At 38.0% G+C, this 536,178-nt stretch overlaps 38 protein-coding genes across 68 annotated transcripts; 21 read left to right on the forward strand and 17 right to left on the reverse strand.

Moving 5' to 3' along the window:
* Nucleotides 1-1,038: 1,038 nt before the first annotated feature.
* On the reverse strand, nucleotides 1,039-10,641 carry LOC110154239 (elongation of very long chain fatty acids protein 6-like). The gene is made up of 4 exons (XM_020918212.2): nucleotides 10,367-10,641; nucleotides 6,673-6,804; nucleotides 6,019-6,170; nucleotides 1,039-3,610 (listed from the first exon to the last, which is right to left on the reverse strand). Exons 1-4 carry the CDS (start codon nucleotides 10,447-10,449, stop codon nucleotides 3,180-3,182), a joined length of 798 nt encoding a protein of 265 aa, XP_020773871.1. The 5' UTR covers nucleotides 10,450-10,641; the 3' UTR covers nucleotides 1,039-3,179.
* A 17,402-nt stretch (nucleotides 10,642-28,043) lies between these two features.
* Nucleotides 28,044-88,708, forward strand: LOC110154356 (PH and SEC7 domain-containing protein 1-like). The gene is made up of 18 exons (XM_055150284.1): nucleotides 28,044-28,173; nucleotides 39,375-41,406; nucleotides 42,122-42,239; nucleotides 42,781-43,104; nucleotides 44,031-44,265; nucleotides 45,032-45,505; nucleotides 52,219-52,413; nucleotides 53,540-53,620; nucleotides 54,149-54,261; nucleotides 54,409-54,467; nucleotides 55,932-56,021; nucleotides 77,091-77,134; nucleotides 82,742-82,935; nucleotides 83,487-83,557; nucleotides 83,802-83,959; nucleotides 84,777-84,921; nucleotides 85,353-85,499; nucleotides 85,581-88,708. The coding sequence occupies exons 2-18, from the start codon at nucleotides 39,649-39,651 to the stop codon at nucleotides 85,842-85,844; spliced, it is 4,470 nt and encodes a 1,489-aa protein (XP_055006259.1). The 5' UTR covers nucleotides 28,044-28,173; nucleotides 39,375-39,648; the 3' UTR covers nucleotides 85,845-88,708.
* Nucleotides 88,709-89,339: 631 nt separating this feature from the next.
* On the forward strand, nucleotides 89,340-98,553 carry LOC110154188 (inhibitor of nuclear factor kappa-B kinase subunit alpha-like). 3 transcript variants are annotated; one of them, XM_055149891.1, is made up of 23 exons: nucleotides 89,340-89,490; nucleotides 89,891-90,009; nucleotides 90,200-90,294; nucleotides 90,639-90,756; nucleotides 91,245-91,314; nucleotides 91,380-91,468; nucleotides 91,577-91,666; nucleotides 91,746-91,870; nucleotides 91,956-92,063; nucleotides 92,175-92,310; nucleotides 92,819-93,013; nucleotides 93,362-93,451; nucleotides 93,723-93,825; nucleotides 93,913-94,036; nucleotides 94,111-94,262; nucleotides 94,339-94,400; nucleotides 94,478-94,587; nucleotides 94,748-94,797; nucleotides 94,882-94,987; nucleotides 95,069-95,216; nucleotides 95,555-95,697; nucleotides 96,472-96,620; nucleotides 96,785-98,553. In XM_055149891.1, the coding sequence occupies exons 2-22, from the start codon at nucleotides 89,905-89,907 to the stop codon at nucleotides 96,611-96,613; spliced, it is 2,361 nt and encodes a 786-aa protein (XP_055005866.1). In that variant the 5' UTR covers nucleotides 89,340-89,490; nucleotides 89,891-89,904; the 3' UTR covers nucleotides 96,614-96,620; nucleotides 96,785-98,553. The 3 variants fall into 3 exon arrangements, with proteins under 3 accessions (XP_055005866.1, XP_055005865.1, XP_020773803.1); XM_055149890.1 differs by having other exon boundaries at nucleotides 96,472-96,571; XM_020918144.2 differs by lacking the exon at nucleotides 93,362-93,451 and having other exon boundaries at nucleotides 96,472-96,571.
* Nucleotides 98,554-101,350: 2,797 nt separating this feature from the next.
* adam8b (ADAM metallopeptidase domain 8b) lies at nucleotides 101,351-118,916 on the reverse strand. Its single transcript, XM_020918184.2, has 23 exons — nucleotides 118,764-118,916; nucleotides 117,264-117,370; nucleotides 117,116-117,189; nucleotides 116,765-116,840; nucleotides 114,029-114,105; nucleotides 112,727-112,910; nucleotides 111,898-111,963; nucleotides 111,751-111,813; nucleotides 111,499-111,668; nucleotides 110,923-111,004; nucleotides 110,709-110,848; nucleotides 109,757-109,943; nucleotides 108,672-108,761; nucleotides 106,212-106,410; nucleotides 105,516-105,618; nucleotides 105,278-105,446; nucleotides 104,820-104,900; nucleotides 104,346-104,430; nucleotides 103,461-103,587; nucleotides 102,815-102,968; nucleotides 102,350-102,397; nucleotides 102,228-102,278; nucleotides 101,351-102,021 (listed from the first exon to the last, which is right to left on the reverse strand). The coding sequence occupies exons 1-23, from the start codon at nucleotides 118,798-118,800 to the stop codon at nucleotides 101,905-101,907; spliced, it is 2,487 nt and encodes an 828-aa protein (XP_020773843.2). The 5' UTR covers nucleotides 118,801-118,916; the 3' UTR covers nucleotides 101,351-101,904.
* Nucleotides 118,917-119,502: 586 nt separating this feature from the next.
* Nucleotides 119,503-126,593, reverse strand: tubgcp2 (tubulin, gamma complex associated protein 2). The gene is made up of 18 exons (XM_020918243.2): nucleotides 126,441-126,593; nucleotides 125,958-126,109; nucleotides 125,753-125,881; nucleotides 125,485-125,661; nucleotides 125,244-125,403; nucleotides 124,901-125,108; nucleotides 124,634-124,833; nucleotides 123,705-123,894; nucleotides 123,494-123,639; nucleotides 123,239-123,419; nucleotides 122,964-123,144; nucleotides 122,353-122,525; nucleotides 121,552-121,680; nucleotides 121,098-121,218; nucleotides 120,498-120,641; nucleotides 120,286-120,399; nucleotides 119,896-120,059; nucleotides 119,503-119,824 (listed from the first exon to the last, which is right to left on the reverse strand). Exons 2-18 carry the CDS (start codon nucleotides 126,105-126,107, stop codon nucleotides 119,749-119,751), a joined length of 2,643 nt encoding a protein of 880 aa, XP_020773902.1. The 5' UTR covers nucleotides 126,108-126,109; nucleotides 126,441-126,593; the 3' UTR covers nucleotides 119,503-119,748.
* A 202-nt stretch (nucleotides 126,594-126,795) lies between these two features.
* kctd2 (potassium channel tetramerization domain containing 2) lies at nucleotides 126,796-132,416 on the forward strand. The gene is made up of 7 exons (XM_055150153.1): nucleotides 126,796-126,976; nucleotides 127,066-127,456; nucleotides 127,614-127,722; nucleotides 127,817-127,908; nucleotides 128,049-128,144; nucleotides 128,362-128,487; nucleotides 128,958-132,416. The coding sequence occupies exons 2-7, from the start codon at nucleotides 127,103-127,105 to the stop codon at nucleotides 128,985-128,987; spliced, it is 807 nt and encodes a 268-aa protein (XP_055006128.1). The 5' UTR covers nucleotides 126,796-126,976; nucleotides 127,066-127,102; the 3' UTR covers nucleotides 128,988-132,416.
* Nucleotides 132,417-133,661: 1,245 nt separating this feature from the next.
* On the forward strand, nucleotides 133,662-145,561 carry slc16a5a (solute carrier family 16 member 5a). Of its 2 annotated transcripts, XM_020918231.2 has the most exons (6): nucleotides 133,662-133,805; nucleotides 135,670-136,131; nucleotides 139,393-139,536; nucleotides 140,394-141,233; nucleotides 142,887-143,164; nucleotides 143,700-145,561. In XM_020918231.2, exons 2-5 carry the CDS (start codon nucleotides 135,780-135,782, stop codon nucleotides 143,135-143,137), a joined length of 1,587 nt encoding a protein of 528 aa, XP_020773890.2. In that variant the 5' UTR covers nucleotides 133,662-133,805; nucleotides 135,670-135,779; the 3' UTR covers nucleotides 143,138-143,164; nucleotides 143,700-145,561. The 2 variants fall into 2 exon arrangements, with proteins under 2 accessions (XP_020773890.2, XP_020773888.2); XM_020918229.2 differs by having other exon boundaries at nucleotides 142,887-145,561.
* Nucleotides 145,562-146,738: 1,177 nt separating this feature from the next.
* tap2t (transporter associated with antigen processing, subunit type t, teleost specific) lies at nucleotides 146,739-156,284 on the forward strand. The gene is made up of 11 exons (XM_020918166.2): nucleotides 146,739-147,588; nucleotides 148,455-148,569; nucleotides 148,667-148,797; nucleotides 149,583-149,788; nucleotides 150,215-150,412; nucleotides 150,494-150,622; nucleotides 151,309-151,509; nucleotides 152,769-152,942; nucleotides 153,251-153,410; nucleotides 153,849-153,985; nucleotides 155,816-156,284. Exons 1-11 carry the CDS (start codon nucleotides 147,081-147,083, stop codon nucleotides 156,002-156,004), a joined length of 2,148 nt encoding a protein of 715 aa, XP_020773825.1. The 5' UTR covers nucleotides 146,739-147,080; the 3' UTR covers nucleotides 156,005-156,284.
* A 119-nt stretch (nucleotides 156,285-156,403) lies between these two features.
* Nucleotides 156,404-182,846, forward strand: acsf2 (acyl-CoA synthetase family member 2). Its single transcript, XM_020918200.2, has 16 exons — nucleotides 156,404-156,867; nucleotides 158,257-158,452; nucleotides 162,876-163,004; nucleotides 163,759-163,812; nucleotides 163,891-164,009; nucleotides 165,646-165,808; nucleotides 167,419-167,514; nucleotides 168,498-168,649; nucleotides 170,116-170,207; nucleotides 170,291-170,367; nucleotides 180,320-180,427; nucleotides 180,500-180,651; nucleotides 181,035-181,176; nucleotides 181,271-181,381; nucleotides 181,468-181,536; nucleotides 182,754-182,846. Exons 1-16 carry the CDS (start codon nucleotides 156,746-156,748, stop codon nucleotides 182,805-182,807), a joined length of 1,836 nt encoding a protein of 611 aa, XP_020773859.1. The 5' UTR covers nucleotides 156,404-156,745; the 3' UTR covers nucleotides 182,808-182,846.
* Nucleotides 172,615-177,019, reverse strand: chad (chondroadherin). The gene is made up of 4 exons (XM_020918201.2): nucleotides 176,234-177,019; nucleotides 174,344-174,507; nucleotides 173,586-173,743; nucleotides 172,615-172,951 (listed from the first exon to the last, which is right to left on the reverse strand). The coding sequence occupies exons 1-3, from the start codon at nucleotides 177,017-177,019 to the stop codon at nucleotides 173,605-173,607; spliced, it is 1,089 nt and encodes a 362-aa protein (XP_020773860.1). The 3' UTR covers nucleotides 172,615-172,951; nucleotides 173,586-173,604.
* A 343-nt stretch (nucleotides 182,847-183,189) lies between the features above and the next one.
* armc7 (armadillo repeat containing 7) lies at nucleotides 183,190-185,580 on the reverse strand. Its single transcript, XM_020918397.2, has 3 exons — nucleotides 185,402-185,580; nucleotides 184,976-185,119; nucleotides 183,190-184,898 (listed from the first exon to the last, which is right to left on the reverse strand). The coding sequence occupies exons 1-3, from the start codon at nucleotides 185,487-185,489 to the stop codon at nucleotides 184,552-184,554; spliced, it is 579 nt and encodes a 192-aa protein (XP_020774056.1). The 5' UTR covers nucleotides 185,490-185,580; the 3' UTR covers nucleotides 183,190-184,551.
* Nucleotides 185,581-187,087: 1,507 nt separating this feature from the next.
* On the reverse strand, nucleotides 187,088-199,855 carry ndel1a (nudE neurodevelopment protein 1-like 1a). 3 transcript variants are annotated; one of them, XM_055149977.1, is made up of 10 exons: nucleotides 199,630-199,855; nucleotides 197,348-197,444; nucleotides 195,442-195,595; nucleotides 192,863-193,011; nucleotides 191,920-192,056; nucleotides 191,322-191,492; nucleotides 190,393-190,487; nucleotides 190,158-190,300; nucleotides 189,615-189,665; nucleotides 187,088-187,892 (listed from the first exon to the last, which is right to left on the reverse strand). In XM_055149977.1, the coding sequence occupies exons 2-10, from the start codon at nucleotides 197,440-197,442 to the stop codon at nucleotides 187,802-187,804; spliced, it is 1,086 nt and encodes a 361-aa protein (XP_055005952.1). In that variant the 5' UTR covers nucleotides 197,443-197,444; nucleotides 199,630-199,855; the 3' UTR covers nucleotides 187,088-187,801. The 3 variants fall into 3 exon arrangements, with proteins under 3 accessions (XP_055005952.1, XP_020773934.1, XP_020773935.1); XM_020918275.2 differs by having other exon boundaries at nucleotides 199,619-199,847; XM_020918276.2 differs by lacking the exon at nucleotides 189,615-189,665 and having other exon boundaries at nucleotides 199,619-199,828.
* Nucleotides 199,856-200,973: 1,118 nt separating this feature from the next.
* LOC110154355 (testis-expressed protein 47) lies at nucleotides 200,974-203,862 on the forward strand. Its single transcript, XM_055149978.1, has 9 exons — nucleotides 200,974-201,098; nucleotides 201,236-201,308; nucleotides 201,663-201,766; nucleotides 201,843-201,907; nucleotides 202,104-202,182; nucleotides 202,267-202,395; nucleotides 202,550-202,688; nucleotides 203,328-203,403; nucleotides 203,579-203,862. Exons 1-8 carry the CDS (start codon nucleotides 200,991-200,993, stop codon nucleotides 203,363-203,365), a joined length of 735 nt encoding a protein of 244 aa, XP_055005953.1. The 5' UTR covers nucleotides 200,974-200,990; the 3' UTR covers nucleotides 203,366-203,403; nucleotides 203,579-203,862.
* LOC110154283 (rho GTPase-activating protein 44-like) lies at nucleotides 203,841-281,212 on the reverse strand. The gene is given in 23 exon segments (XM_055149976.1): nucleotides 203,841-206,817; nucleotides 208,753-209,136; nucleotides 209,492-209,607; nucleotides 211,600-212,094; nucleotides 213,015-213,066; nucleotides 213,069-213,172; nucleotides 214,279-214,296; nucleotides 217,770-217,950; nucleotides 218,033-218,124; nucleotides 219,993-220,106; nucleotides 221,729-221,809; nucleotides 221,894-221,975; nucleotides 225,525-225,636; nucleotides 226,109-226,236; nucleotides 226,767-226,848; nucleotides 226,926-226,994; nucleotides 227,869-227,986; nucleotides 230,410-230,486; nucleotides 232,122-232,233; nucleotides 233,744-233,820; nucleotides 235,761-235,880; nucleotides 236,966-237,005; nucleotides 280,907-281,212. Coding segments are annotated over 23 exon segments (2,865 nt in total). The 5' UTR covers nucleotides 280,960-281,212; the 3' UTR covers nucleotides 203,841-206,659.
* Nucleotides 281,213-281,708: 496 nt separating this feature from the next.
* Nucleotides 281,709-285,847, forward strand: stx4 (syntaxin 4). The gene is made up of 10 exons (XM_020918222.2): nucleotides 281,709-281,894; nucleotides 282,228-282,332; nucleotides 283,034-283,133; nucleotides 283,239-283,313; nucleotides 283,393-283,466; nucleotides 283,555-283,663; nucleotides 283,869-283,942; nucleotides 284,222-284,359; nucleotides 284,436-284,546; nucleotides 284,634-285,847. Exons 1-10 carry the CDS (start codon nucleotides 281,865-281,867, stop codon nucleotides 284,709-284,711), a joined length of 894 nt encoding a protein of 297 aa, XP_020773881.1. The 5' UTR covers nucleotides 281,709-281,864; the 3' UTR covers nucleotides 284,712-285,847.
* Nucleotides 285,848-286,774: 927 nt separating this feature from the next.
* On the forward strand, nucleotides 286,775-290,028 carry LOC110160753 (syntaxin-4-like). Its single transcript, XM_055150586.1, has 9 exons — nucleotides 286,775-286,923; nucleotides 287,216-287,315; nucleotides 287,421-287,495; nucleotides 287,575-287,648; nucleotides 287,737-287,845; nucleotides 288,051-288,124; nucleotides 288,401-288,538; nucleotides 288,615-288,725; nucleotides 288,813-290,028. Exons 1-9 carry the CDS (start codon nucleotides 286,906-286,908, stop codon nucleotides 288,888-288,890), a joined length of 777 nt encoding a protein of 258 aa, XP_055006561.1. The 5' UTR covers nucleotides 286,775-286,905; the 3' UTR covers nucleotides 288,891-290,028.
* A 49-nt stretch (nucleotides 290,029-290,077) lies between these two features.
* srcap (Snf2-related CREBBP activator protein) lies at nucleotides 290,078-320,124 on the reverse strand. 4 transcript variants are annotated; one of them, XM_020918285.2, is made up of 34 exons: nucleotides 319,906-320,124; nucleotides 318,355-318,431; nucleotides 315,629-318,255; nucleotides 315,143-315,184; nucleotides 314,660-314,875; nucleotides 313,917-314,102; nucleotides 313,364-313,504; nucleotides 313,092-313,287; nucleotides 310,957-311,126; nucleotides 310,637-310,730; nucleotides 310,374-310,463; nucleotides 309,907-310,080; nucleotides 309,229-309,437; nucleotides 308,676-308,853; nucleotides 308,470-308,606; nucleotides 307,119-307,288; nucleotides 305,952-306,281; nucleotides 304,137-304,323; nucleotides 303,887-304,056; nucleotides 303,631-303,791; nucleotides 303,045-303,248; nucleotides 302,584-302,733; nucleotides 302,148-302,306; nucleotides 301,314-301,673; nucleotides 300,645-300,823; nucleotides 300,250-300,557; nucleotides 299,295-299,497; nucleotides 298,762-298,931; nucleotides 298,455-298,651; nucleotides 296,302-296,416; nucleotides 296,072-296,197; nucleotides 295,798-295,974; nucleotides 295,628-295,711; nucleotides 290,078-295,506 (listed from the first exon to the last, which is right to left on the reverse strand). In XM_020918285.2, exons 3-34 carry the CDS (start codon nucleotides 317,945-317,947, stop codon nucleotides 291,430-291,432), a joined length of 11,679 nt encoding a protein of 3,892 aa, XP_020773944.2. In that variant the 5' UTR covers nucleotides 317,948-318,255; nucleotides 318,355-318,431; nucleotides 319,906-320,124; the 3' UTR covers nucleotides 290,078-291,429. The 4 variants fall into 4 exon arrangements, with proteins under 4 accessions (XP_020773944.2, XP_055006560.1, XP_055006559.1 ...); XM_055150585.1 differs by having other exon boundaries at nucleotides 301,614-301,673; nucleotides 315,629-318,261; XM_055150584.1 differs by having other exon boundaries at nucleotides 315,629-318,261.
* Nucleotides 320,125-320,464: 340 nt separating this feature from the next.
* Nucleotides 320,465-329,555, reverse strand: fbrs (fibrosin). 5 transcript variants are annotated; one of them, XM_055150114.1, is made up of 18 exons: nucleotides 327,850-329,555; nucleotides 327,266-327,427; nucleotides 327,144-327,170; nucleotides 327,003-327,032; nucleotides 326,884-326,932; nucleotides 326,472-326,799; nucleotides 326,164-326,393; nucleotides 325,738-325,955; nucleotides 325,618-325,659; nucleotides 325,424-325,519; nucleotides 325,179-325,247; nucleotides 324,976-325,014; nucleotides 324,550-324,621; nucleotides 324,332-324,485; nucleotides 324,162-324,239; nucleotides 323,879-323,962; nucleotides 323,364-323,568; nucleotides 320,465-323,285 (listed from the first exon to the last, which is right to left on the reverse strand). In XM_055150114.1, exons 1-18 carry the CDS (start codon nucleotides 328,150-328,152, stop codon nucleotides 321,734-321,736), a joined length of 3,738 nt encoding a protein of 1,245 aa, XP_055006089.1. In that variant the 5' UTR covers nucleotides 328,153-329,555; the 3' UTR covers nucleotides 320,465-321,733. The 5 variants fall into 5 exon arrangements, with proteins under 5 accessions (XP_055006089.1, XP_055006088.1, XP_055006092.1 ...); XM_055150113.1 differs by having other exon boundaries at nucleotides 325,179-325,262; nucleotides 327,850-329,554; XM_055150117.1 differs by lacking the exon at nucleotides 324,976-325,014.
* Nucleotides 329,556-330,090: 535 nt separating this feature from the next.
* On the reverse strand, nucleotides 330,091-331,528 carry mrm1 (mitochondrial rRNA methyltransferase 1 homolog (S. cerevisiae)). The gene has a single exon (XM_020918343.2). The coding sequence runs from the start codon at nucleotides 331,408-331,410 to the stop codon at nucleotides 330,298-330,300; it is 1,113 nt and encodes a 370-aa protein (XP_020774002.1). The 5' UTR covers nucleotides 331,411-331,528; the 3' UTR covers nucleotides 330,091-330,297.
* A 234-nt stretch (nucleotides 331,529-331,762) lies between these two features.
* On the forward strand, nucleotides 331,763-334,000 carry chmp2a (charged multivesicular body protein 2A). The gene is made up of 6 exons (XM_020918239.2): nucleotides 331,763-331,922; nucleotides 332,362-332,529; nucleotides 332,623-332,802; nucleotides 332,890-333,020; nucleotides 333,101-333,162; nucleotides 333,358-334,000. The coding sequence occupies exons 2-6, from the start codon at nucleotides 332,362-332,364 to the stop codon at nucleotides 333,474-333,476; spliced, it is 660 nt and encodes a 219-aa protein (XP_020773898.1). The 5' UTR covers nucleotides 331,763-331,922; the 3' UTR covers nucleotides 333,477-334,000.
* Nucleotides 334,001-334,089: 89 nt separating this feature from the next.
* On the reverse strand, nucleotides 334,090-338,339 carry msl1b (MSL complex subunit 1b). 5 transcript variants are annotated; one of them, XM_020918220.2, is made up of 9 exons: nucleotides 338,223-338,339; nucleotides 337,012-337,715; nucleotides 336,733-336,929; nucleotides 336,328-336,635; nucleotides 336,127-336,191; nucleotides 335,976-336,043; nucleotides 335,777-335,898; nucleotides 335,618-335,690; nucleotides 334,090-335,532 (listed from the first exon to the last, which is right to left on the reverse strand). In XM_020918220.2, the coding sequence occupies exons 2-9, from the start codon at nucleotides 337,624-337,626 to the stop codon at nucleotides 335,442-335,444; spliced, it is 1,539 nt and encodes a 512-aa protein (XP_020773879.1). In that variant the 5' UTR covers nucleotides 337,627-337,715; nucleotides 338,223-338,339; the 3' UTR covers nucleotides 334,090-335,441. The 5 variants fall into 5 exon arrangements, with proteins under 5 accessions (XP_020773879.1, XP_020773875.1, XP_020773878.1 ...); XM_020918216.2 differs by having other exon boundaries at nucleotides 336,286-336,635; XM_020918219.2 differs by having other exon boundaries at nucleotides 336,286-336,635; nucleotides 337,012-337,707; nucleotides 338,223-338,325.
* A 532-nt stretch (nucleotides 338,340-338,871) lies between these two features.
* snf8 (SNF8 subunit of ESCRT-II) lies at nucleotides 338,872-341,720 on the forward strand. The gene is made up of 8 exons (XM_020918151.2): nucleotides 338,872-339,163; nucleotides 339,247-339,297; nucleotides 339,375-339,513; nucleotides 339,705-339,809; nucleotides 339,925-339,997; nucleotides 340,088-340,229; nucleotides 340,678-340,752; nucleotides 341,084-341,720. The coding sequence occupies exons 1-8, from the start codon at nucleotides 339,113-339,115 to the stop codon at nucleotides 341,219-341,221; spliced, it is 774 nt and encodes a 257-aa protein (XP_020773810.1). The 5' UTR covers nucleotides 338,872-339,112; the 3' UTR covers nucleotides 341,222-341,720.
* Nucleotides 341,721-341,795: 75 nt separating this feature from the next.
* calcoco2 (calcium binding and coiled-coil domain 2) lies at nucleotides 341,796-348,085 on the reverse strand. Of its 3 annotated transcripts, none has more exons than XM_020918149.2 (15): nucleotides 347,931-348,085; nucleotides 347,048-347,221; nucleotides 346,858-346,960; nucleotides 346,306-346,463; nucleotides 345,620-345,745; nucleotides 345,388-345,513; nucleotides 345,252-345,320; nucleotides 345,084-345,181; nucleotides 344,914-344,971; nucleotides 344,682-344,840; nucleotides 344,044-344,232; nucleotides 343,486-343,602; nucleotides 343,209-343,410; nucleotides 342,871-342,896; nucleotides 341,796-342,507 (listed from the first exon to the last, which is right to left on the reverse strand). In XM_020918149.2, the coding sequence occupies exons 2-15, from the start codon at nucleotides 347,216-347,218 to the stop codon at nucleotides 342,343-342,345; spliced, it is 1,767 nt and encodes a 588-aa protein (XP_020773808.1). In that variant the 5' UTR covers nucleotides 347,219-347,221; nucleotides 347,931-348,085; the 3' UTR covers nucleotides 341,796-342,342. The 3 variants fall into 3 exon arrangements, with proteins under 3 accessions (XP_020773808.1, XP_020773809.1, XP_020773807.1); XM_020918150.2 differs by having other exon boundaries at nucleotides 342,871-342,893; nucleotides 347,048-347,229; nucleotides 347,931-348,056; XM_020918148.2 differs by having other exon boundaries at nucleotides 347,048-347,229; nucleotides 347,931-348,056.
* Nucleotides 347,612-365,037, forward strand: ttll6 (tubulin tyrosine ligase-like family, member 6). Its single transcript, XM_055150534.1, has 18 exons — nucleotides 347,612-347,667; nucleotides 349,444-349,604; nucleotides 351,329-351,480; nucleotides 354,631-354,790; nucleotides 355,202-355,237; nucleotides 355,305-355,423; nucleotides 355,671-355,801; nucleotides 355,876-356,032; nucleotides 356,105-356,248; nucleotides 356,625-356,710; nucleotides 357,074-357,299; nucleotides 358,026-358,204; nucleotides 358,789-358,977; nucleotides 360,871-361,027; nucleotides 361,967-362,221; nucleotides 363,111-363,170; nucleotides 363,549-363,684; nucleotides 364,388-365,037. Exons 4-18 carry the CDS (start codon nucleotides 354,631-354,633, stop codon nucleotides 364,660-364,662), a joined length of 2,310 nt encoding a protein of 769 aa, XP_055006509.1. The 5' UTR covers nucleotides 347,612-347,667; nucleotides 349,444-349,604; nucleotides 351,329-351,480; the 3' UTR covers nucleotides 364,663-365,037.
* A 4,354-nt stretch (nucleotides 365,038-369,391) lies between these two features.
* hoxb6b (homeobox B6b) lies at nucleotides 369,392-371,079 on the forward strand. The gene is made up of 2 exons (XM_020918228.2): nucleotides 369,392-369,815; nucleotides 370,817-371,079. Exons 1-2 carry the CDS (start codon nucleotides 369,392-369,394, stop codon nucleotides 371,077-371,079), a joined length of 687 nt encoding a protein of 228 aa, XP_020773887.2.
* A 1,021-nt stretch (nucleotides 371,080-372,100) lies between these two features.
* hoxb5b (homeobox B5b) lies at nucleotides 372,101-373,260 on the forward strand. The gene is made up of 2 exons (XM_055150533.1): nucleotides 372,101-372,692; nucleotides 373,013-373,260. Exons 1-2 carry the CDS (start codon nucleotides 372,101-372,103, stop codon nucleotides 373,258-373,260), a joined length of 840 nt encoding a protein of 279 aa, XP_055006508.1.
* A 4,508-nt stretch (nucleotides 373,261-377,768) lies between these two features.
* LOC110154350 (homeobox protein Hox-D3) lies at nucleotides 377,769-385,546 on the forward strand. Its single transcript, XM_020918341.2, has 3 exons — nucleotides 377,769-377,878; nucleotides 384,052-384,393; nucleotides 384,990-385,546. The coding sequence occupies exons 2-3, from the start codon at nucleotides 384,147-384,149 to the stop codon at nucleotides 385,544-385,546; spliced, it is 804 nt and encodes a 267-aa protein (XP_020774000.1). The 5' UTR covers nucleotides 377,769-377,878; nucleotides 384,052-384,146.
* Nucleotides 385,547-386,799: 1,253 nt separating this feature from the next.
* On the forward strand, nucleotides 386,800-388,183 carry hoxb1b (homeobox B1b). The gene is made up of 2 exons (XM_020918396.2): nucleotides 386,800-387,722; nucleotides 387,879-388,183. The coding sequence occupies exons 1-2, from the start codon at nucleotides 387,176-387,178 to the stop codon at nucleotides 388,181-388,183; spliced, it is 852 nt and encodes a 283-aa protein (XP_020774055.1). The 5' UTR covers nucleotides 386,800-387,175.
* A 9,412-nt stretch (nucleotides 388,184-397,595) lies between these two features.
* Nucleotides 397,596-431,930, forward strand: skap1 (src kinase associated phosphoprotein 1). 2 transcript variants are annotated; one of them, XM_020918112.2, is made up of 13 exons: nucleotides 397,596-397,844; nucleotides 398,423-398,528; nucleotides 398,850-398,881; nucleotides 399,698-399,811; nucleotides 412,584-412,661; nucleotides 412,800-412,883; nucleotides 412,947-413,071; nucleotides 413,225-413,288; nucleotides 414,420-414,644; nucleotides 417,836-417,871; nucleotides 417,953-418,062; nucleotides 425,985-426,087; nucleotides 430,528-431,930. In XM_020918112.2, the coding sequence occupies exons 1-12, from the start codon at nucleotides 397,805-397,807 to the stop codon at nucleotides 426,075-426,077; spliced, it is 1,107 nt and encodes a 368-aa protein (XP_020773771.1). In that variant the 5' UTR covers nucleotides 397,596-397,804; the 3' UTR covers nucleotides 426,078-426,087; nucleotides 430,528-431,930. The 2 variants fall into 2 exon arrangements, with proteins under 2 accessions (XP_020773771.1, XP_055006120.1); XM_055150145.1 differs by lacking the exon at nucleotides 425,985-426,087.
* On the reverse strand, nucleotides 427,046-442,973 carry snx11 (sorting nexin 11). 3 transcript variants are annotated; one of them, XM_055150143.1, is made up of 7 exons: nucleotides 433,728-442,973; nucleotides 431,662-431,713; nucleotides 431,382-431,468; nucleotides 430,748-430,848; nucleotides 430,545-430,640; nucleotides 429,809-430,033; nucleotides 427,046-429,117 (listed from the first exon to the last, which is right to left on the reverse strand). In XM_055150143.1, exons 1-7 carry the CDS (start codon nucleotides 433,793-433,795, stop codon nucleotides 427,788-427,790), a joined length of 1,959 nt encoding a protein of 652 aa, XP_055006118.1. In that variant the 5' UTR covers nucleotides 433,796-442,973; the 3' UTR covers nucleotides 427,046-427,787. The 3 variants fall into 3 exon arrangements, with proteins under 3 accessions (XP_055006118.1, XP_055006119.1, XP_020773768.2); XM_055150144.1 differs by lacking the exon at nucleotides 433,728-442,973 and adding an exon at nucleotides 433,606-433,679; XM_020918109.2 differs by lacking the exon at nucleotides 433,728-442,973 and adding an exon at nucleotides 432,466-432,585.
* On the forward strand, nucleotides 432,080-438,339 carry cbx1b (chromobox homolog 1b (HP1 beta homolog Drosophila)). 3 transcript variants are annotated; one of them, XM_055150147.1, is made up of 6 exons: nucleotides 432,080-432,131; nucleotides 435,030-435,102; nucleotides 435,333-435,504; nucleotides 435,908-436,055; nucleotides 436,322-436,416; nucleotides 437,647-438,339. In XM_055150147.1, exons 2-6 carry the CDS (start codon nucleotides 435,048-435,050, stop codon nucleotides 437,786-437,788), a joined length of 612 nt encoding a protein of 203 aa, XP_055006122.1. In that variant the 5' UTR covers nucleotides 432,080-432,131; nucleotides 435,030-435,047; the 3' UTR covers nucleotides 437,789-438,339. The 3 variants fall into 3 exon arrangements, with proteins under 3 accessions (XP_055006122.1, XP_020773776.1, XP_055006121.1); XM_020918117.2 differs by lacking the exon at nucleotides 432,080-432,131 and adding an exon at nucleotides 433,834-433,974; XM_055150146.1 differs by lacking the exon at nucleotides 432,080-432,131 and having other exon boundaries at nucleotides 434,769-435,102.
* Nucleotides 433,728-447,861, reverse strand: nfe2l1b (nfe2 like bZIP transcription factor 1b). 6 transcript variants are annotated; one of them, XR_008631733.1, is made up of 7 exons: nucleotides 447,641-447,861; nucleotides 445,871-446,679; nucleotides 444,953-445,171; nucleotides 444,696-444,785; nucleotides 444,450-444,602; nucleotides 442,918-444,365; nucleotides 433,728-433,812 (listed from the first exon to the last, which is right to left on the reverse strand). XR_008631733.1 is itself a non-coding variant. In XM_020918114.2 (6 exons), the coding sequence occupies exons 2-6, from the start codon at nucleotides 446,423-446,425 to the stop codon at nucleotides 443,004-443,006; spliced, it is 2,379 nt and encodes a 792-aa protein (XP_020773773.1). In that variant the 5' UTR covers nucleotides 446,426-446,679; nucleotides 447,647-447,861; the 3' UTR covers nucleotides 441,255-443,003. The 6 variants fall into 6 exon arrangements, 5 of the variants coding, with proteins under 5 accessions (XP_020773773.1, XP_020773774.1, XP_020773775.1 ...); XM_020918114.2 differs by lacking the exon at nucleotides 433,728-433,812 and having other exon boundaries at nucleotides 441,255-444,365; nucleotides 447,647-447,861; XM_020918115.2 differs by lacking the exon at nucleotides 433,728-433,812 and having other exon boundaries at nucleotides 441,255-444,365; nucleotides 444,953-445,138.
* A 221-nt stretch (nucleotides 447,862-448,082) lies between these two features.
* cdk5rap3 (CDK5 regulatory subunit associated protein 3) lies at nucleotides 448,083-451,259 on the reverse strand. Of its 2 annotated transcripts, none has more exons than XM_020918270.2 (14): nucleotides 451,127-451,259; nucleotides 450,870-450,918; nucleotides 450,638-450,769; nucleotides 450,452-450,552; nucleotides 450,329-450,377; nucleotides 449,923-450,101; nucleotides 449,712-449,848; nucleotides 449,388-449,532; nucleotides 449,212-449,313; nucleotides 449,050-449,131; nucleotides 448,881-448,969; nucleotides 448,518-448,723; nucleotides 448,280-448,451; nucleotides 448,083-448,209 (listed from the first exon to the last, which is right to left on the reverse strand). In XM_020918270.2, the coding sequence occupies exons 1-14, from the start codon at nucleotides 451,130-451,132 to the stop codon at nucleotides 448,144-448,146; spliced, it is 1,515 nt and encodes a 504-aa protein (XP_020773929.1). In that variant the 5' UTR covers nucleotides 451,133-451,259; the 3' UTR covers nucleotides 448,083-448,143. The 2 variants fall into 2 exon arrangements, with proteins under 2 accessions (XP_020773929.1, XP_020773930.1); XM_020918271.2 differs by having other exon boundaries at nucleotides 450,870-450,915; nucleotides 451,127-451,243.
* Nucleotides 451,213-455,647, forward strand: prr15lb (proline rich 15 like b). 2 transcript variants are annotated; one of them, XM_055150148.1, is made up of 2 exons: nucleotides 451,213-451,331; nucleotides 454,858-455,647. In XM_055150148.1, the coding sequence occupies exon 2, from the start codon at nucleotides 454,881-454,883 to the stop codon at nucleotides 455,217-455,219; it is 339 nt and encodes a 112-aa protein (XP_055006123.1). In that variant the 5' UTR covers nucleotides 451,213-451,331; nucleotides 454,858-454,880; the 3' UTR covers nucleotides 455,220-455,647. The 2 variants fall into 2 exon arrangements, with proteins under 2 accessions (XP_055006123.1, XP_020774061.1); XM_020918402.2 differs by lacking the exon at nucleotides 451,213-451,331 and adding an exon at nucleotides 452,247-452,384 and having other exon boundaries at nucleotides 454,858-455,646.
* A 1,089-nt stretch (nucleotides 455,648-456,736) lies between these two features.
* On the reverse strand, nucleotides 456,737-459,615 carry pnpo (pyridoxamine 5'-phosphate oxidase). The gene is given in 9 exon segments (XM_020918308.2): nucleotides 456,737-457,430; nucleotides 457,884-457,954; nucleotides 458,036-458,164; nucleotides 458,481-458,512; nucleotides 458,515-458,530; nucleotides 458,599-458,698; nucleotides 458,781-458,905; nucleotides 459,295-459,375; nucleotides 459,523-459,615. Coding segments are annotated over 9 exon segments (795 nt in total). The 5' UTR covers nucleotides 459,601-459,615; the 3' UTR covers nucleotides 456,737-457,267.
* Nucleotides 459,616-459,631: 16 nt separating this feature from the next.
* Nucleotides 459,632-461,765, forward strand: mrpl10 (mitochondrial ribosomal protein L10). The gene is made up of 5 exons (XM_020918313.2): nucleotides 459,632-459,754; nucleotides 460,123-460,292; nucleotides 460,367-460,531; nucleotides 460,629-460,773; nucleotides 461,350-461,765. Exons 1-5 carry the CDS (start codon nucleotides 459,715-459,717, stop codon nucleotides 461,580-461,582), a joined length of 753 nt encoding a protein of 250 aa, XP_020773972.1. The 5' UTR covers nucleotides 459,632-459,714; the 3' UTR covers nucleotides 461,583-461,765.
* A 2,999-nt stretch (nucleotides 461,766-464,764) lies between these two features.
* On the forward strand, nucleotides 464,765-474,603 carry osbpl7 (oxysterol binding protein-like 7). The gene is given in 21 exon segments (XM_055150388.1): nucleotides 464,765-464,896; nucleotides 465,396-465,539; nucleotides 465,839-465,892; nucleotides 465,964-466,077; nucleotides 466,176-466,313; nucleotides 466,848-466,965; nucleotides 467,368-467,486; nucleotides 467,564-467,653; nucleotides 467,831-467,854; nucleotides 468,386-468,536; nucleotides 468,806-469,147; nucleotides 469,315-469,461; nucleotides 469,545-469,681; nucleotides 470,173-470,310; nucleotides 470,837-470,900; nucleotides 470,988-471,066; nucleotides 471,605-471,749; nucleotides 472,323-472,473; nucleotides 473,026-473,152; nucleotides 473,760-473,882; nucleotides 474,004-474,603. Coding segments are annotated over 21 exon segments (2,646 nt in total). The 3' UTR covers nucleotides 474,113-474,603.
* Nucleotides 474,604-474,808: 205 nt separating this feature from the next.
* On the reverse strand, nucleotides 474,809-495,098 carry tbx21 (T-box transcription factor 21). Its single transcript, XM_055150372.1, has 6 exons — nucleotides 494,332-495,098; nucleotides 485,050-485,204; nucleotides 483,170-483,291; nucleotides 481,614-481,782; nucleotides 480,053-480,104; nucleotides 474,809-478,618 (listed from the first exon to the last, which is right to left on the reverse strand). The coding sequence occupies exons 1-6, from the start codon at nucleotides 494,880-494,882 to the stop codon at nucleotides 477,820-477,822; spliced, it is 1,848 nt and encodes a 615-aa protein (XP_055006347.1). The 5' UTR covers nucleotides 494,883-495,098; the 3' UTR covers nucleotides 474,809-477,819.
* Nucleotides 495,099-536,178: the final 41,080 nt, after the last annotated feature.

A 536,178-nucleotide genomic window follows, 5' to 3' on the forward strand; every position in this document is an offset into this window, starting at 1 on the left:
ACTCAAATTCACAGAGGGACGAAATTAAAAACTGGGACTAAGTCGTGGGCCAAACTAAATATTTATAAAAAATTTCAACAACATCTGCATGTTTTCTCTTCTTTCGAGATATGTAATGTTAAACATTTTCTTATTAAAATAAATGTTCAATAATAGTTTTGCTTAAACACTGAATCCAGAACAAGTATAATGTAAAAAAATAACAACATTTTAAATAAATAATGTCTCTGTAGTCTATCTGTAGCCAGCTCTAATACATATTTGACCTGGTCTCGTGGACCAAATTTAGCCCCGGACCTGAGTTTGACATGTCTGCTATAGTGGCACTATAGTTGAAAATATATAAATCCTATTATAGATTATTCAATTATTTTATTTCATTTGGGAAACTCAAAGTCAGAAAGATGAGCTAAGATATACTATTACTATATTTTTATGTTGTTGTTTTTTTTATTTACGATACATTTATATGATTTTGACTTATTTGACATCAGTCTTTTGTATCAGTATTTTTGCTACTTATTTACTTATTTTGAATTTATTATCACCATTTATATATGTATTTTTTCTTTGTTATTATGGTTTTTTTTTATTTGTGAGCTACTATGTCCAAATAATTTCCCTTGTTGATCAATAGTTTGTTTAAGTCGAAGATAAATACACTGATACCGAAAAGGAGTGGATGGAAAAAGAACTACCAAAAATCTTGCATTAACTTACTGAGAAAGTGATAACTGTAATAGCAATAATGTAAATATTATTATAGCCATAGTGACAGTGGTATATTCTCCTTACATCCACAAGAGGGCGCCAAATATAATCAAATGTAAATACTACACCTGTATATGACGTTTGTGTGTCACGTGTACCAGATAATTCTGAGTCATTGACATCTGAAGTATGTCTTAACAGGAGATCAGGTTATGTTTCACTGTAATCCTTTCTGCAACTGCAATTTCTAAACTGTAAAGCTTTGATGAGAAAAGACTGGGAGGGTGTGTTTCTTAAAACAACTTAGTAATAATCAGCAATAATCAGTTATTGTCAGTTATTTGTAATTATTTTATTGTAACATTTCAAATTATGCAAAGCCCTTTTTAACAGGTTCCCTTTGAATGGACTTCAACCACAGAAAGAACTATTTTATTTCACATTTTAAGTGGCTAATAGCAAAAGACAGCACAGATGACAAGAAAAAAAATGCATTGTTTGGCACAAAGGACTTCAAGTTAGACCACTTTAAAGATAAGGGATGTTCAGACGTTCACTGATAAAATGAATGAAAGTAATCTTTAAGGTTTTGTGCGTCAGAAAAAAATACGTATAGATTACAATGGCATAGCCTATAGGAAGACAAATATCTGTCAACGCTTCACAATACAACAGATATATTTAATACTGGCCACTGCAGTCAGTACATTCTCCAGAAGACATGCAGCTAACCCACTATTCACCTGTAACCAGCATAAAAACATTTGTCCTTCAGTTTCTCTTGTCAAGTTTATCTGAAACTGTAGTAAAATAGGTAACATTAAAATATGCTGCCAAAGATTACAAATAAATCATTACATCAAAGTGTTTTTTAACAAAGTAATAATACGCATCTTCATCACAAACCCTTTCAACCCCAAACTCTGGAACTGGGCATAAACTAGAACAAAAAGTCAAACTGAATGGACAGATAGTTCATATATTGTGGAATGGTTTGGTGTAACTGATTCATTAAGGCTACTTTGCTGTATGTTTGCTATATTCAGCAAGAACAGGTTACAACAAAACTAGGAATGTAAAAATTAAGGAAAGAAATTACACTAGTTTTAGATATTAACAACTGACCATACATTAACATTAACATTATATTAAGAAAATAAATATATATATACACATAGGACACAACTTCCCTTATAATACTCTCTCTTTAGCAGCTTGTTGCAGACAGCACAAAGATGCCATTCATATTTTTGGACGCAAGTTCTATTTTTATCTATTATTAATTCATTTTCTGTATGTAAATGCCCAATTTTACTATATTTATGAAGTCCTGTTCATTAAAGGTACACTAACCTTTCTGGAATGGAGTCTGCCACCTGCCCTTCCTAACGGCAGTGTTTTTCCATTGGCTTGCATGTTACACAGTATGACATTACAGTTAAGTAGCTATGCCAGGGAAAGTTACAGGTCAGATTTGTGGAGAGGTAAACCCGCTCACAAATATAATATTGAGCAATATAACCATATACATGTTTAATGTCATACTGTGGAACCTTCGAAGCAAAGCAAAACAAGCAGATAGAAGCCCCCCCCATTAGAAAAGTGACATGGTGAAGCTTTAAATGACAGTCTATATTTATCAAATTTCATGCATTTTTCTATATTCTAATTCACTGAGACGGACCAGAATCCCTCTTTCACAGTTGAGTGAATATTAAACACTCGCGCAGTATGGGGCATTATTATTCAGTGCATATCATGGACTGGAAGGCATATGTTGTGTAAACATATTTTTAACATAAAAAACAAGGGTAAATTAAGGACAAGTAAAAACACAAGATCTTCTGACGCTACCAAGAAGTAACTACACACTGTCACAGGAATGCCTTTAAGATCTTATCCCCACAGCTAAGGTTAAGGGCAGTACCTTTAGTTCTTTCTTTCAAGCACAAAATCAACTTGGATGGGTTGAAAACAATGTAATTTAGTGTCCTTCCCCCCCCCCCTTTCTATGGCTTACAGGTATCAGTCAAGACTATAGGAACTGGGAATAACAATAAAAATGCATTAAATTAATTAATATTGTATGGCACTATTGTAGCAATTAAATATTACCAATTCCACAAAGAATGCAATTTCTTAAATAATTTTCAAGATAAAATCTTTAAAATAGGGGTTTTTGGTATAAAGTTAAAATAAATTAGAGTGCTCACAATTATATCTAAATCTACTCAGTGTTTTTTTTTAATTCCCTTGTAATCCATACCATGCATCTTTACCTGTTAGTCTTAAATAACCTTATCATATCATTATAATTTTCATCATTGGAAATTGTGCTACATGCAGATTAGCTCACTAAAACTGCTTTAAAGGTCAGTTGATGTTGAAACACTAGGAAAATCTGTTAGTTAGTTTGTTTTTAAATGTCCAAAAATCCATCTGTTTTTATGGCACAGTCTGTTCATACTTTACTCTTTCTTTGACTTGCTGCTACTGTGGGATCCCTTGAGGTAGGACTCATAGAAAAACATGCCAAACAGGATCAAATAGCTGAGATACATTAGAGACCCCCATGTTATGTTGTGCATGTTGGATGGACAGTGGACTTCATTTAACCAATTATAAACAAAAATGAGCACCGTTAGCCCCATCACCATCTGTAGAATCTGCATGGTAGTGATGAACATGGCACAGAATCGTGGTATACGGATCCCGGCAGCCCTAGCCGCGTAGTACGTGTACATGAGGGAGTGGACGAAGTAGTTCATGGTCATAAACCAGCCCCCTCCAGCCACCTGGTCCTTGTACGAGAACCAAGAGTAAAGCAGGACGGTGATGTGGTGGTACCAGTGCAGGAAGATCAGACGCTGCTTTCTGAGAACTATGAAGACTGTGTCACCTGGAGAAGAAAGTTAGAAAGTAAATGTAAGTGAGCGTGAGGATAAATAATTTCACAGTAGGCAAAGGCAAAGTTATATAGTAAAATATTGTTGCAAGCAGTCAAATAATCCAAAATTGGTGAGTAATTTCTTGCAATATGTTACTTATCATTCAATAATCTAAAAATCAACTAAAAGGGGACTACACTCATACCATACAACATACAACTCACCCTTATGTAATAGATAACACTACGTCACGTCAATCACTATTTCATTTTTGCACTGTTTCACCATACCCACCCTTTGTATATAGCCGAGATATAATTACATTACTAGATGTGTAATTTTTATTTTTATTTGATAGAGGTTTTGTAGGAAAAATAATGCACTCTCACTTGAATGAAGTACAGTGAAACTACATTTTTACTTGCTAGTGAAGGCCAAAGCTTTGTTGTGGTCTGTGTCACCGTCTACGGAGTTCTATTACTCTACTATTTCTACTTCTACTACGATCTGTGACGATGATGTTTAGTTATTACAAAACATTTATGTTGTTACTCAAGGTATTGAAAAGATCACAACAGATAAGCTATACAGTCCTTTTGTTACAGCTTGTGCTTACAGTTGTGTTTACAGCTATGATTTATATGTTCATTTGCGTCAGTCTCTTGCCTCATTTAAAGCACCTAAAGCCTGTCTAACAAGGGCAATAGGACGTACTGGCCCACAGCACAGGAGCCTGTATCAGTCATGACTCATGCTTTAATAGTAAATAGTTGCCATCTCAGCATCTGGCTCTGATGCACTTCGTCCTCTGTCTGACCGAGATCATGACGAGATTACTCCACAGACAAAGACAGCATCTCCACACCCTCAGAAAGCTTTTAAGATATTTGTCTGCTGATAAACCTACAGAAATCTTTACAATGCCAAGTTAAAATCTGAGTGGCTTCCTATATTGGGACCCTAAATTCTCTGTATTTCATCCGGGGGTGGGGCTTAGCATTCCATGTAAATCAAAGGTTATTAACTGTGTGCTGTATTTTCCAAGAAGGAAGTTAATTCATAATCAGCAGATGTAATGCAATAGATATTAAGGTTCAGAGACATTCCAAATATCTAACCATGAGTCCCAGGTTCAGAATGCAACCGGTCTAGCAGCAGCTCAGTGTTGGGCCGGTCTTATGACTGTGACACTCACACAAGGACCGGAACTCTGCTGTACTGTTGCATTTTATTTATTAAGGGCTGCGGAGGGCACCAGCTTGTTACTTTTAATAATACTTGGGACCACTGTACCAGAGATGCATCACGTACAGTCTGAGCCCGGAGTAACCTTGACCTTAACCTGACTGTGAAAAAATATTGTCAAAAATCAAGATTTATGAGCATAACCACTGATACTACTGTCTGTTTGGCATAACTGTGTTTGGGGGGAAAAGTGCTTCCTGAAACATCAACAGAAAGTAAATGAAAATGTATTGGTTATAATTTTAGGTCTAAAAAAAAAAGTTTGTTTTTAGACATGGCAGCTCAGGTGAATAGGAAAACACTGTTTAAAAGGGGGTTGCCATGGTTGCAATAGAATGTGCCCCTGGATGAAATGCCAAGTGTTTAGGGAGTCCCTTGTGTTGATGAGTATAGCACGGACATTGAGCTATCCACAGCCTCTCCTGTTTTCTTTTCAAAAACAGGAGTGGTCTGAAACTGTCCTCTCGGCAAATCCTTAAGATCACTCAAGATGATCAAAGTAGAAATCACACCCCATTAATCATTCAGCAACATGACAGTGAGTCGATCATTTACTACGAGTTGAAATCTCAAAGGCTGCTATTAAAATGTCCTCTGCAAAGCAATTTGTGTTAATCTTATAGTTTAAACAAGCTTTCTACAAACATGTTATGAAATAGATTCTTGTATCATTTCAAGACATGTATCAGTCTTCCCTCAAATGATAATGCTCCTGGTTTAAAATCTACACTCTTACTTTAAAAGCAAATCTAATCACAACCACCATACTTATCAGAAAAATCATAGTATTTTTTTTGCCCAAATTATTCATTTCCAACCATAGACTATGTATAAGTGGTCAAAGCTAACCTGCTAGCCGCTGCGTTTTCAAATAGTAAGTGTGGGCTTTTCTGGCTTCATCGACTCCAATTGACTTGACATTAAAAAAATAGTCACCCTCTCTCTGCCTCGCCATTTTTTTTAGTTCTTTTTTGCTATTTTGTACGAAAATAAAATTCGTATTCCTAATACAAACCCAGCTCCAAATTCACTACTATAACCGCCAGCATTGATGAGCTTCATTTGACTGGAGCTGAACACAAAGGGTGACGTCACATTCCCTAAGTTCACTTATTATTACAGTCTATGGTCCCATTTTTATGCAACAAAAATGATCATTGCTGAATTATCTTACCGAGCTCAGGAGCCTTGGACAGAACAAAAGCCCAGGCCCAGAATTTGGTGAGGGGCGCGTGGTAGAAGCCGATGTCACACACGGACTGCCTGAACCCGCTGGTGGTGAGGACGTGCATCATGTAGAGTCCTGTCCGAACCACTCCAACAATACTGTGGACCCAAACAACAGTGGACATTTTCAACTTGTCCCATTTTAAAACCAGCTCAACAGATAACAACAGTGCTTTGCTCTCACTAATCCCAAACCAACATTGGATTTCTGAGTTACATTTGCGTGCAGTGTGGGTTTTTCAACACTGCATCTGTTGAATATCACCAAATGAAGCCAAAGAAGACATTTTGGTGTAAACTATATTTGTATCGCCTTGTTTAACCCTTTACTGGTGGCTAGCAAATTATTAAATTATTATGTGAATGAGTTAAAAATATTGAGCAATTCCACCAGGGAGGGCTTCATTTAGGCTGTACATGTGGTTTATGTTAAAAGGCAATTTTACGTTACAGATGTTTTTCAGGGATTCAGTATTGAAATAAGACTAAATAAAATGTAATTGAAAGCCTTAAATGATCAATACGCAGGAAAAAACTTTGGTGATTATATGTGACCTGGCGTTCACTTGAACAAAAATAGCACAAACTGACCAATCTTTACCTGAAAATGGCAAGGCTGAGTGACCACAGTGCCAGTGGGCGGCGCAGGTTCAACTTTGGCCTCTCCCTCATGAAGTGCTGCCCGGCGAAAACGAAAGCAGCATACAGGCCACAGAACATAAAGGAGTTGGTCCTGTGGGGGAATAAAAACAGACAAGGTCAAATACATTTAGGTGACGCCATAGTGAGTCACCAAAGAACAGTTTTCCATTTCATCTCAGCCCATTTCATTTATATTCATGTTCAGATAGAAATGGGAAATACATATAGAACAATGAATAATGTTCATACTTTGCAGCTGATGTCAGCAATATTTCCTGGGGGTGTGATGCTAACTGTAGGCTCTACGCTGTCTAAAGCTCTGTTATTGAAGTTAGACTTTTGTGATCAAAATAAAGCCCAGATTAAACAGGTATTCAATAAAGCATGAAAATTCATATTGATTACAGGCTCCTGAAAATAAGTTGTTTAAATCAGTTTTGGATATTTTCTTGAGATATAAAAACTTTTTTTGACAGCACTTGCTAATGTGTGCATTGTCACCATGGTAACTACTGAACATTCCACCAACAGAAACACATGTAGAGCACACCCAGCATGACTGAAATTGATAATTTTATACTGTTGATTGTCTAAAATATAAAGCTATAAAACTTGCAAAACAACACAGGGGGAAAAGTCTGTTGTGCAATTTATGTAATCTTTGGACCTCAATCAAGACATTCGCAGACATGTTTTAACACATTTTTTATGCATCGCAATTATCTCCCATTCCTATGTGTGATACTGCATCAACTCCTCTTTGTAAAGAGACAATATATTGTTGTACTTTCTAGTTCTACTACTACAAAAAAGTAGTTCTTTCATCATAGGAATGATAGGCACCAAAATAGTCTAAATACCATTATGCTCCATGTGCCCCACGTGCAATTTGAACTTAAGTGACAGACCAGACACCAGTGCCTGCTTGTCTCGATTGCAACACCTCTGAAATATGGAACAAATTTGACATAACTGATTTCATCTTATTTCATTATTTGCATCTCTCTTAGCTTTCACTTGTAGACCTTGATGACCCGATAGCTGCTTTATCAAAGAGTATGATAAGCAACTGGATCATTACTCTTCTGCTGTTGCATAACAATCTTACACAATTAGACTGAATAGACAAGGCAGTTAAAAGGTGCACTGTGTAACATTTCTAGTAGAGGGTCTGCCACCTGCTTGTCTCCATGGAAATGTTATTGCTTTGTTTAGAATGTTCCACAGTACAGATTAAACCCATCCTACATTAAACCTCTCTGTCAAAAGGGGGACAAAAATGTTACAGCATCACATTACATTACAATTCAGATCTGTTTAGAGTCACCCCTGTTCACAGAAGGAATTAATTTTGAAAGTACTTTTGTGCAATAGAAACACCTGTAATAAATAAATGCTAGATGGATATGTTTAAAGTCATACCATGAAACATTCCAGGCAAAGCAATGACACCCTCATCTCTATATCGACGTATCATTCAAGATATGAAAGCAGAAACAATATTTTTTGGGGGTCCGTATTTACTGTGTGTACATTTTCTTTGCATTACTGGGAGATTTTCGGTTATTTTGTGTATGTGATCTGTAAAAGGTTGAATTCAATCTGCTCTTGGGTTAATGTATCAGTGGCAAAAATTTGTTTCAATATTATAATTTATTGTCTATATTTACTTAGATAATCACACTTGACAGGCCTAAAGATAATTATAAATAAATATTACGGGTTGGTCTGCTTAATGGCAAGAATAAAATGCAGATTACTCAGATTAAATTGTAATTTGTGTAATCATTCATCCTCATTGATACTCATCGGAAGGGATTTACAGAGATTAGTGACACAGTGACCATTTACAGGGCCAGCAGGGCGATGGTGCAACGTCACTACGGGGAACAGTTCTACTCGACAACCTTTACCACAATTACGTCAAAGAGATAGTACGCCAATGCAAACATCCCTGTAAAAGAATAGTACAAATGCTCAACGTGAACAACCTCATTCCAAGTTTAACATCAAAAAAAAAGAAAGGAAACTGGCTGAGTTTCTGAACGCTTTGTCCCAATCTGCTTCCAAAGAATCAATAAAAATATGTGATGCCAACAAGGTCATAGTTCATTGGTGGGGCTGTAGCGTGTGAGAGGGGTGGTTTGGGCGCAGACCAGATGACTAATCCAGATTGGCAGAATACATATTAGGATGAGAGTGGATGCTTGACCCAGTTCAGTGTATATAGGATTGTGGTGTTTGCTCCCAGTGTATCCTGATGAAAAGCAGGAAAAAGGGCTCCAGGGCAGTTCTTTTTCATAATTGGACAAATAGGACAAACATTTTCTTGGGTTTAGCTTCCTGTTATAGGCAACATTTTGTTGTTATATAAAATTTTGTTGGACATCTTTGCTATGGCATTGGTTCTAATTTTTTAATCAATCTGAAACCCATTTATAGGAGATATAAATGATTGATTGTATTTAATTGAATTAACTGCATTTAATTTAACTAACCTTCATCAGCTATTCTTCCTGGAGATCTATGTAACATGTTGTGGGTTGAAATGAGCTGTGAGGGGTACAGCCAAGCAAAATAAGATCAACTGATGGTTATTTAATGATTACATTAAAAATAAAAATACTATATCCAAAGTTGATAGAGTACACCAAAATAGTAAAACCTCAGATCTAATATTTTTTGTTACTATTATATACTAGTGTTCCAGAGACTGAGCTTGAGAATCAGTTCAATGAAGAGCAAGTTTGCCACTCTGGTATGTTGAAGAGTTTGGCTGATAGGATAATATCACTATATATCACAGACTAGATGGGATTAAGAATCACACCAATTGACATTGTGGGAACAGCCTCATAAAACTGAAAGCTAAAACAGAGAGGAGACTGGAGAGAGACTTGCAGGTTGCGAGGATGAACAGAGCAGCGTCACAGCACAATTTTAGCCGTTTGCAGCATCAGTTCATGAACACTCAGCAAAAGGAATGCTGCTGAGGTGCAGAGGTCCAACATTATGCAAAACCCAACCCAATTTTCCTGTTTCATTATTGCAGGTGTTGTTCACGCAATGAGGGTATGTCCAATTATCTACATAACTGTACTGATCTACAAGATACAGTCAAGGGGAAAAGGTCATGTTGAACTTGGCATTTATAGTTGAACAGTTTTAGGAACAAAACTGACTGTTAGTTTCAGTCTGAGCCATATGATGAAGCAGCAAAAATGTAGTCGTACCAGGTTTTACACTGGAGACTCACTCCCTGCTGGGACTGTACAATAGGAAAGGAATGTGTTTACAGTGCCATAGAATTCAAAATACTGTGGATTTAATAGTCAAACATTAAAACAAGGATATAATAGTATCTTCTACAATCTGCACCCTAAACAAGAAATGCATTTAAAAATAAATATAATATGAGTTACACTGAGAATACTGAAATCTTAGTGTGTTCTGCATACAATAACTTCATATTTTGAATTGCAAGGTTTATATAACGTGATACATATTAAGTAGGCTATGATACCCCACATGGTGACGGGAGGGGGCAAGCGAAAGTCAGACCAGTGTAAGTCCTTGAGAGGAGGCTGCAACAAACCTGCACAAATCAATTTTTTTCTAGAAAGTAACATTATATGTAGCGTAGGCTAAGTTACCAGTTTTCCTGCATCCATTCAAAAGCCCTTCTCTCGTCGAAGCGTCGCTCAAAGTCGTACGCGTTCAGCTCGGTCTCGTTCATCTTTGTCGGATTCTTCTTCTGCGCTCACCGCTGGAACCGTTGGAAGTTTCTGGACAGAACTACGGATCGATAACTCCAACCCGAAGCAGCACAGGGAGACAGCGGCGTGGATGGTAGTTTTATATCACCGGTCTGTCTCAAGAAAAGAAGAGGGAGGATGCGGCACCAGACGCACTTCCCCACAGGCACACGTTTTTACCGGCGGTAAAGAGCAAATGCTAAACATGCTCCAATTTTTATCTGGCCCTTCAAAATAAACGTCATCAGATATAATGTCGTTTAATTAGACTTCAGAAACGTTCTATCCTGTCTGTATGTGTACAAAACATTTTCTATAAACTACTATAGCCAGGAGTAAGTGCAATTTTGCCTTTACGCACCATGAAATCAGGACGCAAATGTGCAGTTTTATTATGAAAAACAACAGAACTTCCTGTATTTGTGTGGCTGTTGGTGAAAAACTTGACGATGTGAGGGCACTTTCCTCCCGTGGCCCCGGCGATGGAGACCAGGGGGGAGGAGATTGTCTCATGACGTAGAATCGTCCAGGAAATCCATTAACGTCATTGGTTAAAACTTTCGTAATAGCACAACCCAAGCCCCTCCTATCATAAAATTTATGTTCTCGGGAAGAGTAGCCAATTGCAGTTGATTGGACATCATGATTACAACTGAAGCCTACACTCTTTGTAAATTATTCTTAAATACACTTCACCTTCAAATGGCTGCTAAAGGAAAACTTGAATCCAATATTTTTATTACCTATGCCTGCCGATTCTATTATGCTCACATGGTCTTATTGGTTTTATTCACAGTCCTTAGTCCTTATCATTACGCCAGTCGTTCGACAACAATATTACATGTGGGGTTGCTTATGAAATCGCGTGTTCCTTCTGTATTACATAGCAAGTGCAAAGGGGATTTAGTCATAAAATAGTTAGGTGTGCTCTTATGTAATAGCCCTAAGATACTGACCGTCGTAGGCGTGATTTGTAGTGAGAGACAATGGAAAAGAATGAGGAAACGCTTCCTCTTATGCGTCAATAGTTCAGGTGCATAACAGAGACATTTCAGCCTATTATAGAGACAAAAACTATCATTGAGTTGTAAAATTAAACTTTAAGTGTTTGAGTGGATAAGAGCAGCACAATGTATAAAAGTGTCTTTCAGGAGGTCAGGCTGACACGGAGTGCTTTGAAGAGCTCCTCCCCGGGCACAGCTGCTGCCCTCATCGCTCTCGAACATCTCAATAGCCCTCTCGTGCCCCTTGATTCACTTCTCCATGAAACGTAATCTGTGTTCTGACCACGAGAGGGCACTCTACAACAGCGTTTCATTTTTTTTTTTTTTTTTTACAATCAGCTAAAAAGTTCATAGGGTTTATGAGTGAGAAAGTAGTTTTGAGCTTAGAAATAAAGTTGACATTAAGCTGAAATTTTCATGGTTGTTTATAAATTTTTAAAAAGTAAAAATCAAATGTAGATCAATTGGTAGATGATCAAACACATGCAACTGTGAAAGCAATGATAATGCCAAATGCAACAATAAGCAATATTATTTAGCTGAGACAACATTTGCAAGTTCATTTGTTACACAAGATGAAAGCTGCAGGCCCAGGGGAACAATCAGAGGAAACACTGGGGCATATTAATGTGGACATGACTTTAATCATGCAGTAAATATTATCCCGGGGGGCATTGATATCGTCATTGCCAGGAAACACATGAATAAAACTGACAGATTATGCTTTACAATATACAATCAGGTAGAATAGCCAGGGTCATGACTCCCCTGAAAATCAGACTCCAAATCTAAGTGACTATTCTGGTAAAATTAATAATACAATATACACAAATGGGCTCTATGTCCAAATCATATGCTCGGCTGCATCTCCAGTGGCACAAGCTACTGTAGTACAAGGCCTTGAACAAGAGAATAGGGCTTAAAGGTGCACTGTGTAACTTTTTTGGTGGAGGGTCCGTCAAATGCTTTTGTCCATGGAGAATGAATCTTCATGGAGAACAAACCAGACTAAGTTACAGGTCAAATCTGTAGAGAGGCAACCCTGCTCACAGTCAGAATGTCTGTATTTCTTTTTTAAGTTATAAAACCATCTGTAATTGAATAAATATAAGGTAAAGCTGTTTAATGTCATACTGTTAAATATTCCAGGCCGAGCAATGACATATCCATAGAAACAAGGAGATGATGGACCCCCAATCAAAAAGTTACATAGTGCACCTATAAAAGTATCTCTTTGAAATTAAGTATTTTTGTCTGTAAATCCTATGCTAGGTTATAGTCTATCCTACTGCTTATACTTCTGTTGCTGTTTGATTTGCACCCTGCTATAGACCCATGAATCACAGACCAGGACAAGACTTGCTGCATTAACATTGGCTCATTTCATTATGTTTATATGAGTACTTTTGGTCTCTGATAACAACTCTGCTTGTTGTGATTTAAATAATTTGAGTAGATGAGATGTTATGAATTCTGAAAATATGCCAGAGGTGTTTAAAACCAAATGAACAATTTTATCAGACAGTTTTGGTCAATTGCATAAAATTTGTAATTAACTTTCAACAATAACAGGCTCATTGGGCAGTGAGGGCATTGACAACTGGCAAATGTTAAATAGGCCTATGTTTTGTTGAAAATATAACATATATGTATACAGGCTCTATATGTTCACTCATTTGTGTTGACTTCATTTCCACGCGGCCCTTGACGCACATGTTTATCTATTACCATATTAAAGATGAGTGTAAGAAAGTGTCTCAATGGCATTCCTCCCTCCTCTTGTTGAATAACTTACCTTAGTGTTTATGAGGAGGGTCGGACTGGGCATGCTCACAAAATGGGGAGGGCGCGAGGAGAAGACGGCTGCCTGGGAGAGGAGAGAGAGTGAAGCAGGAGTTGTGATATATCTCTCTGACTCTGTGAAAAAACACCGGTGAGGAGCTGTCCATTTCAGAACTGTTAAGCATCACGTTCGGCACAACCTGACGGTTTTACACGCCGCTCATTTTCACAGAAAAGAGAGGAAAGCTCACGGGTGGAAGACGCGGACGTACGTGGACCGCAGTGCCGCTGGAGTGCTCGCTACCTGCAGCACACGCCGATGCAACAGTATCTTATCATGTGCATTTATCACCAGCAACAAGACGCCACACTGCGATGCCATCACGCTGTTTGGTAAGTGGACACCTGTGCTTTTAATATCTTGTACGCAGTGATACCTCTGTATTAAGCTATGTTGATGAAGGAGATTCAAGTGCAAAACAACTTGAGCCATGTAATGACCTGGCAGACAGGCGGTCCAATCTACTGCATCACAGCGTCAGACCACTGAGATACTCGCGCAAAGGTCATTTTCTGCGCAGACGCCAGTGTCATTGACGCATCTGTGCGGGCCATTCTCAGGCAGAAATGCGTGAACAAGTTTTGCCCTTGACTGGAAAAGTTGGCGTCGGGCTGCTTTGTCAGAGCGATGAAATACGTGAGGGGAATTAGGATGCCTTACCTGAACTACAACAGCTGGGTATATGTAGTCTACCCAGTGGATTCGTCGGTTCGTTTTAAGATTTGTCTGAAAATATATCCAGTGTTTTACAAATGAGGAAAGTATGTTTTGTTTGTTCATAATTGCTTCATGACTTTTTGATGAGACTTGATGATGCAGTTACATCACTCATTAACAATGCTTTTCTTTATCTCTGTACATTACATCAGTTAATTCAGTTCATTGTACATTTAAAACAAGAAATATTTTCAACCAACAGAAACCTGGATTATGGTTTATATTTGATCAAATAGGGTAAGAACTATGCCCAGTTTTAGTTCAATGAGATTCATTTCTGATATTTTATGTTATTAGGTTCTTTTTACAGACCAAGAGTTTATTTTCATACCTGATCGTTTCGACTGCTCACTAGCACTCTTGCTCAGAGTGGTCAGCTGATGTTGCTGTGATGTGTCCGGTCAGCTGATTTAAACTATAAACTGGACTATAAACCAGGACGAGGGGGCTTTTTTACTCTCACACACCTGGGATACTGTCCCGAGGAAGTCGGGACAGTATCCCGACTTGATTGGTAGGAACAAAACGCCAAAACCTGTATAAATCAGCTGACCAGACACGTCACAACAACATCACGTGATCACTCTGATTAAGACTGCTCACTAGTGGTATGAAAGGTATGAAAACAAACTCTTGGTCTGAAAAAAGAGCCTAATAACATATGCTTAGTTTTGCTAATCTAGCATATCTAAAGTAAATTAGGTTTATAATTCAGAAACATAATCAAATACAGAATCTATCTGAACTACATCTTGACCATAGTTAGCACTAAACACCAGAACCCAACTCCCAATTTGGTGGTTTGGTTTCATTTTCTACAAAAACACCAGTAGCTCTGACACATTTGAGAACAACCGCCCTTCACTTTTTGGGACAGGACTCCTGTCACTGAAGACTGGCCTATTCACAGCCGTCATGCGCAGCTGGAAACATTTTGTCTTCATTTTCTCGCAGTTATAAATCCCCCCACTCCACTCTCACTTTCGGGGGGTTCGGTCTAGACATTACCCCTGGGTTGTTCAGGCAGCGGAGGTGGGGGTAGTAGAGCAGAAAGACTACGTACCTTTCACTGGTTATAAACACTCAGTCACACAGGGAGCCAGTGGATGTCTCACAGGAAATAGCAAGCTCCACAACAAGTATAATTGCTGTAATGTCTTCACCTTAGGATCAATGTCAGCTTTGCAAATTGGGCACGAGGCTAGGACCGCAGCGGCTTGTAATTAGTGGATAAATGCTCCATTGAGTGCATGCTGAAGTGAAGTCTTGATTTCCTGATAGCACAACATAGCACCACTGGGATCCTATCAAGTCTTATTGAAGCATTGCTATGGCTAACCTCACCTCTAGTCAATGCTGCAAGAAAACACTATTAGCGACTGAGCTGTTCTTCTGTCTATATCTGATTCGTCACTCGCCTTCTTTGAGCCTTTTCAATTTAAAGGGCCCATATTGCACCATTTCGGATCTATGTTATTAAGCTGTTTTCTCATTAAAACATACCTGGAGTTGTGTTTTGCTTTCATTCACACATGTTTAACACACAAATCATGGTCATAATTCATGGTCATAATCACACATATTTAGGCTCTCTGTTCCACCTTGTGATGTCATGTGGTAATATAAGAAGTACGCCAATGTGTTTTTAAACTCCTTCACTAGTATCATTTGGATGATTTCAGCCCTGGAATTGCCAGTCTCTATTAAACTAAAGATAAAAGGAGCTGTTATCTTGAAAATTACCGCTTCATGGCATTGCAAGGTGGAACCACATTTTGAGCTTTGGAAATGTAGACCATGTTTCTGAAAGACTGGGTGGGTCTCAAGAGATTTTTTTGGGTCGCCTTGTCACGATCTGCATGTAGACATGCTATGTATAATTTCTAATCTTTTTGTAATTATTTTATGGACTATTTTGTTCAAATATTGCTGGATTCAATTGAATGTTGAAAAGAAATGGGCTACATTTAATGTCTAAATATTCGACTTATGGATCCTTTTATTGCTGCTTCAATGACTGTTTTTCATTGCTTAAAACTTGAGTAATACTAATTGTTCAGAGAGACACAATCACTCAGTCAACAATAAAATGTTCAGTAATGGTCAAATCCACCTTTATTTTGTGATTTGCCAATAATGTCTATTGACTTGGGTCGTGAAGGTTTGTGACTTTTAAAATATGGGTCCTCAGAGAAAAAAGTTTGGGAAACACTGATGTAGACTGACTAATAATAAAGGATTACTCAAATATGTGTGAATGAACCAAAACACAACTCTGGGTATGTTTTTGATGAATTAACAGCATTTTAACGCCTTAAAGCTCACAAGAGTCAGTTCTTTGTAATATAGGACCTTTAAAAACGTCAGTGGAGACCTATCTAGACTAGAGCATGTATGGCAGGCCTATATTTTCTCCCTTCATAGCAAATGTTGTGTTGGAAGCCAAGTTTTGGAGGTGTGGTGGTGGGTGGTGAAGAGGTGAGAGCGCTGGCAATGAAAAGGGCCTTGTAGCGTTTGGATAGGAGTGAGCTTGTGTGATCATGGCTGCGTATTAGCATTTACAATCTGCCGGTGTGTGTATGTGCCACGCATTCTCCCCTTATTTTAAATGAGAGTCCTGCTACAGCTATATCCAATCTGTGTTTTTTCACTCTATGTTGGCTGAGATGCAGATGGAGCGTTTGCAGTGGCCTGGTTCGTTGTGTGATTAATGAAATCTGTTGGACAATTCTTGCTTGCTTTCTTGTTTTATGCGTAACAAGTTTGGTCATACAGTAGCTAGGGCTGTAAGCAGTGCTGGAAGGTAATGAAGTACAAAAGTAAAAGTACTATACTTAAGTAGAATTTTTCAGTATCTGTAAGAAATTTTTACAGTGGATACTTTACTTCAGTACTTCAGTACAGTTGAGTTGAGAGCAGGTATTTGTATTTTCTACTCCACTATGTTTTAAATCTGGACTAAAAAGTAAAAAGTACTTTTCTTTGTGGTTATAGACTTGCTGAAATGGCTTATTTTTAGCACATCTTATTTGAATTAATGTCCCAACTTTGAGCAAACTGAATACACAAATACACAAAACCAGCAAGAAAATTAAGAAATCAATTGAAACACTTAAAATCTTTATTAAAATCACAATATTTGATGCTTTGATAGTTCTAAAAGTCTTTGCAAAATACGTCTTTTTTCTTAAAGTACAAGTTTAAACAGGTACTATATTACTAGTAGATTTTTTTTAAGGGAATTGTCAGTTGTCTCTCTATTTTTACAAATATCTAATGTACGAGAACTTCTCTGTATAAATATCTTTTTGGGGTCAGATATGTTGAGAGATACTTAATAGTTTTGAGAATGTTTTGTCTTTATTACAACACTTCAAAAACTAAAATCTAACCAATTAAAATGGCTTGAATTAAAGAAGTTTTATCATGATGTGAGTCAGTTTCACTTAACAAGTAAAATGATCTACCAGTGGAACAAGACTTTTTGTACTTAAAATACACCATATTTATACTAGTACATTTTGCAAGATAAAAAAAATAACTCTTTGCTCTTAAAATAAGAAACAAAATCCAATGTTGCTTGGATTAAGAAATACAAAGCCCATTTATTTATTTATTGGTGGATAATTTTACTTGTTTAATTTGAATCTACTCAAGTGAAATGTTCTTTATTTGAGTCACTTTAATGTACCTTGATATTGCTTTTCGCAGTGAACTAGAGTTTCCTTAGTCAGTTACATCCATGTTCAGACCCTGTGCAGAGGTTCATCTGCTGTTTGGACACAATGCTTTGCCAGTGATTGATTTTTTGTTTTGCTTCATGTCCTGTTAAAGTGGCAACAGTAATGGATACCTCACTCATCAGATTATGAGATGTTACAATTTCTATTTGACCTTGGGGCAGTTTCTCTATGACCCATCAAAGCTTGTGGGCAAACTGACAGAGACCCTTCTGTAATTCTTGAGCTGAGAACTTGGTCCTAACTGGAGTATTAGAATCCGTTTTACAGTGGGGGTTTTGGGCCAAAGTTTTGTTGCAGAAATTTGTTATAAATATCAATTTTTGTTCAAATTTCCAATGAATGTCTATATTTGGAAGAAAGACCAAACCAATCTAGTCCCCTAAAGAGTCCCCAATCTTATAATAAGCGTAATTTCACCGGAAAACATATATTATAAAAACAAAACAAAAACAAATAACATATATCTCAACACATCTCAACAAAGGTACACAAAAGACAACAATTAAGAAATTTACAGCTTATACCAAGGATGTCCAGGATGCTATAATTTCACCCAGTTCACACAATTCATTTTCAACACAACATGCATGAATCATTTTTAGCTTGATATATTATTTAATATGCCCATTTTCAATTTGTCAGTGGCTAAAAAGATTTTGAAAGAATAAGCTCTGAAACCAAGTCTTAACCACATGAAAACGTTTATTTTTAAATTCCCATTGATCAAAGCGTGTCATTGTCTGCCCCTGTAGTGCTCTCAAATTAAGAGCGCGCTGGTGAAGGCCATTAACCAAACATAATCAGATTGTGCCTAATGTTATTTGTCTGAAATAGACCTGAGAGTTTCCATGCTGTGGTGGCGGAGAGTGGGTCTGCCCTTGGGTCTGTCCCTCTGCTTCAGGACTGCTGACTCTGAAGAGGAGGAGAGGAAAAGCTGGCATCATGCGTTTGGTGCAGTGTGGAGAAAGTCACCTGTTTCACCTTAAAAGTCCAACAGCCTAACCACAACCATGCTACTAAATATCTGGTATGGACAAACAAATGGCCACATTATGCTATTTTCTCATCTATGTTATAATGTTGTTTCCCCTTCAAAAACATACCTGGAGTTGTGTTTTGTTTCATTCACACATATTTAACACACAGAGCCTGCATATTTACTCTGAGCTCTTCTTTCACACAGAAAACACTGTTCAGCCTTGTGATGTCATGTGGTAATACAAGAAGTGCTCCACTGTGCTTTTAAACTCCATACACCTTCACTAGAATCATTTGGATAATTTAATTTACTATCATAATACTCAAATTTTAAACTGGATTTTAACACTAAGGAATAGACTCGATAGCCTGATTCATCAGCCAGTCTCACTTTGTGGAAACCGTCTGACCTCAAAGCATTACATTTAGTTTGCTCAATGGTATGCAGGTACTTTTTTATTCAACCAATTGCTGCTATTTGGTCGTGACGTATGTAATGCACCAAATCCCGTAGGAAGAAGGGCAATAACATCTTTCCCCTTGACAAAATTCACCATACATTCTCTGTGTTCCGGCTTTAAATCCTTGATTTCGAGAATCGTTGCCAACACAGAATGTATGGCTTCCTCTACATCCATCTCGACTGCTTTGTTTACTGTTGTGCTGAACCACAAAAGTGACCCAGACAGGTGCTTAACAGCTCTTCACTGATTGGCCGGTGTACAGTCTACAACTTCCAGGGTTCTTGCAAACCGTCTAGTGTTTTCCGATTCCTGACTTAGTCACTGGAGAGAGCAGAGGCACTAGGTGGCGCCAGCCTGGCTATAGACTTGATACTTCGATGATAATAAAAAAATTATTTGGACAATCCTTTGAAAATTCTTGTTCTTATATCTATGTAATCCCTCAGTCATTCAGGTAGGTTCCACAGTGGTCCATGGGTCTATACTTGTCTATGTGGTCTTAGACTTGTTCTGATACAGCTCAAGATCATTCTAAAGCTATTTCTAAATGGTTAAATTCTGTCCTGTGATCGAGACTTTTTTGGTATCAATACCTGCTCAAATCTAGTTCTGATACTGGCTTTAGTATCAATTAGTATTTGATTTTCAATACTTTTGACAACCTTAGTCCCATATATGCTTACTGACTGATACTGATCATATCTTGTACATACGTATACAGGACTGCTGTCTTCAAGTGTTAATGGTAATTTGCTTTCAAAAGATCAATGCTCTTCACATTCAAGGGCTTCTGTCTTCTCCGCTGGGGCATGTTGCAAAAAGACTGGAAATGAACTTGAGTTGATCTCTTTAAGTGCTTGTAAATTCAATCTGAAAGTACTAAGAGACTGTCTCATCTCATTAACTCTGCACTTGTTTTACATGGCCTGTGCTTCCTTCTTATTGTTCTTTATGTAACTATAGGTTGTACTTGCTGCTGCTGGAGTTTCTGGAGAGTTTCTGCCTTTTCACTTATGAAGCTGCTCCTCTCTCTTCTCTGTATATCAAGTTGTTTTTGCTCAATATTAACAATTTTCAAAGATATTGCAACGCATTACTTTTGTGCCGTTTAAAGTTTTAAAATTGCACTTTTCAAAAGCCCTGGAGCAGGTCAGAATCTGCCTAAGTTGCATTACAGTGAATGAGATGGGAATTCCATTGGACCCAGAAGCAAAGAATGAGTGATGACATTATCCTTAACTCTCGCAGAGCGTCTGCATGGAGAGAAGTAGTTTCATAGTTCATCTTTAATTTAAAGGTTGTAAGGAGATGTATGTTTGGATTTTTTTTTGTTTCAAATTGTCCATGATAGCATTATAGAAATGCAGCAGTTTTGTAATTATGATGACCAAAAAAAGAGAATGAAAATCCATTAATTGTAGATGTGGTGGGGCCAGCTAAACATTAGTCAGTGGATAAAGAGGCTACCTCGTTATCTATTGGCTGCTAGGTTATCAATCAAACTCCCTACGTTTCTAGAGTAACTGACTTGCTTGTGCACTGGCATTACGTGGTTTACATACATTTCTCACGCATTCCACAGATGCAAGATGCTGTTAAATCGCCCAACGCAGCAGTTCTTAGTAGCTTTTTGGAACTGTAGCTTCCTTGCAGTTAGCATAAAGTTTGTTGCAATGTAAGACAATAATCTAGGAGCAATTTGCCGCAAAAGAAAGTCAGTTTTTGAGGTTGCTGAAAGAAGAAGAGAAGGGGAAAAGGAGCAAAGCCAAACTGAGGTGATCCTTGGAGATTCTTTCCAGTGATGGTGTGCACTGAAGCAGACGAGTTATGACAAACATGGCAACATCTCTAGCTTTAAAATGTTGGTATTTACTACAATTGTTCAAGCCACAATGAGCAGATTTAATTCAATAAGTTAAGTAATCGAATGTATATGTTTCAATGGTCTAATTCATTGTTATGTTTTCATCTGTCTGTTGTGGTGTTTGCGATTTGGCGAGTGCTGTTTAGGGTGAGAGAGGAGAAAGTGAAGGCCGTGGTTTATCTGCTGTTGTAAATCGGATGAGGATCAGCACCTCTCAGACACTGGGGCCAAACTCACTCAGACAAACTGCTGCTCCGCACACGATTTGTGGCGATTAAAGAAAGTCCTGACGTGTCCCGGGATCATGCTCATAAATCAGGATCTGTTTAGGAAAAGTGACATAATCTGGCACATATTATAGGTGTTTAGTTTGGGAGTGAAAATAATCCCGCTACAAAGGATGAGCAAGTGTTATTTTTATACTAGTCCAATGCACGGATTAATTTAAAAGTTTGTAGGGTTGGTTTTGTTTTCATTATATCATTCACAATTTTCAGTTGTATTTTATTTATTTGTTTTTGTTAACAAATAAAAAGGCTACTATTAATTTCGTGAGTGTAAATGGGGTATTCTTTTAATCAATTAAAAACTGAAATTTGTCCAATTTATTCCTCCAAAATCTGAACTCTGCTCCAAACCACATGCTTCTTTGGATGGGCATCTGACTTAAATCCCTTGCCCAATAAAGTGTGCACAAATTATAACTTGTACATGTGCTGTATTGATGTTTGACAGTCAATTTTTACTCAAATTTCAATGATGGTATTGATGCATTTCACCTTAGGCTATGAGGGAATTAAATCCAATATATGCAGGTTTCTCATTAATATTTTAATCTAATCCTCACATAATGGGAATCTTTTTTTCTACATCTGTGACCCTCGAGACAACAAGGTGAATAATTTTAGCTCCATCTGCTCTGGTAAACGAGAGGGGTTCAGCTCATGACAATGCACCAAATATTCATCATATACAGTACAATACGAAGCCAGGAAATAAAATACCCATTAGACAACATGCAATACTGTTTAGCTCTGATTCACTAGTCTTTATTCAAACATGCAAGGGGTATAGTTATTTTAGGTGTGAATAATTTTGAGGTTCTGTAGCACTAAAACAACCATTTGCTTTGCTTTTGTTACTGTTGTATAAACCATCACTATCTTTCTATCTGTTTACGTCTGTGAGGATTTGACCTTTGACCTCTCAAGATGTTCAGTCTGAATTCTTTCACTTTTTTATAATTTCACTATACACTCGGGGAGCGATTTTGTATGTTAATTTGTATTTTCTACTCATATGTTAATTTGTATTTTCTACTCAATAAAAACGGTTTACTTTTAAATGTGCTAAATATTTAATTTGAGAGGGAGCTTTTCCTTTCCCTCCCCTCTCATGTTTCCACATATAAAGGTCATATACAATATACATCAAACACTTTTCTTGTATCCTCAAATGCCCGGTCACAATACAAGAAACGCATATTTTAAAATCTCTATATAATTTAAAACATTAAAATAAGTGAGTGAAACATTACTTGCCACATACAGTATTCTGTGAGATCAGACTAAATTGGATTAAACATACAGTACATTAGCTATACAGTGTCTGGCTTGGGGCTGTGTTTCTTCATATAACAGTGCTATTAGCTAATGACTTGATGTTTTTTTATTAAGGCGAGTGCATTAGAGGCAGGAAACCGGAGAGACGGACAGATTAAGAGAAATGTCAAGGATGTTGAACAAGGTCTGCAGACTTGAATTACATCCTGCACATCGACAGGTCAGCTTCTGTTCACATGTGAAATATTACAGCTCAGCATATCTGTAAACATGATTTAACTTTAAAGGGCCCATATTACGATATTTTCTGATCTATGTTGTAATGTTGTTTCCTCAACATTAACATATCTGGAGTTGTGCTTTGTTTCAATCACACAAACCCTGCATATTTAGGCTGAGTTCTTCACTCACACAGAAAAAATGTGCAATGTGATAATACAGGAAGTGTGCACTGTGTTTTGAAACTCCATACATATTCACTAGAATCATTTGGATAATTTCAGCCCTGGAATTGCCAATCTTTACTGAACAAAAGGTAAAATGTAGCTGTTAACTTGAAAACTAATGCTTCACAACACCACAAGGTAGAACAGTACATTTTGAGCTTTGGAAATATAGACAGAATAATAATGCGGGTTTACTCAAACATGTGTGAATAAAACAAAACACAACTCCAGGTCTGTTTTTAAGCAGTAACAAGATTCTAACATGGCTTAAAGCTCACAAGAGGAAAAAAAAAGTGTAATATAGGACCTTTAACTGATATTCAATTGTGATTAGATTTTGATGAAATAAGAAAAGACAGAAAGAAGAACTGCATGCATCTCAGAAGATGTTTGGGGTCAAAAATACATTAGGCCTCATGGGGACCGGATATTAGCCTGATTCATCAGCTGGTTTCACTTTGTGAAAACTGTCTGACCTCGCAGCTAAGGATTTGTTTGCTTGGCGGTAGGCGGGTACTTTCTTTAACCAATCATTGCTATTTGGTCGTGACATATGTAATGCGTCACTAATAGGGCTAACTGGTATATTAAGCTTTTCCCAAATCCCGTAGGAAGAAGGGCATTAATGTCTTTCCCCATGATAAAATTCAACAAGCATTCTCTTTGTTGCTTTAAATCCTCAATCTTGGGAATCGTTGCCAACTCAGAATATACAGCTCTTCACTGATTGGCTGGTGCCCGGACTCGCACTTCCGGGGGTTTTGCAAACAGTCTATTGTATTTAGATTCCTGACATAATCACTGGAGAGAAATGAAATGGAGGCACTAGTGGTGCCAGCCTGGCTAACCAGATATTTCCTGCAGACAACATTGTATTACCTAATTTCAGACACTGCAACTACAATGATGATTGTAGGCATTTTTAATTTGACTGCAGTTAATTTGCAGCTCTATCAAATATACAAATCACACTAATCCAATGGCAATTTATTATAAGCCTGATATTGCCTAAAGATGCATTATGCAACTTGTTTGAGTGTCCATCATCTGCTTGTTTCTATGGACACGTCACACTCTGCCTGAAATGATCCATAGTATGACATTAAACAGCTCTAATTTACATTTATTTAATTATATTTTGTATCTTGGTCTGGTGTCCATAAAGATAGAAATGTTAATTATCATGGGGTGAAACATTCCCAAGAAAGCAATAATATCTCCGTGAAGACAAACATTTGACGGACCCTCCACCAGAAAAGTTTTGCATTGCACCTTTAAGTTATTGTCTCTGTTTATTTCGTGCATTCTGTTTGTCTAATATAAGTACTGTCCTCATGCTCTATTAAGCAGCAGAGTTATGCAGGGGCTGACTTTTATTGACAAGCCTCTGTGCTCGTCTGTGGGGGCGAGCCATTCTATCGAACTTTATATTCACCAAGCCTGCCTCACTCATAATCATGCCACTGTAATATGATGCACTGGGAGGGGTCTTATAAGTGATAGTTCATACTAAGTTACGAAAGGGTTACAGACTTAAAAGAAACTGTACCATGACTGAAATCTTGCACACAAATGAGAAGGTAATTTTCCATTGAAATATATAGAAATGTTATAAAGAGGGCGTAAAGCTGCCTGTACATAGAGATCAAGTTGTTCTACATCAGGGATCTGCAACCCCCAGGCCGGGGACCAGTACTGGGCCGTGGATCATTTGGAACCTGTACCCCATGTGGACTGTCCCCCCTACCGTATGTTATTGCGGGCCGCACCTCAAAACCAGAACGAAACCAGGACTAAACCAGGACTAAAACAGGTGTAAAACAGGTTTAAACCAGGACTTAACCAGGACTAAACCAGGTCTAAACCAGGTCTAAACCAGGACTTAACCAGGACTAAAACATGTCTAAAACAGGTGTAAAACAGGACTAAACCAGGTCTAAACCTGGTCTAAACCAGGACTAAACCAGGTCTAAACCAGGTTTAAACCAGGACTTAACCAGGACTAAACCAGGTCTAAACCAGGTCTAAACCAGGACTAAAACATGTCTAAAACAGGTGTAAAACAGGACTAAACCAGGTCTAAACCAGGACTAAACCAGGTCTAAACCAGGTCTAAACCAGGTCTAAACCAGGACTAAAACATGTCTAAAACAGGTGTAAAACAGAACTAAACCAGGTCTAAACCAGGACTTAACCAGTACTAAAACATGTCTAAAACAGGTGTAAAACAGGACTAAACCAGGTCTAAACCAGGACTAAAACATATCTAAAACAGGTGTAAAACAGGACTAAACCAGGTCTAAACCTGGATTAAACCAAGACTAATAACAGGTCTAAAACAGGACTAAAACAGGGTCTAAAACAGGGTCTAAAACAGGGTCTAAAACAGGGTCTAAAACAGGTCTAAAACAACCCCGTCCTGTCCGCACAATATTGTCAGATATAAGACCGGTACGTGGTGGATAAAAGGTTGGAGACCACTGCTACACTGTTGGTGTAGGTCACTGATGGTTCATACTAAATTACTAAGGCTAAAGACTGAAAAGAAGTTGTGGTTGAATTCTTCTATAAATGAGAAGGTATTTTGCCATTGAAATATGCAAAAATATTATGGAGAGGATGTAAACCTGCCTGTACTTTGAGAACAAGTTGTTCTACATTGTTTCATTTCAAGGATCTTATAAATGATGGTTCATACTAAATTACTAAGGCTACAATTTGAAAAGAAATTGTACGGGTGAACTCTTACAAATAAATGTGTAGGTATTTTGCGATTGAAATATGCAGAAATATTATGGAGATGATGAAAAGCTGTCTGTACTTTGAGATCAAGTTGCTCTACGTTGTTTCATTTCAGTAAGTAAGGGGTAATGGTGCACTTCACAGGAAATTCTTCGTCACCTATATAACAATAGAAAAGTTACAGAACTGGATTTGAAGCAGTGGCTCATCTTATTCATGAGTGGCACTTCCAAGCATTAGCAACAAAAACAATCCACAATATTTAAAACAGGTACAATAAAACAAAATGTGAGTCTATATTGGAGATGTTTCTTTGTTGTAGCGGGAATGTACAAGAAGAACAAATGCTAAAACTGTATCAGATATATTATAGATAGGGATCTAACAATAACCATAACATTGTGATATCGTATAGTCAAAGTTCACACAATGATATCGTGGACCATCACAATATATCGAATTACAAGTCTCTGCTTAAATGAAGAGTTACAGTGCAGCAATTGCTAAAAAAAGACAGAGGGAACTACATAGACCATGATCCTTTGCATCATTTCAGTGTCGACTACATGAAGAAATAACAGTTCTAAGCATTTTTAACTCTTAGTTGTTTGGATTAAGTCTTGTCGAGGTATTTTAAGAGGAAAAAGTAGCATATTAACAGTTTTGATAGCCTTCACAAAATATTGCAATAAATATCATACCATGAGACGTATATTGTGAAAATATCGTACTGAGAGATTTGGATATTGTTACATCCCTAATTGGAAGCCTCCTCGCCATATCGGGAGCTTTCCCATGATATTGCAATAAATATCGTACTGTGAGGTTCATACCCTGGCAATATCGTATCATGACTTGGATATTGTTACACCCCTAATTATAGATCTCGCATATTGTTATTGGCCTTTGACTCATTCTACTAATACAAAAGAATGACTACTTTGTTGATCCACCCTGACCTTTTCCAACAAGTTTATTTAAAGGTCCTATATTACACAAAATGTATTCTGATGAGCTTTAAGCCATGTTGCAATCATGTTACCTCATTAAAAACATGCTCAAACAGGTTTATTAGTCTGTCTACATCTCCAGATCTCAACATGTCATGTAGTTAACCTTTTGTATTTAGTTTTAGTAGAGATGGTCAATTCCAGGATTCTAGTGAAGGTGTATACAGTTTAAAAACACAGTTGAGCACTTCCTGTATTACCACATGACATCATAAGGTGGAACAGAGTCACTTTGAGAGAGTAACTCACCCTAAATATGCATGGTTTCTGTATTAAACATGTGTGAATGAAACAAACATCTCCAGTGATGGTTTTAATAAGAAATGAACATTATAGCGCACACAAGAAAAGAGCATAATATGAACCCTTTAATTTAGTTTTCCTTTATTGTCTTTAGTATTGATTAGGGGTGTAATGATATCCAAGTCTCATGATATCGTCATGTTATGAACCTCATGGTACGATATTTATTGCGATATTTTGCGGACGCAGAACTGTGAATATGCTACTTTTCCTCTTAAAATGCCTTGACAAGACTTAATCCAAAGAACTAAGACTTAAAAGTGCTTAGAACTGTTATTTCTTCATGTAGTCTGCACTGAAATAGAGCAAAGGATCATGGTCTATGTAGTTCCCTCTGTCTTTTTTTAGCTGTTGCTGCACCATAACTCTTCATTTAAGCAAAGAGACTTATAATTCGATATATAGTGATGGTCCACGATATCATTGTGAGAACTTTGACGATACGATTTCACAATATTTCGGTTACTGTTACATCCTTAGCATTGATATTTCCTTATTTAAAGCCAAACTTCACTTTCTTGTGAAGCCAGCACATTTAGCCTTTGAATTTGCATAATACTGTACTGTTTGGGGGGTGTGGTTCGCACATGCCTGACATTTAGTATCACAACCTCACAAAGTCCAGCTCCCGTGTCAACTCTCATTCACTGTTTTCAGTATAAACACTAGGCAATGTACCAGCACCAGGCGCATTAAAGCAATACCCTATTAAAGCTGCCTGCCTGTCCCTCACTACTCCACTACACTGACTCAGCAGCATGTGCAGGAGGCAGGAGGTGAGGGGGGGCAGGGGGGCGGGGCTTCAGAGGACGCTTGTGTGATAAGTGGCTGCTGTGGTAGAAAAGGGAGGGCCTTGCAGGCTGGGTGCACTGGTCGGACAGGTCTGCGAAGAGAGGGAGCAGCACTGCGTATAGCTCCTTCACTGGGGAGCAGGGAGCGAAGGATGAGAGAAAGTAGGAAAGACATGAAAAGAGAACGAGTGGGAGGTGTGAATGGTGTATGGATTTGGCAGCAGCGAAGGGAGGAGAGGTAAGTGCAGAAACATTTAGATATAAAGTGTGAAAAATGCTATAGGTGTTTTCAGCATTGACAACTATGATCAAGGTCTAGCGTGAATGTACAATGGGTTGGTATGAATGTAACGTAGTAGTTTCATCCAACACTATTGCAGGTGCCTTATCCATCTATTTTTAGCTGTTGTACATCTGATACAAAAGCTAATAGGTCCATGTGCTTCTGTACTGGTCTGGAGCAGGTTGCACAGTGAAGGCAGGGATGAAAATGTGTTTTTTGCATCCTATTTCATTGATTTATAGTGTATGGATAGGTGGGACATAGTACATAGGTCTATATTACACTGATGACAAATGACGACTTAAGCTTAATTTTCATATTTTACTGTTTGTTGGTTCAAACTGTGTAATGTTTTAGCATTTATTACTGTTGAAATGTATTCTTACATGATATTATTATGTTCATATTATTATTTTGAGTTGTTTAGTATTTATTTTGCAAGCTAAAGTTATGGCTGAATTTTAATAAGAATGTATAAAAAAATGCTATGATTGATGACACATGGAGGGTTATATTTAACTGTAATTTAATCAAGACAATAGCGTGTTGTGGTGAAGCAACACTATGAGGTAATGTGTACAATTTTGAATGGGAATATGATTGCACAAGTGTATTAGAAAATGTATCTCTGTGGATATTGTGGGGGGGAATGTCGGCACATGTAGAACCCAGTTTTATATGTGTCATCTGCAGTAAACAAAGTCATGTGACCAGTTTTAAAGCAGATCTACAGCTTCAGATAGAGCAGAGGTAATAAGAAGAGTGGAGTGTTGTATAGGTGGCTTGTAATGTAGTTACCACTGATTGATTGTTACTGGCAAAACTGGTTTGAAATTGTAAAATATGCAACGGATACTATAGAAGTGATTGACTGTCTGACTGAGAACAGTAAATGAGAATTGAAATTATTCTTCAGTTTTTTAAATAGTAACGGTGCAGAATATGAGGAAGCAGGACAAATGTGTAGCTAAATACAGTGGAGTGTCCTACATATGCGTGTACTTTGCTCTGTCAGCACACAGATGTGATAAGAATATGGTGTAAAATGTCATTATAATTAATTTATTGAACAGCAATAATGGCTCTGATTAAAATGATCCTATCTGATATTATCCTACCTTTCAAACTTGATTTTATGTGTGCTTTAATATGCCCCATTAAAAAGCTCAAAATGTATTGCCATGACATTTTGTAGCTGTTTTTTTTCATTTTAGCAATCCAACAGAAATTTACTAGCCAGGCTGGTGCCACCTAGTGACTCCGCTCAATTTCATTTCTCTCCAGCGATTAGGTCAGGAATCTGAATGCACTAGACGGTTTGCAAGAACCCCAGAAGTGTGAGTCCGGGCACCAGCCAATCAGTGAAGAGCCATACATTCTGTGTTGGCAACGATTTCTGAGATCGAGGATTTAAAGCCAGAATAGAGAGAAAGTTTGATGAATTGTATCAAGGGGAAAGACGTTATTGCCCTTCTTCCTACAGAATTTGGGAAAAGCATTACATACATCACAACCAAAAAGCAGCGATTGGTTAAATGAAAAAAGTACCTGCCTACCATCAAGAGAACAAATTCCAATGCTGTGAGGTCAAACAGTTTCTATGAAGTGAAACCAGCTGATGAATCAGGCTAGAAATCTACCAAAACATACTACATATGTGAAAAGACAACAACAACAACAACAATAACAACAACAACAACAACAACAGCTTGTTCCAGTTAAATTTTAGTCATCATTGGCAGCATTTTAAGAATTCATTATGAATGACACTAGGCCTGTCATAATTACTATATCAACAAAAAATTGAACTATATATTTTTAAGATCAATATTTATCTTTGCACTTCTTGGGAATTTGTGGCTATTATTTGGTAATATGACAAGACATAAGCCATAAAAGTTTGAATGAGTCACTTCTGACTCATTACAGATGCAAAACTGTTTCATTCTGCTGTTTAATATTGTGCATTTAGAATAATTTTTTGTGGTTTAAATCTGCTCTTGGGTTTTTGTGTCAGTGGAATAAATGAGTTTCAGTATTATTGTTTATCGTATAACTTCAAGATAAACCTGACATTCAGATTTATCATCTTCAAAACATTTATAATTTTCTGTAATTTTACATATCATTTCTAGCCGATAATATAATAATACACAAGCTCAGGACTAGTCTTAAATCCACTTTCATATGATTGGATCCTCCTGATATCTTTATGTCTTTATGGGCCATTCTCAATCACTCATGCACCAAATGTAGGAAACTCGAAAGAGGAGGAGGGCGGGGGCATCCCATCTTTTCATGAGCATCCTTTGGTCTCACTGTGTCTCTCTATGAGTCAGACTGCTCTCCTCTTTTGTCTAATCACTGTGAAAAGTAAAAGCTTTTTTTTCCCTCCTGATCAAATGTGTTTTTTTTTTAACAGCAAAATATCACTTTGACACTAGCTCTTTTGTTCCTTCCTCTATTTCTTGGTGGTTAATGATAAGGTACAGTGGAAGTGAGTGAGGGCATAGCGGGTTTTAACTGTGTGTGTATTACATCATCTGGTGCTCGCTGTGTGATGTGTATTAGCCATAGGAAATCAATAATTACTATGATCAATAAGGAAGTAACGCAGCGAGGGACAGCTCATGTTACAAAGTGTCCATCCCTCGTCCCTCATTAAAGATGCCTTGTGTAACTTTTCTGGTGAAGGGTCCATCAGATGTTTTTTTCCATGGAGATGTTATTGCTACATCTGGAATGTTTCACCGTATAGTATTAAACCTTTCTATCTGCATGGAGATCAAACCAACCCAAGTTACAGGTGAAATCTGTGGAGAGGCAAGCCCACTCACAGTTAGAATGTCTGTTTTAGTGTGGAGCTCCACTCTAGACTGAAAACACTTGACCTCCACTTTTATAGATGAGGAAGTACGTCACCTCCACTTTTATCCAAACCGGACCAGAGAGTTTTTTCTTTTTTTAGTGCAGCTCCTCTCTAGAACAGAAAATATTGATTAAATAAGATTGTGTGTAGTGTAGTTTATAAAATGTTTTAACGTTCTGGAATTAGTTCGCACGTATATTTGGAGTCCGATTTATAGGGTCTTTTGCTAAATTATTAACTATTATCTGGTGGGGACAAGGACCTCATAACGAATAATGCAACTCCACTGATATTGCTTAGACTCTTATAAAATAACCTCCCTCTGGTTTTTCGGCAAATCACATCCTGTAGCCTACAGGCCATGGGTAACAAATTATTTGTCAGAAAATACTTCACTTTCTGGTCAAACAAACTTTTTTTTTTTTTTTAATTCTCATGTTTATTCTCCCAATGATTAACATCATTATACACTTGAATAGTCCCACTAAGATGAATAAATACCCCTTTTACAAGTGGGATCCATAGATCTATTAAAATAGATATAATATAATAGGTTGGATCTAGCTGGCCAAGACGGCAGTATCCGTTGGAGACATTTTTTTTAGAGACAGCACCTTATAAAAGTAAACAGTTCACATGAAAATAAAAATAAATGTATTAAAAACTCAACATAAAAACATATTCACATATAAAAGGGGCAATTTCACAGCTCTAATATATAGGAATAAATTAACTAATAAACTAATAAATAAACAAATAAAAATATATATATATATGCCCAATGCGCTGGGAAAAATTTCAGGTCATTCTTCAAGTGTGTTATGTTTTGTTTTAGCTTAAAAGAGACAACATTAGTCCGTTCAAGACATATGTACTTCCTCATTTATAAAAGTGGCGGTCACGTATTTCCGGTCTAGAGTAGAGCTCCACTCGCCTCATACTTCTGCAGCCAGACCCTTCTCCTTTTTCTAGGCATTTTTGAGCTATAAAGCCACCTGTAAATAGATAAAAGTAAAGTTTAATGTCATACTGTGGAACATTGCAGCCAGAGCAGTGACATCTCCATAGAAACAAGCAGGTGGCGGATCCCAAACAGAAAAAGCTACACAGTGCATCTTTTAGATAATACTTCTTCTCAATGTGTTACTTACTACCTTAGCTTAGCACGCTCTGAAATTATTGCTGTACCAAGCAGGAGCTAATATTAGCCTCTCACACTCCAGTTGAACGGAGAAAAGAGAGCTAAGATTAGAGCTGCTCCATAGACAGGATTTAATTACCTATGTGATGTGCCCGCCCCCTCCGTGTGCGCGGGGTTATCTGTGCACGCCTGTCACATTCACCTGTTTATAAAGCTCACGTTTAGGACGGGTCTATCACCTGGAACACGTCCACAGGCTGAGTCATCCTGGACGAGCAGCTGTGCTCTGGTAGTGATGATGAAGAGGCTCAGTGTTGGCTCTTCAAAACGTGTCAGGAAACTTCGAGCCGCTTCTTTTTGTGGATTAGGCACAACAATGACGTACTCTAGTGTCTAGTGTTATGGTAAACCTCTCACCTATTTGAGTTTATAGGGTTTTTATAGTTTTTGATCAAAATTTGCATAGATGTGAAAACCTAGATTTATGTTTTTGATTAATGAGTAGGTAATTAACTGGATTGATGTGGACATAAACATCTTTAATTAGATTTGCAGATCAAGAAGGCTAAAAGGTTGTACAACTGTTGTGTCCTTGGACATTTTTTTGAGTGTTTGATAATATATATTTGGGATATAGTGTGCCAAATTCCACAGAGGCAGTTTATCACCACTGGCAGATATGTAAGAAAAATGAAAATGATCTAAACCAGTGTTTCCTAAACTTTTTTTCTGGGGATCCATATTTTAAAAGTCACAAACCTTTGCGACCCAAGTCAATAGACATTATTCATAAATCACAAAATAAAAGTGGATTTGACCATTATTGAACATTAATGAGGATATTTTACTGTTGACTGAGTGATCGTGTCTCTGAACAATTAGTATTACTCAAGTTTTAAATGAAAAACAGTAACTGAACCAGCAATAAATGGATCCATAAGTCGCCTGTTTGGACGTTAAATATAGCCCATTTCTTTTTCTTTTCAACATTCATATGAACCAGCAATATTGGAACAAAATTGTCAATAAAATAATTACAAAAAGATTAGAAATTATACAAAACATTTCTAATGAGATAGGTGGGCCTGTCTGTGTTTTTTTTAGCTTGTTCCAGTCCGGAGTGCAGGAGGAGAGTGCAGGAGCAGATCAGGTTACCCCCCCCAAAAAAAAAGTCTCTTGTGACCCACCTGAGGGCCGCGACCCTGTCTTTGGGAAACATTGATCTAAACAATCACCATGAGGTTACAGTAGTAGTTACTGTTGTGGTGTCAACTACTGTATAAATTGTTTGTTAGAAAAACCTCTGAGGGCAGAAGGACTGCTGACACATGTGCTTTAGTCTGTTTGATCACTGGAGCAAACATGGACGGCTGCTGGTGTAGATCAAACTGTGATGGCTCTTTAAAAGTGCAATGCTCACTACTTGTCTCCAAGGAGATGTTATTGCTTTGCCTGGAATGTTCCATGGTACGACATTTAACATTCATATAGCATTTCTTCATTACAGGTGTTGTTATTGCTCATGAATTCAATAATTCTCTTTGTGAATAGGGGTGACTCTCCACAGATCTGAACTGTAATGTAACGTTGTGCTGTAACCTGCTTGTCTCCCTTGTGAGAGATTTTTAATCTATGCTGTGGAACATTCATTTCCATGGAGACAAGTAGGTGACGACCCTCCACTAAAAATGTCACGCAGTGCACCTTTAAAGCCCCAAAGCAATATGTCTCCAGTAAAAACAGCATAAAATTATAGTCATGGTGAGACACAAAAGTTTATTTATTTAACATTTCACAACAACAAGCGATTAGTAATTGAACATGAATATGCAGCTCATATAAGATGACATTATGCGACCGCTGCAGTGTAAGTCAGGGTGGCAGCTGGTGAGTGGTAATTGTTTGCATTGTTTTTTCTGGCACAACAGTGAGCTCCACCTGAAAATTGGCCAAGTTGGATGTATTTACAGCCCATGGGCTTGAAGACAGTCGTAGGATTGTAGAGAAAAGCTCCATTTAACACTAGTACTGTTAACAAGTGAGTTAATTGAGGTGTAATGAGGGGGTAATGAGGTTTCCAATCATCATACCTTGATTATGATTGCTCTGTTAAGTCTGTCTATGTCTGAAGAAGTTGACTGGCAATGTCTGAAGTAAAGACTATTCCATTATTGTATTATTTTGAATACATTTTTAAACATATGTTTTATTTACTTTTATTTTATTTTCCTAAACACTAACAATATAACAACATTTAGTGCCTTTCCTTTAGATGGTGACCGCATTTTTGGGGGTTTAAAAATGTCAAAATCTGAAACCACCCTCCAGAGTGGAAAAGTTGAATACACTCCGCCCTAGCATTTCTGTCTACACTGCCCAAGACGCAAAACTCTGGTCAGAGCTGCTCACATTGTGTACGCGTTTACGTCACATACATCATCACCTAGCCACCTGGCATGCATACCCAATCGAATTCCACACAGTTTTGTGTCACCGTATGCACGCAGATTTCCTCCCGAAAATGCTCATCTAAACGTGTATTAAAAAGTGAAGATGTGACACCAATTTTGCGTCAGTCCGTCATCATATAAATGTAGCTTTAAAGGGCCCATATATTACTCTATTTTCTGATATAATGTTGTTTTCTCATCAGAAACAAACCTGGAGTTGTGTTTTGTTTCATTTGCACACATTTAACACATAAACCCTGTGTATTTAGGCTGAGTTCTTCTCTCAAACTGAAAACAATCTGTTCCACCTTGTGATGTCATTTGGTATACAGAAAGTGCTCCTCTGTGTTTTTAAACTCCACACACCTTCACTAGAATCATTTGGTTGATTTCAGCCCGAGGACTGCCAGTCTCTACTGAAATTAACTTGAAAACTACCACATCGTGACATCACAAGGTTGAACAGAGCATCTTGAGCTTTGGAGATGTGGACAGACTAATAATAATGGATTACTCAGACGTGTGAATGAAACAAAACAAAATTCCAGATTTTTTTTTTTTTCATAAGGGTCAATTTTGCATAATATAGGACCATAGAACTATAATCAAATCTGGAAGATGGAAGACGATGGAAGATGAAGATGATAGAAGATGAGGTTGACGGAAGATGAAGATGATGGAAGATGAATTACTTCCTGAATCCTGGCCTTGCGCTGGAAAACGTGTGACGTCAGAAATGTGCAGTTCTGACCAGTCAGAGCGCTCGCTGTGAGAGCAGAGATAGCGCAAGCTCAGAGTGGGGCTATGCTATTTCTTACAAAGCTGACTTTTATGAAAGCTGTCGATGCCCTGTCAGTCGAACATGGGCTATTCTTTCTGGGCTGGAGCTCCCGGGAGCTGCAGGACCTATGGAGCAGCCACTAAGTGATCTCACTCGCAGACCGAGGGGACGTTTCTTATCCAGTTCTCATTATAGATCCATGTATAGGATCTTTAATCATTGCTGTTCACTACAAAAATAGTAAATTTTCTCCTCTAAAGTCTGAAGTCCAAACCACATGCTTTCACTGTCACTGAGGACTGTCTGAAAAAAACAAACAAAGCATATCATTGACAACTGAAATGACTGATTCTCCCTCTCTTGATTAAAATTCCATTAACTACACAGTGATACTTTGAACTTTCTCTTCAGCGCTCAGTATTTTCCACAACAGACAGAATTTGTTTTGGTTTTCTGCTGGTCTGTTACCGCATTGTGTTTCTAGCAGCAGTCTGGCCCTTTGCCAACTCCTCTCTGTCCTTCACATACTCTACACATCTCCCTCCTGCTCCTCCATCTCCTCCAGTCTTATCTAACACTTTCTCGACATGCTTCAATCTCTCACTCTCACTGTCCTGCCAAGCTGTCGTGGCATCATGTATTATCCCATACAGGCGTCTTCTCTATGTACAATCAATGCAGTGTTGTCGTACAGAGCCATTTTTGATACATGATCTCTTTTTTTTTTTCATAATTTTTTACGCTTTAACTTGTAACTTGTCCAGGTGGCTTAGAAAAGTTACACTGCACCAAAATAAACCATACAGAAAGTCATACACAATATAAAAAAATAACAAAAATAGATTATATACATATACTCACACAAACATTCTTCTTTCTCTTTCTTTTTCTTTTTTGTCCATAAACTCTTGACACATGATCTTGGTCAGATCTTTGTCTCTAGTCTGATTGAGGATGGTGCCAAGTACTATAGTCGTCATACAGTAGTCATTGTGGCCATTCTCACACTCTTTAGACAAAAGGAGTCTGTGGAGTAACAACTAGTGAGAAAGGCCTATTTTGTAAAAGGTGCAGCCGCGGGAATCAAATGTGTGAAAATAACAATAAAAGTGTGAATGGGAAGGTATGAGCAAATTTGAGTGTTACTACGAAAATCAGAAGAGTTTGACAGGCTCATGACAACTGGGGATGTCAAGATTATTCCATTAATCTATATCTGTAAAAGTAATAATATCTGTAAGAAATAAAAAAAAACCCATAATTGCGACAAATTGGAAAACAAAATTTAGTTATTTCAGTTCAGGAAGAAAACACTTCACATTTAAATTAAAGACACATTGTGTAACATTTCTGGTGGAGGGTCTGTCACCAGCTTGTTTCTATGGAGATGTTATTGCTAGGGCTGGGTATCATTAAGAAGCTGCCGATACGATACATACCTCGATACATAGGCCATGATACGATACATATCGCGATACAGTGCACTTTCATTTCGATATGATATATTTCAAAATGATTCAATATGACTCAATAAAAAATAAAGGCCAAATCATGGCTATTATACCAAAAGTCTTTGTTAAACCACCTTTTGTGCAAAGTTTATATGAAACAGAAACATTTTAATAATCAAAACAGTGAAAATGTCAAATATGTTGCATAAAAGAGTTTCCTTCCATTAAACAAGCAACGAAATGTAGCACTGTAACAAAGCAATTGAGTAAAATATACCAAAAAAGACAGCAGCCCATGATATCGATACTGTATCATCACATTAAACGATACGATATATTGATATTTTGATATTTTTGCGCACCCCTAGTCATTGCTCTGCCTGGAATGTTCCACAGAATGACATTAAACAGCTCTAATTTACATTTATTCAGTTACAGGTGGTTTCATGGCTCAAAAATACATAGAAAAACAGGCATTCTGACTGTGAGCGGGAGTCGCCTCTCCACAAATCTTACCTGTAACTTAAGTCTTGTTTGGTCTCAGTGCAGATAGAAAGGGTTAATACCACATGAAACATTTCAGACAAAGTAATAATATTTTACACACAGTTACACAATGTACCTTTAACTTAAAAGTCAAGTGTTGGCTTCCTTAGCTGATTAGGTCACATTAATGTTACTATATCATGTACAATGTTTGATTTTATAATGCTAGTAAAGTAATGATAATATACAGAAGATCACAGGAGTGAAAGAGAATTTAAGATTTCCCTGTTATTTGGTCATGGTGTGAATAATCATGAATAATCACGATGCTGCTGCTACAATTATTGGAAAATACTTGGAAACAAAAATGTATATAGTGACATGATTACAGTAAAACAAAAAAATAAAATACTGCTAAGATGAAGTCTCAAACAAAATCACAACATCAGAGTCAAAAAGGCAAAATACTTCACCATTTCCAGCCTGGTCTCTCTCAAGTTCTCTTTGTCCTGTCAACTTTGATTTTCAGCAAGCGTTTCTCCCTGTCACCATACGGCACCTGCAATCTGCTGCTGTTGGCAACCGTCACAAGTTTAGCATCCTCGGTCTGGTCTCTTCACTGCAGCTTTGTTTGTGTGGGGAATCTACAACAAGACAGTTACATTATTCCTCTAGTTATTAGAATGTGTGCAATTATAATGGGATTGGTTTAGGAATTCTATCTTGGCAGGAATTTTATCACAGTTTTAAGCGAGACAGTTACATTATTATTGTTCATATTACAACATATGGTTTAAAGTATAGATTGATAGGAATTTCATTCCACTTGATTATTGTATTTATTAGTATTTTACAGTCATGTGGTATAACACTGTGACCACAAATTTTTTTAGGGTAAAACATTTTTTGACATGATTGAGACAGTTTGATGTAACTTGAAGAAGACCATCAAAGTTGCAAATATTCAACAAAACATTTAAGATATTTGCCTAAGACAGACTAAGATAGAAAACAAATCTATACATAAGCGAAAACGCATACAAAAAATACATATATATGAGAAACATGAACAAATGAACAAATAGTCGACCATATAATCTGTATCAACATTTTGTGTAGCTCATACCAGGCTATTGTGAAAGATTATTTACATGTACGTACCGTGAAGAAGATAAGATCTGTAATAATATCTGTCTAAATTATATGCCTTATTATCAAATTATTGCGTATTTTATCCTGCTTCCCACATTTGTTTATTTACATGTGTTGTACCACTGTTAAAAATACCATTATTATTTCCACTGGATAATTTCACTTCTCCCTTGTAGCCCAGGCAAATCAATTTTTAATTACTTCACTAAATCCTCTTTGGGCTGACGAATGGACTCAGAATTGTTGTCATTCTTGCTCTGTCATCACTTTGTTTCAGTCGGAGAAGAGGAAGTGAGGGGTAGTTTCCTGTGTCCTTACTCTCCGTGATGAGCTCATGTGACAGACAGCTACACAGTGAAACATGACGAGATGTACAAGGGATGAACAAGCAGCCAGGTTGTTTACAATGCTCCGCTGTGCAGGGTGTATATTTAGCCAATTGATCCATGCTTTAAAGATGTACTATGGGACTTTTCTATTGCAGGTGCATAGAGATGTTACTGCTTTGCCTTAGATCTATCACAGTGTAATGTATAAATATGTATCTGATATTTATTTAGTTCCAGGAGACAAGCAGATGGCATAAGATGCTCTAAAAAAGTTATACAGTGTCTCCTACTAACATTTAGATGGCTAAATGCTTTTTCCAACACTATTTTAAGATTCTATTTTTAGCAGGACAAATTGGATTACGGTTCTACCCGGAGATGCCAAAAGAAAGGAGCAAGCTCGAGTAGGATGAATCAGCATAGTAAAAATAGGACTGCTCCAGGTCAAACGCCCCATCTGCTAAGAGTAGATAACAGTTTGTCTCTCTTATTCACAGGTATGAAGAGGAGTAGACATCTGCAGGTGTCCCAGGGCGATTCTGTCCTCTGGCCGTTCCTCCGATGTGTCTCCGAATGCACTCACCCCCCCCCCAGGACAGCTATAAAGGATGATCTGAAAATACACTGACACAACACTGAGCCCCAGAAGTACTGTCACAAAAAATCCAAAATTGCTGTTTGTTTTGGTTGGTCTCCAAGTCTCTACTCTGCTCCACTTTTTCTTGCACTTTAATCTCGTCTGCGTTCCCATTTCTCTGCTCAGAGGAGGTCATGTCCCAGTCTGGAAAAGTCCTTCATCTGTATGTGGAAGTGAGATCTGCCCCAGATCAGAAAGCAGAGAGAACTGAGGAGGACAATCCCGCTGAACTACTTTCCAAGTTAACAAACTCAACCAAAACGTCAACTAGCCACTGCTTAGCCCAAGAGCGTACTCAAAAGCAATCTCCTTCAAAACATTCAGTCAGTTTTCAGCTCCAAAATTCACCAAAAGTCACAAAATCCTGGACCTCACCTTGCCATAACATCCAGTCTCCACCATGCTACGCCTCACCAAAGTGTTTAAAAAAAGAAGATGTCAGTGATAGAAAACGATCTGTTGTTACGTTCAGTTATGTTGAGAAATCAAATGTTAAGACGATAGAAAGTCCAATAAGAGACCAAAGTCATTTTCGTAAAAGATTAAGTGATCCGGTTTATTTCGGCAGCCCTACTTCTACTTGCAGCTCGAGTCCCTACAGATCTCCAGGTCACCAGCACTATCTTCCCAGACAAGCACCTGTTTTTGACCCCATTGGGAGGGCAGCTACACAAAGAGCAGTGGAGGAGTTTGGTTCTCCTTTATTGCGAATCAAACTAGCTCACGCACTTGAAAACAGTGACTATTTATATAACCGAAAACCGCGTTGTCAATCCTGGGCCGGTTCGCCTCTTTTCAAAAAACAACCAATGCACTCACACGTGGAATCGCAAAGCCCTCGTCACCTCTTACAAAGCAGTCCTGCTACTCAAAGACAATTTGATGACTCTCCGATGTGTGGCACTGACAAAGTAGAAGGAATGAACCAGTTAAGTGAAAGAAAATCGCCGGCGAATAGTCCGGAGGTTGCGCGAAAGCTAGTAGAAGAGGTCATCAAAGTTTCTGCTAGTTTAGTGGCAGGAAATCATTCGCCGTTGCACAATCCAGCGTCCAGTGCACAGCAGTGTAAAATGAACATCCCTTTAACAGAGCAGCTTACCCCAACCAACTCAAACCAGCCTGAAAACTCACAAGAAGCAAATAATGACACTAAGCCCATCGACTGCCACCAAAAATACCAGCATCCAAGCTCGATCCACTCTTCACCTGCCATTCCTTCTCGCCTGGTACGTCCCGTTAACCCTCCCGCCGAAACTAGTTCACCTGTAAGGGACCCAAGACTAAGCCAGGGGGAACTCCGCGCCCCTGACACCCCAACATTACACCGCTACCAACCTCCGCAGTACATGGGCGATGTCTGGACTCCTCGTTTGGATTTGAGAGACGATTTCGAAAAGGGAGACTGTACAGAGATAGCGCGCAGACTGTATATCAATGAAAATGTCGAGGAAGCGCCTGTCAGTTGGACGTCCAGGCAGCAGTGGGGGAGCGATGAGGTGACAAGCCCAAGACCGAGCCCTGAGTCTGGGTTTGTGTCGAATAGTGATACCTCCACAACTCCACCACCTCAACCAGACAAGAAGGGAAAATACCTTAGCCCCAAAACTAGACAAAAACGAGCAGAGCAAAGACGAAGGGAGATTTTGCTTTTGGGACCTGTGGCGTTGGACTCGCCCGATGAGGACGAAGGGTGTGATGAAGATGTAGCAGGACAGGGGCAGAGTGGAGATAAAGAAAGTCCAGGGGAAAATGGAGGAGGAGTAGGAGGGTCGTCTTCGCGCAGCTCCAGTGGCGTGACAGGTAGCCTTGGCGACCGGGACTGTGTGTCGCCCGAGTCCAGCCAGTCGAGTCGCCATAGCAACGAGACGGGGGCAGTGACCTCAGGAATACAGGTATGCAAGTTTTAATCATCACGAAAGCAATCTCAGAACTTTACTCACCCATATGCATGCAATGTAGTAAGCGACAATAATGGTGATTTTAGGAGTAACCGTAATATAATATATAGTATAATATAATATAATATAATAAGTTGTTGATGACATTAGGATTGGCACACAATAGCTAGTGTGTGGTATTTATTTATTTATTTCATAAAGTATAAAAAGACATCAACAGTCTCACAACATCAAACATACAAGAAATGAATGAAAAGGAGCAGAAAGAAGACAATACATCAACATTGATAGTCACTTTAAAATATTTCTAAACAATCAATTGCAAACAGAAATCTTTACTATTATGCACAAGAACTTAGTTTTCTTTTTCATACAAACACATTGCTTTCAATTTTATGTGTTTTTAAAATGCCATCATTGCACTTGATTTTTCAATATATGTCATGCAGTTTACATTTCCTTTTTGTCACGGTAGTTTTACTTTACACCACCACTCTTCAATAAAATTCAAATGTCATGGATAATATAGCGTTGTGAATGTAAATTAGTCTTCTATCACCAACAGTACTTGACTACACCTCTAGTTGCACTTTCAAATGGTAAGCTTTTGTTGCTTATTATTCTGATAAAATATAAAGGGACCTGTACAGAGCTTTTGTTACTGTTTTCAAATACATGTTGAATATTTGTGTGTACTTTAATTCTCCAGACAGACAGTGGCAGTGCAGCTCCTGTGCCCTCTCTCCACTGTCAGAAGATCGCCCGTGCCAAGTGGGAGTTTCTGTTCGGGACCCCCGCTGAGGAGGCTGCTGGCAGGAGGGAGAAGAGTGAGAATATTTAACACAGTTTTCTGTCATCTATGCAGATCAGCGCTCTTATGTTATCAAAGCTAAACCTGAGCCATACTGTTCCAGAAGAGCTCCCATGGGCAAGACTTAGAAATAATTCTTTGTTATTTGACAGACCGCCACAACCAATCATCTTACATCGTCTCTTTTCTTTCTATTCCCTTTGTTCGTATTGATTAACTTTAATGAATTAGTTTGCTTACTGCTGCATTTAGTAAGGATAACATATGTGATTATTTATATGCAGAATGTCCCACTACATGAAATAATACACCTAGAAAAATCTGTTGCAACTTTGAAAATATTTTTACATAACAGTTATTTTCATCTCAATTTATACTACAAATGTTGATCGCAGAATATCATGGCATTAGATGCACTATACCTTAGCTTTATATCAACAGTCACATCTGAATGCAAGCTCTACTACACCTTCTAGACAGGAATACACACAATTTCCTGTAGTATATTACATTACATCCAACCCATAACAATAAATCTTGTATTCCTTTCTGTCCAGATGGCGTTGAAACCTCCACAGCCCCTCCTAGTGGTAACTCCAGTGAATCACCCACTCCCACCCCTCCCTCGTCCCTGCCTCTGCTCTCAGCCAATCACGAGGTGCAGCACGTGGAGGTAGAGCTGGTGACTCCTCCCCCCGCTGTAGTCGGGACATCCCCCAAAACAGGCATCATCCGCCGGACCTTGAAGTACTCTGAAACAGACCTGGATGCTGTCCCCCTGAGATGCTACAGAGAGACAGACATAGATGAGGTGCTCATGGGCGAGCAGGAGGATGCTGACTCTGCATTTGGGAGCAACCGCAGTGTGCAGGGAAACTCAGGTGAAGAGAACTTAAGATTTGCTAAAACACTGGTAGAATATAAAATGTGATGTTGAAGGAATTCAGATGATAGAAAGGGATCATTATCTCTGGAGCAAAGTATAGTTCAAAATTGGCAGGTGCTCTTGGGGAGGGCTTTTTTAAACTTGAAAATATTAGTTGTTAGAAGGGTAAAATCTCAAAAATGTGTCTAGAAAATCAGGCAAAGCAAATGTAAACAAAAGCCTTTATTGCACTTTGGCTGTTAAGCATAAAACATACATACCAATGCATTTTTGGCCAACATAGCCTTCATCAGACAAAAACTAATTTCTATACACATTTTTGAGCTTTCACTACTTAAATATTTTCAAGATGATTTTTGACCTGATGTTTTAACAAGCAAAGCATACTACCATCACTTTTTACATGGCAGGATAACTTTTTATTTTTTTATTATGTCATATTCCCAGATAGGAGCAAGAGCAACTAGATTTCCCTAACATCACTAATGCTGAACTTTTATAACTAATAATCAATTTAAAATATTATTCAATATTTTAAAAAATATCCAAATGAACAAAGAAATTACGCACAGTTTGTCTTCTCACCAAAGAGTGATGAATGAAGTATGAAATGTTACATAATGCATCAAGTGTCTCCAACTCTAGACAGCTATTATAATGTATTTTATTCAAGCAGGAGTCAAATCATAGCTACATTATAATAACAACTATAATAACAATGACTAGAGTGATTTACAGAGACTAAATATGTTATAGAAGTAATGATCAGACTTAAATTGTACTTTAGAAAATTGAATGGCATGTTTAGGTGTTATCAAACCATTTGCAATCATTTAAACAAGTCCATATGCAAAAGTAGAAATAAAAAAAAGATGAAACATGATTTCACAAACTTTTGTAATTTGTTACTTTTAAATATAGGTATTGGCAGTAGTCCTCTAGGGGGCGATAATCCTAGGACAGATGGGGAAGATGGAGAAGACAAAGAACAAGAGGATGAAGAGGAGGAGGATGAAGATGAGAGTGAAGAGGAGGAGGAGGAGGAGGAGGAGGAAGAGGAGGAGATGGTGAGCTGGGCCAGTGTCCGGATGCAAGGGGATGAGCGGAGGAGACTGCACGGGTCGAGGGATGATCCTGAGGTGTTTGAACCCAACAGGTGATCAGTGCAAAACATACTTACACAACACATGAACAAGTCAAGTCACATTGTGTAAAGACAGAACGCAGCACGGAAATGTAATTACTGTTTAGACATCTGTAGTTAGACAATATACAGGTTTGCTCACATTCAATAATATGACACAACTGCTAAAACGTCAAGGGTGAAGTAAGCTGTTTAATTTTTTTTGTTATTCATCCTTATTTATATTGGTTAGCCTCTTTAGACGTATTGCCTAATTTTCAAAAGGGACCAATATATTCTGAAAACTAGAAACAGGACCTAATTTAAAAAAAAAACAATGTAATGGTTTATAGGACAATATAGGACCATTCTAGGAGCATTTTCTTTTTTAAAGTCTGTGGTAAATTCTTTATAAACAAAATTGTCCCTACTGAGTTATAGTGAACAAAAAATGTTGTAGGAAAAATCATACAAAAATACTATACTTGAACTAGTAAAATTGCATCTTACCACATACATAATTTCGTGCTTGAGATCAAATAGCATTTCAGAGTTGTGTCTTCACCATTATAGGATTGCTGGAGGAGTGAACTTTGAATGTATAATCATGCTTTCTTTAATTAGATAGAACTATATATGTACTGACAGAAGAGAACAGTGTAAATTTTAAATGTCCACTTTTAACATGACCACAGAGGCCTCTCCCATTCCCACTCTTTATTAGAAATGCAGTGGGTGGTTTGAGGCACATACAGCAATGCTTTTGGTATGCGTCAAAGTCTCTCCTCCCTTTGCTTAGGCCAGAGGAAACTTTTTTTGACAACCACCACCCAGCCCTGAAATCCCCAATCCTGGTCTCTGGTCCGCGGCTCTCAGCAGAAGACACTTTCAGTCGCCACTTTGAGAGCATCATGGAGTCGCACCGAGCTAAAGGGACCTCCTACAACAGCCTGGACAGTGAGGAGATCCTGACTTCAACCACTCAGACTGTTTTGACCTTTGACCTTCCAACTCTGACCCCTGCCATCCATGGGCCGGTGTGCCAGAGTGCCAGGCAGATTGTGCAGCTCAGTTTTGCCCCGTTGGCGCATGATGAGAGGCCTAGTTTGTCAGACTCTATCTTCACCATGGGAGGGGGCGGTGATTCGGATGCCACCAGGGCACCCTCCAGTGAGAGACTGAGCAGTGGGTCTGAGGGGACCCCGCCACGCAGACGGGAGACGGAGCACATAGGGAGCCCCTGGTACAGCAACTCGTCTTTCCCAATGATTAAGTGAGTAAAGACACAATATACACACAAAGTCACACAGTTATATTTTATTGTTATATTTTGTAAACAAAATACAAGCGTCAGCTTCCTATGCAGTATTTTTTCCTCTGGATGTGTTTCCTGCTACGGCCCTTCTCCATTTATAATTTATATTTATAACTTAGGAATGGTTCAATGGTTCCTAGATTTATGGATTTATGCAAAATAATATAAACCCTGCATTGGCCCACTACTCCATCTTGTGGTACACAGTATTATAACAGGTTGGAAAGAGTACATGACAGTATAAATTTAAGAACATGTTATAGTAAATTAGTCCTTAAAGGAGCAGTGGTCACTGAGGTTGCCATAGTAACATGAGCCATAGTTGCCTCTAGGCAGTTGTGGCTAGAGGCCTTAGCCATAGTTGTGAAGAAATTAGGTACTTGTACTACATAACTTCTCTTGTAGAGGATCTGCTGTCATGGAGCTATGGTATCTTTGCTTGGAATGTTCCACAATATGGTATTCAACTTGTATATCTTGCATTTATTCAATTACAGGTGCTTTTATTGCTCAAAAAATACTTTTAAAACATGCATTCTTAACATAAGTGGGGTTACAACTCCACAGGTCTGACCTGTTACATAGTACACCTTTAGTAGCTTTGTTGAAGTAGAAGTTGTACATTAGTAGTTGTAAATCCATTTTAAAGTAACTGTATCTCCACACTGTATGATAATCACTAGATTTTCAGTGTATTCTGATGAACTAAAAGACTGCAATAACCTTATTCCCACAAAGTCCTTTAAGTAGTTTTTGTTCATTGTTGCATTAATTGAGTTTAAAGGCTACTAAGAAACACACAAACATTTCTAGAGGCAATGAGTTGTGGAAATTGATGCTATTTTAATGTTTGGTTGGCTTTTCGGTCACTACCTCCCTAATGGGCTGCTGTCATTGCCGGATAAGTCTGCCTCTGTCTGTGTCATTATCCTTGCATAGAGAAGTGGTGCAGTGCTATTACAGACCTGAGCTGAGACAGTGAAGGTCGCTCACAAGGCTGTCCCTGCTGTCTACCACCACCACCACTCACACATGTGCTTCATGCGGGATAATGGTGTGCATGCACATCAGTGGGTTTCTAATATTGCCTTATTAACATGCAGAATATTCGTGTGAAGATCATGTAGCACAGGTGGGCTTTCTGACAGAGCTGCAGTGAAGAGGGATCACCTTGACTGTTGCAAACTCATTGTGCACTTTGAATCAACTTCTCTTTTACTCAAGCCATGTTTTTATTATTATTTATACTATTATTATTTATGTTCACTTAGTTCTTCTCACTCAATTTATTATGTGTCTTTAATAGTAAAATACAGTAATTAGGGTGACCACCTCAAAATAAAGAAAAAGAGGGACATGTTCAGTGTAGTGAGACATGGACATGGACAGACTGGGGAATTTTAAGATTATATAGATAATAACTGCAATAACACCATATGATTTGGTGATGAGCTGTTTTTTCATTAATTGTAATGCACAGAGAGAGATTAGAATAGATACCGGCATATTTTCATCCCTGAAAACCAATACAAACAAAAATGATTTCTTAATGAAAAAGTGTGACGAGGACAGTAATTGTAATTTTCTTTTATGTAATGCTTTGTGTATTGGGCTCTATCCACTAATAACAATACAATTATTTGATTCTGTATGTTGTACTTGGTATGTTTACTGTAATGGTCTGCTCACTGGTCTCTCCAAACGAGCTGTGAGACAACTGCAGAACATCCAGAACGCTGCAGCTCGGGTCCTTACTCGAACTAGGAAGTACGAGCACATAAGTCCTGTGCTCAGGTCTCTGCACTGGCTTCCTGTGCCTCAGAGAATAGACTTTAAAGCAGCTCTACTTGTGTACAAGTCTCTCCATGGCCGAGCACCAAAGTACATTTGTGACATGTTAGTGTCATATGAACCATCTCGCACTCTGAGGAGCTCTGGGACCGGCCTCCTGCTGGTGCCCAGAGTCACGACTAAACAAGGGGAGTCAGCGTTTCAGGCTCATGCAGCTAAAACCTGGAACAGTCTTCCTGAACATGTGAGACAGGCCTCTTCTGTGACGCTGTTTAAATCCAGACTCAAAACATTTCTGTTTAACTGTGCATATAACTGAAAGGTTTTCATTCCGCACTCTTCTCTCCAATTTATGTCTCTCTTTTTTAAAATTTTAATCTTCATGATTATTTATGTTTTGATTTGTTTTTATTATGATTTTAATGTATTTCTTATTCTGTAAAGCACTTTGAATTACTTTGTGTACGAATTGTGCTATACAAATAAACTTGTCTTGCCTTGCCTTGCCTTTAAAGGGCCTATATTACCGGACTTTCTGATCTGTTATAATGTTGTTTCCTTATCACAAACAGACCTGGAGTTGTGTTTTGTTTCATTTACACATATTTAGTACACAAACCCTGCATATTTAGTTCATCTCTCAAATGAAAAACACCTTGTTCCAGTTTGTGATGTCGTGTGGTACGTACATCAAGCGCTCCACTGTGTTTTTAAACTCCACACACCTTCACTAGGATTATCAAAAGGTAGCTGTTAACTTGAAAACTACCACTTCATGACAGCACAAGGAGGAACACAATATTTTGAGCTTTGGAGATATAGACAGACTAATAATAAAGGAATATTCAAACACATGTGAATGAAACAAAACACAACTCTGGGTATGTTTTTGATAAGGTTACAACATTCTAAGATGTTTTAAAGCTCACAAGAGTCAATGTTACATAATATAGGATCTTTAAATATTTACCATTATCTTTATTATTATTAAAATGGGGCTGTATCCATTTGCCTAACACTATAGTCAATACTGTTTTGAAATGACCTCTTCCCTGGGCTTTAGCTTCCCTAATGAAAGTGCAGCTTCTTTTGTTTCTGAATGTCATTGGAGTTAAACAGCACTGCAGAGGAGCAGGCTGTGTCAGTTTGCAGCTGTGGCCACTAGAGGGCAGAAGAACACAGCAGCCCTGGTTTAATGCACTACAGCTGCCATTATTTTCTTGACTTTGATTTCACTTGGATTAAAATTACCAAAATAATATATGTACATTTTTCTTCTTCCTCTTTTATCTTTTTTTTTGTCATTTATCTCTAGTAAATTTAAATATATTGCATCATTAAGTGGGGTCATTTGTTTAATGTTAGTTTGAGTGTCAACATTTGGTAATAGTAATAAAAACTTTCTTTATTTCTTTTATTACCCCAGTAATACTATCATGAAATCACAAAAATCAAGCCCCCACGGCAGTATCAGGAGGAATGTGTATGTTTTTATTTCGTCTTGGCTCTCTGTTCTGTACAGTTAAAATCCTCAGGAAATAAAAGGGCATGCGGTATTCCCCCTGAAATATTTAATTTCGCTGCGCACGGTCCACCTTCACTACATTGCACCATGATAAGACTCGCCGTATGAGAAACTAATCAGACTACTTATCCTTCAAGGCCATATGTATTTTTGTTCTTCTTATCTCACATTTTTTTGACCTGGCAACCCTGTAGCAAAACCTCCAAGAAACGAACGCATATTTTTGAAGCCTAGTTTGATGAAAGTAGGAATTTCAGTGGTGCGCCCCTCCCCTCTGCCTCTCCCCTTTCATAAAGTCTGGCCCGTTGGACAGTAGCTCATTGTGCAAAGTTAGGAGAGGAGGGGGTTAGCATTTTGGCTAAAACTGACACTGGGTTTTCTCTCAGGACCTTTGATTATTAAACTAACAATGATAACAGGTGGCTAATTTACCCCCCCCCCCCCCCGAGTAAACAGGCAGTGGGAGCTGATAGGACGCTGGGATGAAAAACTCACACCCTTTGCTTCAAGTTAAAACCTGATATCTTTAATATTTATTTTTCTCTGCGGACACCAAAACAAGACCAACCAGAACCGGTAAAACTCCCAGCTGGGGTGGTTATATAGACTACTGACTGTGTGTAATTGGAGATGCAAAGAGAACAGGAATGAATGAAGGAAATAGGAAGAAGGAGGCCGGACTATACGCTGGTTAGTTTTGGGGTAGTGGACAAGCCAAGTTTCATGCCAAGCTTTGGAGACAAGGTCAGTAGGGGACAGAGGGAGTTTACTCAGCGGAGAAGGGAGAGAGGGAGGAGTAGAAAACTGCATTCTGGGAAGAAAATGTGCTTTTTTACTTCAAGGGGAAAAGAAGGCATGCTGTGAAGATCGGATGACAGCAAACACAGGCAGAGACAGGAGGGATTTTCACATAGGTTTGCCATAGTTCAGTGACTGATATGCATTGAGGTGGGAATTGCGGGATAGGGATGAGGTCCGGATATGGGCTAAGGAGGAGAAGTGGTAGTGGAGGGGCCAGACCAGTTTTAGTCCAAACATCTGGATATAGGAGAGAGATGAGGACCACGTCGGTAATAAGCTGTCAAAGGGAGATGGCTCGTGCAGAGGAGCGAAACTTGCAGGTCAAACGCTCATTTCGCAGGTGAGACCCCGCCCACAAACTTTTTAATTGCCATTATAGATTTGAATAATCAGCATGGTGGAAAAAAAAAAAAAAAAAAAGTGTATGTAGCGTGCTTTTTAAAATGTTATCACTGTCTGGATATCTAAGTCCAAGTTGCTGAGTAAGTTGACCCATTTGTTACATCTCACTGGAAACAGAAATATTGTAAAGAAATTTAAGCACATGTATTCAATGACTACTACATTTTATTGAAAACTTAGTTTTTTAATCAGTTACTTTTGAAAAGACTCAATAACATTCTAGCAAAATAGACCATTCCAAATATGATAGCATTTTTTTCTTGCAAATTAAGAAATGCATATCAAAAAGTCAGATGTACTCTTGGGGGGGTCATTGAAGACTTTCAAGAAAACGTGGGTTTCATTTTTTCAGTTTGTTGAGTCTGTTAATTTTCCCTTTGTTCCAGAATGATGTTTTCCTCTCTTGTCTTTGATTGATTCTTATCTCACTCTCTCTTTTCATTTCAATCTGTTACATGTTTTTTGTGAGTATAGGTGACCTGGTAGTTGTTTATTATTTTGTTTTGTTTTGTTTTTTTCTATTTTAGATTTAGATTTTTCTGTTTTGAGTGTGTGTGTTTTACTCAGCTTTCTTCGTCTCTAAAAAATAGAAATAGAAAATAGAAATGTTTATCAGTATTATCTTAGTGGCCCATGCATGCCAAATAAAATAGGCCAAAACGTATATCAACAACATCAAACAAATATAGTATGGGATGAAGGAGCAGTACACACATTTAAAATGGTTTAATATGCTATTTTTTTTTAAGTTATCATGACATTTTTGTATTGTTTTATGTAAAAAAAAAAAAAAAAAAAAAACAAACACTTTGCAATTTCCCTTCCCTTCATTTCTGCCTATTAAATATATTGCCGTGGATGTATTTTTAGGCCATGTTATTGTAATTCTAAGTGAAGAGTTCAATTGCAAAACAGAAACAGATAACTGTAAACATGCCAAAATTGTTCTTTTTGTTATCATCTTCTGCATAAATGATCACTGTCTAGTGGATATTTAGCTTTTGAAAACATTTCCATACAAAGAGTAAACTGCAAGCTTTCAATTACTTTTTAAAATGCCATTTATCTGTTTTTGCAAATAAACTCTTCCAGTACACTGCTTTTGCTTTGTTACCGTTGACGTGGAGACTGGTTTGTGTTTACTCCGTAGTTACCCATTGATAATCCCTGGTTACTTTTTTAACCAGACAGCTTGTGCCGTTAGTGACTGTTGCTTGGTGCCATTGACTTGAGTTGATTCACTTGATAATAGCAGCGTTATTGAATGTGAGCCCTGAAGACTGTTGGTTTTCTTGACTTGTCGGTGGCGCTGTGAAACCCTCTCTCTCTCAGGAAGTGTGGACTCTTGGCAGTTTCTGTATTCAGCTGCTGGGCTGTCATTGTCACTGGCTGGTGTGACTGGAATGGCTAGTAGATGCTTTATATTAGGCTCCGTTTTAACCAAACAAATCATGAACAAGTTAAATAGACTTAGATTTGCACAGATTATCTCTTCATATTACACCTGTTAGTGGGTGTGCTGTATGAATCAGAATATTTTGGCAAGTTGATGTGCTAGAAACTAGATGCATATTATATTTTCACTATAAAATACATTAAACACATAATTTTTAGAATTTGTGGTGGTGCAATTTTTAAAGTTTTAACAGAGAATTCAGTTTATTTCTAATTGTCGACGATGAACTTTGGTCTTTCTAATCGAAATATCAGCTGATCCTCTGTCAGTAGAAGCATGTGGTTTGCAGCAGAGTTCAGACTTTGGAGGATGAAATTGGATCATATAATTTTGGCAATGGCAATGATTTAAAGTCTAAACATAAGGTTGCTTTATGTTTTATTTTTTTTGTAATTTGTAATCAATCAGTCAAGTCAATCAGAAATCATCAATGATCAATTCAAAGAGAAACATCTTTATTAACTGTCATATCTCCCAGTATTACCCTGAGTATGTACATGTAGTACCTGAATTCCATATCTGCCTTTAAATTGCTTTTGCTATTTCTGTCCTGAAACATTTAGTCCAGCAGAAATGTCTAGTTCTTCTACATTATTAACATAGTGAAGTATTAGTGTTATATTACCATTATTCTGAGCTCCTCTTTTTAACATTTGACCTTGAATTATTGATGTTTTTCCCTGATGTGTTCTGGAGCAGGGAGAAGGCCCGTTTGGCCACAGACTCGGAGCTGGACCAGGACCTGAGCGAGCGCCTGGGCCTGAGCAGCAGTGACACTCTGACCAACGGCAGCCACAGAGCTGATCTCGCCGCCGCACGGAGGCTCGCCAAACGTCTCTTCAACCTCGATGGATTCAGGAAGTCCGACGTGGCGCGACATCTGAGTAAGAAGTGAGTGGAGGAAATGAACTGACATTATACAAGTTGTTCCCTTAGAATTATAAGGTTCTGTCTGTGTTCTGGGAACTTCTGAGGTATTGAGGTTTAAAGATCTGACATAGAGCATAATGGGCATGCTCCAAACCCCACAAAATGTTATATTCAGGAACAAAAATGTCAACAGAACCTTATAATTCTAACGGGATGAAGTATTTTAGAGTTTTAGAGATGCATTAGTCCAGCTCAATATTAACACAAATACTTGGCTTTTCAGATACCCCTTCAAAGGTTAACACATAGTAAGTGATCCAATTACAAGAAAAAAACAAAACAAAACAAAAAAACTGCTGGTTAAAGGGACAGTTCGGAATTTTGGACATAGGGCCTCATTTCATAGTGAGCCAGAGATGTGTGAAGACACTTTTTAAAATATTCCATCCAGTCCTTGTATTTGCAGAGGTCGCTGGTGTTAGGCTAGTGCATGTCGATGGCCATAGTTAGCCTGCCACTAAAAACAGTCTTACCCACTCCACAAAGCATTCGAAGGAAATTTATTATCATGCCAGACTGTTGATTTGAATGTCTGTGTCGATAGAATAATTTTAGAAGTAAAACTAATCTTGCATTTGAAGGATTTATGTCTGAGCAGCAGCGGCGAGTTGTACTTCCTGATGGAAAGCTTGGCAGCGGTGGACTGATATATGAGAAAATAGTCCCTCAACATGTGACAATTCACACGATGCACCAGTAACCTCTGCAAGTACAAGGACTGGATGGAATATTTAAAAAAGTGTCTCCACACATCTCCAACACTCTGGCTCACTAGGAAATGAGGCTCTATGTCCAGAATTCTGAACTGTCCCTTTAACCAGTAAATTATTTATGATGCATTATCATTATAAAAACCCATTTGCAAAAGTTATGAGAAGTTCACTGTCAACTTTGGGCCAAGAAATAGCTTTTCAATACATTAAAAGTTGCCTTACACTAAATTCAAATCCTGAGATGATATCTTGTAGCAGTATTGACAACAGGATAGTTAGTTAGTTGGGTTAGTTAGACATGTACAGTAACTAAAATCCTGAAAATATCCACCCGAATTATAAACTGTTTATATATTTCTATGTGTTTTTTTCAGTAATGACTTCAGTCGGATGGTTGCAGAAGAATATCTGAGTTTCTTCAACTTCACAGGACTCACACTTGACCAGGCTTTACGGTAAGATGGTGCCAGAAACTACTCCCTTTCTCTTGGCTCTTTCCCAACAATCCCATAGACATTACATTTAATCTCTTCTGACTTGAGTTAATACAGCAAGTTTAGATAGCTGTTTTATTTATGATATGTTCACTGTACACAATCAAGACAAAAGAATAAGCAATAGAATGCAGAAAATGTGGCTATTGGGGCTTGGGGCGTTTACATGGCACGTAATAAGCAGATAACTAGAATATTGGTGTTTACATGGACAAGAAACGTGACACCTTGAAAACGCATTATGACAATTCAAAATAATTGAATCTGTAACATTTTCTTGTTCATTTTTTGTCTTTGTCACATTAATTTGCCCTTTTTTTTGGCATAATTCTCTCACAATAATTAGATTTTTGGTGTGCATGTAAACATAGCAACTGTCCACTAGATGGTGCTATTGTGGTTGCATTTTACCAAGTCCTCAAATCACCATAAGCAAGTTATTTAGCATCAACTGAAGGATTATCATATGGTTTACCTTGTGTGTCCCAGAGCATTCCTGAGGCAGTTTGCGCTAGTGGGGGAGACTCAGGAGAGAGAGAGGGTCCTGTCCCACTTCTCCAGACGATATTTTGACTGCAACCCCAAAGTCGTTCCATCAGAGGGTAAGTTCACCTAAATACACCTCCTCTTATACCACTGCTTTGTGCTTCTTCCCATAGTGTTCAGTGCTTAAGCTCAGTATTTCTTATTTCTTTCTTCACTTTTGAAACTTATTTTTTTACGTTTACATATTTTTGTTTTACTAACAGATGCAGTCCACACGCTCACCTGTGCCCTAATGCTGCTTAACACTGATCTGCACGGCCAAGTGAGTAGTTTCAATACTGACACAGCTCTAGCAAATATAAACAAGTGTATTCAGAAGTATTACATCAATACTACACCACTGAAGTACAGTATAATGCAATATAAGCGCACTGCAGAAAATCTTAAATCATGATTATTAATTTTGGGGCCCTTAGTCTATCAAACAAGAAATAAGTAAGTTGTAAGAAATGGGGAAATGTTAATGCCTAGGGAATCCAGTGGGGAAAAAAATGCTTTTATTTTCATTTTGATTATTATTTTAATTTCCTTTCATTCAAAATGCTTAATACAAAATCATGAATACATTTAATAAAAATACTCATTTCTTAGTTATCTGATCCACAGGTGCCCACAAATATATACAGCTTCACTCAAAAAAACAATATCATCTTTAAATCTTCCTATCATTCATCATTTTTAATCGAATTTTATAAGTAATATGTTCAAAGTTAGATGATTAGTCATTTTCAGGCTAATCTGATCCACAGGTTTCAGAGCTTTTTGAATGTGAACTTCTGTATCTCCACTTTTGTGCGTAAATCTGGGCCAGTGTCGATAGTACATCTCTGCGGATGAATGATTCATTAAAGTGTCTTCAGAGGCGACAAGATCCTCAGTCTTCTTCTTTTATAGAGCGTCTCAACAAGTGGGACCGCACCGCTTTTGACTTGTCATCTGTTAGATCATTAAGATCACAGGAAGACCACAAACAACACCGTGATGTGACAAAATGTTTCACCCACAGTGTAATGTGAAAATTAAGCACAACATTCTGTACCTAAGGATGAGTGATACAGCAGATTTTGTTAAAGGTGCATTGTGTAACTTTCCATTTAGGGTCCGTCACCTTCTTGTTTGTATGGATATGTCATTGCTTGGCTTCAAATGTTCCACAATATGACATTAAATAGCTCTACCTTACATTTACTCAGTTACAGGTGGCTTTATTGCTCAAAAATACTTGGAAAAATAGGTGTGTTCTCACTGTGAGCGGAGTTGCCTCTCCAGAGATCTGAGCTGTCACTTGGCCTGGTTTGGTCTCCATGGTGATAAAAAGGTTTAAAGACACACTCTGGAGAAAAGTATGGACAGACCCTCCACAAGAAAAGCTACACAATGCATTTTTCTTCAAATCATTATTAATCAAAAATATATAATGTAAGGAGTTTAGTAATGTAAATCTAAAACTAGGGCTGCTTTGCTCTAAAATTTTAAGTTCTGGCTACTAAGCTATTCAAATTCACAAGGTAGAGTAAGATAGATTATCATATTGAAATCTTAATATAAGCATGCCAAACCTTTTCACCCCTATTACATTGCACTTCTTTTGTATTTAGCTCTGGCTGATTAGAACATCTCATATACACAGATAAATACTACATTCAGACTTTGAATTTAAATGCACATAGTAAAAAGACAAGCAATAGTGAGTGCCAATGTACAATCGTTTTATTTCATTTTGCAGAACATTGGCAAGAGGATGTCATGCACGCAGTTCATTTCCAACCTGGAGGGTCTGAACGACGGCCAAGACTTTCCCAGGGATCAACTCAAAGTAAGCAAAACGTCAGAAATAGCACCGCACACAGATACTCCTCCCAAATGGCATCTATGTGTGCCAGTATTGTCATTCAAATCCACCAGCTGGCATTTCTCCTATCTCCAGAGGCGTCCAATCAGAAGCCTGTGTGGTCTTTTTCACTTCCTGGTTGTCTTTAGTGGAAGTGAATAATATGCAAAATTAATGATTTAAAGGTGCATTATGTAACTTTTTGGTTGGGAGCCTTATAATGTTCTAGTCTGATTCATCAGCCGGTTTCAATTCGTGGAAACTCAAAGTTCGTCTGACCTTGCAGCATTAGAATTTGTTCGCTCAACGGTGGGCGGGTACTTTTTTAATTTAACCAGTCGCTGCTATTTGGTCGTGACGTATGTAATGCGCTGCTAATGGGGCTAACTGTTATATTAAACGTTTCCCAAATCCTGTAGGAAGAAGGGCAATAACATCTTTCCCCTGGATAAAATTCACCAAACATTCTCTTTGTTCCGGCTTTAAATCCTTGACCCGGGGAATCGTTGCCAACACAGAATGTATGTCTTCGTCTACATCCATCTCAACCACTTTGTTTACTGTTGTGCTGTACCACAAAAGAGACCCAGCTTCACAGCTCTTCGCTGATTGGCCGGTGCACAGTCTACAACTTCCTGAGTTCATGCAAACCATTTAGTGTATTCTGATTCCTGATTTAGTTTCTGGAGGGAAATTAAATTGAGTGGAGGCACTAGGTGGCACCAGCCTGGCTAATAATGTTATTTAATTGCAGTTGGTTTTATAGATCAAAAATACCAACAAAAACAGACATTCTGACTGTGAGCAGGGTTGCCTCTTCACAGATCTGACCTCTAACTTGTTCTGGTTTGGTCTCCATGAAGGTAGAAAAGTTTAATACCATGCTAAGAAACATTCCAATGAAACAAAGCAATGACATCTTCATGGAGAAAAGCATTTGAGGGACCCCCACCAGAAAAGTTACACAATGCAACTTTAAAGATGTGATGGAAAAATATCCCCACAATAAATCCCCAAATAATTGATAATGTTCAGAAACTTGATGTCTAATTTTTCAAACAAATTTTGCATTTTACACTTTATTTTATGAACATCCACCAAGAATTTTCTTGAAATATATTAACCAGGAAAGTTCTATTGAGACATATATACAACATGGTAAAATGACATCAATGATAAGTCACGGATTGCATTTACAGGTCTCTCAGAAACATATCAAACTGAGCCATATGTACCAGATTGTGTAGTTATAATTTTCTGTAAATATACTGTCATATTTTGCACATTTCTGATGGATTGCAAATAATAATACTGTTAAAATTTTGAAAGTAAACGCCCAATATATTGGGTTTTTCCATTTTGTTAATATTACCCTTCCTACTCCACCCTAGAGCTGCCTTTAAGACTGATTGTTATGTGATCTAAAGCTCGCCCCTATAGGCATGTTTGATTATAATAGCATTAGATTAGCCTGTTAGCTTCATTGTGGTGGACCATTGCTGCTTGACCATCAGATAGGCTTTAAAGCAGGCCTGGGGACACGTGATGACACCACATAACCCAATTATGGAGCTCTGACTTTTCTCCTAATGACGATGCTGTCGATTAGTTTTGTTGCTAAGTGGATTCGTCACCGGCCATCGAGTCGACAAGTTGTTATGGCAATATCGTGGACAAGAGCCCCCAGAAATAATAGAGATGGATAGATCGTGTTCAAGTCATAACATGGGCTGTAGTGCTTTCCATTAATACAGGAGACTATGATGTCCCCTATAGTCTAAAAAGTCCCCAATAGTATAAAATAAAGTGGACTATATTTTCTCGTAACAAAATTAGACTTTGTTACTCATGAATTTATAAAAGACACATACTATTTGCTTAAAGATCCCATATTACATTATTTTCTGATCTATGCTAAATGTAGAACGTGACATTTATACTCCACAAATTGAATGAGATGAAACTATCCAAATAATAATAATAATTTGTCTCGTCATCATTTTAAAATCTATGTGAAACAGTGTTGCTGTAATGTGCGATTGTGAGATCGAGGAGGAGAAACTTTCTGTGGAAGAAGTTGCTGCCAGAGCGTCCCTAAGCAGATGTTATGAAATGGTTTATGCATAAAAGGGATGCGCTAGTGCCCTGAAAACAAATGATTAATACATGATTTCGATTTAATTTTTTTAAAGGTGAACTTTGTAACTTGGAGAATTGGCTTGTTTCCATGGAGATGTTGTTACCTTGCCTAGAATGTTTCACAATGTCACTGTTATTAGCATTTCAGGTGTTAATGAATCTTTATTGTATACAGCAATAATACAAAGAGCACAAAAATAGCATTCAGGAAGCATAGAAAATGACACAATGAACACACAATCAGAGATCAGTTAACAACAGACAAGCCAAACTCAGGCCCGGGGGCCAAATTTGGCCAGCGATATAATTATATTTGAGCTGCGAGGTCATATCAAATATGTATAGCTACAGATAGGCTATAGAAACATTATTTATTTAAAAAATGTTTTTATTATTGTATTTTATGTTTTTTCTGGATTCAACATTTAAGCAAAACTATTATTCAACATTTATATCTCGAAAGAAGAGAAAACATGCAGATGTTGTTGAAATTTTTCAATAAATATTTAGTTTGGCCCACAACTTAGTCCCCTCTGTGAATTTGAGTTTGACACCCCTGAATGAACAGAATAATCAAAATAGGATCAGACAATAAATAAAATAAATCTGGTTAAAACCAATTAAGAAAAGGCTGTTTGATAAAAATGAAGTTTAAGAAGTGATTTAAAAGATTATATTGATGGGAGAATCATTTTGAGAACCAAAATCTCCAAATTATAACAATAACAATGTGACCATCATGTCTAATGTTTCTAATAAAGTATAAACAACATTACAATTGTTATCAATAAGCTATATTTGATTTGAATTTGATTTGTCTACCTCATATCTGGAGACACAGAGTGGCCATGTGTAATTAATTGAATCAAAATCTTGCATATAGTTTTAGTACTTTTTGTTTTTTGGTCTGTCACCTGCTTGTTTCTATGGATATGCCATTGCTCTGCCTGGAATGTTCCACAGTATGACATTAAAACACTCTACCTTACAGATATTAAATTACAGGTGGTTTTATGGCACACAAATATCTAGAAAAACAGACATTCTGACTGTGAAGATAGAAAGGTTTAACACCATACTGTGAAATATTCCAGACAAAGCAAGAATATCTCCATGGAGAAAAGCATTTGACAGACCCTCCACCAGAAAAATAACACAATGCACCTTTAATACAGAGATTTAGGACCTCACTGCTGATAAAACTACCCATATTGGAAATGTAATGGGTCACTTATTCATGTAATGCATTCATGTAAGTAAATTGCAGTGTCAGATATTATCCAGATTATTCAGAGAAGAGAACCCCCCTTTACTCACTGCTGTTATATTAATGCATTTTCTTTTTAATCATGCATTGCACCTTTTCTAAATTCTTTTATGCTGCATTCTCATTGTGACTGTTTCACCCTGCAGCTAAACTCCCCTCTGGATTCTTTCTTTTCCTATTGCTCCTGAATGCCTTGCTCTCTCCTCGCTGTTTGGCTCCTATGCTCTTTAATCTCTCATATGAAGTTATCTTTCTTCACACGTCTCACCTCCACACTTTTGATTACTATTTATACCCCGTAAAGCTTTTTTGCTCTGCTGTTTTTGTGCATCTGCAGCATAATTTCCGGGCTCCAAATAAGCTCCTATCCCAGGCCTCCTCCGGTCATTTACACATTTCCCCTCAGTGCCTGTTATCTGCTCGTGTGTGCTGTATAAGTGCATTAGAGATGACTCAGGCAAATCCTTCTTGTTTTTTTCGTCGTCAAAGCAACATCACAAAAACAGGTCCCATTTATTGTACATAGCATGTTATTGTAGCATGGTTTGGGCCTATGGAGGGTGGGGCTGTCACGTGATTAACGGGGCAATAGCTTCCTCTAGAATGGCCAATTTTCCCCCATAGCTCCCCCAAAGATTTTAGCTCCATTTTCATTTTCATTCTCAAAACATTTCTGTTTGACTGTGCATATAACTGAAAGGTTTTCATTCCGCACTCTTCTCTCCAATTTATGTCTCTCTTTTTTAATTTTAATCTTTATGATTATTTATGTTTTGATTTGTTTTTATTATGATTTTAATGTATTTCTTATTCTGTAAAGCACTTTGAATTACTTTGTGTATTGTGCTATACAAATAAACTTGCCTTGCCTTGCTTTGCCTTCATAAGACATTCAATCTTAAGTAAAAGTGTTCAAAATAAAACAATAATTAAATTTTAGCTTTTTATACATCACAACACAGGGGCTAACTACATTTAAGGTGTGTTAAACACCAAAGCAAACATGGTAGGGGTGAGGGTGCGTTCACATCCATAAACAATTGTAACTTGCACCCCAACTGAAGAACTTAACACCCCATAACTCCTCCAACCAAAAATGTCTGGCACCACCCTTGATTTGGAGTGTAAGACCCCGTTTACACGTGCATGGGTATTTTTAAAATGAGACATTTACCTTTGTTTGTACCCGTCTTTTACACAGGCATTTAAGGTGAATTCGCTTCAGAAAATGAATCTTTTCAAAAACTCCAGCTAGACTGAAGATTCTGGAAAACTGTGGTTTGGCATTTGCGTGTAAAGTGAGATAAACAGAGTTTTAGACAACTGACGCGCTAAAAGTGCGACCGATGTTTTTCTTTCGCTATGATAATGATCATGGAGCATTCAGAGCAGCAGTCGCATTTCTTCTAGTGCAAACTCTTTTCATGACATCATGACATGACATATTCATGACCATAGACCAATGAGGCTCAGAGGTTAGCAATTTTGCCACTTCTATAACAGATCTGTGGAGAGGCGAGCCTGCTCAATAATGCACATTTTTCAAGGTATTTTTGAGTAATACTTAAAACAGTAATGAAATAAATGTTACAGGTTTGAATCTAATCCATGTGTTGCCCATAGGCTTGGCGTAGTTATGATGGAGCTTGATAGTGTTTTTATGCGGGTGATGTAAACTAAAACCTTTTTGAAAACGATGCTATGTGCACAATGTTATTTTGGAATAAGAAGAGAGGGAAATATTTGATTCTCAACATACCCAGCTATGTGTAAACATTGCCTAAATTTATTTAGATTTGGCTGTTTAATTTATTATGTCTTTTTCATAATGTAAACATTTCTAAATGACATCAAATGGCATTTATACAATTTACACAAATGTGATTTTGGCTTTCCAATAGCTGCACATTTGACAAATATAAGCAAAGCAGGCTGTAAAGACTCATGTTTAAATCCAAATGGATTTACTATCAAAATATGTAAACTCAGCTATTGTTAAGAAAACACCAAGACCACAAACAACAAAACCATAGCTTATTAAAAGTGATTATATGCCACTGTACTTCCTTTGGAACAAGAAACATTTAAAGTGCGTATGACACATTTTCATGATTCTCTCATTTTGACTCGACTGAATTTGTTGGGATAATACCTGCTGTAAATATAAATGATAGTCTTACCCCAATCAAGAAGCAATTTGCAAAGAAAGATTGAAAAATATGTAGAAAATTACAGGAAGTAGAGCGTTCTAAAACACACTGATGATATCACACTGGGGACAATTCCATCCCTATTCTATCCCAAAGCACAATTTACACAGTTTTTCTGATATTTTAGACATTGTCAGTAAAACAACAGTGTTTTCTTATATTTGTACTTGTCATATGATCATTGTTAGATATCATGTGTACATTAGAGCAGTTTTATTAGTTAACAGTTATTGAATTGCCTAGTGTAATGTCAAGATTTCCAACCTAAAAAAAACGCCAAACTGGGACAATGAATATGAATGTTTTATGCAGAAATCTTAAACATAATGATCTTAAATGTGTTGATTAAAACGAGTAGAGGCACTTAAAAAAATCCCCTGCTAATACTATTATGTCTGATTTTGCTTGTATGAGTATTCTAGACCTGGAGGTGTCTTGTCATAGTGCAGGTCATTTGTCTGAACCCACTCAGTTGTGACTCTGGTTATAATGGCTGTGGGGCTGTGGGCTCTTGTAATGTTGATTGAGCGAACAATGGGTACTTTAAAAAGAAAGATTTATTGATCAGATCCAAGTGGTAATCGAGCATATAGACAGGCGCAATTTGTGTTTTATAATGCATACTGTATTAGTGGAGTCTTCTATGTGTTTGTGTATTTTCCGTGGTGTTCCTGTGAGTGTGTTTCATGGCCGTGTGTTTACAGTGTATGAAATGTGTTGAAACGTGTCAAAATGGCCGCTGACACATTTGAACCTCTGCGTCCAGGAGCTGGTGCTTAGTCGACTGGAAAATAATGAGAGCATCCCCACGACGCTTTTTACTACCCCATCACATACAAACACATTTTTATCCTCTACATACTTCTCTTTCTCTCTCCTCCTCCCTCCTCCCTCCCTCCCTCCCTCCCTCCTGTTTTACCCCTCTCCTTCTCTTCTCCTATCTTTGTCTATTCCTCTGCTCTCTCTCTTTCTCTCTCCCTCTCTCCTGTTTTACCCCTCGGTTTCTCTTTTCAATCTTTGTCTATTACTCTCTCTCTTTCTCTCTCTCTCTTTTTCTCTCTCTCTCTCCTTCCCTTCTGTTTTACCTCTCTCTTTCACTTCTCCTATCTCTATCTGTCTATTCATTCCTCTCTTCTCTCTCTGACTCTCTCTCTCTTTTGTCTCTCTCTGTTTCCTGTACAGCTCCTGTTCTTCCCCCTCTCTTTTCTTCCTTTCTATCTTTGTCCACCTCTTCCACTGTCTTTTCTCCTCTCTCTCTCTCTCTCTCTCTCTCTCTCCCTCTCTCCTGTTTTACCTCTCTCTTTCTCTTCTCCTATCTCTGTCTATTCCTCTCTTCTCTGTCTTTCTCTCTCTCTCTCTCTCTCTTTCTTGTACAGCCCCTGTTCATCCCCCTCTCTTTCCTTCTATCTTTGTCCACCTCTTCCACTGTCTCTCTCTCTCTCTCTCTCTCCTTCCCTCCTTTTTACTTCTCTCTTTCTCTTCTCCTATCTCTCCATCTTCTCCTCTTTCTTTCCCTCTCTCCCTCTCCCTCCATTATTTCTCCTTCTCTTTTTACCTCTTTCTTCTCTGTCCCTCTCTCCCTCTCTCTCTCTCTGTCTCTCTCTCTATCTATCTATCTATCTATTTATCTTTCTCTCCCTCCCTCTCCCCCTCTAGGCCTATCCCTCTCTCTCTCTCTCCCCCTCTCTCTTTTTCTCTTATCCACAAATAGTTTCCTTATACTTTCATTTTCTTATCCCTTTGTATTATTTTTTCTCCTTAAATCTTAACAGCTTGCCCTCATTGCTGCTCATTATTTCATGCTGGATTTTCTCTCCCTGTCTCCCTCTCTTCCTCTTTCACCAGTTCAGCCAGTGTTGATTAAATCTTGTGATATGTTTCCTATTACTACCACAATAGAGAAAAAAAGAAGCAATCAACTGAAGTCAGAGTCTCTCACACCCAGCTAATACCTGCACACACACAATCTTTTGGATCTTTAAAATTATGAGCCAAAAGTGACCAATGATGTTACTTTTTAAAATAATGTTTGTCCCCAGAGCACTGTGAAATCAGAAAGTAGTATTAGTAAAAAAAAAAAGAAAAAAGAATGATGGAAAAAACGAATAACGTTTCCCCTTTCCGTGACTTAAACTGCGATGCCGGATTTTTGCGCCGTATATGGACTGAACCAGGACTGAACCAGGAGTGTCAGGATGGGCCCAGAGGTGCGCCCGCGTAGACTGGCTGGGACCAAACCGGGACCAGGCCGGGACTGAGACTGGGACTGAGACCAGGACCAGACAGGGACCAGGACTCGGACTGAACTAGGACTGAACCCAGGACTAAAACAGGACTAAACCAGGACTGAATGAGGACTAAACTAGATCCCAGTCTCAGTCCCGGTCTGGTCCCGGTCTGGTCCTGCTCTGGTCCTGCTCTGGTCCCAGTCTCAATGTCCTGGATTAGTTCCTGGTTCAGTCCGTATTTGGCGCAAAGATCCGGCATCACAGTTTAAATCACAGAAACGGGAAACAGTCGTTATCCGTTTTTTTCCATTATTCATTTAAACACAAAATCAAAAACTGAAAAACAAATCATTATCTGTTTTTTCATTTTGATTTTGGAGACAAATAATGAAGAAAATTGTTGTTTTTTCGTTTTCTTATTTTTGGTTTTATTTTGAAACACGAATGAACGAATGATACATGGATTCAGTTGGGTTCTACCATAGACTGCATATTTGGGTTCTACTGGTAAATGTAATATACTCAACTTTGCAAGAAATTTGATTTACTATTATACTTGAGAAATACTATTCAGTTCGACAATTACACAAATATATTGTGTAAATTTAGTTCACATTTTGAGTTGTTTATCTCCTAGACTAGATCAGTTTGTTTATCCAAATGTGCAGCCGGTTTTCATTTTGGCGGTCGTAATGAGGCCATAAACTATCCTAATGTATTCCTGTGGACATTTCCTTTCCCGATTATCAAAGCAGACGATCAGTCACAGCAGATCACTGATAGAACATGACAGTTATATCCAACTGCAGCCTGCTCCTCTCTTACTCACAATTATATCAAACAGTACACTCAAGCCTGTCTCAATATTTGATTCTCCACTAGTTTTTGCTTTGTGTAATTTTTCTGTTGGAGGGTCCATTACAGTTCTTTTCTCCATGGAAATGTTATTGCTTTGTCTGGAAAGTTTCACAGTGTGGTATGAAACCTTTCTATTTTCATGGAGATCAAACCAGACCAAGTTACAGGTCAGATCTGTGGAGAGGTAACCCTGACTGTTTTTCCATAGGTATTTTTGAGCTATAAAACCACCTGTAATTTAATACATGTAATTTAGAGATGTTTAATGTCATACTATGGAACATTCTACGGGTCAGTCCACCTCAGTTCAATAAGTTAAACCCTACTTTGTCAATTTTGATGAAACATGGTATATAGGTAAATCATAGCCAGAAAAGCCAAAATTTCAAATTTCATCAGACCAACAGTTTCCAAGATATTGCATATTTTTTAACTTTTTTGCGTGGGCGCTGAATTTCAAATTGCATTTATTTAGCAACTACTGGTCCAATTTCAAAAACCAAGATATCGCTGGAAAGGGGAAATCATAAGAAATTTGTTTCTGTTTGCATTTGAGAACTTTTGAGATCAGTTAGCCTTTGACCTTTATTTTGACCTTGAGATTGATAATAAGGGACACACCCGACCTCAATGACACCAATAGAAAAAATGTAGCCCTATGTATCTACTACAACATATAGACATACAGATTTGGAATCCTTATGATGTCTCCTTTCCAGAGATACCTTGGGTTTTGATATCAGACCTGTAGTTGCTGATTAAATGCAATTCAAAATTCAGCGACCACGCAAAAAAGTGAAAAAATTTAATTGCGAGATTTCAGCAACCGTTACTCCGATCATGCTAAAATTTGAGATTTTGGCTTTCCTGGCTATGACTTACCCATACACCAATTTCTTTTGCAGTTGGACAGTGTGAGGGTTCAAATTGCAATTTTTGAGGGTGAACTGAGGTGGAAAGACCCCGAGGCAGAGGTAATGACATATCCAAGAAACAAGCAGGTGATGGTCCCCTAACCAAAAAGGTAGAGCAGCATTAAGTTTTGAAGTACTTTCCATTTTAGCTATGGATTAATAAGTAATTATCAAAATGGGAATACCTTTTTAACTCATTTTATATGGTTATCATCTAATAAGTAGCAGATCAGTTGTTTTTCTATTTTCTATTAAATACAGAGGATGAATTTCCCTACGGAGACAATAAAGTGGACCTTACCTGACCTTACCTTATTATATAACAGAAAAAATGGGTTTCTTCACCAGTATTCTAATGTATATTCATTTGCATATAGTGTTAATATTTTATTTCTAACAAACCCCATGACTATTCTACTTAAAGGTTAGAATTTAGTATTTCGTATTGCCACCTCCTTAAACATTATCTGTACTTCTATGTATAGGCCTGCTATGTAATCTTTGGTGACATTTAGTGATGAAACTGCTGGTAACGTTGCAAACATAAAAATTGCATGGTGTCACTAAGCAGGTATGGTGGCTCTGCAGGGACATGCTGCTACAAAATAAGTCAAATTATAAGTTTGTAAAATATACCTGCCACAATTCCAGCAGTTATCCTGTACCCAATTTGTAACATTTGCCACTCTTATAATATTAGGATATACAGTGCTCTATAATAACCACATGTCATTTCATTATTTTAAGCATTACATAGTCAAAAGTTGATGTTTTACATGGCAACACTGAAAATATAGCATCTGTTTTTGCTAGCACAGCTCCCTACAGACCCCCTGGCCGTTTGCCAAAGATTTTGTGAAAACTTTTATCAGTTTTTTGTGAATCTGTGAGATGCTCGTGCTCCTCTACTGCAGTGCTTTGGGTGAGAGCTTGGAGCACCATAATGACAGCCTGAAGTAGGTTAGCAGCAGAAGCCCGCACTGAAGCAAAGAAATGAAAATGCATACAGCTCAATCAGGCACAGTCCTCAAACTGTAATTAGGAGCAGTGATGTGATCGACCAAGCGCCACAATCAATACAGAATGGAGAGATAAATCACTTATTTGGTTTTTGGTAATGAAGGAGAAGAAATCATTTGGTCAGTACTTGTGAAATACTAAGAATGGATTTGGAACGTGGTCCAAGTCATCTCTGTGCCTGTATAATGCAGATAAAAGGAGAGTGTGGGGAATGGCATCCAATATAATTCAGAGCTATCTTTAGAATTAAAAATGTTTGTATTCTCACATAACACTACTAAATGCTTTCTATGCAGTGGTGGAAGAAGTATTCAGTTTTGTTACTTAAGTAAAAGTACAGATAAAGGAGCAAAGAAATAAAAGTAAAAGTATCACATGAAAAAATCTAAAATTTTAAATCTAAAATTGACATAAAGACTTAAAAGTAAAAGCATTTTGCAGAGATTTTAAGTATTGTAGATCACATCACGTTTACATTACCAAATCAGCTCACATTGTTTACATTACCAAATCAGCTCACATTGTTTACATTACCAAATCAGCTCACATTGTTTACATTACCAAATCAGCTCACATTGTTTACATTACCAAATCAGCCCACATTGTTTACATTACCAAATCAGCTCACATTGTTTACATTACCAAATCAGCTCACATTGTTTACATTACCAAATCAGACCACATTATTTACATTACCAAATCTTGAGGCAAGTCCGTCATTGACATATCTGGTTTGCCATGGTGCTCCTGTACGCAAATACGGGAAGGACTTGAAATTGTACTAGTAGCCATTCAATTCAGTTTCAGTGTTTTGAGTTTTATTCAGTGTACATGTTGTTGCAATACATGTATAGGCTACGCAATACTGCATATCACATCATACAAGGCAATTCACCTAGAAGATAAGCCCATTTCCTATACAAGAATAACGCTGGTGTATTGCTTAGTGTCTGGCTTCGGTAGAGAAACCATCGATCTGATTTAGATACTACAAAGAGACGACTCCCTTAGGCCCCTGTGTCTGCCTCTGTCGTCATGGTGCAGGTGCTGGGGTCAGAGGTCGGCGCCGCGGCGATAGTCTTTTCGTCTCCGCAGTGATGGAGACACCAGAGAGACACTCAGATCAGAGCCATCACAGACACACACAGGGAACAGGACTCTAGTCTCTATGGATAGAACCAAAATACAGTCATTCAATATAGATGGTACAATTCAAATGGGTAACATGGTAATAACAATGAAGACATACTTGTTATAAACTACATGTCCATTAAAAAAATTAAAGGACCGATTTTACAGTATTTTCTGAGCTATATTATAAAGTTATTTCCTCATCAAAACATAGCACCTGTTTTGTGTTTTGTGTCCTTCTCTCAAACCGATACACTCTGTCCCACCTTGTGATGTCATGTGGTAATTTGCTCCACTGTGTTTTTAAACTCTCTACACCTTCACTAGATTTATGGGGATAATTTCAGCCCTGGAATTGCCCCTCTCTACTGAGCAAAAGGGAAAAGGTAGCTGTTAACTTGAAAATTACCACTTCATGACATTACAACTTGGAACAAAACATAATAAAGGGTCACTCAGACATGTGTGAATGAAACAAAACACAACTCCAGGTATGTTTTTAATGAGGTAGCTGCGTTATAACATAGCTAACATAGGGTCAATTTAGCATTTTATAGGACCTCTAACCAAATGAATGAACCAACAGTGGTCAAAGACTTCACTCATTTTAAGCGCAAGCATATTTAAAGAGCTTTTTAAAAATTTTTTACAATATAACAAGAACACAATATGCAAAAACTGCTGATATTATTTTGAAATGATTCTCTTGATAGCTTGTAACCGTAAAGTTTATACTATCAACAGAACATTTGTAGCTGAGGTTGGAGCATGTAGTGCGGAGATCTTGATCAATAGCTGTGATCTATGAGTGGCACAGTCATTAAAGCTACTGTCGCCGTGGTGATCCTGTTACTTTCACAGAGTCAATAATTCACTTTGACAAATTTCTCATGAGCAAAGTTCTCCTCCATTTGTCTGAGGCTCTGCCAAATACTCTTTTACCCTCTCCCTGACTCTGCTTAGCCCTTTATTCATCTGTAAGAGTATAGATTAACTGTTTTCATTATAATCAACTCCTCAACGCAGTAATCAATCATTCAAAGCGAACTAGGTCTTTGCCAAGTTCTTTCATTAAAGTTTTATGAAAATCTACATCTTCATCTCCTCTTTGAGGCTATCAGGTACATGATGTCCACCTTACAACATGTACAGGATAAGATTCTTGGATCAGATATGGCTGGGTGGATTGGGAAAAACATGGGGTGACAGTAGCTCAGCTGAGTGTTTGTCCACTGATCTGAAGGTTGGTGGTTCAATCCCTCTCTACATAAACAGTATTGGTAGAGCGGTCAGATTCACTGACCCACAGGTTGGCAGTGCAAGTCCACTTCCCACAGAGGAATGATGTCAAGACACTTAACCGACCTCGCCCCCAGTGTTTGCGTACACTGGGTGAGTGGTCCCTTGATGTAAAGTGCTTTGAGAGCCTTGAAGGAGGAAAAGCGCTATCAAAAATGTTACCATGTGACCCTATCACTGTTTCTTTCCTCATATTAACCGATCTCGATTTTCAATTAAATTTTTCTTTATTATTTTCAAAACCAAAATTAAAACAGCTCTTAGTATGAATTTCAACAACATAATAATAATTAATAAATAATAATACATTTTTCTTTTTTTCTTCCAGAGTTTGAACTCCAAACCACATGCTTTTACTGATTGGCTGTGGACCTCTCAATTCAGAACATATCATTGACAATTAGACATGACTGATTCACAATTTTGCAATGTTTCGATTAATTGCCCAGTCTTAGATCAGTTGTAATATACAAACATACAATTTAATATATATACATACAAAAACAGCCTTTTTTTGTAGCAAAGTCTAATGCTATAAACTCAAACAAACCATTGCTCTGTGGACTTATGAAGTAATTTATCATTTTTGAACCATGGCTGTCTTTGGTGAGCTAGTTTGGCATAGCTGTTTTCTTTCGGTAACCCATAAATCTGTCTTTTCTGTTCATGTCCATATATAGTCCAGGCATTCTCAAAGTCAAACTTGATTACTGGATTATTATTTCTTACTTTGCCTCATTTGTTTTCTTCAATGCCACTGAATCCCTAAACTGTGCAAAGGCAAGGAGTGTCTTTATGTCTTGCAGCCTTTCTCCCATTCTTCAGCTCTTATGAATATAAATGATCCCGCATAAAAGATTATTGCAACTCAAGGTTAATAAAGAGACTAAAAATTAAAAGCGTAAGGGCCAGCGTTATATCTATAAATAGAAAATCATTAGTCAATCAAGTAGCTTTAAACGGTCACATCTGACCCCGTTTTGTTCCATTAAATTCTCAGACACCTCACACGCGTCTCCCAGGAGATCATGCAATGAATACTAATTAGCGGTACAAAAACATGCTCAAAACGCATACATGAATTCATTTCCCAAAACCTTGATACTGAATGTGCGCTGGAGACCGTGCGATTCGCTGGCACAGACTTTCAGAAGGGAGGGGGGCGTGTGCGCATTGACGAAGCGCTCCCAGAAAGAAAGAGAGACGGAGAAGACAGGAGAGGAGAGGAGCTTTTTTGCCTTCACTGCCCGCGATCCAGACAGCCAGCGACCACAAGGACCAGAGCCACAGCGGAGGTATTGAGGAGGATGTCATTATAGCATGTATTGAAAATTTTGCCACGACCTGTTAAGATGATTGATGGGAATGAACGAGACTACACGGAGGAGAGCTGCGTTTTTCTCTCTCCTACACCCACACCCGCCAAATGTGCGGTGGGACTGCGCGCGCTGCTAAAAAAGACAGACTGAAAAAAGAAGTGGACTACATTTTTATGGAGACAGGATAGCACTGAAGCCCAAGCGAAAGGAAGATTGTCCAAAAAGAAATTAGCTCTTAATGCTCGGTGTGTATTTTGAATTATAGGAGCAACAGGATTCTCTATTCTTTTTTTACGCACTGTTAACATCTGAGGACTTAATAACGTATGTTGATTTGTTTGTGTCCGTGGGTTTGTGACGAAATTCAGGGTGCTATTTGGAATCCCTCTTGTCCAGTCTGGGGGCGGCTCACTCCCCCTTCTCGCTCCAGTACCGTTATTCGAAGTTATTCCTTACGCCTGCCTGCTTTTTGTGCCCATTTCCGCGTTTTTTTTTTTCTCCTTCGCACCCAATCTACTTCACACTTTTTGGCACAGTTTCCAGCAGCGTCTCGTGCCATCTGTGACAGCGCGAGTTCCCGGTGTGAGCTTGTTTGTCTTGTTACTAAAAGGTGGACAGGTGTTCGCTTTTGCATAACTTGGCACAAGCGCGTAGCCATGGAGTGACGGACTGTTGACCCCTTTGAAGCCTTTTGCTGGAGCTTTTTGCCTCTTACCGTTGTGACAGCGAGCGCCTGTGAAGTTATCCATCTTTAATATATGTATCTCCTATCAATAATTCACACTTAGGTGGGCCCCCGATGCAGCCGGCCTTGATTAAGACTCAGTAGGACGGTTTGATGCTGACGGATCGCGTCACTCCAGACTGACAAATGATATTCCGCCTGTGCGCTCGTAACAGCTGAGCCCTCTTCCAGCTGCAGCTCGTTACATCAACTTCAAATCATTTCACTTTTGGATTTCTCCTCCGAGGCTCGTTAAGGGTCGACTGTATCCAGTGTTTGACCATGATCGGTGTTAACAGCCTGCACTCCGCGGGGCGCCTACGCTCGCGCTCCCTCTGCACTGTGCGCTACGGAAGAGACTTTCGGATGATGGACCCTTTCCGGTACCCCAGGACCCCGCGCTCTCGCTCCCTCAAACCGCTCGTGTTTCCGGATCTCCTCGGCAAAGCTCAGGATGGCCAGAACCACCCACAGGCCAGGAAGAGAAGAAAGGTATGCTGTTGTCAGACTGCTTTTAATAACACACAGGCCCTTCTTGTCATTTCTTCAGTCTACTTTTCCCATGTAACTTTATTCTTTCATCATAGGCTTATCATTTAGCCCAGCTGTAGGCATATACTATACATATGGCCTCTTTAAGTGCTGAACCTTATCACAAGGCAGTCCAAAGCCTTTGTTTGGTCAGGATTGGTATGTTAAATATTAGTAAATTAGCAAAATCACTCAATAATGTACAATATATTTTCTGTTAACCCCAAACTTTTAAAAACGTATTAAACCCATCGCAACGCGGAGGACCTAACTGTGAAATAAAGTCAAACAGAACTAATAAATGTTAATTGGAAGATTGCAGCCAAGCTAATTGTGGCATTAATCCTTTACAACTGACCCCATTTTGTTCAGTTAATTTCATTGCCATCCACTTCACAAATGTTGGATAGAAACCAATGAATACTAATGAGCAAATCCTTTTAGACTTCAAAGTTGTCACAAGTTTGAGGGACAACATGCATTCACTGTAGTTCCATTGACATTTAGCTGGGAGTGGCCCCACAGAGCCTGCATAATGAACACATAACATATTGTGTAAGGCCACGGTTCAGTCCAAGGCTGAGCAGATGAGGTTGATGAGGCAGAAGACGAGCCAGTAAACAGATTCTCAGTGTCTGGCTTAGTGAGGCTTTCTGACTGTTGTAAATGGATCAGACAACAAACTAAATATTTAACAATTACTGTGTGTTATTTGACAAATCATGTTTCCTCTGCGTGTATGCGGAGCTGGATTGAAGTTTTGACAGAGCTTTTGGCTAAATTTATTTCTGTAAATGTTTGATGTTTATTAGTTTATTGCTACAGTTGCAGTTTCTGTCACTTCAGATTGGGCAGACGAGTTTTTTCTGATGTACAGCAGCCAGTGTATTTAAATATCTGCTATAGTGCATGACCTGCGTTTAGTGCATGACCTGCGTGGGGACACAGGGGTGACCTAATTTTGAAGGAGCTCTTACAAAATACGGTAAATGTTGTCATGGAGAAAACGAGATGATTTACCAAAGATTGCACAATGGCAATTAGTATAATTACAATATAAACTGGAGGAGATTATGTAAATGTAATTGAGTTAGAGAGAAGTCAATAGAGTTACTTCATCACAGTTGGGTCATGCACATTGGACTTCACATAATGTCTGTGCTAACCCTGCGCTTGCCTAATATTAAGATGGAAAGTATATGTAACTTTGATGTTTTGTTTTTAGGTCTAATAAAGATAGCAGTATATTCTAAATGTTACACAATGAAGATTATTAGAAATTATTTCAACTTGAAAATGGTGAAAATTTAAAACGGGCATAGAAAAATAAATAATACATAAATAATAGGGGGAAAATGTTCAGCATCCACAGTAGAGTTGTAATTATTAATTTCTGTAATTTTTTAACTTTTATATTCAAATTAGCCGTACACATTGGGCATAGATCCCAACAGATAAAGGTGCCTGCAATACAGTAATATCTATGCTAGGGATCTCCAACCCTTTGCTTCCACTGAGCTACCTTTACAAAATGAAAATGACAGAGAGTTACTCATTTTAGCAGTTGCAAGAAATTGAGTCAATATAAGAGGGCAAGCCTTAGATGTTGTACAGTTAGATGTCTATAAACCATTATCCATTTATTAGTGCACGATGTTCAAAGTAACACATTTACAGTGGTAATTAATCAAATTTGAGTTATTCAGTACGTTACATATAATTCAAAAATCCTTTGAGCTACTTGCAAAGGGTTGGACAGCTACTGGTAACTCCTGAGATATAGTTTGGAGACTCCTGATCTTAACTGATATGTCTTGGAAATACCTCCTCTTCATGGACCTTTACTGAAGGTGAAGATGGAGAGACTAAGGTGGCTGAGGATATTGCTGCAGAAGAGATGATGTGGAGTGTGTTTTTTTGTTGTTTTTGTCCTGTTTGGTTTGGTTATTGTTTATCTGTCGTCCCCCAAAACATTTTTAACAATGATGGTACAATAGCCTATGTATAACACTGATCATCTTTGTTTTCTCTTGAGGTTTTTCTAACAGGTATAGTATCAGCGTTGTATGATTTGTTTGGTTTCAGCGTGGAGTATTTGACACTTTCAGTCATAGTAGGGCCACATACTGTATCTGTCCATAGGGAAAGCAGCAGTGATGGAGTGAATGACAAACAGCCCTTGAGCGTCCTCTCCATCACCTCCACTGTCACAGCTGTCCATCCGTCTATGTCTTCACAACACTACACAGCTCTGATGGCTGTATGCTCCTTCTCCTCTCCCTTCGCTCTTCTTTTCTGCCTCATTTCCTCTCCTCTTTCCTCTTCTCCCATCTCTCACCCCTTCTCTTGCTTTTTCTCTAACCCTTCTTTCACCATCTCTCGCTCTCTCCCCTCTTTCCTCCCCCTTTCTCTCTACCGCCTGTCCCCCTCTTTATATCTCCTGACTCTCCTCTCCTCTTTTCCCTTCCTCTCCTATCTTTCCTCCTTTCTGGGTCCTCTCCTCCCATCTTTTTTCACCTCTCCTCTCCGTTTCTTTATGTTCTCTCCTTTTCTGTCAACTGCACAACCCATCTCCCCTCTACCCCTTTCCTCCTCCTCTCTCCCCCTCACTTCCCTTCTCTCCTCCTTTCGTCTCTCTTCCTCTCCTCCTACCATCTCCTCTCTCTCCCTCCTCACCTCCCCTCTCTCACCGTATCCCCTCTTCTTCTCCCCTCTCCCCCTGTCTTCTTTCTTTTGGCCTCTGTCCCCCTCTCCCCCTACTTCCCCCTCTCCTCCTCTTCCTCTCCTCTCACTGTCCTCATGTCCCTATCACTGCAGATCGGCTGTGAAACTGCCACCACACCATCACATTCAGTCTCTAATGTCACTCTGCAGCCCACAAGTGTCTAAAGGTCTCGATTGTCACAGGTTTATAATGCCAAATGTGCACTGTTCCCTGAGTTTTTCAATGACATTTTCTTAAAAAAAAAAGAAAGAAAAAAAAATCTTGCAAATCTGCCGTGCTGTGCAAAAGTTTTAGGCAGGCATGTCAAACTTACAGTGTGGATCCAGATTATTGTTTTGATCCAGGACTGTACTATTTTAAGATATGGACCAAGTTACTTCATGCAGTAACAAAATCATTATTTTTTCAGTAGTTTTGCCAGTATAAGATTTAAAGATAATGTGGATTTACCCCTAAACAATTAAAGGTTGAGTTTGAGTCTTGCATTGTCAAAAATCCATACCTATGCTTATATTATACTCTGTAGTCAATACTCAGTAATGAATGAATCCGCTAAACTAGTTTTTAAACTAGATGAAATTTAAATTACTTAAAATTGACAGACCTATTATATATGTTTGTTTTATTGAAACTACTATAATTTTGTGTTGAAAAATACATTGTATATAGTCTCTTAATATCCTAGTTAAATGATGGAATTCAAATAGTAGCTAAGCTCAAGACCAAATGTATATATATATTTTTTGTTATAATTATTTTGTATATTGATTCACATTTTCTCATAGCAATTCTTTAGAGTTTGTCCCATTCTTTAAAAAAAACAACCTTTACAAAGCAGATAGTGTGATAATAATAAATCCCAAATCGTGTAAACACTGATACAATCTAATTATTCACAATGTGCTCCAGATTGCAGTGAACCCAATAAACAAAAGACAATTAAGCTATTTCTTTCTTTTTTTTTCTTCTTTTTTTCCAAACATAATCCCATTTTTCTCAATGAAAACATCTCTCGTTGTAACTTAATTGTGCCCTATGTGGATCAGTATGTCGATGTTGTGGTTTAAATTATTTATTGATCTCTGCATCTGTCCATCGACGTTTGGTGGCTCTCAGGATAACAGATCTCTAACTGAAGGACGGGGGCTGGACTGACTGACTGATTGATGGATGGGGTTGCTGTAAAGACAACTGTTCAACTAAAAGCAACTGGGAGCACAGACAATGACATTAGAGTTCACATAGAGACAGTATAAAGAAGTGGACTGAGGGAGTGTGACGTCACCCATAGCGTTTGGCTCCAGTCAAGTGAGGCTTACAGAGGCTTGCAGTTATTGGAGTGAATTTGGGGCCACATCCATATTACGAATAGGAATTTAATTACATTCAAAATAGCAAAATAAAGACTCAAGGATCATGTACAGTGGGTTAATACTAGGGATTTAATGATATCCAAATCTCTCTGTACGATATTATCACGATATGCATCTCACAGTATGATATTTATTGGCTATATTTTGGAGAGGCTGATGATTTTTGCTTTAAAAATACCCTGACAAGATTTTGATTTGAATTACTTTCATAATCCCAAGAATTTAAGTAAAAACATATTTCTTTATGTTGTCTGTGCTGAAATGAATCATGGGATGTGTAGTTTCCGATGTTTATAAGCTACTGGTACTAGAAAACCATGCATTTAAGCAAAGGAACTTGTAATTTGATATATTGTGACAGCCCACGATATTATTGTGAGACTTTAAACGATGTCCGTTATTATTACATCCCTAGTTAATACTAATGTAAGGTCAATTGGAGCCAGAGTTCATGGAGCTGGAAGTGCACCCATGCTCACTTCTTATCTGAAACACAGCAGCTACTGAGTTAACTATGTCCATTTATATATACAGTTTATGAGACCAAAACAAGATGAAAGGTATTATATAGAACCAGGAACAACTGCATAAGAACTATATTAATTTGCAAACTGATGGCATAAAACATTACTCTCATAGCAACACTAATATGCACTAATAGACAAATCATTACAACGATTATGACAGTGGGGATGTTCACAACAATCTGGTCATTATTTGATTTTAGATGATTGAAACGTCATGTAAACAAACAGTTACATTAAATCCAACCTGATTTCTTTCTGGTTGTTCACACCTCTGCAGGTTTTGACAAGGACAATTATGACTGGCAAACTAATGATACAAAGAGAAAGAGAAGATATTACGAGTTATTTTTAAATTCATTGTACTTTGTCTTCCAAACAGTTACTCTGAAAATCCACTGATTAACTGGCACATGCCACAAGGTGTTTTGATGAGTAGATTTCTTTAGTCCATGTAAACACACCAAAAATCAGATCTAATTTTTGGGTTATCTCATGATTGTGTAGTTGTCAGATTTTCACTAAGTTTACACAAACATGTCTAATAACAAACTGTATTCATAAAAGTTAAAATTCTTGTGTACATTGGCAATAATCTTGAAATTTGAAATGAAATAATTCTATACCTAGACAAAACTAAGTAAAGTTTTTATAATTTAAAAAGTGAATACAAATACTAGTAATTAATGTTGCTAAAAACAGATCTGTGTCATCCGTGCCCACACTCAAAACCTGAAATGACCCATCTGTCTTGTATTGAATCTCACAATTGTCTCTTTTGGTCCTTTTCAGGCACTGTACAACTCAATCAAGAACCAGAAGCTCCAATGGACGCTGTAAGTTCTTTAACATTGACTTTCTGCTTTGTGCACTAGTTCCATTTTTGTAGCCTAGCCTTGCCTCCGTGTGCTAATTGTTGCTTTCAGTTGTCCATAAATAGCCACACACACACACACACACACACACACACACACACACACACACAAGGACACACGCTGACACTGTCCTGAAGGGTAAAAGAAAAAAAACAAAAACAAAAGGGGTATATTGATTAAGTTGCTAGCTTCCTCATTAATGACGTGAGCGTTGTCTGGCATGTGAAGGCAACATTAGTGTGTCAAGGGTTGCTATTCTCGCGCACCCATCCAGAGTGCGCCTCCGAGATGCCAATTAAGTCACTCGTTTTTCCAAGCCTCTGTTTCTATGGCAACGGCACCATGGATACGACTCCATGGCTACGGCATCACTCTCCTCTCCATCTCGTGCGCTATACTTAATAAATAAACTTTAACAATATATAAGTTGCAAGTAAATATTAATAAAATAATAATACATTTTATTTATATAGTGCTTTTCAGGACACACAAGGACGCTTTACAGAACACTTATTACAACAATCAGCAGAGCAATAAACAAATACAGGAAAGTTACTGATGCAAAAACAAGTAACTCAGGTATAGATTAAAACTAAAGTAAAATCAGATAGTAATATAAATACTTTTAGATTTAAGATTTTAAGATGAAATGATAAAAGAGTACGCAAAAGTGCAAGCAGCCAATCAACTAGACTATTTAACGCTGGTCAAGCAAGCCTTTACTCAATAATAAGATAGATAAGATAATGCTTTCACATACAAACAGCAAAATTATATAGGCTAATAGATCATATGCATTTGTTTTAGTATTAAAAGCTTTTATCCTTATTGTAGTGGAATACTGGTAAAAGTAATGGAACTTTAAAACAATGGGCTGTTACTTATTAATATCATTTTAACTTTTATTTCACTATTAATGAACTTCAGTTACATTTTAGTTTTATCTTTTTTAGTGTCTATTAATTACTGTTTATAGCACTGTCCCCTTTGTGTTTCAGAAAATTCTGCTCTTGCACAGTAACGGTTATAGAACAAAAGTTGCCAGTAACAATACATAATGTACAATGGAAAAGGGAAAGCTCGGTCCATTTACCTGTGTGTCCTATACAAAGTCGCCCACTAGCTTTCCAAAAATATCTCCCACCCGGAGCAGGAATAAAAGTGGACAGAGGCGGAGAGCCACAGCGAAGCTAGACATATACGTCCATAGTTCAATATCCCATAGGCTGGGCTGGGATAAACTGTTGTACATTCAATCATTCACATGTTTAAAATACATTCCTAGTGATTTCTTCTACTTTGAAAAATAATAATTTGCAAAAGTGCAGTGCACTTTTTCTCAGTGAATCTATTTCGCACCCTCGCTGGCTTATCTTAAGAATGATAATTTATTTCACCCATTGACTGCAACTCAAAGCCAGCATTTCCTGTGATGGCTTAGTCCCTATCTTGTAAATACACATTTGTTTGCTTTGCGTACAGGCTATATATAGTTTATTTACTCTTGAATGTGAAAATTATGTGTGATTTTAAGCTACACAAACACTGCATGTATGAAAGCTGGCTTTGCTTATAACAGGTGTGCTTTCGTGTGGGTGTGCTGTGAGTTTTTGCGCTCTCAAATAAAAAATTAAAAACCCAGAAAAAAAAAAAAAAAAACACACCCAAATAAGCAAAACAAAACAGCAATGGCCGCTACTTCACACCCCCACAGAGAAATACACACATATGGACATTCGCAGTAATGCAGTTGGAGGCCCCCACATGTTCTCATCTCCAAAAGGATACACTGTATATTTACACATCCTGGTTTGGAGGCGTAGGCTGGAGCAGAAGGTACAAGGGAAAGAGAGGCGGGTTAAAGGGGAAGCAACAAGTTGGAGGTAATTTTGCTAAACTGGCAACAAAACACAAACAAATGCAAATGTCTTATTATTATTATTATGATGGTGATGGTGGTGCTGATACATAGAACAGCTAGCCCCATCTGCTAATCCCCTCATAATATTGTACAGTAAGAAGCACAGTGGGAAGGAGACCGTGTGCCAGGTCTTGCATCATCATACATTCATCAATGACATTTTTTGACATCTTTTGCAAAGCGAAACGTCAGCCATTTCAATTAATGATGTAATTTTTTACCTTGGCAAACCATATTAAAGGTATATGAATGAGGTACCGTACTGCTAAGGTTCTGGGGAGCACATGTCAAAGTAGCACAAATACCACCCCTGCTTTGCTTGTATTCCTCATGACACCTTCTCTTGCATACTTCCTATCTCGTATTTTGTTGTTAGCACTATCTTTTTTTTCTTTTTTTTGTTCTTTCGTCTCCCTCCATCCCCCCTCTTCTTCTCCTCCACTTGTTTCTGTGTAGAATGGGACCCAGTTACCAGGCAACAGGCTGCGTGCTCATTGGTGCAGCCTCTCTTTCTCTCTCTCTCGGCTCCTGCATGGGGTTAACTGCTGTTATGTTACTGTTGGTTACTCATAGTGTGGTCTCCAGGGAGGGGGGCTCAGGCATACAGCCATTCCTGCTATTTTCAGGCTGAACTTTTGCAATAACGTGTGATGTAACAAGTGGAATTGCCATTTTACTTGATTTGGTTTTGTTTAAAGAGCCCATATTACGTTACATCTTCTGATCTTATAATGTTGTTTCCTCTTCAAAAACATATCTGAAGTTGAGTTTTTCTTTCAGTCACACAAGTTTAAGACACAAACCCTGCATATTTAGGGAGGCTGAGTTCTTCTCTCAAACAAACAACACTCTGTTCCACCTTGTGATGTCACGTGGTAATACAGGAAGAGCTCCACTGTGTTTTTAAACTCCATACATTTTCACTACAATCATTTGGATGATTTCAGCCCTGGAATTGCCAGTCTACTGAACTAAAGGTAAAAGGTAGCTGTTAACTTTAAAACTATGTCTACATGACATCACAGTGTGGAACAGAGCATTTTGAGCTTTGGAGATGTAGACAAACTAAATAATAAATAATATCAAATAACATAAAGAGTTACTCAAGCATGTGTGAATGAAACAAAACACAACTCCAGGTATGTTTTTAATGAGGTAACAATGTTTTAAAATGGCTTAAAGCTTTAAAGGATTGATCCTGAAATAATAGATCTAATAATTCTAATAAAAGCAGTACAATGTGAGAAAAAACACACATATTAGATTCTTTTTACAGACCAAGAGTTTGTTTTCATACCTGACTGTCAGGTATGAAAACAAACTCTTGGTCTGTAAAAAGAACCTAATAACATAAAATATCAGAAGACCAAATGAATCTCTTTGAACACATTTTCTACAGTTAAAAAGAACAGTTTTCTTATTAAGACATTGTCTATGGCATACTAACCTAATGTGCATAGTTGTTGCCCGTCTGGTTTATAACAGGAGATTTTCCATGCACTGACGTACCAAGGACACCGCTAACTTGGTCTTTGTTGACATTTCTTTATGGACAGCTCCATCTCTCACCTATGTCATCAAATGTTATAATACTCCCTACAATAGAAACATAGCCAGTCTTGAATGAACAGTGCTACCACAATATCTCTTTGGACCATAGACTCAGGACTCTTTGCAACTCTTGGGTTACTTGGATTATTAAGGCTTATATATCACCTTCACTGAACTATCTAAACATAACTAAACTTGGAGTAACTGTTTGAATCTTTAATAAAACCAAAATTAAACAAGTACTAACCCTCAACAATCTTTACCCTGGCAAAACTAGTTCTATAACATATGTCTAAGCCAGTTATGACAATTGAACAATTGAAACAATATATTAAAGGCCTGCTTGTTTCTATGAATATGTCATTGGTCTGCCTAGTTTCATGGTAAGACATAAAACAGCTCTACCTTACATTTATTTAATTGCAGGTGGTTTTATAGCTCCAAAATTCCGAGAAAAACAGGCATTCTAACGGTAAGCGAGGTTGCCTCTCCACAGATATGACCTGTCTGGTCTAGTTTGGTCTCCATGAAGATAGAAAGGTTTAATATCATACTAGTGTGAAACATTCCAGACAAAACGATAACATCTCCATGGAGAAAAGCATTTGACAGACCCCCTACCAGAAAAGTTACACAACACACCTGAAAATTATGAAATTAGACAAAAGTACATTTCTACATATTAGTGAATTAACATTTTCGACAGACAGTTACTTGAGCACAAAAATGGAAGGCAATTAATCAAAATTCTCATTTAAAAACATGGCTCCTTGACAGTTTCTAATGAGCGTTGTGCACCCTGCAGGAGATGATCTGCGATGAGAAATTATGCTTAGCAAACACTTTTGGAGAGTGCTTGAGTTTGACTTGTTCAGGCCGTGAGGAGGAAGTACCAGAGCCCCCTGGGTAAAGATGGCCCTGTTACACTCACCTCAAATCCTCAAATCAGGTTAAGAGTCATTCTACTGCTCAGGTACTTTTTGATCTAGTCCTGGACAGGAACAAAAACTTACAGTGAGTACGGATGCGACTTTGAGTGCACTGGTCCAGCACCTCCCTTGACTTCCGTGCTTTGTAAAGATTGACTTAGTTCAAAGGTCAGTCAAGTTCAAATCACTGCTCAACTGTTCTCAGTTATGTTTGTAGTGACGTGTATCTGTCACTGATGTACAGTAATATGTGAAAAGGTCATTCTATTTTAGCAAGGTTGGGTTTGAGTTGACTGAATTTACTAACAGATTGGTAAAATAAAATAAAACAATACAAAATTGAATTATAAAAAGCCATGTTATAACAGTGCTCCCTTATCATAAACTCACTAAAATTTGCATTTTGATGTGCCTGTTTGAATAATCCTGTATCGTTCTGCATTCAAGGCTTGAGGACTCTTTCTTTTTCACCTGACCCCTATCCCTGCCTTCTGCTCTTACTTATTTATTTTATTTACTTATTGTGCTGTGATTATTAAAAAATTCAACACATTTCTTTAAAAATGCCGTTTGCTGTGGTGAAACATCAACAATAAGGATGGCAACGTGGTAGAGTGGTTAACCCTTCTGCCTTCTTGCGAGAGAGTTGCTGCTTTTATTCTCCATAGTAGAGACATACACTGCAAGTCTAAATTTGAGGCATATTTGTATTCTCAAATATCCTGTTGCCATAAATATATGTATTTCACTCCCATTTTACACACTTCACCAATCACCTAACCCAATTACTTTCTTTACACAGCAAGTTCAGATTACTAAAGTGAAACATTATATTCAGTAAGTAAAAATAAAATCTCAACTCCATACCAAATATCTATCAGCTTACACACAGCTACAGCTAATGTAATGTCATTACACTAAATGCTTTTCCTGATATCATTGCTTTGTAAATAGTGCTTTCCCAAAGTTCTTCTGACCCGCTGGTATTACTCATGTGTACTGTATGAAGTTTTCGGTGTGAAGTCCTGTCGTGGACCTCTTGTGCTGTAGTTGAGAGCGAGCGAATGGACAGGATGAACGCCGATGATGATGTGTTTGGTGCGTCGCTAACGAGACGTGACACACAAGTGCTAATCTCCCGCCGAATCTGTGCCTTTGTCTCCATAGCGACGAGGAGGAGCTGCGGAAGTCATTTTCGGAGCTCGGGGACAGTCTGTGTGAGTCGGACGCCTCCAGGCCCATACGGCGCGTGGACAGCAGCGGGAAGCCCCTGGAGGACGGGACACAGCCCTCCGGAACGCTGCTGTACAAGAACGGCTTCCTGGTCCGAAAAGTGCACGCCGATTCAGATGGAAAGAGAAGTACGATCTTACGTTTCCTGGTTCTAAAATGTTAAATTCAAGTTTTATCGCTACTGTCAGTAAATAAAATTCACAAACTATATGCGATAGAGTGCAACATAAAACTATTAACATTAGATATTTTTGTCTTCTATTGCATATAAATACTAGGCCTGAAGAATGTTAGAAATTCATCTGAAATGCTGGGAGTTTTGAGATAATATTGTTCACACATTATCCATAATTTTAAAAGAGTGTATATACATCAGTGTTTCCCATTAACAGAATACACTGATATAAATGGCCCTCTCCCATAGTTTAAAAAGAACATGGGCTATAACAAAATATCACTTTGTTGCTCAATACATAAAATTTACTACACTGTTAAAAATTCCTGCTAAAATTTGAAATACAGGCAATAAGTGGCATTTAAACTCCACAAATTGTATGAAAGAAATGTATTAATATAAAAAGTATTTGTGACATCATAGTCTAAATAAAATCTATGGGAAACATTGTATATTGTTAGTGTTAAATGATGCATCCAATGACCAGTTTGTTTTTGTTGACAGCTCCAAGAGGAAAAAGAGGCTGGAAGACTTTTTATGCGATCTTAAAAGGGCTAATCCTCTACCTGCAAAAAGTAAGTGCATAAGTATTTCAGTACGTACTAAAGCTGTGATATACTGTAAATCACTTATTCAACTTTTTCTGTGACGCAATTGGGTAATTTTACTAGAAATGTACAGAAAGATCTTATCCCTCTTTTAATTACATTTTAATCATTGTTACCCCAGGAAATAACAGTTTTGTTAACCCACCAAATTTAGGGCTATTATAAAATAAGTCAATTAGAATCAAAGTCATTATGTTAATGTGTGTTTCAGGGGGAGTACAGGCCTGATAAGCAGCTCTCTGATGAGGACCTTAAAAATGCAGTGTCCATCCATCACTCTTTGGCCATGAAGGCTTCAGACTACAGCAAACGACCCAATGTCTTCTACCTCCGCACTGCAGACTGGAGGGTCTATCTCTTCCAAGCACCGTAAGTGAATCCACACTTAAATTATACATTCACAATTACCCAGGCAAAAAAATATAAAAAGCAGTCTAACATCTGCAGCAGACTGTGAAAAGTAGATCAAGGGGAAAAAATCCTTTATCACATGAAGCAGAGATGAACCCTTGTCCCAAAGTGACACTGCAAGGTGACTGCTCCAGCAGAGTCTGTCCTTAGGCCCCGTCTGTGCGGAGAGAGCAAGATCATGCAACACAATCTGTCACACACAGAGCCACACAACGCAGGCCGATCACATAAATAAACATGATGTACATATGTGAACATGCATAGTACATGTTATGATATGTCTGTATGACTCGATGTCTGCAGTAGAAAATGACATGACAGGGAAGTGGCCACATGTTCAGGCCCCAGGAGGACACTCTCTCTGCTCTAGTTGCAGCTTGCATTTGTCCCACATACTGTACCCCTCTCCTCCCGCCTCCCTCTCTCTCTCTCTCTCTCTCTCTCTTTCCTCATGCCTCCCTTGCTCTCTTTCTCTCGCTGCTCTAGCCTCCCTCTCTCTCTCGTCTCCCTCCCTCTCTTGGGCTTTAAACAGGGTTGTTTGGTTCACACTGATATTTCTCATGGACCCCTAATGGTTTTGTTGTTTAAAATCGGCCGTTTCTCCTCTGCATTAATTGGTTTCAAAATAATTCCTTTGTCAACTGTGAGGCTGTGCTCTCCGATAATTATCCCTTTGATGTAGAGGGCTGATGTGTGCACAGGCTACATGGAGCTAACTGATAAGAGGGTTTGTTTGCTAACTTGTTTTGTGTTGTTTGTGTGTGGGCGTGTGCAGAAACGCAGAGCAGATGCAGTCCTGGATCACTCGGATCAACACGGTGGCGGCCATGTTCTCGTCTCCACCGTTCCCCGCGGCCATCGGCTCCCAGAAGAAGTTCAGCCGCCCCCTGCTGCCCGGAACCATGTCCAGACAGACCGAGGTACATGAGTGTTTGCACACTACAGTAAAGACTGAAAGGAAAATAATCACAAATTATTGATCTCCACTGCACAACTACTTGAGGCTGGCACGTGCTTCATCAAAAAGTGCTTATAATTAAATATTCATAACAAAACACTGCGCCCAACACCTTTGCCATACATAACTATTGGCAGCTGTGCTACGGCCTATGCATATTTTATTATTCATGTAATTGTTTGGAAGTTTGAAATGCCACTGAGTTCAAACACCCATTATTTTAAATAATAAATACAAAATTTATTATAGCGTCATTTTTAATACTTTTTTAATATACAAAGCGCAAGGGACACATATCATTAAAACATTACAGTTGTGAGTTTGACAACTTAAACAAATTACTGTAACAAATGCAGTCATGACCTTAATGACCTCTGTTGTTGTCTGATCCAGGAGGAGCAGGTGCGCTCCCATGAGGCCAGATTTCGGGCCGTCTCCACTGAACTGGCTGAAGTACGCTCTTGCCCCCCTCCAGATCGAAAGGTCAAAGGTCGGGAGCTGGACGAGTATCGCCAAAGAGATGAATATCTGGAGTTTGAGGTGAGCTACAGTCCAGTACTGTGTTTGTCTAAATTTTTCACGTCTTTTTGACCATTATTATTATATTTGCCTGTACTTTAGAAAACCCGATATGGAACTTATATCATGCTGTTGAGGGCCAAACTTCGCACGGGTGAGGAGGACTTGTCTGTGTTCGAGTCCCTGATCCTGGAGGAGAACGGCCTGCAGAGGGTGCACTCCAGCCCCACACTTGGGGACAGCAGCCTGGCCTCTCAAGCCAGCAGCGCCAAGGACGGTCCCAACAGCAGCAAGGCATCCTGCTGCAGCACGAAGCCGCGTCAGGAGGCCCAGAGACACAGCTACAGACAGGCCGTGAAGAAGTGAGGGGCCCACAGCATGTACTGCTGTGACAGGCCCTCCTGCACAGGCTTCATTTAACCAGAAAGGCTCTGAGCTCTGCTTGAAGGGGGGCCGGGTGGGTCCTAATACTGATGCCCTAATGGCACCCCACCCTCCTGTAGAGGAGCCTGACAGTGGCTGTCCAGAGGCGGAGACGAAGGAACAGGAGAGGGATCATGGTGCTTAAGACTGGACCAGGCACCAACAGGGAACTACATCTGACATCTTTGCTTCTCTCCAGCCTCACTCTCTCTCATTGCTGTTGCCAAGTTTTCTCCTTTTCACCTTTTTCTTGATCTTTCACTCAGTTCTGGGACCAAATATGTTTACACATAAAGAGCGTTATATTTTAGACAACTGATTGTTTGAATTGCCACCACTGCTCTGATTTGAAGTGCTGTTTTAGAGTCTAGACTCATGAGTTTCACTGGAGCTATGACATTCTAGCTCCACATCCTCATGGTGTGTTCACATTCCACAGAAGAGTGGGACATTTCAGCATTTCACTCTCTGTCACTGAAGAAGATGGATACTGAAGTCTTTATTATGGTGATGCCCTGGTGGCCTGTTAGACGTGTTTTCTCAGTGCTTACAACATCTCGACCAGACAGGCTCCAGTTTTGCTCTACTTGAAAAGACAATCTTCTACCAGTTGCTTTAGCTTGCGTCCTGTGGTGTGCTACTGTTCTTTCTTCTTATTGGCCGAATGTTGTTTTCTCCTGTGATTCGCATGCCTGCATCCAGCTCCATGATTTTTAGGGCTTTTACGTCTATGAGGGCGAACACTGAACGCAGCAAAAATGATTTATCCTGAAATCATTTAGTCTTTTTTCTTCATGTTGGTGCCATACCCCCTGTGTGTGACCACCTCTACACTCACCGCGCAGACCCTGAATGTCTCTGATATTTTTTACTGTCATATGTTACTGTTGAACCTTCTCCTCCTGTGTAATGTATGTCATGTGTAAGTTGAGATGCTATTGACAATGTAACAGGAAATGTATAATATTATTTGTAAACATCTGGGATATGTTTGTATATAATGCAACCTCTGCTGTATGCGTGCAGTATAATGTAGGATATATATCAGTATATATTTACAATATAGTCAACACAATATTGTGGAAATTATTTAGGTACAACGCATTGTACTCAGAGTCTCAGAAGCACTAAACAATAATCCTATTTTTGTTATTTTTTTGGAAAGTAAGTAACACAGCAACAGCACAATATGAGTATCATAATAATGCCAATTTATCAGAGATTAGTAATTTCAGATGGTCTTTGTGAAGTGAATAAGTCTTACATTAGGAAATACTAACCATCTGCTTTAGGATTAGGAATAGAACAGGAAATACTCCAAAGAAGGTGCTTGGTAGAAAAAACAAAGGCATGACTTCTAATAAAAATAATATTAGATGAATACAGTTGAACAGAGGAACAGAAGGTATAATGGATATGGATCATTTTGGTAGCCATTCACACCTCATTACAGTTTCTTTATTGAAGTATAGCCATTTTTAACTCAGGCTTTAAAAATTACACTCGGAGCAGCTGCAGTGCCAGTTTCTACCAGCAGGGAGCGCTGTGGACGCTCAGTTGTATTGTAACTCAGCCATAATCACTCCTGCTGCACTTGCAGTGAATATGCATGGCATCTCCCACCCAGTCCATGATCCGCAGGGCTATTAGATCAAACCAATGTACATGAAGCTTTGTGAGTGTCTGTCCACTGTGGTGCAGTTTGAATTAGTCTCATGTCAGTGTATTTTATTTACACATTCATCTGTTTTCTACAAATACTAAATGAAAACTCACTCCATTTTATTTTGATTTTAGAAACCATTTTGTATTTTCTAAACGTCAAGTTGTTCTTTTTTATTTAAGTTATTGTGCACTTTATGCTCGTATTTCAGTGTTTGGTCAAGTCTACATGCCTGAGTTCTTAACATTTAGGATGGTACATGGCTCCATTTATGCCAATGTTTTTATTTTATGGAAATTATGAAGAAAATTGCAAAGAGGTGCATTGGGCAAAGTCAAGTGCCATTCACAATGCTTTCAAACTGCTCACAAATGAGAATTTATTGTGCTTTTGTTTTTGCCTGTAGTAATCTATAACACACATACATAGATTATTTAAAAGTCAATCAATTTCAGTAGTTCAATTTAAGTTGAACTCATGCATACTGTTTAACAATATTATTTCCCATATGACCATGTCAGTAATTAATGAATCATGTGCTAAGTAATATAGCGTTGCACACATAAATTGCACTACTGAAATAAATTGCCTTTTTAAATAAAATTGTAGGCCTGTGCAACCATATTAGGCCTTAACATAACTATCAGGTTTTAGCTTCACATCAAATCCAAAATTAGTACTTTGTTGTAGATTTTTAGGAGCACTTTTTTACCCTTTCCCATGCCTTTCTGTTGTCATCTCACCATAGCACTGGTCAACATTGGCTGTATTGTTTTTGTTGATGTTTTGGTTGGCCTGCGCCAGCCCCCATCTCTGAATGTGACATGTAAATAAAGCATGAGATATTAAGGCCTGCTTTTATTTATATTAAAGAGTATTCAAATGAAGGGTTTAGAGTAGGTCAACATGAGCTCACATCTTCTTTTTGTCAATATGAATGGAGATTATGACTGTATTTGGAGCTGTTGTATGCTGTGTTTTGGGGAAATCTTTTACATGTAAAGGTCTGGCTCCATCTCAGTGTTTTAAATGATAATGTTCATTTGATGCTACATACAGCAAGCTACATGTGTCACTGCCTTGTTTAAAACACACCAAGGAAGTATTGTATGTGAACCTCCTTTGGGAGACAGAGACATTGAAAATAAACATGATTTGAAAGGTTACTGTTTGTCAAAATTATTCTGTTTTATAGTTAGTAAAATTAGCCAAATTATGCTTATGTAGAAATTAATGGCATATTCGAAATTCTAATTAATTGCATATTATGATATGAGTAATCAGCATAATTAAAAGTGCAAGTCTTTTTTTTATATATACAGACTGAAAACTGACTTAAGATGTAGGCCTGTAAATGAGCCCCTGTCACAGGTTATTAGAAAAACAACAGCAAAAACATTTTAATATCACAATGCTTTTTTGTCTAAATACTTTTAAAATACATTTCTGATGCCCTCATTGTTAATTCTATGGCTAGAATTCTAGTGTACGATTGGTGTTATGCAATACAGAAAAAAAATAAATAAATAAAATAAACATTTTTTTTAGTTTTTTGTTTTTGTTTGTTTGTTTGTTTGTTTTTTTGTTTCTGTGTTTTTTTTTTCTTATTATTATCACAAAGTTATATAATACAGAGGGCAAAGGCTGTAATGCAACATGATGCAATACATACACAATGAGCAGACATACGAATTCAGACAATGGTAAAGAATAAACACGGCAACATAAACAATAAATAATAATAAAATAAAGTATAAAACATAGAAAAACAAACTTTTGCACAGCCCGGTTTGGTGGTGATGTCACACCGGAAGTACACATCTGACGGCGCTGCACTGACCTGAAAACAACACGGGACCGACACAAACCATCACCCCGACAAACCACCACGGACCACGGCTCATGACATCTGCGTAGGGGCACGGCGTGAGTCAAAAACTTCTTTAATCTGATACATATCCAGTTCAATTTATCCATTAGACAAGGACAATAACACTGGATCTGCTACAACAAAGCTAGTGGCGGGAGCTGTCTATTTCCTGGGTCACACATAGACAAGAGACGTAAAGACGCAAAGCTGTTATTTTTTATATAGCGTGCTACCTTTGTTGCGATAGTGCAATACGGGTTTATTTGTGATCATTCGTTCTAAATTGCTTATTTAGCCTCTATTTTGCCATAGAGGTCAGGATTTGAAGAGGGTCTTGCTAGGCTTCTTTATGCTACTGGTCGTGTGATCACCAATGCGAAAGTGAAAGCTCGTGGGTCTCTTTATCAACACATTTCGTTGTTGGTCATTTATTTCTGTGTTTGCATTTTGTTTTAGCTTTTGTCTGAACAATGGAGAAACCTCCCTTTAGGCAAAACCAGTACTGCGGAGACTGGGAGTTCAAAGAAAGGCTTGGCATGGGAGGGTTTGCCCATGTATACCTCTACCAGCATGTTGTAAGTGTCCACAATAACATGATTTGTGTCATACATACAGTTTCAGCTCTAACAGTATACAGATTCTCTTATTACATAACCATTGTAAAATATACACTGGTGCATAAAGGAAATTGCTGCTAGGTCTATATTCTGGTATTTATTTGGGTGTGTGTCCTTCTTACAAAGTTACTGTCTTCCTGGTTGGCAGGTGACTAATGAAAAACTAGCTGTCAAAATGTGTCGTCTAGAGTTAACACCACGGAACGGTGAGAGATGGGGAAGAGAAATACAGATAATGAAAAAGTGAGTATTCAATTTTTGTATTTCATGTGTAATGCATGTCCTTGTGAGTCATTCAACACATTAAAATGTAAAAAGTATGCTAAATTAGGTTATTGTTTATATATATATATCTATCTCTCTCTCTCTCTCTCTCTAGATAGATAGATAGATAGATCTATCTATCTATCATATGCATCTTTTCTGTGTTTATCATTTAGTTTGTGGATACCTATATAACGTGAACATGTGACCCAGACAACACCAAAATTATGTTAATATTGCACTTTGACAGAATGTAATAAATGTTAATTATTTAATTGCTGATGACGTTGATGGTATTTGCTTTTCCTTCTGTTTTCACCCAGGTTAAATCATATAAACGTGGTGACAGCCCGGGATGTTCCTGAAGAAATTACACATATAGCCTTAAATGATCTTCCACTGCTGGCCATGGAGTACTGTTCAAGAGGAGACCTAAGAAAGGTGAGAAAGCTTTGTTTGACTTCTGTCAATTTTAGTTTTGTGCCAAGGTCATGAAAAAGTTGCATTGTGCTGATCAACATAGACACAATGTTATGTTGGTACACTGGGGTTTCTGTACACAGGTCCACCGTCTACATGTGTCCATTGACAAGTTATTACTTTGTCTGGAATATTTTACAGTATGGCATTAATGGTTCTATCTTGATTCATCCAATTACAGGTGTTTTTATTACTAAAGCACCTTGAGTCCTGTGAGCCTCTTGGAATTTGACCTCGTGGCATCACTTGCTCATCTCCATGGAGATAGATAATACTGTGTGATATTCAAGACAAAGCAGATAAACTCCACCAAAAAGATACATAGTGCAGCTTTAGGGGAAATTGTCAAAAAAGTATTGGAATATATTTATCTGGAAAATTACAGAAATATTACCACATACATGCTGTTTGTATTGTGAGTGTGAGTGCGATGTCTTATTCTTGGACAGGTGCTGAGCAGGCCCGAAAACTGCTGTGGTTTAAAAGAAAGTGAAGTGCTTTCATTACTCAGCGATGTTGGTATGTTTCAGTCAATTTATCAAGTTGTCATAATCTATTGAGACCCATAATAATTTCTGTTGCAGGGTCTGGTATCCAGTATCTCCATGAAAACAAGATTATACACAGAGACCTTAAACCTGAAAACATAGTTCTACAAGATATTAACGGGAAGGTATAATATCATATAAATTAACTATATTTGTTGTAATAGTTATACTGTTGTGTTGTGTGTATTAACATTATGATTTGTGTGATTGTGTATGATTGTGTATTTGTGTAGCTGGTTCATAAAATCATTGACCTGGGCTATGCAAAAGATTTGGACCAAGGCAGTCTTTGTACATCTTTTGTCGGCACTCTACAGTATTTGGTAATCACAATTATACGATGTAAATCCTACTGTATGTCATATTTATTATTTTAAAATTAAGGAGACTTTTTTTTTCTAGGCACCAGAACTTTTTGAGAATAAACCATACACTGTTACTGTGGACTACTGGAGTTTTGGTACAATGGTTTTTGAATGTAGCTGTGGGTTTCGTCCATTTTTTCATAATCTTCAACCTGTGCAGTGGTAAGTATTCTGCAGTTTATTTACCCTACTGTTATTATGTGTATTATGTATCTTTTGGTTTGTCTAATAAACTTTTCATCCAAAGGGTAAGCAAAGTACGAAATAAAGGACCTAAAGATATCATGGCAGTGGAGGAACCAACTGGAGAAGTCAAGTTTTCCAAACACCTGCCGAACCCCAATAACCTTAGCAGGTAAGAAATATCTTGTTTGACCATTTTTTTGTAGTTTTGTTTATTTTGGTAGAAGACACGATGTATTTCCACTTTTCTATTTGTTTAAATATGATTTCTCTTCAAATCAAGACCATTATTGGAACCAATGGAGGAGTTACTTCAACTCATGTTAAAATGGGATCCTGTTCATAGAGGAGGCAAAGTCAACATGGAAAATAAAAAGCCCCAGTGCTTCGAAGTCCTGGAGCAGATACTTAGTATGAGGGTAAGCAAAGACTGCAGACATACATATGTAATGTCAGTACTACCCACCTAGACGATAAAGAGTTTCATATTGACTTTGACAAAAAGCAGACCATTTTGTTTCATCATCAACTACTGCTATGTTTACATATTTTAGAGTAATTACCTTTTCTACCCTTCTACCATAATGCTGGTGCTAAGATAACATATATATTTAAAAACATAACAGATCCTTGCTATTTATCAGCTTCAGGTACAAAGCTTGTTTTTGGGAAACAGAGTAGTACTGTATTTGGTCCCTCTGTTTGGTCCACTGTTGGTTCTCTCTCAGCCAGAACAGATGTATTACTTAAAAAAATGCTGAAAAAGAAAGCTAAATATTTGGTTTAACAGCTTGTAAAGATTGCTAACAACAAACATGACAAAATATCTGTATTGTTAACTTCATCTGTCAGTGGTCATGAGTTTCTTCTTCTTTGTTGTATTTTTTGTGACATTTTAACAGCACATTTCACCTCCTCTCTCAACAGGTGGTCCATATTCTCAACATGGTGACGGCGTCAGTCCATTCGTTTCAGTTGACTCCAGACGAAACGCTCTACAGTCTCCAGAAACGTATTGAGGCTGAGACCAAGATCGAAGTCGTGAACCAAGAGCTGCTTCAAGAGACCGGAGTGTCCCTGGACCCACGCAAACCAGCCGCCCAGTGTGTCCTGGATGGAGTGGTAAGAGACCACTGTAGACTAGGGGTGGGCAGTATTGTGTTACATTATATTATGTTGTCAATATGTCAGTGTAATCCTTCAGTAATCTAGACATGTTCCATTGTGATTTTCAACAAGATTAAGATTAACACCAATTTCCAATCAGAAAACATGTTCATTTTTAATCCAGTCCCGTCTTATTTGTAGTTCTTAATTTCACCCCCACTGACTAGGTCCTCTTGTGACCTTAAAGTAGCATTGTAGCTTTTTCTGTCTTGTTACACGCTTCATTTATGTAGCATATAAACCTGACCGTTTCCAAAGTGCTGCACAGAAAAATGATGACAATTTCTGTGCCTCTCCTGGTAGGTGAGGGAATATGATGGAAAGAAGGAAGGAGGACAATTCAATCAAGTAGTTTACTGCCTAAAGGATTCAGGAGATGATACAATTTCAAATGTTAGTGTTATGATGTTATTGTGAAAAAGAAACATCACAATTTTTGCAAACATTCACGATTACTAATACCATGAACAGACATAAACAGGATAGAAATGACTGATTTTTGCTTTTAAAATTGTCAAGATTATGATTTATATTGTTACATAAATAACCATAATTAAACCCTTAACTTTGACATAGTATTTTAACAACATGTTGCCCACTGCTATGATAGACAGTATTTGTTGTTTTTTGTAATGAGATTCTGTATTTTTCATCACCCATGTAGCGGGGCTGGGATAGCTACATCGTTTACTTGTTTGACAAAAGCATGACCAAGTACACTGGCCCTCTCAGTGCCAGACAGCTGCCTGAAAAAGTCAACACTATTGGTGAGTTTTTGTTTGATTAATGTTCTGTGCAGTATATTCTCACGTGTAAATGATGTATGCGATTTTATATTATTTTTATTTTTGCAGTTCAAGAACCCAAAACCCAAGTATCGTTAGTGGTGCTAAAGAAGATTTGGGGGCAGGCAGTTAGTTATATCTGTGGTTTAAAGGACGACTACAGCAGACTTTTCCAGGGACAGAGAGCTGCTATGTGAGTCAATATTTCAGGACAATATGTAAAGTACAATTATGATGTTCTGTGCATCTAACACCTGCATCCCTCAGGTTAAGTCTTCTGAGATACAACACCAACCTGACCAGATGTAAAAACAGCATGTTTGGATTTTCTCAGCAATTGAAAGCCAAACTCGATTTTTTTAAAAGCAGTATTCAGTACGATCTGGAGAAGTACAGTGACCAGATGCATTATGGCATATGTAAGTGTTCACTTGATTTACCAACATGACGTTAGGTTGAAGATGTCATATAAAAATAATTTTTCTCTCTTCCCAGCCTCTGAAAAGATGCTGAAGGCCTGGCAGGAGAATGAAGAAAGAGCAGCTGCTTTTGCACAGGTAAATTATGCAAAACATTTCCTACAGCATTTTTAATGATTAGTATTAGGAGTGTGTGACCGTGTTTTGTCCTGCAGGTGGCAGAAGTGGGCCATTTAGATGATGAGATCATGGCTCTTCACTCTGAAATAGTGGAGCTACAGAGAAGCCCCTATGCTCGTCGCCAAGGAGACAAGATTGAGCAGCTGTGAGTGGTTTCTGTATTTGTGAATGAGTGTGTCTGTGGGCTATGACAGTTGCTGTACTGTGTAGTTTATTATGTCGGTCTAGTCTTGAGTTCTGCTCTGCACTTAGAAACATGGTTCTTAAAGAGCACTTAATCACTATGTACATTTATTTCACTGCAGGGAAGAAAAGGCAATTGACCTTTACAAACAACTGAAGATGAAATGCAAAAGTAAGCCTCTTCACTTCTTCTTTTATACTTTTTTATTTTATTATATGGAAATGAGTAATTGCTGTAATTCCTCTGTGTCACCAGTCCCTGAGTCAGATGTGAGCTCAGACAGCTCTGAGATGGTGAAGGCCATTATTCAGACAGTTCAAAACCAGGACAAGGTCCTCAAAGACTTGTACACACATCTCAGGTATAGCCCCATACAGCTGAAGACCAAGGCCCAAAGTTAATGTCTTGAAGTATTAACAGTTTATCCTCTGCACTGTTACAGTAAAATCCTGATCAGCAAACAGAAGATCATTGACTTGTTTCCACGGATAGAAAAAACGCTAGAAAACATCAAAGAAGCTGACAACACAGTGATGCAGATGCAGATTAAGAGGCAGAGGGAGTTCTGGCATTTGTTAAAAATTGCATGTGTAAGTATTTGGTTATTAAAGAAAAAGTCTAACAAAATAATGTATTTTATACCATTTCAGCATGCAGTGCATTTCTACAGCCCTTTACAAACATGCATGGATAGTCAGATGGACTCCAGCCTGCTCATTTTCAGAGCACTGGGATATTTGTAAGCAAGATATACCACAGAAACTGAAATGTACTGCACAGAGCCAGGGACAGCACCCAGAGATCACTTATGTGTGCTGTTTGTAAAGGGCTCACTGGTTGGCATTTTAATGAGCCATTACTTTCCTCAGACATGTAAATCTCAATGTTCATAAATGCTTGATGTGGTGGTGTTCTCTTTCTGCCTCAGGCTCAGAACTCGTCGAGAAACTCAATCGCGGTGAGTCCAGAGTCATCCAATCTGCTGCAGGTATCCCAGTGGTCACAGGCACAATCTGCCCAACCAGTCAGCTCCCCTCACCCCCTCACCTCTCTGCCTGGACCCAATGACAGGTACACACTACAAAATCAGGGAGAGCTTTAGAGAGGGAGAAATACTACTATCTTTACTGATCTTAAGGGAAATTAAAGTTTTACTGCTACAACATTTTCACTGCGCTTCTCAGTGGTCTTTGTGTCTCAGTCAAAGGTTTCAGTGCAGTTTAACAGGAGGACTGGTCTGGTAGGGTTAGCAGTTCTATGTCAGGGCAGTTTGAGGAGAGGAAGAGTCAAATAGAAATGACCATAGACAAGACGTGTGAATTAAAATTCTTGTAACTGTGTTTTTAGTTGGTGTCTTTTATGCGTTGTCTTTTGGTTTGTAAGAAAGGGAGTCATTATTTGCAAAGATCTTTCAGCCAGGACTTGCCAGGACTTGCAAAGTTGATAACAATTGTCTCCATTATGTAAAGCATATTGGCAACTTGGATCCTCTATGTTGATGATGGAAAAACTTAAGAAAGAAGTCTCTCACACACTTTCTGTCTTGGAGCATCAGTGATTTTATTTACAAAGTAGCAACATTTCACCCCTTACCCTTCATTAGACAAATCATGATGGAAAATTGATGAATGAAAAACGGAAAACGGGTCGTAGATAGAGGAGTTAATGATTTCTATTAGGCATTTGTAGATTACAGTTCACTTATATTTTATATTGGTAATATTTATATGACTATTGATGTTTCATACAGCTTTTTTGAAGGTTCCTGTGAAACTGTATTTTTAAATGTTCATAAAAAAGATGATCAATTGAATGTGAATCAATATCTTTTTGTCTTGCCCTTAGTGACGCAGCCCCACGCCTGCTCCAGGAGAACCAGAAGTACCTCAGTCAGCTGACCAGCCTCATGCAGGAAGCTGCTGATGACCAGGCCAAGAGTATAGTGGTGAGTCCTCTCTTTCACGCTGTCATGGGTTCAAAAATGTGAGACAAAGGTATTAATATTTTCTTTATTATTATTTATTTTATATGTATGTGTGTATGTAGTTTTTAAAATATTTTTATTATTATTATTTATGTTATTATTTTAATTTATTTATTTTATTGCCAAGCTTACCTTATATGTTTTTAACTATATTTTTCCACCTCTTTTTTCAAGGACCAAGACTGGAGCTGGACAAAGTATGAAACATTAACTACAAAATTAAAAAAGCGAAATGCGTAAGACCCTCGGGTGCGTGGGTCCTGGCCTGCGCTCCCAGTAACACTAAGGACTAAAGCTGTCAACTCTGTGGATGGAGTCTTTATACAGTTGGACTTTGGATTATCTCAGCTCTTGAACCTAAAAAACAGATCTGATATAGACCTTATTATGGCGTATCGTTGGGACTGTTTTAAAGGAGAAAACACTGAATCTTTGTAACATAAGCGGTTTCCACTACGTGTGTACATATTGTAACGCACTGTTTTTTCTTTTCTGAACAGTTTTAATCCTCGCTCATGGTATGGATTAAGTCGATTTACTATTTACTGCTGTTGAACATTGAGCCGCCTGTAGCACGTGTAGAAGTGGACACAACAGAAATAAAAAGAACAGGGTCAGTGCGGGACAATCAGTTAAGCCCAAAATAATTTATACATAAACTTACTCAATTATTCAGACAATGACTGGACAACATTGTGGTACTAAGATAGTATTTTAAAAGTATTGCCTTATTTTTCATTTTCACTCAATGCACTGCAGCTTTCCTTTGAACCACATGGGGTCACACTTTTTAATAAAACAGAAAAAGGACATTTTTCGCAATTGTTAAATAACTTAATATCTATAATAATAATATTTATTTTCTCTTCTACTGTTGATCTCTTCATATATATGTACGAAGAGATAATGTTTGGTATGGGTTGGTACAATACCTACTTTACCATTAAAGAACAATACTATTTGTCCATTTTTGGCCTGTTACTTAATATAGGCTTAGTTTTCTACAAGGTATAAAAACATGAAAAGAAAAAAAAACAAAACAGTTTTTTGGTACACATTTTTAGTACCTAGTCACAGATCCACATTAACATCAGTTCTTTGTCTTAGTTTTTTCCAGAAACTCACAAAAGGAACTGAATGATATGGACATGAGTTGGCAAGATTTCTCTTTCTTCTTTACCAGTTATTTCTGTACCAGTTAATGTGTGTGCTGGGTTTGTATGAATCATTTTGGGCATAACTGTTCAGCGTAAACAGGGGAAGTTGGGTGGAGCTTTGGAGGAAATGGCAATCAAGCAAGCAGCACTTTGATAACATCTCTTATATCTTCTGTAAAGAGATGCTCAAATAAAACCCTAGCTGTCAAACAAGCCTGGAATTACAAGACAAAAACTGTTATTCGGTTCCCATTGATATTTTTTTACACTTTGTGGGTGTTAGGAATATATGTAAATGTTGATTTTTAAACCTAGTGTTACTCATAGGCAGAAGTGTCTGTTTATTTCTGTGACAAAGTGGCTGGCCATTATGTTATATACGGTCTATTCTCCATCTTTATAATGTCTCACAGGGTTTTATTGTCTTATGTGCACATTTTGTTTGGATAATGGTTCATTTGTGTGGCTCTGTATCATTGGTATACGGGTCACGAGAATGAATTGTCACTTTCTAAGGCAATGAATAGGTGCAGTGATGGCTGTAGACAGTGCAAGGAAAATAAAACGAGAAAATGCCTCAAGAAGGTTACTATGAGCCACTGAAATTGACCTTGTGGGTTGTATTTATGAAGTCTAAGTGCAATGGAAAAATATCTATATTTTGTATTTAATTCTCTTTCCATTTGACAGTTGGTTTACATCTGTTTGGTTTTATTTGTAGAAAATGTTCATTGTATAAAGATCCAATGTTTGCTTGGTATTAAAATAAAATCAGTTTGGCATGAGTGTGACATTGTTTTTCTGCATAACCTCAAACCCAAAAACATGTTTAAAAAATGCTTGTTTTTTAAAAAAAATTTTTTATACAATTTAGTTTACTTTAACACATACATTTATATAATTATGCTTTATTTGACACCAGTCTATCTGCTAGTTTTGCTACTTATTTTAAATTAATTATTACCATTTATATTTTTGCACTTATAATTTCCCTTGTGGATCAATAAAGATTGTCTTAGTCTAAAAGTGAAATCTTCCATCCATCCATCCATTTTCTTCCGCTTATCTGGGCCAGGTCGCGGGATCAGCAGTCTAAGCAGGGACTCCCAGACTTCCCTCACCCCAGACACTTCCTCCAGCTCTTCCAAGGGGACCCTGAGGCATTCCCAGGCCAGCCCAGAGACATGGCGGTACATGCTCGGAACATCTCCCGAGGGAGAGGGACATCTGGAACAGATGCCAGAGCCACCTCAACTGGCTCCTGTCAACGTGGAGGAGCAGTGGCTCTACTCTGAGTTTCTCACTTGTGACTGAGCTCCTCACCCTATCTCTAGCGCCTCCAGCAGAGGAAACTCATTTTGGCCACTTGTATCTGCGATCTTGCCCTTTCAGTCATTACCCAGAGTTCATGACCATAGGTTAGGGGAAGAATGTAGACTGAGTGGTAAATCAAGAGCTTCACCTTTCAGCACAGCTCTTTCTTCAACTGCAGACACTGCACAGATCTGCCTGTCAATCCCCTGCTCCTTCCTCCCCTCACTCATGAACAAGACTCCGAGATACTTGAACTCCTCCACTTGAGGCAAAAGTAAAATCTTTTCATGTGGAAAAACAATCTGCTTGTCTCCAAGAAGATGACTTTTTCTACCAATAATCCCACTGCCTTTTACTGAACAGTTTAAAAGCTGGGAACTGGTGTTTTTACAAATTAGCCTTGCACCTGTATCAGATCACTGAATTGTTAATCTATGTTTGTTGTATCTGTTCCTATCCAAATAAACTATGAATAAATTAATTAATTTGCCTGAAATGTTCCACAGTATGGCATTGAACTAAATCCTCAATAATGTTCAGGTGGAGGTATTCAAGTTACATTGTGGATTTTAAAGGCTAAATATGAAATGGACAGCAGTGACTTTTAGAAAACTGTGACCAGAAGTGACAAAAAGCCATTACTGTGATTGGCTTTTTTCAGTGTAATTCCTGGTTGCAACAGAAACTTATACACTGCACTCAATATTCTTACTACTGAATATCAGTTGTATGTCTACCAAAGGACACTGCTATTTGCTGCTCCAGTTTCAACCTCTGAGCTGTGGTGAATAAATAAATAAATAAATAAATAAATGGTCCAAATAATCTTCCTTGTGGAACAGTAAAGCTTGTCTAAGTCTAAATGCACATTGACATCAAAAGGCAAATAATTACAACACAGTCAGAGTAGGTTATCCAATTATATACTAACTATGGTCACATTCCTGTTATAGAGTTGGATAGATTTCAGTCTGACCCATGTAAATCTGGAAACAATTACATTTGTGAGTCTGTTGTGGTCATTACTCAGAGTTTAGGTCATCCACGGCACTTTCTTTCCAAATTCGTTTTTAGCACACACTTTTCATCTGTTTTTTTTTGTCTTTGAACATCTGCAAATACCCTCATGTGAAGACCCATGTGAACTGTGTGGAGCCATTCTGGGTCACACCAAAGTTCCTATAACATTACAAAGAGTCTAGTCACTTAAAATCTGGTCTGGAATTTTTTGACCCCAAGTTGTATGCTTTGACTCAAAACTGGGTCACCCGCCTCAAGACAGTAAAGTATAAATAGTACATGCCCTATGGATTAAATTATAGCATACATCCTACTGGTGCACAGTGGACATTGGGAAGTCTTGTGGTTTAGTACCCCATTTTATTTTCAGAGGAAAATGTCATCACCTCATATAATTGCACTAAACAAGCAGAGACAGCCACTGCCATAAACCGGTTGGTTGGAAAGCAGTTTGGCTTGTGAATCATAATAAATCAGCCCCACTGTGAGACAAAGGCCCACTCCTTCATTCCTCAAATACACAACTCCCACTGCAGCTATCGGATATGCATCTAGTTTTCTCCCAGACACACTCGTGAACTGGAATGTCTTGCTTCAGCAGTGATTTGATAATGCGTTAAAGACATATCACAAATGAGTTCCTTTGAGTTGTTTAAAACAATCTTTTTGCAGTTTGTGTGTTGTGTGCTTTGTGAAGTCGTAAACTAACTCTGGCTATGGTTTTGCTTAGGTTTTGTGGTTGGCTTGGTTTATGTTAATCCTGTTTATTCATAGTTTAATCTTGGAATCTTGGGCAGTTTAATGTTGATATAAACAAAGATTTGGTTCCATAGTTGTGCATTTTGACCTATTTTAATTATCTGCTGAGGTGAAGGAGATGTTCTATCTTTTTGTATTTTCATCTTGATTTCCACTTTCTTCAATGTGCAATAGACAGAGACAAATACAGTTTGAACTGATAGTAATCGTTACAGCTCATTCTCAAAATGTTCTACCTACATTTCCTTTTTCTCCACTCAGAGATTAATATTAAGATTTGTAGCTACAGTGGACCCAGATGAGGGAGGGCAAAGCTCTGACTCACTTCCTCAGCCTCTCTTCAGGCATCTGTAAATATTGATGAACTGTGGAGTGAACTGGGCTCAAATCAGATAAATGTTCTTAAATGCTGATTACACAATATCCATCAGATACATGTTTCCTCAGTGAAATCCTGTTAGCTGCAACATGACCATTTCTGTAGTACGGGTCAGAAATAAAGTGCACTTTATTTGTTGAGACAAAGGCCCTCTCATGGGGCTTCATTAGGTTTAAAATAACCTTTAAACAGAGAATGTATTCAGTCATATGTAACACATGACCACTGCAGCGGGACCGTCCCAAACAAATAGCACCCATCACTGAGACTCACTAAGTGATTAGGAAGTTTTAAAGATCCTCCTCCCAGGTCTGGACCCTGTGACTGATTTTACACAAAATGAATCGCAATAAAAACACAGCTCCCCTGAGGGCTCACATGTCAGGGCTGGAAAATGAACAGAACATACACAGTCCATACAACTATGTACCATTCACACTCTTCAAGTAGACTGCCAAGTAATACAAAATACCCCTAAGAAGGCACAAACTGGCTTTAACACAACAAAACTACTTAATAAATATTTAAAAGACTAAAAAAATAGAAACAAGCAATGTTATGCTCTACGTCGTACAAAGTGCAAACAAAATTTGATCCTAACAAATGTTAACACAATCTGCATCAGCAGCTTTGATAAGAGTCCTTTTCCCCACAGACCGCGAGGATCAGTGCTGGGTTTGTGCTGCTACAGAACCATCACAGTTTTCTTTAGGCTTCTTCTGGACAACTGGAGGTCGAGGTTTTACTGGAGGCACTGGAGGGGGACTTGGCTTCATTTTGAACTGAAAAACAGGAGTTTATCACTAGAAAGAAATTATTTAACCAGATCAAACTACAGTAAAATCATAGAAAAACATTTCAGAAGTATGCTCATATACCTCTTTCTACATTCTTTAAACCTGGCCTTATACTGCAAACATCCAGTAAAACTAAAGCCATGCCAAAAACATAACAAAAGTGCCATTATATATTCATACACAACACTCACCTCTGTTTTACTCATAGGGGGCAAAGGCTTCACTGGAGGTAGAGGTTTGGTCTGTGAGACAGAGAGCTTTATTAGTTTGATTTTCTGTTAAAAATCCACATTTCATCTGTTCAGAAACTCACCGCCTCACTGTGAGAGGTAGGGGGCTCTGGAGGGGATTTCTTTGGAGGCTGAACACAACATACAACAGTAAAATGTTAACATGATCCATTTTCTAACATTTTTATGGCTGTATTGGTGTTTTTCAGATTTTAGAATGTGTTAATGTCATACTCCCATTGATATCATCCTATTTCACTATGAAATATCTAAAATGTAAACTCACAAATGTTGAACCTCATCATTTTTGTTAGAGACTAGACCCCAGAACTCAACACAACAACAAAATCTAAATAATAATAATACATCAGACTTATATAGCGCTTTTTTGGACACTCAAAGACGTAATATGACAACATGAATTTTAACTGCTTCCTTTTGTATTAAATATTACTGGCCTACAGGATGCTGCGATGTCATCTGAAACCCACCAATCCAGTAAAAGTAATAGTAGACATGATAGTAAACATGATAGAAGTGTAACTGACCAGAGGGGCCGGTCGGCATGGAGGCGTGGACACAAAATGAGGGTTACAAACTTGAGCAGCAGTGGACTCCATCAGGGTGGGCTGGCTGATCTCAGGTCTGGGTTTGGGTTTTTCAAACATGGGAGTCTGCTTCTCCAATGCAGAGTGCACTTTCCTGTCCAAAAACACATTATGTTTAGTTCAAGGCAAATGGCTTGTACAACATTATGATTTATATTATTTGTGTGTTTTATAATTATTGGAAATGTGCTGAAATTGTCCAAGTTAGAAGCAGGTTATGTGATGCAAATTGTGCACCACTGTCAAAAGAATGTCACAGAATAAAAGTCTGGCTCAGATTCTCTTCGAAGCACACTCTTTTTCTCTCTCACACTCTACATATTCTCTCTCTCTTTCTAAACTCTCTTTCTTAATTTCTCTCCAAACACACACACACACTCTCTCTCTCTCTGTCTTTCTCTTTCTCACTCTCTATCTCTCAATGTGTAGGACAGTGAAGACAGATAATTCAAACTAATTCTAACTGTCATTCCTTGATCAAAATGTAATTCAGCTTTTTGGTAGGCTGTTGTTTTGTTGTCTTGAAAACTAAAACTAAAACTGACCTAACAAAAATTATGTAGGCTATTGCTTTAGACAGTTTTACCTCTTGCTTTTGGAGATGTAGTTTTTGGGCCTGTCTCTTTTGCAGCAGATGAGCCCGGCCACGAGAGCAATGATGAGGAGGATGATGAAGACCGCTGCGCACACTCCAGCAATCACAGCTGTCTGACCTACAGGCACAGACAGAGGGAATGAGACCATAGAAACACATGTTAGACACTCCTTTGTGCATTCAGGCTATATGTAGTCTGCATTTTTGTCCACAAATTACATACATCTGCAACATGGTATTTGTGGGTTTCAGTTTTCTGTGACATCCTCATGTGACATTTCGAGGATTTTTCCCATTTAAAATATACAATATATTTTTTCAAATTGTTGATTGCTACAGCAACAGTCCTAATTTTTTATTATTCTGAATCCCATGGATGGATAATTTAGTAAGTATCTCCATTTGTTAGTTACCCTTTGGACATTAAAAAGAGGAAGAAATTGGGGTTGCAAGTCTCAAACTCATTATCTTAAGTTGTATCATGATTTACTTATAGACATTATTGGTGCAAATGACTTCACTTCACTAAAACTTGCAACTTTTTCCACTAAATATCACAGTAGATGTGAAACTATGAAAATTATTTACCACATATACTATCCTACCAAATCAAACAGTTTGAAAAAACCTGAAAACCTGTAATATACACTTTAAGTTATATGAGAGGTTTGCAGTAACACAAAGTACTGTATGTCACTGATGATTCATGTTAACTTGGTTACTGCGTCTATTGTTCATTACTGGGAAAGCAGCTATTAGGATACATGACTATAACATCTTACTGGAAACAGACAAAAAAATGAATTGACATGACGCTGACTTTATTTTAACATTTTCCTGCATTATGATCACACATAGCACCCATTGAAGTAATACCTTGAGGTAAGTCTGCATACTGAACCTTGCAGAGCGGAGGAGCCCAGCCCGGGTCACAGTGGCACTCTCTTTTGTGATTACACACCTATAATAACAGATAAGGTCATTTAGTCACATTTAAAGGTCCCGTATTACGCAAAATTGACTCTTGTGTGCTTTAAGACACGTTATAATGGTGGTCAATCAAAAACATATCTGAAGTTGTGTTTTGTTTCATTCATCTCCACAGCTCAAAATGCTCTGTTCCATCTTGTGATATCAAAAAGCAGTAGTTTACAGGTTAAGTTGAGAGAAGAATTCAGCCTAAATATGCAGGGTTTGCGTGTTAAACATGTGAGAATAAAACAAAACACAACTACAGGTATGTTTTTGATGAGGAAACAACATTATAACATAGATCATAAAATAGTATAATATAGTCCCTTTAAAACTTTCAAAAAATGTTGGAGTCACATTTAAATCAAGTGAACTCACCCCATGGTTGTTACATTTCTTGGAGCAATCATCAGAGTTGCCGTAGACTGCTACATCTTGGCATTTGTTGTCTAAGCAAACCTGTGAAAAAAATAGATTTTACAGAAATATTAAAAATAGATATAGAAATATCTTTGATTCTACAGATGCACATGAATACTGGTACTGATACTGATGGATTTGGTATTGATTCCCTATCTTCTGATACTAATCCAATACTTCAATCAGCCATTTTAAGAAGACAAACACATTTTTTACCAACTTCAACCCAGTAAAATCTAATACCTAATTTTAAAGCTCAGAACCTATAGAATTTTTAAGTCTTTATTTATTTATATATTTTAATAAGTAGTTTTAAGAAAAGTAACCTGGATGAATCTAAAATCAGCATCGCAGCTGAAATATCATCCCTATTTGATTCAAAGAATAATTTTTCATAATGCCAGATGAGATTTTACCTTATTTGATCCACATTTGGTGCCATTTGGGACCATGTCTATATTTCTGGACTTGTCATCCTCCACCGCGATGGTGCATTTAATATGATAACGCACAGTAAACACTGCTCTTTTCCCAGTAATGGAGTCGCCTCCTTCTTCGCAAAATATAGATCCACATTTTATATTGCTGCAAAAGTTTGAAATATAGTTAGTGGTAAACAAATACAATTACAAAGAGCATAATAACTATACTTACTTTAAGGTACAACGGGTGTACCCATTCGTGCTATTACCACAGTTAGCCCCCTCTTGACCCTGCATGTTCAGACTAAAACAATCTTCACTGGCAACTTTAGCACCTGGAAAGCAAAACAGATTGTTTTTCTCTGAAACAGATAAATATAAGGCTAAAGTACAGGCTTGTTCAAAAGACATTTCCGGCTTAAGTAAAAAGCCTATTAATTTAATTCCTGGAAACGCATCTCAGTCAAGAAAACTGGACAGTGATTGTGTGTGAGCTGCTACACTATAAAGGGTACACTTTCTAAAACACTGAAAAAGAAAAGAAAGACCCTCTTCAGACCTTAATAACAGATTCATCTACTACTGCCTTTATTATTAGTTCAAATTTTTTAATTAAGATACAAGTTAAAAGTTAGAAGTAAGGTTAGAGTTATAGTTTACATTAAGGTTCGACAAGAAACTACAGTTAGTGTCAGGATTTGTCTTCAGGAAATGAATTAAAGTCAGTGTAATGTTGTCAAAAAGCATGGAAACCCAAAATAAGTGTTTGTGTGTACTACTGGTCTATACATACTGGACAGACTAATAAAAAAAAATTGTATACTTAGCCCAGTTGTTACATTTACTTAAGCATTAATATCTTGATAAATGATGTAATTGTAATATACTGTATCTTTGGTGTATTATTTCTAAGCATGTTTTGGAGTACCTTTTCCAAACAGCCTCCAGCAGTGCTGCTGGTGTGTGGGGCACTGGCCATCGTGGCAGTATCCGGGACCCAGGTCAGAGCAGGGTTTTCCGTTCATGACAAAACTGTCATCAGGACATGCTGCTGTTGTCCCTGTGCAGTACTCTGGCAGGTCACACTCACTAGCAGGTCTCCTACACACGGTCCCCGCTGGTTTAAACTGTAATGAAAACAAAGAATAATAAATACATCAGTGAAGATATAAATACAAAAGGTAAAGCTTGAATGTGGTTTATGAATGAAACCCCTTCTGTCAATGAGAAGATTAACATGTAAACAAAACACTGTATTAAATAACCTGACTTAGATGTCTAGTTTAGCCATATTTTCTGTTTACAGTCAACTAAAATATGTCATATAATGTGAGTGGCTGAGGTCTATGGTGGGGGAGAGGTCAAAAGTTGTACTCAAAAAAGAGTACTGTTACTACATTTCCAGAGGAAAATTCAAGTTTAGCTACAGTAACATTTACACTGTGCTTCTCAGTCGCCTTTGTGTCTCAGTCAAAGGTCTCAGTGCAGTTTAACTGGTCAGGTAGAGTTAGCAGATCTGTGTCAGGACAGTCTGAGGAGAGGAAGAGCCAAGAGTGTCCATAGTCTGTGTCCTGCAACATCACAGCAGTGTCCAGGTAAATACAGCAGGTAAGACCTCACTCTTATTGTGCTCTGTCATTTCGGTTGGGGATGAAATGGTCCATTACATAACCAAGTACAAACCAAGTACAAGTAGTGCTAGTTCAAAGAAATCCTTCAGTGGTAAATGGTCACATTTATATAGTGCTTTTCTACCTTGGAGGCACTCAAAGATTTTTACATTAAGAAATCACTCACCCATTTACACACATTCATACAACTGAGGATGCAGACACTAGAGGTGAGGCAAGTGAAATGTATTACTGCCCCCTTCTACTTACCACCTATACCAGTGAACAAAAATAAGAATAATACTCAGTATTTTGCCCTTTCAGTGAGCATCTGAACACCTTAATCCTGTATCAAAGCAGTAATCTGAATGTGCACATAAACTCATATGTTTCTGTCTCTGTCACTCACCACTGAGTCTGTCATTCTTAGGAAGGATGTGGTCAATTTCAAAGAAACATCAGGATATTCCTGCATTTCCTGTTATTATTGAACGTAGCGCTCTAGCAGTTACACCATTTTAACTGCTCTTTGACTGCTTTCACAACCTTCACTAGGCTCTATTTTAACATCAGGGAGTGTCTATAGTAAATTATGACCTTTCTCTATACAGTCCACTGACAATGACCCCAACTGGCATTTAACTAGGGAATCTTATGGGGAGAAGGTTAACATTTAATAACATGGGTGGGTTTCCAGAGAAAATATACAGAAGAATACAAAAAGACAATGCAATGCTTTAGAACACAGAGAACAGAAACAAAATGTATCAAGAAATAAATTTAAAGGTGCACTATGTAACTTTTTCTCATTTTTCCTTTCAAGGTATGTCCCCTGCTCATCTCCATGTTATTGCTTTGCCTGGAATTTATGTCTTTATGTTTTTCATTTACAGATACAATAATTATTGCTGAAAAAACATGCAAACATGCACATGCAAAATAACATGTCCATAGAGACTGCAGGCCTTCCACCAGATAAGTTACATAGTACATCTTCAAATATTATTTTTAGGAAGTGTCAGTGATAGATCAAAACAATTTTTCTAGGTATTTCTTCATTCCATAGAAATGTACTAACTCAACTACTACGCAAAGAACTTTAGATCATCACTAAAACTACACTGATGCAAGATATTCAGCCTTTGTGTGAAAAATAAGCTCTCCAAAGTTTCTGTCTAGGTCTGGTAATATGAAAGATGTTTACATTGTAGAATATGGAAAAGGTAAATGTATGTAAATTGTGCATTGGATATTGCAGATAGCCCAAGTAGGCCCGTCATGATAATTGCTATACCAACTTATCGTTTAATATATTAAGACCAGAACAATATATTTTGGGACTCAATATTAATCACGTGCACATTTTCTTTGCAATAATGAAACAATTTTTGTTATTTTTGTTGTAATACGTTCAGATTTGAGCTGTAGAGAAATTAATAAATAACTTCTTTAGATAGCTATAGTTAATTCTGGCATTTATTTTTGCAACACATGCCTAAATGATACTCTGTATTTAAAAATAATTTACTGGGATTATCTTGCTTTATTGCTTTTGTGTCAATGGCATAAAGTAGTTTCAATATTATTGTTTAGCTTTATATTTCTCTGTAGCAATATATAGTGCTTCAAAATTTGTTATTATGATGGGCCTAAAACCCAAGTCTTTCTTTGTTCATAATCTTTCTGCATAAACCTGTTACTCCCCTTTCAATTCATCATAAAACTTTATTGTTTGACACTGATGTATTGTATTGGATTGTGTGTGTAAGTGACTGTACCTGGCAGTTTTCACAGCAGCGTCCGTGAGCGCACTGGGATCCATACGTCAGGCGGCACGTAGATGGGTCACAACATGGATTCTTACATTCCTGCAACAAAAACAAAAACATGCTGTGTTTAGTTTCATCTTGATCTCAGAGCGCAGGGGCAGTGCAGATCGCTGCCAAGATGTTATGTCCATGATAAGGAATGTGAGCTGAATAGGATTGTGAAATCTCTAAGTGAAACTCCAAGGCAAAAAGAGCAGTGAAAAGTGTACTCAAATTGTAAGACCACTGTAGCTTCATGTTTATGATGCAGCATTATTATCTATGTAACATTTCTGCAGGGAGTGCAAGCTGTTAATCTCCATGAAGATGTTATTGCATTTCCTAGAATGCAATATGGAGCTAAAATTATGATTTTTATTCAATTAACAATGTTTTTCTTGTACAAAAATACCCCTTGTCACCTGCTTGTTTTCATGAAGATGTTATTGATCATATCATCATGAAAAGCAAATGACAAGACAATGCCATGTTGCAAATCAGATTATAAGAGGCGAATACACACACCTATGGTGTGTTTTAGTAGATGTGATTATGTTATAAGTACTGTGTGGTGATCTTGTAGGTAAAAGAAGAGCCCTTTAGCTAATTCTCTACTTTTTTCAGTCATTATGATTAATATATATCATCACCATATACGTCCTTGAAACAAATAAATGCCTAAAAAATAAATGAACACTAACCAATGGTATTACAATAATCAGGAAAACCTAACCTACTAAAATTTTTGCAACAATGTAAGACACATAAACACATTTAACTCAATACATAGGTTCATAAACTGTACAGAGGAGCTGAGGGTAAAAATTTGAAAATGTACTCAGTGTAGATTGTTGTTGAACATAAAATTACAAAAATTTCAAGTCAAAAGGGTCAAGTTTCATATCCTGTCTCTAGATTTCACAGTATGTTTCAGAGATAAAAAAAAAAAAAAGACAAGCCATATGTTGTGAAATCACTTACAAAGAAAGCCTCCCTAGAATCTCCATATGAAACCTTATATCTTTCCTGTCCCGCAGCCCCAGACCAGCTGTTACCTGCACCGTCCCACAATCGCACTCCTCCCCAGGGTCCAGCAGGGCGTTTCCGCAGCGTGGGCCTGTCTCTATGCTCCGAGTGAGGGCTGGTTTGTGTAAACAGTTGGGACGAGCTCTGACCAAAAACTCGGCCAGCTGAGCCTCACTGCAGCTGCTGAACAACTCGGGGAATGACTGACTTCCTGTTCTGATAAAAGAGATTGAGAACAGATTTGTACAAAGATGACATCAACTTAAACAAGATTCACAGAGATGCTTCATATTGGAGGACTTCCTGTGAGAACTTCTTGAAGATATAAACTGTGTGTCCAAGTTGGATAAATGGAGAGAAAAGTATTAGGTAGGCCATCTGGCATAAAAGCTTCCTTACAAAAGCTTTGGATTGAGAAAGTTTTAAGACACATGCCCTACCTAATACTTTTCTCTCATTTATCCAAATTGGACACACAGATTGTACATTGATTCTGGTTAGATTGCATGGGTCAAATGATTTAAAAAAATACAATATCAGTATAGTGTGTAATAGAGAAGCTGTGGTTGGAAAATTCCTCAATCTAAAGGATGGTCAGATGGCGCAGATTGGCAGCCTTGCTTCTGTCAATCTAATTTAGGGCAGCTGTGGCTGGAGAAGTAGCTTATAGTCACCAGATAGTGAGTGACTAAATGTAATGTAAAGCCGTTTGAAGTGCACGCTATCAATATCAGTCAATACTTTTTATTACTATTAATGATTATGTTTTAGTTGCACAGCCTATAACTCAGTCCATCACAAAAGTCCAACTTGCTACAAATTAAGCACTGGATTCACAAGACCATTACAAGAGAATTTTACAAGAGCCAGTACCAACACCAAGTACAGGTTGTATCAGGTAGGGCGTCTGGTACAGAGTGAGCTATACAGAAGGTATCCTGGGATCTGATAACTTCTAAGTTGGTATTTTGTGGTGAATACCTGAGCTTGTCTGTCATCACACAGTTAGTGCTTAGAGAAGGACCACACACGCAGCCAGGACTATCGTGAGACAGGCCAAAGTTATGCCCCATCTCATGAGCAATGGTGGAGGCCAAGCCAATCGGGTCTCTGTGGTGATCCTGAGGAGATAAAACATAATTGAGTAAAAGCAATGAAATAACAATTATCTATTCTAAATAAATGAAGTAGTTACCTGATTCACACCTCCTGAGTTTTCTGTGCACATAGCAAACTTATTTGCCAGTCCGACAGTATCACCTTCAAAGTCTGTGCCTCTGTAAAGCACATTTATAATTTTACCACAAAATTATACATAAAATGACAGTCTGCAATCATTTCCAAGATTTTAGTGATGTCAGAATTTCAGATGGAGGGCAGGGGACTTTATTTTTTTCATGGGTGATACAATTGTGATGCAAAGTTTGAAAGAAATATTCAAACAAAGATTAAATATTGAACTATTGAAGGATTTGGTACACACTTGCTATTATAATTTTATGGTTTAAAACTATGGTTTAAACTGATTACAATCATGACTATCTGACTGAATTATAGAACCACTTTTTGGCACAGAAAAATCTTAGCTTACGTTGACAAAAAAAATGTTCCAGTTTCTATTTCATGTAGGTCAATATCTGTAATATTAACTAAAAACCTAAAAACATCTGCATTTTAAAGGAAAATTCTATCATAAAATTCTGACTTCCTTCTCAAGACTCTCAACCCAACGCAATATCATATAAAAGCAATGTTTCTAATAGATTCTCACGTTACAAACTGTGCGTTATCGTGCTTGACCCTCTTCAGCAGATGTGTTTGTCTCCAAATAAGAAAATGGTCGAGAGTAACTTCAGAACTCCTGTCGACATCCATCAAGTCTTCATTTGTCCAAATCTCCAGCCCCACGAGAACGATGCGCGTGTTTATAGATCGATAAACCTACAAAAACAGACAGAGCAATACGTCATTCGAAAATATTGGCCGCGCAAATCTAATTCACAATCATAAATCATCATTATACCTTGTCAACGTGATTCACAACATTGAGAATGCGAGACTTGGTGTGGTCGCCATATCGAAGGTACTAAAACATGAAAGAAATATAAATTGTTTGGGGGGGAAAGGGGTCCGTTAGCAGATGTGAAACAAGGAAAGTTAAGATGTTTACCTCAGCTTTGTCAACAACCACAAACAGTTCAACAAAACGGTCTGGTTCTGAAGTCGGCTTTGATTTCTAAACAAGAACCAAAAATGGAGAAATTAAAATCAAATGTGAAAAAGAAAAGAAAATAGATAAGGGACAGGAAAAGGAGGCACAAGTTTGAAAAGGAGATCAGCAGGTTAAACATTGTAATAATTTATGCAAAACCAAAACTCAACTTGTATTCCACTGAACACTTTAAATCGAGTGATACGCTATTAGCCAAACCACCGTGACTATTTTAATGACCAAATTTTCAGTTACTATAGTGAGAAGTGGCACTGCAGATGTTTATATTAAATAGAAATTAGGTTATCTGAGCATCAGAGGAGTTTTCATAGAGGATATACAGTATTTATTATACTTATTTGATAACATTAACATAAAATTACTTCCTTGTTACAGCAAAATAGTATGTATGAAATAAAATACAATTTAATTCTAAGTTGTAGTGATTTAATGGTTTTGAGGGTGTGGACAAATATTATCTACTCATGGGTTTCAGAATGACAAAAATAGGACCAATGCCACAGCAACAATTGCAACAATTTAAAGCTAAACGTTGATCTTTTCAATGGGGAAAAGTCCTAAAACACTGTAGTTGCATCTAACGGGAAACTGAAGCCATGAATAATAATCTGTTCTTTGTCTATGTTAATTTTGAAAATAGGCAAAATCTTGGCGGCACTGCTTGTTGCATCTGTATACATAAATATATCTTATTTTATCTTGTAAAGAATCAAAGAATCTAATAACTTAACTTCATCTATTCCTGTCTGGAGAGTATCAAACATACCCAGGACTTGGATCTGAAGAGTCCGGCCAGTTTGGGTCCTAAGTCCTGATCCACATCGTACCGCTCTGTGGTACTGTTAGTGGCATCAGGTGGGTCTAAGTGACGGTACACAGCGTGATCGTCCTCATCAGTGTCCCCCAGAGGCTCAATCAGATACAACTTCTGCTGCGCTCTCACAAAACCACTACAAAACAAAACATAGAAAATGCTATTTAACTATATCGTACAATAACAGACATTTTTATAAATGCACATCACAGATTAGAAATACAAAGGTAATTATGCATTTTCTCCACTGAAGTGAAAAACAGGCAGTAAGGTAAAGAATTAACTAACATCTATGCAGTGGTTTGCACATTAACTTTTAAGCCATTAATGAGGCACCCTGTCCACATCTATGCTTCAAGCTGGTACAAAGTTTACATTGGTTGAAACGTTATAGCCACTCCTAGAGATGTATAGAAAAGCAATAAAACCACTAGGATTCAAAAACTGTTTATACAAGCAGCATTCAGGCTTTGAAATAAACTCAGTTATAATCAGTCAAGCTTATAGAGCTAAAGAAGATCAAAATAAATACTTTTAAATGTCCTATATTACACACAATTTACTCTGATTACTAAGCTTTAAGCCATGTTAGAATGTTATCTCGATTGCAATCATGGACCAAAAAAATTAGATTAGGATTTGCACCCAATGGATCAGCCATAAAGAAAACAAGCTATAGTATACAATTACAATCTCTGCAGTGTACAAGAGTGAACAGAGCATGAAATCTGTATTTGGTGACAAAATATCACAATAAAAATGGCACTGTGGAGTGTGGTGTTAAGGCTTTAAAGGTGTGCTATGCAACTTTTGGGTTGGAGGTCCGTCACATGTTTGTTATCTATGAATATGTCAGTGCTCTGCCTGGAATGTTCCACATTATGACATAAAAAAAACTCTACCTTACATTTATTCAATTACAGGTGGTTTTACTGCTAAAAATGCCTAGAAAAACATGTATTCTGACTGTGAGCGAATTGCCTTTCCACAGATCTGACCTGTAACTAGTCTGGTTTGGTCTCCACAATGATAGAAAGCTTTAATATCAACATTCCAGACAAAGCAATAACATTTCCTTGAAGAAAAGCATTTGATGGACCCTCCACTAGAAACATTACACACTGCACCATGAATAAAAACAGATGTTAGCCAATTCAAATGTACTAAGAATTTCTCAAGCATGACTTAACCAGAAATAAAAAATACCAAATGAGGAAGTGAGTGGCCTGTATAAGTAGAGTGCAGTAAACTCACCTTATCCCTGAGCAGGTCCCCACACTCACAGAGGAGTCTGGCATCCCCTCAATCCGGCCATGATAGTAACAGTGCTCCTACACAAAAGTAATGCTGAGTTTTATATGACATCACAACCTTCTACAGACCAATAATATTTAATAAAGATGAGGGGGCAGCAAATTTTATATTGTAAAAATGCTTATTTTTGTTGTGATGCTGGGAGTTCTTGGGTCTAATCATTAATAGAAATGATCATGTTCAACATTTGTGCATTTTTGGATATTTAAAGGTAAAATACAATATAATCAACAGGAAAAAACTGTTTCTTGCTGAAAGCTACCAATAGAGCCTTTAAAAGTGAAAAACGTGAAGAGGAACATAATGTGGTTTCATACTGGGATTAACCTCAGAATATCACAAAATATGAAAAATCAAGGGAAATTTGTCAAATGAAACCCACTCAGATACATGTGAGAGAGATCAGAGCCTGATTTAAAAACATTTATAATTGTGTTTTAGACTATTTGTTTATTTAACAGAAGATTATGATAGACACAACATTCTTGATGATGAAAAATGTAGATTTTTAGGTTTTAGTGGTCAAAGTTGAGCTCACTATAGTTTACCACTTCCTCCACAGATATATATTACACATTTCATCAAATAAATTATGCTTTTTGTGAAGCTCAAATGCAATTTGAGGGAAGAACATTTTATTTTTCCATCCTTTTTAACAGAGAAGCAAATTAACTATAAGTGTAACTTGGAAAAATAGTTGTTTATTTTTTGTTATAATGGTGCAAAACCATTAGCATTTAGTTTATCAGTTAATCATTGAAAATAAATTATTTTCAATGATTGTTTCACACTCCAGAATTTTGAACTTTCTGATGACATTGGATTTTAAAGGGTCTATAGATTAGTTAGAGAAAACATTCTTTAAATCGGCTACAGCCAAGGCCACAAACACTCTCTTTGTGTCAAATCTTAATGTATTTGTGAGTCAGAGGTCAGGAATGGCATTTCTGAGACTAAGACTGCACAATAAGGGAGGACAAATATGTGTTGAAATCATTTTGATTTAGTGACTTTAATCTAGCATAAAATATACACAGACTTATAGTGTGTATAACTGTCATACTCATTTTATGTTTCTGGTTTGGGGAAAATTAACTACAAAGAGAGTGTTGATATGAATCTTGGAAGAATTTGTGATTCAAAGCCAAGCGGATAATAATCTGTAGTCGTTATCTAATGTAATATTATTTAATCAACATTTCATTGAACAAGAATTTATCCAGCCACAAGGAGTTTAGACACAGACCTAGATAAACAAAGATTGTATTGCCAATTATTAGGGAGGGCATCTGACATAAATCATGCCAAATCTGTATTGAAATGAATGGAAATTAAACATGATGCAACAGCTTATTGATTAAATTTTGTTTTGTTTTGTTTTGTAGTACTTGATTATCCATGTAGGGAAATTGTTTTGTGCATTTCCTTTCAGGAGCAGTGGGCAGCACATGGGGCACCTGGAGACCCATCTCCATGATTTTGTTGCTATGCTTGGTCAGGACTGCCTTAGCTGGAGGATTTTCCCTATGGTACATGTTTTGGGTTGTGATAAATCAAGTTCATAGGCCTAGTTATTGAAATGAATGATCAGAATCAGCATTTGTGGATTCTATTTGGAGTATTTCTCATGATATATTTAGGAATAATAATTAGGAAAAACTCTCTTGTCTCAACCATATTGCCCAGTATAGCTCATGTTTCATTTCCTGCTACCAACAATGTATACTGCAAATGTGTCCATGTGTGTCCATGGTCAAGACACTATCTAAACTACTATCATCTATACATGTTCTGACAAGAGGGACCGTCCAAAAATCCAGACTCAAAAACATAAAGATCCTATAATATGAAAAACTGTGACCTTATATCCATGTTAGAATGTTGTTTCCTGTGATTTGTTTCATTCATACATATGTGGTGTGGAGTTTAAAAACACAATGGAGCACTTCATTTAGTATCACATGATATCACAAGGTGGAACAGAGTGTTTTCTGTTTGAGAGAAGAACTCAGCCTAAATATGCACTTGCAGGGTTTGTGTGTTAAGCATGTGTGAATGAAAAAGAACACAACTCCAGCATGTCTGTGATGAGGAAACAACATTATAACATAGAATAGTGTAACATGGGCCCTTTAAGTTGCCCTTTTTGACCCTTTTCTGGATGTAGGCCGACAGAACAGCTTTGGGGGCTGAACTCACTCAAAACTAGAGGTGTGCAAAAATACTGAAATATCGATATATCTTATTTTTTAATGTGATGATACAGTATCGATATCGTGGGCTGAGTATTTTTTGGTATATTATACTAAATTATTTTGTTACAGCGCTAGAGTTTTGTGGCTTGTTCAGAGGAAGGAAACTTGTTTAGGCAACACATTTTACACATTCACTGTTTTCACAAGTAAAATGGGCGAGTTTCATATTCACACAAGAAGTAGTTTAATGAAGACTTACATTATCACAGACATGATTTAAGCTTTATTTTTTACTGAACCGTATCGAATAGATTTGAAATATACTGTATCGAATCAAACTCATGGTATCAAGATATGTATCGTATCGTGGCCTGTGTATCGACATACTGGCAACTTCTTAATGATACCCAGTGCTACTTAAAACTATAAATGAATAACTTTTATTGCTATGACATAGTGCAGAGGCGTCTAAGAATCTTACCTCATGTGTGGATATCGTCACCCGTTTTCCATCTTTGGTATAACGTGTTTCAGTGAAGTCTCTCCCAATAAGATCCCTACAGCAATGACATATATTAGTGTTGAATGATAATGGAGAAATGTGTCATGCAATTTTATGACAAATATTGCAAGATTTTATATTTCTGTTTTTGTTGTTTTCATATTGTAAACATGTCTGAGAATTAACTGTAACTGAACTAGTACAAGAATGACGTGCATTCCAGAGGCCAAACGTTAAGGCCTAAATGACTGTGTTACTGAAGCATTTGCAGTGTTCCAGTTGACACCAATATAGTGAATCAAATAACAAAAAATACTTATTCACATTCACCTGTTTTTCTCCAAATGTATTGTGTGGTTTTGTCCTTCAATTGCTAGTTGATATTGTACCTCATCTGGATGAACCTGAGACAAAGCAAGAAATATTAAGCTCTTGTACATTATAGAAAAATGCATACATTAAAAAGTGTATAGATTACCTGTGTGACAGATAGACTTCTTTTTGTTCTGAGTTGGAGTTTCTGTGGTTTGACAATCTCATAATTCTTCACGTGAGGCAGTGACCACAAGCTCTGTACTAGAAAAACTATTAACAAACAAAAACAATACTATGGTAAATGGTCACATTTTTCTATAGCGCTTTTCCACCTTCAAGGCACTCAAAGCGCATACTATGAAACCCTGTAGATTAAAAACAGAATGCACAGTGACGTGATTGATAATGGATTCAATCTTAGTCATACACAGTCTTTTCTGCAACTTATTTTGAATTTATTATTACCATTTATATTTTTGCTCGTTATTATTATATTTATTGTGATGTCTGAGCTGCTGTGTCCATATAATTTCCCTTGTGTATCAATAAAGACTAAGTAAAATCTTAATTTAATTCCATGCTCATTATTGGTTAGATTGTCAAGACAAAGCTAAAAGAACAAAAAGGGCTTTAGGGTGACGTTTCTGTGGCATTGTCATTGGGCAAAGACAAAAGGTAAGGAAACAGACCAGTTACAAATCTGCAGTTTTAGTCATGGGTGTAAGCTTTGTGTTATAAGACGTTTTCCATTCAAAAGCTACAATGATTTGTATCAAATTGTTAACTGATATTGAACCCCATGCGTAGACACCCCCCACAGCTTTTTCGTCCAGTCAGAAAATTTCAAACACACATTTTCAATTCCCCCTCGAAGTAAGGCAAAACAGACCACAGATCAAGAAGCAAGCCAATATTTCAGATGACAACCTTACAGTGAAAACAAAAGGATGCCTTTCTCAATTTACAGAGACTATTTCAAAGAAAAAGCACAACAGGCTGAAGAGTATCCCTATGGTGAAAACATCTGCTCCATTCAAAAGCTTAAACTGTTGAACTGCATTACACCATGAGTCTGGCATTCACACCAGTGCAGATGATTTGAGAGAAGAGGAACCAGATCAATGCCAGAAAGTAGATACCAAGAAAAATCTGCATTGGTTTAATTAAAGTAAAGTATAAGCTTAATTAAAGTACTTTGATGAAGTCTACCAATAAAATACCAAAATATCTTCAATGCATATAGTACTTGCAATATCAGTCGAAGGAGTAATAGTTTAATAATCTGGGGTAGGATAGAGGTGGAGCAGAAGCTGTTTTGGACGCAGAAACAGTAAATGTGATATTAATAATAGGTAACTGACCAAAAAAAAAAAAACTGATCAAAAGTATTGAAAATCCTTTTAGCCTATAGTGTAGTAATAATGTTAAGATTTTTAATTTATAGCAGTTTAAGCAACCATTTACTAAAACTGGTTGTAATAACCTTTAGTGCACAGTATGGAAGCAGTGAGACAAAGTATGCATCCAGTGTCTCTTCTCTGCAGGGGGGTGGTCAAGTTTACAGCAAGTAAAAACGTGATTATAAAACAAATTCATGTAACTAAAGATAGATACAATACTGACCGCTAGATAAGCCATGTTTAAATACGTAAATCTGACTTACCAAACGTTAGCAGCAGAGAGATGAAGTTAGATCCCATTCTGGAGCGCCTTGTACGGCCACTGAAGCGGCTCTGACTGCGCCTTGAGTCAGCGCGAGCGTTTCCCTTAAAGCCACGCCCCTTCTGTGACGTCTTATCTCAGTCTCACAGAAATACCAGAGTAATGAGTGAGCAATTAATAAACAAACATTAAAGCATGAAATCATTTTACCACTTTTAAAACCGGCTACTCATCACCATGCGCTTCTGCTTTGATCATATTACAACAACAAGGAGGATTGATGTAAGTGTTGAGTTTTAGTGAGAAGTTAGTTCAAAGAAACAAAAAACATCTTTCCTGTGCAATTTCACACATAAATTGTAGATTATAAATATAGACGTCATGTATTAGACACTACTGGACTAAGTTTGATATCAATGTATTTAATTTTTAGAAAATAAAAAAATAAAAAATAATGCCATCCCCCACAAGATCCCTTACACAAACACACACAAATCCAAGTAATAATGCCTATAATTATAAAGGAAAAAAGATAATAGACAAAAATATAAAATACTAGGACACTAGTAAGATACTTGGACAGCTAACCTTAAAATTACTTAGAAGAGCTGACATGTACATAGGCCCACCAAGGTTTGTACCCAAGGACCAGAATTGCCATTATTACATTTTTGCATCATTTATAAATTTATAAGTTTATATATATATATATATAAGTATACAAAATGCTTGAGAACAAATTCATATTCAGTCTTTTAATGAAGTGTCATACAAACTTACATAATTCTTTGTACAACAATTTACCCATAAAGAGCAAGAGAACAGAGTCAGCAGAGCCATTCACTTTTAAAATGTGTTCACAAAATCTTTTAAAACATAACACTATAGTCTACATATTTTACAAAATGCAATACCATCTTTTTTTTATAACAGCTATTATGTTAAGAGGGCAAACTGATGAAATACACAACAAGATTTTCAACATGCTATGCTGCTGACTTTTGACTTCGCTCCACTGCCATCCTTTCCAAACGTTCAGTGTAGAATCCATTGAAATCAAGTCTGTGAAATCCCAAAAAATATTAGTTGATTCAACTATTTTACAGTATCCATGTAAAAATTTAACTACAAACCTGTAAATGATGCTGATCATGCTGTGTTCACAATCATTGGTGCTGTAGATGCTAAGTTTGTCCAATAGATCGAGCAGAAGCAGGCTGAAGTTATTGTCAAACTTGTTTATTGTTGCCTCAAAACTGGCATCAGACTGGATGGTGTCTGCGTGTTCTGCTAGAAACTGAAAAAAACAAAAAACAAAAAAAACAAAAAAGTACAAAAAAAAGTACAAAATTATTACTATCAAATAATAACACATAGCTTCTTTCCATCTGTTCATTGGGAGGTGTCACATGCTTCCTAATGTGTAGTCATTTGCCCTTTCAGTTTTGAAAGAAATTATGCTTTTCTTTACATATATAGGGTCAGCACTAGCATATTTTCCTTGTATTTATTCAAATATTCACCTTGGTTGTGAGCTTTTTCTTCTCATCATCGGTATGATCACTCTGAAAGGCTGCACCGTCAATAGATCCTTGCTCCAAAGAGATACGCTCCATCCTTTTGCTTTGAGTGAATCTCTACAATAAATCACAAATTATGTTTTTCAATGTCTCAGTATCTCATAAGAAATATAATCTAATGTAAATAAGATATAAAAAAAGTGTATGATACAAACCTGCATACAGTTTGTGAACATGACACAGACAGACATGAGTTTAGAAAAGATTCGGAGCAGCTCTGGGTTGGTCAACATGCAGTCCTTCAGACAGTTGTCCAAGAAGCTGGTGTGATGGTGAAGAACGTCATCAATGTTTGACGCCTTGAAAACAAAAATATACAATTCAAACATTTATAACAATGGCCATGAACAAACAGAGGAATGATAGTACAAAAAATATATATACAGTAATTAAAGTATTTAATTTGGCATTCACTTTTATACATTTGAATTTCTTGGAAGTATAGAATTTGCAACCAAAAGCAACTTGTTCATTTTAATATACTCATTCTGAATGTTGAACTCTAAACCACTTACAAACCTAACCCATAGAAATACTAAGCGTGGGTATTCATAATTAAAACCTGTATTTGTTTAGCGGTATATTTTTGCACATTACACAATTATGATGTGAAGTTTTGCCTAACTGAACATACACAATTCAGACTTGTCAATGTGATGCTTGTCAGCTGCTTTTACTCCCATTAGATAAGTCACCATTAACTCAATAAAATGTTACAGAAAAGAACAGAAACACTTATGGAGGAAATACATCACCGTTTTGAGGTTTTTCTCCATCACGTGCCACGTTGGCTCCATGACCTCAAACATCATGTAGTACTGAATGTTCTGCACAAAGTTTAGCATCCGCTGTCGGAGGGCAAATGACGCAGCAAACCTAGACACAGAATGGTCCATCTATTACTGCTGCCTGAGACTATGGTGCTCAAACTATCCTTATTGAATCATTTGTTAACATTTAATTAATGATATTTATTACTTTTTGTGATAAAGAAAGAAAGAGGGAACATCTAGCCTCTTAATCCACAAACATTCCTTTTTGACCAGTCTAGTTATTTTAAAAGGTTTATGATAGCATATTGTATAAATCAAAAGGCACAATTTCTTTTAATATATTATTAAGTCTCTATAGCCTCTGAGGGAAAGTGGGGGGAGCTTTGTCTTTTCATTTAATCATCTACAGGGTGATTATTTATGTCACATGCCTTACCATTTGCCACAATGAAGGGAATACTGCTTGAAATCTTTGTTGCAGATCCAAACATTACAGAGCAGCCTCTCCACATGTTTACAATAAAACATGTGTCGAAACAGCATCTGGTATCTGGTCAGGGCTTTTCTAGAAGACAATATCATGCACCACATTTATACCAGGCATGCATGACTTTAAGGGTTATAAAATGGTCTATAATAAGATATAATAAGATAAGAAAACCATTATTTCTCCCAAAGAGAAGAACTAGCAGAATATACTGTACTGTAATGGTCAAAGTGCATTAAAGAGCCCATATTATTCTATTTTCTGATCTTTGTTGTTTCATTCACACACGTTTAATACATACAAACCCTGTATGTTTAGGCTGAGTTCTCCTCAATAGGGAAACACTCTGTTCCACCATGTGATGTCATGTGGTAATACAGGAAGTGCTCCACTGTGTTTTATAAACTTCATACACTTTGGAATTGCTACTTCTGAACAAAAGATATAAAGGTAGCTGTTAACTGGAGAACAACTGCTCCACAACATCACAAGGTGGAACAGAGCATTTAGAGCTTTGGAGATGTAGACAGACCAATAATAAAGGGTTACTCAAACATGTGTGAATGAAACAAAACATAACTCAACTCCAGATATGTTTTGATAAGGTATCAGCATTTTCAAATAATCCTTAATAGTTCTGCAAGTACTTGGTGTTTGGTGCTTGGGAAAATTATAATTGAGCTTTACTACTATACTATACAAAGTTTCTGTAGCTGATAGTATAAAGTATAAGTGCTGATGAAATCCAACCTGTTAATGATGAGTGAGAGGGGCCATTTCACAATATAATCGAATGAGAAAGCCTCTAGTCCACTTAGCGTTGTATCCGTTGGCTCTGCATTGATAATAGCTTTCTCCTGCTTCGTCTCGATGGCCAGCACTCTCAGGAGCTGTGTGATGACGTCATTTGGCATTAAGTCAATCTGCAGGGAGAAGAGGGTAACAGAATGAATCACCAACTCTTAGATCAATAATGGATACAAAAGTACAATGTTTTATTCATCCCTGACTCATATTAATGGTCATAATGTTTAATTTACAGCAACTATGATGCACTGTTATTTGAGACCAGCAAATTTTACAATTTACACAGGTTAATTTATGCTTTAATCCATATTAGAGCTTTATTAATAAATTACAGATTTTGTTGAACAGCGCAGACCCCAAATAAATGTGTAACATAGTGCACCTTTATAAGGCATTTTTTCATTTTCTTGACTTCTAGTCATCAGCCTATTACTTCACAAAATAATTACTTGCTATATGATTCAGAGTATAACTGATATGATCCATAATGAAGAGACATTGTATGTAACTGAATTCATAAAATTATACAGATTTATTTGTTCAAAACTACCAACTTTCAGGTCATCTTTGAAAGGGTCTGTGTTTGCGGTGCTCATCCTCAAAGCCAGCTCCAGAAGAGCCTCGAGTCTCGGAGGAACAATGTCGTCCACAGGTTTCTTCAGCTCCTCCTCAGTCAGGTCCATAAAGTGCACAAAGAAGTCTCCTTTATCCATCAAGAAGTAGTGCTTGATTGACCTACAAAACAATATAGCAAACATAATTTTAAAAACAATTCCTGCAGTAAAAAAAATTGTACATGAATATAGTACCGTAATTGAAATATATTTACCTAAGGCGTGATACCAGCTCCTTTTCTTCCATCAAGAAGTCTAAGAGAACTTTGCTGGCATAGTTAAAGGCCTTCTCTATCTGCTCTACATAGGCCCTCTCTTTTAGGGTATACAAGACCTCTTTTGCATCTGGGCAGGTCACATCGCGCCCACACTCCCGTACAACATTGAGGTACTTTCCTATAAGATACATTTATTTAGAACAAATATTTCAGCGTGTAGAATTTGCTTTTAAACCTGTTATTTTTGATTACCTGTACTTAATATTTTGTCAGCCATTTTCTGTAAATATGATGGTATTCGATGCTGTACAATTGTGTATCTCTGATCCCAGTATTTGTCATTGTAGTCTTCTTGGATTTTTTCTTTCTGCAGTTCATGCTCTTCAACCATAAACTCACTACAAGCACAATAAATACAACTTTACCATCCTTGCCAGTATTAATTATATAAGATCATATCTACCTGTATGGATCCTTGATAATACCCCTATAAATCCACTTCTCTAATATCTCAAAGTACGGGACACTGGCTGCTTTGGTGAGGTACAGACACAGTTCTTGAGCCTGGCTGTCCCCAGTGTAGTTAAATGTTCTATCGTGAAGCAGGGTCAATGTGGATCCACCCATACACTCTCCTTTGTCCACAGAGGAGGCTAGAGAAAGAAAAACAAAAATAAAAAAAATAATTTAACAAATAATAATTAAAATGTGTTTGTAAGTAACACATGACACAGCTATTAAAGCATTATATTTTAAACTAGAAAAGCACTCAGAGAGCGCAGACCTCCGCCAAGGACTACCCCCATTTTTTATATAAATTGCGATAAAATCAGTTTTCTGGATCAGATCCGGGTCAGCCTTTGGAATATGAAGGAGGATCCCATTGTCCATCCCCGAGTCAAATTTCATGGGGTTTGGTCAATAATTAACTGAGATATTGAGAAACAAGATTTTTGGCCCCATTTACCACAATGTTAACTAAAATTTCAAAGTGATCCAGAATCCAGGATTTCTTCCAGATCACCCCCAAAATGAAATCAGTTCTTCCTTTTCACATTTCCAACAAATCCTGAAAATTTCATCAAAATCGGTCCATAACTTTTTGAGTTATGTTGCTAACAGACAAACAAACAAACAAACAAACAAACAGACAAACAAACAAACAGACAAACGCCAGCAAAAACATAACCTCCTTGGCGGAGGTAATAAAGCTACTGTCACTATATATCATATTTGAATTCTTAAGTCATGTTCCATTTTGAAGTGGTTTGCAGTTACTTGAGGGGTTAACTCTTCAGTGCCCTCTAGCGGTTGCAAGTAGAAATTACATAACATTCCAATTAAAAACAGCAAACAAATGTACATACATATTTTCTGCATGTGCAACCCTACCTATAGAGGCCAGTATCTCCATTGTTCTCATTGTAGGCTGGATGTAGAACCAGAGTTTCTGTAGAGAAAGTAGGCCTTGGCGCAAGAGGTGCTCCAATTGAGTGACCAGGATCAGATATTCCTTCATCAGAGTCCTCATTGCTGCAGTCAGAGCGTGATTCACCTGTCCATACTCAAATGATGACTTTTCTTCAATGAATCTATTAAAAAATACAGTTACAAAAATATATATTCACAGACACATACTAATTTAAAGAATTGCCATACCTTGTTACAGTTGAATAATAAGATGCCACTGGTAATATTCTGTTGACTAGCTCTTTGACAGACATGTCCAGAGTTGGATCTACAATAAATGAGCGGTTTTGTCGTCCCAGGACAGGCTGAGCGGTGATGTCTCTGCCATCAACTCCACTCAGCACAAAGAGCAGATCTTCTACTAGGGCTTGCTCTTGAGCCGCCAGAGGCAATGTTCCTGAAATAATAATAATGTGGTGACATCAACAAAAGTAATAGAACCTCAAAATAAATGACTTGCTTTACAATATTTTCTCTATATCACAATGAAATAAACAAAAATGGACAAAAACAGAATTTAAAGAAAACCTACCTACTGCTACAGGGGGCTCTCCTGTGGAGGTGGCGCCTGTAATGAAGTCTCCAATCAGAGCAGGGCGATCATAAACCCAATTAGGAAAAACTGGGTTGGGCTGTGTGGGATTCTTTTTGTTATGTCTGTCTCTGAGCATTTTCCGTGTTACTTCAGCAGGCTGTAGAAGTACATAGAGAATATTTTTTTAAATAGAAATACTTAATTTAACTGCATGACACTAAAGAGGTGTTTTTCTCACCATTGGAGCATTAGCGCTGGCTGTCACATTACCAAGTTTTTTACGTAGCTCATCCAGCTCCTGCATGGACATCTTTGTGCTCGTCTGAGGCAACGTGAAACTGGTGGTTGTAGTGGAAGTTGTGTTTGCAGAGGACTCTGTTCTGTCTTTAGCATTCTGCTGCAGGGCCTGAAGTGTCTGTGATGATAATAATAAATATTTCAATGTAATAACATCGCAATATAAATATTAATAGCAATATGTCTGAACAGTATGTCCAAAATCTAACCTCTGTGTCCTCTGACAGCTTAGAAAGGAGATAGACTAATGGGTCAAGGTTCCGAACATTTTTGGATTTCAGCTCCTCATATTTTTTCAGAAAGTCTTCAGGTGTTTTAGAAAACTCTGCCAGCTTAACCTGCATAAAACAAATATATATTTATAGTATCCATCATTCTAAGCAGATTGTGATGGATCTATACTATGTCACTTACCTTGGCACTGTGGGCAGAGACTGTGGTGGTGACATATGGAGTTCTGTGCTTCTGCAGTAAGTCACTGTAGCCCTCAGCTCCATCACCACCGCGGACATGCAGCAGGCTGAGCAGCTGACTCACGTCATGGTGAATCCTGAATTCACTCATGGCTATTGTGCCAGGAATATACAAATAGCAGAAACAAATGAAAACACTGCATCAGCGGTGCACCGCACTAGAGAGCATAACGCAATAAACTCTATGTAAAATCAAAGTTGCACAAACGTCTTTAAACAACTTTACTAGGCACACATTTATAGGTTTATATCTAGGGCTTCAGCTACACAGCATCATCCACTCCAGCGATGATACCACTGCAGCTGACGAGCCAAAGCTAACTAGCATGATAGCCAGCTAAAAGGTAGGGAGAAGTGCAGCTTTAAAGGAAATGCTACTTAAATTACTCCACAGCCATCTTAAATCAGGACAACTTTTGTCTACCTGCCAAACGGTTTCACTCCCAAATACAGCGCCTTGCACCGACACAGCCACACCACAGAATCAAAAACAAGCCTGGCCACCGCGCCAGCGCTGAAAATCTTCTTCTACTAAAGCGGAGCTGTCACTGCCGAGACGCTATGGCGCTCTCTTCAGATGAGGTGAAATCATGGATAAATAATTATATCTTTCAACTGGACACATTTTTTATGTGAATAACTGCTTTTATATTAAAGTATATATATAGGCAATTAAACGGCTATAGGTTCAATGTGCCTTAGTGACTTCGTTGTGTTTTCTTAATTTGTTTTAAAATTCACTTTGTGCTCTTATTTTGAAGAGTCATGACATAGCGGAAGTAAACATTAATCACGTTACAACCCGGAAGAATTGCCTTTCTCTGATTAACGTTTGAATAGACAAAAATGGGCAATTTATCTTTAAAATAAACGAATAACCACGATGCTGCCTACCTCGTAGAGGCTCATTAGTTATATTGCTATCCAAGTATTTGGGGTAAAAGGCGAAGGCAATCGACTGTGAGTAGCAACGCCCTGATGCCAGCCTCCCGTCCGCGAAAAATAGCCTCGTTCTGTTTACAAATCTGATATAAATTGTTTCCCTGCAGCGAATCGTTAGCTAATCGCATTTTACACGAAGGAAACATGGCTGAGCTACATGTAGTGGAGCCGAGTGCCACGGGTACCATAGAGCAGAACGAGCACCGGGACGTCAGGGGCTCTATGCGCTTGGCTTCGCCCACACTGATGGTTCCCCAGCGGACGAGCCAGCTCAGCCCCGGTGTGTCCAGCAGCAGCAGCGGCCGCTCCGTGTTCGGATTCCCGGTAAAAAGCAACCCCAGCTCACCGTCTGAACCCGCGGAAAAGCCAGGATTCCGCTGGGTTCGCCTCAATGTTGGTGGTACATACTTTATTACGACCAAGCAAACGCTGTGCCGAGACCCCAAGTCATTTCTTTATCGACTTTGTCAAGATGATCCTGATCTAGACTCTGACAAAGTAAGTATCGGCCACATTTGTTTTATCTAACCTAAATAGTTCAAGGCTTTTGGTCCTAATCTTTGGCATCTTTAGTGTTATTAGTGCTTTTAGTATTGTTACTGTTACAGTTATACACACATGCTATACTTTACAATTTACATATTTATTTCTGCAGGATGAGACAGGGGCTTACCTGATTGACAGAGATCCCACATATTTTGGACCCATACTAAATTATCTTCGACATGGGAAGTTGATTATGGACAAAAATTTGGCAGAAGAAGGTAATGCAATATATCAAATTGCAATGTCTGCAGTCAGTCACATTTACCTTCTTATATCATCTTATATGATTTTTGCCCCTTCATACTGTTATAGGTGTTCTAGAGGAAGCAGAGTTTTATAACATAGCCTCTCTGGTAAGGATGGTTAAGGAAAGAATACGTGACAACGAGAATCGGACATCTCAGGTAACCAAAAGTCCACTAACTACACATTAAATGATGGTGTATTTCCTTAACAAAACACATACTTCATTATTATAATGTAGATAATGAATGCCATGGTCCCTCCATAACATAACACTGTGTGCTTTGCTGGTGTCCCCCAGGGCCCTGTGAAGCATGTTTATCGAGTGCTGCAGTGCCAAGAAGAGGAACTCACACAGATGGTCTCCACCATGTCGGACGGCTGGAAGTTTGAGCAGGTGCACAGCGCCAAGCCTTTTCATGATGTCATCCTGTTTATTTCACTGGTTATGAAAACATATTGTGTTTAGTCTTTGTTAACTTACTCTAACTCTACTCAGTTCTTGTATTCTTTTTCTCAGTCCTTATTATTTGTATTCCCTATCTGCATTTTTAACTTTTAACGTTTCCTTGAAGTTTAATTCTGTACTTTTTGCTGTCTATCTCCTCCCTCAGCTTATAAGTATTGGCTCCTCATATAACTATGGCAACGAGGACCAGGCGGAGTTTTTATGTGTAGTTTCCAGGGAACTCAACAACTCCACCAATGGCATTGTCATTGAGCCCACTGAGAAGGCTAAGGTAAGAATCCTCTCCCATCTCAAAAACCTTACAGTAAAAACAAATGTTGTCAAATTATTTTATTCTCAGTTTCTCCCTTTATACATCAAACAAACTACTATTATAGAATATGTGTCATATGTCATAAGAAAAAAAATTAAACAGCAGTTTGAAACAACAGCCAAGGGAAAGTAAACAAATGTGAATTATGTCCTGAAAACAAACAGTATTCAAAACTAGTTGCTACACTATGCTGAACTAGTCCATGTGGTCCAGGGCAGGCTCAGGTGTCTTTATTATTACTTGTAAGTACTCTCTGTTTAAATTAAGTGGAGTAGTGAATGCGTAAATAACTCAGATGTTTTGTGATTTATTTATCATTATTTGTAACAGTTGTACAACACAACTGCAGTCCTGAACAACTGTTGCCCACTTGACCTACATATTTTACAAAGACAAATTATTTATTACTTCTTTTGTATCTCATCCAGATCCTTCAAGAACGTGGCTCGCGGATGTAAAGAGACCAGACCCTGAGCTAAATAACACTTTATCAACACAACAACATCATGGACATCTTCTCAATGAGTTTACTTACCCCCTTCGATTGCCACCCACATTGTCCACACCACCCCTACCCTTCTCTGGTGTGCCTTTCCACAGCGGGATGCAACACAAACCATTACCTGTGTATGGTTAGCTGTGAGGACCACTCTGGAGGGACTTTCAAGGAGACGGAGCAGTTTTTCTTGTTGCAGCTTTTACGGTCAGTGTCTTTGGCAAATCCAGGCTACGGTGCTAGATGTAGCCCCTTTGTTTGTGTCGGTGGAAGCACACACACAGAGCTACTATTATCATTATTCGTATCATTATTATTATCACTGCACTTTGAACTGAACGGATGCCTCTCTCATATGTTTGGCAATGATAACTTAGCAGACTTCTCCTCAGGATTTAAAATGGACATTAAGGAATGAAGACAACTCCACTGACTGAGCCGTTTTGTGTTTTGAATAAAATTATGGGATGAGCAGTAGATGATAAAATTTCACTGTTTAGCACGGTATGTTCTCACAAGATGTCCCTGGCTTAGTTCAATTCCTGTTAAAGATAATTCGGTTGGGAGCTCTTTTTATTGAGACATGCAAGAAATAATTGTTTTCAACTCCCACAGTTGTAATGTTTTAACACAAATGAAAACAACTGACACAAAAAGACAAAAAACCTGTGTACAATTTGTCAAGGCATGCGAGGAATCTATATAAATCTATATAGTCGACACACAATGGAATTATATGAAAACATGAATGCAAAGGTGTTTGTTGATTTCTGTATCATAGTCATATTATTGCATATAATGGTGAGAAAGTTTATTTATGACTGAACTATCAGTTTCCTAATCGTTTCCCATGTGGTGATGAGATTTTGTATGCAGTACCTCTCTGCTTTTCAAAATGTCAACATCTGCACGTTTCTATAGCAACACCCCAAAAATCATTGAAAGTGCATGTGACAGGTTTCTAAGTTTTTCTAATTATTACCTCATTTGAATTTTGAAATATGTACTCTTTATCACCCATCTGCAACTACTGTAGATGAAGGATTTTATCTATTCATTCCTTCAGTCAGTCAGTCAGTCTAGTGGCATTTTGTGAAGAAAAGCTGAAAACAATTGAAAATTACAGGAAGTCGAGTTCTAAAAAGGAACGCTTCTGTCTATGTCATCAATGCTGAAACGTGTGTCCAAAATACAGAGAAAATGTGCACAGAAGATTAAATTACAATAATGTATGAAATTGATTACAAGAAGTTGTGATACGATTATTTATGAAAAAATTTCTATTGTATAAATCTGACAAACTTTGGTCCTTGTTTGCGGTATGGTTACTCAATAATAGAATAATAGGAATAAGAATATCTTTATTTATGTCATATCTGTTGCCTATAATGGTCAAAGTAAGGAATACTAGATAACTGAGAAAGTGGTCTAACCTGTCATATGCATTTTAATACCATATCCCTAACTGACATTTTTCATAACTTAAAATTGTAAATCGAAATGTCACGGTTCACTGTTGGTCCAGGGATGTTGTCTGACTGTGCAGTTCGTTTGCAGCCTCAAAACCTGAAAAGCACTTGTTCTCCCTGGCCTTGTGCTAATCTAACATCCTCGTTTTTACATTATGTTCGTTTTGCAGCACTTGTAGCAACATAACTATGATCTAAACTGTGCTCCTCATGCATAAGCTCTAATATATCTAAAAATAAGTCACTAAAGTTACGTTTTGCAAGGCTAAAGCTCACATAAACTCTTGTTTCTTTCTTTTTCTGCCATCAGACATTACCTGTTGTGAAAGACGTTACTTTGCTTTTTATTGCACATTACATTACATTTACAGCAACATTAATACACATGTTTTCCATCATTATAATCTATACATGCAAAAACCTAAACCAATCAGCAGCAATAGACATTTTTACCATCTTTTGTGTATCATTGCTTATAATGTTGTTCTAAATGTAATAACTTTTGAGTCAAGCTATACTCATACATATCATTGTGTACACTTGACTGCGGCAGTGAAAATCTGTGCTCCTGAAATCAAGAGAGGAGCGTGTAATCTTTATGTGATATCATATATACATACACTAGCATTGAACACTTGGGTAAATCATTCTTTGTATTAAAAAGTCACATTATTTAAGCATGAACAAAAATACTACTAACCCTTAGCTTTGCTGTTGTCATGCTCCCAGTTTCAGTCCCATGTTTAGTTTTCTGATGTTTTTGCCTTTGACTGTAGTGTTTATTTCCCTGATCATTATTTTCCCCTTTTTCCTGCATCTCTGTCCAGTGTTGTGCCTTTTGAGCGGTGTTGTGCACAGTTTGTCCCCACTTATGATTTGGTGTCTCCTTACACAAAGGCCCATCAAAAGGTGTATACAGTCACCAATATCATGTCTAACTACATCAGGCCATATCACCTGTAGATCTTTTCATTTTCTTTTTAATAATACACTAAACAAAAATCTTCCATGTGCCAATACGTTTTTGACTGAACTCAACACTTAAATTCTTGGAAATTTCAATGATCTTAGTAATAATCCAACTGTTTTGATTGCTTTGGTATATTTTCTTGAGTTGCATGTTTGTCATTGCTATTTTAATGTTGACTTTCAAAGCACTTATTGTGAATCCCATATTTGATCGTCTAAACTTTGTAGTGATGACAAAACCCAACCTTGTGTGTGAACTTTTTAGTCGACAAAAATGTGCAATGTTATTAACCAACCTGCAAAAAATATCTCGTTTTGGCACGTGAAAAACATGAGAGCATGCATTGTTCAACCAATTATGGAGTTTTGTACTGGAATCTGTCCGACTTCGGTGTTAGTAAAGCCAAGTTAATGTGATGCATGGTGGGAAAGGGGAGGCATGGCTCTGCGGTAGGTGTAGATTTTAATGTGATGGTCTACAACTATTCCTCAATCACAAGGTCTGTGTTGTTTTGTAGCTTGAAAATGGCTAAGTATACCATTTCAGATCCCCTTAAGTTGTTTATTTTTAAGCGTTAACCCACTAAAAGATTTTGGATCCATGGATCATTTTGCCAGTTAATCTATACACACCTGCATGCGTTTGTGGACATGCACACTTCTAGTACACTCATTTAGATGTATTGAAAAGAAATGTCATCATTATTAACAGTTGCTTTGTCTTCATTTATCAACAGTATTGATGTCAAATGTGAATATTGTTAATGGAGATTGTGGAGAAATGTTCGGAAGCTGACCAGAAAAAAACAACAAAACATTTCGTCTAATTGTTCGTTCATTTTTATTTATTTTATATTGTTTGAATTTGTCTATCAAACATTGTTTCTTTACATGTAACAGTTTTAACAGAACTCATGTCTGGTTTTTAATCATAAAGTGTGTCTGTGTTTAAATTGTTGTTGGGTGTCTTTTATCCTTACAATTGTTACAGATCATATCTTGCTTATCTAAATTGCTACTACTTACTCTAAACTCTTCTTATCTAATCTATCTGGACTTACCTGTTTAAGTATAGTTAAATGAATCAACACAATTGGTTTGGTTTCCTCATTAGTATGCAGGTGTTTACTTTATGTAACATTAGTCTAATACCTCTATACATAGCCATTAACCTAAATACCACAACTGAGAGCTTTAAAGAAGTAATATGTAACTTTTCTGGTGTAGAGTCCACTCACTACTTGTCTCCAAGGATTGTTTGCCTGGAATGTTTCACAGTATGGCATCTAATTTATCTTTCTCCAAGGTAACAAGCAGGTGACACTGGCAGGTCAAGTTACAGGTCAGATGAAGGACAGCCCACTCACAGTAAGAATATAGTCTGTTTGTAGTATCATTAAGTGTTTTAGAGCAATAAAATCAGCTTAAATTGAATAATGGGAGATAAAATGTAATGCCATATCATGGAGCTTTCGAGGTAAAGCAATAACAGAGACAAGAAGCTCCCCACCAGAAATGTTACACAGTGTAGCCTACTTTGTTAAAAGCAAACAATATCAGGAACAAGCATAGAGAGAAAATATTGTCTTAAGGTTTAAGGCAGCGACAAATAGAAAGTCAATATTAAAAATAGATAAATTGTTGTTATTTGGTTGCCTACACCACAAGTCAGCACTTATTTTGAACGGTTTGTCCAAGATTATTCAAAAACTTCAACAAAAAACTATCAATAAATCACATCTTTTAGAAATACAGAAAAGGCCTATATTATTATATTCATTCATACTCAAACAGAAAACTGTTCCTTTTGGATTCTTTCAGCACCGATCTCTCCTGACCTAAAGGTATAATTAAGACGTTAACCTGAAAACTACCACTACATGACATCACAATGTGCAACAGATCTGCATTTTGAGCTCTGAAGATGCAGACAGACTAATAATAAAGGGTTATTCAAACATATGTGAATGAAAAAATACGGAAATCCGGGTTTGTTTTTGATGGGGTAACAACATGATAACATGGCTAAAAGCTCACAAGAATCAATTTAGTGTAATAGAGCGTTTAACTTAGATGACGCTTTGACTGGCAGACGCCTGAAGCGCCTCTTGACTTGGCTGCGTTTGTCAGCTGTAAAGGGGCTGGACACCGGGGCTTGTTGTGACTGTGAGCCCGTAACCCCCCCTCCTCCCCTCGGGCTCGGCAGTCTCCTCCTACCGCCGCCTTGACACCAGCTCTCAGCCCGAGTAGCAGCAGCTCTCGCGGCGGTCATCGATGGACCACAGACCGCGCCTCTGTCCAGACCGTGAGGGGAGGACGCACCGTACCGACCCCAATGAGAGGTGAGATTAAGAAATACATTTGCGACGCTTTCTTTTTCAGTGATGGACGACGATTCTCAAAGCAGCTAAGTACAGTGGCATTGAATGGAAAAGAATGGCAGCGGTTCCGTTTCGTTCAAAAGATGGATATTTATGTAATTAACCTGTTTATGAGAATTTAACTGTAAAATGCCACCTAAGCACTGTCCAAGAGAGGTTTACTACTGGAAAAACTTGAAATTCCATATGATTGCCACGTGGGGAATGTGAATATGAGACAAACAGCCTTTACGCACGACTCCATATACTGTAGCTATTCAATGTGCTTTTTGGAGCCTGTTTATTTTGGCTGAGGAACACCGTCAAATATTTATTATACAAGTGCTTAGTTATCAGTTAGAAATAGCCTGGAGTTTTACAGCAGTTTCTTTCTGTACAGTATAATCAATTAAATGGTAGAGACATATAGGTTGTGTAACTACAATGCTCGTTCTTGACATAAAGCCTACTTCCCTGGGCAAAAATAATGCGGACGTGTTTCCACTTCCCAGTAACGTAATCTCTAAATCTCTTGCTGTGAGTTGAAGTTGTTTCTTATGTATTTAGGAGAAAATTGTGAAAAAACACTTGGTACATTTCACAGTGGGCTGCATTTATCCAGGATGTTATAATGTCATAATATCCAGACTGACTCAAGTGACAGTGTGCTCTGCTCTCTGCCAGGTCAGATAAATAGAATGGGTTTCTTGTTTCCACAGTTGTTTTCTAAGCCTAAAAAGCTGCAACTGATTTAGAGATAGTTTCACAAGAAGTCAGTTTACAATTTATGCCAATTCATTGCCTGTCCGAATGTTGTATTCCCAGCCTCTCAGAATACTACCTCTCTAAATAAGCTCAGTGCTGATAACACCATGTTGATTTGGAACTGGCTCCTTTATCCACGTATTACTAAAGGAGTGGGCAGCAAATACCTTATATCCCAAAACAATACAGGAAGTTTGTTCCAAGTATGACTAAAGCTGCACTGTGTAACCTTTCTATTGGATCTGCTTCAAATTTCTCTCAGTAGATGTTCATCGACTTCAATACATGACAGATGGAACAATAATTTATGGGGGTTAATATTTATCGAGGGGACTTTTTCTTAGTATTATTGAAGAATTTTTTGTTATTTTTCCTGCTCTATGATTAGATTTGAGATGTGAGGGGTTGGATAAATACAGACATACTTCTTCTCTTTATAAATACAAACTAATTACTTAAGTGCATCATTCTCTTGTTTATGAATTGCAGTTTGTGTGTTAAACCATATTATGCATTTACAAAAGTTTTTTGGGGATAATTCTATGGTAAGAATGAATAAATGAATTGTGTTGGTGGTACAAATTTGTTTCAGTTTGTTGTTTTTTTCTATATTTTCTGCCTATGTCTATATGTTATTGCTATGGTAATAAAGTTTAGTGTGATACTGTGGACAAAACAAACAATAACAGGCAAAACAATACAAGCTCAGCAAGGGCCCCCTCCAGAAAAGTTACATAGTGTGACTTTAATCAATCAATCAAACTCTATTTATAGAGTGCTTTTAATACAAAAATGCAACACAAAAGCTCATAAAGAATTTTCCAGATAGTTGTACCCTTTGTCCTTAGTTGCACTGATAAGCAGAACAAAGGCATCAACTTAAAACTGTATCAATTTAGTTTTTTCCACTTGCTTTGGTTATGATGGATGGATAAGAAAGGTAGTGCAATAACAGAAGCCTTGTGCATGTACAAATATGAGTGAAAATGTTTGGAGAAGCATAGTCAAGATGCCAGTACCATGCCAGTTTTTTATGAATGTAAAATACATAATTTTTAACTCTTTTATTTATTTATTTTAGGTCCTCTCTGTGGTGCCCAAAGCCACTGCTGTGTCATGGAAAGCCAAGTATATTTATTACACAACCTACATAGCTAACGGTGGGGTTTTACCAGGACTGTTGAGCTAAAAATGACCCAAAGAAATGGAGTGGGTGGGGTCCGAGAACGCTACCTACAGACTGAAGCGTGTGCCAGCGGCTTGGACACTGACAAGCATCAAGAAGCTAACAACCATGGAGAAGTAGAACCAGGAAGTGAGCACCAGCAGCCCCACGCTACTGCAGCTGTAACCGGAGATGGGGCTCCTGATGGGGGGTGGGGTTGGGTGGTCCTTACAGCTACCATCCTGGTGTTGGCCTTAACCCTCGCTTTCCCATCCTGTGTGGGGATCTTTTACACTGACCTGCAAATGGAGTTCCATGCAACCAACAGCGAAACGTCCTGGGTCCCCTCCATCATGACGTCAGTGCTGCACGCAGGAGGTACAATGTGAATTTACTACATGTGATCACACAAACATGCAAATGTACACACAGACAACACACGAACAAGACGATCTATCTATCTGTCTCTCTGTCTGTCTGTCTATCTATTCAGTCCACTTTATTTCTACAGCACATTTTATGACAAACAAAGACTGTTTCCAAAACACTGCACATAGAGATTTTATAAATAAAAAGTCTACAATTTAAAACAGTAAAAATATAATAAATAAAACATATCTATAGAAATACATAAATAAATAAAATCTAAAACAATAAAACAATAACAATAAAAGACAACAGAGGACCAGACAACTTACGTGGTGTTAAAAGCCAGAGAGTAAAAGTGGGTCTTAAGACGAGATTTAAAATTGGACCCTAAGGACCTCAGAGTACGCAGGGGATGGTAAATTTGAATGAGGCCTGAGAGTATTGTGAGGCATGTCTGTTCAAAGCCTTAAAAACAGATCAAGTCTTAAAATCAATTCTAAAATTAATAGGAAGCCAGAATTGGAGTTATGTGCTCTGTCTATGTATTTATCTATCTATCAGTCAATCTATCTAGCTATGGATTTATCTGTCTGTCTATTTATGTTTTCAAAATATAATTGTGTTAAATTACCATGTGTTTCTTAGCAGGCAGTATATAGAAGATTTGACCTAGAGAATTACTTGGATACTTGCAAATTACTTTTATACTTTTGTTCATTCCTATCCAAAGTCTCGTTGTTGAAAAAACAGCTTGTTCCTAAAAAAAAATATATATAGATATTTTGATATAATATAATATAATGTAGTACTATTTATTCACTGTATATGTTGGCAGACATATTATCCCCAAAAACATTACTAAATGTTAGAAATGTACAAAACTGAGGAAAAACTAAATCAGGATGTCTGGAAATTAGAACTGGTTTATCCTGACTTTGATAGGCACAATGTTGTTTTTATCCTAAACAAAGTTTGGCCCTATTTCATTCGTGATCTTCACTTTGATTGTGGTCTTCTTGTTGAGTTTTTACATTGTCAGTGTGGTTAGGAAAGCTGTTTCTCAAACCACTTGTTGATTTTACAATTTTCAGTGTACCTCATCGGGTCTGCATTTGTCTTGGTAACTGAAAAGGCATTAGAGTCTCTATGGTGCTCATTCACCTTAGTCCAATGTTGACTTTACCAAACCCCTCTTGCATGACTCACTCACTTCTTCCTGGTTTGATGTGGATTATATAACATCTGTCTCTCAGGAGGGGCTTTGCAAAGTCAACAGTGGACCAAGGTGAATGAGTGGCCACCTGCTGATTTATTATAGCCCTATTTTAACAACAGTAAAATATATTCAATAATTGGATTGACAGATGCTGTATTATTAAAGGAGATGGTGGAGCAATTAAAAAGTATAGTCTAATGTCTAAATACACCAAGAATTTACTATTTGCACTGTCTTACTTAAAGGTGCACTGCGTAACCTTTCAGATAGAGGGTCTGCAGATTTTATTGCTTTGCCTCGAATGTTCCACAGTATAGCACTAAAAATCTATAGCTTTTGCATTTATTTGTTTTAGGTTAGGTTTTAGGTTGCACTGGTACTGTGCTTGGGCTTGTCTTTCCATAGATCTGACTTGTGACTTGGCCTGGTTGTGCCATCTTTTAGGCCAGTTTGCTAAATTTGAATATGCTGTGAAATATTCTAGGCAAAGTAATGCGGACTAGCACGTGATTTACCCTCCACCAGAAAAGTTGCACAGTGCACCTTTAAATTTGCCTACTTTGTTAAAACAGGTGATTAATTTGATCAAGTCTATTTTGCCAAATTAATTTATTTACTTGCCTTGCTTTTTGTTTTTGCTCATTGTGTTTGGTATATCTTTTCTGATGGAGGGCCTGTCAAATAATTTTCTCCATGGAGATGTTATTGTTTTGTTTGGAAAGTTTCACACCATTTTTCACACTACGATATTAAATCTTCATGGAGGGCAAACCAGACCAAGTTACATGCAACACTGCTCACAGTCACAATGCCTGTTTTAGTATTTTTGGACTATAAAACCACCTCTGATTTATCAAATGTAACGTAGACCAGTTTAATGTGGAACATTCCAGGCAAAGCAATGACATATCCATAGCAACGAGCAGGTGATAGACCCCAAACCAAAAAGTTACATAGTGCGCCTTTAAGTTGAAGATTTAACATATGATTTAAATGTGCTTCCTGTAAAGGTCAAACAGTGATCATATTTCACACCTGACGATATGGAGCTCTCCCTGTTCCCAGAGATTTGCAAAACAGGAATGCAACAACAAACTCACTGCTCTTTAATTTAAGATGAGGTGACCTCAAATAAAGCTCTTATATTCGTAATCTTTCATAGGAAGAGTTACTGTTATAATAGATTCAGACTTATTCTACTGTTAGTGGAAAATTCAAAGGAAAATGACTAAACTGAATATATAAAATGAGTACCATTATTCACAGATGTTGAGGAAATGTCTTTTACTTCAAATTGTGTACGTCAAGTATTTAAGTTGATGCAAAGAGCAAAAGTAGAAAGTACCTTCAAAGTCTTTAGTCGTATGATTGATGTATGGCTTTGGCACTGCTTGAATATTATAGTCTATAGTCTACTTAATTCAGCTCAGTCTTTATTAAGAACCCATAATATCTGGTTCATAGTTTCTAAAATAAGTAGTAAAATAAAATATACATGGCATGATATAATGTACAAGTATACAGACTGGCTCTCCAATGTCTCAATAGCTGAGAGGTGAATCTGAGTCCTCACAGTACACACTAGAGCTTGAATGATCTGATTGTTTAAGTTCATGACTCTACACATAAATTTATAAATAGAATATGTAACTGTCACAGCATATGATCTCACACCACAGTTTAGAACATTTCACTGATGCTACAAACCCTCACCACTTTTAGTAATATTCTCAAAGAGTCATTATAGGTCACTGTCAAACTCTGCAAACTCTTTAAACTTGAGACTCTAGCACTTTTGATCTTATTTCCTTTCTTTCTCGCACAACAACTACTTCTATTACTCTTAATTTCAAATACCTTACCAGTGCTTATGTCACATTTTGATCATTCCAAAGATTTAAGATGAATTAGTAGAGGTACTGCTTTTGGTAAGTTGGTGGGAAAATACCTGCTAACCTCCTGTTCTAGATTAAAATGTCATTGCAGAGAGGTCCTGTAAAACTTCCAGGATTAAGGCACATTTTTAACTAAGAGCATTACCCTTTCACCCACAGGGCCGTTCTGCAGCGTGCTGGTGGAGAGGCTGGGTTGCCGGGCGACCATAATGTTGGGTGGAGTCTTGAGCGGAGTGGGAATGGCCGCCAGTTCATTTACTCAGTCCATCATCGAGCTGTACATCACCGCAGGGGTCATTACAGGTCAGGAAATGTCATACTAGTGTCAATACTGTGGAAACGTTTAGAGAAGAGAGGTGGAAAGGTCAATACTAAATTTATCTCTGTCCAATAAAACTACAAACTAAACAAAACAAAAAAATTACTTCAGTCCAATTATTATAGAATATAGGTGTTCTGTTTACTAAATCAAAAAGCATATATTTACATCTGAATAAGAGTTAGATCTTAGTTTTAGTCCTTGTCTGGCAATTATAATTGCAAGAATAGGACCAGTGCCTTGATAGCGGTAGGTCATTTTGAATGTAATTTAGCTTTTTTTTTTTTTTTTTTACATTGATGCAATTTGTTTATTTAGAAATTTGGTTTGGCTAAACTTGATAAAGTTACTATAGAGTTAAACATTTTCCTAAAAAAGAAAACATCCAAAATATTCATGGAAGTTTTTTGTGTGTGTAAGTAGTCAGTGAAAGTGCTCATTGGTGGTTGGGAACTAGAATTTCCCAAGAAAAACAAAAGCTTTTCGGGTCTTCATACCATTTACCATCTTTTCTTCAAGGAGAGTTATCGTTTGCCTGTATGTACAGTGAGTGATTAGACATATCTAGCTTTTTTCCCATTATTGGTGTTTCTATTGATCAAAAATGCCTTAAAAACATGCATTTTTACTGTGTGGGCCTGCTCTCCACAGATCTGACCAATAATAACTTGTCCCCATGGAGACGTAATGTTTTAATGTTATACTGTGGGGCTTTCTGGGCAAAGCGATAATTTCTTTAGGGAGACAAGTAGGTGGCAGAACCTCCACCTTAAAAGTCATTCAGTGTACCTGTTGCAGTGTAAAATTCACATTACTGATCTCTTACTTTGGCTGTTTTCAGGTTTGGGGTTTTGCTTTAGCTTCCAGCCTGCTGTCACCATCCTGGGACACTATTTCGTCCGCCGTCGTGCTTTCGCCAACGCCATGTCCTCCACGGGCACTGCTCTGGGCCTCTGTGTTCTCCCTTTTCTGGGCAACTACCTCCACATTGAGTACGGCTGGAGGGGCAGCTTCCTGATTTTAGGCGCTGTTCTGCTCAACTGCTGCGCATGTGGGGCAGTGATGAGACCCCTCAAACCACAGAGGCCGAGAGGACCACCCCTTATAAACCATCAGCCATCTTTGTCCCAAGAGGGGAATGATAAGAAGACCAAAGGGTTTTTAAAGACGGTATCAAACTATGTGTTGTCTGCAATCAAAAAACATATGGCTTTTGACCAGTTTTGCAACAACCCAAAATACTGCGTGTACTCAATAGGGATTACATGGATGATGCTGGGGTTTGTGGTACCCTTGATATATCTTGTTCCCTATGCCACAGCTCACGACATGGAGCCAAGTCAAGCTGCAATGCTCCTCTCCATCCTTGGTGTAGTTAACATTGTAATACGGCCTCCCATTGGGCTAATCTTCAGCATGCCATGGTTCAAAGGACGCCATATTTACGTATTTGCCTCTGCACTACTCGTGAATGGGCTGAGTAATAGTATTTGCTGCATTGGAGCAACTTTTCCTGTGTTGGTGTCCTATGTGATCATCTATGGGCTGTCAATGAGCCTGGTGGGGTCCTTAATGTTCACTGTGCTGATGGATATAGTGGAAATGAGCAGGTTCCCCTCTGCTCTGGGACTCCTCGCTATCATGGAGAGTGTCACCCTCCTCATCGGACCTCCACTGGCGGGTAAGGAAGCATATTTTAAAATAGTTTTGTCTCATAGGCTTTAGAAAGGACAGACAACTGTGTAAAATGGAGGTGAAGATTGTGGAGAGACATTTCAGCAAATCAGAATAAATCTACTTTGAGGCGTAGCTTTGGTGTTTGGGTGTTACTGCTAAATCCCTTGGCCATAGTGCACCAGCATAGTTTAAAAGAAACCTATTGTGTTGAAGTTTGTGAAATCCCTTAGTCGTCCAGGTAGGATCCATAGCAAAGGAGAATTCTGTCAACTGGACACTCTACTCTAGTTTCAGTGTAGTTTCAGTGTAGTAGTTAGCTTTTTCCTTCAGGCAGATATAAGACAGTGTCCACCAGCAATCTGACCAGAACTGAAGAACCAGTTTGGATGAGCTGCAAAACGTATTTGATTAAAAAAGGTTTATCTAGTTGACAGAATAAAATTTTTCCTCTGCTGTATTGTGGTAAATAATATTTTTCTACACCAAATTACCATAACATTATGGACCCAGGACACGCTGGAGGGACTGTGTCTCAGTTGGTCTGCAAATGCCTTGGGGTGAGAAGCTGGAGGAAGTGTCCAGGGTAAGGAAGTCTAGGAGTCCTTGCTTAGACTGCTGCCTCCACGGCCCGGCCCCTGATAAGCGGAAGAAAAAGGATGGAAATATCATTATGAACCCCGACATAGAAAGGATTTGACTTGTTATTTAGTTAGTATCATCAAGTAGTGAGTGAGATATACAGTATTTGACCAGTAAATGAACAATTTTGTTTCTGCTCATTTATTGGCAACAATAAATGACAAAGCTAGCACTAATATGTCTACTGTCAGTTTATATCAAAAACCCAGTATATGTCATTGAATAGAATATACTAAAACACTAAACACAAATTAGTTTTAACATGGATAGTGCTGTGCTGTCCTCCTACATCTATCTGTTAATAACTTATATACATTTAAAAGCCTACATGTCATATTTCTTTTTATTTAATGACTTTACTCAACTTTTATGTTTTAATTAAATAATAATGAAGTCTTATACTTGTGGAAGCCTCTCAAAGCACTACACTGAAGTCATTATTCATTCATTCAATACACTACACTCCTCAGTATTGTAGCCACAGCTGTCCTGGTGCAGACTGACCAGTCTGTGTCATTGACCTCTACAACCACCAATCATTCGCACACACTCCCCTTTCATACTAGGTAAATGTGGGTGAAGTGTCTTGTTTAGGGACACAATGACAGAACTTGGTCCGATCATGGGGTTGGGGGACCACTGTTTTAACAACTGAGACACCGTTGCCCCATCTCCTTGTGTATCAACTTTACGGTATTAATTCAAAACTGTATTCATTGAGCTTAGTCATGTTGATTCTGCTGGTTTTATATCGCCTTTACCTATTTAGATAAGCCTAGCACTTTGTTTGTTTTAAGAGTCCAGTTTGAGCAATTGTTCAATATAGTATTTCAATAGCCATTACAATAGTAAAGAGGTTGTGCTGTACAAATGGATTTTGCAGTACTGAATTACATGTTTTTCTGCTTCTTTTGTTTACACTAACCAACCACACTTACTTGAGGCATGGACATGTGACTTCCTGCTTCACTGGAGCTGTGAGAAATATTGATTATTTTGCTTCTGTTTGTTGTTGCAGGGATTTTGGTGGACAGGTCAGGCCAGTACTCCCCCGTATTCTATGCCTGCAGCGCCGTTGTTGCCTCTTCTGCCGTTTTTCTCATGGCATCATTTTACTACCTGGACAAAAGGGAGAAAAAACAGCCTTCACTGCCCGATCCAGCCACTTACACTGATGAAATGGTTGTGTGTCCATACAGAGATGAGCCCAAAGAGGAAGACCAGATTAAGGCTTCAGCCAATGGGGCAGACCATGTGACTGATGTTTGAATGAGTGATTATTGGAGTAGTCAAAGGGTAGGCGATATGGCAATATAAAATCTATATACTGTATTATTTATGAAACTGTGATCTCCTGATTATTGATTTTGTACTTCTCTGTTCAGTGCAGCTCTGTAATCAAACACAAATACCTCTACTCTACCACCCTCTCCCCCATTTGGTCAACCACTGTTATACTCTGAGTAGGGCTACAACATTTATAGTGAATTATAGTGATTAATCAAAATTACAATTTGAATGGATGCATTTAGTAAATCATAAAGGCTGCAAGTACTATAATTTCCTTAACAAACAACAAAGTAACAAAAAAAATCAGTTTTATTCTTCATAAATCTGCTAAGACAGTTTAGATCTGTATAAATATGTTCTGAATTGTGACCCTTGTATTATTGTGTTAGTTCACATATCAGTCATTTTGTCAGTTTTCCTGAATGTGAAATGTGAACTTTGAACAGAATTCTATTATTAAAACAAATTGCAAGTCTTATCACAATCCTAATGCTTGACCGAAAAAAAAACAACAAATTGATATTTTTCCCAAATCCCGCAGCTCTTGGTCTACGTGAATGACAGGAGGATCAACCAATCACACTGAAGTATGAAGTCTTAGAAGACAGATTGTCATCTGATTTCAACTGCCATATCGCCTAAGCCTTAAGTGAGATTGAATTTATATTGATTACAAATACAGACTGTCCCTGTAAAGAACCAGTCACTTTTGCCCTCCCTAAAGAAAAGCCTGGTCCGTATTAGCTGCAGTATGATTTGATGTTTGTTAAGGAAAGTCATCGAAACTGAGTTGGCCCATCAGTTGCTGCCAACATCTTTCAGGGCTCATCTCAGTCAATAATTTGTCTGCTTGTTATTACAAAACTGCAGTATATTTAAACGTTTATTAATGGAAAAACTCAATTATTTATCTGTGGATTTAAAAAGTAATCTGTGGATCAAAAACCAAAAAAATCCACTTATATGGTTGATGTAAAAAAATATCCCCAGAACTTTACACCTTTAAAGGTGCACTGTGCAACTTTTCTGGTGGATGGTCCGTCATCTGCATGTCTTTGTGGAGATGTTAGTGCTTTGTCTAGAATGTTCCATGGTAGAAATTAAAGCTATCTATCTCAAGGGAGACAACTACTGACTACATTACAGGTCAGATTTGTGGAGAGGTAACCCTAATCACAGAGAGAATTATTGTATTTTTGAGCAATAGAAACACCTGTAATTCATAAATGCTAGATAGAAGTGTTCAGTGTCATACCATGGAGCATTCCAGGCAAAGCAATAACATCTCCATGGAGACAAGCAAGTGAGAAACCCTCCAACAGAAAAGTTGCACAATGCGCCTTTAAAGAAGACACAAATAAACATAATATTTACTGGTAACAAGCTGACAGGTTCTTCGGAGGGACATTGCCACAAAAATAACAAGCATTACACTACACAACACTACGCTCTGGGTCACACTGCCCCGACTGAAGTGGTCTCATGTTCAAAATCCAAATTTAGAACCACAAAGTTTACTTTTATATGAGGTGGAGCACAATGTTTTCTCTGACCTCTGAACTTTGAATCAGGTACACCATTTAAAAAATATATCACCATCTTTACTGTTTGGTCGATACCAAAACCAGAGGTGCACTTATAGAACCACACTGATTGTATTTTATCTTGCTGCTGTCACTGAATCTTGTACAAAACCAAGTAATACACATTGTTATATTTGTAAGCACATTATTATAACTACTCTGTCTGTAATTCAGAATTGCCATTAACTTTGTGGTAGTCTGTTTGTTGACTGAAGACATCTTAGAGAATACACCATTCAGATTTAGTTTAACTACTTCTAAAATGGTGCTAGATAGGAGATGGCAAAATGAAAATGTTATTCATGGACTGTAAGAGAAGTGTGAAGTTATGATGCTTTTTGTGCATTTTTTGCTCAGATGAATAGTGCCTTTAAAAATGATTGCTGTTTTGTACAATACATATGTTTAGTACAGTACAATCAAGCCCTTCCAGACAGACTGAAGATATAAGCTGGTCATTTTACATGTTCTCCATCTTGTCTTAACATATTTAAATGATCAGTAACTTTTTTTACTGACTGTATAAATATCCAGAGCGAGGATATTTACTTTGTGGTAGAAATGCATAGAAAATGTTACAGCCATTTTATTGACTAAATGTGCCACTCTTTGTGTGACAATATATATTTCAAAAATATTCTGTTAATCTAAATGACTTCAAACTGTTTTCCATATTATAAATGAGAATGGCCTGATTGCCTGAATTGACACATGACTGTAAAGCACTGAACAAGTTTGAAATTGAAGTAATTTTTGGGCCAAACTATTAAATATTTATTTGTCATAATCAGGGACAATAAATACAAACTTTTAACTGTAATAGTTGTTATTTTTTAATAAGTGCAAAAATAGACCTTATTCCTTAAAGATGTATTGTATAACTTTTTGGTAGAGGATCTATCTGCTTGACTCCATGTAGATGTTATTGTTTTCTCTTAAAATGTTTGCAGTTTGCCATTTAATTTATGGAGGCAAGCAGGTCACAACACCAGCCCAAGTTACAGATCAGATCTCTGGAGAAGTGGACCTGCTCCGAGTATGCATGCGTTTGCTGTAGTTTTGAGAAATAAAAACACCTGTAATTTAACAAATAGAAGATGTATTTGTTTAAAGCTGGACTGGTGTTTGGGTGACACCAGGAGAAGAAATCGGTTAAGTATCACATTTAAGTGCTGTCTTGTGCATGCTGGGATGGGAGGGAAAAAATGAGACATTTAGTGCTCGTCTGGGTCCAGTGCGTACCCAGTGTCAGAAAGAATAGGTTTTAATATTTTCACGTGCCACTGACCATGGAGTTAGCAGACCCTCTATCACACAGGTTTCAAACATGCGGCCCAGGAGCCAGATCCGGCCCTCCAAGACCTTTAATCTGGCCCTCGGCTGATTTTCTACTAAAATATTTCAATTATATTTTCTATTAAAATATTGGTAATTTGGTCTCCAGCGTCTCTGTATGTGGCCCCTCCTACCAGAGCAGCACAAATGAAGACTTGTCTCTTTCCAAACGCTCTTAAAGGACGATCGTTTTGACTGTTGACCGTGACACCCTCATCAGAAAAATGTCCAAAATGAGAAAAGTGGAGCCAAGTGCAGGATTTTCCAAGAAAAATTGACTTATTCCTATTTACATACATGTTCATGTTAAAACATTGTGTTGAAATAGCATTTTTCTTAAAGTTTCAGGTTGTTCATAATATTATAATATTTTGTAAAAGAAAGAGTTCATCAATTAAAAAAGATTTCTGTAATAGATTTGTGTTTCTCTGCACAAATATTTGAATTTATTTTTATTTTTGGGGTTTATATGACATGTGTTTTCTGATCCGGCCCCTTTGGGATCAAAGTAGGTTGGGTACGGCTCCCGGACCAAAATGAGTTTGACACCCCTGCTCTATCAGAAAAAGTACAATGCCCTCCTTGACCCTACTGGTGAAACTTGGCCTGTAAACAAAAACATATGATTTGTCGCCATCTAGTGGACTTTACGGTTATTACACTTCTTAAAAGAAAGTGAAACTGAAAGTACGTGCGAAGTAAAAGCTAGGAAAACGGCGCACACATTCAATACGTTTCCTAAAAATCTAAGTCGAAAGGATAGAGCTTGGATTTTGATCACAAGGAGGATTTCCTGCATTCGACTTGTTATTTTAGATTGTTTTATTAAGGTGAACTGGGGACTGAAGTAGCTAGCTTGATATGGATACTTACCAAGCTAAAAACAAAACATATGAACTACTGAACATGGACTAAAGGCGTGAGCACATACTGAAAACGAGGAACAACGTAATCTTAGTCATTTTTACTTTACTTGTTTTGTTACAGTGGGATTATCGAGCGCAATGATGAAGGGTTTTACCTCATGTGCAATATTCGTCCTTCTTTTGGATTTAGTTTTGGGGTGGGCATATTGGATAACTTTACTCCTGCTACAGTGCCCAAATTGTGGAGGACTGATGGGACTGTGTGTTCTTGGAGTAGTCAAGTACATAAGTTTGTATCATTTATCAACTTTATTGTCGGATCGTGGGAAGCCAGAGCCCGTACTGCACAAGCTGGTGTGTCTCCTCTGCCTCCTCTGTCCAGTTTTTGAAAGTGGACGAATGCTTTTGTCTAAACCTGATCGCCCGTATTTGGGACCGCCACCTGACCTCACACAAGTCCCCCTGAGTGCCCTGGCCTCCCTGCTGGTCTGTATTATCTGGGAGAAAGGACTCCGCATAGAACCTGCCAAAAGAAAGCCTAAAATTCACGGAGCAGGACAGCTGTTTAAGAGGCTGCTGCAGTTCTTCAAACCAGATGTGTTTTATCTCATCACAGCCTTTAGTGCACTCATTGTGGCTGTAATCTGTGAGTATAAGATTCAGTTTGATTAAAGGTCCTATGTTAAACAAAACTGAGCCTTTATCCATGTTAGAATGTTGATTCCTCATCAAAAACACACCTGTAGTTTTGTTTCTTTCACACGTGTTTGTCTAATCCTTTATTATGATTCAGTCTGCATCTCCAAAGCTCAAAATGCTCTGTTCCACCTTGCGATGTCATGTAGTGGTAGTTTTCAAGTTGGTATACTTTTTACCTTTAGTTCAATAGAGATTGCCTGAAATCGTCAGCAACAGTGGAGTCATTCCTTTATAACCACATGACATCACAAGGTGGAAGAGAACTGATTATGCAGGATTTACGTGTGAAACATGTCTGAATTAAACAAAACACAACTCCAGGTATGTTTGTGATGATGAAGCAACATAGATCAGAAAATAGTGTAATATGGGACATTTATGCATACATAAATCATGATATATGACTTATTCCTATTAGAAATTGCTTATTCACCATTCTCATAATAAGATGTATTGTAGAAACACGAAGCTTTATCTTAAAACATAAACGTCTTTATGTAGCTTTTGTAGTAGAAATGTAGTTGCAGCAGGCAGTACATTTTGGTCAAAAATTAGCAATACGTCTTATAAAACAGCCTTGTTAAACATTCAAGGTTTTTATCTTACAAACAAGACATACAATGAAATTTAAAAAAAATTCATATACTACAGAGGAGGGATAACAGTATCACACTTCAATAAAGATAGTATAGGTGGGTGCTTTTGTTTTGGGAAGCTAAGGTGCTGCTGCTTGTTTAAATGTTTAAATTCTTTGTATTTGATTTGTGTATGTTTTTTTCTTACATATATATATATATTTCAATGTCTTTGCAGGTGATACATTCATTCCTCTGTACCAGGGGGAAGTCATAGACATGCTCCAAGTCTCAATGGTTGAAAATGATTTAGGCTATGCCATTGCGAAGCTGGCAGTTGTCTCTTTTGGCAGGTAAATCACCCAAACATTTTAAAAAATATTATTCTCTTATGTTCTTCTTCAATGATTATATTTTTTAAAATAAATGTTATTTTGACTTTTTGCCCAGTGCCATGTTTTCCGGGGCCAGAGGAGGGTTGTTCATGTTCAGCTTGGCGAGACTGAACAGGAGACTTAAGCACCTCCTGTTCCACAGACTTCTACAGCAAGAAATACAGTTCTTTGAAGAGAACAACCCTGGTAAATGTCACAAAATATTGTACTCTGAATATACTGCAATGTAATGACCGAAAGGACGAGATCGTGGATACAAGCGCTCGAAATGAGTTTCCTCCGCAGGGTGACTGGGCGCTCCCTTAGAGATAGGGTGAGGAGCTCAGTCACACGGGAGGAGCTCGGAGTAGAGCCGCTGCTCCTCCACGTCAAGAGGAGCCAGTTGAGGTCGCTTGGGCATCTGTTCTGGATGCCTCCTGGGCGCCTCCCTCGGGAGGTGTTCCGGGCATGTCCCACCGGAAGGAGGCCCTGGGGAAGACCCAGGACACGCTGGAGGGACTATGTCTCTCGGCTGGCCTGGGAACGCCTCGTGTTACCCCGGAGGAGCATGTATCTGGGGTGAAAAAGTCTGGGAGTCCCTGTTTAGACTGGATAAGTGGAAGAAAAATGGATGGATGAATATAATGCTACATTATATGTCATTAATAAAGACACTGTATTAACCTTCAACAAACAAGCATTGACAGATGACTATCTATTTGTGCATGTTTAGCCTTTACACTTGAGATTTAAAGAATACTCACTACCTTATGTCTTGTCTCAAATAATACAATCAAATCTCAAATAAACAAAGTAGATTCTGTCAGGGGAAAAAGAAGAAAAAGCTCTCATCATTGTTGCATTGTTTCTGAAAAAAAAAAAAGTCAATTAATTGGTTAATAGTTGTTTATTGATAGGTTTCAGGCATTGTACAGGCCAGTAGTACAATTTTATTCATTTGTGAAGGTTTTCATCCTGTTTTTGTCCTATAGGCAAACTGTCTTCTCGGCTGCATTCGGATGTGGACCGGATGGGGCGCACTGTGGCCTTGAATGCAAATGCTTTGGTGCGGAGCACAGTTAAAACCTGCCTGATGTTGGCGGTCATGGTTCGACTATCCTGGGAGCTCACTGTCCTTACTGTTTTAGAGATGCCCCTTTTAGGCCTAGTTCAGGACAAATACACCACACTGTCCACGGTGAGATGTCTTATATTATGTTATTGTTATTATTGAATATATAAAATATAATTGAAATGGCAATGCTAAAGCTATAACAATAACATTAGAATATTTCAGTTTATGCTTATACTGTTTAAACCACCTTACACTTAATATTGTATAAAATTGTTGTGTGTAGTTTTACACATAAATGTATCACTTAGAAAGAAGGAGGTATGTTTGGTTGTAGTTTATGTTGCTCAACCCAAAAGTATATCTTATCATTAGACAGTTAAGGGTTCCTTTATCTTAACTTAAAAACATGATAACCTGATAACATCTAGATTGTGTCATTGCGTTGCCGATTTCATTTAAATTGCTGTATTACAATGCTGTTTAAATTTTTTATTTCATCTTTTTTCTGCAGTTGCTTCTCTACTTTAATTTGTGTATATCTGTCACCAGGAGCTGAAGGAGCAGATTCAGTCTCACCAGGCACAGATCAGTGAGTTGGTTCTGCAGACAGTGAGTGGCATTGAGACTGTTCGGAGTTATAACGCTGAAAATGTAGAAATAAAGAGGTACAACGCCGCCCTAGAGCAGCTCCGTATAGTGAAAAGACAGTATGGTATCTACAGTTCAGCCTTTACTTTCATCAGAAGGGTAAGTATAGGTTTAGCTTTGCAATGTTTATAATAGTTTATGTTTTTATTATTTTAATGTCTTTGTGTTTCCCTCTCTTAGATGGTCAGTTTTGTGATAAGGATCCTTTTTTTTGTGTTGGCAAGGAGACTTATATTGTCTGATCAGCTCAGCATTGGTAATTTGGTCACTTTTCTGCTGTATCAAAAGCCAATGTCATACAATTTGAGGGTAAGACAAATAATTTTCATTTTTAAATAGTCCTAAAATACCTTCTTATATCTAAAATAATACACTTTCACACAAGTACTGTTTACCACACTCAATTCGCAACCTAACTATTTCTGGAGTAGGGTATGCCACCGAATTACTGGTCAAATTTGTGGTGAAGTGATCTGAGAAAAAAGAAAAAATATGCAAGAGAAACATATAATTTAAGAAATGCTAAATAGGTTAGTTTAATGCCATACTGTGGAACATTATAAGCAAAGCCATAAGATCACCTTGAAGAACAGCAGGTGGCTGACCCTCCACCAGAAAAGTTAGACAGTGCACTGTTAATCAAAGACCAAACAAATAATACAGTGTACTAATTTGTATTAAACTTATGTGAATTAGTATTAAGTAATGACCTCAAATTGCGACTAATCTAACTCTAGACACATGTTCGAAACCTCAAATGCAAGCTCCAGATAAAGAAACAAAACACTGATAATAAAACTGCCTTTGATTATACTGACTATACCTCAAGTGCCCTTACTAAAGACTGACTAAAAATGACTAAAAATCCCCAAACTCTGCACATATTTTAAAATATCTTTATACCACAGCTCATGACCTTTCCACACATTGAGATACACTCCTCTATGTTTGATTATATTAATGGTATATTTATAAATAATTGCATCTTCCCACAGGAGATCATGTACGGTTATGGAGATACAAAGAGCACTGTTGGGGTCATATCTACAGTGTTCAGTTACCTTGACCGAAAACCAAAGTGTCAAACAGCAGGAGACTTGGCTCCTGAGAAACTGGAGGGAAGAATTGTGTTTGAAAATGTCTCCTTCACTTACCCCTCAGCATCATCGGAAAAAACAGCACCGACTGCACTCAAGGTAACTCAGTGGTTTCAGAAAGTTGATTTATAATTGTTTTTTCCTTATTTAATTGTTATGTGGAGGGTAGGCACTTCAAACCTCAACCAAAGAGAGGGCAAGAGAAAGGTACACTGTGTAACTTTTCTGGTGGAGTATCAGTCGCCTGCTTTTCTCCACTGAGATATTTCCTGGAATTTTCCACAGTATGGCATTACACTTATTTATCTCTACGGAGACAGCAGGTGACGCCACAGTGCGTTGTGTGACGAGGCGGGCCCACTCACATTAAAAATGCAAGTTTTTAGGTCAATAAAAACAAGTTATTGAGGAAATGCAAGATGGATGCGTTTAATGCGGGCAAAACAATATCATCCCCATGGAGACAAGCAGGTGGCAGACCCTTGTGATAGAAATTTAGATTGTGGAAAGATTTCTCTCAATCTGTCTTGTGTAAATTAATGTCATTTCTACCTGAAACCCAGACCAGTCATTAACATGTGTAAAGGTTCATCAGGCACAACTGTCTCCGCCTTCAGGAAGCCTTTTGTTATCATCAACTGTATGTTAATTTAGCACCAGCCTCTGAAACCAAAGTCACTCTGCATTGATATGTATGTAACTTGTATTTCTGTATAAATACTGAAAGCTCAGATGCTCTGGGAGGGACATGGGGAGAGACATGAGAGATGGGGGCAGACATGGGAGACATGTGAGATACTGCTGGGGGTGAGAGGCTGTTTTGGCTTTGGCCGGAACAGGCCTAGGCCCTGTCCATATCTGCTGTAATATAATATATAATTTTTTCCACAACACTTTCACCAGAAAAGTTACACAGCGCACTCTTTGAGTATCTGGCATAAAAGCTGTCAAAATAATACATACATACAGTTATACAGTTATACATAATAATGTATAACTGATTTGAATTGAACTTGTGAAACAGAAACTGAGAAGTTTATAATAATGTGTGTTTTGTTGTTTGTATTAAAATACAAATGAGATGTAGATATAATCAGTAAGACCTTTCTGTGAGATGAGCGAGTGCTGCTAACCAGTTTTTCCTGTTCAGCTGCATGTGTTGCTTTGCTTTGGCTTTAGACAGAGGTGACAGTGGTTGATACCTATGAAAACAGATTTGCTACAGTCCCTTTATACAAGAAAAGTTTGAAAAGTTTATACATCCTCACGCCCCATCCTTCTAAGTGCGATACAAATTATACATAGTTTTGTTACTCTCAATTCAAGAAGTAAAATATTTGTAATGTTTATCTCTGTAGTCTGTTTCCATGGAGCTGCGTCCAGGACAGATGACAGCTCTAGTGGGTCCATCTGGGAGCGGAAAAACAACATGTGTCAGTCTTTTAAAGAGACTTTATGAACCACAACAGGGACAGATCCTGCTTGACGGACAACCACTGCATAAATATGAACTGAAATATCTCCATAACAAGGTAGAGCATAGATGTATATACATTTACTACTTTACAATTTTACATTTTCTTGTAAAATTTCACTGTTGCATGCAGCAGATTAGCTCTGTTGTATTTCTGAACCCTATACTTATGACAGAGTCTGATTTTTTTTTTTTAATTTAAAAAAAAGCAAAGACACTGAGCAATCACACACAAGATTACTCCAAGATGCATGACTCAATCAAAATACAACTATACAATTGAGTAAACTATTGAGTTATAACAGGGTTCAAAGTTCATAAAAGTCTATTTGACATGTCATCTAACCTAACTATCTATATTTTAAGATGGCAGTTGTGTCCCAGAATCCAGTGCTGTTTTGTGGCTCTCTGAAGTACAACATTGAGTACGGACTTAAGGAGAGCAACATTGAGAAAGTCCAAGAAACTGCAAGAAAGATCAATGCAGAGTCTTTTTTCTCAGATCTGGATGATGGATATGACACAGGTAAAAAATTAAAATGCCTTCTGAACAAATTACTTAAGAGAGAGAGAAAACTTAACTTATCTTTGAATAAAAACTACCCCCACATACACCTTGATTCACGCCCCACTCACACCCACACATGTTTGGTCAATGCACCATTTTCATTTACAATTTGCAAATAAAGTGCTGTGTTTCAGCCCTGGAAGTACCAGTCTCTACTGAACTAAAGGTAAAAGGTAGCCGTTAACTTGAAAACAACAGCTTCATGACATCACAAGTTGGAGCAGAGCATTTTGAGCTTTTAAGTTGTAGACAGACTTAATAATAAAGAGTTACTCAAACATGTTTTTGATGTGGCAACTGCATTTTAACATGGCTTAAAGGTCACAAGAGTCAATTTTGTGAAATATGGGACCTTTAAATATAAAAGGTAAAATATTCCTGTGACTGTCTTCTCAGATGTGGGTGAGTCTGGGGGCAAACTGTCAGAGGGGCTGAAGCAGAGCGTTGCCATCCTCAGAGCTTTGGTCCGAGATCCACGGGTCATTATTCTGGATGAAGCCACCAGCAAACTGGACATCCGCGCACAACACGCTGTGAGTTTAATACAAATAGGATTTTAACATTAACCTGGCTCTTAGTTACATAATGTATTTAATAACTCAATGTTAGAGTTTGTGTGTGCTCATTGCCTAATATGTGAAGGGTGAAGCTTGTTTGAATAAAGCCAATAATCAGTGACTTTAGTACACAGAGATCTGGCTATTGCCTTATGCTCAAATATTAAATTTAACAACATCTGTTGTTTATCAAGGAATTAAAATGGATTAATTTGGTACATGTATTATTTATAACACAACTTACTAATACAGCATTTATTTTAGTACATGCCACTATTTATATGATTCTATTTTTGTAATTTTTCTGCTATTCTCAAAGAAATTTACTTCAAGGTGCACTGTGTAACCTTTCTAATGGAGGGTTCATCACCAGCTTCTCTCCATGCAGATATGGCCTGGATGACTATGGCATTACTGTGGAGAGGCTTGCCTACTCACAATAATGGAATAATGTTTTTTTAACCCTTGAACCCTGTAAAATAGTTATATCTGTGGTCCTTCGTGACAAAAATTTACATTGAAAAAAAATACCATAATACTATATATACATATATATATAGTTTACAAGACGGATCCACTCCTGAAACATCCTGGACAGTTTTTGTTTAGAAGGTGCAGTCTGTGTAGGATAAATAATGGATTTTTACAGGTTTTTCCTGTTAATAAAAGGTCTGACCCTAATCCTAACCCAGCTCACACCATTGTACCTTCTGTAGTAGGAGAAAAACAAGTATCAAGTGAAACAAAATTGCAATTACAGAGTAATTTTCAAAAGTACATTTGCAGTGTTTATCAATAGAGGCATAAACAATGACAGGTACATACACCTGAAAATTTACACACATACACAGGCACACACCAACTCTCACACACTCCCAAGCAAACATATTCAGTGCACTCTGGGACTCGTCTACAACACATCCATACCATTTTCACCTCAAATCTCTGTCTCTGGCCTTCAGTGTGGACTAATATGTACAAATGTCTTTCTATTGATATAACCTTTCAATGGAAGATACACAGTAAAAAGAAAAATATAAAAAAAAAAAATTCTAAACTTAAAATGCTGAAGGGTTTTCAACACCACAGAATGAAAAATAAATCAAAACGTAAAAATACACTGGCAAAATTATCCCAGTAAAAAAGACATTTTGAATGGAAGTCAAAGGGTCAAAAATGTACCTAAGGACTACGGGTGTGAGTATTTTGATTATAGATTGTTCAATTAATGTGATCTTGAAAAAAAAACACAAAGTCAAAGCCAAAGTAATGCAAAAAAAACAAAGTGAATGCAAAACAGAAAAGTTACGATATACAAAAATGTACCTAGGGGTGTAGGAGGGTTAATTCAATAAAAACATGTTACTGACTAAATGTAAGGTAATGGACCAGATGGACCCTCCACCAGAAGTGAACTTTAAGCTTCTTATAATTATTTTCTATTTATCACATTAAGCCCACATACTGTAGAATATAATCTTCCTGGTCCGTAAGACTGCGACTAATGATTATTTTAGTGGTTGAGTGATCAGCAATATTTTTTTTATATGGTGATGGAGTACTTCTAGAGAAAAAATTCTATTAAGTGTATAGAAGAACTCACAGGAACATTTTGATGTGTAACATTTTCATTTAATTATGACAGTCTTTGTTATAAAAAAGTACTTTGGCATGAGTAGCCTAGTTAACAGTTGTGAAATTTTGACTGATAGAAGACAAGAGTGTTATGGCAAAACAAACCATCTTCTCAGGCACCAAACTGAATCTTTATCTAAATATATGACATTGAAACAATGTTTGTCTCAGGTCCTGGGGGAGATCTGGTCTGGGGGGCGGACCGTGCTGGTGATCGCCCATCAGCTGAAGACTGTGGAGAAAGCTGACCACATCATCTTTTTAGAAAATGGAGAAATTGTTGAAGAGGGGACACACCAAGAGCTGATGGACAAGAAAGGACGGTACTATAGTTTAAAAGAAGAACTGTTCAAGACATAAAGACTCAGGAGGGACTGGGGCTGTGAACCTAAATGGTTGGGTGTTGTGATTTGACTGTGTTAGTAGGGTATGTATGATTGTTTCGAGTTTAGGCCTAATAATAATTATAATTAAAATTATAAATTTTAAATCTGCAGTTATGACCTTCATGTGTTTCACAAAGCTAAACATTGCAATTAAAAGAGAAAAAAAAAGTATTTACACTGATGTCATTTATCAACATGTTTTACTTGTGAACTTGTGTACTTTTTTGTATTAAAACCACATTTATACTTACACATATGTTCATTAACAGTGAGTGGCAGTCTTTGCTAATACTCAATAACTATAAAGAAGATAATGTAATCATACTATTAAGAAGAGATCAGAAATAATGTGTTACTCAAGTAACTCAATTACATAGGCCAACAGTGTGCATGAACATCTATATTAAATCTTATCTGATGTGAATGGGCTTTGCAAAACAATGATATAACCCTAATGAGATGCTTCTTTCTTAACGACGCCCCCTTCAGGCTCAAGGAGAGATTGCACTTTTAAACGCGTGCCAAGAAATTGTTTGTTATAGATCAAGGTCCGAGCCCAGACGGGAGTAGCTGTTGTGCACCTCAACAGTCGTAGTAGTGAGCCCTCCCCGCGGCGAAATCCAGTTTCTTGTTGCAGGCTGCAGAGGCGCGCGAAGCGGCCGAGAGTTCTCCGACTGGGCGCGGTGTTTTCTTCATCCACAGCTTTCCATTCACCATGATGCCTAAATTTGCACTATCTTCCCAATCTCTTCGCAATCTTTCACCCCTTTCCAAGAATCTAAAATTCTTCTGGAGGCAGTGGACTCGTCATCCCGCCGCGCTTCCTGCAGCGAGTCGGTGAGTCAACAATGGGGAAACGATGAGATTTAGTTTAAAAAGCGAAAGTTAACAGGGTAGCATTTTTCTGAGCGAGTATCAAACGTGGTTACGCAACATCAAAAAGTAGATCAATACCCAGATTGTGAGACAAATTCGCTATCAATAAGATTTGTAGCACGTGTAAGGCGCTGCACATTTTAGACTACTTGCACAAAACTTGCAGGTTTGCGCATTGCACCGGCGTTTCTGTTTTAGAGAATGAAATTGGTGGAGACAAAGAGATCCCAGGGTTTCTTCTGGGGCCATTTGAGGACTCTGCATCTGTTTTCCATATGTATCACAAATATAAGCAATGAATAAAGACGAAACGTTGCATTAAAGGGCCCATATTATTGTTTTCTGATCTATGTTATATATATATATAATGTTATTTCCTCATCAAAAGCATATCCGGAGTTGTGTTTTGTTTCTTTCACACATGTTTAAGACACTAAACTGTATGTTTAAGCTGAGTTCCTCTCTCAAACAGAAAACACTCTGTACCACCTTGTGATTTTGAGACTATTAATAAAGGATTACTCAAACATGTATGAATGAAACAAAACACAAACTCATTTATGTTTTTTAGGAGGTAACAACATGGTTTAAAGCTCACAAGTTTCTGTTTTTCGCAATATAGAATCTTTAAATATAGTCTAAATTGTTTGCAAAAATAGTTCTCTCTTCTTCACCCCATCACCCCCTGAGTACAGAAAGTGGAATGTGGGCTGTTCATTTCAGCTGACTACATACATTCTTTTGTCTTTTTTAAAGTTAAATAAAAATGACTTTTCACCTACTAAGCATTTAATGTAAACACAATGTGATGTAATTGTGGTAAGATTGTAGTTTGTGTTGGCTATGTGTCAATGCATGTGTGGCCAATGTGCATAGTCCATTGAATTATACTGTGGAAAGTGTAACTTGCTGCCATGACTGTACATAATGATTTCAAGTACCCGGTAGTCCTGCCAAACCCGTTTCTATTCAAAGGAGTATAGCTGTACAGCACATTTTTTTCAAGGAACTATAAAAGCTAGGATTGAGACATTTTTACAGATGCAACACATTTGGTCAAGTGAAAGTCCATCTCTGTCTACATTCAGTCTATTTAAAACATTCAAACAATTTAAGGTACAATTGTGGATGACGGAAAACCAAGTCTGTGAACATTTTTATCTGGCCTTTTACTCTGTGTTATGTCTGTTTATAATTGTTTTGCATTTTGTACTATTTTCTCTGTCGCCTGCCTAGGGACAACAGCTATAATGCTATAATCAGGCATATTTAAACTACAATTACACTTAATATGCACTGTGCCAAATAATTAATAAATAAATAATTTGAACTTCTGTCTCTCTCTGATAGATGCATTCACGTTGACAGCCCACCCCTCATTCCAACCCTAACGACCAGTTATGCCCACGGGACGTCAAGTGTTTCTCTTTTACATGCAACTATCCCAGAGCTCCTGCTGAGCACAGTGGAGCGGGTGCCAGACCGAGAGGCCGTGATTTTTCTCAAGGATGGTATCAGAAAAACCTTTGCACAGTTTCAAGAAGATGTAAGTAATTAAGACACTAGAATCTTAGAAAACTGCAATTTTATGGGGTGTCCTTTTAATCCTTTGCTTAAACAAGAAACATATATATTACAGCAGAATGACAATGGATTTGTCACAAAGGACAAATCACAACTCACCCAATGCTGCACTCTCCAAGTTGAGTAAGACAACAGTGAGAGAGGTTTAAGTAACAGCAAGGAGACAGCTGTTCCATTTGATACGAGCACATGGTATCATAAGATCTGTGATTAAGGAGGTTTTAAAGGAGTCAAGCATTTTAATAGATTTTCATGATGTAGGGAGATTATTCCAATTGTCAGAGGCTCTATAACAAAAAGCCTTTTCCCAAAATCTATTTGTTTGTTTTTTCCTTGGTGTGGTCAGTGAGGGGTATATCTTAAATATCTTAAATGAGGAGGTAGACGTTATCAGATATTCATGCAGACAGTGATGACATTGACTAATGCGAACAGTTACACAGTGCTTCTGTAAGGAAAATGTTGAGAAAATTGTAACTGTTATAACTGAGTACACTACCTGCTTGTCTCCATGGAGATGTTATTGCTTTTGCTTTGCTTTTTCACAGTACAGTATTCAATATATCAGTCTAGTCTTTACTCAGTTGCAGGTGTTTTTGTTGTTCAAAAATACCTAGAAAGACATGCATTCTTACAGACTGGTAACATCACAAGAAATGTCTCCATGCATATAGATAAGTTTAATGGCAAACTGTGGAACATTCAAGACAAAGATTAACGTCTCCATAAAGGAAAGCCGGTGGCAGACCCTCCTCCAGAAAAGTTACATAGTTACACTTTCAAACTTTAGTTTTAAAAAGCGATATTATCAGAGGCCAGTATTAGAATTTTGTGTTACATGCGCATTATTTCTTCAGTTTTTAATTAATAATTAAATTCAGATTTTCTGGATATATGTTGACCTCATCATTAAGTTAAACATATACACAAACTGTATCAGATTTGATGTTGTGTAATGTTGTTTCTTGTGTGAATCTCATTTCTGTCAATGAGTTCTGTTGGAAGAGTACCTTAATATTTGGACCTTGTACCTCACATAAGCTTTAAATTTGTGTAACACGGGCTCAAAGGTATTCTTTTCTTCTACAACAGTTTACAACAGTTTAATCACAAAGCCATGCAAGCAATTATAACATTAAGTTGGTCATAGATACAGAAGATGATTGATTGCATTAGGCTATAAAATATATATTATTATTATTTTTTTTTTTCATCAATAGCTGTCACATTTGTAAAACTTTATTTTGCACCTTGTAATATTAATGCGGCATATTATGTTATTTTCTGATCTGTGTTATAATGTTGTTTCTTCATCACAAACATACCTGGAGGCATAAAGACCATTCTCAGTATCACTACTATTTTGTGTTGATAGTTGCTAGCTGATTACGGAGAAATCCACATGTAAAATTTGTAATGAGTTTGTACTCATTCAGTTTGTATTACTGTTACTGTTGCTGGCAGACACATGTGAACGCGCACACTACCACTATCAACAGAAACACTTGTGATGTCTGTGTGCTAAATGAGGACTTAAGCTGAGCCCATAAACGGTGAGAAAATAGTCATTTACTTTCTGTAACTTGGACTATAATGAAAAGAAGTACAAGAGGAGAGAAACTGAGGAGAAAAGGTGAGGAGTCTGGATCAGAGAGGGCAGGGAAAGCGAAGCAAATGGCACCGCGCACACACACAGGCAGAGGTAAAGAGACTGGACTTTTTAGTAAGATTGCAGATTTAAGTCAAAACTTGTGAACATGTGCGTAGACGTAAAGAAACACTCCATGGCTCATGCTACTTTTCCTAAACATAAGAGCATAAATAATTGCCAGCACCATGTGCTCTTACAACCACATGATTGGCTGTAGACCTGCTGATTAAAATGTGCTTGCCTTATCATCGAGATGTTCTAAATAGAGATCGCAATTATTGATTTTTTGATCACAACTCCAATCCTACCTGTAGTTGTGTTTTGTTTTATTCACACATGTTTAACACACAAACTGTGCATAGCTGTGTTCTTCTCTTAAACAGAAAACCCATTGTACCACCTTGTGATGTCATGTTGTAATACAGGAAGTGCTCCACTGTGTTTTTAAACTCCACACACGTTCACTAGAATCATTTGGATGATTTGAGCCCTGGAAGGTGGCTCTTAACTACCACTACATGACATCACACGGTGGAACAGAGAATTTTGAGCTGAGAGATGTAGTTACTCAAACATGTGTGAATGAAACAAACTCCAGGACCTTTTAATAATGTTATAATGTTCAAGTTAGTCACTGAAAATCCCAAAACTGATACACTGTGACCTTTCCCCCAGTGACCTAAATTGTCTTTGCAGCTTGAATACATCCGACCGCAGTTTAGACATGCTCATATCTCAGGTTGTAAGGCTACCCACCACTGAAATAAAAATTCCCAGATGTCAACCAGGGCCATGTCTAAAGACTGAACTTATGTAAGGCTTTTTAAACATGTTATATATGAAATCACTATTATGATTTGTTGACTTGCAAGAAGAGATATCATTAGTCAGAAATAGTGGCTTTACATCAGATTTAGAAAAACAGGAGAGACACCTATATCTTTTTGATTACACAGTTTTTATAATTGATGGGAGCAAAAATACATTTACAGCTATCTACTACTAGCTACCTGCAAAAAACGAATGAGCCAAAAATCAGCCAAAAGTAATTTATGTAAGAATATAATTGCCAGTTTAATAACCAGAACATCCTGCATTAACCACTTCAATCCAGTTCTTCAGCAGCTCCACAGGCTTCTGGGTCAGTTCCGAATTCAGTTCAAGATTCTATTACTCACCCCTAAATCTATTCATGTTCTGGCCCCCACCTACAGTATGCCTGATCTCCTCCATATTACCACACACTCCTGCTTTGTCTGCTCCTCCTTTTTTCTCCTCTCTGCAGCTCTCTGTCCCCTCTGCCCCCTCTAACCAGCTCTGGAATTTATTCCAACCCAACCTTCGTAACCTTGATTCACCTCCAACATTCAAATGGAATACAATAAGATATTTATTGATGGTGGATAGATGTGATGGCTGGAGGGAGACTTTGGGTGGGAGCTCAGGGAGCCCCCCCCTTAAAAATGATGTCTGAGGATAGGAGGATGGAAAAGAGACATGGGGTGGGAGAGAGGGGGTCGAGAGAGCTGACACAGCAGTGATGTTGGGATGGTCCTATAAATAGGGCTTCTGGGTAATTGAAGGCGTGGTTGAGATAAGCTGTGGTTGACTTGAGAGAAGGCGTGGTCCAGCTTCTGAATCTCAGTTAATCATATTAACTACAATTATTTAAATTGGCCTAACCCCATTAAAGCACCAGTGTTTTATAACTTGTCCTGTATTGTTTGATGTTTGTTGATGTGTCCTTGAGTGCCCAGAAAGGTGCATTTTTAAATAAAATGTGTTAAAAAAAATCTAATACATGTAACATCCAGTTTCTGCCCTCCAGCAAAAAAGTTACATCATGCACCTTTACCTGATTTATCAAGTGGTAACGTTTATGTCTGTCCTATACTGCTATTTTCATTATTCCACTTAACAGGACCCATATTACAATATTTTCTGGTCTATGCTACAATGTTGTGTCTAGCATCACAAACATATTTGGAGTTGTCATTTGTTTTATTCACACACAAATCTTGCATATTTAGCCTGAGTTCTTCTCTCAAACAGAATGTGCTCTTGTGATACTGGAGAGCTCATACTCAGAATGCCTATTTTTTTTATTTGTTTTAGATTTTTTAGCTATAATTCCACCTGTAATTGAATAAATGTAAGGTAAGTAAGTAAGTTTTTATTTATATAGCGCTTTTCACAGACATTTGTCACAAAGAGGCTTTATAGAGCATTATTCATTCACTCCATACCCGGTGGTGGTGAACTCCTATTGTAGCCACAGCTGCCCTGAGGCAGACTGACTGAAGCGCAGCTGCCATGTCAATCCGCACCATCGGTCCCTCCGACCACCACCATCACTCGCGCACACACCACTTTCACACTAGGCAATGTGGGTGAAGTGCCTTGCCTAAGAATACAACAACAATTTTTTTTTTTTTTTTTTTTTTTTTTGTGACTGGCGCCCCACTTTGGCACCTGATTTTCCCAGTGCTTTCCCATCCAAGTACTGCCCAGGCCCGGCATTGCTTTTCTTCTGAGAGCTGATGGGATCAGGCTTGGTATGGCCACACATTTAGGGTAAAGCTGTTTAATGTCATACTGTGGAACATTCCAGGCAGAGCAATGACATGTCCATAGAAACATGGTGATGGAGCCCCAACAACAAAGTTACACAGTACACCTTTAAGACTTATTTTATGCTATTTATCAACACCCTTATCCTGTGTTGTTAATACAGGTAGACCAGGCTGCAGCGGGTCTGCTCGCCATCGGGCTCAAGAAGGGAGACCGCCTGGGCATGTGGGGACCCAATCTTTATGAATGGGTGCTGTTCCAGTTTGCCACGGCAAAAGCTGGCATCATACTGGTGCGTAAGATCATTTATGACAGTGACTTTCTGACAGGTGATAGTGCGGTTAAACACCTTCTTACTGTTTTACTTTTATTATTATTGTATTTTAGAACCATATTGACAAGTGAATTCTCCATTGTGAAACAAATATAGTTCTATCTTGTGTGAAGTTACGTTATAGACTAGGCCTGTCACGATCATTACTATATTGACTTATTGTTCAATATACGAAAGCTGGAACAATATATTTTGGTGCTCAGTATTTATCGTGTGTACAATTTCTTTGTAAGAATTGGGAGAGTTTTGTCATTTTTATGTAAGACATGCAAGATTTGAGCCAGAGAGTAAGGTAAATAACTTCTATGGTTAATTATTGGTTCATTCTGACATTTATTGATTACAAAACGTGCCTATTACTGTCTGTTGAAAAATTGCTTTACTGGCAATATCTTGCTTTGTGTCTGTGGCATAAAGTAGTTTCAGTATTATAGTTTATGGCAATATTTCTCTGTAGCAATATATCTTGCTTCAAAATTTGTTATTGTTACAGGCCTATTATGGACACCTGATATAAATATATTGCTGCTTTTAATGTAAATAAAATGTGATTTATTTATTTTATTTTTGATTATACCTAATGACCAAAGAAATAAACTTTAAATAAATTGAAATTATAATTGTGTTTAATATGCATACTGGACTTGTACTGAATGTTTGTTAATGAATTAAATATATTTTCTATAAATTGTAAATGGTTTCTTTGCTGCAGGTGTCTGTGAACCCAGCGTACCAGGTCAAAGAGGTGGAATACGCCTTGAAGAAGGTTAGTGAATTTACATTATATTAAATTTACTTGTCTGAACTTATTTGTAATAGAAATCCTTTACTCCTCTCTGACCAGGTCAACTGTAATGCTGTAGTTTGCCCCACTCAGTTTGCCACTCAAAAGTACTGTGGGATGCTCCGAGAGATCTGCCCTGAATTAGACACCTGTGCCCCTGGAGCCCTCAAGAGTAAACGGTACTGACACATTCACATTCACATTCAGCTTGTATTACAAATGATATTATTTTCTTCACTATTTAACAGGAAATAAGGTGAGTTCATATTTTCATCATTTCACCTTGGTTCAAATCCCAGGCTTTCCAACTTTAGTGAAATTTCAGACAAAAATATGTCAAAGAAAGTGGTGATAATAATATGCATTACACTTATTTTTGGAGAATAAAAATAAAAATAAATACAGCTGCAAGCAGCAATGTGGAGGCCTTGCACTATAGCTGCAGAATAGGCAAGAGCAGGAACAGTAACACATGCACAATGAAATTTTGTTTTTAATCCAAGCAGATCAATAGATGTTCCATAATACATGCCAATTTGGTCAATTAAAACACTCCCTAGAGGTAAAAGGTCACAAAACATTTTGAGAGTCCAGGGCAAGTCACCACAGGACCATTTATGCAGTTTGGTGTCAATACGTCAGTGTCCACTTCCTATTTGTCCAACTTTGACCAGCTGGTAGCGCTATAGCTCTCGAGGTAGAGACTTGAAAATGACTGAAAGTGCTTATGGGCCTGGCCTGAATCAACATGCCAAATTTCCTAGTTTTATTCCAAGACATTCTATGGGATACCCAAAAAAGACAGCATTTTTACAAAATTCAACATGGCCGCCAAATGCAAAAGGTTACGTGATAAACCTTTTACGACGTGTATTGTCGAGTCAAATAGCATCAGCAGGCACAGGAATTTTCTTGTAAATCCAAACAGATCAAGAGATATCACTTAAAACACCTTTTTGCTAATTAAAGCACCCCCTGAAGATTGTGTGTGCCAAGTTTCAAGAAGATTATAGAAAATTTGAGAGGAGATACATTTTGAAGGTTTTTTATAAAATCCAAAAGGGCGGAAAATCCAATATGGTGGAAAATGTCATAGGGTGCAATTAACTTGGCTTGGCCCAAGGATTCCAACAACACCTCATTTGTGAAAATTGGACAAACAGGTCAATAGTTATAAGCATGAATGCATGTCCAACTTTGACCTGTTGGTGGCGCTATATTTCTTGACCTATTGACCCCAAATTGGCTGTGAGGGACCATGAGCCTGTGCTGAACCAGTGTGCCAAATTTCACTAATAATAAGATCGAATACTAAGGCGCTGAAAGGCCTCCAATAAAATGATTTAGTGAAGTTATAGACCTATTCGCTAAGAAACAATTGTCAGATGCAACATAGATTTTCTTTTTGAAGACTCTGCCTCAATAAAAACAGTGATTAAGACCCCTGCCCTCATGCCTGGTGGTGGTGTAGTGGTTTTGCACAGATGTGATTGTTACCGTCTTAATGTTGTAGGTTTGCCTCTGAATGTCTCTACCCCCCCCTTCATACTGCTTCTGTAATGTCCAATAAAGCTTTCCGGCCTGAAAATTATATTTAACAAAATGAAAGACCCCTATCCTACTTGTGATATATTGACAAAAAAAATCAAATCTACAATGTCTCTGTAGTCCCTCAGTCGTCCAGATAGGCTTCAAATCAAAAGAAAGATTCAATTCTGCCAACTGGACAAATGTTTTACAGGGAAAAATACAAAAATATTCTATCCACTTTGCTTCAGTGAAAGGTTAAACTGAACGGTCCCTGTGTATTTGCAGGTTGCCAGATCTGCAGTCAGTGATAGTCCTGGACAGTCGCCAGCCGGGCATGTTTCATTTTGATGACATCATGCAGGCGGGAGACAGCAGACATAAACAGGAGCTCCAGGACCTTCAGAAGAAACTCTGCTTTGACGACCCCATTAATATCCAGTTCACATCGGTGAGACTACAGGCTCATTTTTAATAATATAGTAATATCTTTATTCTGATTGTTTGATAGATAGATGATATATGGCATATACATAGCATACCATGGCATAGTATACAATATTGACACTTAGCCCTTGAACCTTGTTAAGGAAAATTTGTGTATCTGAAGGTACATTTATCGTGATAACTTTAACTGTGGTTGTTCAATTGCCATGAAAATTCACACAGGTGTGCATTTTTACAGGATTATAGACGTGTGTTTCATCCTGATCTGATCAATTTTGGCAATGTGAGAAGTTTTGTATACATGTTTCAGAAATTTGTGTATCCATTGACATCCATTATAAACTCATTATTTGACACCCCCTCTCAAAATCATTGATTTCATTGTATTTCTCTGCAGTAAACCAAATGAATTTTAGAAAAAAAAAAAGCCCCCCCATGACCTTCACTGTCACTCTATACAAAACATAGATACATTTGGACAGATGAAAATAAAGTCACTACAAATTGATTGGATGTGTTGGTAGTGAATATATCTTTGAGACTGAATGTTTGGAGTAAAAAACATAATTTCAAGGAGTGCTATGTCCCTATGTTAAAACAGCCTATTTGTAAACAAAGCAATAAAAACAGAAAATATGGGATCCTTGATCTGGGATCTCCAAAATCATGAAGATATGCATTCATTTTAAAGCTAAGGCTTCAGATCATCCACATTATGGGGAAAAAAGATATTAATTTAGTGCAGTTTTGAAAATCTCTACGACTTCTGCTAGAAAATGTGCATTAAATTTTTTTTTCCCTCCATAAGTTATTGGTGAGAAAAAACTATGCATTTACAATCGAAGTCTATGGGAGAAATCAACGTGGCGAAACCCTTTTTGTTCAAACTCACAGTAAACCAAAACAAAAAATGCAACAAGCTTAATCCTCCTACTGATTGTTCATTTGGGTGAACCAGTCACAAGGATATTAGGAAAAGGCACATTTCATTTTAATTCATGGAGTTACAGTATATCCCACTATATGACAATATAGTAATAACAGAGAGATGGATTTAAGGGCTCATGGAAAATGGGGTCATTTGGTGAAAAAATCAAAAAACCTTACATTTTGCATAATTGTATGCGGTTTTCATCAGGAAAACATAAAATAAAAGAACAAACACATTTTTAGGCTATTAATAAAAGGGGATTATCAAAATGGGCATTTTAAAATGTGAGTCTATGGAGCACAATGCAACAAACTGGCTTTATGCAAACACAAAAAATGCACCAAGTCAATCTTCTCACTAATTATTCAGATCAATAGGCCAGTCACACTAATAATAGCCTGGATAAAAAAATATATACATTATTATTGAATTATTGCATATAATTTCAATTTGCTGTTTGTAACATATGATCTAGTTTCTTATTTTAAGTACGAACAGTTGTTGTTTTTTTATCTTCAGTGTAACTAGGTATATTTTGCTATTTTGACTACTACTACATGTTGTTAATTCAAGTCATTTTAACTTGACAAGATTTTAGTTTTTGTAGTGTGCACCATAGCCAGACATCGTGGGGTGGGTTCTCCCACTCTTGTTTTCACACTGCAGTCTATATCTGTTACTAGGGCACAACTGGATTTCCCAAGGGTGCCACTTTGTCACACCACAACATCATAAATGATGCTTATTATGTCGGCCGGCGGTTTGGATACCACTGGAAGGTAAGTCAAGTTTGGGCCTTTGATACTGAGGCCAATTATGTTTTATGCTTTAGACTCCAGACTCAGTAATAAAGAGGCAGTCGTGAGAGTAATTCATTTTTATATGACGCATGTCACAACAACACTCTTATCTATTTGCACTGCTGTCCACACTGTATATATTGTATCTAAGTCTATTTTATTCTAAGACCTTATTTTATGCATTTTATATTTTATACTGCACCATATAATTAAGTAATTTGGCAGGCTGCTCATATTTTGTCAATATTTTCCAGATTTTATTGAGTTTGAAATATAGAGACAAGGCATATGACCAACAAAAAGTTCATAGGTGATTAAAGATTTGAAAAGATAGCCAAGAAAACCAACTACCATCAATTCTGACAAGAAGCTGGTATAATTGTTTGTTGCAAATGATAGACAATTGCAAAGCAGAAAAACTATTTGCCACATTTTTTTAAAGGGCCCATATTACGCTATTTTCTGTTTTGTTATAATGTTGTTTCCTTCTCAAAAAAATATCTGAGGTTTGTGTTGAGTTTCATTCACTAATGTTTAACACACAAACTCTGCAAATTTATGCTGAGGACATTTCTGAAACAGAAAACACTCCACCTTGTGATGTCATGTGGTAATACAGGAAGTGACCCACTTTTATACTCCATACACCTCGAGTAGGATCATTTGGACAATTTCAACACTGGAGTTGCCTATTTCTACTAAAAGATAAACAGTAGCTGATAACTTGAAAACTACCGCTTCATGACATTATAAGGTCACAGAGCTTAATAAATAGAGACTTTTGAGCCTTGGTGTAGACAGCCTAATAATGCAGGACTACTTAAACATGTGTGAATGAAACATAACACAACTCCAGTTATGCTTTTGAGGAGATAACAACATGATAACATTGTTAGAAGCTCAGAAGAGTTAGTTTTGCGTAATATAGGACCTTTAAGTAATTTACTATATTGTTCTTGTAGCCCCACACTCGGATCTGCCTCCCTGTGCCACTGTACCACTGTTTCGGCTCAGTGGGGGGTGGGATGTGTGTGGCTGTACATGGGACGACTCTTGTGTTTCCATCTCCTGGGTATAATTCAAAGGCCAATCTAGCAGCAATGGAGAGTGAAAGGTATCGACATCAATATTACAGTCTTGAAGTGTTTAACGTGTTAGGATGGAAAATTGCTTTTATACACAACACAAAATATAAATGAATAAGACACAAGGATGAATAAGAATTAATGGATTTTCTAAGTTTTCATTGAAAAAAATGTATAAAATATTAGTCATTACATATTTTTACTTAACCTTAGGCCATAAGTTGTCAGACCAAACTCAAAAACATGTAAACCATTGCATTGATAACTTTGTATTTACTATGTTGTAAACCTTTCATTGATTTCTGAATGCTGTGGTGAATGGAGCATGGAGACACTTTGTTTGATGATATCTACATGTGAACTAAAACTAGGTCAGTAAGTAGTGAACTATGGCCTACATTATTTCCATGAAGTGAAAGTTTTGAATGTCATGTGAAGAGAGTGCCTTGAAATAACATATGAATAACTTGGGTGTGAAGTCTGTGGAAAATTAAAGTAAAAAAAATTTAAAAATCAAAGCTCACCCTTGGATGTTTTCAAGCACAATAAAAAAATAATGTTGCAAATTCTGATCATCTGATTAGTATTTATTGTATTTTTATGTTAATAGATTTTATTGTTTATAGTACCACATTATTCCTGGCTTAGAAAAAGTCTAATGGCCCTGTTTGAAATTCTGATCACAGAATTGTTGAAGGCAAGACAAGTTTATTTGTATAGCACAATCCATACACAAAGTAATTCCAAGTGCTTTACAGAATTAAAATATCAATATACATACAAGACAAAACATAAATAATCATAACAACATTAAGTCTAAGTCTAAAACTAAAAGAGAAGAGAGAAGAAGGAAGCTTAGTGCCAACCAATTCTCCCTGTCTCTGGAGCATTTTACAATTGCATGTAAAATAAATGACTGTATAATGTTAAACAAGGCTGCTGGAACATTTACTCTCCTCTAAATGTAGTCACTGTAAATGTCTCTGACTCTTTAAGGGGTTCTCATATCAGTAGCACACTTCCTGACTAAAATCCTGTTTCAGATTTGTTTTCTTTTTCCTGTGGGGAATTTTAAAGGACAATGCCAGCTTTTTCTCAGACTGCCGCAACACAAAGGGCATTTGTTACAGAGAAAACTGGAAAGACAAGACCTGAAGTACAATGGGTTTATTTTATTCTTTCAGAAAAGTTTCAGAAAAGTGCTTGCTTTTTATATCCACAAAAATGGAGTCAGGGAGTTTATTGATGTTCACAATTGTTATTGCCATTACTATTACAGCTATTACCACTGTCACTACTACTTCAGCTATTGCTGCTGCTTCTACTTATTTACTTCCTTTTTCTAATATTAGTTATCTATTATTGTTTATCTATTGATAGGTTGATATTATCACAATCCAATGTCACAGTGATCCTTGCGCTTTCTCCCACTAAATTGTTCCCTTAGTATTGTATTATTACAGATGTTTTTTGTTTTGTTTATCTCCTCCATCAGATGTACTATTATCTATGGGACACCCACTATGTACGTGGACATGGTCAACCAGCCGGACGTCCATAAATATGACCTGTCATCAGTGGAAGATGGTGAGTCTATATGTTCTGAATTTATGTTCTGTGCAACTATTATTCCTAGGTTGAAATGCGTTTCCATCTTTCCCTTTTTGTAGGGATCATGGCTGGCTCTCCATGTCCTCCAGAACTAGTGAAAAAAGTGATATCTGTAATGGGCGTAAAAGGAATGACCGTGAGTAATTTATTCAATATAACAGTGTTTCCCAAAGACTGCGGTCAAGTGGGTCACCTTGTCACAATCTGCATGTAGGTCTGCAATATACAGACACTTGAGAGAGTGAGTGAGTGAGTCAGTGAATCTTATCTGCCTGCCCTGAACGAGTTTTCCTGCAGCTAAAGTTGAGAAATACTTGCTTGGTTGTCCAAAAAGAAGAGTGTTAAATCAGCAAAGGTCAGTGCACTTCAGGCATGTCCAGATAGGCTACTTATGGATCCCTTTTATTGCTGGTTCAATTACTGCTTTTCATTGTTTAAAACTTGAGTAATACTAATTGTTCAGAGATATTTGGATTAGTGCTGTCATGCGATTAAAAAAATTGAGAGATTAATTAATTATGATCTGTAATTAATTAATCTAATTAATCTCATTTTAATCTCACCTAAAAATTTCTGAGAAAAGCCTTCAATTTGAGGTATTTTCATTTAAATTCATTATTACATTATTGTGGCAGATCAAAAGACTGATATAGATTTTAAAAAGTGACTTTATAAAGTAATTTATTGTTTAACAAATCTCTCCAAATTGTCTGTTGAGCCTAAGTCTCCATAAATAAGAAACTATTTGCTGTAAAGTAGCAAAGACGAGGAAATCTGAACATAATAACCTTTGTTTACTTAAAGACAATAAAAAGTCCAGTCTTTCCTTAACCATATTAAAAATATTATTGATAGAGAAATGCTTTATATATGAGATCACTGGTTTTAGTCCTTGTTTTAGTCCTGGTTTAGACCTGCTTTAGTCCTACTTTAGTCCTAGTTTAGTTCTGGAATGGATTAATCCTGGTTTTAGTCCTGGTGTTAGTTCTGGTTTAGTCCTGGTTTAGACCTGGTTTTAGTTCTGGTTTTAGTTCTGGTTTAGTTCTGGTTTTAGTTCTGGTTTAGTCCTGGTTTAGTCCTGGACTGGATTAGTCCTGGTTTTAGTCTTGGTGTTAGTTCTGGTTTAGAGGCGCACAGGAGGAAGCGCGGTTTACGCAGCGTACGCGAGAAAACACGATCCACACGCGGCGCACGGGAGCACGTCGGTGTCCGTGCAGTAACTACGGAAGGAAACGTGGTCAGCGTGTTCTCAGGTTAATGACGATGATGAAGGTGTGTGTTTGTGTGTGTTTGTTTGTGTGTGTTTGTTTGTGTGTGTTTGTGTTGTTGTGTGTTTGTGTGTGTGCGTCCCCTCATGTGGCAGGTCACTATAGGACAGTAGTGCAGACATCATGAGCCTATGCAGGTTGTTTTCACCAGTGACATTTAAGTTGTAGGCGATATTATATTTGTTATTTTCTTTTATATTTCACGTTGGGAGAATAATTTCCAAGACACGAATGTGTTTTTACCTGTACGATGCTGCCTCTGTTCTACTGGCTCTGCGACCTCGTCCATTGTGCAACTGACGCCGCCAACGTTAACATGACGTTTACGTCGCTCTTACTGCGCGCGTTTTGTGTGGGTTTCCGGCAATGAGTGGAATTACCGAAATAAAAAAATGTATAAATGTGTTTTTTGTGTGTGTGTTGTTGTCCCAACAACACATAAAAACAGATTTTATAATAAAGCAACTCGCATACAGAAACAGTAAAGTTAGAGATTAAAAATGAGATTAACACGATTAAAAAACATAACGCGCTAAATATGACTGTAATTAATTAATCGCAATTAACACGATAATTTGACACTCCTAATTTGGATAATAAAATATCCTCATTAATGTTCAATAATGATCAAATCCACCTTTATTTTGTGATTTACGAATATGTCTATTGACTTGGGTTGCAAACGTTTGTGACTTTTAAAATATGGTTTCCCCAAAAAAAAGTTTGGGAAACATTGCAATATAATACATGAAAAAATAAATAAATAAATAAATAAACTTGCAATGTTAAGTCATTGGCCACAAGAGGGCGACATTTTCTTATGTAATACTAAAGGAGATTTTAATCCAAGAAATGCAAAAATAATAATTTGGTTTATAAACAAGTAATGTCAAATGGATATGGATAGTATGGATACATCAGGCAGGATGTGTCTTTTGTAGAGGTTTATTGGTAGTGAATTTGTTAACACTCCATTGTCCAGATAATTACAGATTAAACATGAGTAAGCATGATATCTATAAGATATTGCATTTAGACATTTACAGAAAAATTCACTGCAGAGAATTATTGTACATGTATACAGAGGATTACATGTAATGTTATTTACACACTTCTGACATTTTTCTTTCTAAATGTATATTGCAATAATAGCAGATTCATTATGCAACAGAAGAAAAATATTATGTTTTATTTATTTATTTCAGACATAAGTTAAATTTAATTTAAATGGGGGAATCGTGGAAATTGGTCAATACATTATGCATTCAATTGTCTCCATTTCACATCATACCTGTCCAACCAGCTTCAATATACACAAAATACAGGTGATATGAATGCCCTTCTTATATTTAATCTGTGCCATGTGTAGTTTTACCTAGATTTTACAAATGCTTATTGTCTTAAAGGATGAGTTAGGCTTTTCCGTTTTGCTGCTGGTCGTGTCAATAGGTCCTGTGAAAAGGCACAAAATGAGCAGCCAATTTCAGCACCAAGAAAAACAGGAGCAGTATAGTTGAATGAAAAGTTTGTGACAGGTTTTTTTTGACCAGGACAGACCAAATGTAGGGGATGTGGTTCAGGAAATGACAAGTGTTTTGAAGTAAATTACAGAGCATCATTTATTTGGAAAAAACAACAGTGCTAGTGCAGCCCCAGGAGCCTAGTGAATTCTGAAGGTTATGAGCTTTCACATGAAACCTTAGTATGTATCTATATATACCAAGGCCAAGAATGAGAAAAACTTGGATGTGGCCTCTGTCTGCCGGTACAGACCAGGTTCAGCTGTGATTATAGTTTCTCATCTAAAGCAAGAGGCATAAGAGCAACATATCGACTTCATAATACCATTCAGTACCATAGTTAAAAATAACTATTTTTACTTTTCTACTGATCTATGACCTTACATTAATTAAAAAGATACATTTTCGTTTGTTTGACTTTTTTGGCAATATGATGAGAGAGAGAGAGAAAGAGAGAAAGACGGAGAGAGAGACAGAGACAGAGAGATTTTATTTATCCCAAAGGAAGAAATTCAAGAAGAGTTGGAAGTTTTCAAGTCAATAGTACATTTTCTCTCCTGTAGTACCTGATATTCTCATGTTTTATTAGCGTGTGCCCTTCTTGGCTCTCTTCTGTTTGACTTTGCAGCTGTTGAAGGCAGAGCTGTCCCGTATCTGCCTGCCCCTCTGCTGAGCCGGAGAGGCACACTGGGCATCAGGGCGGATACGGCTCGAGTCCATCCACCTATGAGGCAATAAGAAAATAAATAAGGAGTGTTATTATGACACTTCTTCTGACAATAATCTTAACAGTTACTGCAATTATTCCCATTGTCTAATATATTCTTCATGTGCCCAGCTTTATTAACTCAAGTTGTCTGAATGAACATATTTCCTCACAGTTCTGGATTTGACTTGTGGGAATTTGCATGTTTCTACCTGTGTCCAGTGCAGTGATTCTTAATCATAGGGCCACAAGTACCTCCTTGAGGGTCCATCAATCAGTAGAATATAATATGAGATTGGGCCCCAGGTTACTTTGTACAGAAAAAGATCAAAAAGGTTATGAACCCCTGGTCTAGTGGGCTCTCTCCCATCACTCTGGTTGACCCTTCGACCCAAAACATGCATGATAGGCAAGGTAGTGCTTCAGCTAAAGTCATCCTAACCAAGCATAGCTCAAGATTTAGAGATGAGTGCCCACATCAACACCACATTAGAATTATACTGTGACCGGAAAAATCACAATTATTGATTACTGAATAATCTTGACTTCTCAATAAGACACACACACAGCCAGGTTAATTTGATTGAAAATATCAGTATAGATATCATCAGGAGATACCTCCTGAGTGGAGAGAGTGAGCAGTTGCAGGTCCAGGGGTTGTTGTTCAGGGTCATATTGGTCAGAGTTCCATACTCCAGACTTTTGGGGAGGGTCTTGAGTCTGTTGTTGTCCAGGTAAAGAGACTTGATGGCAGTGACACCTGTGAATGCTCCATCTGAGAACTGGAGATAAAAAATAAAGAAAAAATCTCTTCAGTAACTTGTACTTCAGTAGAATATTTATTGACATTTTCTTCACCTATTTGGTAATCATTTTCAGTAATCACATGACCATATCATCTACTAGTAGTCATTTTTCTGGCTTCTGATACCAGTTATATTCAGTTGTTCTGGTTTGGTTCTGGTTTGGTCTGGTTTGGTCCTGGTTTGGTCCTGGTTTGGTCCTGGTTTGGTCCTGGTTTTGTCCAGGTTTAGCCCTGGTTTAATCCTGGTTTCGTCCTGGTTTAATCATTGTTTAGTCCTGGTTTGGTCCTTGTTTAATGCTGATTTAATCCTGGTTTAGTCTACTCCTACTTACTAACAGATTGTATAATTCAAATAAATTGTGCCACTAACTTTACCTGTCTATGCTGTGGCCATAATGTTTTGGTTGATTGGTGTATATGGCAGATTTAGTACCACACCCTCAGCCTGACCCTGTGTCCCGTCTGTGAGATGCAGGGGAATCTCTCTAGTTGCAGTCTGTAATGAAAGCCCTCTCTCATCCTTCTCTATGCAAACATGGATTTTCTCTGGGCTCCTTTTCCACTTCAAGGGTGCTAAAAACTTCAGAGAGGTGCTAGCTGGTCCAAGTGCGTCGTGTCAAGTTTGAGAGACAACCCTTTGAAATAGTTTTGGATGAAGGATGAGGAGTGTGTTCACTTTTGGAAATTTCCACTGTGAACCTGCACACGGCATGGCATTTTAAAGCAATGGAAGATGGAGGACTTCCAAAATGTCTAAGATGTTTTTTGAAGTCTCTCTGTAGTGTCTCTCTCTGCAAGTCTCTTCTCTGCCAGGAAAGGCTCGCAAAGGACCTAATTGTTCATTCAAGTTTGGAGATGGCTAGCTAAAAATACAGCAGTTCATAGCCCCAAGGAACACCTCTGTTTACTGGTGTAGGTCCTAACCCCTCCTGAACTGTTTACTAGACCTGGCCAAAGCACGAGGAGAAAACACATGAACTGAAAATAACTGCTGTGTAATAATTAGACTCTTGGACACGCTTGGAAGGAGTCCAGCAAACAAAAACATGCTAAAAATACCTATATCCACACCGCTCCTAGATGGTTTGTTAGTTTACCATTTGCTCTGTAATGCCTTCATACTTAAGCATTTAAGAGCTAATATAAAAGGAAGTACAACTAATATTAATATTTTATGACTTGTTTATTGTAATTGTAGTCATATTACCATATAATAAATACCCAAGTCTCAGTTAATTGCAGTCATCACCCTCTTTGAAGTTACTGGAGAAATGGCCCTCTATGATTTTAAAAATCCTTGTATATCACTTAATAGCAGTTTATGGTATATATACATTTTTACACTTAATACTGATCCACTGAGACTTTAGTTATCTTATGATTAACTGTGAATGGATGCACAGGTATAAGCATGCAGTGTACTCACTACAAAGTAAAAGAAGTGATATAAGACCACAACTATAAAAACATATTATCGGATCACTATTAATAGATATATTGGATACATAGATAAATGATTAACTAAATTTACCCTGACGAATCACTTACTTTGTAGCAGTGTAAATTAATTTCCCCCAAGTGTTATGTCAGATGCCCTCACGCAACCTTTGTCATTTTTATGGGCTTAGGATCAATGCAAAACTACAGACTATATATAAAGATACCTGCCTGTTTAGTTACACATCTTGATACAGCAAACTTACCCTCTCCAGCCCCATATTGTCTAAGTGCAGTCTCTCCATGTATCGTCCGAAGCTCTGGAACGCCAGGTCTGGGATGGTCTTCATGGGGTTCCTGCCAAGGGTTAGCTCCTCCACCACTCTCAGTTTACTCATGGCTGCAATGGGATAGGTCGCCATCCTGTTCCCATCCAAATGCAGGATCGCCAGGTTCTCCACTTCATCCAGGGATCCAGGCTGCAGTGTGGTCAGAGTATTGTTGGCCATGTGAAGCCAACGCAAGACTTTGGCACCTGCAAATGTCCCAGGTCGAAGCTCTCTTAGTCTGTTGTTGTTTAGTTGTAATATGAACAGGTTTATCATTGGAGCGAATAGTCCCTTTGCCAATTCTGTGATCTGGTTTCCATCTAGATGCAGATATGTCAGTTCTGTCAAATCTTCGAACGCGCCCGGTTTGATGGTAGTGATCTCATTGTTGGATAAATAGAGATAAACGAGCTTTGTTAGCCCTTTAAACGCCTGGGAGCCAATTTCTCTGAGGTGGCAATTTTGCATATGTAGCGAAACCAGTCCTTTACTCTCACTGAAAGCGCCAGTGGGAATGTTACCCAGATTATTCCTTTGTAAATTGAGCAGACGCGTAGCTTCGGAAACTCTTGGTATCTTCTTCAGTCCCACGTCGTAGCAGATCACGTGCTGTAGGTCGCCGTGGCAATGGCATAGGTTCGGACATTGCCCCGGGGCGCCTGTGACCGCTGGACCCAAAACCAGGAGAGAGGTCCCCAACAGCAGCCAACTTACACAACGCATGCTGGAGATGATGTGGAGCTGTGTACACTACCCTTACATAAAGTAGAAAAGAAAACGCGTGGTCAGGTTTGTTATGGTGCCTGAAAGGTGAGTGAGCAAAGGTGGGCTGAGCTGAGAAATTCACTTTGAGTGGAGGAGGATGGCCAGTCACTGCACACTGCACTATTTATAACATTTACTTTGAGAAAAAAAGAGAAAAAACTGGAGGGCATGTCGCGTGTTGGGCTGAGAGGAGAGCAAGTGTCTGAGAGTTTAACCCCAAATGAGCTTCAATAGGATTTATGCATATGTATTCACATTATCTTGCTCTGCTCTTTGGCGTGAACTTCACATATTTGGTTTTACTCCTATTTTATTTTCAATGTATATAAATGTACATGTACTAGTCAATTATTTTTTCAGTATATACATATTTTTTCAGCCACTACATTTTATATTTAGTTTTTAGATTTTACATTGTTAGACAATGTTAACATCAGTCCAGGGACAATATATGAAAAATATACTTTTGACTAATTCTGGTACATTTACAGTCATCTTTTTAATGTACACTGCTCCTGAAAATTAAATAAATAATAATGGAATTTTATATTTTAAAATAATAATCATCATCATCATCAAACTTTATTACAGACTCTTTGTCCAGAGTTAAAAAAAAAGACACACAACAAACAAACACACTCAATATATTACAGATTTATATATTTATTAAAACTGTGACATCAATGTGAATTCCAATAATCAGAGATGCTTTGTAAATGGTATTTTCTTCTATCATATGTGTTTTTCATACTTGCATGCTTATAGAGGTCTGTCACCAGCTTTTCTCCATAGGTACTGTATGTTTAGAATGTTCTGCAGTATGGCATTGTGCTTATTTTTCTTTATAGAGACAGCAGGTGACACCACAGGGCCATGTTACATGTCAGATATGTTGTGGGGCAAGCCCACTCAGAGTAAAAATGCAAGTAGTATTGAGTAAATGCAAGATGGATAATGTTTAATGCCATACTGGGACATTCCAGACAAAGCAATACCATTTCCATGGAGACAAGCAGGTGACGAACTCGCCGCAAGAAAAGCTATGCAGTTTACCTTTAATCTTACGTTGATTGTTAATTTCCTCACCTTTGCACTTTGGCTGTAGATAATGTAGGCCTCATTGTCTTACATTTGGATGATCTACAGGTGTACATGAACTAACGTGGCATAAGGTCAAACCTGAGCCCAGACTCCTGTATTGTTTCTTCAGTCTGCGGTTTGGTGAAAAAGAGCCGCTCGTGTGCGGTCGTTTTATAACCTGTAATTGGCTCCAGATGTTTGGCCAGAGGTGTTTAAAATCATAACAATGGCAAAGGATACTTCCATCATCCCAGGAATGCAACCTCAACATGGCGCTTTACGTTCCTGCCTGCATATTTCCTCTCTCTGTAGTGTAGTTATGTAATAGCCACGATCACATTTTTATGACCAAAAGACTATCTTGTTTCAACGGTGGGCTTCATTAGTTTGTAAGTTATTTTTCAAAGCGTGTTCCTGGCAGCACGAGGAAATATAAAAACAGATTTGAAGCCATAATTAGCCCATAAGCAATTGCATTTCAATCCACAGCTTTATGCTTTCCCAAAACACAGGTCCAGAGTTTGGCTTCAGATTGGTTCAGGTAGGTTCAGGTAAATGACAGATGGACCTGGCTATGTTAAAAAAATCTAGAGTTTACTTACCAAATTTAGCATTTTATTGGGAATATCATCACTTACCGTTTCCAGATGAATCTTCTCATTCGCTATAAGTTCAGTTTCCTGTGTTAGTCGCATACATACACTACCAGTCAAAAGTTTGGACTCACCTTCTCATATTTATACAAGATATGTCTATATGTATATACAAGATATGTCAAGATATGTCTATATATGTTTACTACTTTCTCTACATTTTATATATATGCAGAAGACTTTTTAATTATTTTTTATTTTTGCATTTTGAGAAACTACTTCAGTAATTGGATTTATACAATTAGTTTCTGGACATAAAAGTACTTTACATTAGTTCAGCATTCATTTACAGTCATTTTCAACCACTGTGATAGATTAAAACAGGCATGCCCAAACTATGGCCTGAGTACCAAATGTGGCCCTCAGACAATTTTTTCTTGGCCCTCAGGCTTCCAGGTGAATTGGCTCAAATTACATCAATCAATTCAATTAGAAATTAACTTTTTACAGCAAGTTTTTTTGAAAATGTACCTTGATAAAGCTAATATTTAATATTTAGTGTGCTGTTTTAAGGATCTTAGAAAGATAAAGACTGATGGCTCATTCTAAAGTGTTAAACATGCATATATTAAAAATTTTCACCGTATTGAGCACCCTAACCCTAACCCAGGGTCTACGGCCCTCGATCAACCCGCTGCTTCATCTGTGTTTAGATATGTGGCCCTTGATGAAAAAAGTTGGACACCCCTGGATTAAAGGCATTGTTTAATTTTTCTAGTGGAGAGTCTGTCAACATTTCTACAGAGAAAAGCATTTATCGCTTTATCTGGAATGTTTCACAGTATGGCCAGATCTGTGGAGAGGTGACCCTGCTCAATCAGAATTTCTGTTGTTCTAGCTATAAAACCACATGTAATTGAACATTTCAGGCAGAGCAGTCACACATCCATAGAAACAAGCTGGTCACGGAGCCTCGACCAAAAAGTTATGTAGTGCACCTTTATCTTTATAACCACAGCTTCTTGGGACAGACTAATAGCGGGAATGTAGCAGGAACATATTAAACTATAATAATTACACATTCAGTCCTGTTGGCCACTCAAGACACAATGTCACTTGATGCCAGTATAAAGAGCTTTACTCCCCTAACCTTAAGCTATCTTGTCTACTTTATAAAAAATGTGAGGATAAAACATGAGCATTTATTAGACTTTAAATTTAATGACAAGGAAAATTATTTGAACACAGTGCCTCACTCATTACAGTATAATATGGTGACAGTAGCTTAGTTGGTGTGTTTGTGCACTGACTCGAAGGTTGGTGATTCAGATCACCCTGCCTCGAGTGTCTGTGCACATTGGTCTATGAGAATGTGTGTGAATGGGTGAGTGCTTCCTTGATGTATAGCACTTTGAAGGTGCGAAAGTGCTATATAAAAATTTGAATAATTTTGTTTGATTATGCTATATTACCTTATTTAAAAAAAAAACATTACTCTGGTCCTTCTTTCTCATTGTGGTCCTTCTTTCTTTGTTCTTTTTATATAAAATGTGCTCTGCAAATAAAGATGCCTTGTCTTTTTCAGATTGGCTATGGCACCACAGAAAACAGCCCAGTGACATTTTGTGGAACTCCTTTTGACAGCATGGAGAGAAAGTGTGATACCGTAGGGTACATCATTGATCATATTGAGGTACAAGATCAAAATTCTGTAATTTCAGTGTCTCAATATTCAAAATGTTAATCATAGTACTTGTGTCCACAGGCTAAAATAGTGAACCCCAGTACAGGGCAGATAGTGCCTCTGGGGGAGCTGGGGGAGGTCATGGTCAGGGGCTTCTGTGTGATGCTGGGTTACTGGGGTGATGAGGCCAAAACTGAAGAGACCATCACCAAAGAGGGCTGGTACAAAACTGGGTGAGTGCCTTCTAGATATTACTTCATATGTATCATTTTTATATTATGTTATTACATTGAAAATATGCTGAAACTGAAATTTTCTATTGCTTAATAGGCATATCAAAAGTATAGAAATACTGATCACAAAATTTGACCTTTCCTGAGCAGTTTTAAATTGACCTAATGAAAACTAGTATTAGACCACATGGTAACGTATCAAAAGTACAATTATTTTCTGTCAAAAATGTCATTCTATCTAAGTATTCTCTATCTATTCTGAGTATTCTATATCTATATTCTATCTAAGTATTGAGTCTGTTCATTAGTATTTAAATCAATTCTGAAATTTTAGTATTATGACAGTACTATTCCTTAATGAATTTACACCTTTTGCTTCTCAGGGACATTGGCAAAATGGATGCATACAGCTACCTGAAAATTGAAGGCAGAATGAAAGACATGATCATCAGAGGAGGAGAGAATATTTATCCTGCTGAGATTGAGCAGTTTCTTCACACACACCCAAAAGTCAAAGAGGCTCAGGTAAAAACAGGCTGATAAATACAAACCAGGTACACTGTATTTGCCAAGCTTATACTTTATACTGTGTACTATAGTGGTATGTAACTGTGTGCAGGTGGTTGGAGTGAAGGACGAGCGAATGGGTGAGGAGGTCTGTGCTTGTATAAAGGTTGTTGATGGACAGGAATGCACAAAAGAAGAAATCAAAGCTTTCTGTAAAAATAATGTAAGAATGTTATAAATTATATTTTTAACAATAACATTTTATGTTTATTCATGACAAACCTCACTCTAAATTTGTGTGTTTGACAGATTGCTCACTTTAAAATTCCTCGCTACATTCTTTTTGTCACAAGCTACCCCCTTACCGTTACTGGGAAGGTAATCCATCTTCATTTTTAAACCTCATCATTACACAATGGGAAATATAGTGTGTGTGTTATATTTTTACCAAATGTATATTATGAAATGGATTTTAGATCTTTGTTAGATCAAAGTTATTATTAGTGGCTTCCTTGTTAAGGCGTTCCCAAAAACTGACAGATTACATTTCTACTTTTATGTTTCTTTCATGATATGCTGGCTAAAATAAGTTATTGTAGACATGTGGTTGTGTTTGAATGGTCCTGCCCTGGACGCCCAGACAGAAGGAAAAAGAGCTATTAGTTAGTCTGCACGCAAACCATGTCCTGCTAGATTAATCGAGTCGACCCACCTCGTCCCATCAGGGACCACCCTTCAGACAGTCTATGGGCTCGGGCTATTGTAGTTACAAGGTTTGATTTTTAGAAACAGACTCATTTATAGGTTGGTGGCGTTTGTTTCTAGTAAAGCAATGTTCAATTCATGTTCTCATCATTGGTGTCCATTTCAAACCCAAAAGGTCTTTATAATACGTAATTACAGACACAAATGTGAGCAGGTGAAGAGCAGGGTGTGCATGATGCGTACACTGGTACAGTGTGTCTATGGATAGGAGAGTTTGACTGGGAATTTTGAATAATTCATTAACGCTGCATTGGGGTTATTTACATGGATGGTTTTCCAAACTTCTGCACCAGACTATTATTGATGAGGTGAGAATGGCTGTGTAGAACTGAAGGGTGTTGTGTAACTTTTGTGTCTGAGAATAAATAAGCTTTTTTATAGATTTAATCAAAATTCTGCTTCCACCTTAGTGAATTATTACTGAGGAATTTGAAAGAGCATGAGTTGGTTTAGTATTCGAGACTAAAGCAGTTGCAGTTTTTGCTTGAGCGTGAGGATGTATCTGAGTTGTAATTTTGGCACCAAGGGATTATTTGGGACACCTGCTCATAATATGATTTCCATTATGATCAGTTAATATTGTTTTTTCTGCATATTTGAGGATGGAAACTGAGTAGACATTTACATAAATTATTTTTAAATTATATGTGTGATAAAGGTCACATTTCTGCAGAAAATCTGCATCATTTTTGCTTTTCTGACTGATGTAATCTCAGAGTATTGGGTTGTTGATGTAGATTTATTGGTGTATTCTTTTGGAATAGTTATAGTACCATGTTAAGAAATGCTTTCAGACATTTGTGTATTTTGCCTTTTATTTTTCTCACCAGATCCAGAAAATTGAACTACGCAAGATGGCAGAAGAAGAACTCGGACTGAAGTGACATCTGTTATGATTCTTTTACATTAAATATTCTCAAACACTCATTATTCTGATTGAAGTACCCTTTGCATATGAAGCAGTGGTGGTGAGAGAATAATATTATTCAAATTAAATCCTGCAGGTATTGTACAAATCGTGTGGAACAAGTGAACCAAACCACTCTTTTGAATTTTTTAAGATCCAGAAACCCATACAATAATTTTTACGACATGAAATAAAGTTTTATTAAAACCAGGCATGGGCGTTTCTCTTTTTACGGGAAGAGCAGGGCTTTTTATTGATCTCAGTGGCAGGTGCTTACCTTTGAGCCACTGGAATGTGATTCAGACTCACGCACACTTAGACAAACACTGTGAGAACATGAGAACATAGTGCAGTTTGAAATGGACAAGTGTTACAGAGTCGACTTTAACCCAAAACTGTAAAGAATTTCCTCCTGGTCCCGTCCTGGTCCATGTGCCGTCCACCTGACGCTGAGCTTAAGGATAGGATGTCGTTTTCTGTCTAGACCTGAAGGACTCAACCCAGAAATAGCTCTTTAAAAGCCTGGGCAAAAACAAATAGTGCTCTCAACACTAATGGAGAACCCCAAGTTTATTTAAGATTTTTTATTTTGCATATTTTTGGGCTTGAACAAAATCCTTCAGGATGTGGTATGCTCATAGCAAGTGCCAGGTATAAGGGCCAGCCAATTAAAATTAACCTGCGCAGTGGCATTTGCCTGGTATGTTGTAAATCTGAGCCAGAAGAATGTACTGTACAAATGGTCTGAAAACAAAGAGTCCCGAGTAAATTTAGTTATCCATCTTTTCAATACTATATTTTTAGTGTCAAGTGATGTTTTTGTACTACTTGCTATATTTTAAACATGTACTATAAAAATATTGAAACTATTTTTGTTTAAACTGTTTCTATCTTTGTATAAAATACTGACTGCATACCAACTGTTAAACTGCAGTACAACTTCTAAAAATACCAACATGTGGACTGAAGGCCAAAAATATATGTGAATGGTAATAATTCAAGCTTGTCTTTTAAATCAGTATCAATAAATTTTTAAATCTGATTAAAATGTCATCAATTAGTCAATAATACAAGCTTGCACAGTTGTGTGGAAACAATAATCGGAATATACAAGTTCTACGGACTTGGCAATAACCTGTTTAGTCCTGATTTATCACTTCTAACAAACCTTTCGTAAATCCAGTCCCATAATGCATAGATTCGGCACACAACATACTACATGTTTGAAAGCATAATTGGCTACTGGTGGTTTTCAGATTATATAAACATTATGTGAAGATGAAGACTGGGTGATTTGGTAATAAAGAATAAATTATGAAGTTATCCCTTTATATAATAAAGTTGTACCCCTATAATATTGTAATATTTTGATACAAGCATGCCTATAGTGCAGCTCCATGCTCAAACACCCATTTTTCACACCCACTTCTCCTATTGGTCAGCTTCTGTCATGGTCAGAGTGAATGACAGGCCCATTTAACCAATCACAGTGAAGTATGACTCAAGAATCAACTGGCTTTTGTAAACTCTTGGCTACATAAAGACACTACATGAATCAAGATGCATTGTGATCTTGACTCAATATTAAAAGATCTATATAAAATGAGGGTAGGCAAAATTGATCACTCACTATAGTCTGAAAGGAACCAGTGTATCCTTAAAAACACTGTAGGGCTCCTGATTCACAGTATCAAATAATAAAATGTTTAAGTATTATAAATTTAGTCCTTAGGCAGTGGAATCCCAAGTGCAGTCTGCTGCTGTCCTTGCATCTGCTGTTCAGCCTGGGTCACCTGCTCCTCGCTGCAACAGTCCTGAAGAAAAACTGAAGCTAAGTTCCTGAGACGAGGGCTTTCGGACAGAGAGAAGCGCAGCATACAGTGCAGTATCCCTGGCTGTGTGACTTCAGAGCGAGAGTTAGCTGTGATGAGGTTCATAAGGGTGGTGATGGCCGACAAAATAGTCTCTTCATTCCGACTTGATAAGCAATTTGTTATCAAGTTTAGTCCATCATTTTGTAGAATAAAGTCTCGGAATTCAGGCACCATGCTCAGGTTACACAATCCCCCTACAAAAGCAATTAAATAAAATAAATTTGTGTGTATGTATGTGGGTGTGTTTTTGTATGTTTTTTTTTTCCCTTACCCATGCCAAACTCTACAAAGTTCTCATTCTCTTCAGTCAGCATGTCTAGGAAGAGGTCAATAACTTGTAGATCCTTCAAATAGTCATAGTTCTTTGGATCATATGAGAAATTTGCCAGATTTGCCAGCACTTGTTCCTTAGCATCTGAGAAACAGATGTCAAATAAAAGAACAGACTGAAAAATCTCTTGAACAATTAAAGGATCAAAGAGTAAATTAACACAAGTTTACCAAATACTCTATAAAAAGGGCAAGTAAGAGCTTTACAGCATATGTAAGACTGTAATAACAATACAGTTGTGCTGTCTGTGTGTAATTATAAATTTTACAGAACTGAACAGACAAATAAAATAATCCAGTAAGACCAGCAATAATACTACAATTCAAAGTTCAGCTATTCGCTTTTCCAGGTATCTTTAATCTTTACCTTCACTGTCCGTATCCTGAAATTCAGTGACCAAGGTCTGTAAATATTCAAAGCGATCAGATCCTTCAGCGGAACCTTTCCTGGCCATTTCAACGCTACACGAGAGAATTTAGTTTAACAAATAATGTAAATACAATAATGTAAACAGTACTCGTTTGAGATTCATTTCCGTCGTTAAATTGCTCCCCCCGAAACATCAACTCACTTGATAATGGTTCCACACAACTATTAAATCACGTTTGCAATTTATATAGTATTACTTATGTATTATCTTTGTAAACGCACGTCTGACTTACTTTAACACATAATTTCATAAATCTGCCTGGTTAATATTATTCTTGTAAATGGTATATTTATAAACCGGAAGTGGCTGTACGTGACTTACAGACGTCTTATCGAGGAGGTCACCACTTATCATGCTTATAGTTATGCGCAAGAGTTATCTTATGGTAACTTAAATTTTACTGTGCAAATCCAACATTTTGGGAACTTGGACACTACGGAACATTATAAAATGAAGCAGTCCCAGTTGTCAGCTCGAAAACGTTTTGCCAAACCCTTCCTTTTTGGGACTTTGTTGTTAGGACTGGCCACAGCTTTTATTAACAGGTGAGGCTATGGTGGTTCTCCAGCACCTGACAGGGTTTTGTGGGATTTGCCTGTCCTGCCGTGCAAAAGCTACATACGTTTCAGTTTTACTGTCATCTACATTTTTAAAGCATATAGTCTCATCTGTCTTACAACTTTTAGTTATGTCCTAGTTATGTCACCATGCCTTTATTGTATACTCACAAATAATAAATGCAATAATAATCCAATGCACATCAAAATAATACTGTTCAAGTAAGCCTGCAAGTTTCTTTTAGTGGGTAGGCTATAAACTTAAAGGGATGAAGATATTGTGTTGTTTGTGATGTTGTATGTTTAATTGTATCTGTTACATCTTATTAATATAATGAAAGGGGTGGAGCTCTGTAATAATAAATGATTTATGTCTTTGTGCAGGCACTGGTTCTTTCAGGACGTGGACGAGCTGAGGGCCCAGGAACAGGCCAAATACAATGCCAAATGGCTAGAGGTGATGGAGCAGAGACAGAGGCAGCTGGCTGAAGTACTGGAGAAGAAGAAAGGAGGCTCTTAACAGGACTGAAATCTACTTTTTCTATGTTTCACATGAGTGTCAGAAGGGAACCATTATAATATAAATTAAAGGACTGTGTGTAGTTAAAAGTTGTCCACACTGTGTTAACAACTTGACAGGCCTTAACTGTGTGTTATGTGTTTTTTGTTTTGAATGAGTAGGCCTTTCAAGCCTTTACAAGCTGTGCCAGTGGTCAATTCTTAATCTTTTCAATTGCCTCCCATTCAGTCTCTTCCATGGCAATTCCCCATATTACACACAGCAATGTGCAGTATACACCCTTGTAATCACTTCATTGAGTGTAATCGACTTGTTATGCTTTAAATCATTTGCAAATTATGTTTTGTTTTTTATATGCGTGCAGCATTTCCATATGTGTTATGACAGTGGTGGAAATCTTTTTGTTTTTTTCAGTTTTTCAGTTTTGTTGAGTTTACTAGAACAAGTATTTTTTTCTGACCAGTAGAGGGGAGTGTACACTATCAAATCTGCGATACAAAATAGAAAAAAACTATGTAAATCAGCAGAGTATACAAAACAGCAAGTACAAACTTACATATTTTTATTAAAACATGCCAATAATATCTCCAGTTTGTTATAAATTAACATTGGACAATAAAAAATAAAATATTGCACATGAATAAAAATAATATAAAGTGTAACAAATGAGTTTTGTGGTTCAAACACCAGTCTCTATAAAGACTAGGGACAACAAACACTCAGTTTGTACTAGTAAATAATGATCAATATGACCAGGACCATGGCATCAAGGAGGCTTACTTGTGTATTTAAATATTTTCCCAATTAAATTCAAGGTTGTTTTATTTTCAAAAGGCCAAATTTCTGATTTAAGAACATTTTGGCAATCGTTGAGTACATATGGGAAATTTAGCACTGATTATGTGGCACAATATAAATACCAAAAACAACCATTAAGTCTTAACAGCTGTTGAAAGTAGCAATACTATGATAGTGACTTCTTAATATTACCCCACAGTACAGCCTTTTAAACTTGGCCATAGTCCAATATATACGTGAATATCATAGGCAAATACTTCACCATATATAAAATATTTAGACAGGAAAATACAGTTACAGAAATGACAAAGCACATGTGTCGAGACAATAACAAGTGATCCCAACAACAGTACATTTAATTTGTAAAGATTTGTTTTCTGGGATTAAGTGCTCCACGCCTGGACTTGAGTGTTATCTTTTACTGAATTGGGACAAAGGTGGTCTTTTCTGGGGGGATGCTGTCAGACAGTGAGAGGCACAAGGCCAGAGGCAGTGGCTGCAGGTGGAGCAGTGCTGGCTGGGTTGTTTTCAGAATCTACTCCATTCACAGCCCTGTGTGAGAGAGTGTGATGTTAGTTACAAGACACATACAATTAAATTCCCATGACCCAATATTAGTGTCTAATAAAGAAATACCACATGGAGAAGAGCACTAGCCTCTGTTTTTCAGCAAACTTTATAGTTAAAATGTAACTTTATGCAATACAGAAGTGAAACAACACATGCATAGTCACAAGTTAAAATTTCTCTTATATACAAGTTCAGGAAAGTACCCAAAATGTCAAACTCCCCCTAGTGTTTTAAATGCATGTGACTGAGGAACAATTGTCAAGCTACTTTGACATTTGATGTACACAGTTAAAAGACCCCATTTCAATATATTCAGCACTCCCTAATTACATCTATTTATTAGAGAGACAACGACTGAAGTCATTTTTTGAAGTCAGTTTTTGTTGGAACTAAACAATTTAAATTTCCATCTTTATGGACATTGTAGTGTATCATGAGTAGACAGCAGATCCTGTTTTAATAAAGGGGCTCTAAAAAGCATTAGTAACACTATAACTCAGTGAGGCGTGTGAGGGCTAACCCTAATTTTGAGGACACTGGGATTAGCACATTAGAAATGGAGGTCGGCAAAGACAGTCGTTCAGCATAACCTTAATCCCAAAGCGGACACAAAACTGCATAATAATTATAAATGTTACCCAGATGAGGTCATTTACAACAGCTGCTGCCGACGCTGCAAAGGTAACTGACCCTGGTGTGTGATTTGTCCTCATTGTTTTTAATTGAACTAGATCATGGGCAAAAGAGACATTGTATGTGCTAGGATCAGTTTCCGTGTTTGAATGAATAAAATACTTTTGTAGGTGAAAATAAATACTGGTGAAATCACGTGGAGTCTGGGAATGAGCAAACCTGCTGAACTGCTTTCTCTTAGTCAACATGTAACAATTACAAACATGTTAAGTGATTAGATCTGAGTAAGGCTTGTGAGAAAAACTGTGGCCAGAGTCAAGAAAGCTCTGAAATGCAAGATTCTGCCAGTAATTCATCTGCAGGTAATAAATAAAGTGGACAAAATAAATATAATCATAGCTAAAATATTAGCAAAATAGAAAATTGATTTGTGTTACATAAAACTGGATTAGATTTGATACTCCAGAGTCATGATATGCAATATTAGCATACAAATCACATTGTTAACACTACTGCAATAGGGCATATGACCTGACTCACTTTTTATGTTGAAAGAGTGTGACACTCATAAAAAGTAACAGAACAATGACTTTAAAACTAGATGTCACACCGACTTCCCTTTTTTAATTGCATTGAAATCCAGAATTTTCCAGGCAACCTTTCTGCTGCTATACTTTCCCAGGTCCTTGTTTTCTAACCATACACTAAAAAGTTAAGGAGAACTACTGTAAAGAGGATTACACCAATATCTAAAAGTGGTGTTGCTGTTGTGTCTGATAATCGATTATTGCTGACTCCAATAACAGGCTTTCAACATCAATAACAAGCCCACAAACTGTAGTAAAGTTGCTGTAAAGTTCCCAAATTAAAGGTGCACTATGTAACATTCTAGTGGGGAGTACAGTATTCTAAAAAGGGAAAGACACCATCACGTAGTATCTATAACCATCACCAGTCATGTTAGTGGCTACAGGCTAGGGTATTATTTCTACAGCTAGAACTAGAAGAACTAGAAGAGGTTAAAATGAGAAACTACATGCAGCACCCAAATACAGAGGGAACACTGAGGACCTGTGGTTGTGAGTGAGCAAAATCAAATCCGGGAACGTGACCATCTCTGTCCTGCTGGGAAAAGGCAATAACAGCTCAGGTCGGGCAATCAAATACAATATAAACACTAATTATCTGATATAGCTATGTTGGTAGTGCCTATGTAACAAATGCAATGTTAGTGTAGTCTGTTCTCGTTGTGTTATGTTGTCATTCTAGTATAGCTTTATTCAATTAAATGTATGTAATAAAAACAGAAAAAGCCGCATAATTATAACATACAACATGGGCAGCATAATTGTAACATAATTTTGCTATGAAGTCAGATCACTGCTTAAATCATTGCTCTAAGGGGCTACCATTTTGAACTGAGCATTTACCCTTTGATTAGAAAATCGTTAGAGTCTAAGTTCATGTCTGGTCACTTTATTTCTACCACAATCATGTGTCTGTGCTTATGCATTATTGTACATTTCTATATGCTTTGACTGTTAGTTACCATTCTATATGAAGCAATAACATAATGGTAAAATGTTTTATGCAAATGTTGAAATTTGAACTCACGCTTTGTCAAAATATGACGTATGAAGAGATTGTGCAAAGTTGTTGTTGGCGTTGAGAGCATTGCTGTTGTCAAGAGCGTACGCCTTCCTCGCCTTCTGGTCCTTGGCAAAGTTCCTACATGCAGCCAGTTTGGACTCCAGCGCCTGAAGGAAACAGAACAGCATGATGCCCCATTACAGACTTGAGTACTACAAAGAGATATGTTTTTTGAATCATAAGTGTGAATGTGACTAACCCCGACTTTGCGTAGGAGATCACTGACGATGTTGAGTGCAGATATTCGGGCGGAGGGGGTCAGTGGAGAGTTGCTGCCGTAGCCGTTAGATAGAGCTGCATGGGGAGAGAAGAGGAAATAAAACAGACATTAAAGAGTGGGCGCATTCAAAAGGGACATGTTGAGATACAATTACAGGCTAATATGCTGCTAGTTGTTTCTATGATGAATTACTTGTCAGAGTTTTTAAATAATGCTGAAGAAGTAGCTTGAATATTAAAAGCAGTAGTAATTTACATGATTACTCAGTTCATGTTGTTTAAATCTGTCTTCTCAGAGACAGTATGTGGATTAATATCTACAGTTTACTATAGTGATGTATGGTAACACAGATTTTTTTTTTTATAGAGCGCTTTTTCACCTTCAACTTCCACTTGCTTTACATCAAAGAACCACTCACCCATTCAAATATACATTCATATACACCAGTGTATGCAGACACCAGAGGCAAGATGAGTTAAGTGTTTTGCCCAAGGACACAAGGACAGCATTCATCTGTGGAATCTGGAATTGCAGCACTGACCTGATCCACTGATGACTGGATCTGATTGCTCAATCAGTGATGTTTTATTAGTTTGATCAGTGGACAAACACGCTACTACAAATGAGCTACTATATAATAATGCGTTGGTCTTAATTGGTCATAATCTAGCTCTTTTTGTACACACGAAGTCACATGTGCGCACTGCTTAATTCATTCACTCTGCACACAACCACCAATTACTCATTCACACCATATTCATACACATTCAAACAAGACAAGGTAAAGTATCTTGCCCAAGGATACAACAACACTACACACAAGCTAAAGTTGTGATTTAACAAAATCTGTCCAAAATCACCCTGAGCAAATATTGTCCCACTGACTCTACATTAATACTTGTCTTTACCTGTTGTAGCAAAGACATTGTCCAGCCCTTTGCTCAGAGGGGTGGCAGGGAGGGACAGCGAGGCCTGCACCGCACTGTCCATCTTCACATTGTCCTGAGTGGGAGAACTCGGAGCAGACATCCTGGTGGTATCTGCCTGCCTCTCCCGCACCGCCAGCTCCTGTCGTAAGTCTGACATTCACAAAGATACAGGCACAACAAGATAAGTATGTACAGTTGTGATCAAATGGTTCAAATAACAAGCAATTAGGGCCGCAGTGATAATATTGGAAATCATTCTGAAATGTGATATGGCTGCTATTGCTACTGTGATATGGATATAGTTGACATTTGATACTTTTTGACACAGTAATTTCACTTATAATAAAACAAATATGGACACTTTTAATGTAATAGTCAAAATAAAATAAAAATTTAAAAAATCAAGACTAAACTATAGGGAAAACCAATAATTAGATCAGCCTTTTTCAACATTTTCATTTTAAAAAACAATTCATTTCTGTCCAATGGAGGACTATGGGGTTATTGCAGTATATAGTTTGAGTTGTTGATTATTGTATAAGCCAATATAACTTAAAAGCAAATATTTAGGCCTCACCTCTTGCTTCGTCCTTTAGTCTTTGCACAGAGACCAGTAAAGACTCTTTCTCATCTAGCTCACTCTCCAGGAAGGCATTTCGTTCTATGGCCTGGTTCAGACGCTGTTCAAAGTTCTCCAGAGAAACGATCGTAGCACTGAGAAATAGAAAGAAGAGCAATGAAGGTCAAATCTAACAGATCTATTAAAGGAACAACATACATTTCCCCTGACACGCTCCTTGCATGTGATGATTATACCTGCTCAGTACCACAGCCAGATGTGACTCCCGTATTGATCTTAATTAAATTCAAGCCAGTGATCAATAGCACTCGTGTGATTTGCTAATTGGTATTACAAACTGCAACTCAGGCAAAAGTAAGGTATATGAATCAATGTAGTGTTCACATAATGTAGTTTGAAACTGACATCAGATTTGTATGAGAAAATGTCTTGTCCTGGTTTATCATTAATGTAATTAATGGCTCAAGATCCACATGAAATAAAAAGAGGCAAGTTGAACATATTAGCAACCGTGTTCAATAATAATAAGCATGATTGTTGCTAGATTGAATTGAGGTTGAGGTTTAGCCACAGATTCATTTGTAGCATCTAAAAACAGCCTAATAGACTGAACATTGGCATAGGAAAATCCCTCTTTGTTGCATTGTATTGCCATAATCATAAAAAAGTAAATATACACCCAAGTAAAATAACACCCAATTCAGAAAAGACTACTTAAATATGATGCATTGATAATATTGTGACATTTATTCTCCATAAATTGTATATAAGAGAATTATTCATTTTAAGATTATTTGTACCACAGTCTGAACAAAATCTACAGAAAACAGACTCTCGAAGCAACACATCGCTATAAAAGATGAATGCAAGACAATGGACTGCTTTATTATTATGTTGGTTTAAGTACATAAGTATTTCTCTATCCCCTCTACCCCCTCACCGTTTGGCCCTCTCCAGGTCATCGTTGGACTGCTCCAGCTCTCGGACATATTTGTGAAGCTGCTCTTTGATGCTGCGTGTTTGGCCCAGATCGTCTTCCAGCACAGAGATCTGCTTATAGCTCTGAGAGTACTGCTGCTCCAGCTTCTCCTGATAGGGACAAAGAGAGCAAGTATCAGTTTTCTGTATATGAGGGGTGCAGATTTTGTAAAGAGAATTGTCCAAATAAGATGGGGACAGTAGTTTAACGGAATTAACACAAGTCTATATTGTTGGGTTTCAGACAACATCACAACATAATATAGGCCAATAATATTTAATACAGATGGGGAAGTAGGAAAATTAATAGTGTTCAAATGCAGACTTTTGTTGCAATACAGTGAGTTCTTTGGTATAGTCACTAATAGAAATGATCAAGTCCAACATTTGTGCATTTGCCTTTTGGATATTTCATGGCAAAGTACAGTGTAATCAATAGGGAAAATCTTGCCCTCGATCTGTGATTATGAATCTGAAAACCACCTATTATAATTTCTCAGTTATAAATGAGTGTTTAATACACAGAAAAAATGTATGGAGTATTCAACAGGGCATCTGAAAAAACACAAGTTATTTTTTTGTTGAGAAAATTGCAAATAGGAAAAAAATGAAAGTTTATATATTGGGCGTAGAAACAAAAAATATTGCAATTACTGTAAAATAGATTCTATCAGTGAAATTGGACCAAAGAAAAGTGTTTTAGTGTATTTTTTGCACATAAATAAACATCAGGCTTTCTCAAAACAACCTGTGTCAACTACTTCTACTACTTCCAGTGCTGCGTGTCATGTGCAACCCATTTAGTCTAGCTCAATCAGCTCAATATCGTCTGACCTATATCTGCTGCTACTACGCTGCCTAAAAACATGTACAGTAGAGGCCTTACTAATAAAATACCCTCACTGTTCATGTTAAACAAAACTGCAGTCTTAAAATAGATAATGAGATAAATTGTTTCTGACACCTTGAATCCCACACATGTGCTACACTTCCTGGTGGCAATTATGTAGTGAAAATACAGGAGATGGAGACTAATGTATTATTTATGAGGGTCTTAAGGATCATCAGTGGTACACCGCCATGTTGGTCAGGGCAGGTGGGAGATTACTGCTGAGATGGGAAAAGTTTATGAGAAGAGATTACCATTTAGATTGCACCTGACTCCCAATAAGACTCAACTATGGGGCCGAGTACAGGTGTGTATGTGATGTGTTACTTTCAACAAGGTGGTATTGTTCTTGTAAAGCCATCTATCACCTTTTGTTTTGTTAGGCATAATTCCAGAGTAGTGTTTGCAGAGTGACTTCATAAGCAAGAGCCAACAGCTGTAATAACCTGATTCACCCCATTCCTAAGAGACCACATTGAGAGGAAGTGATAACTGTGAGGATGACAAATGCACATTAATAATAGATTTCAAGGGCATATAGAGAAAGATACTATATATCTGGTGAGCTTATGGGTTAGTCTGACTTGTATAAACAGTGAGAAATGCTGACTTCATCATTTACAAACGTCCATGTGCAAAGAAGATGTTTTGCGTTACACCCAAGTATTTTTGGTGTGTGAGATTTATGACACTGTATACCACTTTATAGACCTTCTGGACTAATCTTATATTTCTAACATGCTCAACATAAATGTCACTATGAGTTTCAGGGCCTAAATGCAAATATATATATAGATTTTAACATAGTCTGATCATTTTATAGCTATTATTTGTTGGTATAATGTTGATGACAGCATCAGGACCATATCAGAATCTCTTACATGCTACATATGGTGTGTTTACAATAAAGAAAAGGGGTTGTAGTATTGTACAGGAACAATAAAGATGACCTTAATCTTTGTTTTGGTTTTTCCCTTTTGGGGTCAAATCATTTGCCTTCTTGCCCACAGTGACCTCCATCTATTCTGCATTTGAAACATCCCCATTTAACCTGGGTCCTGTAATAATCTTTTTCTGATCTCATGCAGCTTGCTTAATCAAAGTCAACAGCAAGATATAATGCAAGTAGATATAGCAAGTAAGCATGGGTGCACTTCCGGTTCCATCAACTCTGGCTCCATTTCACGTTGTATTGAAAATGTTGCCCCTCTCTCCACAACTATTGCTGTGAGGCTCCTTATTTTGTTCTTAAAATGTTCATATTAACCCACTCCTAGTGTTTTTATTTTGCTGTTTTCTCCGTAAATAAATTCCTATCCCTAATATGGGACACTGCTCCAAGTTTGCCCCTATAACTGCTCACCTCCTGAGCTTCATTTGACTGGAGCCAAACACTATAGGTAATGTCACACTCCTTTAGTCCACTGTATAACGATACAGTCTATGGTTAGGAGTTAGGATGTTAATTAATAGTTCTAAGCCTGAATCAATCTAAAGTATTCCTTCATTTTGGAGTAAATCTTTTTTTGTGCTTCATTATGTCTAATTAAGGTACAGTTATACTAAAGTGTTACTATAGCAGACCCTCTACCAGTGTTTTTATATCCACATGTGTTATTCATGCATAAAATCCAGACCATTGCTGCTGTTACCTTAAGATTGTCCATCTCGTTCTTCAGTCGGTTGTTCTCAGACTGCAGGTCCTTGATGCGGTGCTCGGCCTGACCCAGCTGTGCCTCTAGTTCCGCCTCCAGCTCGCGGCTCCCCTCCTGAAACTCCAGCAGCTCATCCTGTGCGTCCTGACAGCTGTGTGTGGGACAGTGACAGAGGTTAGACAAGTCGGGACAGAAAGAGGTTGGCTGTGAGACTCCGACAGAAATGGTGATGATGAGAGCAGAGCATTTAACAACTCAGCCAGAAAAACATTTCATCTGGGATCTGGCTTTGACCCAGTTTTCAAATCATTTCACATTTGAAGTCAGTAATAGCATAGCACAAAGAAAAGCTCTGCGTGAAATAAATAAAAGATACATCGAGAACCTTAAAAGTGTGCAGTGTCAGAAAGTAGGGTGCTAGGTATTTGCCGCAAACCCTATATAACCCTGTATTCTTTATTTTAAATATCCCCTAAAGATGTGTCATCTCATTTTCAAGGGGGGCCATTTTTTTGCATCCTAACTCTTAGTCTAACCTTTAACCTCTAACAACAATATTCTGGAAATTGCTGTAATATGTTAAAAATAGGTGTTTGCTGATAAGTTTGGCAAAAGCTGATGAAGGCTTGTGTCAGGTGGAAATCATTGGCTCAGGATAATTTCTGTGCAGTATATTCCTGTATTACGTAATCAAATTTGTACATGTACATGAAAGACATAGGTTTAAATGTTTTTGTTTGCATCAAAGCCACAGGGGTTGAATGTAAACATGTTTCCTACCATCTAGTCATATAGTGGCCATGTGATCGCTGACCTGAGCCCCGTGGCAGAGCTTGTTATGTAAGAGTGAGTACAGGAAGAGCACAGACACAGACACAGCTCTATAAATAGTGGTTCAATAACCTTCAACATGTGAACTTAAAGTGCAGAGGAATTGGACCAAAGCCAGGAAATCTATTAACTAATGCTAGTCCAGAGCGGAGAAAGCTATAAGGATAAAATGGAAATATGAAGAAGGCTTATGGAAATTTTTTTTCCTCATAGACTGTACATGGTTTTCCTTTATCATTCCTTTGACGTTTCTTCTTAACAGTTTTCCATAACCTTTCCTTTAATCATAGTGCTATTCTCAAAAGTACTTTCATACGCCTCAAAGCGAAGTGAAGTTTCTAGTAGCAACATGCTTAGCTCTCTACCACATATTTAATTAAAGGTCATAAGAAATATGTCAGTTACAGACAGATTTTAATCAGTGCAAAACCACAGTGATTCAGTATAATTATATATTTGCGGCAGCAGAGCTATCATGTCTTTCAAGACCGGATCAAACTGTTTTCTATTTTTATAGAGGCGTATGACATGGCGGAATACAATACATGGATTCAAGTTATTAAGTCCTACACCACCAGCTGCCTGGAGGTAGATCTTTGTCTGACGCTGTTACATAATGGAGTGGAGATCATTTATAAAAACAATCTTTCACATGTCTCTAACAAGAAATGATCTGATCAGTAACACAGAATATAAAAATCTAGTAAATAATTAGATGTGAACTAACATAGATTTAACAATGAAAGTGAAATAGGACTTGGCTATGTGGGAAATACAGGGAGTTTTCCAAAGAGGTTTGCTAACTGTCCTGCCCTGTGCATTGAATAAGTAACTTGATATCTCCAATTGTGAGAGCCAGATTCTTGAAAAGCTCTGTTAACATAGGCAACATAAGTAAGGTGTGGAGAGTGGCTTTTCCCAAACAAAGATGCTCTGTAGACTGCCGTTGGATCATATGACGGCCAATGGCATAAAGGAGAATAAAATACAAAGAAGAAAACTCATACAACCCGGCTGACACATCACTTTGATCAGACAATAAACTGGGTTAAAGCGGGAGTTTCCTACTTACCTTTTCTTGTATTTGAGAGACAACGCCTTCCAGAAGTCAATCTCCTCGTCTTTGGAGGAAAACTTTGGTATCATGTCCAACTCCATGGCAAACATATCTATGGGAAAGAGATGCAAATGTGTAAATTAGACACTGTCTCATATGACTCTTGTGTCAAAAAGGGGAATGAGTTCTTTATTTTGATTTAATCAGCAAAATATATTTTCAAATCAGAGGTCAGTTCACTTTTAAACACATTCAGGAGCATTAACACTACACTAATACCAGAATCCTATACATTTCAGAAAATGTTAATAGAGGTTTAAATGAATCACTTGTGACCTTGATTTCATTGTAATATTGTACATCCCTACCAAAAAGGTATTTTAATAATTATGAAAGAAGCAATATTTTTCCACAAAACTGAACACAAATGCACATGGGTTCATCTATATCGGTTCCTGTCAGTAGCAGCACTTTCACAGCCTCAGGATCAGCATTTAACCTGTCTAAACTTAATCATTTAATCTTGTTCAAACTTGCCAACTGCAATCCATTCCAATCGTTTTTAAGGTTGAGTTGGAGAATCTAATGCCATAAAATAGAGCCAAAAGTCAATTTAATTGTCTGTATGTGTACACTGATTTGTGCATAATTAATATTCAAAGCAGGCACTGCAAATCATAACAGCATGCTACCAAAGCAATCTTTTAGCCTGTGGGAACAACCTACTACTAAGAAGTTTTAACAATCCCCCCCATTTTGCAACCAAAGAGATTAAATCATTTTATGTGACTCATCTACAGTACAATCATAATTTCCTTCTGCTTCCTAAAAATATCCATTAAACAGAATGTTACTTTTTATATTGGAGCCTGGAACTAAGGTGACCACCTCAAATAGAAGAAAGAGGGACAAGTTTTGAATATGGTAGGATATAGAGGGACATATTTAACAAATTTCAGTTCATAGATAATAACCGCATCATCATTATTTTTTATCATTACAGAGATAGAGGGACTGGAAAAGTACATAAGAAAACAAAATAAACATCTTTGGACTGGAATAGCAATAGGTGCAATCATATTACAACCCTACACCCAAAATGCCACGATTTCTTTGTGACAAAAATATGTATTATCATGTTTTCTATGTAAATCTCACTTTTTATAATTCATGTGCCATCAATAAAAAAATTGGACATTTTTTACGTAAGTGAGAGGAGGAACAGGGGTCTAAATGGCTGTGAACAACAACCAAAAGAGAGATAGGTGGTCACCGCAATGATACTATTGACTTAAAGATCTATTGATTACAACAGTCCTGTCCTGAGATAATAGGTTACAGAGTGGCACAAGGACTATGTACAGGATGTGAAGGACACTCCTCTGTATTTGATCCAACTGCTTTTAGTGGCACATGCAAACAGCAGGTTTCACTCTTAGCCACTACAGCAGCCACATTAAAGAACAGGTTCAGGAATGTAAGCCAAGTTATAAAAAGGATAGCGCTTAGTCTTAGTCTACCTGTTAATCCTTTTGAACATTCACACTGAATACATTAGATGGTTTTCTGAGCTCTTAATCACCATCCTCCTGTTAGAACTGTTCTGTGAATGAAGGAAGGACGGTAAATAGTAAACAAATGTATAATTAAACTAGATTTGTGGAAAGAATTGGGCAAATAATTGGTTACATTATATAGGCTACATACATGTACGCTGCTGTTTGACACTCATTAAAACATATTAACATTTACAAAGGAACCAAGGCATATTAAAATAAAGAGGATCACAGGCTATGTTTCTTGAACAACGTTCAAATGAATTATTCCAATGAAAGCATTCAGTAATTATGTTCTATACTGGTTTGTGTAATAAATGAATAGAAGTAGAGCACCCTTTCAAACAGTAGCATTTCATTCAGCAAGTCATTCTTTTTATACAGAAATTCTATATCTGTTTGATCTGATTGTGATGGCCTATAAATAGAAACTGTTCTAATCTCACATAAAATGGTTTACTCATCGCACAACGAATGGTATTCGCCGACAGACACAGTGCTAAATAACATCATGCATGGCGAAATTATGATGATTTATACATTTTGTAAATATACAAAAAGAAATCACGTCAGCCTTAATTATTTGATATCATAGTATAAAATACAGGCAAATGATGACACGATATTGAGGTCAGCTGTCAAATCAGGGTGCGCGAAGCCACATCGATCCACCTGTGGTCGGAGAAATCGCTGGAAAAGATGCAAATGTTGAGTAATAAACACGCGTTACCTGAGCATCACCTCGTTTAGAAATATGTATCAGTCCATCCTGGCAGCTTTATGGGCCGAACGTCTCTTCTGATGATGATCTGTGCTGGACTCCGCTTCAGGCTTTAAGGCACAGCCACACTGGAACACAAATATCCGTTTACGCCTTGGACGAGAGCAGCGTAGCAGCGCGCAGGGCCGTGCGTCCCGTGCGTAAAAGGTGCCACAACTATAAATACTAAATATTTCTTTTATTCGTTGCTACATGAATAAAAGAAACCCCCCAAATCCCGTTCGTAAGATCATAATGATCTAATGTATGTCAGATTTCATTTTTAGGTTGAAAAAGTGTTGCATAGTTACAAAGGGACAAACTTGCACGTTCAAAGCGCATAAAAAACAATGGATAAATAGTGCCATCTGCTGCTGCCTTAAAGAAACTACAGATAATACCCACGAGTCAGAGACACTTTGAACCATAGACTGTATATGTAATTTTTTATATTGTCAGTGATATATAAACATGATGTCTTTTATTTTCTTTTACAGTATTGCATAATCTTATACTACATATATTATATATAATCAGATTGAGCAATGTAACATTAGCTATGGCCAAAAGTATCAATAATTGTCAATTTATAGTGTATAACCTTTATGCATTCAAGACAATACGTGGTGTAATGGTTATTGCAGTAGCTGGCAAGTATTTGTTGTTTAACTGTAAACAGAAAAACTCACTTTTCCCACCAACTTGATATCGGGTCGTTCTGACGTCATTAGAGCGCCTGCGCCTGTTGCCGTGGTAACCAGCCCAGCCCTAAACATCAGAGTTTATATAGTTTATGTTTATCACCTTTAGCATCATCATGTCAGACATGGTGATGCCTGCAAAAAGGAGAAAAGGCCTGACTTTAAAACACACAGACTTAGAGGACGAGCAAGAAAACCGACCACGGTCAATGTTCGAGGTGTCTTTAGAGAGAATGAGAGAGGTTTGTAACTTTCGGCCACGACTAGCTAACGTGTGGTCTGTAAACAAAACTCTTTCACAGATAAAGCTAACAGCATTTAACAGTTAACATTTTAAGAATCTAAAAATATTAATGAATACATAGTCTAAGTTAATGCGTAATTAAACACAATAAACACAATTTAACAATTAAACTCAGGATCCAAAGTGGTTAAAATCATTAGTTAACTCAGCATAATACTGCCTTCTCACTTACCACTAGTTACTGTCTACTGCCTTAAACACCATGTTAGGAGGCGAGTTTCAAAAGACTTATAGCATCTCCTGAACAATAGGTTTCTAGGTTATTGGCTTTATAAACACTGAGGCAGACAGGAGTTTTCATTTCACAGGGGGAACTTGAAGAAGGAGGTCAGGTCAGATGGAGAGTTTGAAGGAATATGATTTTAAAATAGAAAAGAAAATAGAACATAGGACAACTTTATTTGGTGAAATAATGGCAAAGAATAAGAATGCAGAAGAAGAAGAGGTAAATGTATCTATAAAATTAGATATGGGTCTACTATAGTGTCAATTAACTTCATTTGGGGCAAAATTTTAAAACATTTGCATTTCAGTTCTTCTGTTCTGTATCTTTAACTCAATGTTGTGTTTAATTCTCCATAGAAAATCCTGCTGCAAAGGCTGTTGCTTATCGCTCGACTTCCCAATGGTCTTAGAGACAGAACAGAATTAACAGGTTTGTTCAAACTTGAATTACAAAAATGCAGCCTTTTTAAACCAGTTTATTCATTTTGGGATAAATCAAATCTATGAAAATCTGTGAATTAAACAGGCTTGCTTATTGTGAAAAGGCAGAAATGTTGCCTGTGCTGTTGGGAAGTTGAAAGGCTCTGTTGTTTGTGTTTATAACTTTCACACCTCAACTGTGAAGGACATTCCAGAGAGTCACGTTAGAGTGGTATAGGAAGTCATCCACAAAGTAACATTATAGGTCAGGCATGCACCAAAGCTCAATGACTGAAACTGGAGAGCTAGTACTGGGTTGTAAAATGCTGTGTCTGTATTTTCACTCAAAATATTTGTTTTTCAGCCCATTATGAAAACCTCAGTCTTCAACTGAGTAAACAGTTTCCAAGGGACAACATGACTGGGCTTCTCTTACTTTATCCATCATGTCTGATTCATGTCATTGAAGTGAGTAATTAGTAAGAATATGGTGGTATTGATGATTTAGTCATTACATTATTTAACATTTACTACCTTCTTTCAGTCTTCCAGAGATGTCCTTGTCACTATTTTGGAAGATCTTATAAAGCTACAACAGGCATCAGACTGGTAATGTTGCACTATTTTGTATTTTAAACTGACTGTAGCACTTTGAAATTTGTTGTTCAAATGTGCAATATAAATAAAATCATCTGTTATTATCATTATTATTATTTTGGAGAATTTGTGACTGGACTGAATTTGGATTTCATTAAGTTTTGCTAGTCACATCCTTGAAACTGTAGGGGTGTCTGTCTATTTGCAGTGTATCTCTTGAAGCGCCAAAGATTGTATTCATGGCACACAATCCTCACAGCAGGAAGTTTCAACAGTGGAGCTACAAGGTTGGTTTGCTACCTGCATTTCTAAGTAGATCTGCACTTTCTCCTTGCCTGAAAGTTTTAGTGGTATTTTTATTATTTTTTAAGCTCCTGAATGCAGATGTAGCCTCAGCCAAAGGGACCACAGAGCTGGAGAAGGAGCCCACCGAGACGCTAGTTCTTCAAGTCTTGACATCTGTGGAAACTATAGCAAAACAGCTAGAACAAGCTAAAAGGGTCAGTCTATCATTGCTGCTTCTTTTCATCAGTTGAAATCATCATCATTATTATTATTATTATTATTATTATTATTATTATTATTATTATTATTATTATTATTATTATTATTATTATTATTATTATATAAAATTATTGTTAAATTGTTCTACAGACAGAGGGTGGATCAGCATTGAAAGATCTAGGCATGGCTCCAGATGTTTTGATCACGCTGACATCTAGAGAAGATCTGCTGACGCCTCAGCAATACCTCAAGTTATATAACTCCCCTTTACACATCCGCATTGACTTTGGTAAGACTCTGAAAAATGAGCAGCATTCAAAAGGTCACCAAAACATTCTAACATTCAAATTAACCTATTGTTACCTTTTATATGGCCTTTAACCTGCCTCATGTTAATTAATTTCAAAGAGCTGTCACAGGTAGCAATAACCCATCAAAAACATACCTGTGTCAGGTTTCATTCACAAATGTTTGACTTTTATTATTAGTCTGTCTACATCTCCAAAGCTCAAAATGGTAGTTTTCAAATTAACAGCTACCTCTTACATTTTGCTCAGTAGAGATTGGCAATTCCAGAGCCAAAATTGTCCAAACGATTCAAATGAAGTTGTATGGAGTTTAAAAACACAGCAGAGAAGTATTTTCTGTTTCAGAGAAGAACTCAGCCTAAATATGCAGTGTTTGCGTGTTAAATGAGTGGATCAAACAAAACACACCTCCAGGTATGTTTGTGATGAGGAGACAACATTGTAACATTTAATGTAAGCTATCATAAAGGTTTTAAAAGAGCAAACTTGCTGTTAAATACAAATTTACATAATCTACATAAATTATATGATTTGTCCACATAGACTGAGTTTTCTTCTTAAAATATTAAGCCTTATTGGGCTTACTCATAATCTAATTCAATGTCTCCTCTTCCCTATAGGACAAGCGAAGGAAGGTCGCCCATTGAATATTGTCTAATAAGATAAAATTATAATTTATAGAACTATGATGGCAAAGTAAGTCCTCCTTTGTTTGAAGATCCTAGTTTCTTGAGTGAATACTTCTACACTGTAGCTCACTGTTGTACATCATATGCAGTCCATGTGCATTCAGCACTGTCAACATCAGTCACTTTAAATTTGATTTACTTTGCAAATCAAAAATCTAATCAAGTGTTTTATGTCCCTGCAGAGTCTTTGACCTTCACTGGAGCTCAGAGTACATTAGACCTGCTGCAAGAAAAAGGAAACTAGACCACATGAGTATCTCTTCAAATCAGCTCAAATGACTCTAGGTGTAGTGAAAATTAAGTAGTGTTACAAAAAGTACTGTGAAAACACTGCCTAACTTTCTGGAGATGGCATGTCTCTCTTGTATCAAAATATTATGTACTTTATATATGTATACTTGGAATATCTCAACAGCAATCAAAAAAGTAACAGGACAAAAAATGTTAATGTAAAAACATATTTAATAGTTTCAACATTCGGATGAGGAGTATTTTACAGTACACACTGCGTCCACTCTGTGACCAGCGAAAACAAAACATGTCCAAAAAAGGCATTTTCTCTTCCTCTTTTCAGTCCACATCATCACTAGTTTGACACAAGAGACATATTTTAGGTCTATTGTGTTCCCTTTTATTTTGGCTCCCATTAATTGTGAAAACTATTACCTTTAGTGGCTACATGCAGTGGACAAATTGTAAATAAAATGTGATATTGCAGATAGAAAATCCAAATTGAATGCTTTATTTATTTTGACAACCATTTTAAATTTCATGTGCTTTTCTTGTTCATGAAGACATTAAAATAGAAAAAGTGGTTAGTGGTAAAAACGCACAATAAATTATGACACTCAAATCAGGACAGGAATGATTATTTTTCTCTTGCAAACTCTCATCACTTATAAAAATAAATACGATCACATTTGTTTAGGACCAAAGATGAGACATTGTTCATTTCATGGTTAAAAAGCATGCGGCTAACTTTCACACAGGACAATAATGAATCATACTCCCCACCCACCCTCTCAATGTTTCCATTTACTTTGCAATACAACACATGATCAAAATGGTGTCTATGACCATTACATTCCACCTATTTGTGTAAAAAAAGGCTTTTGTTTGTCCGTGTTCAAAGGGCTTCATGCTTTCAAAAGCTGTAATACTGGAGTTTGTCACCGTCTGTCTTATATTGTTCATAAAGTTGTATTGAATGGATTTATTTACAGGTTTTATACCCTTTAGTACAAAACAAAGAGCAGCACGTTGTAAAACACAGATTTGGACAGAGACAAGACAGACCATTCACCTCAGCACAGCCAACAACAACTTACAAATTTGTGATCAGTGACAGTTTTTTATTTTACATGTTTAAAACACCAGTGTCTCATGCGGATTACAACGTGGCTGTTATGGCATTACTGTATTTGATTTTGAGTTTGCAGTAGGTATTTTGTCTGTTTTTTATCAACTGTGAAATGAAATGAGGTCTTGAGCTTAACATGTGTTTTTGTTTTGTTTCTATTCTGCATTATGTGAAGTTTATTGATCTGATTTCCCTGTGTTGCTGTGAATTCATCATCTCAAAGAACTAGCTTCCTTCAGTCGTATTTGTGGGTTCATATTTATGCATATCACATTGTCACGTTACTTTGTTTTTGGTGATTTATATCTACTGGACTTTCTTTTGAAACACAACTTGTGACTAGAGTAGATGGTATGAGTGAACAGTTTTGCCCAAGGACACAAAGGCAGTACTGGGAAATCAGATCACCAGAAAAGCAGTGAGATTGTTTTTAATTGAAAAAACTATGAAGTCAGTGCCATAAAATATACAAACAGTAACAGATAAACTTGTTAAAACTACTTGTTATTTAAGTGATTCTGGCAACATTGTGCTAGAACTACTGTATTGTCATAATGTATCATATTTATATTTACAATACAATGTTACTGTCAGCATTATCTTTTCTGTATATTATATCTGTAAATATTAAATTTCTCCCCTTCACTATATACACAACACATATGTACAGACACTATTTACAAAGCTATAGTGAATAATAATAATAATAACGCACTTAAACAAACACAATGGGAGCAGCACAGTGACTTTGAGGCCAAGTGAAGCGGATGCACCAACATAAAGTCTTACAAACCGTGACAGGTCCAAAGGCCCATCTCAAGGCAAGTATCACACCCAAAACTAACCTCGTTTTCATCTGAATTCATCAGTGGATATAGTCTGGTCCCAAGTGATTCATTCTAAAATTACTTTAAATATATCAGTACAAATATTCTCTTTAAAATAAACACTTCTGTACCTATTTCTGAGTCACCAGTAATTAGCAAAATATATTAAATGTCTTAAAACTGCTCTTGCAACCATGATGGAGACACTGAGCGCAGCATGGCTAACTACAATGACTGACTGGACTTTATCATTTTCATGAATATCTGCTCCTTATTTGTAAAGTATTTTCTCTTGCTGCCAAAATGATTTGATAATGTTCATCCTCATGAGAGTTGAGTTGCCATAATATACTGCAGACTGTTTTTTTTTTTTTTTTTTTTTTTTTTTACTTTTACTTAACATTTTCAGATGCACAATGTATCTGCCACTGTCATGATTAAATTGTCCATGATTGCAAAATTTCAAATGATTCCCTCTGGAAAGTTCGATCTATAGTCTATATTCTTATAAACCAAAACATTTGAATGATTTGAGTAGTGAGATGATCTGGGAATTGTTTTTCCAGCCTAGCTTTCCAAAAACCTATTACCACTGTAAAAACATGCAAAAACACACAAACAGAAAATAATGGCACACTCACATTGGGACACACATCAGGGATTGTTGCCACCATAATTTAGTGCTGAATCTTTCTATTGACAACCCTGAGAAAAAAGGACAAACTAGAGATGGCAACATAGGATCAACTCAAAATTTCCTAAGCGACAGATGTACAGGTTTTGTTTCTTCTGAGCAAAGAGCACTTGGTCCTTTGAGCAGCTATAGTCCAGTATTTGTGATTTAAAGGCAATATTGCAAGTGATTCAAATAAGGCAAAACATAAATAAAAAAAAACAAACAATTAAAAACCTACTGTATATGCCATGAATAAAACCAGCAAATGTAAAAACCCTATTGACCAAAAGTCCAGGACTACATTGAGATCTGACTGTGTCCTCCTTTGTTGATTCCATAGTGCAGAGATGTAGATGATGTTTTGAACAGCTAAAGCTAAATAAAGCTAAAGCCAGCAATGTCATAGCACTGTGCTCTCAGACTCCTCCTCAGACTCCGCCCCCTTGTGGCTCGATTCGTAAAATGTCAATGAGTTTCTGAAGTTTGAGATGTGAGGCATGTCGAAAATACTGTCCAGCTCCATGTTGATGACTGGGATCTCCAGGTTACAGAAAGAATCTAGAGAAGGGAAAATTGATTGACAATAAATTAAATAATTAAGTTGTGTGGATGTGGTTTTATATTTTTTTAATTGTCTAAAACTGTTTGTATTTTTGCCCAAGGAAAGTGCAAAGAACTACAGTAAACCCACTATGTCCCCATCTATGAAAAGGAACTGAAACTGACCTCCTTAAAATGACCTAAAATGTAGTTTCCATTGTGTTCTGGTTTGTTAGATTTAGCAGCGGTCTGCCCTAGCAACTTGAGCTGACCAACATTGGTAGCTGGCTAACAATATTCCCAAAACAATAAATCATCTCAACTTTCTCAGGCAGGTAGAAAGCTCAAGCAAGAAAAAATGTAGTTTGGTATCAGTATATATAAATTCAATCTCAAAAGTAAAACTGAATGCTATTTTGCCTTGCTTTTAAAACACATTGAACTTGTGCTACACTGAACATTGGGACAAACCATAGACTGTATAAAGAAGTGGACTAAGGAAGTGTGATGTCACCTATAGCATTCGGCTCCAATCAAATGAAGCTCACAAAGATAGCAGTTATAGGAGCAAATTTGGAGCCAGTTCCATATTTCGAACAGTAATTTATTTATGGACTAAATAGTGAATTAAAAACTCCAGTTAAGTGGGTTAATACGAACATTTTAAAGACAAAAATGACAAGGCTTACTGCAGCAGTTACATAGAGAGGGTTAACAATTTTTCAATGTAAAGTCAATTGGAAACAGAGTTGATGGAGCTGGAAACGCCCCCATGAACACTTCCTATTTTGAAAGTGGCGGCTAGCAGGTTATCTATGACCATTTATATATACAGTCTATGGGAAAACACAAGTCGTTTCTGTGTCAATATACACTATTTACAAACTAAAAAGCATACATTTTTCATTTAACATTTCACTATACATTTTTGGCATGTTGTGTTGATGATACCCATGTTTTGAGTGATGGACCACTAGACAATGCACAAGGGGAGTGTACTGAGGTGGGCAGTGGGGTGAGAGTGAAGGGAGAAGGGGCGTTGTAGGAAATATTTAGGATGGAAAAAATAAGTGTAAACCAAAAAAGAAGCCCTGGGTTTGAAGTGAATGGTGAATTATTATTTTTAAGCCATGCATTAGTCTCAGGCACCATGCACAGGCTTAAATCCATATTGTTATTTACAAGGGGTGTACTGAACAGCCACTGCATGTAAAAATGAAAGTAGAGTCAAGTAACCATAGAGATTTGTGTCAGAAATTGGCTTTAATCATCAAAACAAGCCTTCATTACTGAGAAAATATTGGAATTAATCTGACACAAAACGCTATTAGCAGCTTTACTCTACTCCGGGCGTGCAATTGAACTGGATGTGGGTCCAACATGGTGGAGGAGTTGGAGAGTGCGAGGAGGTGAGGGTTAACTCCTGCTTACCCTAAACTGACCCTCTGGCCTCATACCGCTGGAAGTCAGAGCAGTCGACAAAAGGGACAGTTAATAAAGTATTTAAGTGAATGGGAATATAATTATGAATCCATAGAAAAAGTCTGAAAAAATGTTAAGTTACATTTATACTAGTTAGCTGGTTCTCTAATAAAAAAAGAGCATTTTTGATGCATGAAAATAATTAGTGCAATTGTGTTTGAACATTTTGTTTGAGTTTAAAATGTTCAGCTTATTTTAAGACAATGTATTATTAATGTAAAAGTTTAAAATAGTCACAGGACAAATCAGGTTACAAATATAACTGGATTAAAATGTGGATTAAACTGTGGATTTGAATCAATTCAATGTTAAAAAGACATTGTACTGTGAATAATATGTAGACATTTTCTATTGTAGTACTTTTGTAGTTTAAAAATATGTTCTTGTCATTATTATGTCTTTATTACATATTTTTTAAAGCAGTGGAGTGACAAAGACTAGTTTATATTGATCATATGTTACTTTTCTCACCTGTGGACATGCTCTCCCCTTGCGATAGTCCATCTAGCAGCCCAGTGGAGTGGTCTAGAGGCTGTGGGCTGGTCCCAGGGGTGCTGGGGGGCTGAGGGGGAGGCAGGCTGGGTCTATTTCGGGGAGGTTTGGGCGTCGGTCGGGCCTTGGTGAGGGTCCCGGCCAGAGAAGGGGGAGAAGACAGGGAGGGCGTGGTAGCGGACTGCACCTGTATGGGGGAGCCTATGGTGGCGTAACCTTGAGGGTAACTGAAGCCGTAGGGAGAGGGGGTGCTGGGGGGAGTGGGAGATAGGCTAACCGGAGAGGGCTGTCCCGTAGACTGGTCTGAGATCGCTCCTGTCTGAGAATAGGGGGGCTTAGGTGGGATAGGGGCTAGTTTCTTTGCTGTAGAGACAAAAGCAGTAATGTTAGCTGATCAAAAAACTCCAGGAATGACTCTCAAATGCAGTCAATAATAAACCTAGGCATAAAACCGTAAATAAATGTTTTAATATGAATTCAGTCCGAGTCTACTATATTATTTTAGACTGAACTGAAAATCAAGTACAGTGCTATTGGTCACATTAATTTTCTTTTCAATAGTGATTAAAATATTTCTTTATTTGGGCTTGGGACTGGCACAATTCAGCCTTTTATATGATATTATTTCATGTTAATCTAAATTATATTACAGTCTTTAACAAAAGTTACTATAAAAACCCATGATATGAACATGCTATGGCTGATGGGTCTGATTTACCTCTTCTTAGTGAATGTGGGCTGTGCTCTGATAGCTGAGAAGGGCCACTAGAGGTCACTGTTCCCTGAAGCCCTTTCTGCCCAATCACCGGAGACAGCTCCTTGTTCTTTAGGGTGCTGAGAGGGACATAAACAAAACCAATGAGACAAACATACCTCAAACTAACATTGACACATGCATCTAAAGACCTTTTATCCTGTCAACTCTGCTTCTGTAATTATGTATTATAGATCACCGTAGTTTAGTCAGACTGCGTTAGTGACCACAAATGCACTCAGACATCTATACATTCTATAGGAGCCAAAGCTTTTCAAAAATCAAACTGAACCTTAATGGATATATTATTTACAGTGCAGTGCAGCCTGAATGCCAATGGGGACACGAAGGTCACAACACCACAACTAGTCTGTACCATCTGCCTGTTATTTTATTATGAAAAATGGGTGGATGAATGAGCATGCTATATTTACGACATCAATGTAAAAATGTAAAGTATAAATTATTGATGAGTTCTTTCCATGTTGTTTCTTTTTGCTTGTGAGGTTTGTTCTCGTCACAATCGGCTCTGACGGGCTATGACTCATTAACGCCCACTTTATAATGCCATTCACCCGAAGCTCTGGATTTCCTTTGTTGCCTGGTAACCGGCTTCAGAATATCCCGCCAACATGGAAAGTTATATAGATTGCATACGCTGCGTTTAAATTAAAGATGGGGGGGATAACAAAAGGTGGCAGCTCCTAATGAGTATTGATTAAGGTTGAGTGACAGGTATCTCAACACAGGAAATAAGAGAGACGGTCAAATAGGCAGGAGGAGCCCAGCCAATCCTTTTAGACACCGCTATTCAATTCACTCTATCCCTGGGGACGTTCTCTCAGGGCTGTGGGCTGTCTCAGTAGAACCCTAATGTTAACACTGTAAAAAACAAACTAAAAATACAACACAAAGACAGGTCTAAATCATTTTTAGAAACTCAATTAAATGTTTAAATGCAATTCATTGATGTTTACATAATTGCTGTATTAGAGGCAATGGAAATGTCATAAAAATAAAGCTAAGCTATATTAATCACTATTACATTTTATCAAATCCTTAAAGATGCATTGAGTAACATTTCTAGTTGAGGTCTGCCACCTGCTTGTTTCCATGGAAATGTTACTGCTTTGTCTAGAATGTTCTACACAATAGATTGAACCTAGCCTGATTCATCAGACGGTTTCACTTCGTGGAAACCGTCTGACCTCGCAGCATTAGGATTCGTTCGCTCAACGGTAGGCGGGTACTTTTTTTATTTAACCAATCACTGCTATTTGGTCATGGCGTATGTAATGCGCCAAATCCCGTGAGAAGAAGGGCAATAATGTCTTTCCTCTTGATAAAATTCACCAAATTTCTCTCTTTGTTTAAATCCTTGATCTCGGGAATCATTGCCAACACAGAATGTATGGCTTCATGTACATCCATCTCGACCGCTTTGTTTACTGTTGTGCTGTACCACAAAAGGGACCCAGACAGGAGCTTGATTTTGACGTCATGGCTTCATAGCTCTTCCTCTAGGTGAGCGGTCTACAACTTTCGGGCTTCTTGCAAACCGTCTAGTATATTCCAATTTCTGACCTAGTCGCTGGAGAGAAATTAAATTGAGCAGAGGCACTAGGTGGCGCCAGTCTGACTAGATTGAACCTAGAACCTAGACTGAATCTATCACAAAGGACACAAGCACGTTACAGCTACATTACAGTTCAGATCTGTGGCATCCCTATTCACAGAACAACAATCGAACATTCCATGGAAAGCAAATCACATCTCCATGGAGACAAGTAGGTAGCCGACCCTCCACCAGAAAAGTTGCGCAGTGCACCTTTAATTAATTCTAGCATATTTGTTTATTACTTGTTGAGGACTGTGCTATCCTGGGCAGTGTATTGACCACAAGATTTAAAGAAACTAAGGAACTGCATAAACACCAAAATGTCTACAAAAAGCATAAATTAAAATAAGAAAATGTGAAGCTATCTTATCGTAACTATTTTTGTTTTAAATAGTAGAACGATGAAGTTGAGTTGAGTAAGCTCCACTAATTAGTTTTCAGGATGTGTAGTTACCTATTCAGCCTGGTGCCTCTGTCTTTGGTACAAGCACAGGCCGACCAGGGAGGGGGGGCGGACAGGGGTGTGCTGTGGGGTCTGGGGGGGCAGTTTGGGAACAGATCGTGGCGTGTGAGAACGAGCGGAGGTTTGATATAAAGATTCGACCCGTTCGATTCAGAAGCGAGGGGCGCATGCTGGGGTTCAGACAGGGATTTGGGGTTAGAGTTCACGTCCAGAGAGCAAAAAGCTGAGAGCGAAGGGGGGCTAAACACGGACCAGCGCGGAGGAGGGGAGGGGCCAGGCGGGGACACACACTCTGGGTTAGAGGCAAAGGGGCGCATACTCGGGGGTGCTCGGGTGTAGAAGTGGTGATGGGGGGCAGAAAAGGCAGAGCCGGAGGAGGAAGAGGAGAGGGAGGAGGAGTAAGGGTAAGGGGGCGGCGGTCTTTCCTCATCGGGAGAGGGGTACGTGTAACAGGAGTCCGACCAATTCGAGGACGCATCATCAGAGCTGCAATGATAGAAATAGTAAAAGGGGTTTGCAAAGAGGACAGCGCCATTTTCAGATTAAGTGGAGTTTATTTTAATGCAAAAGTATAGAAAGAGGGATATTCAGGTGGTGACGATCATTTAACAGTGACGAAGGGGGAGATAAGTGCACTGATATTTTGGGTTGGGAAGAAAAAAAGCAGCAGGCATAAAAAATTAAGTTAATATGACCATGCGTTTAGTTACATAAAACATACATACAACATACTATCCCTTTAGCATGAGTGTATTGTGACAATGAAAAGGTGTTTGAGATGTTTGAGTAAATTAAAATAGAAAACATGCAATACTGTTCATGCAGTGGACTGTAGCCAAACCCAGTTTACACAGAAATTGTTTTTAGACAGAGAAAGACAGAAGAGAAAACACAGCAAATGTAATATCTAAAAACATTAAATTAGCTTGAATGTGGAATATTTTGATTTGAGCGTTGGACTTGTAATCAAGAAAATTAAGTCACAGATATGAAGTTTAGCGAAACATATTTCACATATTTTACTCAAATCAAATTAAATATTCTTAATTCAAGTAATCTAGATGTGACTATTTGAAGGGAGGAAAAGATAATCCACAGTACAACACATGATTATGGAGATTATGGAGGTTGAGAGTTTGGTACCTACAGTACTTAACAAATGCGTCAGTATATACTAAAGTACAACCTCACAACATTTAAGCATGACATGCAGTGATGAAATGCAATCATCACACATTTAAAAATAAAAAAGTTAGCAGACAGCCCAAAAGCCTGGATCTGGAGTAGTGGGGCGCAGAGGACGGGGTAAAGAGTTAAGTGGAGGTGCAACGTTTGGGGCAGTGCGCGGGATGGGACCATACGGACTGGGAAGGGGGGCTATACACTGGCTATACACGGGCTCTTACCTGGCACGGTCGCTGCTATTGGGTGGAGGGGTTGGGAGGGGGTGACTGAGCGCTCGTCAATGGGCGGGGTGGGTGGGTGCACGTGGGGCGGCGTGGATGAACATTTACGCGAGCCCCTGCGTGACACCCAGGAAGTGTCCATGACCCTGATGCCCATGCTGCGGTGGGACAGAGAGGCACAGCCAATCAGGGGATGGGACACTGCTTTTAAAGGGGGCAGGGAGGGGCGAGCTGGGTGATTATTTTACTTCGCTTTTAAGAGAGAAACTTCCTAAGTCTTTTTTTCATACTTCAGACATTTAAGATAAATAAAACTCTTGAATATTTAAGTGTGCCTAAAGGTGGTTTTCAGACTTGAATGTGATGATGATGATGATGCAAGAGTCAGATTGCCATATTGGTAAAATATTGATATTAATAAAAGATAAACTCCTGATTCTACTAAGTGACACTAAGTAAGTATTACAACAAAAATCTGCATTTTAACAATATTCAATATACAATATATTTCCTTCGGGATCAATAAAGTAACTCTCTCTCTATTCACTTTAGCTCTCCCCTATCTGTATCTGAAATTCTGTGATGTATTCTGAAACACAGTAATATGGTCTTTTAAATGTTGAAATAGTCTGAATTCTAAAACTGTTAACATATAAATGCTCAGTAAATGCATACTGATTTACTAAAACTAGACTACATAAAAAATATGTAAATTAAGATACTTATTTTTAGATCTGTATTGCAATTACCTCAAAAGAAGTCTTGTAGTAAATAATTCCATTTATAACCAAGGTTGCCTGTAATTGCGGGCTATAAAACCACATTGAATCAGCAGGAACCAATTACAGGTTTACACAATAAACTACCACTGTTGCCAGGGAATATAAACAACATAAATTGTCTAAAAGACTTTCAGTGATAATGATCTGAAACATAGAATTGGGAAACTCCAACTCAAGAGTGGTTTGAAAGAAAGAGAACAAAAGGATGGATGAGTGAATGAGTCTTTACAACAGTGTTATAGAAAACAACGTCAACATTATCAAGACTGGTCTGATGAAGAAACAAGAGGCTATTGTACAGAACTAGTCTATCCACTGCTAAGAGACCCATGAAAATGTTAACTAAATAAACACGGAGCATAGACTGGCTTTGTTACTTTCATAGTTCTGTCAGACAACCAATTTAAGCCTTTGAAATAAAGATTTAGCAAAAATGTGGGTAAGAAAACCAGTGAAACAAGAGGAAAGGAGCAGTACTGTACCTTTGGATCTTCCTAATGCTGCATGGTTAAGAGAAACATTAAGCAAACAGTGAAGAGTGCACATTATTAGCCATGCATTTAAAATCTATGTTGAAAATAAACATTTGCTGGATATAAGCCTGTCATGATAACAACTTTTAGGTGCGATATATTGTTGAACTAATTATAGACAATAACCAATAATATTCAAACCAAACCATAAAGCAGAATTATCCCCCAAAAAGTAAATGTACAATATTATTAAAAATATGAGCTACAATACATAAATAACAGAATGAAATACTTAGAAGAAGTTAGTATACATCTAGAATGAGTCACAGAAGTTATTTATTCAACCTTCTACAGCCCAAATCTCATCATAGTACAGAAAAATAACCAAAATACAATCTACAAGGGAAAGTACCCATGATAAATACTGACCCCCCCAAAATTATTGTTCCATCTGTTGTGTAATGAACAATAGGTTCAAGATGTAATTACTGTGACAGGGTTAGCAATTTAAAGGTGCACTATGTAATTCTACTGGTAGATAGAGACATGCACATCCAGTAACAGAAAGACAAAAAATTGTGCAAAAGCAGAAAGAGATCCGCACTGGATTAAAATAAAAATTTGTGAGCTTCAAAAAATGGCAGCATGGATCTCTTTCTTCTTCTATACTATGCAACTCCACCTTGGACATTTTATTGTTTTGTCAAGACAGGTTCACCATATAGCATTAAATGCATTTAGCATTTATTCAATTAGTTATTTTTATTGCTCAGAAATACCTGTCACTTGCTTGTCTCCATCAAGATTAGTTTAATGCCATAATGTGGAACATACCAGGGGAAAAAAAATCCCCATGGAGACAAGCAGATGGCAGGCTCTCCACTAGAAAAGTTACACAGTGCACCTTCAATTCAGTAATAAATAAATAAGTGTCCAGAAAAGGAGGAGAGTTTGAGCCTGGCAGGGGGCATGGGGGCAGACACGACTCATGCCAAGTGTAATGAGCGAAGCATTTTCCGAGGGTGAAACGTTTTCTCCCCAAGGTGCTCCAGCCGGTGTCGCACAGAGTGGAAATTACTGCTCCATTTAGGCATAATTGGGTCAAAGATTCCCTAATGGAAACTGGGAAACGTGTAGGGTTTCATAGTCACTTTGGAGGTCTTGTTCACAGCTTTGGATACTCGAGTCACTTTTTTTTTTCATACAAAACAGAACAATATGTACTTTGCTGTAGACTACTGGGAATTGCATAATGGCTGAATGATTCAGTTCTATAACAGCTGAAAATTTGACTTTTTACCACAATCTCAAAAACTACAACATGGGAATTTAAGATGTCATTACAGAAAGGATCAAGAGTTAAGTTATGTGAATTGTGTTTCAGTGTGTTGACATAATAGCACTGTTTTTATAGCAATTAACATTCAAAAACAAAAATAGGAACCAAAAGTCAAAATGGTGCCGATAGACATGAGACTGAAACCCATGTATACATTTCACTAGTAAGACATATCTTAAAAAAGTAGAATTGTGTGTAAAATGCATCAAAATACTGTACAGTTTTCCCTTATGGATCAATATAGTCTCCCTGAACCTAAATAATGTTATGAAATGAAGTGTAGATAGTAATCATGTACCAATCCTGTTAATAATGACATATGATTGTGAAATATCAATTTTTCCTAAAAGAAACTTTAATCTAAAGCCCTTTGTATCTGAAAAGAGTGAAACGTGTACTGAGCAGATGAGGAGACCCCTGAGCTCTGATTCAGTTCAGGAGTGTCTCTATTCAAAGCCACTGCTATTGATCAGACCCACTTCAGGTTTAATTAGCACAGCCTATAGCCCTGCACCCTTCAGCGCTGATAACCCCGAGGTGTAACAGGGCTTCACAAAGAGAGAAAGAAAGAAAAACGCGAAATAGGTAAGGACAAGAGCTTTAAACCAATCCTCACAGCTGGGGTTTCTTTTTGCTCTAACAATCCACAAAACCTGAGATAGATTTAAAGCTACACTATTATTTTTCTGCTTCACCTTTTCACTAGAGATGTCCAACTTGACATACCCGACCCTGTCAAAAAGTAGTCGGGCTGAAAATGAACACATGTGAAAGAATAGTGCAAAGCTAACACGCCAACTCAGCTGTCAGTTACAGATCCACCCTGACGATGACAGCCAAAAGAACAAGAGGCTACTTCATACTTGACAAGATATTGTCAAAGTCAAAGTTTCTAAAGTAAAAATATGAATTAATTTTTTCCCTAATAACTAATATTAATGGCTGTACACTTCTCATATGTATCTCATTTTATTATCAAGCACACTATATAACTTTTCTGTTGAGGGGTCTGCTACTGCTGCTCTGTCTCTATGGAAATGTTATTGCTTTGCTTGGAATGTTCCACAGTACAGCATCAAACTTATCTGAGAGGGGTTGCCTCTCCACAAATCTTACCTCTAACAATCCATGTATCATTCGTTCATTAGTTTTTTTAAATTAAACCAAATATAAGAAAATGAAAAAAAAACAACTTTTTTATTTGTCTCCAAAACCAAAATGAAAAATGGATAAGGATTAGTTTTTTTCAGTTTTCGATTTTGTGTTTAAATGAATAATGGAAAAAAACGGATAACGGCCATTTTCTATCTCCGTGACTTAAACTGAGATGCCGGACTGAACCAGAACTGAAACAGGACTGAATCAGGACTAAAACAGGACTACACCAGGACTAATCCAGGACTGAGCGTCGGGGCGGGCCTGGATGTGTGCCTGCGTAGACTGTCGGGTGATCAGGACTGAGACTGGGACTGAGACCAGGACAGAGACCGGGACTGAGACTGGGATCAGACTGGGACTGAACCAGGACTGAACCAGGACTAAAACAGGACTACACCAGGACTAAACCAGGTCTAAACCAGGACTGAACCAAGACTAAACCAGGTCTAAACCAGAACTGAATCAGGACTAAACCAGGTCCCAATCTCAGTCTGGTCCCGGTCTGGTCCCGGTCTCAGTCTTGATCACCCAGCAGTCCACGTGGGTGCACCTCCAAGTCCGTCCTGACACTCAGTCCTGGTTTAGTCGTGGTTCAGTCCTGGTTCAGTCCGGCATCGCAGTTTAAGTCACGGAAACGGGAAACGGCCGTTATCAGGTTTTTCCATTTTTCATTTAAACACAAAATCGAAAACTGAAAAAATTAATCATTATCTGTTTTTTAAAATTTGGTTTTGGACACAAATCATGAAGAAATTAGTTTTATTTTCCATTTTCTTATTTTTGGTTTTATTTTGAAAAACGAATGAACGAATAATACAAATATTTCTAGCAACACCTATCGGTGTCACTGGCTATACTGCGGAATATTGTGAGAAAAAGCAAAAACATCTCTGTGGAAAAAAGCAGGTGGCAGACCCTCCACAAGAAAGTTCACATAGTTCACCTTTAATTGGTTGGTCCAGTTTGCTGTATCTAATAATAAATACATGAAATAGACCCTTACCCATCTTTCTTGTAGAACTCCAGCATCATGTTGTCCGTGGCAACGCTGAGAGGTCGTCTACATTGATCATTTTGTTTCCGCTCGATCTGGTCCATATCCGGAGAGGGCATCAGGCTGTAGTTGGCATTGTGGTTCGTGTGGACTGGGCTGCCATAGTTCCCTGTGACATTGAACTCAATCTCTGCAAAAAGACAATTCAATTTACATATTTAGTAGTGATTTTTCAAATTTAAAGTTTGACGTTTTGATGAGATGAGGGGTACCTCCCGGGAAGAACCAGTCTGCATGTTGAATGATCGGCTCAATGATGCCGACGATTTGGAGAGAAACGGTTGTCATCATCTCTGTAATATTTCTGAAAACAACAAGTCCATGTATGAATGAAGATGAGCCAGAACAATATGAGCACAAGCGCATTTGCTTTCTGTCTTCAAAACTATGTATTTAGTTAAAATGTAAGTTTGGTGAGATACAGTGTTTTACGCATTGTCTAAACTATCAATATATGATGTTAATCTGATGTTATACAAAATCTGTATGTCCTTTCACATGTGGACAATATTATTATTATTCACAAGCAAGGCATTTAAACACACATTTCTTATGAATGGAAAAAATATTGTCAGAATAGCATTAAAAGTCCTATATTACACAAAACGGATTCTTGTAAGCTTGAAGACATTTTATAATGTTGTTACCTCCTCAAAAACAGACCTGAAGTCGTGTTTTGTTTCATTCACACATGTCTGAGTAACCTTTTATTATTAGTCTGTCTACTAGCCTGATTCATCAGCCGATTTCACTTTGTAGAAACTGTCAGACCTTGCAGCGTTAAAATTCATTTGTATGGCAGTAGGCGGGTACTTTTTTAAATTTAACAAAGCGCTGCTATTTGGTCGTGATCTCGGGAATTGTTGATTCCTGACCTAGTCGCTGGAGCTGGTCACTGAGCAGCGGCACTAGGTGGAGCCAGCCTGGCTATCTGTCTACATCTCCAAAGCCCAAAATGCTCTGTACCTTGTGATGTCATGTAGTGGTAGTTTCCAAGTTAGTTAGTTCAGTAGAGATTGACAATTCCAGCACTGAAATTATCCAAATGATTCTAGTAAAGGCGTATGGGGTTTAAAAACACAGTAGAGCACTTCCTGTATTACACAAGATGGAACAGTGTTTTCAGTTTAAAATTGAGCCTAAATATGCAGGTGTTAAACATGTGTGAATGAAACAAAACACAACCCCGGGTTTGTTTTTGATGAGGAAACAACATTATAACAGATCAGAAAATAGTGTAATATGGGTCCTTTAATATCAGGGTAATTTTAAAAAAAATGTTGGGACTGTCATTTGTGTCAAAGAGTGATACTGAAAAAGAATTTGATAGATTTGTTGGGGCCCATCATCCCTATTCTCAATATGTAAACTAAAGTAATAATAGTCACCAAAATGCATATTAAGCTATACAATAAACAATGAATGTACGATTTATAATGGCACTATGAAGCGTTTTGTCATTATCTTAAATTCACTGTGATATAATTTTTCTTCCTGCAGCTATGTTGATAATAGACCTATGTTAGAGCCAGTGAAGCCCAATAGATAGTAATTTTAACACTTGTATCACATTATGCTAAAGGCAAAAAAAATCTCATCAAAAGTTTAACAAAACTTTTATATAAAAAATTAAGAATAAGGGAATAAGCTGCAGAATAAACTCCCGGTGCTCCTTAATGGCTTTTTTGGCAGATATATTTGTTACATTAAATATACAAAAGGTCATACATTCATTATGTTATGGCCAGTTCCCATGGTATTAGAGAATCTTCCAGTTTCCCAGTTTTTCCTTGCCTCAGTATTAATTATGAAAATATAAACCAAGCGTCAAAGGTAGTATATGATTAATAGCCGCGTACAATTTCTGTTAAAAAGTTGAGAAATTCACTTTAAAGGTGCAATATGTAACTTTTCTGGAAGAGGGTCTGTCTCCATGAATATGCCCTGCTTTACTTGGAATGTCCCACAGTATGGCATTAAACTCCATGGAGACAGAAAGGCAATGTCACCACTAGGCAAGTTGCAAGTTGCTCAAGGAATGTTTTTAGAATTAAAATCACCTGTAGATAAGTTTAATGCTACACTGTGGAACATTCTACACAGGCAAAGTAATAACATCTCTAGACCACCACCAGGAAAGTTACATAATGCATCTTTAACCTTTAAACTTACCCTTCATTGTGTGTCCAAAGCAGGTTTGGTCCCAGGACGATGGCAATGTTTCCAGGAGTCATCTTGTTCACATCTTGGTATTCAGTGAGTTTAGAGAGAAACTTGATCAAATACCTGTTTAACAGAAAGATGATATACAATGATTATCATGATAGTTTCTTTGTGTCATTTCCTCATATAGTATAAAAACAGAATGATATTATTAGTTGAGCAGTAATTTGAGATGTGTAATGTGAGATACTGCATGACAATATGTACGCTGTTGTCCAGAGTACTTTCCCAGCTTTTCTTTTAAACTACATAAGACCATTTTTCCAGCCATAGGCCCATAATAATAATAATAATAATAATGATAATGCCTGTTCAGATGTACCTTTTCTCCTCTATCCCACCATCTGTGCACTATGTTATTATATGAAGGGTCTGAAATGGGCCAGTGGGTTTGTGTGACTGTGGAGCAGCTGAGAGGGGGATGACTCATCGTGGGTGAAACACAGTTGAATGAACATCATGCAGAGAATGGCAATCACCAGGACAGGTTTGACAGGTCTCCACAGAGCACCACTGTCTAAAAATATACCCAGTACTCGTGCAATGACAAGTACTGCAGTGTTTCAGGCGCTAGGTGTTTGAGAAAGACCAGTGGATATGGATATGATGATTACAGTGTGGAGAGTGGCTGATTTACATATCCTGCTATTGGGGTTTGATTAGTGAAGAAAAGACTGGAGGACATTCTTGTACTTTAACTTCACTGAATTTTAAATCTGGTGGTAGTAGCACAGTTTGGCAAGACATTTGGCCACTAAGCCTGAGGGTGGTAGATTTTTCCTCATATTGATCAATCATAATTATTGATTTAATATGATTTTGTCTATTGAAAAGCTAATAAAAATATCACTATACACATTTCCTGAACCAACTTTTAGTCAGTGCCACACAAAAAAAAGTTTCATCCTCGTTTGTCGTTTGTCACAGGATCAACTATAGACCGCTCTATAGAAAGACTTAAGATGATCATTGACCATTAGAAATTATTAGTTCTCAATGTATTTAAATTTGACTGCACAGTTCTAACTGCTGTTGTGTCCTTGGGCAACACACTTCACCCACCTTGCCTCCTGTAGATGTTTATGAATAAGTAACTGATTCTTAAAAAAAAAAATTTCTATTCCAAACTGGAGAAGTGTATATTGAGTAAAAGTGAGCTTCTTCCCACTCAAGGCAGTGCTTATGATAACTAGAGTAATAGTAATACAGTAGTTTCCACAGCAAAAATATCTGTATACTATCTGTTACTGTTATTTTTTTATTGATGATATTTTATTGATTGATTTTTTTCTTTTTTTTTCTTTTGGGATCAATAAAGTATCTATTTAATTGGCAAAGTCTGGATATACTCCCTAATGAACACCTTTACATTTACTCAAGCTGGGAGTGTCACTACTGTTGCTGATAATGAAGCAACAGCATGAGCAACAGTATGCACAGGTTAGAGTTTTTCTTCCACTTGAATAGTCTTCAGCTTTGTCAACGGCAGCAGGAGCAGCTCCATAGACATATCGGTCACACAGAGTTCACTATCTTTTCTGTGACAGGTGCCAGTCAAAAGAAATACTTTGCTTTTGTGATAAGAGAAATGTGTCAGAGAAAGTGACATCAAAAGGCTTCAAAAATGTGATGGAAAAAAGAATGTACAAAGTGTTTGGATCAGGGCAAAACTGAGCTAAACTTACTTAAAATTGTTGCCGTTCGCTGGTGGTAGTTTTTCACAAGCACCAAGAAGAGCCTGCAGTCTCTTGTCTTGGTCTTGGATGCTGAAAAACAACAGATGACAATAGCAATATGTAGAGCTTATAAATGTTCATATAAAAATATTATTAGATTTAGAAAGCACTAACTTTGATGCCTGTATCCAGTCATTGTAAAGGTCAAAGGTCATCAGTGGTTCAGGGAGTTCTCGAAGGTAGGATTTCAAAGCACCTGAAAAACAAAAACAAACAAATGTTAAATATAGATAATTTAAACCTTTCTTTTTCTAGTGTAAGGGTTGTACTAAAGTGGAAAGTAGCAAAAACTACAGACTTAAAAAGACAATTATTTTAGCTGTCATTATACAATTTATTATACTACTTACCTTGTAAATTGTGTCATTCTGAGCAATTAACACAAATGAAATGACTAATTTCCCTTTTGGTCTGACACCAGGAAAAGTGTTCAGTGTCAACAATTATCTACTCAAATGTTGTTTTTAACCAGAGCAGTAAGATTGGCAACCGTATAATTTAATATCAGTGAGGATTTGGCATAAAAACTAGTACTTCAATTTATTATAATATAACTAAAATGTATTTAAGTAAGGTTAAAGGGCCCATATTACACAATTTTCTTATGGATGTTATAATGTTGTTTCCTCATCAAAAACAGACCTGGAGTTGTGTTTTGTTTCATTCACACATGTTTAACACACAAACCCTGTATATTTAGGCTCAGTTCGTCTCTCAGATTGAAAACACTCCACCTTGTGATGTCATGTGGTAATCCAAGAAGTGCTACACTGTGAATCATTTGAATGATCTTAGCCCTGGAATTGCCAATTTCTACTGAACTAAAGGTAAAAGGTAGCTGTTAACTTGAAAAGTACCACTAAATGACATCACAAGGTGGAACCATAGACAATATATATAAATGGACATAGCTAACATGCTAGCCCCTATAAGTGCTAGCATCGCGAGCTTCATTTAAGTGGAGCCGAACATTGTGGGTGACGTCACCCTTGCTTAATCCACTTCTTTATACAGTCTGTGGGTGGAACATAGTATTCATTATTGACCCATTTCATTCTATGCATTTTATCCATCCTTCAATGTCTCTGGGGAAACCGGTAAGGAGCAGTGGGTGCCACAATACCATGCCCAGGGAACACATCCCCAGATCCTAAGACACGTTTGGGTGAGGCTACATCTGCTGGAGGATTTTGCCTATTGTGTCTTTTACGTTGTGCACTTCCCTGTTAAAACTTTTCCAAATTATGATAGCTAACAATGCAATTTAAAACGTATAGGAGTTGTTGTAGCTTAAAAAGCATTTTACAATGAATTCAGACAGATTATTATGAATTTGTAGCAATGCGATGATTTCTACAAGCTAAATCAGATGTAGCCTGATTAACATGTACTGCAGTCAATGTGCAATGATGTAAAAGCTGAACCCTGTAGAAGCACCACTATAGGAAAGATGTACATCCAGTCCTCTATAAAACATACTGGCTCCTTTCCCCTTCTGTTGTATACGGCTGGCCCCTTCTTTGGCACAATATACTAAGAATTATTTCCCGCTATCGACCGTATTTGGTGAATTTGTGGGGAGTAGTGTAATTTTCCAATGCGGGACGATGGATGATCGGACTGCTCCTAGTCTCGTCCTGTCTTCTTCTACTGTCTCTGCTCCGGTGCATTCATTTCCCTCGGGGACGTGTGCAATAGATGACAAACATGGGACTGTGGGCATCGCTCATAGGGAGACAGCTGGGATACTCTCTGTAAGATTCTACTGTTTTGCGGCGATGTTGTGAGACAGAGAGAGGAAGAAAGGAAGAAAAAGAGAGAAAGAGAGGTGAGTGAAAAAGGGATAGAAAGAAAGATACAGGGAGAGAGAAAGAGGGACAAAATAGAGACAGTTAGGGAGAGAGAAAGAAAAAGGGAGAGAGAGGGGTTGGGAGAAAAAAGGATGGAGAGATATAGAGATAGAGAGGGGTGGGAGAAAGAGGGAGAGACAGGGTTGTGGAGAAAAAAGGGGAGAGAGAGGTAGAGATAGAAAAAGAGGGAGAGAGGGTGAGTGAGAGAGGAATGGAGAGAGAAACAGTTATAGACACAAAGAGATAAAGGGAGAGAGGGGATGAGAGAAAAGGGAAGAGATATATACTATATAGAGATAAAGAAGGTGGGAGAGAGAAAGAGAGAAAAGAGAGAGGGAGTGTGAAGAAGAAAAAGAGACAGATACAGACATATACAGACGTACATGAAGGGTGAAAGAGTGAGAGAACCAAAGAGGGAAAGGGAGTGGAGAGAGAGAGATAAAGATATAAAGAGGAAAATTGAGATAGATGTAAAAACTGGTAAAAGCCAAAGAGAGCAAGAGCGAGAGAGAGATAGAGAGATATATAGAGAGAAAGAATAATAGATAGATGTGTAGAGATTGCAGTCTGCCATCTCTCGTGGGGGTTGATCTGCAAATTAGATCGGCTGTTCGGTCTGCCCCACTTTAATATGGGATCATTAGGGAGGGATATAGATTCATCTCCCTGGCCTTATCCCATGCACCACTGAACACATTTGATTGGGTCTAGCCTTGATTAGATTTTTAATAGTAAAGAATATTGCAACCTGAAATTCTGCATTATAAAGCTAAAAATAAGATTTCGCTTGAATTGTTGTTGCTAAGGTATTTTTTCTTATCTGGGAACATTTTTATTACGGACAGCACCACAAAAGCAGCACTATCTCAGCTTAAAAAAGATCAATATCAAAGTCATAACAGCTCAAAAGCTTTTTCGTCCATCATGGTTTTGATTTAAAACCAAATCATGACAACTGCAAAGAAAACAACCACTTTTCTTCAAGTTGTTTCTGTCTCAAATGCAGTCAATTATATTAGAAACATGACAGGGCACAGTGTTATAATGTATTACTCACTTCAGCCTGAATTAAAGCTGCATTGTGAAATCTTATTGTTGGAGGGTCTGTCAAATGCTTTTCTCCAATGAGACATTATTGCTTCATCTGGAATGATTCACCGTATGGTATTAAACCTTTCTATCTTTATTGAGGCCGAACAAGACTAAGACTAATATTTTTGTGCTAAAAAATTATCTGTAATTGAATAAATGTAAGGTAGAGCTGTTTATTGTCATACTGTGGAACATCACAGGCAGAACACTGACATACTGTATCATGGAAACAAGAAGGTGACGGACACCCCACCAAAAAGTTACACCTTTAAACATAATGTATTTTGGAGTTCTCTTTAATATTTCCTAACCATTATTCATCATTATCTAATCAAAAAGCAGAATGAGCTCCTCACTTTGCATTGCCAGATCCTACAACTAAAACCAGCTGCAATAAACCCAGAAGAACTATCTGTTGTAGAAGTTTTTAGGGTGTCCAATAAATAATAAGAAAGTAAAAACTCCACTCTGGTCTTTAAAAGTTGTAGAAAGCAATTATAAACTCACTGCAGTGAATAATTAAGATGCTAAGAGAGCATTAGAAAAGTGGGGACTACGTTGGGATTACTGCAAACACTAGTAATGTTTTTGTAAAAAATATATAAGAGCATTGAGCAAGTCTGATTATTTTAAGAGACAGAGGTTTAAACGGTAGTGAGACTAGGCTCAGTAGAGCCATGTATTCATTTTGATTTGAGTCGTTTTGAGTAGTACTTGAAATCAGGCAAAAAGTTATCAAAAAGAGAGAAACATTAGCAATACTCTTTTAAAGATTCATGTATAATGATTGGGTTGGTTTTTACCTGCAATGGCGTGAGGGTCTGCGCTGTACTCCTGGACGTCCAATACCCCACAGTCTAACGAGGCTTTCAACTTCTTTAGTTTTGAAGCTGAAGGAGCCACTCTGAACAAACCCTGAGAGGAAAGAAATGAAGCAGAGGTCAATAATGTGATCATACTTAGCTATTCTCAATCTTAGCTTTATTGGCTTTACTTTATTTTATTTAATTGCTGTTACACTAGACACAAATAAATCTTAAATATTAAACTGTATCCATATTAAAGAGTATTGGTTGAAAAGACATAAAAAACAAATACTTAACAAATACTAGTTAAAAAAATTATTAGTTATTCATGTAGCTAACACCAGAACTCAAGAAACTGCTTGGATGAGCTGCAAAACATCTTCAAAAAACTTGTCCAGTTAACAGAATTAAATTTTTCTTTTGCGATGGATCATACCTGGACAACTGAGGGATTACACATGCAGCTTAAATGTGGCTTTAAAATATGTTTCTAGTAGTATTTACAGTACAGATGTTAACTATAATGTACACTCTTTGTTGTACATGTTTTAGTGAATGGACATGCTTGTTGTGCCACTGACCTCCTCCTGCATGCCACACTCCAGCAGCATGGTGACACAGGCCTCTATGGGAAAGGCAATATCTCTCCCACTGAGTGCTAAGTGCTCCACTAATGGTTTGCCATAGCAGGGCTTCTCCACCCAGGACTCTGTCAAACACACAAACACAGTCACTTAAAATATGCACATGGCTCTGTCTTTGGCATATGGACCAGTGCTGAATGCTAATGCTCACTGTATCAAAGAAGTGAGCTGCAGAAAGCCCAAAATAAAAATTTATGAATAATGCATGAAGCGTTCAGGGCTAAATTAAAAATGGTCCACCCCAGGCGCCACATAACAGCGGAACTATAAGCAAAACAACATTGGGCAGATTTAACTAGAGTCTGTAGTGATGCTGGACTAAATACTTTTTTGTAGCGCATATTATTACTTGAGTATCTTCAATATTGTAAAACTGAATGCTAAACATTGTCTAGGGGTAAAAGTTGTATGTAATTAAACACATTTCATAAGCATGTTTGCTGTTTGTTGTTGTAGCCAAATAATAGAATACTCTGTATCTCTGTTATACATATACAGTATTTATAAAGCGGGGTAAATGGTTCCACCTCTGCTAAAAATATAGTGTATTCATAAAAATCAAGTACATGTGGATCTAAATATAGTGTAGACTCACCCTGTTGCGCTTTGATCTGGGGCAGTATGCTCTGGAGCAGTTCTAATGACTTCCTGTGGTACTCGGCTTGAGCCTCTATCAACTGAAAACATCAGAGACTAGAGTGACCAAGACAGGCCCAGAAAACCTAAAAACAGGTTTACTTAGAGATAAACTCACCGTCTGAAAGTAGCTTGCATAGTCTATTTCTTTGGCCACAAAACTGTACATGTCTGCTGATAGCTGATCCTGAAAAACAACAATAACTTTAAAGGTGCACTGTGTAACTTTTCTGGTGGAGGATCCATCACCTGCTTGTCTTTTTGGAGATGTTACTGCTAGTTAGTTATCACAATAGAGATGTGCTATTGGTTAATGGTCAGCTCTGTGGAGAAGCAAGCCTGCACATAGGAGGAATTCATGTTTTTTCAATGCATTTTTGAGCTACAAACCACCTGTAATTGAATAAATGCAAGACAGATATGTTTAATGCTGTACTGTGGAACACTGCATGCAAAGAAAAAACATCTCCATGAGACAAGCAAGTTGCGAACCCTCCACCTTAGAAGTTACATAGTGCACCTTTAAGTAACAGGAGAATAAAGACAGTACTTTTTAGTATGTCACAATAGTTACAAAAGCCACAAAAAATAATTATTTGGCAAATATGAATCGTCTAATCAAATTAAATCTGGTCTACGACAACTTCAGGATTAAAGATACAGAGCGTAACTTTTCTGATGGCCAAGTTACAGGTCAGATCTGTGGAGAGGTGACCATTCAAAGGGATGTTTTTCAAGGTATTTTTGAGGACTGTAATTAATTGTTTTTGAGTAATTAAATGAATGCTAGATAGACAAGTTTAATGCCACACTGTGGAACATTCCAGGTAAAGTGATTATATCTCCAAGAAAGTTGTGCAGCGCTCCTTTAAACCAATTCAAATCTAGGTCTAAACTAGAACTTAATAACTAAACTGAATAACCGAAGTGACCTATTTTCTTTTGCCATTACAAGCCAGTTATTTCTGAAACTATAAACTTCATCTATTACAAAGAATATGTACCAGTATTTTAATATAACCCAATTGAAAGACCTCAAACAATCAGTATTTTAAACATACTCTACAAATCTCCATGCGATTGGCTGCCTCCTCCATCTCTTCCCTGAGGTGGTCCGCCTTGGCTCCTGTCGGCTGCATGTTACTGGACAGTCCTGAAGATTTCGTGGACTGGTAGTACCTGAAAAGAAGACATTTTGAGTTTCAGAGGATTCAAAAAAAATAACTCGAACAAAACAAAACCATCCCCGAAGCTGATAAATGAAAGATGGAGTGAAATATTTTTCTTTAGCCTCATAAGCTTCACAACGCCTGACACTTAGATAAACCACGGCATAAAAGAAAATAGGTCTGGAAAGGGATTACGAAGTTTGACAAAATGACATGACATTTTTCAACTTTTCCTCCCCAAACTATTGTTGCTCAGTTTTATCTATCTGACAGTCTGAGCAGAGGGAGCGATATAATGTGTACTGTTATTGGGTGCACTGAAGCATTATGGGAAAAATGACTACAGATTTGTGTTGCATAAAAACTCACTGATGCAGCCAGGGAGAGAACCACATTTGTTTTTTTATGTTTTGGATACAACAATAACAAAAAGACAAAAATAGCATTGTGTATGAGTAATTTTCAGAATGTTGCATCTACTCTTACAAACATGACTCAACAAAAATCTGCAATATCACTCAGATTGCATAGGGCTATTTAAAAAGTACTTTGACAGCTTGGAACTGCTCAATAAAACTAGAAAGTCCGTTTTATTTTAGGACCAATCTCCACCATTGCGCTCTCACATTTTAATAGCGTGTGAAGCGCTGCTTTATGCACCAAAATGCGGAACATGTTTTTAGCTGAAAATTGTGAGTTTTAATGTTGCTGTGATTAAGTATGACTTTGCCAGCAAAAATGCGAGTGTTTAGTCAGACAACTTTATAAAATGGGGAGATACAGTGCTTTTTCAGTCAGATTTGTGCATATTTGGGGATGAATGATTTTGAATAACCTTGCATGGCAGATGGCAAAATGGGACGAGATCCATCAGAAAGAAATACAACAAAAAGAGAGGCTTGTTTAAAATGAGCACTTAAATATTAAAGGATCCATATTATGCTATTTGACTCTTAAGAGCTTTAAGTCATGTTAGAATTTTGTTACCTCCTTAAAACATATCTGGAGTTGTGTAACATTTTATTGTCTATCTACATCTCCAAAGCTCAAAATGCTCTGTTCCACCTTGTGATGTCATGAAGCAGAAGTTAACAGTGACAGTTTACCTTGACTTCAGTAGAAATTGGCAATTTCAAGTCTGAAATCATCCAAATGATTCTACTGAATGTGTATGTAGTTTAAAAACACAGTGGGACACTTCCTGTATTACCACATGACATCACAAAGTGGAACTGAGTATTTTCAGTTTGAGAGAAGAACTCAGCCTAAATGTGCAGGGTTGTGTGTTAAACATGTGTGAATGAAACAAACTCCAGGAACCAGGTATGTTTTTGATGAGGATAGGACATGACAACATAGATCACAAAAATAGCCTAATATGGGTCCTTTATTGTTTGTATGTATGTAAAATAATGTAACTGATCTAACAATAGATAAATTAACCTATCAAGGTAACTCTGAAAACACAAATAAACTGCAGTTGCAAACAAATATGTGTCTGTAAATAAAATCAAGATAACAATAAAGATACTCAGCAGAAAGATTGATATTTATATATAAAAATCTAATAAAACGAGCATTAGGAAAATCTTTGATATGCTCAAATTTATCTGTCAGATTCAATTACCTTATACTCATATTATAATGTAAAAGTGTATTAGCATATGTCCCTAAAGGTTAATCCTGCATGTGCTAAACCAGATTATCTGTTGCCCCTGGGGACTTGTATCCTTAAAATGACCTTTATGACATTTTTTGACCTCACACTAAATTCACAGGCAACAGCTGCTAATTATGGATTTACAATAAAAGCTCAGTGTATACAATGACAACGTGATGGAATTTGCAGTAGAAGAAAACTTTTAACCCAATAATGATTTGTGTGTGGACTAGAGTGAGAAGTTAGTACAGACACAACCTTTCTGAGTGCAATCAAATCCTGGTGACATTCAGTGGGAAGCTCTGAACCAAGTCAATTCACAGGGGATGGAGTTTCTCAGTCTTCAGCACCTGCTCTCTCTCCCTCTCTCTTTTTCATTCTCTCCTTCGTTCTTTCTCTTCCTCTCTTTTTTTTAGTCCCTTACTCTCTCCCCTCTCTTTGATTCTCTCTTTCTCTCCCTCTCTCCGCTCTCTTTTGTTCGCTCCTGTCTCTTTCTCTCTCCCTTACTCTCTCTTGCCCCTCTCTTTCAATATCTACCTCCCTCTTTCTCTCACTCCCTCTCCCCACTCTCTCTCTTACCCTCTTTCTCTCTCTCCCTCTCTCTTTCACCAGCTACTCTTTCTTTCTTTCTCCCTCTTCCCCCTCTCTTTCTTCCCCCATATCTCTCTTTCTTTCTCTTCTTCTCTTTCTCTTCCTCTTTCTCTCTCTCCGTCTCTTTCGTCATCTCTCTCTCACACGCACACACACACGCACACACACAGTCCCACACTCACCGCGTCCGTGCAGAGTCCATGTCGAGGACCAGCTTCGCTAAATGTTTCCTTTGTTTCTGGATATTTGGGATTTCCACCTGAGAGGACGGAGCAGAACGACCAGTGTGAGACAGAGCACACAAACAGGGCTCTCAGGCTGATGGATTTTTCTCATAAAGATCGAATAACAAAATTACAGTTTTGAAAAATAGACTGAAGACCTTTTCCTGGCCCTCAATAGAGTAAGAGGTGAGAAACAACTAGAAACTGTTACTGTCACATATTTAGACAAAATATGAGCACATTAGTAGCACATCAAGTAGCACCTGAGATAAAATTTTGTTCTCTCTGTACCACCAGATCAGAACTTGCCTGAAAGGTGCACTGCGTAACATTTCTAGTGGAGGGTCTGCAACCTGCTTGTTTCCGTGGAAATGTTATTGCTTTGTCTAAAATGTTCCACAATATAGATCAGTGGTATAGTGGGTATTTTTTAAGTGGGGGTACGCAATTCGTGACGTCATTGATGTGATGAATCCTGCCAGCCCTGTAAAAATCACTACTATTTGTTTTTTTTACTCAAAATGATGCGGAATCATGTTATTAACATTAATTCTATTCATAATCACCTACAGAACATAAATCATAGGCTACACTACATGTGCCCAAGACTGAAACAGGACTAAAACAGGACTAAACCAGGACTAAACCAGGTCTAAATCAGGGCTAAACCAGAACTGGACCAGGCCTAAACCAGGACTAATCTTGGACTTGAGAGTGAGAGAGAGAATCCTGAACCCACGGAGCAGAGTATCCGCAAAGTGCGATTGGGCAACGGTTGTGCTTAACCCCATGGGGCGCGGAGGTCTGGGCCGGTCCTTTCTCCGGTGGCCACCCGACACAGGCGCACCTCTGGGCCTGTCCCAACACTCAATCCTAGTTCAGTTTTGGTTTAGTTCTGGTTTAGACCTGGTTTAGTCCCAGTTTAGTCCAGTTTTAGTTCTGGTTTAGTAACGGTTCAGTCCTGGTCCCCTCATGTCACAGGTCACTATAGGACAGCACTGGAGATATCGTAAGCCTATGCAGGTTATTTTCACCATTGCCAGTAGCTCCAGTTTGACATTTAAGTTGTATGCTATTTTATTACATTTGTTGTTTTTTTTATATCTCACGTCGGGAGAAGTGGGTGGACGGCGTCTCCCCACATACCACGCCCACTACACCGCTGGTATAGATTAAACCTATCTGTCACAAGGGAGACAAGCAGGTCACAGCATTATGCTACAATTCAGATCTCTGGAGAATCGAGAGTTCACCACAGGAATTATTACTCATTACACCCATAATGAATAAATGCTAGATGTATATGTTTAATGTCATATCACGAAACATTCCAAGCAAAGCAATAACATCTCCATAGAGACAAATACTGTAGGTTGCGCAGTGCACCTTTAAATTTGAGCAAAATATGGTCTAAAATGAGACCACACCATGGATAAGATATGTCTAAAAAATGAGTACCCCAAGGAGACAAATCATTTATAGATTTGTACAAATAGAGAAACACTGCTTTGCTGTCAATGGGAGCAAAATCCACTGGCTTATTGTACTTATACATGGGTTTTAGCTTAGTGGTTATAGGCAACATTTTGTGGACTTTCGACCACCGGATTGATAGAATATTTGGGTTTGGATTGTTAAATGCTATTGCAACAATACTATCTGCTCATCACCTCTGCCAGGTCGTAGAGCGGCTCGATGACGTCTCTCTCGATGGTGAGTTCGAACGTGATGAGCTCCTGGGCCAGTTTGTCCTGCGTGTCTCCACAGAGTTTTAACATCTTCCTACAAACACACAACATTTAGGATTAAAAACTGTACAGAACTACGTATTATACCGGAAATAGAGATTACAGTAAACAAGGCTTTAACTAAATCTAGGGTGAACTAACTCCATAAACCAGGATTGGGTGAATAGTAGTTTTTGCTCTATAAATAAGAATAATCCAGACATTGCTCATTTGGTGGAGAAATATTAGAAACTGATGCAGGAAGCTTTGTCTGGAACCAAAATCACACCAATATAAGACAAAGGACTGGCTTATAGAGCATTTTATTAAAACTAATATCAAAACTAGATGTTCATTTGAGTATACCAAAAAAAACAACACATTCACAGGACAGGAATTAACCTTTCCTGACTAACTTTAAAATGATCTTGAGCTGTATCAGAACAAGTATAAGAGCACACAGACTAGTATACACCCATGGACCACTGTGGAACCTACCTGGATGACTGAGGAATTACACAGATGGCAAGATACAAGGCAATACAAAATGGCAAGATTATACAGGTCCATTATAATAAAAAAGAAAGTATCATGATTTAATGCTGAAATAACATTCTGTTGTCTTGATAAAGAGTGTTTTTAGTATCATCGTAGTATCGGAATGAGAGTCTTCTCCTTAGTATCAAAATAGTGTTTTGAATTTTAGTATCGTAAATCGTAGTATCGTATTTTATTAGTGTTTTTCCTCAGTAAATACTAAATAGTCACTCTGTTGGCTCACTTCCAGCAAGAAAAACAACAACATCAAACCATAACTTCATTATGTTTTCAACTGGGACTGTAGTGTTCATAATATTTCAATTAAAAGGCCTGTATTAGGCTATTTTATGATCCATGTTATAATGTTATTTCCTCATCAAAAACATGCCTTGAGTTATGGTTTGTTTCAATTACACATGTTTAACACACAAATTCTGCACATTTAAGCTGAGTTCTTCTGTTCCACTTTGTGATGTCATGTGCTCCACTGTGTTTTTAAACTCCACACACCTTCACTAGTATTATTTGGCCCTGGAATTTCCAATCTCTACTAAACAAAAAGTAAAAAGTAGCTGTTAACTTCAAAACTACCACGTTATGACATCATATGGTGGAAGAGAGCATTTTGAGGTTTGGGGAGGTAGACAGATTAATTACTCAAACATGTGTGACTGAAACAAAACACAACTCTGGACGTGTTTATGAGAAGGTAACAGCATTCTAACATGGTAATAGAGTAATATAGGACCTTTAAATGTTGCAATTCAGTTACAAAAAATACACTTTTGTTCCACTTTTTGTTCCTACAATTACAAAACAATCAATATCCATAATGAACACATGGTACAGTATGTCCAGCAGCACAGATACAGTATGAGACACGGGTGAATGGTTGCCCGGGTAACGCTTGACAATAACATTCCCTTCCGTGTCAGAGCTTTTCAGGAAAAACAGAGCCACACTTTGGGACTCATCAGTGATTATTTATATGAAAAACTTCAGTGTTTATGTTTGAACGCACTCACCCCAGGAGCGAGTCGTCCCCCAGCACAGCAGACCCCTCCACCATACATTGTGCTAGCGTAGTCAGGGGGAGCTTTTTCTGAGGAGATAAATACATGACAACAGTTACATTTATATGGACAGGTCAAATCTGAATAATTAGAATAGTGAGACAGATCTAAAGAAATCTGACAATCAAAAATATTATGCTATTTTCTGATCTATGTTATACTATAATATTGTTTCCTCATCAGTTGTGTTTGTTTCATTTAAGTTTAACACACAATCCCTGCATATTTAGGCTGAGTCCTTCTCCCAAACAGAAAACACTCTGTTCCACCTTGTGATGTCATGTGGTAATACAGGAAATGCTCCACTGTGTTTTTAAACACCTTGACTAGAACAATTTGGATCATTTCAGCCCCGGAATTTCCCATCTCTATTGAACTAAAGGTAAAAGGTAGTTGTTAACTTAACTTAACTACTGCTTCATGACATCACAAGGTGAAACAGAGCATTTTGAGCTTTGGAGATGTAGAGAAACTAATAATAAAGGATTACTCAAACATATGTGAATGAAACAAAACACAATCTAGGTTTGTTTTTTGAGGAAGTAACAACATTAATTGTAATTTGTCTTCATTGTATTTGGAAGACAAAGTACAATGACTTTTAAAATGACTCTTTCAATCTTTTAACATTTTCTCTTTCATTATTGTCTTTGCCACATCTGTTCGTCCTTTTTTGCATAATCTTCCCAGTCAAAACCAAAAGTTCTGTTCACATTTTTGTTCACATTTCAATACTCGGATTACTCCAGAAATCAGATAATGATAAGATTTTTGTGTGGATGTAAACACAATCATTGTTACTCTCAATTCAGTGCATAATAGTAAAATATGATTCATTAATATTATTTGTTGCTCCCAAACCAGTTTTCCAATTAATTAACGGTTTGAAATCATGTTCTTTAACGCATAAAAACGTGTTCCTTTTTCAATACTGAGTCTCAAAGCAGCAGCTGAAAGTGCCGGATTCAGGATTGTGGATTTTCTGTTTACACATTTCTTCCAAAACACATTGATTATCTCAAAGAATTTGAATGATGCTTTGCAGCAGATGTCATTGACAAACCCTGGGGTGTGATGCTAACTGAAAGCACTACTCTGTTAAAAGCTGTGTTACACAAATTAGACTTTAAACTGAGCTTTGCTTTTTAGCAGTCTGATCAGAAAGAACTGACTTGGTTGGGACTACAACATGTGAAATGATTTGTGGGCTTAAACAAGTCTCTCTAACATAAAATTACTGTCACAAAAAGCTAGCCAACAGTTTTTGTTGAAAATCAAACACCTAAATAGGACCATGAACTAGGGATGTAACAATATCCAAATCTCACGTTACGATATTATCACAATATACAGCTCACAGTACGATATTCATTGTGATATTTTGAAGAGACTAATATAATTGTAGATGGGACAGTTTTTTGCATTTAAAATACCTTGACAAGGTTTTAGTATGAATTATTTCCATCACAATCCCAAGAATTCAAGTAAAAAACATATCTCTTCATGTTGTCTGTGCGGAAAGGTATGTATGTAATTTCCGATGTTCATAAGCTATTGCTACTATAAAACAATGCATTTAAGCAAAGGAACTTGTAATTCGACACATTGTGACAGTCCACGATATTAGTGTGAGAGTTTTACGATCACAATATTTTGGTTATTGTTTTGGTTATTGTTACATCCCTACCATGAACACTTGTGAAAATGTGTTGTTTAAATCCATTTTGTATTTTTTCTTGAGTTTTCATTTTCGGCTGTGTGTACATTGTGTCACTCATGGTAACCGCTGAACGTTCTGCTAATAGAGATGCATACAGAACATAATAAAATTCTATAACTTGAAAATAATAATAATTTTAATGTGGTTTATGTGTGAATGCGCCCTAAGTGAGACACTAAACTCCTCTTATCGTTCTTATGTCTTATCTATTGTCATGCGTAATCCCATTGTCCCTGCTTTGCTCCTCACCGATGGAGATCTGACAGACTTCTTCTCCACATCCACGCCCTGCTGTCCCTGCAGACACGCCGTCAGCTTCTTGTGAGTGCTGTGGGAGACCTGCTTCACCAGCTCCAGACGCTTCTCCACCTGAGCCACAGGGGGCAATAAACACCACTCTCAATACACATTACAATACATTATACTACAGTGGATTACAGGATAAGGTTAGGACAGCTTTATTTATGTTAAAGATGCACTATGTTACTTTTCTGGTGTTATTGGCTATGTTATTACTTTGCCTGAAATGTTTAAAAGTATGGCATTAAATGTATTATATCCTGCATTAATTCAGTTACATTTTTTTTTTTTTTTTTGCTATACCAAAAATACATTGAAAAACATCTAATTTCTAAGTGGGGTCGCTTCTGAAAAAGTCTGACCCATAATTTGGCTTGTTGGCTTCACCTTGTCACCAAGCAGATAGGTAAGTGAAATGAATATGTTAGGCAAAACAATAACATATTCATGGAGACAAGTAGGTGGTGGACACTCCAGGAAAGCTACATAGTGCACCTTTAAACTGAAAATGAGGAAATCGTTGTGCATATTTTGCTCTGTGGTTGGATAAGTGGGATAATGTTCCTGCCAGAATAATTTATCATGTTCAGTGTTATTGGCTTCTCTAATTCAAATTAAATAAACCAATATAAGAATTGCTCCATTCCTCTTTATGTGGTATTCCTAAATTTAAAAGCAACTACTATCAAAGTACCTGTGATTTCTTAGGTGTGGATTATGTCATATTTGCAAATGAACTGAGAACAGGCTAACACAGGCAATGAAGCCACGGGGGAGAAACAGTCGAGCAGATAAAAACTTAACAGCTGTGGGCTACTGGGAACAAAACTACATGACACCCTCTGCAACTGCTGTACTTACAAGATTTTTCTTTCTAACCAATATTTAAATTTCTTAACTGGCTTGCCGAAATATTACATTTTTGTGTAACTGTAATGATCTATTTTACTCTATTTTAGATTACTTAAGCCATACCGACACTTGTTTTCAGAAGTGTACATTAGTTTTATTAATACACTGTGTATCTGGGAACTAATTTAAAGCACTGCAACCCAGATTATTATATTGGACATAAATATGGATGTGAGCAATGGCCACATAATGGGACATTTTACATGAGAAATACAAGTCACATTAATTCCTTATGATCTTACCTGTAGTAGATCTTCACTCAGTACTTCTGTTTTTTCTGCCCTGGAAAACACAGAAAAAAATTCCACAGTCAATTGAGGACATAACTTCTTCTAAACAACACGTGGCTCGGGGAATGGGAATAGGAACAACCTGTCACGTGATTACCTTTCTTTTACTATTACAGTAAAATTGTAAAACAAGTTTCAGGTTTTCTGAGAATTTGAAACATGGATTTAAAGGGATGTACAATTGTACAGTGGTTAGTGCACTCATACAACATGTTTTGACTGCCAGTGACTAGCATATGTCATCACATGCCATTATTAGAAGCAAGATGCATGAACCAACTGAATGAAATTAAAATAAGGGTTATTCTTTATCAGCGTTACACCTTAATCAGCGTTAATATCACATATTTATAACAAGCCTTTCATTCATAATGAATCACTCTTAATAAACAATTAATACATATAATTGTTCAGTATGAATTTAATATTTCTTCATGCTTTATTGAAGGTAATATAGTGATTATTGTGCGACAAAAATCTGTGTTTTCTTTTTTTCTATTATATACCAAATGCTACTTATCATGCGAGTTAAACTGTAAATGCCATTACACAACACAGGACAGATTATGGTATTTTAATTGCCTCCAGATCTTCTCCATTGTCCAGGAGTTTATTCACTGCAGGCCATGCTTTGTTACATAAAACATATTATATTGACTGACTCACTGCTAGACCTCCAGGCTGGGATCTACTGAAAAGGCTGTAAATGCAATGTAAAAGGACACTGATGCCTTGAGCAACAGAGATCGAAAAGACTAAAAAATCAATGTGGATATTACAACTGGCCTGTTTATAAGGGTATATAAAGGATTATTGGAAAAACAGATGAAAGTTACAATTACACAGAGCTGTTTTATGGCAAGCTGTTAAAGTATATGAGCTTCAAAACAATCGTCATATGTGACAATACTTTGAACCTAAACAAACTAAAGTGACACTTCCACCCCTGCGCTCTTCACATACCACAGATTTTACAAAGTTTACAGCCTGAACCTGCTACAGTCTTACTCTCAGTATCTCAGTGACATGAATGAATGAAATGCAGCTCCTTAAGACTCCAGGGTAATCTTCAGGTAAACCTCTTAGCCAGGTGATAAGCCACAATGTAAAGAGGAAGTAGATGCTTTGTTTGCATACACTGGGTTTACAACCTATCCTGGACTTATATATGTGTGTCTGACTATAGGACATACACGTAACTAAACAATAATAATCCAACTTGTATGTAATGTAAATTAGGTGACATGGCTAGAATTAGAACACCTCACTAAACCACAAAATACAATAGTATACATAGTTTGTAAGAAGATACTAGGGCTGGTCTTTCTAACAAGGGGAGCTCTTTACATTCTCATTCTTATCTTATGCTCTAATTTAAGAAATTGTAAATTGCTTAATCCTGCTTTGCAAGAACTTGCACTCTTGCATTAAAAATAAACAAATTCTTTTGTTATATAAACCCCATTCAATATTTAAATTAACAGGTCAAAAACACACAGTCAGCATTTTTGCCAACCACAAACGTCTGTGGCATAGACTCACAGTACACAAATTTCCCACAATCAGTTCTGTATGCAAATGAAGTACGAGCCAGTGTTAACATGACAAATGCCCTAAAAACACCATACATCAACTTAACAATATTATCACCCCAAAATCTATGACATTGCTTTGAGACAAGTTTATACTACTTTACATGTGCATATTTTAAAAGAACACAACTTTGATCCAACTGATAAAACTGCTGAGTAGGAACAGGTTTCAATCAATCAATCAAGGTGAAACTGCAAAACAAAATCTTAACTTTCCTGTCAAACATTGCTCAATAGGACAGCTGAAGTAATGTCATAATGCCATACAGTTACAGACTTTTAACTATGCCGATAACCCCAAATCAGCAGTAAATAATCAGGTATGTTTAAAAAGCTATAAGCACTCATAGCCTAGTGTTTACACAAGACGCTATAGCTACAGTAAAGAACTAAAGCTGTACAGTCCAGTATTGGTCTAACAAAGTGGACTTACGGAGCCAGGCTGTTCCTACGCAAGGCTCTAGTCCTGCTGATGGTGAGTTTTCTCTTCCACATCCCACCAGGAAAAGAAAGGAAGCCACCTGTTCTCATGAGGGCTCCCGTACAGTAAAGAGCCAAGACAGGAACACATGAGGGGAGAGAGAGAGAAAGAGGGAAAGAGAGAGAGGGAGAGGGAGAGGGGGAAGAGGGGAGGGGCTGGTATGAGACTTGACTATCTGGTCTTTTCACTCATCACCCACCAACTCTCACCACAGCCAAGAATTCAACCGTCAACCTGTGAATGCAACGCAAATGAAAAACAACTAGAGAATAGACTACTACTACTGTAGTAAGTGGTATGTGGTATGTTCTTGACTGTATTAACTTTTAACTAACCCGCACATTTTCCTTAATAAAACGTTATATTAAAAGGACCCAAATTACACAATCTTCTGATCTATGTTTTACTGAACTAAAGGTAAATATAGCTGTTGAAAACTCTTGAAAACTACCACTACCTGACCTCACAAGCTTGGAGATGTAGACGGACCAAAATAAAGGCTCAAACAAACAATATGACATGGCTCAAAGCTCACATGCATAACATAGGACTTTTAATGTGATTTGAGCCTCAGTTATTCAGACAGAACCAGAACAACAGAATCCAAATCTTGCTTTTAATAATAAGAGACTCAAAACACACGTCTGCATAATGCTCTTCCAATGCATTTGTTCCCAATGACTTCAACATGAGCCCAGATTTCACGGCTCACTGACTGTATTTGTGAAGGGAAAGTCTTTAATGAGCAGGTCCCCTTTAGTCAACAACATCACTCCAACAGACAGCAGCCCCCTCCCTCCTCCTCTACACATGTTTGTGCTCTCTCCATGAACAAACAAACAATGCTAAACAAACACAGATAATCTTCCACCTAATACTGACATTACCTTGAGTTACCTGTAGACATTGCTGTAACATCTGCATAATATTCAAATACACAGAGGTTGTGATATGCAGAGTTGCCAGCAGGAGGCAAAATAGTGCTGTTACATTATTCATGGGCATTAGATGGGAATTTGATTTGACATACTGTACCTGCAGCAATGGATTATGTTGTCCAATAGGCAGGGATATGAGTTTTCTATACTGTAAACTACAATGTTTTGATATACAGAAACAGTAGAGCAGTACAGCAGTGCAGCTAAAGAGAGAAAAATACCTATGTTACCATACCAAAAAGAAACAACAATATTTCACAAAATGACTACACAATAGTGGAAACCTTTATTTATACTATCTAATATTAGATTGCCATTCCTCTTATTTATGACCACAGGTGCATTATGTAATTTTTTGGTTGAGGGTCCATCACCTTCTTGTTTCTAGGGAAATGCCATCACTCTGCCAGGAATATTTCATAGTATGACATTAGAGAGCTATACCTTACGTGCGTTAAATTACAGGTGTTTTTATTTAGCTTAAAAATATCTACAAAAACTGGTATTCTGACTGACAGAGTTGCCTAATCACCGATCTGACCTGTAACTTGGTCTGGTTTGGTCTCTATGATGATGAAAAGACTTACTGTGAAAAACAAAGCAATGACATCTCCATGGAGAAGAGCATTTGACAGACCACCAGAAAGGTTACAAAATGCACCTTTAATGAAAAAAAATCTGAACGATAAAGTTAAAGTAACAAACAGCCAAATAAAAAGCGTTATACTTTCAGTTTTTTGTGGACTATAGATTAAACTGAAATCCCAGATTATTCTTTATTAGTTTTTATGATTATATTGTGACCTTTAATCAGGATTATTCAAAAAACTATTTTGACAGGTCAGGTCTGTGGAGATGCAAGCCCACTTACAGTAAGAACACATGCTTTTCTCTGTGCTATAAAAACATCCAAAATGATAAACATGCAAACATGTTTCTATTTAAAGGTGCACACTGCGTAACATTTCTAGTGGAGGGTCAGCCACCTAATGCAAATGTTGCTTTGTCTAGAATCTTCCACAGTATAGATGAAATTATCAATCGCAAGGGAGACAAGCAGGTTACTAAACCACATTAACATTCAGACCTGTGAAGTGTCTATCCTATTCAAAGAGAAGGAATTATTATATTTCTGAGCATTAGAAACACCCATAATAAACACTAGATGGAAATGTTTAAAGTCATATCATGGAACATTCCAAGCAAAGTTATACACATCTCCATGGAGACAAGCAGGTCGTGGACCCACTACCGCAGATGTTGCGCTGTGCACCTTTCTGTCTATTTTTATGGCTGAAAAGTTACATGGTGGAGCATTAACGATGATTTTTCTTTACTGCACTACCTTTCCATCTGTATAACTTATCAAAATGCAAGATTTAAAGATATCGCCTACTATTTCAAAGAAAAACAGGCTTTCCAAATTAGTCTTATTCTTGAGTGAGACTGAACATGCGTCAGAGCCTTCTCCAAACACGGACCACGTCAGAGTCTCTAAAATCACAGCTCCTCTGTTTCACTGCAGCATCAGCTCCTGTCGTCACCCGGGATTCCCACCGGAGAACAGGAAGTGGGTGGGGCCAGTGAGTAACAGGAGTGGGAGAGCTGACAATAGAAGAAAAGATGGCGCTGAGCCTGGAGTCAGTTGATTAATCTTTGTGAGACATTTCCAAAAAGAAGACAGCACTATTAGCAGTGTTAGACAGTGGGTGTATAATGGCTTAATTCACAGTTTTCTCCCTGGTTAGTTTCATATATTTTAAAAGGCCAAGCACACTTTAAATGGCAGAGGAGTCTTGGTGCATTGTGACCTTTTAGTGAATGGAAGAACCATCCAATTTTCAAATTTATATAAGATATTATGTATCTAGACTCTTTTTAACAATACAGTCAACATTATTACACATTTTAAAGAGCTTCAAAAGTTCTGGTTATGACATCCAAGATAATATCCTCCAGATTTTTACAAGTATAGCAAGTAATGAGGCAAGCAAAAACTATAGACCAGTAAAGCCAGCTGTAAGGTTCACACATTACAGACATTACAGACAAACAGACATTACAGAACCATTTGCAGTTAGCATATTTTGAAAATGGTAAAGCATAAGGCATACAGTTAAAGCTTATACATGTGATAGTCGTACATTGTAAAGCTAAAAAAGAGATATCCTTCCATACAGGCACAGTACCATCTCAGAGTCACCAGTACAGAAAAAAGAAAAGCTTTATAAATCTAAGTATTAAACTGATCTCTGATTGATGAAGTAACGTGGGCATTAATCTCACTTTCTATATGTAGGCAACTAATTATGTAACTATTATGTCTTCAAAGTTGCACTGCATAACTTGATGGTCAATGGTACTTACTTCTCCATGGAGATTATTGCTTTGCCTGAAATATTCATTAGTATGACTTTAAACATTTTCATCTTGCATTTATTCATTGTGGGTGTTTCTATTGCTCAAAAATACCATAATTCTTTCTGTGAATAGGGGCGACTCTCCACAGATCTTTAACTTCTTGGGTTCTTTTTAAAGACAATACAGTAAATTGTATTTACCTTGTTGACATGTTTCGGATGCTGCTGCTGCATCTTCAGAACTGTCATCTGTGTTGGGGGTGACGTGTCGTATATCAGCTGTTGTTACTTTCTGTAGGCGTGGTCAGCCTGATGGACCTGGCAGGTTGCTCAGACTGACCACGCCTCCCGTCGCCCGGTGTTCTCTGGAGGAGGGTGTCCCAGGTGTGTGAAAAGAGGAACGCTCAGTCATCACAGTTAATGCTGTCCATGCCTCGTTTCCTGATTTCAATGGCCTCCCTCATTCAGTGTTTGAACTTGTTGTTTTCTGATCCAGTGACCCGAGCCCCTTCCCAATCTGTAATGTAGTTATTTCTTTTACAGTTGTATGGTGATATGGCGGATTCTAGGTTTTCCTGTTTGGCTTTGTCTTTTTGTGTTCTGGTGAGTCTCCCTGATGTTTCCTTTTCGCATTCCTTTTGGTAATCCTTTTATCTTTTCAGACGTGGGACACTGTCCTCCAGAGAGCACCGGGCGACGGGAGGTGTGGTCAGTGTGAGCGACCTGCCAGGTCCATCAGGCTGACGACACCTAAAGCAAGTAGCAACAGCTGATATATGACACATCACCACCAACACGGGTTCTGTAGGTTCTGAAGATGGCTTGCAGCAGCAGCCAAAACATGTCAACAAGGTTAATATACCATACTGTATTGTCTTTAAAAAGAACCTTTAAAAGGTAAAGTACATAAGAAGACAAAATGAACATCTTTGGCTCTCCACAGATCTGAATTTTAATGTAGCGTAGTGCTATAACCTGCTTGTGTTCCTTGTGATAAATAGGTTTAATCTGTACTGTGGAACATTCTAGACAAAGCAATAACATTTCCATGGAGACAAGCAGGTGGCAGACCCTCCATTAGAAATATTACACAGTGCACCTTTAAGAAGCTATAAGGAATACATGCAATCTGTTAAAGTGGTCAGTTGCCACTCATGAAGTATATCTGTGGCTGTTTGACAATACAAAGAAATAAGAATTACTGCGTAGATCGTACGTGAATCAATATTTATGGGAATTTGTGAATCTTACATCATTTGAAATAAATACAATAGTACCACCCTCTCTTGCATGCCTTAAGAGATGCTACTGTTATTTTATTCACAATTCCTACAGATGTGAATGAACCCTTGAGTCATATTTTAGTAAAAGCAACACAATATGACAAGCCAGCATTCATAAACTGGTAAAAATTTCTTCTCTTTCTTTCTTATTATTCTTGTTTTTCTGACTTCTCTGAACCTGGGCATCTCTCACTACAGGAGCTCCAATCAACCTGGCCTCACTCTGTGTCTACAGTCGGCAGGAGAAGAGAAAGACCCCCCTTTTGTCTGCTCTAATATATTCATTAAATGTTGGCAGACCGGGCACTTTATTGGAGCGAGCAGCGGGAAAACAATGAAAAGATATGTCATGTAATATTCTATAAGCCTGCAGGATACAGCGCAGTCTCAATGTGCATGATGGAGATATAAAAATGGAAACTGGAAAATTAAATCCCATCAAAGGTACTTAAAAAAAACAAGCGAATACATTACTTTTTAGTAGGGTTTGGAAACATTTTTTTAATAAATCTATACTACACATTTCTCTTTTATTTTAAGCGTCCATAATTCACTATTTTCTCATCTATGTTATAATGTTGTTTCCTCATCGTAAACATAACGAGTTTTATTTTGTTTCATTCACACATGTTTAACACACAAACCCTGCATATTTATACATACGTACAGAAGACACTTTATTCCACCTTGTGATGTCATGTGGTAATCCAGGAAGAGCTCCACTGTGTTTTTAAACTCCATACACCATACACCATTCACTAGAATAATTTGGATAATTTCATCCCTGGAAATACCCATCAAAAAGTAATTCTTAAATTCACTATTAAGTTGAAAAAAACTATTGTTTCAAGACATTACAAGGTGAAACAGAGCTTTTTGAGCTTTGTAGACAGAAAAAAAAAAAAAAAGGTTACTCAAACATGTGTAAATGAAACAAAACACAACTCTGAGTAGGGCTGCTTAATTATGGAAAAAATCATTATCACGATTATTTTGGTCAATACTGAAATCACAATTATTCACGATTATTTTTTAGTTACACGATGCATTTATTTACCATTTCTCTCTCTCTCAAAAAACAAAACAAAACTCACTTTGTTATTATTAACGTACACAAAACTTTCAAACTGAAAATAAACATACCTTAACATAATAAACGTACCTTTTATGTCAGTTTTATGATGTATAAAACATAAAATGAATAAAATATACTTTGAATATGAAATAAGGCATAGAAACACATTAATGTATTTGTGTTCTACAATCTCTATATTTAAAAAATAAAATAAATATACTTATTTCTATAAGAAATATCCCAAAATAATCTTTGTTAAGCTTTAATAGTCCTGTCCTTAATAGTTTCAACTCAATTATATGAGTTTGGAGATTGTTTGACACACAAATGGAAATTGCGATCAGAATTCACTTAATTGCAAAGCCTTAACTCCAGGCATGCTTTGGATGAAGTAAGAACGTTCTAACATAGATTAAAGTTCACAAGAGTCAGTTTTGCACAACGTGGGACCTTAAAGTATTTTACATCACCACCTTTTTTTCTGAATGAACATTTTGATGTCATGCCAAATTATTTTAATGATGTCTCCAGTCAAATAAGTTATTTTTGGTGGCTGAAGTTTGTTAGCAAATTATAAAAAAAAAAATCACAGTATATGGTATACAGTCAATAACATAATAAACCCCATGTAGTTTATAAAGCACTACAGCCCAAAAAATGTACTCACAATATTATGGAAAATAATCTGCTATCTACTATCACTCTTTCTAATTGGTTACTTCCACCTCATGTGAAGAAAGATGATTCAAGGGCATTGAAAAAAACCACACAGTCCAGGTGAAGCCAGATTACCCAGCATGCCTTTCTTCGCCAAAACTAGGGGGGAGGCGGGTGTTGCCATGGCAGCGGGTGACAAAGCAGTGGGATGGATCAAACCCTGAAGTGAGGCGGGCATGTGAAGATGAATGAGGAGAGAAAGTGCACTCATTGTTTTAATGGGAGGAGATTGGAGCACTGCTGGTGGTACGGGCCGATCATTTGTCACTACAGGACCACCAAGCACAGTCTACGATCTCTATCTATGAGTCTTTCACCTAAATACAAACCAGAGCTGCATTTCAAGGTCATCAGAATCACTATAGTCTCGCTGCATGGGTGAAAGCAGGAGGCAGGACAGAGACCAGTGAGATGATTGCTCAAAGAGTTATGGTTTTGTGTGTAAAAATGACAGCACAGGAAGAGCAGTACACAGAGGTGATGTTTTGATAAAGTAAATGGGAATCACAGAACTGTCTCCCAATGGTTAATAGACTGTAAATCCCAGGTTTGAACTCAAAATAGAAAATTATAGAGTTAAACAAAAAGAAACAAGGTACAAATTATTTGCCTGGTGATTTTATTTTATTTTACTTATCGTGTGTAAAAATGACAGCTCAGGAATAGGAGTACACAGGGGTGATGTTTTAATTTAGAAAATGGGAATCACAATTTGGAATATGGAGCTCAGCTGAAGTAGAATTGTCTCCCAATGGAGAGAATAGACTGTAAATCCTAAATTTGAACTCAAAATAGGAAATTATAGAGTAAAATAAAAGTTACAATGTAAAAACTATTTGTCTAGTGATCATTTTTTTTAACTTTATTTTTATTTTTTTGCAGGCAAATAAAAAGAGATCATTGTTGTTCTTTATCTTGCTATATTGATAACATATTTATTTAATTACAGGTTTCAAACAGTAATGTAAAAACTACTATTTTTTCAGATGTAGAGCTATGGTTTTGTATGTAAAAAAGACAGCACAGGAACAGCAGTACATAGGGCTGATGTTTTGATAAAGTAAATACTGCAGCTCAGCCAAAGAACTGTTTCTCAATAGTGAATAGACTGTAAATCTCAGGTTTCAGCTCAAATTTGTAAACAACTAATATTAAATTACTGAGTTAAGCAAAAGACTCAGTGTAATAATTTGTTCAGAGATGCATTTTGACTTTATCCATTTTAGCTGCAAATATATATATTTCAGCAAACAAATAAAAATGGATCATATGTGTTCTTTACCTCACTATATTACCAAATAGCTTCAGATGCCAGTTACCAATCTTACATAGTTACAGTACCTGACAAAAGTCTTGTCACTTATCCATTTTTTTGAAACAAAAGCTTATAACCTGACTTTAAATTAATCGATTGGTTTTAGAAATGTCTCATATGAAAGCTAAAACCCTCCCAAATTATGCTCAATATACTAAAATAAATTTGCTTCACTGAAGAAAGATTGATCATTTAATGAACACAGAAAGGTCAGATTTTGGCAAGACAAAAGTTTTATCGCCTACAGAAAATTGAACAAATAATTTACTTCAAATACAAAAATATGTTGCATAACGTCAGTGAATTGAGTAGTGGTGCTGTGAGATCCATATTTAATATCTTGTATGACTTCCATGAGCTTGAAGGACTGCATCCATGCGGTTCGACAATGATTCATACAATTTGTTGATGAAGTCATCAGGAATAGCAAAGAAAGCAGTCTTACATGCCTCCCAGAGTTCATCAAGATTCTTTGGTTTTGCCTTCCATGTTTCCTCTTTCATTCTACCCCAGACATGCTCAATGATGTTCATGTCTGGTGACTGGGCTGGCCAGTCCTGGAGCACCTTGATCTTCTTCGCCTTGAGAAACTTTGATGTAGAGATAGAAGTATGCGATGGAGCACCATCCTGCTGCAAAATTTGACCCCTTTTATGGTTGGGAATGTAAGAGGTAGCTAATACTTCTTGATATTTTAGTCTATTGATATTGCCTTCCACCCTGCAAATGTCTCGCACACCCCCATACTGGATGGAACCCCAGACCATGATTTTTTTGCCACCAAACTTAACTGTTTTCTGGGTGAATCTTGGATCCATGCGGGCTCCAGTAGGTCTCCTGCAATATTTGCAGCGGCTGTGATGTAATTCAACTGAGGATTCATCTGAGAAATCCACCTTCTGCCACTTTTCCAGTGTCCATCCTTTTAGCAGGCTGTGGGCCTTGGCAAATGCCACACGGTTTTTTAATTGCCTTTTGTTTAGTGCTGGTTTCTGTGCACTGATTCGACCATGGAGGTCATTTCGAGACAGAATTCTACAAACTGTCTGGTTGACACAGGGACTTGAGGTGACCGGGCCTGGTGGAGCTCTGCTGCAGTGGAAAAGGGGCTGGCCTTGGATTTTTGAATCAACAAACGGTCCTCCCGAGCAGTTGTCTTGCGGGGTCTGCCGGACCTGGGCTTGTCAAAAACATCTCCAGTCATTTCAGATCTTTTTCTTATTCTTTGTACTTGACGCTGAGACACATTGAAGGTGTCAGCCACCTCAGCAGTGGATCTGGTCTTCAGCCTCTTGATAATTAATGCTTTGGTCTCAGGGTGCATATTAGGCATGTTGTCAGAGGTCAAGTTACAGTTGATGTGAAGGTCTGGTGTGCTGGGGTTCTTTTTATACACACTCACTAATTGATTGATCAGTAACTGATCACAGGTGAGGCTGTAATCTAGGATTGGGTGCATCATATGACAAGGCGACAAGACTTTTGTCTTGCCAAAATCTGACCTTTCTGTGTTCATTAAATGATCAATCTTTCTTCAGTGAAGCAAATTTATTTTAGTATATTGAGCATAATTTGGGAGGGTTTTAGCTTTCATATGAGACATTTCTAAAACCAATCGATTAATTTAAAGTCAGGTTATAAGATTTTGTTTCTACAAAATGGATAAGCGACAAGACTTTTGTCAGGGACTGTATAAACTGGAGGACTAGCTTTTGTCAAGAAAACTATTATAGCAAAGGATATGAAAAGACAACAAATATTTTTTTACGAAGTTACACAACAGGAAGCAACTCAGGAAATAGGCAGCATGCCAAACAAAATGCCAACCTATAGGACAAGGAATATAAGATGGGAGGGACAGACTTACAAATGATCAATGTATTATGCCAAACAATGCTAAGCACCTTCACAAGCACAATCAGAGATGAGCTCTACACACATTCATTTAGATATGGATGAGAGGTAGACCACTGATAATTACACAGAAAGACTGAACGACCTAATCAACATTGACAGATATGTTCTGCCTATCTGATGAAATATAATAAAAAACATTTGATCTTCTAAAATGTGTAGGAGTTGTTGTTGTCTAACCTTATTTAGAGACTTAAAATTAAATTGAAAAACTATATCATGACTGAATTGTTTACTATCTAAAATTAAGTATTAGACTGATTTGGTTCCTTTCAAAACATCCAACCCAATCCTGAGCTCACAGATTCCCACAACAGTGTAATCTTCTCCGTCAGCAATTAGACTGTAATTGTAATACTTTATTGCAACGCACAACTCCGTCACAAATGTCTCTGAGCAATTACGTCTTTATTATCACCATAAAGCTCTGGTTCAGTCATAGTAAATCCTGAAAGCACCAAACTGATCGTGTAAACTGTCCCAATGCATAAATCTGTATTAGTAGATATACTAAACTAGACCATTTATGACATAGTGGAGAAAATATCCAACGAATGAGATTCTATAACTCTGTTCTATGCATTAAATACTGTGTATTACATGAAGTTTAACCCAGACAGTTGTTTCTCTCTCAGAGTGCAACATTAAATTAAGGACTAAGTAGGCAGTTAATTTTGAAACACCTTCACTAACACTAAGGAAGAAGTAGTAATAATAGTACTAGTATTTGTAGCAGTAGCTTTGTAGTAATAGTAACTGTTGTAATAGTTAAAGTACTAGGGGTGATATATAATTATTCCAGTGTTGGTATCGGGCAATACTCGATAAAGATATTCAATACTGACATTTTTTGCATTGCCCCATTCTCTGTGTGCCCCTTTTGAATAGACTAATGTGTTAAAATGTATATATATGGCTGTATGTTTACTGAAATATGTAACACATTATTTCATATCCCAGTAAAATACATTTTATTTTTCATGAGAAATGTTAATTTTTGATCATTACTTCAATATAAGATACATTTGTGGGTAAATATTGGTATCAATTAATTCTGAAACATCTTCACATTCCTCATTTTCATAAATCATTATTATTAGTAGTAGCAGTAGTAGTAGTAGAAGCAGCAGTAGCAGTAGCAGCAGTAGTAGTAATACCAGCAGTAGCAGCATTGTAGTAGTAGTAGTAGTAACAGTAGTAGTAAAAATACAACATTTCCTTTAGAAACACAATTACTTTAGTACTAATTTAAAGCTCCTTTCACCATTACAGACTTTCCTATCCAATAACTGTTTTTAGCGACACTTGTTAACAGGATCTCTCCGCTCCACCTACAACAAAACAAGACACAAAACACTGAACAAGTCCTCTTCCAAAAGACGGTCCAATCAGAATGCAGCTCACATCCCACTGTTGGAATTGTCCAGTCCTGGCCCAGCTCTCCGGGGACCTGGCTGCTTCTCTCAAGGAGGCTCTAAATCCCCTCTGCTCTTCTCATACAAGCACAATGAAAAAGGGTTGACTCATTCCACATTCACTGGCTGTACCTCGGCAGCCCGGTTGGCCCTCGCGATTGACAAGGCAACAAAACACGGAGAATAACATTGCACCAATAAAGATCCACTCTTCACTCAGGGACAATTGGATGCAGGGTGGAAGGAGCTCAAGCAAAAGTTATGGGCAGTAAATAGTTGAAAATATAAAGGGGAAAGGATGTCAACATATTTGCATTCAATTTGATGTAAAAGTTTCAGAGATGCAAAGTAGGCAGGAGTGACCTTGAGAGAAAGTAAAATGGTTCAATAAATAATTCAGTGCCCCTAAAAAATTCGACAACTCCAGTTTTGTGATGAAGAGAGGCAAGTGCACTAAAATGAAAACTAATTATTGAAACTGTAGCACAAAAGAGCAATATCTGACTTGAGTTTAACAAATTTTTGCACAATTGATAACAGTAGCCCAAACCAGAATGACCTCTGACCTCACAGTATTATTTACATGTCTTTACACAGCTGGGGCAGACAAGAAAAATGGCAACCTTCTTCCAATGTTTTCCATTTGGAGTAACTACAGCGTTGGCCTGGTGACTGCATTTTGATGACTGCACCAAGCTAATTATGAATTGGATCACATTTCTTCACATTCAGTGGTGTAGTGGGGATTTTTTAAGTGGGCGTACGTGAATCCTGACTGAACCAGGAGGATTAAACCAGGACTAAACCAGGACTGCACCAGGACTGAACCAAGATTGAACCAGGACTGAACCAGGACTAAACCAGGTCTAACCCATGTCTATACCAGGACTACACCAGGTCTAAATCAGGACTAAACCAGGACTAATCTAGGACTTGACACTCAGAGAGAGAACCCCAAGCCCTCGGAGCAGGGTGTCCGCAAAGCGCGATCTGGCTGCGCTTAGCTCTGTGAGGCGGGGAGCTCTGCGCCGGTCCTTTCACCTGCGGTCACCTGACGGTCTACGCTGGCGCACCTCCAGACTCATCCCGACACTCAGACGTGGTTTAGTTCTGGTTTAGACATGGTTTAGTCCTGATTCAGTCCTGGTCCCCTCATGTCTCAGGTCACTTTAGGACAGTACTGGAGATATCATGAGCCTATGCAGATTGTTTTCACCATTGCCAATAGCTCCGATTTGACATTTAAGTTGTAGCTATGTTATATTTGTTATTTTTTTATATCTCATGTAGTGAGAAGTGGGTGAACGGTGTACCCCTGTGTACCACGCCCACTACACCCCTGTTCACATTTAGAAAAAAGTTTAAAGATACAAACATACAAAGATATTTAGTCTATATGAATGCATTTATTTGCACTAGTATATTCTGTTTTGTTTTTTTTTCTTTTTTTTTGTGAAACATACTAGGGATGTAACAATGTCCAAATCTCATGATACGATATTATCACAATATGCATCGCACAGTATGATACTTACTGAAATATTTTGAGGAGACGAATATAATTGTAAGATAGGATACGTTTCTGCTTTCAAAATACCTTGACAAGATTTTAGTGTGAATTATTTCCATCATAATCTCAAGAATTCAAGTAAAAAACATATCTCTTCATGTTGTCTGTGCTGAAATGAATCATGGGATATGTAGTTCCCCATGTTTATAAGGCGCTGCTACTGTAAAACCATGCATTTAAGCAAAGGAACTTGTAATTCGATATTTTGTGACAGCCCACGATATTATTGTAAGACTTTTGACGACTTTTCGGTTATTGTTACATCCTTATCAGATACTAATAGATACTGAAAGTGTGAAACATTGAAATAGAGATTTGAGCTGGTACTACTGACACAAAAAAATATAAATGCCACATGGTAACATCAAATAAATTGCTCTAATTAAGTGGAATATACTGTAAAATACTGTAAATAAAAGAAACATTTTTTATCTTTACTGTGGTATTGAAATCAGTAGCAAGTATTACAACTCCCATAGTGTCAAAAAGTCAAATCAAGTCAATTCAACATATGGACAGAATGAAATGTAGGTATGGTCTTGATTATATGTACAGTAAACCCCTCTGAGCCAGTACACTAAATGACAGATTACTTGAACATCCCTGCAGGTGTTGTGGTGAACATCTGCTAAAATGGCTGCACTTGATCTAGACCCAGACTTGCTGTATTTTTGTACCTCGGCCAGGACCACCACCACCCCTCCCCACCCATCTGCATCATCCAAATCTCCCAACAACACAACTTGGACTCAAGCCAAGGATGAGCTAAGCCTTGGTCCTGCATATTTGGCAAACTCAGACTTCATTCATTGCATCTACTCATCCTATTATATTGATGCTTTTCACAGCCTCCTTCATAACCGCTTTCGTCACTTATAACAGGGAAACACTCAGAGATCTGGCAGAAAAAATGTAAATTGGAAACTAGAAGTACTGGGATGGGGGCCGAATATCCTGCCAAGTTCTCATCCTCCTTAACAATTACAATGAATGACTAACAGAGAAGAGGAGGGATAGACATGACACCCAGAAAGTTGGATTAAAGTTTGAAAAGTAAACTGCAAAAAGCTTTTATTTTGTGTTGGCAAATAATCAGAGATAACTCCAGCAGGTGACAAGCGGAGGAGGCATAGCATTCTGGTTTAGCACTGTCAGACTGTCTTTCCTATTTACAGTACAATTTTTACTCTACACTGCAAGGTTAATGGTCTGTGAGGAAGTATAGTAAAACAGAAATAGATTAAAAATTATTGATTAATGTCTCTATATGAATTGCTCAGTCTCAGTATCTCTATGTAACTTTTCTGGTTGCGGGTCTACCTTCCATCATAGATTATAATGAAGTGAAATAAGCAAGTGTGACATCACCCATAGTGTTCAAAGAAGTTATGAGGAGAATTTGGAGTCATTTCCATATTATGAGCGGGAACTGATTTACAGATAAAATAGTGAAATAAAAACACCAGGATCAAGTAGAGTGGGTGAATAGGCATATTTTAAGACCAAAACGGGGAGAGAGGGGTGATGTTTTTTTCAGTAAAAAGTGAATTAGAGTCAGAGTCAATAGTGCACCCATGTTTAAACTGTCTGTGTTGCATTTTTTTCAACAACAGGTGTTTTTACTGTAAACAAAAATACCTTGATAAACATGGATTCTAACTGTGAGCAGAGTTGCCTCTCCACAGATCTGACCTGAAACGTCTCTACCAGCTTGTCTCCAAGAAGACAATTCCAGTTAACGGCACACTGTGGAACATTACAGGCAAAGTATTAACATCTCCATAGACACAACCAGGTGCAGCTACCTAACCCATGCCATAAACAAATCCACTTGACTTTGACTACTTCTACGTGAATACAATTTATTAACATTTGAAAGTGCAGGTCATAAATCTGTAGTGTTGCTGGGGCTGTGGAAATGTTCAAGCATAAATGCTGTTAAGTGTGTGAGTAGCTCATGTGAGGGAGCTCAACAGGGAGCAGACAGCAGGCGAGCGCCCAGCCATTACCAGCACACTCACGTTACATTCACTGTCAAGTCCAATTAATCACTACAGCTGTTTCACACAATGCCTCAGACTATCGGAGCTGAAATACTGACGATGTTTGAACAAACCAGATGTGAAGATATTTACTGGGTCATAAATTAAAACAAAGTAAATATTTGTATTGCTAAATTATGTTAATTGAATCTGACAATAATTTATATAATGTTAATTGTTAATAAGGCAATCTTCTAAGCCTATATTTTTAAACTATTCACTAGACAGGGCCAAATACACACAGTCACAAGGAGTCAGTAAAGTTACAATATAAATCTTTTTTAACATTGCAAGAAAGGACCAATGAGTTGATCAATGATCTGCATTCTTACTGCTTAAGAAACAAGAAAAAATACTAAAGCTTTAACAATTATATTCTCATATTAGATATAAAGGTATTTATTTAGCATAAATTGACAAACTATTTGCCTTTCATATGATCCAACAATTGTGAAATAGGGCCACTGCATTTTTCATGTTGTTGATGTTATAAATGAAGTAAAGTTTATATTTATTTATCATGCATTGTCAACAAAAAGGAAGGCAGCTGGGGGTAGAAGTCCACACATTCCAGTAGGACACTGAGATCTAAGGAGCAACATCATGTGATAGCAAAACATGCATGTCATCTAGTTAATTAACAATACCCTTTTCTTCTTCGACATAAAACTGCCAAAGTAGGTGTAAAGACACTTCCTGTTTGCAGATTATGAGGTGACTTTGCTGCTAAAACACCTGGCTCTCCCATTGGAAAGTGAAGACATGTGGCTAAAATATGTTTTGTCCTTGTACATCTGGATAATGGCAGCCAAGGGGAACTCCGTCTCTCAGCTCATAACATGTACCAGCTTTAGACCCCACCCATATGTACTCAGAGGCAGAAACACACACAAACATTATATTAAAAAAAAAAAGTATTATAGAGCCTTGAGTCCTGCAGAATTTACGAGGGATTTTCACAACACCAGGCCCAGTGACCCTTTGTATGATGCTACGGCCAAGATCTTATCAATATTTGCATGTGGCGATTTATCAAGGCTGGTTAGGCAAATAGACTGTTTACTGAGCGGCTCACTGATATAGTATTTGAATATACATATATATACAAACATATATAGACAGGGTACATGAAAAAAGTCATCTGTGTATTGCTAAAAATAGTTGACCAGAGCAGAGACAGTATATGGCATCTTTGTAAGTAAATTTTTTACTTGTCCAGGAATGAAAATACTCAATAATAATTAACAATATTATATTATCAACTGGATTTAGTTCTTTCTTTTTCCCAAAACATTTAGGTGGTCATCTGATTGTCATCTTCAATTATAAAATCTCTTCAAAACAGAATTCCAATCTATTTGCTAACTCACTATGATGAAATCTATTCACTAACCCTCCTTAGGACACAGAAAACACATCTGGATATTATATTATTCATCTCCAAAACATCTGTTAGCAGCTGTGATGTTGTTGTTCTTAATACATTCAACATCAGCATGAACAATAAAAAAACTTTAAAGGTCCTATATTACACAAAGCTGACTCTTGTGAGCTTTAAACCATGTTCGAATGTTGTTACTTCATTGAAAACATACTTGGAGTTGTGTTTTGTTTCAGTCACACATATTTGAATTCATTATTATTATGCAATATGGGCCCTTTAATATTTCAGCCCTATAAAACTAATCCACACCATTGCCTTTAAAGTTTGTTATCTACAATCCACAATGTCAAAAATGCTACAAAACATGCCATACAATCCTTTGGCATTTTAAAGTCACAGCTTGGTTATTCAGAACAACAAATTACTGAATAAAAAATGAGTTTCGTAGATCATTGTCCTTGAGTTGTCCTTACTTGCAATCTGTTTTTGTGTTTATGAGGGTTAGGCAGGCATCCAACACATGTAGAAAAGATCAGTGACAACAGAGTGACAGCAGAGACTCTGTTCCTCTTGTTTGAAGTGACTTAAACTGTGGAGAATGTAGTTTTACGTCTTCAGATGATGGAACTAGCTCGTGCTAACAGAGTGCATGTCAAAAGAATTGCTCTCATACACTAGTATAGTTTGCCTTTGTGTGTGATACCACAAAACAATACAGCAGATATAATTCAATTTGCCAGCATAAAAAACAAAGATATGAGAGCAAATTATATACACAGAATCATAACAGATGAAAACAAGCAAAATAAACAATTATGTACAGTGTGTCTATATTTAACATTGCATTGTGTAACTTTTCTGGTGGAGTGTCTGTCAAATGTTTTTCTCCATGGAGATGTGTTGCTTTGCCTGGAATGTTTCACAGTATGGCATTAAACCTTTCTATCATAGAGACCAAACCAGACCAAGTTACAGGTTGGATCTGTGGAGAGGCAAGCTCGCTTACAGTCCGAATGAATTTATAGGTATTTTTGAGAAATAAAACCACCTGTAAGTGAATAAATGGAAGGTAGATCTGTTTAGTCATACTGTGGAAATTCCAAGCAGAGCAATGATATATCCATAGAAACAAGACTTTGGCCAACCCCCAACTGAAAAGTTACATAGTGCAAATTTTATATGCATTGTTACCCCTTTTCATGGATAAATAAATTACATTATACAGAAACAGAATCACGATACAACAATCTTATCAAAATAGCATTTCATCACCGGAATCAGATAACAATTAGACCTTTGTCGCCATATTACCCAAGCCTAATCGCAATTGCATCAGTACTGTCATATCTTCTATCAATACTTCTTAGAGAGCATTTAATTGGCCGCTAGCATCATCAGCCTAAGGGAACTTTGGGAACAAAATTATTTGTTTGTCTGAGAACTCGTAGCACAAAATTGGAAAAATATTGGAGGTTTTAAACAGTGGCTCAAATAAAACAAATACAAAGGTTTCAAATTAGCACACCACATTCTGTACTATACACAGAGACAAACTGCCCCAGATACAAGAACCACTAAAATACTACAGTGAGCATTAGTATTCCCTGGAACAACTTCACCAGACCCCATTTCATTAGCTAATGAAGGAGATTTTGTACATTAAACTCAGAGGACATCGTCATTTCGAGTTTCACCTTGATTCACTAGTGTGTGAAAGAAAGAAAGGAAGAAAGAAAGAAAAAAAGGAAAAAAAGGTGGTGTGGCGAACAAAGATCATTTTGTGCCCCCACTGCAGCAGCATCACGGGGGGTAATCGTGCTTTTATTGTTAAACTAGGACATAGAAATCACAACACTATACACCCATACCCACACGTCAACACATTTCTTGTCCTGGAGGAATCCCACAATGCAATTTTCTGATGTTTTTCTTTTCTCGTCACATGAAGTCACAGTTTGCCTCAGGCTCCTCTTGCTCCTCTGAGTTTCCTACGAACCTGTTACAAAGACCTAATAAAAAGCAGCCATTACAACAAAGAGGAGAGTTATAGCCCTGCCCATAAGAGTATCACTGCTTCACAAAGCCAGACACAATCCATACATGCAAATTACAATTTCAGATGTTGGGGTTACAGCCAGTCACTACTATTGATACTTTACAAGTGATGTCACCAATATTCCCTGGGGGTGTGAAGCTAACTGAAAGCACTACTCTGTTAGAAGCTCTGTTACTTCAATCTGAGCTTTATTAGAACAAAATCTGACCATAAAGAAGTGAAGTGAACTACAAAAGGTGAGATAATTTGCACTGTTAAACACGTCGGTCTCAAATAACATTACTTTCGCAAGCTTAGTCTGCAGTTTTTCAATTACTCACTTCATCTTTATGCTGAAGATCAAACACCTAAATAAGACCAAGAATGCACATATTGATCAATTTAGTATTTTTTCTTGAGTTTTCAAATGATCTTAATACTTTTTTGTGTGTGTTTGCAAATGTGTGCATTGTGTCACCATGGAAACTGCTGAGCATTCTGCCAATAGAAATGCATTATAGAACATCCCCAGCATGATGTCACTGCAAAGGATCAATAGTTAATTGGCTGGAGAACAAAAGATGCATAGAGACAAGAAAATAGCCCAAATTAACTGTCAGTTAGGGTTGGAAAAATGACGTATAGTGAAGTATTCACCCAACATAAGACAAAGCTTAGACTGCGAAGAGGTGGCTCTATACAGTAGTTAAAGCAGTCGGCAACAGTTTTTTCAAAGGTTGTAAACAAAAAAGGGTTCAGACATGTCATTCATTTCTATCAGACATAAATCAAAACAGTATTAGAACAGCATTGCGTACTGTTTTGGATCAAAGTCAACCTCTGAATACCTCATAACACCTCTGGCAATGCAACTGTAACATAAAATTGGCAAACTGAATAATGTTGACTTCTTCAAAATTAGTCACATAAAAATGAAACATGACTTATTTATCATATGAGAATGCAAAAAAGGGTTATATTCTGATGACTTAATGGGGACATAGTCTTCCAAACAGTCTTTTAAGAGCTTTTAACCATGCTATAATTGTTTTTGCTTCTTATTTACCCATTCTAAGTTGTATTTAGAGTGATTCAAGCATGTGTGAGTAATGATTATTCTTCTGTATTCAAGACGCCATTGCTCAGACAACTCTTGTTTTCACCGATCCCAGCTACACACCCACTGCTCTTTACTTTGTTCTCCCATTTTATTTTCTTTAACAGTGTAGGTTTCAGCAGCAGAATTATTTTGTTAAATGGCCCATATCGTGCTATTTTTGGTCTATATTATAATGTTGCTTCCTCATCAAAAGGATACCTATAGTTGTGCTTTGTTTCATTCACACATATATTTAAGTTCTTCTCTTAAACAAAAAACACTATTTCACCTTGTGATGTTACGTGATAATACAGTAAGTGTTCCACTGTGTTTTGAAACTCTGTACACCTTCACTAGAATCATTCGGATAATTTCAGCCCTGGAATTGCAAATCTCTCCTAAACCAAATGTAAAAGGTAGCTGTTAACTTGAAAACTACCCTTTCATGACATCACAGGGTGGACCAGAGCATTTGAGCTTGAGAAATAGAGTCATAATGCAGTGTTACTCAAACATGTGTGAAAGAAACAAAAACAAAACACAACTGCGGGTATGTTTATGAGAACGTAACAGCTTTTTAACATGATTTAAAGCTCACAAGAGTTAATTTTGCATAATATTAAATTTAAGTTTTAATGCCATCATCATCACGTCAAAGTACCAATGTATGGATTATTCACATTAAATATCTACAGCAGCACAGAACATATTTTCTATGTGAAGTTCATCTGTAGGCTGTTAACATGGCAGATTTACACAGATCTACATCTACGGTTCCTGTTTATGAATGACGAAAGGTCAATGGAGCAGCAGGAGAGGATTCATATGAACATAACTCTACATCCATGTTGCATCTGACTCGCTACATTTTCAAAATGTCAGCTGCGATTTGCTCCAACCACGAACCAGATGCCTTCAAAGCCAGAGAGACCCCCGGGCAGTGCACTATATAACATCCCAGTTTCTCATATTCATTTTATCATTGCCTTAAAATAAAAATAAAAAACAGTTAATTTACCTTATGAATTCTAAATATCTTAATTATTCACCACAATGAATTTATAATTGCTTTTAACAATTTTCAGAGACCAGTGCAGAGTTCTGCAATGACGGTAAAGTAATTTGACACAAACAGCATGCATTATATTTTGACCTTGAGAGCTGCTTATACAATATATGTGTACTGAAGCCATTTTTGTCATGTATTTTGTTCAAATAGATGGGGAAAATGAGGTAGAGGGCCTTTAAGGCTAAGGAAGGTAGGATGGTGTTGACAACTCAGCACAAAACAGAGATTTAAAGGAGAGCAGGGTATTATAGGCTTCAGGGACAGGGATTTGAACACACATTTGGGTGTTTCAAAGATGTACTGTGAAGTGCACCTGCTCAATGATGAAACCTATGCTGCTACACAAGGGAAGCAATACTGTACAGAACAAGGCTTTTCAAATCCAACTGCAACCATCAAAAAACACCCAGTCATAAATCAGAAAGTTTCGGGTTTCACTGAAGAGAATGGATTTTTGGAAGTTGTTGAAACACTTTTAAGGCACTGTTTCAAGAAGAACATATTTTATTCAATATTCAGAGGATTGCTGAGACCTGAGAATGTATTGTCTCCTGTAATCTCCCCTATTTATTTCCCACTATCTGAAACAAGTAGTTTTCAAAATGAACTAAAGTAACAAAAAATTAACAAACCATTTATAGAAAATTTCCTCTTTGGTATATTTATTTATGGAGACATTACACATTTTTGGGACTTGACACAGAGGTAGTAGAAACCAATGGATTTGATGAAAGCAAAAACAATTTTACAAAAGCAATAAAAGTCTCGCATGAATAAATATAATATCTGTTTAATAGTATAATAAACTGAAAACATTTACTTTTCATGTCGCCACTGGGTGCAATATTCTTGCTGACAATAAAACTAACTATTCACTGAAGCTTTCAAATCTTTCTCAAAAGTACACGGTGAACATTTTAGTTTCAGTATAAACCCATATGTATTCAGCATTTGCACAGTGCTACCATAGCAACCGCAATAAATGATAGATGTAGAACGTGGATGTATTGCAAAGGTCAACTGATGAAGCAAATCAAGAATAGCATTAAATCGTGGGTTTCAGCTTCCTCTTATATACAACATTTTGCGAAATTTTCCCATTCAAAAAGTATAACATTTTATTTTAAATTGTTAATTGCTATGGCTATTTTTTTTTTTTTATCCTTCTGAAATCTGTAATCCATGCTGCTAGAGACATTGTAATTGTGGGGTAAGTGCTTATAAATAGTGCCCAGACCTATACAGCCATACAGTTCGGGGTCCGTCACCTGCTTGTTTCTATGGCTATGTCATTGCTCTGCCTGGAATGTTCCACAGTATGACATTAAACAGCTCTACCTTACAGTTATTAAATTACAATTGGTTTTACTGCTATAAAATACCTAAAAAACAGGCATTCTGGCTATGAGAGGGGTTGCTTCACCACAGATCTGACATGTAACTTGGTCTGGTTAGGTTTCCATGAACATAGAAAGGTTAAACATTCCAGATAACAAAATATCATAAAACAATAAAAGTTTTTGACGAACCCTCCACCAGAAAAGTTACACAATGCAACCTTTAAACATCCATTTCAAGCATCTAATGTGCATATATTTTAGTGTTCACAGTGTGCTTTGATGCTATGATGTTATTTTTAATCATCAGTGAACAATGCAGGTTACATTATTTTCAAAGCATTTCAAATATTGTACTGTTCCACTTTTTTACAGCGGTGGTTTTGTTGACAATATCAAATAGATCAAACAGAAGCGAGCCCATCCCTGTGTACATAAATCCCTATTATCAGCAGTATTCACAGCCCTAGATGTTAAAGTAACCGTGTCAACAAAACACAAATGCAAGGCTAAATTCCCCTGTCTATAATCAAAAGGATTCCTGGTGCTGGACGGTTCATAGTCGAAAGTGAGCATGACAAATTAGCTATGAGCGCTACATAAAAGGCTCCTCTCCTCATAACGGAGCAGGTCATTAGTGGATTTGTGCCACGAGAACCCAGTGACTGCTCAGATATGCATTTTAAAGGAATTTTGAAGTTTTAAAATACGCAAAGCCTTATATGCTTGTATGGGCATGTAACAAATTCATTCTCCATACGCTAGAAGAGTAGAGACAATGAAATGGCTCTTTGAGAATGGTAGTTGCCATGACACTGGATTAAAACTTGAAATATTTAACTTTATGGATTTTTTTATCGATTTATCTAATTTGCCTCTTGCTTGTTGTGAAAAGAGCTTATGAACTAATTGAAGCGAATAATTAGGATGATAAGAAGGAATAACATTGGGTCACTGCCAACTGTTTAAAATGAACTAGTTTTGTTTTTCACATTTTAAGACCTAAAAAATTTGGCCTCAGCTTTCTTTGGCCCTATTTCACAAGTTGTCAATATGTTTAAACTTTCACAATACAATAAGAGTTAAAGGTGCACTGTGTAACTTTTTGGTTGGGGGTTTGTCACCTGCTTGTTTCCATGGATTTTTCTGCCTAAAATGTTCCACAGTATGACATTAAACAGCTCTATCTTACATTTATTAAATCACAGATGGTTTTATAGTGCAAAAATACCTAGAAAAACAGGCATTCTGACTCTGAGTAGGGTTGCCTCTCCAGAGATCTGACCTGTAACTTGGTTTGGCTTGGTCTCCATGAACCTAGAAAGGTTTTATACCATGAAACATTCTAAGCAAAGCAATAACATCTCCATGGAGAAAAGCATTTGACAGACCCTCCACCAGAAAAGTTACATAATGCACCTTTAAAGAAAACCTTCCATTTAAGGCAGAGGTCACATTGCATTTATTTTATTTTCAAATGCACCAAATCTTTACATTAAAAGCTGACTAGTGCTCTTATATCACAGCCTATTGTCACAGGTGAAATCATTGGTGTAGGATGCTGTAATTTGTTGCCGTCACAGAGACAGTTTTAGAGGGGGAAGCCCGTGAGTCATCAGCTCTAAACTTATCTGCATCTGACCCTGTCTACTCACTATCAGACTGACCAGACACTAAACAATACCCCTCTCATCACTAATGCAAGAAATACAGTCACTTAAAGCCATCCACTGAGCTCCAATGAACTGAAGTGTCCAAAAGTTTAAAAGTAATGGACAAAGGTAGTTTAAAGATAATTGCAAAATCAGGGTCATGTATTTCATAATGATGAGAAATTAGAACTGCTGCCATAGCAATCAACAAATTTAACAAAATATTATATTATTTGAATTGAGGGAAAAACTTCAAAATGTTGCATATGCTAACAGGAAGCTGAAATCTATGAATAAGAACTAAGAACTAAGAAGAAGTATAGAAACCTGTGGAAAGAAACTCAAGAACAATTTTTAAGACCTTCACTATTTTCTTTACATTAAAGTTGTGGAGATTACAATAGATGTTTCTGTACATACTGTACACACTGTACACTGAAATCTCAGTAAGCTTTAAAAGATAATTAACATACCAAAGACCACTTATTTAGTATGTGGTCCCTAAACTCAAGTATTTCCATATAAAGCCATCCAAAATGCATTCCTTCGAAATGTTATAAAATCCTTTGAAATGTGTAACTAGACCATGTATCTTGGAGTTACAGCTTCACTTCTTTGTGACCTTTCAGCCACTGAGTCCATGATCTATTGTTTTACTTGCTCTGATTCTCAACAGATGAAACTGCATTGTTGCGAGATGTGAAGATGTGAGCAATGCAAGCAACCCAAAACAGAGAAAATCACTTAGGCAGTCAACAAAGTGGGTCAAAGCCTTGTTATGTATGCTACAGAAGCTGCCTGTAACGCGCTGCTATTTCTGGACCAGACTGCTCCGAGGCACAGAAAGAGCTTGGGTCAAAAGAAAAAACACATAAAGGACTAAAAATGCATCTGCTGCATATGATTGAAGTCATTGTACAAAGTGTCGCTAAGTAATCTCCAGCTAACATGCTAACGTCTCTGTCTGTAGTCCCTACAGCGGTGTTTACCATCCAGGGCTACTTTCAATCATGTGGTTTCAGATTTTAAAAAGTAAAATTGAATATTTGAATAGAAATGTACCTTGAATTTAATCTTTACATCTTTAAAGGTCCATTGCCCAATTTTTCTGGTGGAGGGTCCGCCACCTCCTTGTTTTTTCCTGGAATTGTATAACATTAAACAAATCTCTGTGAATAGGGTTGCCTCTCCACAGACCTGAACTGTAATGTAGCCTGCAGTTGTCTCCCTGGAGATAGACAGATGTTAATCTCTATTGCAGAACATTCTAGACAAAGCAATAACATCTCCGTGGAGACAAGCAGGACAATGCACCTTTAAGAAAGTTTTGGAGGCTTACAAACAAAGTTCAGTGAAGATATTATAGAGGGTCAATATTTGCCTTTTTTAGTCTATCAACTACTGCCCACAAATCTCCAGTGAAGGCCAATATTCTGGTCAAATCAGCGGCCTAAACATGCATGAAAAATATATGCATAAAGCTTTATTTGAACACTTCAGCCCAAAGAAAGCACTGCAAAACTGTGACTGCACTGGACTTTACACACTTTGGAGTAAAAGAAGAATGTGAATGAGTTTGCACTAAGTTTTAATTCAATAAATCGGGGAAAATTACCTAAATTTGCTCTACATGTCAGCCCAAAAATATTGTCTGAGGTCATCTGGATTCTAAAGAGTCAGTATCGGTATCACCGTAAAAAAAAATGCATGTTGGTCAATCTGTAATTCAGATAAAGACAACATAGATAAATTATCACAATCTACAGCCATCTAAGATTGATCAGTTAATTTAAAAATTCAAACAATGGGACTGTTAACTGCTCAACTACAGCTAAAGGTGCAAATCTTTGAAAAGAAGTGGGGTCCAGTTATTGACTTTTTCAAAAAGGACACTTATACCCTAACATTTTATATGTCTCAGGACATTGTTGTTGTGAATTTCTTATATATTTGTGACAATAAAAGTAAAAATAAATAAATAAATAAATAAAACAACATAAAACAATATTTCTATCGTAAACAGATCTATTTGCCTTGTAGACGAGTTAGGGGGTACACAGAGAAAAAAAAGGCAGGGTACCATTCTAGCACCACAGCTCTGGGCCTTCCCGCATCAATAATGACTGAACGCCTCAATGGAAAATGATGTGAGCTCTGCTGTGGGGACCTTGAAGAGAACTTATGGAGACACATGAGACGAGAGTAAATCAACCCAATGAAAGTGTCACAGTTACAAAGGCTCAAGTGTGGAGAGACATGCAGACTGTGTGTGTGACCTGTGACTGCTGCATCAAAGCAATATACAGAGATCAGTGAAGCAAGGAGCCTTCATGTCCCGCTGTGTGAGAAGGAAAAAAGGAACGAGATGTGAAGTGGTGCATTGTGGGTAGCTGGGTATGGATGTCAATATTATTCAGTTGATCGATCGGTCATGATTATACAGGTCACAGTGTAATCATACAAAGTAAAAACACCAATATGTGGTTACAAGAACACAGCAATGTAAGCAATTTAAAAGGTGCATTGTAGGGTATACAACACGTCACCTGCCTGTCTCCATTGCGTTGCTGAACATCCCACGTGGCATTAATCTCTATTTGGACAGACAGTTCATGCTACCAGGTGATGTTTCTGGTTAGATCTGTGAAAGGGTAAAGTAAAAGTGCATTTTGTCATGGTCCAAATGTCCATCAAGCTATGGACCACAGTGCACTTTTAATAAAGCTAAAAAATATAAATAGGCCAACAATAAATGTATATATTAAGTAACCCTTTGTCTGTCCAGGTCTAAAATTATTCTTATTCATAAAATTATTCAAATTACTCTACTAGTGGTAGTATGGAGTTTAAAAACACAGCGGAGCACTTTCTGTATTGCTACATCACAAGGTGGAAGAGTGTTTTCAGTTTGAGAGAATAACTCTGCCTAAATATGCAGGGTTTCTGTGTTAAACAAGCGTAAATGAAACAAAACACACCTCCAGGTATGTTAGTAATAAGGAAACAACATGATGACATAGATCAGAAAATAGCATAATATTTGTGATTGATATTGGGCACTCTTTTACATTTTATTAAACCTACTAGTATCTTAACAAAGCACCATTTATATCCTTAAATGTATCCCACTGATCTTAGTCACTATTATAGCAACTTTGAGCCAAAAGAGAGAGGAGAGTCACACAGACAGCCATTCATTCATTTAATTACATAACACAACATACTCCCCATTCAGATCATGCACAAAAGGCTGAATCGATAACCTTCACCAACAAAGCTTACTAATCCTGCTTCATACGTCACTATTACACTGGGTTAAGTCACCTACTCTCTACTTGGTTCATTTACATCGCCATGTCGGCCGCAAAATGACTCAACTGTTGCCATGGAAATCCCACAAAGACTTAAGCCAGACAGTGGTGGGCCCTTGCCTATTAAAACGATACAACCAAGAGAAGAGAAGAGACACAAGACTTCACCAGTCACCCCCAGGCTATAAGAACATATATGTACAATCTGACCTCTTGTCTAAGTCAAACATATGCGTCTCTTGTGATCATACTGACAACATTGAGCAAACTTCATGCTCTTTTTCTTCATTAAACACACGGTATGAAAACACAAGGCTGGATTGTTCATAAGGTAAATGAGCAGCAGGTCAGAGAAGAGTCATGAGGACATCTCCAGGGGGTACAAATTGTGAAATATGCATGAAATGTACTGGAATCTTTGTTCACATGTTTAGGAATATAAAGTCATGTTATTCCACAAATAAATAGTTTCATTTTGACCCTTTGTGAGTTGCAATAATAATACAGAAAGCAAGAATGAAGATTTTTGCTTGTCCTTAAACTATGTAACTTTTCTAGTGGTGGGTCTGTAATGACCATGACCATAGGTGAGGGTAGGAACTGGTAAATCGAGAGCATCGCCTTTCAACTTGAGATTAGTATTATTATTATTGTGAACATTATTAGTAAGGCTGGCACCACCTAGTTCCTCCGCTCAATTTCATTTCTCTCCAGCGACTAGGTCAGGAAACGGAATACATAGACGGTTTGCAAGAACCCTGGAAGTTGTAAACCGCGTACTGACAGGTCAGCGAAGAGCTGTGAAGCCATGACTGGGTCCCTTTTTGAGGTACAGCACACAAAAACAAAGTGGTCGAGATGGATGTAGACAAAGCCATACATTCTGTGTTGACAACAATTCCCAAGATCGAGGATTTAAAGCCAGAACAAAGAGAATGTTTGGTGAATTTTATCAATGGGAAAGACATTATTGTGAAACTGGCTGATGAATCTGGCTAAAACATTATAGCATAGATCAGCAAATAGTGTAATATGGGTCTAACTTTATAGCAATGAAAAGGGATAGCAGCAAGCAACAACAGGCAATCCCATTTTTACTAAGGAAAACATGCCAAGAGGCAAGATATGCATATTTACAATTCATCAAAATACACTGGTGATACAAGCCAAATAAATTATCATGATCATTTGTTTTCCGGACAGGGATGGCTCACTGGCACTGTCCAAGTCTGACAGATTACTGTTGGACTAAAATGAATGGGATGTATTTGCATATAACTGACAGTAATAGATTAATAGGTAAATTTTCTCACCTGTGCATCATAACTTACTATGCAAATGGAGAGACCAGGCCAAGATGATTGCAAAAGGTCAAAAATAAAATACTGGAGCTTAGTGAGAAAACACGCTGACACAATATTATTTTAAATACCCCAAATTATATCTGTAATACTGCAGCTGTTCACTCAAATTGATTAGTAATGCAATCAGTGGTAATATAATACCTAACCTATAGTATTCATAATTGTTAATATTTTTTGTTTGATGAATTTATGTATTTAACAGGGACAGTAAAATGCCATAACCATCACTATTAATGATTTCTACTATTATCCTTACTTACTTACTTATATACTTGTTATTAATGTTGATGTACTTTACTTGTACTGTAGATCTTTTTTCCATTATTAAAATTCACCCATGTGTTTCATATTACTTCATAAAATAATTATATATAGACAGACACATTGTAGTATAAATAGGCTGCCCTGCTGGTTTCCCATTGACCCCGCCCCCCAGTGTTAGAGCAGTGACAGTGACACCTGAGCTCAGAGCTGACTCCACATTAAAGTTTAACCAACGTCACACGGAGACCAGACACAAGAGCGGCTACATAACAGCACGAGGGACAATAATGTACTGACAGTGATGCACGGTAACAATTAGTAACACCAAGAATAATATTACCTTTGTGACTTTTGGCGTTCACAACTAATCCAACAGGTTTGTGCACTTTCGCCAGTGTCTTCACCCACAAAGCGTCATGGGATTCCTTGAGATTGTTTATTCAATTTGCTCCTTTTCAGTTGTTCGTGTATGTATTTAAAATATCACCAGAGTGCACAAGAAAAATGAAAAAAGGAAATTAAATAAGCCTGCGGAATGGAAAACATTTACAATATGGCAATAAAAATAAAATGGCAAGTTGATCTCATTCATGTGACAATCTGCTATTTTGGTCACATTGTCATATTGTGATTCACTATTTTTAAAACACTTTTCCCCTCTCACTCCTCCTCATTGGTCAGCCTCTGTACAGCTCTGAATGAGTGAAAGCTGGGTTTAACCAATCACAATGCAGTGTGAACTATCAGAAGACTTTATCTCATTCCTTGACTTAATTTTGCTCTTTAAGGCAATAGAATATTATGTTTTGATTTGTAGGTCCTGTGATATTAATGTCTTTCTTATTCTGTAAAGCACTTTGAATTACTTTGTGTACGAATTGTGCTATACAAATAAACTTGCCTTGCCTGTTTTTACACTATTGGCAGAATTATAACATTGCAATTATTGTTTAACCAAATGGTCAAGCCTTGGGGGATGAAGTGCAAGAGTTTCAATACTCCACATAAGCCCACACGTGAGACTTCCACATCCTCTGACTTATTATGAGGTCAAGGCAACTCAATGCCATTGGTATGAGATATGCACGTCCTAATTGTGTTTTCTTCTAAACTTTGCTTTCTTTGATTAAATATGAGCCGGAGCAAAATCAAAATAATTATGTCATGAGCTCCGAGCCTGCAGCTCTATTCCCTCGAGGCCAAAGCAGAGTGAAAAATCTACCTCATGATAAATAGACCACAGGCATAAAAATTAGAAGAAGAAAAATGGTTCCTAACTTTCTACTAAATGTGCAATGAACGAAAGATAGACTTTGCCGTGTACAAGATAATGTAGAAATACTAGGGCGTAGTCTGTACTCCATCAAGTGAGACATGAACCAGGAAAACTCAAATGTAAAATAGTATATTACAACAATTAATGCAGTTCATATAGTTTCTCAGTAGGTTTCTTTGTGCTGCAGACATACAACTCACAAATGATCTCTGCATATTATCCAATATTGTAAAGACAAATAAATCAGAAAAACTACATAATACAGTAAAACAGTAAAAGACCATTGGATCCTAATTGGCCTGTCACGATAATTTCTATATCTTATCATTCAATATATCAATAATATATATTTTGGGGCTCAATATTTATCATGTGTACATTTTATTTGCAGATTTTTTTATATATTTTTGTTGTAATGTGGTAAGATTTGAGCTGTAGAGGGTTGAATGAGTCAAATCTATGGCTAATTCTTAGTTCATTTTGCTGTTTATTTGTAGCAGCTGAGGCCTTTTAATGATACAGAGTGTTTTAAAAATGTTTTACGGGGATTATCCTGCTTTATTTTAATTGTGTCAGTGGCTTAAAGTAGTTTCAATATTGTCATTTATTGTGATATATACCTGCAGCAATATATCATGCTTCTAAATTTGTTATGGTGACCGGTCTAGATCCTAATGGTTTAACAAATCAAAAGAAGAGATGAAATAACATCAGATGCATGCTACAAATCATTTCAGGAGATTATCAGTTTTGACCATGAATAATAAATAATAACAACATGGGTTAAAAGATGTAGTTGACTGAAGATCCCAAAAAAGACAGTAGACATTTGAAGATGTATAAAGGTCACTAGAGGAAACCAGCTCAAAAACCTATTCAAGCTAGCTATTACAAATACCTAGCTTCTTATTGCTTTTTACATGAAATAATCTAATTGTTAATACATTTTATGAAGATTTTATGAAACTCTGGATCATTTCATTGGCTATTCACATTTGTTCTAATTTACTGCATGCCCTGATTCAAAGTTTATAGGACAAACAGGCAGTCAAAAGCAATCATACTCCCAGTGTGCAAAAACGTTAGTAATACAGTATCTGTATTGTGTGCGGCTGTATTGATATATCGCCAAGAATATTTTTTTGTATCATTTAGCCTTTTTTATGACTACAATACAATTTTGTTGCTTATTTAGTAGAAGGAATGCAATACACTTGACCTATTCACTGTTGGTGATTAAAATAGATACATTTCATATTAACTTACCACAGCTAGTGGTTTAACAAAGAAATATTGTTGCTAAAAATGTGTTTAGTTCTTAAAAAACTGCAGTATCATGTGCAATATATCGATTATTACATGTATTTCTATATTGTGATAATATTGTATTGTGATCCATGTATGGTGTATCAAATCGTGAGGGACACTGTGATGCCCAGCCCTACTGCCAGTCCTACTCTCACTGGCATTTATAAGCCTGTGACACATTTTGGAAAAGCCACAAATGATCGTCTGTTTGTGGAGTCAAAGCCCAGCAGGATTCTGGGAGCGGTAAGCCCCAGTGATGTCATTTCCTGTGTTGACGGTGCAGTAAATGAAGCAGGTTAAAGTCCACAGAGGGTGTGTGAATGGGTTTTCAAAGTGAAGCCGGAGCTCGTCACAGCTGAGCTAATGTTTGTTATCGTGACAGGATATGGATAACGTCAATGTAAACAGTGTGATCACTGTGGTAACTGGGTGGAATCAGGTTATGTGACCTGTAAAAATTGTAAAATATAGAATACTATTGGTCAGATAATGAATGTAATGTACATAAGGAAAAATGACCACTGACGGTTTCCTGTCATAATGCTTTTAAATGCTGATATACAGAAGAAAGGGACAATCTATGATTCACAGTTCCAATGTATTTATTCACAGTTAATAAGTTCATAATTAGAAAGTAAATACCTTATTATAAAAACAAACTGCTCTGGGCTAGCCAAGGCAATTTGGGAAAGGCGTACAGAATAATCTTTCTTAATAGCAGAGTCTCTCCCTTAACAGTCATTTTAACGTGTTAATTAGCTGCTATTAAATATCAGTTGCTATTAAACACTAAAATAACAAGTTTTATCAAAATCTGCCTTTAAAGTCACATGGTTGTAGTTAGTTGTTTTTATCAGACAAAATTACACTGGCTAAGAATGATCATGTATACTTTGCCATGGATACATTGCTATTCACATCTAAACAAATTATTTAAAAAAGAGGAAGAGAGAGAGAAGAACACAGCCTAAATATGGAGGGTTTCTGTGTTAAACAAGTGTGAATGAAGACAAAACAAAACTCCAGGTATGTTTTTCATGCGGAGACAACATTATAACATAGATCAGAAAATTGCGTAATATACAGGCCCTTAATCACAATTGTATTTAACTTCCTTTGCCAACCGTGCAAACACATCTGTCCAAAATACAAACTTTTCACAATAAGGCATTTGTTAGATGTAAAGCATAATCATAATTTGGACATACTACTCAAACAGAACTTGTCCCTTGAGATTCCTATTGCCAATTTTCTTCCTATTTTGGAAACAGCGAATACACGTATGATCACTACATCTTCCTAGAAAACCCCTTGTGCTCAATTTCAACAGAGGCATAAATGATGCAACTTTAGGTCAGTGAGGTCCATAAATTTATAAGAACTGAGTTTAGAAGAGAGTCTCACATAAACCTATGACTAAACACTGCAGTATGAAAAACAAAAGCCAGGTTCAAACTTCAAACCAAATTCAAAGATCTCAATGATGTATTAACTGGAAATTCAAAAAATATTTCTAGCAAAGCCGCCCATTATTGTTAAAATCACAATTCTTTGACATGAGCATTATAATAGGCCATTAAGGTATTGTACAATATAAAAGGATTGCATATTGAATACATAAAGGAAGCTATTTTAGTTCGCAGAGCCACCCAAGCCTCTCCCTTTCAGAGCTAATTGCTTTTGAGCAGGACGGGTGAAGCATCGTTAAACTGAGGTGCAGCTCCTGGACAAAGGCACAGACACAGAGCTGACGTCCAAATGAAAGACTGCAGAAGACAGAGGAAGAAACGTGATGAGTTTGAGAAACAGCAGGAGATTAGAGCAGGTTTAAAATGGCAAACGGGCAGTTGGAGATGCTCAGGCTATAGATTTTCAAATTAGAGTTACAACAAAACATTATTGTACATTGTTTGTAGGCCTGTCATGATAATCACTATATCGACTATTCAATATAAGAAAGCTGGAGGAATATATTTTGGGGCTCAATTTTTGTGTAATAATGATGACTTTAATGATGTTGTCAATTAGAAAATTGGTTTATTGGCATTATCTTGCATTTGTCAGTGGCATAAAGTAGTTTTGATATACTTCTCTGTAGCAATATATCATGGTTCAAAATGCATTACCGTGACAGGCCTAATTGTTGGGTATTGTTAAAATGCTGTGATCACTTAGCTGTCAGAGGTAAAATTAATGATTGAAACACATGAAAACACAGAGATACAAATCTGGACCACTTTATCTGCTATCTTGTTCATATGCTGTTTAACTATTGTCAGCCTTATATTTTTACACTACCAGCCTGTGTTGTGTTAAATTGAAAAGACTCTATTTATCTTTTTTTTATTTTATTTTTTTTATTGCATATTTCTATTTTCCTGCTGTTCTTGGTATATGTGCATTGCAACACTTGAATTTATCCACTGTGGGACAAATATTCTCTTATGCCATTTTATTATTGATATAGAGTAGAGATTGACCAATATGGGTTTTTTCATCATCAATACAAATTGTGTAGAATCCAGAGCAACCAGTGGCCACTAAGCTCTGCCGATTTTTTTGTAGGGGCAATTTTGATTATTTTCCCCACATTATATCTTCTGAATTTGCTATAAATGCATCCACAAGCCTATTTTACTACAAAGTGTACAAGAGAACAGTGTCACATTTTGTGCAGTGTCCTGTTCTTTGGAAAATGTTCAATTAAAGCTTTACGCATAATCATTAGTCAGCTTGAGGGCCCAAACTAAATATTAACTCTTAGAGATTGAAGGCTGATAGAAAAGTGCAAATATCGACCGATCGATACATCCACAACAAATATAGCAACATTTATAGGTGGAAAATGTGTCTCCTCTGCTTTCACTTATGAAGGTGCTGTAATGACAACTGGTTATAGCAAAAAGATTCTGGGTTTGCATATTCTCCTTTCCCCCATTGCTCCTGACAGGTTTTCCCAACAACATTGAATGATGGTATAATGCAGTGAACAACATAACAAAGATCAATAAATTATTCTTTGTTGTCCTGTAGATATTTAGAATCTTCCATCTATAAATCATCAAGTATTTAAACTATGCTATTGTCAGCCACACAAAGTTTAACCAAACATCTGTCAGCCAATCACAAACAACCATTAAACACGTCTGTAGAGAGTGCATTATTGATCATGCAAAACTTTCCCTCACACTGACCAGGCTCTCACAGCTGACCCCATGTGTCAACCACCAACACAAACACCGTCTCTAATGATGTTGATGATCAAACCTCTGCCACCCACTGCGTCTCAACTGCTCAGAGAGGTCCAGCATGAAGCTAATGTCATTATGTCAAGTCCTTTTAGCCGTAACCCTGGTTTAGCCTTTATCCATTAGCATATTGTAGCACCTTGCAAGCATAAATACCCACTTAAATGATGCATGCTCTGAGGCTGCTGTGTGAATGCTAATTATGTTCCCAGTAAACTGTAATCTTGGATGTTGTGGGTATTAGCGCGTTACAATAGGATACACAGGCAGCATGTTTGACAAATAGCTTCATTACAACTGCATGGCACAGGAGCCAAGAAGGCTATAAGACAGATTATTGTAATTTATGTTCATCTCAATACGGCTATTTGTACAAATCTGATGGATAGACATGACAACAGGTCTTCATTTGTGCTAAACAGGGCAAATGTGAAATATTAATTGTTATTGATGTGACTGAAAACTGGATTTGAACATTATGCAAAATCATACAGGAACAAATAGCAATCTAATGATGAATCTGATCACCTTACAAATAACAAAAACACACATTTAATTTAATAATTGTTGTAACCAACCTACAGGAATATCATGAAAAAGTTAAATATTTTTGTCATTCACATCAGAACTTTTTCATGATATTCTAATTGAGATAAAACATACAGTTGTCTAATCCCCCCAAATCTACAGAATACACCAATGAAAGATGGGTTAGGTAACCAATCCTGTCTAATCCAGTTCAGTTTAAAACAAGATGAAGAATGAACACTGAATGATGCTCACAAATGCTTACTATAATGTGCTGAAAGTGAAAACAAAACTAGCTGAAATGTACAACAGAAGTAGTGGCAGGGTTCAGTAAAAGAGCAGATGAAAGGTTAGACTACATCAAGTACCGCCTAGATGATATTTGGCTTTTTGACTACCATTAGGGGTGAGCAAAAATATCGAAATATCAATATATCGTATCATTTAATGCGATGATACAGTATCGATATCAGGGACTGCTGTATCGATATATCTCTAAGAGTATTTCTTCTTGGTATATTTTACTACATTATTTTGTTACAGCTCTACAGTTTTGTTGCTTGTTCAGAGGAAGGAAACTCATTTATGCGACACATTTGACATTTTCACTGTTTCGATGATTAAAATGTGTTTCATATGAACTTTGCACAAGAAGTGGTTTAACAAAGACTTTTATCACCCCATGATTTAGCCTTTATTTTTTATTGAACCGTATGGAATTGATTTCAAATATATCGTATCAAACTGAAAGTGCACTGTATCGAGATATGTATCGTATCGTTGTCAATATCGTATCGGCAACTTCATAATGATACCCAGCCCTAACTACCATAAGATCTAAGCAAGTCTCATAAGTCTCCAGACTTTATCAGGTAAAAATTGGGATTAATATGGTCTAAAATGGGGAAAAAAATGCATAGGACCACCATAGCATCAGTGGTACACAGACCCCAGTTTGAGAAACATTCGTTTAGCCTATAGAAATGCATTTTCTAACTTAGCGGCATTTGACTGTAAGAAATATGTTAAAATCTAGTTGTAGTTACGTCTTTAGAATTTATCTCACTTTGCAAGTTCACACACACCAAAACCATCATATTTTTTTTCCTATTGAGTTTCCAGTTCTGACAGCTATTGCTACTGCCTTTTTCGGAAAAATAATGTTACACTGAGCTCACTGACAGCTAATCAGAGCAATATCAGCAGGTGGGAGAAAAACAGCATGGTCTCAATGTGCAAAGTTAAAATTGTCAGGTGAGATTACCCCAGCTGTAAGTCTACACAAACAATCATATATTTTTAGACCACAGGCTTGACTGCATGTAAAGACAGGCTATTTAAATGAGGTGCACTCATCAACAATCGCATTATAAACCGTGACAGCTCAAAAAAACACGTTGTCTCTTCCTCAGTGCACATTTTAGTTTAAAAACATGTCTTTAAAATTGAAGTGTTAGAAATGGTAATCTGACAAGCAAGATAGCAGGCTAAATGGTGATAGCTGGAAGGTATCTATCAAAATTGTCAAGGATAAATAATGGCAATGGCTCATGTGGTCAGAATCAGAAAACAGCTGCAGGGATGACTGAGGCTACTGAGTCTGAGCACTAACAGATATTCATGTATACTTTTGTTGTGTACATGGGCGTAAAAGTGTATGGTGCAACTTTTCTGATGGAGGTCTGCTACCTGCTTGTCTCCATGGAGGTGTTTTTTTGCTTATTGCTAATTTTTTTGTTTATTGCTTTGTCTGGAATGTTCCATGGTATGACATTAAACATTTCCATCTGACATTTATTCATTACAGTGATTCTATTGCTCAAAGATACTTGACTTCTGTGAATAGCAGCGACTCTCCACAGATCTGAATTGTAATGTAGCATAGTGCTGTAAAATTTTTGTCTCCCTTGTGATTGATATGTTTAAACTATACTGTGGAACATTCTCGACAAAGCAATAACATTTCCATGAAGAGAAGCAGGCGGTTGACCCTCTACTAGAAATGTTAGGCATTGCACCTTTAAATCCAGTGCTAGGGTAGTCATTAAAATACACAGTCCCAACCAAATAAACAAATATTATTAAAAAGAAGAATTTAACTTGACATTTTGATGACCTTTCAGAATAAATTATTCTTATTAACTTGACAATATAAAAAAATTGGAAATTACGCAAAATTATAAGACACTTACAAACTAAATATTATTGAGCTTGACAGTTCACTTTTACTTTGATGAAAATTTATGTTTATTCCAATTCTAATTGTAAGGCTCCACGCTGCTTTTAATGATACAAATTCCCTAGCGTGCGACTAATGAAGGCTTCTTATTTTATTTGAACAGTCATTCCTGGATCCATCTGCATCTTGCATTGCTGAGCTCTGTCTAACAAGCCCAGCTATCCATGTGTAACAGAATGACAAATAACTATGCCCGTTGTCATAGCGATTAACAATTTAAAACAATATAATACACCTTTTGCTCGGGAAAGGGTTTTTAAAATGTTGCAGGAACCCACGAATGGCATCAGTTTTTCTCATTGTGGAAGTGACGGAGTGGTCCAGCTGTCGGCAGTGGCTGGAGACGTTGTCAAGCTCCACTGAGAAGCGCAGGGATTCATTAGTCACAGGTTTCACCCATCAATCACATACTAACTATTTCTTGCTACAGAATATGACACTGCACAATATAACTAGCACAAAATGGATGTCTAGCTAACAATCACACCATTAACAGCAGCCAGAGCACACCGAAATCCACTATAGTAATTTTCAAAGCTGATGGAGTGACAGTAATTATTGAACACTGCATTGCAATTTGTTGGAATGATTTTAAACAACATTATTTTTTTTGCTTGCAGGCTACGGCAACAAAAAGAGGCCATTTCATATGTTGGAGATTATCCTTTCCCGAGCTCTCAATAATAGATTTTTTCTCACTGTCTAACCTTGACATTTGTAAGCTGCATTCACAGTTGCACACACACCACTAAAAATGGAACAATCGGGGCTAAACCTGGAACTAAACCTGTACTAGATCAGGACTAGAATAGGATCAAAGCAAGTCTACTTCAGAACTAAACCAGGATCAAACAAGGACAAGTATGAATGCAGCTGTAATTTTCTCCCTGTACTGTACAAATAATACAAAACTGTGTAACAGCGTTTTTTCATTAATAGAGCAAAAAAACATTTTAATGGTTTACAGATTTACTATAACTGAGTAAATGAGTTGTAATTGTGACATTGTGAGGATTAGGTCTTCCTGTTTCTGCTGTTTTCATTCAGTTTACACGATTACGGTGGATTAATGGAGCGGGCAGCATTTCAGAGATAAATTTAACTCAGAGTCTGAACCTCTTCTGACCCATATCTTTAACACAGCAATATTGTCCTGATGGAGACACTTTATAAGGTACTTCTGGATGTGTATTTACAACGACTGGAGATACAAGGCCCACATGACACTTCAGCTATGACTCCATATGGGCAAGTTAACTTAAGGAGGCACAGATTCAAGATACAGCTGCACAGAAATCATGAATGAGAATGCAAAAATCACCTAAAACTTTCTCACAATTCGTAATGGATGTCCAGAGATTCCCCCACTAACAAAAGACATGCAAATATATGTGAATCTAATAATTAATAGTATATTCATTCATAGCCCCAAGCAGTAGGAAAAGAAAAAAATTTTCTCTAGTCAAACAAATAGAGATGGACTGATCCAGCTTTTTCTGTTCTTATACAGATGTCGATACTATGACTTTAAATATCTGCCAATATCTGATATCTGTCGATATCTACTGATAAAGCAAGGACTCAAAATATGAATTTCTTTTAAACACAAACAGCATATGGTAAACAATGATCCAAATGCGTTTTGTAACTGTTATTTATCATATAAAGTAACTACGGAACAGCTTTGAAAAAACACACGTCCAATATCACAAGGTCTTTTGGGCCAACATCGTCCAGTAAAACGTCTTACTACACCAGTTTATTGACCAAAATGGGATATCGACTGAACCAATACCTTGGGGTCAATATCCAATCAATCAAAATTTTCAGTATTGATCAAAATATGTTATCGTGACAGGCCTATTCACAAAAAATATCTATGCAGATTAAGTAACAAAAAAAAAAACATCCGTAAAGTAATAATTCAAAACTGTGGTCTCTAATTATTATGAGTCCCCAAATTGGAGGGCATCTCAGGTCAGGCTCACCTGGTGTCTCCTCTCCTCTGGCCAAAATTAGGTGAGCTCCAAGGTCGTGGTACAAATATGACCAAGTTACCTGTGTGTGTCCACCGGTTGGCCAGCTGGGGCAGTCTAAATAAGACTAATTGCCCCTTCTGTTCCTCATCTTCAGATACAGATTACAGCTCATTAGTGCACAGATACGCCCCAGTAGAACTGAACAAATAACCAGGTAATTCATAACAGTGGAGTCATATATTTTTTCATAATAACTGTTTTTATCTTTTCAAACACCTTAAAGCTCTTGTCTCCCAGACCTCCGGCATCACTTCCAGTCACTTTTTAGGAGCTGATAAATGTTGCTTTCGGGTTTCAGTTGCTCTGCCAAGTCTACTCAGGTGGGCATTAGCTGTGGTAATACTTTTCTTATTGATCACTGCCTCCTGCCCGCTCTCAGACAGCCAGGCAGGGGAGGTACAAGACAGGAAAGCATCTCTGTGCCAGTTTCATCTATTACCAGGGTCTGTCCGCCAATGAAAACAAGTAGTTGTCATTATAACTTGGCAAGCAAGACATTGGGTGGACAAGTGGTAAATTTATGTATTTTCTGTGGCCACATACCAATTTATGCATGATTAGAAAAGATATCCATGGGTTTCAGAATGAGAAATTAGGGCAGTTGCTTTGCTAGAGCAATTAACAATTAAAAAGAAAATATTTACTGAAATACTGAGAAATTTGCTGGATCGGGTATCGGCATCCAAATATCGGTTCAGATGATGTTTGAGTTGGACACTTAAATTGATGTAATAAGACTGTTGATTGGTTGTAGTTGGCCCAGAAAGTCTCATAATGTTTGAACTTTTATTTATACAAAGTTATTCTGTCATTACTTGAGAGATAAATAACAGCTACATAACACATTTGGATCAGTTTTGTCTTCTTTTATTTTTGTTTAAAGGAACTGAAAAAGCTGGTTCATTCCTAAAAATATTATCTATTTTGAATGAGAAAAAGTCAAAATGTTGTATAACAGGAAACTGAAACCAATAAATAGTGAGCAAATGTTAAGAGTACAAGGCTAGATTAAAAAGTAATGCATTTTATAAAATACAAAAATGTAAGCCAATAAAGCAACACTGTTAGGACTAGGCTTAATGTTAACACAGGCAAGTGACAACCATCCAATGTTACATCCACTCACCAGAAGCAATTTATAGCAACGTGTAGTTTGCCGCTCAATGAATAAAAGATTCAAATCTAAAGATAGACATGGGAAATTGTAAATGGCAGTAAGGATGGTATACTGCTGGCAAAATACTGTTCTATGCATCAAAATATGTAGAGATAATCTAATCAAAAGTATAAAATAACTAGCTATAATTATACACATGTAATTAGTGAACATCAAATTGAATTGCTATGTGAATAGTACTTATCCTATTACAAAGACTGCTATTATTGAGGTAACAGAATGAAAACTTGCTAACCCTGTAGTTTAGACCTTTACAAACATTTTCTTAAATGTATGAAACATTTGTACTACTAAACAATTAAATTTTTTATTCTCTCAAATGATAATGCTCCCCCACGTGTAAAATGTGCTTTGTTATAAAAAAAGAAAAAATACTATTTGTACTACACTAATTATAAGTCCAATACTGAGTCGGTCTACAACCTGTATCTGATTGTTGGTTGCTTGTTATGTAACCTCCACAAAGGAGCGAAACCACTTGATCCAAATTGCTGAAGGCACAGTGTTGACATTTGACATAGACATTCATTTGCAGTTACAGGGTGGAGTCCACAAAAAGAAACAAGCATAATGAGCCACAACACCTGTTATAAATAAAACACTTTGACTATACTGGATATTTCCTTTAGATACAGAAATCTCCTCCTGCATATCCTTCATCTGAGAGTCTATGACATCCAAACACAATCAATTACTAATGTAGCCAAATTTTACCTGTCCAGACATGTCATTAACATTGGATTTTACAAACTCTGGAATAAGATTCTTCAAAACTTCATAAATCACTCAACTTTTACTGTAAAGAGCCTGTAAAGACACTAATTCAAAATACAACAAATGCATATTGTCTCTTTTGGTTTTCTTAAAGTCAGACACAACTGGATACCTATGGAGCAGAGTGAGAGATACCCACCCTAAAGAAGAAGTTATTATTATTTTAAATTAGTTCAGTGGCTGTGTAGTAATTGCTTAGGCTTTTTCACAATTTACTACATTCACTGTCAGCATTAGCTACACCAATCATCTTCTTGTTGTCAATAATATGACCTAGTATGACTTGTGACATGCTACCTTTAATATTTTTAACAATTAAAGGGCCCATATTACTCTATTACCGTTTTCAGTAAATATGTGGTTTCCTCATCAAAAATACCTGGATTTGTGTTTTGTTTCATTCACACATACAGCGTATTTAGTATGAGTTTTTCTCTCAAACAGAAAACGCTCACCTTGTGATGTCATGTGATAATACAGAAAGTGCTCCACTGTGTTTTAAACATCCACACACCTTTGCTAGAATCATTTGCATAATTTCAGCCCTATCTCTACTGAACTAAAAGGAGCTGTTCACTTCGAAACTGTCAGTAGATGACATCACAAGGTGGAACAGAGCATTTTGAGCTTTGGAGATGTAAACAGACCAATAGTGCAGAATTACTCAAACATGTGTGAATGAAACAAAACATCTTTTGGTATGTTTTTTTTCTCACAAGAGTCGATTTTGTGTAATATAGGACCTTTAATAACCTATGAACAAGCTTTTCATTGTTTTCACAATTCTGAAATACCCCATGGCACAGTTATCATCCTAAACCAGGGTGGCTGGACAGTGAACAGTGGGTTGCCCGGTAAGGATAAACATGGACCAGGGAACCACAACTAAGTCTGCTCCAGGCTTCAATCAATCACAGCTTATAGCCCTGTGCAAACGTGACCTGTAGTGACAGCTACTCTGTGCGTACCAGCTGAGCGGCAAACAGCCCGCACCAATGACAAAACAGATGATGATAGCATGCAGGCAAAACATTTAGCTAAACAAATACGGGAAACGCTGTAGTGATGAGTAAATAGTGCCCCTTACCTGCCAACTGTTTGGTTGGCGAGCTGTCTCATTCGATTGAACTGCTTCTTCATCTTGTGTTTTTCTGCGTTACCACCGAGAGGTAGAGCCGCTCCACATATCTCATTGATGGGGTAAAGTCAGATCTCCGCAGTGATCTGTGTCGGACGGAGCAGGGTCAGACTTTACGCGGCCGCTTCGTGCATCTCCACCGGGAGTCACGCTTAATTTACCCACATTTTCGTCGCCAAGTCCCGGGTCTCCGTCACCGCTCCGCTCCGCTGCGACCACAGATGCTGCTGCTGGACCAATATTCCTCTCCCTCGCCCTGCGCTGACAGCTCTCTGCTGTCGACCACGATCTGCCCCGGTGCATTGTGGGAAATTGAGTTCTAATAGACAAAAGAAAAAAGAACAGGGAGATGACATGTTTTTCTTTTCTTTTTTATGCATAATTTGTGTATAAATTACTCTATGTATAGCAAGTAATTTCAGTAAATGTTAAATTCACTTTAGTAAACACGAATATGCATAGATATGTGATACAGGAGCTATAATAAGATACTTCCATGGATACAGCCGATCAAACAGATATAGATAGCAGTGAACTTCCAAAAAATATTTTAAACAACTTTATCTCATACGCGCTGCAGTTTTCTGTGCAGGTCAGATGCTTATACCGTCTGTGGCATGTCTATGGTCTCTGAAGCAGATGCTCTCAGATGTTGGCCAGTAAGATCCATAGACACACAGCGTCACCTTGTGCCTGGTAAAGTTTTATGCATTCACCTTCACTGTCGCCCGATAGGGGGCGGAGTGGAGGATCCGGACCTCTGAGCTACAGAAGAAGCCTCTGACTGAAGTTTACTAGCTTAGAGAGCTGAATGACATTTGTGCAAGTTTACTCTAGTGTGTCACATTTAGACAACACATAGAACGGCATTGTTCCTGCTTTATTTGCATCGACATCTCTGTGAAAAATGCGGGACCGAACTAAAGAATTAGGAAATGTGGGTTTTCAACATAGTAGCTATCTTTAGCCTTAGCATGCTAACCTGCTAATTCTTGACAAGTCCATTCTTTTAACCAATCGGCGGATGCATCCTTTGTTAAATGTTACTCAATTGTGAAAATACACGATGTTGTTATGAAATTATTTGTTGATAAGCGTAAGTTCGCCTCTTGCTTTCTGTAATGTTACTGTTGGATTGACTTCCGTTGCGGCTTGGTGCCTCAAACCCCGGTTCAGGGCTGGGCAGCGGCTGATGCCAGGGACACATGGATAATATCAGAGATGTTTTAACTGTGCCCAATGTTTTCTCTCTCTGTAACCATGACAACAGAAAGCAGAGTCCTCGGATGAAGATGAGGAGGGCAGAGCGCTCATGGGCAGGCCTGGACCCTCTTCAGCCAAAGAGGACAAGGAGAGCGAAGCCTTCTTCAAAAAGGTGCATCCTTAATAAACCCAGTGTTCTTATTGCCTGTATTCCATATTTAAGCAATGTTTTTACAAAGTGCAGCAAAGTGACATATTGTTAGGCTAATCGTTAGTTCTTATGGGAGAATTTTAGACTATGGGGGGCCACCATAGACTCTTCTATTAATGGAAAACACTGGATCATCACATTCTACACTCAGAAAACTTAGACACCCTTTTTACCCTTGTCTGTTTACTATAGAATTATGTTTGGGGATTTCTGGAATGACACAATATGATGTGAAACTTAAAGGAGAAGTGGATGTATTGAGTTACACTTAAGAGCATAGGTCCATATTTTAACTAGGCAGAAGCACTCACAGGGAGGTTGTGATATTGCCAATTAAGACTTTGGCACCATGGCTATGTTAAAAAAAATGGTATGTGTAAACTGAAAACTTGAATGGAGGAAATCTCTATTTTGCAAACACCACTCAGGTTTTGGTAATGTTGCAGATCCCTGAGTAATCCCTTATGCTGCATTTAGACATGCAGAGTCTTTGTAGGATTCCTAGCATAAGAAAACTGAATGTTTTTAGAGTCAATATGTTTCTTCACTGATACATGTTTTCACTTATATTGAATGGCATGTTGTTGGAGAACATCATATGTTTATGTGTTGAAATGGGTGACATTATTTTTAAGTTAACATGTGTTTTTATTGTTTTTAAGGCTCAAGAGATCCATGAGGGCCTGCAGAGTCTGAAGAGAATGGTTTCTGACCTTGAGAACAAGCAGAAGACTGTCCTGGGTGTGGCTTTACCAGAGGACAGTAAGTAATACTTTGATCACAGTTTAACACTATAATATTTACTATAGTGTATAATAATGATCCTTTAAATATCAAAATGCTAACCCTACATGTTTTTTGGATTAGGTATGAAGAAAGAGCTTCAGACTCTAAGAGATGAGATCAAAACAATGGCGGGCCAAATACAGAAAAAACTAAAAAGTGAGTAATTTTTTCAAACTCCTTTATTAAAATCCAAAATATAGCACAATTTGATGCATACCTATTGTACTTTTCAAAGGCATTGAACCCAAAAAGGGAGAAAGTGATGATGGTAAATATATATCCATAAACATTAGAATGCAGCGGACACAGGTGGATGTATTTTCTTTCTTAGTGCATATCTTTAATCCCCTTGGTCATCTGTGTAAAGTTTATCTAATAGTTGTATTTTTTTCCATAGCACGGTGTTTTATCCAAAGAATTTGTTGAGTTGATGGGCCACTGTAACACCATTCAGGCTCAATACAGGGATCGTAATGTGGAACGGATACAAAGGCAACTTAAAATCAGTAAGTACATGGAGAATTTTTGCTGTATTAATTAGTTTACTCTATACTCTCTTATAGCTTATTTCGATATTGGCAAAATCAGAAGTGAAAGTAAGGTGCTATTGTGCTGCTGTTGTAACAGGGAATTTCTTTACATAGTTTACTTCTAAATGAGATCAATTAAGTATTTCCAAGTAACTTCTAATATATTGTTTTATATCTTTAGCTGGGAACAATGTCACAGACGAAGAGCTTGACACCATGCTAGAAAGTGGGCAAACTGACGTCTTCACTCAGAATGTAAGTAACCATGACCTTTCAACGACCTTACATCCTTTCACTTTCACTATCACACAAAGCCCTACTATAAATATGATTTTAATGATTGAGAATGTGCTTTGTTGTAGCTTTTCTTATTGCTTAAATTGGATAACTCTTTGGGTAAGAAGAAATAGTGGCAGTGGTAGTACAGTGAAAGCTAGTAGTTTATTGTAGAAATTGAAAAGTACTACACAGCATATTCAAATGTACACTTTTTAATATGCATTTTCCATTTGTTTTCTCTGTTGATTGTCACAGATCTTGAGCGATGCCCAAGCTACAAAACAGGCTCTGAATGAGATTGAATCCAGACACGATGAAATCCTTAAATTGGAGAGGAGCATACGGGACCTGCACGATATGTTTCAGTACCTTGCCATGGAGGTGGAGGCACAGGTAACAAGATTTCTTTATCTTTTGTTTTTGTATTGGGTTAGGAGTTCATTTTTCATTTATGTAATTTATTTTTAAGGGAGAAATGGTTGACAGGATTGAAACGAACATCAAACAATCATCTAACTATGTGGAAAAAGCTAAAGAAAATACAGCAAAGGCAGTTACATATCAATCCAGGGCACGCAAGGTACAGTTTACAATCCTCTTATAATATATTGCTTAGTTTTTTACTTATAATGTATTAAATCTAATCATACTTTTGTTGATTTTACAGAAGAAAATATGGATTGCAGTGTGCTTAGCGGTCTTGATTCTCATCCTAGTCATCTCGTTGCTTACTACTTTTGGCTAAGATTTGGTAACAGTTGTGGGTTTGCACAAGCGACTATAGACTCTTAAAACCTTTATATTTGAGCCAACGTAAGGACGTACAGGTGAATTTTGAGCTTCATCCTTTGGTTTAGTTCAAATATTTCCCCTTGTCTAACCCCTATGTCACATTGTGTGTCTTTTTATTTGTTTGGAGATGTGGTGTCATGAAGTGGACCCTTTTTCAGACATTACATAGTTTAAACAATCTAATTTGTTTATACATTTTTAAATATAAAGCTGCTGGCTTGTACAATAGGATTTAAGACCCCTGGATAAAAAACTGTTACAGTGGTGTACCCTCTCCTTTTTTATTAAGGGGATTTTAGTGGCCTTATTATAGGCAGACTGCAGTATTCAACACTGGCGCTGATCATACTGTACTCAGGAAATATATGTTGATTTTTTTTTTTATTATTATTAAATTAATTGGAAATTTAAACATTTTTATACAGTATGAATTTTAGCTATAGTGAGACTAATATAATTGTACATAACCTCTCTGTTGAGACATACTTTTATCAATATACAAGACTTGAAAGATGTTTTTAAAATGCCTGTATGTAACAAGTGTAAATATGTTTTGCTAATTAACAATTCATCTGCTTTTTACGTGTATAAAGGTATCCTAATGTCTTCCACTGCCGCTTCCTTTTTGTATCCACTTTAATTGTATTTGCCATTGGAAATGTTGTAGCTGCTGCAGAGATGTTGGCAACAAGACAACCTAGTAAAATTGTGCCTTCTCCCTGATCTGACGCTCTGCACTGAATTTGAAAGGGATAGTGTGTTTTTATGCAATTCACAGCAATATTTCTAACACTTGGCCTATTATTCTGAAAGATTTTATTATACAGTTCTCATATTGTTCTTTAGCTTTTCTATATTTATTTTTCACCACTTTGTTAGTAAATCATTCTACTTTTGGACCACACTCTATAACCTTTTTTTTCTCATAGATTGATGGCATAGGCACTTGTTTATCAGCAGTAGCCAAATGCTTTATGAAATGATGGGAATCGAACAAAACCATGACACTATAGCTTTTAAGTAGTTGCAATACCTTTTTGGAAATTCTCATTTAACATCTGTTTTTAAAATAAATTCCACCCTGTTACACCTGACTCGTGTGTTTATTGTACACTTTAGTTTAAAAATAAAACTGAACACGGCAATTTTTTGGTCTTTTTTCAACTGTAATTGTCTTAATTTTTCAAGTAAAACTGTGGAAATACAAGAGATCAAAGGAATGCAACAAATGAATCGGACAACTCAAAATAAGACCATCACCATAAACTACCCATCCCTCGAAATGTCACCTGTTTGAAACATCTTTGGCAAAGAAAATCAATATACAGTCGTCTGGAACTGTACCAGTTGTTTTTATTCACATATTTCCATGTTTGTTTGTTTTTTACATGAATGAGAGCTATGGTTTAATGGAGACAAATATGTTGTAAAGTAAAGCAGCACTGACTTGACCGAATGCTCTCCTCAATGTTTCCAGGGTTACACAGATTTTTCTCTTTTTTTTTTTTTTTTTTTTTTTCAAATTTGTTTTTTCATTTACAACAATGCAAGAAGCTTAACAACCCTGCTTCTGGTGCATCACAAGGCAATTGAAGGTTCAAACCCATTGGAAAAGAGGCACTCATTATTTTTACTACAAGTACTTACTTTTTAATATACAACAAAATACATGACAAACTTGGCCATAACAACATTTACCTTTGGGACAATATAGAAATTATATCCTGCAGCTTTCAAATGTAATTTTCCAAGGATAATTTACATGTTCAATTGATACATCAAGTTATACACTGTTGTGGTATCCAGGACCAAATGACTAAAGTTAATCACTACAATCTTTCTAAAGGTAGAGGCCCCAAAACAGATGTGCAAATCAGAAATTGTTGGCTGGATTTTTGAGTCCAATGAAGGGTTTGTGAAGGGTTTGCATCATCACATTCTACACTCAGAAAACTTAGAGTGCCTGATTGCCCTTTTCTGTTTACTGTAAAATTCTGTTTGGGGATTTCTGGAATGACACATTATGAAGTGAAACTGGAAGGAGAAGCGGATGTATTGAGTTACGCTTAAGAGCATAGGTCCATATTTTAACTAGGCAGAAGCACTCACAGGGAGGTTGTGATATTGCCAACTAAGACTCTGACACCATGGCTATGTTAAAAAAGGTATGTGTAAACTGAAAACTTAAATGGATGAAATCTCTATTTTGCAAACACCACTCAGGTTTTGGTAATGTTGCAGATGCCTGAGTAATCCCTTATGCTGCGTTTAGACGTGCAGAGTCTTTGTAGGATTCCTAGCATAAGAAAACTGAATGTTTTTAGAGTCAATATGTTTCTTCACCAATACATGTTTTCGCTTATATTGAATGGCATGTTGCTGGAGAATGTCATATGTTTATGTGTTGAAATGGGTGACATTATTTTTAAATTAACATGTGTTTTTATTGTTTTTAAGGCTCAAGAGATCCATGAGGGCCTGCAGAGTCTGAAGAGAATGGTTTCTGACCTTGAGAACAAGCAGAAGACTGTCCTGGGTGTGGCTTTACCAGAGGACAGTAAGTAATACTTTGATCACAGTTTAACACTATAATATTTACTATAGTGTATAATAATGATCCTTTAAATATCAAAATGCTAACCCTACATGTTTTTTGGATTAGGTATGAAGAAAGAGCTTCAGACTCTAAGAGATGAGATCAAAACAATGGCGGGCCAAATACAGAAAAAACTAAAAAGTGAGTAATTTTTTCAGACTCCTTTATTAAAATCCAAAATATAGCACAATTTGATGCATACCTATTGTACTTTTCAAAGGCATTGAACCCAAAAAGGGAGAAAGTGATGATGGTAAATATATATCCATAAACATTAGAATGCAGCGGACACAGGTGGATGTATTTTCTTTCTTAGTGCATATCTTTAATCCCCTTGGTCATCTGTGTAAAGTTTATCTAATAGTTGTATTTTTTTCCATAGCACGGTATTTTATCCAAAAAGTTTGTTGAGTTGATGGGCCACTGTAACACCATTCAGGCTCAATACAGGGATCGTAATGTGGAACGGATACAAAGGCAACTTAAAATCAGTAAGTACATGGAGAATTATTGCTGTATTAATTAGTTTACTCTATACTCTCTTATAGCTTATTTCGATATTGGCAAAATCAGAAGTGAAAGTAAGGTGCTATTGTGCTGCTGTTGTAACAGGGAATTTCTTTACATAGTTTACTTCTAAATGAGATCAATTAAGTATTTCCAAGTAACTTCTAATATATTGTTTTATATCTTTAGCTGGGAACAATGTCACAGACGAAGAGCTTGACGCCATGCTAGAAAGTGGGCAAACTGACGTCTTCACTCAGAATGTAAGTAACCATGACCTTTCAACGACCTTACATCCTTTCACTTTCACTATCACACAAAGCCCTACTATAAATATGATTTTAATGATTGAGAATGTGCTTTGTTGTAGCTTTTCTTATTGCTTAAATTGGATAACTCTTTGGGTAAGAAGAAATAGTGGCAGTGGTAGTACAGTGAAAGCTAGTAGTTTATTGTAGAAATTGAAAAGTACTACAGCATATTCAAATGTACACTTTTAATATGCATTTTCCATTTGTTTTCTCTGTTGATTGTCACAGATCTTGAGCGATGCCCAAGCTACAAAACAGGCTCTGAATGAGATTGAATCCAGACACGATGAAATCCTTAAATTGGAGAGGAGCATACGGGACCTGCACGATATGTTTCAGTACCTTGCCATGGAGGTGGAGGCACAGGTAACAAGATTTCTTTATCTTTTGTTTTTGTATTGGGTTAGTAGTTCATTTTTAATTAATTGTATTTATTTTTAAGGGAGAAATGGTTGACAGGATTGAAACAAACATCAAACAATCATCTAACTATGTGGAAAAAGCTAAAGAAAATACAGCAAAGGCAGTTAAAGGTCAATCCAGGGCACGCAAGGTACAGTTTACAATCCTCTTATAATATATTGCTTTGTTTTTTACTTATAATGTATTAAATCTAATCATACTTTTGTTGATTTTACAGAAGAAAATATGGATTGCAGTGTGCTTAGCCGTCTTGATTCTCATCCTAGTCATCTCGTTGCTCACTGCTTTTGGCTAAGATTTGGTAACAGTTGTGGGTTTGCACAAGCGACTATAGACTCTTAAAACCTTTATATTTGAGCCAACGTAAGGACGTACAGGTGAATTTTGAGCTTCATCCTTTGGTTTAGTTCAAATATTTCCCCTTGTCTAACCCCTATGTCACATTGTGTGTCTTTTTATTTGTTTGGAGATGTGGTGTCATGAAGTGGACCCTTTTTCAGACATTACATAGTTTAAAAATCTAATTTGTTTAAACATTTTTAAATATAAAGCTGCTGGCTTGTACAATAGGATTTAAGACCCCTGGATAAAAAACTGTTACAGTGGTGTACCCTCTCCTTTTTTATTAAGGGGATTTTAGTGGCCTTATTATAGGCAGACTGCAGTATTCAACACTGGTGTTGATCATACTGTACTCTGGAAATATATGTTTATATATTTTTTTTTTATTAAATAAATTGGAAATTTAAACATTTTTATACAGTATGAATTTTAGCTATAGTGAGACTAATATAATTGTACATAACCTCTCTGTTGAGACATACTTTTATCAATATACAAAACTTGAAAGATGTTTTAAAATGCCTGTATGTAACAAGTGTAAATATGTTTTGCTAATTAACAATTCATCTGCTTTTTACGTGTATAAAGGTATCCTAATGTCTTCCACTGCCGCTTCCCTTTTGTGTCCATTTTAATTGTATTTGCCATTGGAAATGTTGTAGCTGCTGCAGAGATGTTGGCAACAAGACAACCCAGTAAAATTGTGCCTTCTCCCTGATCTGACGCTCTGCACTGAATTTGAAAGGGATAGTGTGTTTTTATGCAATTCACAGCAATATTTCTAACACTTGGCCTATTATTCTGAGAGATTTTATTATACAGTTCTCATATTGTTCTTTAGCTTTTCTATATTTATTTTTCACCACTTTGTTAGTAAATCATGCTACTTTTGGACCACACTCTATAACCTTTTTTTTTCCTCATAGATTGATGGCATAGGCACTTGTTTATCAGCAGTAGCCAAATGCTTTATGAAATGATGGGAATCGAACAAAACCATGACACTATAGCTTTTAAGTAGTTGCAATACCTTTTTGGAAATTCTCATTTAACATCTGTTTTTAAAATAAATTCCACCCTGTTACACCTAACTCGTGTGTTTATTGTACACTTTAGTTTAAAAATAAAACTTAACACGGCTATTTTTTGGTCTTTTATTCAACTGTAATTGTCTTAATTTTTCAAGTAAAACAATGTGGAAATACAAGGGATCAAAGGAATGCAACAAATGAATCAGACAACTCAAAATAAGACCATCACCATAAACTACCCATCCCTCGAAATGTCACCTGTTTGAAACATCTTTGACAAAGAAAATCAATATACAGTCGTCTGGAACTGTACCAGTCGTTTTTATTCACATATTTCCATGTTTTTTTTTTACATGAATGAGAGCTATGGTTTAATGGAGACAAATATGTTGTAAAGTAAAGCAGCACTGACTTGACCGAGTGCTCTCCTCAATGTTTCCAGGGTTACACAGATTTTTCTCTTTTTTTTTTTTTTTTCAAATTTGGTTTTTCATTTACAACAATGCAAGAAGCTTAACAACCCTGCTTCTGGTGCATCACAAGGCAATTGAAGGTTCAAACCCATTGGCCAAAGAGGCACTCATTATTTTTACTACAAGTACTTGCCTTTTAATATACAATAAAATACATGACAAACTTGACCATAACAACATTTGCCTTTGGGACAATATAGAAATTATATCCTGCAGCTTTCAAATGTAACTTTCCGAGGATAATTTACATGTTCAATTGATACATCAAGTTATGCACTGTTGTGGTATCCAGGACCAAATGACTAAAGTTAATCACCACAATCTTTCTAAAGGTAGAGGCCCCAAAACAGATGTGCAAATCAGAAATTGTTGGCTGGATTTTTGAGTCCAATGAAGGGTTTGTGAAGTGAAAAAGGGCCACGCTCCAACATAGTGCAGCAAAGATCACACGACTGGATCTGATATCTTCCTTCTACCCAGGAAGAAATAATAAAATATGCATAACTTATCAACTGACTATAAAGAAAAGATAGCCAGGACTGCCGACAAGATTTTTCAATTAAAATACTCCAAGGCCTCCAACTTGACAATACAACGGGTCACTCGAAAGTACTGTTAATATGATCACATTTAGGACCCGAACTGTGGGGTGCAGTGTTACCCTATGCCGCAACTACATCACAAGATCTGAGCGTCCGGACCTTTTGATTACAGTACATGTGATATGTCTTTTCCACTTGGACCAGAGTCTGTCTTTTCACTGTTCTTCCCTCACTGGTTTAAGGACACACCACAATGCTGATATTTTATTCACTTCCAGCAGAGCAGTTCCTCTTCCAGTCTATGAGGATGAGATCAGCTCCGATTGCAGAGGGAGGCAGGGAGGTCATGTGCAGAATTAACTTCCCTGACGTTGTCACGAGTGCAAACAAACCCCAACGACATGCTGACCGATAACACTTGTGTTTTCCCTGTTTTTTGGATAGATTCAGGTCTTATTTCGATTTTGGCTAGCAGAGGAGCGCGTGCTAGCAGCTGGGGATCGTGCTTGTGCCGCCGCGAGGGCCGCCACGCTCCGCAGTACTCTATCAGGCGTCCCCTCAGCCCCTGAACTACTGGTCACTTCATTCTGCAGTTTGTTCGACCTCCGACTTTCTCTCCTGCTCTCCCTCCCGTCCCGTTTGTCTTTTTTGTCTGTGTTTTTCGACCGCTCTGAGCTGCGATCTCTTTCGCTGCCAGAGGACGTGGCCCGAGAACGGGACCCACGCCGGTCGGCATTCTGGGAGCTGATGCTGCGAGTCCTTTGGCTGCTGTTGCTGCTGCTCCGGCTGCCCTCTCCTTCATCACTGCTGATACTGCTACAAGCACTGTTACCCCGGGACGAACGACGTGCCTCTCTCTCACCCTCTTTGCCCCCTGAGGACTTCCTGCTCTCCTTCTCCTCTCCTTTGGGCTTTCTGTACTCTGCTTCAAGAGGTGGGACGAGTGAACCGGGACATTGGCGGGTGGACCGAGTGGCTGTGCGACTGGACTGATTTGGAGTTGAGGGCTTGCTGGCAGTTTCCTTTTCACTGTTTTTACTGGTAGTATTTTTTGCAAAAGAGTTACTCGAAGGCGATGAGGCTGCCGCTTTGCTTTTAGCCTTTTCGCTCTTGTCTTTAGCTGCATTGGCTCTGGCTGCTGAATCTCTCCTGGGGGTGTGGCCTGGTGTATCCACGCTGCCTTTCATGGCTAGAAGTTTTGCGGCAGCATTCAGAGCAGAGCACCTCTTTCCCAAGACCTCCGGCTCCGGGGGAGGGGCAGGAGGTGCCGTTGAGGTTTTTGTGTCTGTGTCTTTTTTCCTTGAGCTCCTCACTGAAGAGCCATCACTACCAGATTCACCTCCAGTTGATGCATTCACACTGTTCCTGTCCCGAGTGGCTTTCTTCACCTGCCTGTTGCTGTCACTGTCATGGTCCTGCATCCTCCTCTTTGCTGATCGGGTTAAGCGATGTTCCTTTTTACTGTCTGTGTCTGAATCCGATGAAGATGATGAAGACCTGGAACGGCGTCTCTGTACTGGTGTCTTTGTGTCCTCATTCTTGCTCTCCTCTTGTTTTTCATCTTGCTGTTTTTCATCTTTTGTCTCCTTGTCCCCCTCTTGCACTTTCTTCTCCTCCGTTTTAGGTTCAGATGCAGGGACATCTACGCGCCTCCTCTTTGCCGGGTTCCTGTTTTCGTAGGTTTTCTTGTGATGGGCGTGGCGTGTGAGAGTGTGAGTTGAACAACCAGAAGATGGAGAGGAGGATCTGGTTGAATCTTGACTGCTTTGGCGACTGAGAACTCTCTTTGGATTGGCTAACAGCTCATCCATTACACGCTGCTTGCTGTCTTTCTGATTTGAAATTTTAATATCACCTTCTTTATCTGTTTCTTCAGCCTCTGATGAAGTCTCAGCTTTTTTCCTCTTAATTTCACAAGTTTCTTGCTTTTTCTCCTGCTCAACTTCCATGTCTGTCACCTCAGACGTGGACACCATTTTGACAGAATCTTGTTGCGTCTTCTCAGGGCCTTTTTCTGCAGATGAAATTATTGCCTCTTGTTCCTTGGGTAAAGTATCTTTTTCTTTGATTTCCAGTGAGGGGATAGGTGGAGGGCTTTGAATTTTGGTTATTGGAGGATCTGTCTTTAGAGAGGATGGAATTGTAGTAGTTGAACTTATTGCATTGACCGGTAAAGAAGTAGTATTGGTAGTTGTTGTCAATGTAGTAGAACTTTGAGCAGTAGCAGTAGTAGTAGGTAGAACTGTAGTTGCAACTGGAGCAGGAGAAGTTGTAACCGGGGGTTTTGCCGGTTGTTCTTTAGAGAACAATTCTGTTTTGTCTCCAGATGCTATGACCTTTTCTCGAGGAGGAGTGGTTACAGCAAATAGAATTTGTGCTGAATTTGGCAAACTTTGAACAGATTTGTTGGTCTCTGGTACTGAAGCAGTTGTTGCTATGGTAACTGGGGCATTGACAACAGTATCTAGTTGAACAGCAGTTTCTGTCGAAGGCGAGGGTGTAGGTGATGATGTTTCAACTGCTGGTGCTTTTGAAGAACTTGTTGTAGTATTTGTAATTGCTGTAGTTGTAGAGGACAGTGTTGTTGAAGCATTGCAACTAGATTGAGAAGTAGTTGCCTGTGGTGAATCTCTTTTTGTGGTTGTATCCATTTCTTTGTCTCTTGTAGCAGACACAATTTTGTCGTTCGGATCCAGAGATAACACAGGTGATGGAGGAGCAACAGTTGGAGTTGGTTCCGATGTTTCAGCCTTTGCCAAATCTACATTGGATCCTTTAGCAGGTGGTGTATGCAAAGAGTTTACTGTGGTTGTGTCTGGACTGATTGTAGAGGTCAATGCTGTGATGGAGGGGGGAGAAGAAATTATTTCAAGATTGTTCCCTTTATCTTGCTCTGAACTGTCTTTTGGTGTGACTACATTGGGCACTGCTGTTGAAGGTGAAATTTCTTGATCTGTGGGTGGGGTAGGTTCAGGAGCAGATGTCTTTTCTTCTTCATTAGTTTTTGGAGTAATGTCTTGTGATAAATTTGAAGACACCTTTTCTGTATTTGTGTCAGATTTATCATCTTTAGGTGTCCCATCTTTACCAGCTTTGCCAACTGAAGCTTCAACAGTATTTTCAGATTTGTCAGGGAGTGTTTGCGCACCATCTGTTTTTGGATTTGTTTCATCAGTCTTACTCTGCTCTGTGCTCTCTATATCTGCTGAAGAATCTTTACTGTTACGTCCTCTCTTGCGTTTTGGAGATAGGGTGAGATTACTAGTCTCAGTCGGGGAGGTGGGCTGCGGTGAGGGGGACTCTGCATTATCAGGAGAGCTTTTTGGCGGTCGACCCCTTCTTCGTTTTGCAGGTGTAGAGTTTGAATTTGCCTCCTGAGATGAGTCTTTGCTTTGCGTTGTGTCAGATTTACGGTGTTGATTGGCTCCTCGGCCCCTCCCAAAGAGCTCTCCCATTTGGGCCGCCAAGCGATTTTCAGTCTCTACTCTGCGCCGCACAGGTAGGTTCCTCAGCACGGGCATGTCAGGGGATAAATGCGGAGGGGAGTACGGTGGGTAACTTCTAACAGGGGGTAAGATAGGACTTTCTGGCTCCTTTGGCTTCTCTGTAGATTCTTTTGTTTTACTCTCAGGACTAGAAGCTGGTTTGTCTTTATCTGTATTTGGGGGGTTGTCAGTGTGCTCCTCTGTATTCATCTCCTCTGATGAGCCACATGTTCCACTTGTTCTTCTCTTTCGTTTCCGTGGTTCTTTCTCCTCCACCACAGTGACCAGTCGTCCCGGCAGTTTGCGCAGCACTTTGGCGGAGGGTGAGTCTTCATCTCGACCCTTCAGGATTTCATCATCAGCTGTCACCCGTTTACGAGGGGAGCGCGAGCAGCTGGAAGGAGGAGACATTGCATTTTGGTCTTTCTTATCTTCATCTATTGTTGGATTATCAGCTGCACCACTGGAGTCTAGTGATGACTCTGAGAACCTCCGCTCCTTTTCATTGCTGCCTTCGTTTTCTCCTTTAACTGATTTGGAGACTTTGCCTTCAGCTTCTGTGGCGGAGGGCTGCTGTCTTTTTGGAGGAGACGCTGTAGGTGGAGAAGGCACTTGACTGGGCTGAGTGCGGTTTGGTTGACTTCTGGTTTTAACAGTCGATTGTTCCCTGGCAGGTGATGCAGCTTTAGGCGTTTTCGAGTCCTGGGACCTGGTCTTGTGATGGTCAGTGCGTGCAGGAGTGGCAGTGCCAGGGTCTTTCGGTGGTCGACCTCTCCCGGAGCGAGGCACTTCTCTGGGCGTGGTCGGCTCAGACTCCATTTCGGGGGAGGCCCCTCGCAGCCGCCCACTGGTTCTGGTGGACGCAACAACCTTTTCTTTGTCTTTGGGTTTTCGGCCGCGACGAGCTGGTGTTGGGGCAGGTTCAGCTGATGCTGAAGTTGACAGGAAGTCATCCTCGTCATCATCAGATGAAGGATGCAACTTCAGGCCCCCTTCTTTAGCCTGGTCAAGTCCCTTTCTGGCAGCTTCTACTTGCTCCTAAACATATACACAAGTCATGTATTAAAATCAGACATTACTACTATAATACACTGGCTAATACAATGTTAAACTAGTTAAGTATTATTAGATACAGATGAGATGGATAGAATTGCCTTACTTCTGCTTGTTTCAGTTCCTCTTTGCAAACATCTTCCAATGAAGCTTCCAGGAAATTCATAGCATAACGCTCAATCGGAGTGAGCTGTGGAAAAAAAAAGAAGTTATTTATTATAGTTGAATGGTTAATACAGCCAATTTGCCACAGTTGTTGAATTTGTGGTTAGTTACCTGCTCCACCAGTGCTGCTATTTCCTGCTCTGCCTTTGACATCTCCTCCACTTCCTCGTTTTCGCCGCCGTCGTCCAGAGGAATATTCTCATTAAACTCTGCCAGTTCCGCAACCTGCTCAGCTTTGGCCTGGGACGCAGCTACAATATCCTCCTCATCCTCCGCACGACAAAGAGCCTGTAGATTTATATATTGAAAGAAAAAAAAAAACGTACTTAACTCACAACAAAACAATTTCTTTTTACAATGTGTTCAAGTTTTCAATTTCCCTGACCTGCTCAAGTATAGTGGTGCTTTGTTTGTTGACAGTTTCCTCCTCTTCAGCGGGTGGCAGAGTCAGCTCTACTGCTGCCTCTCTCTTTTCTCCATCATTGACATCAAACAGCTCACGAATAGTTTGCTAAAGAAAACATGATAGTTGTTTAGATGCATCCAGCTATATAAGTTCACAATATATGGTCATATTTTATAGAGATGATCGGTCTTATGATTTCCAAATTGTACCTCTTTGAAAAAGGCCGTGGTGAAGTTTCCCCCTTCAATTGCCATGTCTCCTAACATCCTTTTTTGGTTGGCTTTCTTCAAGATGTTCTCCTCCACTGTGCGCTCACTGATCAGCCTAAAAAGAGGTAATGATAATTATTCAAGGGTTGGTGACCAATTTATCTTGAGTAAATGAAAATTGTGGAAAGTAATATAATAGTTTAAAGGAGTTAATTTTCTTTTTCAATGTAGATCATTTAAAAAGAGAAATGGGTGACTAAAAATGTTTATAAATCTTTTGATCATTAAGGGGTGATTTATCTTAAATATTTAGTTTTTATTTGACCTGCAATTTACCAGCCAGACCACTGAGGAAAAAAAAAAGGTTTTGTATGTATAAAATGTGTGTGCTTTTACTTTACGATAAGCATTATTTTGTAGAGATTCATTTTCAGAATTGTCTTTTTAATAAAGCACACTTATTTTTTCCTGCAATTATAAATACATGGAATGATAATTAGACACATATGGAGTAAGAAAGCTGTCAAAAATATTTGTGCGCATAAAATAGAAATCCGTGCGTATTTGGGAAATCCGTGCATATTTGGCTGTAGTTGCGCATAAAATAAATATTTGTAAACTCTCAAATGACTCCAGTCGTACATAAAATATATTATGTGTATTTTATCCATCAGAATACGAATTGAAAAATTACGACGTCATGAATTACAATCACGAAATGAAAATTTACGATTACGCTTTCATCAGTACGAATACGAATTCATAAACAGAACTTTACTGTCAAAAATACGTCATCACTTCACAGACATTCATCGAGCAGAAGAAACATCGATCAAGATCAAGACTGCGCATGCTCAAGTTTGTAGCAGAGGGTAAAAAGAGTAATAGCACAAGAAGCTACAACAGCGACCAACAAGTGGGTTAATTAAAATCTATTGTAAAAATGTCTTGAATTCGGGAACCGAACGCTGCTGTATAATATTGTGTAGAAATACCTCCTTTGAACGGGAAATTGCACCTATATGTTAGATAACATAGTGGTAGCCAGTTGGCGAACATCAGACGTAACGTTATCCCAGGGCTAATTAGCAAATATCAGGTTCTCTGTATGTTTAGATTAAAACATTCACAGCTATAGCCACAGCGAGCATCAGTCAGTCTTCACTTCAGCTGCATTTCAGACAATGGGTTATACATAAGTAGTAATGGGTTATAATTAGCAAATCCATCCACGTCACGGTGACGTTATACTTACCGGTAAATACTGTATATATACCAAGGTGTTGCCTGTAAACACGAACATTAATTGTTGCTGGAAGCTGCATTAAACTGTAATGTGTAACATTTCATTAGCTGTGACGTCTGTAACCAGGACAGTTTGGTAGTGTTTGGTGTAAACCGGGACATTTCAGCGTCCCGAGGAACTTTTGGTGGCATTTCATGCGAGAAATGCAGCTGAAGTGAAGACTGACTGATGCTCGCTGTGGCTGTAGCCGTGAATGTTTTAAACATTCTAAACATACAGAGAACCCTGATATTTGCTAATAAGCCCTGGGATAACGTTACGGCTGATGTTAGCCAACTGGCTACCACTATGTTATCTAACATATAGGTGCAATTTCCCGTTCAAAGGAGGTATTTCTACACAATATTATACAGCAGCGTTCGGTTCCCGAATTCAAGAAATTTTTACAATAGATTTTAATTAACCCACTTGTTGGTCGCTGTTGTAGCTTCTTGTGCTATTACTCTTTTTACCCTCTGCTACAAACTTGAGCATGCGCAGTCTTGATCTTGATCGATGTTTCTTCTGCTCAATGAATAATGTCTGTGAAGTGATGACGTATTTTTGACAGTAAAGTTCCATCTGTGAATTCGTATTCGTAATGATGAAAGCGTAATCGTAAATTTTCATTTCGTGATTGTAATTCATGATGTCGTAATTTTTCAATTCGTATTCTGATGGATAAAATACACACAATATATTTTATGTACGACTGGACTCATTTGAGAGTTTACAAATATTAATTTTATGCGCAACTACAGCCAAATATGCACGGATTTCCCAAATACGCACGGATTTCCATTTTATGCGCACAAATATTTTTGACAGCTTTCTTACTCCATAGACACACACTATGATCAGCACATACCTGTAAATGTGTACATCCCGGGTTTGTCCAATACGGTGACACCTGTCCTGCGCCTGAGCGTCCATTGTGGGGTTCCAGTCGCTGTCATAGAAAATAACAGTATCGGCTCCAGTCAGATTCACTCCCACTCCTCCACTACGAGTCGACAGGATGAAACAGAAAATGCGCCGATCTGCGTTGAATCTCTCCATAAGGGCCTGGTCAAACAGACAAAGCAATAATGAAACAATGGCAATATTTTTCCACAGACAGAAGGAAAATGAATAAAGGAAATAAAAATGGATGAAAGGGTGATAGTAGTTCTCACTTGTCTCTGCTCTACTCGGGTACTGCCATCCAAGCGAAGGTAAATGTGGCCGTGGTAATTCAGAAACTGCTCAAGAACATCCAACATTCGTGTCATCTGGGTGAAAATCAGAACTCTATGACCCCCTGTCTTCAGCTCCCTCAGCAACGTGTGGAGAGTTTGCAGTTTACCTGTGGGGATAAGTTTCATGTTACAAAATGAATGGTTGGTAGGCATATTGACATAAAGTAAAATTTTCATCAACATCTTTCCATTAACACTGTTTTAACAATGCATCAGGAATGTGCTCATATATGCCTGGACATGTTTTGGTTGAGGTTTGATTATTACACAAAATGTGAATCAACCATAAAAAGAACCACAAAAATGGAAGAAATATCATGATTATGACATATGTTTGCTTTATTTTATTTTATTTTTTTTTATCTTTTTGGCTGTTACATTTAATTATAAACAATATACTTGATATTTTAAGTTTCAAGATCATCCACTGTTCTCCAACTTTATTTGAAAATGAGTGAAATACTATTTACCACAGTCGTATTGTATGAGTCTCAGATCTGGGAACTGCGTCCTCATGTTGGCTTGTATTCGGTGCAGGCTGCGGATGCGTGGAGCAACTTCGGCCGAGAGCATGGAGCTGAAGACTGTCTGTTTGTGAGTCTGAGACGGAGGAGGATGGCAGCAGTGCATCGAGATGGGAGGACACTCCACTGAAGGAATGACGAACGTGAACCTATAAAAAGGACAAATATGAGAGATTGGGTTTAAGTATTCTCAATACAATCCATGACAAATTATTTGATGCAAACTCCAATCCCAATCCAACTTTATATGTATAGCACATTTTATAAACAAGACAGTTCCCAAAGTGCTTTACATAGCAATGTAAACCATTTTAATAATATATAAAAAACTAAAGGAAACTAATAGAAATCAATAAATAAAATAATAATAAAATCAATGAACAAAAGTAATAAAATCAATGTATAAAAGCAGTTCTAGAAAAATTCAATAAATAAAAACGATAAATAAATAATAAATAAAATGTACCAAGGAATTCTACTGAAATTCTGTCTAATGTTGGCGAAGTGAACCTTATTGAATACCACTTAAGTAAGTCAGTCCCCATTTATATTGGACATTTTTGTCACAAAGACGCTTTACAGAGCATTACATTCAGCATATATTATTCATTCTATACCTGGTGATGGTAAGATACTGTTGTAGCCACAGCTGCCCTGGGGCAGACAGACAGAGGTGCGGCTGCCATGCCAATCGGCGACAACGGTCCCTCCGACCACCACCACTTTCATACTAGGCAATGTGGGTGAAGTGTCTAGCCACTAGCACCCTGGACAGGTTCATTGAGTCTTAGGAGGTAGGTAAAATATATCAAGTGTGTTGTTTAAATTTCAACACATGTACAGTGTATTGCTTTTTTTAATGGGGAGAATATATAAGGCCACTGATATAAGTTATAAATACCTGTCAATAATGTCTTTGAGCTGCTGGAGCCGATCCTCTATGCTGAAGATTCCGTCTTGTACAGCACGACTTTGGTACCAGAAGTTGTCTTTACTTTGTGCGTAGAGACAGCTGCTGTGTCCTGAGCGACCCCAGTGAGGACGAGAGCCGAGGGGGACTGGAGAAACAGCAGGACCAGAGAGAAACGTCAAGAAGTCCAACACCTCTCGTCCATACACAGGCTTTGCCCCACAGCGCCGTTCATTCACTTGCATGATTAGGTCTAGTTTGCTTTCACGCTGCTGCTTCAGGCTTTCTGCTAGAGATGGCTGTGGAAGAAAATTAATGAAGTGAAATTAAATCAAGTTAAAATGCAATAAAATTAGATGAAATGTCAAAGGAAAGATACTGCATACCAAGTAGAAGGGAGAACGAGGGGGTGGGTGAGGCACTTTCCGAGGTTGCAGTAGGGCCTTTGTCGTTGCAACAGGTTTTGATTTGGGTGGACTTGAAGTCTGATTGGTGCTACTGCTTTTATCAGTTGCTTGTGGTGCTGGAGTTTTGGGTGCAGGAGTGGGTGCTGCCTGGACTGGAGCTGATTCAAAATGAGAAGACAAAACTGTTATAAATATATCTATTAAATTGACCTTTTTGCATACATTAAAAAAAAGAAACTGAAAAAGGGTACTTAATCTGGCAACATATAAAAGCAGTCTAAAATGTCAAATTATTCAATGCTATTCCAGCAGCAAGGGGTTAGGATTTTGCAATTTGTTTTTCATCACAGCACAATGATTGTTGAGTTCTAGGTCTAGTTATTTCAATAAAGGCCATTTAGTAAGCCTTCCATGTGCTGACAGTATGGTTTATTGTTTTGCAATTTGTGCACAAGTAACTTCATATTATAGAACACATGCAGCAACATGCAACATTTTAATACATTACAATTAGTGTAAAATGTAATTACACTTCAAGGTATTCCATCAATACAAAATTAGATAAACAGCATAACACAAAGCAATGCTAGTTTTGTCAAGCATGCACATACGCACAAGCACCAGAGTAAAGCTTTCACTTTCTCTCACCTGGCTGCTGTGTGGTTGGTGCGGTAGTTTGGGTAGGTTGCACTACTTTCAGGATGGGACGAGGAGGTGGGGGTTGGGACTGACTGGGGATGGCGCTGGGGATTCTGGGAGGAGGAGCTATGGTGTAGTGGGCCGTGGCGGGACCCGGGGTGCGGTGAGCAATTTGTATGGGGGCAGTGTGTCTGGCGATGGGAGTGCTTCTTACGGGAGTGCTACTGGGAAACTGTACAGGGGCAGGCTGGGGGGCAACACGGGGGGAAGGGGCCACGGCCAAAGTTGGCACGGGCCCGCCATCCTTGCCTGCAGATTGACGTACAACAATCTTGACAACTCCTGAACTGCTCACAACTGAAGAGGGCACTATAAGACAAAACAGTAAGAAATTAGGAGAAAGTCCTGTATTACACAGAACTGATTCTTCTGAGGTTTAAGCCATATTCTAATGTAGTGTCCTTCTCAAAAACATACCTGCAGTTGTGTTTTGTTTTATTCACTCATGTTTAAGTAACCCTTTATTACATCCAAAGCTCAAAATGCTCTGTTCCACCTTGTGGTAACTTGAAAACTAATGTTTCATGACAACAGCTACCTTTTACCTTTTGTTCAATAGAGATTGGCATACATAAGGATGGAGTTTAAAAACACAGTGGAGCACTTCCTGTATTACCACATAACATCACAAGGTGAAACAGAGTGTTTTCTGTTTGAGAGAAGAACTCAGTCTAAATATGCAGGGTTTGTTTGTGATGAGGAAACAACATTATAACTTGGAAAACATAGTAATATGGCCCTTTAATATGGGATTTTGGGGTGTTGTTGAGAGGGTTAACCTACCTTGTGAAGAGGCATTTGGAGGCAAACGATTCACAATGGGAGCAGAAGAAGCGGTATTTACAGGATGTGTGTTGGATGTGGTTTGAACAGTGACTTGTGCAGGCTGGCTTATAAGATGGTGCTGCCCCCCACTGGTCACAGCAAGGTGCATCACATTACCTATAAAGACAATTAATATTCACCTGTTAATTAGTAGATGAAAGTTAATATTTTGATTAAGATTTAAAAATGCTGGGAGTCTGTACCAGAAACAGGTATAATAGTGTATAAATGTATATAAATAGTTAATATCTTACATATGTTAAACTGAAAGTATCAACATGCTTAGATTAGAACAATTACTTTGTTTTACTTTAGTGACTGCAAGTAAGTTGCTATAATCACAGATAACATTTCTGAACAATTATCACAAATGCAGGCACATTTTTCAACTCACCCTGGACTGGCCTTGGAGTTGCAATCTGTGCTCCAGACAGAGTCAGCTTGTTGCCCTGAAGCTGAAAGGTGACCGGTTTGCTACCCTGGCATGACGACACAGGTCTCCCAGCAAGAGAGGCGAGTTGGGCTATGCTGACTACTTCACCAGCTAATGAAAGAAAAACAAGGGAAGAATAAAGTTGTGTTAATTAATGATTCAAATAGTTTGTAATAAAACGATAGAATATTCAGAATCAGAAAATCTTTACTGCCATTGTCAATGAACAAAATTCACAAAGGAATATGCTTTGATGATATGGTGCAACACGGACTTAGTAACAACAGAAAAAAAAAAAAATCATGTCAGGTGTCAGAAATAAACTTCATTATGAATTAAGTCTTTGTCCATGCTTTATTAAGGCGCAAATAAGCATACTTAATATTTGATTTAGTAACACTTAATAGATAAAAGGCACTCACATGGCAGTCGTGCTTGCATGTCCGGACTGAGCAGCACTCTCTGGGGCATCACGCTGCTCGGACTGGGATGCGCAGGGATACCCTGTGTCCCGGGGGTCACTGGAGGTCTCACTGTCAGCACAGGTTTAGGGGTGCTGGACCTCACAGCTGTTTGGGGGTGAACAGCTGGGCGAACAGTTGGGGTGGGTGCCACAGAACAGACCACTGTAGAGGCACAAACAATACATTTTTAAATCAAATGATTGATTTTGTTTCAGGGTTTAAATGGCATGCCACATTTTAAGACAGATGTGATCCATGCTAGTGTTGTAACAATACAAACATTGCAAACTCGATTTTTGATACAAAGTAATAATAGGCTCAATACTGGTTTCAATACCTTAGTGAGCATTTTAAAATAAGCTCTCGAGTAATTCTACTAAATTCAGTATTGATTAGTATCTGATTTTCAATACTTTTTTTTCATGCCCCAGTATATTTATCCAGTCACACACACATATTTCAGATCTGATTTACACTGTATAGGCCTACAGAATGTTGTGATATGAAATCCAATAGTGTTAAAAATTATATAGTATGCACTTGCCTTGTTGAACTGCTGGGACAGGTGCAGGTGCAGGGGCAGTAGTTGTAGGAGGGGCTTCAGCGACAGGAAACGGTTTGGGGGGTGGTACGGCAGGAGGCACTGGGCTGGTGGGTTTGTTCACAACTGACCTGCTTTCACTTTTAGAAGGAGGATGGACCATCCTAATATAGACCAAAACACAATATACAACAATTTGAACATACTCCAGTTACTGATTATTTACTACAAAGTTGAACTGCCATTATGTTTTGCTCACCTGTCGACTTTCATTTTGATTGGTTTGGGTCTAGGAAAAGGTTCAGGAGAGTCTGCGATCTCCTGGATCAGTTGGCGGTTAACTTTGTGCTTTGGCATAAATACATCAGCCTGATAACGAGATACATGGGCCTCCAGACCAATGAGGTCAAATATGGACAAATCACAGCGCTGAGAGATAAAAACATAAGAATGAATTAACTACTCATTTAAATGTAATATAGCAAGCATTTAACTTTCAGTTCTTCTACCTGGAAAGGTGACACTTCTAGGGCTTCGTGCACAAGTGAGGCCGTGTGGAAAACAATGGGCTTTGTGATAAAAGGTGACTGGATTGGACGAGGGTCAAACAAATTGGGGTGGTTGCACACTTTACGGAGTTGCATCAAAATGTTGATCACAGACATGAAGTGGCCACTGGCCAAAGTCTCCCGAGTCCTGTAGAAGAGAAAGATACATATTGTTATAATAGTATTTTATTATTTTTATTTTATGTTTAAAATCAATGCTGTCATCTTCAATTGTAACCACTTAACTGTGTGGACTGGGTATATAATACTAATTGATTCCCACAAACCACCTACATTAGTATATGAAGTGATTTTAACTCTTTCCCCCCTGGACGCCTACTAGGAACAACCCATACATATGTTACTAGGGCTACCCATAGAGCATAATTGCATAAAAGAAAACAGACTTCCACGAGTGATTATAAATGATTTTTACACTCATGAACTTAATTGTAACACAGACATATTTGGTATCTCTGGAAACCTTAGACTCTGAACTATTCATTTATGATGTTTAAATGTGATTCAACTCATTTATAGGTGTATAACATCTCACTGAAAATGAGAGTTTACCTGGTCAGGTGCAAGCTCGAAAACAAAAAACTACATTCAGCATCTGATATCTGCATGTTCTGAGTACTATATTCATAAAAAAATAAAAAATATACTTTGTCAAAGTATTTAAACAGATTTCATATCACCAGATACAGTATAGCCAAGTGTACACCTGTTTTTACCTGTTGTACACCTATGTGCACCCAATACATTTTTTTCCATTTAACTTATTCAACTCATTTAGCTTATTCAACTTATTTTATTTATTCAACTCATTTAGCTTATTCAACTAATTTATCTATATTATAGCTTATTATATATAATAATATAATAATAAAACTCTTCCCCGTCAGTGTGTGTCCAGTATTTGTCATCTTGGCTGTTTTCTCGTGCGCAGAGCTCCGCATAAGCGTTTTTTCTGTAGCGATTCTGTTATACATCGCATCTTGGAAAAAAAGACTGAAATATTTTAAAGGACTAGCCTGGGCAACATCCAGATTTCAGGGCAATTTTGGTTCATAATCGAGTATAAAGCTCAGATAGTTTGTTGGGATATCGCAGGACTCCACACAGACGCATCAGCGGCATTCTCATCTTCTCCCCGAAAGTCCGTCGCTATCGCTGTTTTCCACTTTATAATCAACTTCAACATCATCACTTTGAAATCTATAAAAGTCACTTTCTCTAAACTTATCCATAAAATACGTCCGCTCCTCATTATTTCTAAAACTGTGCGCCGCAGCGCCGCGATCTTTCCATTGCACGTGTTTCGTGTTGTGTTTTTTCCGGAAGCTACAATCGTCACTATTTCGATTAACTTTGGAAAAAATGGGCGAAAACATATCCTTGAATCCTATTGGTCAGTCTAGTGTCGGTTGTAGTGGCCCCCATCTATCACAGTCTCTGTTTAAATGTGAAAAACCAAGCCATTTCTAAAGGTCGTCAAATCTCGTCTTTAGTGATACGGCGGAGGTGTCAAAAGTCGTCATTAAGGGTTTCAGGGGGGGTCGTCAAATGTCGTCTTCATGGGGGAAAGAGTAAAGGGACATTCACACTTGTCCTGGCTTGATCCTGGTTACACACTAGGTTTGTCTTGATCTAAACATTACTTGGTTCCTGCTCTAGCTCTGAATTAATTCTGGTCTAGTCCAAGTACAACATTTCATTTAGTGTTTCAGTTTAGGTTTAGGATATAGCAATCAAGCATGTTTTGTTACTTACGAGGCCTGTGACATGAAGTCATCATAGAGAAACCTTTGCCTCTTGGACAGCCGACAGCGCACCACATGCTCGTATTTCTTGGGCATCTGCTTCTCCACATCGGCCTTAATCCTCCGTAGCAGAAAAGGTCGCAGCACTTTGTGGAGCCTCTTGATCAGGCCCTCGTTGTACTCCTGACTGCCTTCGATCATCCCGGTGAGCGGATTGGAGAACCACTCTTTGAACTCACGGTGCGACTGGAAGACGTGAGGCATCAGGAAGTGCATGAGGGACCACAGCTCCATCAGGCTGTTCTGCAGGGGGGTCCCAGTCAGCAGCAGCCGTCTGTGACTGGGGGGCAAAGAATGAAACAAAAAGAGTATGATCAGCTTGAACATTGTTAAATTGTAGATATTTTATTTCTCTATGTGCAGCACTTTGAAAGCCCTCTTTGTCTATAAAAATGTACTTTAGAAATAAAGTGGATTGGATTAAATTTTAAAGAGAAATAAAACATTTGTTAACTTTGAACTTTTACACTGTAAGTCTATAATTAGGAAGTCAGGAAGGCAATATTTAGTAAAGCAAAGTTAACGTCAGTTTAGATGAGTTTTTTGTCTTGAACTTATGAAGTATTGCCTAAAGAGCATGTGGGTGGCTGGAGCATGACATTGCATCTTAGGCAGCGTGCACTCTGGACAAAAGCCAGGTAGTCCACTGACAGACAACCATTCACTCTCAAGCTAGACTTTACATTTCCCTGAAGCAGGGTTGTTCAAGGATATTGTTGTGAGGTAATGAAGCACTAAACACGGCCTATAACAAATATTCTGAAAGACAAATAACCAATGTCTAAACTTCTCAAATTTATAAAAAATACATGATTATTTGTCTCTGTGTGGATGTTATTGCATTGACTGAAATGTTCCTCAGGATGACATTAAACATATCTATCTTGCATTCTTACTGTGAGCCTCCATAGATCTGGCCTGGTGGCATCACTTGCTTATCCCCATGAACATGTTTAAAGTCATACTTTGGAATATTCCAGGCAGAGCAATAATATCTTCATGGAGACAAAGTAATGTAGGCACTCCTTTTTTGCAGTGAAGCCCATGTATGATGCATAAAATTGCTTTCTTTAGCACCTAAACTGGAAATACATGATCACTGGTTGTCTATACAAACCTGTTGAAATTGAGAAGACTCTGCCAACGCTGGGACTTGAAATTCTTGATGTTTTGTGCCTCGTCCAGGATCAGGTAGCGCCAGGACTTTCGCCTGAATGCCTGGTGATCCTGCAGCACCAGTTTGTATGAAGTGATACACACATGGAATGCATTAGGCTTGGTCCAGCCCTAGACAAGAGAAAAGAAGTTAATTTCACACAGTTAATAACTTTTAAAAGTATATTATATTATGCCATTTTCTCAGTTATAATGTTTCCTTCCACCCAATTTACACCAAAGCAGTAACAGCTCGTAAGTGCAGCAACCAGTCGGACAATTTACACCAGCAGTGTCATACGCACATCACATGGCTATCATTACTGTATGCACTGCTCAAATTAGGTTGAGTTTTAATTTTTTCAGCGTCAGCAGAGCGACTCCAGGATTTTTAGCAGGGGCAAGACAGAAAAAAAGCATAGGGTGTCAAAATATACTTCTGATGCCCTTTCAAAATACGCTCTCTAAAACAACCACACATCACAGCCAGGAGCTCAGGGAATGACTTGTGATGAACTACAGATTGTTTACATCTGTGGAGGCTAAATATAAAACACTTTACAACATCAGACAGCAATTTTACAAGAACAACTTCTGAAGGAAAAGGCACGTGGTTAATTAATGCGAGCATTGCAGATATGGTTTATCGCTGCAAAGTATAGTCTCTCTTGTTGTCAACTTTTGTTTTGTGATTTAAAACATAATTCATCCAATCAGCAATGAAAACATAAGCGATGTAAAAAGTTTAAGGTTTAAAAGTGAGAACACACAGGGGCTGGCATCACAAGAAGAAGAAAGTGTAATTTTAGGCTTTTGCTTATGCAGCTTTGCCTACGTTTCATGTTGCTGATGCTCCTGGTGTAAATTTTGGGTTATCACAAACAAACCTGGAGTTGTGTTTTATTTCACTGACACAAACCCTGCATATTTAGGCTGAGTTCTTCTGTCACAGAGAAAACACTCTGTTCCACCTTGTGATGTCACATGGTGATACACGAAGTGCTCCACTCCTTAAACATTCACTAGAATCATTTGGATGATTTTAACCCTGGAATCTTCAGTCTCTACTGAACAAAAGGAGCTGATAACTTGAAAACTACTGCTTGATGACTGATAAATAATAAAGGCTTACTCAAACATGATACAAAACACAACTCCAGGTATGTTTTTGATTATCAGTGTTAGACTGTTGTTAACTAAAAGCTCACAAGATTTAATTTTGTGTAATATAGGACCTTAAAAAGGCATCCAAACCCCACCATGATAAATGGACATTGTCAAAATAAATGCACATAATTAAAAGCAACCATTACCTGTCTTTTAAGCTTTCTTTCTTTTTGACTCCCAAAATATGTGAGTATTTTAAAGCCAGGACACCAGCGTTTCAGCTCCATTTCCCAGTTCAACATGACACTGGTGGGAACGATGATAAGATGTGGACCCCAGTTACCTATAAATATAAATTATTAGCATTTCACATCAGACAAGTGACAATATTGTGTAATTGTCTGCCTCTTACCCTTTTCACAAGCAAGGTGAGCTAACAAGGCAATAGTTTGAATTGTCTTGCCCAAACCCATTTCATCAGCCAGAATTCCATTGAGTTTCTTTTCAAACATTGTTACCAACCAGTCGAGACCAATGTGCTGGTATTCTCGTAATGTGCCATGAAGGAGGAAAGGAATCGGCGTTTTCACCTTTAACAATAAAAATATACACATTAGTAGGGATAAGATGAGACATGAGTATGGGTCAACAAAAGCGAAATGAGATTTAGATTTTATAATAAATTGTGTGGTTCAGTTCACAATTTTCCATTTATTTATTTTTTATTTTTCATTGTCATCGTTTTGCAAAACCAAGCAACACTAACACTAAGGAACACTTTTTTCACTTTTTTTTTTGTCCAAGCTAATGTAAACAAATAATCAGAATAAATTATTTCACACATATGTTCAGTCACAATCTTGTGGTAATTTTATGTAAAAGAGACATTGTCCCATTCTTACAAATTAGTTTTTACAGAATTTAAGCTTAGATTTGCCAACAGTCTATGTTTTGTCCAAACTGACCTTAGTTGTAGCTAAAGTGTAGCCTTTGGGCTGGAGGCTCTCAGCAGTAGCAGCGATGTGGCTCATGTCTTTCTTGGGTCGAGAGCCAGAGGACGTGGGGCTATGGTCTCCTTCTTTTAATAAGATCTCCATTCCTTCATCACCAGAGTTATCATCTTCAGCGCTGTCTTCTTTTGCACTATCCTCTTCCTCACTGTCCCCAGGTGACTCTAAAGACGAACAGATAAAGCAGACTATTAATGCATGTACTGTATATGTTCTAAGTTAGACGGGTTCAATTTGACTGCGTTAGCATTACGACAAAGAGGTCTACCATACTTCAACGCGTGAAAGAATGCTGTTTGTTTTTAGTGTGTTAAACTGAATTATGTTGGAACTGAGGCTGGGACTGAGCAATGGGATAGGTTTAGTACAACTGTTTGTCATTTTTATAACTTAATTTTAAGGTTTTACTTTATACTCCTTACTGTAGATTTGATAATATTTCATGCTTTGTTACTCTAACATTGTTTCAAAAAATTATTATTATTAGTTTATATTAAAAAAAACAGAACGGAGAGCATTGTTCCGAAGTCATTAAAACATTATAGAAAGTCTCACTAATCACAAAAGACAATAAATTAAGCTAAAACAGAACACATAATTACTCTGCAGTTTGAACAAATAGTTTATTCTAACCTGAGGAGGACGTGTGGCTCTCAACATCACTCTCATCTTCCTCGGTCTCCTCCTCCTCGTCCCCAGACACTTCAGTATCAGAGCTCGCTTTGGAAGCAGACGCAGATGGTTCTTCGAAGTCAGATGCATAAGCCCCTTTGTACTTCTCAAGCAGCTCTTCAAGGCTCATATCCCCTGGAGCAGAAAAGCACTCTGGTTAGATTTGCATTACAGGAATAGCTTCATATCTTTAGCTCAATACAATGACAGGTGTTTAAAAAGGTCAAAAAGGGACTTATTTTAGAAAATAATATATGAGACAAAACTGCTGTATGAGTGCAAATTAGAACACAGCACAGAGTTATCCATTTTAAAAGAAACAATATATAAACATAAATGAAAGGTGCAATGTTTTCAATTTTATCAAATAAAACAAAACAAAAAAAGATTTACAAATAAAAGTGTCACTCCTGAATAGAAAGGCTCACCTTCTTTGGCCAAGTCATCCAACTCTGCAGAGTGATCCACATTTCCTTCGACTTTCTCCTGGGCCGCTATGGTGTCCTCCTCATCCTCAGCTAACAAACATGGGAGAGAATAGTTCAAATCAGTCAAACTTTATTATTACAAGTACTTTACAACAGCAACAACTGAACCAAAATGCTTTACAAAACAGAAATGTGTTTTTGACATATTCTATGACCTTTTCAAACATACAGCATAAGTAAAATAATGAAGAGAGCAACGTTACCATCTTCTTCATTTGCTGTAAATTCCCGGTCTTCATCTTCCTCCTCGGCAGACGAAGATGACTGGTCAGAGCCTTCCGCCTCCGAGCCTCCATCCTGGGAATCACAGGACACAATCAATGTAAAGCAAAGTTGAAGTATTAAAAATATATATTAGAATGAGCCATAAACTGTAAATAGGTGTTTATGTGGTGATATTACATGTTAATATGGAAGACAGATTAACCTAGAGCTGAGTGAGTGCGTATTTTCACGTTGTTGTCAATTGGCATTGACCCTTTCATTATCAGTGTATTACAGTGCCTCTTGCTTTGTGCTGTACCTGGGGCAGGTTCAGCGTGCTGAGCAGTTGGTCCAGAGGAAGATTGCCCTCCTCTTTCAGAAGCTCGATTTCTTTGCGGTGGCTCTCAGCGTCATTGCCTTCCTGCTGCTCTTCAACCTCAATAGTCTCCTCATCATCCTCTTCTTCACATTGAGGCTCAAAGTCTCCATCTGTGAAAACATGGTGATACTTTTTATTTATCTGAACAAACAGAGAAGAATCCTATGCAACAATAACTTGGATGGATTAATTGAGTATCATTCATAGATACAAATAAATAAACATCCGTTCTGCATCAGAGGCAGCAGAAGACTTGTCAGACAGGTTCAGCCAGTAGCAAAAAAAGATCAGAGACAAATGTACTTCTGAATATAAATGACTTTTAAGACCATAAGTATTTTAGAGTTTAACATTACTGAACAAAACTTAAACAGACCAGGTTATAAAACACATCAACAGGGATTTCATTGCAACACATCTGGCTTGTGTCTTTTTATATATGCATATTTACTGTAGTAAACATATTACTCGTGTCGAAAAGATATGACAAGAATTCTCTTCTATTGGAAATGTGACCTTGACAATGAAAAAAGCAAGTTTTCCTTCTGTGAAAACCTTAGAGGTGTAGCTATGACAACATCCCTATTTGAACCAGTAATTCAACTTTGAAATGTCTGATTACACGGAGACTGCAGCCATCAAGCTGTAAAACTCATTTAGTTTTATTTTATAAGATTCTCACTAGAGCCCGACCGATATGGATTTTGCTGTGGCCGATATGAAACCGATATAATGGAAGTTGGAGCTGCCGCTAGCCGATATAATCGCCAATATATTTAGTGATGTAAAAATTCACTGTAAATGTTGAACTGTTTAAAAAAGTTAGGTTTGGCTCTGGTGGATTTTAAATTGGGTTTATTTAGGCAACATTTATTGTTATTCTGCCTCTTTACATCATATTTACAGACAGTAGGTTGGCTTAATGGCATTTTGCATCACATTCTAGACACTAGTGATGGGTATTCCAGTTCTTTTTAGAGAACCGGCTCTTTTGGCTCGGCTCACTAAAAGCTGCTGGTTCTTTTGGCTCCCAAGTGGCTCTTCAGATTGTTTTGTTGCAAGCAGGACTAAAGCACGTCTAAAGCAGGACTGAATCAGGACTGAACCAGGTCTAAACCAGGACTGAAAAAGGACTAAACTGGGACTTATTTATTTTATGCTAAACTACAGTCAAATATGCTCGTTTTTTTTTTTTTTTTTTTAATCCTACGTACACGCAAATTTCTCAAAGTTTCCTTTTTAGCCGCTGCCGCTGTCAAACCACGAATCTGCACGCGGCGTTAAGAGAAAAAAAGTGAGAGAAAGAGAAAACACGGCTCCCAATATGGATCAGGCTCCCGTCGTTCCCTTCAAAGAGCCGGTTCTAAGAACCATTTCGTTCGCGACGGACCCATAACTAGTAAAGAAAGTAGCGCTATTAGCCTTTAGCCGTAAATACGTGCGCGCTGCGGTCATTAATTATATGCGCAAATGTCATAATTCACACCTCTATTCACAGCTCATTTACATATCAGTGCAGGTCCAGTAGCAAATATACGGCCAATATAGTCACTTTAGAACAGACCAATAGAAAACAGTCTGTTTATGTGCGGGAGCTACAGCAGCTAAAACATAACAAATGACAAAAACTAGCTTCAAAGTCAACATATTTCCAACACTCACCGCTCATACAGGCTCCTCCTCACATCACAAATCTGCACTAATAAATGTCCTTTTAATCCAGACTCAAACCGATTGTCCGTAAAAAGAAAATAATCTCAGTGTTTGGATCTGTGTCTGCAGGTGTAAACAAACACACGTGAGTGACGCGACTCTGTGGTGTGTTCAGGGACAGTACAGACACACACAGACAAATGACTCCGTAGATAAATACTGATGTGGAGCCACATATTAGGACATTTATCTGTCTGTAAATTGGATTAAATGAACAGAATGTAGAGAGTCTAAGCTTTATAACGAGGTATAACATGCCCACGTGAAATATCGGCCCCTATCAGCAAGCATATCGGCCGATAGCCGATATGCCTAAAGTTGCCCATATCAGCCGATAATATCGGTCGGGCTCTAATTCTCACCATCTTCATCCACAGGAATAGGTTGAGATTTTTGGGGTGAAGCAGCATCAGACTCTGAAGGTTTGGAGATGGGTGCGAGAGACTGGCTTAGAAGATCTGAGTATTTTTCTGTCTGTCCCACAATAAAGTCCAGCTGCAGATCCAAAGCCTTCTTCCTTTTCTCGTCAAGTCTAGATTGCTGCTTGTACTGGACAACCTAGGAAGAATAAAACTACACATGACTCATCTGCTATTTTGTTGTAGAGTAGAGTTGTAAAAAATGTTAATTTTACCTTTTCAACGCTACTCCAAAACGCCCGCACTTCCTTCGCAATTGATGCAGCAACTTTCCTTATTTTTGACTGTTCATCCCTCTTTGCTTTTTCCTCTTTCTGTCTCAGCTCTTCATGGTGTCTCATTACCATCCGCACAACCTAAGAATAAAAGAAAGTCCTAATAGTTAAATCAGGGGTCTACAACCTATGGCTCAAGAGATACCAGTACCTCTCCACCTCTTTCCAAGTAGCTCGTGAAAATTTTCAGAATTACACATTTTGTGCTGAATAACTAAAATTTGATGAACAGAATGACTTTTAAAATTGTAAATGTATAATTATCATACCTAACTTTACTTTCTGCACTAATAAATGGGTAATGGTTTATGCTTTATAGGCCTCTAACTGTACCTATCTAAGGCCGTGGCTCTTATATTTACTCAGTTATTTACTCAATCAAAAAAGGTTGGAGACTCTTGGGTTAAATTATTAAAAATGCTTTACAATTTATATCATGTCAGTATCATATAAAATTTTGTGAAATACTATGGATGGATTTTGTTATTATTACCTTTCTGGCAACGCCTCTTTTCCAGCGCCTCTCTTGGGCGAAGTCAGCGGACAGCCACTGCATTTCCTCACACAGATACTCCCAGTGCACTTTGGGTCGCGGAGGCTCTGTCAGACGAGTGAGGCGCTTCATTGACCAAAAGCCCTCTCGCTTCAGTGCCTGCGTCCGATGCTCGATGTCTGCTTCCTGTTTGAGACAATATGCATATGCTCTCAGTAATGTTCTGCCATGCATTGAGCCAGAAAAACTGTTGCATAGCGTTTACACAGTATATTCTTAATTATTTCGGTAGTACAATAATCAATTATGTTTTTGGGGTATTTAGTGATTCTGTGGCCCGCATTGATCACATTGGATCACTCAAACATTCATGAATCACTCAGTGTACAAATCTAGGTAATCTTGTAAAGAAGGAAAACAATTACAACATTGTTAAAAAGTACATTTTGAATAATATATGTTCTCTTAAAAAGGTCCTACAGTATATTACCCAAAATGGATTCTTGTGAGGTTTTCTCCATTTTCATAATCCTGCTGCCTTCGCAACATTCAAAAGGTCTGTAATGTTCAAAAAGAGATTTGGGGCAGGAAAAAATTTCCTTATTTGTTTAATTTGATTAAGTGGTTGGATAAAGGTAGCAGGATAAAGAACATTGTCACTAATACAAATTATCAGGTTCAATATGGATTTTCCAGTTGGACATTTCCAAACTTATCACAGAAACACTACATCTAACCCTTACATGTTTAGCCTGCTCTGCCATATCGGAGTGTCGTTCACCCCGGGATCGATGGGGTGTGCTTTGATCCTGTGGTGAAACAAACTTTCCATGAGACCCCCGCAGAGGAGAGGACCTGTCCAGCCTCGGCGTGGACCAATCACTGCTGGAAGATGGGCCAGGAGAGGGGGACCCCGGAGAAGAATTCATTGACACTCTATCGGCAATCCACTGGCGCACCTGAAGCCCAACAGAGATAAATTAAAACAATATAATTATAAACTGGTGCAGCTGAAACAAAGCCATATTCATACTTAAGCACATTAGTAAAGAGCACATTGGAGCATGCTGCAAAGTTATTTAAGTGATCAGAAATAGTATATCTTGTGCTGTGATGTAAATAAAAGCCACATATCAAAACAATAACCAGTAGTAAAAGTGATTGCGTGAAAGAGTCATGCACACAAATATCCTGACACAGAGCCTGATCTCGCAACCGCCACTTACCTTCAGGAACAGTGCCTTTCTGTCTGTCCTGCTCTGGCCATGCTGGAAAACACACATGGCTTAGCATGCGTCCATAACTTAAAACTGGCTAAATTAAATTATGTTATAAACTGCATGCATAAAATAATGTAGGGCTGCAACTAACTCACTTTACCAAATGAATCTCACAGATTTTTTAAAAATACATTTACTTAAATAACACAGAAACCTGTAGAACTAATGCAATTTGTGCTCTGGTCATAAACCCTCTTAACTCAGCAAATGGCATGTTTTAGAGTTGCTGTGTAGTCCAGATAAGAATATTTTTTATTACTTTAATAGTAGACAATTATTTCAATAAACCAATTGTTGTTGTAACTAATCAATGCATTAGTTTCAGCCCTAAAATAATGTAAACAAAAGACAACTGCATTATAACATGCTAGCAAACAGAATGTAATCATGGTCACAGATTACTATATAAAGACATACTATACAATTAAATACCTTATGTGGAGAAGCTGGTGAGGTCACATCACCCTCAGGTCTGTCACCCTCTGGTTCTTCGACACTGCCTTCTTCTTCACTACTGCCCTCGTCCACAGAGCCATCTCCAGCATCTTCATCCTGTTCCATCTCCTCATCCCCATCCACCCCCTCCTCCTCCTCCTCCTCCCCCTCTTCCCCCTCATCCTCACCCTCCCCAGCTAACGAGTCAGGCTGGCTGATAATAGTGTTGTTAAAGCTAGTTTCAGTCACAGCAGTACTGTCCATTTGAGATGGTTCAAAAACTACCACAGGGGCATCTGTAGAGTTTTGTGAACCAGAATTGTTTCCATTTAAGTTTTCTGTTAGGGTGTCACTTTTGGAGGAACCAGATGCAGTGAGAAGAGCAGGGACCGGAGCTTTGACAGAGCAGTTTGTCTGCTCATTGTGGCTGCAAGGAGCCACAGAGGAGCCTGTGTGAGAAAGGCACTCTTCAGACACGCTGCCCGTGCTGAGGGCGTTCTGTGCCCTGGTCACCTGAGCCACGATGGAGGCAGGGGCTTTGAGGACTGGACTTGTCCCGGGTTTGAGAATGAGCAACTTTGGGTTTATCTGACCCAGAAAGGGAGAAGGGCAGGCTGTCTCTGTTGATGTGGTCACAACAACAGTGTGTATTGTTTGCAAAGCTGTTGTAGCAGTTTCTTTGCCCTCTTCATGTGAAGAAACACAGGGTTCAAGCTTTGCAGCACTTACAACAGTAACTCCTGAGGAGTGGCTTAAAGATGGTTGCCCGTCCACATGCACTGCAGCACTGACCACTTGTAATGGAGATGTTAGAGAAGACGCCGTTACATCTGGTTCCTGTTTCTGAAGAGCCTCTGACTGGTCTGCAGCCATTACCAACTGTGTGCAAGAGCCCAGGGCCTCTGTGCTAGTGCTTGCCTGTTCAACAGCAAAGGAATCAGATGTAACAGCGGCTACTTCAACTAAACAAACCTCATTTGAGTTTGCTCCTGACTGGCAAGCATCCAATATCAAGTGTTGCTGGACAGCAGCAACACCAGTGTTTTGTATGGACATAGTATGACAGTCACTGCTAGTACATGTGACTATTTGATTTCCATCATGTGATGAAAGCACAGCCTGTTGAGATATTATAACACCATCACTTTCATCAATAGTGTGAAAAGTTGTATCCATTTGTGATTCTAGGTCTTCTTTGACAGAAAAGTCATCCGAGTTGTCCAGTAATGCATTAAACAAGTTCACTTCATAACCTGGAGAATGGGGGATCTGAATACCACTGCTGCCACACACTGTCTCCTCTGCCACCTCCTCCACCAGGTCACAAAACTGATACACCTCCACAGACTGAGAGTCCAGGTGTACAGTCTCCCCAGCGGACAGCTCTGAGCCCAGGTCATTGATAATAGCAGCTTGGCAAACAGTGCCATCTTCCCGTTGGAGCAGGTAACTCTGGTTGAGATGTACACCAGACCAATCCCCGTCCTCTCGGACAACCACGATTTCATGAGCGTCCGATGAGTGCACAATCTGAGCTATTAGTGGCATTTCAGTGGAGCCGACTTGTTCCGTGGAGGTTCCCTGCTCCGTCTGTAATGACACTACGAGGTCTGTCCCGACTAAAAGGGGAGCAGAGGAAGGTTTAGTGAAAGTGTCCTGAATACAGATGCTTTCTGACTGGACTGTAGCAGCAGTGTCCAGAACATGGTCAGGACTCATGCTCTCATGGTCCCCGTCCTGCGCTTGGTGGAAGTTTGGAACATTGACAGTTTCAGGTTCCGATGTGGGCTCAGAGTGTGAGATCTCAGTTTGTGGCATGTCAATTTGTTCACTCTCATTGTTGTGAAATAAGGGCGCGCTGAGAGTTTGTGATTGAAAGTTCTGTTCAGTAACAATTTTGGTGAGCAGCTCCTCTTCGATAGCCCTATTGTTTGCTGTGTCTTGGACTTCAACACTGGCTTGTGAGGCAGTAGTTGAAGTTTGGAAAGAAAATGGTTGTGAGATAACATTTTCACCTGTGTACTCTTTAACAGCCGTTTCTGGTTTAATTTCCAAAGTGAAAGATGTTTTCTCTTGTGTCCCTTGAATATCCACAATTCCAGCCTCTTTTGCTGGTTGACTCTGCTTAGTCTGATTTGAGGGGCTTTTCTCTTCAATAGTTTGGGACCCGTATTGCAGCACTGTGTTGCTGAGCTGTATGTCTGAGGAGAGAGGAGGACAACAGGAGGATGGGTGCCTTTGCATTTCAGAGGGATTGCAGTCCTCAGTAGAGGATGTTGAAAAGACTCCTGCAATGTTGGCAAATCTTTCCTCCATAAGTTCTGATTCTGAGGGCCTGTCTCCCTCGGCTGGTAAGTCCTCATACAAGGCGGGTGAAGCGAACTTCTCTGTGTTGACAAATGCAAGACTTTCACCATCCAGCAATGGCACTGCGAGCGTTTTAGAGGAAGGAGGTACTGGGCGGGGGGCAGCTGTGACCGGCTGCGGGGCATGCTGAAGTGACTCCCCAGCCACATTGTGTGCAGCCTGGGGGTCAGCACCCAGCACTTCCACAGCCGGAGAGGCACGCTGCCGCACCGCCTCCTCCCCAGAGCTCTGCTCCTCTGCTCCGCTCTGGCTGACCACTGCTCCTAGAGGACAAACCATTATTACTAACACAATTAAAATTAAAAGCAAGATGCAACAACTCTGACTAGTCTGCTCAAGTACTACAAGTGCTGTACCTGTCTGTTGTTGTAGACACAGGTCTTCTGTGCTTTCTACTTCCAGGATGCTGAAGTTAGGATCCCCACCACATCATCTGTAGAACATACATATGGAACATAAAATGTAAAACTTCAAAGAACTCACACTTTTTCTGTTTCTTGGTTTCTTAGTTGTTAAATAGGTGTAGGCTCTTGGGGAAGTAGTATTACCGCTTGCTACTCTTGCTTCCCATAAAACTTGAAGAGTGGACTGACAACAGTGTAGCTTATGTGATGATGGGTAGGCTATAGAGTCACATGGAGGAAGCATCCACATATGTAATGTAATGGTAATTCTTATAAGCTTGTATAAACAGGTGGTGTATTACTTTGCAAGAAAATAAGGATAGCAGCCATGGCAGTAGAGTAAACAGTGGTGGCTATAGCTGTGGGTCCAGGATAGCATTTACTGCAGTGAACCATGGATGTGTTAGCTGTTACGGAGCATTCAACTCAAGACGTTAGGAATTCTGCAGCACGCGCTCCCGGGCTTCGCCGGCAGACAGGCGCGCGGGCCCGGGCCATTCATTTATACCTGAACAAATGTAGCGTTAACGTATGTTCGTTAAGACACGGAGAGTTACTATGGTTACCGATAAAGATTCCCCCAGAATAGAGGTTTTCCAAATGCAAGATACGAGCACTGATGCACCGGTGGCTGCTCACATGATACATTTCGAAAGGGTCTGACCAGTTTACCGATAGTCGCATATATTCATGGCATGATATCATATATCTGTTGCAAATAATTAACACAGGCGCTTTTGGGGGGCAGTTAGCATCTAGCATTAGCATTTACAATAACACTGCTAGGGTGGCACTGAAGAAAAGCCTGCTAACTAGCAGGCTACAAGAGTTAGAAGTGATAGGGTACATTTATTGGATGAGCTGGCACTATGACGCTCCCACAATTATATAATAGTCTTATCAAAACGAGCTCGTCAGTGTCCACAGATTGCATTAAAAGATCTTTTAAAAGTAAGCCAAACCATGTGAAAAGTCACATTAATGCCGCTTCTACATACACTACGGGGGGGGGGGGGGGGGGATCAATGTGACGTCACTGCGTGGGGTCAAATCACCAAGAATACTAGAAAATTAAATGGCATATGTTTTATGTTTCTGGCACAAACAAGCTGCAATTTTTTATTAAAAAACAAAAACTACAAATATGTTATTTAGTTGCCAGTACATTTTGCAACGATTGAATGGGGGGTAATTAGGTAGGGCGCGCACAGCAACAAGGCAGGTACTTCAGCATGGACAAACTTAAAGTTACTGTGTAAATAATTGTCTCTTTGAGGCATTACATACTAACAGAGCTTGCTACATGTTACTGATCATTCGCTCAATTTCCGATCCATCAAAAGTACGTCTTTAATACAAAAGAGCACAAGGAACGCATATTTACAGCTGGGACATGCTGCCGTATTGTGTCGCTTCGTGTGTCGTATACACCCCTTTAGGGCCCCCATTACTTCCTCCTTGCCCCCCTCCCTTTTACGGCCGCCATCTTAAGTTCCCACCTACCTGAAATTTCCGACCAATTTTCTTTTACTAAATTCTTGTTGAAGGAGTCGTCATCCGTACAAAATCACACTCAATCCGTGATGTTGGCGATCCAAACTATCTCCCGGTACCCAACGAGGTACCAGTAGGTCTGTGGGAAGAAGTTAAAATACGGACCGGGAGAGACTGGGTTTCGGCGCAGAATGTAGCGGTCGCGGGGAGGAGACTTTACGCAGCGAAATGGTGGAGGGACGCCGCTGCTGACAAAGTACAGAGCACGGAAATCTCGCGAGAAAATCCAAGAGCGCGCCACTTAAATTTTTGTATTTGTGAGACTTGTCCTATGGTTTACACTTTTGCGAGATGAAATCATAGATTACATCGCAACTTATTTAATATTCGCATGTCCGTTTATAAGATTTTATGAAAGCACGGTTTATTTTTACACTCTGTAAGCTCATTCCAAAAGTTTCATTAATTTAGGGGTTCTCTGTTACCCATGTAGTTTGCAGATCTTTAGATACATGACTTTTAGTAATTTTAAAAGTTTATATAAGAAAAAAAGACCAAGACAACAACGTAAACAACAATTCATTTAATAATTAATCTTTGCCGTCTCTTGGGAGGGGGTTTGAAAGGTATAAAATGGTCATATTAAAATAATTGACCCAGTCTTTTCCCTCTCAGTTGACCCACTGTCTACTTGCCCTTGAGTCTTATATTTTTTCTTAGCATTTGTCCCACTTTCCATGTATATAACTTATTTTATCAATAACAGGACAATTAAATGTTCAGCGCTCCCACAGTCCCACTCCCAAATGTATACATATAAACCACACAGGAAAACCTGCCTCTCTACATATTTAGGTCAGATGAAATCCATAGAGACCAGAGATACAATTGATAGGCCTTGATAGGTTCACAAGCATTTTAACATTTATGTGAAGCAGCCTAATGATGTGTTTTTGTGTGACCTAAAACATTTCAGGAGAGGGGTTCTGCTTGATACCTGAAACAATGACAATAACATAACAGTGAATATATTTATTATTATAGAAGATAATTAATGTTAAGATTAATATTACAAATGCATTTTTTCTACACTACTATATTCTGGTCCTGCTCATGTAGTCAGGGGAGAATGGGAAACAGTAACAGGAAGCTCTAAAACTGTGTTTACTCACAGTGCAGCACAGTTCATAAATTTGAAAACAAAAAAGCAAATGAGATGTAGTAATGAAGCTGAGAATCTGGGTTAGATTTTTGGGAAGCAGAAAGCTGAGGTAAAATGCCAACTTAATGATATGGTCCTAACTGTAATGTGTCTTTATGATGACCAAAGACAAACTAAATCAGGACACACTACTTTTCCTCTGTTCTTCAGCCCTCTTTGACATAAGCACGTGGTCAGATTTGTCAAAGAGGACTTTCAGTAACCTTAACTAAACAGAACAAGAACCCTTACATATTTTCAATTGTACATTTGATGCAAGTTGTTTTTCACAAACCTGAAAAAGCCTGCTCAAGAGCACAGTTACATATTCATTCAACCACCACAAAAACCTGTCCTCTGCCTCTTCAAACAGAGTTCATTGACTACTGTATTGAACAGCCAATATAAAAAGAAAAATACACCAAGGATGCACGAAACCATGTACCTTTAGATTGCACTGATAACTAGTGGGTATATTTCAAAGCCACAATGATGAGTCTTGCATTTACCACCAACATCATTTCCAGGCAATCACTGATGCTTCTTTGTGGTTTACTCTGCGAGAGGAAGGGGTTGTTTGAGAGCAGCACAGTGATCCTGACATTTCCCTTAATATCCTCCAGCATTGTCCCAGTACTATCTGGACTCTCCGTCTTTATGAGCACTGAACAGGGCCAGCTCACCTGGTGCTCCAAGTCTGCGAGGGGGAGTAGCGGACCGACTGGTCACGGACGGAATGAGGGGTGGTGGGTGCCCCATTGACAGGGCTCCTACCAGCCCAGCAGGGGTCTTTGCCAGGATGCCATTGGCCATATGAGGGTTTAGGGGGGCGAGCCGTGAGTAAAGGCCTGCGTGGTGGGCTGCAGAGGCTCCTGGAGGAAGGGGATGGGATAGGAGGCCCGGGTGGAGCTGTTCCAAGTGGGCAGCAGTAGCAGCATGAGAGGGACTGGAGAGGTGAGACCCAGGGAGATGAGGATGCATGCTAAAGTAACGTGCCCTTTCAAAGTCTTCTCTCAGAATCTGAGCACGCTGCTCCTCATCAATCAGCCCACCTCCAGGAGGTCCGAGCTGATGGTGGCGGTCAAAAGGGTGGGCCATAAGGCTGAATTCCTGGCGAACAGCAGAGCTGGAGGGAGTAGAGGTAGACGTAGGTGGATGGTGAGGTGCAGCTGCAGCAGCTGCTACTGCTGCAACCCTCTCTGCCTCCAGGAGGCGCTGGTGCTGGAGCAGACGAGCCAGATGTGGATCTGAGCGCAGTGCAAGGTGAGGGTCCGACCGAAGTGCCAAGGCCTCTCTGCGCTGCTGCTGATGCTGAACCGCCAGCTCCCTCCACGGGTCCCATGTGAAGCTGTGTGGCCCCTGAGAAGGTCCATGTGTTGGGCCAGGATGGAAACGGTCAGCTCCTGGACCAACCACCAGTCCACCGGGACCTGCACCACCCAGGTAAGCATCGATAGCTCGAGTGCGGTCTAGCAGAGAGAGATGTGGGTTTGGGGTGGGTGGGGGAAGGGGAACACCTGGAGTGGGTGTTAAAGATGAGGAGGAGGGGGTGCCAGAGCGAGGATGGAGTGGATGGCTGTTTGGGCGGTCAAAGGTATGATTTGGTGCTGGGGGAGGTGGCAGTGTGATGGGGATGTGCTCTGGTTCCTCTTTTCTCTCCTCTTTCACTTTGACTGGGGGAACAAGTAGGGAAGATTTGGAGACAGGTGTTGTCCGATCAGACTTCTTGGCCTGAGTCAAAGTGGTGACAGAGGCAGAAGCTACAGAGGAAGCAGGAGGGTTGCCGTCTCTTTGGGAGTGTGTGGATTCATTATGGTGGCCATGTGCTGATGAGCCAAGAGAGCGTGGGTAAAGGTCCAGGGGTGAAGGTGCAGAGAGGTTGGAAGGTGGAGGTGTGGTAAGCACAGAGGAGGAGGAAGACCGTGGCCTTTCCCTATCTCCTAATAAAGTGGAAGAACCAACAGGAGGCCCCCTTGAGGACACTGTTGGCAATGGTCTCTTATCTGCCTCCCTCTCACGGTCTCTGTCCCGATTTAAACTGCGGGTCAGGTCTTCAATGGGTCCACTGCTTGGCCCCAGGGCACTGCTGTGGCCATTTATGTGGGAAACTGGGGTGCTACTGCGGGGTTTGAAGGCAGGGCCAACTGGAGACATTCTCACAGGAGGTCGGCCATACAGCATATTGTCTCTACAAAAAACAACATAAATTTAGTTTAGTTTAGTGCCGTGGCAGAGGAACAAACTCCCACAGATATATCAATCTTACCTGTCTTTTTCATCTTTAATATGAGGGACATCTCTTCTTTCTGCATCTTTCCCTCGATCATCCCTTTTATCAGGGCCTTTAGCCCAGCTGGGCCCAGGGAAACCAGGAGGACCACCATGTAGACGACTCCAAGGGTCATGATGATTAGAGGATAAGCCCCCCACCACACTTGCTGGGGAGTCTTTAGGACCAAATACAGAACCACCTGAAGAACATGTCACAGGTTTTTACATTGGTAAGAAGAGCTAATGATCTTGTAATGTGCTTTATCCAGCACAGAAAAGACCAGAGCAGACAAATATTAAAGATAAAAAATAAATAATAATAATAATAATATATTTAAAAAAAATTTCAGTCTCCTGTATGTTTATTCTCTCTCTCTCTTTTTCTTTTTTTTACTTTCTCTCTCTCTTTTTTTTTTTTTTTTTTAAGTCTTTTACAATATCTATATTTTACATATCGAGTATATTACTTAGTAATTTTAAATACAGTACAAGAACAGATATAACACTGACCCAGAGATGGGCTGCCCAGTCCCCCAAAGGCACCAGAGCCCAAGGCTCCCAGCGGGGTAAAGGGTGGTGAGCGACCATAAGGATCTAAAACATACAGGAATTCATATCAAAAATACTGTTCAGCCATTCAGGCAAACTGTGTGTAAAGTGTAAGTGATTTCAAGAACTATCACCTATATCCTCTAAGCATTGATTTTATTTTTATATATAACTGAACAGTTGGGTGCTTGAATAAAATGTAGATTCAAATATGTTTTAACATCCATATCTTTCATAAACATACCCAAGTGTGACGGTGTCAGGAATGAAGAATGGGGTGTAGATGGAGTGATGAAAGGCGCAGTGGAAGGATTGACACCACCTGAAAAAATGTTTGACATCCATAATTAAAACACACAAGCATATAGTTTAAAATATTGTTTCACAGTTGCAAGTAAATGCAAGATTATGCACCTGTAGCAGAAAACAGAGTGGGAGGCCTTGTCAGGTCGTGAGTAGGGGGCAGTGATCCCCCCATTGGTCCGAGTGGACCAAGTCCGCCAGCCCCTGGAAGACGGGCCAGCAGGTCACTCCGGAAGTCCAATTTGTGAGGATCAGCTTGCATTAACTGCAAAACATAAAATCACACTTAGCAATATACTTAACACAGCCACTGTTATGTCAATACATACCTTTACTTTCTTCTGATGGCTTAAAATCATCCAGGCCACATAGACATGCATAGCACACCATTTCCCTGGTTTCTACAAATCACAGATAGAAAACCCCTTTAGTTTTAAATTGATACAATCTTGGAAGATTGCCTTTGCACATTCAAAGGATCTGTTTGACTGTTAAATAAAATGTGCGCTGGTCTACGTATGACTAGGGCTTCCTGAATATGAGATAATGTGACCACAGAAAATTTTGGTAATAAATTAATTACTCCCTAGCTGGCAAATCTGCAAGATTGCGCAAGGTCAAAAGTCAAACCAGCAGCGGTGAGACAATATTAGTAAGATTAGTGCATGAGGGGAGTGAAGCTGTGAGTGAATTAAAAAACTGCTGAAATGTTTCAGGTGCTTAAGAAAACAGCAACAAAATCAGCGTATGCTTACATTACTGATTTTCAACGATGTCCCAAATGGATCAGTAAGCTACAACAGAAAAAAAATATATATAAAACCACCTTATTAATCACCTCATTGTCTCATTGGTTTTCAATAATAGATTTACACTCACTAAAGCACTAGGCCCACATGCCAGCACATTTTATCCTGACCTATGTCTCCTTATTCGAGATCATTGACTAAAATCTTACCCTGGGGTCTTTGGGCTGAAGATGGTGAGGCACAACCCCAAGTCGAGCAGTTAGGTCAGGAGCAGTTCCCTGAGGGACAAGAGGCTATCAAAAAGAGCAAAGAAATGCATCAACAAATAACAACCACTATTTTCATAAGGAATAGCTACTAGAGAAACAAGAAAATATTCACATCAATAAAGTTTTGTCCTTAACATGAAGATCACAGGCAAAAAAGCTATAGATCTTATTTTCAGAACTAATACCTTTGGCTGAAATGCTCCTTGTAAGGAGCTAAAAGGCCCAGTCGGAGGAATCACAGGCTGAATACTCGGCACTGAGAGTGGGAATTGTGGGAAAAACTAGAAAATTGTGAAAATAAATAAGGTAAGAAAGAACTTGTCAGTCGTATTTAGAAATAAATCTTAAATCAAGAAATGCGTTGACTTGTAATACTTACAGGGTGTCGGTACAGCTCATTCATTTTGCCATACTTCTCAAACTAAAAGACAGTTGCATTGGTTAATTGCTGTTGCATTGTGCCCGAGTAAAGCATGCATGAGTTTAAAGTGGAACTCACCAGTGGTGGTGCAGCAGCTGGTGGGTACTGGAAAGGTGTGAAGTGTTGGTGTGTGTGCGTGTGTTGGTGCTGGTGGTTGTGCTGATGGAACTGGACTGGTATGCTGGGCTGGTTCTGCGATGTCCTACTTGAAGACCCTGGTGTGGAACTGGAGGCAGGAGTGGTGCGGCCCGCTGTGGCATTCTCTGACCCAGGGACACTACGCCGGCCTTCACGCTCTTTAAAGATAATAAAATAATATTTTGCTGTTGCAGTCCAAAAAATGTGATGTTAAAAATGTGTTATAATATATCTAAATATCAAATCTAAATAGACTGTTAATGAAGATTAGAATCAGAATAAGTTTTATTGTCATGAATTTGTCTATGAAAAACAGTAACAAAGTATTACTACTTTCACACTTTATTTTACATAAAGAAAATGTACCTGCTGCAGACGTATGTGATGGTCCTTGTAGCAGAGGAGGTGGAGGTGGGAGACCAGGAGATGAGGTGAAAAGTGCTCCAGCACTGGCTCGTGAAGGAGGTCTGAGAGGCAGAGAGGAGCTGGAGCCTCTATTGTACAACAGAGACACACTTGTGGATGGTGTGGGCGGACGCATGGAAGAAGTGGCCATTGATGACGCAGATGAGGTTGGTTTGACAGGAGTACTACTCCTAGAAAGACAGAATAGATGAGGGTCATTGGAAAATGTGCTTCTAATAATTTTACAGTCATTCAAGTTATTAACCTACCTGTTACTGCTATACATAGGTTGTGATCGACCAGGTAACGTGAGAAAGGGCTTGGGTTTTGAGAGTGGAGAGTTGGCATTGTGGGGGCTACTGCCAGGGTTGATGGCATTAGGTCGAGGAACAGAGGAGTGGGAAGGCAGGCAAGCAGTAGAGGTAGAAGTAGCAACTGGTTCTGTGAAATTTTGTTCCTGGCTTTTCTCCTGACTTCGCTCCAGACCAGACACACGTGGGGTCACCATCAACCGTGAGACACTCCCACAGCGCACCTGCAGTGGAGGGCCAGTTTTACCAATGGATGAGCCCATGCTCGTCACTGGTGGCTCAACAACTGAAAAAGAAACTCAGTCAGCATCCTGGTCTGTATTTGCCAATGTTGAAAGCAATAAACACAACAAAAAAAGTATGTATGTACCTTTCCTAGTACTAACGGTGAAGACTGGGTCAATTTCATTGTCAGAAGCCTAGGAGGAATTGTAAAATTAGATAAATTTGTAGTCAAGAGTTAAAATGTATATCAACAAAAATACACACCTTGCCACCAGAATCACTCTCAGTGTCACACTGAGGAAGGGAAAATAGACATTATTTTCATAAAGCTGTATACCACCAAAATTAAACATGTTGGCAATGCAAAAACATTGTGTACTGAATTAAAAAAATGAAATTGCTTACAATGTAGCCAGTTTCCAAAGGCATTCCCTAAAACATAGTAGATTTAAATCAATGACAAAAACATACATATTAAGAGATCAGTACAAGATACAAGTGTTGTATGACATTCTTTTATTATTCACCTGCTCATCCATCTTTCTTTTTTTGGTTCGATGAACACTATGAGGTCCACCTGCCTCTGGATCTGACAGTGGGCCTCCTCCATTTTGCTCCGGACCTCGTTTCCCCTTGTTCCTCCTTCCCGACATGTCAGAGCGTTGATTGGGCTTCAGAGAACAGTCCATCTTAAAAATTACAATTAAAACACTCAACAATTAGTGTTGGTATGCCAGTAAGAATACAAATGCTCTGTATCATGTACAGGAGATACACACTGGGTTGTCAGAATTCAAAACTTTTTGGCAGCTCATCTCCATCTTGACAGAATCAGATCATGAATTATTTAGGCCTGTTCAGAACCCATTAGTGGTAGCCTTTTCAGAAGATCTGCCTTCACTGTATTTCATTCCTGCACTTTATTTTTACGTTTCATTTCAATCTGTAGCCTGCTGACTTGTTTTACACTGTAAACACAGAGCTATGTGTTCAGTGCATTATAGTGTAAAACTGATTTGCTCCATTTGTCAAATTCTGACTGTGCAAGTTGTGCAATTTACAAAAGGGAAGACGACACAGTTTTGAGTTGATACACGCAGAACTGTTGTACCTCTAATGCCTCCAGGCTAACGAAGCTGGCAATCGCGAAACCATCGATGATGTCCTCCTCACAGGACACAGACTCCCGCTTCCTCCGGCGCGGCGGCCTGTGTCTGCCAAAGCCCGGTCTGCCTTCTCTCCCTCCAGGGCCCCGGACTCCATTGGTGCCACAGGCCTCTTGATCGGACCCCGAGGACAGAGATGTGGCCCGCTGCTCATTCAAGTCCACTCTCCGCCGCCGCCGCTCTCTGTCCCGCTGAGACCGCGACCGTCGGCTCTGTCTAAACCCGGTGCTGCGGCTGGGACCCTCCATAACCAAGCTCCGAGCTATGACACCAAAGGCACTTTAACCTAGATCCGGTCCGGCGAAGATTAAACACAACACGGGCCTTTAACAAGAGCCCTGCAAAATGGCGTTAATGAAACCAGTGGCTTTTATTCTCCGTATGTCGAACACAGTCTGTTGGCATCCGTGCCTTTCTTTCGGCGGAATTTTAAAGTCATTTCAATCAGTCTGACTAGAAAGATAGATCCATAAAGAAATGCTGAAAATCCACGGCATGCCGAAGTGTCAGAACGCCACTGGCTGTTTGCTAGAGGGGGCTAACATTAGCTTGCAAAACAAATGAGTTATACGCATGTAAACAAAAAGACAAGACCACACTAATGTCAAAACAAAGCGAATCCTGGTCCCTGCCACTTAAATTGTATACTATACCGTGAGAACTGAGTCCTTGCTTAACCAGGATGTTATAATGCCCTGATTATAACACTCACTGTCAAATTTATTTCCGTGAGCAAGATGTTAGCAGTTTAGCAAGGCCAATAACCCAGATACGCGATAGCAGCAACCCGGTGGTGGTGACAGGATTTGGTCATAGGCTACAAAGTCTTCATGAACATCTCAAGTAATTTTAGAGAAATACATTGCACTTTACTGGGTTCCGATAGTACACTTTGGCCCAGATTTTCAACAAAATAGCTCTTTTGGATAACAAGTACGCAGCTAACTAAACACAAACAATATTGCTAGCGACTAAGAATAAAACAATATTCTTAAAACACATCTGGGTTCTTGGATAATTCCTGCAGTTCATTAAACCGTTAAACCTAAATTCAACATTCGGAAGGTAACACCTTCCACTCATCTAATATTAAAGGCCGATGATAATGGTTAAATTACATCAAAAGAAAGACGTAACATTAGCACAGTGGCTTGCTAGCCTTAGCCGTTCCAGCTGTTAGCCACAAACCTCTCCGTTTAAACGGAAGTGCAGAAAATGTAAAGTCCCTCACAACAACTTAACACCATCTGAGTAATCCAATTTTGCTTTTTGCGCCCAACTCTTCTTCCATTTTAGCCCCATTATAAGGAAATATAATCAAGGCCCAGTCGGTAGAGCCTCGGTGTGGATTTCCATTATCGGGGTGTGGGCCAAGCCCCCTTTGGGCTGGGCAGCTCCTTGTGCTGCCGAGACTGTAATCCAATGTTTAGGACAAGTTGAAGCACACGCCGGCGTCCCAGTGCAACGGATTAACTCCACTCAATCCAGAATGTAAATGAAGAAGCGGGGAAACGCAACCAGTCCGATGCTGGCTATTCACAAGTTTGCACTGAATAGTAAATTTCTCGTGAAAATAAGGAGACACAACCCTTGTCAGTGCAATGCATTGTGTGCACCACTCTTCCTCCCGTTCATGGCGAGGCTTCATCATGATACTCTTTGCGCTTTCTGCCCCCATGTGGGAAAGAATGGTAAATACACCTTTTGAGCAAAAAGAAAAAAGGGAGAAAGAAATGTTTTTTCGTCATTAGTCCAGATTTGTTAAAATTATGATAAATTGGCCTAATTAAGACAAAATTAAATAATCACATATAGACGTTTTAGCAGTTGGATACCTACACTATATTTGTCATTGACTTTATTTTGTCATATTTACAAATAAGCTTTTTAAAAGTATTTTTGAGCCAACTTCAGTCAGTCAGTTCAAATGTCAAAGTCAAATTTGATATAAATTATCTTGATAATAATGGCTACAACTGGCATCCTTGGGTTGTTAACAAACCATCAACATTTTATTAGAACATAGTCTAAATGAATATGCCAATTCCAGTGGACATTTTTCCTTATACATTGTTACATTCGACTTTTGCTTGACTGGCTCAACCGGTAGTATATATATATATATATATATATATATATATATATATATATATATATATATATTTTTTTTTTTTAATCACATACAACACAGTAATTTCAATTAAAATGTCACCATGCCCGGATGCAGACCAAACCGACTGAGGGTGCATCCAAGATTTAAAGAGGTGCAAACATAATACGCTGCAATTAAGTGGAATTATTTTAGGCTCCTGAAGTGAGGGTGCACCCCTTTAGACCTGGGCCTGTGTGAGTAATGTAATGTAATGTAAGTAATGACAGCACACTTGTATTCATCACAATGGTTTGTTTGAACATCTTGAATACAATAAAGAGTGAAGCAGAATACCAGTTGCTACTGACACATTGAGTGACTCTATCCCTGAGAACAGTGGTCTTCCTGCAGGAATGGTTAGAAGGGTATGACAGTGAGTTTGTAGCTCCTGCGAAAGGCCTCCACCCTCACCACCGATCAACAATAAGGTGGGTTTAGACATAGTAAAATCGGAACATTTGGTAACACAAAATTCTCTTGATTCCGCCCCAACTGTCCCGACCACATCCCAGCCCTCTGCTTGCTTCGATTTCAGCAATTCACCAAGATTTTTACATCCATACACCTCCATCACCTCCATGACACCTGAGCTGGCTTTGCTCACAACTGGGGACAAGGGACAGCTTTGAGAAATGCTGCTTACTACTCTGTCTACACCAAGAAAATAGGCTGACCGCAAAATGGCACCTAAGTTCATTGGGTCTTGTACACTTTCTAAAACCAGCCAAAGTGGCATGTTTTTATTTTTTCTGGGGAGGAGCCAACTTTGACTTGACTTTTCCTCTGTGACATAAGTAAGGGGACTTGCTTGTAGACATACTCCTTGATGTACACGCCCTGGAGCCATTTTATCAATGTCCTTTTTACTGGCATGGTGAATTGGCACTCCATGTCTTTGAGCCTCTTCACAAACCTTCAAAACAGAAGCTCTCAGAGAAGTGTCCCCTTCCTTCACAAACAGTCCCAAAATCCTTCTTCTTCCATGTGTAATAGCCAGTAAGCAAGGAGATATCCCAAATACAAATTCAAGGTGGTCTAATTTTGCTTTTTGCTTGACAGTCCTATCTCTCTTTGCAGTGTGTTCATCATCCAGAGACAGTTTTTTGAGTTCAGGTGATACAGTGACTCTTCTATCGAGATGCCTGGGTGCCTCGCTGCTCCACACGATGTCTTTAGTTGCCTTTTCTCTTAAAAATGCAGGTTTTAGTTTAGATTTGATTGCCACTGTTCTTAGCCTTTTCATTGCAGGATTCTTCTCCGAAAAAAGAGCATTGTTGGTATGATAATAAGTATTTCCACTGCTAGGAGCTGAGAATGACCGACGAACACATTTCCTCCATAAAGAGACCCACATATTGTATTAGGATTCACTTACTACAAAGTGAGCTCACAAATAGTCGTTGGGTCTATGACTTTTTCCTTCTGAAGTTATTTCAATCACATGGGCGTCAAGCATGGATGTGTCAAGTTGTGTCAAGTTGATACAGGAAACTGTCAGCCAAGACGTTCCACAAAATAAAATGTTAAAGTGTGAAACTTTGACGCAGTTTTTCACCAAATATGCAGAAATGAATATTTAAGACGAAAATATAATACTGTTACTAAAAATGCCAAAAAATAACTAAAGTAAATTAAATATTAGTTATTAGTAAGATACCTGTGTTTCCTTATTTCTATTATTTTGGTAATGAGTTTGAGAGGCCACAACATTTTACGTCATTTCCCGGAAGTGAAATTGCCCCAACACGGAAGAGAAGGAAAGAAAAACAAATAACCGTTTAAAATTCCAGTCAGAAGTCGGTAAAAACACATTTGCCGACGAATATCTTCTGAATTACCCCCTGTCCACGACACCTGTCATACAAGGTAGGTCTCAGAAACAGTGGCAATTGTTTTTTAAGGGTTCGTTGGAATAATTTGTCTATTGGGTACATAGACTGGGTCGAATCTGTGGTTGAAACATGAGTGGAAAATACTATTCTTGGGCCTTCTGCCTAACTTTATAGCTCTTCAGAAGAAATCGTCCCGAGAAGCGGCGTTTATACAGATGACTGTTTAAGTATTTACAATTAAACTTCTCTTATATCTTAAATTTAACCGGTTTTGGTGTCGTATGAACCCTCACATAGTTCCACACCTACGTAATAGATCCCTCAATTGTCACGAGTTCAATTGATCTATATTTAGACCATTTAATACATTTAAAACTTTATATCGAGTAGATATTCATGGTACTTAAAAGTAACCATGAAAAAACGTGAATTTATGAACCATTTTATCATCTAATTTGTACATTTGATTGTAGATGGAGTTTCTGTTTGGAAAGAGAAAGACCCCTGAAGAGATGTTGAGGCAAAACCAGAGGGCTCTCAATAAAGCAATGAGAGAGTTGGACAGAGAAAAAGCCAAACTGGAACAACAGGAAAAGAAGATCATTGCTGACATAAAGAAAATGGCAAAACAAGGACAAATGGTGAGACTAAATCCTCTAAATGTTTATTCTTATAGTTATTGTTACTAAATGGTGGTCAGACTTCTTGATGTTAATATAAATTACCTTCTATAGGATGCAGTGAAAATAATGGCAAAAGACTTGGTTCGGACAAGACGTTACATTAAGAAGTTTATTATGATGAAGGCCAACATTCAAGCAGTCAGCCTAAAGATTCAGACACTTAAGTCCAACAACAGCATGGCTCAGGCTATGAAAGGAGTCACCAAAGCTATGGCAACAATGAACCGACAGGTCTGTATGAAGAATGTTAAAGTAGTGAATATATTGTTTAACTTTCAAATTAAATATAACTAATGTTTGTTTATTCTATGAGTGTAGCTGAAACTTCCTCAAATCCAGAAGATAATGATGGAGTTTGAAAAACAGAGTGAAATTATGGATATGAAAGAGGAGATGATGAACGATGCCATTGATGATGCCATGGGAGATGAGGATGATGAGGAGGAGAGGTAATAAAGTAACACAGAATGTTACTAATTTGTGTTTTAAAGGTATTTTTCTATAATTGATATTTTTTGCTTTATTTCAGTGACGCTATTGTATCACAAGTGTTGGATGAACTGGGCCTTAATCTGACTGATGAGTTGTCAAGTAAGATCATTTTCAACATAATATTCGTCTTGTGTGCAAAATTGTTAACATGACATACACATGCTAGTTAAAGGATTTATCACACATTCACATTTTATATTTGTCTTATTATATATATATATATATATATATATATATAGTTATATAAGAGAGTCTTTCATTTGGACTTTAATTAATATATCAATGTTTTTCTAGACCTGCCATCTACTGGTGGAAGCCTGTCAGTGGCTGGAAAGAAAGCAGAGCCCCAAGCTGCCCTGGCTGATGCAGATGCTGATTTGGAAGAGCGCTTGAACAACCTAAGAAAAGATTAAAAACTGTAAAGAGCACTTTTGTGAAGGTGGTAAAACAGATGCAGTGTAAACAATTGCAAGTTGTTTTGAAGGGATGGCTTGTATATGTACCTCAGTATTGGAGGTAAATGGCTTTCTTTTTGTTTTTTGTTGGTGTGATTGTTTATGAAAACAATCTAGCAAAGTCATAGATATATATCATTGACAGCCAAAAAATGTTTGTGTTAATACTAACAGTCATAGGCATGTATATATATACACTACAAACCATGAAGATATTTAATTGCTTGGGTCTTAGAACTGAGAAATTTCAATTCATTATTCACACTCCCATTTATTTCATTAGATCATTTGTAGCTGTTGTCAAAGCCATCACATGAAGAGGGCTTCTATAAATATATATATATTCAAATGTTTGGCATGGCAAAGGAACACGAAGTTAAGTCTGAAATGTTTTGATGTTTCCTAACCAAATGGCTACGGGTGGGGTCTTTTTTAAACTGTTTGATTTTGTTTTCTTTATTCAATAAAATTTTCCAACCAGACTGTGTTGTAAATAAATTCTCAGTTTACTATCTCAGTATAAAGTAATAATTTTTCAAAAATTCACACACTTTAAAATAAACACATACTATTTAGACTAGATCCGTTTTATTCTGAAAATTGTAATTTGTAACTTTCAAATCTGTCCATTTGTCAACATACAATCATAGAACAATTGAATGTACTGAACACTTCAACATTAAATAATAAAAAAATAACAGCCATGTTTATGTACATTTGTCTGATACCTATGTACAAATAGATCAATGTTGTATTTCCAAAATCAGCTGACACATACAGTATGCTAGGCAGTTGCACTGAAGCTGTAGGAACAATTGCATCGTGAAACAGGTGAGTAAAGCAGTGAAGAACGTTAGAAGAACCAATCACTGTGACGACAAAGATTAACCAGCAGCATGTTGCACTGCTATTACTACAGCTAGAACAGCTTGTTTAACTTTTGACAAGGCTATTTTGAATGTCAGCTATCTGCATTCTCATACACCAATGCATACAAGATATGCCTAATAATTACAGGCTCATAAGCATATTGAACTATTTGTAACACAAAAATCTGAATCCAAGTTGTGCTGCTTTTACTTGGAACTTGTATGAATACAGCGGTTGCGCTCGCCTGTTTTCATGCTTTCAAGTAAAAAAAAGTTTTGGAAGAAAACACTCAAATCTTGAATTCACCATGCTACTGTTTTGAAACAGTTCATGCAACTCACATAAAATAACAAAATCAATCACTTGTTGTCACACTAAATTGCTTTGTCAAAAATATATTTTCTGTTTCAAGACACAACTTTGATATAGTTGTGAGTATTAGATTAAGAACTGCATTTAATGGTATCATGCTGAATGCGGTTCAAGCCCAGGAATAACATCTAACATTGATATGTCTTTTCTGCGTGTTAACAATATAAGCAATACACAGCACAATACGGTCAAATTGTGACTTTTTTTCAACCTTTGAAGAGCGTAGTAACTAATTATAGTATGGTAATGCCATACATTTACATTTTCAGTCAAAATAGTTAATGAGTTGATGTTTGAAGATTTAAGTTTCTAATTGTATTTTTCACCTTATGAATGTTATCTTAAAGGACCTTAAAAATCTATTTCAGTGAGTATGCCTGTTATAAAATGTATTTGGATTCTACCACATGCAAATAATTTAGATCAGAATGAAACTTTTTCATAATAACAGCTGCTAATGGGAAGACAATGGCACCAAGCCTTTAGTCCCACTGTTATATGTTTGAGAGGCCCACTGGTGCAGAAATCACCTGTTATTATTTTTAGCATAAACACTGATCTGTTGTGGTTGACGCAACTAAAAACAACATGTCCTTGTGAAACTGACAGCAGTTATACATAGCCACTGAGCAGTGTCTTTGCTCTGGACAAGACTGATCAGTGCAATCTAACATTCAAGCTTCACTTCCTACAGGTCCGATGTGGAGTTTGCTTCTTCGGCACCTCTATACGGCATCTGCTCTTGTCATCCAGCCAAGGCAGCTCAAAGTTCCTGGAACAAAAGGCAGTGTCTCTTAATGCAAACACTTGGTTGGTATAATTACCACTTGCATGAATATAACCTTAACCCTGCTTACTGTTGAGTTAGTTTGGGCAATGGTCTTCCAAATGCAACGACAGGTAGGAAAGGAGTAATCACTATAGCTTCAACTGAAAGGAAACACAATTCCAGTTATATAAATTCTATCAATGGCAACTTTTCTTGAGTAATATAATTTTTATTAACTGGAGTGTACCATCTTCGGTTTCAGGGTAGAAAGAAGAAAGCTCTGGCTCAGACTCCTGCACTTTCTTCTTGTTCATGCGCTGCTGCAAACGCTGGAACATGCGCTGCTCTCTGATGCGCTGTATATCCCATCTTAAGAGAGGGAAAACAATATAAAAATTAACACATTTGCAGATCTTTCCTCCCCTTTCAAATAATACAATGGTTACCTCTTCCTTCTCTTCTCATCTAATTCCAACTTTGAATGTCGCTTCAAAAATATGCTGTCATCCAGGGCCTTCATGTGGGTGAAGTGGCACATATTAAATTTTAGTGATAAGAGCAGAGATAGACTGACCATTTACAAACAACTATTCTTACCTCAGGAGGGATAAAAGAGGGCTCCTCCTCCAAGGGCTCAATGTGATTTTCCCTCCAGGATGGAACTAAAAAGTTACAAATAAAAAAAAACTTAACTTGTGACCAAGGTGTTTGAGACTAGACGGTGACAGTAATTGTAACATTATAGATTTGGCTTACAAATAATCAGCATATCATGTACTACATGAGGAGTCGACTCACTGGCCACCTCTTCCTCCTTTTTGGGAGAAGTCTCTCGCAGAGGGGACAAGGGTGGTTGGTTCCAACAACAGAGGTACATCTCTGTTGTTGACATGAAGGGTAGATCTTCCATCTGACAGCTGAGCTCTGGGTCCTCTTTACACTGGAGCATGTCCTTCTCTGAACCACACCTGAGAATCTTCTCTGGAGTTTCTTTACTGCGCAGCTCTCGCTGTAGAGGCGACCCAGGCTCCATCTCTAACTTAGGACTGAGCTTTGCACCCTTTGACCTTGATTTCTGGACCTTTATCTCCCCAAAGCATGATTTCCTATAAATAAAGCAAAAGACATTTTTTATTTAGAAGGAAACAGCACCTAAATGTCAGAAGCAGCATAATATTAAAAGTACTGCTGTAGTTGAAGCACCTTTTTTGGCCTTTACTACTACGAAAATTTAGTGGAGTGGGTGGATTTGGCTGAGAACTCTCTTCCACTTCTAGATCCCAAATGTCTTCTTTATCTGGGGTCCAGGGCTCCAGAGGCTGGAAAAGACGTTTGTCACGAGGCACATCTTTTCTGGTGAGCTGCAAGCGACGCTCCATGCGCTCAATGCGAGCCAGCAACTGGTAAAAGAATGTAGTGCATTGTAATCAAATTGGTGACATGTCACTGGGATATTTTCAGAGACAAATATGCTTTACTTACGGTTTCTTTGTCCGCTTTGAGCTCATCTATCTCCTTGTCCTTTGACTGTAGTTGTTGTTGCTGCTGTTCAATGAGGTCCAGTTGAAGAAGCAAGATCTGACGAAGACAATTGGCCTGTGTGTGAGGATTGGCAGGGGTCTTCCTGATGTTCCTCCATTTTCCCTCAGATGAGACTTCTATAGAGGCAGAACCAAGAACTCCTTGTACAACCCCCTTGGCGCTATCATCTGCTCCAGCGTCTTTTGGGTTATTGTTTAAAACCATCTGAGGGTTATCCATATTGTCAACAGAGAGGGGTTTACCTTTCACTGGGGTTCCCTCACCCCCCATTTGTCTGACAGGGGACAATACCCCTACAGTTGTGGTGCTTCCTTGAACTGCTTCTGCTATTGTTGCAGCAATAGCGATTTTACTAGTCATATAATTCTGATCTACGTCCTTGTTCGGGATCGCGCCGTCCTGTGTGTTATGGACATCTATAACAAAGTCACAACACTCCCTCTTCAGGCTCACGGGGCTGACGGTAGCGGTCCCGATGTGGGGAGCTTCAAAGTCTATGCTGTCCGCGTTGTGCTTGAATCCTGCTTTTGGAAACAACGTGGACCTCAGAGTCATGGCGAACACATTTGGCTCCCTCGTTTCTGCAACGCCTCAGCGGTGCGATTCAACCACAGCGACTCCTTATGTGCCCTGGAGCTGCACCCCTGCAGAACAAAGCAGGCACAATGACACACTGTTGATATCTTTGCATTACTCGAGTGCACGACGAGGCAGTAAATGTAGTTGGACAAAGCCTAGCACACGCATAAGGTTAATACTAACTACAGGTCTCAGATCTCCGGGCATCCTTTTCCCTCTTAACCGTCAGCCGGTTAAGAATTTAAGCTAACGCTGAGCTACATTAGCACTGCACTTCTTTTCTATACATTCAACAGTAACATTCAGTATGAAATCCGTTTCAAAGCAGACAATTTACCATCACAGATCCAAGTCAGTGCTCGGGAGTGGCTGCGCAGGACACTGGCACCAACCATCTCCTCCATTTTGGTTTCTCATGAAAAACAATAACAGCCTGCTAGCAAGCTAAAGCTAGCCACTGAGTTTGAGCAAGTAACCGATGTCTTATGAGAAACATTTGTAACTACTGCGTTGTTACAGTTGTAGGGTCCCTGTCATTTTTATTTGGGGAGAATAATGAATGCATAACATACCATTGATGTTACTGAAGTCCACCTGCAGCTGCCTTCATGTTCCCTCCTCAAGACTGTTTTAAAGCGATGAATACTGCGCATGCGCAACCTTTCATATGGCCATTTCTTGTGTTTTGAAGTGCGGGTACAATCAGTGTACAGTGCACTCAGGGACAGCTCCAGCGTCCATCACTGCCTTAATTAAATAAACTCAGGGACTATCCAAGACAAAGGCTCGACTACATGATAATACACAATCTATGGATATAATATATTCTCTAATAGTTTGTGATTTTGCCACTGAAGAAGTGCAATAAGCATCTTTTGCCTTTCCCATGCGAGTCTTTTGTGTCAATATGTTTACATGATTCGGTCAAGATACTTTACATTCATTCTAAATCTAGTCTCATCCAAATACATAAGTACACTACCTAGTTTCAAGAATAGTTCGTGATAATTTTCTAGTAATACAGGTTTAAAAAGATTCTGGTAAATTAAAATTAAGATATGGTTAAGATATTTGCACGAGTTCTCTTTGTATAGCGGATTACATCATCTTACTGCATTACTGCTTTACTGCATTTTTTGCCAAATCATGATATTGCAATTCACTTATCACTCACTACATTCACCAACACGCTAGAGGGCGCTGCTTAGCCAATATCCAAATGAATACTTGTAGTGGGCACTTCCTGTTCATCAAAATGGCAACATCGCTCCCTTGACACGTAAAGCTTGAAGAAAATCTCTTATTTTTAGATATTTTATGTAGTTTTCAGGGTGTTATGAAGATGAGTAGACTTCTGGTCCAAAATATAATGGTGACAGAAAAGTAAATGAGGTTACACTGTGTGGATAATAACTTGCACTGTTAAATTTGAAAGGGCTAGTGACTATACATAAGCAACAAGATGCGAAGAGGAGTTGGAGCTGGGGCTGTTGCCAAAAAGAAGCTGGCCGAGGTATAAAACATTGTTGTCAAATTTCTAATATGTATATGTGTGGTGTACTTCTGTGAGTGATCATTCTTTCCTTACTTTTGCAGGCCAAATATAAAGAGAGGGGAACTGTTTTGGCTGAAGACCAAATTATTCAAGTAAGGACAGTTTCTTTAAAAAATATATTGTAAATAATCAACATTAAAATGTATTTTTGTTTCTCTTTCCTTGACAGATGTCCAAACAACTGGAAACATTTAAGTCCCACTTGGAAGAATTTGCCAGTAAACATAAACAAGAAATCCGCAAGAACCCTCAGTTCAGAGTTCAATTTCAAGAAATGTGTGCCACCATAGGAGTGGACCCTCTTGCATGTAAATTTTGTTTATTTATTTAATTTTTTTAATTTTATTTATTTATTTTAAACAAGGACAGTTGTAGAAAATATTAGTGTCATAAAGAAAAGATGCTCCATGCCATATTTAGCTACAAGATATTGCTCTTCATTAGATGCCTACTAAAGGAATACATTTGTTTTCAATATTCAATATTATGTCATTCACAGCTGGTAAAGGTTTTTGGTCAGAGATGCTTGGAGTTGGAGACTTCTATTATGAACTTGGAGTGCAGATTATTGAAGTTTGCCTTGCCCTAAAACACAGAAATGGAGGTTTGAGGGTTTTTTTGTTATATTTTTTTTATAATTGGATTTCCATTTATGTAATACAACAAAAATCACTGTCTATCACTTAACATAATCCATTAATCTATGTATTTTTAAACAGGGCTTATTACTCTTGATGAGCTTCATCAGAGAGTACTGAAAGGAAGGGGTAAATATGCACAGGATGTTAGCCAGTAAGTATTCTAAATATTAATATTCGGTAATGGTATTAAAACTACTGAATCCAAAATCTAAATGTATCAAACTGTTTCTGTGTTTTTTAGAGATGACTTGGTGAGAGCCATAAAGAAACTGAAGGTGATGGGGAGTGGGTTTGGGATGATCCCTGTTGGTGGTTCATATTTGGTGCAGTCAGTGCCAGCTGAGCTCAACATGGACCACACTGTTGTACTGCAACTGGCAGAGGTAAGGTCTGAGAGAACATAAACAACTGACCTCTTGTATTATTCCCCTGCTCTCTGAACGTCCTTAGGAAAAAATGCCTTTTCACAAATAAAATGCAAAACAAAAAATAATAATGCTTTTTTGCCACTCAAAAGTCACTTTAAAATATCATACTGTATTCAAGTCACTATGGATGGTGGTGATAGAACCATGGCAGCCTACTATACCCGTTTCACCTCTTCTGACCACCATACAAATACTTCCTATAGGCTGAAAGCAAGATGGGCATGTAGGATAGCCGTATGTCACAACAAGTCCAGTATAATTCAGGTGTCATGATGTCATTTTTCCTTTTGAGTAAAAAAAGTCAATGTTTCTGGCATTGTAGTTACATCAATGATTTTTTAAAATTTGCCTTTAAATTGTGATTTGGTCTTCACAATGTTTGGTTATCTCTGTACCTTTGCAGAAAAAAGGATACGTGACAGTTAGTGAGATAAAAGAAAGTCTTAAATGGGAGAAAGAGCGAGCTTCACATGTCTTGGTAAGTGCATACCAACTTATTTAAAGTAACCATGGCACATTACATAACCTGTTCATCCGGTTACATGTCTCATACATTACTATTTCATACTGCATGAGGAAACCTGCTAGCATAATAAAATTCAAGGATACTTTATCTAATTTCACTGTAAATCAAGGTTTACATTCCCATTTAGGTGTATGTGTAATGTATTGAACATATTTTCTTAAAAGGACAGATATTCAACTGAAAATAGCATTGAGGACTGCTCTTGTGCTGTTGTACCGTTGAACAGCATTACAGGCATTCTCTATGGGGCAGCTTGTTTGACACTTTATTGTTATGTTCACAGGATCATCTTCTGAAAGAGGGACTGGCCTGGTTGGACTCTCAAGCAGCTGGGGAACCTCAATATTGGCTACCAGCTCTGTTCTCTGAGCTGACGTCACGGGAAATTACACCGGAGGAAGCGAATCAGATGACCCCTTGAAGAAGAGCTGGAGGGCCGGACTGTTAACGGAGTGTCTCGGGACTTTGTTGATAAACAAAATGTGCCCAAGGGAAGGGTCACATGACTGAGTTGGCAGAAGGGGTGAAGTCACTAAGATCATGTTCTGCATGCAAAGCAAAACATTCCTCTGACAGCCTCTCAGTGCATCTATGCAAAAAGAGCACTTGAACTTGTACAACTACTGAAGGCAAGAGAGGTGTTTTATGTTGTGGTGGGCAATATAATAATCTCTAAATTGCTCTTTTTAAATGTATGCAAAATTAGAATATTGATTATATAGTTTATTACAGCAGGAAAGGTGTTAAAAAGCAGTGAAAAGAAATGATTAAACAAGTAAGAAGAGCATAAACTTGCAGAATAGTTTAAGGGTATAAGGTTATATTTCTGAATTTTTGTATTCACAGCAAACTCGAAACTAACAGGTGGATTTCTAGCGACTTGCGTAATTATTATATAAATAAACACTGAGTTCTGTCAACATTGCCCATCCCTATGTCCCTGAAACTGTAAATCTGGATGATCGTGATTAATAGATTGTATTATTGAGAGTCAGTTCATTCAGATGTTTTATTTTAACTTTATAATTTTACAGCTGTGTTATTATACAGATACATTATTATAATACATGGCTGTTTGAATACATTTTGTCTCATGCTGCTACACAATCATTATTGCTTCATCAAAATTCTTTCTAATAAAAAGGCCATACAGATGTTTCCTGCATCTTCACCATAAACAATATAATAATTACAACATGTAAACTTTAACTCATTTTGATAGCAGGTTAATTTGCTGACAGAAAACAACTTTTAATTTGTGTGATTGATAAAAATAACTCCGCGGTACAGGTACAAACAGGTGGTTTGGTTTAAAATCGAAATTAATGCATAGCTTTGAACTTCCACCTTTTATGTAGGTGCTACATGCTTGACTTTACATGAGAAAGTTATATCTCATAATACCCTAACTCCACAGTGTGGTTCATAGATTGTCCTTATTGGGAAAAATACATACAGTTTACTTCTATGGAATGAAAAGACAACCTTATTATAATTTAGGTTAAAATATTTACAAATATGGCAGTAAAAGCTTTGCTGCTGTTACAACTCATGGCCGTATACGTGGTCTTCGAACTCTCTCTGCTCCATGTCGTCACAAATGAAGGTGCAGAAGGGGCAAACGCGGTGGCTCTGTTCATGCTGCTCTAGTTCATTCTGGGTGATTCCTGGGAAAAGCTCCTGGCAGTAGCAGCACACCATGCACTCCTGAGGTAAAAATAGAGAGGCCCACATGGTAACAAAATATGGGACGGATTATGTTTTAAATCCACATTAGAAATAAATTGGACACTGCCCGTTATGTGAGTTGTGTCAGTTTACTCCTTTAAACCCTTTTCAAAATCTAAAGAGTCAAATGTATACTTCCTAATTTGAAGTTTTAGGGAATAATAGTTTTTCCATTAATTGAAAGAATTAACAATGATATAGGAGTAAACCCGACTTAATTTCCAGATAGTCTGCATCATGTTCACAGTAACTTATCAGTACAAAATAGACTTCTCTTATTATAATGATGACACCCATATTATTTTAACTTGATTTTACACACAAAAAGATACAAAATCTTACCTCTTCCTGTATGTTTTCTGTGTCTGCTGCAAAAATTGGACACACAAATTACTGCTTTGAAATCTAAAGTTCATCTATTGTGCTCTATGTCACTTTCTGGTTAAGGAGCAGTCACTATTATCTCCATGGAGATTTATTTGTCTTGAATTTTCCATAGTATGGCATTAAATATTAAATATTTCAAGGGATTATTATTAACATTCCATACTGTGAAACATCTCCACGGTAACAAGTAGATAGCAGAAAATCTACCAGAAATGTAACATAGGGCACCTTTAAATAACATGTACAGATATTATAGACAATATTTGTAGTAGACAGTAAACAGGGATAACTACCTGACTGAAGCTGATCTATATTTTCATAATGGCCCTCAGATGGGATTGACCGCTCTGTTGAATTGGGTTGTTCATAGTCCAGGTTCAGTTGTGGCGTGTTTTCTTCTGCTTCTGGTCTGATCTCGTCATACATACTTTCCACCACATTTCGAGGATGTTCTACAAAAGCTCTGCGCAGTTCCTCAATATCTCTTTTCAGGGCCTGAAGCACAGAAACCCTAATGCTCAATAAGTTGTCAAGGAGGCAATGGTGGTTAGTCATTTCCTGTTAACGAACCTGGTTTTCTTTAGCAAGCTCTTCCTTCTCACGTCTGTCAAGTTTAATCACATGTTCTTGGTCTTCTCTCAAGGCATCTTTTTCAGCAATGATTTCATGGGCCTCCCTTAGTTGAATCTGAAAATATAATGGTTCATCTTACAGGCTTTTTAGACAAATACCACTATTTCTAAAGGCCCTATCTTGCAATATTAAAGGGTCCGTAACACGCTGTTTTCTGATCTATATTATAACATTGTTTTCTCATCAAAAGCATACCTGGAGTTGTGTTTTGTTTCATTCACACATGTTTACATTACAATCTCTACTGAACTAACAGTAAAAGGTAGTTGTTAAATTGAAAACTGCTTCATGACATCACAAGATGGAAGAGAGCATTTTGAGCTTTGGAGATATACACAGACTAATAATAAACCAGGATTACTCGAACATGTGTGAATGAAAAAAAAACACAACTCCAGGTATGTTTCTTGATGAGGTTACTGTTTTAGAAAAGTAATGTGCATTATTAATTAGCACAGTGCTCTCTAGCGTAGTTAATTATCTTCTGTGTTGTACCTGAAATTTGTCATTCTTCTTTTCCAGATCTGCACTGTACGCCGTCATATTGTGCAGATTTTCTTTTATTTTTGAAATTTCCACCTCTACAGCTTCTGTTCGTCTTCTAAGATTTTTGGACTCTTCCTTCTCTGCTGCCAATACTCTCTGAGCCTGTTGCAGCTCACCTGTAAGCTCCTGACACTTTACCTAAATCACACAAGTTGAAGTTAAAACACTTGTATTGTATAATCACATAATATAAGTTACATTCCACTCAAAACTGTTTATTTCCTATAGATATTATTATTGCAAAGAAACTACTTTTAATGTCATAGAAGGGACTGTCAGTACCAAGCTCTAAAATGTGGCTAGGGGACCTTGCTAATACTTTACATCTAGAGAGAATACGATATTTGTTAAAGGATAAACTAATGCCATTTCAGAAGGAGTGGTAACCCCTTATTGACTTTTTACAGTCTGTGTCTATGTGAGAAATAACTCTTAATTCATCTCAGATATACTATGTACCTTGTTTTTTTGGTTCTGTGTGATTTATTTTCATTTTTTACACACAAAAAGCATTGAGCTCTATTGATCTTGTACAATTTAAGTTGTAAATTGACTTAAAAATGACTATAATAGTAACATTCCTTCACCTTCAAATCGTCTACAGGACCATTTTGAACTGACTCCTGCTTATATGATTTCCTTTGCATTTCCAGGTTTTCCTCTTCTAATTGCTGAATTCTGCTTTGCAAGTTTTGTAGCTCAGTGTTTATTCTCTGCTTCTCAGTTTCTGTGCGCTGTAGGTCAACCTAAAGACAGTATTTTCAAGTTATTAAAAGTTTTTAAAACACAAATATGAATCTTTTGGGAGCTTATTTTCACCTTTAAGAGCTGGAGGTCGTCTTGCGCTCTTAAAAACTCCTTTTCTTTTGTTTTGAGCCTGAACAAAAAATATTGTTATTCTTTTACTAGTATTCAAAGGTGATTGGAAAAGCAAAATTTACGTATGGCAGTAAGATAAAATAAAAATAAAAAACACAATGTTGACTTACTCAGATATCACTGGTTTTTGAGCTTCATTAATGTCCTTCAGTTTGCCTACTTCCTCCTTCAGCATTTTAATTTTTTTCAGTGCTTTTTCATATCTGTCCTGTGTGTTAAAGAAATTATATTTGAAAAGTCTAACACATGTAGTTTTAATTGTGAAAAACAAAGCTTACATTTTGTTTTACAGGGTCAGCAGAATCCAAGCTATATTTTCTTTGTGGTTGGGCTTTTGTCATCTCACCCTAAATCACAATTAAATGTCATTTTGAACATGCATTGACTCAAACAATGCTACCACTGTGAACAGACCTTTAAGCTTTCCATTTCCATTGTTTGCTTTTGTACATCTCTTTTGAGTTGATCTCTTTCTTCCCTGATAAGATCCATTTCCGCCATTAGGGTGTTCCAGTCTTGCTCTTTCCGTATGTTCAGCCCCTTCAAAATAGACCACAAACCTCATAATGAAAGTAAAACTAAAATGTGTATGTAAACTGTACTGTATTTATTAAACAAAGACTTCTATGATGCACAACATTCCTACCTTGCAGTTCTCAACCTCTTGTCTCTCTTTTAGTAAATCACTTTTCAAAGTTTCATTTTCCGCTCTTATCTGCTCCAGCTCTTTCATCAGTTCAGCCTTTTCACGGACACTTTGTTCAACTTGTTCCTGATTCAACAAAACAGATTAAGTCAATATAAATCTTTATTTACCTTGGAGTAGATACAAGAACATGGACATTGGTCTCATAAAAATGCAATTTTTGCATCTGAATAGACAAAAAAGTAAGAGGTCCAATGCACCCTGTTTTTGAAGTTTGGTTTATATACGCCAATTTGTTTCAAATCACACACGAGTCTTTATCAGGGCAAAGTTGTGCAAATTCTTTTTGGCAATCACATTGCACTAGTATGTATTTGACTCTACAATGTGATAATGGGACACTCTGTGATGTTATGGAGCAGTCGTAGTATTAAAATAAAGTAAATAATAATTCATTTATATTGTCTTGTCACCTCTCACACATCTTAATTATTCAACTGCCTGGCTACGGATTTCAGAGTGATGAAAAAATTCCATAGCACTTAACAATTCAAAACTAAACATTTTATCTTTCAAAAGGTCCAAAGTCCTCAAAACGGTACCTGTAACTGGAAACTGAAACCCATGAATAGAATGTTTAGATATCATTTGAACCCTACAAATAGACTTACAGTATCATATAGTACCTGTGTTGTAATCACTAGGAGGTCATCCTCAGGGCTGTTGTCCAGATTTTGATCTCCAGGGTTTAGGAAACAGAAAGGTGTGCTGGCTCCTCGCACTTGTCCTGTACTGTCGATGTAGCAGAACTGGTAGAACTCATCATCTTTGGGCAGATAGTAATCTAGAAGAAACATATTTATAGCTGGCCCATTACATATTTAGTGTACTCACTTTGACCCTTTTTATTAGAAACAGACTTTTGTTTATTAAAAGAAAATAAAGTTAATCTTTGTACTGAATTGCTCAGAAGATTATATTAAGTGTTTTAGACTTAATCCCTAAGTATGTTGATATTACAAACCACATATTATAATGAATCTTTGAGTAAAATATCACATTCCCTTGTATGTTCGCCTTGTTTGGTCCCTAATAGAGTTCTTGCAATAATACAAATCATAGCTCGAACAGAGACATATAAAGCACATTAAAGTTAATACCGTACTATATATGTTTACTGTACACATAGAAAAGTGAGAGTGTGTTTAAATAAAAAACAGACTTAAACCTTCTCTCACCCTTGAAAACAGCTTGTTTCGTCAGAGCCTTCTGCCCTGCTGTGTCTTGACATGGCTCCACCCACACAAAAGTATGATACTCTTTTGCAGAACTCCACCCAACCTGAAAAAAAGATTGCAAATTATACAACACATTAGATACAAAACAATAAAAGTAATAATGTAGTGAATCTGTTGTTGTCTTGCTAACCTTGAAAATCCCAACCCAGTCCCGACTATGGGGCTGAAACATGGGGGTGACTGTGTAGTTACAGGTGACGTCAGTGGAAGTAGGGTAAGAGCGTGGGACATCAGTGAAGACCACCTGTGAAAAGGTGGCTGCTGTGGGGTCCACAGAGGCAGGCTCTATTGAGCTGTCCATGGCCTGAAAAACTAAAGTATTAGAAATGTATAAAAACAAAACTTAAGTTAAACAAGTAGAAACTTGTAGTTAGTGTTCCTAAGTGTGTTAACATTTGATCAAATTTGCCCAGAGAGTGGGCTTCAAATTAGAATTGGGTGAATTTCATATCACCCACAACAGAGCCATGGATCTTTGGCAAAGTTTGTCCCTTTAGTTTATAAGTATTTTTACATTTCTTGATTGGCATAAGTGAGATTACAATGTAACAGAAATGCATAATACGTGTTCTTTATGCCCTTATTTGAAACCTCTCAACTCACGTAACTTCACTATAGACTATATTGCTTTGCTGTAGTGTTTTCTCAAATTTGATGTAAGTTTATTCTCACACAGCCTAAAAAAACACAACAACAACAACCAGTTCTTCCTGAATCATGCTTCCTGTTTATCCACAGTATGTTCGTCAGGTATGTGAAAAGAATATATTAAAGTTTTCATTCTCATAAAAGCATGGTTTAGTGACATGAGGTATTTACACTCACTTTTACAGCTAAAAATGTGCACATTTTTGTGTGTAAGTATAAGGCTACAAGCAATAAAATAGTAGGCTAATAAAGAAACTGAAAGTAGATAGACACGTAGCAAAATCATATTTCAACCTTAACGTTTCACTAAATACATGTTTGTTATATTTTAAAATAGTTCGAATTGTATATAGTCATGAACTTACATGTGCGCAGTCTCTTGTCGGATCCCCACAGGCGCAAAATTTGTTCCCCACGCTTTGGCAGAACTGAATGGTGCGTTCAAGTAGACCTCGTACTTACAAGACTTCTCTCTTAAGTATAATTATTCTGGCTCAAACGCCTGCGTGGTATAGGTCCACTAACATTGTAAGATACTAAGTAACGCCCTATCCTTGTTTGTGTTTTATTAATGATTTTATGGAACAATATTAATTCGTTTAATTTCACCCAAACAAGGATAAAACTTAAATGTTGTTTAAATGTTTTCTACTTATCTGCGGCAACCAGCTGTCAGTTTACGGGGCCGTCATGTAGTGGCAAGTCTAAATAACCCATTATATTACATATGGTGAAATACAGCTGCTTGCAGGTAAATCTAATAACATTTCCTCTTATTAAATTAGGATTTTTGCATTAACGGCATGGAATTTGGCACGCAACTGTTCTCATTGCCGCAAGGGGGAGCCATTATTCTTTACTGCCGTGGTTTTCAAGTTTGTTTCCAGCACCTGACAGTCCAGGTTTTTTTTCTTCATGCCAGAATTAGGGATTAGGAGGAAAGTGGAACAAATGAATCTGTTTGATAGTAGGCTATATTGATAATTATAAGCCTACTTAGCATTTTTTTTTATGATACGGGTATCTAAATCCTCCATTAATTGAAAAAGCACAATTAACTATGTGATAGAAATTTAGATCGTGGAAAGATTTCTCTCACTCTGTATTTGTGTAAATGAATGTGATTTCTACCTGAGACCAGACCCCTACAGGAAAATACTGATTATGATTAATTAAATTAAAATAGTGATTAGTTTATCTTTTAGAAGCACATTTGGTCTTGTAACTAAATCTCATTTGGTTTGTTAGAAAGACACTTCAGTGTAAATACTTTTTTGATTGATTCGTTTTTATTTCGAGTTTGTGCCAAGAGAGAAACAATAATCATGTATACTACATATACAGTGTAAACAACAGAAAAGCACATTTCTCGAAAAGGAGTGGGAAGAAGAAAAACTTATATGACAGCTATGATAACTTATACTTCTGTTCCCTTTTGCTTGCTAATCTTGTCAGGAAGTGACAAACGCAGGTGAATATGAATGCCAATCAGATCAAGCACATCTGAACACACCTTCTCACTTTGAAAAGTATGTGTCCTCTGGTCATCTCAGGCTGTGTAAACTTGGTGCTAACATTCAGGGGAAATGGAGCAAGATGTGGTAGGGACATACATACCCAAATTGATTCATTATTTATCTTCAAGAGATATAGCATTTTGTCCATAACAACTGCAAAGGACATATTATATTCAAATAGTATTTAGTTTTTTTCTAAACCTGAAATCCATGTAGGCCTAACCCCAGCTCTGAACACTGCACCATAACCATATTATTTCCTATTGATTAAATAAAATAAAAACTATTCACTTTTGGGAGAGAAAAGCCTAGGCAATTAATCAAATAAATATCTAAAATCTAAAACTGAGCATTCTGATAGGTCAAAGGCTGAAGTGCCAAAGGTGAAGTCGTGTGAATGGAGTTCACTGTTTACATGCGCGCCGCAGAGCGCCGAAGTGCGTCGTGAATTGAGCCAGCGTCGATAGAAAGGGACTCCTGCTCGTATGTTGACTGCAGAACATCCAGGACACTTTTCATTTGGTAAAGTTTTATGTTTATGTTGTTTAAAATGAATGAAAAGGTCAATTGTTTTGCTTAAATATAGATAGTCGAAGTCAGCATTCCGTTACCATAGCAACGGGCACTCACGCTGCTCGCCGTGAGCACTGCGTGAGCCTCGGTAAGGCTAATTTTCAATGAGTTGAGTTAGCTTCTCTTCAAAGTTTTTTTTCTCCTTATCGAGTTATGGACTTTCTTTTACTGGTAAGTGGGCATCTTCATGAATTACTCGGTCGATCTACAATGAATGTCGAAAAATAGCTACATTAACAGCTACATAAACAAGGTAAACATGCTTTAGAAGGGCTTCATTAACATGAAGCCTGCCTAGTAGTAGCCTAATGAATATAACGTAGCTTATAATCAATAGTTAATAACACTTTTTCACTATGAAGAAATGGCCCTAGAAAAGTTAACAATACAAAAAGTGGCTACCTTTAACCACATTTCTCAATTGCAGGAGTTTTATACCCCACGATAAAGCAGATCATAGATTAGGCTAAAAGCTTAGTTAGTGTAGTTAGTGTTTTTGTAAAACTGAGCAGCTCACGACACTACTTTTTTATATTCTGTGACACTCCTTTTCCATTCTCCATGTTGGCTGGTCAGTCATGATTGATGATTAAAGTGAAAAAGTATTTAGTTTAGCCTTTGTGTTTCCTGTGACATTTCCTGGAAACACAACTATCTGATAGAAATAAAGCAAGATTATATTGGTGCTTTTCAGATTCTAGATATGATGTGTGTTACTCTCAGATGGGGGACAAGAGCCATATTTCCCAATTGATTACAGTTACTCTTATAAAAACATAAATTCACATATGTTGAACCTGGGTATTATTATTAGTGACTAAACTCATTAACTTCGTGTATTATTACAAAAATCTGCTTTCTAGCCATGTTAATTTTAGCTGCCCTCCATCTGCATTAAAACTTATTGGACTATGGAATGTGGTGATATCATCTGAAACCCAGCAATTGTGTTAAAAAATTGGACAATTAACATATAATTTTTGTTCAATAAAATTTGCTTTCTATTGAAAGTCTAATATCTCTATTGTATCCAAATTGTTATTTCTTACCATATGTTTTCTTCAGTGTCAACAATGAACGCTAAATGAATGCTTAGAAACTGGAAAATCATAATGGAGGTGGAGAAAAACACAGCTAAATCTGATACATAGTAAGATTGGCGACTTATGACTAATTAATGCTGATTGCTGTAATTGGCACAGATCACACCACATCAGACTTGGTTACCTCAGGCTATATCCTTACCCTGATTATCATTCAGTGTTTATCTGATTTTATTTCAGCTAAGATTATCTACAACAACCTTTCCACTTTAATTGCACTAATGCCTTTGTTACAGCGGCACAATTCAATTAACAGTGGCCCTCTGTAGCTTGGCAGGAGATCCATGTCCTGCCTGTTGGCTCAGAGCGCTGTCTTTTCAGCAGAGATTTAAATGTAGCAGGCCCAGGTGCTGAGATGCACCTCTCCAATTTCAGTTTACAAATATGGGGGATTATTGCTCTCCTCTAACTCCCTGCTGAGTTCTCCTGCTCATTATCTGAGCTTCATGTCACGACAGATCAGGTTTGTCTCAGCAGTTTTTAATTGGACACCAGATCTGGAACAAGTTTCTTCAGTGTCAATCTCATTAAGACATCCTTGTGAGATATAAATTTACTCTTCTTTTGTAGGATCCAGGAGCTTGTAACATTTGAAATGTGGGTTACTGGTTCAACTACAGAGGACAGTGGAAGCATCTTGAAGCAATTCTGAAGTGAAAGGTTTTGAGTCTGAGGCATCCGTGGACACACTGGACGATCCAAATGTAGGCCGAACAGAGCAGGTGAGTGTGGCCTCTTTATCAGAGCAACTCCCTGTTATCAATGCACTATGTAAAGGAAAAAGAATGCTGCTATCTGACACAGAAAAAGGCCTGTCTTTAGTTAAAATGTGAAGCTGTGATTACATATTATGGTAGGTTACTTAATTTGCCCACATAAAAATAGTATTTTAAACTAAAAGTGGGTAGTCTAGTTTGTTGAGTATTGATAAGTCAATCAAAACCTATTCTTTGAGAGCACTTGATTTTGAGAGCTTGATTTTAGGTGAGACACCACAAACATAGTTGAAGTATGAAAATGATTAGACTTTTGGAATAATTGTTCTTTTGGAATAATTATTTTAATGCAAGTTAAAATATGAAATTGTAATTAGTGAAAAGGTTCAGTAGCTATGCAGAATTATTAGCAATCCATGTCTGAACATGTTTACCAGACCAGGAAAATACTTCCTTCACTTTCTTTTATTCTCTATTCTATTTTGCTTTTTAAACAAACTGAGCAAAGAAAGTTTGAGTAAAAGAGTGTATGGTGAAGAAAGTAGGTTTTAGTTTTGTCACAATTAACAAATTTTTTTGTTTAAAAATCTTTTGAAAAATCTGTAAACTATAAAGAGAGATCTTTAAATGATAAACAGAGAGAGAGCCTAGCTTTGGTGTGACTGATTTGCTGTTTGTGTGTGTGACATTTTATATTTACAACAACATAAGTCTCCCTGACTGTCTCTTTTGTTTGCGACAGACACATTGTACAAAAGGTGTCCGGAGGTGTAACTGCTGCAGTGAGGGAGAGCCTGAGAAATTGTTGTTTGTAATTGTATCCTCGCTTAGGTCAGTGGAGCGTCTCAAACCCAGTGCAAAGGCAGTGGTTCGGGGCCAGGATTATCCAGATCAAATATGCGTTACCTGGCACCACCACCTCCCACTGCGGGCCTGGGATGTCCCTCCTTAGAGCCACCCCCTTCAAGTATTCAATCTCAGTCATTATCACAAATTAACTTGACCTCACCTTAACCCACAAGACACTAGATAGGACCCAGAGGTGCGCTGCCGAGACACTGCCATGACAAGTGCTGTCCATTGTCTTTGGGAGAGTTGGCACAAAATGTCAATTAAATAATTTTATTTCACTTCACTAAAAAATAACTCTAACATCTTGTGAACTTTTTAACCCATGCAATTCTTTGTTACTGCCAGTAGAAACAGCTTATTTTAGTGTATGGTTACAGCAAATATAATGATAAACAATGTACCACTGACACTGAAACTAAGGATCCAACGATATAGTTTTCTCAGAATTCAATATGTATCTGAAGATATGGATCATAATATCAAAAACAAATGTTATCTTTATAGTAATTATCAATAAACATAAAATTGTATTAACATTATCTAAGAAACATCAAGAAGCCTATATAGCATCAAGCCTCTATTGCTTTTCATTGCTCTGCCAACATCAAATGCCACTTTCTATTGTCCCACCTGTCTTGGTATTAGTATCAGTCCTGCCACAATGAGCCTTGAATGCGTTGAGTGTGACAGGTGCTGACAGGTGCTGACAGGAGCTGGAGCACTCGCCTGATGAGAGAAATGGAAACGGGAAACATGAGTCCGTGTGTGCCATTACAGCATGTTAGTGGTTCTGTCTGACTGAGTTTCATTGTGAGAAACCGCAGCACGTACCATGATAAACGCAGCATGTAATAACTGTTCACTAATGTAATGAAGATAACACGAGTTTAATTAAAGCTACACAGGGCTATGAGAAACAAACAGTGGGATATGCAATACTGAGAGGGCTGTGAGTAAGAAGCACGCTATTTATTTATATCTGCATCTAGGTGAACTATTTGATATCTATTCATGGGTTTTTGCCTTTGATGTTTTTTTTCCCATTCCAAAGATTTAATATTTTGTTTAATTTGTTATTTGTCCTGGCAACAGTGTTAATTTTCTTTCTGATACCCATGGATACAAAATAGCATGTGAACATTTAGTCAGTTCAGGTTTGTAAAGGTAATCACTCTAAGAGAAGACAAGGCTACTGAATAAAATGAATGTGGTCTGTCACAATAATTACTATATTAGCTTATTGTTCAATACATGAAAGCTGGAACAATATATTTATTTGCAACAGGAGGGATTTGAGCTATAGAGGGTTAAATAAATAAATTCTATGGCTGATTATTCGCTCACATTGCTATTTATTTGTTGCAACTCAGTCTTTTTACTGGGATAATCCTGCTTTGTGTAAGTGGCATGACGTAATTTGAATATTCTCGTTTATTGCAGTATTTCTCTGTAGCAATATATCATGCTTCAAAATTGGTTATGATGACAGGCCAAGATGTGGTGCTGTTATTTAATTTGTTGTGATTGAGAGGTTATGGGCTTAAATCCCTCTATCCTCATAGAATGAATATGTGCCATTCTGATCATGTAAATCGGTATCCCCTAGAGGCAGTTTGTCTGGTGTAAAATATATACCAAATAATTAAATAATAATTATGTTGACTGAGACTTAATTAAGTTGGCTGACGACAACTCTCTCTGCATTTCAGTGTTGTCGATTCCATTTCCGACTTAGCCTAAACTCGAGGGAGCAGACTGGTTTATAAATGATTAAAGGTCTTACATAACAAAAAAAATATTCTTGTGAGCTTTAAGCCATGTTAGAATGTTAGAATCATCAAAAAATGGAGTTGTGTTTTGTTTCATTCACACATGTATGAGTAACCCTTTGTTATTAGTCTGTCTACATCTCCAAAGCTCAAAATGCTCTGCTCCACCTTGAGATGTCATAGTTTAGTTAACAGCTACCTTTTACCTTTACTTCAGTAGAGATGGGAAATTCCAGGGCTGAAATTATCGAAATGATTTTAGTGAAGGTCTATGGAGTGTAAAAGCACAGTGGAACACTTCTTGTATTACCAGTGCCATAGTGTTTTCTGTTTGAGAGAAGAACCTTAATAATCATGGCTTGTGTGTTAAACATGTGATGAGTAGACAACATTATAACACAGGTCAGAAAATAGAGCAATATGAGCACTTTAACTAATTAGATTTACCACTGCTATCTCCCCATGCTGTCATTACCCCTCTTCAGCTTGGTTTACCCCCATAAACCACTAAAAGGGGTTGTTTTTTCTATCAAAGATGGGTCTACCCGTGGACAATCTCAACAACAATGATGAAGAAGCTCCGTGTAAAGTATCTGAAGAGCAGGGAGAGGCCTCAGGGAACCACAGCCAAACAGAAACATGCACCGCCACGTCTCCGCTGGTCCCCAAGAAGAAGAGGAAGACCAGAAAGAGGTATTTTACTACTTTATTTCTATTCAAATAAGCCATCTACATCTGATTTAAGTATAGTTAAAGGTGAACCATGTGACCTTTCTGGTGGCGTGTCCATGGAGATGTTATTGCTTTGCCTGGAATGTTCCACAGTAAACTCATCCATCAGGCATTCACACAACCATAAGTGTTGTAATGCTCTTAAATATCTGACTTGTAACTTGGCCCGGTGGCGTCAACTGTTTGTTTCCAAGGAGATAGAAGGTTTCATTCTATTCTGTGGAACATTACAAAATAAAAAATCTCCACCAGAAAAGTTACATAGTACACCTTTATTCTATTACTTTATGTATTGTTTGTTTGTAGATAACACATGTAGGGTTTTGCAGCAAAGCAGATGTCTGTCCTTCTGTTCTTCTTCTCTTTCAGATGACTGTGGATCAACCTCACAAACTGTAAATATGAAAGTGGTATGTTACAACTTAAGATTTTCACTTGAATAAATACAAGCATAGCGCTAAATTTGTGTGTTTTCAGTTCGACGTGCAGCTAGGCGCTATGGCCTTCGGGAGGCAGCAGAGAGCGAGGACTGGACCCTGTTTTGGACTGACTTCTCGGTGTCTCTGGACCGCGTTAAAGATATGAAACGCTATCAGGTAATTGCTGCTAAGATCAGTGCATAAAGTATACAATCAACAATCACATGACTTTTATATCATGGAAGTTAAAATCAGAAAGTTATGTTGCCATTGTAAAAAAAATTAAGTAAAATAAAAAATAAATAAATTGTCTGTTTAGAGTAAGTTTAAGGAACACTGAGGAACCCCAAATTGTACTATGCAATTTATAGCATGCATAACAGCTAAAAATGCTACAACAACTTAATAACTTTCTTTTTTGCAGAAAATCAACCATTTTCCTGGAATGAGTGAAATCTGTCGCAAAGACCTTTTGGCAAGAAACTTGAACCGAATGCTTAAACTTTTCCCCAAAGACTACAATATCTTCCCGAGAACATGGTGCCTTCCTGCTGAGTCAGTTTGTACTAACTTAACATGCTAAGTTAAGATTTGTCTTTATTTCTTTCTGACCATGTTGCACTCTGCAGTTTTAGTGACTTCCAAGCTTTCACCAGGGCCAAAAAGAACAAGACATACATTTGTAAGCCAGACACCGGGTGCCAAGGCAAAGGCATCTTCATCACCAAAGCAAGTAAAGAAATACAGCCTGGGGAACATATGATCTGCCAAGTTTACATTTCTAAAGTAAGTTAAAAAAAAAAAAACTTGAATTAATCTGAAATGTTTTAAGTCTAAATTTTATTTTTTCCTCGACAGCCACTGATAATTGACGGTTATAAATTTGACCTGCGTATCTATGTCCTGGTAACATCATGTGACCCTTTCAGCATATTCATGTTTAAAGAGGGTCTGGCCCGATTCTGTACCACAAAATACAATGAGCCAACTCATAACAACGTGGTAAGTCAATATCTACTATTTAATATCTTGCTGCATTGTAATAATTTGCAGTGTGTCTCATTTTTAAGAAAAGACTATATTGACCCAAAGTTCAATTTTGTCCACCATGGTCAAAAAGAAACAACAGATTGGCATAAATTATTATTCTTTACAGCAGTATAACATAAACATAAACATAAAACATAAACATAAAATAAAGGGCTGCAACAGGCAACAAATGGCACTGACTTTACGCCACAGACTGTCTGATTAAAAACATTAATAAGGATAAGTCGCTGCAGAAATCTATTGAATATGTATAGTGTATTTAGTTGGTTAAAATGTTTAAATTTGTCAGTTCACTTATTTTTTGATTGTGTTGTATTTCCACTGGCAGGAAGATGTGTGCATGCATCTAACCAACTATTCAATAAACAAACACAGTGAAAACTTTGTGCGTGATGAGGACACTGGGAGTAAAAGGTACATTGTACATTGTAATTGTACAAACCACTGACAATATCATTGCTGGAATTATGAAAACATATATTTCTAATCATTTGATTCATCTTATTCTTTAGGGACACCATTTTGAGTACTTTTTACCATTCAAAAGATAGAATATTTAGTTTTGAATTACTGATTGCTACTGATTGATCTTGAGGTGTCAAATAGAAATGTCAAATAAGATGGTATTTGGCTGTGAATGTGGGACAATTTTCTTTACTTATAAATACAAATGATTCATTATTAAGTCAAAGATTTGTGAATTATTCTATAAATATTTCTAGGAAAATGCTATAATCTTGCCCACTGTCTGAGATTTCTCTTTCTGTTGTTTTATAGAAAGTTATCCACCTTGAATAAGCATCTTGAGGCCATGAGCTGCAACACAGAAAAAATGTGGAATGACATTGAAGATGTTATAATTAAAGTCCTGATCTCAGCTCATCCGATCCTGAAGCACAACTACCACACCTGTTTCCCCAACCACATCAACGGCAGCGCCTGCTTCGAAATTCTGGGCTTTGACATCCTGCTCGATCACAGGCTCAGGCCGTGGCTCCTAGAGGTGAGGGGTTATTATTATATGTACCAATAGCATCAAGAAAATAGTCTAAGCAGGATTTGGTGTGGGCTTTTTTGCTACCATATTGAGCTATTATTGAGTATTATTGAGTACATATTGAGTTATTAATCAATACATATTTTCTTCTGCAATTTGATATTATCATTAAGTAGAAATTTTAAGTTGTTTATTTTTAGACTTTTTAGATAATGCCAGCATCAATATACTTCCAAATACAGTACAAATGTTTTGTGCAGTTTTTGCATCCTCTTGTGGTCACACTGTTGATTGCAACACCCTCGCTCCTTTATCCTGATTAAAAGTGTGTCCATCTGTGGTTATTCACTGGGTCAAAAAATCCATCCAAGAAAACTTTGCTTCAGGGCAGTTGTAGCATTAGGAAATTTTCAGCTTTTTTCTAAACATAAGGATGATAAACATTCATATTTATGCAATTAAGTGGCCCCCAGATTCCAATAACATCAATACCTTAATTGACTTTCATTACTTAAATTGATACTTTGTCATAATTTTAAATGGCATTTTGAGCTTGACACTCCAAACTCAAAACAGATACAATTCTACAGTAAAATATTTCAATATGCACATTATTGTCATATTATCCAAGAAATTCTTTATTCTCTGTTGTCCTAAAGTCAATGTTATAGTCAAACATTTATTTTTAGACAGTGTAAATTACGTAAAAGGTACTGTAACATTTCTGTGCAGGTCAATCACTCCCCCAGTTTCACGACTGACTCTCACCTGGATCGCGAAGTGAAGGATGCTTTGCTCTATGACACCATGGTCCTCATCAACCTGGGAGCATGTGACCGCCGAAAGATCACAAAGGAGGAGAGACGCAGGGTGAAGGACAGGCTACAACAGAATCGCTCCAGAGAGGCCAGGTACTAGGACTGCACAATTGTAATCTAAACTGAGTTGGTGCAATTATCAAATTGCAAAGGCTACAGTTATTTACTTAATCTAATCCACTATTCTCTAAATAACACACTTTATAAACATGACAGTTTATAAAGTGCTGCACAACAACAACAACAAAAAAAGTAATAAAAAAAACAGTTAAAACAAGTAAAAATTCAATGGCTAAAGACCACAGAAATCATACTGTTTTAAAAGCCAGTGAATGAAAGTGGGTCTTAAGAGGAGACTTAAAACACAGCACTGTGGGAGCTATTCGTAAAACGAACAGCACATCATGTGATTCTTGGATTAGTTTATCTATCCATATTTCAATCTTCTCTCAAACTGAATGCAATGCAATGTGTGTTCTCAACATAATCGTATTTTTTTAAACGTATATCATAAAATTAATCATAATACTTCTTGAAAAAATTCAACTTACATTTTTTTCCAAAACTGTGCTGCCTTCACAGATACCTGCACAAACCAAGAGTTTTTCACACAAGGTCGTGTGCTCAAAGACGTGCTAATTGTCTGTAGATTAGTAAAGCCATGTCCCCACTTCCAGGTCAGAGGAGCTGCGCCAGTGCCAAGCCGCCTCCGTGGAGCAGATGGAGAAGTACGAGGCCAAACACCTGGGAGGCTTCAAGAGGATCTACCCCCGAGAGGGAGGGGAGAAATATGACAAGTACTTCAAACACAGCAGCTCGCTCTTTCAGGAAACCGCTGCGTCCAAGGCCAGAGAGGAGTGTGCCAGGTACAAGGCGTGCATTACACTCACGGTGCCCACTGTATAGACATGCACACCTCAAAACCCTGGTGTTAGAGGAGCAAGGATGGACTGTATGTTAGTAATTATTCAAATATGTATTATTCTTATGGCAAACAAAAACAGAACAAAACAGAAACATAGTCAACATAAAACACTTTCTTATTTCATAGGGAGGAGCTAGTCATGTTGGAATGTTGTTACCTCATCAAAAACATACCTGGAGTTGTGTTTTGTTTCATTCACACACATTTGAGTAATTCTTTATTATTAGTCTGTCTACATCTCCAAATCTCCATATGCTCTATTCCACCTTATGATGTCATGAAGCAGTTGTTTTCGTTAGTAACAGCTCCTTTTACTTTTAGTTTAGTTTATTTATTTAATGAGACAGGGACAGTGCACAATATACACTAACCTTAACAGGAGAGATGCATTGTAACACTAACATGTTGTAACACTAGAGTTAATTTCCACCTGTAGTTCAGTAATTTAGTTCAGTAGAAATTGGCAATTCCAGTGCTGAAATTATCCAAATGATTCTAGAGAAGGTTTACAGAGTTTAAAAACACAGTGGAAAACATGACATCACAAGTGTTTCTGTTGAGTGTTTTCTGTTTGAGAGAAGAACTCAACCTAAATATGCAGGATTTGTGTGTTAAGCAAGTGTGACTGAAACATTCAACTCTAGATCTGTTTGTCATGAGAAAACAACATTGTAACAGATATCAGAAAATAGCATAATATAGGTACTGAACTAATGTAAATATGCCGGATTATATTTACCAAGCTAATTTATATGTGTAGTCCCTAGGCTGGCAACAAAACAAAAGCAACATACAAATGTAAGCTTAGTACAACACAAGGAAACGTTAAAAAGTTTTGCATACAGTTGCAGTGACACAAAACTGTTCCATGGCTCAGTCACTGCTCTACTTACCCTCCCCAACAACTTTACACTTGCAGAATTGTCCATTCTCTCGTTCCACATTTTTAGTGAATCCTGTACAGTATTTAACGCTGAAGTACTGTAAATATACTGTCTGAAATATCCCAATGAAGCCCATTAAAGGCGTTAAACAGGCTCAGTGCTGCCAAATACCATTTTAATTAAAGGAGCACTGATTTGTGTTTTTATAGGCACCATTATTGATCCACCCTGACCAACTAAAAAAAAAGTTAATGTAGCCCTCTTTCTGTGTTTTAATGTTTAATAGTGCCACATTTGAAAAGTATAAAAAGACACTTGCACTGAATGAACCTGGTTTCTATAAGGGATGGGACAATAAACAATATAATATAAATAATAATAATATATATATATATATATATATATATATATATATATAATAATAATAATAATATAGTTTATCATGTTAAAAAGGTAGGCAATAATCATTTGTGGGACATTTTATATCATTGTGATAATTGCCAAAGGACATTAGTGACATTGTATCACCAGGATGTGCACAAAAAAGCTACTTGTCCATAAGGATTTCTTCTGGATCATTGTTGTTTTCATTTATAATAAAGCACTATTAAGTTTAATGTATAAGTGCTAATAGTTGTTTAAATATGGAGCCTATTCATAATATTCAAATGACAATTATTCATTTTTTTAAATTTATTTTTATTTTGGCCTTGATAATCGTGATACTGTTGAAATTATGAACTGTACATTCTACTGGTTTATAATTCAATCAGCTCAGCAGCCAGTATGATGATTTATGGTATTCGCTTTTAAATAGAAAATTAAAAAACATATGTACATTAAATACATCATGCACATTGCCCAAAACAATTCTGATTTATGTCACCTATTGCATTTCTCAAATAGAAAATACGCTTGAATATCTCATCTACACTGTGTTGTTATCACAGGCAGCAGTTGCAGGAGCTGCGTCTGAAGCAGGAGCAGAAGGAGAGGGATCTGAAAGTGGGTCGGAGGAAGGACTTACAGGGAGAGACCGCGGGAGAGAGAGTGAGACCGAGGAGGAGTCAAAGCAACCTCCAAAACTCCGCCGAAGAGCCCGGACCCGTGAGTACTGCTGTCTCATCTGTGTCCACTAGAGGGAGCCAACCGCCCCTCACCGCATGATAAATAGTTCATAGTCTGACTGACCCCTCCAGTGTAAATGTGCGCGTGTCCAATGCAAATTAGCTGCAATAGTCTTTATGCAGATAACTATTATTGCATGCATCCCGTTTTAAATATAGATATGGTTTATTGGCAAGCCAGAAAAAATAAACAATGCTATAAAGGTTCGCTGACAGAAATGGCTTTATGGTAAACAGATAGTCATGGATACATACAAACAGGAAATTAAACCAATTTAATTAAACATATTTGCTGCCATTATTGTTTTGTGTTAGTTTATGTTGTTACTTATTTCTCAACTGGTAGGTATTACAACATCCATATTATGAGAAAAATATGGATTAGCACCAGGAAATTACTCAGGTTTCACTGGCTTTATAATTCCTTTATAATGAACTAGACAATTTCTCACATTTTTTTAGCTTCCTTTTTCTACTTTATTTAAATCATTACTTTTTTGTGTAAGTAAATAAAACACATTTTAATAAATAAGCTTACTATTGGTAATTGGTCATTTGGTGCTAAACCTTTTCTGAGACAGTTTTGATTCCTGTCGTAAAAATCGAGAGAAAAATAGAGCAAAATTTGTTACTGAATTATAAATAAACTTTTGTATATATCTTTCATGAGTGCAAAAGATGACATTTGTGATACCCTGTTGTCATATTTTAGTTATAAAGCTGGACAATAAATTGCGAAAAATGGGATACTTAATGCCTCTTATATTATCTTATGTTAAATATATGAACAAATGTATTTCATTAGTGCCCCCAAACCAGAGTGAACAAAAACATGCAGGAATCACTGGACCTGAACACCTTGACATTGTGTGTTTTCTGGTGGTACTTTCTTGCACTGTGTTCATGTATTTGTCCCCAGCTCGCAGAGAACCCCTGTGCGCTGATGGGCCTGGTGGATGTGAGTGGCGAGGGAGGAGAGGGGCAGGAGGACAGGGAGGCAGAGGAGGAGCTAGAGAGGATCCGGGGGCTGCTGGAGAGGAAGAGGCTGTTGCAAGACCTTGGGGTAGTCGACCAAATCCAACACATGCTCCAACAGCAACAGCAGACAGGGGGCGCCACAGCAGAGAACAGGCCCGCCCCCACACAGGCCCTGCACTCAACACAGCAGCAGAAGGTGAGGCCTCTTTTACAACTGAAATGTGAATTAAGATCAGGACATAAAATGATCTTCTGTGAGTATATCATTGACATTATTGGAATTATGCAACACATTTGTCGATCAAATACACAATAATGACATGAGAATATACTGCAAATGTGGGGACCACTGATTATGACTTGTTTATTTTATTTTTTATGTATTTATCTTTTACTAAGAGACAGAGTAACAAGACTTAACTTGAGAAAAACTAAAAAGTGCTTTTGTGAAGGAGACAACAGACTATCGAATAGACTATAGAAGAATATCAGTAAATCATAAAACACAACAGTCAAAGTTTGGGTTCGGGAGGGAGGTTCACAACATTCTATAGGCTAATAATATTTTATACATGGGGACAGCCAAAATATTGTAAAAATGCAGATTTGTTGTTGGGTCTAGCCAGTTGTAGAAATGGTCAGGTCCAACATTTGCAATTTTCCTTTTTTTTTTTTTTTTAAGAGATATTTCATGGCAATGGACAATGCACTCAATAAAAAAAAACTGTCTCTTTCCCCCTTCTAAGAATATGATCTGAAGACCACCAATGAGCTGTTGATTTGCTTTGTTATTGAGACCAGAGCACCGTTTAGTTTGGTAGTGGGTGTATTATTGGTATTGGGTGTTATTATTTTGCCTTCATTGCTGGCCCTTCTCTTTCCTTTGTTACATTTTTAACAAGACCAGTAGATATGTAAATATTCATTTTTAATCTCTTTTAATCACTTTTTTAAATCAATACATCTATAGGTTGTATGTGGCTTAAACAGCTTTCTGTAACTTTACAGTGTGAAATTAGACTTTACAGCACTATTTAAAAACATCAATATAAAATGTAAATGTATTGCTTTTCTCTCTGTTTCAGGTGGATTCACTGTTACATGTTTCCCAGAAAAGGCAGCAGCCAGGTTCATTCTCACATCAGGTATAAACAGACTTCTTATTGTGTATTATCTGAAACAAGAGTCAAAAGACGACTGAAGTGGGAGTATACGTCATAGCAGTTGAGTGTTTTGTAAATTAATTCTAGCTAATAGTCTACCTACCCATTATAGTGCAATTCCATGTCTTGCATTTTAAATATTAATAATATCCTGAACGTCAAATTGAGTACTTCCCTGACAATAAAAACAAAAATTATGAAAAAAAAAAAAACAGGATTCAGGTATTATTACTGTAGGGATTTTCATCTCATTTTGGTCTCTCAAAATTAGAAGCCCTCAGTTGTAATTTAGAGACATAATGAAATGTGATGATGGGAGAATTAAAACTCCATAATGTTTTAAATTTTACGACTGTGCAGTTCATTCAGTCCCACATGACCCAGCCGAGGTTACTGCGGTCCACTTTTGAACAGAGGACCCTGAATGCATCAGGCTTTGAGTCTGAGCCCAGACCAGAGGACTCTGGGACGCCCAGCCTCCAGAGGATCTGCCCCAGTGAGTTCACTATTGTCATGATTGGGGGATTGTTGGGAAATAATATGGAATTCATTTTGTATTATTTGAATATGATTATGCATATTTTATACACATATGATATCAAGATGATATCAATGTAATATTTTATGTATGCACTACTGAAAATTTTATTTATTTATCTATTTATCTTATGTGGGATTTGGTATCCTGTAGTGTTTATTTTGAAAAGTTTAATTATTATTGTTAATATATTATTAAATCTGATACAACTATAAAAGTAAAAATATGTAATTTAATTAACATAAAAAAATATCAAATAGTGAGACAGGTACATCTTTAAGTCCCTTTAAAATTAATAAATTATTAATTATAATCATAAATTATAAAAATGTAATATATATATTTTTTCTAAACTAATATCTAAACATTTAACAATATATAAATTTACTACAAATTTGTCCTGGTTTATCCTGTCAGTATTATTAAATCATACCAATATGTTGGAATAGTCTTCACAGTAATCTTGTTAGGGTATGTGTATATCTCTCATATTTCGACCAAGTAAATATCATTATTTGCTTTACATTTTAAATAACACAAAAACCCCATAGTACTTTTGTCTTTCACTACACTTGTACCTGTTCCCTATGTCCCTGTGGCTCCTCTGTGTATCTGATATTTGACTGAATGCTCATACCTGTTCCCTGTGTCTGTGTGGCAGTGGGCACCTTCTCTCTGGGTCGTCAGGACAGTAAGAGCAGCACGTACATCCGCGCCAGAGCCAGTATCCCGCTCGTAAACCAGATCCCCAAAGCCCGGACACGGTGCCCCTACATGACCCAGGACGCTGACACCCTGCAGAGCCTGTCAGTCATCTCCACTCGGGCCCCCCTGGTCCGGAGGCCTGGCTTTTCTCAAACCGTCCGACAAAACCCCTCCCAACGAGCAGGGACGCACGGAAAAGGCCTGAAACCACATACGCAGACAGACACATGAGAAAAGAAACAGATATTTGGGGATTAAGGAAGTGGAAGATGGACCAAAGCTGTGAATGCACAAACACAGGGAGGACTGCTATATCTGGACTCATGTTTCGTCTCAGTAAATGTCAACAATGCAAGAGATTCACATGTTTCTATCCACTGTGTGATGGCAGACATTTTGTTTACATAACAGTCTCTAAAGGGGAACATTTGTATGAAACTAAGCTCTATGTGCCAAAAAGGAAGTGAACAGGCCCTGTGAAATATGTCAATATTATAGATAAGAAATGTAAACACACCACCTTGTCAGTTTAAGCCTCATATTTGATGGTGAGAGTTAAGAAGGCCTACCACTTCATACAGGACTAATAAAAGGGTGCTTAAATGATGGGAGTAACTCTGCTGGTTTTTCACCAAAGTCTATTCTGAAAAAAATAACATTAAAATTCTCATTCACTGAAGCCCAGTATTTACTTTTTGTTTTAAATTTCAATTATTTGATCCCTTTTAAATTGAGGTATTATTTAACTGTAAATGAGTCAGCTCATAACGCTAATTTCTGCTTATCGTTTGTGCTTCACTTTCACTAAACAAAAACGGGTGTTTGACTGAGTGAAAGTCTCTCCTCCGCCAGTGCTGGAAATGTTGTCTAAAGAGGCCATAAAGTTTTACTGCCTCCTGCGTCCGGTTTCTTTGTTCTTTTGGAGATAAAAGGAAGTGAAGATGTCCCACGTAAACGCCCCCAAAAGACAAAAGCGGACGAGAATAAAACACTGCAGATTTTTGTTGTAAGAAATATTATAAAATAAAAAAATATTATTTCATAAAATGACAAAAGCAGCACTCAAAGGCCTTTGGTTTACTATAAATCATTCATGGAACGCAGAGGCCTTGAGCTGCGGCTGCACACTTTACTTTTTTTTTAACCATTTCTAAAATGCGCAAAAAAAGAGAATCAAATAAAACCTTTACCTAAATTCAAGAGCACGTGTTTGAAATGTGCCTATTAGTTAATTACACATATAACAAGCTAATGCCAAGAGTAATCGTAAATAGATGTGAATAGAAAATGTTTTTTTCATAGCATTTTATCTTGTGCGTAAAAAGCAAATCCGCTATGCTTTGAGATACCTGTAAAAATGAAATCGCAAAACTGTGAAAGGTCAAAAAGGATCGTGAGTGGGAATGCGTTGCATTTGTGGAATTTATGGTTTTATTGCGTCTCAGTCTATAAATGTCGGAAATCCTTTTGGAAAGAGGAAATAGGCGCCGAGTCACCCCATGGCAGCTGAAAAGCCAAAATATTATTGAAGAAATAGACCTCCTAAAAGTAATTTAAAAATGGTGAATATTTCTCCTTTTACAGGTAGCCTAATGACTTAAATAACTGAACTTGGAGACTAGCTCTACCTCTGTGATTGTCAGACCTTAAAACGCCCCAGGGTTTCAGCCAACCACTGAGGTACATTATGGTTCAATTTCACTGAATTTAAATATCTATTTTTATATCATTTTAATACAGTATTAGTTAGGCATTTGAATAAGAGAAAGGAGTGCGCTTTCATAGTCTGTATGGCTAAAATACAATCCATTGTGTCTAATTTGGTTGAATTTTTAAAAATATAACGATGCATTTGGATTTGGCGTATTATAAAATTCAAATGTTGTTCAGCATAACTTAAACTTCATTTAGAATTACGTTGTAAACAATAAGAAGCCATACAGACCTTTGGAAACGCCTACGGACCAAGGCAGAAACCAGGTGCGCATCCAGTTCTTATCATATTTTCACATTTTTCTTTGTCTATTTCGAAACCTCCCCACATTTACGCATCACAGACCATGAGGTAAAATAAAGATGGCGATGAGAAAGCGCCTCTAAAAAGCACAAAAACGGCTGCTGTTTTTGAAAATTTACAACTTTGCCAGCGAAGTTTACGACTCGCTCGGCTCCGGGATTGGCTGCCCTTGGTCATGTGGACACTAGGAATGGGAACTTATTTCCCATGAGGTTATATTGCAGCTGCTGTTTTGCACTGCTCATTCACTTAACACTAGAAACACATGCTTTTTCTTAGCTCTATGTTGTATACGTAGATTTTGTTGTTTTGGTGGATAAAATCGGCACCATGTTCGTGCGTAATTCCCCGAGAAGGAGCCACGGCGCTGACGTCTCCCCGCCATGTTTTAATGGGCATCCACTTCTGGCAATGTTCTTCCAAAATGAGGGATCTACACTCCTCTGTGATGACTGGATTATGTTTTTGGAGATCACTTAACGCAGCTTGCAAAGTAGGGGATTTGGGAACGAGCTCTGGAAACGAGAGCGTGGAGTGACAGGCACGGTCCGCATGATGGATTATCAACAAAAGGTAAGGTGTTTCTCACGCGCCAGGCCAAAGCGCTGCTGCAGAGGGGCTCAGACACCAAAAAAGCCCCAACTGCTTTCTAGCGTTTATATCATGGCTATATTAAGTTACATTAGACACATTAGATTGGTTCATTGTTTCAGGAAAGTCTATTATTTTCTTACGTTGCCCGCGCTATTCACAACCAGTTGCTTAACTTGGAGCTTAACCCGTGAGATGCTGCAACGGCGCCAGACTTCGACCTAAAACAAACAACATCTTTGGATAAAAATAAGAAGTTAGGGTTTTATGCTGAAGTTGAGGCCTATTGGGCACTCACTGATTATGGCAGCAGCTGGTTTCTGGACACATGAGCTTGGCTTGATGATAATGATGATGAGGCAAATAATGGCCAATAAAGCCCCAAATAACAGTCTTTACCTATAGATTTTGATACTAAAATTTGAATTGAAATTAATATTGTTCGATGAGTATTACAAAATCAACATTTTTTTTTACATTTTAGAGTGTTTTGCTGTTTTTGGTTGCGGTCATGGCGCCATTACGCACGAATTTCGGTATCGTTGAAAATAACAGTGCGGGAAAAAATACATGTTGTACAAAAAATATATTTGGATTATCTTGTACACAGTTGTGATATAGGATTGTGTTCTTTCATCTTTTTAACCACACGTGTGACTAAGCCGTTTACTGAATGGACGTTCATTCATTCACTGTTACACAATCAATGACGGTAATGCGCCCTCCCTATAATCAGCCTCTCACAAACAGATGCGAGCAATAAAATGCAATCCATGAAAGCCCGAACAAAACCAGCTGGATCTGTATTTCTGAAGAGGGTCATAAAAGAGACCACTGCACCTGCGTGAGGACAGAGACCATAGTATTAATATTTAAAACGTATAAAATGGTGATCCTGCTTCACCTATAACGCTTTATGTGTTTTGCTCTTTGTCTATTTTTATGGGGCAGTTCTCAGCTCAGTTCAGGCCTGTGGATCCAAGTATCAAGGCGCATGAAAAACGCAGCTCTTATCACACTGCAGTGATCTAAGGCCTTTGAGATGAATGTTTCCAACAGCAATATGAAACAAATTGCATTTCTCATGGTCATACTGTTTTAAAAGATCAAATGAAAGAACTAAAGTAGTAGAAAAAGTGCAGATGAGACGATATGCACGATATAATATAATATAATAATATCATACTATATTATGCAATATTATATAATATAATATAATATAATATAATATTGTATTATTTTATATGAATATATATTATAATATATAATATAAGATATAATATAGGTTATATGTATAGGATACAGTAACATAATGCGTCATGCTGCGTCAAAAGCACGTGATTACCAAATATTAATAGAAAAACGCGTTTCTATGTCTTTTTAATTCATCATAATCATCATTAAACGCCAAATCCAATCAATATGATCATTTACATACTTAAATGTTGAATTAAACGTTGAAAAAGGTCTTCTAAGGCGTGAAGAACACGAGACGCTAAACCTGCACGAATCACTGCACTGCACAATGTATGGAGTACCTAATGCAGCTTCACTAACTTTTATATTAATTTTCTCATTGTTTGGTTTATTAGATTTACATTAATGGTATATTATACTGCTTCACACGTGCCTTACCACTTGAGTTTGCAGTTTTAGCAGAGTTTCATTGGTGTTCATTTGGTGCGTAAAGCCCGTGATGATGATGCTTATAATGAGGTGGATGATGATGGCACGCGGCTCGTGTCCCCGTGGCCCTCACAGCAGGAGGGAGTCGGACGTACAGCAGCAGGGGACCTCACCTTTAGGAAGAGAACAAATTGGGACATAATTAGAGTTAGTTTCCGTTAAGAGGCTTTTCTTTGACAAAGATTTGACAATAGACGCTTGGGACACATGTTTGATGCAAATGATTATTTGTGCGTAATAGAGGACCATGCGTAAAGCTGTTTTCTTGTTATTTTACACATACGCACAAGTTTGATTCGAGATGCATTTGGTTATATTGTTTGTAGTTTGGATACAGTGATCTGGCAGTCTGTTTTTAACATGTCTGGCTGATTGTAAGTGACTGAGGTGCGTAAAGACTGACAGGGTCGAGCGCTTCGTTTCGATTCACAGGGGACCCCTGCGCGCAACAAGAGCCCCCCATGGGTGCAGTAGTGCAAGAACAGACGGCGCTGATTGGCCAGAGGTTGATCAGATGGTACACTTCCCCTCTGTATTCAGTGGCACCTCACAACCCCCCCTCCCAGCAAATACCAAATCTCCGATAAAGTAATGGCAAAAGCACTTGGACTATAAAAGACAACAAATCATATCCCTTCGGAGTATATACACCCCGTTGTCCACCCAATGAGTTCGTATTTTGTTAACTCAACTTTCCCCGTGTCTCTGGCGGGAGGACAGGACTCTCTCCTGGGTCAGATACCGCTCTATTCCTCGGGATACAGCGACCCGTTAAGGCACTACTCCAACGCGGCCACGTATGGAGCGGCCAACATGCAAGAGAAAGTCTATCCCGCGTCCTACTACCAACAGTACGGCCGGGCGAGCTGCGACTACAACCCGGTGGGGACTTTTTACAAAGACGCCGATGGTCAGTGCGCCTTTTCGAGTCGCGACGAACAGGCGCTGTTTGTTACGCAGGACCAACATCAGCAGCGGAAAGTGGCGGAGTGTTCCGAGCAAAGCGCTGTCAACATGAGCAGCAGCCTGGACGACAAGACCTCCACTCTCATCTATCCATGGATGCAGAGAATGAACGCTTGCTCCGCTGGTAAGACCTACTTTGATAACTCTTTTATTTATAGTTATTATACTTGACAAAAAGTGTGTTAAATGTTACAGGATTTTAGACGTGCTAGACTATACTTTGATATCCAGAGCGTAACTTTACATTCAGTGTCAGTAGCGCAGTGAGACAGACTGTAGGGATCATAGCGCACCGATGTTTGAGCGCCTCGGGGCTGTCTGCCACATCAACATAAAACCAGACTGCCTCCACTGAGCTGTGGCACAAAAGGAAACCATAGTATGTTATCTTACACTTTGTGGTTGGGATGTTTATTTTATTTTTTATTTCAATAGCCTTTTTATTAATTAATTTATTTATTCATGGCTTTGGTTCACTTTTGCAATGTCAAAAGACCAAAATAATGCGTAGGCTGTGCAAGAGAGCTCCCAGTTTATATACAGATCTGTTCGAGGTTATTAGAAGGTAAAATCTAACATTAAATGCGCACCAGTGAGACATTTCAAACACGGTCACGCGCACACGCACACTGGGCCTGCATCGACCCTTTCACCCGGTCACATGGGTTTACGTTTGCGCAACGATTAAAGCCACTAAATTGAATCCCTAATGACAATAATAACAGGGAATAGTGTGACCTTATAGATTTCTATTGTTTGTGCCAATGACTGCACAAGAACAGTGTATGTTGTTAGTGGTAATATGAGACCAGCTCACATTACACTGATGTACAGACGCCATTGCGCATCATGTTTTTATATGAAGACATTTAAGAAAACAGAGTAAAAAAGACAGAAGAAAATAATAACAATATTTAGGATATAGGAAAAAAAGAGGATGCTTTTTTTTTTTTTTTTCTCTTTTTGCGCAATTGGAGACAGGCAACCACAGCAACCACTGAGAATATTGTATGTGTCTGACAGAACTATTTATATCATATTATATTAAGTTACTTGATCTCTAACTTTTCAATTGATTTTATTTTCATGTTACACTATCACTGACCATCTCTATTCTTTCTCTAGGCCCATTTGGAAACAGTGGGCGCAGGGGCCGCCAGACCTACACCCGCTACCAGACCCTGGAGCTGGAGAAAGAGTTTCACTTCAACCGCTACCTGACCAGAAGACGCCGGATAGAGATCTCCCACGCGCTGTGTCTGACCGAGAGACAAATCAAAATCTGGTTCCAAAACCGTAGAATGAAGTGGAAAAAGGAAAACAAGCTGCTGAACCCGTCCAAGACCGAAGAAGAGAGCGAACAAAGCGAAGGCAAAGAGTTAAAATAATAATAAAAAGTGGACAGACATTCCTGAAATAAAGTGTATTTCTTTGTAGATAATTCGTGTTTGTAGTGATAGACTTTCAGTGTCTGCACGGTAGATTTTCCATTTCCATTTGTGCTCGTGCGTTAATTTGAGGACTATGCAAATCCGCCAAAATGTACATATTGTATTTCTTTTATTTTGTAGCTTTGGACCATGTTGTTACCTCATGATTTTGTCCTGTGGCACCAGAAGAGCCTTTGTCTCTTCACTGTACACCTCCTGCTGTGGCTGTGGCTGTCTAGTGTTTAATCTGTGGTCTTTATTACACACTTATCTTGTGCCATATTTCAATTTGTACAGATGAGAAAATGTTCCTTGAATGTTATTTATTGTTGTTCACTTGTGTTTTAATGCACATCTGAATCCCGTGTGCAATATTTTGTTTAGAAAATTGTAAATAAAAATAAAGGCTTTTTGATGCAGACTGGAACATGCTTTCCCTCATGTGTTTTAGTTTAGTATATGTCAAAAATAACAACATTAATACAAATCAGACTTTACGCACTGTGCGTAAAAGTGCCAATAATGAAAGTTGACAAGTCTTTATTATGTGTTATCTGAGCCTTTTGTGGCCTAGATTATTTGCGCGTTACATAAATGATAAATGACACTGAGGCCTTGACAGTGCGCGCTCACGCTCGGCTCGCGTAGATACCACCTTTGTCCGGAAGATGGCGCTCTCTGCACGCGAGGTTCTTGGGGCGCAGCGGGGAGGCACCATTGACTGGAGCCTAACGACCATTATTTCGTCATCATTTGTAACCATGGAGCATGAATTACCTCTTGAAGTCATCAGAGAGGATTTACGACTGGTCAACAAAGGCACGTGATTCTCGAACGCGCTCCCATATTTGGCCGCATACCTGGCAAAGTACAGTAGGGCTTCATTGCTTATAATTCATGATTGCGTCCATAAATCGTGCAAGCACACAGGATTATAGCGACAAAGATCTACAAATCGAGGCTTTAAAAATCCAAGCAAATGAGCTCTTACTTTGTAAACTCGTTCTCAGGGCGCTATCCAAATGGCTCCGACTATCAGTTACTAAATTATGGGACTAACGGCGCTGTGAGCGGCTCCTTCAGAGACCCTGGCACCATGCACTCCGGGTCTTTCGGCTACAACTACAATGGCATGGACCTAACCGTGAACCGCACCAACGCGGGCAACCACTTCGGTGCCGTGCGAGATGACACCCGTGGATTCGCGCCGGATGCCCGCTACAGACAGACGCCCAATTGCTCGCTCTCATCCCCGGACCCGGTGCAGCCCCAGCCACCTCCGTCCTGCGCAAACAGGGAGCAACTGGAACTAAAAAGCCCTTCTCCACCGTCTGACCGGAGCGCGACCTCAGCTTCCAACAACAAAAACAGCGGAGCGCACTTCACGGAGATAGACGACGGTGGCGCGGTGGTGTCTGAGAGCGAGGAGGGCGCACACGGCAGCGGAGGGTCCAGCTCTGTTCCACGCTCACAGCAGCAGCAGCAGGAGCCCAGTGCCACCTCATCGGCTCCTACAGATTGCCAAACGCCGCAAATATTCCCTTGGATGCGGAAACTGCACATAAGCCATGGTATATGTACATTCATAATATTTGTTTGTGGAGGTCTGTCGTAAATCTGTCAAGTGCATGAGTGAGCAGGTTGTGGCAGGTTACAGCGAGGACAAGGTTTGAAGGTTTGGCTTGTGGTCTGGCTTTGAAAATAGTTGTTTGTGTCTCTAGGAATTGAGGTAGAAGCTGTGAAAGTGTGTATTTACGTCGTGGTCTTGTTGCATGCTTCTCCGCATCACTTCATCTTATCTAAAATCCCATCCAAAACAGCCAGCCACCTTGATGTGTTGTTGATGATTATGCTGTTGTTGTCGCTGCTAATTCTCTCTATGAAATTGTAGATATGACTGGACCAGATGGGAAAAGGGCCCGAACTGCGTACACCCGCTACCAGACTCTAGAGCTGGAGAAAGAGTTTCACTTCAATAGATACCTAACCAGACGGCGGAGGATAGAGATAGCCCACGCCTTGTGTCTTTCCGAAAGACAGATCAAAATCTGGTTTCAAAACCGCCGGATGAAATGGAAGAAGGACAATAAACTGAAAAGCATGAGTCTGGTGACAGGAGGCAGCGCCTTCCACAACTGAGTTTTTGGAAGCATCATGATAATTATGAAAAAATAATAAAAAAATGAATCCATGAGTACTGTAAAGCTATTGAAAAAGCGCAGCACCTTCCAAGCATGCTATTGTGATAGAAGAAGAAGTATTCCGTGGTCCCAATGCCATTTTTAGTTGTGGTAGCTTAGATGTCATATTTGGAAGAAAAAAGATGTAAATATTAATAATTGTTGATGCTCTTTCTGTCTGTTGAGGTCGCCATGTTTAGCTCTTTATTCTTCTTGACGGTCTAAACAGGAGTCATTGTACAGTTTAAGAAAATACGAAAAAAACTTTCCAAACCATATGCTGCTGTTCATTGAATGTAATGTATTTGGAGCCATTCATTCAAAGCGCTTATAGCTGTATTTTGATGGTTCTCTCTCGTGGCCATTGCAAACCATACATTTTCATAAAGAAGCCAATAATGTGTAGCTCTAGGATATTTTGTGCATCTATTGTTTTAGGTCTAATAATTATGAGCAATGCAAATGTATTCAACCTGTCAATGTGATAAATTTTTAGTGCAAAGGGTTATTCTGTGGATATAGGCTGTAAGTGATGTACGCTTTTTTCGCCAATACGCTTTTTGTATTTGTAAGTGAACTCATAGCGCTTGAAATAAAAGTTTCGACTCAAATACATTGTCTCGGGTATTTTAAATGAGAAAAAAATATACATTCCATATCCATCCTACAATTAGACAATACAATACAAGGATAATTAACGTGGAATAATTTTGAACCAAAACACACACACACTCACACACACACATCAATTTTCTTATGACGTATTTTCCTGGCCCCATTTTGTGCAAAAGAGAAACTTTCTAAACTTACCTCGTCTTGACCTCAGTCCAGCAAGGCGAGGGGCTGCCTACAACAGAAATAAAATCCAAAAAGGCTTACAGGTATAACATGCAATGGCTGAAGTTGGTAAAAATCCCAGCCTTACCAAAGATTGTATAGGGCCTATATTACTTACAGACTGTGAAAAGTCACGTGAGGTCCATAAAGTTGGTTTTATGGTTTTGGGGAGTAGACAATGTACAATATAATTCACAACCTTGAATGAAAGTGACGGCTTAACTGCGTAGATGGGACTGGAAAGGCTGGACTGGACTCAGGAAATGTCCAGTCATATTTAGGTAGCATCTAATGGCACTTGAATTGGATAAACACTGTGCGTAAAATTAGCCCAAATTTGTAATAGACCAACTGTTATTTTATTTGTACAAATTCCATAAAATTATTAATACAGCCCGTAAAAATGTACACTATCTCGAACAAATAAAACACGAAATAACACATTGAAATTATTTAGGGGATTTTTTTCATTTTGTGAGGTTACACGCCGTTTGTTGCCGTGCGTAAAATGTGTTTCAGTTTAAAAAGAAAAAAAAAACAAAAAAACTTTTCTTCTTCAAACACAATGCATTATGGAGAATCTTCTCATGATTTGACTTTAAGACTAATAAGCGCTTTTATGGAGCTGCCACGAGACGAACTTGAGCTGGTCCCGGAGTGATTTATCCACAAATGTGTCAAGTCACCGCGCGGCCAAAGGTGAAGTTGCGGCCACAGCAGCGAGAGCAGAGCGGAGCTGGACACAGGCCTCGCTGCTTTTAGATAAAGATATGCATCTAAATGAGCTCGTGGCTACTGCCTATTGTCTATAGGCTACTAATAAAAATATAATTATATTACAGTTTAAAACTAAGAGCAGGTTTCTGTGCTCTACGCAGACTATTTCCCCAGTCTTCTCAAACTCATTTCAGGTAAAAGTAAAATCAGTGGTATTGGCTATGGATCTTAGACATTTCCCACATATTCATAACTATTAAGTGGCAATTTAAGCAGCGTAATGAGCATTGCATATTGATAGGGGTAATCTGCAGCCGGATCTCATGCATTATTCATAGGGACGGGGATCATCGCTGGGTCAGGAGACGACTGCAGCCACAGATGCGTCAGGACGCACGGCTCAGTGCTGCCACACTTTGCACAGTCACCACGAAGTGTTTTGGGGGATGCATCTGAATTTACTCTAGTGTATGGCTGTAATAATTTATTTTTGACAATTAAAAAAAAAAAATCATTAAGTGTGTGAAAACAATTATTTTATTTTAAATAGCCTAACGATATAAACACAGTTCTGGATTCAATACAAAAACAACCTATCATTGTAACATAATTTTAACCTATAGTTCATATGTGCAAGCAGTTCTAAAATACGCCTTTAAATGTTTAGACCAATATATCAACGCACTAATATCTAAAGGTAAAATAAGGTCATTGAAAAGAAGAACTCTTATGTGATGTGCAACCCCTATCATTTTCTGTTTTTGATATTATCGTTAATGATAAACTATTATAAATTGGATTTGCAATATTCCTATTAGTAAACATACAAAAAGAAAACAAAAAACACGCGACAGTCGTTGGGAATGTGCACCTTTTTCCTCTTTACACAGTGAGCAAAAGGCAGCGGCTCTGCGCACATGTAATAAATGATACGTCAGTGAACTATTAAATATAAATGAGAAAACTATTATTTCACAATTAAACGGTGGATTTGAAGAGGGAGAAAGGACTGGAGGCTCGCCACATCAATAGAATGCAGCAACATAGCCTTAACACTTGGTCAATGGCCTCCCCAAACTGACATTTGCCAGTATTAATTTGATGATTATTAAATACGAAGTAAATGTCACCTTGTACGTATTGTGAAGCCACTCTAGTGCCACGGATCCTCAACATCTGGCAGATTGTGTGTTTGCATGAATTCTCAATAGATCCCAATAGGAGGTAATGGCACCTTGGTTCCGGCAGAGGGAGCTCCAGACCGACAGCTCGCGATGATGGATGAGTTTTCGCTCCTATCACCGGGGCCGTGTAGGTTAGACCCTGAACATAGAAAAGTCGTGTCACTGCCAGCGTGTTTATCAGTTATCTCCCATTTTCACTTTCTGCTTAGAGAGCTGCGCTTAAATCCTTAGTCCTCCTGAATAATTTGGGGTTATTAAGGATAAATGACACAGTAGTTAGGATAGGCCTTCCTCAATTTAAATAAGTAATAATTACATCTTTACAATTGCTTATTAATGCGCTTTAAAAACCTACAGCAAAGGTAGGCTAATCTTAAACGCTTGAAGAAAACTGTCAATATGTTACAAGCATATTTTGCTTATTGAAATTCATTAATGTAAAATGTAGGCATGAATATGGTAAGCCTATAGCAACAGTTCTTCAAATAGGTCAAGTAGGACGGCCATGTGTTGTTATCGTGGACATCAAATTAAATGTGCCTATAGTTGCCTCTCTTGTGTCTTCTTAATTTTTGATCACGCTCTTATATAGCCTATATAAAGAGAAATTCGAGTGGGTAAAATCTTATACAGGTCTACTACTGTATCCGAGACCACTTGGAAAAGACAGACCAATAAGACACGTATAGACTGAATACGCACATATCTGTCAGGGTTATACGGCTCTGTTGAGGCTCGTAATGCGCACCAAACGTTGCGCTAAGTGTTTTATATGAGAGAGGAGTGTTGTTCTATTTTTGCTACCTCAAATGTCTTAACAACAATAATGGCATTGAATTTCATCTTTGACTGTCAACTTAATTAATTTCAGTTGATTACTGAATTGTTTATTTTGGGCTTTAAAACATAAAAGTCTAACACCAAAAGGGAATTAACCATCAACATTTGGCCAACAGTTTTAAGTATTAAAATGCTTCATACATAGTCAATATACACTGTTCTCTGCACTTGTACTTAAAATATCCCTGAAGTATGCAGACCACGTCAGCTCTCGCCTCTTCCCAGACTCGGTGACCGCTCGATGACCTGTCATCTATATATACCCTGTAGATCCGAATTTGTGTACATTGAGCAGCAGCCACAAGTTCGTATCTTGGGGAGTATGTAGGTGATGACACTTCAACTCTCCGACAGCTACACATGAACAACGGTAGCCAAAATGTTTACAAGGAAATGGCCAATTATTTATTTATTGCTATTTTATGGGTTTGCTTTTATTTTACTTTACTGGTTTTAGTGTTTTAGAACTGGCAAGGTTAAATTGAGCATTTATACCCTGATGTACCTTTTGTTGTTTTTAATGTTGTCTTTATAGGTGCAGCACTTTGGATACTGGTTTGTTTCTAAAATGGCTATATAAATAAAGGATTTGGATTTGAATTAAAGTTCACATGATTAACAAATATAATGTTATACAAATATAAGTATTTTGTGATTCATAAATAAAATGACTGATGCTTTACGAATGGCACTGATAATATTACGCATGGAATTGTACTTCTAAGCACAGTCACAGGCCTGTAGGCAGTGTAAACATGATGCCTTCACAGTTTTTGGCCCGACATTCTTTAAAATTCTGACATCCGCAGAAACTTACAATGTGGCCATTGTCCAAAGCATCATTTATCTTCTTTTCACTGCAGCACATGTGCGTCTTGGTCAAGGAGGAGTTTAGTTTGCTGGGAAATGTGAGGACCTTAACAAACAGCTTCCTTTTTCGCTACAGAGTGGACGCCAGGGACCGGGGCACTGGGCTGAGAAGATGGCAAGAATACCGGGGTAAGTTTACATGAGTTTGTGTGTGGACTGTATGGATCTGTGCCGTGCGTAAAGAGCGCAGATGAAAGCGCTGGGAGTGTGTGGCATTAAGTTTGATTGAAGGGAGGCGGGATCAACTAAATGTAAAGCGGACGTGTATAGACTTGCCGTGGTCATTCAGAGTTCACGAGTTCAGTTCACTGAGCGGTGTTATCTTTAACGGGACTCGCCTTTGCCCCGCGCATGAACATGAATACGCACGAACCTGCTTATTACGCATTACTCATCTGGCTATAATAACAATGTCCAAACAAATTAGTTCTGTAACATATAGGCCTAAAGTAGTCTTGGTTTAGCCCGGATGTGGTCCTTGACTTTTGCTAGTGAATTCATTTGATAAAAGTTTGTCTATAATGGTTTATTAGTACCATACATATATAACTTATCACTCTTCAATTAAACGCCCGTGCCTCTTTGCAAATGAGCATGGGAAGAAATTTTACTTCAAAATCTGTCATGCAAAATACTGCTTTAGATAAGATTGTGAAAATGAATTTTGTTATCCTAAAATATTTCTTATTGGAAGTATTTCCATGGGTAAAATTAAGAGGGACAGTTAGAGCTGGCTGTTGCTTCGGCTGCCTTTGAATTAAATCAGCGCCATAAATCCCTTCATGTGGACACGCGGTTCCTGCGGCTAATTGCAGAGCGCAGCATTTGTCAGCAGGCCCATGGGATGACTGCTGTGACTGAGGACCAATTACTGTATGAACCATCGGAGTGAAGACCTGACATAGAAGCCATCTTGTAGTACGCACGTTATTTGTTTGCGCGCGCTTTTCTTTGTTATTTGTGAAAACGAGCACCTGCCACTGTCTCATGTTAGGTGATCTATAAGGACAAAAGACATCCCTCTATTGTACACTATAAATGTTAAATTTAAAGCTGGATTATGGCTGTAAGTGTCTTTTGGAAATGACCATAAATCCTGGTTATGCTCCTCAAGTCCTACACATTTGCCTGTATTTATAGTGTTTAACAGAAGCTAGACAACTTTATGGCACTAAACGCTCTGCCGCTGTAAATGTTAGGCTGAAGGTTTGAGTAAAGGCTTGACAGAGAGAGGAATAACTGTATTGTATTTTAACCTACTTTCAACAGTAAATGGCAATGTAGGTCAAAATGCCTATTAAGTCAAATTTGAATTTATTTCAATTATGATGAATTGTCTGTGTGCTTTTGAGTAAATGCTTTGCAACTCCAAGAACATAGATATGATTATTTTGGAGGCATTGTTGTTGCACATTGCAATTATAAAGATTTATTTAATATCTTTGACCATTTCATATGTTCGGGCACGTTGGTTTGTTGGTTTAGTTGCAAGTGTAAGAAATCGCATGCCTGTGTTCACAAATGGTGGACTCATGGTTTATGATAGAACACATTTTTCTGTTTTATGCAGTTTACCAAACAAATACAAATATTGGTTTAAAATGGGCATTAATTTAAAAAAGGAAAGAAAAGAAAACTGATATTTGATGACCACCACTGATATTATTGACTGACTGAGAAGATAATAGGAGAACAGTGTGTGTGTGTTTTGTCCTATCATTATCTGTCACTAATTTGACAGGCCAATTTTTGAGCCTCAGCTAATGGTGGTCTAACAATAATGCACAACATGGTAAAATTATGTTTAAGATAAGAATGGAAAAATAGTTTTTTGGCATAATTTAAGTGTGGGTGATGACATGGGTATTGCAGTAGCGTGTCATAAGTGTTCACGGGTTACCATGATGTTTCCAGTCAGAATTTTCGATCAATAGTCTGGAAAATACCTTTGCTATTTAAAGGTCCTATATTACGCAAAATTGACTCTTGTGAACTTTTAGCTAAGTTAAAATGTTGTTGCCTCTTCAAAAACATATCTGGATTTGTGTTTAGTTTCATTCACACATGTTTGAGTAATATTTTATTGTTAGTCTGTCTACATCTCCAAAGCTTAAAATGCTTTGTTCCACCTTGAGATGTCATGAAGTGGTAGTTTTCAAGTTAACCGCTCCTTTTACATTTAGCTCAACAGAGATTCCAGGCCTGATATTATCCAAATGATACTAGGGAAGGTGTGTGGAGTTACAAACACAGTTGAGCACTTCCTTTATTACCACATGGCATCACTAGGTGGGACTGAGTGTTTTCTGTCTGACAGAAGAACAGAAAAAGCCTAAATATGCAGGATTTGTGTGTTAAATGTGTAAATGAAACAAAACAACTCCATGTTTGTTTGTGACTGGAAAACAAAATTATAAGATAGATCAGAAAATTGTGTAATATGGGTCCTTTAAAAGTCAGCCATATTTAAAACAAGTGAAAGCAGCATTCAGATACATGTTATTATATTTTCTAACCACAAGAGGTCACAAGACAATGTAATGATTGTGCCTGTCCCAAGCCAGGATAACTGAAGAAAGCAACCACCATAAAATATACACATCATGATAGGAGATATAGTACTAATCAATATATTGGATATAAACCAACCCATCAGTATTCCTTGAATAAGTAGTACTGTGCAAAACTATACTGACATTTTGTATGTAAAATGTATGTTGGCAAATAATATTCATAACAACATATCAGTAATGAATCTCAATATTTTCACACACCCTATAACAGGGTTGTTGTTTGTTTTTTTTACAAGCAACAATACCAAACTCTTTTTACAATTTTAGATTATTCAAATTTTAGGTGCCCCTAAATGAATGTGGCCCTGTACATTAACATAGGAAACACCACTGTTCATAGTGAAGTGTTGCGTGTGAATGTGGATGGGAGAAGCCAAAATGGATTGCAAAGGTTTTATTTAGCGCTTGTTTTACATTAACGGTTGCGGTATGTGTCATGTCCCCACAAGTGCAAAAACACTGACCTGCATGTTTATGTGTGTGAGAGATTTGTCATCACCAATCTGAAAGGTGAACAACAGCGCCCCCTGTATGCGGGCTCTTGATGATGATGAGGTTTAAGTGGAGCTCAGTGTGGACACAGACAGGAGTGTGGTCAGATGTGAATGATAGATATAGATCATAGACACTGCAGGCTGCTCTGTCATTTTCACTGTGCGGCCAATGTCCCCAATGTTACCCCACTGCGTGAACACAGAGATCAGTTAGACTCATCAAGGTTTTGAATGTTATGTCCCTGATTCACCCAATGACAATTACATTAATATATACTCAAGCATTTAAGTTAACAGTCAATGGCAACATCTCAATCAATTTCCCAAAAGGTCCTTTTTTTTAGTTTTTTTTTTAGTAATAGTGGCTCTATCACTAAACTATGAGGCTCCTATTTATGTTAAAGGGTCCATACTATGCTTTTCCCATCTATGTTATTGTAATGTTATTTTCTCATCAAAAACATACCTGGAGATGTGTTTTGTTTCATTAATTCACACATTTAACACACAAATCCTGCACATTTAGGCTAGAGTTCTTTTTTCAGATAGAAAACAATCTGTTTCACCTTGTGATGTCGTAATACAGGAAGTGTCCCACTGTGTTAAACTTCATACACCTTCATTAGAATAATTTAGATGATCTCAGCCCTGAAATTTCCAGTCTCTCCTGAACAAAAGATAAAACGTAGCTGTTAACTCAAAAATTACATCTTGATCACGTCATCACAAGGTGAAACAGATCATTTTGAGCTTTGGAGATGTAAACCGACTGATAATAAAGGGTTAGTCAAACGTGTGAATGAAACAAAACACAACTCCAGGTATGATGAGGTAACAACATTCTAATATTGTTTAAAGCTCACAAGAATCAGTTTTGCATAATATAGGATCTTTAGCCCCCCCCCCAAAAAAAATAAAATAAAAATAAATAAATAAGGCTGCTTTTCCATTTCAATTCTTTTGGCTCCACTGTTGTGTTGATGTTCAGGTTTTCATCTTTTTTATTTAAACACATATAGATTCATTCTATTATAAGACAGACATATACTTAGTTCAGATAATTATTAGTCATCTCACAATGGGATTACTTTTTTGTTTTAAGTCTTGTAAAATACAGTTTCTTTTTTTGTTATATCTGTTTGCAAACTTTGATTCACCATAGGCCTATAGACTGTCACTAAATCACAATAATCCACAGCTCGCGCGCCACTTGTAGTTCGTTTATTAAAACTCGTGCGCCCTTGTTTTGTGTCAAACGGCTCGGAGATCAAAGACATCCATTTGGCGTTAATTTGTGTCCCTCGGTTAAATATTACCTCTGAGAACCAATCAAACCTATCGAACAGGGATGAAGATGAGCGATCAAAGCTCCGTCAGACTATACGATCGATGCCCCGCCGCAGTCCGACTGTCAGCATGTTGAACCCGGGTCCATACTGTACAAGGCCTCGTTACGCACGGAGACTTCTATTTTAATGACCATCGCTGACCACCGTCTTGCTTTAACTTTATAAACTGCTTTCACTTTGTTAAATTACTCAGCTAACAAAAAAGGGGAAAACCTCATTACCCAAACTAAATGTAATGCACTTTCTATGTGGAAGTGATGGCAGGACTAAATGAACCCTGGCTCATTGTGTGAAGCCCCGGTCTAAATACTGATAGCATTCTGTGCATGAGCAATTTATGGCATCTCTGTCTGGCATCGCTCCTAAAGGGGACTTCAGCCATGTTGGGATTTATTATAACACCGCTGGACACGTTCCCAGCGCTGTTTAAACTAAAAGAGATGTGACTGGGTGGCTTTTTACAATGAAGGGGCTCCGATTTCTGCTCAAATGCGTAATGGTTTTAAATGACGGAGCGGCTCATTTTCATTATGTTAGGATAACTTTATTTTTCCATTTTCCAATAAAGATTCTTATAAGCTTTTGACCTCCCTTTGTTTCCTCTTGACCACATTGAGCTTTAATTGTCACATTAGTCCAGTGCGTAAAATCCTTCTTATCTTTATCGCTGACTATGTCCATACATGATGTTGCGTGATCAGCAAGAATAGGCTTCTTTTTCCACGCGCGCACATTGGGTGACATTGCGTGAGGAAAAATGTTACGCAGCGCGGTGTGAGCTGTGCAGAAACACTAGTGTCCACTCAGCCTCAGCCCACTGGCATCCAAAGGCACACCGTGACGCCCGAGACGCACTAATAATCAACACACAACCACACGCGAGGATTGTTATTCTGAAATTATTATCAGCGACATTTTTTTCTTAAGGTGAGAAGAGGAGCGGTTGTTGTGCGTTTGGGATTGTTTTAGCCCGCGATGAATGTAGTTTCGGAGGTAAGGCAGCCGGCTGTTGTGCCGCGGACTGGGCTATGTGTCTTTATGATTTACGATCCTGACTCGAGCCACGGTTCACCCAGAGTTCATAAAGCTGCATGCCTCCAGACTTATTCTCTCTCTCTCTCTCTTTTCCTCGCCTTTCTCTTTCTAATTTTGCCCTTTCGTTGAATCCAAATACCGTTTTTAATCGCGCTTTTTATTGTTACAAACGTAGCTTATAACAGCTGCTGCGTAATGGCACGTTTTATAGCTCGCTAACGTATGTGTTTGACATATGTATCCATCGTAACACGGTGACACGCCTCTGGCTTCTATTTATTTTATTTTATAACCAATAATAGCTGATAACGACTTGTTATTTTTGTGCGTTTAAAAATAGGCCCGGTCACAGCGCGCAGCTTTGGCGCGCAATGAGAATTAAAAATGTATAGGCAGTGCCTTTGATATTCATGATATAAAATTCGTGTGTTGATAAACGACTCTTGTTTGTTACAATTTGTTATTGGTGGCATATTTGTTTAGAAAGTAATTTGTTCTCTTGTGGGTTTCTGAAACAGGTGTACAAAAAATACTGTCAAAGTTTATGCATTTTACAAAAGAAAATACATTTAGAATGTAGGTTAGAACAACAAAAATTGAGACAAAAAATGACCAAGCAAAATGATGGTGTTTTGTGCCTTACGTATCTAAGTAATAATTTGATTTATTATATTTTATGTTCTTGGGTTTTGAAAAAGGATGTTGTTTACACCCAAAAGTCTAGGTTTTCTCTTTGCATATTTGCTTTAGGAGAGTATAGCTATTGATGTCAGCGCACTATTGAGTTGATAAGATGGATCATTCGGTCTCCTCCCTGATTCTGTCTGTGTCTATTTTGTCTCCGCTCTCAGGCCAGAAGCCCCGCGCGCTCTGGAAAGCTGCCATGTGACATTTGGCTGCCAGCGCTCTGTCACAAGGTCAAAGGGGCCCCTGCAACGCGCACTTAATGGAAACGCACCGAGCTCCACACAACGTCCACCACAATCACTTCTTGGGGATTTCTCTGGAAAACGGTTTTGCTCCTCAACCAACCACACACCAAAACCAAAAACGGCAGCACAGGCAGAGCGGGCAGTCCGGGGAGACGCCTGGGAGAGGAAACCCCAAGTGTAGCATGAGTAAAAAGATCTTTCCTTGGATGAAAGAGTCCAGACAGACCAATGAGAAACACAGAAGTCAGACGAGCATTGCAGGTCTGTATCAAATCAAACAGGGCCTTTTCATTTGGTACAATGAAATCTCACACTGAGGACAAGTCTGCTCCGTCTGCTTCCTCTTTTAAAAGGTTTAGCTATTAATTAGACAGGGGTCTGTGATACCAGCTGCACAGCATCAATGCAATATTACAAAACAGGTCTTTGGAAACGTTATTTTGTACATTAATGAAAGGATTTACCTTTAAACAATATTGTAGCCTATATAAAAACATGTTCTTGTATATTGCCAACGTTGCAATTAACACTGCAGGTCCAATGTCCCTGATTAAACAAACATTAAACCTGAGCTTTTACAGACGCTAACACACATAGCACACATGTTATTTCAGAATGAAGACAAAGTGCTCATGAATAGTTCTGAAAGAGTTCAATGTCACCTGAATATCCCTCCGGCCTTTAATTAAATTTTCCAGTCCCTGTAGCCATATTTATGTTTTACATTTGATGATGCAAAACATCATGTAGCCCTGTTATTTTTAATATTCAAAAAAAGGCCCAATGTAACAAGATGAGGACACTGGAACACTGGAATCTTTCTAAAATTTCTAACCCTTTTCTGTTTTTATTCACAGATTCCAATGACAAGTGCGCTGGTGCGTCCCTGTCTTCCAAACGCACGCGCACAGCATATACGAGCGCGCAGCTGGTGGAGTTGGAGAAGGAGTTTCACTTTAGTCGGTACTTGTGCAGACCAAGACGCGTGGAAATGGCCAATCTACTGAACCTGCACGAGCGCCAAATCAAGGTTTGGTTTCAGAACCGGCGTATGAAACAAAAGAAGGATGAGCGTGTGAAGGGCCTATCTTGCTCCCCCTCTTCCCCCTCCGACCCTGACAGCCCCACCCTCTCCAGCCTGGGCTATGTGCATTTGGGTCCAGATTTCCCAGTGTCCCCTCCGCCTAAAGCCCAGCTGCAGTCTGTAACGTACCAAGAGACTGAACACTTCTCCAAATACGCAGCTCCCGGAGGTGACCCTCGCTTTACGCACGGGCCACAGTTTAACGCGGACTTTGACGCGCACGGCCACTCGCACGTGGTGGGAGTAAACGATCCTCAAGGCTCATATTTCTCCCAGAGCTGCCCTGCTCAGGACAGAATCATGCAGGCTCCAAAGCTGACTCATCTGTAGCACGTTTGGATGGACTTTAGTTTGTGTTGTGATAGTTAGTCTGACGCATTGACGCTTTAATTTCCTTGGCGGATTTTTTTATGTAGCCTACAAAGATATTTGCGTATTTATACAACAACTATTTTAATTTCAGTTAAATTCGTTGTTTAAATTTTGTTCGGAAACATTAGCTCTCCAACTGATTATAATTGCTTCTCCACTGCAAACGTTAGGCTTTAACTTGTTTCACTAGTTCCCTGATCAAGTACACAACGTGAACACAGTAAAGCAGCCGGAAAACACCAAAGCCTCCCTTTTTGTTGCAGTTTAATTAGTACTTAGCTCTATAACGCAGCATTAAGCCGTAGTTAATTACCGAACCCTTACGGGTGACTGTGGGCATGATAGGTTTTGGGATGATATTACAGTGGTACTGGGCTTTTCTGAAAAGAAAACAGAGACAAAAACAGTCATAAGTCCGCACAGGCCACTCCTTTGTGCTATATGACCAAAGTGGGCCACACAAGCTGCCAATCTGTAAAAGAGCGAGTGATGGATCACTGGACCCACGTTCGCTTTTTACATCAGGATTTGATTCCTGTCTTCTCGATTGTAAACATTTGAAGAAAAATCCTGACATTTTTAGGGAAACCAACATTTTTCTTATTGGCATCCATTTATATTTAAATTTCGCATTAATAATTAATAATAGTGAAACAGGAATAGTGATTAATATTGACAGGTGTGGTAAAGTAAAAACAAAAGTTGATCAATTCTGAGGAATAGCCCAATACACTTTAATGCATGCGCATGACTTGTAATGGCTGAACAAAGCATCAACAAATCATCTGCACGTAACATCTTTAAATTACCACTTTAGTTAATGTATTGAGCGCACATTAGAGTGGCAAAGTATTTTTAAAAATCAAGATTTAGTTCACAGTGCACATTTTACGCCACCTGCTTGTCTTTGCTTGATTTTAAAATAAATTAGTTGACATTTATAAAAAGAAAAAAAAAAAAAAAAAAAAAAAAAAAACACTACTAATAATAATCAAATAAAAATAAATAATCCTAAAATATTTATGTCATACTTTTATGTATTTATTTCTTCCACATGCATTAACCTAATCAAATAGAATCTTTGTTGTTTTACATTATTATTTATCTCCAGGATTTAAACAATGTTTTATTGATTGTTGACGGTGTATGGCCTCCTCGACTGTGGTGATAAATGTCATTAAAGATCAGATTTCTCTCTCACCTCTCGCCATAATATTATTATAGTAATGATCTTTTTATGGTTGGTTACATACACATTGTCACTCTTTTAATGTGATTTTAAAGTCCTTGTAAGGCGAAAATGGGCCTTGATGTTTGTTCTTATCAGATGGATGAGCGAGTTTGATTGAAGCGTTTGTCATGTAAATGCGAGGCGTTTGATGGACGAGCCCACAGACATGACAGAGTGTCCCCGGCCTCTCGCCATTGGCCTTTGGCAGGTCACATGGTGTGTCAGGAAGGTGATATGAGGGTGGAAGGCAGTTTTACAGCTTTGACATACTACCTAGAAGGTTAGGGCAAGGAGCACCATTAATGACTGCTCAGCCTTGATCGATTTTCGGAGCAAACAATAGGCGAAGTTTCAAGATGAACTCATACCTAGACTACCCAGTTTGTAACAGAGGCGCTAACTTATTCAGTGCCAAGGCCGGATACCACAACCTGAACCACGGATACACGGCCAGCTCGTGCGCAACAAGTGATACTTACGCACAAGACGGACGTTTAGTTGCAGCGACTACGGGGCCCCATCAGACCCCAAGTTTACCTCCTCTTCACCACCAAACACATGTCAATCTGGACCTGCAGTACACGCCACCGGGGAACTCTCTGTACGGGCCACCGCTGGAGTACGGGCATCACCAGTATGGCCTAGCACCAGAGCAAGACCGGGGTTATATGCACGCACAAGTGTCGCCCATTGCGACAAACATGGCTCCTTATACGGGAGAAAACTGTGGGACTGTCGCTCAAGGTGCACAGTACATGCACTACAACAGCAACGGGGAGCAAAGACATCAAGATTACGCAGAAAACGTGTATACGAGGCTTCCCGTACCGTGCAAGGAGAAAGAAGTTGAGGAGACAAAAACTTTCGACTGGATGAAAGTGAAGAGAAATCCACCTAAAACAGGTTTGTAAGCCTCTAATAACTGTTAATACAACAAGCTAAAACTAACATAAAAGCATTAAAATACCGTGCGTAAAACTGATAAAACTTTTGTACTTGTTTCCATTATTCCGTCACAGTTCATGTTGATTTATTTTCTCATCATTCATTTCACCACAGCTGTCTTGTCGGAGTTTGGAGTCCCTAGCCAGCACAACGTGATCCGCACCAACTTTACCACTAAACAACTGACTGAGCTGGAGAAGGAGTTCCATTTCAACAAATACCTCACCCGGGCGCGCAGAGTGGAGGTGGCCGCCAGCCTGGACCTCAACGAAACACAGGTTAAAATATGGTTCCAAAACCGCAGAATGAAGCAGAAAAAACGCGAGAAATCGGGATGCGTTTTTGGCAACAGTTCAGCCAAAATGGACAAACACAGTAGCCCTGATAACTCTCCAAAAGTCAAAGGGAAAGACTGTTAACAATAATGACACTTTTAAAAATGTGTTTGGATAGGGACCAAAGCAATTTTCTACAACTTCCCTATCCAGCCACACCATTCCCAATCAAACTGTGAAAACTGTGGGACTGAAATGAACAGGGTATGACTGACTGTGGTTTGTGCGTTATACTGTGAATCGACTGCATAGGCAAATATCTATTATTGTTACATGTTTTTATATTCTCTTTAGTTGTTTTGTGTTGAAGCACTGAAATAGTCAGTGTCATTGTTTTGCACTATTTATTTACAGGGTATTTTCTAATGAATGTCGACATGATTTTAAATAAAATATTTAAATAACCTTATTCTTGTGTCTCACTCAAAGTAAAAAAAGCTAATATTGACTTTTTCAAACTAGTTCAGTCTAAACTTCAGTCCTCAGAAATATTTCCTTGAGTGATGTCCTCTGTAGAGTCCACTTGCATAATGTGACAAGAGAAATCTTTCACAACACATGGGGTGGTTCCTAGTGACCTTTTCACCCTCAAATACCTCCAGGGGCTCTAAACATGACAACAAACTCCAGGGAGCCAGGTCTCACCCGTGATTTGTTACCCAAATTCACCTCAGACATGAGTGACACAGGTTGTCCTCATACCTTCACAAATGATTAGATGAAGTATTGAAATGTAAAGACAAACTGAAATATAGAGACTAAAAATAGCATTCAACACCAGTGTGCTTTTCCTGACCTCACCTTTAGCCAAACATTTGCTGGAACCTGACCACCGAGTTTCAAGTGATGGGACCATGGACAGGAGTCTCAATATTTGCACTGGGTGTTAGGTTATAACACACACTTTGGGCCCCAGCAGCACTGGCCTGTCCGTGCCCTTCTCCCAAAGAAGAGGTTCAACCAGAGTTCAGCTGCAAATGAATGCAGGGCCAATCTGTCAAGACACCAGAATGAGTTTGAGAAGTCCACTCTGGGCCTCCTACTTTAGAGGTTAGCAGATACTTTTTAAATATACAACAAAAGCCTTTTGGTTAGTGTTCATAATTGGAATACAATTATTTGTTAATTTAATAGTCTAGATAAAAAGTTAGCAACCTTATTTTTTGACTGCATATTTCCATTCTTGGGATGTTCTTGTACTTAATATTGCAGCACCCCATTTTGGCACAAATAAACACTGTCTTATGTTATTTCAGACAAATATTTTCCATATGTGAAGGGGCACTATATTTACAGGTCCTATGTACAGACTCTTGTGAGCTTTAAGCCATGCTATAATGCTGTTACCTCATCAAAAATTTAGAGTTGTGTTTTGTTTCATTCATGTTCATGATTCATTCAGCTCTTTATTATTAGTCTAACTACATTTACAAAACTTAAAATGCTCTGTTCTACCTTACAATGTCATGAAGCGGTAGTTTTCAAGTTAACAGCTTCTTTTACCTTTTGTTCAGTAGAGATTGCACTTCCTGTATTACCACATGACATCACAAGAACTCACCTTTAATATGCAGGGTGTGTTAAAGATGTGTGAGTGAAACAAAACACAATTCCAGGTATGTTTTTGATGATGAAACAAAATTATAACATAGATCAGAAAATAGTGTAATATGGGCCCTTTAAATGAATACACCTCAGCAATACCCTAAAGAATACAGTTATAATCATTGATCTAATTTGAAATGAGTTACGATTTAATAGTCTTAAAACATATTTCTTGACAATGGAAGTAAGTAACACATTTATAAGCACTTCTTTCACAACTATATTGAAAATTAAGACAACCCCATGAGCAGAAGTTACAGTTGAAATACCACATAGCACATTGCTGTAAATTGAAAAAAAGGTTGCAGGGACTTGCTGCTGGTGTCTGCGATTCTCCACAAAAGCCAAACACTAACACAAGTTGCAAGGCCAAGGACTGGAGACGTGACAATCGATATGGTGAAGGGTGACAGATTCAACAACAAAAGCATAGCCTGGTGCAGAAAACAAGCGTGGGACTTCATTCTGGAGGTGTGATCCCTGCCATCTCTGTAGGTAATACCTCAGTGCTCCCAGTGGGCTCTCCATCTGGAAGTGTCAAAGCCCAGGCTGCAGCCAACACCAGCGTCAAGACAGATGTTCAGAGCAGAGGAGAGAGGAGGAGGCAGTTTTTCACCTTTGGATTAGCACTGCGCCCATGGCTTTCTGTGGGAGAAATGTAGGTCACGCACAGGTTTGTTTAATGTTACAATGAGCACAAAACAATCATCTTTGGTACAGTGAGAACATTGTGTAAGTGACTGTGAAAACATGAGCGCAAAATCTCTCATACTCCAGGGCAAATTTTGAATTGTACTGTATATTTTCATATAGTTGAAGTCCACACTGGGTCTCCTACTTGAGAGGTTAGCAGGTACTTCTTAAATAAAGTTAAGGGCCTTTTGGTTGGTGTTAATAATTGAAATAAAATTCTTTGTTAGTATATTTCAATATTCTAGATAAAAAGTTAGATTTAAGGTTCATTTTTATCCAATACTTTGATTTTATATATATTACTGTTATCTGCCTTAGTTCATGACTGCATATTTTCATGTAGTTGATGGATGAGTTCCAGCTAGACCCAGCCAGATACTAATTGATAATACAAATAGTATCAAAAATGGATTCTCATTTGAACACATATTGATAGAGAAAAAAAAAATCCTAGATCAGATATGTCCTATTTCTCCTTGTTACTAGTATAAGAGCATGTGGTTACCATGTAAGTTAAAGATGAAATGTTATTGTCTAAAAAGAGCCTTTACATTATTTTGATATCGTTTTGAATGTGTTATATGAAGATGTTATTGCTTTGCCTTGAATGTACCACAATATGACATTAAACTTATCTGACGATCTCCATGGAAACAAGCAGGGGGCACTTCGAGGTCATATTTGTGGAGAGGCAACAGTGCTGACAGCAAGATTTCCTGTTTTTTAAAGGTATTTTTGTGCAATAAAATAAATACACATAACATCTCCATGGAGACAGTCGAGCAGCATATCTCCTCTAGAGAAGTTACATGGTGCACCTTTAAAATTACTCCCCCATAGGAATAATCTTGGGCTTATCTGTATCTCCCTGCGTAATATAAGACACTACATTCAGCCTCTTTCACCTCTGTTATCTTCACATCTCAAGCTGTCCTGCCCCCTTCTGCACTTTGTTTGAGGTCAACCCAGTCCAGTTTGTACCCCATGCTGCTTGCAGTTGTTGCAGGCTCTTTTACAAGTCTATTGCCAGGCTCACTTCCTTGGTTTTTTACCAGTTCCTCTGTGGCATGTCACTCCACAGGGTCCCACAGCTTCAAAGACCATCTTGATACAGTATTCATGGGTTAAAGGGGGTTGGTTGTCTGAAAAATGGAACAGATGTGGTTATATTTTCTGTATAATAATAAAGCACAGATGTAGGTTTATGAGTTATTACTATAATACAGTTACATAGTTTTAGCAGTGACGCTGACGTCAAACTATCTAGGAAGATTTACTATAGGATTCTATGGATGAACAACAACAAGAAATATTTTTTGAAGATAATCTATGTAAATGACAATTAGTAAATGATTTGTATTGAGGATTGAAGATTGAGTTCATAATTAATAATGCATACTTTATCTTACTGGTTATAAGTGAGGGGTTGAATTTGATTTGTAAAACTGCAATAAATTAATCAATACAGACACAATAGATGCTCGTTTTCAGTGAACAGCCATTTGTATAACTTGCTGTACCCTGTGGACAGACAACTATCATTTAAACAATTTTAAAAGCTGCACTTGTTAAACACTTAACCCATTAGAGTAGAATCATTTTGATTTTATCATCACTTTAATGTAAACAACTTTAACTAAAGCCTGTTGGGCGATGCTGCCAGGTTATGAATGTGAATTTCCATTATCTTCCCTCTTTGTTGTGGCTCTTTTTAGCCAAGGCTGGGCAATTTCTGACAACCATCCCCCCTCCATGGGTCAGGCTCGATTGGATCTGGAAGCACCGCCAACCTGAAGCCCCAGAAGCAGAGCAGCAGCAGCCTCTTGGGTCCCTCGCGCCCGCATCCTTTCCCCACTCCATCAGCATAGTAACTGAGAAAGACAAGTGACTTGGCCAGGGTTAACGTCTTAATACTCCCTGGGATTGCCTCCAGGATCCAAATGGCTACCCCTAATAGTTTTCCTCTTCCGCGTCGCTGTCAGAACACCATGACTATATGCCGTAAGAAAAACACGAGCAGCTGAGAGGCAGAGTAACGAAGCAGCACGATGAAATAATGAGGGGTGGTGAGGGAGAATAATCCACGCTTGCTTTGAGAAATTTGCTTTTTGGGAAAACAGCTAAATATTTTCGTCTTTCTTTTGCTAATTCACCACAGCTCAACATTTTGCATGGGAAGCCTGTACACTTGAAATTAAAGCTGCCCATTGCTCAGAGCCCAGGAGGGGAAAACCAGAACTCAATCAGTGTCACGTCACATGGTTCAAAGCGGCCAATTCGATGGTGCCAGGGGCTTGAGAAATGCAAGGTGACAGTTCATTTTAACAGTGACAGTGTGTCGGTCTCGCTTGCTGGTTTCCCAGTCAATTCCCAGCGAGCAGTGAAGGTTGAGCGAGAGACAGACAGCAGCCCCCCACCCTCCTCCACGCTCGCCCATCGACCCCTTCACTGCTTTGTATTCCAATTAACTGGACAGCGAGAGAGTGTGCATACAAGGCACAAGGCAGACACATATACTGTACGCCAAGCTTTTCTCTATCTCTCTTCTCTATCAATACCATCACTGTTTCTCTATTCATTGATCTTTTATCCTCACTAGATCGTTAGAGTGTATATTTACAAATGGGAAATATCTTCATCCTTACAATAACTATAGCATACTGCAAACAACTGTGCAACAACTTACCCTTTGATTACAGACAACCTGATGTTATGTAAAAACCACCATTTTTATCTGTACACTGTATGTCCTTATCTCATCTCTCCAACATAGTCTAGCTATATTTTACATTTACTATATTTTATTCTACTTGTACATATACAAATCTATACAATTGTACCTTATTGGACACAAGCTATTTTTGCTTCTTTAATTATTTTAAAAGTTATCATTCATAATTTATTTGGTGCTTTTTGTTATTACACTGTAATGTGTGAGCTACTGTCTCCAAGTATTTTTGTTTTGTTTTGTTCTGTTGATCAATAAAATTAGCCTAAGTGTAACAATGATAAAATCCCAAATTTGAAATCAGAATTGTGATCAAATGTGTCTGTAAATGTTTTGGTTTAAGTTCATATAATGCAAAAAAGTGAACTGTAAAGACACAGTAGGATGTTTTTTCAATATTTCGCAGCTTTCTCATTAAGACAATACATTTGATATTCTAATTTCAACATTACATTCAACAACGATTTTGCTATTATCTTGTAGACAATATATCTCTCACCTCTCCCTCTCCTTCCTCCCAGTCTTCTGTATCCTTCTTCAATACTGCTGTGCTCCCTTTGCGCTCATCTGCTCGTGACAAGGGCCAGTTGTTCCTATATGAGATAATTCATAGATTCTTCTTTAACAACTGCCTCTAGGGACAAAGTCTCTGTAATGAAATATAGGTCCCTCTCTTTCACTCATATATCATGTATAATAGAGGTATGCCATCACTCAGTCGAGTCCACATAACTGCAATTCTTAACAAGACACCTTAAATAAAGCTGAATTAATATTTTGAAATGGCTCATATATCCCAGAATAATAACTATTTCAATGGTTTTCTATTCACTGCTCTCAAGGCTGATGCTGATTCTACTATAAGGGCTTTGACGCATTGGCCTGAAAGACTTAATATCTAGTAAGTTGGAGGCTATTTTATCACCGGATATTATTTTAGAAGTAAAATAGAGAAAGTGTGAAACCACAAAACCAACTTCTTTGTTGTGTTACTCTTCATTACTAAAACAGTAAAGGTGCACTGTTCAACTTTTCTGGTGGAGGGTCCATTACCTACTTGTCTCCATGGAAATGTTATTGCTTTGCCTGGAATGTTCCATGGTATGACTTTAAACATATACATCTAGCATGTATTCATTAAGGGTGTTTCTATTGTCCAAAAATACATTTATTCCTTCTGTGAAATGGGGCTACTCTCCACAGATCTGAATTGTAATGTAGCGTAGTCCTGTAACCTGTATGTCTGCCTCATGATAGATAGGTTTAATCTATACTATGGGACATTCTAGACAAAACAATAAATTTCCATGTAGACACACAGGTGGCAGACCTGCTTTTAAAAAAAAAATGTATTTGCTTTTGCTATGTCCCCTTGTGAATTACTAACGTTAGAAGTTCTTGTCTAAAAACATACTACGATAATACAGACATGCTACAGAGAGGGGGTTGCTTTTGAAGATACAGTATATACTAAATAAGCTTAGTTACACTAAGCTTATTTTTTTCAGTGGAATACAGTGGCCATACAACCAATAACAATTTACAGACATTATACATCTCGCCTTAGATACTTGAGCCACCTACATGGACATGTTTGAGCTCAGGGTTGTGAATACAATGAAACTGAGGAAAATCCTAAACGTAAACGACCTATTTCTATTTCCTTGAACAACAAATCCTAAAGAACCAGGACAAACAGCTCCTTATCAGCAGCACTAACATACAGAGGTCACACAGCAGCTGGTGGAAATTAAAATGAGGTTGCTTGTTAATGTAAATGTATATAGCTATTGAAAAAGCTAGCATGAGTGGCACAACACATGAACCACAGTTTAATAAGTACATTTAATTTGGATATTTTGAATATTACCTATTTTCTGATCTATGTTATAATGTTGTTTCCTCATCAAAAACATGACCAGAGTTGCGTTTTGTTTCATTCGTACATGCTTAGCGCACAAACCCTGGATATTTAGGCTGAGTTCACTCTGTTCTCCCTTGTGATGTCATGTGATAATACAGGAAAAGCTCTACAGTTTTTAAACTCCATACACCTTCACTTGAAACTTTTGCATAATGTTAGCAGTGGAATTTCCGGTCTCTGCTGAACAAAAGATCAAAGATAGCTGTTAACTTGAAAACAACTGCTTCATGACATCACGAGGTACAACAGAGCAGTATGTAAACAGCCTTGTAATGCAGGATTACTCAAACATGTGGGCAAGAAACAAAACACAAGGTATGTTTTTGAAGAGATAAAAACATCACAAGTCAATTTGCGTAATATAGGACCTTTGAAAGTAATTTAAAGATATCTGGCACTGGCATCTTTTAAAGCATGTTGAGCACCTCATTTCCTCATGCACTTATTTGAGAAGGACACACACTCCAGCAGCCTGAAAGACTGGTGTGGACAATGGTATGGACAGTGGGGCCTATCTGGAGAATGCAGTGTTGTGTGGGTCAGATACACACAAACACACACACCCTTCGTACCCTCAGGATCCTCTTGACTCTCTCTTGGCTCTATCAGATCAGAGAGACCTGCTGGCCCTCCCCACACTGCAATGCAAATGAAAAGGAATGCGCTGATAAAAGGCCAGATCCTAGAGATGAGAGGGCAGAAGGAGGACACAGGCCCTGAATGCTAAAGGGGGGAGAGGCTCTCAGGGAGATGAGAGGTGGCCCAAGAGTCAGTGTTGGTAGTAGCGGGAGATCATAGCCTTGCTCCCCCTCAGCAGCGTTTGATACAGGGCTTTTGTCGCTCTTTCAGCGGCGCATTGTTGGGTGGTGTAATCCCCGTCGGATTACAAAGAGCTTCCCTTTTCATATGGGGCGGGCCCAGCAGGCAGGTGGCCCAAGCTCTGTAGAGCTGTCAAGGGGAGGGAACCTCTTTTCCAGGGGAGGGGACCCCAGTTCCTCTTACCTTCACAGGGGCTTTTTGCTGGGAGGCCAGTCAGGGACAGGTCAGCGTGGGGACAATCGTGACATGGGACTCAACTTGCTCTGACCTCTGGCTTCCTGTAGAGAGGTGACAGAGGAAGAATCAGATGAAATACAGTTGCAAAGACAGCAAAAAAAGAAAACTGAGGAGTAAAAATTAGACTGAAAAGTTGTGTCAATAATTATGTAGATCAATAGATAATGTAAACAGTTCTAAGCAAATTTATAGTTCTGCTGAATAATATAATTTGATATGTTAAAGAAAGTGTATAGACCTACACTACAACCTACAACTGCAGATTTTTGTACTACTATAGGCCTATCAGTCAAGTTATCGAACAATCTCTGCATTATAAACTGTGACACTGTTGATTTATATTTTCAGACTATTCTGTCAATGTTACCAGTCTCTGAAGTGATTGACCCTTGTTTTCTTGATAGCTTCACCTGCAGTATCATTGATATACAAAATCAATATGGTTAGTGCATTTAGTCCCCACAAGGCCATTTATTAAAACCTACCAACTCATTATTAAAATGCTTGTGGCAATTTGGGTCACTGGTAAACTAACAAAACAAACAATACACGTCACACAATAAATCTTAAAATAGAAAACTGCCAAATTGTGATACCTGAAATGACTTACTACAAGCGCTGCTGCGTTCAGGTACGATTAGAAACGGAAGCGAATTTCAATTAATCACACAAACATTTACATTTACCGTGAAGTCGTACTAAAATAAATATGTCTACGTACTAAGACAAACCGGTTACACTACATTTGTTTAATCAAATCTTCTGCGTGCGGTGGGCTCGATAGTAGTCTGAAGTTGTGCAGTGTCCCTGAAAGTGTAAATTAGCTGTTACCTTCACACGTGACTCTGAAACTTTCTTTCGGTGACGTATTTTATAATTACTATTCATTTATTTCATTTAAAAGACTAACGTACAATATTACCACTTTAATTGGTAACTATTTCTGGTAACTTACTTTTTAACGCTGCATTCACTGCTAACGCCACCAAAAGCTAACTTTAAGCTAACTGGCTGCTCCTGATGTTTGTCAGAGGCTGTATTTCATGATCAGTGACAGAAGACATACCCCAAGACATGACATGTTTGGCAGATCAATACTCATAATATCCAACGAAGAAGTTATTGCATTTTATGAGTTAATTGTAATAAATTGATCAATTATTTGCAATTAATCTAGCTTTGACTTAACCTGTCCTGTAAAATTCATATCCACAAGCTCATAATAACATTTCTTGTCTGTTCTATTTACAGAAACTCAAGGAGATGTTCAGCCTGGCATTGCAGCAGAGGATGGTAGATATCATTTAATTTTAAAACATATGCATTGATACTTGATACTTTCTCAAGAAATTCTACTAAACACATTTCTGACTCATATCCTACAAACCTTGTTCAGGTCAAACCACTGAGAAGCAAAGTGCATACAGAGGAAGTGAGCATCTTTGCACCTGCTCCTCCCCATTTTGTGCAAATCATGATTCATGCACGGAAGTTGAGTTTCAGAACAAAAGGACAGATGGTGAGATGCTTTGCCTGACTTTGTAACTGTGAATTTGCCTTTCTCTAGTTTCACCCAGTGAGCAGTTAATATGTGGTAGAGTGTAGCTTACAATATAACAGGAGTTAATTTTACTAAAGAGGGTGAGGGGGAGGACAAAAATCTGAGAAGACAACTGAGCAGGCCAGGTGAAAGCCAAGAATGGGGACAATCTCCAATGACATTCGAAGACTTTTAATGGGTAACGTCCCTTCTTTTTTTTCAGTTAGAAATGTTTAGTAAATACATTTTGGTTCTCACTTCATCTTGTAATAGGCTTATTGGATAAAAAAATGTATTAAAAATAGAGTTAAATGGCCAATACAAGTTCACACTATTCATAGTCACTGGCTGTAGCATAACTTTGCATAGAGTGTCAGCTTAAAAGGAACTGGAAGATTTGCATGATGCTCAACATTTGAAAACACAAAGAATCAAATTTGTGATGTGGCCCAACCTGTTTCACATTTGCAAACTTTTAGATGTAACTTTGCTAAGATGACATGATAGATAATGCAATGTCCCAAGTCTAAATCATAAGTACTTTTTGACGAATGAACTTTCTTCTACCAAACTCAAGGTCTACCTCACTGACAGTTTTGTAACACACGCCATAAATCACCACTTTATCCCTTACAGCATACTATTCTCATATGTTTCAGGAGCCCGATTGCTCTAGCTAGGGTTGTGTGATGGAAAATGTAAAAGTTTACATCAGCTCTATAAAATTGCACTGTTTTATTTTCTTATATTTGTTTGTTGTCTTTATTTTGTCCATAGACTGTCATTACTTTATAAATGATGTCCTTGAGGATGGAACACTGAGTACAGAAATAGAACAGACTCGTAGAGTTCTGTTAAATAACTTCGGTGTTGTGCATAAACGGTAAGATGTAATTTCCCTTTACAATCAGTTAGTGTTAGTGTCATTATCCAAACTCTAGTTCTTAAACATGGCAAAATAACTGCTTTTTAATTTGTTGGACTTCAAATAATATTAAAGAATACATTTCTAATAGGATAATTAATACTTCATTTACAACAGAAACCAATTCTTACTGTTGTAGTGTTTGTTACATGGCAACTCAACCATTCTCTTTTGGGGTGAGCTGTGGTTTTGTGGTTTTCCAGTGCAGGAAACAAATGCTTGAAAACTTTTAACAGCACAAAATCTTTAAAGATACTATTGTTTTCTCTGTGTTTACAGACATCCTCTGGAGTTAGATTTTTTGAATAATGGTAAGTTGTGTTACATTCTTACCACACTAGTGTTGCTACGTTAATTTCAATATGAAGGAAAAGACTTAATACTAGGCATGTCATGATAATTACTGTATCAACTTATCATTCAGTATATGAAAGCTGGAAGAATATATTTTTAGGCTAAATATTTATTGCGTGTGTGTGTTTCTTTGCAATTTTTCTGTAGCAGTATGTCATGTTTCAAAATTTGTTATCATGACATTTTGATATAATGATAATAAAAACAATAAACAGTGTAATTTTCAACACCTAATAATGGTAATTGTTTGAAAGCTGAGGTACGTGATTTTGAAACCATGAGAGGGGGAAGTAGATATTTAAATCTATCCAGTTCATTTCTCGCTCTCACAAACCCTTTGGCAAATCACTAGTAGAGATGTGAAGCTGCGTGGACCTCCTCTCCACAGCCAATCAGCTCTCACCCCAAAGCTTCATAGAGTGGCTCACATTTTCATAGGAGTTTGCATTATCATTCATCAATAAAATGTTTTACAATTAAATATAGTATGCAGTGGTCTGATTTTAACAAAAGTGCTGCTTTTACAATTACCTAATGGTGCTTCTGCTGAAGATCACAATCATCCTAAAATTTCCAAGTTTGTCCTATTTATGTTTTCTTCATCATCAGTAGTAGTATCTAGTATTTAGTCGTATGTATCTCAATTAATATCTGGTTATTGATTTTTTTTTTCACTTTCCTAGTATCAGCATAGCCATAACAATAACAATTATATGTGTGTTTATGTATCGTCTCATGTATTGCCATGACTTTTTGCTTTATCTCTTTATCAGAATCGCCGCAGGAAGACGTTTCCGATGACAACCGCAGATCCAGTCTTGGCCGCTCTGTTCCCTCCGACGAAGCTTCAATTGCGTCTGATTACCAGGATGATCGAGCCCAAGAGTGTAAGTCAACAAAAGGCCTAAGTACTGTATATGTGTGTGTGAATGAGTGTGTGTTAGGGTGTGTTAATGTGTCTGCGGCAGTTGCGCAATGCAGAGATCGTAGCTGAAAACGGCTAATTTTGTTTGAGTGTGCAAGAGTGGCAAAGCAGCACTGATGGGAATTTCAATGCGACATCAGTTTTAAAAATGAAAGCAGTTGTATGTTGGTAATCTCTGTGGCTCTGATCTTTCAATTACAGCTCAACAGTTACACACATGCTGTATATTTTAAATCTAAACCAGGTGTTACTTCTGACAGTTAGCTGAGCCAACATAGATAGACCATATCCATAGACATACTGTAAGCAGATAGATAGACAAGTCCCTCATTCATTTTTGGCTCACTTCCTGGTTCTTTCCTGTAGAATATTATGGCCGTTGTAGCAATTTTTAGCCCGCTAAGTGCCAGGATATATACAGTAAGTAAATGGACAAAAGAGAAGGGATGTAGCTTAGACAGTTAAATAGATGGCTGTCAATCAATGTCATACATGAACACTTGAAGAGTATTATCTTTCTATGTATAGTTACGGTTATAGGAAGGACAAAGGACTTTACATTTCCATCTTTAATATTATATAGATTGTATTAAAGGTCCTATAATGCACAAAATGGTGAGCTTTAAGCCATGCTACAATGTTGTTACCTCCTGAAAAATATATCTGGAGTTGTTTTATTCACACATGTTTGAGTAAGCCTGCATCGTTAGTCTGTCTACATCCTCAAAGCTCAAAATCCTGTTCAACCTTGTGAAGTCATGTAGTTTTCAAGTTGACAGCTACCTATTACCTTCTGTTCAATAGAAAGAGGCAATTCCAGGGCTGAAACTGTTAAATGATTCTAGTGAAGGTGTATGGTGGAGCACCTCCTGTATACCACATGACATCACAAGGTAGAACAGAGTGTTTTCAGTTTGAGAGAAAAACTAAACAAAATTTGCAGGGATTGTATATAAACATGTTTGAATGGAATAAACACAACTTCAGATATGTTTTTGATGAGGAAACATTATAACATAGACAAACAAAGGGCCCTTTAAACAAATTATTATTAAGCATTATATTAACACAGTTTTAGTTTCCCAGTGGTACCCACAATTAAACAAAGAGCTATTCAGTTAAGTTTTCTAGCAGAAATTTCCGAATAAACTTATTCAATCTAACACAAAAATACCATTGTCATCTGCCTAACTTTACAGCCTCTTGCTTTGCCCTTGTTTTGCATCACATCCATAGCTCCTCCCTGTTGTCTGTTACACTCTCAATGCAGGTATGTTTCTATGATACTGCTGGATACATTGAAGTTTACCAAGCCCGGAATTGTGACCTAGAGCGCCCTCCAGTGGCTAGTTCACGTCTTGATCCTGTTTCTTTTATTCTTGGAGCTGGGAGATTGTGGGAGGCATGGAGGCAGCCCACACAGTAAGGAAGCTTTGTAGCTGCAGGCTAATGCAGTGATAGATTGACCCTGAGCCCCCTATTCTTTCACAACCGGGTTTGAAATACAACACTGTACCTGAGGGGCCATGTGCGTTACATCCCTCTCTTTCTGTATCAATCTCTATCTTCCCTTTGCGCACTCGCCCTCCCTCCCGTTTAGCCTTTTTTGTATCACGGACACTATGCGCCAGTTAATAGCCCATAACATGACATGCCGCAGGTGGGCATTATCAACTTGGGTGCCCTCAGATGCCAAGGTTTGTCCTAGCGATCCTTTTTGACACTTATCACGCCTGCAAAGACTTAGACTTAGACTTAGACAAACTTTATTGATCCACAAGGGAAATGATTTGGACAGAGTCACTCACACATCACAATATAATAACAAAGAACAAAAATATAAATGGTAATAATAAATTAAAAATAAGTAGCATAAATACCAAGAGACTGGTATCAAATAAGGCATAATTATATAAATGTAGATGTAAGTAAAAATTTAAACTATAGAAATATAGTAACACAAATGTATTTCTTAGCTATATGCAAGACAACAAAAGACCACAAAGACAAAAATATATGTGAGATGTTCATATCAACATTGAAAATGTTGTCACTCTTTGCAGTGATAATGTGAAGTCTGTCGTAAATGCCAGCTGGATGTTGTCAGAAATTATCCTTTTATTTGAAAATGGCTTAATGGACTTTCGCGGTCCTTTGCCCACTGAAGAGTAGCAACAGTCACTTTTCAGCTGTGGTAAAAGCGACAGAAATAATCACAGCAGATGGTGGAAAGATAGACCACTAGACAACTGTTATTTGTTTTTTTGAATTAGTTCATTTTACAATAAACAAGGCAGGATTCCATTGGGGAGCAAACAAAATTATTCTATAAAATGTTTACAAATTTCTCTTTAGCCTCGAGTGACAAAATGCCCCAGTACCTTCTGTTACCCAATAATATAATGATTTTGGGGGTTGAAGTATTGTAGTGTGTCATAGTTTGTGTTAACTGTGAGAAATAGCCAATTATCCGCCAACATTAGAATCCTCTTTTTTCTTTTATTAGCATTTCCTTCAACATCAAAATGATCCCCGCTTAATTGCACTTTTTGGCTTATAGATAAATTAGAACATTTGTATTTGTAAACCACTGATGGGGTGATGACCAAAATGAATTCTCAAGTTGAATATACCATAGGAATCTCTCTTGATGTTTGAAAACAAAGGAGGGTATTTTTAATTTTAAGTTCTGACTTAAGTTAGACATTACAGTGGAAATAGAATAATGCTAAAATAACAGTAAAATTTCCCATACGTCTATTCTTAAAATGAATGTATTACATAAAAAATCACTATTAAAATTGTTTAAAATTCTTACTTGAAAAACTCAAATTATTGTCATCCATTATATACAAGCAAAGTGGACAATGTCAATTAATTTTTAAAGTTAATTGTCATTAAGTGATAATGATATGAAAAAATACAGAGAAACTGTTACTGCGTACTCACTTATAATATTTTTAGATTATTTGTCTTTTTTATCCATAAATTCAACACAGACATACAAATAGTATAGTTGTTACAAACCATCTGTGTACCACATATCTTTATTGTTGGGGAATGTGTCCATGTTAGCGTAGCGGTGAATGGCCTGTGTCCTCGCTAAGGGCATGTGGAGTTCAGAGTTCATTTGCTGTTCACTGCCAGATGAAAGAAATGGTTCACACTTTCAGTTGGGAGTGTTTGGCCAGAATAATGGACACAGAACTTAATGAAATCAAGGCTTTTGCCAATGAACAGTTATCAATGGAGCTTAGGATTTATTCAGTTTTCGTTGTCGCTTGTTGCAGAAATCAGCAGATTACCTTTGTTGTGAAAAATAACGATCATTTTGTGATTTACACTAAAGCACTTGGCTGTTGGAAAAGGTAGGATATATATTCTTAGCCTGGTCTAATTGTATCATTTTATTTGAGTGTACAGTACAATAGAGACTTTGTGACTCTGTGAATGTATTATCCATGGTAATTGACTGGCTGCCTGTGCTGCGCTCTGTTCCTAACCAGAGAGTGAGTGAGTGTGCAGTCGATGGCTGCTTTTACACAGGAGGAGCCAGAGCCGCTTGATTAGATGCGGTGGCCTGTTGTCTTCGGCGCACTGGGTGACACCAGATTTGTAATGGGCGACGTGAACAGATGGAGCCTCCATTGTTAGCCTGGGTGTCTGCATGGTAATGTGAACTGAGTTTCACCCTCCGACCGCTCTGGTGACCTGACCGCGCCTCAGCCTCTTCTCCCACTCTCTCCCTGGATGTGCAGCTCAGGCAGACAGACAAAATCCTGTTTACATACCTCTTGGATTTAACATGTTTTACAATCATGGAGAGTGGTATTGACATAATTGTCTTTCTGCTGTCTATAATCGTATTACACACATACTTACACATTTGCAACAACACAAGCCAACCTCTGGAGACAGCTGGAGATGTGGCGCTTTTAGCCCCTTCCTGCTGTTTGCGGGTCAAGTTTACCAAGTCAAAATGGGCTGTTTGTTTTTCTTTGATTGGAGAGCACCGCTGGGAGCCCCGCCATGTTTATCAGGATGCTGCTGTGATGACACAGTTCTGTAGGATCAGCTTCAATGCAGAAGGCTTGATGTCTTTTCTTAATCTTTATATTTGTTTTACACCCCCAGGGGCTTCTTTATGAATCTTAAAGTTTGCATAAATTACACCGATTTGGGTGGCATATTTTTCTAAACACATTGTAAGTGACATTTTTTATTGTAATAACATTTCTACAAATTGTGAATATTAACTGTTTGCCATTCAATTTGAGCATTATGTTTATGTATATAAAACACAATTTATTTATCATTTGAATGCAAAGAACCTATATTTTTTGTATCAAAATTATTAAAGCTCCCAGCAAATCACTGGAATATAGTAATTTTATTTTATTTGTAAGTTACTGGTGTTACTTCTGAAATCTTTAGGGTTTCTCAAATCACACCTTAGATTTAAACACCATTACCTGCAGTTTAATATATCAGTTGATATTGCATTACTTTTCCTAATAAGATTGTAGCTACATTAGGTTAGTTTAGGGGCTCTTCCATTGGCCACAATGTCTGACCAGTGTGTGAACTTTTGACCTTTAGCCCTTTGCCTAACCATCCTCTGACCTGTCTGCCTTCAGCCCTGAGTTTCTTGAATGATTAGCCTTGCTGTCAAAGAAAGACCATCATTCAGGAAGTTTCTTTGGACTTGGAGATAGCCATCTACTGTATCCATCTGTCAGAATATCTACTCGGAGAATCATTTTTCTCTTGTGTTCATTGGTGTATGGATTTCGTGACATTTGTATAGCGGTTGGTCCTCGTTTGCAAGGAAGGGAGGAATATGCTAATGACCTCTACTCTTCCTCGTTCCCCTCCACTTTCCTCTCCTCCCTCTGATGCTTGCAGCCTGCGTGCTTTTCTAGCTAGAGACATACACTCACATTACGAGGCAGGAGCAGGCTTAGTGCATCGCTGCGACTGCTTGCTATCAGGGTTCAAAAGTTCACGCTATTCCCTGGAGGCTACTGTGCTGCTGCAGATGCTGATAGTCTTTTTCTCCCCCTCTCTCTCCTCTCTCTCTCTCTCTCTCTCTCTCTCTCTCTCTCTCTCTCTCTCTCTCTCTCTCTCTCTCTCTCTCTCTCTCTCTCTCTCTCTCTCTCTCTCTCTCTCTCTGTCTCCCCTGTCTCTCTCGCTCTCTCTCTCTCCCTCACTCTCTCCCCCTCTCTCTCTCTCTCTCTCTCTCTCTCTCTCTCTCTCTCCATCTCTTTCTCTCTCCCTCTCTCCTCTCTCTCTTGCTGTTTACACTATTAATCTTATACAGTCTCTCTCACACACTCACTCACGCGGCCTGGCAAGAAGAGAGAGGCTTGAAGGGGGGATTTGGACGTATTTAACCGAGGGGCATTCATCACTCCTCTCTGGCCTCACCCCCATGCTCCACCAAAAGTCATGGCATGTACTTTCTGCATCCCGCCTGTTTGTAAACCCTTTGATTCAGCTCCTGCTCATTTGCTTTGTTTTATTGTTGCACAGCTTATAATTACACCCTTTCGCTGCCTCTGGTGCAATGCCGCGGGTAAACTCAGGGAAAACTGTGACTTTAAATGTGGGCCGGTCCATCTGTATAGAGGAGCATAGGCAGAATGCAAAGTGTGAAGCTGGGGCAGCGTGGCTCCTAATCTTCCCCAGAGCTGTCAATGTCACAGACAAATAGTAAAACTATCAGATGTGGCGGGTTCACCCAGAGGTTAGCGTTCCCAGGTACCTCCTGCTCGTACTCCCGCTCTCTCCCCCTGCCTTGCAAATGAGAATTTGATTTTGCCCTCCACTGGAATCCATTTCTGGAGATGAATGAAGTTTCAATGCCAAGCCCAGGTGGCCCCGCTGATTTCTTAGGGAAATAAATGGAGATGGGAGAGATGTGTTGGCCTGTACACAGACAGTGACACGAGGCTCTTGGGTCCTCTGGGCTTTCTCTGTTTAATTGTTGCTGTAATGTAGCACTTTAAGGTCATTAACATGCCCTTGTGGAGTTATTGGAGGATGTTGGGGTGCATCCATCTCTGCATCAGAATCTGGGCTCAGCTTTAGGTGCAGTCAGCAGAGTGCAGTGTGCCAACTGGGACAGAGCTGCAGAGGGCTGGTGGGCAGGTGGAGAGCTCTTTATCGCCAATACAAACGATCACCATTGATTTATTGTTTACTCATCTCAAAATATTAGAATAACTTCCATTTCATAACAGCCCACATGACAGGGAACATTCTTTATTTTAAATGAGCTTTTAGTTGTAATAATATACTGGAGCTTATCCATTTAAAATCTGTAATTTTTAATGTTTGTTTCTGGGATGCCAAAACGAACCACGTACAGTGCAAAATGTCAATTGGCACATGGCTACACAATTAATAATTTATGTTATCCGTACATCGTATAAAAAAAATTACAAAAATGCATTAGTTGTTGTAAAGAGTGCTTGTCACATATTAGATTGAAATTATGGGGAGCATTGCGAACACCGCCTTTGGGTGTAAAGCTAATGTTTTTTATGTCCAATTTGACATTTTAAAGGCCACTAAAATAAGTAAATAGAAATAATGAGTATTTGTGGCCCCTATTTAATTCAATTAATTCTTTACTTTTTCATTTTGTTCTGGCAAAAAGAGAGCAGCTATTGGAAATAATTATAAACATAACCATGATAGACAATAATAATCTCGTAATGTTTTATTATTAAATTAAACAAATATTACCTCTTTGTGTGTCATCTCAGCTGTGAAAAAATACAAAAACCTAAACTATTTATATTTATATCATTTTTATTAATTTTAGAACCTGCCATATAATACTCTGGGCCATCTCTAAAAATTATTTATTTTGTATCATTATTTATTACACACATTGAGCAACTGCTTTTATTTTCTATATTTCTATAACACTTGTCGCTCACCTTTAGTGTGTCCTATAATTATTAGTATAATATTCGAACATTGCGACCCTAAGCCTTGAAATAAAACTGTAAAAATTACGGACAGACTGTTGAGATCACACTCACTGTAATAACACGTGCAAACATTCCTTCAGTTTATTGCTAAAATCACATTGCGGTTATCTTAGTGTATATAATTGAAGCATTTTAAAGTTGCAATAACCGTACATTCAGAGGGTGGCTGTGTTGGTTTTCTCAGAGCGTTTTTCCCTCCAGGCTCTTCACGATGACTGCGTTATGCCCTGTTTTCATCACCGATATGCAGTCTCTCTGGTGAGCTCACACTCCTCCATTGTCAGTATTTATATTCTTACTACTCTATGTTTTTTTTCCTTTTTTCGTAGCTGTCAGTGAAGCAGCTCAAAACCATCCCCAGCGATTAGAGGATCATTGTATCTGCAGTTAAGCATTTGAATAGTGGTAGTAAATCTACAAAAGGGAAATTCAGGGTCGCTGTAGACGCGCTTATAGCTGCCCAGGGGGAAGCCGGTGTCACATTGTAAATTTAGCCCCTTAGTGTCTTGTCTTTGGCCGACCTGTTTGGACGGAGAAATCGATATTCTTAAATTGTGTACAGAAAGTGTATATTAGACAATTGCTGGTCAGACCTTTGTTACATTATAGATTAAATTAGTAAGGGGAAATATAATTGCATAATTACTAAAGAAAATAAGGATTTTTTTTTTTTATCCTAAAGGTTTAGTTATATTTCTGTCTTTTTTTTTTTTTTTAACAAATTATTTGTGATATTGATAGATCGGCTTAACGTCCTTCCAGATCACAAAAGTACAATTACAGAAGATAATAAAAATAATACGATTATTCTCATTAATAAATAGCCAAAGGGTTTGATAATATTGATTGATAATTATTTTAACCTTATTGATGTCCCTAAAAAAACAAACAAAAGAACCGGCCTTCCATAATTCCCGCCTCCATTAAACATTATTAGCCCTGGATTCAGGCATGAAGCAGCCTGATATAATGCACTGCATGTTTTCTCTGGTTCAAACACATGCATTAGGAGGATCTAAACATGGTTTATGTATCGATGACTGAAGTCCTAATCAAATCAGGGGGAGGAGAGGAGAGGCACTGCCCTTAACCTCAGAGCCTCTCAGTCTCCTGCTGATGGCCGCTCGCTGGAGGGACGAGCAGCAAAGGCCTCACACTGTAATGAGGAAAAATGTATCAATTTAGCGTGGCCCGCGCCAGGATTGAGCGCTCAGTGGGTGAAGGTGCACTGAGAGAATCCTTTTTCCTAATCAAGGACAGTTTGGTGCAGGCTTGTGGTCTGCCTGCAGTGTGTGTAGCATCAGCAGCAGTGGTCCCGTAGCCCCCAGGGCCTGGAGCCTCCCTGTGCCTCCTGGTTCACCTCATCAGCAGGGTTCAGCCGGGGGTCAGGTCCTGCCCCCTGACGCTGCCTTCACTCCAATACCTCAAGCAAAGGCACTGGGAAAGGCTCCACACTCAAGGACTGAGCAAAGGAGAAAGAAAACATACAATAACTTAGCCATGATCTATGCTTTAAAGGAGCTATGGGCAATAACGTCACCTGTCAAATGCTCCCCTGTTTTCATATCAACAGAGAATACACTTCCTATGAGCCAGGAATTTCATTGAAGTTGTCTTCTCCCTACGTATTGTATTGTACATTACAGTTATTGATTGATATAATCACATATGTCTTATAATTTGGGATTTAAATACTTAATGCGTGTATATTTATATATATTTTTTCTTTTTTATTTGGCTCACATGGCTCATATAAAGTGCTATTGGTAACATTTAATATAAAAGACATCACCTTATATTTCCATGAAAATAATGTATATTCATGCATTTATTGGAAATGAATATTATGATTTTCATGTACCAATTTTTTAGTTTTATTTAATTTTTAAACTACTCTACACTACATTTCACTTGCTTGGCATTTTACATATAAAACCCATTCTATCAGTGCGCTTTAAAAAGTCTCTTAAAAGTATAGTTGTCACATACGTTCTCTTCTCTGCCACCTGCTTTGTTCCTCTCTCCCTGAGTCTTGCTGCTGTGAAGCTGTTTTCTACGTATAGCATTATCGCCTTATATGGCACCATCGACATCTTCTGGTGTTTTCAAAACATCTTCTTTGCATTATGGCCACAGTTAGATATAATGTCACATATTAGTCCTCCAACCCCACCATTTTGATTCACTCTGTATCCAGGCTTTGATTGACTTTCAGCCTAACTAAAGTGGATTTTAATGAGAGAATACATTAACTCCCTCTGGTCATGCTAACATAAATCAGCCTTTTCTTGCGGGATCCACTGCTGAGCTCATAACACCACGCTGAGAGAGTGTGAATAACCAAATGAGAGATCGTGAATGTGGCAAACCGCTGGCAGCCCCGGACTCATTGTTGTGCGTCGTCCCCACCGCCGAACAACTCCAGCAGCATCACAACAGAGCCACACACTGCTCCACTAGCTCTCCATACAGCCATCATTTATCAAGATCAATTAAACGCATATCTCTGGTCAGCTTGTATTGATTATTTTCGTCCATTTGGTAATGCGGTGACTCACATGTTTTGTTTCTGATTACCAGTGGCAGCAGTTAGTTTCAGTTCGCTCATCCTCACCTCCACTTACCAAACACAGCAGTGCCAGGCGTTTCATTTATCTGATTCTCTTTGTTAGTAATTGTACACAGTTAAATAGGTTAGGCTGAAATATCAATAAATTGCCATCAAATTAATGTCAATAGCAATGCTGTGGATGGTGCTAATTAAAAAGCAAAAGGGATGAAAATGAAGTCAAGGCATTGCCCTGAATAATTGATAACGCAATTTATGATTTTTATGAAAGAGTGCCGTCTGTCTGCGATTCTGATGAGGCTGTAATTAGATGCATTAATGTGTCTCCGTGTACCAGACTACAAACTCAAACACTGATGATTGTTGGGTTTTTTTACTCGCCAAATTACACATTTTGGAATAACATTACCTCTAAATATCTACTTAAATTTGCATCGCTCCCAAAGAGGTGTTATGGTCTCATTTTCATTAAAGGCAACTTTTAACTCTGGGCCAATCAGAAGCTGCTTTTGTGTGATTTGGGATTAAAAGTGAACCAGATAATGGGAATAAGCTGTGTTTGTTGCTAGGCTGCATTTGACAAGTTTTCAGCAATTAAGTCACCTGCCTAGCACACCTTTTTAAATGAATAATGGAAAAAAATTAATTAATAAAATCCTTGATGACAGTTCATTCAAGGTCACTAAACTGTAACACACTTTATAATAACTAAAGTTTCATTAGTCTCAATAAAATGCTTAATTCATAATGAACAAATAGTATATTAAGAATGATCCAGGCTTAGTAACTACTTTAACATACGTGAACCCCTAACCATAACCCCTTAATTAAGTAATTACTAAGCCATTATATCATTACATTGTAAATCTTTCTTATATATATATATATATATATATATATATATATATATATATATATATATATATATATATATATATATATATAATAATTTGTCCATTATGATTTAAGTTTTTATTTGTGGTTTATTAAGACTAATTAAGGTTTACCTATTATAAAGCTGTTCCTTTGCATTCTACACTATAAAATAGAAAATGACATAATGTAATTGTTGTTCTTCGTACCTAAACCTGATACATTTTTGGTAATTAAACAGTGCTTTTTTAAACAACAGTTATGCTGTTGTCTTGTTAATATGTTGTTGTTTCTGTCTCGTACAATGTTAATACTTTTAACAGTGCACCAGAGTAAAGTGGGGTCAGGTCACTTTGTCGTGTGAGAGTAAAGCACACGTGAATGCGTAATGTTTATTGACTCTAGCAGATCAGACTGATCCCGTGTTGATTCTGTACCTCCTCATCTATTAGCCGAGCTCGACCTTTGAGATAAATGAAGAGCCGGGGAGGCAGACAGACGAGGGGATTAGAAGTGGGCCGCAACAGGGAAGCCAGGCCAGAAAAATGAACGGACTGCCAGCGGATGGATGAGGTGGGGGAGCGTAATGGCGCTGTTTGTTATGATGTACTGAATCAGGTTCTCTTTGACAAAACAGTCCTTAGCACCTATGTATTTATAGTGTCACCTCTCAGTCCATCCACAAAGGCAGGCCAATGAAATGTGAGTGTGTTACTGCACTGAGGTGTCTGGGGCGCTGCTCTACCGTGACCTGCTCATCCGTCAGGCCCACGGCGGCGGCGACGGCGTGGGGGTTATCTGATCACAAACCTGATTGTGGTCAACACTGATGCGTAAATCTCAGGAATGTTTGCAAAGAAAAAGCCCAATATCAACTGCTCTCATTTTGTACTTTAGATTAAGACTGTTAGGACAAAACCATTCAAACCCTGACAAAGCAATGGACTTCAAATTACAAGTACAAGAGATGGTATCAGCAAATTGTAGTGGGCATTTAGCAGCAAGGTCTTTTCTAGTTCCTGTACAAAGAGCTTCTTGCTTCTCTTGTATTGGGAGATTATTTTGGTTTAAAACAGAAGAGCTAGTTACGGCTTGACATGTTTGGTTTTTCCCAGCTCCAGTGAACAGCTCCTCTCCAAAAGGGATGGACTCCAGGCATTCCCCCTGTCATCAACAGTCTGAATAGGGTGTCACATTGAGTTGTGTAAATGGTCTTTAAATTGTTTCTGTGCTTTGTGTTAAAAAGCTGCCTCACGCTCCCTCCACATTGCCTCTAATGCCCAGTGATGAATGAGTGTGGAGGAAGTGAGGTCTTTGTTTTTGACACTTGGAAAAAACAGGGTCTCTTGTAAAAATACACAGAGTAAGATGCCCCCGAGGTTGACCCTGTAGCATCTAGTTCTGGGTGATGTCTTGTTTGGGGATCAAGTATCACACAAAATGTGAATGGACCATAAAATGAACCACAAAGAGGCCGAAATATCACTTTAAGCTCTTGTTTGGGAGATTACACTAGATGTTTATGCTCATTTTATAGTTCTGCTGTATTTTTATATTGTCTCATTTATAGCAAGATCTTAAATTGGAATCTGTGGTGTCACTTGATAAGTTCAAGAAAACTGTAAAAAGTGTGGTGACTGAGATGTGTGTATGTTTTTCTTGAGAGATGCAAATGGTTTTATAACATGATATTTTGTGATTTTACGGTTTTGTATTATGCTGTGTTGGCTGCTACCTTGGCCAGGTCTCTCTTGAAATGGGACCTCCTGGTTAAATAAAGGTTAAAAAAATAGAAGATATACTCAATATTCTAATTTTGCATATCTTCAGAACAACACATATTGCCCACCCCTAGAAGCATCATTTTGAACATAGAGAAACAGCAAGCAGAAGATTGTCAGTTAAACAGACTTGGCTTCATGTTGCGTTATAGATAAATGATTATAACCTGGTGTCATATGTCCTTTGCTTTTTGCTTTTTTGCTTATGTAACAGCTGCACTACTTAAGTTAATGCTCTGAAGTTGTACTCTTGTTACGATGAAGATTTGACTTTGCAAATTAGTTAGAGTTGTTTGAATTCCCGCTGGAAGGCCGTGGCCATTAAAAGAGCAATCTGAGTAGATGAATGGACTGCAATGCTCAGCAGCACTGTAAATGTATTGATCCCAATTTCCTAAAGCCGGCCATGTATTTGATCCACTGTGCGGCAGTCATGTCCATTGTATATGCATGAGTGCACAAATGGGAACTAGAAGATATAAAAATTATTATAACTTTTTGTATTTACAGATTTTGAGGATATCTCCATAGTGGCTGTCCAGGACCTTGCCCCCATAAAGCACGATTACTTGGAAAAGAGGCGGCGAGGTATGGCTGAACTGGGTTATGTTATTTACAATGAGTAAAGAGTGTAACCATATTTAAATCCTATAGCTGGCACAGTCTGCTAATTTGCATATGAAAAACAGCTGCATCAGTTGTAAAGACACTGTCCCCTTTCTTTAGACCACAGCTTCTTTGGCTCTGAATGGCAGAAGAGGTGGTGTGTCATTCACAAAAATATATTCTTCTATTTTGGAACGGAGAAAGGTTGGTTTCAGCAATCATATGAAACATAAAAAAGTATTACAAATAATGTGTTTTCTTTTCTAGATAAGCAGCAAAAGGGAGCCTTTTATATTAATGGATACAAGGCAGAATTAGTGACAAATCTCAGAAAGGACTCCAAGAAAAATGCCTGTTTTGAGCTCACTGCTCATGGGAAACGGTCTTTTCAGGTTTGGATTTTCACAGATTACTTTAGAGAATTAATAATTAGATCATTATTAACATCTTGCACAAATAATAAATAATTTTAAAAGATACATTATTTTTGTTTAATATCAACACATTTTGTGAATAACTCAATTTGTTGTTTTCTTCCCTTGTAGTTTGCAGCAAACAGTCCTCAAGATGCCCGAGATTGGGTGGATGAAATCAATTTTATAACTAAAGGTCTTGGTACTTTTTTATGACATCCCTTGCATGTCTGCCTGTCCTGAAAGAGGAATCTCTTCTATCAGTTTGCTGTTTTGTGCACTCTTATCTGAATCCAGGGCATAAGGATGCAGAAGGTCACGTTGTTTAGACTGTAAATCACTCTGAAACACATTTGTGATTAAGGCCATATCAATAACACAGGCCTGACTTTTTAAAGTGCCACTGGGTAATTTGAAATACAGTTAAAGAAGTGCCAAAGATATATTTGGTAAATGTGTGCCTAAAGTTTCTGAGGGGCAGAAAGGTCAGAAATGAAAGGGAGGATTTTATCATGGCCGCTTCATAGAAAACTCTCCAATCTGTCATTAGTTGAACAGGGTGATCTTATGTGTGTAGTTGCTGTAGTCTCCCTCCCCCGGCGCACACTCCTCCCCTAACCCACCTACCGAATTCCAACTTACAGGAAATTGATTGGTAGATGTTCTGGTTATCCTCCTCTGACATTGATTTCTGCATGGCGGCTGGTGTACGGCCGAGGACCTGATACCCTGTGTTTCAGTGTCCAGTCGCCTGCAATGAGACAGCTCTTTCATCTGAGCGCGCCGCTAAAATGGGCTCAAGTCGGCCCACTGATTTGCGGGAAGTAACAGACACTCAGTAGTTTGTCTTACTTCCTAGAGGGCCTTTTATAGTCGAATAAGCAGTCTCATATAATTCAATTTATAAATTTTAAATCATACACTTGGATACCAAATCAACTTTTATGTTAAAAGGATAGGGTGAGATTTAACTTGATGGATATCACATAGCAGATTCACTTGTTTAGACAGATTGTAATTCACTATAGTGCAGGTAACAAAAGGGGGAAAAAATCCTAAATCAAATTAGAATGGAGTATAGTATTATATTAGAGCTAAAACATATACACTATATATGCTAAACATACAAATATATGGGGTTGAGATTTACGTTGTAGTTACTAAACCTGAATCACTATTCATTATACATTTCTTGATTTTTTATTTTTTTTTCGATTGATTTGGCTAATTAATGTGTAGTTATTATAGTGTTACCAATATGTTTTTATAATTTTCAATTCATTATATGTGAGGATTTTATTTAAGACATTTATTTATTAAATTGTAGACCTTCAATCTGAACAAATTCCTTGTGACGAAGACGAGGAGGAGGGCCTTGATGAGGAGGACTCATATGATGATATTGAAGGAGTAATGGGGGGTCCCGTCCCACCACCGCCTGGTGCCCTGCCGCTGCCTGGTGCCCTGCCGCTGCCTGGTGCCCTGCCACATGCTACACAGGGAGGGCAAGAGGAGGACGATGAGGGGGAAGAAATCTACCAGGTGGTGCCAGGTAAAAAAAAAAAAAGTTATAATATTGTTATATTATATAATAATGTTATATTATATTAAAAGGTGCACTATGTAACATTTTTGGTGGAGGGTCCGGAATGTTCTACAGTATGGCTTCCATATTGTTTGTGTGTATTTTATTCCACAAAAATAACTTGGAAAAGCATGCATTCTTTCTGTGAGTGAGGTCGCCTCTCCATAGATCTGACCTAACTTGGCGTGGAGGCATTACCTGCTTTTGTGTCTATGGAAATAGAGAAGGTTAATGCCATACTGTGGAATATTTTAGACAAAGCAGTAATATTTCCATGGCAACAGGCAGCTGGCAGACTCTTCAACAGAAAAGTTACATAGTGTACATTTAAAAATGATGACGATTCAGGCTCACTTACTACTGTATTAATACCCTCACCTCTTAATTAAAAAGCCTGAACCATTTTTAATAAAGTATTTGTTCATTATAAATTAAGTCTTGCTTTTATTAAGGCTGTAAATTGTGCCGTTATTATAAAGTGTTATTGTGTTAACTTCACACAAACAAAAAAACACAAAGCAGCAACAAACACATCCACAGCAACAGCCCAAATGGATAGGAGACAATGCAGGCGAGCTGTACACCACCCCCATGATACTTGGTCAGACAAATAGACAGTGCCTCGCCCTCTCTGTCTTACACACTTAAAGCCTAAGGGATCTCAGAGGCAGGGTATATTTGTGATGATCTCTGCTGGCCGCGAAATTTGTGTTGCCAGGTACCTCCCTATCACCTCCGCCACTTGCCGACTGTAACTCATTGTAAATCAACCAACACTAATAAGCTTGTCATAGCCAGGGTGGCTATGGTAGAGTCACGCCGTGCAACACAAGTGAGATTTTCCATGAAGCAAAAGCCTTTACATCGATGTCCTTTTGTTAGAGATTTGAAAATATGACTGTGGTTATCTCGTTGAAATCTCTAAGTGCTGTGTAGTTTGCAGCTGCTTTGTCATAGATGTACAATTAGCTAATGTTGCCATGGCACTGAAACTGAAGTCAATTTTTTTCAATCCACAAAACTAAGATTTGGCTGAACTTGCCTAGCAACAGCAAATTTGTTGAAAGAGAGACAAAAGTTCATTTTTTGTGGCTCAAAATAGTACAGAGGCGTCTAACGTCCCATAATTAACTAATATTGCAGTTTGATTGAGAATATTGAGATTCAGGGAAAGTGCAAGTCTCACCAAAAGTAGCCCAAGTCCCGTTTGTCAGCGGGGGCTACCAAATCCAGAGGACAAAAGGGGTGATCTGATCTTTTCAGGGCCATCGTCCATCACTCTCTGTATTAAATAAGATACATCAAGATTTAGTTTCACCCTGTGAGTACATTACCTTTGCCAAAATCACTGGTGAGAGGGGAATCTGTCTTGAAACTGTCATGCTGGCGTTCAAAGCCATCTGGGAAGAGGTACAGATCCTGACCACAGATGGCATATCAAATGACAGCCTCTTTCGTTCACTTTCTCACCCCTTCACTTATCAATCATTAGCACCTCTCTTTGCTAACAAGCATCTCCATATTTGGAAAATACTATTAACTAAAGTAGTACACATTTAAATCTAATTCATGTAGGGTGACTATTTCTGCCACTCTGAACAGCAGCGTGCGTTATCTCTGATCAATACTTAAAATAATTAATTACACAAAATCTGACTTTTCCATTGATTTTTGTTCTTAATATAATCCAGATTGCTGTATTTATAAAAGCCTGCTATTAGATGTACGTTATTTGGTTGCACAAACAATACTCTGTCTATATTAAAATACATATTGAATAGTCACACACATCTTTCCATCTCCAGACCTTAAACGATCTCAAGCCTTCATTCAAACACTGTCTGTTATTTTTAAACAGTCATAACCGTATAGACTTATTGACCATATTGAAAAGTTCCCAGTCCAGACGTGGAGCGCACACGACCCCTAACGTGCATGTAGTTATAAATGTGCGACATGTATCCTGCTGTGGGCGTGTGTGTGCGCGTGTCTCTTTCCCTGTTCCTGGAAGTGGAGGCGCAGGTTGTGCTGGGAGGTGGATTGTGTTGCTTGGTTGTGGCATGGCTGTCAGGCTGGTAGTGTTGAGGATGGATGTGGGAGACAGAGGGCAGGCATATCACAGTGTCCCCTCTCAGACCACCGAGAGCCACGCCCCAAAGTCAATGACACATCCAACGCCCCTGCGCACTTCCCCGCAATGTTACCACCCACAATGTTGAAATGAAGTGATTTAGGACTATTTAGCAATACATTTGGCACACGTACAGTATTTGTCCAAATGTCTGCACAGGGATACACGGAAGGAAAAACAAAATGAAAATAATAATGGTTATAGGTGAGAGATCAAAACAATATGAGGCTGATATTCACAACTATTAACATATCTGCTATTGGCCTTTAACCTCCACACTATACTAGACCCTAATATGTTGTTAAAACACACATGACTCTTAGTTTGAACACAAGTGCATATGTAGATAGCACTATACAAAATGTGACACCCTTCTCTTATAGATTTATGTATTATTATTTATTTGTTTAAAAGTCCTATCTTTTTTAATCAATAATTTTTTAATGAGTCAGGTTTCCATCTTCTTACTTTTGTGAAGTTCATTTCATATTCATGTATGATAGTTAGCTTCTATTTTATTTTAATCAAACAACTTCTAAGTGAGATGTATGTACCTTGCAATGTGCTAATTAATTACGTGGCCCTGTACAAGGTAAAAACCTCTCACTTATAAGTTGTCTGATTAAAAGAAAATAAAAGGCTAATTTCCATCTTTTTGTACATGTGTCCCAAGACTGCTAAAAGTCTCCTGGTTTGTGTTTATGGTTCAGTGGTTAGAGCGTGTGCAGGATAACTCAAGTCACAGAATTGGGTGATCTATGTCTAATCTTTGCCCCTCATAGTCTAAAAATTATACTTCTTGCTTGATGTAGCATCATAAATATATCTTCTTAATCCATTTTTAATAGGTAGAGGCAATAAGTGACATATTTACAGAAATGTTACAAAATGATTGAAATCATTTTTGTGTGTACCACCCTGGTCTCAGTGTAAACCTGTGGGAAGCACACACATCTATTTGAAAACTGAAAAATATCTACTAATAATTTATATGTACTCAAATTAATAATGCAGTGATTTTTTGCAGATGACATGTTAGACCCTGCCGAGAATGACTCAATAGGTAAGAATGTTTTATTTTATTTTTCTCAAATGTGATATATTTCAACTGTCCATGCTTATTTAACTATACCCTCTTTTTCAGATCGGTCTAAAGATTATGCTAACTATTTCCAATGCTTATGGGACTGTGAAGCCAATGAACCAGATGAGCTGTCTTTCCAAAGAGGAGACATCATCTACATTCTCAGCAAGGTCAGTACTACTATCACAGCAGAAATAACCCAACAAATTTAACTATATAAACTTTGCACCTAAATGCGTTTTAAAACAACACCATCCGTAGTTGCACTTTGACCCCTGTTGACGCAATTACACAAGCGTAACTCCAAAATACGTGATTATTTAAGGGTTAAACAACATCTTGTCTAGTAATAACTTCACCCTCATTTGCTTCCCCAGAACATGCTGATATCGAAGTCTAAATTTGCCTGTTAGTGTGCGCTTGTGTCCTGATACAGCAGTGAAACGCCAGCAGTGGCATTGTCTATTTCCCAGGCCACTAGGGTGAAGTGCTATTGAGGCGCTGTGTAATGGCACTGTTGTTCATTATACTGCCTCTATCACTGGGGTTAATTGAGTAGGCAGCCAAGCGAGGTTCTTCCTTTCTGTTTGACATAAACTGCAGGTGAAGCCATCTTGCATCTCAGTCTCTTTCTATAAATCCATTTTCCCCTCGTGTTTTATGGCCATTGTGTAGTTACATGCAGAGTATCCACCAGTGAAGAGCCACCCTACTGGAAATCAATGTCCTGTAATTTGGACACTTTCACTCTGTTGCATGCAGGCACTTGCTTCTCCGCTGTTTCTATTGGTTGGTTTGAAATTGAATCATAATGAGCTGTGTTTAGCCTAAATTATCTGAAGTATGAAAAGAGAGAGAAGAGAGATTACAGTTTCAGCCATTTTGCAGTAATTACACATTGGAAATGGTAATATATTGTGATCATGGTTTCATATTATATTGTATTGTTTTTAAAATTGGACTTAGTTTGACCATCAGCCTCTGTTGGTCAGAAAATATATATTGTAGTGTTGTCATGATTTTTAAAATTTCAAATGAGATTTTGATACTAAGGAAAAGCTCGATACTGATTTCAATACCACAGTCATAATTAAAATACTCTTTTACACAATAGAGTGTAATTATCAACACAAAATATTAGTTTAATGTTACTATATGGTGTTTTAATAATTTGGAAATAGATAAAAATGAAACAAAACATGTATGATTTTCTTATGTTATATTTTACAGTGTTGATACTTGTTCAAATAAATATCAAGTTTCAAGAGAGCCAAATAAAAAGACAATCAAACCATACATAAAGACAGAAATCCAACATTTTACTAATACAGTGATTGAAATGCACAATCAAACTTCGATGATGTAGACAGCAGGTAAAATACTGCAGCGTCATCGAGGATCCAGCTTTAATTGAGGTGTCACTGGCAGCTAAATAGATGAGATGCGTAGTTGGCTGTCTGTATGTTTGATTGAGGGAAAGTCAAAACAGCCAAATCTATATTTTATATTCACATAACAAAGACACTGCATATTCAACAAGCAGAGTCCTGGCTCCGAGCTGCACTTCACCTTCATCTTAGCTTTACTTTGTATCACTTTCCTCTGTACAGATCACATTACCAGTTCACTTCAAGCCTTAAAAACAAACTTAGGCCAAGTTGACAGGGTTATAGTAGCTTACATTAATGGCACTTACTTTTGTTGTGTTAACCTGTTGCCAAAAGACATAACACAATGACAAACTATGAGAGATTCTAACTTTCCTCTAAAATATTTCAAGAGAGGAGCTGTAAATTATTTCATGGACGGTTAGCAATGGTTTAAGTTCAAGAAAAGACTCAACTCCACTCATGCCCTATTTTGCCCCAATAACGCCACATTAGCCTCTTGAAAAGCATTATTTAGGTTATAGCCTGTAATCGCCTATTCATTTTAATGACCCCTTTGGGAGGACTTCCCTGTGTCGTAACTATGTTCATACAAGGCCCACTGGTGTTCAGTTTTACGGGGGATTCCGGAGAACCCTGACCTCCGTGAGTGAAATACGGGCCCTTGGCTAGAACTCAAGTCTGTCGCTTAACTGGGGACCCAGACACACGAAATGGCCGTAATAAAAGCGGAGCTCATAAATTCACATAGAGGGTGGGAGGCCTGGTTGTCTGTGCTGTTATGTCAACACTGACCATAATTACAAGGTAATAAGGACACGCTCTAAGTGCTAAATCAATGGTGCTAACAAACTGTTATTTTTAAAGCTCGGATGTGATTGACTCCTGAAGTGCAGAATGGGATAGCCACAGGCCTGGTGTCATATGGCTGTGAACTGAGGAGAACATGCCGATTGTATAAAAGGCCCTCATCCATCATTATCGATCTCTCACTTACTGTAAAGTGGGGGCATTTTTACTGTATTTGTGTGTTTTTTCCCTTGTGTATTTTACGGTCGGTGTGTGCCGGCTGTGTGTGGCTGTGCATATCTCTGTATCACTGACAAAGTAAATAAATTAGGAACCTCACAACTCATATGAATCCCATTAGTTCAAGTGAATTAATCTTGTAGTGTGCCCATGCGGCTGGTTCTCACTCCTCTGCATTCGCTGGTGATGCTCAGCTGCTGATACATGGGACACAAACGCACCGTGAAATCTGTCTTGTGATTCTTGTTGTGGCATTTCATTTCTGAGAGCTTGCATTTTTCTAACGCACATTACGCCTTTTTCTGACATTATAGCATGTGGTGACAAATCTGAGCCTGCTTCCTTTTTGCACTGTCACACCCTTTGGTGTGGCAGACGCTTTTGTGACGAATTGTAAAGATTGGATTCAGCAACATTGCCAAAAATGTGCCAATGCGTGCCAGAGTTCATAGTCCCTTGTAAACCGTTGTTTTAATACTCGAAATTATCGCTGAAAGATTCAAGATAATACAATCTTATTAAAATTGCAACATGCACTATGCAAATCACAAAGGCTACAATTATTTAAGTAATATTATGGCCTCCACATACTTAGACAAACGTTATTGATTCACAAGGGAAGGGACAGTGCATAATCCCATAATAAACCTTGTAGTTTAGACCTCTGAAATGTGAATCTTATTTGTTTAGCATTTACATTTTCATTCTTCTATCAGATGGTCATTCACCTAAGCATGTTCAAATGTAAACTGTGAACTAAATCTTGTTAAAATTTAAATAATACATCTAATCACAATATTTGTTTCAAAATGGACAATTTAATATTTTTTCCAAGTATTTTCCAAAAACAGTTTGCCCTTGTTTGTGTACATACCATAATATAAATGTCACAGACTTAAACATAAGGCTGTCCTGCATTCTTGCCCTGTAATTTATGTAAGAAGCATCAAAAGACATGGGCTCCACAGGTCAGCTGTCACATTCCTGTATTCCCACAGGCACTCATGGAGAACGGCAGGATGGAGTGGGAAGAGATTTATGGCACAAACCCGTCCGGGGTCCTTAAAACTCTGGCAAGCCACCCTGCCATCTCCCCCTCTATCTCTCCACCTCGCCCGCTCACTTTGCTCCTTTCTTCTGTCCGCTGTCCAACCAAAACTCACAGAGAGGGAGAGAAGCCAACCAATCACAAGAGACTATTAAAGTGCATCACATCACACATGCCCCAGCCTCTTAAAGCCAGTTAGACGCAAAGACAACATGGACACCACTGACACCTTGTGGTTGTTTCTAGCAATAAATATCCAACATAAACTTGAGGAAAGTGCTCTTCATTATTGACAGCTTGTATCTGACTTGCTGACGGAGGTGAAATTGGCCTGTGAATATTACATTATACATCATAGTGCTAAATTGATATTTCAAGTTAGCTGCGTGTGCTTAAGCAAAGAAGCTTTTTAATTTTAAAGCCATGGTAGCTAGCTGGATATCCACAGGTCAAATCAAATAAAAGGCCGAAGAAAGGCAAGAGTAGGCAAACAATCAGATGGGAAAAGTCAAGCCAAAAAGGACAAAGCAGGGGTTTGCCTTTATCCTATTGTGTGAACAGTGTCCCCCCCTCAGCACCATTTAAGGACCCCTGACTGCTATTGTAGCCATAGACACCAAGACGCTATAGACAGGCAAGACATCCTATTTACCACCCAAAGTAGCAGGGGGTGAGTCTGGGGTTTGGGGTCAGGCAGGAGGCGAGCGGTCATCTCCCGGTCAACTACAGTAGGTCATTATTCAGCCCAAGCCAATAGTCCAGAACCGCGTCCGAGCAACCCAGCCCCCAATCCATTCTGCTTAATTATTATAAATGAGGGGCGGCGTAAACAGCCATCATTACACACACTCAGTGGCATACACAAATCCACTTTAAATTGCTATTAAGTTAAGGAGCTATCTGTAATCCCGGGCGTGCATTAGAAAAAGAAGCAAGTAGGTTTTTCTTTTTATTAAATCTCATCGTCCCTTAGATATTTTTAAATGTTGGTATGCTCTGTCATGTTTCCAATTTGAAGCCAATTCTCTGATTTAATTAAAAGACCACTTGGAAAAAATGGACACTAAGTAGCCATTGCAGTCTCCAAATGTCCTAAACTATCATCTTTACTTTGAGACAGATTCAAACAATACATTCTATAGCTTTAGCTGCCCATAAAAACAGTTGGCGGCCATTTTAAGTTATTGGCAAAGCTTTATACTAGAGTGAGAAGTGAAGAGGGCCTGCTAACCTCATTGTAAGAAAGTGATCGCAGTCTCCAGTTCTTGTGGTTCATGTTTCTTTGTTAAAATGGCCAGGGACAGACAAATTTGCAAGTGCAGTGTTGTGGATGACTATGTAGATGAGAAAAGGTAGAGAGGCAGGGCATAGCAAATGAAAAGCATGGAGAACAGATGCAAAAGAGGATGCGAGTCAGAAAAAAAAAAAAAGCTGTTATATCGAAGATGTGAGGAGAGGGATAGGACGAACGGAGGGGGTTGGAAATAGGGAGGATGGGGGAGGAAGAGGGGGGAGATATTGTAACACCCAGGCGGCGGGTTCACTGGCGGGGCAATGAGAGACTTCCTGCGCTCCATCACGCCCAAGGCCTGCCTCAGTCAGCTGGTGGCCGAGGAAAGATGCCTCATGTGTCAGCCTTATTAGCACTCCCCTAGTTTGTATGCATTTGGGATTGTGTCTGAGTCTACGTCATTTGGGATTAGGAGGTGGAAAACAACATATCTGGTGTCTTGTAAAAGCATTTGTGTATTTTTGTAGGAAGAAAATGCCAAATGTTGTTGTGTTGTTTAGACTGGGCACAACCCTTGCTTTGCTTTTGTGCTTCCTTGTTCCAGTGCATCCAACCAGCCTTGCTTCACCTTCTCTCTCTGCTTTGGGCTGGAAGAGCTGTCAATCTGTCCTCCAGGTCGGGGAGTGAGCGATGTGCCTATCAGAATGCCACCATTAGCCAGCCCCCTGAGTGGTAAATAAACGATCGCGCCGGTACACTGCAGGTGTTGTCATGGCAACGGGCTCCCAGTACTGGCCCCGCCCACCACGGCTGCGCGCCTTTGACGGCAAGAGTCACCGGGAGGTCAGCGAGACGAGGTGCGACAGCGGCCACAGCACGGCGCTGTTTGTCCCGTATAGATCCTGTTTTGATATTCAGAAAACACACTGTCTATATTCACTGTATACTTTCAACCCCTGCTCATCTCTTTAATTATACTTTTATAGACAAGTTACAAAACTATAAGAAACTTCCTTCTGTTGTTTGACTCTTCTTCTATAGGCCATATTTCAATATAGTCCAACTTGAAGTACTTTAGATGCCTTTTTGAGCAAACTCTAAACAACTTTATCTCCTTATTGTATGGACCTATAGAAGACAATTCCCAGCTTACATCATTGGAGCTGAAGCCACCCTAAAACAAATCACAAACACAAAAGAAGAAAACAAACAGAAGGAAAAGGCCATTATGGAGTTAGCATAGTTTTTGTCATTTGGATAATTTACTCGCGCCGTCTCCTGGAATGTCCCTATTACAGCAGGTGTACTCTGGATGAACCCATTGCAAGTATGAGAAGATGGACTCTGCACGCCTGACAGACTCCCAGCGCCATTGGCACCCACTCCGTGATGTAGCAGTCGTATTAAAATGGCGGCGCTGATAATCCAAAAGACCTTTCTGAGGGAGAATTTGAGACCGACTGCACAGATGGGCCACGGAGATAAATAAAATTCTCTTGTCACTACGGTTGGTCGAATGGTACCGTGGCGCCCCCAAGGGAGACCAAAACTGTTCCACTGCCTCTCTCCTGATGCCTCCCCCGTCCGTATGTCTATGCTTTCTGCTATTTTCTCCAATGGGTAGCATCGCCAGCTCTGTGCAACCAGGCCTTTCCCGCTATGGTCTTATGGGAAGCATAAAAAGACAATTTTCTCTCTTGGACTTGCTCTCCCTTGCATTATAAGCGCGTATATACACTCAGCAGAGAGGAAAAGTTTGTCCGAAAGCCAAACATTGTAAAGAGAAGTGATTTCGTGAACATCAATGAGGCCTAGGTGGACAATTGACTACTGTGATATTATAATTTATTCTTTAACAGCTCTTGAACTTTGAGCTTTAACATTGGGTACTTTTACATGGCTAGATAAAAAAGCAAATAACTAGAATAATCAGATAAAGCAATCATAACATCAGGTTTTTGCTGTGTTTCCATACACAAGAGAAATCTGATTATCAAAAACAACTGGTGACAAGTATCAGTTAGTAAATGGATTTTTAGAGTAATTGTTTTGTATATTTTGAAGACAAAATCCAATGATTTTTTAAATAACTCTTTAAATTTTTCATCTAATATTTTCGTTTTCGTTTTTGTCATTTGCACTTTAATTTGCCCTTTTTGCATATTTTTTCTTGTCAAAACCTACACAGGTGTGAACAAGAAATCAGATTACCCACATCAGGTTACTCACATCATCTTTATTATTATATTTCTTGTGATGTGTGTCCAAATAATTACCCTTGTGGATCAGTAAAGTTTATCTAAGTCTAAATTGTAACTGTTAACATGAAATTTCAGCAGTGTGATAACTCCAGAAATTATTATTATGGATTACGGATTATCAGATTTTTGGTGTTTATGTAAATATAGACAATGTTTTAGTAGACGAAGGGTTACTGCGTATTTCCGATCATATACAAAGCCATTTTGTCCATCTCAATCTCAAATCTATGGTGTGATAGCATGGCCTTTACCAGAGGTCAAAAGTATTATTTTGACATATTTGCTGACAGGTGCTGTGTTGGGCAGGTGCCTGTGTAGTTACTGTGCAGTTGTACGTTTTATTGACTGTTGGAGTGATATAAAATGTTCACAAGGCCGTTGTCCATCTGTGGGGAGCAGGAGAGATGTGTCCGCGCTGATGGCTTCAAACTCTGATCTATTGAAGATCTCGTTAGAGCCGGGATCAGATGGTCCTATGAGTATGATGGGAAGAAATGTTAGCCACACACAAAGCTAATGGCCCGAATAGTTTATTCCGATTTAATATGATATGAACGTGCATTTCTCATTGCAATTTTAAACATATTTGGTTAATATTAGATGCAAAGTCTTGGTGATTTGAACATTTAGAGCATAATATTAGAAAATGCTTCAATATGCTTATTTTGTATTGCTCTATTGAAATAAATATTTTACTTTAAAAATACATATTATCATTAATCAGAAGTGATGGTTAATTTTTTATATAGCTTTGCCAATTCCGTGAATCAAAAAGACATTGCAAAAAAAGGAAAAAAAAAATCTCATTTAAGTAGAATAATAGAAAATAGACTATTAACTTAATTTTAAAAGGCCATGTTCTTAAAAGTATTGTTTACATGGACATTATGGCAGTATTCAAGCTTCTCTCTGAATAATATTAACCTGGCGTTGCTCTTTGCTTCCAGTGGGCTTTATAACATCCGAGCCACGTGCTGTCACAGTTGAACTCGTTTTAACAGTGGCGCTAGTGCTAATATTACCAGATATAAAGCACAAACACACGGCACTAAATCCTGCTCCATTTGCCCCTGTTTAGTTGTTTGTGCCCTCCCGCGGGACTCACTCGGTTTTATTTGCTCGTTTTGGGGTGTAGGAGTACAACATTCACGGCTGGTGGGTCGGAGAACGCAACGGCTTCGTGGGTATTGTCCCCAAAGAGTTCCTGCACCCTGCCTACATCCTGTGAACTCCAACAGGTACCAGCACTCTCTTATCATCAGCATTATGGACCATTACAGTGGCCTAACACGCGCAAACAGTCCCCCTGGTACTCATCCAGATTGCCATTGAAGTATATTCCACCGTTGACCTGTCGTTTATGGCATCTGCTGGCTGCAAGAAGTACTGCATATCACCTTCTAAATGGTGCAATAGGCAATGCGCGAGGATAAATACGAGCAACAAAAGCATGATTACAGCATCACTTGTCCTATTTAAGAAAATTATTCTCATGCACAGTTAGATAAAGTTTAAAATGAAGGACTAAATTATTAATGCATGTTTTCATGTATGATACAGAGTTACAGAGCTACTGCCAGTGGTGCATTAGACATAAATATCAGTCCAGTCAAATACTGCGTTTCTATAATTTAAATCCAATAAAGCATTCATGAGGCTTAACCACAGTAAACTGTATTATGCAAATCAGTCATGGATTTGATTATTCTCATTCATTCAAAACCAATGCTTTATTGAGTTAAATTAAATGTGTGAAGTCATATAATAACAGACACTTCATTTAAATGTGGTTTATTGAACTTTGCAAAGTAAGACAAGTATTTTTTTACTTAATTTATCCATGAAAAATTGAGGCATTTAATAAAACTCGGTTTTAATGTGTGGCGTAATGTGAATACTTCTACCCAAGTCCACTAGATGGCACAATTTCTGAAAAAATTAATGAAAGAGGTACCACAGAAAACATTTCCGTATAAATAGGGTTTTGAGAGAAAACCACAACATTTTTCAAACAGTAAATATTAACATTGCCCTAATTGTTATTATCTCATAGATCGAATCCAAGAGAAACAATAAAAAGTGAGAGTAAAAAGCATCCATTCAGTTTATCATGTTTATTAAAATCTACATGAAAATCCTCAAAATTAAATTATAATAACATAACACACTCATCACAATAATGGAGCAATCAGTGACTAAAATTAAAATATCTTTATTAATCACACATAAAATAAATTAAAATTAGACTGTTCCAGTTATGTAGAATGATGGGTCCCTTTTACACAGCACATTTAAAATAAAACCAGTAGTAATTTGAAGTGATGTTAATATTTCTTTGGTCTAACATTTCAACTGTAATTTGAAATTGTGAAGTGAAAATTTCCTCAGCACGGCCACATGATCGAGAGAGTGACACATCAGTGATTCACTACAAGCATAGAAGTGACATTTAAAACAACAGAGAATATGACGTGTTACAGAAATCACATGGACTTGGTAGTTATATTTAGTTTTCAGGTAGTGTGGGTTTTCCACTGATTTATTTATTATTCATTTTGTGTCAGTTAAAATTAATCCCCATTATAGAAAATATTGCATTTAGTGTCTTTTACTTTGAAGCATATTTTAACCATTAACAAGTTTGACCATTATGACACTGCTCCAACTAACGTTAAATATATTATTAATAAAAGTACTGAAGCATTTTGTAAACTTGATTGGTTTGTGATCAATAAAATGCTAAATTAAATAAACTAATAAAACGTTTGAGCATGACGTGATCTCACAAGGAAAAGGTTAAAACAAGGTGACCGTCCCAGAGAGGAGCATCAACATATGTAAAATAATGAGGATATTAGGCTTGATGTAGGGTGTCTTTGGCAGAGGACATCCCCACTCTCCATTGTTCTGGCTCAGTGCGGGTGAAGCTCACTGAGGCCTATGTGATTTCACTGTCCCCATTCAAGACTGGTTCAGCTAATGGGACCCCGATGCTATCCTCTGAGGCATCCAAAGACATGGAGGAGCACAAGTTTTCCCCCATCGCCAATTTAAGATCAACTGACTCAGGCACACAGCTGGTCGCCAAGATGCTAAAGTCACTGTTTTCTGTCAAATCCACTACAGATTCTGATTCATTGGACTCCAGATTACCGCTCGTTGTCAACTCACTGGTGTTGTTAAGGTCATTTGTTCCCTTGACGATCTCTATCTCCTCTTGGATACTGCCCACGTTGGAAATGCGCTCTTCTGCTTCCAGAGGACACCCGTTCATGTGTAGCGTAAAAATGCTCGAGGCTCCGGTTTCGGACCAGTGACCAGTGATCTCTTGTGGGACAACCTCGGTGTGTATGTCCCCATTTGCCTCCCGCATCACCTCAGCATCATCCCCAATGCTTTCCTCATCACTGACTTTTACTATACTCTCATTTGAAGACTGTAGAGACTGCCTATCTTCATAAACAATGTCGGAATTGGAAATTTCTATTGATTTGTCCTTCGTTTGGTCCATGTGGGGATCTATCTGTTGTATAAATTCATTTGCACAGACTTCAACTTTAAATGCAGTGTGCATATTTTCATTTTCTTCATGTTCTATGGAAATTATTTGCTCATTTGACTCCTCTCCACTTGATGTTACCTCTGAATTAACAGCTAGTAAAACATCTCCATTACTATAATCCTGTTTAACCACTGTCTCACCCAATTCATTTTTCATATCATCCTGGAATTTAAGGTCATTTTCAGCATCCTCCTTCTTGGATTCAACTTGCTTTTCCAAAACATCTGCTTGATTAACTTCAACATTTTCTACGGTTACTTCACATAGATTATTCAGCAGACCATTGCAGTTCACTTCACTTTCCTCCTCTGAATTTGAAACAATACAACTATCGTGTTCTTCTTTTTGCTCAGTTGTGTTTTCCTCAATTGTTGCCTCTTCAGTTTCCTCAAATCCAGGTCCAGTTGGTGAATGTAGCTCCACCGACTCCTCCATTACACAACCATTAGTTCCTGGCAGTTCTTCTTGTTCTTTATAGCAAAGATTTTCTGGACTTCCTCTGTCACCCAGAAAGAAGCTAACATGTTTACTGTTTTCTACTACGGCTTTGAGATGGTCATTGGTCTGGTGGACTTGTATGGAGGTGGTGGAGGTGGAGTCACTGAGCAGGGGTTCAGTTGTGTTGTCCTGTTGTACATGATCCACTGGTTTAGATGACTCAGGTAACAGCTGCTTGTTTAGTTGAGATGGTTGGTGAGGCACAGGACTACAGGGCAAAAAGACACAAAACATAATGACATTAGACAATTTCACATCAAATGTTTAAGTTTTTGTGGCATTTATAATTCAGATTTTGTTTAACTAAAACAATAAGTCATACTGTGTCCATAATATTCAACTCACGTCAGAGTTAATTAATGTGACCCTGAAGTCTCAACTGTGATTTTGCCCTTTTCAAATGTGGAACATTTCAGAACACTCTATTATAACTATGGTGTTAAAAATGGCTTCAGTGATTTAACATTATGTACATATCAGTCATCAGTTAATATTCAAATTTAAATGTAACTTAAATCCCAGCCCAACTTCTTTGGCAGATAAACTGTTTAAACATTAAAGGGTGTAATAAACATGTCCCTGTAACAGGATTTAGTTGCATTATATAATGGGTTTGTGACATAGGTGTTTTGTTAAAAAAAAAAAAAAAAATCACAGAATAAGCAGTTTATATAGTTCCTCAACTTTCCTCAACAGATTTGAGAATGTCCTCTCCTCATTTCCCTTTTTTTGGGACAAATATGTTTTCTTACTTTGTTATTTCCAAGTGAAAGACTGAAGCCCTTATATCGAAAAGAAAACAGTAATTTTCTTAGTAGTAATTTAACCTGCCTCCTATCTCAAATAAACATGACAACTCTGAGATATCATCTGCAAAATATGCAATCATAACTTTATACCTTTCCATTGACTCATAGGACACGGTTAAGCTCCTCTCCTTGGCAGGCTCCTCCTCTTGGGCCTGTGCGTAGCCGCGGTTGGAGGAGGCGTAGGTCAGGATGGCATCTGTCACGGTGTAAGGGGTGTGGCCTTGGACACAGTCCTGGATGTGTCCCACAGGGAGCTGAGTCTGCAGGAAGAGGTGCAGCTGACTGTCCGACAGACACACGGTCATGTGCACCACTCTGCCACAGAGAAATCACAAGAACAAGCATGAATAACACTGTTACAGCAGAAACACTGGGCCGAGCACTGGATGAATCATATGAAGAGCTTTGAGTCACTGATGCTCATTTACGCAAGCATTTAAAAACAAAATTTAAATATTTAAGTATGGTTCATAGTAATAAAGGTATCAAACCTTGTAGTGTCCAATCTTTAAAAAATATCTGATATGTGATATTTTAGCAGGTTGAGATTAATTCTACAAATTTGATTATCTAAGCATTTACAGACCCATTATAGCCACATTCAACAATCTGATGTTTTTGTTATCAGGATAGAAAAAAAATCAAGATATTAATTTGTTCATATCACCTATCTCTATTTGTGAATGAACCAGTTAAAAGTGTGGGTTTAAACAATTGCCATATATTTTGGTTATTGCTATTCATTTCATTGTACTATGTCATCTGACACAATGTCTATATATTTCGTAATGTTCATTTTGTTTTTAAAGGTTTAATAAGAACTGACTTGTCCAGAAAGCGCTGGAGACCTTTCCTTCTTCTTTCAAGAAAATCATCATTACTGAAGGAGAACAAGGACTTGCCAGGAAGATCTGGGACTGGTCTGGAGTCAAGCAAATAAGAGAAGAAAATCAGATTTACCTTTTTAAATGTACAATACATCTAATTTACAAATAGGATTTCCACGACGACAACTTCAAATGCACTTACACTAAACCAGCATTTTTCTGCAGCTTCTTCTTGAGCCAAACAAACTCACTGTAGCGCCGTCGCACACATGAGGTCTTAGCTGTGAACGCCTTACTGTTTGTCTGCAAATTAACACAATTATATTTATAAAAGAGTTTGATTGAATTGCATTTTATAGTGTAGTCGTTAAATAGATGTAATTGAGTCAAATGGTGGCAGGGGAAGCACATGATCACATGACAGATTTGTTCCGACACTCTTCACTGATCTCAGCACAAGCCTCCTTTTGACAACTGTTAATGGCATTTGTCGCTATATTTGTAAGTTTTTTTTCTCATAAAACAAGATGAACAAATACAATTAAACCATAAAAACATCATTCAATTCTCAAATGAAATAGGGACTTGTGGCATTGTTGAGACAGCCTGAGGCCTGGTGCTGACACAGTGCTGAAGCAAACATTGTCTTGGGCAATGTCTATTCTTGGCACAAGAAAATGTAAAGAATCTAGCATGCTTTGTCCTTAGTATATTTAATTAGGTTTAGTTATGCATTCAATGTTTGTCATGCATACTGGTCCTAGAACACTGATGACCAAGAAAGTTTCGCAAAAAACAAACAAAAAAAGTGCATAGGAGAGCATATTTGAACTTACATGCAGAAAGATTTTGTAATCCACATATGAGTTCCATGAGCCTTCATTTTGAATGCGGGGATCTTGAACCCGCACTGCAACAAACTCCTACATGAGAAAATTTATATATATAGATTTGGTAAGAGATGAATGTTTTTTTTCATCTGATGATAGAATAGATTACAATAAAGGAACACTTTTTCAATTAGCCAACTTCCTCATGCTAAAATGTACTATTTTTACACAATGAAATACTGTTGATCTGGCACTAGCCCTTAAAAAAGCAATATTATTGACTTACATCCTCTTCTTGATTACTGATCATACTGTTGGCTGTCAGGCTGCACAGACATCTGGAGTCAAAGGAGAAATGCATTAGTCACAGTTCCTCATGAGAACAAGGGACAAACTGCAAAGGAAATCATGAATGAGTTTCCCTTTCAGAAAAAAAGAGAAGAAAAGACAATATTGTTTATAAATATGCCTGGGGCTCTGGTTCAATGATTTTCCACTGTGTGGTCCTTGTAAATGAAGATGTAAAATTTTTAATAAACTTTGTCTCTTTGTGTAGTGAAATGTACACGTTTTGTCTTTTTAACCTTCATTCATTATCTCTGGAGTAAAGTCAATTTGTACAGTATGGTCACAAGACTTGCGTGGGTGCGTTTTTACATACTCCAGAGAAAAGCCCTATATAACTCTTACACTATGAGTAATGGGTCAAATTGAGTGGACAGTGCATGGTCTCCCTCTGGACACTGGGTGAAAACTGTAAGTGACACCCATCAAAATATAATGAACATTAAATAATTGATTGTTGAAGTGTTTTGACCGTAAAGGTTTTCCTAATCAAGTATATCTGGTATCCATTTCCTTTGTAACAAAGTATTACACGATAACAAAACTATACAGAACACAAAACAGGATAATACTGATTTTACCAATAATTCCTCCTGACCTAAATACAATTAACGTGAAAGTAAAATGAAGCACACATTTACATAAACGTTATTGTTCTCAGTATTTGTACTAGTTTTGTCTGCGCTCCTCAGATAGCAGCACCAGAGCAGCTAACACCGGCCCATCCCACTTTAGCATAACTTACTTTTAGAGTCCGCACGTAGTTTTTTTTTTTTTTTTTTGCTAACGCTGCGCCATACAGAGCTCTGTTGTAGCTGTCGCTTTTCTTTCTGATGTTACAATTGTAGAGGTAAAAAAAGAACCAAAGGCCACACCGTTGTTTATCTCAGCTGCTACCATCCCCATTTCGCAAACGCATCTACGACGTCATAGGCAAAGACACCACGTGACGCCGCTGCACTTCCGGTGACGGGTGAAATGCAAAATGTGGTATGGAATCACCATGGCAACTGATACTTTCAGCTAGACAGTGGAGTGTATCCAAAGTGTCATTCAATTTGGATTTTTGTATTTAACTATATCTTATGTTTGATCTATCTCTCATTTAAGGAAAAAAGTAAGAAGGACTCAATTTGGATATTTTTTCATTCAGATATCATTTGTTTAGGGATTTGTTAAGGGATTTGTATCTGAGCTGAACTTGGGGAGTGAATATAGGCATATAAATATTTAGATTTTTTATTTATTTGGAGATAGGGTATATATTTTTGTTAATATTCTGTACATTTTGTACACCGATTTTTTCAAAGACATTATCAACTATATAAAGGTTGAAATATGGTGAATGAAGGATTTAAAATTTCTTATTTGTTATTTATTTATTTGTAAAGGAACAACATTTAAAATGTAAATATTTCAGATTTCCATCTTCAGTCCATAATAGAGAACATTTACAAATAAAATATATTTTGCATTAAATCAGATGTTTTGACTTAATAATGGCTCTGTCTTTAGAACCAATATAGCGATTATTTTTTATGGTCAACTAGACACAATTTGCTGATTAACCCTTACAGTTCTATATAGGCTAATACACTTTTTACTGCACTATAAAAAGACTGTCCATGTACTAGTAGACTATTTTCCATGATATGTTATTGTGTGGAATACACGCTTAGAGACATCACTGTGAGCCTTATATTGTTTATTGTATGAGAAACTCTGTATTTCCATGAACATATTCAGCTTGCAGACACACAGACAGAGCATCATTCATTTTCATGTATTCATCCAATGCTCTGTATTAATTGACTATTGCTTTTTAACCAATTAGTAATACTAAAATTATTAGGATATACTTCAGACTGAAAGGTGTCTGTGTTACCTGACAGTGATGATGATGATTGATGAATCATGGACGTAAACATTTTGAGCCACTTCCATGCTCCAGTCCGGGTTTTGTTCTCGTGATGCCTTTGTAGATCTATAAATCACATACCCACTCACCTCTCCGTCTTGCCTCCGTGTGTTCTTCTATCCATGTCCTTTACGAATCTGTAATTCTGAGCGGCCATCGAGACTGTACACTTTTCTTCCCCCAGCAGCAGACGAAGGAAAAGAAACGATACATTTTGTATTACAATTGGCTTTGTCTGTAGAAATCACATCCTTACAAACCGCGTCGTAAAATCAACACTGCCTTTAAACTCTTATTTCGGATCGGGTGCATAAAAAACGTTTAATTTTTAACCCGGTGAGTTTGATTTACCTGCTCCCTCCAAACGTGTTGTTTCAAAGATCATTTGATCGTGCAGTTGCCACTTGCTAGCTTTTAACATGCATGATTGGATTAAACGATGCTATTACACTGTGTTATTTAAAAATCTTTTAATTTAATTAACCTTTCGTTGAATCACACATTTGTACATTTGATTCAAAAAACGCTTAGCGTGTAGCGTTGGTTGCATGGGCTGGAGCAACATGGAGGAGATGCCAGCTAACACTGGCCATTCACTCAATGAGGGTCTGTCGCTTTGAGGCATTGTTGTTGATACATTTTTCCCTTGGTTGGCGACAGTAGCTACAATGGACATATCATTTATATTTCATTGTTTTGCTTTTTATCTATTATTAAATTGTACCAAAAATAAAAAGCCCTGATCTAAAGCTCGCCAGGTGTTGCAAACCGCTGTATCTTGAAGATGGTCCGTAGCGTTCCCGCGATACTGACCATTTTTCTGTTTACGTATGTGTACTAAACCGTTGTGCATGATTTTATTTTACCTGATCAATCATGATAGTTTGCCCCGTTACAAGCAAAGGCTAATCCACAACCCACGCCCACATTACTCTGTGCAGCACATGGGCAACTAGGCAAAGTGGAGTCAACAGTGTTCATATGGAGTTCACAATGTAATACTTCTATAAATTAGTTGCATGGTTAAAAATGCATGGGGCTAGATTACAATATTTAAACATAGCCTGATAAGTAAATCCAAGTATCCTATACATTTGTAAAATGGTACTGTACAAAAATAAATACGATTTGGGACTAGTTAGAACATTACATTGCATGTTTGGACAATATAGTAGTACAGTAGAGTAGTAGAAATTTTCCCAGCCCCTTAAGTTTGACTGATGATTTAAACCCCCAGTAGCCACCTATAAAATAGAAATGCTAGTTAAATGAACTGTGGATCTGCCTTGTCCTGTGCTGTTCCCCATGTCTTTATAAACCCCATTATCCAATGCTGTTTTCTCCTCTCTACTACATTGCTTCCTTCATGCAACTTTCTTGACGTTGACCAGGAAGCTGCTGGTCGCCTGATGAGTATGAGCACGACTACAGAACCCACTAACGATGCTCCCACTGTTACAGAAGGTTTAAAATATTATTATTTTCCAACATAAATGTCTCTATATTTTATGTAACTTTGTGGAAAGGTGTGATTCCCTGTTGTAACTTTGTCCCAGAAGTGGCTATACATGTGTACAACCCCCTGAAACAGAGTTTTTAGCTGAAGATTGTTGGCAGCCCTATTTTATTCAAAGAACATTTGTAAATGGTCATAAGAGGTGCTAATACTTCTTGATTGACTTCTATCCCATTAGAAAGCAAAATGGCTACAGCTGTGAAAACAGAGAAGAAGCCAGATGAGGTTGCGGCGCCAGCAGCACCAGATGAGGAAGAGGAGGAGGAAGAGTATGTTGTGGAGAAGGTCCTGAATCGGAGAGTGGTTAAAGGGAGAGTGGAGTACCTGCTCAAATGGAAGGGATTCTCAAAGTGAGTCATATAATATAATATAGTCCTATGTTTTCTATAACAACAGACATAATTTTACATCAACAAGTGAACCTTCACCCATTCACACTCTCAACCATACACCTGTACACAAATGTACACAGACACTGGATGAAAAACAGATGAAGTGCCCAAGGCCACACAAACAAGATGCCAATATCAGGATAGAATCTGATACTTTTGGATCAGCTGGTGAACGTTTACTAACAGCCAATAATACATCTTTGCTAGGGAGCAGCAGTAGAGCTATCATAGGATAGATGATTTTAAATCGTGAGAGAGGGTCTTTATAGTTTACACAACCTATAGATCCATAAGGCAAATAACCATACACAAATTTAATGTAATATTAATTTACTTTTGCCCATACTACATTTGTGTACAGTGAGGATAACACATGGGAACCAGAAGATAACCTGGACTGCCCAGACCTAATCGCAGAGTTTCTTCAGTCTCAAAAGACCGCACAAGAGGGGAAGAGGAAGGCAGATGGAGACGGCGATGACAGCAAATCAAAGAAGAAAAAAGATGATGTAAGTATATTATAATACACCTTGTCTGTAAACAGCTGATTGAGGATGGTCATATTTGGGGTATTTAACAACACAGCAAAAGAAATAGGCACAATAATGCAGCACAATGATGCCGCAATTGTGAAAACCACTGTCTGATACAGCAAAGCCCAAATCATTGTCTTTTAATTAAATGCACTTCATCATGTTTTGAATGTGGCCCTAACGAAGTAATTTTGAAGCTCATATAAAATCACTTGTCCTTGATTGTATTTTTTTTTCTTTAGACAGAGAAATTAAGGGGTTTTGCTCGAGGTCTGGATCCAGAAAGAATAATTGGTGCTACAGATTCAACGGGAGAGCTTATGTTCCTCATGAAATGGTGAGATATACCTCCATAAGTGTGAAATAAAATGTGTAGCGAGTAGCGACTGTGGGTAATTTGACTCTGCATGTTCAAGAATGTGTTTTTGGAGCTTTTAGCATGGAGCCTTGAATGATCTATAGGTGGTTTTCATGTCATATTGCCAGAGGGGGCAAAAGCCAGTTTTCCCATAGATATATAGTACTTTACATGAAGTCAGAATTTTTTTTTCTACTTTCTACTATTTTTATTGGTTATTTGTTGTTTCCATCGTATAGTTACATATATGCATAATATGTCATAAGAATTCAGAATGTTGAACTTGATTATTTCTTTCAGTGACTAGATGCTTAAATTCAGTCTTACAAGAAAAAGCTGTTGTTATTATATATAATAACAACATATATACATATACATACACATACATATATAATATAAATTTTAGCTGCCCCCATCTGAATGTTGTGATGTCATCTGAAACCCAGTAGTCGTAAATTAGGTAAAATGGATTCTTGTGAGTTTGTCGTTACCTCATCAAAAACATACCTGGAGTTGTGTTTTGTTTCATTCACACATGTTTGAGGAAACCTTCATTACTTGTCTGTCTGCATATCCAGAGCTCAAAATGCTCTGCTCCACCTTGTGATGTCATGAAGTGGTAGTTTTCAAGTTAACCGCTCCCTTTTACATGTTGTTCAGTACAGAATGGCAATTGCAGAGCTGAAATAATCCACGATTCTAGCAAAGATGTATGGAGATAAAAAGCCCAGTGGAGTACTTTATGTATTACCACATGACAACACGAGGTGGAACAGAGCATTTTGAGTGTTTTCTGTTTTTTCTGAGATAACAAGTCATCTTAAATATGTGTGTTTGTGTGTTAAACATTTGTGAATGAAACAAAACAAAACTCCAGTTGTGTTTTTGAAGAGGAAATAACATTATAACATTAGATCAAAAATGAGCATAAATGATCCTCTCATCCATTTAGCCTGTAGTTAAGTAGTAGAGAGGGCAGATACTAACTTTTAAAAATGATCTTTGTTGTGTCAAAATCAGTATTGAGTATTGAGCCAATCTATTAGTATCAGAAAAATATACTTATAATTTTAGTATCATGACAACACAAACCTATAATATATTTGCCAGTGATAAAAAGAAGTTGCCTTGCCTGAGTTGCTAACATTACTTAACATTTTGAATCACTAAAATCTTAATTCTTTTATTTTTTGTATCTGTCTTACTTAGGAAAAACTCAGATGAAGCTGACCTGGTCCCAGCAAAAGAAGCAAATGTAAAATGTCCACAGATCGTCATTTCTTTCTATGAGGAGCGGCTTACCTGGCATTCGTACCCCACCGAAGATGAGAAAAAGGATGATAAAAACTAACCCAGGGCAACAGGGGCAGGGGTGAAAAAAAAAAAAAAAAAAGAGTAGTTTTGAACTTCGTTGTACTTTCTGAGAGGGGGGGGTTGGACAGGGATGGGCAGACTGTGGCAAGCAAGACGCATTTGTCTTTTGATGTAGTATGACTTCATTTGATTCTGCTTTTACTTGGAGTTAATCTAAACCTGTATATTCTTCAGATTTGCTTGACACAGGCCAAAAAAGTAAAGATGCAGTGTTAAGTTTTGAGTTTCCCAGTCCTCTGCAGTATCTTGTTCCCTTTGGGCAGTGCTTATCATCGTGCCCGAACATTGTATTAGTAAGGTGACATTTCATTTTTGTTTTATATTTTTTATCAATGTGCCATTTTTATTCTGTACTTTATTGGTCATGTGATTTGCAGGCAAAACTGTGTCCATCTTTGCCTTATATGTATAACTTGTTTGATGTATAGTTATAAACTGTGCTTTCTTTGTTCAGTAATCATTAGTGTTTTCAATAACAGCCATGTCTTGCTTGTCTGTTTTGGAAAATAAAACCACTTTTTGTTATAATTGTTGCATTGCCGTTTGCTGACATGCATCCCAAAAGTATGCAATTTTATTTTACTTTCTGGTGGGGGGTCTATCACCTGCTTGTCTCCATGGAGATGTTATCGCTTTGTTCCATGGTATGACATTTAACACATCTATCTAGCATTCATCCATTACGGGTGTTTCTATTGCTCAAAAATACAATAATTCTCTTTGTAAATGGGGTTGCTTCGCCACAGATCTGACCTATAATGTGGCTTATAGTCTTCCTTGAGATCTCTACTATGAAACATTCTAGTCAAAGCAATAACATCTCTACAAAGACAAACAGGCGATGGACCCTCCACCAGAATAGTCGAACTATTTACGTCTAATGTGTCCCTGGTTAGTGTATGTACTAGTCTAGCACCAATACTTTCTAGGTAGCCATGTTGCAATAATCCTGATCTTGAGTCATAAAAAAAATAATGATAAATTCCCAGCCAAAAGGCTAAAAACAGTAGGTGTTATTATTTATTTTACTGGGACTGTCTAATAACCATAAACTTTACATAAATGGACATGGCTAACACGCTTAACTGCCGTGTTCAAATAAGAAGCGTTCATGGGGCGCTTCCGACTCCTTCAGCTTTGACTGAAATTGTCATCCCTCTCTATAACCGCTGCTGTTAGCTTTGTCATTTTGGTTTCACAGTCTACGCTAATAACTTAATGTGCAACAACACTTTGAGCAACAAGAAACAAGTTTAATATCATCCACAGTGCCCCACCTTTTCTGTACCACTGAGTTACTGTTAAACTCTGCAATGAACTCTGCCTTAACCCTTAATAAATGTATTAGGGAGGATCTGTTGAACTTTCCTAAACCTATAAATGTGTCAGGAAGGGCATCTGGTGGAAAAATCTATACTGTGAGATCAATTAGCTGAAACAATGTAATTCATAAAGTTAAAATCGTGGATGTAGCGAAATTTAATTGTAATCAGTTATTTTTCCTTTGATAAAAAACACTACAGTGGCACCATATAGTCTAAAAACAAGCTGGCCCTTCCTTATTTTATACAACAAAATATAAAAGTATCTATACTATTCAGAGTAGAACCTTTAAGATTAAGGCAATTTATTTTATCCCAAAATATTTAATCAGTTAAATAAGTCAGTATCACCTGTGACACTGCCAACATAAGAGTGCAAATCCTGAGGGACACTGTTGTAATACCTGTGTCAGTAATACACAGGCCTGTCACAATAAATACATTTTTGTAGTGCGATATATTGCTGACGATAAATGAAACCAAACCATAAAGCAGAATTATCCCCCAAAAGGTATTCTTAATGTACAATACTGATAACCAACACAAACTGCAATAAATAAATAAATAGCAAAATACAACACTTATGCAGTTAAGTTTGTATTTATAATGAGTCAGAAGTTCACAATTCAGCCTTGGAAAGCTCAAATCTTATTGTGGTCAATGTTGGGAAGGTTACTTTTAAAATGTAATCCCCTACAGATTACAGATTACAGACCCCCAAAATGTAGTTTGTAACGTAATCCATTAAATTACTACGTAATCTGATTACTTTGGATTACTTGATATTGTCATGTTTTTTAAACGACATGAAAGTAGCAACCACATCCTGAAAATTCTTGTTTGTTGTCTTCAAATTGTCTGAGCCCAAGTCTCAATGAATAAGCAACTGTTTGCTGTAGAGAAACAAAGACCATGATATCTTAATATAAGAGGTTTTTGTCTGTTAAAAGACAGTAACAAGATAAGCCTTTCCTTCACCAGATTAAAAAATATTATTGATAGAGAAATAATTTTTTATATGACAACACCTTAAATTATGTCAACCTACTGTTAGGTGTCATGTTGTTTAGACCTGATTTAGTCCTGGTTTAGTCCTGATTTTTAGACCTGGTTTACTCCTGATTTTAGACCTGGTTTAGACCATGTCTTTAATTCTGGTTTAGTCGTGGTTTAGTCCTAGTTTAAACCTGGTTCAGTCCTGCTTTAGTCCTGGTTTAGTCCTGGTGTTAGTTCTGGTTTAGAGGTGCACAGGAGGAAGCGCGGTTTACGCGAGAAAACACGGTCCACACGCGGCGCACGAGACGTCGGTGTCCGCGCTGTAACTACGGAAGGAGACGTGGTCCGCGGGTTCTTAGGTCGATGACGATGATGGTGTGTGTTTGTGTGTGTTTGTGTGCACGTCCCCTCATGTCGCAGGTCACTATAGGACAGTAGTGCAGATATTATGAGTCTATGCAGGTTGTTTTCACCAGTGCCAGTAGCTCCTGTTTCACATTTAAATTGTAGGCGATTTTATATTTGTTTTTTTTTATATATATATATCTCACATCGGGAGAAGAATTTCCAAGACACAAATGCGTTTTTACCAATGCACTGCTGCTTCCACTGTGTGACTGACACCGCCAACTTTAACATGACGTTTACATCGCTCTTACTGTCGCGTTTTGTTTGGGTTTCCAACAATGAGTGGAATTACCGAAATAAAAAATAAATAAATGGGATGTAGCACAAAATGTGAAAACAGGAAAATACCGCCTTGTAATCCACTTATTTCAGCAAAGTAACTGTAATCCAATTACCACTCATTGAAACAGTAACTGTAACGGAATACAGTTACTTATAATTTGTACTCTGATTACGTAACGGCGGTACATGTAATCCGTTACTCCCCAACACTGATTGTGGTACTGAAAAATAACCAAAATTTCCCCAATAGTACAAAGACAGTCCCTACAATAAATATTGACCCACAAAAATTGTTGTTCCATCTATCATGTATTGAAAAATAAGTTGTATTTATTGTGACAGGCCTAGTAATACTGTGCATCTAATATTAACTCCAGCATCGGATGACCACTCTACTCCAATCAGAAGTCACCACTAGAGAACAGGAGTCACGGGTGAAAATAAAAACACTTTATTAATCAATAAAAACAATTTCTGATTGCCAGCAAATCTCAAAACAGGGAACTACATCCAAACAGAAAGCAGAAGGTTGAGACTTTAATGACGAACTACATAAATGAAGACAAACATGTAAATATTTACATGAGACGAGACAAAAGTGCACCAAGTAGTAGCAGTACTGATAGTAGTGTTACACAGAAGTGATGTTAACCAGAGTTTTCATGCCAGAATATCACATATGATGAAGGCGAATCCTCTTTCAAAACAAAGACATCTTAATGCTGCAGAGTCTTTTCAGCCTTTTGTAAATATTGTAGTCTAACTGCTATTTCAGCTGCATTGACTGACCTATTTTTAAAGGGTGATGATGAGATACACATACCAATAGACAAACTTCACTCGGGACAAGTAATAGCACTTCTACTTTTGAGAACAAATTTCCCAAAACCTTTTTAAAGTTTGATGAAATAGTGAAATCAAGGCATTCAAAACCAAAGTGGCCACGCAAACACATTCTGCTAACTTTTCAATCCACGCATTCAAAACATCTTCTCATTGGCTCACTTCGCCAAAACACACCAACAACATAAAGAAGCATAATATTTTAAGCCAACGTCCGGCTTTACAGCAGTTAAAAATGTTAAATTACCTCAAGTGGCTTTCAGCTGGGTTACAATGGCAAATAAGTTATTATCTATTTCCCAGCTGAGCCTGTAATGCTTAAAACAGGGCAGGACCAGACCAAAAATTAAAATGGTGATGAAATATGGCAAATCCTTTAACAGTACATTGGAGCCAGTCACTTAAATACCTCATGTGATGACGGCTCAGTTCTTTTAAACCAAAACAAAAACAGGTGTAGGTTGCATAAAGCAGATGTGTCTATATCTAAAACCTTGCTTAATACTACAGATTATGGACATTTAATAAGAGCTATCCTAACCGCAGCTCTGTGTGTTTAAAACAGCAGCAAAAAAGTAGCGACAAACAGCAAAATGCATACAGCCAAGCCTTTTAGGGACGAATTACAGTGCTATGTGTAAATAGGAAGTTGATACAATTGCCTCCTCTCTAAAGCATCCCAAAAAGCATCCAACTGCCCCACGTGAACTGAAACCAAAACAGATTAGACCTTCAAAACTGTGGCCAGCCCATGTACAACTTCAGACCCTCTCTATGTCCCACCAATCAATTTCCATTTCTTGAGTGAGATGTTTGACGATTTTTCAGTTAGCAAATAAATAGCATCCTATACCATGGACTTCCTTTGCCTTTGGTATCTAAACCACAAATGCCTGAATCTGGGGGACTTGTCTTCATTGCCATCACAAAGTCCTGTAAATCTTTTCATCCAGTGCATAGTAATCCAACCTTCATTGTGAGCGTTCTCCCATTTTTGTTGAAATCACAATAAATATTCTTCATTAGTGATTCGGTGCAAACAGATCAAGAGAAGCTAAAATTTTACTTATAGCTCATTTTACGTCCTTTGACATCCCTCGCTTATTGTTTTTCCTTTTTCAAAAGAACACGTATCCTTACTTAAACATGGAGCCACTTCTGCTTTAAGTTGTTTCCAAGAAATAAATGCAGGAAAGACTGAAAAAGGGAAAAACTAATGCAGGAAGAGCAGTCAACATTGCCATTTTCTACTCACCAGGATCTTCTCAAAGGAAATAGGACAACTCTTGCATCTGCAGAAATTCTCAATGACTTGAGATAAATAAACAGCAGGTAAGTCCCTCATTTCTTTTTGTCTTTTTGTTTTTTCTCTGGTTTTCGGTTCTGCTCGGCATTGGCCATGCTGCGGGGCATGATGAGCACACTGCCATCGCTGCCGTACTGGAGCGAGTACTCATTGGGCGGGTACGGCCGGCCCTCCTCGTCCCGGAGCTGAGTGAAGACCTCCTGGTACAGGCCGTGCATTTTCTGCTTCATCTGACGAATGGAGCGGATGAATTCCATCTTCTCCTTAAGCAGACGGGCTTTGTCACGCCTCAGCTCCTGCACGTTCTGCTCCAGGTTTATGATGGTGTCCAGTTTGCGCTTGCGGCAGTTCTGTGCCGCCATCTTGTTCTTACCACGCCTCCTGATGTCCCGGATGAGGGCCAGCTGAGCTTCACTCAGGTGATGCTTGGCTAAAAGCTCATTGAACTCCTCAACGGGAAGGTTTATGATCTTTTCATTGGAGAAGGGGATTTTCATTGCCCGAGCTCGCCGTTCATCGCGGCTCGCGTGCTTGTCCAGTAGGTCCTGGTGTGGCTGCAGCTTGGAGCTCTGTTTGTCTCTAATAGATTTCTTGGCATTGGAAAGGGGGAGCTCTGAGCGGTCGGAGAAGGCAGAGGACAGCGGCAGGTTGTACGTGTGGTTATGGCTGATGTTGTCGAGTTGTGGCAGGTTGTGGAACTGGGACGGGTCCTGGTAGCTCATGCGACAGAGTTTACTAAAGCCCGGCTGGTACCCCCCTGTGGCCCCGTCCTCTGTCTCGGCCGCAGCCACCTCAGAGTCAGTGCTGTAGCCCACAGCACCCTCTTCTGAGAAGGTGGCGGAGGTGGAGGAGGACGAGGCGGCGGAGGAGCAGGAGGTCTCGGAGCTGCTGGGAGAGGCCGGACTGTGACCAGAGTCCAGAGACAGACCAGAGTCTGAGTCCAGCTCGTCCTCCAGCTGAGAGGCCTGTGCCTGGCTGAAGCCCTCCTCCATGGCCAGGTCCAACAGGCTGATCTCGTCCAGCATGGACTCCTCCAGCAAGGCGCTGAAGGGGTCCGGGAGGAGAGGCGTGGTCGTGATGTTACTGGAGCTGTTCATGTGTGGCAGAAACACACCTGTCAGGTTAGTGGCTCCAAATGTGGAGTTGATGTTGGAGCTGTTGCCAGAGGCCAGTCTGAGCATGGGGGGGCGAGGTGTGATGCCAGAGTCAAACTGTGGGGTGAACATTTGGGGAAAGTCCTGGCTGCAGCTCGGGAGCGTGGCCTGGTGAAGGCTGACATCTTGGTTGATCGGTGTAGAGCGAGCAGCATGCGCAAAGTTACTGGTATTTGACTCAGGTGTGCCATTGGAAACACTCACAGAGGAGGTGTTCTGGACCAATGTGTTAGCGTCCATTGTCTGTGAAACAGAATGTTGGATGTTATTCTCATAAACAGATATGATTTGGTAAAATTGTAGTAAATAAATAAAATATGCTCATACCTGAAGCTCCATAATGGCCATAATGTCCTGCCACTGCTGTTCCAAGTCTAGCTGTGGCTCTGCCTGGGACAGTTGTGTGAGCAGCCCCTGAGAGGTGGAAGGAACATCTTCATTGGAAACTGCGGTTTCTGTTGCAACAACCGGTGCTGGAAACTGATGGACAAAACAAACAGGTTAAACACAAGACAATGAAGCCTTTCAGTGGTAATATGCATCATATTCTATATAACAGATAGTTATGTTTACCTCTGATTCTTGTCCAAATGGAAAAGTGGCCTCCAGCAGCCTCAGACACTCCTGAAGAGAAAGTGAAGTCTGAGAACCAAGAGCTGGGAGCTAACAAAACAGACACAATATCAATGATATTATCTAAAACAAAGCAACTGCAATTCCAGAATGCCAAAGACTAGTGGTCGTGTGTGATAATATACACTCCCTGTGTGTATTGTGTATTTAACCCACCCCACCCATATCACACTGTTTAAGACCTTTGTATCTCTAACCTGCTCTGGGATGCTTTCTCCTGTCTCGCCATCCACGGGTGGCGCTCCCTGTGAGTTCACTCCGTTCCTCCAGCGCTCCTGCTCTGTCCCGTTCTTGGTCTCCTGTGGGCGGGGCTTCTCCTCCTCTGTTTCCTTCTGACGGTTACTATAGTTGAACACTTCTCGTCCAGCACCAAGGTCAATGTCCTGTCGCCAAAGGATGTCTATCAAATCAATGTCCTAAATAAAATAAAACAGGTTCATAAACGATGGTGGTACTTTTCCACCTAAACAATACAGCAATACATAATTTATTCAAATGTGTTTTATTTTTATATTTGAGAATCCACATTGTAATTAATTTATACACTGATTTATACAAACTTCCAAATGCACATGTTTTCTTGTTACTTAATTATTAAATAGATGTTTATGAAAGGCAGACACATGATGAAACCAGAACATACACATTTAGGCATGGTGGTCGTCACATGATCAAACAAAACCAAATCCATTTGTTGAAACGCTCTAAAAACTAAATGACTCTCAGCATAAATAATAAAAGGCCTTTGATAAGCCCTGAATCTAAATGTAGGTTTTGAGAAAAAATAACAAGATTTTTAACACTTATTCTGTTGCAACTCAGGGCTTACAGAAAGTCATATGACCTAAGCTTAAATAAGACTTTTTAATTAAATCCTTTTATTATGGAAAAACCCTACAGAATGTGCAAATAAATAGGTCACATTTAAAGCAGTAAATGTCTCTCACTCTTACTAACATTTTTAAATTCTATGGTTGTTTTCAGTCTTCTTGATGTGAAAAGTAAAAAAAAAGCTGTCATTAAATTGTAATTAGCAAAATAATACTGTTGTGGATGTGTATTATCTCATGATCCAAGACAAATATCTTGTGTTAAAATCTGCATGTTAACTATACCTCTTTGGTGAGGTCATCGCCACCATTCCTGCCCTGCTCCTGGGTCTCCTCCGAGGCCACGGCTCCCAGGGTGCTCTCCGCTGCATTCAGGTTGTAGGTGGATTCAGGTGCTCCACTTCCTCCCCTCATGGCCGGGGTCGCGTCAGGGCTGTTGGCGCTGTCTAGGCCGGCCCCATTGTCCAGGGTGATTGTGGGGCTGGAGTGGCTGGCGGCGGACACCACGGTCTCCGAGTCGCGGTGAACCAACCAGGTGTTGAGCTCAGGCGTGGGCACAGAGAGGCGATCCAGCTGCCGCACCTGGTTTAGAAGTCGGCGTGTGGTAAAAAAGTGATCCAGGTCCACACTTTTTGGATGGATGCCATAGCCGTCCAGTGTGTTGCGAAGGTTGTGGAACTGGGTTTGGGTGTAGGCTGAGCTAGGGCCCAGGATGATCTCTCTCAGTGGGGGCAGCTGATTGTTTAAATAGGTGTCTACGTCCACACGCACCCCAATAAGACTCAGAAGGATGGTGAACTGAATCAGGCCCTCTGTGAAGTACTTTTTCAGGTAAAGCATTTCTTTACAAAGGAACAAAAAGTGAAAGTAAAAAACTAAAATAAAAATGGGGCCAGTTACTTTGGATCACTACTTTTGCAATACTAGGGGGATAAGGTGGACACATGAATGTAAAAATACTTTAGGATGTCAGGGGAACAAGCAATCAAATCAGCAGGGGAATTTTTAAAATGTCATATGAACAGATGGTCCAAATTTAAATGTCCTCTTCGTGAGAAAACTTAGTTCTTCATAAAGTGTTCCTGGTCCAACACCTGACAAAAGTAAAAACATCATTATTCTAAACTGAATATTGAAAGAGAACTGGACATAGGAACAAAGCTTTGAAACCTCGATGAACAAACCTACTTGCCTCTACATTACGCCCATATTATAAAGATACACTTGCTGGATCTCCCACCAGTCCATCCTTGAAAGAAGTGAACGGTTCACTACTCACAGTACAATGCTGGGAGTTCAGCAGGCTACAGATTAAAACAAAGCTCAGGCATCACCCCACCCTTGACAGGACAACTACTTCGTATGGGAGCTGGTGAAGGTGAAAGAGGGAGTCTGGAAAGCTCGCAGCCTAGCATCTCTCTGACAGCGGCGTTTGGTGACAGCACGGTCCCTCCCTCTTCACAGCTGCGCCTATCATCGTCCGTACGATGTTAGCTTGTAGCCACAAGCATGTATCTGCTATTGCTATGCTGTTACACCGTTATAAAAGCACTACTGCGCTCTCTGCATTAGGCGCGGTTGGCATAGCCAGTACACGGATCCCTGGTTGTTTATCGTGGCATATGCATCACCACTTATATTTTCTTTTTGGCTTTCTACTTCCCGTTGTTGCTAACATCAAGCAATCTCCCTAGCAACAAGTGGAGCAAAAATGAGAGGCAGGGGTGAGATCCAATCACAAGCAGCATTTAATGTGACGACACATAACCCGAGTGTCTGTAGGCCAATCAAAACTCGAAATGGGCGGGGCCTGGCCGTCATGCTAAACTACTTCACACTACTGTACTACAGTAAACTAGCTCTGAAAGCTATCCACAGCTAATTACGAGTCTGACACTGCCCCAGATCATTAAAATTACACAAACCACAACATGAATTATATGTCAAGGCTGCAAAAAATGCAAAACTATTGTCATAGCAGTGGTTATCTTATAAATCGAAAGAGGGCAACGGCTCACGCACTCACGTTGACAGATAAGTTTTATTTATACTTACACGTACGCATCAAGAATTTGCAGCAGTGTCTTCATGGCAGCCTTTTACATCACCCAAGAGCTACTGTAACGCACCACACTGCTCAGCATCACACAATTCCCGAAGAAAAATCACCTTAAACCTCAGCTTCATTCAATGGCCCACCATGACTTGCAGAATTGCTAGCTGGCCCGGCTGCTAGCATAGCAGCGCCGCTTGACATCAAAACACGCTTCCACACAGAGCATGCGTAGAACATTCTAGTGCTAAGCTTTCATCAGCCGCTGAAATTCCCCATGATGATAATAATAGACTTTATGCATGCAGACTTGCAAAACTAGACTTGATACAACTATGCAATACATTACTTGGACAGCCCTGGGTGGCATGCAACAATTATATGTTTGCATTATAGCCTTATATTTGTATTTAATACCAATGAAAAAGGAAAAATATCCATTGATTATATTAAATATGTATTTTATTTCTGTGATTAACAGAACGTAAAACGATCTCATACATTTCTAAATATTGACACCCATTAAGTTGACTGGTCTGTTGTGGTACCGCTTTGAAATATCTGCTTCAATCTGCAATAGAAAATAAAACAGTCAAATTGATAGTGAAGGCAAAAGGGAAAGCACATTAATTAAATCTTACTAGTTTTTGTAGTTCCTTTGTGCATCCCATTAAGAGGTCAACACGAGGCTCCAACCTGCACTGCTCTTCTAGAGTTTCTTGTCTCCTTTCAACCATAGCAGCACTTTTAAGCATTAAAACATCTGCCTGTTTGAGCTTCTGTCTGAGCATCTCTGTGACACGTTCCACATATCTAAAATGAATATAAATGTGTTATAAACATGTTATTAATAGATACATTATTAAGAGTGGGTGGTACCTTGGTGAGGCGAGTATCATGAAGAGATGCTGCATTCGAAGAGTGGTGAGCCGGCCAAGAATACTGCGCACTTCTGATAACATTTCCTGGACATGTTCAGAGGTTTGGCCTTGAATCACAGAAGGAGCCATCTGAAACTGACTCATGGCCACTACGTCCCCCTCTTCACTCATCTCAGTAAGACGTTGCATAAGGAATACTTCAAGCTACACAAGAAAAAAAAACATAACGTGTGCAGTTCATGTGTGCATGAATCCACAAATAAAAATGTTGTACTATCTATTAAGCACTGTACTATCTAATCAGCATATTGGTATGTGATGTTAGAATTTAATCATGATCAAAAACAGAAAACATTTTTACCTCCATTAATTCATCAATAAATTGGTTACGTGATTGTGGATTTTCCAGAATTGACAAGGCATCCTCACCCCTTGCCACACCATCTGGACCTGTACCGTGACATAAATGCTAAATGATATCTACAAATGTTATGAAATGATTTGTGAGGTATAATAAAAAATCTTCTTACAGTCTGTGCCAGCATCTACAACTTCAATTTCAATGGGAGCTGGTCCACCATCGCCCCAATCAATGCCACTTGTATCTGCATCCTGATTAGATAGAACGACATTATTCCATGACAGGTTCTATGTGGTTATGTATGAGAAAAAGTACAAGTCTGGCCTCTTACCCCAGACTCAAGACTAATGCCCCAGTCAATTCCCTCTTCAACCTGAATGCCATGGTTTAGACCCTGAACATCTGAGCTTGTACCAAAGTCTCCCCAGTCAATCTACAAAGAATAATCTATCACAAAATGTTTTGGAGAATAAAAAGAGAAAATCTATAATGTTAAAGGACACCTACTGATCCATCTGTTACTGTCTCTAGAGGGGCCTCTTCCACCACTGGTCTTTCGACGACTGTGGGAACTTTGCCCGTTCTCCATTCATAAAATGTAGCATTTCCTTTCTTCTGGACAAAAGTCAACATGGGCAGTACTGGTTCAGACCTATGAATGATTATAAAATTGGAATAAATATATGACCACAGGTTAATATAGAATGTAGTGTGTATGGGTCCATATAAACACTCTTTAATAAGTATGTTACTGGTTAATAACATAACTGAATTATGTGTTGTATTTACTGTAAAACTTTATAATATTATACTGTAATTAATTATACTTACCACTCACACACAAAGTTGGTAAATGCAGTGTAAAGATTAATTTGTTCATCTAACTTTGCAGCATCTCTGCCAACTTCATCAAGTACTGCTGGTAGATCTTTGACAAGGGCTTGTAGCTCACGAGCTACATTTTCTCCCTAGTAAAAAATTAGTATGTAAAAAGTTAAGTTCATTATGAAGTTGTACATATCTATAATGCTTTTGGACTTACTGTGATGCCATATTGTTTACACGCAGAATAATATCGCTCCCTGAGGTCTGCAGCGGAGCTCTGACACTCCACTTCCCGCCGGCTCAGCTCCTGCTGCAGCTGCTGCGCTTTGGCGATCTGCTTTCTCAGGGCTGGACCTTCATAACTGACATTACGACTCAGCAAACTGGCCAGCTCAGCTACAATGGAAAACACAGTATGTAAAGCAATACAATTTCAAGCAAATCAATAATAATAATATATCAATTAAGTGTATAGAATATTAAATAACCAAAAGAATCTCTGATTATGTAACAAGTCATTTCCACATTAATTTGGTGGTGTTTTACGTTCAGATATTTTCCACTCTTTACCAGGTAGAGCCACGTTTTAGACAGGCAACAACAAAACGACAATACAGACTTACCCAAATAGACACTGTCTGCTTCATAAAGGGTAACAATTTCTTGCCAGTCCTAACAGAAAGAAAACAATTAGTTGGCCTTTGCAACTTCATTCTAACTTGAAAGTGTATCACTGTGTCATTTGCCTTCATTCTCTGTGATGAATATCTGCCAAAGATGTTTTTAGACGAAGCTTCTGTCTTCCTCAGAACTTCCACAATTCGTATGCAGTGAAAATAGTGGATGTCTAAAAAGAAAGATAAAGAAATTAAGACAATATTATTCACATACACACAATGATTAAAAGGAGATGGGGGTTTAAAAACACATACAAGACCCAGAAAGAAGCGCCTTGATCTCCTCATTCTCTGGCATGTCCTGAATGGCCGCATTGATCTTCTCTCTTATTTCTTTTATTGCACTTTGCCATTTCAAATTGCAGTGGCGTCTGTCCACGAGCCAGTCTGTACACACGATTACGCAACAAAACCAAGTGAATAAAATTTCTACATAAATTACATTTGTCATGTAGAAATTATTAGGTGTCCAGTTTGTGAGTCTTACCTAGAAGTTTGCTGGTTTGTATATCAATTGGGAGGTTTTGTATATTCTGCTAAAATAAGGAGAAAACAGGTGGTTCATTTTAAGAATTACTAAGTCGCGTGGGGAAATAAAGGTTAAACATTAGTATAGGTATAAGTTAAATGCTGTGGGAGAGCATCTGGATAAAATATATTTCTGCCAACTAGACAGTCAATACTAGCTTAAATTGTTAGCAGTGGTTAGCTGTAGAACGATGAATGCAAAGTTAACAACCTTACCTCCATTATTTCGTTATAACTGTAAAATCGGCTACGTTTATCCTCTCTGTAGTTACATATTATAACAGTTTGAATGTTTTCCTGTGCAGGATTATTCGCACCATCTGTTTCCCAATGTTTGTGACACGTTACGGGAGTGGGAACCAATGAGAGACGACATTGTTAGAAAAGGACCAATGACATGCGTTTTTACTGGAGACAGTAGGTGAGTGGTGAATGTTTTTTGCCCTGATTTGTGGTTGCAAGTTCATTTGTTTTGCCACCAGAGGACTCTCTTATCAAAGTTGTTAGAACAAGATGAGCGTGGTGGACTTTATACCGCATATGTGCAGCAGGTCCTATAGTTAAACACTTGAGAACAACTACTGGGCCTCTATATAGGCTATTGTTTGTCTATGTCTGTGCAAATTATAGGCTGCAGATTGCCCCAAACCGAAAGCACACGCACATGTTAAGTATTTTCAATGGTCTAGAATAGCTGGGCACCTAAGCATTGTTTTGTATTATTTAGTAACCATTGTATCAGGAGACATTTTGTTCTTTCAGGTTTGTTGGCTTCTTTGTTCATCTTTTTTTTTTCTTCTTTTTTTCTTTTGGTGTGGCATTAAATCTTTAGTGTCTGCCCTATTTTGAGGTAATTTGAATGTTAACCAAACTTGCAAACTAAGTGTCCATTTACTGTGTGTGATTCACGTAACCCATGCAAAACATCACAAGCACTTTCCCTTGTTCATACTCCCCTTTGTCTGTGTCTAGTCTTTGTTCTTTTAGTTTAGTTGTAAAAGCAGGGAGGGTTATGTAATAACACTCAAAACTCAAATACTGCATGTGCTTTCTTCTATGGCCAAATTCCATGTTCACTGGTTTTAGAGTGTAACTGATAAAAGTAATTTATTTCCCACTTTGGAGAGCTGCCCACCTTTTCAAAACAGACACTTAAACTGTATTGTCAGGAGTAGAGTAATCTTGGAGGGGACTAGGCAGGACCAAAGAAATGTCTGAGTAAATCACATGGTAGTTGCAACATTAAGTCCCAGGCACTAATGGGCGGGCTTTGAGGTGTGTTTGAGGAGGGTGTGGGCTGTTCTAGTGGAGGACACACTGGGACAAGGTGAGACAGAGGCGCCAGGGGAAGAAGGGATGCTGCTCTTTCACCTGAGAAGATAAAACAACATTACTGAGAAAGAGTGACGAACCAGGGAACATGGCTGCATTGTTTGGTGTTTGAGTCTACTAAAATAATCTCTTCTTTATCAAGGTAAGGGACATTTCTGCTAATGAGACCTGTGTTACTTTGATCTTTGTGCTGCAAATGCTCCAAAGCATAGTGTCGTGATGAAACTTTTGAACATTAGTACAAAAAGTACCAGAAGTAACTGACAGTTCTTCAGCCTTTTGTGTCAAACATTGATTTCAAAATATGCTTTAGAATAATATGAAATATCTTAAAAAATTATTATACTGAAATTTCTGATGCTGTACTTTTAATATATAACACACTATAAATTGTAATGGAAAACAACATTAAAATGTATAGCTAACTAAAAGCAGCAATAAAACAGAGCATTTCAAACAATATTAATCAAAGGATTTCCATGCTATAATAAAAAGTAATTAAGTTTAACATATGACAATTGTTATCCCCAAATGAAAACACATTATTCTTTTTTATGAGCCATGCCGAGGAAAACCTATGAAACCTGAATATCTGATGATGACTTCATTAGTGGCCCTTATGTCCTTGTACCCACCTCTACATAATGCCCCAAGTGTCGTCAGATCTAGTTAGTGATTTCCAAATGTGCCCAAAGTGTTATTCTGTCCCTCATAATCTGTGAAGCTTAGCAGAGGCTCACCCATACATAACAAAATACATAGTAACTTATTAAAGAGAACTATGGAGGGCCTCCTTTAAGTCAACACCACTTTTTGTCTCAAAGGTCACATCTAAGTCAAACATGGCTCACTAAATGAAAAATGCATCTATATAATTTCATTTTTATCATCTTAACTTCATGTGAAAGTGCTATAATGATCCTTAGTTACTTGTAGACACTGACACAGCAACACTATGCAAATACTTTGTAAATGTTTGTCAAGGAGCAGAGATTTCTGGAAGACATTAAGAAAATACTAGAAAACAATTTCATATCACGCTCTTAAAGCATAAAATTATACAATGTCATGGGAATTGGGACCAGGAAGTAAGGTTTGGGATGTTACAGCTTGCAAGCCATAAAACGAATAACAATTAATGCTATGCGCGGCAGAATCTAAGTTATCTCCTTTAAAAAACACTGACTAGGATTTAAACTAAGGGTTTTCACAGCATTGTATTAAAACAGCTCAGAGGCTATTGTCTGGAGGATTTACACACAATTTAAATCTTGCACGACTTGTGACTCAACATCAGGGAGAGCAGATAAGAGTGTTCCTTGCAAAGGGCATGTGTATTTGCATAGGTGCTACATGATAAAATGACCACACAAAAGGGAGCCATGTTGATTCTTACTTGTCAGCTTCAAATCAGTGTTTGATGTCTGTCTGCTTTTCAAATGCTGCTGCGTGGAGCTTTTGCAAGGGTTTTCTTTATACTAGATTTATTACAAGTCATAAGGAAGTTGGTTTGCATTTTAGTAAGTGATTAACAAACTCTCAATTGAGCAGATGGGTTTATTTTCTAGCATGGTTTTGCCCTAACAAGTCAATTGTGTGGTGATATTTTATTTACATATGATGCCCTTCCTTTTAAATCATCATCATCAGCTACATGCACCACAGTGTTAGCACGAAAAATACAATGTTATAGAATCAACTTGTACAAAGACACTAGGTTGCGCATGAAGCCACCTATCAAACATCAAACGTTATTTCAATGTGTGGGCATAATTGTGTCTGTGTCCTGTAAACAGTAGCTTGATCAGAGTAAGATGTGAGTTCAAATATCAGATCTCATGTGAGGGACAGAGGATAGGGGCCTTATTAATTTATCAGCTGAGCGCCCCAGTGTCAGGTGTCATTGCCCATAAGGATACACCTGGTAATTATAGTAGTGTAAAGGGCACTACACCCACATGTGTCATTCAGTTACTGTTGCTTTCTAAGGATTCTGTTGTTAGTTACAATAGAAACAATAAAAATACACAAAATGACCCAGAGAGAGCCACATATAAAGGAAAATATAATTTTTGAATAACTAATTTCATTTAACAGTGAATAAAATATAGATTTTTATTGCTACACATAGTATACTGTAATATAACTAAGACCTAAACTTATATATAATTAAATATAATTTCTACAGTAACTACAGTGCCCAAATTAATTTAGAATAGTTTAAAAAGGAAAACTGGAAAATTCTAGATGACGGATTTCCCCTCACAGTAATAAAGTCCTATATTGTGCTCATTGAAATGTGTACTTTACCAGGGAATAGATTTTATACTGGTTGCCAGCCCACAACCACAAATACTGATTGTCTGTGGTTTTTCCATGGTAGGCGATGTGGAAATTTGAGCCATTTTAAACATGAAGTCTAAGGGCTAATAAAAATGACCTCAGTTTTGGACATTTTTTTTTTTTTTTTTTTTAGAACCATATTTAATCAGTAACCTTCTATCTACTGTTGATCCATGGCAGTTATTAGAGTTTGATATCAAGTTGTAAAAGTTATTTGCAGAGATAGCCCATCCCTTGTGCCAACCAAAACAACCATGATCTTTGTCCTTCAGGTTGACTGGTCTGTTTCGGTGCCATGGCAGACCCAAGCTGGTGGAAACTGACCTTCTCTCGCAAAAAGAAATCTGAGCCTAAAGTCTTGTATGAGATACCAGCAGAGCATGGCAGCAACAACGGGAACAAAGAGCATTCAAGCAATAATCCCCCTCAAGAACATATGGACAGCCAGTTAAATGCCAGACTGGAGAAGATCGTAGACAAATCTGCCACTAAGGGGCGTCATGTCAAGGTGTCCCACTCCGGCCGCTTTAAGGAGAAGAAGAGGGTGCGTGCAACTTTGGCTGAAAACCCTACCCTTTTTGGCGAGCACACAAAAGACGAAAACCATAAAAACAACAAACATGCCGATAAATAACAATGAAAATGTCTGACAATGAAGGTACAAGCACATCCAAAGTGGCTGTAAGGTGCACAGTGGGTAAACAGCCTGCTCGTTTCTATGGCCACGCCCAAACGATACTGACACTCACAGACTCAACAGCAACTGATAAGAACTCAAAGCCCTAAGCCAGCAGCCACTATGTCTTATCCATTTTGTATAGGTTTTATTTTTAAAACCTTTTGCGCTGTCTGTTCTGTAACTTGAATTATTTTGGTGACATGAAGGTAAATGCCTAAATTTATAGCAATTATAGATTTTTTTTGTATTGCAGACAATCTTTTTGTATGCATTTTACAATCAGCATATGCAATGTTTTTATTTCAGGAAAAGAAAAAATAAGAACTTTAACAGACTGTAGATATTACATAAGATTTTGTAAATTATATATTTGCAGATATCAAAATGGAAATGATGGAAATTTATAGTAATAAATGGTTGATTATTGTATATTTTACTGTTATTGTGTTATTAGTATCATTATCAATACATTTCAACATCAATAATTATATAAGGCCTATAAGAAATCAAGTTTATTATATCTCCTTAATATTCGGGGCCTCTTTTCAGTCTTTTTGCCCTGAGTCCCAGAATATCTTTTGGCTGGCCTACTATGAGTTTTAATTTGATCATGATACTTCTCAATATTTTATATCCTCTTAGTATTTCAGCCCTTTTTTCTTAAAATGTCTCACTAAAATGACTCAATTCAAACTGAATCTGTTTCTGAACCCTTTGGAGCACAGACAAAGGCCTCTGTTGTCCTCTAACCGTACAACAACTGGACAAACAGAAAATAATTAAGAAGTAGTACAAGGGCCCCGATCAGCCCCCTCGGAACATGAGCAGATATTATGATAAACATATGATTGTTATGTCCAAGTTTCATTAACTGTTTGAAGATAGTTTTAGGTTTATTATTGACGTAATATCGATCTATAGATTAACCTAATTAACTCGCAGCTTGTTACTGTGAGTGACATCATGCCTGAGGTAACCCAGTCACGTTTATTTTATTAACGCCTCTTGTTGTCATGGCTACAGTAAGGGGACACTGAAACTGGACTCTATCTTGCTCAATGCTTCATAAACCACAAACTGGACTGAAACTATAACGCTTATTGGCTTAAGTGTTTTTCAGGAGTTACCTGTCTCAAAGGATTTTCACTGTATATAGTATATTTGTGTTCCTCAAGTATACGATTCAATTAAGGGTCACTGGTCAAGTAGGTCATATTTAATTTCTGTATATATAAAACTGTTATGTTACCATGTGTTATTTATGAAACCAAATTAAGATTAAGATAAGATTTCTAAGGAAATTGCCCCACTAAAGTAGTTCACTTCTAATGAAAGATGTGCCACTTCTTAACAATATCTGATTTTATTTCCATATTGAAACCAAATCCAGTTCATCTTGATGAACCATTACCAATTCTCAGTTCAGATCTTATCATACCACTTTATTGCTATCTTCAAATCATAAAACCACATAAAAATTGAACTTTATTATTGGCACATTTAGACATGACTGTACACAAATTTACACAAATGATTTACATTTCAGGCAGTGCACTGTGTAAACCCAGCACTTTTAATCTGTGTTAAAAAGCAACTGGAATTAAGACTACAACAATAACAACATTGCCATATTAGAAAATATTTTCTTTTTTTTTTTTTTCATATACCTTCCACCTAAAATTTCACAAACTACCGGTAATTGCTTTTGTGCTTTTGAAATGCATTGTTATTGTGTAACTAATTGTTGAACATTATTTGACATGAAGTGGAGTTTGATCTGACCTAGGACACTTTAACCACTATATTCATAATACGTTCTATAATTCATAGAACGCCAGAGGATGTGAAAAACAAGTAACAATGTAAAAATGTACTATATTGTCAGGTGTATTTTAATACCACTTATAGCAGCAATCATTAACATCAAGTATTTCCCATTGGATTTCTAATATAGCTTGTGATTTTTCTCTATTTAAAAAAAAAACAAAAAACTATACTTTTTTTTAAGGACACAGTCTTTGATACACCCATCCTCCCTCGGCCATGTGCTGAAACTCTCCTTGCTCCTCTCCAGGCTTCAGTTTGGTAAACACAATTCGGTCATGAAGCCGGTTGGTCTGACCCTGCCAAAACTCGATCAGGTAAGGTTTGACGATATAGCCTCCCCTGTTGGCAGAAGAGAGCGAGAGTCAACAATTAGTATAAAAGCGGAATCATTTTCTAAACTCTATTCCGGTATATTTATAGTAAGAGTAAGTGTAGAGTGGAGTAATTAAACTAGACCCTCAACTGCCATAAGTGTGTGTGCTAATATTTTAATATATTTTGGCAATAAAACAAATAAAAACTGTAAAACTAATGTCATATCTTTTCTTTCTCTGGCCAAACTACACCAATAACAAGATAAAATCAAACTGTCCAAACTATGGCCTGTATATACTGTATATATACAGACAATTGTGTTAAGACTTGATGGATCTTGGATCTTTGTTATTACAATATATTGTGATGTGTGAGCTACTGTACCTAAATAATTTCCCTTGTGGATCAATAAATTTTTTCTAAGTCTAAGTCTAGAAATAGCCCTTGAAACAATAATTGGGTTACAATGATGCTTACCAATAGTCAGGCATCGGCACTTCAGTGTCTTTGTACTTCTCCAGTAATTCAGCATTTTTCTGTCTGAGGTACTGAAAGACCACATTATAATATAAGATGACTGTAAATATGTTTTAGAGGCCTTTTTTTATTTATTATGTATAGCCACTTACGTCTCTGTTGGGGACTGGAGTGCTCTGTCGGCTCACCACAGCCCCGATTTGACTGGTTTTTGGTCGTGAATGGAAGTAGTCACATGAGGCCTGGTATGGGATCTTTTCTACATTACCTTCAATACGAATCTGGAAATGATATGGTATAAGTAGATACAAATAGTTTATCAATCTGTCTATAATATTTTAATGACAATATTATCATTGTTGGTTTCAGTCTAGCCTAGCATGGCATTTGAGATGACTGGGAGTGATGGGATTTATATTTAGCAATAGGCCTATGATCAGCCAGAATTCAAACTGAGGTGTATATGTTTATCATTATCACATTATACGGTTACAGTTAAGAGCCTATATTTGCCCTATTAGAAATTGATGTGTTGGATTATAAAATTGTTCATAACAGCAAAGTAAAAAGTTTTTAGATTCGGTGCTGTGCTGTTACCTGTCTGTTCAGAGGTTCCCAGTAGAACACCATGCATATGGATTGCTTTCCTGCAACAAACCAAACAATAAGAATGACATACAATGATGCGTGCTGATGCCAGAGACAGTATGCTCACCAATTCAATACCCTTTCTACTCTCATAGTTTGAAAAGAAGCGGAAGCCTTCATTGTTGTAACCTTTTAGAAGTACCATTCGAGCAGATGGACGGCCATCCCTGTAGAGACAGTAGACAAAAGTAGTGTTTAACAACGGGCTAAGTCAATATTTGTGGTGCACTTGCACGTTATTCTTCTTACTTGGAGGCAGTGGCTATACACATAGCGTTAGCTTCTCCAATTTCAGGGCACTTTGTCGCTTCATCAAACCAGTTTCCAAACTGTGTGATAGGGTCCAGGGATGCAAGCTGACTTTCCTCAAAGCACTATAGAAGACATTACATTTTTACAGATGTGGCAATTTATATTTACAGAGATGTAAAAATGTAGGCAATATCCCTGTTGCTAAATACTGCAGAAAGAGGAAACACATAAAAATCATACATCTCAGATAAATCATACATGTGTGACTGACATGTTTGTAGCATATTTTGTGATAAACCGTATCAATGCAAACATCAAATTTTGTTTTTATTTTTTAAATCGTGTTATGCACGTCGATGCTCATATTGAAGTATGTGTAAAAGGTCAAAAGAGGATGCAAGCTAGTACGATGTGCCTGAACACAAATGAGCCGCATTTAGATAGAACTGTCAGTGATCAGCACAAGCTACAGCAGAAGGTCGTGTGTTATAACCTTAAAACTAATACTCACGTCCTCATCTCCTTTGTATTTTTTTCTCATATTACTCAGGTCCATGTCTGTGGAGTGACGCGTAGATTCTGTGCAAAAAGTCTGCGAATAAACACGGGAGTTACGCACTGTCAATGAGCCATAAAGACATTGATTTTTACCAAATAAACACGTAGTTCTCAATAAATTGCTACTGAGTGTGCGTCTCATGCCTGTCAAATAAAACCGACGTCACTGCGCTTGACTTACGTAAAATATGTTATGCAAAGAAAGTTTTGTAATTATTCTGACTCGTTTCTTTTTCATTCTGAAATTCTTTGTACTCATGTTTAATTCATGTAAAAGATATGAGTGGGTTGTAAATATAAGATAAAAATTTATTTGGAGGAGAGGCACGTGATAACAACTTCCTGTTTTTTGTTTTTTTTTATTCAGTCAAAGATGGCGGCGACCTTGTGTTCGAAAATAATACCGAAGCAAGGTAATTTACCATGAAACAAAGACAATTTCATTACATTTTATTATATTAGGTCCTTATACTACACATAAATGGTTCCCCTTTCTTTTTGTGGCCTGTTTCTTAAGATAACTTCGTATTTTTGCTTTAAATATCATGTTTAGCATGCATGGCTGTCCAGTCTTATTTCAGTAGATCCATGAGGATATTTGATGATGGGCTGTGCAGGCTAAATCAAAGTAAAGCGAGAGTTACTTGAAACTTGTAAGACACCTGGTCGTGTAACTAGAAGATTCACGTTGAAAGCTGCACGTGTTGTAAAAACATAATGCAAAAGTATGTTGTAATGTGTGTTGTTCACTTTCTGTAAATGTCTCTTTGTGTTTTATTAGGATGGCGTCCCCTGGCGCAGAGTGTCCGACACGGCTCCAAAGCGGTGACTCGCCACAAAAAGCCTATGCACTTTCTCAAACAGAAACTTATGGCTGTGACAGAGTACATTCCTCCCAAACCTGCTGCACCCAAGGGCGCTTATCCAGCCGAGACCATACAAGTGAAAGAGGTGAGATGGTCCTGGGTTATGTATTTATAAATAACAAAAGCTTATATAATTACTGTTGATTCATCATGTTCCAGGAAAGTGGTTTAGCATTACTGAAGAAGAAACAGATAAAAGAAGCTTTTCAGGCCAATAAGATGATTGCTGTGGCTCAGAACAGTGGCAGTAATGTGGAAGACATCTTGATTCTCAAATACAGGCTTCATAAACACAACATCAGCGTCAAATTCTTCCCCAATGAGGTAAATGAATGTGTATTCTACTTGCTATATTCTGAAACAGACCCTTTCCCTGTGATTGTACATGACCTTGTTCTTAATCTGTGTGCCTTGCTTTCAGATTATGCGATCATTTCTAAATGACAGTAAATATTGTAATATGGCCCCCTTGTTCTGTGGTCCCACTGTGCTGCTTGTGAGTAAAGAACCTAAAGTGAAGGAACTTTTGAAGACTGTGAAAGGCAGTCCACAGATCACACTTTTAGGTAAGATACCTACTATTTTTTACTATTTTTATTTATAGATATGTAACCGCAAAAAACACTTGCCTTTATTTTTATTTGCCTTTAACTCAGAATTCATTCATCAGATTATCATCATCATCATGGTGTTTCATTTTCTTGATACACTATATCCTCCCTTGAAACTGAGGAAAGATTAGTGTTTATCACCTACATATATACTGGAAGTATCTAATGCTTCCTCCTTGCTTGAGTTACCTTCTAATTTATTGTGCATAAAAGAGATTAAAAAAGAAAAATGTCTGTAGACCTTAACTTTAAATTTGGACTCCCAGGAATTCAGTGGTAAGAGCTCACAAACCAATAAGGATTACAATTCATTCTCAGTACATACTGTCAGTGTGTACTTAGGCAAGACACTCCCCTTGCCAGTGTATAAATGTGGTGGTTGGACTCTTCCTAACATTCCATGGCAGCTTTCACTATTAGTAGCTGAATAATGGATTGTAAAATTACTTTGATTGTTTGGCAAAATGTCATATAAAAATTGCATTTCATTTATGTAATGACTTTTTTATCTACATATAATTTACTTTACAGGAGGCTGTGTGGAGGACTCCATTTTGAGCACACAGGGTCTGTTGAATTACTCCAAACTCCCATCGCTGACTGTGGTTCAGGGTGAGCTGGTGAGCGGTCTGACCATGTTGACGTCTCAAACCGCTGCTTTGCTTCAAAGACACCCGTCGCACCTGTCGGCCCTCCTCACACAGTATCTCAAACAGCAGAGTGGAGACACAGAGGCAGCTACTGCATCTGGAGAATCATCGTGAAGATTTTCAACAGATATCTATGAACTAACGGAAACTAGAACACTTTGGGCTGCTTGGTCAATATGGGGATGTCCTTTTGGAATTACTAGACCAATTGCCATCTTTCGGACTTGACTGTGGACATTTACAAATTAATGTAATTTAAAATCTATTAGCAAGTTCCAATTAAAACTCTTAACTCTCGCTTGTTTATCTCGCTCATTGGCATTTCAAGAAGTTGGAATACAGGGCTTCTTAATTATAAAAAAGTCACATTGGGGTAGTAATAGAATACACTTTTGAAATAAGATGCACCAGGTTTGTAGGAGCAGAATAAGACTGCACCCTGTTTACAACAGAATTGAAATAGAGTATCGTTTTTCATATTAGTTTTTTACTGGTAACAATAAAACATTGCTCAGCCCAGTTAGAAAGTATCAAAGAGTATCAGTACTGTGTCATATATCTGCTCAGCAGTGCCAGTTGGACAAAGGCATAAGTGGCATCATAAGAACCATGCCAGTCTGTATAACCTAGAGTGGTCACAGATCCCGACACTTTAATCTGCAGATTACGGAATGTTAATCTGGGTCAGTTCATCTAATATGGTTTACTCCATTACTTTGTCTCTGCTGCATTTGAGCACCTTCCACCTCTCCAGCACTAAGGGATTAATGTAAAACCCTTTTCACAATACACTGACTTTACTGAACCACTAGATGCTGCTGCAAACACATCGGTTATCAATTGTCCGTTGTCTTGTATAATGTACTGTAATAGAGTTTGCTATTTTACAGGGTTTTGTTTAACAGTTTTTTGGCAAGTATGGAACTGGAGTAAGCAGTTCGTTACTAGAAACCGTAAGCATGATATTGAAACTATGGTGATATTTTATATTTTATTTATATTTTATATATTACTGCTGTTGCATATAAACTTGCTGGTATAGAATTTAAAGAAATCTATATTTTGTTTTCTGTTAAAATGTTATTTAATAGTAAAAAGTGAATAAAAGGAACTGATCGTTTACTAAAAATGCCTGTACCAAAGGTTTTGAAATTGAAACCGTTAGTTGTGTGGGCCCTCTGCAACAGATATGAGCAGACTATATCGTCTGTAGACGATGTATGCAGAGTCAGTGGTTGGATTTACCCCGCTGTATATCCCTGCTGCAGCTAGACACCAAGTAATTCCCGTTAATACGGATAATGCCCAGGACACATTGCGCGCTGCCTGCGACTCACAGCTCTCCTTGGAGGATTTGGAGGGTGCTTGTGTCACCCACCAAAAGAAAAGGGACCGTGGACAGAGATTTTACTCCACCATAACAAGAAGTAACTTGTGGATTCAACATGTAGCTATCGGCTTTTAATCATTTAGGCAGCACCGTGAAGTTTATTTTGATTCATTTCTTACGTGATGTAGTTACGTTTTTACGCACAGGAATCATGAGTTAGTAAGAAGTTCTCAGACGGTGCAACTTGGTGGAGATTTGGAGGTATGTGTTATTTTAAAGTTAACATGTAGTGTTTGTATATACGGATCTGTCTACTCACTGTGTCTTTGAATTATTGTGTATTTGACCAATATAAATAAACCATAGCATAAGTAGTTAAGCCCACGCCTTTTAATGATAGGCCAGACCACAATTTAAAATTGATTTGAATTGATTTATTTGTAGAAAAAAATATTACATGCACAGATAAAGAACTAATAAAGCAAAGTCAGATGAGAAAAAATATTGTTCCAAAAATATAAGAATAGTTTTTATGCTGGTCTTTGTGTGAAGCAAGCTCAGAAACGCACAAATCCTTTCATCCTGTTTCCACCGTGCGCTTTGATCAGCAGAGAGGTCACTCACTGTCATTCTCGATCCTTACGTAACGACATACGTGAGATCCACCACTATGAACTAATGGACATGGCTATTCTTAGTACATACCAACTTAATGCCTTTGTATGTGCATTTAATTCATATGACAAAATAACATCTCATAAAACGTTTTCTTCTGCCTTTTGAAATTGCCCATAAATCAAAGTATTAAAAATGCAAATCTACTACTAATAAATTTCATGTTGTGAGATTAATGTTTTATCGAATTATATGTGACACGTTGCCAAACGTGCTTTGTATCACTGTTTAAGAGGTGAAGCTAAAAACATCCCTTTGAAAACCAATTAAGCAGTGAGTAATCCTCCTCTTAGGTTGCATGGCTACTGTAGTCTACTGTAAATCATAAATGAATTAAAATAGATAATAAACTAAACTAATTCACTTTTGTTAACCTGCACACATTTTTTATGCTATCTTCTAATTTCAGTTTTATATATAAATAACAAAAAGATAAAACTTATATTATGCAATAGAAGACCACACAATTAATTGCACTCATAAAGACATTCACTAATAAAAGTGTTATAGTTGGACTATTTTAAATGCCTTTTTCATAAAAAATGTGCACCGGAAGCAGCTATGAGTGAAAGTATGAGAGCCGGTCTATTCAGGGCCTTGAACCTGACCTCGAGGTCTCACCTTTTTTGTTAAATGGATTAGAGTCTTCCTCTTTGCTGTGCCTATTTAAACATGATTGTCACACACTGTATCCGTTCTATGTTATGCTCCTAACATTTCCTCTGATGGCAAATAATTGAAGTAAGTGTCATAAATCTGTTACAGTAAAACATCTGTCACAGTAAAACATTTTAAAACAGAATATATTGCCACAGATAAATATTGCGATAAGCAATACTATTGAAACTACTTTATGCCACTGACACAATGCAGGATAATTCCTGCATTGCAATGATTGTCTGTATGAGCAGCAACAAATACATTGCAGAAGGAACTAATAATTAGCCACAGACGTTATTTATTCTACTCTCTACAGCTCAAACTTGGTTATTGCAGAAAAATGGTTCAAATTTCCTCATTATCACAATTATTATTGAAACTGAATGCACGATAAATACTGACCCTCAAAATACATTTCATATATTGAACAATAAGTCAATATTGTAATAATAGTGAGTAGGCTTTACATTACCATGCCCCATACATTAGTATTTGCTCTTTTTATTGCAGTTCTCTTAAATCACTCATAGCATAGTCAAATTAATATCTTGTCTTTTTTACAGAGTGCTTGTGGAAGTCAATGGAATTAACAGGCACATAAAAGTGAAGTCTGTGAGTGAAGTACATTAAGATGGATCCCTATGGCTCTGCTCTGAACCGGAGTCATTCTTTGGCCAGTGGTTTGGAGAAAACATCCCCCACATGGAACAAGCCCCCACACTCTCGAAGCAGCAGCACAGTCTCCTCCCCTCACTCCAGACTGGTCAGTGGTGCTAGACTTGTACCACTTTATTTTGACACTAACTAAGCTAACAGAGATATTTCACTTCCACTGTTGGGAGAGTTGATGGTTATTTGCCTGCTATTTGCAATTTGCCATTGTGCCCTTAGGAAAGTCACTTCACCTGTATAACCTTCCTGTTTTCACTGCATGTCTTGTGTGTAAATGTGAGAGTTCAGCGCCCCTGCATTCTGTTTCTGTGTTTTAGAACAAAATGCTGCTTTTCCACTAGTTTATGAATGCCGGGGTATGAATGTTTGTGGTTTGCAAATGTGAGACAACAGAGGTAAATTATGTTCAGATTGCGTTCAACTTCTGAAATTCTTCCAAGTTTTCTACTGAGTTTACAATGTAAATTTGGAGTAGAATAATTCATTTTACTTACTTTTCTTTTATTGAAATTAAATTATGTCTACCAGTGTTTGAAAGAACTCCACATCAGTTTAACATTATGTCCTTTTTAAACGCATACTGTGCACAGATCATCAAAGACTGGGAGATAATTGACGACCTCCATGTTGAAACAAATGCAGCAGGAGACAGTCTTCAGGACATGACTACTCCAGGCATCTGTGAGGGGTACCTGCTCAAGAGGAGGAAGTGGCCTCTGAAGGGTTGGCACAAGGTCAGGACATCGTCACGTAGACCCACCCAAATTGGAACCTCACTCAATTATTATTTTATTTCTCTTCTTACTTACTTACTCTTAATTCTTTTTTTCTGTTACTGTTACTTACCTATTCATACACATGCATGCTCACACACTTGCACTCCCATATAAGAAGAACAAAATCCATTCTTATTGTCCCTCAAATCAAAATGTCCAGTGTTTTTTATTGTTTGTATTGTCTCTATTATCACAATAAAAACAAATTAATAAAAACAAACAAACAAACAATGAAACCTACTATTTCTATTTTTCAGAGATATTTTGTCTTAGAAGCTGGGATTTTGAGATACTCCAAAAGTCAACATGATGTAAGCCTATCACATCCTATATTCAATCTTGTAACATATCAGTTTATTTTACATCTGTAAATTGTATTCAGGTGTCAAGAGGACGTGTCCAGGGGTCATTAGACATAAGCCATGCAGTCATGTCAATAAATAAAAAATCCAGTCGGATTGATTTAGATGCAGGGGATATTCTTTACCATATGAAGGTAACTCACAGTATTTGGCCATAGTTTTGTAATTTATAGAAAGGAATACAGTACTTTTTGTAACTAACATTTTTTTTAATTATTATTATTATTTCAAGGCCAAAAATCATGAACTTTTTTACATTTGGGTGACAAAGCTACAAGCCCATCGTTCGTACAAGAAAAATTCACAAGTTCACAGTGGGTTCCTCCAGTCCCTGACAAACAGCACTTCCATTATAACCAATGGAATTAGTGTAAGTATCACAAATACAAGTTTCAAATCATAAAGAGCATTGATTAAATGGCCAATATTACACAAAATTGACTCTTATGAGCTTTAAGCCATATTACAATGTTATCTCATCAAAAACAGACCCAGAGGTGTGTTTTGTTTCAATCACACATGGCAGAGGAATCCTTTATTCGTCTGTCTACATCTCCAAAACTCAAAATGCTCTGTTCCACTTTGTGATGTCATGAAGCCGTAGTTTTCAAGTTAGCAGCTATATTTTACATTTTGTTCAGTAGAGATTTGCAATTCTAGGGCTGAATTCATCCAAATGATTCTAGTGAAGGTGTATGGAGCTTAAAAACACAGTGGAACACTACCTGTAGCTGTGTTTTCTGTTTGAGAGAACCTAAATATGCATATGATTTGTGTGTGAACATGTGTGAATGAAACAAAACACAACTCCAGGTATGTTTATGATGAGGAAATAATGTTATAATATAAATAAATAATGTAATCCAGGCCCTTTAAGTGTTTTCTTCATTGTTTTGTATCACAGAGCTCCAAAAACCTGACTGTCCCAAATGCACCAAAGCCCCCCTCACCGTACACAGCGGTGAACAGCAAAGTAGCTGCCTGGCTCCAACAATCACACACCCCAGAGACTTGTGCTCAAGGTACAGATTATTTTAAAGGTTTACTGTGAGACTTTTCTAGTGGCGGGTCCACTACTTACCTGTCTCTATGGAAATGTTGCTGCTTTGTGTCTAATCTTCCACAATATAGATTAAATCTATCACAAGTGAAGCAAGCCGCTTACAGCACTATGTTACATTACAGTTCTGTGGAGAGTCACCCTATTCACAGAAGGAACTATTATGTTTTGAGCAATAGAAGCACCTGTAATGAATAAATGCTAGATGGTAATGTTTAATGTCATACCATGGGACATTCCTGGCAGCGCAATAACATCTCCATGGAGACAAGTATGGCAGCAAACCCTCCACTAGTTCTCCTTTAACTAAATAAAAAATTGTGCAAAAGTAAATGTTGTTAAATGTTTGTGCTTTTTGCTCTAGAGCTGAACAGGTGCCATTTGGACCTGTCTGAGTTAAATCGTTTAATCCAGAGGTTGCAGGCTTTGGAAACAGGCCAAATCGTTGGTAATGGAGATCTGCAGCGGATCATTAGCATTCAGGTAATACAGCAGAGTTATAAAATAAACTACTTCAATTAAACATGTCCTATCTTTTTTATTCATTGTTGTATGCACAGAATTTGTCACTTGAAAAGCCCAAAAGACCAAGGTCAGCAAAAATGTGGGGTCATTCACGCACATTGTCAAGAGTCGAAGCCCTGGGACTGGTATGCAATGTTTACAGTAAATACAGTACTGTTATTATCAAATGTAAATAAATAAATACATAAATAAATAGATTTTAAAAAGACATTTATCTAATACAATTCTACTTCTTTAAAATATGGTATTTATATGAATTACTTTTGTTGAATAACTCATAACATTCTTTCTCTTTTTCAAAGCCTGTTCGGGGGATTCCCAAATCGGTGAGTAATTGTGCGCAATGCTCCTATTGTTGATTTTTGATACTATCAACTTTGATTATTTTAATTTGTTAAAGGTGCTTGATTTTAATTGAATCCAATATGAATATACTCCTTCATTTTTGATGTAGTATCCATGTTTCTGAGAACTATCAGTGGATCTTGGGCTTCATATTACAGTTTTCCTCATGCACTCTTGATGACAATTTTACAACAGTCACATCTAATTACAAGTGTTGTCTTACAAGTGGGGGAATAGAACTTAAATTGTAGAATATTTCATTTGAACATATGTACAGGTCGTTCTACAGTAAGAAAACATTGCCCAGTCAACACATAGAAACAGTGTAGTGCCATCTAGTGTTCAGATGTGCAACAGTTTTATATCTGCACTGTAAAATGCAAGGCAGGAATCCTCAAAGTTCTCTTAAGCACACATACATAGTCTACCTGCCTATAATGTGCTCTCAGTGTATGTTGACTCTGTATTTGTTTATTTATTGTGTGTGTGTTTTGTTTTTTTTTTCTTTTTAGCTGTCTTCCAGTCAGTTGAGTAGCTCATCACAGCTCGACGCATCAGTCCCTTCTATACCGGACTATGTTTACTCACAGTTAGCTCCACCCACTGCTTTATCACCCGAGAGCAAGAAACTACAGCAGGACATCTGCACCACGTCACTGCGAGGTCAGAAATACATGGAAGTGTTTTATATCTGTCAGGTTTATGCTGTAAATATAACTATATAAGACAGCCATGTCCATTTCAAGTTATACTAGGTTCTCTCATTAATCATTGTTCTTTAAGAATGTTAAGATTGTTTTTTTCCCATCAGATAAAATACATTTGTGATAATTTGCTTTATGTGGTCATTCTTCTTAAATTTCAACAAAGTCTACATTTTATTTTATAAATTGTACATTGTAAATTATCTTCTTTTTATGTTCCCATATCAGTGCTTTCTTCCCTGAAGTCAGTTCATGAGACCCTCTCACAGGAGCGTCAAAAACTTCAAGAAGTTTGGGAAACAAACAACTTGAACCATCTCACATTACCTGTAGTAAGTCAGTTATTGTCTCTGTTCCATGGACCTCTTTACTGTTTATAGTTCACACTGTCCTCCTCCTCTCCACAGACTGAGGCTGTCAGGTCCCACGGTGCTCCATCTGTGGCAGATTCAGCGGCTGAATATTTTGACGCCAGCGATGATCTGCGGTGTGGGAGTTCATCTGAGGTCACGGACGAGTCTGGACTCAGCGACGGGAGCACCACAAACTCTGAGCCAGAGGAGGGCCATGGTGTGTGTACAATTAGGCAGAAATAATGTTAAAGTGTTTGTAATTCACTTAATCAGTGATCTGTCTAAAAGACACAAAACCATTTACCATTGCAAAAATGCAATAATTAAATGTAAATCATGTATTTTTTCTGATCATTACAGTGAATTGCTTTCTTCTCATTGCAGCATTGGCCACTCGTAAATATCGTGCCAGCATTTCCAAAGCCCCTCACAGTGTCCCCCCCAAAAGCACAGGACGAAGGACCAAATTGCCCACATACTGTCCCGACAACAGCCATGTGGGCCTAGTCGCTATCCTGTACAACAACATAGGCATGTGTCTACACCTGTAGTTTACCTGTTCAAATATGTATACCTGTTAACATGTTTTTTATATTGTTTTGGGTGATTTTTAGGCAAGGATCTGGCTCGAGTGTCGATGCCCGCTGCTCTGAATGAACCGGTGAACCTGCTGCAGAGACTGTGTGAGGAGCTGGAGTACAGTGAGCTCCTGGACACAGCAGCCAATACACCAGACCCCTACCACAGGATGGTAAACAAACATTACACGTCTAATTTAACATACTAAACACTTTATTTAGTTTATTAATTATCGCTGTATAAGTACAAAGAATCTACAAAGAAGCTGGACACAGATCATTCCAGTACAAAGCCCCTTCTGATCGAAATAGATTACCCATACTCTTGAAAGCGAATATCTTTCAATTAATTCAAATCCACTTTGTTTTCACACCTCAAAACTCCTTGTTTATACTTTTAGTTTGCCCTTTTTATTTCCATTTTGTATATCCCATTACTGTATAATGTCTAGCTTATTTGTATCTGTGTGCCTCTATTCTGTGTATTATATTGTGTGTTACTTGTTGTTATGTGTTTTGGACCCACTCAAAAACAAGATAATTCCAATAAAATAAATTCAAATAAAATTCACAGAAAGAAAAGATCAGGCACTCTTCCAGACACATATTATTTAAAACATGTATGCAACAAATGGCACTTTAAATAACTCTCATGTTCTTCTAGGTTTACATTGCTGCCTTTGCCATCTCCGGTTACTCTACGGCCACTTTCAGAAACCGTTACAAACCCGTCAACCCAGTGCTTGGAGAGACATTTGAATGTATAAGACAGGACCGCGGCTTTAGGCTCATCAGTGAACAGGTAAAGTGTGATAAAATCAACATCACTATGGTTTATAATTATGATCTACTATTTCATAGCTCCCTTTAAGGCAAGAGTAATTATGACTGTACAATTGTAGCTATAACTGCAAAGCTGAATAAGACCAAAGCTTTATTATACTATTAAATTGTATAAATCTAAGTTAAATCATTCAAAGGATGGTATTTTATCAGTTTCTTTTTTCTCCAACCACATTCAATTACTGGATATTCAAATATGGTTTAAAGGTGTACTGTGTAACTTTTCTGATATTGCTTTGCCTGAGATGTTTCAAAGTATGGCATTAAACAAATGCATCTTGTATTTATTCAATTACAGACATTTTTATTTCTCAAAACTACACAGAGATAGTTTTAAGCTACACATGGAGATAGTTAAATGAATGCCATATAGTAGGAAAAAACAATAACATCTACATGGAGTCAAGCAGATGGTGGATCATCTAGAAAAGCTACACAATGCACCTTTAATAATATTGTTTAATTTTAGTAATATTGTTTTCCAGGTTTGCCATCATCCTCCCATTTCAGCCTGTCACGCCGAATCGGACAATTTCACCTTCTGGCAAGGTGAGAGTGTCTTAGTTATTTTTTATTGTAGTTCATAAAAGATTCATAAATCATTCTAATTAGTGCCTTTCTATTTCCTTTTACCAGATCAAAGGTGGAAGAATAAATTCTGGGGGAAGTCCCTGGAAATCTTGCCAACGGGAATGGTCAACGTCACTCTTCCAAAGTAATAATTTTATTACCTATTTGAGCAATAATTAACCACAGAAATGTTATATGAAAGGCCAAGACAGATGATGTATTAAATAAGAGGGCCCATATTACAATGTTTACTGATCTAAATGATACTGTTGTTTCCTTATCACAAACAAACATGGAGTTGTGTTTTGTTTCATTCACACATGTTTAACACACAAACCCTGTAGATTTAGGCTGAGTTCTTCTCTCAAACAGAAAACACTCCACTGTGTTTTTACTCCATAAACCTTCACTAGAATCAATTGGATAGTTTCATTCCTGAATTTGCCAATCTCTGTTAAACAAAAGATAAAAAGTAGCAGTTAACTTTAAAACTGCCACTTCATGACATCACAAGGTGGAATGGAGCATTTTGAGCTTTGGAGATATAGACAGACAAATAACAAAAGATTAATCAAACACAACTGCAATTCCATATTTTTTGTGTGGAGGTAACAACATTATATCATGGCTAAAAACTTGCCGAGTCAGTTTTGTCCTTTAATGATTATGATGATTTTGCACAGATATGGAGATCACTATGAGTGGAACAAGGTGGTGACGTGCATTCATAACGTCTTCAGTCAGCAAAGATACCTGGAGCACTACGGAGAGGTCACCATTCAAAACCTCAACAACAGCACCTGCACCTGCAAGATCACGTTTGTCAAGGTGAATGAATGAATCTCACTCTCTCTGGTGAGAGAAATGTTGCAAATGTAAAAGAAGTATCTAAAAGGTCACTCAGGCAACGGTTCAATTAATATTTTTGCTTAATTGAATGTTTACATAAAAACAAAAACAAAAATCACTCACATAAATTCAGTGTAAAATAAAAGCTTTGGTTATAAAACACTGAACAGCTTTCATCCTTTATATTAGTGATAGGGTCCACAATTTTGTTTACACAAAACCAAAAATTTCAAGACATACAATATTTATATCTCAACAAAATATTACAGGCCTATGGAATGGGGTTCAAAGTGTTACAAGATAAGTGCAACTGCTAGGCTATTAACAATTCAAAACCTTTTGGATCTTTTGAATGGTCAACTCAAAATGGCTTAGAAATAAGAAGTTAAAACAAGTGACTGGGCTCAGTCAGTATACATGTATTTAGTTATTGTTCTGCTATATTTATCCAACCACCTGAAAATATTGTGTTCCAGCAATATTTCTAATGGTAAAGTACTATGTAATTTGTAATATGTTGCTTATCTGTAAATCTCTGTTTTGATTTTGTAGTCTCGCTATTGGGGTTCAGACACAAACAAAAACGAGGTGCAGGGGACGGTGCTGGACGAGAGCGGGAGTGTTATTCACAGATTTGGGGGTCTGTGGCATGAGGGCATCTTCTGTGATACTCTGCCCTCTCCCAAATGTGTCTGGAAACCAAGTGAGTGCTCCTAAATCCTAAGTATAAACAAAATTATTAAAATATACATATATATATACTTCTAGGGGAGGGTTCGCCCCCCACCTATTGAAAGAATGTACTTTCTGAGGTCATCTAGCTTCCTGTCATTGAACAAATACTAGATATACTGTATGTATTTGATTTCATACTGAAACATTATAGGCAAAGCATCTCCATGGAGGTGGTGAACAGTTGCATAGTACACCTTTATTTGCAAAATATGACCCTGAGCTTTCTGTATTATTTCAACAACCTCTGTGCTGCAATTTGGGTTACTACTCTTTAGACACTAACCACTTTATTTGTATAAGAGAATGAATTATCAACATATTGAAACACATCATAGCATCATCTTCTATGTTTAAGGGAGTGTCACTGTAAAAACAGAAAGTAGCAGCACTAAGATAGGTCTGTATAATAATTGCACTGAAGAGCTGTAACATTCATATTGCAGTCTAGAAGCAACATGATCTGCTCCCAGGGCCCAATTTCCTGCTAAACCCTTGATGACTTGACCCATTTTTCCCATAGACCCACAGCCAAAGGATCACCTCTTGTATTATGGCTTCTCTTCTTTTGCAATGGAGATGAACGAACTGCCCCCAGAGCTGGAGCCTTTCCTGCCTTTAACCGACACAAGACTGAGACCAGACCAAAGGTTAGAAGGATAGAAGGATATCTGGTTATTATTTTGTTATTATTATACAGATTGCTTGAGTGATAATAGTTGGATTTTAGAGAGACAGAATACTGGTATACAGAGTTGGAAAATAAAGTCGGATTTTGTCTGAGTGATATTTCGCACAATTATTCATGACCCAAATTCATCATCTAGTTTGCATACTTTGTTACCTTGTTGTTTTTTTGTTTGTTTTGGTTGAATCTCTGAGGTTCACGTTGCGAATTGTTGACAACTTTGCAGAGTTTTAGATGCCTAAATATGGTTTGACATCACCTAGATGAAATGATAAAAGTACTAAAATTACAGCTTTTTTCATAGTACTTGTTAAACACTCCTACAGACAGTAATTTATGGTTGGCATTTAAATGTGTAACCTTTCTAATTGTCTGAATCTGGAACTGGCACAAGTTGGTTTTGACATCTTGTGGCTGCTGTTGAATATTTCATTTTTTAAAAGTTTGAAACATGTTTTTACCATGAGACCTACACACTATTACATATTGCAGTGAGCCTAGAACCCAAGAGGTAAAAAGTTACTAGAAAGTGTATGTACTTTGAGTTGATTTGGTCCTTTTTTAAACAGAATGTTGGAAGAGGGCCTGGTGGACGAAGCAGACAGAAAAAAAGATGAGATCGAGGAACTTCAGAGGCTGCGAAGGAAGGAGCTTGCCAAAAAGGGGGAAGAGCATGTACCTAGATTCTTCAAGTAAGTTCACTTTATCAAACAAACCTATGCTACACAATCACATTCAACTTCTGCAATACTTCCTATGCTATTTTTGTTTTCTACGATGCTAGAATTGACATTTTGACTTATTCTTTTTCAGGCAAACCAAGGACCAGTGTGGGCGGGATGTGTGGGTGACCAATGGGACTTACTGGGATCTCAGAGAGGACCCAGGTTTTGCAAGTTTAGACTGTCTAAAACTTTGGTGACTTTGCTATCTATCTGCATATTTAAAGGTCCTATATTACGCAAACCTGACTCTTGTGAGCTTTAAGGTGTGTTAGAATGTATCTGCCTCCTCAAAAACATACCTGGAGTTGTGTTTTATTTCATTCATCCTTTATTATTAGTCTGTCTACATCTCCAAACCTCAAAATGTTCTGTAAGTTAACAGCTACATTTTACCTTTAATTCAGGAGAGATTGTCATTTCCAGGTCTGAAATCATCCAGATGACACTAGTTAAGATGTAAAAACACAATGACACATTTATTGTATTACCACATGACATCACAAGGTGGAACAGAGCCTAAATATGCAGTTTATGTTTGTGTGTTAAACATGTGAATAAAACAAAACACAACTCCAGCTAGTTTGTGATGAGAAAACAACAATATATATAACTCAGAACATAGTGTAATATGGGCCCTTTAAACAAATCTTATATGTTGAAATACAGAAAGCATTCATGATCCAGTGAAGGGGGGATATGCTCATGTGTTTTTAGACTATTCTTATAACATAAAAACCATGACAGGTTCATGGGAAGTGTCTGCTAGTCAGATCAAAGTCATTTCAACTTACCGTATATTGTAATTTTAAATGTTAAATTAAAAAAAAAAAAGGTTCTTAACAAAATGATTCTGTGTTTTTCTTAGTTTCAAGAAATCCACTTAACCACAGCTCTGGTATTCTAAATTCATTTTATTAATAAAAAGAACAATACAATATACAGTTGCCACTTTAAATAAATTACAATTTCACTTCAAAAATTGCATTGTAATAAGCAAATTAAATTAAAATATTTGTGTGATACCAACAATTCCCCTTCACATAACCGCACATTTGAGTATATGTACAGCACTCTTCATTAATGGTGAATGAGAATATAATTGGCAGTTTTTCCTGGACATAAACAGTGCACATCGATCACTCACAAAAAATAACATGCGTCACACTTGACTTTACCCTGTTCTGTATTTACTAATTTACAGTTTAATTCCCTGATATTAAAGCCTGTATGTGACCTCTTTTTTAAACTGAGTTAACAAAGGGGTAAAAAACAAACAAAAGACGTGGAAAGATTGGATTTTCAACACATTATATTAAAAGTATTGAATAAACTGCTGTAATACTAGAGTCTACCAGCAGGGATCACTCATTTATCATTTCAGCGTTGATCCACAACACCCTGCACCTCTCCATCACCAGTGCGTATGTTCAGTGCATATTTAAATAACTCTTAGAACCAATTTGTTAATTGCACTTTACATGTTCTTCAGATTTCTTAAATATATCATAAAATAGATAATGCACAACTTACATGTGTCTAATCACACCACACCATTCTCAGCATTTAGTTGTCACACAATATTCAATTGCTTTTTGAAATAGGGTATCCATGTAAATATAAAAATGGACATTATAGAAAAAAATAAATATTTTTTTCATATCACTTCATAACTACACCTTATTTAGCCTTCAAGTATGAAGAAAAACATGCTTACTTACTTTTTAATGAACATATAGTTAATTATGATTGATACAAGCTAAGCAACCAGTTAATCTAAGGGGTTAGGATATTAATTAAGCAGTTACTAAGAATGAATCATTCTTAAAAAACTATATGTTCATTATTAATTAAGTCTTTGTTTATGCTTCATTAAAGTTAATTAAAATGTAGTTGTTTTAAAGTGTTACCACATTTTACAGTGCATACTCAAAGTTGATTGTCCACACAATTCAAATTTAAGTTTATGGCACGTTTTGAACACCCATGATGATTTGTCTGTCCTTTGCATTTTGTGTGTGACCACTCATACACTACAAAGATCTATTTTATCTTTTCTGCTCTAGAAGGTAGTTATTTGCCCCCAGTGATGTCGGGGGCAGTTAGCGTACCTGCAGCGTGTGAGGGGCAGTTCTCTGATCAGGACCGACTTGTGTCACGTCATGGTGGAGTCTATGGAGGGAGACGCCTGGTCAGTCTGAGCTTCCTATTCCTCTGCTGAGAAGGTGGCACTGTCCTCTTTATTTACCTACAAATGCAGCCTCTTTCAGTGACCCACATTTATCACTTGCTATTAGCACATGTGCTTTATACAGGAAGGGTCAAATGCAGAGGTTTTCTTAGACGTACACCCAATCAAAACTGATTATTTTAACTTAATGTAAGGACTAAAGCAAAGGACTATTTTGTATTTTACAATCAGCATAGTGTGATTTTCAAAACTGAAAACGGGGCTACGTATAACATTGTCATAGTCAGAATGACTTGTGTTAGTGCATTTTTTTATTTATTTTTTTGCTTTATGATAATTTTCAAGCATGGTGTTCTGTATTTTAGCTAAACAAATGAAATCTATTCCCCTCTTTACTGTTTGTGTGTAGCAGATCGGTCAAAAATAAGGTCTCCTGGGACATTTCTTGTTTAAAACTTCATCAATCAATACTTTTGGATAAATCAGTGACAAATAAAACTTAAATAATATGTACAAGTAATTTGTAACATATTGTACATGGTTAGGTACTTGGACCATAAAGAGTTTTAAAAAGCACAAATTGACAATGCATATAGAGCAATCAAATATGTGTTTCTGTGTTCTAAGTGAACAATATTACTCACCTGTAATCTTAATGGGGGCTATTTTAATGTTGCTAATATAATTAGTCTTGAAACTGACCACCATCCAGTTCAGAATTCCTGTATTAACCTTACGTCTGCGCTTTGAACTTCAAGTGCCTTTACCTCGCCACTAGTGGGCGCCAGCATGCTTAGTATTTAGTACAGCGTTGAGGAGTAGTTATATGAAATGTCTCACTATTGCCGCAAAATCATGAGGGGGAAAATGGGGAAATGCACGTCTGCGTATTGTGGTTGTCATCGCTGAAAAACTAAGTGTGAGTGGTTTGGGGTAAAATGACAAGAGACAGATGAAACTACAGATGAAACTACACAGACACAAATTTTGATGCATGAGGAAGAGACAGTTTCCTCAGGGCTGCTGTCAGGCTCAGAGATACAAATATAATGTTTTTAAATTTACATGTTTGGAAAGTCACAGGTGAGGTGTTTATGTGCCTCTAGGACAATGGGGCAGGACCAGGCGCTTCTTCAGTTCTGTTTCAGTAAACTAACTCTGACATAAATCTTGAAAACTTGTTATCTTTTGACACTTTGACAAAGAGTTTGATGGTAAAATCAGGAGCTGCATTTATTAGCCTGGCCAGTCAGTCCCAGAAATAATTTTAATAATTTTACATGCAAAACTATTGAAGAGCAACAAAATATAGCCTAACACAACACAAGTGAATGAGTGAATAATATTAGTATTTTAGTATAAAATTTTAAAGTTTAAAAATTAATATAAAATAACAATAACTATTAAATAACTATTTTGTGACCTGTATTCATAGGTTGCAGATCTGCAACTATTTGATTACCTTTTTACAATCACACAGATATATATATATTTAAAATTGTTAATCACTGTGGCAACTGTTCAACTTTTTCATCATTCCGAAACCCATGGATAGGGCTTTAGTTTGAAAGGATTACAGATCTACTTCACTTGTTAATAAAAGTGAATGAGTCAAACTGGCCAGGCTAACTCTGCAAAACATAGCACTTGCAGTCACATTTGAGTTTGTGTATATAGGACAAGGGTAGACACCAAAACACACTTAGTTTCATGTCCTCAGTGCGTGTAGTAACCGTAATAGTCTGCATCACTGTTGTTCTCATCACCCGCACGTGAAGGAGGGGAGTTCTCAGTACTGGACGCGTACGGAGATACCCTTCTTTTCTTATTGTCCGAGACCCCACTTTCAAACAAACCTGAGTCCACAGAGTCTGCGGATTTGACTGAAACTGGATCTAACCACGTCTCCCCTCTCACACCGCCACCTTTGGACTTATCCTGTTGCAAAGGTGGAGGGTGTGGCTCCAGCAGAGAAGAAGACGCATGGAGTCTTGGGTTCCCAGGTGATATTGAGGAAGACGAAGATGAAGAAGAGGATGATATTGGTCTGAACCAGCCTAAGCTTGGTGGAGGTTTACTAGAATGGCTTAGGAACTGGGGAGAAGGTCGATTTGCACCCCAGCCTGGTGTAGGAGTGCCTGACACTGAAACACTCCCTGGCCCAAATGTGTGATCAGGATAGTAGCTGAGTGGGTGATGTGCCGATGTTTGTAAAGGGAAAGGCTTGTAAAAACCATTTGGAAACTCCCCTTCGTATGAGGACGTGAAGTCAAGGCGGTTTGGGGGTTGGTACCAGCGGCTATGAGGTCCCGGGCTAGAAGAAGAGGAGGGGTCTTTAGACTGTTGACTCATACCAGTCAACGCGTCCCGACTGAAGAAGCGGCTTTGAGGCAGAGGGCTCATATACTGATCCGTGAGATGGTAGCCCTGAGGGGGGTAGCAGGTGCCCGCCAACAGCTGCTGGTTTTCAGAGGGAGAAGGGGTAAGGCGGTCCGAGTCGGGAGGGGCGTATAACCTGTGAGGGAGGAGGTGGAGAGAAGAAGGGGGGAGGAAAAGAAGTGTTATTTCCTGCGCAAAAAGCTGTCTATCAGTCATCTTGTACTCATCATACCTCGCTACCAACACTTGTCATGTCTAAAGTAGTAATTACACCAGAGATAATACTTAAACTAGAAACACAGTACAGTGACAGTGACAAAGATGTGCTATTACTAATCAGTAAGAATTAATAAAATGTAATTAATCTTTCATCCTCTCTATTTCTAAACAGACTGACTCTATTTTAAAAGTGCACCATGTCCCTTTTATCATGGAGGGTTTCCCGTATTAGAGGTTTTATTGAGATGTTATTGCTTAGCCTACAATCTTCCAAAATATGGCATTAAATTTCTATCTGTCACCATTAAGCAAATGACACCACCAGGCCAAGTTACAGATCAGATCTCTTATCTTTATTAATATTCTGTCTACAGGGTGTCCCCAGGTTTGTCTACCCCAAATTTAAGATGATTTAAAGACCTTTTTAAGACCATTTAAATGAAAATTAAGACCAACATCGCACCCATTATGTAGGTGAAAAACACCAGATCCAAATCTAGTAATGACCAACCAACTACTATATCTAGAATCTAAGAGCCAATGTGGATTAAACCTACACTTTCCCATGATCCATCCAACATCTTCCTCCACTGTACTGATTGTTTACTCATTGCTGCTGGCACCAGAAACCAAAGTATTGTTTGCGCAAACTCCAAATTAGACGTTCATTCACATTACATGATTTCACTTTGTTGTTTTGAGTATATAAAAAAATCGCACAATGAAATTTAAGACCTTTGTGAAAAAATAAGACTTGGACAACATAATTTAACACTTTTTAAGGCCTTAATTTAGAAACCTGAAATTTAAGACCTTTTTAAGACTTTTAAGACCCAGCGGCTACCCTAGTCTACATTTTCAAAGCTCAAAATGCTCTAATCCAACTAGCGATGTCACAAAGTGGTAGTTTTCGAGTTGACAGTTACCTTCTACCTTTTGTTCAGTAATGATCAGCAATTCCAGGGCTGAAATTATCCAAATAATTCTAATGGTGTGTAGAGTAAAAACACAGTGGGGCATTGCCTGTATTACCATGTGACATCACAAGGTGGAACAGTGTGTTTTCTGTTTGAGAGAAGAACTCAGCCTAATGATGCAGGATTTGTGTGTTCAACATGTGTGAATGAAACAAAACACAACTCCAGGTATGTTTGTGATGAGGAAACAATTACACCATTACAACATAGATAAAAAATATTGTAACATGGGCCCTTTAACATTATTATTGCCATGGCATGTACTGTTATTTGGCTAATAAAAATATGTCTATGTGAATGTCAGAGCATGAAACAAGAGCATACCATGAAACAACAAAAACTATGACACTTATTAATGACTTGACTTTACTTACGTGTCGTAATTGTCTCGGAAACCTTTAGCGAAGGGGTTATGGTCTATTTCAGCTGAGTGATCTGTGTAGTAGGAACAGGAGGAGGGTAATGACAGACACAGACACAGAGGAGGCATAGGAAAAAGACAGAAACAAGAGAGGTCACCAAGCAATAATTAATCATCATACTGTGCTATTTTTAGTACTTACATACATATATATTAAAGCATATCTGAAACTAGAGTCTAGGTTTAAATATTTATTTGTGATTTATGAGGGGTACAAGGTTTCATCATCACTATCTATAAGTCTATAAGTAAACAGCAGAGGTCATTCAGGGTGAGATGACACTTAAATGAACTTGGAGCATGAACTTGGAGCCGTGTGGACTGAGAGATGTGGAAATTTAAATTAGTTTTTATGCATTATTGACAGTAGCATGCATTAACCGCAGTCTCTATGTTAACACAGCAAAGGCATTAATCATTGAACTATAGCCTTATCAAGATATAAGCCTTAAGTAGATTTGAAATATTACATAAACATTCTATGGCGATTTGATGCTTGTATAAAACTGTAAAAGAACAAGCATTTTAATGAATAAACAATAACATGACTGTGAGTAAGGGTATGTGTTTGATGCTACTAAATAAAACTGATATTAAATTTTTGTTGTAATGTGATTCTGTGCCTTTAATGCAAATGTAATGACGAATATTTAAAGACACTCTGCCTACTTCCCCACCCACTCCTCCTATTAGTCAGCTCCAGCTCTGAATGATTGACAGGCGGGTGTAGCCAATGATAGTGAAGTGTGAACTCTCAGAAGAAGAAGGTTTGATTATCTTAAAGTAGCGCTGTCACAATATAAAATTATAAACTCGATTTCAGTACTAAGGAAATGGCTCCATACTAGTTCAGATAACACAATGATAATTAAAAACACAATTCTTTAGACAAAAAAATTTAATTTTCAAAACCAAATAGTAGTACTTCCTATATGATCCTATCCTATATGATATTATAAAGTGGTTTAAAGTAGCTCATCAGTGACAGCTTGCTCAGGTTCTGGAAGTAAATCTTCCATACATTTTTCCCACAGACTTCTCTAAAAAATCAACTACTAAAGAGTTCAGTCACAAAGGATAATCAGCTACGTATATTCATAATGCTGTTGTTTTAAAATTATAGGTCTTGTGGTCATTAGTTAACACATAGATTAGCTGATTGTACCCGAGTAAGCTTTCGAACTGGAACTTTTTTTTTTTTTTTTTTTTTGGAAAGTCAATGAGAAAATGAATGGGAAATTTTGTTTCCGAAACGGTGGTCACTGATGAACTTCTAAATCTATTGAGGAAAGTCCCAGTTGACATATTTATATGATTTTTTTGTTATCATTACAAATACTAATTCAAAGTTTTGCTACAAATTTTAGTATCAGTTAGTATTTGAAATAGATTTTTGACAGCCCAAATTTCAAGGCCACATAACTGTTTAAATTGTAACAAAAAGGTTAATTTCAAATGACTAATTAGATTGCTGATTATTGGTAAAATGTGCATTAAGTTGTGTTGTTACTTGCAGTGACTTACATCTGCGTTTTGATAAGCGGTGACGGCGATGAACTGTGTCTCAGGAAACACAAAGGTCTGGGCCTTGGACGAGAGGAATGGATCCTCAGATCCATCCTCCTTCACTTCCACGATGTGAAGGCGAGGCTGGTACTTGTGGAGCGACTGCAGCACCACCATCTGTATGACAATGAGTAAATAATGTAAAAACATATTAAAAAAATCACTGGTGCAAGTTTATTTGCAAGGAACGTAAAGCTGCACTATGTAACTTTTCCGGTGTGTGGTCTGTTTACATAGAATTTATTCAATTTAAATAATTTTTTTGATCAGGGACAATGCTCAGAAACATTAACCTCATAAAATTGTCTATAATATATTATTATATTATAGAAGGTATACTGTTTAAGCCTCTTATGGAGATATTATTGCTTTGCCTTCAATGTTCCACAGTATGGCATTAAAACTGTCTTGCATTTATTCAGTTAAAGGTGGTTTCATTGCTAAAAGAACATGCCTTATTACTGTGAGCAGAGTTACCTCTCCACAGAACTAACTGATAACTCAACCTGGTTGTGTTTCCTGCTTGTTTCTATGAGTTTAAAGCTATACTATGGAACATTCAAGAATTATAATTTACAATATAATGCCAATCAAGATAATCAAAACACTTTACACTATCCATTCACACATCTACACAGCAGTGGTGGTAAACAGTCATGTTTCTTTTTTTTTGATAGAAAGGAGGTTGCCAATCTGTGTCACTCAAACCACCCACCCACTCACTAACACACATACACATAAGGAAGGTGAAAGGTTTTGCTCAAGAACACAACATAAGTGTACATTAGTTTGACAGAGGAAACATCAGCCTTTCTGTTTTTGGGCGCACATCCAATAACTATTCTCATATTCAATCCAGTCCAATCCAATACTTTATTTACATAGCACATTTGATAAACATGACAGTAAATTCACTTTAGAAAATACTTTGTTGACATATTTCGACTGCCAATAAGGTGAATACATCTCCTACTGTATCGTCTTTAAAAAGAACCCAAGAAGTTAATGTACAAAGAAAAGAAAATGAAAGTTTTTGGATCAGTGTCCAAAGTGCTGCTCTGATAAATTAAGACAATAAAAGAGAGTAAAAATAAATAAAAACTATAAATGAAAAGTGTTAAAATGCATAAAGCTGAAATATTGTAACTGCCTGGTTTAGAGATTGAACGTGTGCCTAGACTTGCAAAAGTCATCTCTAGGTAAGTTAAAATGGCTTAAATTAAGAACATTTTACTTAATTTGAGTTCAACTTGATCTACAAATGGAATAAGTACAACATTCGATTTTCATTTTAAGTGCAAAAAGTTGTTGTTTAGTATAGTATAAGTAAAAAACGTCTTGTTCCATTGGTATTTTACATGTGAAGTGAAATTTACTCAAGCCATGATAAAACCTTCTTAATTCAAGTAATCTTAACTTAATTTTAGTTTTTGCAATGTTTATGCAGTATATGTATATCTAGTTTAAAGATTGAACGTCTGCCTATATATAGTATATGTATCACCTGAGCCACATTATTGGTGCTGCCCTTGTTGTTGGTGAGCTTGAGTTTGCTGAAGGACACTTCCTGTCTCATCCAGTGAGCTCCAGTGTTGGGCGAGTCTGGGTGCATGTACATCCGGTTTCCTGTAAGAACAATTATACAGGCAGAATATACGCATTAAACAACAGTAACATTTCAAATACTTTTTAACGTCAATAAAAGTAATAGGCATATTCTGATGTATTATTATTATTGTTCCCTTTTTAACTTGGTATGTTAAACACACAGTATTACATGAAATTGACTCTTGTGAGCTTTTACTCATGTTGTAATGTTGTTATCTCAGCACAAACATACCTCGAGTTGTGTTTTGTTTCCTTCACACATATTTGAGTAATTCTGTTTTATATAGTAAGTCTGAAGTGGTAGTTTTCAAGTTAACAGCTACATTTTGGCTTTAGTTCAGAAGAGATTGACAATTATAGGGCTGAAATCATCCAAATGATTCTAGTGAAGGTATGTGGAGTTAAAACACATTGGAGAGCTTCCCATATTACAACATAACATCACATTTGAGAGAAGAACTCAGCCCAAATATGCAGGGTTTGTATGTTAAACATGTGTGACTGGCACAAAACACAACTCCAGGTCTGTTTGTGATGAGGAAACAACATTATATAGATTAAAAAAATAGTATAATCTGGGCTCTTTAAAGTAAGGCTCTTCTTGCATGTACACATTACAACACTTACATCATTATTATCTAAACTGAGCAGGCTAAAATAAAATGATCGCTGCATGTAATTCCAAAATGAAACTAAATATTTAGTTACGCTTTTTTTTAAAGTTTACATTTCTATATGCCACATCACTATCACCACAATGACCTAGTAACCTCAACCCCATTTAAATCTCTACTGAACATTACAGTACTATTAGGTGTAATTGTGAAGTTGCCTCACCACAGTTTCCACAAACGCCTGAAACGTGTGATAACACCTTTCTCTTTTAATTTCATTTGCAGATGATGATCAAAAAAATCTGAGGCAAATTTGTCAATGTCGGTTAACCTGCTTAGAGTGAATGTGTGAAAAAATACTTAGAGAGAAAAAAAAACAAAAAACAAAAACTTGACAGATGCAGTATATAATAATGGATTTTCTGTTTTGAACTTACAAAAGAGATATCTGTGGTTACAGTGACATAAGTTAAAGGCAAAAAGAGGACACTCAAGTGAAATGCATTTGTTGTACTGGAGAAATATTTGTAAGTAGAATTGGTTGGTGTTGATAATGTTCAAAAGTACTTTTACCTGATAGCAATGTACAGCAATGACATTAATCATGACAATTCAGGTCTCAGTATAAAAGTCAGAACTAAAAACTAATACACATGAACATTTTAGTAGTTAAATCTCAAATCATAACTCAAATATTACTCTATTTTTTAAACTCTGGGCACTTTTCTTTTTTTTACTTGTTTATTGTTTCCTTACACTCATTTATTTGTTTTTGGTGACCTCTGCTTTTCTCATATTTTTCACAGAGGCATTTAAGTTGATTTTAGACTATACTAAAGAATGCCAAAAGGACAGTTTTATACAATCTCTACACATCCAAGAAGTACTCACACCCCCTAAAGTTTTGCAGGCATAATTCTAACTTTATCTGCCATGTGGTAAGAAAGGCTTTTCATTTTTTAAATATTTTTTGAGTGCTTCATTTTTTCTTTTTTTTTTTCTTTTTTGGATTTGAGACTAGTCCCTACACTGACGAGCATCAAAAAGACACATCTCTACACATCCATCTTAGACTTGTTTGCACGATTCCACATTGGATGCACTAGCGCCACTGACCCATGTATGTATATTCTTATAAATACTTTGTTCTTGGTGTGTGTACCTGGCATGTTTCCTTCTGCCTTTCCACACTGGACCCACTTGCCTCCCTGGTACCTCCAGTGGTGCTGATCAGCCAAAACTACATCCACATAGACGTTATAATGAGCAGAAGGATCCAGAGCGCTGATGTTAAAGCTCAAGAATGGAAACATCCTCCTGCAAGAAACAAGCACTCAAGTCAGTACATACTCAATGCTTAATTCATGTGACATTTACATATTAAAGGAATTGTATTACACTCTTTTCAGATCTATGTTATAATGCTCACAAAAGTCAAGTTTGTTGTAATATATGACCTTTAAACTTAGCGCATAGCTTATTAATGAGGAAATTGGGTTACCGACTTTCAAAATATCACATAATAGTATTTTTCCTTAAAGCTAATATTTAAATTAACCATATAGGTTCACCTTTCAAATCTCATTGCTTATAACATGTACAGGCCAGAGATTATCTGGGAGCTAACTTAAAGATGCACTATGTAACTTTTCCAGTTGGGGTCCTGGAAAGTTAACACAGTATTCAACTTTTTGCATTTAAAGGTGGTTTTATTGCTTAAACACCCTGAAAAACACACAATCCTACTGGAAAGTGAGCTTGCCGCTCCACAGATAAGACCTGTAACTCAACCTGATGGCATTTCCTGGTTGTTTCCATGGAGATTTAAATTAATTCTGTAGGACATTCAAAGTAGTAAAATCTCCAAGGAGACAAGTAGGTGGTGGACCTTTTGATAAAAAAAGTTACATAGTGAACTTTACATACAATGTGAGTAGAAAAGAAAAAGAAAATAGACACTCAAAATGTAAACTGTTCAATAAATTCAAACAATACACAGGTTTCATATTTTACAGAAATCTTACAGAATATTTTAACCTATATTTGTTATTATATATATTGTGATGTGTGAGCTACTGTGTCCGGATCATTCCCTTGTGAATCAATAAAGTTTGTCTAAGTCTAAATCTAAGTCAAAACTATTTAAGGATTTTTATCCTTTATCTGACATTATAACATAACAAGGAAAATTATAATTCATGTATTATTATTTTTTAGTTTTGTATGTTATGTTTACTATATTTGGGCACTGACAGTGTAGTAGGCCACACAGATATTATTGATTTGCAGACACTTCCTTTCTGCACACACTGGAGCAGCAGAGTTAAAGCAGTGATGTTGGGGGCAGGGTGACAGGGCGCGAGAGCAGGTGAATATTTAATACAGCTCTTAATAAAAGATGCCCGGCCGTGTGCGCTGATTGGGGCTTTACATGTTGGACTTATTTTGATCCCAGACTCCTTCAGTGAGAGCGGGTAACAGGGAGGTCATGAAGTCCCGTGGGTGCGCAGCTGGGTGGCTCAGAGTTCAGAGACATAGATACCTACTCTGTACTACCAGGAAACAAACGCTGGATAAAATTTTATGCATTTTACCATTGCTAATACGACATAAATTGCTTTTGTTTTGTGTCCTGATTTAGAGGTGCACTGTGTAACATTTCTAGTGGAGGGTCCGCCACCTGATGTCTAAATGGAGATGTTATTACTTTGTCTAAAATGTTCCACAGTATAGATTTAACCGATCGATCACAAGGGAGAGAAGCAGGTTACAGCATGCCACATTACCAAGTCATATATTTTAACACCAGTAATGAAAAAACACTAAATGGAAATGTTTAAAGTCATACTATGCAACATTCCAGGCAAAGCGATAACATCTCAATGAAGACAGATGCTCGACCAGAAAACCAACCAGAAAAGTTGCACAGAGCATGTTTAAGTTGATGGCACATTCAAATAAGTTGTCTAAATTGTTCCTTTTTTCTTGATATATTCTTAAATATGATTAATTAAATACGGTTATAAGTCCTCATCCTCAGTATGGATTTCTTTTAGTGTAATAGCCTTTTTGTTTGGATTATACCAGGGCTGTCCACATTTTTTTCACTGAGGTCCACATACAGTATATTAACAAAACAGACTAATGGTCAATACAGTCATTCAGAGCTTTAACAGAGCCACTGTACTTTTAAAAAATACTTGGAACTTTTAGTTTAGGTCTGAGAATGAGCAGAATTACTTACGTCTACATAAATTTGCTGTTTGGACACTCCTGGATTATACATACAATATTAAAAGGCCTGTATTACATTATTTGAAACTTGAAACCTACCGCTTCATATCATCACAAGTTGGAACAGAGTTTTGTGAGTATATGCAACAGTATTTTAAAAAGAGAGTCAGATTTGTGTAATATGGGACCATTAAACAGATTGTGCTAAACTGTGATCTAAACTACAGATAATATATAGTATTTGTATTAGGGATGGGCATGATTAATCGATTAATCGATAATTGATCATTAAGAATTTCATCGATTACGTAAATTTTAATCGACAAACCGAATGCAGGTTGCTGTGCGTAGCGTGACCAAACAGGGGTCCGTACATGTGTCTCTCTGCACTCAGAAGGTGCGAGCAAACACAAACATTCGGTCAGCCTGCAATGTACCGAAGCACAAATGTGTATTTAACGTTGACTTATACAAGAAAATCCACGCTTTCCGTTGCGTTCGGGACAAGTGGGAGGCCATGTGCACAGTGTACAAAGCAGCACATATGTCTCGGTGTCCAGTGGGAAAAAGCTTTACCAGGCGAGAGTCGTGCAATGTTGATGACGAGTCCCCACCTCCGTACTGTGTTCTGGTTTTGACAAACGCAAATCTGGTCACACTAACCTGTATTCCACTGAATCATGTCTTTTAATCCGACAGAAATTGACTGCATCAGCGACAAATTAGCGATGCGGTTTTAAGTTTCGTTTCTGAAAACTGAATTAAACACATTATAATGTCAAACGGATTGATGTGGCTCTAGAGTCGTTACGGTTTATATGTCGTAAATGTATGTTGAATTTATTTATGCAGATTAGTAGTGCAGATAGTAATAATAATGATGATCATTTTAATATAAAAACGTTAATGATTAATCGATAATCGATCGTTAATTATTCCGACGATCGATTAAGAAAATTTCATCGAATGCCCATCCCTAATTTGTATGGTTATGTGTGTGTAGTATTGTTAATTAAGTGACAATAGGCATTTATGGCATGCCCCAAAAACTTGAATTTCCCTCAGGATCAATAAAGTATCTCTCTCTCTGTGTGTCTATAGCAATAACATTAAACCTACAGTAGAGCATACACATACATACAGTAACATGAACTTGTGGTGCACTCTGGATCTATACGAGCTTTAATGAACCAGGGCAACAAATTTAGCTTCTGACCTGTCAGTTTTACCCCAACAGCTCCTGAGGCTATGAGGCATTGGACTGGAAACTTTAGTCATGTGGCCAAACCAATACCCATTCAAGTGTTAGTTACATCACAACATCAGCAACAGAGAAAACCATGGCAGTGACATAATGATATCAGGTTTACCACACAACTCTAAACAATGTCATACAGCAATAAATATCTACCGCCCACAACAAAATATGTACATTCAAAATGCCAAGATGATTCATTTAGATTATTTTAAAAACTGAACAAGATACAAAAAACAATTGTAACTAACTCAATCTCTCTGAATCCTCCAGTATCAGCAAAAAGTTGAGCTGGTTTCTTCTTATGATTTAGCAGAAAAATATGATAAATTTCAATATATATTTATTACAAAGGCTGGTTAATAAACTACTTTTAGCATTAAATGTATAATGCTTCCGGACAAACTAGGGTTAAATAAATGTTTAGCAATGTGCCTAAAGCTCACATTTGTGTCCACCAAAATGAATCTAATTTATATTCAGTGGTTCTCCCTGAAGCTTGTTGGTCATTTAGTGGTGCAAAGCTACTGAGGTGTGTAAATACTGGACTTGGAGGCTACTGCTAACAGGCTAATGCACTAACTCCTACAGGGAAAGTCCTTTTAGGTTCTGACAGAAACAAATACTTTGGAAAGAGATTTTATGTAACAGATACTGAACGATGTCTCTGTTATAAAGGAATGACCAATCTGTTTTCTTACTTTTAGAACTGGCAGAAGTCAAACCTGAAGATTACTAAGGGGGGCCTGTGTGAGAATTTTTTTTTTAAATCAGTAAAGTAGAAAATGATTTTTGTGGTCACGAGCCTATATAGACAGACATTTGGTAACTATGCACAATCAAACTGAGAATCTCTACAGACTTTGAAGCAGAGCGTGGCCCCATTCGACAAGACAACTGAAAACTGAACACGGTCCTGGATACAAATACTACATTATGGCCACTCATATAAGTTTATGAGTAACAAATGTGTAACTGTTGGCATCGTATGTTTGAATCTAGCTTTATATTGAGTTTCTACATCTCTATCTCCACAGTAAAACAAACCGTGCTCACAGTGTTCCCAGTTGGGTCTTTTGGCTACACGGCGAGTCCTGTTTTACAATCAATCATAGTTCTCATAGTGAAACACAAGCACGACTGCAGATCTTTAGTGCCTCGAAAAGAACAGGTGAAAAGGCTCTTCTTCCAGCGCTAATACAAGTGAAAGCAGAAACTAGGCCCAGGCAAAGGCAGACGGCTACACCTACACTTATGGAAACGGTGAATAAATGAACATTTACCAAAAGGCTTGTTACTATATTTATTATACCTTATGCTAGAATATATTACAGAGGATGGGGGTTGGATTAAATAAATTCTTCTTCCCACTCCTTTTTGGGCAATTTTTTGGCTGTTGTTCTTGTTTCTGTGGGTACTAATGTCAATATGGATGATACTGTGTTCCATTGTGAAAGAATGTTAAATGTTTACTTGCCCAAAATACATACATGAATCAAAAAAATATAATAAATAACACAATAAAATCTTGGTCCATATTTACTGTAGCAATGTTTTGCCTTAATTGACACCAGTCTCATTCTATTTTTGCCACTTATTTAGAATTTATTATTACTATGTATATTTTTTGCTCTTTATTATTATATTATTATTGTGATTTGTGACCTAATGTGTCCAGATAATTTCCCTCGTGGATCAATAAAGTTGCAGATCAATAAATTTTTCAGTTTTCTTTAGTTGAATAAATGTCTTTTAAGACTCATTACAGAGACAAACTAACTATTGGTGTGTTTAATTTTTCTATGTTTAAATGTTTAAACTGTTGTACATTTGGCATTATTCTGCTTTATGGTTATTTTATCATTGGCATAAATTTGTTTCAATATTCATTTATCGTTTACACTTTCTTCAGTCTCTAGTCTGGTAATTACCAATACTAGTTTCTACAGATTGAATACAGTATGAGTTTTTAGGAGAAATCATAACTTATATATATGAGGGGAAATCAAACAAAACACAATAAGGGAGGGATTTACATGTGTGGGTGGCTCAGAGACAACACACAGATAGCCTAGCGTGCAGATACAGGCAGATCCGTGGTTAAAGTGGTAGAGCGATGCAGAACTACAGTAGCGCTAAAAACTGTTTGACACTTTACTAAATGTGAGAAATGTAGCCACAAAAGTACTCTAAGCTGATATGAAGATATCATAAATACTTATATGCTATTCTGTTTAAGGTTGGCTGCCAGGGTACACAGACAGTTCTCCAGTCACTGTAAACGCTGACCACATATTGTGAGTAATGTAATTAAAAAACTAAATTTAATGATGCAACTTTTCTGATGGAGGGCCCACTACTCGTCTCAATGGCGATGTTATTTCTTTTCCTGGAATGTTCCATAGCATGACTTCAAACATTTCTATCTAGTATTTATTCATTACGGGTGTTTCTATTGCTTAAAATTATCATAATTCCGAGGGGCGACTCTCCACAGATCTGAACAGTAATGCAGTGTAGTGCTGTAACCTGCTTTGTCTCCCTCGTGATAGACAAGTTTAATCTATACTGTGGAACATTCTAGACAAAGCAACAACATTTTTGTGGAAGCATCAGGTGGCCGACCCTCCACTAGAAATGTTACACAGTGCACCTTTAAAGACTGAAAGCAACATATTTAATAAAAATAAAATGTTACAATGTTACAAAATTTATATATGCTTTAGACTGTAACAGGGATCTTCTTTACTTGAAAATGGGGTAATAATGCATCATTTGTGGATATGGTGAGTCAATATTGTGCCTTTTCAAACTAAATACTGTTGAAATATGCTTGAATGATGTGGGTGTTTAGTCATTCTGGGGGAGACACTGAGGTGGTGACATTTAAAATATCAAAATCAGGTGTTTGGCGAGGGGGAAGAGAACAGATTACAGCCCCGGTGGAGAGATGGAGAGGTGGGAGGCGTCTCTTCTACATGAGCGACCAGTGATTGGGACAGACAGGAGGTTTTTCCCCAAGAACAAGAAGAGCTCCTCTGGTACATTTGAGCAATTTTAATGTCATTTCATATATGATCCTAGATTTAGGTTTTAATAATTATACTACTAAATGTACTTTTAAATACAGCAGAATAATGGAGTATTCCTCTGCCAGCATGGTACAAAATCCTGTAAATTATCCTTATTCAATTACAGGTCTTTTAATTGCCCACAAATATCTTGAAAAAATGCATTCTACAGACCAAGTGTTCTCGCCTCTCCACAGATCTGACCTGTAATTTGATCAAGTGGTCTCTGTCTCCGTGACGATAAGCTTAATTTGAGCAATAACCAGACATTCAGTCATACCTATCAAATATTATTGACTTCATTTTATCTGATGATAAGAGGAAGCGCTGGTCCGAAGTGGCACTATTTTCTGTGAAGAACGACATACATTAACAGCTGAACAGGATGTCATGCTGTCAAAACGTTAAAATAGTTGCAGTTCTGCTTTCATGATGCAAAAAATCAAAAGACTAAATATTTAATCTTTCTTTTCTTCAAATACAGTTTTTAAACATCATACCTCATACCTCGTGAGTTTATATTTTTATGTATGGACCACCCACTCTAATCTCTCTATGACTTTTCATATACTTCTCTGGAAATTACCCCATTATTAGACATTCATAGTGGGATTAATTGTGTTTCCTGTTTCAGTCTGATAATATATGGCTTTCCAACTGCATGCATACTAGTGTAACATACTGGTAAATGTGGTCTTATGTTTTGGATGGTGGCATTTTTCAATCATTACATTTCCCTGAGTGAAACCAGACTAAGTGCGCGCTCAGTGAGGCAAGACACAGACGCGTAATCCAGCAATGTCTCAAGACAATCAGTTTACCAACAACTTTCTAATTTTATTGTATGAGGCCAGATCATGACCACATGATCAGTCATTTTTTATGTGTTTTATATTTATATTTACTTGTCTAGACAACTCTTGACCCCCCATGAACTTTGATTATCTTAAACGTCTTCATGTCTGTCATGTCTAAGACGATAAGGCCACCTACACAGTGCCTCTCAGTGCAGATGTGGCTATGGGCTACTCCTTTATGCTACAGTGGTCTGTCTTTCTCAGCCTTAGATTCCAAAGCTCAGGTGTGGTACAAGCACAAAACATCTGAGAGATCTGACAGGCAGAGCAGCCATCCTCTGCTGCTGGTGCAGGCTGCAAAAAAAAAAAAAAAAAAAAAAAGACTAGCCTTTACTTCCTACACTTCAAAGGTGTTTCACTCAGTCTGGCAAAGGGCTCACTACTGTTTGACCCCGGTGTCTCTCAGACCTGTATTTTGATTAAGAATCTGTCTCCTCAGTTTTAAAATAGGCCCTGGACTAAAAAAATATATAGAGAAATATATAAATATATTTTTCATCTTTCTTACAAAGTTGGTCAGAATTTATAAAGGATGTGAAAATTCAAAACACAACGCTTGTGGTTTGGCTTTTATTTTGCAGGTGGAAGGATAACACCTCTGCACTCTTTTTGACATCACCGGAAGACTTTTTGATAGGTGACGCTTTAATGCACGCTAGGATGAAATAAAAATGTGTTTGTTTAAAATCATAAACCAAAGTCGGGATATTGAATACAGCACAACCACTCAAATTAAATCAATCTACATACACATCGTTACGTGCAGTGCGTAAAAGTTATTTATCAATCATTTTACATCCGGACTAACATTTATTGTTGTTTTGATGCAGCTTGAAAGTCAAGTCGCGTCAGTGGACATATCAGTGTCCTATAATGTGACAGGACGCATGCATTTTGTGCACAGATCCGCGCCATGAGAAACTATCGCCTGAAACCTTCTGTCAAACTCAAGTGTGTCGTATTAGTGAATTAATCTCCATCGACGTGGCGCGGGCGTAATGCGCAGTGACCCACGCAGGGCCCCGGCAGCGGCGTCTCTTTCCTCCCGACCCTCTGGAGAGAAGTGTGCAGCGAAACTCATCGTGTTATCAATATTTTAAAATGTGGCATTGAGACAGAAGACTTTTATGCAAGAATTAAATATATTTTTAGATGAAAAAGTAAAATTTGGAGAAAAGCGCGATTGTATCAGAATAGATAGCCTTTGGGCCTATTGTAAATATTATATTTATATATCTAAATTATGTATTATTGACAACCGAGATTGTATTTAATATATTCCACACTGACCGGATGTTGTGAGAACATTAATTTAGGCTATTTAGGCCTATTTAAAAGTTCTTATAAATGTCTTATTTGTGATTAAACGTTCAGATAAAACGCACGGTGAATGCTTGATTTAACATTAGGCATTCCGATAAATAAATGATCAATATTTTAACATTTTGATTTAAGTGGGAATGAGCATCGCACTCGTGTGTCATTCCACAGGCCCCGGTGTGAGGCGCAGGTCCGTGGAGTTGAGCGGTGACGAGAGGACGGAGGTGTCACAGGTTTTCTCTGCTTCTCATCCAAAGTGTCAGCTCAAAGAAAAGGTTTGAAGCATACTTTTGGCCAGGCCTTGCTTTTGTTTAAGTACAGTTTTGATTGTAACAAGCTTTTTAAGAATTGACCAACAGTTTTCTCTCGTGCGTCCCCAAAATAAGAAATTAATATGAACTACAAGAACTAAACGACGACTGACCAAATATTTTCAATATTATATTTAAATCTTGTGCAAAAATGTAATATTTTATTTACCCGGCCGTCTGCTTCTAGGTTTACACAGTCTACTTCATAACTGATCTGTGATGATGGCAACTGTAAACTGTTGCTATTTGTTTGTTATTTTTGAGCAATGCACGTGGAAAGTAAGAAGTTCTTATTTGGACCGGATTAAACTGCACATAACATTTGGAAAAGTGACTAACTGAGCATAATAAAGCCTATAATCCTGCAGCTGTCGGACCGTGGCTCTTGCCTCTTACCTGCCCTGTTTAGTGATGATCATCTCAGTCTGAAACTTGTGGAACTTGGCCCAGAGTGGGTAGTTATTGAGCAGCGCCTGCGTCTTTCCGCAGACCTGCAGCCCTGGGAGCGGATAGAGCGGCGGCCGCTGGAAGCCGTGCTGGAAGCTGGTGGAGTATTCAGGAGAAGACGGGTGGTAAACATCTTTGCCCCCTGTTGAAAACCCGTCACCCGGAGTAGGAGCGGGAATGTACCCCTGCGCGTGTGCCGCTATCCCACTCCTCCGCATCTCTCCGTACGGACAACTACTGAGGGACTGAGCGTAAAAACGGGTGGGCTGCCCCCCGTAGCCACCCACAGTTGGTTCTGAGTGAAAGGGCAAAGCCAGCGGGTCCTGTCCCCCCTGGACTCCGTCCGTGTAGTAAAAGCGGGGCTCCTGGATGCCCATCTTGAAGTCGCTTAGGTCCTTCCCGCCGCGGTGCAGGTGAATGTCAGCCGGACTCTTCCCGAAAGTTTGTGTTTCAGTCCCATTCAACATGCTGAGGTAAAGGTTCCCGCCTATGCCGCCCATTTGCAGCTTCGCCTTACCTTTGACACTAATGGCATAAGTTTATCGTCCAGCGCAACACACTCAGAGAAGCACTTTATGTCACTACAAACGCCTCGCTACTGCGGGACCCTCGCTCTTCACAGTGTTCACTTCAAATCAGACACCGAGTCACGTGGTGCCTCATGTCCGGCTCTTATTAACTCTGTCCTGGTTTGAGACAGTGGTGAGTCCGACACATGTCCCACTGAGTGATATATACATTTGTATGTGGTGATATTTTGGAGGTGATATTTTGGAGGTGTGTCTGCGGCGGAGCGGCGCAGTGATAGGCTCCACTCATGACAGAGCCAGCCCCTGGTTCAGCGCAGCTCTCTGAAGACGGCTTATTTGTGAAGTGTTCCAACATGCACAACTATTAGGAAATATCTCAACTAAATGTAGATACGGGTATCAAGCAAAACACGTGTAATATATATATATATAATATTTTTAAAAATCAACCTGTGCGTAAATCTTTAATCCTTTTCTTCCACTCATTCAGCTCAGTTATATACTGATAAGAAAATAGAAACAATAGTTTCTCAAGTGTTATATAAAAATACATCTTATTTAGCAGTTTGTTTGAGAATTTAAAAATGCAGCAAAACTAATTCATGATCACATAATAAAACAAGACAAATAACCAAACAAGTAGCAATGACATCATATAATCTTAAAGATGACGGGGGAGGAGGGTCTGCCACCTGCTTGACAAATGCATATGATCTTAAGGAAATAGGTTGAGTTTCATATTTAGTCAAATGTCTGTAAACTTACTCACTTTCACAAAGCCTGTCTCTGATTTTAAGATACCCTCCGTGTGGGGTACAGTCTGGTATAGTCATGTGGGATGAACAGAAACCGCTGTGGAGTGTGTCAAGGTTCATCTCAGCTCTTTAAGGCCTCTTATCTTGTTTGGTTTGTCACTTTTGGCCAGGATATAAAAGCTCGCCCTCTGGTATTAATACATGTGTTGTAAATATAACCGCATACACACACAATAATAAGCAAAATCCCTCCAGCACAGGTATGGCATGGTTATACCCCTCAACACTGTCACTGCCCTAATCTCATCTCATTTCCTGTTTCTCTTGTAGCAAGGTGAGCTCACAAGGGCAGCGCTGAAGTCATCTGAGTTGACACTGGAATTGTGAGAGTGGCCACAGAACAGGCCCTTGCTCCCGTCTGCCCCGAGCCTCTGGACATCACCTTCAGAGGGACAATCAAGTCTTATTTAGTGCTACTAGTGTCATTAGCTGGTCACATGTACACTTTCATATGTATATGCAAGCCAGAGTCCCCAGTGCCAAGAGGCCGGAATACAAAGAAAGTGGTGGTAATAGTGTTTAAAGGCACATTGTGTAACTTTTCTGGTGGAGGGTCCGTCAAATGCTTTTCTCCATGGAGATGTTATTGCAAATTACAGGTCAGATCTGGAGATAGGCGACCCTGCTCACAGTCAGAATACCTGTTTTTCCAGGGAGCTATAAAACCACCTTTAATTTAAGGAATATAACATCATACTGTGGAGCATTCCAGGCAGAGCAATGACATATCCATAGAAACAAGCAGGTGATGGACCCCCAGCCAAAAAGTTACACAGGACACCTTTAACTCTTGGAAATAAACATGATTAAACTATACAGAACTTCATCAGCTTTGAGTCTGAGTTATTTAAATACAATAAAAGTATTTACACATTTAGTAGAAGGGTATCCCATTATACCTTTTTGCAATACTCATCCACTTTATCAATAAATTTAAACACTTAAAATAAAATGATTGAATAAATAATTCAATAAAATGAATAAAAAGAAAGGTTTATGGGCCATTCAAGAACAAGTCAGGTCTAAACCAACACTGAGCCAAGAATAAATCAGTTCACTTTCTAATTATCTTTAACATTGTCTATACAACTTAAAGATGCACTGCTTAACTTTACTGGTGGAGGGTCTGTCACGCAAGTCTGATTCATCAGCCGGTTTCACTTCATGGAAACAGTCATTAGAATTCGTTTGCTCGACGGTAGGCGGGTACTAGCCGCTAACGGGGCTAACAGGTATATTAAGTTTTTCCCAAATCCTGTAGGAAGAAGGACAATAATGTCTTTCCCCTTTATAAAATTCACCAAACATTCTCTTTGTTCCAGCTTTAAATCCTTGATCTCGGGAATCGTTGCCAACACAGAATGTATGGCTCTTCACTGATTGGCTGGTGCCTGAACTCGCACTTCCGGGGTTCTTGTAAACCATCTAGTGTATTCTGATTTCTGACCTAGTCGCTGGAGAGAAATGAAATTGAGCAGAGGCAATAGGTGGCGCCAGCCTGGCTACTGTCACATCAGCTGCCTGGCTCTATTGGTTTGCCTAGAATATTCCAATGTGTGGTCTTAAAATTATCTGTCTTCATCAAGATGAGCAAGTTTTGGTATTTTTGAGGTTTATAAAAACCTATAGTGATTGAAATGCTAGATAGACACCTTCAACACTAATGGAAAATTCTTGGAAAACTAATGACATCTCCATGGAAACAAGCAGCTGGTGTACCCTCCAACAGAAATGTTACATAGTGTACTTAAAAAAAATACAATTGACCAGGATGCTCGAAGACAGTAGTGCTAAAATAACATCTCAGCTAAAAGCAGAAAATGATCAAATGATACAAAAATACATGTTGTCTACTTAGTAGCAGTATTGGAGGATTGGCAAACCAAAGCTTGCCCTCTTGCATTGTGAGTAAGTCTATCCGAGTGTGAGAAGTTATAAATAGTGGATTGTAATCTCTCTCACTATCAAAGACACAGCGGCCGAGTGGCACTGCAACTGGACCCTGATGTAAAATCTTGATGGTTGTACAAGAATGTAGTTAAAGGGAGTACGCTTGTCTGAGATACTGCTCCAGAGGGCCTACGGATTACATGTGATAGACAGGTTCATCGGCGCATGTCTCAGCCTGTCGTCATCATCAGCATCCTACCACTTAATTTAATCAGAGCCAGACTTGTCACTGAAACTTCATTACAGAGTTGACAGATAAAATATTATTGCTTGATAATAAATTCTATACTTTATATTCATGAGAGTCTATTGTCACAATATCATTTTTTGTATCTCTCTACTCTTATCCTCTCATATTTAGATCTGTCATGTCTAATAAAGAGTCTGGGTTGTCTATATTACACAACAATCAAGCACAATGACTCCCTTCTCCAAATTAAACAAACATGATGTGCATTTTAATTTCTCTATCATAGCACATATTACATAACTTACATTGTTTAGCATTTTTAAAATTAGTTATAAGCAGTGTGGAGTATTTTTAATAACACCATAATGACCAGCCTTCACTTTTTGCACTCGTTACCTATCTCTATTTGTTTTTTGGTACTGACTACTGCAGACCCTAAGCCACGCTGGTGCCGCCTAGGGCCTCGGCTCAGTTTCATTTTTCTCCAGCATCTAGATCAGGAATCAGAATACACTAGATGGTTTGCAAAAATCCTGGAAGTGCGAGTCCAGGCACCAGCCAGTCAGCGAAGAGCCATACATTCTGTGTTGGCAACATAGACTGTATAAAAAAAGTGGACTAAACAAGTGTGACATCACCCATAGTGTTCAGTGCCGCTCAAATGAGGCTCTATATTAAGAATAGGATTTTTTTGATGGGCAAAACAGCAAAAAAAAATCAGGATCATGTAGAGCAATATAAACATTTTAAGACCAATATGATGAGGCTCACTGGAGCAGTTTCAGAGAGAGGAGCGACAAGATCCTAATGTAAGTCAATTGGAGCCAGAGTCAGAAGGAGCCAGAAGAGCCTCCTGTTGAACTTCCTATTTGGCACGTGGCAGCTAGTGTGTTAGCTATGTCCACTCATATATACAGTCTATGGTGGGCAACTATTTCCGAGATCGAGGATTTAAAGCTGGAATAAAGAGAATGTTTGGTGAATTTTATCAAGGGCAAAGACGTTATTGTCCTTCTTCCTACGGGATTTGGGAAAAGCTTAATATACCAGTTAACCCTGTTAGTGGCGCATTACATACATCACAACCAAATAGCAGCGATTAGTTAAATTAAAAAAATACCTTCTACCATTGAGCGAACAAATTCAAAAGTTGCGAGGTCAGACTAGCAGACCCCACCCAGAGGAGCAGTTTTATGCTATATATATTATAGATATTATTATATTATCTTCTGATCTATATGTTATAATGTTGTTTCCTCATCAAAAACATATCTGGAGTTGTGTTTTGTTTCATTTAAACATGTTTAACACAAAAATCCTGCATATTTAGAATTTGCTCTTCTCTCAAACTGAAAACACTCTATTCCACCTTGTGATGTCATGTGGTAAATTCGTTTGGATCATTTCAGGTCTGGAGATGCCAATCTCTACTGAACAAAAGGTAAAAAGAGTTGTTAACTTGGAAACTACCACTTCATGACATCACTAGGTGGAGCACATGGCGAGCATTTTGAGCTTTGGAGATGTAGACAGACTAATAATAAAGGGTTACTCAAACATATGTGAGAGAAACAAAACGCAGCTTCATGTTTTTTGACGATAACAACATTATACCATGACTCAAAGCTCAAAAGAGTCAATTTTGTGCAATACAGAACTTTTAAGGAGCTTTCTCTCCTTGTTGCTTAATATATCTCAGATGACATGATGAAGAGATAATCTGGTATTCCCCTCACCTGTCAGTATTCATAATTTTATGGCAGATCGGTGTACCTTAACTGGTTCCTCTAATTCTGCAGTTCACAAGCCCCGAAGTGAAATCCAACCCAGTTTTCTCTAACCAATATCATGCCTGCAATGTTCACTATGCAAAAGTTATATACGGTTGTTGTAAAAAGTCACATATTTGTAATTTATTCATAAAAACATCACAGAACATTTGTCCAAACACTAAAAATGTGAAGTGTGTATTATGTGGTTTGGTCACTCACTCGTGTTTTATGGTTTTCAGAGACCCTTGGGCACATATCCCCCCTTAGGATCATAAATATCAGTGTCTTGACATTGCTCCGATGTGGGTGGGCATGGCAGGCCTGTCACAGAGTTCACAAATCAAAGTCAGAGTACAGGCTGAACTACAGTTTTCATTTCAGCTGAACCCTAACATGAGCAGCCCATTTAAAAATATGACGTTATCATCAACCCACCAGACAGTTATTTGAGATTTATCACTAGCAACGAATCAAGGCCAACGTATGTTTATAGGGAGAGTTATGGATGATAAAATTATAAGTGAAGACGTCTTACTGCAGATGAGACACATTTAAGATGATCTTGCACTAGGTATTTGCGAGCAATCAGTACTTTCTGTAAATTAATGCCATGAGTATTGTAAAGTCGTCTAGAATGTTCCATAGTATAGCACTGAACTTTTATATATTGGATGTATTCATTTGCAAATCCGTGTATCATTTGTTTATTCGTTTTTCAAAAATAAAACCAAAAATAAGAAAAAATAAATAAATCTATTATTGATTTTGTGTTTAAATTAATAATGGAAAAAATGGATAATAGCAGTTTCCCATTTCCGTTACTTAAACTGCGATGCTGGTCTAAATCACTACTGAACCAGGACTGAACCAGGACTGAGTGTTGGAACGGGCCCGGAGTTGTGCCCGCGTAGACTGTCTGGCAATCAGGACTAAGACCTGGATTCAGACCGGTACAAGACTGGGACTGAGACTGGGACTGAGACCGGTTTAGTCCTGGTTTAGACCTGGTTTAGTCCAAGTTTAGTCCTGGTTCAGTCCGTATGTGGTCAAAAGCCCAGCATCACAGTTTAAGTCACGGAAATGACAAACAGCCATTATCCATTTTTTTCCCCATTATTCATTTAAACCCAAAATCGAAAACTGAAAAAAACAAATCAAATTCTTTTGGAGACAAATAATGAAGGAAATTGTTGTTTTTTCGTTTTCTTATTTTTGGTTTTATTTTCTCAAGTTGGTATGGCCGTAAGCCGTAAGAGATAGGGTGAGGAGCTCAGTCACACGGGAGGAGCTCGGAGTAGAGCCGCTGCTCCTCCACGTCGAGAGGAGCCAGTTGAGGTGGCTCGGGCATCTGTTCCGGATGCCTCCTGGGCGCCTCCCTCGGGAGGTGTTCCGGGCATGTCCCGCCGGGAGGAGGCCCCGGGGAAGACCCAGGACACGCTGGAGGGACTATGTCTCTCGGCTGGCCTGGGAACGCCTCGGGTCCCCCTGGAGGAGCTGGAGGACGTGTCTGGGGTGAAGGAAGTCTGGGAGTCCCTGCTTAGGCTGCTCCCCCCGCGACCCGGCCCCGGATAAGCGGACGAAAATGGATGGATGGATGGATGGTTTTATTTTGAAAAACAAATGAAAGAATGATACACAGATTTTACTCTCTTCTTTCTCTCCACAGATTTGACCTGTAACTTAGCTTGGTCGTATATAAAATAATAACACCTCCATTAATTCAAAAATAGAGTCATCAGTACCTCTTATCAGCTAAACCCTAACATGAGCAGGCCATTTAAAAATATGACATTATCATAGACCCAGGGGACAGTTATATGAGTTTTATCACTTACAAAGAGTGAAAGCCAATGTTTACAGGGAGAGTTCTCGATGGTAAAATTAGGTGAAGATGTCTTACTACAGGTGAGACGCATTTGGGGTGATCTTAGAGTAAGTATTTGCAAGTAATATCAGTACTTTTCTGTACATGAATGCACTCAAATTAGTATATTGAATTTTTACATTGCACCTTTATTGACAATATTTACTATGACATTTTGTAATAGTACTGTACCACTACTTCAATTAATGTTAGTCCTACTGCTAACTCAATCAGTACCTTATTCTGTACTATGACTACTGATATTGTTGCATTAACTTAAATTTATCATACAGATAGGTCGACATCATAATATTGGTCTTATACAAGATGTTAGACAATGTAAATGACAGCAAATTAGGGATTTTAAAGTTTTTTGGTCATAGCGTCTGTAGTCGTTAATAATTGAAATTTTGGTGTTACTTCGTCACAGAAATTGTAACACAAAAATGTACTGTATCTTCTGACATCTTTACAACTGTCACCAATTTCTGATACTGCTTCTGATACAGTTCTCAACACTTTTAGATAACCACAAATGGTAGATGTCCATGGTTCAGACACTTTGCCCATCATGCTTAAGTATAAATATGAAATGTGAGTTTCAGTGATGCATTCAGTTATTGTTTGTTTAGAGACAGATATAACAAGTATTTAAGGTAATCTAGATCTGATATAACAAGAGATCATTGCCTGAACTAATGGCTCATGGTGCTTGGAGATGGTGTTGGCGCAGATTGGCAGTGAGCTCCAGGCCAGGGTGGAGAATGAATCAATTGTAAAGCAACTTTGAAAAGGTCATAAATTGGTGCTATAGGTTAGTTTTTTCATTAAAGATCTTCTACCTGATTTTTTCCCATGTATTTAAGCAAAATTAACATCGTATCGTAGAAATAATTAGAATCGGAATGTATAAGACAATTGAGGAAAAACCTTTGTTCACTGCAAATATTAGTTTAAAATGAACTAGTTGTATTTTTCACATTTTAAGCCCGTAAAAATGAAGTACAGTGCCTTTAAAGTCAAAATACATTTCTAATATTAGAAAATGCCACTTGAGTACACAGTTTAATTCATAAAACGAACAAACAAAGTATTAAAAAGTAAATTAATCCCATCTAATTAGGCTACAGCCATTCTTCACAAAAAGTCTTCCTTGCTCGTAATTAACACAACATATGTTTATTCAAATCACTTCTCGATGTGTGAAAGAGAGCTCACGGAGGCACCACCCACTGGGGCTGTAAGCGCAGAGGGAGGCTGAATTAAAAGCAAAAAAAGTGGAGATGAAGAGATCTGAAACGTAGCAGTTAGAACTTGGCGGTATTCTCACCTGATAGCTCATGAACCCTTTGGTGAAGTGCAAATGTATTCCTGAGCAACCCCAGAAACAAACAAGCTGCCACTTCCTTTCGCCTATAATTAGCTGGTAATCAATGCTGGCTGAGTTTCTGTGCAGTCAGACGCCCCAGCCATAGACGGGCAATACTAGACCCCCGGCTGTACCTTCTGCCCCTCTCGCATGTCGATCCATCATGAAGAACCCACTCAAAATGGCACATCCAATAACACTGATTGTCTATTAGTATCACATAGGGGAAGAATGAAACCATGACTGAAAATCTGGATCGTTTTTGTTTGTACACGTTTGGACAGTCTAAATGTCTAAATATTGAAATGTTTATGTTACTCCTTCCTGTATTACCACATGACATCACAAGGTGCACAGTGTTTTCTGTTTGAGAGAAGGACGTATGCAGGGTTTGTGTGTTAAACATCTGAATGAAACAAAACATAACACAGATCAGAAAATAGCATGATATGTGAGTATTGTAAAGTCATCAATTCATTTTATTAAGGTCTGGAATGTTCCACAGTATAGCATTTTTATATCTTGTTTGTATTAATTTACAACTGTTATTATTGCTCAAAAGTACAGTGGAAAAAACTTCTTACTGCCTTCTAACTCTCCACAGACCTAACAGGTAACTTAAAGGCGAACTGCACAACTTTTCCGGTGGAAGGTCCACTACCTACTTCTCTCCATGGAGATGTTATTGCTTTGTGTGAAATGTTCTAAGGTATGACATTAAAATTTCCCATTTAACATTTATTCATTATGGGTGTTTCTATTGCTCAAAAATACAATAATTCCTTTTGTGAATGGGTAGACTCTCCACAGATCTGAACTGTAATGCAGTGCAGTGCTGTAACCTGCTTGTCTCCCTTATGATAAATAGGTTTCATCTATACTGTGGAACATTCTAGACAAAGCAATAACATTTCCATGCAGGTGACGGACCCTCCACTAGAAATGTTATGCTGTGTAGTTTAAATAATAAGAACTACATTAATTAAGAGTTATCAGTTCATTTTATATAGACCTTTGGACAGAAATACAATACATAAAATAGACATTCATAAGTGTCTTCTTCTTGTCACATTCCCGGTAGTGTGAGTTTTTCATTGAATCGTTCATTGGCACTGGCCGTGTTGTGACCCGTCAGGCACTTGTCACTTTCTCCAGAGCTTGTTTAAGAGGGGAGGAGTGTGATGGAGGGAGAGTAATGGGCCAGCCAGCTCTCTCTGTGTGCCCTATGAACCTTTGCTAACCCCCATAAACATGAGCAGGACAGGGCAGAGCTGCACAAGACGCTATAGTAGCATGCCTAAGCCTGTCTTACTATATTACCACTTTAGCAATGTATGTATTAACATAGCTTATTAGCAATCTAATCTTTGTTTTCATGGGTTTCAGATTCTGCTAAAGGTGACATTCTGAAGACCTTTAAAATTGCTACTTGCTATGGCAACATTATTAATTTTGCATCTATCTGAAATGAAATGAAACCCATGCATATTCCAGGCAGTTGGTTTGTAACATATAAAATAACAGTTCCATACACTAAGCAGACAGAAGGCCTTTTTAGATTAGGTTACAGATTGATCAATCACAAATAATAGGTTTATGTTGCTATGAAATGTTGCAAATTACAACTTGAAAAAACATTTTTCATTAATAACTTGTTTAGTGGCAGTCTATATTTTATCAGCAATACTTTTGGTCTTTTGTTGGAGGAAATGAATGCAAAATGTTATTATTTGATTACTGTTAAACAAGTGTCAGCAAGACAGTGTAAATACATTAAATGAACTATAAAACAGGATTTGTCTTTTATTAATGCAGTCACTTACAATTTGCACACATAGATATAATGCTCCTCTAAAAGTTTGAATGCTGCATGGAGGCCAAGCTCTAAAATAAACTGGACCGTGGCCCATGGCTAGAGTTACTTTCATAGCCGTCCTTAACAGTAATAGATGGTGCCCATGTAGGTTCATTCACGCTGGGCTGTGCATCTGGGGCTCGCAGATACTTGGGAGGTCCTGGGACATGAGCACAAAACACTGCTCGCTTTATGTTACTGGGACAGACAGACAGGCAGAACAGCTATGACGAAATCAGACAGCTGTGCATTCGCCTGCATTCCTCTGGCTTGCTTCATGAATACAACTGTATAGCCCCGAACCAATCCCCCAAAACATTGTCCGGATTGACTTACAGGACCTCTGGGGTACCTCCCAGAATGCACCCCTCCATGCTATGCCCCCCTCTGTATGTTCCTGCACCCTGCTAACAGCACACTTACACACGAGTGAACTCTCCCACTGGTTGCATTAAGAAGTCAACAGCCTTGTCAGGTTCATGTTGACCCCAGTGCTACTGTGGGGTCAGGTGGTCCACTGTCTACTGCTACTGTTTGGGGTTAAGTTTCAGGACAATCAAATGGGCTTAAGCAAATGCAAAAAGAAACAACTGCAGTGTAAATGTAAACTCCCCATGGCATAAAATATTGGGTACATTTGTGTGTGTATGCGTTGTAACCATTGGCTTTGGTCCAAGAGGGTTTTTCATAACATGTTGACCTGACAGGAACACATGTAATCTGTGTAGTCATTACATATTTGTCATTTGTAACCATAGACTGTAAAAGGAAGTGGACTAAGAGAGTGACGTCATCCATAGCATTCGACTCGAGTCAAAAGAAGCTCACGAGGCTAGCAGTTCCAATCTAATTCAACTTCATTTGCATAGCATATTTTATAAACAAGCCAGTTTCCAAAGAGCTTCACATAGCAATGTAAAACATTTAACTCTAAAAAGTCAGCAGAGGTATATTCCAGACAAAAGGAACTAATACAACTAAACTAAAACATCAGATAAAAGAATAATAATACAATCAGTGAATAAATGCAGTTCTAAAGTCCCTTTAGTACTGCAAATACTACTACTGCAAATTTACTCTTACAATTGTACATTTAGATTTAATGCTCCCCTAAAGCATACAGAAATAGGGGCAAATTTGGAGTCAAGTTCCACATTAGGAATAGGAATTTATTTATGGATAAAATAGCTATGTTAATACAAACATTTTAAGACCAAAATGAGGCTCACTGCAGCAGTTACAGGGAGAGATATCACCATTTTTCAATGTAAAATAAATTGGAGCCAGAGTTAGTGGAGCAGGAAGTGCCCCAATGCTCACTTTCTATTTGGGATGCAATGGCTACCTATGTCTGTTTATATATACAATATATATACAGTCTATGTCTATAACATGGCTTTAATTCAAAAAGAAAACATGTGTTATCCACCTTCAAGGCACTCAAAGCGCTTTACACGCACATTCACACACCAGTGTACGCAGACACTGTGGGCAAGGTGGGTTAAGTGTCTTGCCCAAGAACACAATGACAGCATTCATCTGTGGGAGCTGGAATCACACCAGCCAACCTGTGGGTCAGTGGATCTGACCACTGTGATGTTTTTTATGTCAAGAGCTGGAGTCGAACCACCAACCTTCAGATCAGTGGGCGAATGCTCTACCAATTGAGCTACTGCCGCCCCTAATAATAATAATAATAGTTGTAGCAGTGTGCCAGTTAATTATGGAGTTATAGTATAGCAGCCTATATCAAAATATAAGGCCTACTGCCACAGTACAGCCACATTTTAAACCTTTTTATAGTATAATAAACATTTAATTACAAATTTTTTCAGCAGCTACCTCTTAACCAAACTTCTATAACAATTTTTCCACAATATATAATCATATCTTCAATCAGTTGTGCATTGTAACTCTGCATTAGATGAAAATCAATTATGTACAGATTTTGCCTGGATTCAAAACATATCCTATTACCATTACTATTTTAAAGGTGCATTACTTTCTGGTGTACAGGTGTTTTCATTGCTTCATGAAAAACATCTATTTTTTCTGTAAGTGGGTTGCCTTTACGCAGAGCTGACCTGTAACTTGACCTAATGGAGTCACTTGTTTGTCTCCATGAAGGTGCACTTGTTTAATTCCATACTATGAAAATTTCTATGTGAACCAATAACATCTCCATGTAGACAAGCTTTTTGGTGGGAAATCTGCCTTCAGCACTTTGAAAAATACAGAAAAACCACAACTGTTCATATATGCAGCAGCAGCTACCTTTGCTTAAGACAATATTTACTACCAAAACAATACTGAACAAAAGTCAGTTTTGCATGTTTTTAACTAATGCCACTGCCCTGAATGGAAAACCAGAGTTATTTTGCAGACAGTAGGCTTGTAGCCCGAGTTGCCTTTGTCAGCTGTCACTCCGGAAAACTGTGCTTCTAAAGACTCATTATGAGCCATAAATCCTGCTGGACCCGTGTCAGGTCTCACCATTAGACCCTGGATTTCCATGTGTGCGAGTCACCCAACCGCACAAACAAAGACACCATAGAGTTTATTTAATAATTCATATGAGACAATAGGCCCGGGGCACTTCTCTTTGCATCTGCTACTCAGGTCTAAAGCGATCTTTTTACCAGACTGACAAATGAAAAATGATGGTATTATCCTGACTTATATTAAGTTACACTGTAGACCACTGTGGGAATGTAAGTGTAGCATGAGTTCACACTTTTACTCAGACAGCAGTGAATAATGCCAGAGAACTTGACTGTTAAAAGCAATAGTAGAGAGTGCAATGATGTGCAGTGGTGAAACTGGGCAGTACAAAATTATAAGCAGTTTAAAGGTACACTATGTAACTTTACAGGTTGGCTGGTGAATTGCCTACTGATCTCCATGGTGCTATTATTCTTTTGGCAGGAACAATCTGCAGTATGACATTAAACATGACTGTATTTTTTTCTTGTATGTATTCAATTACAATTGCTTTTCCTGCTCAAATATACTATGGAAAATGACCTTGACTTGGTCACTGCTTGTCCCTATGGAGATAGATACGTTTGCCATACTGTGGAACAATGGTAAATGGTCACATTTTTCTATAGCGCTTTTCCACCTTCAAGGCACTCAAAACGCTTTACAACAAGGAACCACTCACTCATTCACACACACACATTCATACACCAGTGTACGCAGACACTAGGGGCAAGGTGGGTTAAGTGTCTTGCCCAAGGACACAACGACAGCATTCATCTGTGGGAGCTGGAATCACACCAGCCAGCCTTGTGGGTCAGTGGATCTGACCGCTCAACCCATGACGGTTGGTGTCAAGAGTGGGATTTGAACCATTGTACAATACAGAGATTATTGGCCATCGGTTGCTCTGAATTTTAAACAAATCGGTACCGACATTGGCCCTAAATAAATCAGTGGATCTCTATTAACAATGCTGTAAATGGACAAAACAATGTATTTTTGTAAATACTGTTAAGTAAATCACTGTATCCAAGAACTATTGCTAAACTACCTGAAATAATCTAAAACAGGAAACTTCACAATCCACTCTGAAACAACTTGGGGTCACTTTGGCCTAAGTGTCCTTGTTTATTCGTCTCAAAGTTATTCTGACCACGCGGTGATCTCATTAACTCAAACTGGGCTCTCTGAAAAGCACTTCCCTGGAAGGTGCTGCTGATATTTACTTTTGAAGGAAATGTGATCTGAGAGCTGTATTAAAATAATCTAACGGACTACGAGCGGGCTGCTGCGGGCTTTGATATTACAATCACTGTAATAAGCCCGGATTGATTGAATGATTGGCAGTTGGACACATGTGACCTGAGCCTGGCTTTAGCCCTGTGCAGTGGACACAGGGGACTGAGGTGCCCTGGAAACTACACCAGCCTTATGTATGCCTGTCTATTTTGTATGAGTGCACTGCAAAAAATATATATCCTGCTTAAAGCTGGTTGTAGTTTTTTTTTTTTTTTTTAAATCTACAGACATTAACATTTATGTGTTTTATATTTAAAACTAAAAAACAAAATATTATACTTTTTAATAGATTTTGAATTATGTACTGGTGGGACACAAGCTCCTTTAAGTGGTACTTGGACAGGACTTCAGTTTCATAAAATTTCAGTTTGCCTGAGTTTAGAGTTAAGTGTGGAGTTACTTTTTCCACCACACTACAGTGGAAATTATGTAGTCCACTTTTAAACCCGGTTTAGCCCTGGATTAGATTTATTATTCTTATGCACTTGATTTAGATCTGGCGGTACTCAGAAAGGCATATCTTTTTCTTGGTGTGAAAAGTTTGAGAGCCAATGCTGTAGAGTTTTGGAATGGCAGCACTAAAGAATTAAAATAAATACACTTAAATTTTACTTAAAAAGAAACTATTAAAAATCCAGACCTATACACTGTAAAAAGCAATATCTAAGTTATAAGGACTTAAAACATTTCACTTTATTTTAGTAGATTCAACAAAAATGATCTACCAATGGAGCGTTTTTGTTAATTCAAGCAACATTTCATTATGTTTCTTATTTTAAGTGCAAAGAGTTGTTTTTCTTTCCTTAAGTGTAGCAAAATGTGTTTTGGTAATTTTACTTGCCAAGTGAAACTTACTCAAATCATAATAAAACTTTCTTAATTCAAATAATTTTAACTTGGACAGATTTTAGTGTTCGCAGTGTAAGATAAATCTAAATGTCAAAATTACTCAATACAATCTAATATTCAGATTTCAAGCTTTTCACTCATATTCCTTTTTTGCAGTGTATATCCATTTAAGTTGTACAGTGTCTCTTGCTGCTGGGTGCTCGTGGGCACGTGTGTGTGATATGTGTAACGTGAGTGTATTTGTGTATACATGGCTTGAATGGCAGCGGATAGAGAGGGGCAGAGTGAAGGTTGGTGGGATCTAAAGTCCTACCAGTCCTCTGCCATCTCTATCAATCATTAGAAATCATTTATTTTTAGTGGGATGTGGCCTCTCGCCCTCCTCGCTGCCCTTTTGCACCCCCCAGTCCCCGGTGGCCCGCAGCCCCTCACTAATGAGTGTCAATCTGCGGCGCTGTGGCACTTTTACTGCAGACACCTCCCCTGACAAACGCAGGGCTTCAGTCAACATGAATCACACAAATAGACACCAGCTAAACTGACAGTCCAGCCAAGTCCCCTTCCCTCCAGAGCCTGTTTAAAAAGTTTTCCTGCTCCAAACCGCAGCGTTACTGTACCTCCTGTTGTTTCAAGAGACGCTGATGATGGATGAAGCCACAAATACAGGCAGTTTGAAGTTCTTTGTCAACACGCAAGAGCCTGAACTACACAGTGTTGAAGGGATCTACTGAAACTACAATATACAATATAAAGGGTGACATGAATAGAACAAATGAAGAAATTAGACATGGGAATATGAGCTGGAGCAGCCCAATAAGTGGGTCACTACTGGTGAATACACATACTAATCACAATATAGTGCCATGTAAAATCTCCATTGGGTTTACAGTAGGCTAACTGACAATTCTGATGATGTGTGATGATTTTAAGAGAATTTAGTGCAGATATTTTTTGTTTTGATTTTTCAATAGGAACTACTACTGGACAGCTCTCAGGGATTTATCAACTTATAAAAGCAACTTTTCTCCATGGATGAAGACTTGATATTAATTGTATGATGAAATAATAAAAAACTGAGTTTTGTGAGTGAGATAGAGTATCCTCACGTGGATGTTGAATGCTTTTGCCCTAAAGCCGTGGGCGTCCTCTCTCTAATTCATAATGATTTAAAAATCAATGCATAGTAGGCAGTGACATCACAGCCATGTTTGTGGTTCTGTTGCTTTGAATTAATCTGTTCAATCCGCTCTGGGGTCACAGAGGGGTCAGGGCAGAACACAGCTCCTCTCTTCTGGTTCCCAACTGTCTCTACAACACCAGTAATTTAATAACTGGTTTGACCCCTGACCTCTGCCTCAACACATAACTTATTAGTCTATGTTCACACTTGCACACACCACAATAAAACTGAGACTTAACTGCTACTAAACAAGTATTACAACAGGACCAAACCGGGTCTACATCAGAACTAAACCAGGATCAAATGAGGACCAAACTATGACACGTGTCAACACCAGCATATACAGTAGTGTCATACATGTTAACACCGTACCTCTGTGGCTTTACATTTGCAGGACTGGTGTTTTCTAGTAACCATTTCGACGTCAGAGATCTATTCTGGAGCGTGGATGCAACAGCCGGCCAGCAACAGCAGCAGGGCCAGGGGAAGGAATGCTGCGTCCCAGCCCAAGCGGTCGCTGATGCCGGGGGAGGAAGTGGAGAGGTGGCTATACTGTTTCAGAGAGAGGAGCGAGAGAGAGATAGACAGAGCTGATGAAAGAGAGAAGATGGAGTAGGAGTTAGGAGAGGTGGTCCCGGCGGTGTAGGAGCCATGGGGGGTGGAGGAGGGCGCTGAAGGCATTTGGTTTGGTGCCAGTAGAGCCAGCTTTTTGGCATGCCACATTCCTGGAGATCAACACCGCGGTATTTCCTTTCAGCCCCCAGCACACGTCCGCCACACAGCAGACACTGACACTGCTCTCACTGATTCTGACAGAAAACATAAATAAGAGCATATGGTTTCTGAACATTTTGTGTAATTATTGGCGATATTTGAAGCAAACGAAAAAACTGGAGATAGGGCTTGTGTCACATAATTTAAAGGTGCATTGTGTAACTTTTCGATAGGGGGTCCATCATTTGCTTGTTTCTATGGATATGTTATTGCTCTGCCTGTAATGTTCCACAGTATGACATTAAACAGATTTAAATCACATTTACGTTTTGAGCGGGGTTGCCTCTGCACAGATCTGACCTGTAACTTGGTCTATTTTGGCCTCTATGAAGATAAAACGCTTTAAAACCGTACTGTGAAACAGTCCAAACAAAGCAATAGCATTTCCACCAGAGAAGTTACACAATGCACCTTTAAAATCAATTGCTATAAATTTATTAGAGATTGACCGATATGTTTTTTTCATGCCCGTTACCGATTTAATAGCGATTGTTTAAAATCCTATCTGAAGTGTTAAAATAAGCTTTGTGAGTGTTTTTAGGCAACACATCGACTAAAATACATTATTGTCCTGTGCGGGGAGACATAAAGCACATAACCAATACGCTCAAAAGTGCAAATATCTCAAATTTATGATAACATTGACAGGAAAAATCTGAGGTGACATTTTAAAGTAGAACACTGAATGCTCCAAGTGTCTCGTGTCAAATCTGTTTTTTGTTGTTTTGATTTTTTGATTGCTTCAGGGCAAAGGACAAAACCTCAACTGCATTTTAGACCACGCCACAAGGGTCACTTCCCTGGACAATTTAGGCAGATGTTGAAATCTGTGTATAAATCCACTACAACCGCAATACTTTGTGCTAACAATTTTTGTAACTACAGTATGTACAATGTATGTAACTATTCTGATGGAGCACTCTAGTGTCTAGACTTATAATTATATGTTTATATTATGCCTTATTTGACACCTGTCTCCTGTTTTTTTTTTTTTTGCTAATTTTTATTTTATTTTATTTATTTTTTTATTAGTATTTATTATTACATTCATATTTCTGCACTTTGTTATGTAATATATCATGACGTGTGCTACTCTTTCAAATAATTTCCCTTGTCTACATCTAAGTCTAAGCAGGAGACAGAACCACTAGAAAAGTTACACAATGTACCTTTAAATGAACACTGAAGCAGTGAAATTAAGCAAGTTTATAGTTTGAGAATTTTGTTCACTGAAATGGCAATAATAGCTGAGTCCTATTATAATATTTATACTCAAATTATTGGAGGATTTTGGACATATCTGATACTATAACACTCATTCTGTTTATTTATAAATCTGTCCTTTTGGCCGAGTATGAATTAAACTTTTAACATAACAAAGATGAGTGCGGAAAACATTTTAACCCTATTAAAATGTCTTTCTATTCAAATGTAGTTGCGCGGACACAAAACCCTAGTCCAGATAATTTTCTAAGAAGTGATTATTTTTTCTACGTTAAATAAACCGCCGTGTGTTTCCCCTGGCCGTGTAGCGCCCTGTCAGCTGAGGTTAACCTGACGCTATGGCCCCATCCCCAGGCATCGGAGCAGCCTCTCTCTCATCAGCAGCATTAGGCCTGGGTACGTGATGGCTGCTGACCGCTGGCACTGCTCTGCTCCCGTAATATGTGTAATATGGTCTGAGCGGGTGTGGACTCCAATAATAAAAAAATAAAACAGGTCCCTGGCTCAGTTCCTGCCTTCAGCGGGCTTCACTCTGCCCCTGTCACAGCGTAATGGAGGGGGCAAAGATGGCACGTTGGGTAATTGGTTTTGGGCGTCATCAAGGACACCCTGTTAAAATGCCCCGTGCCTCTGAGTCACAGTTAATAGGAAGAGGAGATGTGTTGGAAACTATGAGCAAACTTTTACCATGTGTGCAAATTAGTAGTAGTATGGAGTTCTGTTCTAATGACCTTTACTTAGAAAGAGCTTTTCACTGGTATCATTAACCCGCTAATTTGTAAAGCTGATAGTTAGTCAAGAGCCCTTCTTCAAATTAACATTAGATAATGACACTTCTTTTCCTCTTTAAAGGTACACTACGTAACTCTGCCAGGAACCTTCCACACTATGACATTAAACAGCTCTACTTTACAATTATTCAGTTACCGATGGTTTTAAACTCAAAAACACCTAGAAAAACAGGTATTCTGACTGCGGGTGGAGTCGCCTCTCCACAGATCTGTACTGTAATGTAACGTGGTCTGGTTTGGGCTCCATGAAGATAAAAAGGTTCAATCCCATTTTGTGAAATATTCCAGACAAAGCAATAATATTTCCGTGAAGAAAAGCATTTGAACCCTCTACCAGAAAAGTTACACAATGCACCTTTAAGAATTGTAGTTTTTTTCTTCCTACATTTTGAGTAATGTTCATTATGAGTATTATTTTAATTGCCATGTGTTCTGGAATCAGTCAGGCTGGCGCCACCTTGTGCCTCCGTTCAATTAAATTTCTCTCCAGTGACTAGGTCAGGAATCAGAATACACTAGACGGTTCACAAAAACCCTGGAAGTGTGAGTCTGGGCACCAGTCAATCAGCGGAGAGCCATACATTCTGTGTTGGCAACGATTGAACGAATTCTAATGCTGCAGGGTCAGACGGTTTCTATGAAATGAAACCGGCTGATGAATCAGGCTGATCTGGAATTGCACAGTCCAACACTATAATGAGCCAGTTGCTGAGTCTGAGATGGCATCATAACAACATAACATACAGAGCGGGTGCAGCTACAATTTATATAATTGAAATTCAGATTATCTTGTGACACAGTGAGTTCTTGGGTCTTGTCACAAATAAAAATGCTCAGATCCAAAATTTGTGCATTTATCTTGTCAATATTTCATGGTGAAATACATCTGTATTAAATATTATGGGCCTGTATAATGTTATGTTGATGTTGTCATCTGAAACCAAGCAATAAAGCTGAGTTACCTTTCTCCCCATTCCTCTCGGTGTGAAGCATTGGCAGGCGGGCAGCAGGTGCACCACAGGAGACACCAGTACCAGGAAGTGACCTCTGCCTTTGAATGAACGCAATGAAAACAGCAGAGTTTAGGATCTGTGCAAATATGAAGTGACAAAGGCCAGTCTCTAAGAGGGGACGGGCATGGCACTGCCTTGGGGTCAATCAGCCAGGATCAAAAGCCAAAACTAGGTCGGGGGGGTGGGGGGGGCATGGGGCAAATAATGGGGCAAATATGGAGTCGATGTTGATATTGTTAAAAGGGCAATAACTACATCTCAGTTTTGATTAGGTGTAGTTTTGCATGGTCAGGAAGTATTAGTTAAATTCGACCAGTGTTTGTGATCAGTATTTATAACTTGTTTATTCCTTGGTTGAGTCTCATATTAGACCACAGCCTTAATTAATCCTGATAAAGTCTGGAATTAGATCAGGAGGTACTCGGAAAGATAATCCTTTTAATCTTTGGTGATACTTGGAGTGAAAAGTTTGAGAACAGCTGTATTACAGAACAATGTATTTATATTGTACTGTAGTGGATCTTAATGCAGATCAACTTTAAACAGAAACAAAGTGGAGGATTAAAATGTCTTTTTTCCCCTTTTCCTTTATTTTTAAGCCTATGTATCTAATACAATACAAACAATATAAATTATTGTTTGTATCTTCTTTGCATTACTTTTATCCTATAGGAGATTCAAGTGACTAAAGCCTTTAATGATTCAAGATTAGGATTCAAGATTTTATTGTTACTGCCATAAAAAACAATGACATTATTTTTATCTAAAGTGCAATAATGAGTTTTAGTGATTATACAAAATACATAAACATTTGGGCTGGAAGGAGGGAAACTATAGCCTGTTTCATCAACTGGTTTCACTTTGTGGAAACTGTCTGACCTTGCAGCATTAGAATTTATTCGCTCAACAGTAGGCGGGTACTTTTTTTAATTTAACCAATCGCTGCTGTTTGGTTGTGACGTATGTAATGCGCCGCTAACGGGGCTAACTGGTATATTAAGCTTTTCCCAAATCCCGTAGGAAGAAGGACAATAACGTCTTTCCCCTTGATAAAATTCACCAAACATTCTCTTTGTTCCAGCTTTAAATCCTCGATCTGGGGAATCGTTGCCAACAGAGAATGTGTGGCTCTTCACTGATTGGCTGGTGCCCAGACTTGCACTTCCAGGGTTTTTGCGAACTGTCTAGTGTATTCTAATTCCTGACCTAGTCGGTGGAGAGAAATGAAACTGAGCGGAGGCTGGTGGCACCAGCCTGACTTGGTACCACATCTGTAATCTCAAATATGAAAAAAAAAAATTAATTAATTAAAAAAACAGTAGTAAAATTTTAAAACACATATGTAGGTGATGATTTTTAAAATGTTACATTTTATTCTTGCAATTAAAATTTTTGTTATTGTATTCACTGAATTAGCCTGTTGTATAACATGGTAGTCGGAGCAGTCGGAGCAGGGGTCTGACCAGTCCTTCCCTTTGGCCTCTTGTTTGTCATGGACTGGACTACCATTTAATTAATTAAAATTAGCATGTGTCCCCTTGGCATTGACTTGTTACGTCAGAAGAAATCAGCTTTTGTACTCTGCCCCCGGGGTTACTGGTCTTAACAAGGCATGGGATCCTAATTAGAAGATAGAATAGGATGGTGGTTGGGTGTAAGATGCGAGAGGAGGAAGAGGGGGTCTGAGCAGGGGGCACAGGGGGCCCTGCTGGGCTGAACCTGTCCAGAGGCTAATGGGATATTTATATTAGGACCACCTAAACCAGAGAGGGGAAGAGTGCTTTCTTCCTTGTGTCTTTGTTTGTATCTGCTCCCACACATATGTCACTTTGAAACAGGAAAGAAGACAGGAGCAGGATAAAACACCACAAATAGGAAAAATAAAACTATCAATCAAAATATTGGACCAATATAAAGCAGCCAGTCTGAAGCTCATTAGAATAATAAAAGCAATACTAAACTATATTATATACTAATACTATGTGTAATATTGTCTGTAATATTGATGTATCACCAGTGTCCGGTTTCTTTTGGTTTTAAGTTTTTTGTTCATAAATTTGTGTGAATATTTTAGACGTTTTTGTTATTTTACCTTTTACAATCCCGTTCATTAAAGGTGCACTATGTAACTTTTTGATTGCAGGTCTGTCACCTGCTTATATCTTATATTTATTAAATTTCAGATGGTTTTATACCTATAAAAATTGGCATTCTGACTGTGAGCGGAATTGCCTCTCCACAGATCTGACTTATAACTTGGTCTGATTTGATCTCCATGAAGACAGAAATGTTTAATATTATACTGTGAAACTTTCCAGACAAAGCAATAACATCTCCATGAAGAAAAGCACTTGACAGACCATTCACCAGAAAAGTTACACAATGCAACCTTTAAATTACTACTTTATTTGACAATTTTCCATCAGTTTTTGTCACCTCCTTTACGACCCAGCTCATACTTGTCAAGTCAAGTAAAAACGCTCAGAGTAAATCAATTTAGTTTAGCCTATTTTCCGGGAAAAAAGTTACACTCTTGTTATTTTATTTCATGTTTAACCACCGTATTTAATTCTGCAGAAAATTCCTCTACCCAGCCCAGAACCCACTTCCCTCAAGCCTGTAGTTGTTGTTTGGTGTCACTTCCTGGTCTTCTTCATGGCAGAGGTCGGAGTGGACAGATGTTTGTGTTTGGATGAAGAGGGAGCAGGCGATGATAATGGACAGGACGTGGGCTGAAAGACAGGTGTCAGTGAGGAACTAAGACAGGGAGGGACACAATAATAGACTGGGGATTTAAAGATTGCTGAAAGTAGCACAAGCATCCAGATATACAGGAAAACAATGTGGGCGAATCAGCTTTCTCTGCCATCTAAAGACATGCGCTTGCCAAGAATTGACTCTGAATTGCCTGCAGTGAATGAGTGAATGTTTATCAGTCAATACATGCCATTTTCAGTTGTACAAAAAGCTAGTAACTATACAGGAGGAATTGCAGTCATATGAAAAATATGGGTAAATGTCCTTATAACCTTGTTACTCCTTGGAGCTTAGTGCAACACGATTAATTGAACTGTAATCAAATTTAGCTCTAGTCATTTCAAATTGCTTCCCTTGTGTCTTTGTAATCAAGACATCTACTTGCTTTGGATCCAGAATACACTCTTCTTCAATACTTTACGAAAACGTGAGTCTGGTCACCGATAAACTGACTTTTCAGATAACCATGATTGACAGGTGAAAAAATATCACAGGGGGCTGAACACATCATGCATTTCTGCAGAATCAATGAGAGAAGCCCTACAGTGTGTTAATCTGAAAAGAAATAAATTTGACTCTATTTCTAAATGATATGTGACCAATGAGCTCGTTCATTTCAAAATCTGATTCTACAATCCAATTTGGTGGGAATGGTGGCAATGGGGACCAGACTCAGCGTCAGCATCAATATCTGCAGAAAAAATACAGAAATAGAGATGTAACAATAACCGAAATATCGTGATATCATATCGTCAAAGTTCTCACAAAAATATCGTCGACCATTGCAATATATCAAATTACAAGTCTCTTTGCTTAAATGAAGAGTTATGGTGCAGCAACAGCTAAAAAAAGACAGAGGGAACTACATAGACCATGATCCTTTGCTCAGTGTAGACTACATGAAGAAATAACAGTTCTAAGCACTTTTAAGTCTTAGTTCTTTCGTTTAAGTCTTGTCAAAGCATTTTAAGAGAAAAAAGTAGCATATTCAGTTTTGTTAGCCTCCAGAAAATATCGCAATAAATATCATGTATATCGTGAAAATATCGTACAGAGAAATTTGGATATTGTTACATCCCTAATCATGAGCCTCTCCCCATATCGTGAGCTTTTCCACTATATTGCAATAAATATTGTACCGTGACAATATCATATCGTGAGACTTAGATATCGTTACATCCCTATACAGAAATAATTTTGAATTTGCAATCAATCCTCGCTCAGTTTAAGCATGTGGTATGAAGAAGAGTTCATGTCTTGGAGCAATAAGTTTGACTATTTTTTGTGTTAAATGGCACTGATTAAAAGTGTATTGTTTATGTTTAGGAAATGATGTTTCTTTCTTTCTGCCTTTTTATTGATTCAGTAGATAATATAGCATATAGTAGATAATGCACAATTCACACACTTAGCAGATTAAAGCAAAGTAATTCACATGAATAAACTGAAACAATAACCAGCAGCCTGTGTGCATATGCGGCAGTGCTGTGAGGAGCTCCTTAAGCCAGTGGTCCAGTGTCTGTCATCTGGCCACCATTCTCAATATAAGCTCTCTAATTGCTCAGAAAATTACACTTAACAATGATCACAGTTGACACGCGCTGACAATACGGTGACAACATGATGCCCAGGCGCCCACCCTTCCCCCGGATAGCCACCGTCCCAACACCCTCCTCGCTGTGTTGTGCCAGACCCCATTGACCAGAGCGTTGCCCCCGGTGACCGCAGTGTGCCCTCTGTTTGTTGAAGCTGTCCAAAGCAGAGATGTCACAAAGTTCAACCCGCTGCGGCACGGTTCTCTGCCACCCCCCATCTGTCAGCCCAACCGTTTGAACCATGATGCCTGCCCGTGTGTCCGTGAGCTCAATAGGTGCATACAGCCATGTGAGCTCATCTGTGTTTGTAAATATGAACGCCTTCTTTGCATGTTGTGAACTGGGTGACTTCATGATAAAAAAAAAAAAAAAGATTGCATGATTGACAGCCCATTGCTTATGGCTGGGTGTCCGAACTTTTTTTTAGGGCCACTTATTGAAACATATTCATCGCAAATTGCCACAGACCGGTGTTTATACAGCATGTCATTCAGATGGTACAGCTTACAGCGCCACTATAATTTTAATAATGCTTGATACAGGAATTTTAGGTCTGTATCACAATGCAGTGTGATGTTTCTGAGGTAACAGAGGTAGAATTACTTAATTACTCTGTAGTAAACATTTCTGCATATCATTTGGGTAAATTCAGCAGGGAGTCTGAGGACCAGACATTGGACACCATTGGCTTATCGTAATTATGATGATGTGGCTAAGACTATGGAGAAAAGTCTAGATAAACATCTTACACTTTCTTAAACTTTACCCGTAGCCAAAGAGGCAAAAGCCATTAAATTTCCAGGTTAGCGATTAACACTTTCACTCAAACTAGTAATTTTGAACAATCGAATATTCACACCATTTTCACACCATTCACACCAGGGACGCTATGTAAAATACCAGTCTCCATGGAGACAAACCGACAACCACCAAATATTTTTAAGCGATAAAATGTCTGAAATAAATGAATAAATGAAAGAAGGTTAAGTAGATATAGTAGACATTCCAAACAAAGCAATAATATTTTCATGAGCCAAGGAGATGACAAATAGCCTGATTCATCAGCCGGTTTCACTTTATGGAAACCGTCTGACCTCGCAGCGTTAGAATTTGTTCGCTCGACGGTAGGTGGGTACTTTTTTATTTAACCAATCGCTGCTGTTTGGTTGTGACGTATGTAATGCGCCTCTAACGGGGCTAACTGGTATATTAAGCTTCCTGAAATCCCGTAGGAAGAAGGACAATAACATCTTTCCCCTTGATAAAATTCACCAATCATTCTCTTTGTTCCAGCTTTAAATCCTCGATCTCGGGAATTGTTGCCAACACAGAATGTATAGCTCTTTGCTGACTGGCTGGTGCCCAAACTCGCACTTCTGGAGTTTTTGCAAACCGTTTAGTGTATTCCGATTCCTGACCTAGTCGCTGGAGAGAAATTAAATTGAGTGGAGGAACTAGGTCGTACCAGCCTGGCTATATGACAAATCCTCCTCTCAAAAACTTACATAATGCAACTTAAAAAGAGATTGTCCTGTTACCATGATAGCATATTGTGATGTTTTATACTGAATAAAATTTTTTGTCAACAAATAAAATTTTGACTAAATAAAGGGCATTAACATTTTTGGATTCACTTTCTGGTTTAAATTATTTCAAATTGGCATTACACTGAGTATCACTAATAAAACAAAAGCAAAGTTTCTCATCAAACACTATATTATAGAATACTAGAACAGTAGTTACTAGAATAAGTGAATATGAGTATGGAGCCTGCCTGAGCCTCCCTGTGCTCACCCAATCGCCTATGGGCACAAACATGTCACCTCTTTGTCTTGTCAGTGTTAATGTGAGCATGACCAACCAGGCGTGGCGCTGTAACACAACCTATAGCCCCGCCCACTCTCACCTCCCATCATACCCCTCTTGTGTCGACTTCCTCTTTGTCTCTGCACCACCAGCCTGTAGAGCAGATACCCGCTGCTGCTGTTGGGCATCACCTCTGGCACATTGTGGGGGCTGTCCGTCATGGGGCAGGGGCTATGATGTTTCACCACCCAAAGAGATGCCCGGTGGGTGGAGGGAGGTGGCACAGACAATCAGTTGTGATCGCTGGAAATAACAAAGCAGCACAAGGGCTCAAATCATGGCTTACAGCAAGAATGTCAACACAAGAAATTCAATTATTGTTTTAACATGTGGCATAAAGAAGTTTGACTGGGACACTTAGTAAATACACAGAGGATATAAGTAAAGTTCAGTGTTTAGCAACTACTGTATATACATTTTAAAGATTTGTTTGGCAATACAATAACGTACATTTTTGCTTTTGAAAGTATGACACAGGAACAATTTTAAAGGGCTTATATTATGGTCTTTGCTATATGTTATAATGTTGTTTCCTCATCAAAAACATACCTGTTTATTGAGTTCTCCTCTCAAACAGAAAACTCTCTATTCCACTCTATTCTCTTTTCTATTATGATGTCATGTGCTAATACAGAAAGTGTATTTTTAAACTCCATACACAACATACTTCACTGAAATTGCCAAACTCTATTGAACTAAAGGTAAAAGGTATCTGGTGAAAACTTAAAAACTACCACTTCATTACAATAACAAGGTGGAAGAGCATTTTGAGTTTCAGAAATGTAGACAGACTAATAATAAAGGGTTAATCAAACAAGTGTGAGTGAGATAAAATACAGCTCCAGTCATGTTTTGAGGAGGTAACAACATTCTAACATGGCTTAAAATAAATATATTATCTATAATTGTCGTATAAAATTCATACTGTCAGTGTCATAACCTGTGCTCCAGATATCTATCTATCTTTCGTGCACAAAGACCTTTATGACTTATTTGGACTAGTTAAAAGAGTCCACAGCAAACCTTCATCAACATAACCTTTCTGTTTAAAAATATATATGTGCATACTGTCATGCAATAAGGCAGCTGCTCTCTGGGTGAAACTGCACTGGATATTATGACTTGTGATGCTACTTCTGTATTATTATTATTGAAATAAGGGCTCAAAACAGAATCTCGAGCTGTTGCGGAAGGAACACATAATTCACATAATCTATGACAGCGACTATATTCACACGCACAACAAAATTAAATTATTATCTGATTTTTTGGACATTTAAAGATCCTATGATATGCAAAACTGACTAGTGTGAACTTTAAGTCATGGTATAATGTTGTTATCTCATCAAAAACATACCTGGAGTTGTGTTTTGTTTCATTCAAACCTTTTAGTAATTCTGGTTTATTAGTCTGACTACATCTCCAAAGCTCAAAATTCTCTGTTCCACCTTAGAACATGAAGTGGTAGCTTTCAAGTTACCAACTACATTTTACCTTGTCTTAGTAGAGACTTGTAATTCCAGGTCTGAAATGATCCAAATGATTCTAGTGAAGGTGTATGGAATTTAAAAACACAGTGGAGCACTTCCTGTATTACCACATGTGTTTTATGTTTAAGAGAAGAACTCAGCCTAAATATGCAGGGTCTGAGTGTTAAACATGAAAAAAAAAACACAACTCTAGGTATGTTTGCAACATTATTAGAACATAGATCAAACAATAACGTGATATTGGCCTTTTAAATAACATGCAAATCAAAATCTGATGTGAAAAATCAAAGGCACTAGGATCAAAAAGAAATATGACGATTTTGCTTTTTTGTTTACATGTCATTTTAATAGTCTTATAACTCAAAAAAATTAACTGCAGCCAATGTTTTGCATCAGCCTGGACATTTGAGAAAGACCATATGAAAAAAAAACAACTTGTTATTGTGTTAAATATAGCTGTATTATGACAAATTTGCAACTTTACAGGGCAAGTTCAACAACATGACATTTTTCTGCCTAAAGTTCAATATAAGCCACTATTGTCTGATTGTGAGCTCTGTCTCGACCACATCAGTGTCTGTGGGAGGAACCACGCGGGAGGAACTTGCTTTTCTGACCTGGTTTTCTCGAGTTTACTCAGTGGAAGCCCCTGAGTCAGATAAGTGTCAAAGACCACTCAACACCTGATCCACGCAACGCACGTAGTAGTCCATTATGTGCTAGGTTTCCTATGATTAATAATTATAATTGTGGGATATTTATCATTATCATGTTTAGTAAGGTTTAAGGATCTTGCATTTAAAGGAGCAACCTGTGAGAAAAATCTGTAGACTCTCTTGACAATGTCACCATTCATGACTGATTTCACAGTTTTATTTCTTTTCTATTACAATTTCTAAATTATAATATACAATTCTAAATAATCAATGTGATTTGTGAAAATACTTATTGATTCAAAAGAGCTGCAGCTACACAGACATCTCACTCTGACCTCTTCACCTTTGACCCAAAAACATAATGTACTGTATGTACTTTTCTGAAAAATTCCAGCATCAGTTTAGTGCAAGAAGATGCAGCAAAAGTGTATAATTAAAATGAGTTCAAACTGACAAAACGGGGAAATGTTATAATACGGGACAGCATGAGACAAACAAAAGAGTTACATTAGAGGGACATTATTGAATTTAGTAAAATCGACTGAAACAGTATAAGTGATTTGAAAGATTTTAGGATATTTGGTGATAGGCTGTGCTGTCACTCTCCCTCTGTGATGTAGCTGAGTGAGGGCCTGGTTTGGGGGATGTGTGATGTGTTTTGACAGTGGGACCGGGGCTGGCGGGCGGTCACCATGCGGCACCATATTGCCAGGCTCCCCGGGGACCAGGGATCAGCGTGCCATCCTTGCCAAGAAGTGCTAATAGGCGCAACACGTCTTGCTTTCACACATTAAGCGAGCGAAGGGTGACATATCAGAGCTGTGATCCTGCCGCCTGTAAGGGGAGAAAAGGCTGCTTCGCCATGTGGCTGGGGCTAATGACAAAAGTCCTCCAGCCTGGTTTTATGGCCTCACTTAGGTTGATCTGTTTACACACAGACAGCGCATCTCCATCTTTTGTGACATAGACTACAGAGCCATACACTGGCACTCTCCCCAGACGCTTCCATATTGTAGCTGCCAAAAAGTTCCAAGTGTTGACGCGAGATCAACACTTTTGGATGAAAATGTTAGCGCCCAATGCGGCTGAGGTCAAGTGGGTTGCCCCGGGTAGCGACACCTTGGTGGGTGCGTTACCGGGACGACAGCTCGGGCGCAGTCTGTCTGAACTGTGGGTTTGGCTGCTGAGCTCCTCCACACTCTCGCACTTGTTACTTCCACTTTAAGGCGCCATATGCTTGATTTGGCAGGTTCTCAAACACCTGCCCCCATCCATTCCCCTCACATGTGACATGGGCCAATTTGAAAAGGTGTGTAAAAACTAGAGAGACGTGTGTATCTTCACCTCCACCGAGGAGGTCATGGTTTAGTTCATGTTTGTGGATGACTTATTTATTCGACTGTTGGCTGTGACGTTTTTAAACAACTAAATGGGCAAAAGAACAACATTTCCTCAGAGCTGCTGTGAGGTAGTTACCTAATGGTGATTTTTTTTTTTTTTTAAACAGGTCAGTGAAGGAGGTGGTGTGGAACATTCTGGACCAGACATGTCAAACTCAGGCCTGGGGGCCAAATTTGGCCCGTGATACAATTATATTTGGCCCGCAAGATCATATCAAATATGTATTAGAGCTGGCCTGCCAGCTATGGATAGGGTATAGAGACATTATTTATTTAAAATGTTGTTAGTATTTTACATTATGCTTGTTCTGGATACAAGCAGGTTCTAGAAATGTTACGCAGTGCACCTTTAAGACAAAACCTCATCACCATTATTATTTGCATATTGATCATCCCAATTTATTTTAAATTCATGTTTTAAAGGTATTTTTGAACTAAAAAACACCTGTAATTAAACAAATGCGAGAGAGATATGCTTAATGCCCTATTGTGCAACATTCCAAGTAAAGAAATAACACGCAAATAGATGACCCTCCACCTTAGAAGTTACATAGTGCACCTTTAATGGCTAATAACTATTCCACGATTTATAGCTAAAAGAGTGTGTTAAAGCAATATATAAGACCATTTACTAGAATATCTACGGTTCATGTCCTTGTCTGGGTATTACAATATTTTTTATTCTGTACCAAAATGAATTCAGTTTTTAGCTTCCCTTTAGAGACTGAACATGAATAGTCCCAGGTATTGAAAGAGACTGTGTTATATTGTACAGAAGGTTTCAGATATGAGGCACTCTCTCTTCAAAAATCCACCTTTGAATTCATTGGTACAGTGTGTGGTAAGTCTGCGGAACCATAGCTACCATTTCTTGATCAAATATTAAAGTGAATGGTGCAGTGGCAGTAAAACCGAGCTCCTCTGATAGCTTTATCTTATCCCACCATAGTTACTGTCCAACACTCATAATAAATAATGTGCCATGGACAAGAACATGCTTACTTAAATGGCTACAGAGACAGTGCATAAAGCTAAATGTTTAATTCGTATACCCCCCATAAGATAGTGTGGCGCTAATGTGAAATCAGACAATTATACATGAAAACTAGTTGAATTATTAATATATAGATGGTGGCTCACCTCTGCATCAACTCTGGTGTTTATAGACGGATGACCTCAGAAGGAACTGTGTCAAGCTTCACCACCGACCCACGACAGAAGCTAAAAATATAACCATTCATAGAATCATTTATGCAGAGGGTTTAAAGGGCCCATAGTTTTCTGATCTACAAATGTAATAATGTTGTTTCTTCATCAAAAACATATTGTACCTGGAGTTGTGTTTTGTTTCATTGATACATTTAACACACAAACCCTGCATATTTAGGCTGCATACTTCTCTCAGACTGAAAACACTCTGTTCCACCTTGTGATGTCATGTGATAATACAGGAAGTGCTCCACTGTGTTTTTAACCTTCATACATCACTAGAATAATTTCAGCCCTGGAATGGCCGATCGCTGCGGAACAAAAGGTAAAATGTAGCTGTTAATTTGAAAACATCACAAGGTGGAACAGAGCATTTTGAACTTTGGATATGGAAACAGACTAATAATAAAGATCATTCAAACATGTGTGAATGAAATAAACACAACTCCACATATGTTTTTGATGAGGTAATAGCATTGTAACATGACTCAAAGCTCACAAGAGTCAATTTTGGGTAATGCAGGACCTTCAAAGTTGACTGATTTTGTATTTCATATCATGATTGAGTGTATATAAGCAGGGCTCAGAACACAGATTCCTTCTATGTAAAATGCAAAAACTGTATTTTAAATTAAACATAATAGTATTAGGCCTATACCAAAGATGATGTTTTTGATAATATTGGTATTGTCAAACTGGCACCGCCTAGTGCCTCAGCTCAATTTAATTTCTCTCTAGTAACTAGATCAGAATACACTAGACGGTTTGCAAGAACCCCGGAAGTGCGAGTCCCGGCACCAGCCAATCAGTGAAGAGCCATAGATTCTGTGTGTTGGCAACGATTCCCGAGATTGAGGATTTAAAGCCGGAACAAAGAGAATGTTTGAATTGTTTTGAATTTGAATTTTATCAAGGGGAAAGACGTTATTGTTCTTCTTCCTACAGGATTTGGGAAAAACTTAATATACCAGTTATCCCCATTAGTGGCGCATTACATACGTCACGACCAAATAGCAGCGATTGGTTAAATAAAAAAGTAGCCACCTACTGTCAAGTGAATAAATTCTAATGCTGTGAGGTCTGATGGTTTCCACAAAGTGAAACCGGCTAATGAATCAGGCTATAGATTATTTGATTACAAATATCTGTTCAATTGATGTCCAGGTTCAACATATAAATTGATCTAATAAGACTATTTCCTGGTCGTAGTTGGCTCAGAAAGTCTATAATATTTAAATTTTTATTTACACAAAGCTGCAGCTTTAGTCATTTGAAAGATAAATAAGAGCTACATAACACATTTGGATCAGTTTTGACAGATTTTATTCTTGTTTTATTCTTTCACCAGTACTTAAAGCTACAGTTCTGGATTTGCTATCAGAACTGAAAAAGCAGGATTCGTGCATCTGTTACGGGCCCCAAGCACTGGGGCTGCCGTAGCAGAGATGACACAATCTGCAATATAATAATAATAATGAAAAAAAGGAAGACGCGAAGCGTTCTCTTCTGTGTCCTGATTGCGTTTTTCTTTTAATTGTTCATCACCAAAAATATAACATTGTACCAAAAGTGCGTTGTGTCCCAGTATACATTCTTTGTTAAATTCCATTGACAGTTACCTCTGTATACTATATTCTATAAGTCACTACACACATAAAACAACCTTCACAATTTAACAAATTACTAATAACAGGATTATTCAGAAGGACTGGACAATAAACCGTACTTTTACTATGTTCAACTTTGTCAAAAATAAAAGCATACAAATGTTTTTTAATTACAATAAACCTAAATAGACCGCCTGTACTCTAACGCTGGCAACCACGGCAACTCCACCGCTAACCAAAACCTTAACCGTTAGCTTACAATTATTAGTGGAAAATTACCGATCAACATACTATTAACAATGAAAATAACATCACATGTTGATAAAACACTCAATAATAGCCTTACATTGAATTATGTGGGTAGTTTTTACCGTGTACTAACCTGCAATATAATAATAATAATGAAAAAAAGGAAGACGCGAAGCGTTCTCTTCTGTGTCCAGATTGCGTTTAAGGCGAACCGAAGTTGCGCCGTAAATCCAACCTGGGGCGACGCCTCTCGCACAAAGGTTCCGCGTTAATAATCTATCTCTAATTCCTTAACAAAACAGGTTAGTACTTAATATTAGTATTAATGACATTCAACAAGTTTCGGCATTACTTTACCCCCCAACAAAATTTAAAACATATTCATTTGTGAATTAAAGACCAAAATACCAAAAGAACAAGGAAACAATGTGGTGATAACTTAAGGTGCACCACACGCTCCCCAACATACAAGGTGGCTCCCGACACTCCAAAAACTCAAATATAATTACATTCACAGGAAAATAACATTTCTCTTCACAATAGCCTTAATATATTAACCCTTCAGTACACAAAACTAGGCATCGCATAAGGCACTGCTACTGTATAAGGCATAGTCTGGTATCGAATGTAAGGATCGACCTGGAATGGTTGCATACCCCACGCCGGCAGGGCTTGTACTCCACACAGTCCAACATAACTAACCATTCCCTGTGGCTGGTATGAAGGCTCACCCAGGGAATTGTAGGTGAGAGTCCGTGGTGGTCTCCTTTCTCGTGTTGATCTCCTGGGCGACAAATCCTGTGTAGCAGCTGGCCCCTCATGTTCCGAGCCCATTTCAGGTGCAACTTGCTCATCATCTCTTTCAAGGTCTGGTCCAAGCTGTTCTTCTCGTTCATTGTCAGTTTCAGGGTTTTGGACAAGTTCATCTTCATTTGGATATTGGTCCTCTGTTGAAATGTCTCTGTTTCGAGTTTCAGTCTGTGGGTGTTCTCTTGGCACGAACACTTGAGACGCTGCTGGACGTGTTTGTGGGATTTCTTGTCTGTGTGGTCTTGTCATGACTGGGACTCTGAGCCAATAGTGGGTTCTGGATTCACTTTCAGAGTCTGACGTGTCACTACTACTGTCCCTGTCATTTTGGTTTTGGTTAGTGTTGCGAATTTTAACTCTCCTTTTAACAGTATGTTTGTTGTTTTCCTGAGCAATGCTCACAGGTAAGTCATTAACAAGGTGAAGGAGATTTCTATGGAGTACCCTAGTTCGCTGTTCATTGTTTTCAGGAAATACTCTGTAAATGGGGCTGTCATTGATTTGTTCTTTGACAATGTACACAGTTTGCTCCCAATATGACTTAAGCTTTCCTGGCCCTCCCCTTTCACTTAGGTTGCGCACCAAGACCCTGTCACCAGGCTCCAAAACAACTCCTTTCACATGTTGGTCATAATACTTTTTACCGCGGGCGCTAGATTGTTGGCTGTTAGTGGAGGCGATTTGATAAGCCTCTTTCATTCTCTTTCCCCATTTTTGCATGTACCCTTGTGGCGTCTCATTCTCATTTTCAGTTCTAAGGCCAAACAAGAGATCCACGGGTAGGCGAGGGTGGCGCCCAAACATTAAGAAGTGTGGTGAAAACCCGGTGGCCTCATGTTTTGTGCAATTATATGCATGAACAACCTGGGGCAAAAAGTCTTTCCAATTGTCTTTTTCCTTCTCCTCCAGTGTTCTCAACATCTGCAGCAGAGTACGATTAAATCGCTCGGCTGGGTTACCCTGCGGGTGGTACGGCGTTGTGCGAGAGTGGCCGATACCTGCCAACTGTTGAAGGCCCCTGAACAGCGCATTCTCGAACTCGCGGCCTTGGTCATGGTGCAGCCTGGCGGGGTAACCAAACCTCGGGATAAAATCATTAAACAGCTTTTCAGCAGCCGTTTTTGCAGACTTGTTTCGGGTTGGATACACTTGAGCAAAGCGTGTGAAGTGGTCTACCGCAACTAGAATATATTCATAACCACCTCTGCTCTTTTCTAAGTGCATGTAGTCAATGGATACTAACTCCATAGGCGCACTGGTACTGATGCTGCCCATTGGTGCCCTTACGTGAGTGGCAGGTTTCTTTTGTTTTATACAGGGGCATTTTCTGGTTACATACGCCTCAATGTCCTTTTTCATAAAGGGCCAGTAGAACCGGTCTCGGGCTAGGCTGATAACTCTCTCGGTCCCAAGGTGACCCATGTCATTATGAAGTTGTTTCAGCACTAGGGGCCTGTACTCTGCAGGTAAGATCAGCTGTTGTCTACCCCCAGCTTCCCTGTACAACAGGTCATTTTGTATCACCAGTTTTCCCCACTCACGCATTAGTCTTTTCACTAACCCATTTGCATTTTGTCTGTCGCTGTCTGTTAGTGTAGTTCTTGTCCCTTTTAGCTTTAAAAGCTCATTTATTGTGGCATCTTGTCTTTGTGCCCTCACTAGCTCTCCATGGCTAATGCTGGGCAAAGCTGACCTGTCCTGTTCAGTGTTTTGGGTCAGATTTATGACAGCTACATAGGCAATGTCATTTTTCTTGGCTGTCTCACTACCTTCCCAAGTGGCACAAACAATGTCCCTACTAAGCTCCTCTGTACACTCCCCAACATAACTGTCAATGTCCAGGGGGAGGCGTGACAGAGTGTCCGCATCTACATTAACTTTACCAGGCCTATATTTGATGTTAAATCTGAAATCCGCAAGTTCACCCACCCACCTATGTCCTGTGGCATTTAACTTTGCAGTGCTCATTACATATGTCAGCGGATTATTGTCTGTGTATATTGTGAACTCTGGAGCATAGAACAAGTAATCCCTAAACTTTTCGCAAACTGCCCATTTAAGGGCCAGAAACTCCAGCTTGCCTGAATGTAGACAGTAGTTCTTTTCAGCTGGGGTCAAAGTTCGTGAGCCATATGCAATGACTTTCAGTTTACCACTTTGCCTTTGATATAACACCGCCCCTAGCCCTTTCTCGCAAGCGTCAGTATGCAGGACAAAAGGCAGTTCAAAGTTGGGATAGGCAAGGACTGGTGGATTTGCTAAAATGTCAATAAGCTGGTTGAGGGTGTGGTCGTGCTCACCTGTCCAGCTGATAGGAGTCTTGGAGGGGAGCTGAGCACCTTTGCCCTTATTGGTTTTTATCTGTATGCTTTCAGAGCAGCCCTTGACCTGCAGCAGGCTGTACAGTGGCTTTGCGATTCTGGAAAAATCTTGAATATAAACACGGTAATAACTTAAAAAGCCAAGGAGCTTTCTTAACTCACCCACATTTGTTGGTTTCTTTTGGCTGAGTAACTTTACTGCATCAATATCCTTTGGATCAATCCTGACCCCATTTGCTGAGACCAGCCTACCCACATACCTGACCTCTGCTTTAAACAGTTCACATTTTGTTGGGCGGAGCTTGACCCCATGTTGTTGCAGAGCTCTGAGGACCTTGCGCACAGTTTCAACATGTTCAGCAAAACTTTTAGAGTAGCAAAGGATATCGTCCAGATAGGGAATACAACAGTCATCACGCAGTGTGTTTAACATTTCTTCCATACTGCGCTGGAATGCTGCAGGCGCGTTACTGAGGCCGAAGGGGATCCTCACCCATTCATACAGTCCCCAGGGTGAGATGAAGGCGGTCATGTGGCGGGACCCCTCGGCCATGTACCCCTGATGGTAAGCTTTACCTTGGTCGAGAATGCTAAACCAGCTGTGACCCCCCAGAGTGTCTAGGAGGTCCTGGATACGTGGAAGTGGGTGGCGGTCTGGCACTGTTTTTTGGTTTAATAGTCTGTAATCAATACAAAGTCTTAACGTGCCATCTCGTTTTCGTACACATACTACAGGCGCAGCAAAAGGTGACTTTGATTTCACTATCCAGCCCTTAGCAAGTAGGTCCTGAATATACTCTTTGACCTCCTTGTATAATGGCTTTGGAATAGCTGTGTATGAGCGTTGCACTGGAATGTCATCTTTCAAATTGAGAGTCATTTGTAAACTAGGAATATTGCCGATGTCACCATCATCTCTAGCAAAAGCACCTGACTCCTCAAATAACATTTGTTTTACTTCACTCTGCTGCTCTGGCGTTAAGTGACTAATGTCCACTGGAGGGTGCCAGCGAGCTGTGCTTGGTGGCTCATGGTCTTGGCTGGACTTGGGCACAGTGTGAACAGTTTGAATTGAGACTGGTACGGTTTCATAAATGGCTTTTGGATTGTCTGTTTCAACTATTTTGGCTATAGGCTCAATAGACCCCAAAACTGTTGAGCAAGGCAGAATCACACTTTGGTCTGAATAGTTTGACACAGGTATTTTAACATAGGGCCTGTCTGTCTTTTGGATTGGTAACAGTCCTGCTCCAACACTAAGTGATTCAAGGTGCACATCGTGAAGCACTGGCTCAAATAATACAAATGACTCCGTCAAGCTAATACTCTCTGGGACTCTACATTTAATGTAAGCGACTTGGCTAGGGTAGACTGTTGCACCTTTATAGCCCACTTTTACAGTAGCTGACTCATCTATTGGATGGTTTTGTGCCTGAATAAAGCTTACCAAGGCACTTACAGCAGTAGTCTCAATTCCCATAGCTCTACCAATAAGTTCTATGAGCTTGTAGTTCCCCCCATTGTCCTTAATGAACTCATATATGACATTAAAACCTACGATAGGTCTTTCAATCTTGAGCTGGCTCACAAGGAAAGGTGCACGTATAGAGAGGTCTGGGTCATCGTTACCCTCTAGATTGACTACTACCTCTACCCACCCATCATAAGGTACTGAATCCCCTGTGACTGCCTTAACACTAAGGTCATCGTCCATCAGTTCACTTAAAGGTCTGACCTGTTGACCTGGTAAGTATTTATTTAACCATGCATGATCTAAAAGACTCACTCCTGCCCCCGTGTCTAGTACTACAGTTACAAGGTAACCTGCCATCATGACTTTCAGATGGGATTGTTGGCCAACTAATGGAGCTACCAAACCACGTGACTTCTCATTGTCAAGAGTCTCTTGTGTACTGGCATTACCTCTCTCTCTTTTTGACTTAATTTGTGACTTTTTCTTTGTGTGGGACAGCTGAGTGGAGTCGATCAGGGGTGGTCCCTCTGCCCTGACCGTCCCCAGTTTCCCGATGGCTTGGTCCTCTTCAGGCACCCCACAGCACGATGTCCTTCTTCTCCACACAAGAAACAATGTTTGCAGCTTGAGTTGCCCTGAGCAGCACATTGTTGACAGGTCCTGGGTCTTTGTATCTTTCTCTCAGATTGAGGTTTTGGCATAGTATCTTTCTTTTCAGGAGTTGGGACTAAAGCTGTTATGGCCTTTAGACTTTCCATAGCTTGAGCGAGTGCTTCAACTTGGGCACTGAGTCTCTGTAGTGTTGGGTCGTTGTTAATGTGGTTCATGTTAACATTGTCCTTGGTTTTCTCTTTTTGCTCAGTGTTAGTGGCATGAGCCTGGGTGACTCTAGGAACAGCACTACGTCCCAGTCTGCGCTTCCTCTCACTCTCCTCTGTTGTAGTCTTTATCACTTGTCGCAGCAGGGCCTCATCACTAACATCAGGATCACCTAAAAGTGTCTTTAGGTCTCGGCGAACACTTTCATACTTCTCACCTATGCCCTGGCAGATAGTGTTAAGGAAAATACACTGGATTGTGGACATCTCATACTTAACTATTGAGTCTGGCTGCTTGAGCGAGAACAAAATCTTTTGTTTCAGTCCAATCATTCGGTATAAGAACTGTTGAGGTGTCTCATTTTCATGTTGTTTGGCACACATCAAATCCTGGAAAAGTTCTGTGCTACTCTTTTCACCTAGGTGAGACTGCAAGAAACTTTTAAGCTCTGTAACAGTCAGATCGTCCTTGATTGTCAGCATATCACGAAAGTTCCCTGGCTTAATTGCGCGGAGCACTCCCCTGATGACTTCATTTTGAGTGTGGTTTTCTCTGAGACCCTCATCGATCTGTTTACAGATGCTGTTGTAACTCACTTCAGATGTTGTGTCACTTATCATTCCCCCATGTATTTTAAACTCTTTACGGGACAGCAGTGGCAAGTCTTTCATGGCTATCATGCTCTCACCAGAACGACTTGGAACACTGTCTGAATGGCTGGGGTAGTGTTGAGGCAGAGACAGCTGCTGGTTGAACTCACGAAATGGGAGTGATGGCCCACCGGTAGCTTGTCGGGCCGGTGTCTGAGTTGTCTGCTGGCTCAGGGAATGATTGGTACTTGCTGGGGATGGGTAGAGTCTCTCTTGGTCTGGAGAGACTGCAGCAGACAGGACTTGGGTTGGTTGACTCTGAATATTATCATAACGGGTGAGTAGTGTCTGAATGTCTGCGTCACTAGTGCTTGCTTCTTGCTGATCAGCGGGGACACTACCGCCTGCCTCAGCTTCTGGTAGCACAGGACCTTTGCTGCGATGTACGATGACCCCGTCTATGATACATTCAAGTCTCTTCAAAAGCGGCAAACCCTGGTCCTCCCGTCCCAGGACGGTTTGGCAAGTCAGGTACGACGTAAGGTACTCAACACAGCTTTCTTCATCATCTTGGCTTAGTTGTGTGGCATCAAGTCCTTCAACATCTCCTAAAGTGGTGGTGATGATGTGGGCTTCCCCAGCTGTCAGCTGGTGAAGCTTCTTCTTGATGCTCCAAACAAGTCGTTTTCTCTCGTCGGCTGACATTCTGCTGGTCTCGGATGCTTGGGTTTGCAGTGCTGCACTCTGTAGGCTAGAGCACCCTCTTCACTGGTCACTGGCCTCTTTGCTGCACACTGGACCACCCCTGGCACCGGGAGATGCAGTCCTCGTGGCCCCGACGTTCGATATCACTGGATCAGCAGTGGCCCATGGACGAATGGCGTGCTGATCCCGGACGAGCCCCCACAATCTGTTACGGGCCCCAAGCACTGGGGCTGCCGTAGCAGAGATGACACAATCTGCAATATAATAATAATAATGAAAAAAAGGAAGACGCGAAGCGTTCTCTTCTGTGTCCAGATTGCGTTTTTCTTTTAATTGTTCATCACCAAAAATATAACATTGTACCAAAAGTGCGTTGTGTCCCAGTATACATTCTTTGTTAAATTCCATTGACAGTTACCTCTGTATACTATATTCTATAAGTCACTACACACATAAAACAACCTTCACAATTTAACAAATTACTAATAACAGGATTATTCAGAAGGACTGGACAATAAACCGTACTTTTACTATGTTCAACTTTGTCAAAAATAAAAGCATACAAATGTTTTTTAATTACAATAAACCTAAATAGACCGCCTGTACTCTAACGCTGGCAACCACGGCAACTCCACCGCTAACCAAAACCTTAACCGTTAGCTTACAATTATTAGTGGAAAATTACCGATCAACATACTATTAACAATGAAAATAACATCACATGTTGATAAAACACTCAATAATAGCCTTACATTGAATTATGTGGGTAGTTTTTACCGTGTACTAACCTGCAATATAATAATAATAATGAAAAAAAGGAAGACGCGAAGCGTTCTCTTCTGTGTCCAGATTGCGTTTAAGGCGAACCGGAAGTTGCGCCGTAAATCCAACCTGGGGCGACGCCTCTCGCACAAAGGTTCCGCGTTAATAATCTATCTCTAATTCCTTAACAAAACAGGTTAGTACTTAATATTAGTATTAATGACATTCAACAAGTTTCGGCATTACTTTACCCCCCAACAAAATTTAAAACATATTCATTTGTGAATTAAAGACCAAAATACCAAAAGAACAAGGAAACAATGTGGTGATAACTTAAGGTGCACCACACATCCCTATTTAATATTACAGTTGAGAATGCATTTAGGGTTAGTACGACACCAACTGAAAATGATATTGGTCATGAAAGGTCATTGTTTGTCTGTAAATTCAGACTGAAACTGCATACAGGTCTAAGTGTTTTGTGTGGCCAGGCAGGATTATTGTGTCCTATTTAAGCACAGTATTTAACAGACATTTAACATTTAATCTGGAGTAAAAACCCACAGCAGGAGCGTGCAAACTGTGAAGTGCCACTAGACAAGTTTAGAGAGGGCCGCATAGAAACATAGTTGATGTGGAGCCCATCAGCGAATCATTTAGGTGATACATTTTACACAGCTTTCACATGCCACCATATCTATAATCTAAAATTAATCTTAGGTCTGTATCACAATGTAGCCACTGCCTGTCTAACAAGTGGGCCAATAAAGTGGTTTGAGGGCCACATTTGGTCCTCGAGCCATAGTTTAAATACCCCCAGTGGTGGAAGAAGTATCAGTTTTGTTACTTAAGTAAAATTAAAGATAACGGAGCAAAAAATACATAAGTAAAAGTATCACATGATAAAATCTACTAAAGCAAAAGTATCAAAGTACTGTTTAAAATTGTACTTAAAAATAAAAGTAACACTATTTCACGCAGGTTCTGAGATCTAATAAAGCTTCAAATGAATAGATTTTGATAAAGATTGTTGTATGTTACCTCAGCCCTGTGTTCCCTCAGCCCTATGTTTCTTAAAGATTTTTCTTATCTCTAAAACTTTTTCTCAAGATTAAACTCTAAGTCAAGTCATTTTTATTTTCATACCACATTTAAAGGGAGGATAGTCAACTGCTGCTGGATTATAGGTCATGTGTCACTGAAATGGGGATAAAATCTGATGCAAATTTATGATCAAGGAAATCTGGGAACATAGATTTGGAAAAATTTGGAAAGAAAAAAAAAGACCTTAGAAATGAGGGAACATAGGACTGAGGGAACATACAGTATATAGGCACGCTCCCATTTTCTTTGCTCAAATGATAAACCTCATAAAAATAAACCCCACAGCCTTTCCAGCAGATCTAAAAAAAAAAACATTACATTTTTAGTCCTGTTCAAAAATATAATGGAGTACAAAGTACAGGTACCTTCTCTCAAATGTACACTACTGGTCAAAAGATTTAGAACACCACACTTTTTTCAGTTTTT

This window comes from Boleophthalmus pectinirostris, unplaced genomic scaffold, assembly GCF_026225935.1.
Source record: "Boleophthalmus pectinirostris isolate CB_2022bp ecotype Guang Dong unplaced genomic scaffold, ASM2622593v1 HiC_scaffold_14, whole genome shotgun sequence".
In the NCBI taxonomy this organism is placed as follows: Eukaryota; Metazoa; Chordata; class Actinopteri; order Gobiiformes; family Gobiidae; genus Boleophthalmus; species Boleophthalmus pectinirostris.

What these genes read in the sequence shown, in the direction of transcription:
- LOC110154239 (XM_020918212.2), bottom strand. Translation starts at nt 10,449, where the DNA reads ATGAACGAGACCGAGCTGAACGCGTACGACTTTGAGCGACGCTTCGAC. An exon ending in CTCAGCCTTGCCATTTTCAG is followed by an intron (nt 6,171 to 6,672) that starts GTAAAGATTGGT and finishes TTGGGTCCACAG; the next exon opens with TATTGTTGGAGTGGTTCGGA. An exon ending in GTCCAAGGCTCCTGAGCTCG is followed by an intron (nt 3,611 to 6,018) that starts GTAAGATAATTC and finishes TTTCTTCTCCAG; the next exon opens with GTGACACAGTCTTCATAGTT.
- LOC110154356 (XM_055150284.1), top strand. Translation starts at nt 39,649, where the DNA reads ATGTCCCAGTCTGGAAAAGTCCTTCATCTGTATGTGGAAGTGAGATCT. An exon ending in TGCTGGCAGGAGGGAGAAGA is followed by an intron (nt 42,240 to 42,780) that starts GTGAGAATATTT and finishes CTTTCTGTCCAG; the next exon opens with ATGGCGTTGAAACCTCCACA. An exon ending in ATGAATATCTGGAGTTTGAG is followed by an intron (nt 85,500 to 85,580) that starts GTGAGCTACAGT and finishes CCTGTACTTTAG; the next exon opens with AAAACCCGATATGGAACTTA.
- LOC110154188 (XM_055149890.1), top strand. Translation starts at nt 89,905, where the DNA reads ATGGAGAAACCTCCCTTTAGGCAAAACCAGTACTGCGGAGACTGGGAG. An exon ending in AACCCCAATAACCTTAGCAG is followed by an intron (nt 92,064 to 92,174) that starts GTAAGAAATATC and finishes CTTCAAATCAAG; the next exon opens with ACCATTATTGGAACCAATGG. An exon ending in CTGCCTGGACCCAATGACAG is followed by an intron (nt 95,698 to 96,471) that starts GTACACACTACA and finishes TCTTGCCCTTAG; the next exon opens with TGACGCAGCCCCACGCCTGC.
- adam8b (XM_020918184.2), bottom strand. Translation starts at nt 118,800, where the DNA reads ATGGGATCTAACTTCATCTCTCTGCTGCTAACGTTTG. An exon ending in TGACGATATCCACACATGAG is followed by an intron (nt 114,106 to 116,764) that starts GTAAGATTCTTA and finishes ACTTTTGTGTAG; the next exon opens with GAGCACTGTTACTATCATGG. An exon ending in TACATCTCCAAAAGCAAGAG is followed by an intron (nt 102,969 to 103,460) that starts GTAAAACTGTCT and finishes GTTTTTGGACAG; the next exon opens with GAAAGTGCACTCTGCATTGG.
- tubgcp2 (XM_020918243.2), bottom strand. Translation starts at nt 126,107, where the DNA reads ATGAGTGAATTCAGGATTCACCATGACGTGAGTCAGCTGCTCAGCCTG. An exon ending in GAGCTGGTATCACGCCTTAG is followed by an intron (nt 123,145 to 123,238) that starts GTAAATATATTT and finishes ATTGTTTTGTAG; the next exon opens with GTCAATCAAGCACTACTTCT. An exon ending in CTTTCAAAGATGACCTGAAA is followed by an intron (nt 122,526 to 122,963) that starts GTTGGTAGTTTT and finishes TTCTCCCTGCAG; the next exon opens with ATTGACTTAATGCCAAATGA.
- kctd2 (XM_055150153.1), top strand. Translation starts at nt 127,103, where the DNA reads ATGGCTGAGCTACATGTAGTGGAGCCGAGTGCCACGGGTACCATAGAG. An exon ending in CTGATCTAGACTCTGACAAA is followed by an intron (nt 127,457 to 127,613) that starts GTAAGTATCGGC and finishes TTATTTCTGCAG; the next exon opens with GATGAGACAGGGGCTTACCT. An exon ending in CAAAAATTTGGCAGAAGAAG is followed by an intron (nt 127,723 to 127,816) that starts GTAATGCAATAT and finishes ATACTGTTATAG; the next exon opens with GTGTTCTAGAGGAAGCAGAG.
- slc16a5a (XM_020918229.2), top strand. Translation starts at nt 135,780, where the DNA reads ATGACCCAAAGAAATGGAGTGGGTGGGGTCCGAGAACGCTACCTACAG. An exon ending in GTCAGTGCTGCACGCAGGAG is followed by an intron (nt 136,132 to 139,392) that starts GTACAATGTGAA and finishes TTTCACCCACAG; the next exon opens with GGCCGTTCTGCAGCGTGCTG. An exon ending in CATCGGACCTCCACTGGCGG is followed by an intron (nt 141,234 to 142,886) that starts GTAAGGAAGCAT and finishes TTGTTGTTGCAG; the next exon opens with GGATTTTGGTGGACAGGTCA.
- tap2t (XM_020918166.2), top strand. Translation starts at nt 147,081, where the DNA reads ATGATGAAGGGTTTTACCTCATGTGCAATATTCGTCCTTCTTTTGGAT. An exon ending in CTTTGAAGAGAACAACCCTG is followed by an intron (nt 148,798 to 149,582) that starts GTAAATGTCACA and finishes TTTGTCCTATAG; the next exon opens with GCAAACTGTCTTCTCGGCTG. An exon ending in ACATCCGCGCACAACACGCT is followed by an intron (nt 153,986 to 155,815) that starts GTGAGTTTAATA and finishes TGTTTGTCTCAG; the next exon opens with GTCCTGGGGGAGATCTGGTC.
- acsf2 (XM_020918200.2), top strand. Translation starts at nt 156,746, where the DNA reads ATGATGCCTAAATTTGCACTATCTTCCCAATCTCTTCGCAATCTTTCA. An exon ending in TGGAATACGCCTTGAAGAAG is followed by an intron (nt 163,813 to 163,890) that starts GTTAGTGAATTT and finishes CTCTCTGACCAG; the next exon opens with GTCAACTGTAATGCTGTAGT. An exon ending in GCAGCAATGGAGAGTGAAAG is followed by an intron (nt 168,650 to 170,115) that starts GTATCGACATCA and finishes CTCCTCCATCAG; the next exon opens with ATGTACTATTATCTATGGGA.
- chad (XM_020918201.2), bottom strand. Translation starts at nt 177,019, where the DNA reads ATGCGTTGTGTAAGTTGGCTGCTGTTGGGGACCTCTCTCCTGGTTTTG. An exon ending in ACAATATGGGGCTGGAGAGG is followed by an intron (nt 174,508 to 176,233) that starts GTAAGTTTGCTG and finishes TTTTATCTCCAG; the next exon opens with TTCTCAGATGGAGCATTCAC. An exon ending in TCACTCTCTCCACTCAGGAG is followed by an intron (nt 173,744 to 174,343) that starts GTATCTCCTGAT and finishes ATTGCCTCATAG; the next exon opens with GTGGATGGACTCGAGCCGTA.
- armc7 (XM_020918397.2), bottom strand. Translation starts at nt 185,489, where the DNA reads ATGGCCAGGAAAGGTTCCGCTGAAGGATCTGATCGCTTTGAATATTTA. An exon ending in TCAGGATACGGACAGTGAAG is followed by an intron (nt 185,120 to 185,401) that starts GTAAAGATTAAA and finishes TCTGTTTCTCAG; the next exon opens with ATGCTAAGGAACAAGTGCTG. An exon ending in CTTTGTAGAGTTTGGCATGG is followed by an intron (nt 184,899 to 184,975) that starts GTAAGGGAAAAA and finishes TTGCTTTTGTAG; the next exon opens with GGGGATTGTGTAACCTGAGC.
- ndel1a (XM_055149977.1), bottom strand. Translation starts at nt 197,442, where the DNA reads ATGTTTGCCATGGAGTTGGACATGATACCAAAGTTTTCCTCCAAAGAC. An exon ending in ACGAGATGGACAATCTTAAG is followed by an intron (nt 193,012 to 195,441) that starts GTAACAGCAGCA and finishes TGTCCCTATCAG; the next exon opens with GAGAAGCTGGAGCAGCAGTA. An exon ending in GACCTGGAGAGGGCCAAACG is followed by an intron (nt 192,057 to 192,862) that starts GTGAGGGGGTAG and finishes TCTATTTCTCAG; the next exon opens with TGCTACGATCGTTTCTCTGG.
- LOC110154355 (XM_055149978.1), top strand. Translation starts at nt 200,991, where the DNA reads ATGGAGAGTTTGAAGGAATATGATTTTAAAATAGAAAAGAAAATAGAA. An exon ending in AGAATGCAGAAGAAGAAGAG is followed by an intron (nt 201,099 to 201,235) that starts GTAAATGTATCT and finishes AATTCTCCATAG; the next exon opens with AAAATCCTGCTGCAAAGGCT. An exon ending in TTCAACAGTGGAGCTACAAG is followed by an intron (nt 202,183 to 202,266) that starts GTTGGTTTGCTA and finishes TTATTTTTTAAG; the next exon opens with CTCCTGAATGCAGATGTAGC.
- stx4 (XM_020918222.2), top strand. Translation starts at nt 281,865, where the DNA reads ATGCGGGACCGAACTAAAGAATTAGGAAAT. An exon ending in GCGAAGCCTTCTTCAAAAAG is followed by an intron (nt 282,333 to 283,033) that starts GTGCATCCTTAA and finishes ATTGTTTTTAAG; the next exon opens with GCTCAAGAGATCCATGAGGG. An exon ending in CTGACGTCTTCACTCAGAAT is followed by an intron (nt 283,943 to 284,221) that starts GTAAGTAACCAT and finishes TGATTGTCACAG; the next exon opens with ATCTTGAGCGATGCCCAAGC.
- LOC110160753 (XM_055150586.1), top strand. An exon ending in TGTGGCTTTACCAGAGGACA is followed by an intron (nt 287,316 to 287,420) that starts GTAAGTAATACT and finishes TTTTTGGATTAG; the next exon opens with GTATGAAGAAAGAGCTTCAG. An exon ending in AATACAGAAAAAACTAAAAA is followed by an intron (nt 287,496 to 287,574) that starts GTGAGTAATTTT and finishes TACTTTTCAAAG; the next exon opens with GCATTGAACCCAAAAAGGGA.
- srcap (XM_020918285.2), bottom strand. Translation starts at nt 317,947, where the DNA reads ATGGAGGAAAGATTTGCCAACATTGCAGGAGTCTTTTCAACATCCTCT. An exon ending in GAGCCACACGTCCTCCTCAG is followed by an intron (nt 309,438 to 309,906) that starts GTTAGAATAAAC and finishes GTTCGTCTTTAG; the next exon opens with AGTCACCTGGGGACAGTGAG. An exon ending in AACTCCAAGGCCAGTCCAGG is followed by an intron (nt 302,307 to 302,583) that starts GTGAGTTGAAAA and finishes TTGTCTTTATAG; the next exon opens with GTAATGTGATGCACCTTGCT.
- fbrs (XM_055150113.1), bottom strand. Translation starts at nt 328,152, where the DNA reads ATGGAGGGTCCCAGCCGCAGCACCGGGTTTAGACAGAGCCGACGGTCG. An exon ending in GCCATCAGAAGAAAGTAAAG is followed by an intron (nt 324,486 to 324,549) that starts GTATGTATTGAC and finishes TATGTTTTGCAG; the next exon opens with TTAATGCAAGCTGATCCTCA. An exon ending in ACTGGGCAGCCCATCTCTGG is followed by an intron (nt 323,569 to 323,878) that starts GTCAGTGTTATA and finishes CATGTTCTTCAG; the next exon opens with GTGGTTCTGTATTTGGTCCT.
- mrm1 (XM_020918343.2), bottom strand. Translation starts at nt 331,410, where the DNA reads ATGTGGGTCTCTTTATGGAGGAAATGTGTTCGTCGGTCATTCTCAGCT.
- chmp2a (XM_020918239.2), top strand. Translation starts at nt 332,362, where the DNA reads ATGGAGTTTCTGTTTGGAAAGAGAAAGACCCCTGAAGAGATGTTGAGG. An exon ending in TGGCAAAACAAGGACAAATG is followed by an intron (nt 332,530 to 332,622) that starts GTGAGACTAAAT and finishes TACCTTCTATAG; the next exon opens with GATGCAGTGAAAATAATGGC. An exon ending in TCTGACTGATGAGTTGTCAA is followed by an intron (nt 333,163 to 333,357) that starts GTAAGATCATTT and finishes ATGTTTTTCTAG; the next exon opens with ACCTGCCATCTACTGGTGGA.
- msl1b (XM_020918216.2), bottom strand. Translation starts at nt 337,626, where the DNA reads ATGACTCTGAGGTCCACGTTGTTTCCAAAAGCAGGATTCAAGCACAAC. An exon ending in ACATGATATGCTGATTATTT is followed by an intron (nt 336,192 to 336,285) that starts GTAAGCCAAATC and finishes GTAACTTTTTAG; the next exon opens with TTCCATCCTGGAGGGAAAAT. An exon ending in CCTCTTTTATCCCTCCTGAG is followed by an intron (nt 336,044 to 336,126) that starts GTAAGAATAGTT and finishes ACCCACATGAAG; the next exon opens with GCCCTGGATGACAGCATATT.
- snf8 (XM_020918151.2), top strand. Translation starts at nt 339,113, where the DNA reads ATGCGAAGAGGAGTTGGAGCTGGGGCTGTTGCCAAAAAGAAGCTGGCC. An exon ending in CCAAAAAGAAGCTGGCCGAG is followed by an intron (nt 339,164 to 339,246) that starts GTATAAAACATT and finishes TTACTTTTGCAG; the next exon opens with GCCAAATATAAAGAGAGGGG. An exon ending in AGCGAGCTTCACATGTCTTG is followed by an intron (nt 340,753 to 341,083) that starts GTAAGTGCATAC and finishes TTATGTTCACAG; the next exon opens with GATCATCTTCTGAAAGAGGG.
- calcoco2 (XM_020918149.2), bottom strand. Translation starts at nt 347,218, where the DNA reads ATGGACAGCTCAATAGAGCCTGCCTCTGTGGACCCCACAGCAGCCACC. An exon ending in AAGAGGTTGAGAACTGCAAG is followed by an intron (nt 345,514 to 345,619) that starts GTAGGAATGTTG and finishes TCTATTTTGAAG; the next exon opens with GGGCTGAACATACGGAAAGA. An exon ending in CAGAAAACATACAGGAAGAG is followed by an intron (nt 342,508 to 342,870) that starts GTAAGATTTTGT and finishes TTTTTACCTCAG; the next exon opens with GAGTGCATGGTGTGCTGCTA.
- ttll6 (XM_055150534.1), top strand. Translation starts at nt 354,631, where the DNA reads ATGGGTCTACCCGTGGACAATCTCAACAACAATGATGAAGAAGCTCCG. An exon ending in AAACTGTAAATATGAAAGTG is followed by an intron (nt 355,238 to 355,304) that starts GTATGTTACAAC and finishes GTGTGTTTTCAG; the next exon opens with TTCGACGTGCAGCTAGGCGC. An exon ending in AGCCAACTCATAACAACGTG is followed by an intron (nt 356,249 to 356,624) that starts GTAAGTCAATAT and finishes TTCCACTGGCAG; the next exon opens with GAAGATGTGTGCATGCATCT.
- hoxb6b (XM_020918228.2), top strand. Translation starts at nt 369,392, where the DNA reads ATGAGTTCGTATTTTGTTAACTCAACTTTCCCCGTGTCTCTGGCGGGA. An exon ending in AATGAACGCTTGCTCCGCTG is followed by an intron (nt 369,816 to 370,816) that starts GTAAGACCTACT and finishes TTCTTTCTCTAG; the next exon opens with GCCCATTTGGAAACAGTGGG.
- hoxb5b (XM_055150533.1), top strand. Translation starts at nt 372,101, where the DNA reads ATGAGCTCTTACTTTGTAAACTCGTTCTCAGGGCGCTATCCAAATGGC. An exon ending in GAAACTGCACATAAGCCATG is followed by an intron (nt 372,693 to 373,012) that starts GTATATGTACAT and finishes ATGAAATTGTAG; the next exon opens with ATATGACTGGACCAGATGGG.
- LOC110154350 (XM_020918341.2), top strand. Translation starts at nt 384,147, where the DNA reads ATGGAAACGCACCGAGCTCCACACAACGTCCACCACAATCACTTCTTG. An exon ending in AAGTCAGACGAGCATTGCAG is followed by an intron (nt 384,394 to 384,989) that starts GTCTGTATCAAA and finishes TTTTATTCACAG; the next exon opens with ATTCCAATGACAAGTGCGCT.
- hoxb1b (XM_020918396.2), top strand. Translation starts at nt 387,176, where the DNA reads ATGAACTCATACCTAGACTACCCAGTTTGTAACAGAGGCGCTAACTTA. An exon ending in GAGAAATCCACCTAAAACAG is followed by an intron (nt 387,723 to 387,878) that starts GTTTGTAAGCCT and finishes ATTTCACCACAG; the next exon opens with CTGTCTTGTCGGAGTTTGGA.
- skap1 (XM_020918112.2), top strand. Translation starts at nt 397,805, where the DNA reads ATGGGGACAATCTCCAATGACATTCGAAGACTTTTAATGG. An exon ending in GTTAGATTTTTTGAATAATG is followed by an intron (nt 398,882 to 399,697) that starts GTAAGTTGTGTT and finishes TCTCTTTATCAG; the next exon opens with AATCGCCGCAGGAAGACGTT. An exon ending in ATGGGAAACGGTCTTTTCAG is followed by an intron (nt 413,072 to 413,224) that starts GTTTGGATTTTC and finishes CTTCCCTTGTAG; the next exon opens with TTTGCAGCAAACAGTCCTCA.
- snx11 (XM_055150143.1), bottom strand. Translation starts at nt 433,795, where the DNA reads ATGGCCGCTCAGAATTACAGATTCGTAAAGGACATGGATAGAAGAACA. An exon ending in CACGGAGGCAAGACGGAGAG is followed by an intron (nt 431,714 to 433,727) that starts GTGAGTGGGTAT and finishes CTTTGACTCCAG; the next exon opens with ATGTCTGTGCAGCCTGACAG. An exon ending in TCCTATGAGTCAATGGAAAG is followed by an intron (nt 429,118 to 429,808) that starts GTATAAAGTTAT and finishes TTTGCCCTGTAG; the next exon opens with TCCTGTGCCTCACCAACCAT.
- cbx1b (XM_055150146.1), top strand. Translation starts at nt 434,907, where the DNA reads ATGAACTGTGGATCTGCCTTGTCCTGTGCTGTTCCCCATGTCTTTATA. An exon ending in AAATGGAAGGGATTCTCAAA is followed by an intron (nt 435,505 to 435,907) that starts GTGAGTCATATA and finishes ATTTGTGTACAG; the next exon opens with TGAGGATAACACATGGGAAC. An exon ending in CTTATGTTCCTCATGAAATG is followed by an intron (nt 436,417 to 437,646) that starts GTGAGATATACC and finishes TGTCTTACTTAG; the next exon opens with GAAAAACTCAGATGAAGCTG.
- nfe2l1b (XM_020918114.2), bottom strand. Translation starts at nt 446,425, where the DNA reads ATGCTTTACCTGAAAAAGTACTTCACAGAGGGCCTGATTCAGTTCACC. An exon ending in GCGATGACCTCACCAAAGAG is followed by an intron (nt 445,172 to 445,870) that starts GTATAGTTAACA and finishes TATTTTATTTAG; the next exon opens with GACATTGATTTGATAGACAT. An exon ending in CATTTGGACAAGAATCAGAG is followed by an intron (nt 444,603 to 444,695) that starts GTAAACATAACT and finishes TTTGTCCATCAG; the next exon opens with TTTCCAGCACCGGTTGTTGC.
- cdk5rap3 (XM_020918270.2), bottom strand. An exon ending in TGTAGATGCTGGCACAGACT is followed by an intron (nt 448,970 to 449,049) that starts GTAAGAAGATTT and finishes GTCACGGTACAG; the next exon opens with GTCCAGATGGTGTGGCAAGG. An exon ending in ATGATACTCGCCTCACCAAG is followed by an intron (nt 448,452 to 448,517) that starts GTACCACCCACT and finishes TATTCATTTTAG; the next exon opens with ATATGTGGAACGTGTCACAG.
- prr15lb (XM_055150148.1), top strand. Translation starts at nt 454,881, where the DNA reads ATGGCAGACCCAAGCTGGTGGAAACTGACCTTCTCTCGCAAAAAGAAA.
- mrpl10 (XM_020918313.2), top strand. Translation starts at nt 459,715, where the DNA reads ATGGCGGCGACCTTGTGTTCGAAAATAATACCGAAGCAAG. An exon ending in AGACCATACAAGTGAAAGAG is followed by an intron (nt 460,293 to 460,366) that starts GTGAGATGGTCC and finishes ATCATGTTCCAG; the next exon opens with GAAAGTGGTTTAGCATTACT. An exon ending in TCAAATTCTTCCCCAATGAG is followed by an intron (nt 460,532 to 460,628) that starts GTAAATGAATGT and finishes CCTTGCTTTCAG; the next exon opens with ATTATGCGATCATTTCTAAA.
- tbx21 (XM_055150372.1), bottom strand. Translation starts at nt 494,882, where the DNA reads ATGGGCGGCATAGGCGGGAACCTTTACCTCAGCATGTTGAATGGGACT. An exon ending in ATCATCACTAAACAGGGCAG is followed by an intron (nt 485,205 to 494,331) that starts GTAAGAGGCAAG and finishes TGTTTCTTGCAG; the next exon opens with GAGGATGTTTCCATTCTTGA. An exon ending in AAACGCAGATGTAAGTCACT is followed by an intron (nt 480,105 to 481,613) that starts GCAAGTAACAAC and finishes CAGATCACTCAG; the next exon opens with CTGAAATAGACCATAACCCC.